At 37.1% G+C, this 506,941-nt stretch overlaps 2 protein-coding genes and 1 pseudogene across 7 annotated transcripts; 1 reads left to right on the top strand and 2 right to left on the bottom strand.

Moving 5' to 3' along the window:
* The first annotated feature begins 71,668 nt into the window (after positions 1–71,668).
* EPS8 (epidermal growth factor receptor pathway substrate 8) lies at positions 71,669–247,750 on the top strand. 5 transcript variants are annotated; one of them, XM_041736174.1, is made up of 22 exons: positions 71,802–71,934; positions 128,491–128,561; positions 180,386–180,465; positions 182,124–182,200; positions 192,041–192,108; positions 193,084–193,245; positions 196,203–196,352; positions 199,111–199,193; positions 199,821–199,957; positions 203,537–203,610; positions 205,153–205,279; positions 207,015–207,103; positions 207,490–207,564; positions 212,630–212,778; positions 215,447–215,630; positions 220,939–221,066; positions 225,483–225,591; positions 226,463–226,606; positions 236,008–236,230; positions 243,283–243,463; positions 244,576–244,705; positions 246,475–247,750. In XM_041736174.1, exons 3-22 carry the CDS (start codon positions 180,407–180,409, stop codon positions 246,586–246,588), a joined length of 2,463 nt encoding a protein of 820 aa, XP_041592108.1. In that variant the 5' UTR covers positions 71,802–71,934; positions 128,491–128,561; positions 180,386–180,406; the 3' UTR covers positions 246,589–247,750. The 5 variants fall into 5 exon arrangements, with proteins under 5 accessions (XP_041592109.1, XP_041592108.1, XP_041592104.1 ...); XM_041736170.1 differs by having other exon boundaries at positions 220,936–221,066; XM_041736175.1 differs by lacking the exon at positions 128,491–128,561 and having other exon boundaries at positions 71,669–71,934; positions 220,936–221,066.
* Positions 95,370–100,914, bottom strand: LOC121479986 (annotated as a pseudogene).
* A 12,118-nt stretch (positions 247,751–259,868) lies between the features above and the next one.
* On the bottom strand, positions 259,869–499,716 carry PTPRO (protein tyrosine phosphatase receptor type O). 2 transcript variants are annotated; one of them, XM_041736849.1, is made up of 27 exons: positions 499,220–499,716; positions 368,418–368,691; positions 352,687–352,845; positions 350,493–350,645; positions 348,390–348,833; positions 346,350–346,511; positions 342,225–342,421; positions 335,428–335,548; positions 334,879–335,072; positions 333,835–333,946; positions 329,514–329,665; positions 328,229–328,349; positions 309,821–309,960; positions 306,655–306,787; positions 304,616–304,736; positions 300,310–300,378; positions 297,836–297,919; positions 291,970–292,005; positions 287,760–287,841; positions 278,899–278,989; positions 277,742–277,818; positions 277,019–277,153; positions 276,676–276,798; positions 271,765–271,919; positions 269,495–269,630; positions 262,846–262,966; positions 259,869–261,797 (listed from the first exon to the last, which is right to left on the bottom strand). In XM_041736849.1, the coding sequence occupies exons 1-26, from the start codon at positions 499,292–499,294 to the stop codon at positions 262,862–262,864; spliced, it is 3,651 nt and encodes a 1,216-aa protein (XP_041592783.1). In that variant the 5' UTR covers positions 499,295–499,716; the 3' UTR covers positions 259,869–261,797; positions 262,846–262,861. The 2 variants fall into 2 exon arrangements, with proteins under 2 accessions (XP_041592783.1, XP_041592782.1); XM_041736848.1 differs by lacking the exon at positions 297,836–297,919 and having other exon boundaries at positions 499,220–499,715.
* Positions 499,717–506,941: the final 7,225 nt, after the last annotated feature.

Genomic DNA, 506,941 nt, shown 5'->3' with positions numbered 1-506,941 from the left:
AGGTAGCCTACGTAGGGTATGGGTATTGCTGTTTGGTGTAACAACTGGAATGTCGGTTGACTTCTCATACAAAACCTTTGTAGGAAAGAAACATCCTTTCTGGGGCAAGTTGTTTCTTTCCTTTGATGTTTCAAGGTAAACCGAAGACAGATTTTTGTGGCATTCACTACTTTACCCCCAAGATTGTAATACCTAAGCATATACCAATAAAGGAGCACAAATGACTGAATGTTCCCTTCTCTGTCATGTTTTTTTAAATAAACATATGGTAGTTCAAAGTTCAAGTCTTGAATGGGGGCTGGAAGTACTTCCACAAATAAGCATTTTGTTCATTCATTTATAGTACAAACTTGCTATATGTGTTTTCCATTATCTTTGTTTCTACTTCCTCTGTTCCAACCTTATCCCATGGCTCAACACACACACAGAGACTCCATTCACACACTTAAATTATGAGCTTCTTAATGGCAGTGGATATTGCTCTAGCATCTTCGTACTCTAGCACTGGAAGAGTGAATGCCATTTAGTGGGTGTTCAACAAATGATTGTTTGCTGATTAAATAAATCACTGCATTACCGATAGATGTAAATAAGACAACTCAAGTGAGAACAACTGTCAGTAAACTATTGATATAGATCCATTTGTTGCTCATTGTGTGTAGGTAAGCATATAACTGACAACTACCTTGTCTCTAAAGAATATATATAACTACATAGTGACAAGTCACTGTTCTTGTGGTGGTGAGCATTGCGTAATGTATAAAATTGTCATATCACTGTTGTACACCTGAAGCTAATAGAACATTGCATGTCAACAATACTTCAATTATTTATTTATTTTTTAAGATTTTATTTATTCATGAGAAACACATAGAGAGAGGCAGAGGGAGAAACAGCCTCTCCACGGGGAGCCTGATGCAAGATTCAATCCCAGGACCCCGGGATCACAACCCAAGCCAAAGGCAGATGCTCAACCACTGAGCCATCCAGACACCCCATACTTCAATTTTTTGAATAAAAGGAAACAGGGAAAATTGGTGTTTTGAAAGTGTACTTCCTCCTCATTTGGATTCTAAGCTTTGAGAGTATTATGTATCCTGATCAATGGTGTGGATTTCAAGGGTAGTTTAATATTAGAAGACAGATTAATGCAATTAAAATAATACCATTCCAACACAGCATTCTATTAGATGTTTAGGTAACACAAAAAGGCATAAGTGTTGCAAAGAAAGTTACAAGTCTGTAAGGACTTTACAGAGTATGGAGACTATATATAAAGAAAAATGTTTTAAAGATCTAATATAAATTATTGGAAGTAATGAAAGTTCACCAAGGTTGCTGGATTTTTTAAAAAAGGTATTGCAAAACTAATTGCAATTCTATAACTAACAACAAAAGGTAATTTTAAATGTACTGTATAAAATAGCATCAAGACCTGAAAAGTACTTGAGATTAAATCTGATCAAGTATGTTCCCCAGGAGAAAGAATCTGGAACACTGAAATGTAGAAATTGAGGAGAGTTTAATGAATGGATCATTTATTAAGATGTATGTAGTCAGAATCAAAAGTAACCAATAAGGGGGCACCTGGGTGGCTCTGTCAGTTAAGCCCTTGACTCTTGATTTCAGCTCAAAACATGACCTTGGGGTCTTGGGATCAAGTCCAGTGTGGGGTTGCACACTGGGTGTGGAACCTACTTTTCTCTGTCTATTCCTCCTCTTCTTCCTTGTGCATTCACGCACTCTCTCTTTCTCTAAAAAAAAAAAAAAAGGTAACCAATAAGGAATGGTGAAGAAACCCAGGGAGATGATGGGCTTCTAACCATAAATCTGAGTGGACAATTGAAAGGAAGCAGTTATCTAACCTGAATTCCCAGAGCTACAGCTACAAGAGAAGGCTAGAACAGCAAGACTCAGGAGAGGAACATATCTACAGCCAATCATCATGTGCCCAGTAGTGGACAAGCAGTGAGGAAATAAATACTGAGATCTCCTGCCCATGCTTCCCTCTAGCTAAACCTATTCAGAGGTCAGGAGGCAAGGAGCCTGTAAAACACGCTGGACACCTAATACACAGAAACTGTAGGATAGCAAATTTGTGATATTTCAAGCTGTTAATTTTTAATAATTGACATATAACAGTTTCAGGTGTTCAACATAATGATTTGATATTTGTGTATATTGCAAAATGATCACAACTTTCAAATATGCAATACAGTATTATCAACTATAGCTGCCCTGTTATGCATCACATTCCCATGGATTATTTATTTTAGAACTGGAATTTTGTATCTTTTGACCTCCTTCACCCATTTTGCCCCTTCTCCTTTCCCCTCACTTCTCTGGACACCACTAATATGTTGTCATTATCAATCAGCTTATTTTGCTTTTTTAAATTTAGATTCCACATATAAGTGAGATTATAGAGTATCTTTCTCTGCCTGACTTAATTCACTTAGCATAATATCCTCAAGGTCCATCCATGCTGTTACAAATTGCAAGATTTCATTTTTTACAGCTGAATAATATTCCATTGCATATATAATATATATAAAACACATTACATATATATCATATCTTGTTTACTCTTTGATCCATGGATGGACACTTTGGTTGTTTCCATATTTTGGCCATTGTAAATAATGCTGCAATGAATATGGGAGTACAGATATCTCTTCAAAATACTGATTTCATTTTCTTTGAATATATACTCAGAAGTGAGCTTACTGGATCATACTAGCTCAATTTGTTCTTTTTTCTTTTAGAGAACTCCATACTGTTTTCCATAATGGTTATACCAATTTGCATTTCCACTAACAAGGCACAAATGTTCCATTTTCTCCACATCCACTCCACACCAACACTTGTTATCTCTTTTTGAAGATAGTCATTCTAACATTTTATTTTGAGATTTTATTTATTTATTCAACAGAGAGAGAGAGATCACAAACAGGGGGGGGGGCAGCAGAGAGAGAGGGAGAAGCAGACTCTCTGCTGAGCAGGGAGCCTGATGTGAGGCTCGATTCCAGGACTGTGGGATCATAAGCTGAACTGAAGGCAGACGCTTAACTGACTGAGCCACCCAAGTGCCCTGACTCTAATAGATTTGAAATGATATCTTATTGTGGTTTTGATTTTCATTTTCTTGATGATCAGTGATGTACCTGTTGGTGATTTTCATGTACCTGTCGCCCATTGTATGCCTTCTTTGAAAAAATGTTATTCAGTTCCTCTGCCCATTTGTATTTTATTTTTAAAGTCAATTAGCCAACATATAGTACATCATTAGTTTCAGATGTAGTGTTCAGTAATTTATCAGGTGGGTATAACAGCCCACGCTCATCACATCACATGCCCTCCTTAATGCCCATCACCCAAATAACCCATCTCCCCACCAACCTCCCCTCTAGCAGCCCTCAGTTTGTTTCCTATACTTAAGAGTCTCGCATGGTTTTTCTCTGTCATGATGACATCCCATTCAGTTTTCCCTCCCTTTCCCTGTGATCTTCTGAACTGTTTGTTATATTCCATATGTGAGTGAAATCATATAGTAATTGTCTTTCTCTGATTGACTTATTTTGCTCAGCATAACCTCCAGTTCCATCCATGGTGATATAAATGGTAAGCATTCATCCTTTCTGATGGTTGAATAATATTCCATTGTGTATATATACCATGTCATCTTTATCCATTCATCTGTTGATGGACATCTGGCCTCTTTCCTCAGTTTAGCTATTGTGGACATTGCTGCTATGAACATTGAAGTGCAGGCGCCCCTTTTGATCACTATATTTATATCTTTGGGATAAATACCTAGTAGTGCAATTGCTGGGTTGTAGGATAGCTCTAAATTCTAACTTCTTGAGGAAACTCCACACTGTTTTCCAGAGTGGCTGTACCAGATTGCATTCCCACTAACATTGTAAGAGGGTTCCCCTTTCTTCGCATCCTCTCCAACATTTGTTGTTTCCTGTCTTGTTAATTTTAGCCATTCTAACTGGTGTGAGATGGTATCTCATTGTGGTTTTTATTTGTATTTCTCTGATGCCAAGTGATGTGGAGCATTTTTTCATGTGTCTGTTGGCCACTTATATGTCTTCTTTGGAGAAATGTCTGTTCATGTCTTCTCATTTCTTGACTGGATTGTTTGTTTTTTTGGGTGTTGAGTTTGATAAGTTCTTTATAAATCTTGGATGCTAGCCCTTTATCTGATATAACATTTGCAAATATCTTCTCCCATTCTGTAGATTGCCTTTCAGTTTTGTTGGCTGTTTCCTTTGTTATGCAGAAGGTTTTTTTTTTTTTTATCTTGACGAAGTCCCAAAAGTTCACTTTTGCTTTTGTTTCCTTTGCCTTTGAAGACGTGTCCAGCAAGAAGTTGTTGTGACTGAGGTCACAGAAGTTACTGCCTGTGTTCTCCTCTAGGATATTGATGGATTGTCTCATCAACTCTATGGTCAACTAGTCTTCAACAAAGCAGGAAAGAATATCCAATGGAAAAAGGGCAGTCTATTCAATAAGCGGTGCTGGAAAAATTGTACATTCATGTACAGCTACATGAGGAAGAATGAAACTAGACCATTATCTTACACCATACACAAAGATATACTCTGCTCATTTTTAAACTGGATTGATTTTTTTTTTTGCTTTTGAATTGTATGAGTTCTTTATATATTTGGAGTATTAACTCCTTATCTGATATATGGTTTGCAAATATTTCTTCCAATCCATAGGTTCCTTTTTAATTTTGTTACTTCTTTTGCTGTGCAGATGTATTTTATTTTGATGTAGTCTCATGTATTAATTTTTGCTTTTGTTGCTTATGCTGTTGGTGTCATATCCAAAAACTCATTGCCAAGACCAAAGTCAAGGAGTTTTGTCCTGTTGTTTGGTTTTATCACTTTAGTTCTTATGTTGAAACCTTCAAACCATCTCAAATTAATTTCATTATTCTGCATGTGATTATTCAGTTTTCCAAAATCATTTATTGAATAGTCTGTCCTTTTCCAATTGTCTATTCTCAGCTTCCTCATCAATTATTAGTTGATTGTATATACAAAGGTTTATTTCTGGGCTCTTGATTTTGTTCCATTGATCTATATGCTTGTTTTTATGCTAGTGCCATACTGTTTTTATTGCTATAGCTTTATAGTGTAGTTTAAAATCAGGAAGTTCAATGCCTCCAGCTTTGTTCTTATTTCTCAGGATTGTTACCTCTATTTGGGGTCTTTTGTGATTACATACAAATTTTAGGATTTTTTTCTATTTCTGTGAAAAAGGCTATTGGAAATTTGATAGAGAGTGCATTGAATCTGTAGATAGCTTTGGGTATGGACATTTTAACCATATTAATTTTTCCAATCTGTGCATTTTTCCAATGCAATATCTTTTCACTGGTTTGTGTTTTCTGCAACTTCTTTAATCAGAGTCTTTAGTATATATATTATTACCTTCTTAGTTAAATAAATACTTAATTCTGAAGTATTTTACTGTTTTTGATGCAGGTGTAAATGGGATTATTTCCTTTATTTCTTTTTCAGATTTTTTATTGTTCTTGTATAGAAATGCAACTGATTTCTATATGTTGTTTTTGTATCTTACAACTCTACTGAATTTATTGATTAATCCTATCAGTTTTTTTGGTGGAGTCTTTAGGGTTTTCTATATATGAAATCATATCATCTTCAACAAAAATGATTTTATTTTTTCTTTTCTGTTTTGAATGCCTTTTGTTTCTTTTTATCTGATTGCTCTGGCTGGGACTTCTAGTACTACATTGAATAGGAATAGTAAGAATGCACACCATAGCTTTGTTCCTGATCTTAGAGGAAAAGCTTTCAACCTTTCATCATTGGGTATGATGTTAGCTGTGGGCTTGTTATTTGAAGACTTTGTTATGTTGAAGTACATTCCTTTTATACAAAAATTGAACATTTTTGTCATGAAAGAATATTGTATTTTGTTAAATGCTTTTCCTGCCTTTACTAAGATGATCACATGATTTTATCCTTCATTCTATTAATGTAATATTATCACAGTTATTGATTTACATATGTTGAACTATCCGTGTATCCCAGGGATAATCCCACTTGATCATGATGTATAATCCTTTTAATATGCTATTGAATATGACTTGTTAATATTTTGTTAAGAATTTTACATATATATTCATTAGGGATATTTGTATGTAGTTTTCTTATAGTGTCCTTATCTGCTTTCATCATCAAGGTAATGCTGGTCTTATAAAATGACTTTGCAAGTGTTTCCTTCTCTCCAATTTTTAGATAATGTTGAAAGGGATTAGTGTTAATTCTTCCTTAAGTATTTGGTATAACCCACTAGTGAAGCCATCTGGTATGGCTTTTGTTGGGTGGTTTTTGATTACTGATTCCATTTCCTTACTCCTAATTGGTTCATCACAATTTTATATTTCTTCGTGATTTAGTTTTGGTAGGTATAGTTTAGAAATTTATCTATTTCTTCTGGGCTATCCAATTTGTTGGTGTATAAATGTTCTTTTATGATCTTTATTTCTGTGGCATATTATAGTGTCTCCTCTTCTATTTCTGATTTTATTTATTTGAGTCTTCTCTCTTTTAGTCTACTTAAGGTTTGACAATTTTGTTTATCTTTTGAAAAACACAGTTCTTAATTTCATTGGTCTTTTCAGTTCTATTTCTGGTCTTCTTTTCCTTTCTTTTCTTCTTTCTCTTTTTTGTTATTTCTTTTCTTCTGCTAACTTTAGACTTACTTTATCTTTTTTTTAAGTTCCTTGAGGTACAAAGTTAGGTTTTTTTACTTAGTATTTTTTTCCTTTTTCTTTCAGAGATTTTATTTATTTATTTAAGGAGAGAGTATACAAGCAGTGGGGAGGAGCAGAAGGAGAGAGAGAGAAAATCTCATGTAGACTCTGCGCTAAGTGTGGAACCCAATGCGGGGCATGATCTCACAGCCCTGAGATCATGACCTAAGCTAAAATCAAGAGTTGGAGGCCTGACTGAGCCACCCAGGTGCCCCAGAGAAACTTTTTTTTTTAAAGATTTTAAAAATTTTTTAAGTAATCTCTACACCAGTATAGGGCTTAAACTCACAATCCTGAGATTAAGAGTCATATTATACTGACTAAGCCAGCCAGGTACCCATATATACTTCTTTTTTCTTAATATTTCTGTAAACTTCCCTCATGGAACTGCTTTTGCTGCATACCATAAATTTTGGTATGTCTCATTTCCATTTTCATTTGTTTCAAGATATTTTTTTAATTTCCTTTTGATTTCTTCTTTGAACTATTGGTTACTCAGGAGTATGTTGTTTAATTTGCATTAATTTTCCAGCTTTTCTCCTATTATTTATTTCTAGTTTCATACAGTTGTGGTTGGAAAATATACCTGGCACAATTTTAATCTTCTTTAATTTGCTATGACTTGTTTTGTATGATTTATCATGTGATCACTCCTAGAGAATGTTCTATGTGCTTTCTGAGAAGATTGCATTTTGTTGCAGTTGGATAAAATGTCTGTATATATTTGTTAAGTCCATTTGGTTTAAAATATGGGCTGAGTCCAATGATTCTTTGTTGATTTTCTGTCTGGATGATCTATCATTTGTTGGTATTTGCTTAATGTATTTAGGTGCTCTAATGTGAGTGCATATATATTTATAGCTTTATATCCTCTTGATGAATTTACCCCTTTATTATTATATAAATGACCTTCTTTGTCTCTCATTATTATTCTTGGCTTGGAGTCTATTTGTCTGATGTAAGGTTAGCTACCCTTGCCTCTTTTGATTTTTTCTTGCATGGAGCATATTTTTTTACACCTTCACTGAGCTGTTCTTTAAGTCCCTGGTTCTTTTCTACCTCTCTTGCTGCTTTCTTTTGTAAATTGATGATTTTCCATATGATAGTCTTTGACTTTTTTCTCTTTATATTTGGTGAATCTACTATATAGCTTTTTCCTTTGTCATTACCACAGGGCTTACATAAAATATCTTATAAATATAACAGTCTATTTGAAGCTAATAGCAATTTAACTTCAATTGCATACAAAAACTCTTCCATTTTATGTTTTAAATGTCACAGTTTACCTCACCTTTGTAATATTTATCCATTAATAAATTATTATAGCTATACATATTTTTTAATACTCTGATACTTTAACCTTTATTCCATGGTTAAGTGGTAAACACTCCATCATATTCCTGACTAAGGTACTAACACATCTTTACCAGTGTCTTGTATGTATTTATGTGACTAATTAGCATATTTTCATTTCAGCTTGAAGAGCTCTTTTAAGCCTCCTTTGTAAGGCAGGTCTAGTGGACATAGGTATAGGCCTGAAGGAACAAAGAAAAAAACTTAGAAACTTAGAGAAGGGATCCTGGGGTGTTGAAACCTAGACATCTGGGGAGCAGATACCAGCCACTTAGTTCTGGTGTCTGTGGGGGGTGGCAATGAGGCTGTTTCTGCAAGTGTTGAAAAAAAATTTTGAACTGGATTCAGCTGCTACTACAGAAAAGCATGACTGCTACAGGGGTGGACAAGTGCAGCCAGAGTGATTTTCAGTAGAATGAGTAGCAGATAGGAAACCACCAAGAACCAAACAGGAAAGCAAAAATCCCCTTTTCTCCTCCTATTGTAGATTTTCTTTCTTGCCCCTCCTGGAAGAGCCTAACATGTGATTTGCAGAGTCCAGGTATCCCCTAGTACATAGGAGATAATTAAAGGGTGGGTGAAGCTAAGAGAAATTATCTGGCCCAAGAATTTATAATAGGGTAAACAGAAAATATATATCTGTATGTTTGTGTCACCAGTGACACAAATCTAAAGAAAGATGCTAGCTTCTTAACATGGTCCCCACTTCCCACATACATTCCTAATTGGCTGTATTTCCTGCCAACACCACCATTTACCAAGGCACCATCAGAGAATAATCTTTGATTCCTTCTGTGTAATTATCAGCTTTTGTCAATTAAATAACTTTCTCATGTATGCTGTGACTCACCTCATTTGGCACACATCATTTTTCACATGATCTAGTATAACACCCTTCTAAGTGGTACTTCTATATCGAGTTCCATTTCTCTTTAGTCTAGAGAGTCTCACACCATGCTATCTAATAATATCATATGGTATTATTTTTTATATTTATAAAAAATCTTGTTCCCAAGCATCCTGTTTTAATTGGTTTGGACTGGAGTCTGCAGATCAATATTTTTATTTTTATTTTTTTACTTTATTTTATTTATTTTTTATTAGTGTTCAATTTGCCAACATATAGAATAACACCCAGTGCTCATCCCATCAAGTGCCCCCCTCAGTGCCCGTCACGCAGTCACCCCCACCCCCTGCCCACCTCCCTTTCTACCACCCCTTGTTCGTTTCCCAGAGTTAGGAGTCTCTCATGTTCTGTCTCCTTTTCTGATATTTCCCACTCATTTTTTCTCCTTTCCCCTTTATTCCCTTTCACTATTTTTTTTATATTCCCCAAATGAATGAGACCATATAATGTTTGTCCTTCTCCGATTGACTTACTTCACTCAGCATAATACCTTCCAGTTCCATCCACGTCGAAGCAAATGGTGGGTATTTGTCATTTCTAATGGCTGAGTAGTATTCCATTGTATACATAAACCACATCTTCTTTATCCATTCATCTTTCGATGGACATCGAGGCTCCTTCCACAGTTTGGCTATTGTGGACATTGCTGCTAGAAACATCGAGGTGCAGGTGTCCCGGCGTTTCACTGTATCTGTATCTTTGGGGTAAATCCCCAGCAGTGCAATTGCTGGGTCGTAGGGCAGATCTATTTTTAACTCTTTGAGGAACCTCCACACAGTTTTCCAGAGTGGCTGCACCATTTCATATTCTCACCAACAGTGCAGGAGGGTTCCCCTTTCTCCACATCCTCTCCAACATTTGTGGTTTCCTGCCTTGTTAATTTTCCCCATTCTCACTGGTGTGAGGTGGTATCTCATTGTGGTTTTGATTTGTATTTCCCTGATGGCAAGTGATGCGGAGCATTTTCTCATGTGCTTGTTGGCCATGTCTATGTCTTCCTCTGTGAGATTTCTCTTCATGTCTTTTGCCCATTTCATGATTGGATTGTTTGTTTCTTTGCTGTTGAGTTTAATAAGTTCTTCATAGATCTTGGACACTAGCCCTTTATCTGATATGTCATTTGCAAATATCTTCTCCCATTCTGTAGGTTGTCTTTTAGTTTTGTTGACTGTTTCTTTTGCTGTGCAAAAGCTTCTTATCTTGATGAAGTCCCAATAGTTCATTTTTGCTTTTGTTTCTCTTGCCTTCATGGATGTATCTTGCAAGAAGTTACTTTGGCCAAGTTCATAAAGGGTGTTGCCTGTGTTCTCCTCTAGGATTTTGATGGAATATTGTCTCACATTAAGATCTTTCATCCATTTTGAGTTTATCTTTGTGTATGGTGAAAGAAAATGGTCTAGTTTCATTCTTCTGCATGTGGCTTTCCAATTTTCCCAGCACCATTTATTGAAGAGACTTTCTTCCAGTGGGTAGTCTTTCCTCCTTTGTCAAATATTAGTTGACCATAAAGTTGAAGGTCCACTTCTGGATTCTCTATTCTGTTCCATTGATCTATGTGTTTGTTTTTGTGCCAGTACCACACTGTCTTGATGACCACAGCTTTGTAGTACAACCTGAAATCTGGCATTGTGATGCCCCCAGCTATGGTTTTCTTTTTTAATATTCCCCTGGCTATTTGGGGTCTTTTCTGATTCCACACAAATCTTAAAATAATTTGTTCTAACTCTCTGAAGAAAGTCCGTGGTATTTTGATAGGGATTGCATTAAACGTGTAGATTGCCCTGGGTAACATTGACATTTTAACAATATTAATTCTTCCATTCCATGAGCATGGAATATTTTTCCATCTCTTTGTGTCTTCCTCCATTTCTTTCAGAAGTGTTCTGTAATTTTTAGGGTATAGATCCTTTACCTCTTTGGTTAGGTTTATTCCTAGGTATCTTATGCTTTTGGGTGCAATGGGATTGACTCCTTAATTTCTCTTTCTTCAGTCTCATGGTTAGTGTATAGAAATGCCACTGACTTCTGGGCATTGACTTTGTATCCTGCCACGCTGCCAAATTGCTGTATGAGTTCTAGAATTCTTGGGGTGGAGTCTTTTGGATTTTCTATGTATAGTATCATGTCATGCAGATCAACATTTTTAAAGCTTCCTAGGTAGTTCTAAAGTGCAGCCAGTCTCAAGAACCATTATTTCAGTCTCCCCCTCCCCATGTTAGTATCAAGTTATTTTATTATTATTGTGTGGCCCGTGAATCCAATAATGTCAGTCCACTACCCAAAATTCCTCAGTGGTTATCCGAATTAACAAACAATGTATCTAACTGGCATGCCCATGGTACTTGGTCTGGTTTCTACACACCTCCCCAACTTCAGTTAGTTCTTCCTAACACTCTCACTGAACTGTAAACTTTATTCTCACTTTATTTTCCAACAGTGTGGAGCCACTTGCAATTTCTAACATAAGACATCCTCCCACTTATCCATGCATGTGCATATTTTATTCCCTCCAGGAAAAGAACCTCCCTCAAAACACAGCAAGTTTTAATCACATGGTTAAAAACACATAATGTGACTTTAATGTTTTAAAGTATCCCTCAAAACAGATTACTTTCTGTGATGTCGATTATATATATGTGTAATAAAAATTGTGAATGCATAGAAAGAGTTGAACAAAATTGATTAAAATGTTAACTATGGTTGCATCTATGTGGCAGAGTTGTAGACTTTTCTTTTTCTGTAATTTTCTGTAGTTTAGAAATTTTCTACAATAACATTGTTGTAAAACGGAAAAAATAATATAATTTATCAGAAAAAATAATTTATATATCTAAAAACACAAGATGTGTCTATTTATCTGAACCTCTTTTATTATTCCTAAATAAAGATAAAATGTTTGATTAGTAAAACAGGATAATGGAGAATACTAATATTTGCTTAAAGTTTTTACCCCCATCCTACGCAAAATATATTTTTTCTTTAGCCACTAGATGGCAGTCCCTTCACATGTGTTGCCCCATTTATAACCTTGAAGCGCCTTTGTAGAAATTGGTGCATGGTTTACAAGATTTTTATTTTTCAACCAACAAATTATAATATATTTATATTTATAAGATATTTAAATACATGCTAAGGAAATTGTGGTTTTTGATTATCTAAAATGTAAGTCCATTTCCTTATGAACACCTCACATTTATTGGCATTATTCCTTTTTTTAAATAATAAATTTATTTTATTGGTGTTCAGTTTACCAACATACAGAACAACACCCAGTGCTCATCCCGTCAAGTGCCTCCCTCAGTGCCCATCACCCATTCACCCCCACCCCCCGCCCTCCTCCCCTTCCACTACCCCTAGTTCGTTTCCCAGAGTTAGGAGTCTTCCATGTTCTGTCTCCCTTTCTGATATTTCCTAGCTATTTCTTCTCTCTTCCCCTCTATTCCCTTTCACTATTATTTATATTACCCAAATGAATGAGACCATATAATGTTTGGCATTATTGGCATTATTCCTATCAATGGTATTCTAATAGCCCCATTTCACTATTTAAAAGGTGGCTGGAATTCCTTTCACGCTTAAATTTACTTTTGCTTTTATTCTTGATTTAGACCTTTAGGGTTAAAGATGATACTCCCAGGAATTAATCTAGCAAATGTTATTCAAGGCTAGGAGACTGCCACCCTTTTTCTGTGTATACCAACTCCATGTTGGCAGAAAGCTAAGAATTGGATCAAGCTTCCCAAAGTCAGAGAGTAGTAGGAGAAAGGATACTTCTGTGAAGAATGTTATAATGGTATATATCTATGGCAGAATGATTTAAAGTCTTTCCTGAAATAATACATTCAGGGATATTGATAATATTAATTTCCATGATTTTAGAGGATACCAGATCTTTAGGTATGATTTTTTAAATTAATTATTGCCCATTTCTCACTGCTGTATGCATATAGGATATTCAGGAATCAAGAAATCCCAAATCCTCTCCAGTTGTTTTCTCTTACTCTACCCCTTTCTTTGCAAGTCCAATTGCTTGTCACAAATGATTCCTCTCTGTTTCACTTTAGTTAGATGATGACTTATCTGCCTGGCATTACATTTTTTATTTAAAATAAACAGTATTCGGTGAATAAGTCAAATTTGGAAGACTTGGAGCTCTTATTCAAATCAACTGGGACTTTTGCTTTTCAACATGTGAAGTGCATTTTTATTTTTTTATTTTTAAAAAAATTTTTAACATTTATTTATGATAGTCACACACACACACACACAGAGAGAGAGAGAGAGAGAGAGAGAGAGGCAGAGACACAGGCAGAGGGAGAAGCAGGCTCCATGCACCAGGAGCCCGACGTGGGATTCGATCCCGGGTCTCCAGGATCGCGCCCTGGGCCAAAGGCAGGCGCCAAACCGCTGCGCCACCCAGGGATCCCTGGAGTGCATTTTTAATATCTAAATTTAAGGCCTGAACATTATGTTCAAGGGGATTACTATATATTAGAGAATATATAAACACCTTGTAGTTTTCATATTTTTTCTGATTAAAAAATGTTTTTATACATTTTTTTATGATTTTATTTATTTATTCATGAGAGACATACAGAGAGAGAGAGAGAGAATGGCAGAGACACAGGCAGAGGGAGGAGCAGCTCCATGCAGGGAGCCTGATGTGGGACTCGATCCAGGGCCTCCAGGATCATGCCCTGGACTGAAGGTGGTGCTAAACCGCCGAGCCACAGGGGCTGCCCTCTATAAAATTTTTGACTCTAAAAGCTCAAAGAAAAATTAAAATCATTCCTATTTTCCCCATCCAGGGAAAGTATCCCAAAATATATATCCAATTATAAGGGTTTGTATTTAGAGAAGTAAATCTGTATCTCTGCATTCTCATTTTCCCCAGTGAAATTTTCTTATTTGGATTTCTATTGCTGTTATCAATGATTATAAAGACTGTAGCAAAATTATAGTGCATTTTGTTCTTAAAGTAGATGTCAACCTTATTTAAGGACAAATCAGTTTTGTAAATTATTAATAGTTTATTTTCTTTGCATTATAAGGTTAAATATTTTTCTTAATTTATGTTAACACTTTGGGCTACTATAAACTCTGTGATGTGAACCATAACTATTCGATGGAATCTTCCATAGGATAACAGAAACTCTGAATGCTTTTCTTGCTATTCCATGATTTTCTGCGGGGCCTCAGCAAGTTAATTATCTTCTTTGTGTGTTTAATCCTCTTACAGAGCAGCCCTCATCTCTTCTGCATGCTATGCCACTCTATGAGGATGAATGTTTCTCTTTATCCTCTGCATATAGAAATAGAAAAAAAAAGGAGAATTGAAATAAAAGAACAGAGAGCCTAAGTTTTGCATCAACCTAAGAAATATGGCCTCAGTGTCTAGAGAATTAAAAGTGTCTGCTTCAGTCCTTCTGTGTATTACAGAGCATAATTTGAATTTTAAAATAAGAAGATTAGAAGTCAATATTCAAAATGAATATGGGTTGCTTTTCAATTATTTTTCTCATCTTTTCAAACAAACAAACTTAAAAATAACACCATCTGTGCCTATTAATTGCTATTTGGTGTGAATGTAAAGTGATATTTTGAAATAAGTGGCACTGTAGAGTTCTATTAAAAACCTTTTGTATTAATTCATCCAAAGAACACCATAGCTCACTGAGATAGATGAATAAGACATAGCCTTTACAGAGTCTAGTGAAGGAGTCAGAAAAATGAAGAATTATCATGTATGAAAAATATTTATTTACAGTACTACTGTGTTCCAGGCAAGATCTTAAAGACTAGGCCAGAGCAGTGAGCAAAACACACAAACATCCTGCTTTCTTTTGTTTTCTTTACTTTTGTTTTCTCTTGTTTTATTTTGTTTTGTTTTCTGTTAAAGTAATCTCTATGTCCAACGTGGGGCTTGAACTCATGACCCTGAGATCAAGAGTCGCATGCTCTACGGACTGAACCTGCCAGGCACTCCCATTATGCTTTCATGGAGCTTATATTTTAATGGGGACAGAAAGAGTAGATAAATAATCAAATAATATACATGGTGTGGCATATAGTGATGAGAGCTGTGCAGAAAAAGAATGGGCTCTAGAGAATGTCATTGATAAAGTAGTCACATTTTATCAAAGTCCTGAAGGAAATAAAAAAGCCATTTAGATACCTGCATGAATAACATTTCAGGGAAGAGAGGAGCCAGGAGGCCACCAAGGTTTGAGTTTAGTCATCAAGTTGGAGGTTGGTAGGAGATGAAGTGAGAGAGATGGAGGCAGGCACAGGGGGAGGTCATGTGGGTCTTTGAGGACATTGTAAAGATTTTGGCTATTAGACAGAGTGAAGTAGGAAGCTAACTGCAAAGTTTTGACAAAAAGAGTGAGATGATCTGAGGTTAACAAAAGTTGACAAAGGATATTACAATATTCTAACAAAATTAGGATATTGCAATAATCCCCTAGAGAGATGATGGAAACTTGTACAACTGTGGTACAGTGGAGGTGATACACAGTGGTCAGGTGCTAGAATGTTTTGAAGGAAAAGGTGACAAAATATGCTGATGGGTTGGATGGAGGCTGTGAGAGAGAGTCAAGGTTTGTTTGTTTTAGTGAAAACACATTTATTAAATGCCTATATTATGTTGTATAAAATATGGCTTCTCTTCTGGTTTGACTACTATTTATTCCAGCAACTTCCTAAGATTGGTTTTTATTTTTATTTTATAGTTGTAAGTGAGTATTTCTTTTGTCACCTGTTTTATCACTTATTTGTCTAGCTGATGATTTGTCTTCATCCTACATCAAAACTTTGCAACCCCAATAGAATACAATTGATAATATGGAGATGTAACTTTTGTCAGAAAAGGCAATATACTTCAAAATCCTTACTAAATTATTTCTGGAAAGCAATTAAACAAATTATATTCTCATCTTATATCCAGTATTACATTATAAATCTTAACAGGCCTTCTTTTCATCTTTCTTTCTTTCTTTCTTTCTTTCTTTCTTTCTTTCTTTCTTTCTTTCTTTCTTTCTTTCTTTCCTTCTTTCTTTCTTTCCTTTTCTTTCAATTGAACAAAGTTAAAACAGTTTTCTTTATGACAGATTATGACAGAGTCTGTGATATTCTAAATCAAACATAATAAAAGACCAATACAATATGTGTGTTTTCCACCACATATGTTTGCTCATGGACTTACCTTTCTTTTCACAACCTTCTTATAGAACTAATGTTTGCAAAACATACTTAGAAAAATTTTAATTTCTGGAAAGCCACCGTGATTTCCCAATTTCCAGTATCATTTTCAATGTACTAATTCTGAACCTGTAATTTAAACCTTAGCTACAGTGTTGGTTAAAAGTGCAAATGAAAGCAGAGACAAAATTAAAGATATTTTTTCTACTGTTATTAAAAATTAAAAGTAAATTACAGTTAAATAGTTCACATTTTTAATACCCTTTAAAAGTTTGTATTTAAATTTGAGTTAGTAAACATACTAACTTACAATCAATTACAATTACAGTGTAATATTGATTTCAGAAGTAGAATTTAGTGACTCACCATTTACATATAACATCCAGTACTCATCATAACAAGTGCCCTCCTTAACACCCATCTGGCCCATCTCCCCCCACCTCCCTCCATCAACCCTCAGTTTGCTCTCTATAGTTAAGAGTCTCTTATGGTTGGCCTCCCTCTCTTTTTTTTCCCCTTCCACTATGTTCAACTGTTTTGGTCTTTTTTTAATTCCACATATGAGTAAAATTGTATGGTATTTGTCTTTCTCTGACTCACTTATTTTGCTTAGCATAATACACTCTGGCTCCATCCAAGTCTTTGCAAATGGCAAAATTTCATGCCTATTTCTTTTTTTTTTTCATGCTTATTTCTATAAGGTTCACAGAGAAGAACATGCTCCAATGCACCTTTCTTTAATCTTATTGCAGTAATTTATCACAACTGAAAATGCATTGAATCCTTCAATGAGACAACCGGGCCACTACAATAAATTCTCCAAGAATCAAACGACTTTTGTCCTCTTTTCCTATGAAATGAATGCTGTGCTCAGAGGAAAATTTTGTTACCATGTGAGTGATTTATAAATGGGGGTGGCAGCACATAGAGGAACCAGCATTAGTTCCTTTGGGCTGCATAACAAAGTACCACAAACTAGGTGGCTTACAACAATAGAAATTACCCTTGCACAGTTCTGGATGCTGAAATATAAAAATCAAGGAGTTATCAGAGCTGTGCTCTTTCTGAAATTTCTAGGGAAGAATCTGTTTCATGCCTTTTTCTTAGCTCCTGATGTTGCCAGCAATCCTTGGTGTGCCTCGGCTGTAAATGCATCGCTTCAATCTCTGCCTCTTTTAGTGTGGTGTTCTCTCTGTGTGTCTTGGGTTTTAAATTGCTGGTTGATTACCGAAGCAGGAACAGCCAGATGGAAGAGGTACTTAGGGCAAGGTGTGTGAGATGATGGAGCTTCCACACCCTCTCTGGGTGTGTTGCTCTCCCAGCACCTCCACATGTTCACCAACTTGGAGACTCCAGAGTCAAGATTTGTGGTCCAAGTAAGAACATTTTTAGTTAATGAGAAACTGCATCAAAAATTGTATACTATGATATAGCCCATGTAATTTCTTTAACACTAAGGTCATAATTTCTGCCAAAAAATTTATTTCTTTTCCATGCCCTGATATACACCATACTGTATATAATTGGTTAGGAGTCCAGTAATCTTCAATCAGAAAAAGAATAAGAAACACTTGTTCCATAATGATCTATGAGGCTTCAACATTCTTTCTACCCAAATCCTGCCAGATCTTTTAGATCTGTTTTCAAGGCACCAGGTTATTGACCAGACCTTGGGAATGAGCCAAGTGGAAGGCCATCTCCATTCCCTACCTTTAATAATAGTGACTTGAAACTTGGCATCATTTAAATGGTGTGAAGTCCTTGCTCTTCTAGTGAACCAGAGTCTTTCATTACCTATGGTAAGAGGCAGTCCTTGCTGGGGAATATGATTTCATAGATCCTCCCAGATAAGCAAACTGTGTCTAAGCCATTCAGATATAACTCAGGCATTACGAACTCTGTTTCAACCATGGCCCAGCAGCTGCTTAGGGCTTTCCTTCTTCGTGCTGAGATTAGTTTGAGAATTCATTTGAATTTAAGCTTGCAAGGGGGGCTCTCTGTGAGCAGAAGTAGCTGGGGATGACAAAGGCAAAGGGAGTGAAGCAGGAACTCAACTAATTCACAGTTTTCCTGAGTATCACCTTTTTAATAATCAAAAGTCATCACCAACTTTGCTAGTTATTTAAATAAGGGTCACTGGGACACATCACTTCTGCTGCCACTGTCATACCTGGGCCCTAGAAGGTATAACGATTCATTTAAGAAATACTTCTTGAGGACTTCAATTCATGCTTATGTTCTGGTGCTAAGGATTCAGTGGTGATTAAGGTGTCCACTGCTATAGTGCTTATATCTTATCATGCGAGATAAGTAAGTATGTATGTTAATTAAATAATTTCCCAAAATGATAAAATAAAAATAAACAGGGTAATGTAATAGAGTGACTTTGGTAGGGGGTGGGTGGGATCATGAGGCTTCTTTAAAATGAGTCAACAGAGAAGTGATATTTGACATGAGACCTGAAGGATGAAAAGCAACCTGTTATCTTAACTTAATAAACATTCATTTAAAGCCTAAGATATAGGGGTGCCTGGGTGGCTCAGTCTGTTAAGCATCCAACTCTTGATTTTGGCTCAGGTCACAATCTCAGGGTTGAGGGATGGAGCCCTGTATCAGGCTCTGTGCTGAGTGGGGAGTCTGCTTGAGATTCTCTCTCTCCTTCCCCCTCTGCCCCTCCCTGCACCCGTCATGTATGTGCACCTGTGCACAGCATGCTCTTGCTAAAATAAATAAATGAATCTTTAAAAAAAATCTTTAAAAAATCTTTTTAAAAAAGTCTAAAAAGGGGAGATCCCTGGGTGGCTCAGCAGTTGAGCGCCTGCCTTCAGCCCAGGGTGTGATCCTGGAGTCCTGGGATCGAGTCCCACATCAGGCTCCCTGCATGGAGCCTGCTTCTCCCTCTGCCTGTGTCTCTGCCTCTCTCTCTTTCTCTTCTGTCTCTTAGGAATAAATAAATAAAATCTTAAAAAAAAAGAAAGTCTAATATATATATATATATAAACCTGGCATCAGGTATTGGAAAAGGTGCACTGAGAGAAAAATATAAAGATGAAGAGGACATGATCCTTGCTGGAATGTGATATCTAATGAGGAAGACAAACATATATATTAGTAGATGCAGTAGAAGGAAGTATAAGAGAGATGTAAGCAAAATGCCAAAGGAGTACAGAAGGAGAGGAATAGTTCGCATTAAAGTATTTGGGAAAATGTGAGAGATGAGCTTCACAGATGAAGTGACAGCTGAGCTTGGCAACAATCATAATGGTTTGAATCACCAAGTCCCATCTCTGTGTCAGCCGCTATGCTAATAGGATTTACAGGAAATTTCTCATTTAATCCTCCTAACCCTAAAAGGCAGAGACTATTAATCATTCTCATTTCACGATAAATATATGAACCTCGCTTTGAACCCGGTTAATCTAAATACAGAACTAATTCTTATACAGATACTATGCAACTAAATAAGAATCATTTGTTTTGCTATGCTTTTCTCTCTTTAGCTTATTCTTTTGGTGTTGTGTTGTTTCTAAACAACTCCTACCACATAATTCTGATTCATAGATCATTCCTAAAATCTATTTACATAACAAAAACATTTAAAACTATAAGGAAGATGTTATAGCTCCCATACTTAAGAACACATAAGTTATTAAGATAAAGTGCATCCTATGTTGTCTTGGTTTGTTGTTTCTAAACGAAATTTTACTTATTTCACATAAAATTGATAACATAAAATAATTCTTTCCCTTGACCATCAAGCTGAAAACAGCAAGTTCTTTAAACCCATAAAGCCAACAACAAAAGATCCATAATCTGCATAGGGTGTTAATGATCAGAATTGAGACTTTTCCTGGAAACCTAAGATGTGAGCTTTAGGCTCAGGCATGTGTTTTCTTTGAAAAACAAGATATTAGCTTGTATAATTTGAATTTGTAAGGAAATAAAATAAAACTGGCAAATATTATCTCTCTCTCCCTTTTCTTTTTTTTTTTTTTTGGTCTTTTATGAAAGAGTAATATTTTGGTGACCCTGGAAATGTAAGAATGTCACATGTTGATTTGTTATTTTCCGCCTGTGATAGATGATAGATGACCCTAAAAGTTACACTCAGCTATACTGTAGGTAGTGAAGCTGAGTTAAATATAAGACTATAGCAAATTTTAAAAATGAGATATTTAGCATTAAGTTTGAAGGTCTCTGGTTTAACTTCACGTATTTGCTGACTATAATTTTTTTCAACCGTTTAAAAATTATGTTCCAGGAGAAATAAATTGAGGAGCACAGTTAGTATTTTGGAAAATTAATGCTTCTTCTAAAAGTTGGCCACCTCAACAGAAATGACATAAACTAAACAAGATTGTCTGTTTTACTATCTAATTTTTGTAAGACTTTCTTTGAAGACATGTTCAAAGGGGGAGTTTTTATTTGCTTGTTTTACTTTCTTCACTCTTCAAAACTGGGGGGAAGAAAAGATGACACATGACAGCAGTATAGATTTGATTATCAATCAACATTTAACCTAGATGATAATGTGGAATCTAATTTGATATTGTAATACATGAAGATATTTACATGATATGCATTACTGTATTATGTAATCATTACATAATCCATGTATATTATACAGTACATATATAATATACAATACATATATAATGTATATTATATATTATATGCATAGAATATATCATTAATACATGATATAATGTATAATGATTTGACAACATAATGCATGAAAGAAATTTCCTACTATCTTTAAATACTTGGAGAGATATGGACAAAAAGTTGCTTTGATTAGAATTGGAGAGGCATATGGGTTACCATTTGAATTATGTGTATAATCCAGAAGTAAACTACAGATAATGACTTGGTACTTTAGTCACTGTAGCAGACTATGATTTTATTTTTTTAATTTAAATTTTTTTTATTTTTAAATTTTATTTTATTTAAATTAAATTAACATATGGTATATTATTAGTTTCAGAGGTAGAGTTCAGTGACTCATCAGTTGCATATAACTCCCAGTTACTACTACATCATTATATCATGTGCCCGCCTTAATGCCCATCACCTCAGACTGTGATTTTAAAAAACAGTTGCAATTGTGTCTCCTATTCATGTGCTCTTCAATACCCTTGCCACTACCCAAAAACTGAAGTCTAAGTCTCTTCCCTTTGAACCTGGGAAGGCCATTGTGACTGCTTTAAGTTAAAGTAAGATCATGTCATCCATATCTACTTGTTTTCTGGGGACACTCACCATCAGAACAATAACTATGCTATGAAGAAACCCAAGAAGGCTATGGAAGGACCAATGTAAAGAGAAACTGAGGCCCCTGACCAAAGCTACAGCTGAACTCCCAGCTGACAGCCTGCACCAACTTGCTAGACATGGGAGTGAGCCATTTTGAAATTGGATCCTCCAGCCCCCAGGCAAGCCATTCCAGCTGGCTAAGCACTATGCAGAGCAGAGATGAGCCACCCAACTGAGCCCTTTGGATCTGCAAGCAAAAGAATTGACTTGTTTTGGTTTATGTATACAATGGAATATTACTCAGCCATTAGAAACGACAAATACCCACCATTTGCTTCAACGTGGATGGAACTGGAGGGTATTATGCTGAGTGAAGTAAGTCAATCGGAGAAGGACAAACATTATATGTTCTCATTCATTTGGGGAATATAAATAATAGTGAAAGGGAAAAAAAAATAATAGTGAAAGGGAATATAAGGGAAGGGAGAAGAAATGTGTGGGAAATATCAGAAAGGGAGACAGAACATAGAGACTCCTAACTCTGAGAAACGAACTAGGGGTGGTGGAAGGGGAGGAGGGCGGGGGGTGGGGGTGAATGGGTGACGGGCACTGAGGGGGGCACTTGAGGGGATGAGCACTGGGTGTTATTCTGTATGTTGGCAAAGTGAACACCAATAAAAAAATAAATTTATTATAAAAAAAAAAGAATTGACTTGTTTTAAGCCACTACTTTTTGATGTAGTTTGTTATGAGGCAATAGATAACATGTAGTGACCTGAAAGTTGCATTTGCAGCCATATTTTAAAGTCTTCACATTCATGGGGAACACAATGGAAACCACTGAAGAAGAGAAATCATCTAAAGTGATAGGAATTAATAAGAAAAGTAGTCCTAGAAAAAGTCACAATCAGCTTTGATATTCGAGGGCTGAGCAGAGGAGAAAGAGTTGGCAAAGTTGGCAGAAAAGAAGCTGTCTGGGGAGTGAGCAGATGAGCAGTGTTTGTGGTAACTAAGAAGCCAAAGGGAGAGTATTTTAAGGTGAAGCATCTGTCCATGTTGATCATGTTTTATTTTTAGAAGTGAGAATTAAAAAAATAGAGATGTTGCAAAGAAATATTATATATTACTAGGATCAAGATAAAATCAAATTTTACGTATGAGAGATATAAAAAAGCATATATATCTTTCTTATAAAAGTTTATAAGTATAGTTGAGAGATAAACTATACATATAATGGCACAGAAGTAAGAGGAGAATATAACTAGATTTGGGGATATATGATAGTTCCAAGACAATTAATAATTATCTTAGTAAGTTTGGTTGGAGATGGGACTTGAGATGTTTTAGTTAGAATGCCAGAGAGCAAGATAGGGATAGAAGGATAGATATAGGTATGAAATGCATGTAGACAAGTAGCAATTGGAGCCCAGGGAGTTAGTATCTCCATGGACAAAGACAATAGTACAAGGAATAAAGATTTGCAGTGGATTGAAGCTCCTGTAGGAGATCACCTAATGGAAAAATTGAGGACAAGGTTGTCTGCTGGGTGGTAGTCTATTGAGTAACTAAAGGATTAAAAAAAAAAAAAAAAAAAACCTAGAAAGAATCGAAACCTGAAATTTTACAAAGAAGTAACCAACAATATCCAAAGGTAATCTGCGCTAGTGATGCCTTATTTCTAGATACTGTTATTTTAAGCATTTCAATATTGAATATGTTTACTAATAATTCTATTGCTAATGAACCATCAAGATTGAGCAGTACAAGACCAAATGTTTGGGTTTTTTTAAATTGTGGTTTTATTATATGATCCAAATTTTCCGTGTAATCATTCAATCTTTAATTGTGCATATATAAGTGTTTACAACTTTTCTAGCTAGCACCAATATTAACTTTACATTTATTTTAACTGAGAAAAAAATCAACAATATTAATTTTTCTAAGTCTCGCATTTTCCCATGTGTTCCATTCTTTTTTCTAGATGTCAGAACTGATCTTATTGTCCTTAAGTTTAGCTCAGTACTGGGCTGTGATCCCACTATTTGTCTGGCTAGGGAAACTCCAAAATCATTGGCTACTTTTCAAAAGATCAACAGATGTTCCTGCTAAGATTGTTTGTTAGTCTCCTGAGTCAAAAGGCATCCAATAGAGACAGAATTAACAACATACTAGATTTCTAAACCACAGCTTAATGCAAAAGAGAAAGTAAACAATTCCTAAGAATGTAAAGAAACACAAGTCCTTTGAGTAAAGGCTTATCCATACAATGCTTTCCTTAGAGTTAAATTCTGGCATCTAGAGAGATACACTACCCTATCGGTAGCAACCAAAGCCACAACTCTCAATTTACATTGGCCTTTGGAATACTCACATCAATAATACTGAAAATCATAATAGTGTAAGTGATTCAGATGCAAGCCTAATTATTATATTGATTAAGCCGTCTTGATTTGATTGATTCTAACCATACCTTTTTAGGGAGCATGAATTTTCTTTTGAAACAATGGTGTAAGAGAAGCCTTAAGATTATTTGCTGCTTGCCATAAAAAAGACCTCCAGTGTCTGCAATATGCTATAGTGAATGGTTAGATAACTTTTAATGTATTTACTCATCTTATTTATGAGATAATATGTTACCAGAATTTATTTTTTAATATTAGAAGCAGTAATGTTGCTCAAACGTTTTAAAAAGTAGCAGAAGGGTCCTGAAGAACAACATGAACAGATCTACATCTTTCTGAGTATCTGGAAAACAAAACAAAACAAACAAACAAACAAAATATATATATATATTACTTACCTAAAGTCTTGCATTGCTCAAAGGTCATTCTTATCTATGATTTCAACTCAATAATTCATAACTTGGGAATATTTGTTGAGGGTTAATATATCCACCAACTAGAATTTTTTATAATGATTCCACCTTTCCATTTAAAATAATATTTTATTATTTCTCTGCCTGTTTCTCTGCGTCTCTCTCTCTCTGTACCTCTCATGAATAAATGAATTTAAAAATCTTAAAAAAATAATCTTTTAAGATATAAAGGCAGAACATCCTCACTTAAAGATAAAATCTACTAAATATAATTTTATATTTTCTGAGTTAAATTTAATAATTTAATATTGCTTTAATGATTCAAGATTTTAGAAAATTTTAGCATCAGTATTTGGAACATTAATTCTAATTATGCAAAGCGACATACGGAATATTTATCATTTCTTGTCAAATAACTGTTGTGTTAATCTAGGTGCTCTGAGAAGCAAATGCCAAGAGAGCATTATTTTTTTTCAAGATTATTTATTTATTTATTCATGAGAGACACAGAGAGAGACAGAGACATAGGCAGAGGGAGAAGCAGGCTCCCATTGAGGAGCCTGTTGTGGGATTTGATCCTAGGACCCAAGATTATAACATGAAAAAAAAAAAAAGATTATGACATGAGCCAAAGGCAGACAGACACTCAACCACTGAGCCACCCAGGTGCCTCTCTGAGACAGCATTAAGTGGAGAGTTTATGTTGGTGTGAAATGGAAGAGTCTAGGGCAGCCTGGGTGGCTCAGTGGTTTAGTGCCATCTTCTGCCCAGGGCGTGATCCTGGAGACCGGTATCTAGTCCCACGTTGGGCTCCCTGTATGGAGCCTACTTCTCCCTCTGCCTGTATCTCTGCCTCTCTCTCTCTGTATCTCTCATGAATAAATAAATAAAATCTTTTTAAAAAATGGAAGAGTCTAGTAAGATTGAGAGACAGGTCAGACCCTAATGCAAATCTGATCCTAAGTAAAGGAGAGAGAAAGAGAAGATTGGGAAGAAGGAAATTTGGGTAGGAGCCCTATCGATTGTATCACAGTGGATAGAAGGCTCTGAAAAGCTGTTGGTGAATCCTTGAGCTCAAGTTGGTTGACAAAGAAATACTTTGTCTTCTTAGGCTATCTGCCTTAATATTATTCCCCCGCACCTGTTCATTGGCTGGAAGCCACCTGTAATATGCATGGCCTCGGCTCAAACTGGAGTCTAGGTGAATTTAAAGTCCGATAGCTGGAGCCCTCAGCTACTTTGCCTAAGGTAGGAAGTTTGTCAGGCACATTCACATGGGCTACCACAACCACTGAATCAGCACCTCCAAATATGGCCTTCTGCATGATTTCTGCTTCTAACTTGTAAACTGCCTACTGGAAAGCTCAATTCAAATGATCTGGTGACATCTGACATTCAGTGATTCAGTGCTTTCCCAAATGAATACATCAGTTCTGTCCTAAGTCATACCACCATTCCCCTAAGGACCAAAGGCAATCTTTGTCTCTTCTCTCCTTTGCCTTCCAGATTCAAATAACTAATGAATCAGATTAATTGAATCTCTACCCCTGCCTTTTTTTTTTTTCTGTCCCTTCTGTAGGCTGCATGTTACTGCTAGAGTTTAGACTCTCTTTACCTTTATGCTATATCATCTGCACTGTTGGCTTCTCTACAGGTGTCCTCCACTTCCCAGCTCTCCATCTTAGTACTCTCTTTTTTTAAAAAAGATTTTATTTATTTATTCATGAGAGATACACAGAGAAAGGCAGAGACCTAGGCAGAGGCAGAAGCAGGCTCCCTGCCGGGAGCCCAATGCAGGACTCTATCCTGGGACCCGGGATCATGACCTGATCCAAAGGCAGATGCTCAACATCTGAGCCATCCAGGCACCCCCATTGTAGTACTTTTAAAATGCTGCAACCTTCCCTGCATTATTACTATACTTAAAAAAAAAAAAAAAACAAAGAAAGAAACAAAGACCTTCAGTGGCGCCCAACTGCTTAAAACATGAACATTTATATCCATATCCTGTCATTCAGGGGCTGCCATGATCTGGCTCCAATCTAACTTTTCAATTTTACCTCTTAAATTCCTTTTATCACATCAGTTATAGTCTTCTTGAGTTACAGCAATACTACACTTATGCTCTGAACTTTCCTATCTTCCTGAAATTTCCTCAAAGACTTGCTTTCATTTTCTGTCAGTATTGTCTGTGTTGCTTCCAAATCATCTATCTCAGCCCTGCTTAAATGTTATTTCCTCCACAGATCCTTCCCCAAATCCCTTAACTGGAAGTATTCTAACTGTTGACGTTTTCTGCTAGGTAAAACATACTACCAGTTTATAAAATTTGTGTTATGGGAGGTGGTGATGAGTGAACACTAGCAAACATGTTTTGAAATTGGTTTTGTGAGGAAACATGTATTTTTTGGTTTATGTAAATACTAAATCCTGCAGGAAGGCATAAATTCTGGGTAGGCAGAACTTCTAAGCTTTAGTCCTGAAAAATGGAAATCATTGATTTCAAAAGAAATGTTTTGGTGTCATGGAATGCTGGCATGTAGCAGGCAGGTACACAGTAAATGTACTGACAGTTGGAAATCACATAATACAGTAAAGCAAAGCTACTACAGTATTTCACTGAGCATTTTAACTAAATATGCATCCACAGTAAACATAATTTGGCTGAATTATTGTATAGGTAGCTGAAGTATGTGCAGGAAAAAATATTTTATTAAGAGCCAGAACAAAGGGCCGCCTGGGTGGCTCAGCAGTTTAGCACCTGCCTTTGGCCCAGGGCATCATCCTGGGGTCCCAGGATCGAGTCCTGCATCAGGCTCCCTGCATGGAGCCTGCTTCTCCCTCTGCCTGTGTCTCTGCCTCTCTCTCTCTCTGTCTCTCATGAATGAATAAATAAAATCTTTAAAAAAAAAGAACCAGAAAAAAATATAAAGCACAATAACAAACTTAAACAAATTTATATATCATGTCTGTAAATAAAGCAAGTATTTGTTGGGGACCCTTGGTGACTCAGTCGTAGGAGTGTGGGACTCTTGGTTTTAGCTCAGGCCATGATCTTGGGGTAGTGAGATCACCAGAGTTGGGAATCTGTGCTTAGCAGGGGGTCTGCTTTGTCCTTCTCCCTCTACTCCTCCCCTGGCTTATGCTGTTATTCTCACTCAAAGACATAAATAAATAGATAGATGATAGATAGATAGATAGATAGATAGATAGATAGATAGATAGATAACACCTTAAATAAATAAATGAAATGAGTATTTGTTGAATATTAGCCCCTAATGAAAAACAGTAAAAAGAATTAGGTAAATATATCAGCTTATATGTAAGGGTACAGCAAGGCCTTTGTTGAATTTAGTTATGATTCATGTTGACAGTATCTTTAAATATGAAATGTTTGAGGAATAAATGAAACACTACATTGGATCAACCTGTGGTCTGTAGGTTTGCCCCAGGGCAAAGCACTTTATGATTTTGAGATGAAGGACAGAGACCAGGACAAGACTGTCTGACCTTCACCAAGGACGAGATCCTGTTTTTTTGTTTTGTTTTGTTTTTGTTTTCCAGAAGCACTGAGCTTTATTTCTGGAAGCGACACTAGAACAGACTGCCTGCCTCCCAGGCTGGTGCCTCAGGGTCCCGCCTGATCCAGGCTTCATTCGCTAAAGAGAGGCGGTGGCGGTGGTGACCATGACCTCTTCCAGCTGCTGCAAGAGCTCCTCTGGATGTGGAGTGAACATGCTAGTGTCCAGTCTCTGGAAGTCGGGGTGGGCCACCATAGATGCCAGCACCTCTGCAATCCGGCTGACATCAAAAGCAGCCTGCTGGCGGCCCAGCCCAGTGTCCTGACTGTCCTCCACTTCACCATGGTCTGTTTGTATTTTTGCTATGAATGATGCCAAAAGGATGCAAATGCAAAAACTGCAATTTTATTTCCCTTCTCTGAACACTCACTGTCCCAAACATCTTGCTGCTTGTACACACATCACCCTAATATAGCTCCACTGAACTCCACTGGACAAGATTCTTGAAAGTGGGCTATATGTTAATTCAACTTTGTAGCTTCATAATTATTTGCACATGGATGAATGAAGGAAATGAAATCAACTGAATAGACAACCAGACAAATAGAAGGAAAAGTAAAGGCTGATCATATGGACCAGGGAGAAAAGGGAATAGATTGTAGGCTGAGAGAAGAGTGTTGAGAAAGGACTCAAAGTGTAAGAAGCACATTCTGTGTATGGAGAAACTGAGAAAAGAAGTTGAACTAGTCAAAGCCAAATCATGAAAAACCCACATGTCATGTTAAAGAGTTTGAACTTGATTCTTTAGGGAATGGGAAATCATTCAAGAAAGTGAAAAGACAAGACTTATATTTTTGAAAGATCATTCTGGCGCCATAGAAGTTGGCTCAGGGTGTGAGGGAGGGGTAGATATGTGACAGCGGAAGCAGGAAGACCAATTATAAGGAGGCTGTTAACAATGTCGCAGACGAGACATGACTGGGGTTTGTCCTAATCCCAAAGCAATGGGAATGAAGCAGAGGGAGGGATCTGATATCTCGAAGTTTTAAGCAACAGGAGCTGGTAATTGTACACAGGCAATAAAAGAGAGAATGTTTAGGACAACTCTTAGATATTTCAGTGGTTGTGCCATCCATGACAGTGGTGCTTTAGGAAAGATAATGAATTCTGTTTGGGTACCTGCGAGGTGAGGAAAATAATGGGGCTCATAAAGCAAATAGAAAAATTTGATTCAAGAGCTAGCTGGAGAACCAAGAGAGTTGTATATAATAGTGTGCTTTATATTTTTATAGCTAGGGCCATCATTCTTCTAATCATTTGCTCAGGCTTTCAGAACCTCTTAATATTCATACAATATGTGGAAGAGCCCTAACAGGATCCCCTATTTTCCTTTGATCCAGTGTATGGATATTCCTTATGTATCACTGATCCTATAAAACCCTCCCCATCCTTACTACTCCAGGGGTAAAATTTAGGAAGAGCCTTAGTAGGCCACTAGGTCATTCTAACAGGAAATTACTTTTTCAACATATAGTAGGAACATCTTGGACATTCCAGAACCCTCAAAGAATAACATTTCCCATATATATATTTGTATCAAATTGTGAATAAGACTTTTTGGTGAGCAGAAATATAAAACCTTGTAAGATTGAATCTGTAAATTCTTAAACACTAATCAGAATCCCTGAAGATAATATTTTCATAGGCAAAAGATGTCAGGCTCCTTAAAAAAATGAATCTCTACTTTTCCACAGCAGTACATTACCCTTTAAAACAGAATTATTTCTAAGGGCAGGACTGCAAGTTTGAGTAGCAAAGGTGGCTGATGTTTAAAAGTTGAAAAAGGAGAGAGAGGAGAAAACATTCTTGTTTAGCTGAATATCAAATTGTTTCTCCATTCAAAAGCGAAAGTGCCTGCTTTAAAAAATAAAATAAATATGACAAACTCACAATCAACATAAACAGCGCATTGTCTCAAATAATTTACTTGAGCTTATTAAGGATAAATTGACATCCATGGGGGCCATAAGTAAATTTTTTACATAAGTAAAAATTTGGGGCCATCTCATCCCATACCTCCCCTTACCAGCACAAACTCGGAAAAGTAACTTTATTCATTGTTCAAGTGTGTTTTTTAACAAAAAGAGCTCTATTCTTTATAAGGTACCTTCCTGTAATGCTCAAATGTCAATTGTAATCTTGCTGAAATCAACATGTTACATGCTGACTCTTCACTGCTAAAGAGTAACTCTTAAATGCACTCATTTCAATCATAATACTTGGGATCTTGAAATGGTCAGGATCACGTACAAATTTCAAAACACAGTGGGTTAACAGACATATATGTGAGAATCATTTATTTTTACCAGTGAGATGAAACCACCTCTGGGGCCATCCAAAGCGTCTCAAATTGTACCAACTTGATGTATAACATTTTTTAAAGCAGAAAGTGAAAAGCTTTAAACTGTTGGAGAATTGCTAAATTTCAGAAAACACATATTTACACTGGAATCTATCCCCAAACCCTGGAACTGATACTCAAATTATCTATGACACATAGGCCAGAATTTAAGCATTTGAATTCTCAGCACAGAGATCTTTTTACATAGATGACAAACAAATTCACAGCAGCCAAGTTTTATGATTCAGTCAAGAGACAACTTGTTGAAATTTTTTCCATGATCTCAACATCCTCAGACTTTAGAAAGCGAATGGTTGCAAGTTGGAGAAATAATAAGTAACAGAATAACTAACATATGAAACACCAAAAGTCTACCTTTTAAGAGCCAAGACAGTAACTTACATTATTTTTCCTCCAATTCTGAGATGTGCAGGTAAAGTCTACTGACTTTTATTTTCTTTGTTTCAGTTCCTGAGTAATTATAGATGTCCACAGGGTAGTTTGGCTGTAATGGCTATAGTATTTTTCACTTATTCTTCACAGTGAACATTTTCCCTTGCAAATGTTACTTATCACTCTGACAAAAAAGGAAAGAATTTTGTATTTCAGAGGCTCACTAGGAAAAATGTCACACAAATATTTAGCATCTTCTATATTCCAGGCACTGCATTGGGTAGTTTCACTTTTACTTACTTGAAATGACTCAATTTATGTCACTTCCAAATATGAGTAGTGTATTCGTTTTCTACTGATATGTAACAAATTAAACAAGTTACCACAAATTAACAGTTTGAAACACCAGGCATGTATTAGTTCACTGTTCTGTATGTCAAAAGTTTGGCCATGGTGTGACTGGATTTTTTTGTTCAGAGTCTTAATAAGCTAAAATGAAGGTGTACACCAGGCTACATTGTCATCTGGACCTCAAGGTCCTTTTCCAAGCAGAATTCTGTTCCTGTGACTATAGAAATGAGGCTTACATTTCCTTGCTGGCTGCCAGCAGGGAGCTACTCTCAATTCCTGGAGACCTCCTGCATTCTTTGCCGTATGGCCCCCTCCATCTTCAAAGCCAGCAATAGAGAATCAACCTTGGGTTGGACACTCCCCACACTTCAGATCTCTCAAGGAAGGTCCTAGTGCCTTTCATAGACTCACCTGATTAGGTTAGGATATCTAGGATAATCTAGGATATCTAGGTCCCTGCTGAGCAGAAAACCTGATGTGAGTCTCCATCCCAAGACCCCAGGATCATGACTTTAGCTGAAGGCAGACATTTAACTCACTGAGCAACTCAGATGCCCTGCAAGTTATCGTTTTTATCCAACACTCAAGGAAGGGAAATTATGCAGGGGTGTGACTTGCTGAGAGTCATCTTATGATGTGTCTTCCAGGAAGAGTACACTCAGAGTGACTGTGGAAGAAGTTCAAATCAAACTGGTTTTCAGGTTTTTAAAAATTCAGTGCACAGGGCCTGGGGGGAAGGAGCAAATTTAGCTATGTTGAGCGCAGTAGTTGCCACTAGAACGTCGATCCAAATGGATAAAAGTATGTCTTATCTTCAGACCCTAGATCTTATGTTAAATTGTGTGGTTTAGAATCCCAGCTCTGTCATGGATTAACTATGCAACTTTACCTCTATGCCTCAGTTTTCTCCTCTGAAAAATTAAGATGATAGTACCCCCAACTTCTGGGTCATTATGAGGATGAAGAAGACACCATTTAAAATGGAGCCTGAGATTCAGTAAGTATTAGACATTACTTTATCTTCCTTCACATATTATGGTGCCAATTACAGTTTAACAAACATTTTTCATTTCCAAGCTATTAATAAGTCTCTTGAAGGAAGGAAATATTAATTTAAATTTTATGTAACAAATTTTAATTATATGTTTTGTATTCTTTAGTTGAGGTTGAGTGATAGACCACAGGTAAAAGCTGATAAGATCTGGTGAGTGTTGGTAGTTAAAAAAAGAAAATATACATATTTTGTATACATAGTTTGTAGTGTAGGTAAAGATCTGTATGTGGGGATGCTCACACACAGAGCCAAACATCTTGGGAATTTATACAATCTGTATGTTGGGGGGAATCTGTCTCAAATTTACAGAATTAAACTGAGTAGCACCAATTCTGTGCTCAACTCTACACCAAACTCTGTACAGGAACAAAAATGAGATAAGCCTCATTTCTTATTCTGGGGCTTATAGTGTTGCTAAGGAACAAAGCTCATACATATTAGACAGACATAATATAAGATTGCATGGGATTGCATTAAAATTAGATAAATGAGTATATGGGTTAAAGAGATATAGGATCTCAAGGAGAGAGGGTGGATCGGGGTGATTTCCTACAGAGGCTTGAGATAGGTTTGAATTGCACGTAGAATTTGGATACTGAAATGAGAGGTTATGCTCTCGTTTTGTCAGAGTAGAGGGTTTAAAATATCCATTTGAAACATGGAAAACAAAATGCCACAATATGAAGTGACATGATCAATGTCATACTGTGAAGTGTTAACATAGGATCCTGTTGTCTAGTTTTTTTGTTTGTTTGAAATAGAAAACTCTATCATTAACTTTTCAATATTTCACATCTTAGAAAAATATGAGTAGCCTTACATGAAATTGCATATAAGTATCAGAGACAACAAAACAGGGTATTAATTTCTCATCTAATTGAAAGATCTCACAAAGTATGAAATGCCCTATCTTGTCTTACAGTTAGGTAAGTTGAAAAAGTACTTTCGGGTCCACTCTTTCTTTAGATTCCCACAACAAATCTTTGAATAGAAAGCATGATTTTTAGCGACCTACATTCTATGTAATAGAAGAGATTCTATGTAATATCTTCAACGTTATATTTCACTATGTGTAATGGGAGAATGTATTTTAAATGGCTATTTATAAATTGCATTAAATCATACAGGCAGTATTATTAGTTGAGGAAGCTAGTAATTGAATATTATTATCCAATTGTTTATGACCTTATCATTTTTCAGAGTCTCTCAGAAACCAATTTTCTATGGTGAGCTATTGGAGTAAGTAGAAAGATAGCTAGAAATTCTTATGAGCTGAAGTCTACTTCTCCCAGCCATAAATTCTTTGTCTAGTAAATACAAGTTCATCTTGTGCTCGTAAAGCAAGGCACTACACTTCTTTTCAGCTGTTTTAGTACATCTTGGATGTGCTTCCTTTTTAACTAAATAAAGAATTGTGCTCATAAATTTTCCCTGAACTCCTGAAAGTCACAGTGAGCACTGCCTACAGAGAATCCCCTCCAGTAGAGAGCCCTGGGATCAATATCGTGACACTGAATTGAATAAATGGGTTGAATCTTCCCTTTTAAGCACTCAAGGCTACAAGTAATGCAACCTCAAGGAAACAGATGGGGAAAAATAGATGTTGGGGTGAGGAATCCAGGCTTATGTCTTACTGCACCAGAAAATAAATTAATTGTCATTTGAAACCTTGATCTATTTTCAAGTCAGACAGGAAAGAGAAATGGGGCCTCCCACATTCAATTTAAAATAGCTAGAACCTGAAGATTGCCTATTTTTTGTTTGTTTCTTTTACTTCAGGGTGTGTGCTACCCAAGGACATCTGGCTCTAGGGACGAGTGGGGTTAAATTCAGTTCTCACTTAGCTCGCCGATCTATGTGCCCATATGAGAATATATCTGCTTGGATGAAGTTGGCATCCTTCTAGTAGGTAGACCTACTGAAGGCCACCCACCCTATTGGTACCCAAGCAAATGTACTAATTGTACCTGGAGAACTTGAACCACTGTGATAAGTGTCTTCACTCTGCTTTTTCTAGTTAAAAGTATGTACTTTTCATTCTCTGTGTGAAGACTATGGGAAGAGGAAGAAAACTTTCAACTCGTAAAGATTACTTTCAACTCTCCTCAGTCGAGAAGAGAAAGATATTTCAGCTTCATAAAAGGCTCTTGTGTGTTCATTCTACCTTTCTGTTGTGACATGTAAAGGAAAATATTTGGGTCCAAGATAAAATATAATGTCACTAGTCCTTCACACGAATTCTTGACACTTGCTGAACAGTTCTATGGTGTGACTCCCAATACACATTGTAATTCTATAGTTGACATTCTACTTCAGACTCACAAAACTCTCCTTTATCTTCTCTGCCATTCAAAATTCCCCTCCCCCCATGTTTCAAAGCTCAGGACAAGTTCTACCTTTTCCAAAAACTTTTTCACTTTTCTCTCTCTATGCTAGAGTATTCCTCTAGCATATCTGTGCATTTCCATAACATATAATTGGTTTGACACAGCTCAGAGTCCAGGTTATAGCAAACGACCTTATGACTTCTGAGCAGAGTGGCTTGGGTTTAGTGGGAGTGGAGTGGCAGGCTCAGTAGGAAGACAGATTTGGAGTAGAGGTGAAGTTGGTGGCAGTAATGACACTGGGCAAAGCCATCAAGGTGAGGAGAGGAGGTATCCATCATAAAGAACAGCACCACTTCAATCTTTAGACTCCCAGCAGAGACTACTGTCATTAGCATGCTCATGGGCCAACATGGACAGCTCTTGATCCCTTGGATACTGACTGGGAAGAGAAAAGAAATCTGGGTAGTTAGGACAGCTTTCACCTAGTGGATACTCATCCAGAGACTCTGTAGAGTATCTACTACTTTAAAATTCTGTTATTCAAAACCTCTTGACTGTCTTGCTTTAGACTAGTGAATGGGGAAATCATAGTATGCACAACCACCAACATGCCCAAATTGCTTTTGTGCAACTCTGATACCCCATTGAGCTATTTCCCACTCTATTTTACTGTGTATTTACTTTCTTCCCCATCTTCATACTGCCTTTTTTCTAGCATCATTAGTTCTTTTCTCTGATATCAGGATTAGTCTTTGAGTTTGAGGATAACGTGGTCAAATAGTCCTTGTGAGTAGAGGAGTAAGTTAAATAGCTGGGAACCTGAGAGACTGAAGCACACCAAATTAACCTATTCACTCTTTCTGAAATATGCCTTTGGGTTTTTTTCTGGTGTCTTTGTTCATAGTAGTCCCTCTACCTTGGTTAATTTTCTCACTCTCAACCTATTAAAATTAAACCTATCCTTTAATATTTAAGTCAAATGCTAATTCTTAAAGTATGTCCTGAAATACATTTTTTCCCACTTCTTCTTGACATACATCATACAGATTTAGAAGCACCCTGAGACAGGATGAGAGCATAGAAGGCCAAATGGATGAGAGTCAGGGTGCCAATATTCCTAGATAGCAAGTAGGGGTTTAGATTGGAGAGATAACATAAACCATTTCTAGCATGTTAAAGATAAGAATATGTAGTAAGTGGGAAAGCTGATCAAGATCCAAAAATTGTAGCCAAAACTTTGGATATAATTATAACATTGATGCCAATGTAAAGAATCAGTGAATGATCTGGGGGTAAACATGGAGCAAAGCATGTTGGATATTATTTGAAGTTCACATCTAGCTTTAGATGAATTTTTTAAATTCTATCTATCTATCTATCTGAGTGCAAGCAGAGGAGGGGCAGAGAGAGAGGGAGAGAATCTCAAGCAGACTCTGTGCTGAGTGCAGAGCCCATCCTAGGGCTCAATCTCATGACCCTGAGATGGTGACTTAAACCCAAATCTAGAGTCGACCGCTTAACTGATGGGGCCATCCTGGCGCCCCCTAGATGAATCTTTCTTGCTTCCCAAAGAGTTAGTGGTTATGAGGTAGTTCCAGAATTTTCAGTCCTTAGTTTGTACTTCTCTTGTAATAGTTATGATGCTACACTTTGAAATGCTCATCCCCGTTACTAACCTGTGAGCTTCTAGAAGGTAGACATTGTGATTCACTCTTATTCATTTCACCTGCATTATCTAGTGCAGTGGCCTTTACACAAGGATGTCAAGAAATAACTTTTGAATTGTAGTTTTGAAGATGAGTTGAATTAATGGAGACTATTAAGAATTTTACATATGTTGAGATTACAGACTTCCAGGGCATCTGGTGAGAAATACCCAGCAATCAGCTGGAGTTGAAAGAGCCAATGGTCAGAGGGAATGGATGGATGAACAGATATACTTGGATGATTTCCATATATGGGTGAAAGCCAAAGAAGTATCTATAGAGATATATAAACCTCTAAGTTAGGGACTAAATAAATATAAGAGGATACATATTCATTTACTCAGTCAACATTTATTAATTCTTTAGAATGTTCTAAACATGTAGCTATGCATAACTATATAAATATACTTAAAGGAATAAGAAATAGTCTTTTCAATCAAAGATCTTCAGTCCTCCAGTGATGGTGACAGACCTAGTAAGGAGATGGTTGTAATATATATTAAATGGAGAAAAAATATTCAAGAAGGTAGATGTGACTACCAATGTCTTCAAAAAAAATGAAGACAAAAAGGAGTACCTGAGTGGTTCAGTTGTTTAAGCAGCTGCCTTTGGCTCAGGTCACAATCCCAGTGTCCTGGGATCTAGCCCAGCATCAGGCTCTCTGCTCATCAGGGAGCCTGCCTCTCCTTCTCCCTCTGCACCCCCCTACTCTTGTGGTAGGGGTGAGGGAGAGGTGCATGTGTTCATGTTCTCTTTCTCTCTCTCTCAAATAAATAAAATCTTTTTTAAAAAATGAAGACAAAGGGAAAACAATTTTATTTGCCTATAACAAGATCATTGATCATCTTTGAAAAATCTGTTTCTGGGCAGATGTGAGGCAAATCTGTTTAATGTTTGTCATATTGGTGATGTGATGACATAGAGAATACATATACATTTTACAAAGTCTTGCATTATTATTTGGTACAACACCTGCTAGAACAATTCACATATCTCCATGTTTCTTTTTCTTCCAGTTTCTTCTTTTTCAGCCAAATGTGATACTCTGAATAATCTAAATGGGTTTTTTTGACATTTATTTATAAATATGGGATTTTAATTGGTGTTGGTCCAATTCTTAGGGCTCCAGAATCCTATATAAGTGAATTGTTTAGAGTAAGATCCGTGGCAAAAAAAAAAAAAAAAAAAGTAATGAGGTTATCTACAAAGACCGATTTGATTCTTTATAATAAAGTACTTTTCATCTCCAGTATAGCTTTAGACATCTAGAGAAGATTGTGCAGTAAGATTATTTCAAGGCAATCACCATATTTAAAGATTTGGATTAAATATTTATGATCCATTTTGCTCTTTGAAATTGTGTTCTAATGTTACTTGTGCCACTGCTGGTGGCTTACCAGGAAGTTCTTTTCAGCTAAAACAAATTCTACAACATCTCACCAGGAAAAAAAAAAAAAAAAGGTTGCCTTTCCCATAAGTTACCAAGTATTGAGAAAGGTTTGGAGCCCACGTGCAAAAGGATTGCAACATATTGAGGAAAATACAACAAACCTGTTTTAGAGACTTAATATTGGCTGTGTGCTGCAAAGAGATTATGCATCACTGTGGATATGAAAGGACATAACAAAGAGACCAGTACACAACACGAGCCCTGAAAATGTTAGTTCAAGTCTAAGCCATTTTATTCTCTAGTATGTAAGAGGGTAAAGATTCCATTGAAAGGTATCATTAATCAATGGTTATTCATTTTATTGACAAATCAATTATAGACACAAGTGAGAGGATTATCCCTGAGGCCTTACCGGAAATAGCCTCAGAGGATCTGAGAACAAAGTCTTCCCTGGGTGAAGGGGAAAATTATGTTGTTTATTTTTCCAAAGCTTCCTATTCTGGATTCTGGTCTGGCTACAATGAAAAATTGATGGTGAGAGATCTTTTTTTTTTTTTTTTCATTCCTTTATTAACTGGCACTCACTATCTTAATAAAATGCAGTTTTATATTTAACACATGAATTTAAAATATGATAATTTAAGATTTTGATGCCTTTTCTCAAATATTTGTGGTAACTGATTAGCATGATTTGACAAATATTCAGAAATTATTGGGAGCATTTCTTTCTCTCTCTTTCCCTGTCTTTCTTTTTCTCTTTTTCTCTTTCATTCCAATGTAGTTAATATACGGGATTATATTAATTTCAGGTGTACAATATAGTGATTCAACAGTTCCATGTATTAGTCAGTGCTCATCAAGATAAGTGTACTCTTAAACACTTTCAACTATTTCACCCATTCCCCTACTTATCTCTCTCTGGTAACCATGTTTGTTCTCTATAGTTAAGAATCTGTTTTTTTGGTTTGTTTCTTTTTTCCCCCCTTTTCTCACTGTTTTGTTCCTTAAATCCCACATATGAGTGAAATTATATGGTATTTGTCTTTCTCTGACAGGCTTATTTCACTTAGCATTATACTCTCTAGATCCATCTATATTTTTGCAAAAGGCAAGATTTCATTCTATTTTATGGCTGAATAATATTCCATTGTACATATATACCATATCTTCTTTATCCATTCATCTATCTATGGACACTTGGTCTGCTTCCAAAGTTTGGCTATTGTAAACAATGCCACAATAAACATAGGGGTGTATATATTCCTTCTAATTAGTGTTTTTGTGTTTTTCGGGTAAATATTCAGTAGTGCATTAACTGGACCTCAGAGTAATTCTATTTTTACCTTTTTGAGAAATCTCCATACTGTTTTCCAAAATGGCTGCACCAGTTTGCATTCCCCCCTAACAGTGCACAAGGACTCCTCTTTCTCCACAAACACTTGTTTCTTGTGTTTTTGATTTTAGTCATTCTGACAGGTGTGAGGTGATATCTCATTGTGATTTTGATTTGCATTTTCTTGATGATGAGTGATGTTGAGCTTCTTTACATATGTCTGTTGGTCATTTGGATGTCTTCTTTGGAGAAATATCTGCTCAGGTCTTCTGCCTATTTTTAAATTGGATTATTTGTTTTTTGGGTATTGATAAGTTCTTTACATACTTTGGATACTGACCATTTATTGAATGTCATTTGCAAATGCCTTCTTTCATTCAGTAGGTTGTCTTTTAGCTTTGTTGGCTGTTTCCTTTGCTTTGCAGAAGCTTTTTATTTTTGATGTAGTCCCAATAATTTATTTTTGCCTTTATTTCCCATGCCTTAGGAGGTCTATCTATAAAGATGCCGCCATGGCCAATGTCAGATAAATTACTGCTTATGCTCTATTTTAGGATTTTTATGGTTTCAGGTCTTCATTTAGGTCCTTAATCCATTTCAGTGTATTTTTGTGTATGGTGTAAGAAAATGGTCCAGTTTCATTCTTTTGCATGCAACTGTCCAGTGTTCCCAGCACCATTTGTCAAAGAGACTGTCTTTTCCCCATTGCATATTCTTGCTTCTTTTATTGAAGATTTACTATATAATTATGGGATTATTTCTAGGCTTTCTATTCTGTTACATTCATCTATGCATCTTTTTCTTTGTGCCAGTACTGTACTGTTTTGATTACTGCAGCTTTGTAATATAACTTGACGTCTAGAACTGTGATGCCTCCAGTTTTGGTTTTCTTTTTCAAGATTTCTTTGGCTATTTGGGGTCTTTTGTGGTTCCACACAAATTTTAGGATTGTTTGTTCTAGTTCCGTGAAAAATACTGTTGGTATTTTGATAGGGATTGCATTTAATCTGTAAATTGCTTTGTGTAGTATTGACATTTTAACAGTATTTGTTCTTCCAATCCATGAACATGGAATGTCTTTCCATTTCTTTGTGTCGTCTTTAATTTCTTTTATCAAAGTTTTATAGCTTTCAGACTACAGGTCTTTCACCTTCCTGGTTAAGTTCATTCAGGTAATTTATTATTTTTGGTGCAATTGTAAATGGTATTATTTTCTTAATTTACTTTTCTGCTGCTTCATTACTAGTGTATAGGAATCATTAGCAGCATTTCTTAATAGAAGTTCCACTAATTTCATTTAGTTTGAATTTGAGCAGTGAACATCTAGCATGATCTTTTAACCAGGAATAAATTATACTGTCATGTGATTTCACAAGAATATATTGACTAATTTAGTGCTCATGAAGTTAATAGTGAAATAATGAAATTCAAATTAAAGTAAAGCACTCATTTAACAAATGGATTGACCCTTCTTTGCTGGATATTATTCCGGGCGCTGGGACTAGAGCTAAAAAGAACTGTGAAGGGTCTGGCACTTTACTGTCAAGCTAGTAAGTAGTCTGTTACTGTGTCATGATGCTGGCAAAAGATAGAGACTCTTGAGTTGGAGACACAGGATTTTATTGCTGATGGCACAGTAGGCAGAATAAGCTTCACATTTACTTGTGTTAGTTGCCACTGGCTGACACATGGGGAAATATGCGGGTGCCGACACACTCATTGGAATGCATTGCAGGGGAAGAACATTGTGCTTGGGGAATCTATCAATTTTAGAATGAATGGTAACAAACCTGTTCTTTGGGAGATGTTACTTCTCTTCAAAGTTTCTTGATACTACTGTAACCCTGAAAAATGGCCAGGTAAAGACCACTGAGGGTCTTGTATTCTTGTCATATCTAGTAAGACTGTACAGAGATTCTCAGGGCCCATGAGCAGATTGCCTCTTTCAACAAAAGACCTAGATCCTTGCCCTTACAGAGCTTATGTTCTGAGGTTAGGATTCTCACTGGTTTAAGGGATTTAATCTTCGGCTATTTTACTCCTGAATTACTGTAAATATTACCTTGAAGCTTTCACCAGTTTCTTCCTTGTTTTTAGTTTTTATACTCCCTGTTGCTCCACCGTCTGTTATTATTTACATCTTAAGTCTCAGGCGTTTGTCAGATTTTGCCTGTACCTATGTCCCAAGAGCCAACTGCTGTCATCAAGACTGGATTGAGGTCCTCGAGATATTCCCAGGCAATTTCCTTGATGCCTCACTACCCATTCAAAGTATCTCTCTTGCCTAAAGCAATTGTCCCATTTAGCCCTGAGGACTCAGGTCAGTGAGAATTTTGACCAGGCCATTATTTATTCTGGGTCACCCTGAGCGTGGCCTCCAGATTGTGGGCCTCTGTACCTGGTATGTCCAGCTAGCTGTTACATATTTGTGGTTAGAGAGGGCTGCCTCTTCTTTGCACTTTCTTCTTATTCTCAGCTCCAGTTCAGTTTTTGTTTTTTAAATTTTAATTTATTTTCTATTTATTTTTAAATATTTATTTATTTATTCATGAGAGACACAGAGAGAGAGAGGTAGAGACACAGGCAGAAGGAGAAGCAGGCCCTATTGCAGGAGCCCAATGTGGGATTCAATCCTGAACCCAGGATCATGCACTGAGCCAAAGGCAGACACTCAACTACTGAACCACCCAGACATCCCTTGTTTGTTTGTTGTTGTTGTTGTTAGATTTTATTTATTTATTCATGAGAGAGAGATAGAGAGAGAGAGAGAGAGAGAGAGGCAGAGGGAGAAGCAGGCTCCCTGTAGGGAGCCTGATGCAGGACTTGATCCCAGGACCCTGGGATTATGCCATGAGCCAAAGACAGATGCTCAACCACTGAGCTACCCAGGCGTTCCAGCTCCAGTTCTTCATAGCATAACTGTGCACCAAATTTTGTTTTAAATAATAACCAGCATTAGAAAGACAAGAGTTTGTGTTATCATTGCTCTGCTCTGGAGAATCTGAAGAATATGAAATATCTAAGTCTTCTTCTTCTTCTTTTTTTTTTTTTTTAGATTTTATTTATTGATTTATTCAGAAAGAGTCTGTGTGAGTGGGGGGAGGGACACACAGAGAGAGAATTGAAAGCAGACTCCGTGCTGAGTGCAGAGCCTGACACGGGGCTTGATCTCACGATTCTGAGGCCATGACCTGAGCTGAAATCAAGAGTCGGATGCTTAACCAACTGAACCACCCAGGCACTCCCTAATCTACTTTTCAAAAGGACTGTAAAGAGTCATAAATTAATCTTTGTTCTCCCAAGATAGAGATAGTTTTATGAGGAGGCAGCAATGATGGTAAGAAATAGAAAAGAAATGTAGTTTCATAGAAGAAAGGGTAACTTGACGATGCCCATAGGAAGTTTATTCTGTATCCTCAAATAAGATGATGTGATATAAAAATAAAGATATATTTTGCACTATCCTGTAAAATCCAGTTATGTTATTCTGGCAAAGTACTTCATCTGAATGCTCTTCCGAATAGTTTTGGGCACAATAGTCAGGTTACCTATCAGTACACCATGGTCCTGGTGGTTACAAATATGGTAAAGGAGAAAATAGAAGTACAAGAGATTATGGCTAAATGGATAGGCCTATGTTGTAAGTCTAAAACAGCAACAGTTAATATATATGTATGACTATGTATGTGAAATGAGTCTGTACGTGATGTCATTTAAAGGTGATTAATGACATCATTTAAAGGTGTATATATATACTTATAACATATACATATGTTATATATACATATATATATACATACACACATATGCATGACTGAACTAACTAGTTCATAGTATGTTAGGTACAAGATATCATGGTTTTGGAAGACTGAAGTAGTCATCTCTTTACTAGATTCATTATGTTGTACAGAAATACATGTTCTGTGTAGGAAAGAAAAAAATGTTGTATAGGTAAGAGAATTTGTATGAAAAAGATAGAGAATGTTTAAGAGACTTAAAATCTGTGACTAATTGAGAGAAGGAAATGACGTTGAATAAATTCCCTTGTCAGGATATACTAAAGAAAATTTATGTCATTGACAAGCCAAAGAGGCATTTGGATGCTACCAACCATTGGTATAATACGTATGCAGAAATGAAGTTAATTGTGGGGGAAAAAAAGGAATGAGAAAACTGAAAGAGAACATACTATAGAGAACACCAGTAAAAATAATAAAATGTTTAGACATGTGTAATGACTTTAAATATCATCACGTTAGATTCTCAGTGATGGATCTGTGCTGACATGGCGTCTAGGATTTCCAAGCAAGTGCTCTATTCACTTTGGATTAAAATCATTACCCCAGACTTGAGCCAAGGGTTTTCCTCTGTCACGGCAGCTCAGCTGTTAGTGCAGTGGAGTACAGGAGTGTAAGTTGATGAGGTAAAAGTCTTTCTGGTTTCAGAATAAAATGACAAAGTTGTGGCACCCCCATGGAGATGATGCTATATTCGGAATTGCAAATATTGGCTTAGGGTGGTTTCAACATAGACTTTCAAGCAAAGAACCTAAGTGCTATTATGGGTTAACTAAGGAAATCTAAAAATGTTTCATAAAGTTGCAGGATAGGAATACATTTATTATATTACCTTCCACAGATCCCCAGTTTCTTAAGAGATTGCCCTTCGTTTTGGAAAATGAGCCGCCTTTTGGATTCGTTCAAGCCACTGCCTTGCCCACTGGCTGCAGCTGAGTGTTTTGGGAATGCCTGTGACTCTATCTTGCCATGAAGTAGGCTTTGGACCACAAGTAGGAAGAACTCCCTTCCAGAAACCAGAGAAACTCGAGAGGGATCTGAGAATTATGAGTCATGTTTGGCACATACCAAAAAGTGCTGTTAAAAGGGTGGGCTTTGGAAGCCAAGAAATGAAGGAGATTAAGTGAGAATTTATATAGTCCAGCATTGGGGATTATTTGAATAACATACACTGAGCTCCAGTGAGCTTTTGATATATACATGATTAATGAACTCATTGATTAAATCTTCTCTAAGTATTTCCTCTCCCTCATGAATTGTGGAGGCTAAAACGGGATTTGGTGTGTTGGTATCATTATCATATATGTATTCCAACATCGAGCAAACAAGGAAGTAACTTTTGTTGGTAAAACATAAAACTTTTCCTAGGTGGTGGGAATAAAAAGAAATATCAGAAATGACCCTGTTATTAAGGGCTTATACCTTGGGAGACAAGACATATCCATAAAAAGAGAACTAATAACACAAGATCGCACCCGATTATCTCTGAACATATGTGTTTCCTCACTCTCCAGAAACTTCAGAGGCAAAGCTTTACCCCCTTTGAAGTAGTTTCTCTTTTTTCCTTTATTCCTCTTCAATCATCCTTTCACCATCATTCTCAATCTTGAGGAGCTGGAAAATTTAGATCATTTATAGATTCTTATCATAACTTAATTTGAGAAACACAGCGTAGGTAGTAATTGTGGAGGAGGAATAAATGTGGCAGTTAACTGTGAGGGGTGGTAGTTGCTGGGCCTCTTACAGAAGGAGCAGGGCCCAGAGAACTATGTATATGGGGAACAGATATTGCAGAAAGGTGAAGAACCCAGGCAGCGCATGTTTGAAGAATAAATGAGTAGATGTGTTTTGCTAAAGTAGGTAGGATAAGATACTCTGGGGGAAAAAATAATGTTGGAGAGATATGGGGCAGTAGGCAAATTGTGAAAAATCTTTTTTTAAAAAAATATTTTATTTATCTATCTATCTATCTATCTATCTATCTATCTATCTATCTATCTATTTATGAGAGAGAGAGAGCATGAGTAGGGGGAGAGGAGAAAGGAAGGAGAGTGAGAGGCAGAATTTTTAATGAGCAGGGAGCTTGACGTGGGGCTTGATCCCAGGACCCTGAGATCATGACCCTAGCAGAAGGCAGATGCTTAACTGACTGAGCCCCCAGGGACCCTTGTGAAAGATCTTTAATAGGGACTTATTTAACCTATAAGCAATGAAAAGCCAATGCAAGTTGACATAAGTGTGCAATATATTCAAAGTGTGTAATATATTCAAAGCAGGTTTTAAGAATTCTGAATTGATATCTGAGATGGGTTAAAGATATGAGGAGCTAAGAGGTAGACTATACAGTGGCCCTAACAAGAGCTAGAAATGAATTAAATAATCATCTTATTCAACTTCCTCTTTTTCTGATAAGGTGAATGTGGGGTGTGTGTGTGTGTGTGTGGCGCGCGCGTTAGGGTGGAGGATGAGAAAGTTTGGAACAAAGGTTTTCTCAGGTCACAAGCTAATCAATAACAGAGACAAACTGGGACTTAAGTATCCTCACTCACAACTTAGGACTGTTTCCCCTATATCATGGTTAGGAATCTACTGCAACATCCGGAGGTAACAAATGAAGGCCTGAACTAGATACTGTCATTTGAAATTGAGATGAAAAAGACATTTGAGAGGAAGTGTAAGGTAAGAACCAATGAAGGTGTGATTGGTGATTGGATAGCATATTCATTTCTTATTACTGCTCTAGCAAATTACCACAAACTTGATGGTTGGTCTAGAACAACACAAATTTATTATCTTACCATTCTGAAAGGTCAGAGGTTCAAAAGGGGTTCCACCAAGCTTAAATCAAGGTATTGGCAAAGCTGAAGGGAAGGTCTGTTTCCTTGTCTTTTTCCAGCTTCTAGAGGTTGCCCGCCTCTCTTGGCTTGCAGCTCCCTTCCACCTTCAAAGCCAGAAATGGCCTGTTGAATCTTCCTGAAACCAAGTCACTCTAACACTGACTCTTCCATCTCCCTCATCAACATTTAAAAGGTTCTTGTGATTACATTTGGGCTCATCCATACAAGTAGGATGATTTCCTTATTTTAAGGTCAGCTTATTAGCAACATTAATTCCATTTGCAACCTTAATTCCCCCTTACTGTGTAACACAACATATTCAGATTCCAGGGATTCGGACATGAACTTCTTTTTGGAGGAGGGAAGTGTCATTATTCTGCCTACTATGTATAGGTTATATGGAGGTAAAATAAATCAAAGATAATTCCAAGGTTTTGGACCTGGAAAAATGTAAAGGAAATGATACCAATGTCAGAAATAAGGCAGTTGAGAAAGGAAACTGACATGTGGGCAAATCATCTTAATTAAAAAAAAAAAAAATGGGAAGCCTGGGTGGCTCAGTGGTTGAGCGTCTGCCTTTGGCTCAGGGTATGGTCCGAGAGTCATGGGATCAAGTCCCGCATGGGGGTCCCCGCATGGAGCCTGCTTCTCCCTCTGCCTGTGTCTCTGCCTCTCTCTCTCTCTGTGTCTCTCATGAATAAATTGATAACATCTTAAAAAAAAGAAATGTTGAGTTTTAATTAGTATTATATTCAGATGAAATTTCCTAACAGACTTTATTGAGAATGTTTATCAGTATTAGAAAAGTTGCTATTTGACTACTGCCAATTACTACTATGGTAAGATCTTTTCCATGTTCTTAATTGTTCTATATGTATATTTCAGTATATTCAATAATCCGTACATTAATACTTCAATATAAAGTATATATGGATGTTTGTAATACACCATAAAATTTATATTATGATTAATACATCTTATTATTTCAGAATTTAGTTATTTTGCTTTTAAAATTATTTTCCCACGCACAGTTTTATATTATATATGAAAAACTGAAAACAAGGCTCTAATGTATTTCTCATAGGTCCAATGTTTTAATAGAGTTCTATGCAGCTTCAGGTGAAAATTGTTTGCCATAGTAGATACAATGTTCAAAACCCAGAGGCAGTTGGCCATGATTCAAAACATTTTCAGATAGTTGCTCATATCACTAACAGGCACCACTGTGAATTATTCCAAACAACATTCCAGAATCAATGCCAACATCTTATCATTTTGGGAAATTTATTTCCCCAAATATTTTGCTCTACAAGTTTGTAAGTTTATTATGTGACTGGTCAAAGCCATGCTTATAGGGTTCAAGAAAAGATAGCCAACCAGCAAGACTTATATGGTATAGTAATTAAAAAGGCATTGTAGGGGATCCCTGGGTGGCTCAGCAGTTTAGCACCTGCCATTGGCTCAGGGCCTGATCCTGGAGTATCAGGATCGGGTTCCACGTCAGGCTCCCTGCATGGAGCCTGTTTCTCCCATTGCCTGTGTCTCTGCCTCTTTCTCTGTGTGTGTGTGTCTCTCATGAATAAATAAAATCTAAAAAAAAAAAAAGGCATTGTATTAACACAAGAAAAGAAAAATAGACCAAGTGGAAATAATCAATAATCAGAAATACATAAAAATCTATCTAGGGAACTTGGTGTATAACAGTTATTAATCAGCAAGAAAAGGGCTCTAGGATAAGTGGCCTTTAAAGAAAAGAAGAAAAGTATCTTTCTACTTAATGCAATGCAAAAAATAAATTTCAGGGGGATTAAGATTCATACATGACAAGTGAAATCCGAAAATATTTAGAAAAAATATAGCAGAGTACATTTATGTCACTAAAAGCATAGGCCATAATAAGGAAATGGGTTATTACATTTAATGACGTAAAAACTTTAAAACTGTATTTGACAAAGACGTTACTTAAAAACTTGAAATGCAAATCAAAATTGAGAAAATTGTTTAAAGTAGATCTGATTAATAATTGCAATCCAGAATACATGAAGAGTCACTGCAAGTCAGTAAGAATAACATAAATAACTCAATAAGAAAATAAGCAATGGATAGGGAAAAAAATATAAAAACAACATCCAAAAGGTAATAAAGACAGAAATGTTCAATCAAACCCAAATTCAAGAAAAAAAAATACAGTGATATATACATATATATGTATCTATGTATATATACACATATATATTTAAAGATTTATTTGCTTATTTTAGAAAAAGAGAGAGAGTGTGTGCACATGTGCACACAAGCCAGCAGTGGGGAAAGACTTAAGGAGAGGGGCAGAGAGCATCTCCAGCAGACTCCCCACTGAGCTCAGTGCCTGACCCAGGGCTGGATCTCAAAACCACTAGATCATGACCTGAGCTGAAACCAACAGTAGGAAGCTCAACTGACTGAGCCACCTAGGCACCCTAAAATAGGATATATTATTTTACCACCATCACATTGGCAAAACTTTGAAATGATTGGTAATACCAAGTGATGGCGAGGGTGGGAGGAATTCATATTCTCAAATTCTGTCAGCAAGGATGAAAATTGGTACAAAACCTTTGGAAATTAACCTAGACTTTGTTTAAAGTGATCATAACCTCTAACCCAGAAACTTGTGAAATTAAATATATACTTCTAGATAAATATTTGTAAACACACCATAGAAATATGTTCAAGGAATGTTTGTTCTAATATTTTTTATAATAGTAAAAGTTTGGAAACAACTTAAATTTTTATCGCTGGAACAATGGATAAATTAATTGTGCTATTTTAACATACTGGAAGACTATATAGAATTTAAATAGATGAACTACATATGTATACATGGACACAGTTTTACATTTTATTTTATTTTTTGTAAAGATTTTATTTATTTGTTCTTGAGAGACACACAGAGAGAGGCAGAGACATAGGCAGAGGGAGAAGCAGGCTCCCCATGGGGAAGCTGATGGAGGACTCAATCCCGGGACCCCGGGATCACGACCTGAGCCGAAGGCAGATGCTCAATGATTGAGCCACTCAGATGCCCCAGTTTTACATTTTAACACCATGCTAAATATTTTAAAAAGCGGCTTTGAAAGCTATTTTTATATCATATATGTAAAATGTCCAAAACATTAAAAACAGATACATATTTTATTTATGTGTATACACATAAGTAGAAAAGGATAGACTATGTATAGGAACGATGCTTACCAACTTTATGACAGTGGTTATTTCTCTGCAAGCTGGCAAATGTGAAGGCCAGGGATTTCAACTTATTTTGTAGCCTTTCATTTCTTAAAAAAAAAAAAATTGGAGCAAAAATGGCCAAACAACATATTTTAAAATCTTGAAGATAGTTTATGGGTCTACTACATATTGTAATGTAATGTGTGTAATATGTGTGTAATATGCAGGGGTTTTTTCATTCTATGTATTTTCCAACAGCTTTACTGAAATATAATTTGGAAACCATATATATTCACCAATTCAAAGTATACAATTCAACGATTTTTTAGTGTATTCACAGAGTTGCACAACTATAACTATAATCAATTCTAGAATATTTTCATCACTCCAAAATGAAACTGTGTACCCATTAGCAGTCACTTTTCACTTTTTCCAAACCCCCCATTACCCAAGGTAGATGCTAATCTCCGTCCTGCTCTGTAGATAATTTTCCTATTCTGTACATTGCACATAAATGAAATTATACAATATGTGTTCTTTTGTGATTAGTTTGTTTCACTCAGCATACTGTTTTCAAGGTTTATCTATGTTGTAACATGTATCAGTACTTAATTTCTTTTTATGGCCAAATATTCTATTATTTGGGCATATCATATTTTGTTCATTCATCAGTTGTAGACATTTGCAATATTTCCATTTTCCAACCATTGTGAGTAATGCTGCTATGAACATTTGTGTACAAGTTCTTATGTTGACATATGTTCACATTACCTAGGAATGGAATGGCTGTGTCATTTGTTAACTCTGTATGCCACATTTTGAGGACCTGCAAAACTATTTTCCGGAGAGCTGCATCATGTACATTCTCATGAGTAACGTGTGAGGATTCCAATTTCTTTACATCCTCACCAACACTTGCTATTGTCTTTAGTTTTGATTATAGCCATTTTATGGAGTGTGAAGTGGATCCTCACTGCATGTGTTTATCTTTTCCCTGCCTTTTTGAATGTATGAAATATTTTATAACTAAAAAGAGTTGATGATAAGCCTTGCAGATTAAATCTTGATAGGGAGGCTGATGACATATGAAGGCTGTTAACATTGATTTGGATGAGTGTTGAAAAAGAATAATGCTTTAAATATTTTTTCAGATACATATTTCTGACAAAACCTCACAGAACATAAAGCAAGAGCGATATTCAATCAATGGTAGAGAGAAAAGCTGTTAGTCGAATATTAATGTAATTATATAAAAAGTATAAAACCTTCATTTCACAATTAAAAGAAAGGAGTGTAACAACATGTCAACAATATTGAAAAGTCGGGATCCCTGGGTGGTGCAGCGGTTTGGCACCTGCCTTTGGCCCAGGGTGCGATCCTGGAGACCCGGGATCGAATCCCACGTCGGGCTCCCGGTGCATGGAGCCTGCTTCTCCCTCTGTCCACAAGCCTCTCTCTCTCTCTCTCTCTCTCTCTCTGTGACTATCATGAATAAATTTAAAAAAAATATTGAAAAGTCATTATCTGTATCCATTTTTATGCAATAAACTACTAACAAAATAGAATTGGAACACAGTGAGACAGAGAGGGTAGTGGGTGCTGTCCCTTGGTAATTTGAAATAGAGAGATCATAAGATCTGGGACAGAAACTTCTAGAGAAAAAAGTCTGTTCAGTAAAAATATATTAAGTTAAAAAGCAATAGTTGATCTCTGTTATAGACTGTTGTAAATCAAATTTGTTTAAAAGTTTGGTGAAATTTGTTGTTGTTTTTATTTTAAAAGATTTTATTTATTTATTCATGAGAGACAGAAAGAGAGAGGCAGAGACACAGGCAGAGGGAGAAGCAGGCTCCATGCAGGGAGCCTGATGTGGGACTAGATCCTGGGTCTGCAGGATCAGGCCCTGGGCTAAAGGTGGCGCTAAACCGCTGAGCCGCCCAGGCTGCCCTGAAATTTGATTATTAGGTCAAGGATCAGAGCAACACATTCTTCTACTCCATGAATAAGATGACAGTGCCTGAGAATGACAGGATGGTGAAAAACTTATTTACAAACAGCTGTGAAATCATGGTTCGTATGGATTGGGAAAATTAATCAAATCTTTGTTCACTGAAGTACTCTCATTCATTTCGAATACTGCACCTTGCTTAAGGGGAAAGTACATCTTTATTATTATTATTATTATTATATGTATGAGAAAGGAGCATTAGTGTTCATTGTGAGAAAATCTACTTAGTGAGCACATAAAAAGATAGACCACCTTTAACAGCCATGTTGGAAACAGTAAGTATTATATCTATGTTTTAAACATTTGGCCATGTTCTAAGTATTTTCAATTTAATTCATGTAGTACATGAAAAAAATCAGTAATAACTTCAGTGACGATAACTAAGGAAGGAAAATAAAATGTGTCGACTTTTTCTTAACTCCTATTCTGCTTTCCTCACTAATTTCAATCTTGGTCAAACTTATTTGCAAATTAAAGGAAGAACCAGCCTCCAGCTTACATAACTTTCCAAGAGGAAAGGGCACATGCAAATCTCCCAGGACCAGAGCAGTGACTATACAGGACCAAGAGGATTATTGGCCATTCATTTGCTCAACAAATATTACTGCGTCCTACTTACATAGGCCAGGCACTCTGGGAGCATGTGGTGTAAAAAGGAAGCAGTTAAGTAAACATCATAATGATGCAGGGTGAAAAAGACTAATATAAGGCTCTGTAGGGCTTGAATGGGGAATAGAGTAAGCTAGGTACCTAAGCTGAATTCTAGTCATGAAAGACTTCTTAGAAAAGGCAATTCTTGCGCTGCACCCCAAAGAATGAGTTTCAGAGACACAACCAGGTGAAGGGTTTGGGAAAGTGAATTACACGTGGAGACAGCATCATGTGTCCAGAGGTAAAAGAGAACAGCATCCTTGGAGAAATGCTCATAATTCAGTATATTTGAGTTTGAGGGCCTGTTGTGTAGAGGCAGAAGGCTGGTAGGATAGGACTTAAGCGATAGGGCTGTTCATGAATTGCCTTGTTGGTGCCATGCTAAGGAACTTGAGCTTCCTTTTGAAGAGGGCAGGAGGTAGTAATGGTCCTAAAGCGGCACTTTAATATGATTAATGTAATTTAGAGGTCTAGGCCTTCACAGCTTATGGCTAAAAATAAAATCATACTTACTTTCAGTGACCGAATTATGTTGATCATAATGACAAACGTTTATATACTGTTGTCTGTGTAGCAGCTGCTATTCTTGGTACACATCGCTGTTTATTTATTTGTTCAACCCAGCTTTCTCTATTTTGAATCCACAGGCCTGCTCCTGTTACCCCTGACCCTCAAGAAATATCCACCTTCTGGGCACAGCTGCCTTCTGTTCACTGCTTTTGCATCTCTTAAGAACTAAATGCAACTTCTGCACAAATCCCTCTTCTTGTCCCCCTCCTCTGATCATGCAGACACCTTGACTAAGTCTATGTGCCAGGGGCAGCTCATCGGTGTCCATCAAAACCATTTCACATTATTTCCTTTGTTGAGAGACAGAAGCATCTGCTTTCTAGTCTAAGGAATAGGAAACTTTTTTCCCATCTCAAACAATCACCTACTGTCTGATTCTCAGATATGCACACGGATTGACTTAGTGGGTAGGTGATTGATGTGGCAAATATATATCCCCTGTAGAGAAAACACCATTCTCAACTGTTGCTCTCATCATCCCAAGACCATGATCACAAAATGTAGTCTAATCCAGCTACTGCAATTCAAAGGAAGTTTTGATCTGATGTGATTCCTAATGTCTTCCCACTCTGGGACTAGAGAAACATGGTCAAAACATGGGTAAAGAATTCTCTCTGTTTTAGTGTAGTAAATAAGAACTTGGCTTTCAAGTCAGATTTTAAGGACTGACTCTGTCACTACACTACGTGACTTTGATAATTTAAGTTTCTTAACCCTTGTAAGACGGAGGTTCTTTATCTGTAAGATGGCAAAAATAGTAATATCTATATCAAAGATGGTTGTGAGGATAAAATGAGATAATATATACAAAGTTCTAGCATAGTGCTTGGCAATATAAGTAGAGATTAGAGATAAGCAATAATTAGTAGAGATTATTATTATGATTTATAATTTTCCTTTATAATTCTTCTTTTCCTACTGATTGTGTTTCACATTGTTCTTCATTATTATTTTCCTAATATCAAAGTGTTTATACTACAGTAAATAATTTTCAGTCCTTTCTGCCTCTGCCATTGTTTTGGTATATCAATTATTTTCATTTGCATTCTTTTTAATCATGTCTGCTTCTAAATTCTGACTTTGTTACATAGAAAAGCATCTGATACTACTTACTAGAACCTGACTGAATTTTTTTTGTTGCGACTGGATTTCAAAGTGTTAATTCTGGATATTTGATGTTTTTCTTAAATAAGAAATTTATTTATTTATTCATGAGACACACACACACATATACACAGAGGCAGAGACACAGGCAGAGGGAGAAGCAGTCTCCATGCAGGGAGCCCGACATGGGACTCGATCCTGGGTCTCCAGGATCAAGCCCTGGGCTGAAGGATCACCCCCTGGGCTGAAGGCGGCGCTAAACCACTGAGCCACCAGGGCTGCCCTGGATATTTGATTTTCATGCTGTTTCTCTCTTACAGTAGAATGTGATTCTCACTCCCTCCACATAATTTCAGGAATTAGTAAGGATTTCACATTTAGTGCAGTTTATCTTTACATTTTTTCCATTCATACTTTACAGTTTACTGGATAGATTCTGTGGAGGGTCCTGCAACCAGATGCTGTTGGTAAAAAGCCATGGTTCCTACTCTTTAAGAACTTATGCTTTTCTACAGAAGATGGACATGCAAAAGATAATGGAAATACAACATTGTAAGTGTAATAATAGAAGTTATGTGTCATTAAGGCAAAATTGGTAACACAATGCATTTAGTAATAAACCACCTGCAGCAGAGACGGAGGGGTGAGGGAAAGCTTCAAAGAGAAGGCCATGTTTACACTGGATCTTGGCAAACAAAGATACTTTCTATATTTATGAAAAGAGGGAAGGCATTCTTAGGAGGTGTGTGTGTGTGTGTGTGTGTGTGCACGCGCGCACACGTACACGCATGCACACACAAAGGCATGAAGGCATGAAAGAACATGATGGCTTTTTCAGGAAACTGGATCAGTCTGGGAAATCAGTAGAGGAAGAAGATAACAGAGAAGACAGGGCTGTAACATGGAGGCTTTATTGTATTTGATGTCAGAGACTGGACTGTACTCTGTAAGCAATGAAGGAAGATATTTTAAGTCACATGTTATTTGTATTTTGGGGACAGTCTGGCAGCAGTTTGTAGGATGGCTTGGTGAAACTGGAGATAGTTTGACCTACCCTTGTAATCACCTAGGAAAGAAATGAGGGCCTGAAATATGTTGGTAATAACAATGATGAAAAGGATCTGGCAAAGGTGAATGTGTTTTAAGAAGAAATTGACCTAAGATCGTATTGAGCTAATGGATGTGGGAGAAGGGGAGAAACTCTCAATTATTTAGGGAGAAGGATGGTGATTCTAATTTGGGACTGATGAGTTGAGATTCTCGTAAAATGTACAAATAGGAGTGTTGGCTTACAAGTGTGGAATTCAGTAGAGAAGCTTGGGCTGGAGATATAAATATTGGGATCTGTGAACAGGAAATGTAGAATCATAACAGAAGAGGACCAGGAGCAACACTCTGCAGATACCAACACTCTTCATTTAGAGAGAGGACACAAGACTGTCAGAGACTGAGAAGAAGCAATACGGCTATGGGTGGGGTGGGAGCACTATCATCAAAATGTTCAAGGAAGAAATGATCATCTGACTGATGGTAGTAGAAACTCTGAATAGATGGTGCTTGGAAGGAAAGACATTACCAGTGCAAATACCTACTCTTTTTTTTTAAGTCTCTCATTTTATTACTTTGACTGCTCATGCTTAACCTTGCACACTGTCGTTGAACAATAACTGACAAGCAATATTAATGATGCCTGTAAAACTAGAGAACATAGAGTTTTCTTTCAAATCCAAAAGAGGCGTTCTCTTCAGCAGCAAAAGAATAAATAGAAGAAAAACCTGTAAGATTTGTCATTTGCTATATCATGAAATCTTTCAACTTCTATAAAATCCAATGATATCATCCTTATAAAAAGTTAATAGAAAACTACCTCAGTGTGCCTTAGATGGAGTTAATACTATACTTTCATTATAAAATAATATTTTTCATTTATTTACTATCAAAAGTTATCTTCTTTGTTTCACATAACTCCATATAAACTTCCTAGTCTAGTTCACTTTCTTATAACTACATATGAAAATACAATTTTAGAATATTTAATAGATTATATCATTAGAATATTGCTTTCTAAAAGAAAAAATACCTTACCCAATTGGTTATTTAATTAAACAAAGAAGTATAAGCAAGGAACATTTTTTTAACTATGATCACCATATTAAATATTGCTTCATGGTTAAAATTTGGCCAATTTTCTAGTAGGGTAGAAAAGCATTGGTTATTTTATTATTTTTTTTGAAAAGCATTGGTTAGATACTAGAATTGAGTACTGATTCTGTTGTTAATATTTTTGATAATCTTGAAAAAATTAATTAACATAAGCAGGCTTTGATTTTGTTGTCTAAAAAGCATGGTAAACATAACTTTCCCAGTATATGTTGTAAGAAAGAGTAAAGATATCACAAAAAAAGACTTAGAAAAAAATCGAGATGCCGTAATTAGAAATTGTTATTAATATCAGTTCTGAATGAGCAAATATTTCCAAATACTCAAAACCCAAGGTGGGGCACCTGGGTGGCTCAGTGGTTAAACGTCTGCCTTTGGCTCAGGGCATGATCCTGGGGTCCTGGGACTGAATCCAGCATCAGGTTCCCCACAGGGAGCCTACCTCTCCCTCTGCCTATGTCTCTGCCTCTCTCTCTCTCTCTGTGTCTCTTATGAAAAAATAAATAAAAAATTTTAAAAACCAAGGTAATTATCTAAAATCATACATAGCGTTGATTCCTACTGGGTGCTCATAATCTTTCCTCACTCTGAAATGTCAAATTATTTTGTCCCCCCCCCCTTTTTTTTACTATGATCATATGTGCTTTAAATTTGAATCATTTGTGTACATGTTTTATATTGTCTCCTGGATTGTAATCTTTGTACCATCGATAGCCTTATATTGAGTAGATATTCAAAAACTATTTGTATTGAATGTGTTAGTAATTAAGTCAATGTATTTAAATTACATACATACAAAAAAAAAGCAACTATCTTAATTTCCAAGGAAAACTGTACCTTTGAGGTGTGTGTGTGTGTATGTAATTTAACGAAGTAACACAATAGTGACTGAACTTCCTGTTGGTTTATTTTTGTTTTCACTTTCGGACCTTATCATTGAATATAATTTTAATCTTGACTTTAAGATGGGAATTACATGAGAAAATTTAAAGCCATTTGTATATCTCAAGTAGGACTCTTCGCAGGGAATAAGAGGGTCGGTCAGCCTAATATCCCAAAGTTTTGCTGGAGGTGGAAACCAGGTTCCCTGGTTGCCCTAAACTTTTATTCAGCCCAATTTAAGTTCATTTCTTTTAATAGCAACTAATGCAGTGACATTTTGTTCATAAAATCATGACCAGGTAATTCTGGACACTTCTAGCTTTCAATGTTAGGGAGGAATAAGCTACCTAATGAGTAAGTTTTCAACCTCAAAATTTCAAGTATTATGAAGCAATGAGATACAAGATTTGATGAAGGGTAACCAAGATGTTAGTATGGCTGAAGATAGCTAGGGAAACAGATCAAGGCACGTAGGCTCACAATGACTGAGGGAATTTCCACAGTAGAAGTTTTTTGGGATTGGCTGGGATGGATAAATCAAAAGGTTTGGGCACCAAAACTTAGGTCTTGAGGGGCAAGAAAAGAATTGAATATTGATTCTGTTTCTGAACTTTTCCTTAGGATCAGCCACAGTAGAGAGAAATGGGAAAGAAAGGAATTTGTATGGGTCATGTTTATCTTTTTTGTTATTAAAAGAGACTGTCTTTGGAACTTAATAATTTGCAACTTCCTACCTGCGTAAACTTGATAAATTACTTCCCTCCTTTCCTGAGTTTCTGTTTCTTTGATTGTAAAAAGAAGATAATAATGCCTCTTTTGCAGTGTTTTGAGAAAATTACATGAAATACATATGGGGTGTGTATTTTCATGTATATATTTAAAATTACTTAGCATAGTGCCTTAGACATAATACCTGCCCCAACTTCCCTCCAGAAATGTTGGACTTATTTAGCTGATGGTAATTTCTGTGCCTACCAGCTGTTCTGCTTTAGGCGCTGGTCATACAAAGGTGAACAAGATGAAGCCTACATCTAGGGGATGAATTTTAAAACTGTTAAATAGAAATGACTGATTATGTTTAGTGTTTGAAAGATACCCAAAGCAGATTCTTGATGTTTGGAAACTTATACATAACATGAAATAAACACATAAAAGGTTGACAAATATTTATAAAGGAAAATGCATATTGAATTTTAAAACACAATAGTTTGTACTGTTTTATTTAGAATTTCCTTTTAAAATCTTTGCAGTTCAGGACTGTAATAAACATGAGAGTGTTATCTCCTGGAGGACTTTGTAAAGAAGGAAGGGGGCGAGTGGAGTAGAACACAGAAATGAAACTGAAACATAGAGGATTTGGATTCAAATAAGTCTAGGAAAAATAGCACAGAGTGAAGTCAATAGGTATAATAAGGCAGAAAAAAGAAGTATTGTTTGACAGATGATCATAGAAGAATACGATAAAAATAGTCTATTTAAATTATGCAAATATTAAACAAACAAATAACACTAACAAAACATTGTTGGAAGCTAACTAACTAGAAAGAAATGGCCACTGTGGAAGCTGAAGTAGGCTGAATAGTATATAATATAAAATACTTTTCACACATTTTAGGAGCCCTTAAAGAAAGGCACATCAAATATGTGCTGGGCATACTCATATCTTACCAGGACATCATTTACTCAAAGTCAACAAAAAAGTTGGGGAAATGACAAAGAAGCATAGTCTAGCCGTAACAACTAGTTGCATTGAAAAAAATGGGAAGAATTTTCTACAGACACCATAATCCCTTCCGAAAGGTTATGTGTATAAATGCCTGTATATATGTCTTAGGGAAAAAAAAATCTACAGAATGCCATTAATCTAAGCCCATATCTAAAATATTTGGGTTTTATGGAGTGGTTAGGAGAAATATTTTTGTTTTCCTTTATGTCACAGACCCACACGTTTTCCTAGTAAATCAATTTTTGGACCAGAGCAGATCAAAAAGTCTGCAGTTGTTTAGAGCTTTTAAAACATCTGGAAAGTTATTCTGGCAAGCAGAGTCAAATCCATGAGCAAAACAGATGTTTTCCACTGTGGCGGGAAAACACAACTTTCTTATACGTATTGCATATGGTCCAAATCCATTTCAAAAATAAGATTCTATCTCTAAGAGAGTCTTGGTACCATAGTACTCTCCTAGACTCTGCCAATAAAAGCATGGCCAAGGCCATTTTGTTGTTTGAAAGTCACTATTTTATGATAATCTTTTAATCTCATGTTTTATAAAATAAGAGAAACAAGTTATAAAAATCGAAGTTGCCTTTCCAAGCCTGCAGTTAAAAAGTTGGAACTGGATTACAAACAACTGGCAGAACCCCTGGGAGCTAAAAGCCGGGAAGGACAGTAGGTCCCTAGAGAAGAGCAGAGGGGAATTGTGTTGGCCTTTTCTTCTAGAGAAAGCGAAGAGAAGCTTCTTCCCACTGAGCATTAGGACAGAATATCAGAAGCTGTAGAACATGGGTCTTGTCAAAAAATCAGAAACTGTTGTGTCCCAGGAATAGAGGAAATGGATCCACGCAGAAACTCATATGGAGGAAATTGTTTCTTTCACAGATGAATCTCACATACAGTTGAATTCTCAGTATTGGAGGGCATAAAGCACATATTACAGGGGATTTTTTTAGCTTTTTAAATATAAACATAACATTTTAATAGACAGAAAGCATCTGCATGGGTTATTTGCCACTTAATTGTTTTAACCTAAGAAGTTCCATATTCCTAGCCAATGTAACATTTTCCTGGTTTAACAATCCATCTTTGGCTTTTTGAAATTATTTTTTATTATTTTTATTTTTTTTTAAAGGTTTTATTCATTTATTCATGAGACACACACAGAGAGAGAGGCAGAGACACAGGCAGAGGGAGAAGCAGGCTCCACACCGGAAGCCCGACATGGGACTCGATCCTGGGTCTCCAGGATCACACCCTGGGCTGAGGGTGGCGCTAAACCACTGAGCCACCGGGGCTGCCCGGCTTTTTTTTTTTTTTTTAATCATGAAAAATTAGAAATAAGGAAAAATAGAATGAAAGCAGTATTTTTTATTGTTTCAAATAATGTGAAAATAAATTTCACCAGGAGAAAAATGAAAGAACACTTGCCCTATTAAGCCGATTAAATTGGTTTAGAATCATCAGAATTGTTAATATTTGATAATGTTGCTTATTGTTTAAAAAATACTTGGGTTGCTCCAGATCATTGCTGACTATTTGAAAATCTTTTATAGTTACAAAAGCACAGCCTGTAAAGATAAAGAGTGCAAATCATTATTTGGATTCAGAGCTACGAAGATTTCTGCCATATCTAGGAAAGTATTGCCTACTGTCACAGAATGCTTTAAGTCTCTTTATAATGAGGTGCTATCATGGGACAGGCTACAGTTCTGACAGAGATTCTTTATCTGCACTCCGTTCATCTTTGCTAGGTGCATAAGCCTGCCAAAATAACTACTATTATGAATGATGGGATTTGGATTCACAAGTGTCAGGGAAAATGCGAATAGAGTCAATCACTGATACTAGACAGACACTTTCTTATTTTCAACTTCTTATTAACATTATAACCTGATTCATTTATGATATCATTGCTGTTTCTGTTTATCCTCGGTCCTGTGTGAAGCTAGCTCGTCAGGAATTTTACAGAGAATGCCTTTGAACCTGAAACACTTTAATTATCACTTTGCTCCGGGGAATTGTGAGCTAGAAACATACCATGTTTAAGGGAGGAAAATGAAGATCGCTCTATGAAGATTATTTGCATTTGTCTGGGAGATAATGCTATTCATCCATTGTATGGAGGGGTGCCCAGAACAGAAATGAGGAAGGAGCAAAGATTTGCTAAGTGGACAGCTTTCTAACTCCTTTCGAGACATGTCTTCCAAGGATAGCTTTACTTTGTTTGAAGTGTTGTGATTTTTCCAAAAGTGGGTATATACCAATTTTGGTAAGTGTGAAAACACATCAGAGAGCCAGAAAAGAAATGAGCTCTCTATTTTTTACAGCCAATCTCTCCCCCATCTTACAGCTCTAATGGAAGATAATTGAAAAACTAACTTTGTGTGGATAGGAAAGCTGGACAGGTTGGAGCTAGAAAGGTTGTGCACAGGTATGAAGAGGACAAGAATATGTGTAACTGAAGGATGTGGGCCAGGAAAGGGCTTTGTGCAAATGAGGGTAGAGACAAAATGAAGTGCTAGTATAATTTCTGGAATTGGCATGTGTCTACTGCTGTCACTTACAGGACGAGAAGGAGAGAAGTTTAGCATAAGAGAAAAATAGGAGGTTGGGAGAAGAGCTGAGGTGTTTCAAGGGATTTAGTGGAGAGAGAATGGCAGGAAATCACACTAATGATTACACGAGGACATACTGTAAAAGAAACAATATGGCTTTCTTATAACTTCCTGGACTTTAATTTTTTCCTGTGGAAGGAAGGGCACATCACAAAAATGAAAGGCAATGGAGGAAAAGAATATGAATCCAGATGACCTTGACTCCTTTTTTCCTAAGCTTTGAAAAGAAAGCAAAAAATATATCAACAGGCCAAATCCAAAGACAGCAAAAACTTCAGGGCTCTCTTGTGAGGACAAGAAGTGTCACACAGAGCAGGATGAGGAAAAATATTAAAAGCTCATGACGTATAAGGAAACAAGAATAAATAGACACTTGGGTTTCTAGTTAGATCCCTCTTTAGAAGTGTATGAAATTATTTTTCCAACTAATTTTATTGAGTGAAATCTTCCATCTGGCTGCACTGAGGGAGAATTTCAAAGTTGTGGAATCGTAGAATCAGAGCTGGAAGTAACCTGCACGTCTTTTCATCCAACCCCCTCATTTTTCTTCTAGCAATTCTAGAGTGTGATGTAAACAGAATCTACCAAGTCCACATGCTCCAGACTTGCTCATTAAGCACGGAACAGCTTCTGCCACTCTTGTGCTCCCTTCCAGCTATTACTCCAACCCTCTTCCTAGCTAAGCGGCTTGCAAACAGCAGTCTGTCTACATTTGCACTCTCCACTGTCTCACCTTCCTTTCACCTCCCCAGGCCACAAAGCTGCCACTGTATCGAAACTGGCCTCATGGAGCCAGCCATAAAGTGCCCTCCTCCTCCATCTGTGCAAACGTGGGCTTTGGAGCAGGATGGCTGAACTTTAAATCTTGCCTCTGTTGCTTGTTTTCCTGTGTAACCCTGGGCAGCAAGTTCACCTCTCTCTGCTTAATTTTCTCATCTATAAAGTAGGAATAATAATAATAATCTCTACTTCACAAGGGTGTTGTGAGAATGGAATGCATCAAGCCATGCCAGCTGCTAAAAATGGTCCCTGGCATGTTATAATCCCTTAATAAAATGAATCTGAATTCTTAGCTATCATTATCTTTCTTGAACCTTTTGGAGTCTTACTGCTAACCAAGTCTCTCTTTCCAAGCTTCCTGCCACCCCTCCCTCTTTCCTAACTTGCCGTGAGCTCATCCCCTAATTGTCCTCTTCCACCCTATTACCTTGTTTCTCTGTTTTCAGCAGAGATTCCTTTGCCTTTCTCTGCCTCTTGACCTCTTAAATTGTTCTTAAAATTTGTCTTCTTACTCTATACATCTTCCTGAAGATGAAGGCATCCATGCTATTCCAAACCTGTCTTCTGCTTTGCCTTCACTCATAGCTCTATACTTGCAACTACAGATTAGCTGTCTCCACTTATTACCAAAATACTTCAATCCCAAGATGTCTAATGCAGAATGGACTATCTCCCTAGTGCAGTCTCCTTTCACCCAAACTGGTTTTACCTTGTGGTCAATGATACCACTACCCGTCTGGACACCCACATCAGCATCTTCTTCCTTCACTGGCCTCTTCTATATTCGATCATATGACAATTCTACTCGTGTCTCAAGTGCAGTCTCTCTCCTCTATTCCCACTTTTTAGTTTAGGCCTTCATTATTTTTCTCTCTTCAGAAGCTCAGCCTTCTAACTCGTCTCTACTTCCTACCTTCTATTCCACCAACAAATGCTCATATATTTTCCAAGATAAAAACCCGATCATTAATTCAATCATGTAGTTACTCGCTCACTCATTTACTCACTTACTTATTTACTTAATAACATGTAATGAAAATCTACTGTGTGCCAAGTCCAGATCATTGTACCCCACAACACATGCGTCAGTGTATGTAAATGCAGACACACACGCACACTGTTTCTCTCTTAATCTCCCTTACAATAGCCTCACACAGCCTTTTCTTCATAGCATTTAACACAGTCTGAAATAATCTAGTTCAAATCTTTATTGTCTATTTCCCTTATGTAAATTCCGTGGAAGAAGGGATGTAAGTTGTATTTATTACTGCTTCCCCAGTGCCTGAGCAGAACTGAATGAATTAATGAGAAAAAATTGAGCAGAGTTATGAAGAACAGGCAGCAGTTTGTCAAAAAAACTTGGAGTGGGGGACTCGGGGTTTGGACACAGAATGTACATGGGCGCAAGGATAATAGCAAGGAGCCAAGGCACTTTGAGGAAAATAAAATAAAATTTATTTTATTTAGAGGGAAAATAAAATAATCTGTACTTGGCACACAGTATGTTTTCATTACATGTTATTGAGTAAGACTAAGTGAGTGAGTGAATGCATGATTGAATTAAGGACAGGTTTTCATCTTAGAGAATATGTGAGCATTGATTGGTGGAATAGAAGATAGGAAGTGGAGACAAGTTAGGAGGTCTTGAATAGGGTAATTGGTTAGAGAAATCTTTTTTGGGGAGGTAACATTTGAGCTGAGAGCCCTGAATGAGGTGAAAGAGTGAGCCATGTAGATATCTGGAAGGAGAGCATTCCAGGGCATGGGAATAGCAAGCACTAAGATGCTGTGATGGAAGTGTGCCAGAGTGCTCGAGCAAGGAAGTTGGAAGGTGGTCAGTGAAATGCCTTAGAGCAAATCTCTATGATGCTAGCCTGATTTTTGCAGAGCAGAATCCATTTCTCTGTGTTCACACAATGCTTGGTATCACATTGTGCTGTCATGACATGGCATATGGTTGTCACTATTTGTTTCTAGTTTTTTAATTGCTAACACTGCAAGCCCTCAAGGGTGGAGACAATTTTGTACTCCTTGTTGTATCCCCAGGGCCTATCTAGGTGTTTGAACCTTTGCTGAAAAGATGAATCAGAGGCCCCTAAGATGCTTTCTCATGTTTGAGTCACTTGCCTGGGTTTCTGGTTCCCACTGTTTTCAACACTCTTCTTTTCATCACCTCATTCTCTTAGCATCTGGTATTAATCTTCTGCCAGCTTTGGCTACTTCTGTCCTGGCACCTTGCGTCATGGACATTGCTGTATTGATTTCCAGTCATGACCCTCTACTCTTCACCAGGTTTCCAATGTATTGCAGTGATCAATGGGGCCTGTGTGGTTAAAGGGCTCTGATGATTGGAGCTGTGGGAAGGCTCACAAGAGCACTAATAAATGAGGATAAATGGGTAGGGTGGGGTCAGAAAATGGAAGAATTTGCAAGTTGAGCAAAGACAGTCAACTGACTATGATTATTTAGAAATGTCATATTGCAATTGTACTTTAAGGTTTTATGAATACTTTGATGTTGATTGCCATAACCCAGTTTTTTTGGTGCAAGAATGAATAAGCACTAGACCTTACCTTACTTTGATATGACCAAACGGACATGTTTGCATATATTAGAATAACATGGCTTCACAAGATATCAGTTCCTGTAAATAGGTGACATCTATAAAATGAAACTTTTTTTAGAGCAAGAAGTTGGAGTCAATTTTTAAAGGATAACAATCTAAAAGATTGTGAATACAATAATCATTAGCAAAAAAAAAAAAAAAAGCCTCTAAATCTTGAAATAAGGTTTGTCAAGAATGTGAGCAAAATTTGTTCATCTTATCATGAAGTAACTTTTGAGTTCCCGATGTCAAACCTACTTACTCTTTAATTTCATACACGACTATAATAATTTGGTTGCCTATGTTTGAAACCACAGCAGATTAAAAGTAATAAATCATCAGGGACGAAGATGGTAGAGAAAGTCATAGCAACAAAGTGAATGGAGGGATGCCCAACTGCATAGAAAGGACAGAAAGACTTAAAGAAGCAAACATCAAGTATTCAAAGTAATAACAATGAATAACAATACAGTTACTCTTTGTGGCACCACCATTCAGGTACATTAGGACTTATTTTGCAATGTGGAGTTGAAAGACTCGAATTTTAAAAATAATTATTTATTTGTCTTTCAGATTTCATGCGCTGACAAAGCCTTACTTGACTTGCATTTGTTTGGCAGCAAATCTGATCTAAACTGGCATAAGGTTACTTACAAAGTTTATGAATATATGGCATGAGCACCACGCAAGATCCTGTAAAGCTTACTTGTATCTTTAGAGTACCTTCACAAGATTTAAATGTCTTAGTTGCAAGAGCTTTGCGCAAGGGCGGTTATGCCTCTGTGTAGTAAAGTCATGAATGCACACAATGCTACCTATGGTTAATAAGATCAGAAATGCTCTGCTGAATATGGTAAAACATGTGTGGGAAATGCTTTGAAAGCTTTGTATTTGCAAGCGTTCATTAGAGGAAAGGAAAGTTGCAGTGTATTTGGAAAGTCAATAAGCCTTTATCGTACACTTTAGAGGTTTTCCTCTGTGTGTGTGTGTTTCCAAGTCCTTTAAGATGGAATTAGACATGGAATCTGGGGGATATATTTGCTCTTGTCCTGCTAAAACTTGGATTTATACATTGATATCAGAAAAATTATCTCTAAGGTAGTTGGAGCTTTCTTGAGCACAGGGATATCTGAATGAATTTGCTTTTTAAAACCTTTCAAATTTGTAATAGGAGTTTTCTTTTATTTTGTTTTATCCCCTCCCTCTTCCCTCTGGATTCTGCTGCCAATGAAGAACAAATTTTGGGTGCCAACTTAAGGAAACCGAGTCTGTGTTCGCAATGCCAATGAGTGTACCCAAAGGGAATTGTTAAATAGCTTGAGGGTTATCATAGCTCAGTAACCTAAAGACATAAAAATGTAATTTCAGACATTAGGGCTGAAAATTTAAAAAATCTAGCTGAGTTGTAGAAGGAGTAAAGAATTTAGAAACATCCCAAATTCCCAATAAAGTATTACTGTGTTATTTTCTCTGCCCCCTAATAATATAGGTCCACGGTTAGAAATTCAAATATTATAGAAATATATTAACCGAAAGAATGTAAGTAACTCCTAACTATACTGTCATCTGTCTCCCCATAAAAATGCTGTTAAAATGTTGGCTTGTATTTTTCTTAGTCTTTTTTATATGCATTAATTCATACTATATAGTGCATTATAACTTACCTCCCCCCTTAATAAATATATACATCTTTTAAAAAATATTTATTTATTTGAGAGAAAGAGAGAGAGAGCCCAAGCAGGGGGAGGGGCAGAAGGAGAGGGAGAGAGAATCTCGAGCTTATTCCATGTTGAGTGCGGAGCCAGAGGTGGGGGTTGATCCCAGGACTCTGGGATCATGACCTGAGCCAAAACCAAGAGATGGATGCTCAGTAGACTGAACCACTGAGGCACCCCAACAACTATATATCTTGATGTACATTCAAGTTAGTAGTTAATTACCACTTCTTTCTTTTCAATTGTAAGATAGGATTCCATTTAATGCCTAAACTGTAATTTAAAATCGGTGATTATTTACTTTTTCTCAGGGTTATTTTATTTTTCTCTTTTCAATCTCTTCTGCTTAGACACACAGAAAAATAAAAAGCTTTGTTTTGCCAAAAAAAAAAAAAAGTTGCAAATACTGAAACAAGTGCAATTTTTGAATGGCAAATTTCCAGTTCTGTGGAATAAGCAGTACAATGTTCTCAAAAAGATAAAACAAAACAAAAAAAAAAAAACAAAAAAAACAAAAAAAACAAACAAACAAACAAAAAAAAAACAAAAAGATAAAACAAATGATGTCTGTTTTGCATTTATATAATATTCAGAAAAAAATAAAAATAAATAAAAATAAAAAATATTCATATGTTACTAGTAAATGGATCAATCGATATCCCTCCAGATTCAAAATTAAATTTCCCTCAATTGTAGAAGCAGAGGAATTTCTGAGGGAAATAAATTGTGCAGTAAAAATAAACCTTCACATTTAAAATTAGGAACAGAATATCTGTGGTCCCGCTCAGAAAGCAGTGTTTTTATCTACAGAGCTCATCAGTCATTGAAATATCGGGGATAATAAACAATGAGGCATTCTTATGACTTGTGTCCAGGTAAATAAAAGAATAGTAACTGGATCACTTGCATCACAAATCAACAATTGCCTTGTCCTCCTGTCACTTTGCCTCCTCTCTTTCAGACTCTCTGTAGCTAGAGCTATCTTCCTGCATTAATGTTCTCCTTGCTGTATGCAATTCAACAATCGTTTCCTCCTGCAGGAGCGAGGACAGTACGTAAGCTGAACACCTATGACTCACTATTACAATTTATCTATGTTAGCCTTGCTGTTCTGTTTCCCTTCTTGTCCCTCAGACGTAATCACTGTACTGAATTTCATGATTCACATTCTTTTGTTTACACACTTGTTTTAAACAAAGGTATATGTGCTCCTAGATAATAACATACCACTTAGTTTTGCGTGTGTCCAAGTTTTGTAAAAGGGCAACTTGTACATAATCTGCGAACTTCACTCAGTGTTATGTTTTTAAGAGTTATCTAGGCTGCTGAACATGCCTGTAATTTCCTCATGTTCCTCACTATAGAATATTTCATGATCTGGATATATCAAAATTTATTTCTCTTTCATTCAATTTTAAGTACTTTTAAATTTTCATTCATCATTTCCTCTTTGACCCATGAGTTATTTGGAAGTCTATTTTAAAATCCCATTAATTTAAGTTAATCTTTAGAAATTAAAATGTACTGTTATTTAAATTTTAAATTAAATTAAAATCTTTAAAAAATTAGTTTATTAATTTCTAAATCTATCAGGAGATTTTAGTAGAGATTACCAGGTCTAAATCAGCGATCAACAAACCCAGCCTGCCACCTGTTTTTCTATACTCTATACTAGTGAACCAAGAATGGTTGGCACATTTTAATAGGTTGAGAAACACAAAAGGATAATACTTTGAGACATGTGAAAATGATATAAAATTCAAATTCAGGGGCACCTGGGTGGCTCAGTTGGTTAAGCTGCTGACTTGATTTTGGCTCAGGATGGTCTCCCTGTCATGGGACTGAGCCCCTATTCTGGCTCTGTGCTCAGCTCAGTCTGATCCCCCTTTGCTCCCCCAACCCAGCTCGAGCATGTGCTCTCTTTCTCTCAAATAGATAAATAAAAATCTTTTAAAAACTTCAAATTCAATGTGCCTAAATAAAGTTTTATTGGAAAACAGTCATGGGCATTAACTTAATTACTGACCTTGCTCCTGCAGGAAAAGATAGTTGAACTGCATAAGCATATCTTCTATGTATGGTAGCTTTCGCGCTACAATAGCAGAGTTGAGTAGTTGTAAGAAACCTGCAAAGCAAATGTACTTACTATCTGGCCCTTCACACAAAAAGTTTTTCAACACCTGGTCTAGATAATAAACGTTCTTTGAAATGTATTGAGTATGCTGGTCAGTTTATGTAAATGTTTCTTTTTTTTTTTTTAAGGTTTTTTTATTTGAGAGTGTGCATCTGCATGTGGGTAAGTGGGGGAGGAGCAGAAGGAGAAAAAGAGAATCCCAAGTGGACTCCCTGCTGAGAAGAGCCCAAGAGGGGGTTCCATATCATGACCCTGAGACTACCCCTGCAGAAACCAAGTGTCAGAAGCTTAACCGACTGAACCACCCAGGTGCTCAAATTTATAAAAATATTTCTTATGGGTTTGATGAGAATGCACATTCTCTAAATGTTGTATATCTATAATTCTACATCTATATATCTATATCTATCTATGTACATGGAATTGTGAAAAATTTATCAATAGGTGAGAGGGTGTTGAAATATTCCCCCATAATGGTGGATTTATAAATTTCTCCTTACAGATTTATCATTAAGTAGTAACCCTGTCCATCTCTCATAATATTTTTTTATCTTAAGTCTACTGTGTATGATTTTAATATAGCTACCTCAGTCTTCTCATCGTTTTATACTTGATATATCATATGTTTTTAGTTTGTGCAGCCTCAAAACAATAACAATAGTAACATCAAAGATCACTGATTACGGATTCCCATGCCAAATATAAGTTTTATAAAAAGTCTTACATCTTGCAAGAATTACCAAAATGACACACAGAGACATGAAGTAATCAAATGCTGTTGGAAAAAAAGGTGCTGTTAGACTTGGTGGATGCAGGGTTGCCACAAACCCTCAATTTGTAAAAAACAAAACAAAACAAAACAAAACAAAACAAAACAAAAACCCTACCGAGTCTCTTTGAAGGGCAAATAAAGTGAGGTGCAATAAAACAAGAAATGCCTGTATACCTTTTCTAATTTATCTACAGATAAGTTTTGCATTATTTGCTCTTAAGACTGCCTATAAAGCTATATACAGCAGTGCCTAAATGATATTCAAGCATTAGTTTGGCAGGATTGGAATGGGGAGGGGTATTTGAAGAGTATATTTAACTCCTCAGTAGTTTAGATAAAGCTCCTAGTTTTCAGATTACATATATTCCACCACTATAATTTTTCACATTTTCTGTATCTAACTTACACCCAGTGTAGATTTAACCTGTTCCCCAAATTTTGCAACTTCGCTCCACACCTGAAAGCCCCTATTCACTCCATATATCTTCATTTTGTCCTACATTATGTTCATCCCCATACCAACATTAACAAATAGATTTTTAAAAAGAGGAAACGTGAATATGGTGGCACTATAAACAGGCAAGCTGGACCAATTCTCAGCAAAAATATAAAAGAGACTATTAACATCGGTTCTAAGCACTTTGAGAAGGTAATGGGGATCATTGATACCAGATGGGTTAATTTGAAAATGGATCCTGTTTAACTAGCTTTTTTTTTTTTCTTTCTTTCTCCTTTCTTTAATAGATACTTGGACTGGTGTATTTAGGGATGCTAGAGGCAGTGAATTTTCATTTCAGTAACACATTTAGAAACCCATTCATGAAATCCTTGTTGGTTATAGTATGATTGCATAAACTTGAAAAGTGTTGGTTCATAAATTATTATCTTGGAGATTATTTTTGGTGGTGGGCTACAAGGCTCTTTTCTAAGCCTGTTTTATTAACTTTATTCGACTTAAGTGGAAACAAAGAAGCATGTTCATTAACTTCACAGATACTATAAAAGTAATCACTAATAAGTTCTTTTTTTTTTTCTTTAAATATTTTATTTATTTGTTCATGAGAGACAGAGAGAGGCAGAGACACAAGAAGAGGGAGAAGGCTCCCTCCCCTGCAGGGAGCCTGATGTGGTACTGGATTCCAGGACCTCGGAATCACGCCTTGAGCCAAAGGCAGATGCTCAACCACTAAGCCACCCAGACATCCCACTAATGAGATTTCAAAACCTGAAATTTTGTCTTAAAACACACAAAATGAAATTTAATATGGATTAAAGGCAAAAACTGGGTTGAAACATATAGAATTAAAGAAACAGACTATATAAGGTGGAAGCTATGGTTTAATTGCAGTCCATGTAAAATAGACTTGGGTGTTTTATTCAACTGTAGGTAATACCTTTGCTAAAAGAAAAGCCTAACACAAGTTTGGGATGCCTTATTGACAGGGTATGCTTGGATCAAAGGGGCTACTGATCACTTTTCTAACAAAGTTCTTGGTCCACCATATTTGAATGTTCTGTTTTCTTTTGAGTGCACAATCTAAGAAGGAAAAGGAAAAGTCAAAGGACATTCAAAGCAGGGTATATAGTGTGGTTATGAGGGCTCACCATTCTTTTTGACAAATAATGAATGAAAGGATCTAAAATTTTTGAAAAATAGAAAAATATTAGATATTCTGATAGCTACTTAGTACTTGCTTCAAATATTTTAAGGCTTGCTATGTTTATAAAGAGTGAGATTCATTAATTCCTAGGGGTCATATTCAGCACCAATGGTGTAAGCTAAGGGAAAGTGAGTTGATGTTCACAAATCAAATGATTATAGATCTTCTAAGCAGAAGGGAATTTTAATTCTGGTACCAGCACTGGCTGTGGTAAAAAGGGATGATACTTCTGAGCTTTATTTCCCTATTGAATAGGTATAATAAGGCGTATCTCATGTTAAAGATTAGAAGTAATATTTAACAATTGCTTAGTTCCTGGTACAGGTAAAAATTGAATAAACAACCACGATTAGACATAATACTAATAAGAATAGAGATTTCCAACATTGTAAAAGTTTAAGTGGACGAAGGTTCGATGGAAATACTGAACAGGGCATTTCTACTTAAGACGGGGGACTGGACTTAAGATCTATGTGAGGGGATCCCCGGGTGGCGCAGCGGTTTGGCGCCTGCCTTTGGCCCAGGGCGCGATCCTGGAGACCCGGGATCGAATCCCACATCGGGCTCCCGGTGCATGGAGCCTGCTTCTCCCTCTGCCTGTGTCTCTGCCTCTCTCTCTCTCTCTCTCTCTGTGTCTCTCATAAATAATAAATAAAAATTAAAAAAAAAGATCTATGTGAACTTCCAGCCTCGTGGTTTTAAGGTTCACCTTGGTGTGAAGCCTCCCTTTCTCCCGCCTGCACCTGCGCTGTCCTTCTCCTTGTTGCACAGAGCAAGCAGGTCCACTGGGCTTTGACCAAGATGATCTTGGTTGATTTCTCAGAGTCGATTGGCTTTAAAGAAGTTAGAGCAGGAAGGGGGCGGAGCTGGGACCGAGGAGGGCTTTAAGAGCAACAAAATACCACGCGGGAGACTGGGGGCTTCCCGTGGAGAGGCCCGGGGAGCTGCCGGCGGAGGAGTAACCTCCACGCCACGACGAGAGGGATGAAGCCAGAGAAGCCTCCACCGCTTCAAACCACCTCGGGCTCTTGGCAAGGGCTCCGCGGAGCGCGGGCCTAGGGCGGGCCTGCCTAGCGGGTCTGGGCTTGCTTGGCCGCAGCCAAGGAGCCAATGGGGCCCTCGGTTGTGGCCGGATGATGGCACGAATTGAAACAAAAAAAAGAAGACAGTGACAAAAGGGGGGAGACTAGCTGGCAGGGCCGCGGGAAGGGCGACGAAGTGTGGCGGGTCGAGCGGCCACGCGGCGCGCGGTCACGGGGCGCTCACGGCCCGGGGGCGTCCAGCCTCGCCCGGGGGCGCCCCCTCCACGCGCGCCGCTCGCCCTCCCGCGTGTCCCGGGGGCTCGTCGGTCCTGCTCGGGCACTTCTGCAGACCCGTCCGCGGCCAGGCACCTTGGCCCGACTTTGATGGCGTCGATAACTTAGCGCGGCGCCCTGACCTCTTCCCTCCCGCCCGTCTCCCGCCCACCGGGGCCCCGCAGCCCAGCTCGCCGGCAGCCCTGGGGTCGACCAGCTACTCCGCGGCTCGGCCGCCCGCAAGACCCGGAGAGCGGAGCCCGCTCCGGCCGCGCCAGGCGCGCACACGCGCGCGCGCTCTGGCTCGCGCCTCGCCGGGGCAGTGGGCATGCGCGGCGCGCGGCGGGCTTCGGCGGCGGCGGCGGCGGGCGGGCGGCTCCAGACTTCGCAGGCGGCGGCGGGCGCGGCGGTCCTGCCCGGCGCGGGGTCCGCGCTGAGCTCGCCCGGGAGATCGCGGCTCCGCAGCGGGGCGCGCGCGGCGGCTCCGCGGCTCGGGGAGGAGTGGAAGGGCGTGGCCCGGGTCGGGTCGGGGCTTTCTCCCGCCGCCCGCTGCCGGGTCCCGGCTCCAGGCGCGTCCGGGGGGTGGACAGCCACGGCCCCGAGGGCGGATCCGAGGTAAGAGCCGCGCGGGCGGACGGCGCCGGCCGGGGGTCCAGCTGCTTGAACTCAGCCTCGATTTTAAAAATCCGCCTTTGTGTGCCGGGATGGAGCGGTGCCAGGCGCCGCGTCCGCTCTCATTCACTTTGACCGCTTTCAACTGGTGTCGGGAGCCAGGTGTGCGGGCGCTGCGGGCGGAGCGCGTCCGGGAGCGGGGAGCGGGGAGCCCGGGAGCGGGGAGCCCGGGAGCGGGGAGCCGGGAGCGGGGAGCCCGGGAGCGGGCGGGTGCAGACCCCCGCCCGCCCACGCGGGGCCCGGGAGCCGTGGCACCCGCGCGTCCCGGTGCCCTTGCCCTAAATCCTGGCAACCCGAGCTTCCGCACGGACACCTGCGCCCGTCTGGTCCGTGGGGCGACCGCAGGGCAGGTCTTCCCACGCCCGCCCTCGGCTGGGGTCTGTCGGGCCGGCCCGCCCCGCGCTCCCGGGGACGCCGTCTCCTGGGACTGGTGCGGGGCCAGGTCCCACCGCCGCAGCTCCCGTCCAATCAGGAGAGTCGTCACTCCCGATCCCTGTCGTCGACTTTTCCGTCCGTAGTTCCACTTTACTCACCGTTTCACTTTAGGAAGACGGCCTTCCTGGTGTTCCTTGTGGATTCATGCCTGCGGAGGGGGACCCCGCGCGGAGGACCAGGCTCGCTTCCCCGACGGTCACTGCCTGCTTCCCCTTCAAGGGCGATCCGTGTGCAGAGGTCACTGCACGGATTGTTCTCCTCCTCTGCATCGTTTCTCAGATGCTCCTTTGCCCCCTCCTAAGCGCCCATCGAACTGCCGGAGTTTCTTTGGGGGAGGACGCCTGTGCAATTAGGATCTGAACCCCATAGACGTCTAGGGCGGCAGAGCTTGTAAGAATTGGAATTCTCTCCCACAAAATATACTTCGGTGGGATGTATTAGTGCTTTTCTTTGGAAGGTTTCAGTTTTTGCCTCATAATAAGAGGAGTAGGTGATATCTTAAGAGTTCGGATAAAACTTTGTTTAAGATGCATATGGACAGCTTAATTTTGGTTTTGTTATTCTTTTGGGAGATAGGAGAATTAGGATTCCCGGAAGACTTCATATATATATATATATATAAATATATATATTATATATATTTTATATTTATATATTTATATATTATATATATAAAACTTTATATGAAATGAATATATATATTCACATATCTATATTCATATAGTTACATACACATGCATGTATAGTTACATACACATGCATGTATCTACATGTACATCCATACACACACACCTGTATGGATATACACAGGTAACAAAGTAGCTGTGTTGTGTGTTGCTTCTAATTTATTTCTCCTGAGAGGATACCGTTCTAAAGGGACTAGGGTTTTTGCAAAGTGGGTACTAAATGTAAATCCTGTCTGTGGTCATTGAAATTAAAGTCAGTGTCATCGCCTCGCACCTAGTATAGAGTTTCCGTTTGGGATTGGAGTTTTTCGGACAGATTGTTATAGTTCTTAAGGTGCTAGTGTGAAAAATTTGGGGGCATGTGTTCACACTTTGGCTTACGAATGGAAAAATGATGAGCTTTATAGAATTGCCACTAAAGGGTGTCACAAATATAATAACATGTTATAGAGAGGCTTTAGTGCAGAATTCATAGATTAAGACTTTAAAATTCCACAGGTCATTCACTACACAGCAGGAAAAAAAAAAAAGATGAAAACTTTTAATTCCACTTTTCTGAAATAACCACTGTTCACGATATTTGGTACATTCTCTTTGTAATCTTTTTTCTTTCCACTTTCCAGTGTCATTGAATATCAGTCATTAGATAATAATTTTCAGTCTTTTATTAATGATGGGAGAATACTTGAAGTTGTATTGAGGGTGATTCTTCAGCATGGTTTATTCAGGTTTGTTCTCTGTCGGTAGTCCAATGTCTAATTTTCAACACTTTGCTTGTTTCTGATCGAATGAAAATACTTCATTTTGTTTTCATTTCTAATTTTTCCTATTTTCGATTTTTTTGATACTTTTCAGTTATCAGTCCTTTTCTCTGCTATAACATAGGCTTTTTATTTACTTTTAGTTTTTATTTGATAGACTTTAAGTCCTTGACCCTTTTCTTATGCTATACTCACTGCCCTTTTTTTTTCCTGCGGATCTGTTTTCTTCATTTACCTATTTTAATTATGCAACAGATCACTTAAACCATGGTTTTTATAAAAGAATATAATATCCACAGTACAAGATGATAGTTTTTCTCAAGATCTTTTTTTAGATCCTTGAAGTTTTGTTGGGTGAGTGTTTTAGCACTGATTTCATTTATATACAATTTAGGTTAGTTTTGGTGAGTTGTATTAAACAGATTCGTATCATCATGAAACAACATAAGTTAATGATAGGTTACAAACTTTCAGACATCTGCAATGGTATGTAAGGGGAAGAGTGGAATTTTAGTTAAAGTACTTTAGCTATAGTACAGCCCTGCTGGGAATTACTGCATGAAATTGTTTGCAGCTGTTAGTGATTGAAAATATTTTCTTAAGGAAAATTCTGTAACAACATAGTTGTCAACATTTAAACCTTAGTGTATGCAGGGAAGGTGTTCAGTGCTTCACGACAGCCTCTTTAGCATTTTTTAGATACATTCTTAGATGGTATTTTAAAAAATATATTTTATTTTTTCGATGAGTTTTAGGTTTACAGGAAAAGTGTGCAGATGGTACAGTACTTATATACACCGTTACCCCATTCCCTCTTATTACATCATACATTAGTATTGTGTTAATTAATGAAGCAGTATTACCAATTGAAATCCATACTTTATTTAGCTTTCCTCAGTTTTTTTTTTTGATGTCCTTTTTCTGTTTCAGGGCCCTACCATCTTAGATACCACTGAGTTGTCATGTCTCCTTATGGTCCTTTTGGCTGTGACAGTTTGTTAGACCTTGTGTTTGATGACCTTCACAGTTGTGAGGAGTATTTGTCAGGTATTGTGTAGAATACCCTTCCATTGGAGTTAGTGTGACTTTCATTCTCATGATCAGACTGGGCTTTTAGTTTTTTTTAAGAAAGATCACAGAAGTAAAATGCCATTTTTATTACATTATGTAAAGGGTACATGCTGTCAGCAGGACTTATCACTATTGATACTGATCTTCATCACCTGGCCGAGTTAGTGTTTGTTAGGTGTCTGCCCTGAAAAGTTCCTCCTCTTCTTTCCATGCGATACTCTTAGAAGAAAGTCACTGTGCACAGAACACATTCAAGGAGTGGATAATCTTACTTCTCTCTGAGGGTGGGGCATCTTAGATAAATTATTTAGAATTCTGCATGGCAGATTTTTTTTTTGTCCCCATTATGTATTTACTCAATGATTTGCTTATATTGGTCTGTACTCATGGATATACATTATATACTTTGGGTTATAGTCCAGTACTACTTTATTTTTTTGCTCAAATTGTTTCAGCTTTGGCCACAGGGAGCTCTTTCAGTCATCTCCTGTGCCCCTTTGACATGTCTCCATCAATGTGAGAGGTCTTTTTTTTTAAGTCATTTCTTACTTTCTGGCATTAAACGATGTTCCAGGTTCATCTTTTATATTTCCATTTCCTGTCCTAGAATCAGGGAGAAAGAACCTGTTTGATTTTCTTGGGAAATAATATTAGAGGCCAAGATTTGGGTGCTGGGTTCTTCTTGCTAGTGGGGTGTCATTGCCTCTTTACCTATCTAGAGAGCAGGAAATATATGCATGTATACAAATCCATGTGTATACACCTGTCTATACATAGTTCTCATGTATTAATATGTATCCATATTAAGCAGAATATGAATTCATATGGGTGTCTACAACTCTACCTATTATGTGACGACTTGTATCTTTTGGCCTTCTCTTCTTGCTTATATGTAAATTCATTCCAACCATGAGAAGAAACCTGGCTCCCACCATCTGTCATCCATTTACTTAATTGTTCAATCCTATTGTATACATATAGTACTAGTGAAATTGTTAACTTATATTCTCTTTACAGAGAGTGATAAACAACTTTATCAACCAGAGTACAGTTCTTGTTTGGAGTTCCTTTTGCTTTTCCTTTGTGGATTTCATTCCTTTTTCTCCTATCTCACTTAGTGAGGTAGTTGTATACATTAATAACAGTGTCAGATCCTTTTGTCACAATCTTCATTCTGTCCTGGAATCCTTTTGACCTTCTCAATAATTTTTTAAAAGTTTGCATACATTAAAGTTCTCTCTTTGTCCTGTAAAGTTTGCTGGGTTTTGACAAATGCATAATTTCATGTATCCATTATTATAGTATCAAATAGTAAAAAAAAAAAAAAAAAACCATTCATGTGCTTCATTTATTACTCCTCCTATAATCCCCACCCCCTGACAACCACTGATTCTTTTTTTTTATTGTCCTTATAGTTTTGCCTTTTCTAGGCATCATATAATTGGAATTATACAGCCTTGTCAGATTGGCTTCTGTCACTTACGAATATGTGTTTAAGGTTCATTTATATCTTCTTGTGATTTGATAGCTCATTTCTTTTTTTTTTCTCATTTCTTTTTATCACTTAATAATATTGCATTGTGTGAGTGTATCACAGTTTGTCTATCTATACATTTATTGATGGGCATCTTGGTTGCTTCCCGTTTTTGGCAACTATGAATAAAGCTGTTATAAGTACTTGTGGGCAAGGTTTGTGTAGACACAAAATTTCACATCATTTGGCTAAATACCTGAGAACACGATTGCTGGATCATATAAGATTATTGTTAGCTTTGTAAGGTATTGCCACACTGTTTTTTAGTGTGGCTCTGTCATTTTGCATCCCCAGCAGCAATTAATGCAAGCTCCTGTTGCTTTTCATCCTTGTCAATTTTTTGATATTGTCAGTTTTTTGAATTTTATGCATTGTAAGTAATATTTCATTGTTGCTTATTTTGCCATTCCCTAATGACATTTAATGTTAAGTATCTTTTCATATGCTAATATCTTCTGTGTATTTTCTTTAAGGGGATATCTGTTCCAAACTTTTGCCCATTTTTAAATAGGGTTGTCTGTTTTTTAGTTAAGAATTCCTTATATCTTTTTCATACAGGCACTTTATCATTTATGTATTTTTCAGATATTTTTTTTCCAGCCTGGCTTTTCTTTTTATTCTCTTAACAGTGTTTTTTTCAGAGCAAATGTTTTTATTTATTATTTTTTAAAGATATTATTTATTTATTCACGAGAGACACACAGAGAAAGGCAGAAACATAGGCAGATGGAGAAGCAGGCTCCCCATGGGAAGCCTGATGCAGGACTTGATTTCAGGACCCTGGGATCAGGACCTGAGCCAAAGGCAGATGCTCAGTCACTGAGCCACCCAGGTGCCCCAAATGTTTTTAATTGTAATGAAACCCAACTTGTCAGTTTCATGGATAGACTTTTGGTGTTGTATTTCAAAAACTCATTGCTAAACCCAAGGCCGCCTAGATTTTATACTTCTTTTTTATTTTCTAGAAGTTTTATAATTTTACATTTAGATCTCTCATCCATTTTGAGTTTATTTTTATGAAAGGTGTAAAGTCTGTGTCTAGACTCACTTTTTTGCCCGTGGATTTTCTGTTGTACCAGTACCAAGTAAATGAAATTTTTAAGTCAAGTAGATTATAAATTGGGTTTAGGATAGAAAGGAAAGTGTTTTTGATTTTTAAAAACCTTATGTGAATTTGCTTAAAGGAAACAGTTGAGAAATGACTTGGAAATGAAAATGTAATAATACATAGACTCTATGTTGAGATTAGTTCCTGGACTTTTGTGGACAATGGGATTGTTAATACAGAGTAATATCTAACAATTCTTTCAGATCTAACCATAAGAAATAATAAAGTTTTCTTTTTCACAAAGAGGATCTGAAATAAGGGGTTTGTAAAGTGTGTCCTGAGAAGAGGTAGATGGTGTATGTAATGTCTAGAAACTTAACACTAGGGTCTTGAATCTTATCCCATGCCACTCTTCTTACCAGAACAGAAGTGGGTTACCAGAAAGAAGTGGGTTTTTTTAAGTACCTTTCTTTTGATAAACACTTTGTGTTATCAACCTTGGGGCCAGAATTTTTATATTGTTATGCTACATATAGAATCATAAACTTCTGAAAAGCATCTAGTGAGGTCTGATTTAGGAAAAGTAGCAGCTATGGTGTGGCAGGTGTTATATACATTGTCTTTTTAAACTCTTACAAAAGCTCTTTAGGGCAGTTCTCCATATATCCATTTTAAAGGGAAGAAATATGCTCAGAAAGGTAAAATGGCTTGTCTATGATCCATATGGGGAGAAAGGGACAGAGTTTGGATGGGAACTTTGATCGTTTTGACTCCAAAACTTTCCAATTGGCTATGTGATCTGTCATAGAGAAAAAGTGCAAGGATAGTTAGTATCAGGTGTCCTTTATTTTATTATTTTATTTAAAATTGTACATTATTTAAATGACTACTGAGCCAAATAAGAATAAACATTATTTAAGTGACTACTGAGTTAAATAAGAAAAATACAATTTTTGAGATACATGGAGATTCTTTTTTTCTTTTCCCCTTTTGACTGATCTGTATCTTACTGCCCGGAGGGGTGAGTTATTAGAACATGGTTATAAAAAATGAGGTTCCTTTAAAGAGAGGAACTTGTAGGGATTAGAAAAAAATAAAACCTGTAGCAGTAGAATTAGCTAACTGTTTATACCTTTTCCCCACTGAATTCTAAGTTTCTTGAGGACAAGGAACTAAACTCAATTATCTTTAAGCACAGCATATCACATATTATACACACTCACAAAATGTTTGCTGAATGAAATAAGCACTTACTAGCATACTCTTTACAAAAGAATATTTAGGAGGGGATGAATTTTCCTCCCAGAAGAAGTTGAACATTGTTACATTTTATTTATTCGTTCATTCATCATTTATTGAGCATTTGTGGAATATCTGTTCTGTGCCAGACACTGGAAATACAAAGATGAATGAAACAGAATCTCTGCCTTCTGTCTTCAGAGAACACAGAGAATGGGACAACCATTTTAGTAGAGTATGGACTAATGAGAGTATATACACACACATACACACATATTAATATATATATTAAAGATTTTATTTATTTATTCATGAGGAGAGAGAGAGAGAGAGAGGCAGAAACACAGGTAGAGGGAGAAGTAGGCTCCATGCAGGGGGCCTGATGTGGGACTGGACCCCGGTACTCTGGGAACACACCCTGAGCTGAAGGCAGACACTCAACCACTGAGCCAGGCGTCCCTAATGAGAGTATATATTAAATTAGACAAGCAAGCAAGCAATGGACTTTGAAATCAGAAAGACCTTACCTGCCTTAGTTTTCTTATCTAGGAAGTGGAGATTATTTGTCACAGTTGTTGGGGGTAGGTTAAATGAAAAAAAACCTTATGTTTATATCTTAGAGTATAGAGAGGCTCACTGTGGCTAGGCAATCACAAAAATATTTATTGAAGATTATGACATTTGAATTTTATAGGATGAATTTGTGAGGTCAAGAATAAGAGTATGAGATGGGACCCTAGGGCATTCCAGATAGAAAGATGAATGTGTTTGACGTACAGAATGGGTGGACATGACAGGAGTAGTAGGAAATTCTGCACATTCTCACAGAGCCCATAGGGATATTAGACAGAACTGAATAACCAGTTATTTTTCATGTTTTAAGTAACAATACAATACAGTATTCATTGCATCATAGTAGGAGAGGATAAAGATCCCAAACCTGTTTTAAGAATTGCATGAATCTCCTCTTCTAATCCTATGACTTTCTAAATATAGTCCTTTATCTAGTGAATAAATTCTTGTGGGTTTTTTTTTTCCAGTCCTATGATACTCAAGTGATTTTATTAAGAAAGAGGACTTGTGTGTTTTGGGGTGAAATCAGAGGTTCTGCCTTGAACCATGCTTATATTTAGTAGCATAGCAACATTAGAACGTAACATCCTGTAAAGGCACTATCTAGTCCTGTTTGAGCCAATCCAGAATTCTAAGAGCCATGATTGGTTTCTGAATGGAACCTGAACATAATACTTACCAGTGTGCTAAAATAATTTGTTAAGTGTATGAATTATGTGCTTGTTGGGGTTAGAGTTCTGCAACTGAAAAACTGCTTTTAATATGAGGGGAGAACTAAAAAAAAGGAAAGACAAAATAGAAAAAAAATTAACATCACTCGAGGGAAGAGAAGTTTATATTTAAAAGAAGGACAAAAGTCCAGAACCAGACTAATTCACAGTTGCATTTTACCAAACATTTAAAGTAGAGTTAATATCTATCCCTTCTCAAGCTCTTTCAAAAAATTGAAGAAGTGTTTCCAAATCCATTCTCTAAGTTCAGCATTAGTCTCATACCAGAACCTGATAAAGACACTACAAGAAAAAAAAAAAAAAAAAAAAAGGAAAGAAAGAAAAAGAAAATTATAGACCAGTATCCCTGATGAACATAAATGCAGACATTCTCAACAAAATCTTAGCAAACTGAATTCAATAATACATTGGAAGGATCCTATACCAGGATAAAGTGGGATTTATTATAGGGATACAAAGATATTTCAATATCTGCAAATTATTCAGTGTGATACACCACATTAACTAAATGAAGAATAAAGATTGTATTATCAACTCAGTAGATGTAGTAAAAGCATTTGACAGAATTTAACATTCATTTATGATAAATACTTTATTGGGGGGAACATACCCCAACCTAATAGAGGCTGTAAGTGACAGACCCACAGCCAGTCTATCTCCCTTACAAGTAAATAAATAAATTCTTTAAAAAAAATATAGCTCAACACCCAAATCCCCAATCCAATTAAATGGACATTTTTCCAAAGAAGACATACAGATGGCCAATAGACACATGAAATAATGCTGTACATCACTACTAATTATCAGGGAAATGCAAATCAAACCCATAATGAGATATCCCCTCACACTTGTCAGAATGTCTATTCTCCAAATGACAAGAAATAATAAATGTTGGCAAGGATGTGGAGAAAAGGGAATCCTTGTGCACTATTGGATGGAATGTGGAATGTAAAATGGTTCAGCCAACTAGGAAAACAGTGTGGAGCTTCCTAAAATAATTAAAAATAGAAATACCATGTGATCCAGCAATTCTACTTTTGGGTATATTTATTTGAAGAAAATGAAAATATGAATTTGAAAAGATATATGTACTCATATGTTCATTGCAGCATTGCTTACAGTGGCCAAGATACGGAAGCAACCTAAGTGTCCATCAATAGATAAATGAATAAAGGTATTGTGTGTGTATGTAACACACACACACACACACACACACTCACAATGGAATATTATTCAGCCATAAGAAGAATGAAATCTTGACATTTGTGACATTGTGGATGGACCTAAAGGGTACTTATTTTTATCACTAAGTGAAAAAAATCAAACCAAGAAAGACAAAGTATGGTTTCCATTAAATGTGGAATCTAAAAAACAAACGAACAAACAAAGCAAACAATTCATAAATATGGAAAACAAACTGGTGGTTGCTAGAGGGGAGGGGGATGGGAGGATGGGCAAAATAGAGAAAGAGGATTAAGAGATACAAATTTCCAGCTATAAAATAAATAAGCCAGGAGAATATAAGATACAGCATAGGAAATATAATCAATAATATTGTAGTAGCTGTATATGGTAACAGGTGATAACTAGGCTTATTGTAATTATTTCATAATATATGTAAATGTTGAATCACTGTATTGTATGCCTGAAACTAATAGGATATTGTATGTCAGCTATTCTTCAACAACAATAACAAAAAACTTAAAAAAAGAGGGAATACATATTTTTAAATTTCTATTTAAGGCTATTGATATGAATTTTATTTTATTTAGAAAGTCATTTATTAGCACCATAAAATATTTTAAAATATCACCATTAGAATATTATTCTTTATTTTAGAAATACATGTGTATTGTTGATATATTTATTTGCTTAGCGCAGTAATAGAATGTTTCCAGTGTCTAAAATAAAGTTTATGATCATTAAACAGTCTGTAATTTTTTTTGCTAATTCTAGTTTTTGTAATGTTTTGTAATATTGTAATTGTTTCTATTTTCACTAGAAAATAAAATATTTTAAAAAGCACAAGTAGCAAAACAAGTCCCTAAAGAAAAATATGTGTGAAATCTGTCACTTTTGAAAATACATTGCATACAATTTGTTTAATCTTCTGTAATAATTTTGACATTTGAAGTTAATGGTATTTTTAGACATGAACATACATTAAGATGATTTTAAATATGTTGACTCTTAAATTTGAAGATACACTTGTGATGATAGAGAAGATGTATTTAACTTTGATAAATGGAAGAAAATAGAACATTACTACATCTTTGTATAAATTCTCCCACCCACCTAATAGCATGCTCAACTTGTTTGTATTTGTATGTATGTGTGTAAGTAATTTCCAATTTCCCTTTCCAGTGTGTTTTCAAAACCTTAACTGTTTTATGTTCAACCATATATTGGAATTTTAAAATATTTTAATGCAGAAAAAATATTGATTAGAAACCCTATCTTTACATTGAGTTGTCTTATTTTAGCATGTTTATCCTCATTATTAAAACTTGTGATGTATAATCTATTTCTTTTCAGTGCTATATACTACAGCTAGTGTTATTTATTTGATTTTTTTTTACATCTCAGGGTCATTTTAGTCAAGGGTAAACAGTAATTTTATTGGTAGTTCTTTTATTTAGTTCTTTTGTGGGGCCTTGTTAGGTTCTGAATGATTTAAAAGCAATGGAATTCTTTCTGTGATAAAAATCTTGTCATTGGGCCAAATCTTGTAGCATTATTCACATGATACTTATGCATGTCAAGATGTGGAATTAATATGTATATCTAAAGAATTTATATTAAAGACGGTGTTTTTAATTATGGAGGAAAGTAGCCCTCCAAAGATTTTAACTAGATTTACATTAATTCACAGATTTAATGTCTCCTTTTTTTCTATTTTTAATTTTACTTTTGAAGACTTTATTTGTTTCACAGAGGGAGAGAGAGCACGAGGGCAAATGGGGGAAGGGAGAGGGACAAGCAGACACCACACTAAGCATGGAGCCCCATATGGGACTTGGTCCCATGACCCTGAGATCATGACCTGAGTGGAAGAGAAGGGTTGGATGTTTAACCGACTGAGCCACCCAGGTGCCCCTTATCTCTTCTATTTTTAAATCACTAATCCATGATAGCCAAGCCTGAATAACAATGTGTAAAGAATAATAAAACAAAATAATATAAAAAATTGTAACCTCATTTAAATTTAGGAATGAACAGTTCTGTATTTTTTATATACTCGTATACTTGCTGTCTTTGTAGAATACAATGTTGAAAACTTCATCTTTTATATTATTTTAATTTTTTTGTTTCTTATCCAAACAATTGGAACAAAAAGTTTCAGCATCATTCGCTATAAGATCTATGCACTTGGCCCTATTGCACACTTTTCAAAACTGTCTTAAGACTTGCTACCTCTGTTGTCTCATAAAGAAAATATTCATAAAAATCCTGAAACAGATAAATGATCTTGTGGATTTTCCTTTGAACACCTTCTCCGTTTTGCTTCCCTTATCCTTGTTTTACCCCATCCTCTAGCCCTGGTATCTGACTGCTTTTTTCAGTCCTCCAATGACTTAGTTGAAACATGTATCTTTCATTACTTTGCTATCTTTCCAGTTACTGTTCTAACTTTTTCTCACTGCCTGGTGAGATCTCAGTCATGGAGAGCAAAGTCTGAATAAAGGGGGCATTCATGGTGGTTATGACAGTGAAGGTTAAGTTTAGGCTGCTAGAGGGTTTGAAACAAAGGAGTGATTGAAGCCCTCATCACCTTCATCTTATTTGAGTAGTAAATAAATTATTTTAGAAGTACTAAGTCTCATTATGAAGATAATGAAATCCTGTTCAGACTGAATACATTAACAGTGATTAACTTGAGCTGGAATACTTTTTAACACCAGTTTTTGTACTAATTAGGAAAGATCCACTATGGCTTTGTTTGTATATTAGAATCTATGGTACTGGCTTTCGCCTTCCCTCCCTCCCTCCCTTCCTTTCTCCCTCCCTCTCTCTTTCCCTCTTTCCTTCCCTTCCTTCCTTCTTCCTTCCCTCCCTCTCTCCCTCTTTCCTTCCCTCCCGCCTTCCCTCCCTCCCTCCTTCCTTTCCTTCCTTCCTTCCTTTTTTCCTTTTCTCTTTCCTTTTTACATTTTGTTTTACAGGAGCCCCTTAACACTCTAGGGAATTTTAGAATTTGAGTTCAAATACATCTCAAGTGAAATCATATAAAAAATAATTTTACATGGAGGAGTACTCCATGGCCTTCTAAGTGGTCTTCAAACCAGAATAAAAGTCTCTTTATCTTACCTCCAAGACTTTCTGCCCTCCATCTATATCTGTTACTAGTAGTTATTTTCATTTTCTCCCTCTGCCATGTAGGTAATGGAATATTCGAAGTGTGAATTTGTGAGTATTACTTTATTACAGAATAGAAGACCTGAGAATAGGGGATAATTTAACCTAATGGCTACCAGTTATATTTTGTTTTATATTTGTGGTTTAAAAGGCATTCATATGATCAAACTAAAAGATTCCAAACTAATGGATAAAGTAGTAAAATGATTGGGAAAACTAGTAGTATCTGACAGACCATAGAAATAGTTGGGAGTGACAAAAGTAGAAACACTAAAATTTCACAGAAACCAATAAGCCATTTTTACCATCACTGTGCTGTTCTTGGGCTACATCTGGAGAACTTGGATTATGCATACTGTAAAGAGCAATGTATTATGTGATAGAAATGTATATTAAATATTTTTTTCAAATAAACACAAAAAAAGACTTTCAGTTCCGAACATGGATAGTCTTAATATTTAAGATTTAACAGCCAGATCTTTCTAGCAAACATTGATTCTATTAGGCTAATGTGGACATTAATTGGATTTTAGATATTAGGTGTAACAAATGCTTTCTATATATGAAGGCTGATATAGTTACATGTTCTTGAGATAGTAGACATGATTTTTGGGGGAAAACTTTTTAGATTAGGTAGCTGATCCAAGCCTGCTGAGTTTTCTTCTCTTCCAAAGGAAGACAAGGGATTTTTGCAAGGGATTGATTTTAGAACATAGCTTAATTTTTAAGGCCAAAGAAACTAATTCAACTAAGAGTGTTTTTTTTTTTTTCCTGAAATCTTCTAAAAACCTATAGCTATAATCTTTCAGCTTCCTATTCCTCCTTCTCTAATTACTCTTAGCAACGTTTTGTTACTGCTGTCAACTCTGTGGGTCACTGGGAAGGAAAATACTTGGGCAAAATTTCTTTTAAAAGAAAATTGTACAAGAGGGACATGTACACAAATGCATACTCAATTCAATAAAATGCAGCTGGAACTGTCTTTCATATATGAGGGTGAATATTGTTTGTTGTAATGGTGATGGAGCTTGTTTGATCATTTCAACTTTCTTTAGTCATTGTTCTTATAATATGCATATATGAGTTAGTTATGTAAGATTAGGGATTTGGCTGTACTATTAGTAAAGTCATTGGCTTAATTCAACCCAATTTAATTTCTTGATATCATAGTCTTGGACATATATAGTTTTATTTAATAGAGATAGTTTTGTTTCAGTTAGTGGAATTTATGTCAATTAAGAAATACTAAAAAAACCCTAAATATCTGTTAAGTGCTAGACATATTACTAAATAATAAAGATACTGCAATTGAGACAGATAAGATTTCTATCCTTACTGAATTTGCAAATACCAGAAGCCTAAATTAAAAGAAGCATAAAAATGTAAGCATTAGATTCTAGGTGAAGGATCAAAAATGTGGAAAATAAAGAATAATCTTTCTACCCTTCTCTCCCTCCTTCCTTCTAACTACTAAGAGAGTGAAGATATTCACATTTTGTATTATAATTTTTACATCTACTCATACTGTACTTCAAAATTAAGTGTGACTTTACAATAATTCCACTAAAGGTCGATTTATTTATGGAGAGTTTTGGGAAAAATTGTAATATGCCAGTACTCCCTTTGAAAGATATCCAGCAGTTAAGGTTAATTTAAGATCAGCTTGGACAAGCATGGTTTGTGTTATTTTTATAGACCCTATTCAATATTCTTTTCTTGGAAACTTTTAGGAATGAAGACGCCATTATTCATAAAATGAAGTCATGCTGAAGACTTAAGACTGGTTGTAAAGTGTTAATCTTTAGAGATGGGGAAATAGTTCTTATCTTGAATTTGGAATGTGGGTAACTTTAAGACTGCTGTATGAAGCAACATTGCCTTTGCATTTTACTTACAAGAGAGAAAAATGTGGACTCCTTTAGTGGAGCAAAGCACTTTCTGACACACCTCTCAAATTACACACCATTGAAGCGATCCCGCAATGTGTTTGGCTCATGTGTTTCTAGTTAGCTACTAAGAATGAAAGATTCATAACTATCTATTTCAAAAAACATCTTTATTTGCATTGCAAAGACCTTAATTGTTTGGAAACCAGATCAAGAATTGCTTTCAAGCTATAAGTCAGCAAGTACGGATTGGGCCATTATTGGCATTGAACTTTAAAAAACAAAATTTCGGTGCAAAGAAGGTTCTCAATAATATTTATCAAAGTACTGATTACTATGTTGACTGTAGAAGGATAAAAGTGCCTAAGTTTTCCCACATTGTTAGTGATGTGTACCAAATATTTTTGTAGCTAGTATAGAAAGTTCTGATAACCTTTCCCTTATCTTGCCTTTTGGGCAGTGTATAACAGGATCATAGGGAGGAGGAAGTCATACAAACTTACCAGACAGATGATTGGAGTCCCTGTGGCAAGCTTGTGACCTAATTTTCCAAGCACTGTCTACCCAACTGTAGAGTTGGAGCTATATGCTATTAGCTTAAGTAACACTAGGCTTGTATACAAATTTGGGGATTGGGGAGAAAAAAAAGGAATAGATATATGAATCTCTCTCTCTAATCTTGCCAGGTCCATAACATTAAAGCACTTTGTTAAAAAAAACTTAATACAATATTTCCTCATTTCTTCTTTCCATTACTGGAGGATCTTATGTCTTTTTTAAAGATGGATAGCAGACTCAGTTATTTTTGAAGTGTGTTTTGAAGACTTTTTTGAAATAAAGAAAAAGGTAGTATGAGAATGTGTTGGTTAAAGATGGAATTGTTTCCATGCTTTTCTTGTGCAGTAGATTAGTCTGTGTATTTCTGGTAGCAGTTCCTTATGATCCCAGGATGATGAGACTGTTTTCCTCTCATTAAACAAATATTAATGAGTACATGTAGTTGATTATGTTTTGTAAAGTTACATAAGATTTCTAGCCTTTGTTATAAGTTTTAGAAATTGCTACTGCAAAAATGAGAATTTTAGGTACTGTTGTGAGGCAGTTTTGTTAGGTCATACACTGACTTCTACTTGCCATCTTGCCTCTAATGTTAGCTAGATGTGGATAAGAACTTACTTCTTCTTATGGTATGTATATAGTTCATGTCATATGCTATATGTTGAACCAGCTGGGATTATAAAACTGATACAGACTTATATCCATTGGACTTACATAAATCACACTATTTTTTCTAGTAAGTACTTAGAATATTTACTTGCTTTCTAGTATGTCATTGTTTCTCTCCACCCCTAACACTTTCTGATTTCTCTCCAGCATCTCTTGAAAGGGCCAGAAAGCCCAATTCTAAAAGATTTCATGCATCTCCCTTTACCAGGTAATTGGTCCCGTGCATATCTTTAATATTCAACTGCATTCAGGTATCTCATTCATTTTCCTTCTTCCTCTGGGAATGTGACTGAATTTCTTTGGCCTCAGGATCGCCTTCTAATTTTCAACTTGACTTAAGCCACAGTGTAGTAAGAGAATCATTATGAATCAAAATTAGTAACAGTAGAATGTAATTTTAATGTAGGCCTCTGTCTCTTATAGAATGTATTATGGAATCAATTTAAAATGTTATTCTTTGTCTTATATGTATGGGTCTATGTCAGATTGTTTGTATTGTAAACTCCTAGAGTCCATGTGTCTCTTAATTCTCTTGATGTGGTGTTATGCGTATCTGGAAACTATTTTCTTAATGTTCTTTTTCTGCTGCCTTATTTCTGTCTTGTTCCCAGCTGAGATTCTGGAGGAGAACCTTATTACCAGTTGTTTCCTCTTCTCACTTTTCCTACAGTAGTAGTCCACCCACTGTAGTCTAGTGTCTGAGCTCATGATGCCTCTAGGTCATTTGTCGTCTTGTAAAAGCCACGCCAAAAGGCAAATGTTTTGTTTTTGTCTTGGTTTTGCTGTGGCATTTACTGCAGGCTCTTAGAGGACACGGACTGTGTTTAGTTCACTATTGAATTTTTTATTGCTTAGAATTTGTAGTACTTTGTAGATTGTCCATTTACTGAAGGAATGCATGCTTGTAATGATCTTTTTTTTTTTTTTTTTGTAAAGAATGTTCCTAAAAGTTACCTTTTAGTTACTTTACCTCTAAGGATATCTCGGAGGAGAGCTAAAATATTTCTGACTCAAGGTTAGGGAAAATAAAGATTTGCTTTATATATATTTTTTGAGAATTATTTGAAAGAATCAAAAGGAAAATCAAGTAGATCTATATAGAATTGAAATTTAAATGTTGATTAATTAACATACTGGAAAGCAAATATGTAGAGGGACCATTTAATGCACTAAATTGAGCCAAATTAAGTAGATAGGATGAAAAGTTAATGTTTCTCCTCTAACAAATGGGCTTTGTAAAGAAGAATGGGTTAGTTATAGATCTAATAGCGAAACTACTACTTCTCTGTATATCTGAGATAAATTTGTGATCCCCTCTGTATTATTGTTAATGAATATGTGCTCACTGTTGAAAAATCTGGAAAATAAAAATGGGCAAAAAGGAAAGACTGACAAACATCTGTAGTCCCACCACTTCCCCTTTTATCTTAATAAATATCTCTCCAGTCATGAAAATAAAAAGAATGTTCTCTTCCTTTGGCTTCCATGGTGTTTGTTATTCTTCCCTGGTTTACACCCTACCTATTTTTCCTTATTTATTTGCACTTAGATGTTCATTCAGAAGCTCTGCTCCTAGGAGTTCAATATGTATCCAAAAGTTGTTCCAAAGTGGTAATCTCCTCAGGTAAATTGTAGCTCTGTCTGTTGGTATCAGAGAAGCCAGTGGGTTTTTGTTTTTCTTTCTTTTCTTTTCTTTTTTCTTTTTTTTGGCTTAGTTCATGGTTTTGTTCATAATCTGAACACTCACAAGTTGAGAAGTTTCTGAGTTTTCCAGAATTCTTTTCTTAGCTCTCATCTCATTTCATGTTTTATTGTTTTCCAAGATGACTTCAGCACTTCACATTGTTTTCATTATAACAGTGACTTTCAATTTTTTTTTCTCCTGCTGGTAGCGTTCTCCGAAGCTCTATTCCTTTATCTCTGACTATACCTGAAGGTTGCACAGGCCTCTTAGACTTTACGTTTACCAAAATATATTTTTTGCATTTTTCCTAAACCTGCACCCCTCTCCTCTTTTCCTATTCTTTGAATAGAGCCACTGTTATGAAACGGTAACATTAGTGATCTGTGAATCTTTCTGGACTCTTTGCCTTACCCACCACTCTGTCCCACTTTTAAGTAATCAGTCACCAAATCTTGATTCCAATTACAGAATGGCTGACAGAGCATTCCTCTCTTCTCTGTCATCACTGATAATCATATTATTACCTTGCTTAAAATTCTACAGTGCCTTCCATATGCTCTCTATAAAGTCCAGTTCCTCTTTGTAGTGGCACACAACGAAGGCCCTCTGTGATACAGTCTCCCTCCTTTACTTTCAGGTCTCATTCTTTGACTCTTGTACTCCACAAATGCTATAATAATTGCAGTAATTGAATACACTTAGCTTCATGCTTCCATGACTTTGCACAAGCTGTTCCCTTTGCCTGGAGTTTGTTCTTTCTGTCAGCCTCATCATTTTGTCTATATTATTTTACATGTGGCTTAAAGGCTACTTTCCTGGAAAAAATTAGTTCCTTTTTTGTGTCCAAGTGGTGCCTTATACTTTAAAGTAGTAATTAAGTTGCATTGTATGGTTTATTTACTTTTCTTCCCCTTTAACAAGTATGAACTCTTGCCAGTAGAAAATGTGTCTGAGTAAACTTTGTCTTTCTTGAGCCTTAGCACAATGCTAAGTGTACAGTATGTGCTCAGTTTTTGTTGTAATACATATTGAAGGAATAAATGCTTAAAATGCTTTTTGATGTTAGTGAGATTCCAGTATCTGTTCTACATGTAAACAAAGTATGATAGAAAAAGTGAACAGGGTTTATTTGTTCCGTTTGACTGTTTTACCTAATCTCTCATCCAGAGTGTTCTGGAGGTGAAATTGTAAGGTAGACACAGTTTATCTGCAATATCATTCTATTTCTTTATCTGTCATTATTCTATATTTTGCACCATGGATGTCACAGGGTTGTCCTCCAGCTGCCCAAGATATGTCACTGTTGCCATCCCTCTATTTTTATGTGTTTAGCATTCAAGTTATATCAAGTTATATCTAGCATTCAAGTTAATCACAGGAGAGCCTGTGATTTATAGGTAAAATGCTGAGATTGGGCCAGTATGGGAAACTTTAGAATTGAACCTGTTGCTTTTTGCCACCACTCTTTATAACTCTCCTTTCCATTAAAAATAGACCTACAGTATTTGCCAGTAGATCAGTATTCAATCAAAACACCTCTCTGGAGTAATTATCTTAATTACTTAAGAAAAAAAGATTATGAGTAATGAAAACATATGATAAATCTTAAAATATATGATATATGTAAAGACTGTGTAGTCTAGTTTTCATATTTTTATAATGAAGAAAGTAAAACCAAGACAGGTCAAATGATTTGTCCTGCGTCATACAACTAGTTATCACAGAGTTAGTCTTAAAATCTAAGCATCCTGGGACTCCTGGATGGCTCAGTAGTTTAGTGCCTGCCTTCGGCCCAGGGTGTGACCCTGGGGTTCCAGGATCTAGTCCCGCATCAGGCTGTCCATGGGGAGCCTGCTTCTCCCTCTGCCTATGTCTCTGCCTCTCATGAATAAATAAATAAAATCTTAAAAAAATATCTAAGCAGTAGAGACGGTAATAATGTAGCCCTCCCTGGCTGGGAGTAAATCTTGGAGTGAGGGAGGGGTAAACAAATTATTAAAATGATATAAATGGTAGTTCATCAACTCAAACCACAGGTATAATACTTAGGCTTTTGTTCAAAATCTCTTTATTAAAATTTTAGAACTAACTTGCTCAGCTTATTTCCAATCCCAGAAGAATAAAGCAATAGAAGTTGATGATGTGGTTCTGAAGAGGTATATAAACAACAAGGGGAAGGGACACCTGACAGGCTGGTAAGAGAGAGGGGGAAAAAATGACTGCACACATTATATACTATATATTTTATATGCCATATATATTAAGTAAAAGAACCAAAATCATTATAGACTAAGTCCATTTAATGAAGGGGAAAAATTATGTTTTACACCTCAGTACACTGTGAGAATGTTGTAACATATTATGCTACTTGATAGTAAAAGTGTCCAACCATAAAATGACCATTAAGAAATGATTATAGGCCACAACCAGGGCAGAATGTTGGTGGGTGAATACCCCTTGTGCTACTGAAAACTGATGTTTTCATTATGGTGGAATAAGAAGTGTTTTTGTTTTGTTTTGTTTTGTTTTGTTTTTCTTTACCATTTTTCCCTCTCCAGCCTGCAAAGAACACCAGTTTTGACGATCACGTATGGACAGTAGTGCCCTTATGGAAGCCTAGGAATCCAGCAGATAAGTTCCAACACATTATTGGAGCAAAAAGAATGAAAATAAAATAAATCCAAGATTAGACACAGGAATGATTTCACTTTACCTGTGTTGCTCTTCCCACAAGGCATAACTCAGTGTCAAGAAAGACCTTTGTGGCCCAGGATTTATCCTATGGGGGAAAGTGAGCATCCATGAGAGAATGTTCAGCTTCCCCAGTATGTGGAGTATCACCAAAGAGACCTATTTCTTTTCTGCCCTATCCGAAATATCAAGTAGTGAATTGCATGACTGGGAAACAGCATTTAGGGCTCAAGGTGGAATGTGTAGAATGGCTGCAGATCCTACTAATAGCTTTGCAGACTGTATCAGGAAGCCGATCCATGAGCTGCTGGAGATGCCTCCCCTGTGGATCTCTACAACTGATCCAACACTCCATGTACCTTACCTTGCTCCTCCCTCTTCCATAGTGGCGGCTCCTGGGTATACTCCTGAAGCAGTGAGGATGAACCTTTGCAGATAGTTAGCGAGCACTTGCAGAAAGCCAGCCTGACTGCAGAATTGGGAGAAACTACTCAAACTTGAGCATTCAGTATTGCCCTAAGGAAAGCAAAGGGAGGTTATCAGCATTTGACCTGACTTGCAGGATCCACAGAAGGTATACAATCTTACGAATTCCCCCAGAACAGGGAATAAGAACTATGCAGCAGGAATATCCAGAGAAAAGATCTGAGAAGGCCCCAGAATCTTCAACAGGGTTGAAGGAAGGTTTTTCTCTCCTGAAACCAGTTAGTAAAGACTGGAGAAGATGACTGTTTCTCCAAATGCAAAGATAGCAATGCAGAACTTGAGGAACCTAAAAAAAAATCAAAGAAAAATGACACTACTAAGGAAGACAGTTTTCCAGTAGCTGACATCCTCTCCACTCTCATGGATATTTTCAATTTTCCTGATTAAAGAATTCAAAATAGTTATTTTAAGGAATCTTGGAGAACTGCAAACAACCAAATGACAAAACACTGAAAGGACAATGAAATCAGGAAAACAATACATAAACAAAATGAGAAGTTTAACAGAGATAGTAATTATAAAAAAGAATTAAAAGAATTTTGAAGCTGAGGAATACAATGAGTGAAATGAAAAATGCAATAGAAGGCATTGGTATCAAACTGGATCAAGCAGAAGAAAAAATCTGTAAAGTAGATTACAGATTATTTCAAATTATCTGGTTTAGAGAACAATAACAGGAGTGAAAATGAGTGAAGAAAGCCTACTTGAACCATAGAATACCATTAAAAGGAGCAATTGACAAATTTCCGAAATCCCAGAAGGAAAAGAGAGGGAGAAAGGGGGCACGAAACTTATTTAAAAAAAATAATGGAGCTGAGAATTTATCAAATATTGGGGAAGAATTAGACATCTAAATTCATGAAACTCAATCTCCCCAAGATTTCCACACAAAGTGATCTGTTCCAAGACACATACTAAAATGATCTAAAATCAAAGACAGAAAGCAAGATGGGTGCCTGGGTGGCTCAGTTGGTTAAGCATCTGACTCTTGAGTTTGGCTTAGGTCATAATCTCAGTTGGTGAGATTGAGCCCTGTGTCAGGCTTTACATTGAGTATGGAGCCTGCTTAAGATACCCTCTCTCTCCATTCCCCACTGCACCCTGCTCACATGTGCTCCCCGCCAGAAAAAAGAAAAAGAGAAAAAGGCAGCAAGAGAAAAAAAGTCTGACATACAAGGTAACCCCCATTAAGCTATTAGTGGAATTCTCAGCAGAAACCTTGCAGGCCAGGAGAGAGTGGGATGGTATATTTAAAGTGCTGAAAGAAAAAAACAAACAAACAAAAAACCCAACTGCTAACCCAAGATTTTATCTAGCAAAGTTGTTCTTCAGAAATATTTTCCCAAACAGAATTTAAAGGAATTCATCACCAGTATACTTGCTTTATAAGAAATATTGAAAGTAGTTCTTCAAACTGAAATGAAAGGATGCTAATTAGTAAGAGGAAAACATATGAGAATATAAAACTCACTGGTGAAGCTAAGTATTTACCCATATTCAGAATGCTCTAATACTAAAATGTAGTGGTAAATTAATTTATTCACTCTAGTATAAGATTAAAGAACAAAAAAATTCAAAACTATAGTCATAATTTGTTGATGGACATATATATTACAAAAAGAGGTAAATTGTGATATTAGAAACCTAAAATGTGTGTATGGGGGTGGGGAAGTAAAAGTGTAGTTTTTGTCTATGATCAAAGTTACCACTTTAAAATACACTGTTCTATTTATAAGATATTTTGTAAGCCTTGTGGTAACCATAAGCAAAAATTTACAGTAGGTACATAAAAGATAGAGAAGGGAATCAAAGAATAGCATTAACAAAAATAATTCATAAAGGAAAACAGCGGAGGAAAGAAACAAGGGAACTACTAAATAGTCAAACACAGTTAGATGAGTAGTCTAACTCATTAGTAAGTCCTTACCTATCAGTAATTCTTTTAAATGTAAATGGATTAAATTCTCCAATCAAAAGACTTAGTTGGATGAATAGATTAAAACAAAACAAGGGCAGTCCTGGTGGTTTAGCAGTTTAGCAGTGCCTTCAGCCCGGGGCATGATCCTGGAGACCTGGGATCGAATCCCAGGTCAGGCCCCCTGCATGGAGCCTGCTTCTCCCTCTGCCTGTATCTCTGCCTCTCTCTCTCTTTCTGTGTCTCTTGTGAATAAATAAATAAAATCTTAAAAAACAAAAACAAAAACAAAACAAGAGCTAACTATATGCTGCCTATGAGAAACTCACTTCAGCTTTAACAAGACACATAGGCTCAAACTGGAGAGTTGGAAAATGTATTTTATATATTCTATATAAATGGAAACCAAAAGAGAGCAGAGGCAGCTATACTTATATCAGACAAAATAGACTTTAAGTAAAAAACTATAACAAGAAATAAAGAAGGTTATTATATAATGATAAGTGAATTTATCAAGAGGATATAAAAATATATATATAAAATATAAATATATTTATATATAAATATATATTTATATATAATTAAATATAATATATTTATATATTATATTTAATATAATATTTATAAATAAATATATATAGCAAATATATATATATATCAAATAGTAACAAATCTGTAAGGAGAAATAGAAAACAATACAATATTAGTGGAGAACTTTAATACCCTACTTTCAATAAAAGATAGATAATCCATACTGAAAATCAGTAAGGAACCATTGGGTTTAAACAATACTTTAGATCAGATGGACCTAACAGACCATGTAGAACATTCCATCCAAAAACAGCAAAATAGTCTCCTCAAGAGAACATGGAATACTTTTGGGATAGATTGCATGATAGGTCACAAAACAAGTCTTAGTAAATTTAAGGTTAAAATTGTACCAAATATCTCTTTTGGTGCAAAACACAACACAAGTGTTGGTGAGGATGAAAAGGAAGAAGAGGGAACCCTTGTAAGCTGTTGTTGAGGATGTAAATTGGTACAGTCATTATGGAAGACAGTGTGGGGGTTCCTTAATAAATTAAAACCAGAACTACCATACGATCTAGAAATCCCAATACTGATTAACTGAAGGATGGGAGGTTAGGATCTCAAAGAGTTATCTATACCCCCATGTTCACTGTAACATATTCACATTAAGAAAGACTTGGAAACCACTTAAGAATCCCTCCACAGATGAATCCCTACAGAAAATGTGTGTGTGTGTATTAATTAATTAATTAATTATTAATTATGGAGTATTATCCAGCCAGTGGAAGAAAATCCTGCCATTTGTGATAATGTAAATAGACTGAGGGCATTATGCTAAGTGAAATAAGTTAGGGAAAGAAATACTCTTTGATCCTTCTTATATGTGGAATCTAAAAGTGTTGGACTTACAGAAACAGAATAGTGGTTGTTGCCTTGTCTGGTTGTGTGGCAAATGGGGAGATGTTAGCCAAAGAGTACAAACTTCCAGTTATAAGGTGAATAAGTTGTAGGGATCTTATATAAGTACTTCATTGTGACTATAGGTAATAGTATGGTATTATATTCTTGAATGTGGCTAAGAGAGCTGATCTTAAATGTTCTCACCACACACACAAAAATGGTAATTACTTGAGGTTATAGAGTTATTAACTAAAATTAATGTAGTAATCTTTTTGCAATATACAATATGTATATCAAATTATCACATTGCACATCTTAAGCTTACATAATGTTATATGTTAATTATATCTCTATAAAGCTGAAAGAAAGAGAAGTGGCTGTAATATTCAGAATTTTCTGTGGAAAGATTGACAAATAGAAGCATTAAGATTGTTTAAATGATTAAGTAAGAAATATCTTATAAAATGCTATAAAATATAGAAATTGTTACAGTAAACTGTTTTAAATTTGTATCAAATGGAAATAAAGGTAATTAAAATAATTTAAAAATTACTTTAAGAGGTACTTTATTATCTAGAAAAGTATGTGTGTGGAAAAGCTGCATGTTATAATTGAAATGAATTGAAGACTGATCTATTATATCATTCATGATACTGAGAGGCTATTATTTATTCATTTATATGTATACCTGAGGTATACATATAACTTTATGAAGGTAGTAACTTTAAAAAAATTTTTTTTGTCCAGTGCCGAAGTTAAGGGTCTGGTTTATTGTAGAGATTATAAATGTGTTGGCTGAATACTGAAATAAAGCCTCATGCTTGAAATTATTCTCCCAAGACATTCTGAAAAATATTATGTTCTCAGGTGAGTTAGCAAAAGTTTATTTAATCCACAGTAGAGCTGATTTATAGGGACTAAAGTTTTCTGTTTTCATAATAGGAACAAGAATCATAAAATCCATCTGGGAACCTGAGAAACATATCCTACCTTTATTGTTGCCAAAACCTCTTGAATAATATTCTCTCTAGCCTTTCTCATGTGTTTAACCAGTTTGTTCCACTCTATACCCCTCATCCCCCACCTGTTCTCCCCATGAGAGAGGTTTAAGTTGGTTTATTTCATTTCAGCTCTTTTGATATTAAATTATGTTTATACTATTTAAGTTCTTGTTTTGTAGATACTGTTGATTCTTGAACAACATGAGTTTGAACTGCACTTTACTCATACGTGGACTTATTTTGATAAATACAGTAGAGTACTGTAAATGCATTTTTGCTTCCTTATGTTTTTCTTAATATTTTCTTTTCTGTAGCATACTTTATTGTAAGAAAAAGGTATATATTTTATATTTATATAGCTTTGGCCCAACAGTAGGTTATCAGTAGTTAAGTTTTGGGGGAGTCAAAATAATACATGACTATGCATGTGTGGATGCTTCTAACTCCCACATTGTTCAGGGTTCAACTGTATTTTGTTTAGCCTATAAACTATTCCCCCAAAGTCTCTAATATCCTGATAAATTGGCTTTTTTTTTAAACATCACAAATACGTTTTTATTTGTCACCATTAAATGTCAGAATTTTAAACTGATATTTGGATTGGTGGTTCATATCCATCAGCTTGCTCAACTTTAGCACCCGTCTCATCCCCCGTAGCTTTTCCAGAACTACTACCTTCACCATGAAGCTCCATGAGTTTTCCCAATTCAAACTTGGGCTTCTTCAGCATTTTTACTTTTCGAATGAAGACATCAGGGAGTGGATAAATAGACTGACAAGCTTTTTCTGTATCTTTTCCAATGCTGTCTGGAATCAATTTATTGACCACTTCTTTTAACTCATTTGTCTGCACCTCTCAGGTCATGATTTCCATCACCTTTTTCCAGATTTGGTGGACCTGTTGTTGCTGAGTGTAAGAGGTCTTCCGAATCTGATAATTGCATTTTTTAGTAAAACCAACACAAAATAGACGAAGCAAATAACTATCTGTAGTCTTTACATCAACATGAGCTTCAATCATGGTCTGCCATTTTTTGACCATGGAGCACATTTTGTCATGGGTAAGATCCATGCCATGGAAATTAGGCAGTTTTTGCCTTGCACATCCTCAGTAATTAGCTTGAATTTCCTAAATGCAACTTCATCATTCTGCAGATCAGCAAGGCTAACTTCAAAATGTGACCCTTGAGACCATCAGATGTGATTTTGGTTCCTTGAGTTCTTGTGGCTAGTGTTTTTCCAATATTTCTTATATTGAACATAGCTGGCACTTTCACATCATACCAATCTTTCTTAGAAAATGGATCGACCACTTTTTTCTTGGCTCCCTTTTTGCCACCTTTCATAAGGCACTTGTTCTTGCCAACTACCATGGAGCTTCTCTAAATTGACTTTTTTTTTTTTTAAAAAGATCTACTTGAGTGATATGGCTGAAATTAAACTGAATTAAAGACTGGTGGTAAAATATTTCACAATTAAAGCATGAAGGTAAAAAGCTTGAAGGACAAAAATTTACTGTTTCATGGGATAGTTTTGCTCTGTCTGGTGATATTGTGTTATTTTGGGTTGCTTGGGCTAGGACTTGTCTTTTGGTTGATATCTAAAAGTTAAGCTCTCTTGTTTTGGTGGAGAGTGGATCGAACTCCACAACTTTCTAGAAAACAAAGCTTTTCCACTCTAAATTGCTAACCCTGTGTTTGTTCCAGCCCTCACCTGGTGGTTAGGCAAAGCTTATTCTTCTATTCAGTGGCTTATTGCCTGGAGTTTGAAAATAAAGTTATAATTGGATAACACTTGAGTTTCGTGTTTTCTTTGTCACTCGAATGACTTGTATTTGATGAGTATGCTTTCTCTAATTCATTTCCAAAGGTATAAAAATAAAAGGAAGAGTGAAGCAAATGTAGATAACAATGTCTTTACGATATCTCATCTGAATTCATGATGAAATCGTACAAAATAAGTTTTTCCCCCCTTTCTTTTGTATTTTGAAATTAGCTCTCAGTACTGGTACAAATAATCCTTATAATGAGTAAACTCCAGAAATAGTTCAATTCTAGGGAGAATTTCTAGCCCACTTGAAGAACATATCTTTGACAACTTCTCCTTTTCTTGTCATATACACTTGGTTGCCAAGTACTGCTACTTTCAAACTGAAGTTTACCCTTGCTTTTGCCTTATCTGGCCTATTTTCACTGTTTTAAGGTCATATGACTGTTTTCTTAAACTATTACCTTCCAAGTGGTCTCTGCATCTGCCTCCATCCTACTTCAGTTTATCCTTAATTACTACTTCTAGATCAGTTTTGCTAAAACAGACCTTAAATCTTATCAGTCTGTTACGTAAAACACTGCCAACGGAAGCAAATTCAATTCAGGCCCTCCATAACCTGGTGACTTCCCTTCATTTTAAGTTTAGCCCTGCTACTCTCTTTCCTATGTGCTGATTAGCCAAGGTGAAGTACTGCACACTTCTTTCTGCCTACCTCTGTCTTTCCGGCTTCTCTGCCTTTAATGTTTCTCCCTCTTTTTACCTGGAATATGTTTGACTTTATCTTCATGTCCAAATTCTAATCTGTCATTTGGCAAATTTATTCTATGCCATCATGGAATAATCTATGTTTTCTGATAAATGTTCTCCCCATATGTTTTCTCAGGATCCTTTGGTATTTATTTCTAACATGTACTGGAATTTATATAGATGTATGCATATATATAAATGTCTTATGTTTCAACAGGTATTAAGTTTCCTTCCCCAAGGTAGGCTCCATATCTAGTTTCTACTTTTAGACAAGTTGCAAGGCCTAGAATGGTGGTTTTGTGTGTGATAGGAGCTCAATATACATGTGTTAAATGATAAAATAAATGAACTTTTGTCTTGTATGTTCCATTGTGGGTTTTGTACCAGTAACACCTTAACTCTCTGTCTGAAAAGGAAAAAAAAAAATGTTACAGTGGCCACAATTTTTACTGAGTGTAAGTTGAAATCCTCTGAAAAAAGTTTAATCATGGAGACAATCAGGATGTACTCTGTTATTTAGAATAAAACCTCTGGCAAACATGCCTGTTTTTCAAGTTCCTAGTCTTTCAAATGTAGGCTATGATTATTCCCTTTAAACATCTCACAGATTTAATAAGTTGAACCATTGTCTTGAAGCAGTTTATAACTTACTCCATGAAGAAACTTGAACTCCTGAAATAATAGGCCAAGAAAGGTGAGAGTATTTCAATTTTACACCTTCTTTTTCTACCCATTCCTGTCATTAGAGTACAGTTTTCAAGGTTTGTGTAAAATAGCAACCTATGAGTAGGACAATGAGATCTTTCTGATATTTTCACTTAAAAAAAAAACACTCATGAAAAAGGCCTCAAAAGCCATGCATCAGCACATTGATTTTATCAAGTTCCATGGTAATTATGAATATTTTTAATAGTATGAATAATGCTATCCATTCTTTTCCTGCTTATTTCTAATTCATTTCGCACAGTTTTCTGTGGTAAAGTGAATTAGATTCATTGTTGCTTGTGAAGATATTATTAAGTGATTCTTAATCCAGGTTTTTATAATGAATCAAATCCAATTAAAAATATGAAAATTATAAATAATTATGACAGTGGAACCATTTTGGATATTATTCAGCTGCTGAGAGTAAAACAAAACTGAAAAAACATTGGAAAAATAATGAAATATGGCTTTGGTCCGAATGCTCAGGAAATTTCTGTGCTGTGTTCAGTTCATTTTGCTGCGTACTCAGATTCTAGAGAATGCTAGCATTAGACAAAGGACTGAAAATATGGTTACTATTTAGAGATGTTCATTGTTTGAGGAGAAACTCAACAGAATCTTGAATATTCTCATGACATGTATGGAATAATTTTATAGAGACTATTTTAAATCAGAAGTGCATTTTATATGTCAATGTCTTAAAATGTGTTTTGCTTTCAAGATATGATATTTAAGGTATTTCTGTGGGAATGTTTTGTTCTAACAGTAATATTTGTTTGAACTTTCCATATGAATACCATATTCATATGGTACCATTCATAACAAATATGAATACCATATTTGTTTGAACTTTCGAAAGTTGATTGATAACCATAATGTTAATTTATTTAACTGAAAAAAATTTTTCTTTTTTTTAGAGAGGGAGAGAGAGCACAAGTAGGGAGGTGGGGTCAGGGCGCAGAGGGAGAGAGAGAATCTTAGGCAGGCTCCATGCCCAGCACAGAGCCAGACACAGGGCTTGGTCTCACCACCCTGAGATCATAACCTGAGCTGAAATCAGGAGGGTGCTTAACGGACAAAGCCACCCAAGTGCTCCTTTTAGCTGAAATTTTGAATGATTCCTTAAATATTTCCATAGAAATACATTTTTCATTTATTTCTGCCTTGTTATATGTATTTTTTAAAATGATTTTATTTATTTACTCATGAGAGACATAGAGAGAGGCAGAGACATAGGCATAGGTAGATGCAGACTCCATGCAGGGAGCCCGATGTGGGACTTGATCCCGGGACTCCAGGATCATGCCTTGAACCGAAAGGTAGATGCTTAACGGCTGAGCCACCTAGATGTTCCTTGTTATATGTATTTTAATGAGAGTCTCCTGATAAAAGTTGCATAAGTAAAATAGCTATTTTGTCTTAATACTGATTATATCTCTTATTTTGTGTGCCTTTTGATGAGTTGAGTACGCACAAATTTATTTTACCAACATCATTCTATAGAAAGATGACTCCTGTCCTCTTTTTGAGGTTATTTTATGCAGTCTTGGTTAATGGAACATAAAGTGGGACCTTATGAGGTGACAGAGAATGTCTGGTTTAACTTGGGGTCATAGGGGAAAGAAAATGGGCTATTTTTTCACAAAGAATTTAAGAATCTTGCAGAGAACTGTTTGCCACTGCAATTATGAAAACCGTAACTGTGCTTAATTTTTATTTTCTATTTTAAATGCTCAGGTGATTTTAATTTTATCTGTAAAATGTTAGAAGTATATTGTGATTAAAATAGCATGTGTCTAAGAAATAGTTTTGGTCCATCTCACTTCTTTTCCCTTTTTCTTTTTCCAAAGATATGTAAACCTAGAAAACCTGCAGAGAGGGCCAGACCTTTCTCTTTCTGTCTTTTCTCACTTTGTTTCATATTTTACCTGGTATCATTCTTAAGATAACTTCATGAGACAACTGTCAATATCGCTTAATGTTAGCTATCCACCTAAAGGGGTAGGAAAAAAGTTTTTCAATATGGGTGTGTGTGGATAGACAAACCACTGCTATGATAGAAAGAGATTATATTTGCTTGATATTAACATTAAGATTTTTCTCTCCCCTTTAAAAAAATTGGCTTCTGAGAATTTTGTGTCTTAAAGGATCCAACTTTTAAAGTGGTATTTTTTTTTAAAGATTTTATTTATTTATTCTTGAGAAATACAGGGTGAGAGGCAGAGACATAGGTAGAGAGAGACGCAGGCTCCCTATGGGGAGCCCAATGGAGGACTTGATCCCAGGACTTTGGGATCATGCCTTCAGCCAAAGGCAGATTGATGCTCAATCACTGAGCCACCCACGTGTCCCTAAAGTGGTATTCTTTAATTAATATTTGGTAAATGTTATACAACTGACCTTGTGTATTTTGCTGGGAAACTGGTATTGTCTATCTTAAAATTGACAGATCCCAATCTTCACCCATTCCTCCAGGATTATTCAATAATTAATTGTGTAACTCAGAACAATCTTAAAAAGTTAGATATCTCCAAGATTCCTTCCCAGCTCTAATATTCTAGAAGTCCTTGATTTTAATCTATATTACTTCTCAAATACAGTGGAAAAGTAGCAACATTCTGATTTTTAGGATAATGTTGATTATTTCTTTATATTATTCTAAGTCAAATGGAAAACCTTGTTTATAAAATAATAACCCCCAAATATCTAGCTTTTATTCTCTGAAGAAAGATAATCTATAATATATTTTTTTACTTGATATGTTTTTACTTTGGGAAACCCTATGGGGAAAATACATTTTCAGACAGCTTGAAACTGACAAATGGGCATTTTGACAGGTATTCCTGGAAGGAGAGCTGTAGACACCAATCATGTCAATTTCCTTATTACAACAACTATTTTTAGTAGAGACTAAGACAGTTCACAGTTTGAAACAAGTATTTAGTGTTGAGGGGGATGGGTGAATATTAAACTTTATTAATATCTTGGAAAAATAGAACTAAATTTAGTTTGCTCTTCATAGGAAGAAACTCACAATATTGGCATAAAGTACTTTTTAGTGGATCAAACCTGACATGTTTTTGTGAATTTTCGTGTGTCCCATTCAGTAGATGTTCCTAGAGGAGGGTTTCATTTGTACCACTCTTCTCTGTCATTTATTGGTTTTGTTCTGTGTACAACCTGTGGCATTAGAACAGGAAGCTTCCCAGAAAATTTTATAGCAGAAAACAAATTTGTGGGGTTTTTTTTTTTCATAAAATACCACTGGTAAGCAGTATTCTCCAGACCTCCGTGGAATTTTTATAAAATTAATTTGGGCAAAAGGTGACCTGAACTCTCTTTGTTCTATTTTTATCTCCTTCTCTTTCCATTTTGTAAACTCGTTAGCATGAATGTCTATTTCAAATAATATTCTTTAAATTTTTTTTTTTAATTTTTTATTTATTTATGATAGTCACAGAGAGAGAGAGAGAGAGAGGCAGAGACACAGGCGGAGGGAGAAGCAGGCTCCATGCACCGGGAGCCTGATGTGGGATTCGATCCCGGGTCTCCAGGATCGCGCCCTGGGCCAAAGGCAGGCGCCAAACCGCTGCGCCACCCAGGGATCCCCAAATAATATTCTTTAGATGCTCCTTAACTATCTATATAAACACACTGTTATTTTTTGAGTGGAATACAAGAAGTCATCATGCCATCTCTTGTTCACTTTACGTTGAACGTTAGCAACTGCCATTGTATGTGTCCACTACTATCATGGCTATCATCACTGTCCCCTTTGTCGAAAACCAGAGATTGCTGTTTGATTGATCTGTAGAATTTGTGAAAAGTATAAATTTGAGAATCTTAAAATGTGACCTGTGTGTGACGGTGTTTGAAGTTAGAGGAAATGTATGAATAGCTACAACTTAAGACAAATTCTTTTTGGTTATAATGATTGAATGATTTTGCCTATTTCAGAGGATCAAGTTTGAGCCTGGATGAAAATCAATTTCATTTAGCTTTTAACTTGGACAGGGGTCTCATAGTATCTTCTTTAAACACTAAAACAAATCACAGAAGAATATTCATTTCTCTGTTAAAACTTTTCTTTAGGTATAGACATGTATCTAAAACAAAAATGTTTTAATATATGAGACTTTTGTAATTCCTTTAACTCCCTGTAGACATTTTGAAAAGCATTTGTTTGTAATACTGATGATCACACTTCTTTTTTTAAAAATTAATTTATTTTCAGAGAGCGAAAGAGCGAGAGTGTGGAGGGCAGGGGGAGAGGGAGGGGGAGAGAGCGATTTCCCAAGACTCCATGGAAAGTCTGATGCTGGGCTCGATCTCATGACCCCGTGGTCAGGACCTGAGCTGAAATGAAGAGTTGGATGTTTAACCAACTGTGCCACTCAGGCACTTATTTCTTTTCTGAAGAAATTTGTATCTCCAGTTTTTGTTTTTGTTGGCTCCTTTTGCTTATTTCTCCCTCTCCCATTCCCAATAATCTCTCGTACTTTTTTCCTAATTTGTCTAGTTGGAGCTTTGCCAAGGCCAGAAAATACAACTTTTATGACTTACAGTGCATCACAGACTTGAGAGAGAATAGATCTTCAAAGGCTGTTCATTTTAGTTTTCATAAAATCAATCCTTGGTCCTGATAGCTTTTGTTTGACATTTGTCCTCTCTCCTACTGATTCTGGAAGGCTTCTTAATTTGCTTTTCCTAGAAATATGTTGATTTGAATAGATTATCTCTTGACCTCTTATCTAGCTACTGCTCACTTTTATGATAAAATACCTTTTATACTCTGGCTTTGTACAAATACTGTGCTATATTTGTAATATATAAAAATGAGTAAGTCATGGTTTGTTTCACAGTAGCAGGGAAATTATTTTGAAGATAAATAATATTATATGCTTTAAGAAAAAATTATGGAAACATAAATTAGTGGAGGAGGTATGGGACAAGTATGTCCTGAGTGTGAAATGTGACTGGAATTTGTGACTCTAAAGTCTAAACTAGAACAGTGGCAATATGGTATGGAAGAGCCACACTAAAATTTTATGCCAGGCTAAAATGGGACAGAGAAAGGAGGTTGCCATGTAGCATATGCCTGTGTAGCTTTGTGAATTTATCTTTTTTTAGTTTTAGCATCTAGTGAAGAGGAACATAATTACCTTTACAAAGCCATTTAGAGTTTAGAATCTTTGAGTATTTTCCATTAAGGAACAGAGGCCCCTTGTTGTAAATCCAGCACAGTCACTGTGGTGCAAGATAGTAGGTTGCCTTGCATGTCAAGTCTGTTCCTGTCTCTTATTCTCATGCCCTAAGGATCCATTGTTGGAAGAGTAAGGCAACTGTCAGGCTATTTCTGTATTCTCTAATAGGCACAGGCTCTCCATTTAGTTTGGAACTGATCCAGATGTGCCATCCTTGAGGATTGTTAAATATTATATTCCACATTTATTGCCTTCTATGTTTTTGTAACCAACTTGGAAAGTTGGGTGTGTGAACCAGTCAGATGTCATTATCTGGTATCAGTAGCATACATTCCTATTATTATTACCCAGCTATGCTTAAGACATTATGATTTCTTCCTAAAAAAAATCTCTGTTTTAAAATATGTCTATATCAGAAACATCTAATTATAATTTTATAATGAAAACACAACCTGAAATTTAAAAGAGCTTGAGATTTTTTTAGTATGTGGAGATTGAATTTGCTGATGCTTATATCTTTATATATTTTTCATTTCAATATAATTCTATTTTTATATATTTAATTGATTCATAGTAAATACTTTAGGCCTTTGGTATCTTATTTATTATGTAAAATCATTTCTGTGTTGAATCAGATCATCATTCTGAAAGTACAGCTGCTAAACTCCTAGATTAAAAGCATGATATTAGTAGGATTTTAAATAGACTTAATGTGACCATTTTGCAACATACACAAACACCTAATCATAAAGTCGTACACCTGAAACTAATATAATATTATATGTCAACTATACCTCAATAAAAATATCTGGAAATAGTAAAAAAAAATTTTTAAACCATGATATAATTTTATTTGGCAAGGAGTAATTCTGCTTCCCAATTGAATTAACAAATGTTCCTTTTTCATTATTTTTTAGTAGTCTCTGCACCCAATATGGGGCTCAGATTTACAACTCTGTGATCAAAGACTTGCATGCTTTACCTACTGAGCCAGCTAAGTTCCCCCCTACAGATGTTCTTTTTTAAACTTAATGAGTTAATCAAAACATAAATATTTTTAAAGAAAACATTTATTTATTTTAGTGAGAGAGAGCATGTGTGCACACATGAGCAAGCGGGGGCAGAGGTAGAGAGAGAGAGAATATCTTAAGCAGACTTCTCACTGAGCATGGAGCCTGACATGAGGCTCGATCCCAGTTCCCTGAGAGCATAACCTGAGTTGAAACCAAGAGTTGGATGCTTTACTGACTGAGCCACCCAGGAACTCCTCAAAACATATTTATTGGGACACTTTTGGTGTATCATAGCACTCTTTTGGTTACTATTGAAATCCATTGAAAATGTAGGAGTAGTTATACAATACCAAGTCATAAAGCATAAAACCATACCTAATTTTGATAATACATAGTTTATGTAAGAAGTATAATAGGTATTAGAGAAGAAAGAAAATTTAATTTCCCCACATCTTTCTATTAAAAATTTTTTAAACGTATGGAAAAGTTGAATGAATAGTAAAGTAAGCACCCATATATGCTTCATCTAAATTTCCCAATTGTCAGCATTTTAGTACATTTTAATTCATTTTTCCTCCCCCAATATATATTTTGTGTCTTTCTGTATATGGAGATATATACACATGTGCTTCTTTTTTCCCCCCTAATCATTTCATTGTAAGTTGTCAACAATAAGGTGCTTTATCAGTGACTATATTACTTCCAAAGAGTAAGGATATTCTCCTGCATAACCACTATCCCACTTTTATAATAAAAAATTTTTAACACTGATTCAGGACTATCTTCAGTTGTATAGTCCGTTTTCTGATTTCTCTAGTTGTACTAAAATTGCCTTTCATAGATTTTCCTTTTTTGTTTGAGCTAGGATTTATCAAGACAGATTCATTATATTTTCTTATCCTGTCTCTTCAGGATAGGCCTCTTCTGATCTATACCTATGCCATCCAATAAGGTAGCTGCTTTGCAGTATGTGACTAAATTTAAATAGATTAAAATTTAATAAAATATAAAAAATTTAGTTTCTTAGTCACACTAGGCCCATTTCGAGTGCTGAGTAGCCATATGTGGCTAGTGGCCACTCTATTCAACAGCAAAAATACAGAATATTTCCAAGATCACAGAAAGTTGTATTGGACAGATCTAGGACATGCCCCACCCCATTTGTCTTTCATGAAATGTACTTCTTGAAGCAATCAGACAGGTTGTCTTGTTGAATATTCCACATTATGAATTTGTCTTGTCTTAGTGATTAGATTCTGGTTGTAGCAGATTATTTCTTTCAGAGGTAGCTGCATTAATATATTTAGCCCATCTCACATTTTCATCCTCCTCCTCCTTCTCCTCCTCCTCTTCCTCCTTCTTCTTCAAGAAAGAGCGAGAGATAGAGAGTGCATGCGCATGGGGTGGGGCACATGGGCAGAGGTAGAGAGAGAATCTTAAGCAGACTCTACACCCAGTGCAGAGCCTGACAGGGGGTTCAGTCTCACGACCCTGAGATCATGACCTGAGCTGAAACCATGATTCAGACAGCTAATCGTGTCTGAATGATTGAGCCACCCAGGTGCTCCTCATGTCCTTTTCTTAAAATGTGACTGACACTTTTTCACCTGAGAGGTGGAGTCTTTGTTCCTTCTTGGGTGGACAAGGATTTGTGAGAGCTGACCATTGCAGTGAGGCAGAAGTCATGCTATACGCCTTAAGACTCATTTACTCACTCTTGGGATGCTTACCTTTGGAACTCAGCACATTGTGAGGAAACCTAGGTCCTATGAAGATGTTACACAGTTACAGTTAAGGTCTCAGCTGACACGCTGATATGTTAGTAATGGGCCTTCAAATAATTTAATTCTTCTAGCTGAGGTCCTAGATGTAAATGAGTAGAAATATGCAGTCTCAGTTGGGGTCTGTATGAATAACTGATGCACAAAAAGAGAGGGAACTAATAAATTATTGTTATTTTTTCAAGTTGCTAAGTTTTTGGGGGAATTTTCCCACAGCAGTAGATAACTTACACAGGCTAAAACAATTTGGGAAGAGTACTACATTAGTGATATTGTGAATTTCCTATTGCATCACATCAGGAGGTATGGGATGTCAGTGGGACTTATTGGTGATGTTTGATCATTTGGTTAAGGTGGTGGTCCATCATATCTCTTCATCATAAATACATTTTTCCTTTTGTAAGTAGTAAGTAACCTGAGAAAAAGTTTAACCTTGCAAATAATAATAAGCATCCACAAATTCCTTGTCAACATTTCACTCTACACTGTTGTTTTGAGGGGATTTAAAAACGGAAACAATCTTAGAAGTTATTTTACTCTTGTCATTTTGCAGCCTAATAAACATTATTAGGTTTCCATTGGAGATACTGCCTTGAAACTAGGGATATAGAAATACAAGATTTGATTTAACTGCCTTGAAGCAAATGGATGAAAACTAACTTGAGTGGAATTCAAAAGGGTTGACTGGGTGGTACACTTGGTGTTCCAAGATGATTCGACTAAGGCAATTTATTTTCCAAAAGAGTAAAATGACATTATGGTAACTGCATACTGTAGTTTAATACTAGGGGTGCCTGTGTGACTCAGTTGGTTAAGCTTCCAACTCTTGAAACTTAATTTTGGCTCAGATTATGATCTCAGGGTGGTGAAATTCAGCCCCTTGTCAGGCTCTGCACTGGGTGTGGAGTCTGTTTAAGATTCTTTCTTTCCTTCTCCCTCTGCCCCTCCTGGTTATGCGCGAGCACTCTCTCTCTAAAATAAATAGATAAATAAATAAATAAATAAATCTTAAAGAGACTGTTGAGTGCTGCTGTCTGAATTATACTTTTATTGGGCACAATTGAAATTAAAAACAGGCTTTTTGGTTTGTGTTTTTTTGAGTGAGCATGTGGTGGTGATGGTGGTGGTGGGGTGGGCAGAGAGAGGAAAGAGAGAGAATCTTAAGCAGCTGCATGCCCAGCATAGAGCCAGACAGGAAGCTCCATCTCATGACCCTGAGCTCATGACCTGAGCCAAGATCAAGAGTTGGGTGCTCAACTGATGGAGCCACCTAGGTGCCCCTAAAAACTTTTTTTAAGTGCGCTTTTGTATTAGATGGTCTGTGAGTCCTGTGTTTTAAGGATTTGTGTGTATCTTTTTCTAAATATAGAAATGTATGTGTTTTAAGATATAAGTCTGTCATGACCAAATTTCATATTGTTAAATATTTAGTAAATAATGTTTATTAAAGACTGTAAGGATACTATATATGATATTTAAAAATACGGGATATAATGGATTCAGGAACCATGGTAGTAGCATCTAATATAGTGCCCCAAATAGTTGTAGAGTAAGTTCTGTACAGATGAACCATGGTTTACAATCCCTTTTACTTGATTATGAATAGAGTACGTATAAATTAACTCTATAGGGATTTGAAAGTTCTGCCAATAAGAACCCATCATTTTCTTATAGTTGTTTGTTTTGTTCTGGGACACAAGGATGATAGAAGCACTTTTTGTTTTGGTTTGATCATGGCAAATTTGCAGATTTCTGTGTTCTGAGTTCTATTTAAAGCTCTTGGTAGGACATATAATTTAATACAAATAAGAAGGAATAAATCCCACATCTTAAGATCCTGTAATCATAACTGGGTTTTTGATAGATAAGTAATGTGAAAAAAGTACCAAATGTGCCAAATAATGTATTGTGTATCAAACAGTTTCGCATGTGGTTATTTTTCAAAATGGTGTTAACTTTTCCAAAAGAATGACTTCATCCCTATATATGAGAACAGAGTCCAAAAGTTTTAAAACCTTGTTAAGCAAAATCTCATTGTGGATTTGAGATGTTGAGATTTCCTCGGTCTAAAAACACTCTTTGAAGTCCTGCAATAAGTATTGATTTCTGCTATTAATTGCTTTAATCATCTTCATGTATCATTATAAGTGCACTTTAGAGTATTTCATTGTTGTCTTTTTTCTGGTGAAACTTTGTTGGCCAAACTACATTGCTAATGTCATTAAGTTCACAATATTTAATTCCTCTGTGGGGTATATAGTTTCACTTGTTACTTGCTTTCAGACTGAATATTTAACAATATTTTTTTCCATGTAACTTTGGTTACAGGAAAAATTCCGTGAGAGTGAGATGGTTAATCAACAATTTAGAGAAGGATGTCAGAGTACAGCTCTTGCTAAGTAAAAATGGTGTATCTTTATATAGAGGGGAAATGTGATTGGAGTTGTTTCAGAATCATATAAAATATATGAGTAATGGTATTTAGCTGGGGAAAGAGCAATCAAAAGCAATACTGCCTGTACTGTATAAAATTCTGAGAGGCATGTGGTGATAGGAAGGCCTCTTCTGGGAGGATGAGATAAATGTCCAAGAGAATATGGGATTATTTAAGAAATGGAGCAAAACTTCAAAGTAAAGAATGGAGGGACAGGGAGAGATCATTGGGGTAGGTGTGATTCTTGGCAGACAGGAAAGGAGAGGGGAGAGTAAGCTTGTTAAATTTTGAAGTAGAGGTGTATGTTTGGGTGCTTAGGAAACAGACACTAATTTAAGGATTTACTGAGCAGGAAACCCACAGAATGAGACAGACACCACTGCTTCAGGTGGTAGCAGGATGATACTTTTAAGTATCTAGGAAGAAGGGCTGGTTTCCCAAAATCTTGAGACAGGCATTGGCTGATATACTTTGAAAGGCTTTGAAAGTGTGCCTGCGTGTGAGTGATGTCCTCTGCATGGGCCTTTGGTAGACGTCATCCGTATACAGTTATTCTTCTGACATCTTTAACCAGTAGGATCAAGCCAACTCGATGTCAGACACACCCTTTCTGGATATGTACACATCAGGCCAGTGAGATATTTTGGTAGAGAGGGTGGTAAAGTGAGGAAGTTTGGTTTCAAGAGCTTAGGGTTTAGACAGGGAGCACTTTTCCCTTCGGGTAGAGAAGTAGAAGAGAGTGAGTGATAGGGAATGCCCAGGAAGCCTAATGATTGCCCTGGCCCTTCACATTGCAGCATCACATTACATGCTGCTCAGCCAGCCTGCATCCTTGTCTCTAACACACAGGGAGAAAATAAAGCTAATAACTTGCTTATAGAGATTTTTTGGGGGGGTTGGTTCTTTCACATATTTCATATACATTTTTAGCTAAATGTTATGAACTAGAAATACTTATACCAAGGTTTCCATTAGTTTGCTTGGAATACATGGAGTTGGGTGTTGAGGGGACAGAAGTCATCGTTTCCAGTTGTGGAAAAAGAGTTTGAGAGTTATTTGGAGATGTCTTTGTCTCTGTTAGCAGACATGACTATTACTCTGTTCACCCAGGACCTAAAGCTGAACACTTATGTATTCACTTATTCTTCATTTACTACTAAGCCAACTACCATATCATCAGATGAGCTATTAAAATAGGAATATATATATATATATATTTTAAAGATTTTATTTATTTATTCATGAGAGATACATAGAGGCAGAGACATAGGCAGAGGGAGAGGCAGAGAGAGAGAGAAGCAGGCTCTATGCAGGGAGCCTGACGTGGGACTTGATCCCGGGTCTCCAGGATCACGCCCTGGACCCAAGGCAGGCGCCAAACTGCTGAGCCACCCGGGATGCCCAGGAATATATTATTATATGACTCATCCTTCTGTTTTTGCCCTGTATTTCAGATTTATGATGGTATGGTGTGAAGAGATTCAGGATTTCCATTCCTGTTTTTCCCTTTCCTGCCAAGCTCGTGACCCTTGCCAACTTCATCCTTTCTTTCATTTGCCTGCAACTTTGGTTTGGCTTTTGGATTCTTTGGGAGTTTATAGAACAAGAGCCATTTAAACTCCTTTTTTTCCAAATGGGACAACTGTCTTAATTGAGGTCAGGCCAACACTGACTCTGTCAGAATCTTCTCCTCATCCGCCTGGCACAGGGGGAGAATTCATATAGTAGAAGAATGGCATGTAACTGTGCCTCCTAACAGTGTCCATTGGGATAAACCTAATGCCCAGTTGGAGGCACAACACAGTGACTTCTTTTGCCAGGCTGGATTGTTCTGCTTGGGCCCAAGCCAGGTGCAACCTGGTGGGTGAACCATTGGCTCTGGCCTTTCCCCAACCCCCCTCAATGTCTTAAGATAAAATGTCCAGCTGTCCCTTTGCAGGACTTACCTTGTGGAAACAGTAATTGCCCTCACTGTTACTTGGTATTTACATAATTTTGTTTAATTTTGTAACTATAGTACTACCAGTATGGCTTTATTAGTAGTATGAAAGCTTCAAATTGCTTGCCAGAATTCAAGAATGGAATCCATTTAACACCAGGCTGTTTAAGTATTAAAAAAGCTTCTGGAGTGAGCGTGGGAGAGGAAGTGTGAAGATTTGAATTACAGAACTAGTGCAGTTCATGTGCTATATAAAGTTATTTGGTTCACTAGAACTACTTATACCAAGGTTTCCATTAGTTTTAGTACCTTTTATCTTTTTGTCACTCTGATATATGTAAGACAAATGAGCATCCCGAGTCTCCCTCAAGTGGATATATATGTTCTGAATCTGATGGTACTTATGCTTTTGTGCCTGGATTATAGTATAATATTAAGTATGCATTATTTGAATAATGGCATTAGAATGTGTATCTGTTATGATTTATTTTCAAGTCTCAGATGGAGTTGGAGTTATATGAAAAAATCAAGAGAGAATCCTGAAAAAGAAACAAAGACCTGGTCATTTCACAGAGCTTCATTTTTCTAAGTCTTCTATTTTAACACTAGCTTTGCGTTCTGTGCTGATGATGCATTAATAATAGCATTCTTACAATTACATTTTATTTAAGCAGAAAAATAAATCTTTTTGAAAGTGACAGAGGAAAGCCCAAGAACTTTATTGAGATGTATTTGAAATGTATAAATGTTTCTAAATAAAGCTAAATTCCTGTTAGCCCACACTTGAGGTCTCTTGTTCGCCACTGGATTTGCTGCTCTAGGAAATATCGTGATTTCTTAAGGATCCAGTTATAGCCTGAAGAAAATTTCTGTAAGATGTGCCATCAATAAATGATGCTTATCCTACAAATGCTTTCAGTGATGTTGTGATGCAACTAATATTGTTGATGTCATTAGAAAAGTAATGATTGCCTTGTCTTCCTCATAGAATCTTATGAAACAAGATAGTAGATTCAGATGTATTTTTTAGGATTTTAGGTGATCAATAAAAATATAAAGAGACATTTTTATTGTTACTACAATTTAACTTTTCTACTATTAACTTTTTTCACAACCAACATCACTATTAATGTCTCCACCATTGGAGTGTAATTTCTCTGACCCATCTTCTCTATTCACTGACTAAATTTATGAGGAAAGAGAGGTTACATCATGCTTTTTGTTATCTGTAATTTCTAGTTAGAGACTTTTTTACTGTTTTTCTTGGAGAATCTAAGGCCTCATTGTAATAAAAATTGTGATTCTGAACTCCTAAATTCCCCTCCCCCCGGTTTTTTTTTTCAAAGATTTTATTTAGTTATTCATGAGAGAGAGACAGAGACAGAGACAGAGACAGAGACAGAGAGAGAGAGAGAGAGTGAGATAGAGAGACAGAGACACAGGCAGAGGGAAAAGCAGGTTCTATGCAGGGAGCCTGATGTGGGACTCGATCTTGGGTCTCCAGGATCAGGCCCTGGGCTGAAGGTGGCGCTAAACTGCTGAGCCACCTGGGCTGCCTCTTCCCTGGGTTTTATTGAGGTATAATTGTAAATAAAAAATCGTATGTATTTAACACATCCATCACCTCACATAATTAACTTTTTGTTATGTTTGTTTTGGTGTGGCAAGAACACTTGAGGTCTATTCCCATAGCAAATTTCAAGTACACAAAACAGTATTACTAATTCTAGTCTCTATGCCATATATTGGATCCCCAGAACTTACTCATCCTCTAACTGGAAGTTTATATCCTTTGACCCAACATCTCCCCTTTACCCATCACTCTCCAAGCCTCTGGCAACCACCTTTCTACTTGCTGGTTCTATGAGTTTGCCTTTTTTTGATTTCACATATTAAGTGAGATCATACAATATGTGTCTTGCTCTGCCTGGCTTATTTCACTTGGTATAACATTCTCCAAGTTCATTTATGTTGTTGTAAATGGCGAGATTTCCTTCTTTCCATTGGCTGAATAATGTTGCAGTGTATATATATATATATATGTAACACATTCTATATCCATTCATCCCTTGATGGACACTTAGGTTGTTTCCATATGTTGGCTATTGGTAATAATGCTACAATGAAAATGAGAGTGTATCTCTTTGAGATAACGATTTTATTTCCTTTGTATATATACCCAGGAGAGAGTGCTTCTGGAATGAGATTGCTAGATTATGTGGTGTTTCCATTTTTAATTTTTTGAGGAACCTCCATACTGTTTTCCATACAGCCATTATGGCTGTAACAATTTACATTCCCACCAACAGTGAATAAGGGCTCTCTTTTTTCTATCTACTTGCCAGCACTTGTTATCTCTTGTTGATGATAGCTGTCCTAACAGGTGTGAGGTGATATCGCATTGTGGTTTTGATTTACAGTTCCCTGATGATTAGTGATGTTAAGTATCTTTTATGCATTTGTTTGCCATTTGTATGTCTTATTGAGCAAAATTCTTATTCAGGTTCTTTGCTCATTTAAAAAAATCAGATTATTTTTTGCTCTTAAGTTGTATGTGTTCCTTATGTATTTTGGACATTAACCTCTTATCACATATATGGTTTGCAAAGATACATTCCTTTTAATTTAATTGCTGAGAGCATTTGATTTCTGCTTAAACGTTCAGCCCAGTCCTGAAGGGCCAGTTCTGTCCTTTGGAGAATTTTAAGAACCTTGACTCATTAGCTTCTTACTTGATATCAAATACTGTTGCTGTTGATTCTGTGTTAACTTTGTGCCTCAGTCTGGTAATGGGTTTCTGTTTTGTTTGTATGGTAATTATCCCAGGCCTAGTCACAGATTTCTTATATTGACTGTTTGTCTTGGCTTTAAAAACCTGCCCACAATCCTTTAACGCACTCTCTTTTTAAACATTTTATTTATTCATTTGAGAGGGAGCGAGCAAGTGAGCATGAGGCGGAGAAGTGCAGATTATCTGCTGAGCAGGGAGCCCTACCCTATGCTTAATCCCAGGACCCAGAGATCATGACCTGAGCTGAAGGCAGATGCTTAACCATCTGAGCCACCCAGGCACCCCCCCCCCCCCCAATTCTCTTTAATTTCCTAAATTTAGCTGGCTACTGCCCCATACCATCCCGGTTTAAGTCTTGCTTTAGTCTCTGTTTATTCACCAGCAATCCAGTTAACATGTTATCTGAACTGTGGTATAAATGGAGTAGGACTGGTACTAAGGAGAAAGGAAGATGTCCAGAGATACAGAGGAGGAGGGGGAATTGACATGAACATAGCAGAAAAGTACCTGAAAAGACAGGTACATTTCCTCATTCACAAGGTTGTGAACTTTGTGAAGGAAAGAAATCTTACCGCATTGTTTACTGCTGTCTCTTTATAGGAGTGTCTTAAACTGTGCCCAGCATTTAACCTATCCAGTCAATATTTGCTGAATGAGTGTTTTCGACACACTGATTGACTAGTTTGCCTGGAGGGCACTTTAATGGGAACTTTTAGGGATTGGGATCATTTTAGCCTTGTTTATTGCTAGAGCTTCATATATTTTTGTTGATTGAATGAATAATGGGATTACTGGAGTAGAGGCTAGAATGCTGAAATTTATAATGCAGAATCTTGAATGTCATGCCAAGGATCTGGTCCTCATGACAAGAAAAGCAGCGGAGTTCAGGATCTTATTATCAACATCTACTGTCTAATATAACAAGAGTTTTATTCTCTAATTATACTCTTATTTGAGCTGAAGGGTTCAGAAAGAGAATCCTTTTGATGCTGAAGAAAGGAGGACTATTGTTATATAAGATACTCCTTTTTGAGTTAAGCCTAATATCTAAATAGGTAGATATGTTTCTAAAACATGCTTTTAAAAATTGCTTATACAAATAGCCAACACTTTAATGCGCATCAACTCCAGAAATCTGTTTCTTTTTAATGTCGTGAATAAAGCTGTGCTTTCAGGTACTCAACAAGGTAATGAAAGGGATCCCTATTTTCATTCTTGCTGGTCTATTTTGGCATCCTGTTGTGTTAAGCAAGTAGTCACTGGTTTAGACTTCTTGAATCTGGGTGCTAGAGTGAGTATCTCTAGGTGTTGAATACACCTTTTCATCTGCTCTTATATCTGGACTCTGGCATGGGCCATTTTAGGCCATAATGATGTATACTTTCCAAATACTATTTCTCTGGGGAAGTGAAACCTATCCAGAGCACAAACCAAATGATTCTATTGAAGAGGAAAGCTTATCTTGATAGATGCACTTAAAGGAATTTCTTCTCAATGTATTATCTTTATTGAGTACTTAGATTGCTTAGGGGATCAAATCATTCCTGATTGTGATAAACTTTAGTTTCATGTATAAATAGGAATATTTTCTCTCTCTCTCTCTCTCTCTCTTTTTGTGCACTGGGTGTCTGGCATAGGATACTGTGTAAAGCTAGGCTTGCTAATCAAGAATAATTGTTTCTGCCAGGTAAGACCTAAAACTGGAGTTGGAATTAGGGCAGGGCCATGGCAAATGCACACTGAGCACCAGAATGGCAGGTGTGTCCTCTCCAGGAGGAGATCACTGTCATTCTTGGCTCTCTGCTTTCTCTTTATCTTCATCCAAGCACCCAGCAGGTTCAGAAAGATAGAGTCCAATTCTTCAAGCAGTCATCCTCAGCAGGAGGAAACCAAGGAAAGTTATCCTCTGAAATCATGGACATAGGGGGCAAAAGGCGGAAGCTTGAGGTTTTTGGAATGTAAATATTCTATGGCAGGTGATTAATTTTTCTTAGATGAATTACTATAGCCAGTTTAGATTCTTGAGGAACTGAATTTTTACTGGTGTAGGAGAGCATAAGTGAAATCTCCTTGTTGGAGAACTTAGAAAAAAGGAAAATAATGGATCTGTAATTTTAATATACAAAGATGATTGCTTACTATTTTTGTATTTGATTTTAATGAATAACAAAGTGCTTGTTCTCTGTTGTTTGGATGAGGATAATTTGTTTTTCCACCACTACTACTGACATCATTGTTGTCATGGTCATCTTCATCATCAGATATTTATTAATTCCTCTATTAGTTCTAAGAAGAATGGAGAAGATAAATGAAGATATGGCTTCTTTTATTTTTTATAAAGGAGATTATTTTGTATTTAGGACTGAACATATGTCCTAAGAAAATAAAATTGAAGTATATGATTAATCATTATATAAATGATCATTAAGCTCCCTTATGTGTTAGGCACTGCCCTCAGTATTTGAGAAATAGTATTGAATAAGATATAGTTTCTGCCCTTACATTTAATGTCCAGGGGAGATGATAGACAAGCAGATAAGAATTTCAATAAATTGTAACTTGTGAATTGTCAGTGAAGTGCCGCAGACAGAGAGTGCTTGCTATAGGAAGATATCTTACTAAAAGATGTATGAAATAACATATTGGACAGTTTGGAAGCCAGAATAAAAACATTCTTTTAAGAATTTCTTATGTTGTCCCTCAGTGAGAGCCTAAGGCATAACCATAAATAGTTAAGTAATAAAAACATCCTGGTAACAATGAAAGTACTATATTTTGGGTACGTTACACTCAGCTCTGCCAAGAGAATTCAGGGATGGATCTTGTGAAATTTGGCTAAATGAGCTTTAAATTTTTTTTAGTATCAATTGTCTTAATATTTGCTTTTGTGAGGAGTTTAATGTTAACATTTGACAAGTGTATGAAGTTCTGATGTTGTGTGATATGGATTGAAAAGAAGACCTTGTTTTATATTCTAGGTTGGTAGGTGTCATGCTTAGTGTTCCATTATGAAATTTAAGAAAACTTGATCTGCATTTTTTTCTTTTAGGCAATGTATGTTTCTACCTCTGCAAGGAGAAATTTGATGAAAGAGAAAAAGCTTAGGTCCATTATACCTTGGATATTTTGTCTCTGCCATAAAACTTGTTGTATAATAGAATTTTTATAGCCAGTTATTCTGTTTTATACCAACTTGGTATATTTTATTTTCTTCATATCAGATGAAAAAAATTGGAACTTTTTTATACTTGATTTGAGTTGTTCGGTTCCAGAGGGAAAAATACCAAGAGAGCTGTGGAATTTCTCTCCCTAGAGATCTTTCAGAAAAGGTGTTCAGACACTTAACTGCCTAAAATCGTTTGCGTAGAGTTTTGTGTGTCCTACTTTAAAGAGCAAGATGTATAAAATCCCAGACTTAGAAAATTGGTATCATTAAGGATGATTCTTCTCTAGTCATTTTACTTTTCCTACTAGGTAAATTTATTTGATAATAAATACTTAAAATTGGTGAGTGAGTGACTTATGAATATTGCTTACATAATAATTTGTATCGTGAAGCATTTTTGCAGTTACCAGAACACTTTTACATAATTATGTTATTTGAGCCTCAGAGGTCTTATGTAGTAAGCAGGGCTGGTATTATGATGATCCCCCATTTTGCTGATGAGAAATCTGAGGACATGAGTTTATGAGACTTTGCTGTGGCTATGAGTTAATAAGTGGTAGAGTTTGGCACAGACCTTCTGATAGCACATTCTTTACTCTTTTTAGTATGTTATGGGGCACTGAGTTTTTTCTGTAAATGAGTATTTGTTCTGTTGTATGTAAAAATCAGGTCTGTATGATATCTCTGGGTCATTGATTTCTCTGTTCTGCAAGCTGAATGACCACTGGGGGAATGGAGAATGGGTTGCACTTTCCTCCCTGGTTATTATTTCATCAACTGACACTTTCTTATCAGTGCAGTATTGAAGATGGTAATTGGGGAAGTTCTCAGATCAGCTCACAAAAACAGTTTAACTTATAAAATTAGTGAATTGATATTATTGGAACAAACTTGCTCATAAAATAATTTGGTTTGATTTTTAAAAATTGGTTGAGTTTCTAGGAAACAGAGTGAATTTACTCATATACTAAGATTAGGTACTTTCACTAACTACATTAGCTACATATGATATCCACTTCAGCTGAGCACTGATAAATTAGACTGTGCACTTAAGAGAACCAAAATAAAATCAGTTCATTAACTATTGAGTCCTTTCATTGGAGCCATAGCTTACATAGGTTAAATTTTAGTGTTAACAGGGCCAGATTTGTACAATGAATAAAATCTCTAGGAAAAAAAAGGATATATTATTGATGATTACTAGGTTAGGCTTTGTATGTTGAGTTAATTTAACCTTCTAGCTCTGGTTTAGGATTTTTTTTTTTTTTTCGCTGAGCATTTAGTACATACATAACACGGAGTGACTGTAAAGAATTTGCAAATCTCAGAAAAGGACAAAAAAGAATATAATTCCTCGTTTAAAACCTTGTATAAAAAATTCCTTGTGGGGGCACCTGGGTGGCTCAGTGGTTGAGCATCCGCCTTTGGCTCAGGTTGTGATCCTGGGGTCCTGGGATTGAGTACTGCATCAGGCTCCCCATAGGGAGCCTGCTTCTCCTTCTGCCTCTTCTCCCTCTGTGTCTCTGTTTCTCTCTTGAATAAATAAATAAAATCTTAAAAAAAATCCTTATTTAATTCCTGTTTGTTTTTGGTAAGAGAAAGGTGAAGTCATTTTAGAGAAGGAATTAGTACAATATAAGCATGACTGACATATTTGGGAGCATGCAGAGAGTAGCTGGATCAGAGAATACTTGCTGGGGGATAGTTGTAGATGAGATTGATTAGCTCAGGTATTCCTGGAATTAGATCATGGATTCCAAAACAAGAGATTTGTTGCTCTCAAGGTAAGAGATTGCAGAGCTCTTAGAGCCTAGGACTCATGTTTTCTAGATAAGGAAACCAAAGTGAATCATTCAGATTAATTAATGGAGAAATTGGGGCTGGAGCCCAGGCTTCTTGATGATGATGATTATTATTTTTTAAAGATTTTATTTATTTATGAGAGACAGAGAGAGAGAGAGAGGCAGAGACACAGAGGGAGAAGCAGGCTCCATTCAGGAAGCCCGATGTGGGACTCGATCCCGGGTCTCCAGGATCAGGTCCCAGGCTGAAGGTGGCGCTAAACCTCTGAGCCACCCGGGCTACCCTGGCTTCTTGATTATTAAACCTAATGTTGCTTCTATTATATGATCTTCTGTGTTGCCATCGTTGGTTCTGGGACAGAGGAAAGCAAAGTAAAAGTGTTGCTTTTTAAGAGAAAATTTTCACAGTCTTAGAAAAAGGGTAAGTTAGTTGAAATAGGAAGACCAGTTAAACTTATTTTGATAATCCTGGTATGAGGAGATCCAGAGTGAAAGAGATGGGGAAGTCAGTAACAACTAGAGTTTCAAGCTGAGTGATGGGGAGAAAGGAAGTTGCATTAAAATAAATGAGTAAATTTGGAGAGTAAACTTGTTTTGTGGGGAAGATCACGTTCAGTTTTGAATAAATTAGGAAACCAAGGAGAAGGTTTTATTAGGTAGACAAGAATATGGGACTGATGTAAATATTAAATTATGCTTCTAGATAATGAGGATTGACTAGTAGGATAACATGTATTATAGGACTAATCTCTTTACATGGTAGAACTGAGGGCAGTTTAATTCCAGAAAGTCTCCTTAAGACTGTTGCTTCAAGAAAAAATAACTTATCTATTAAATGTGTCACTGAATGAAACATCTGGTTAATTAACTGGTGTGGGCAGGCTCACCTCAAAAAGACCTTTACTGGCCTGATTGTGTGATGCTTCTTCTTCTGTAATAAAAGTATTAGTTGGATGTGTAACCTCATGGGAAACCTTGTGTTACAGGAAATGGCCTTACCTTTCAGCCATTCATTCATTCCTGGAGTGGTTTCGTGATATTTTATGATGTAATCACAGTTTTTGTTATGATTGTAATTTAGTTTAATAATGCTAACTGGTTTCATTTGGGCAATGTATTGCCCTAATCACTCACTATGTACTGTTTTTAAACTTCTTTGAATGAGTGAAACCAAATGTAACAACTATTGACGTTTCTGCAAGAGATAGTGAACCTGAGCTGTTATCTGTATGGTCCATGAAAATTTTAAAGATGAGGCCTATGTCTTTATTTACTTTATTTTTGTGTATTTCTAAGGATTTCTAAGACTTTAAAACATATTTATTTGTTCATTTTAAAGATTTTATTTATTTATTCATGAGACACACACACACACAGAGAGAGAGAGAGAGAGAGAGAGAGAGAGAGAGGCAGAGACACAGGCAGAGGGAGAAGCAGGCTCCATGCAGGGAGCCCCATGTGGGACTTGATCCGGGGTCTCTAGGATCACGCCCTGGCCTGAAGGCGGCGCTAAACCGCTGAGACCACCCCGGGCTGCCCTGCTCATTTTAAAGATTTTTATTTATTTGAGAGAGAGAGAGAGAGAGAGAGAGAGAGCAAGTGGGGGAGGAACAGAGGGAGAGGGCAGAGTCTGCCGTGGTAAGATCATGACCTGACCCAGAATCAGAAGTTAGACGCTTAACCCACTGAGCCACCCAGATGCTGCTAAAACATACTTATTAACTTCATCCAGTTTACTTAAATTCTGAGGCCAGGATGTTCCCATAACTGGCGTTCCAGCATTTATCACACTAGTTATCTGCCTGGATTTGAGTCCAACTTCACTGCTTTAGTGGCTGAATAGATTTGCAAGTTATTACAGTTCTCCATGTTTCTTTTTTTTTTTTTCCCAAAATACAGAATAACACCCAGTGCTCATCCCGTCCAGTGCCCCCCTCAGTGCCCATCACCCATTCACCCCCACCCCCCGCCCTCCTCCCCTTCCACCACCCCTAGTTCGTTTCCCAGAGTTAGGAGTCTTCATGTTCTGTCTCCCTTTCTGAATATTTCCTACCCATTTCTTCTCCCTTCCCTTATATTCCCTTTCACTATTATTTATATTCCCCAAATGAATGTTTTTGTTTTCTTTAGTCCCTACCTTGTGGACTTGTGAGAACTAAGTTATTAAAAATGGGAAGGACTTGAAGAGCCTGGCATGAAGCAAACAGATTCTAGTTATTATTACTGATCTCTTGCCTTCACTCTTCTGTTCATGGTGCATGCTTGTATGCCTCGGGCCTTGAGCAGGTGTTTGCATTTAATAACAGTTTTTAAAGGATTAATTGACTAAGGAAGGAGGCAGAAGGAGGTGTCACAGGGTATCTCGTAGGATGAAACAGGAAGAGGCCAGCTCTTTTTGTTACAAGTACTATTTCCATTCTGGCTCACCTTTGCTCTAGGTGAAAACTTTTCCTTAGTCCTTAAGAATGACAGTCACTGATCACTGATCCCAACATGGTGTTGTCAGGAAAGCAATTTGGTTAATCTAAGTTGGGAGTGGTTAATAGTTTCCCAGTAGCTTTTACACTTTAGAAAGGATGTGCTAACCAGGGTGCCTGGCTGGCTCAATAAGTACAGCATGTGACTCTTGATCTTGGGGTCATGAGTTCAGGTGCCATGGTAGACACAGAGCTTAAAAAAAAAAAAAAAAAGAAAAAGTATGTGCTAACCGGCCTCGTTGCTTGCTCTTAAAGCCTGCCCTGGTGAAGAACAGTTTTTCAGATAGACCTTTCTGGGTAGGGACCCTGTATAGGTAGTCCAGTTCTGCCTGGGAATCTAAGCTTGAGAACAGCTTGCTAATTGCTTTTAGTTCTTTGCTTTTGCTACTTTTGAATATCCAGGTCTTTAAAAATACCATTTTTTTTGTTGTTGTTGTTGCCTTAAAGGATGTTACCTTTGTCTTGTCATTACCAGTCCACAAAGATATTGTTAGGTTAATGGCTTTGGACAGCATGATATATTAACTGTTATTCTTATAATTTTGCTACAAAGGAGGTATTCTTTCTATTTTACATGCCTGGAAACAAGGTTCAGAGTGGTTGAGAAGTGCTTTTCCTAAAACTATGCAGTAATTGTCAAAGCTGAGATTTAAACTTGGAAAAAAGTGTCTTACTCATTAGCCTATACTATTTCTGCTGGCTCTAATGAAAGTGTCCATGTCAAATCTACATGACATCTATGTTCTGGTGCAGCTTTGCACCTTAGGAAATACCTGTTTAGTGAATTAGTGTGTGTATTCGTATGTGCTTTGTAGCTTTAAGTTCTCTAGAGGTTTTAGTCATCAATAGTGATTTAGCCCTTTATACAATTAGATTCTGCGTCTCTCCTTTTTATTATTTTTCTTTTCTTATTCACTAGATTTCTAGACTGCTCAGATCTTTTTTTCTGTAATCACTTTAATCCTCAACTCTGCTGCCATCTTAGAGTAGTTTTTGTTGGTTAATATGCTCTGAATGGAAGGGCCCTTGTATGTCACAAAATTAAGAGAAAAATGAAGGACTCCCCAAAGGAAACTAATGTCGCTTTTAAAAGCTTATTTAAAAACATTTAAAATCATCTCAAGGAACTTTAAGAGTCTTTTTCTTTTTTTGAAAAATTTTGTTTACTAGTAGTCTTCTGTTCAGGAGTCAGTGATTCAGAATGTGGACCACAGGGCAGCCCCCGTAGCTCAGTGGTTTAGCGCCGCCTATGGCCTAGGGCGTGATCCTGGAGACCCTGGGATTGAGTCCTGCGTCAGGCTCCCTGCATGGAGCCTGCTTCTCCTTCTGCCTGTGTCTCTGCCTTTCTCTGTGTGTGTGTCTCTCATGAATAAATAAATAAATAAAATCTGTAATAAAAAAGAAAAAAAAAGAATATGGACCACATTCAGACAGACCTTGCTCAAATCCTAACTGTGCTCTATGACATTGGGACTTTGGACATGTTTCATAACCTTGTTAAGCCTTCACCTTAACCTATAAAATGAGAATAATGCTAACACTTACTCCCAGGTCATCAAAGGAACACATGAACTAAGGTTTATGCTGTGTTTACTGTAGGACCTTACACATAGAGTCCTGTCAGTAAGTGTTAGCTGGTCTTACAGATTGTAGGCTATGCCTGGAAGAGGAACCTAGGGATACAGTCTGCTGAATTTGAGTGATCTGAAGTAGATATGCCCTCTGCGGAATTAGGAGTGAGGTTAAGACCACAATGGAATCTCTTAGGGTCTAGTCTCAGGTGTGCTAGGCTCAGTCCCATCATGGAGTATTTGATATGGCAAAGGGGTATTTAATGATTTGATCTAGAATTCCTTAGAGAATGAAGGTATGTATACTTGTATGTTACAGCAAATGCATATTAAGCACCTGCTGCTGCCAGGCACTCCCTACGCAGATGCCGATGATGCAAAAAGAAAATAAGTCTTTTTGCAGATGCCGATGATACAAAAAGAAAATAAGCCCTTTGTCTTTTTGAAGCTCATATTACAACTATAGGGCCCCCACAGTCGGAATAGTTTATCCCATAGTTGGAATGTAAAGAAATGACTGATAAAACATGATAAGTTGTAACAAGATAAGTGCTCTAAGGTACATGCAAAATGCCCTAGGGCATTGGATGATTTGGAAGGAAGCCCATTCTTGTTGATACTTTGTCTTCAAGGGTAAGAATTTTCTTTTAGAAGCATTAGTTCAGTGACTTACTTTGATATTTTTTAGTATAGATTTACCCTTCAAACACCAATATATTTCAGATGTAACTTAAATTTGGCTCTGTGACTGAAAGCAATGTGTCTTTAAACATTTGTAACAATATTGTATATCCAAAATCTTTGACAACTTAGATAAACGAAAGTTAGAGGCAAATTCTTGTCCTGTTGATTACATAAAGGACACTCATAGCTGCAATGTATAAAGGCGTTTCTTAGTACATCAGATATATGTGTTTTCCAAATTATTATTTATACCAATGGGAAATACTGTTGGCATTTGGAGAGAAGTGAGTCTAATATTAGGTAGCATAACAATACTATTAAGTAGCAGAATAATAATTGGATGTAGTCAATTAGAATATTAGCTACTGTGAAACACTAACAGAACAATGCTAGGAAATGTGTTTGTAAGGACCCACTTCTGTAGTTTATATAAAAGATGAAAATATATTGAATCTATTATAACCAAATCCATATATCACAACATTATATGGAAGAAATTATTTTTCTCATTTTGCAGATGAAGGAACTAGAACTTGCTTGAGATGATGTGAAACTCATAAGCAATGGATCAAAAATTGAGTTTCAAAGCCTTTGTTCTTTTGTGAACAAAGAACACCTTTGTGTTCTCTCTCACCTTTTGTGTCGAATACAACTGTTTCTCACTTAACAGGATTCATCATACAATAATTTAAATTACACACTTATTATCCAAACTGGAAGGATTTGAGCCAAACTGTGCACTCCTCTAGCTCAACATGAGCCTTCTTAGTGCCAGATGAAGTGAATGAAAAACTTTGAATGTAAACAATCTGAAGTCTGGCAGTTTGCTTATATTTTTAAAGTCACTAGTTTTCCATTTTCAGAGAAATTGCTGTTTTCAGTGTACTAGCTGTACTTAATAATGAGGTGGATCATTGCTTACATACAGAACATAATATTTTAGCTAAACAATTGAGACAAATACCTACTAGTTGAGACATTAGTTAGCATTATTATTTTGTTAAAACATTTTTTTCTGTCATGTGAACATGTAGTGAAGTTTTAATTTTTTTTTTAAGATTTTACTTATTCATGAGACACACACACACACACACACACACAGAGAGAGAGAGAGAGAGAGGCAGAAACACAGGCAGAGGGAGAAGCAGGCTCCAAATAGGGAGCCCAATGTGGGACTCAATCCTGGGACTCCAGGATCATGCCCTGGGCCAAAGGCAGGTGCTAAACCACTGAGCCACCCAGTGATCCCCAATTTTTAAATTCTTAAAAGTACTTCTGTTACAATACTTGAAGTACCATTTATTTTGATGTGCTGTATACCTCATACATATTTTTTAAACTGTTATTTCAGAAACCTTCAAATATACAAGGTAGACAGAATAATAGAATGAACTCCTATGTAGCCACTATCAAACATCAAGCTTTAGCAGTTATTAACTCTGGCTAATCTTAGTTCATCCATCTGCCCACTTCTTCCCTCCTGTGTGAATCAAAGCAGGTAGGTTTACCAATGTATTTATAAATATTTTAGTCTGTTATTCTAACAGATAAAAACACTCTTAAAATGTTGTGACCATATTTATCGTAGCTGAAACGAAGTTAATTCTGAGTATTGTTAAATATTAATATTCAATTTGCCAATGATTTTATGTCTTTTTATGATTCAGTGTCAAAATAATGTCTTTTATAATTATTAATATGTATTTTTCTAGGTATTGCGGATGATGTCTCTATGGTATAGTTTAACACGTCCTTCTCTCCTATATGTTTTTTAAAAAGTGGTAGAAGGATCAGAGGCTTAAATTCAGATACCCTCCCTTTCTCTCTCCCTCCCTCGCTCCCTTTCTACCTTCCTTCTTTCCTCTCCCTCCTTCCCCCCTCCCTTCTCTTATTTCTTTTTCTCTCTTTGTTCTCTCTCTCTTTCTTACTTCCTAATATATGAATGATATTTCTTCTTTTCTCAGGAGACATAATATGTGGTGGTTTTTATTCTTTTGTTTTGTTTTGTTTTTTTTCTTCTTTTGATACTAGTAGCTCTTATGGGTAGATACTTTTAATTCATTAGGAGTTGCAGAATATGTTATTTTAATTGCTACTTTAGATTGATTTATTATCTATAAAGAAAAACTTCCCCGCAACTATTATTTGTTTAGCTAATTGAACAGTTTATATTAAAAAGTTTGAGTAAATGCTTGATTCTTTATCACTTTCTGAGTTTTTAATAGGAGTCATTGGGGAGTATAATTCTTTAAATATTAGAATTTTATTTATTTATTTTTAAACTCTTACGGTGGTAATTTTTCTTTCACATGTCAAGTACTTTCTTCTTAAACAGAAGATAATATATCATTGTGCATACTACTTGGATTGTAATATGGTGTAATATAGTGCACAGTCCTATGGTTCTGTATCAAATATTTTTAGGATGCCTTACGAATTTTTCTTCCCATTGTATGTCTTATTTCTCTTGTTATAGAGAAATTGGTAGTATAATCTACCAATTTATTTCTGCTGACATTCCTTTCTGTTACCTCTAGCAAACCTAGATTTAATGCAATTAAATAATTTATAATAAATTAAATAAATTTAAATTCAGATTGAATGCATCTGACCAGTGCTTCTAACCTGCTGTGGATTGATTTGATTACTAAATTCATTTGAACTTTTTCTAAAATAAGATTTTGAAAGATTTAAACTGAGCTTGAGGGCATCTTCTGAGTGAAATGGAGAAGTTTAGCACATAGACTATGTGGCATCTATTTAACTAGCCATGTAACTTTTTAATTTACTCTGTGACATTGCTGATTTTGTCATTTATGTGTGGCCTCTAGGCAAGTGAGATTATATTATATGAGGATCTGAACAGAAGAATGAAGTGCTGATATAGAGTTGGGATTTGAATTTGAACTCCTGTACTCCAAAGACCCTTTTCATTGCTGTTAGAGTCACATGACAAAGAAGACCATACTGAAATTATTAGTTCTTAAGCATTATATGGTATTAGTGATCATTTTTTTAAATTTAATTTTCTTTAGATATCATTTTTTTAAATTTAAAGTACAACTTCTTTGTCTTGTTATTTAACTTTAAAAAAATTTTCACCATATGGATTATTTAATGCTCTAATGGATAGATGCCTATTCACAATGTATACATTATAATATTGTCAGTTACACAGATATGCTATTTAATAACACACACTCATAGCAGTGGTCTGTATTTTAAATACGCAGATTACTATGTGTTTTTAGACTTTGAGCTGAATATACACGTCCAACTACAAAAAGGAAAAAATTGAAAATGCCTATTTCATATATAGTTTGTGATATGCAAGGTAAATGTAAAAAAAATCAAAATAAAGTAACTCTGAGGCATTGGTATGTTCAAATCTTAATATAAGTCTTAGAATTTTAGTTTGTTTAAAAGTTAAATGCTTCTCATAGTTACTGCAAAGATTAAATCAGCTGGCATGTTAGTGTGCCCATCATAATATTTGATCTTTGATGATTTTTTTTCTCTTTATCTTTTCCATTCATATAATTTTTAAGCAACATAAAAAGAGAACAAAAAATTTAAGTAAAAGTGAACAAATATATGTATTAAGCAAAAGCAACTACTACTTTCATGCTATGCTCCAAAATGAAATTTAATTTTCATTCACAGATCATCTTTAACACAGCTGTCATTGGACTGAAGTAGAAGCCTAAGAATTAGAGCATATTTCCGTTTTTGAGGTGAGTCCATTTGTAGAAAAATTAATATACTTAAAGCCATCTGCTCTTCCTTAGGCAGTTTTGACATTTGTACGTGTTCTGAGAGATACTACAGTTATCTGTGAAATGCAATTATCCCAGGCTGAATCTGGAGCTCCCTCCACCTTCATGCCCCTTATTGGTTACCTGACTTCTTTGTGTCAGGTGACCTCTTTTTAAAATAAGAACAATGGGGCTGTTGACTCTGCTTACCTTCCAGATTACATGTTGTGAGAATAAATTGAGATCATGGATGGGTATGTAAATGTCTTCTTATGAAAATGTAAGGTGTAGGTATTAATACTGTGAACTGTCAGTGAGTTAAATGGCAATTAACAGTTATGTGCAGAGAATCTGTGTAAGTATGAAATTTTTGGATGTAACTGTAGCCTAACCAGCGTAACAGTAGGAAGACAGTGCCATCTTATATAGTGTTTCTGAGAGAACCGGCAAGCACAAAAGAAGAGGGGAAAGTGGAAGAAGTGGCAGAGGAAAGAAAGCAAAACCAATAAGATGGCTCTCAAAGTATTGGCATTTTAGAACTAAAAATTTCTTATGAAGAAACTTTAATTTGTATTTGGAGGAATTATTAATCTGTGGATTACTAAACATGTATTTTCTATTGGAAACCTGTTACACGTTTCCAGTGCTTTTATATTCAGTATTTTACTTTCTTGCTGTGGGAAAAAAAAAAAAAAATCTAGTTCTGATTTTTTTCTCTTCCCTGGAGTTTTAGCCATTCTTCTGGATGCCTTGCTGTATGAGGCTTGAGTAAAACTGAATGGGCGTTTGTTCTAACTCCATCAGTTTTTCTTTGTTTCATTTGTTTTCTTAACTTCCTTTATTTCTCTCTCTCTCTCTCTCTCTCTTTTTTTTCTTCAACTCACCTGGCACATGTCATGACTTACCTCTTTTTGGGCTTAGGTTTTTGCACATAATCTTTTATTCTGAGTTTCCCAAATTGTACCCTGAGGCTTTTTAAAGGTGCCTGGATACTATTTAGCAAATGTGATTATTATACTTCTTTCTAGTAACTATGTTGAGAGTATTACATCTTGGGAGAGAAAGATAGTAGTAAATCGGTAAAATGATAGTAAAATTACTATCTTTCTACACTATGTCTTCAGGTATTATGGATTCTAGTGTGGCGGTCATTGCTCTGTAGCTAGATGATTTGGTCCTCTTTTGTCAAATGTTGCTGCTGCTATATCTGTGTCTTAGTCTAGAAGAAAATGTGATTTTTTTTTTTCACACAATGTACTTATTTCTTTGTGGAGTGACTGAGGGGGTGGTGTTCAAGGTCCTTCACAGCTATCAGGGACCTGTTTTTTAATCTCCAGTGCCAGCTCAACAGTTTTAATTCTGCTGCCACTTTTACCTAGAATTTATTGCTTGGCTGAGTCATCTAGCAACTATCCTTGTGTTCTCTAGATACAATCACAAGGCATATTCTTTTGTAATTTTAAGAAATGTTTCTTATTTAGTAAACAAGTGGCTTACTTAGTTCCACTTATAAGTCATTTTTTTGGTTTCCCAAAAAAGGTAATTGACCAGTCTAAAGAAACAATTAATTGTAGAGGGCTTGTATCAGTTGCTCTTTTACTTAGACAATGATTGTAGGCTATAGGAAAAAGCCTGATCACCATCTTTGCCATCAAACATTTATAAAATTTTGGGTATGTATCCTCATGAGCCTTAAACTTCATGATTATAAAATGGGTATAACTATTACTGACATCACAGAATTGTTAGGATTAAAGGAGATAGCATACAGAAAATGTCCAGTATGGGGTCACCTGGGTGGCTCAGTCTGTTAAGCCTCCAACTCTTGATTTTGGCTCTGGTCTTGATCTCAGGGTTGTGAGTTTGAGCCCTGCATCTGGCTATATACTCATCAGGGAGACTGCTTGAAATTCATTCTCTCTCTCCCCCCCCCCCACTCCCTCCCTCTGGTCCCACATGCTCTCTCTCTCTCTCAAATAAATAAATAAATCTTAAAAAAAGAAAGAAAGTGCTCAGGATGGATGATATGGAGCATAAATATGTGCTCAGATAATTATTGTCATTGCTGATTTATCCTCCTCCCGCAATTTGTTATCATCATTGTCATGATCATGAGATCAAGCCCAAAGGGAGTTATGTATAGGTAAGCCTGTAACAAAATACCATGTTGATAAATCAGGTCTCTTGTTGAAATTGTGTGTAGTTGTGGATTCTTTGATACACTGGCCATCTTTGTTAACACAAGAAAGTCTAAACGTAGAGATAGGTCAACATGTCTGACTGAAGTTACTACAGACTTATGGAGATGGATTAATTGGTCACTATTGAGGTGTTTCTGAGAATAGGGTTAGAATTTTATGAAATGCACAGTTTAACTTTGGATTTAATTACTCTCAGAAGTAGGCAGTTATCTAAACTGTTTATCTTTGCAAAAACAACACACAAAAAAGTATTAAGCACTTAAAACATTTACCTTTTCAGTGTATGTTTGTTTTAGGGATATGATGAAAACATTCTGCTACAAAATCAGATTTTAAAGAACAGAAATATATAGTGATTAATCATTCAGCTTCCTTTTGCCTACACACTGGCACACTTTATTTTCTTTCTTTCATTTTAGAGTGTGAGCATACAAGCTGTAGGGGTTAGATAACAGCACATCAAGTGGCTTCTTGCTGTCCGTTTGGGTATGATTGAAATCACTGATGCTTACATAAAATGCAATGAAATCTTTTTATGCAAGAATACTAGAAAAAAGATGTTTCTATTTGGAAAATACTCTAGCTCTTTGAATCTTTAGGGTGAAATTTGCATGAGGTGAAGAAACCCTAGTGAGTGAAACATTTAAAATGGTGAAAAGCTTATTTTAAAGTTTTATATTTGGAACTTAACCCTTAAAAATATTTTGAAAAGAGAATAAATATTTCCAAGAGGACAAAGATTCTGTTTAGGGGATTTGATTAAATCAGTGGAAAAACTTGGATAACAGTTGCCCAGAACATTTTGATTATTCTATCCAAAAAGGATTTATTTCCAGATGATATAAAGACATGCCTTTAAGATACTATAAGATATATTGTTGACTGAACTTTCTACCTGAGGTGCATTTCTCAAATGAATAAATGGAATATTGAAATGTTGTATGGAAGCTTGTCATTTGTGAATCTGTTTTTTAAAACAATACTTAACATCTAATAGATCTTTTGTGCTATTAAAGATTTTCTTAAAAAAAGATTATTTTATTTACATGTAGATAAGGGAGGTCATGCAGTCTGTCTCTATTGTTTTCATTATATGGGTAGTATAATTATTTTCTGAAGAAAATAATTTTTTTTTTCTGAAGAAGAGTGAAGGAAAAGAGGAGTGTGCTATATTATAACTTAAGGATGTGGTTACTATGGGGAATATGTTGTGGAATCAAAAAGAGATAAAGTGTTGATGACCAACAGTCAGAGACTGTTAGAGATCACTAGTTGTCAAGTTTGTAATTCTCCTTAGTAACCCAGGAAACAAATGTAAAGGTTGAGTAGCAGTAGGAGGCCACAATAAAGTCCCTGCCCTCAAAAACTTCATGGTTTCATTTACAAAACAGAATGAAAAGCCCTTGAATTCTAAGCTTCCTGTAGACATGAACAGCCTCGTTCGTTTATCTTATTGAATCTGTATTTTTCAGATCATTTCTACGTCCCTAGCTCAGTGTTTGTGGAGTATGTATCGGTTAAACTGGCATATGGAATCAAGTGCTATAGGGAAAGGCTGTGCTTTTATTCTTAACAGTGGCTGACATCACACCAAGTATCTCAACTATGGAGGAATGCGATGGTCTTCTCTTCAAAAACCTTTTAGGCATGAGACTATAAAGTGAAATAATGAAGTTATGGGAAAACCAAACCTCCAGGCACCAACGTGGAATTCTGTATCCCTAAAATCATCCTTCAAAAATGAAGGAGACATAAAGACTTTATGAGCTAAAACCAGGACAATACTGCATTGGGAATTTGTCACCAGTATACTTGCCTTGAAAGAAATGTTAAAAGAAAGAGGATTTGTAAATATTCCCATCCATGGCTTGTCTTTTTATTTTTTTAATTGTGTTTTTTAGCATATTTTTTTGGTTTAAATATTTTACTCCCAAAGCTTGATATCAAAATATGTTGTGCTGTTTCTGGAATTAGTATCTTTGAAATGACTATTTTTAGTAGACCTTATTTAGAATCTTAGATATGGCATGATTAGGCAGAGGGAAAAATCAGGTCATATTGTATGACCAATGACACAGATTGTTGATACACACACCTTGAGTTTTGGAGCGAAAGTGGCCTGTAAAAGTTGTCCTGCATTGGAGTGAAATGACCAGGTATCTCTGCCTGCACCTTGATCACTCTTTGGTGGTAGGCCTCCCTGGAAAGGGCATCACCTTTGGGATGGTAGCTTGCTGAGGCAGTCCCTCCAAAGGCTGACTGCTCAAGGCTGTCTGCTGACTGTACTGCCAGCAGCTAGGGAAATAAATCATTCCTTGAAGGGCTATCTCCAGGCTCCCCTCAAATCTATAAGCCTGGGACCCACTTTATGTGCAGTAAGAAGCCCTATAAATATGAGGCAGAAGATTCTAACAAATCTGAGTATGTGGACAAACCAGAGTTTCCTTAGAAGAGCCACCTGCAAAGCAAAGGGCTCAAAAGCAAAGTTTAGGGGAACAATTAAAGGAACTAGGTACAAAAAAATCCCACAAAAGTATGAAGTCTTAGATCTGTAAGGTTCTTTTGTATTCAAGTCACAAAGCATAAATATCAGACTTGTATTTTCATGCAAAAGGTATATACTCTCCTCAAGTAGATATGGTGCTGTTAGGAGAATGCCTGACCTTTCAAATTCAGTTAATGACTCAGCACCCGGGAGAATGTTTCTGATTATTTTTATGTTTTTGTAACATCCTCTGTGGTTCTTTGCCTGAGGAACAGATTACCTTTCCATGCATTAGCAGTCAATATTATTAAAAGGGCCACTGCTGTAGTTTCTTTAAGCTTCATCTCTTGGACTGTTATTAATTTGGCACAGTTTACTGTATAAATGATATATGTATATACACTCTCTGGTTTAAAAATGGAGTCTATGGATTGACTTCTCTGTCACTTTTAAGAAGTATTACCATAGGGATGAATAGTCTGCTTAGTTTTATGGTTGGCATGATTCTTCCAGGTTAGGTCACCTGTGTTTTTTTACTACCAGTTGCCCACACTTTAGGCAACAGTTAAATTTCCATCACTAAAAAGCAAGTAGTTAGAATGCAAAACTAGTGATTTAGTAGAATTAGCTACATCAGTGCTTTTAATCTGTGGATTATTTCCTTTCATGCTAACTAGCAGTTTACTGATTTCACAGGGTTTTGTTTTGTTTTGTTAAGACTTTACCTATTTATTTATGAGAGACACACAGAGAGAGGCAGAGACACAGGCAGAGGGAAAAGCAGGCTCCCCACAGGGAGCTGGATGAGGCACTTGATCCCAGGACCCCAGGATCATGACCTGAGCCAAAGGCAGATGCTCAACCACTGAGCCACCCAGGCGCCTCACTCATTTCACAGTTTTAAGCTTTTCCAATGTAATCAGAATTGGTGGGGAGTTAGTGTCCTGTACTGCAGTTGTAAACTTTTCATCATTTGTTGAAGCAGTATAGAGGAGAGAGAAGAAAACTTATAGAAACACCATGATAAGGAAACTGTGCTTATCTGTTCTTAATTTTACTGAGTCAACATTTCATATACTTTGTGTAATTTACATAAGCCCCAACAGTGGATCACCTGTTGTAAAGTTAAACCCGTAGGTTTCTACAAACATTAAAAGAAATGTTAAGATGTTTCAGTTATGTTTAAAATATAATACAGAAATGAGGAGGGATGAATACAAGCAGAATGATGAAGTGGGGGTAGTGATTTGTTTATTTTTTTTATTATTTTTTAATAAATTAATTTTTATTGGTGTTCAATTTACCAACATACAGAAAAACACCTAGTGATTTGTTTATTTGTAGATAGATATATGTGTACACATGCATGCACACACACACACTAACACACACAGTGTTTTGCTAGTTGGCCAAATTGGGTATAATGAGAATTTCCTACTTGGGATCACTGTTCCTATAGCAAACCCAGCTCTGTACAGCCCTAGGTGTTTAGGAGTTAAATCCGCCAAGAAAACAGAACCCCAGATGCCACAGACCTTGTGAGATTTAAACAGTAAAACTGTAGTTACTTGTGTATAATTCAAATTTGACTATATAAATTAATAAGATTTCCTGAGTGGAATGGTGACTTAAGAGAGCTAGTAAATTTCAAACTCTGAAAAAAATATCACTTACTGAATTGCAGTCTTTCTTATCTATTTAATAATTTAAATCTGAGGAGTCATATACGCAACAAACTTTAAAATAGTTTTGAGTATGATAAGTCCTCTCTAACCGATTAACTCTCAGGAATCAAAAATGGTTTTCCATTTACTTAGTTTGAATTGAAGAGATTTTTTTCTCTTTTATTTCTCCATAATTAATAAAATTATCATTTCTGCTTCTAGAACAACTATATGATTTCTTTTTTTTAACTATATGATTTTATAATAGGCACTTAGTAAATCTTTATTTATTCATTCTTTTAGGAGGCAAAGAGAGGCAGGAAAATTAATCACCAACTTACAGTAAATAAATTTGAAAGATAAAGCTTTACATTGTCACTTCAAAACCTGCCTCTTACTGCCGTTTCACTGTTTAGAGGAATGCCTACTGTATCACTTTGTCCAGCAGGAAAATATCCTGTATGTATGTGTATACATAGATATACATTTCTCTTCATTCATTGCTGTCATTCCACAAACAAATAGGCTTTTGACAAAACCTGGCACTTCCCTCTTGACTGTTTTTCATAAATCCACCTGGCACATATCACTGTAGAACTTTTGTTCTAGTTCTTTTACTGGACTTTGGCACATACTTGAATTCTACTGAGCCGGTGCTGCCTTCTCCAGGTGATTTGTTTTTAAGATGTTTTTTTCCTACTAACCACAGGGACTGGATTTTCTATCCTATAGGTGAATATGAAACTCTCAGTTCCTTTCCCAAATCCCATCACTCTATCATCCTTGACAATAATCCCTCTTGTTTCTTGCTGTTTTTCTGCTTGTATTCTTTCTCAACTTGTCTTTCATGTGAAAGAAACATTCCTTCTTGTTTTATCAGGCTATTTAATTTTTGTTGTGGAATTATCTTCAGATATTAAAATCCTTTCTAACCTTACTGGAAATGAAGTGGCATTTTACTTCCTGAAACCTTTCTGTTTATTCAGTTTTTATGACTAACTGACTTCTCATTGGCCATCATATTAAAGTCTTCTGATCTTTTGTTTATACACGAGTCTATTAGATTTATGCTGTGTTTTGTGTTTATTCATATATGTTACTTGTATGCTTTTAGTGTATGTAGATCTGTAATACAGGTTAACCTAAAGGGCAAACTCTATTTAGTATATGTATCTATATCTCAAATACAACCTAAAGGGAGAATTCCACATTTTTACAAACCAGTCAGCATACTGATGGGTTCAGGGTAGGCTGCCCCAAAATATACTACTTTGGCACATTGATGATTGTGAATTAAAGTTACTTAAGAAATAGCCCATGCATGAAGGACACGGACTCTCTTTTTGCCCTCTGAAAGCAGGAAATAAATTCCCCATGGAAGGGTACCCTCTCTGCACCTGGAGGGTAAAAAGCATCCTTATTGCCAAAAAGAAGGAATTCAAGCTTGAGAAGGCTGTATAAATAAACCTTGTTACTACTTCTTTACTGATTTCCTACCCGAAGCCCAAACCCCTTTATCTTATCAGTTCCTCACAAATGTATTGTTTCTTTGTCTAAAAGATATAAAAGCTGCCTGTTTGTGGTTATATCTTTGAAACTCTTATTTCTGTGAGCTTCCATATATGTGGATTAATTTTGTTATTTTCCTGTTAATCTGTTTTATGTCAATTTAATTATTAGATCAGCCAAAGAACCTGGAAGGGGACAAAGGAGAAGTTTTCCTTTCCCCTTAAGTACTCACATGAGACAGACTTCCAACAAATGTTTGACACTGTTCACTGACAGAATTTATGAATTTTTAAAATTCATATTTTCCCCTCATTTGTATTTTTTTCCCCTCATCCATCTCTCTGTTCTTTGGTGGTGAATCAGGGCTATTGTAATGAGATTTCTACTGGTTTGATGTTCAAGGTCAGTACCGAGAAGTGGTTGAGGCACTGTGTGACTACTGTAACCCTTTGTATAATTTTTGATAAGGTAACAAAAGAACAAGAATTAAGAAGAATAATGCATGTGAAAGTGCTATGTAAACTATGGAATGTGTGCATACAAACTCTCTGAAATGATTTTAGTCAGTGCAAAGTTAGTGGTAGAGATGAAGTATGTTGTTGCCATAATTACTGACAGTCCCCTTAAATGAGAATACAATTTGGTTTAGAGATCTAGCGGGTAGGTAGAAGATCTGCTGGCTTATTTTATTAGCATGGATCCCTGGGCTAGTGGTATCTTAATTGAATACGAAATAATGTTTGCTTTGAAGTAAACAAAGTAGATATTGTTCATGTTCCCTAACTGGATACCTAGGTGATCTTTTGTTTCATTAACTCATTTTATGCTATTTTAATTTGGTGGGGGGAACCTTGAAGATTGATAGGTTTTAACAGTAAAGCAATATCTATTACTCACAGATACTGAGTTGTCTGTAAACAAGCGCCCTTGTAAAATAGAGCAATGCCAGTAGAATTCAGGTGGGAGTTATGCATATGTATGTGTCTTTCTAAAAGAACCATGTAAAAATCTACTGAAAATCCTTGTGACTGTTTAGTATGTACTTACTATACCATAGCAGCCAAAATTTAAAATAGAATTATAGCTGATTTGAAATAATTTCTATATTTAAAGATATAGAAAACTTTTGACAAATTTATAACAATCAGAAAAGCTGTCTTGTTCTTTCTGCATCTTAGTCTTCCCTACTGTTGTGGTCAATTAATGGAGACTTTTTTGTAGTATTCAAAATATACCTTATACATAAAGTGCACAATTTATCCTGGGAGTCTGAAATGTGGATTAGATTTTGACATCAAGTTCTGAAAGTTCGTGGGGACTGACTGACTCATGCAATATTTTGATTTCTTATTAAGAAGCCATAGAACTTTTTTGATATGTGAATGAATACTGTAATACTCAAAGTCAATAGGAAATACAGAAAGAATGACAACAGGCATCCTTACATAAATGAAGTGATGCTTTAGTACTAGCATAGTCAGTGTATTGGTTATCTTAAAACTGAATTTTGTGTTTGCAGTAAAAATTAAAGTGCACCTCTTTGAGATGGTAAAGGTAGCATTAGGTTAATATGTAAAATGATCTTAACTTGGGAATTGGCCAACAAGCACTACCATAGGGGTGCCTCGGTGGTACAGTCCGTTAAATGTCTGACGTGGTTTTGGCCCAGATCCTGATCTCAGGGTCCTGAGATTGAGCCCCTCATTGGACTTTGCGCTCATCCCAGAGTCTGCTTGAAATTATCTCTCTCCTTCCCCCTCTGCCCTTCTCCCCCTCTCATGCATTCTCTCTCTCTCAAATGAATAAATCTTTTTTTTAAAAAAAGATTTTATTTATTTATTCATAAGAGAGAGAGAGAGAGAGAGAGAGGGGCAGAGACACAGGCAGAGGGAGAAGCAGGCTCCATGCAGGGAGCTTGACGTGGGACTCAGTCCCGGGTCTCCAGGATCAGGCCCTGGGCCAAAGGCAGGTGCTAAACCGCTGAGCATCCAGGGATCCCCTCATATAATTAAATCTTTAAAAAGATATGCAATTAAAATAATCTAGGCAGGTATATAGAAAGTATTACTACATGTATCAGATTTATAAAAAGAAACACAAATGTAGTTGTTAATTTAGGGAATAATGTCTGATATTATTGATAATACCAAACGACCTAACCTATTACTTTTTTCTTTTAAAGATATAGAATAGATCTACGTTATGGTTTCTGAGTTAGAACTTGACACTGACAACATAAATGCAAGGTGTATGTTTATTTTGGTCTAGAGGAAAAATATGCCGTATACATATACAATAAAAAATCCATTCTGACAACAGAATGAATCCTGTTGATCTAAAAAGAAAAAGGTAAAAAATGAGCAAGAAAAAATTGAAGTTATGGGCAAAGGGTTTTAATGAGAGATCACTGCTAAACTAAGAATTGTGTACGAGCAGCCCAGGTGGCTCGGCGGTTTGGCACCACCTTCAGCCTAGGGTGTGATCCTGGAGATCCGGAATCAAGTCTCGGGTCGGGCTCCCTGCATGGAGCCTGCTTCTCCCTCGGGCTGTGTCTCTCTCTCTGTCTCTCTCTTTCTCTGTGTCTCTCATGAATAAATAAATAAAATCTTTAAAAAAAAAAAGAATTGTGTAAAAAAATGTTCCCTATAAAATCAGGATAAATTTTTAATTTTTTTTTAAATTTTTTTTATTTATGATAGTCACAGAGAGAGAGAGAGAGAGAGGCAGAGACACAGGCGGAGGGAGAAGCAGGCTCCATGCACCGGGAGCCTGATGTGGGATTCGATCCGGGTCTCCAGGATCGCGCCCTGGGCCAAAGGCAGGCGCCAAACCGCTGCGCCACCCAGGGATCCCAGGATAAATTTTTATACGTGATATACATCATGCAGTTTTGGTGAGAGCATAGTGTCTGTGGAGTGTAGGGGCAGAAAACGTTTGCTTCAACCTTAGCATCTCTGGCTGGTCTGCAAATTAAAGTGACAAAGATTAATAGGAGAAAAGTCAGATTTATTTAATAAAAGTTTTTATTGAAGTAGAAGCCTTCATTAAGAAATGAAGGAGACCTTATTTTTATCTAGGTTTGATGAAGAGTGTCCAGTTATGGAGGAATATGCTAGAACAAAGAGTATTGGATAAGTATAATAAATGGGGAAACTTCACAAGGCCTATTTGTTCCAATTCCTCTCAGTGTCCCTTTGTCTTCAGAGATAAGGACACTCTTTTCTTCCTGGTGCAGGGAGAGTATCTCTCACATGAGGATTTTGTGATCTGTTTTAGGAGAGAAGGGCTGGGAAGGTCAGAATGACCTACTTCAGCCATTTTCTCAAACCCCTTTACCTTAAGATATTAAAAATGCCAAACTGCCATATTTAAGGGGGTGGATGGGAGTATTTCCTAAACCATGTCATTTCTTCCCCTGTCTGAAACTTCCTGAAGAACTTTCAAGGTCTAGAAGATGGTTTAGTGGATTTTCCCATAACCTATTGAATCAATTTCTCAGTCTCGGATATTACTATGGAGACAAAAGAAAAAGAAAAGGTTAATGTTTAATAGTTAGAACAAACCATAAACATGGTTTTTGAGTCCAGAGTGCAGTCATCGGGTATGTTTATAGATATTTGACTCAAAGCATCTTTAGATAGGGTGAGAGCAGATAGTTGTAATCTGGCAGGTTTTCCTCGTTTATAGTTTGAATGTCTCTGGTGATCTCATCAGGTGCTCTGGTGAACTTTCTGAGTGGCCCACAAAGCAAAAGGCAGGAAGGTTGTCCACCATGAGCTGTTGTGGTAATGTCTCTAAAGCTGATATCATGTTGTCCAGCTTCAACTTGCAGGGCTTTGGGAAAGAGGCATTTTTCATTTTTAGTCATTCCAAGTCAGAAGGATGTGAGAAAAATTGGAAACATTAGTTTCGAGAATTATAGCTAGATATTGGAAGAGACTAGAAGAAATCAAGATCTGGCACTTTATAAGTAAATAACAAAACCTTAAAGACAATGAAGAGGACTAGAATTTAATGCCAATGAGCTTGTGCTATAGTTTCCCATTGAGACTTAATTTTTGTGTTTAGTCACTCCCATTTCTATCAAAGATAACCTATGTAAAACCAATTTGTTTGCAAAATAAGTCTCATTTCATTAACTTGGGCTGATTATTTATATCAGTGAAGCAAAAAGAATGGCCATATGTGCTTTTTAAAAGCCATCTTTGCTAGAATTTCTAATGAGGAATCTCAGATTGGACTTTTAAAAGCCTTTTGAGCCTAGAAGACCAAACCAGTGACTCATTGTCAGATTGTGTCTGCAACACTTACAGATGTGTGAATTCCTCTCTTTTTGAGGTCCTCCAAATACCCTGAGGTTCCTAGATTCTGCTAGGAAGTGACCTTCCTTACTTATCTATTAGGCAGAAATCCTATAAGCAAGCTACTAGGCAGTTTTTAGGAGGGGAGCTTTATAAGCATTGGCTCCCTAAAGTCAGCCTTAGTTCTTTAAAGCAGTCCACTCATAATGGATTCTGTGCGTATCAGTCTCAAATATGGCATTCCAGTTAAAGTCTTTCTAGTATAACCAATGTTTCCAACAGTGTCTTGTTACAAGGACAGACTCTTATTAAACTTATGCAAATAACTATATTGCCATGAAAATAAGAATACTCACTATGAGTTCTCAAATTCCGGAGGGATGAGGTAGGGAGAAAAGGTCGATGCTTCAATTCTGTTTACAAAAATATAATTTACCAAATTGCTGTGTGTTATAGGCAGCTCATGAGAAAAGAGGAAAAGGTTTCCTTAAATCTGAAAAATATAACATTAAAGAACAAAAGTACTGCTTCAAACAAGAGTTATAACCATCCACATCATTCAGTCCTTTATAATTGCTAGATCTTTGGTTACAGGTTTACAGGTTCATCACCTTCTTCATTAGTTCAGGAAATTCTTACCCATCCCAGTGACATAGACTCAGAGTTTTTCAAGTGATGCCATCATGGAGCATTCTCCTAGTAGATGATTGTAAACACTTTCAGGAAAGAATCGGAGCAGAACAGTAACTCTATGAATGACAAAAGACTTATCATGGTTAAAATTCTGATGAGAGTTCATTTGATAGGAAAATTTAGTTATTTCTGTGGTATAAAACAATTTAAGATAATAACTGGATGGAGTGTATTGACAGTTTCTGTGAACTTTGTACAACTTCTGGAATATCTTTATTAATAAAATGTATCCATAAACATATAACTGGTGTTTGTTTATCGCACTTATTTGACAGTCTTTCCTATGTAATTAACCATACCAAATAAACTTAATTATATTAACTTCTCTCTTTTATAAGATGAGAGACAAATCCTTTGAGATTTTCAGAGGGCCTTCTGGGAAACAACCATCAATTTGATGTTGAAAAGCCTTCGGGGATTTTGTCAAAAATACCAAAAGGTCTGGATAGTTAACTAAATAGGATCACAGGTGACTATGAAATAATACTTAATTATCTATTTATTCAAAGTAAAAAAAGATTTCATTTATTTATTTATTTATTATTTTTATTTTTTTAAATCTTTATTTATTTATGATAGACATAGAGAGAGAGAGAGGCAGAAACACAGGAGGAGGGAGAAGCAGGCTCCATGCCAGGAGCCCGACGCGGGACTCAATCCCGGGACTCCAGGATTGCATCCTGGGCCAAAGGCATGCGCTAAACCGCTGAGCAACCCAGGATCCCCTAAAAAAAGACTTTAAAGGCAAATAGAAAAGGTTACCTAGTTGCGAACAAAATTCTTTTAAAATGGAGAAAACTCAGTTTTCTTAAGTGATCAGTGACCTGACAAAGACAACATGCAGCAGAGGAAATTATTCTAAGGTAACATATGAGGTAGATTACTTTCAAGGTAAAGAAAACTCTGAGAAATAGTGACGTTTTTTTAAGCTGTTTATTAACCACTTTTTTACATTATGCTATACTCTTGACATGCATCATTTTCTTCAATCTCTCTGAAGAAGATACTATTATTTTCATTTTGTAGACAAGCAAACAGACTTGGAGTAACTTGGCCCAAGTCACACAGCTGTAAATAAGAGCACTGTATTGTGCCTGTTCTGCATAAGAACCTGAGTTGATTGTAATATATTCTATTGCCTACATTAAGGTCATATGACTAAATTGTAGAGCTGAGGGGAAAATGTTAAGCTTTTAGGTTTCAAATCCATGGCTCTTTTGACCATCACATTCCACTTCTTGACTTAAGTTTATTATTTAATCTGTTTTCCATAGCCTCATGTCCCGAATACAAAGGAATTAGATACTAGTGTTAGAATTGTCATTGAGAGGTCTTGAAACTACAAACTAAATAAAGATTAAGAATTGGTTTGGAAGACCAATATTTTATTCACTGAAAATAATCTTGAAAGTAATCTTTAATATTTTGCCCAACCAGGGCCAACTTTCATTATATTAACACTTCAGCCAAAGGCCATATAGTTATATATTTTTCTGCCTGTGCAAACTCTAGTCCAGTGATATTCAAATAAGTTAGATCACTTTTAAAATGGATATAGCCTCTGGCAATTTAATATCAGTGTATCACTGTGACATTCAGCTTCAGATCATGTTGAAGCTTTGCTGTAATGGCTTCTCTTTATATGACTATAGTTCTATGCACAGCTTGTCTGATTTAAGTGCCCTCTGCTGCCCCTATTTATTGGTAACATATGAGCTTCAAGGATCATTTGATGTGTAAATTTAATTGCAGGTTTTATTTCTGAAGGATGACATAAGCTATGTCATTCTAACAGCTATTTATACAGCTTTTTCTAAACTGCTGCTCTGAAAACACGCATTTCAGTCTGTCTATTGTAATACTTCTCGATTTAATTTTTCAAGGCAGCTTGCTCGGTTAGCTTGTTCAAGTGTATATATGACGATTCTTTGCAGTGCTTCAGTACGTATATGCTTTGAAATTAAACTTGGGCATTTCTCCCAGTTTTTTTGATAAGATAGTATCTTTTGAGTGTTTGCAATTCATTTTCTGTATTTGCTGATTTGCACACACACACACCCCTTTCTTCCCAGTGCCATACCACATGATTATAGTTTTTAGGAGAGGTTAAGTCTCATCATCTAGCTAATGTGATAATTTCTTGACTGCATTATAGAGTTATGGTAAAAATACTCTAGAAAGGATTAGTAGTCCTATATGAAATGCCTCTTTCTTTCCAAATGGTACTTAAGAATCCAGAAGCACCCCATGATTTTAACAAACCAAAGTAGTCCTATCCTTTTTTTTTTTTTTTTTTCAGAGTTTAACTTTTTGTGGAAAGCACAGGTTTGGGGGATGATGTGTTTTAAAAAATGGTGTTTTACAAGGAACATCCTGTCAGTTCTTTTGATCTGCATTCACCGAGCCAATTATGTGGAATGCTAGCACCTTCTGAATCAGGTGAAATAAGGAGGCTTGGAATGAAATCTTAATAATAATGATAGGAAATACTGGTATTATATTCCAAAAGCTTCCATTTTTCTTGCCTTCCAGAAATTCTTTACACATACTGTGTTTCAGCAGAATCTATTTAAATTGGAATTTTTCAGCATAAACTGAAGATTCATGAAAAGTGTTGTTTCATAATTTGTGAGATGAATTGACAGATGTCCTCATAAGCAGCTAATAACTTTTCCTCATTTATTGTTAGATTTCCTGACTATTTGGTAATTTCATTTTTCTGAAAATTTACCATTTTAAAATGTAAAACTGCCATTTACTATGTTTTAGCCAAAATCTAATTGAGTAGATTTTCTGTTTTTAACTTTGAACTATGTAAATGTTCTAGAATAGATCTGAATGAGAGCTTACAAATTCATCTCATTGATCTCATTTTACAGGTAAGGAAATGGAGGCTGAGAGAGGTTAAGTTACTTGCCCAACGTTACAGAGCTATTAAGTGTCAGACTTGATGCATAAACACACGCCTTCAGTTTCTTAGTACTGAGGTCTTTACACTTTACTACTTGTCTTCGGTTACAGGACATGAATAGGAATGAGAAATCACTTTTTTGTTTTCACCATTAATTTTTTTTCTTTTTGATTTTAATTGCCAAATAAGAGTGTGACTGGAACTGTATGGTGATTCCTAGGTTGGAAATGACATTTAAAATCCATAACCAAATGAATTTGTGCAGTGTTCCATGAGAATATCTAAACTTTGCCAGTTTAAGGTTAAACTACCATTTTGTTCCCTTATATACCCTGTTACATAATTTTGCAGTTCATTTTTCTCAAATCAGTGTTTCCCTAACTTATAAGAGACTCAAGCCATCTGTAGACTTGAAAATTTAATTATGATACCACTCATTTACATAACTTATGTAAAGAATGAATATTGTTGGTACTGCTGCTTATTAATTCTAAGAAGTATCAGTTATATTTTTTTCCCACCTTAACTCTGGATTCTGTGTCCAAATAGTAGCTCCAAAATGATAGTGACTCATTCATTGTTTCTTCATATGACAAGTTGATTCTTTGTCTCCTTCACATGCCATGCATATTTGCTCTTTTGTATGCCTTGTATTAATAATGTTACATGATTCTCCCCAAATATGAATTATATTGCACTGCTGCTTCATCTCTAGGTAAGTTGTTAAAGCATTTAGTTGATCGTTCTGCCCTTTGAATTTAGGTAGCTTGACTTGTATGTAATTGAGGTTTGGCAATATGCAATTTAGAGTCTAGAAACTTCTGTATTTTCTCATATTAGTGACACTTAGTTTCTTCCATTAAAAAGGATTTTAAAGTCAGAAGGAGCAGAATGGTTTACAGCAGACAAAGCAGATTGCGATTCTTGGGAGAGGAAGTAATGAAAGACAGATGAGGAACTGCGATTGAACTGTACAGGAACTGAGACTGAAGTTCTACTGTGTTTCCAAGGTGGAAGGATCGTGGCAGCCGGATCCATTCTGCTTGCTTGCCCTACTAACGTCATGTTAATGACTTCCCGTCATTGTGGGTCCAGTGGCCTTACTTGATATGTTTTGTTACAGCTTACCTCCATATTTGTGGTTACTAAGTATGGAATGTATGGCAAGGTTACCAGTAACGAGATGCGCATGTGCAATCTCCTTCAGTAGCTACAGGAAAACCTGCAGCAACCAAATCTGGGTTCCAGATATATTTCTTGGGGCTGCTTCTGGTAAACTGCCCTGTCGCAGAAGGGTGAGGCAATCGACAAATACCCGTGAGCCTTGCTTGGATTGGTCCCGTGTCACTGGCATCCTGAGTGTGCATATGAACGAACATGGTGTTAGTCCGTGCATTTTTATTAGTGTTCTTAATAATGATTAGTTATATATCAGCCTGAACCAGATTAACCTTTTATAAAGCTATCATTAACATCTTCACTGATGGTTCAGAACAAAAAGGTATATCAAAATCCTGTTACTTGGAACATGGGACAAATATAAACAAGGCTCACGGGTATTTGTTGATTCTCTCAACCTTCCAAGATAGGGCATTTACCAGAAGTAGCCATAAGACATTTATATATTTGGAATGTGATAGATTTGGTTGCTGCACGTTTTTCCATGACTATTGAAGGAAGCTGGAAATTGCACATGCACATCTCTTTACTGGTAACTTTGCTCTCCAGCTAGGAATTAAATGTACCAGGTAACTTATTGTTAGGAAAATGACAGTCTTAGAAGTATAAATGGCCTAAAGTCTAAGCAGCAACATTTTTGGCATTTAACAGACCCATGGACCTAAGCGATGATATCTTCAAAAAGATGGGTTGGAATTGGGATCCTCCATAAGATCCCTTTTGGCTTTCAAGTTTGGTGAGACAATTGAAATGTTGTATTGGAATTTTGTGATTATACTGTTTATTTTGAAAAAGGCTTTCCCTTGTGCTACCCATCTCCTTGCCAAAGAGATATTAACACTTTCTGGTGTTCTGCTCATTTGCTCATTGGTTTCAAAGCTTTATTACTTTTCTCACTCCTTTGATAGTGCTGCCTCATATCCTGTCCTTTTTGTTTATGATGCTCTTCGTTTGCAGTGTGGGTTCCCCAGGATATAGATCTGAGATGGAAATTAGTGTGCCATAAGTTTCTTAGAAAGTGCTCTTTGGATCTACCCCTGTGGAAGGGAAGGGAAGGGAATGAAGAAACCAGTATTAAGCAGAAGGGGAGTTAGGCTATTGTACATGGGTCTGTAATGGAGATCTGACTCAGCGGGGAGTTCTGAGGCCTGATGGCTCTTCATCATGGTCTCCAGTTGGGGAGAGAGGGTCAAGTCTTTATATTCCCCATGTCATCCAGTCTTGGGATGTGGGCTACCCTGGGAAGGAAGCAAGACCTTGTGGGAGGAGAATCTTCAGCCAAGGCAGTTCTCAAGAGAGCTGATAGCTGAGGGCTGTCTGCTGGCAGCAGTACAACAGGGGAATAAATCATTCAGTCCTGAAAGGGGATCTGGGTGGCACATCACAGTTTCCACTCCATCTTTTTTTGCAAGGATGCTCGGGATGGTTCACAATGGCCTGGGGGATGGTCAGAATTTCCAGCAATGAAGAATTGCAAGGACAGAGTGGTCAAAATAGTAGAGAGGGAACATTGGTATGGATAGATCCTACCATATAATTGAGTTCCTGCATTGATTATAGTTTTTCGAAGTAAGTTTTTAAAATCCTATGTATCTCTACTTACACTATTCTCTTTTTAAGTTACAGAAACTTGGTATGAAAACTCTGGGTGCTGTATGCAGAGAATATGTGTATCTTTGCAATCTGTATGATTGTTGTAAAACCTTTTTTTTCACTTTCCTTTTCTTTATAGGCTTTTTTTTCTTCCTCCATCTTTTCTTTTTTTTTCTTTTTTTTTTCCTCCATCTTTTAATAATTAAACTTTGTTTTTTTAATCTTCATATTACAAAATTAGTTGAGTACTAAACTTTCTGTTTGATACATTTGTTAATGCTCAATAGCAGTAAATAATTTTCTTACGTATTTTGTAATTTTTAAATTATAGGCTCATCTTCAGCAAGGATTGTTTTTTATTTTGGTTTGGTTTGGTTTTTCCAGCTTATAGAGATCCCATGTGGCCCTGTTTATGGAGGGTTTCTTTAAAGTGGTTTCGTGTTTGTTTCTTCCAGATATTCCAGGGAGATCATAACCGCAGGACCCCTCAATTTCTTAGCTTGAAGATTCTCATACAAATTCAGACTTCAGAACTGTTGTGACACAAGCATAGGGTTTTTAATTTCTGGTTGTAGCATTTCCCCTGTACTTTTATCCCGATTGTCAGAGACAAGTTCTCTTGAAGTCTTATTAAGACAGTGGTGGGTGGATTTGTCGTATTCCCCTCATCATTTTTTAATGTGGTTAGAGCCTTTTGAAAATAGCTCTGGTTTTAAGGAAGGAGCTTAGCACCAACTGTATACGTTGTGTTCCTGAGATTCCTCCTTCTGTCCTTACATGACCATTAGGGGACAGTTGGGTAGGTTGTATCCTGTGTTGTAGAAAAGCAGGACCAGAAATCTAGCCTAACTCTTCTCTTGAGAGTGTACTTTCTTTTGATCTCCTTACTTGAGAGGCTATTTTCTTACCAATTTCAACTAGACTTAAGTGCAAAAGAGACTCCCGTGATCATTCCTGGAGGCCATAACTGGCAGTATTTGCTTTTGTGCATACCACTTTAGTTTAGTACCAGTAGATTTTCCTTATTGTAAGTAAAGCTGTGTATCTAGTTTGTATCTCATTTTTTCTATGCATCTGTAGTGAAGGTCTTCATTAGCTCATTTTACCATATTGCTGCACCTGGAATTCTTACAAGTTACTTATTAACCTCTATTCCTTAGATTTCACCTCTTTCCAGTGGGAATAATGATAGTGTCCATCTATATAGTATTAATTTGGAACACAAACACATAGTAAGTTCTCAATTAATATTAGCCATTATTATTTGCACCATTTAAGGCTTTATTTTATCACCTTAGGGGAGAGTTGGAATGTAGTAGTGGTTGTGTTTACGTACTTAACCAGAAGAGGAAGTCTTAGTTAACGCCCTAGAGAAACCAAAGGAGAAACTTTGTTCACTACAGTACAATGCTGAAACTGAAGCTTAGCGTCCCGCCCTTTCTGTTGATGTGCCGAAGGTCACTTGGCACTAAGAGGAAACTGAGAGGAATGTCCTCTCAATTTTGCCTGGAGGATTGCTTAGAGGAGTCTTGCCTGGACTGTGTGGGTAGGTAAGTTTGAGCTTGTGAATATTTATTTTGCTAAGCAGGGCTCTCAAAGGCATAATTATTATAGAGGATATTTGAGGACCTTGAAACATGCAGTAATACTTTTAGTCCCAGTTAGCCTTTTGACAATATTTTAAATTCCCATTTGGTATCCAAGTGGATTCTGAACTTGTTGAAATTGGTACCTCAGGTTACTCAGAGTCCTACCTCCTGCCGCCTGCCTCTTGGGGATTTAAAGGATTTCCTTCTCTTAGGTCATGTGTTTAAGAGAATAATTTTCCTCCTAAATTGAGGTAAAAAGAAATCTGTTGACTAATAATCATAGTTGGGAAAGCACAGATATAATATATCTAGTTTTCTTAAAATTACTTTTATATTACTCTGATATGAAAAATACTGTGATTATCGTATAAGTATTAACTGTTTTAGATTGTTTATACAGTGTTAGTTGTACTATGAAAATTTTTGTATTAACCAAGTTCAGTTTTCTTCGGTTGTTATTGGCCTTGAGTCCACAGAATTAACACTGCCAAATTTCTGTGTAAACATTTTGCTTGGGACCTAAGATGTAGTGAATATGTGTATTTAAAGTTTTTCCTTTTCTTCCCCTACACCCATGTGTATTAATGGAACTTGTAAACATTTAAATAGTCAATTAATGGAAATTTTTAAGGAACAACTCTTTCAAAAAATTCAATTATGTAATTATGTTGTTTTTAATATAAAATATGAGCTTATGGAGAAATATAATTATTATATAGAGTTCTATTTTTGTAGCTCTTGTAGATTTGTTACATATAATTTTATTCAGGAGGAGTCTTTTCCTTGTTCTTTTACTAGTGATTAAATGCAAGGTTAAGATTTATGCTTTAAAAACAAGAGTTTTAATATTGTATCATAATAGACTGGATGGAGAACAAAAGTAAATAACTGGTTACATCTCTGTTTTGGTGCTGGGAAATGTAGTGCATTCTTGATTCAGGTGCCATGGTTATGCTTGTATTGATCCTTTTTGAAGTACATTCTTGGATATGTTGATTTTCCTCTAATGTGTCTATTATTATATTAAGACTTCACCATAAGGAACATTATCAATTTACACCAAAATCCTTAACTCCCATACAAGCATCATGTGTAGCTGTTTGGCCATACATAGGTGAGATTGCTTAGAAGCCTTGTTGCAAGGCTTTGGTCAGCCTTATAGGCCAAATTCTATAAGCAAGTGTCAGTGTCATGTTTAATATAAATTCATATATCCTCTGGGAATGGTATGTAAAATATTTTGTCCTTTGTCTAAGCTTGCCTTTGACCTTACAGGAACATTTATCCAAGAAGGCTTTGTTTTGGGGAACTTGTTCTCACTTTAAGGAGGATATCCCTGTACCTACTGTACCTGTGTATTTTAAAGGAGGTTTCTATTTTTCTACAGATAAACTTGGAAACACTTTCTTCCATTTAAGTAAATTATATATAAGAGAAAATGACTTAGGAGAGGATAAGATGTTTATATTCATTTTCTATGAAATTCTGAAATAAATTAGAGAAGTTTCCTTTTCAGTTATTTTTCAGAGAAATCCTGTTTCATTAATTCATCAAAGTAGGTGTAACCTTCACTTAGAGGTACTGCCTCTGAGTTTTAGGCAGACAAAATACCTCATTATATTTTAGATTTTTTAAGTAGTTTACTTGAATTATATTCAAATTTTGTGCAAAAAAAATTTTGTGCAGATGATATAACTAAGTAGATTTTCATATAGTCTTTTGATCATTGACCCTGCAGGATAGTTCTAATTTAATTAAACAATTACTCTTTAAAAATTCTTTTTTATTTTAGGAGTGTATGGGTGGCTCAGTCAGTTAAGTGACTCTTGATTTCAGCTCAGATCCTGATCTCAGGATCATGAGATCCAACCCCTCCTTGGGCTCTGTGTTGGCTGTAAAGACAGCTTAAGATACTTTCTAAAAAAAAAAAAAAAAAAAAAAAGATATTTTCTCTCCCTTTGCCCATTCTCGCCCGTTTGTCTCTCAATCTCTCCCTATCTAAACAGCAACAACAACAACAATAATATAAAACAAAAAAACCAAATCCAAACTTTTTTTTTTTCAATTTTAGAGTTAGGTTTGTATTTTTATTTTTTCATGAAATGCTTTTTGGATTTTTCAGCTATATGAAACTATATTTCTTATTTTAGTTAAAATTTGTAGCATTTCTTTCTTATGTATAGAATATGTTAACTAGATTCAGGAAAATGACTAGAAGATCTTGTGGTAGTATTAAATCTTAATATATTTTCTAAAATTTTAAAACAATATGTGAAATACTGTCGCTTTGTATTTAGCTATGTAAAATCTGATCTGAAATGGAATGTGTGTATTTTTTTTTAAGATTTTATTTATTCATTCATGAGAGAGACACACAGAGAGAGGCAGAGATTTAGGCAGAGGGATTAGCAAGCTCCTTGTAGGAACCTGATGACAGACCTGATGAGGGACTCGATCTCAGGACCCTGGGACCATGACCTGAGTGAGCTAAAGGCAGCCACTCAACTATTGAGCCACCCAGGCCTCCCTAGAATGTGTGCTTCTTAAGCTTGCCTTTGACCTTATAGGAACATTTATCCAAGAAGGCTTTGTTTTGGGGAACTTGGATATACAGTTTCTTGAGGATTAAAAATACATTGTGTCAGGTATTTAGATGTAATTCAGAACCATATTATTTAACTTCCCCAATTATATGATCCTAATGATCAGATTTAAATATCTTATAATATTATTGTTACTATTAGGTTGCTTTGTATTCTTTTTTTTTCCCTTCATTGTTTCTAAAAATATATTTCCCTCTGATTTTGCAGGTAATTTTTTTTATTCTGCTATTTTGTATAATTTGCCAGACCAAATGACAGAGTTAGAATCCATTAAGTAGAGCTGTGAATATCAATCTTGGATACAAAGCTGGGGATTGTTGTTGGGGAAAGCCCTCCTGCTGCTCTTGCTTGGCATTCCAGAGACTCTGAATGAAGTCTCTTAACTTATTCAAAGCCTGGATTTGTGAAGGCCGGTTGGGCTCCCTTTTGCCCATTCATAACTGATATTGTACTCTTCTGGCTAAAAATGGTCAGTGACTTTCCCATTTCCCATCAGATAAAATTCAAAAGTTGTTATATAATTTATTATCTTTAGTCATATATATGTCTTAATTTATGCCCCCAAGCTTCCTGAACTTTGTGCTTTATATATATCTCACATTTCCTGCCTTTTTCTTTACTCATGCAGCAATTAGGAAGTCTTTCCCTCTTAATCAAAATTCACCTCATCCTTAAGGTCTACTAATCATCCCCATTAAATTTCTCCTGGTCCCTTCCAACATTGAAAGTCAGCTGGTTTTTCCCTCATTTTCTTAACATGCTTCATGTTCTATCTTGTGTTACAGTTATTTTTATATATGTTATATTTTTTAAAGATCTTATTTATTTGAGAAAGAGAGCACTAGTGGGAGTGAGGGGAGAGGCAGAGGGAGAAGGAGAGAGAATCCTAAGCAGACTCTCTGCTGAGCATTGAGCCTGACTCATGGGGCTCCATCTCAGGACCCTAAGATCATGACCTGAGCTGAAACCAAGATGACTCTTGATTCTTGACTGAGCCACCCAGGCACTCCAACATGTGTTATAATATTTTATAACTGCTGTATAACACTGACTGACTTTAAATGATCCACTAAGTCTCTTATTTCTTACTTGTTTGGGTGGAGTTGGTTTCGTCACATTTCTCCTATTTTTCCTTGTATTCAGTAGATGCTCATAAATTTTTGGTGACTGAATAAATGGAATGACTTGACAATGAGTTATTGTCTACTAGACATTTTATTGCTCTGCTGGAATGGACACGTGAGGACAAGGGATCAGTTAGAGAACTAAACAGTTGTAGTATACCTTTCTGAATCTAAACTGTCCCCAGAAGGGAGAGCTGAAGAAACAAAGATACAGTTAAGAAACATTTTAGATCATGTTTAATGGCTCAATACTGACAAGGAAAGAACAACTTTTTCTAGATAAAGACTTTGGGCTGATAGAAAGTTGAAGAGTAACATAGATTTTGTAGAGTGTGACTATGGTTCTGAGTCAGAGAACATTTGTCACATGCCCATAGTTTGGGAATGAATATAGTCAGTTCTGCTGTAATGCTTGTTTTGAAAATGGGAATTTATTCCTACGTTACTGGTACTAGGGAGCAATTTGAGGATAATGTAAATTTCACATTTGTTATACGTGATTTTATCTGAGAAATCGTAGGTGAACACAGAAAGTACCACCTGGTTGAAGTGAGCCACACAGGAATACACGAAATGCACAGGCTCAGACTTCACACATCTTCCAGCTACCTTACTCCATTACACACTGTGAGCCACAAATACCTATATCCTGTTTTATAATATTCCCTCAATTTCAGATTACCCTTTCCCCACCATTTTATAGTAACTCATAAGCTGTAACCCTTTGGACACCCAATGCCACAAGCAAACTTTAGGTCTTTTTCAAGGTCAGGTGCCATGTTTCTTGTAGTTTTTATTTATATTTCTAGCCATTTAACTGTGTTAAATCGAAACCATGTTTCAATCTTAATTAGGTTTTTTCTTTTCCATGAAGTGTCACTGATGAGAGCTTTTTAGTATTGTGCTTCTAACTCCATTTTCTTCATAAGCCCTGTGTTTTTAATGATGTGATTTTGCATAGCATCATCATTTTTAGGAATATAAATGTTGCATTTTAACAAAAATGACTGTACTAATTATTAACATGCCGAGTGTGAACTGATAGCACTCTTTCTCTCTTTCCTTCGCTTCTGCTTTTCCTCTTCCCTCTCTTTTGATGGTGAAAGACACTAAACAGTCCCTGTAAGGAGGAACATGGAACAGCAGAGCAAAACGCCAAAGAACTTTAAAAAAAGGTGGGGGGCAGAAATGTACTGGTGGAAATAAATGGACAGCTTCAAAAACCGGTAGAGACTAGGAAGTAAACATATAAGGCCTAGAGGGCTCTAGAGTGAAAATATATCTTACCTCTAAATAATTATAATTATGTTTAACATTTTTGAGCCTTTGTTGTGTGCTGGGCACTATGATAAGTGCTTGACATGGATTATGCCATGTAATCCTCATAAAACTCTATAAAAAGTATGTTATTTCTGTCTTTATTTTACAGATGAGGAAAATGAGGCTAGAAGGGTTAATTAACTTGCCCAAGGTAGATAACTTATAAATATAAATGGCAGAGCCAGTTCTAGAAACAAGTCTGATTTCTGAGGCCTAGATTTTAGTGGTCTGTCAGAGTACTTTCTAGATTATAAGTTAATAACTTCTACATATGTTATTTCCTCAACCCTTAACTGTGTCTGATTGGCATCACAGGCTGTTTCGACCCGTGTAATAAATGAAGGAACAAAGGCGCCCAGGTTAAGAAAGGCACAGATTGTCAGAGGCAGAACAATAACAGAAATTAATTCTCATATCTAATTCAGGGTTTTTTTTTCTGGAGCTTATGTATAAGATGAGCCGAGCTGAATGGAAGAAGACATGATCGTGTTGGGAATTGGAATAAAAGGGGTTGAATTTGTAACAATATGTCAGAATTGAAATGAGAGAGCCTAATGGAAAATGGGCAGTGGGGGACCTCTAACTCTGTGGTACAGGAAGCCCAATCAGATTGTCATAAAGGAAATACAACTAGCACCAATTTCAGTACAGGGTTATATGAGAAATCTGAGGTCATGAGCATAAATTGGTTATACTGTAAATCCTGATCAGTAGTATACTCAGAAAAAAAAAAAAAAAAGAAAACCAGAAGAAAGAGAGAGGTGACACTAGAGGAAGCTTTCCAAAGGCTTTATTGGGTGGGGTGGGGTGGGGTGGGGGGGCAGTTGAGAACGGGAAGGCTTTATTTGTACTTTTATTGCATGTCCTAAATCACTTTTTCTTTTGGTGGCCAGTAGGGCCTTACATAAAAACAAGTAAACAAGTGTTTAATTGGTATTTGTTAAGCAGAGAGTTGATAGATAGTAGAGAGAGTTTTCAGTTGAATGTTATTGAAAGCTAAATCTTATGTAGATACTATTATAAATAAGGGTAGAATTGATGAGTATTTATGTATTTAGAGTAGGGGATTAGCAGACTCTGACCAGTAGGCTGTTCCTTTCTACAAGCCAAGAATGATTTTTACATTTTTAGTAGTTTATTAAAAATAAAAATGAAGACTATCAACAGAGACCATATGAGGCCCACAAACCCCAAATATTTACCACTTGACCCATTGCAGAAAATTTGTCAACACCTGACCTGAAATACTGTCCAAAAAAAGTTAGACTTGTTTTCTTAGGAGATCAGATTAGGTCATAGAAACTGATAACTATATTTCATAGAGGTCTACATTTTTGAGTATGTGCCTTTTTTTCCCCCTTTCACTTGTGGGAAGGATTTAATATTTACTTATTATATTTTGCTAGGGGCTTTGTATACTTTATTTTTCATACCCTTGAAAGATATAACTACATTAAAATGAGAAAACGAGGCTCATAGAAGCTAAGTAAGCCAAAGGTTTCTCATTAAATAAGTGGTGGTATTCATATATATTTGTTTGGTTCTCCCAGATAAGAAAATGGTAAAAGTTGAGTGTATACTATTCAGAATTCTGGCTTGAAACTATCCAAATAAATATCATCATATATGGACATTCGTAGTAACATTAGCTAGTATCTAAAAATAAGCATTTAAATTTTACATACAAAAAGTAAGATTGTTTGGAGAATTGTAATTTTATTATAAAATTTACATATGAGGGAAGATCTTTGGATAAACTGTGGAGTTACAAGGAAAATATAAAGAAAAATTTGAAGTCTCATATTAAAAACTCAAAATAACATTCACCTAAAAGAAAGATCAGACTTAAAAGTTTTCAATATAAAGTACAAAATAGAAAAGTTTATTCTGCTTCAGTAGAAAGTGCACCAGGCAGCAATTTATCTTTGAAAAGCCCGTGTTAAACAAATATTGGCCCACATGTTAATTATAAGGTCTTATGAAGAAGATTTCAGGGTGCTGTGAAAACATGTAATGAGGGATTTAATCGTATAGATTGGAAGGTCAGGACTAGACTTCCCAAGCTGGGTCATTTAAGCTGAAATACAGGAGTTAGGCAAAGACAGAGGATAATTATTCCAGGCAGATAATGATAGGCCTTGAGGATGGTAAAAGCTTGGCATATTCAAAGGCATATCAAAGAAGGTCATTGTATCCCCTAACAACTCTGAGGACAAGAATTATATCTGTTTTGTTCATCCTTGTATATCCACCTTCATACATATAGTATCTGTTGGCACATAGAAAGCCCTTAGCAAGATTTCTTGAATGGACAAAGAATGAAAGGACATTTTACTGGGAAATTCATGGTATAATTGTTAAGTAGAGGAATTACCTGGATGAAGGCTACTACCCTCTCTCCAAAGCCTACATAATTACAAAACTACTCAGATTGTTGATAATCCCAGATTACCCTAGGTCAGTTGCAGCCCAGGTGTCTCAAACCTTACTAACTACTGTTAAAGTATCTGAATGGACCTTTGACCTATAAACAGTCTGCACAGAAAAAAGGAATATAGACCATTTTAACTAGATCTAAAATCACTTTCCTGAGAAGGAAAGTGAATTTGCATTATTACAATGTTAGGAATAAATCTGAGACAGAATGAATATAGCTACTTTTCTAAAAATAACCACCTGAAGGGAAGGGTGTTCTGTACTAGAGCATACATAACAATCCCCGGTTCTCTGGGTGATCACTGGTGACCAAATAGCAAATGATTATCAGGCTTAGAGGTTTAATTAAGAAGTTAAATACTCAAATACTTATTATTTGTGGAGCCTATTTCTTCAAAATCATATCTGGACTTTTAAATTTAGATAATTTCACTTCTTGGTTTGAGTGCATTGAGGGATTTATAAAGTAGAAAGAATGAGGAGAGGATTGCATATTTCCCAAGTCTATGAAATAAAGTTGTAGCAGCCATGGAAGGACTAATTTCACAAAATATTGACCATACAATGGAAGCAAAATAGAGATTTATAACAATCAAGGAAAGAGAGAAGATAACTTTAGGTGGGAAGGTAAATGAGAATTAGGAAGGAATTATTCCTGAATAATGGGTTATTCATGAATGAATATCTAATCTGCCTCCAGAATGCCCCTGTAATTATTTTATTAAAAATTAGTAATGTGATTGTTAATCCCTCTGTTGGTTTGGTGTTTCCATAAAGATTAAATCCAAATTTTTGTACATGTTCTATAAGGCCTCTCACAATCTGTCATGAAGCTTTTCTCAACCACATTATCTTTTTATACACACTATATTGCAGCCACACTGAGTATGTCACTATGCCCTGAAACTCATGTCCTCCCATGTACCATGCTTTGCATATTCCTGGAATACTCTCTTACTGCCCTTACACCTACCAACTCACACACTCCTCTGTGTCTTTCAACATCTGGTTCTACTGTCTCCTCTTATATGAAGCCTACCAACAAACTGCCCTAAGTGGATGCTTCCATGGTATGTTGTTCACACTGTGACAATAGCATTTACTAACTTGCACTGTAATTTTATCTTTGCTAAACTGAGTACTTTAGAAGAGAGAAACCATATTGTTTATTATATGCCTTTCTTGTGAAGCACACCTGATAGGTGTAGACAAAAAATACTAGATGAGTTTCTTGGATGGTTTTGCTTACTCTATAGTATGTTTGCCTTTAATAAATAATCATGCCATGTATAAGCTGGAATTTGTCTTATAATTTCAGTAATTATTAATAACTGGTGATATCACGGGCTAAAGTATTAAGCAAGCACATTTTTTTTTCTCAGTAGCTTACTAGTGCGCCATTTCTGTGCAGATTTTTAATTAATGTGGCACACTGACTTCATAGGTATTCTCACATTACTTTAAACTCCTCCTGTCCTAGCAGAAAGTATCTCATAATTCATACTTATGCGTCAATAATATAATATATTTTTACTTCCCTAGGTGTATGAAGTTTAAAAGTGATTGCCAGGCATGAAAACACTTAATTCAAAAAAAAAATAAATTAATTTCCAGTGGTAGAATTTCATTCACTGTGTCACTTGGGTAAATGATATACTTTTAAAAAGCAGGATGACTCTGTTGGGCCTAAAATCACACTGGGCAGTCAGGCTTCCAACAGCACCTCTCCATCTTCAGCACCTCCAGTGGTGTTGACTCTGGGATATTATATTTCCATAGGCTGCTGCTTTACTCTCTGGGATAAATTTGCCCTTCTAATACTGCTCCTTAATAATTTGAAGAGCGGAATAGTGTGGCTTATTTCAAAGTGCTTATTCAGCCTTATTAACTAACTAGCAGTTTCTTTTTCAAATGTTTAGAAATAGAAATATGCAGTCATTTAATATTTAAACTCGTGTCTATGAACCTGGTACAGAAATGAGTGAACAGTTATTAGCTGAATTGGCATATTAAAGGATGGTCTTTCTACTGAAGGCAAAATACTGCGAGAGTCAGATATTTGAACTCCTTCCAGTCTAGATTACTCAAGAGGAAACAAACGGCAAGATTCAGTTTAATTGCTTGTTATTTTGAAATAGGAAATGTTATGTGTATTTTTCTTCCCCAAGGGCTATGTCCAGCACAGTATCATTTTGGTGTTTTGATAGTTCTGTGAGATGTTTCCAGTGTTTTAGAAATAAAAAACAAGTGAGACGGACATAAATGTATCTGGATAGTAGAATGTTTCAAAGCTTATCTAAGTAATTGTTCTTCAGTAAAAGACTTGGTAGTATTTGTTGGAATAGTCATGTTAGGATTTATAAACTAATGGAAGAGGGCATAGTAAATTTTGGCACAGATTATGTAAATAAAATGTTTGCACATGTATATGTTTACATGTGTGTCTTGTGTGCATATGCTTAAGTGTGTTTAAACTTTAGCAAGCTTTCTGATAAGACGTGTGTGGTCACATGCACAGACAGCATAGACAGAGTTTGGGCTCTTGGGTTGGTCTGCCTGGATTTGAGGCTTTACTTATGCACTAGGTGTGATGGGGCAAAGTACTTCCTTGCTCTGTATCTCAGTTTCCTCACCTATAAAGTTGAGATAATAATTGTACCTACCTCTTAGAGGAGTTGTACTTATCAACTGAATTAATGTGTGCTAAGAATCTATAACAGTGCTTGGCACATATAAGCATTTAATAAGTGTTACTTATTTTTTTGTAAATTATTATTAAATATTGGCCACTGAGTTGATTCAGAGAGAGGAAAAGAACTACCTTGAAAAAAAATGACTGTTTTGAAGCCAAAGACATTAGTTAATTTTGTGGATTAAAATCATAAGGTTGTTTCTTTATCATTAAGAGATTATGGTATAAAGAGGAATATGTGTAGGTAGTCAGTGGTTTATTCATTATAATATATCTGGGATTATCCATTTTTGACTGTATTTAAAGTCTTCTTTTTTATGACCAGGTAATATGTGTTTATGAAATGGTTTACTTTGAAACTTAGTTGGGTTTGGAAAATACATGTCTTTTTGTCCATTTTGTGTTAGACTTCAATTTTGTCTAATCAGTGTTTGAATGAAATGGCACTTGTATGGACTTCCTTCCAAGAAAAACATTGGGTGTTTCAGGAAGTGGTCTTGATGAGTCAGAGGGTAATACTTTTTCCTCTGAGTCAGTTCTGAGCCTCCTTGATATAAATAGGCTTACTTTTACCAAAAGTTCTGCTTTTTAGATCATATGTTAAAATCATTGATAAGTGACCACACCAACAATAGTACTTTTATTGGTATTTCCATTGAATTAACACCGAGGACCTCATCTAATTGTGATTGCAGAAATTCTGTTAAATAATTTTTTTAAAAAAATTTTCAATTCAGTTTCTGTACTTCTAAATTAGTTTCTATTTTGCATCAGTTTTGCCTCAGACAGAACTCATTTGTATTGGGCAGTCATTTGTGTAAATCTTAGAGGAACTTATATTGATAATAATATCTCCTTTGATCACTAAAATTCTGGGACTCTTCTTTTAGTACATGTATATAGAACTCCTACAGTGCAACTTTAGTATAATAGTTATTTTGCAGAAAATTGTACTAGTTTGCCACACCCCAGAACTGTGTCAGAGATACAAAGGAATAAACCAGAGTTCTCCTTAACTATATTGAAAAATACTAAACATGATAATAGTTGCCAAAGGACTAGATACTGTTAATGTGAGTTGGTCTGGGAAGACTAAAATAGGGATGATACAAATAGTGGAATTGAGCAGTTGCTAGATGGGAGATATGAAGTGGCAGGAAGAGTATTTAGGGTAAGAGCAGAGGCCTGAAGGTAAGCCAATGCACTGTATGTTCCAAAGAGAGTGTGATGTAGTTAAAGTTTATAGGTGGGAGTGCTAGAGAGAATATGGGAGACTGGAGAAATTATTTAGGATGAAATTGTGGTGGGCCTGGAATGGTGAGCAAAGGAAATTTCTTTTTATGTGTGTGAGTATGTAATTGGTAACATTCTTTGCTCTGGTTATCATGTATTTCTTTTGAGTCATATTTGATTGATTGCAATTGGTTTTTCCTTCAGTGAATCTCATTTTTACAATCAGTTTTTAAAGAAAACTTCTCCATTGCTATTTCTCTCCAATACAGTATTTCTTTAGGAAGATAAAGAACTGGTAGATGTAGATGTAGATAATAAATCTTAAGTGACCCACATGTGCTTTTGCATGTAGTCTTCATAACAGTCTTATTTCACAGGGGAGTAAACAGAGGCTCACAGAGGATAATATGTATTCAAAGTCACAGAAACATGGTAGAGCCAAGATTTACATTCAGGGCTGACTGTCTCCACAGTATGCTCTTTTTATTATCCCACAGTACCTCGGTACAAGCATTGGAATATACTCAGAATGTTTTGATTGTTTCCAGTAGTTCTGAAATAGCATCCCAAAAAGCATTTTTCTTCTCGGCAGATATACTATTACTATTTTTTAGGATCAGGAAAGTGGTCTTAGATGCTGGGAAATTGCCTTATGGGCAAGCTTGCTCACCCCCTCTCAGGAAGCAGTAGTAGGGCTTTGTTTCCTAAGAGTAGATTATTGTCATTTGAGGCTTTGTAAGGTTGGCAAGAGCAGTCAAATATGTTTAGGCACAGTTGTGGGTAGCAGTGACCCATGCTGCAGATCACCTATCCTGTGCCCACTTACATTAGTAGATTATTAGTTGGCTATTTTGCACTTCTTCTATCTTAAGGTTGATTCTTTGATTTTTCTGTCATAGCACATACAGTCACTTGTGGAGTAGGCCACTTTGCTTCATCCTAGTTCTTTCATGGTAGGGGGGCAGCCACATGGCTCTTGACAAAACTAGCCTTCCCTGAGGCAACAACAGTGGCAGTTAAGAGTAAGTACTATTCTTGTAAACATTTCATATCTCATACAATTCAAACACTTGTTTCCTAGAAAAATTTCCTTTTCAGCATCCCAGAATAGAGCAACTTCAGTTCTTGGGAGAGCGGGGACATTCATCTTGTTCTTCCTAGCTATCTAAACCTGGAGGAGTATACTACTGTGTGCTGCCGTGTGCTGTTCCCAGGGCTTCTTACCAACTAAAATTATAGAAATAAATAAATAAGATAAAATCATGTCACATGCTTTCTTTGTAGGCAAGCTTAGAGGTTGTGAGGGTAACGTATAGCCAGTCCTCAAAGTTTCCTGTATTAATTCCCCCTGGCCCCTCCCCAACACCATGAGAAAATAGGATACTTTCTCCTGTGTTCTGTTTTGTCAAGTGATCTTTAGAAGTAAGTTTAGTTGAAGCAGGTCACTGAGCCAGTGTGATAATAGCCTCTATGACTGATGTCACTGAACTAACGCACTGGACTTTGGAACTGCAAAGAACTCTTGGAAATACCCTAGTTTCTAGCTTAATCAGTACTAATGAGGACCCTATGAATTTAACATGTCCAAGGGCCCAGAGTTAGGAATGGTATCCATAAAGCAAGGAATAGTATTAGCTTTGGTGTTCACTTTTCTAATCTCACAACGAAGCTAAATCAGGTTGACATCTGGGATGTTCCAATGGCAAGCTTAGGAACAAAATTTCCTCACACTTCCAGAAAGTGGCTGGGTTCTGATAGGACTGATGCTCACCATCAGAGAAGGGACAGGATTAGAAAGGTAAGAGGGGATGCCTGGGTGGCTCAGCAGTTCGGTGTCTGCCTTTGACTCATGGCCTGATCTAGGGGTCTGGGATCAAGTCCCACATTGGGCTCCTGCAGTGAGGCTGCTTTTCCCTCTGCCTCTCTCTGTCTCTTTCTGTCTCTCATGAATAAATAAATAAAATCTAAAAAAAAAAAAAAAAAAAGGTAAGAGGATATGGTTAGATGAGGTTTAGGTTTTTTTGTTTTAATTTTTCCATTCATTTGGGGAAAATAAAGAAGGTGGCTGGCAATAAGAGAAGTCAAGATGGAGAGGGAGATGTGTATTTTACAGTGTGGATGGAGTGACTTAGAGGGACTTGGGCATAATAGTGGACCATGCTTGCTGTTTTTCTTGAGTGGTTCTTGTTAGAAGCTAGAGATGCAAAATATTTTGTTTGTAACTCTTCAACTAGCTAAAATATTTCCTGCTCAGTTTTTCTTGCTTTTAGAGCATGATTTAAATAAGATTTGAAATAAACACCTTAATTTGGTCAAGTAAAAAAATAATTGTGGGCATAATGTTTTTCATTCATTGAATAGGTTTTTATCGAGAACTTACTAGGTATTAGGGACTGTACTTCACACTTTGTATTTAGTAATTATTTAGTCCCTACCTTCAAGAAACTTACAATCCTGTGTATAAAAAAGAAAGTAGGAAGTTACTGTAATATGATAAGTGCATCTTAGTGTTAGACTGAAACATAATGGGAACACATGAAAGGGGTGCCTATCTGTCCTACTTTGGGGAAATTAAGGAGGGCCTCCCTAGATTGAGATCTAAAGCTTGAGTAAGAGCCAACTAGATGAAGTGGCAGAGAGGTTATTGGGTGAGAGAATATTCAGATAGAAGATGTTACTTGATAGCAAGAATCTTCAAAATGATGTATATATAGTATATACATAGCCTATGCAAGTATAGGGAGGATTCATGGTGGAGGAGTGGGTTGGGGACAGAATAGAGGAGGTGGCAGGAAGGCAGAAATGGTGAAAAAGGAAGCTTTATAGGTATAAAAGTCCAGATCACAAAAGAGTACTGTGCTATTTAATTGAATTGGATGTTTTCTGGAGGGCAGTGGGGAACCATTGATTGGATTTAAGTATAAGAATGATAAATATAAATATAAGTTTTAGAAGGCAATAGTATTAGATTGATTCAGATTTTATCTATGGAAGTTTCTGAAATGATTCCAATTTAGATCATCAAAAGATCACTTAAGGGGTACCCGGGTGTCTCAGTCAGTTAAGTGTCCAGCTCTTGATTTTAGCTCATGTCTTGATCTCAGCGTTATGAGTTCAAGCCTTGCATTGGTCTCCACGCAGGGCATGGAGCCTACTTTAAAAAGCTGGGGTGGGGGCAGCTGTGTGGCTTAGTCTGCTAAGCGTCCAACTCTTGATTTCTGTTCAGGTCATAATATCAGGGTTGTGAGAACAAGCCCCGAGTTGGACTTTGCCCTGGGTTTGGAGCCTCCTTTAGATTCTATCTCTCTCCCTCTCCATCTTCTTCTGCCCCTCCCCCTAAAAAAAAAGATCACTTAAAATTCTGGTAATCCTCTCAGTGATAGATTTTTACTGCTTACATGACATAAATATAAGGAGTTTGAAAACTACTTTAAGAAATAGTAACAAATATATATAAACATGTTTTATCAGAAACAATCCTGTATCTCTCTTAGAGTGTAATGTATTGAAACTATTAAAAGAGTGTGCTGAGTTTAAGTTATGTAGACCTTTAGTTTAGCAGTTTGAGGAAACTTCTAAAGCTGGCTCCATACCCAGTGTGGAGCCCAATACAGCCCATTACTAGGACTTGTGACCCTGAGATCAAGACCTGAGCTGAGATCAAGAGTCAGGTGCTTAACCAACTGAGTGACCCAGGCAAAACTGACTTAAATTTAATGAAATTAAAATTACAGTTCTTCAGTGGTACTGGCCATGCTTTGGGTGTTCAACACTTGTGCTTAGCTACTGTATCAGACATCGCATGTTTTCATCATCACAGGAAGTTTTATGTAATAGTGCTCATCTAGATTAGGGATGGGCCCATAATGGTTACGTAGTAAATGTTTTTGAGTGAATGAATGAATAAATCAGTACTACTATTGGTTGGTAACAATTACTATTGGATGAATCTTATTTGAATAATTATTTACAAAGGTCATTTTGCCTTTTAATTAATCAGTGTTGATATATCCTTGACCAATTTCAAAACACTGGATTTATCAGTAGTTAAAGTAGGAAGTATACAATAGTTAAAAGCATGACTTGTTAAATCTTAGCCATGGTATGTAGATGTCATAGCCAGCTTACCTTTACTTACAACCTTTATAAGTCCCAGATTCCTCCTTAACATAGGGATAGTGATAAGGCAGGAGGGAAGTGAGACTAAAGAGACAAGATGACCAAAGTAAAACCATTTTTGTTTTAGGCTGACTCTTAACCTAAAAGTAAGTAGATCATAAACAGAGTCACAAGATCCAACTCATGGAAAACAACAAGACTCCACTCCCTCCAGGAGTAAAAGCCACATAAGCTGGACATTCTTAAAAATGTTCCCTATAATTCCATAGCTCTAAGACAATGGAAAAACTACCTAATGTACATGATAAATCCAAAGTTAGAGTAAGCCCCTCCCAGTAGGTTAGCTAATTAAAAAACAAAACAAAACAAAAAAAAACCTAACAACTAATAAAACCCTTCATTAGAGGCCAAGTGGGGGTCCTCTTTTTTTTTCTTTTTTCTTTTTTAAAGATTTTATTTATTTATTCATGAGAGACACAGAGAGAGAGCGAGAGAGGCAGAGACACAGGCAGAGGGGGAAGCAGGCTCCATGCAGGGAGCCCGATGTGGGACTCGATCCTGGGACTCGATCCTGGGACTCGATCCTGGGACTCAATCCTGGGACTCGATCCTGGGACTCCAGGATCACACTCCAGGCCGAAGGCAGGCGCTAAACCCGCTGAGCCACTTGGGGATCCCCTGGGGGTCCTCTTTCTTACTGGGGAGGAGAGACCACTTCTTTATGAGGTAGCTCCATTCTTCTATACTTAATAAATCTTTGCTCTAAAATGTTTGCTCTTGAATTCCTTCTTACGCAAAGTCAAAAACCCTCTTTGCAAGGGCCTCAGCCTGTTCAGATCAATAAGCTCTTACAACCTCATAAATTAGGTAAGAATTAAGTAAGATAATATATATAAAGTACTTGCATAGTACCTCACACAGTAAAATGCTTAATATAAAAGCATTATTTTTTTTTACAATAGCAAACCGATGTGTTTAAATTTACCCCCGTTCATGGATAATTTGAGGCTTGTGAAGAATTTTACTTCTATTTTTTGCCATTTCTGTTGTTATAATATGGTAAGATATTTTTCTAGGGTAGTGTTATCCATAACTGAAGGTTATATTTCCTGCCTTTAAATATGAGATTTAGTAGCCTCAATTAAAAAAAAAAAATTATTCGGGCAACCCAGGTGGCTCAGCAGTTTAGCGCCGCCTTCAGCCCAGGGTGTGATCCTGGAGACCTGGTATCGAGTCCCGCATCGGGCTCCCTGCATGGAGCCTGCTTCTCCCTCTGCCTGTGTCTCTGCCTCTCTCTCTCTCTGTGTATGTCTCATGAATAAATTAATAAAATATTTTTAAAAATTTACCCATTGGACTTAATATTTTTCTTCTTAATTTTTATGACTGTGTAAGTATCTAACCTCCCAAGAACAGAGTTCCATACTACTTTTATAAGGAACTTGACTTTTAAAACTAATACACAGATATCTCTGACTTCTGTTTTGGGAGCTGACAGAGAATTTATTCCCACTTATATTCACTTAAATAGGGCTTCTTGGAGTGCCTGGGTGGCTCAGTCATTAGGCATCCGGCTCTTGATTTTGGCTCAGGTCATGATCTAAAGGTTCAGTCATGATCTCAAGGTCGTGGGATTGAGCCCCATGTCGGGCTCCATGGTCAGCAAGGAGTCTCTCCCTCTGCTCCTTCTCTTGTGCCTGCGCGCTCTCTCTCTGATAAATAAATAAATCCTTAAAAAGTAAATAAATAAGTAGGGCTTCTCTTTGGAAAAAAAATTAAAATATCAGAAAGGGAGACAGAACATGAAAGACTCCTAACTCTGGGAAACGAACTAGGGGTGGTGGAAGGGGAGGTGGGTGTGGGGCGGGGGTGACTGGGTGACAGGCACTAAGGTGGGCACTTGACGGGATGAGCCCTGGGTGTTATTCTATATGTTGACAAATTGAACACCAATAAAAAAATAAATTTATAAAAAAATAAAATCTGAATAATTAAAATGAATAAATTACTGATTCTTTAAGGGCGATTTCAAGTTTTATTTAGTCACCTAACTCTATTGTGCATTTAAAGCTATGATTTAGGGACGCCTGGGTGGCTCAGCGGTTGAGCATCTGCCTTCTGCTCAGGGTGTGATCCCGGAATCCAGGATCGAGTCCCATGTCGGGCTCCCTGCATGCAGCCTGCTTCTCCCTCTGCCTATGTTTCTAACTCTCTCTCTCTCTGTATCTCATGAATAAATAAATAAAATCTTAAAAAAATAAAGCTATGATTTAATTTCTAGAACAACAATAAAGGCATTTTTAAAATTAACAATAATGCCTGATCAGTTGGGGATTGCCTCACTTTTACACACTATAGTTGTTTCTTTCCTGGGTTTTGTAAACAGCATTTGTTGTTATGTATAACAACAGGTAGTTAAACATATACTACCAAAATATCAGCTGACTTTATGTGAGGTAAATTTCCTTCATTTTTGTGTTGCTTTTACTCTGGCTGTTCTGGTCATTTTGTTTTTAGTATAAACTTGTGCTCATATTTCATAGTCTGCCTTAACCTCTCAAGTTCATATTGGAGGTGACTTGAATTTTTCTCTTGAGTTTTTCATTAACAAATATTTGTCAGTGTTTTGACAATAAAAATACGTTACAGGAAAAGGCAGATCAAGCACATACATTTATTCTGTTCCTTCTGAAACTGTGACAGCAAAGGGATTCAAAAAATGCAGAAACTCAGTGAAATGAAGTGATTCTGGAAAGGGCATGCATGATGTTAACTAATCTATGAGTACTAAGAAGCTGGAACCTGAGCTGGTAGGGAGAGGTATTTCAGAATCTCAGAAGGGCTTGACAGTGAGAAAGCGAGGCGAAAACAGGAGAATTAAGTGGCAAATGTCTAAAATGAAGTTAGACCCTAGATGCCTCTACACACTCCAGCAAGACTGGAAGTTAATTCTATGGAAAATGTAAGCTAGAGAACTCTAGAGTGGGAAATACCCAAGGCACAGAAGGAGGGTGGAAAATTAAATGAAATACTAAATAGTGAGACACCCCCAGGGCACTTCCTCTGCTCATCTCCAAAAATTTGGCACTCAGATACTCATTTGGAAGATGCTTCTTTGAAGAATATGATCTTTCTGTGGATACTTATGGTTTGGGGTCTCCCAATGGACAAGCCCAGCCAGATTGTTCCCCAATGAAGCCTACCTATTGCAAGCCCCCCTCACCTACACAGACTTTTTTTTTCTTTTAGATTTTTAAAATTTTATTAATGAGAGAGAGACAGAGAGGGAGAGAGGCAGAGAGAGAAGCAGGCTCTATGCAGGGAGCCTGACATGGGACTCGATCCCTGGTCTCCAGGTTCACACCCTGGGCTGAAGGCAGCGCTAAACCACTGAGCCACCCAGGCTGCCCTACTACACAGACTTTCTAATCAGCAGTTTAGTGCTCCATCTTCTGTGTGAGTAGTAATTAGTGATTGTCAGACATTTGAAGAAATTTGGAGACCAAAACAAGTCTGGAAAAAACAAGGAAATTGAAAGCTATAGAATAAAGAAGGAAGATGAAAACTTTAAAATATCATCATTAATATTCTCAGGAAAATCAAAGAATATACTGCAATCTGGAACTAACAAACATTATAAGAGAAGGGCATAAAAATGTACTCCTAAAAATTGAAAATTGATAGAAGATTTGAAAAATTTTAAATGATTTTTGGAGATGATGTTAAGAAAGCCACCCAGAAAGTAGAACAAAAATACCAGGAAATGAAAAACAAAAGTGAAAAGGCAATAACATTAGAGATTCAGTCCTCAGAATAGAACAATATAATTTTTTAGAAAAGTAAAGTTTTAGAAAATGTCATGAAGAAACAACTGAAGAAGCAAATCACGAAAATTTCCTAGAATTTATGGACAGTGATTTTCATATTTGAAAAGACCTACAGAGTTTCTAATATATCACATCTTTAGAAAACACCTATACCAGTGTATTCACGAAATTTCACATGGTGGGGGGGGGGGGGGGGGAGAAGATTCCCAAACTCCAGAACTGCAGAAAGAAAAAAAAAAAATGGCCCACTGAGAAACCTAATGGCACCTAATGTCTCAGCAGTGACATTGAAGACAGAACAATGGCTTCCAAATTCTGGGGCAAAAATAATTTACAAATATAGAACCAGAAACCAAGACGAACTATGGGTCGGTCATCTATGAAGGTAGAAAAAGCACACTTTCAGTCATTTGAAGTTTCAGAAATTAACTTTCTTACACTCTGAAGTCTCTGCTCTTCCAAGATAAAAAAGTAAAAGTAAAGAAGAGAGAGTTGGGGGATGCAGGAAATAGGATCTAAGAGGGGAGGAGATGAAAGTAATGAATAGAATAATGTTGATTTGGATACCATAGTAAATGCTGTGTAGGAGACCTAGAGATTAATCAGTTCTGATTGTAACAGGAAGGCGTAGAGATCAGGGAGAGATACCTGCAGAAAGATAAAGATAACCATGGAAATAGATTGTGTTTAAGTGCATTGCAAGGAAACTTTACTTCTGGTGGAGAGTAAAGGGATGAAATCAATGAAAATGAAGGAAAACTAAGGATTGAAGGTAAGATGATTATTCTAAAGACAAGATTGTACAAAGAAAGAAGTGTAATCTTAGTATTTACTGTGTATAGCAATTACACGGACATAGTTAGGAAGCTGAATTTTGATCTAACAAAATTTGATAAAAATGTAAGTTTGCTGCTTCTTCCTCTGCCTGTGTCTCTGCCTCTCTTTCTCTCTTTCTCTCTTTCTCTGTGTGTGTGTGTGTGTGTGTGTGTGTCTTTCATGAATAAATAAAATCTTAAAAAAGTAAAAATAAAAAAGGGAATCTCTGGGTGACTCAGAGGTTTAGCGCCTGCCTTCGGCCCAGGGTGTGACCCTGGAGTGCCAGGATCAAGTCCCACATCAGGCTCCCTGCATGGAGCCTGCTTCTCCCTCTGCCTGTGTCTCTGCCTCTCTCTCTCTCTCTCTCTCTCTCTCTGTCTTTCATGAATAAATCTTCAAAAAAAAAAAAATGTAAGTTTGCCCTCTGTGCTAGGCAGTCTTGTATTACCAGCTTCATGCTTCATTGTGTTCTACCTCTTACTCTCCAGTGACTCTGAACTGCTGGTGGTTTACTAAGTGTACCACACTGTCTCTTGTCTTTGCTCTTCTCTCTTCTGGCTTACTCAGGTCATGCATCACAGCCTGGAGGAAGGCTTTTATGAACTGAATACCCTCCCACCCCGTCCCAAACATAGGGTGCCCACTTTGCATTCTGTCTTCTACTTGCCACATTGGACTATAAATGCTCCTGTTGATGTTTCCCTGCCCTCCTGTGCTATACATTTCTAAAAGTCTTTATGTTGCCTTCTTTGGCTCAACCTTTCTGTGAAGGTGATTTTGTTTTCTAGACCCACTCCTAATCTGACTTCCCTTAAACATGATACTATGCTGTCCTAACAGTGCCTGCAATGTGTTCTTTTCCTAAATATACTTTTTCTTCCCCCTCCCCTAAGATTTCTGTGTAAGATAGGAAAGTTTTCAAGGAAGATTTTGTTAGGATTTATTTTCTTAGTAGGAGCACTGACTGTTAATAAGTTATATTTATATTCAGCCAAATATAGATGATTACTGGAATTGATTTTTCTGTTTTATTTTGACTATTCTTTGTTGAATCACTCTCTAACAGCATATTGGGACTGCCTCTGCTTTTGAAGATAAGGAAAAAATAGTATCTTGAAAGGATTGTATTTTTATCTTTGTCAAAAAATTGTTAAACAGTGTGGAATAATAGGAATAAGGATTAGTTAAGAATGATTAGAGAATTTTACCTTACTAATCCAGTCATGAGCTTTCTGTTAGCTTATAAAGCTATAGATGTTAAACTTGATACACCTGCCCCCACATAACCATTATGCTGACATTTGGATCTCTAAAAATGTATCTTGAGAAAATAGAACAAATTGAAATAGTAGTTTTTAATATGATATCTCTATGTCTTTTTATCAGAATAATCAAGTTTGATAGTATGGCAGACAGAAAGAAATGAGGTTGAGATGAAAAGTAACATCTTTTTATAAAATATCTGGGAAGCAATTTGTGGGTGACGTATATTATAGTAGAAGGCTTTTTTTTTAACTTTCATTTAAACAAAATTACATTGCTTAAAGTCCAGCATAGTTTAGAAATTAAGCATTATTTACTTATAATAATCTTGGGGAGATGTAGTTATGATTTAGAAAAGTAGGATGAATTGAGGATAATAGTTGCTTTAAGGTGACATTTGCCACTTTGTAGGTTGTAACCATTTACTACAAAAATATGTTGTACAGTTTGTAAACCATTGATCCTCTTAAGGAGCTGTACCAAAAATGCAGAGTGAAGCACCAGCAGTGTTTTGTTTACTGCTTCATGTCCTTTGCTCTAGGTAATGCAGAGAAAGGTAATCATGTGGCAACAGGGTAGTTAAATATTAAAGTGTTATATCTCATCCGTGGGTTAAAACTCTTCTCGTTGTACCTATAAGGTTTTATGATTTACTATTTTTAGAGGCCATTTAATACAACATAATGAAACTTGAATTCAAGAGTTTCAGTTTCATTCAAGATGATTTTAGAACACATTTTTTTGTCTACCCAGCTGGGTTATGTCTGGCCCAGATGGCTCTTTATCTATTTGCCTTTGTTAAATATGTTGAACTATACTAATTTAGCTAATGGCAAGACTATGGAAAAAGAATAGCTCACAATAAAAATAATCATATGAGATCCTAAGTTCCTCAGTAGTTTTTGTTTTGAGTTAGTGACACAAAGTTTCATTTTGGAACCTTTCCAAAACATTCATAGAATGTCAGTGAATACTAACCCTTAAGGCTGATTTTCAAAAAGTAGATATTTGAAAAAAAATTACTGGAGAGTAGGGATGAGGTGAGGTAGGTAGGATGGTTTTCTTTACTTCTTGTTCCCAAATGTTGTTCCATGATAGGTGTTCAGTTGAAAACTGAACTGGCAGAAAGAGTCGTACTTATTTTTATTCTGGGAGAAAATACCCATAGTGAATATTCTTCTACCTCTTCTAAAAATCCACACTTAACAACTTTTTGCTTCTGGGAAGCTTTGAACTTCCTTTTTTATTTTTTTTTTAAAGATTTATTTTTATTTATTTATGATAGTCACAGAGAGAGAGAGGCAGAGACACAGGCAGAGGGAGAAGCAGGCTCCATGCACCGGGAGCCCGACGTGGGATTCGATCCCGGGTCTCCAGGATCGCGCCCCGGGCCAAAGGCAGGCACCAAACCGCTGCGCCACCCAGGGATCCCCGAACTTCCTTTTTTAAAGAAATATTTTTATTTATTCATGAGAGATGAGAGATAGAGAGGAGAGGAGAGGAGAGGAGAGGAGAGGAGAGGAGAGGAGAGGGGAGGAGAGGAGAGGAGAGAAGAGAAGAGAAGAGGAGAGGAGAAGAGAAGAGAAGAGAAGAGAAGAGAAGAGAAGAGAAGAGAAGAGAAGAGGAGAGGAGATAAGAGAAGAGAGGCAGAGACATAGGCAGAGGGAGAAGCAGGCTCCATGCATGAAGCCCAATGTGGGACTCGATCCCAGGACTTAGAAGGCAGGTGCTCAACCGCTGAGCCACCCAGATGTCCCAGTTTTGAACTTCTTAGATAATGCTTACTTTTTAAAATTCCAATCATCTTTTGGTGATGTTAGCCAAGGTTTTGTGTTAAGGGCTATGATCTCTCTCATTGCCTCAATCTCTCTCTCTCCCTGTCTAAGCATTATATTAACCTAGCACAGAATGGGAGCTTGACTCAGATCTTGTATGAACCATCTGAAATAGGAGTTTTACAGGGGATGGATAATCAAGAGTTTCTATTTGACTGAATCAGATCCCCTCTTGTTTGTTTTTCCATCTTTTCTGTTAGTTAAAAAAATCTCCCATACAGAAGAATTCCAAAAATTCATGCAGATACTCCCTCCTCTAGGAGGTGGAACATAACTCTCTACCCCATAAGGAAGAGCTACATATAGTGACTTCTTCCAAACAGGCCTGTAGAGTGGTGATGAGAGAGGTCACTTTATTAATGGAGAAACATGATGAGAATCCTACTTCAGTCAGTGAGCAATGTTAGCATAAACAAATTGTCATAGCTAATAGCATGGGCTTTTAATATGATGTGGTAAGAGTGGCACATATCTCTGTAGTCTTTCTCCCCAAAACCTGTAATTCCAGCCTAATCAATAGAAAAACATCAGACAGATCCTAATTAGGAGACATCCCATAGAATATCAAAATACAGTACTCTTCAAAAAGCTATCAAGGGCGGCCGCCTGGGTGGCTCAGTGGTTTAGCGTTGCTTTCAGCCCAGGGCCTGATCCTGGAGACCTGGGATCGAGTCCCGCATCAGGCTCCCTGCATGGAGCCTGCTTCTCCCTTTGCCTGTGTCTCTGCCTCTCTCTCTCTCTCTCTCTCTCTCATTAAGAAATAAATAAAATCTTTGAAAAAAAAAAGCTATCAAGGTCATTCTTGCAGGTTGAATTGTGTCCCCCAAAAAGATGCTCAAGTCCTACCACCCTGTACCTAAGAATGTGACTTCCTTTGAACAGGGTCTTTGCCAGTGAATCACAATGCGGTCATACTGGATTGAGGTAGACCCAATCCACTGACTGGTGTCCTTATGAGAAGAAGGAAATTCGGATATAGATAGATACCTGGGGGAGGCCATATGAAGACAGAGCAGAGGTTTGAGTGATGCATCTATAAGCCAAGGATTACCAGCAACTATGGGAAGTTAGAAAACAAAGGATTCCTCCTTGTAGCCTTCAGAGAGAGCTTAGCTCTGCTGACATCTCATTTTGGACTTCTAGGCTCCCGAACTGTGAGAGATTAAGTTTCTGTTGTTTAAGCCACCCAGTTTGTGATACTTTGTTATGGAAGCCCTAAAAAACTTAATATAGTTATCAAAAGCAAGGGGAACATGAGAAATGTCACAGTGTAGAGGAGCAGCCTAATGAGACATGAGAACTAAATGCAATGTGGTATTGTGGATAGGATCCTGGAACAGAAAAAAAAAAAAAAATTAGGTAAAAAAGTGAGGGAAGTCTGAATAAAGTATTGATTTTAGTTGATAAAATATTGATATTGGTTCATTAATTGTCACAAATTCATCATGCTAAGCGAGATGTTAACAATAAGGAAATGGGGTGCAGGTTATGCAAGAACTTTGTGTACTATTTTCACAACTTTTCTTTAAATATAAAGTGATACAAAAATTAAAAAGTTGATTACAAAAAAATCAAAAACAAATTTAGCTGCAGTTTTAATGAGACCTCGATAGTCATGTAATGGAGTAAATGACAGGGTGTGGCACTTTAAGGGTGTGACGGTGGTGACCAGGCACCAAGGCTTGCATTTGCTGATTAATTATGTCATAGGATGATTAAATCAGGAACTTCCACTGATAAAGCATATGCTCCTTTAAAAGTCAGTTTATTGCAACAGTCAGTATATAAGGCTGACTGGAAGGCCATTGTGAATTGTGGAAATAATGCAATCAGGGAGATGAACACTTTGATAAAAGGTTTTTTCTAGCCTATATAGGCAAGGTATATGTAAAAAATATACCTTGTATAACTAAATATACCATGAGTAAATAAGTGGAGATTTGTTAAAATTCCTCATGTCACTTATGAAGTTTAGTGGACACTTTGCTGAAAAAATAGTTCAAGATCTGATCCTACTACTATTTCTCCCAATACCCAACCCCATGGTATGCTTCACTGGGATAGGGGGCCTGGTAATAAAGAAGAGTTAAGACAGTTTCTTCTCTGAATTTAGTTCCCTTTCCTATTGTATTTTTATTTTTATTGGAAGATTCCAGCTAAATTGGAGGCTATGATTCCACCCCCCCCTTAAATAGGTACTTAATTTTAATGAAAGAAATGCAAATGATCCAGGTAAATTTATGGGTATCACATACTACTTACATGTGAGTGAATTACTCAGAAGACTCACTTTGATACACTTGACCTGCGAACAACATGGAAGTTAGGGATAACAACCCCCAGCAATTGGAAAATTTCTTTTTTTGTTAGAAAATTATCATATAACTGTTGACTTCATCTAAACTTACCTATTAGTAGCTGTTGACTGCAAGCCTTACTGATAACATAAATAGTTGATTAACACATATTTTAGGTTTTATGTATTACTCTATTCAGTACAGTAAAGTAAGCTAGAAAAAAGAAAATGTTATTAAAATAATCATAAGGAAGAGAAAATCCATTTACAGGACTGTACTGGAGTCACTGAAATAAATCTGCATCTAAGTAGACCCCTACATTTCAAATTCTAGCTTCTTGTGTTACCACTTAGGCAGATGTTTTAACTTACTTGAGACTGTCATCTCATCTACAAAATAGAGCTAATAACTACATCAAAAGGTTGTTTTAAGGATGCAATGAGATGAGATTTCTAAACTATCATATGAGGTAGGGGCTCATGGAATGTCATTTTCTTTCCCCCATTTTAGTTCTCTGTTTATGATTATCTGATAAACAGAATGTTCCTTGTGGTCATTCATGGAACTATATGATTTTTTAAAGTTTTAGCATCTCATGCAAGTGGCACCTAGTCTCTTTAGCTCAATTTCTTCATCTATGAGATTGGAAAATAATATTTCATCAGAAATTAATGTGAATATTAGATAAGGAATAGAAAACATTCTGGATTGAGTATAGATTTGCCCCCAAGTTGTCCTAACTTATACATAAGCCTAAGAATTTTCTCAGCATTATTAAAAAAAAAGAGGAATCTAAATAATTATTTAGGTGATTACTATGTGTTGATTTAAAGGTACAGATTTACTCTTGATATTGAGAAAATACTGTGCTTCCATATGGCCTAGAAATTGTGATACTTACACAGATCATGGCCACCAGCAGCAGGCGCAGCATCATTATTATTTCTATTCCTATAACAGTTTAATGTACTTATTAGTTTCCCAAGTTTATTCACACACACAAATTCTTTATTACTAAATGTTAGACCAAGGGACAGAGAAATAGACAATGACTACTGTACTGACATTACTGGTAACATATATTGAAAAGTGGCTGCTTGAGGAACCTGAGTGGCTCAGTCGGTTGAGTGGTTGAGCATCTGCCTTCAGCTTGAGCAGTTGAGCTTCTTGCCTTTAGCTTGGGTCATGATCCTGGAGTCCTGGGATGGAGCCTGGTGCCCCCCCCTTTTTGGCCAGGGGGGTCTGCTTCTCCTGCTTGCTCCTTCTACCCCTCCCCATTCATGCTGTCTCACACGTGTGCACGCCCTCTCTGTCTCTCTCTCAAATAAAATCTTTAAGTGACTGCTCTAGAAGACACTACAGGAGACAGAACATGTGATGCTTCAGAAGGTTTAAAATAAATTCTTTGTGTTTTTATGTTTTAAGTACAGTCCCTGGTAAATGTCACAGAGCACTGCTAAAAATTAAAGTTCAGTGATTTTTTTTTTTAGTTAAAACCCTAAATGATAATGACAATATACATTTCCCCTGCCATCCTCTACTGCCATTGGTTATAATTTAGACAAAGATTATGGATTTAGTTAAATTGAAAATCAAAGTAGAGATACTTCAAGACACTCTGACAAACTTAAATAAGCAAACAAAAACTTTTAAAAAGTCTGACATTTCTTTTTTTTTTAGAATTTTTAAAAAAAGATTTTATTTATTTATTAGGATGAGAAAGAGAGAGAAAAGGAGCACAGCAGGGGTTGGGGGGAAGAAACCAACAGAGAAGCAGACTCCCCGCTGAGTAGGGAGCCAGATACTGGGCTGGATCTCAGGACCCTGGGACCTGAGCTGAAGGCAGACACTTAACTGAACCACTCAGGCACCCCATAAAAAGTCTGACATTTTCTGAGAGAACAAGTTATTTTGAGGGCAGCTCAGTATACAGGGAGCTACTCCTTATTTGGTAGGCAGATTGAGAGGGTGCCTAATGACTATATACTCATTCATCAGGTGGAAAATTGATACTATATGCCAGCAGGGTCAAGAAAAGGAAAGAGAATCTAAATATTTATTTATATTTCAGATCTTAACACTTTCTAATACAAATTTAACTTTCTGGTTTTGCCCTATTATAGATAGCTTCATTTATTTCTGCTTATAGTGATTTTCAAAGATTCTAAATACAATGTAAATACACTGAAAATTTTAGTGCTTACCATTTTTGGTGTGCTTAGCTTAGATCTTAAATATACCATTTTAATCTTTCTACTGGCTGAAGAATGTTATTTTCTGTAGAAAATAAGAAAATTATAATCGTTATGGTAAAAGTGTTTTTATAAGGCATAGTGTGTTTTTATAAGGAAAGAAACTGTAATTTCAAATCTGTGGAAGCTATTATGATAGTTTTAGTGTACACTTTTAGTATTAAGTAGTTAATTTAGTAGAGTTAACTGAATTTGTGACACTGTAAAGTGATAAAGAAAATGTTTGTCTCCTTAGTTTTAAGTTGTTTTGCTTAACAGTTAATAAAAATGAAAACACTTAATGTTTTTAGTAAGACGTGATGGTTCCTCTATACTATATATATGGTCTATGTGGCTATAATGGGGATATGTCTTTTAAAAGCGTGAAGGAAAACCAAGAATTTGTAATTGTTTCCTTTGCAAGGTGTGCACCCTAATTGCTATATTTAAATATTTGAAAACTCCATACTACAAATGTGAGCGTCTGTTACAAGTGACAATGTGATTCCCAAATAGGAAAAGTTTCTATATTTAAAATTCAATTTAGCAAATTGACGTTTTCTATTCCCTTTTCTAATATTCTCTTATTCTGACAGATCACTGTTTAAAAACAAAACACAAACCACACATTCATTTGACTGTCATGAAGAATTAAACATGAAAAGGATGAGATGCTGTGGCTCTCACTTATCATTAAAACCAGCCACTTTTTAAAAATGCAAACCAGATCGAAATCAGTACAAACCCTGAGGGTCTAATTTATATACTGAATGAACCAGCTTGTTTTGAAAGAGTACTTTAAAAAAAAAAAAAAAACTTTAGAAGAAACTTACACATTCATCATTTGATTTTTCACTAGCCGTGTGACTTAGAAAGATCCAAGAATTATCTCTATTATACTGATGAGAAAATTAAGACAGAAGCTTAATTGACTTGTGTAGGCTAGTTAGTGCCAAAATAGAGATCCAGGCTTCTATGAATGACTGTGTCTAGCCATGGGCTCCAGATCTAGAATGTTATTCCAGGCCTCTGTCCTGGCCCAAATTCTAGAATGTAACAATGATGTGCTCTGTTTGGATCCTAAGGTGTATGAGAACCAATTCTGAGATATTTAGGAATTTTGTAAGCTGCTGTAAAAGTATTGATAGCTTGAGATGAACCATAGTGGAAATATTTATACCATGGAAGTCAATAAGCACTACAAATTAGGATTTAATTTTTCCCCAGAGGACTGGTTTACCTGTATACTACTAATCATATCCAAGTATAAATGGAAGGAGATCAAACAACAGTAACAACAAAAACAATACAACAATGTAATATAAATGGAATGTAATTTTGTAAATGTGATAATAGGGGATCCCTGGGTGGCTCAGCGGTTTAGCGCCTGCCTTTGGCCCAGGGTGTGATCCTGGAGTCACGGGATCGAGTCCCACATCAGGCTCTTTGCAAGGAGTCTGCTTCTCCCTCTGCCTGTGTCTCTGCTTCCCCACCCCCTCTCTCTGTGTGTCTCTCATGAATAAATAAATAAAATATTTTAAAAAATTATAAATGTGGGGATCCCTGGGTGGCGCAGCGGTTTGGCGCCTGCCTTTGGCCCAGGGCGCGATCCTGGAGACCCGGGATCGAATCCCACGTCGGGCTCCCGGTGCATGGAGCCTGCTTCTCCCTCTCCCTGTGTCTCTGCCTCTCTCTCTCTCTCTCTCTCTGTGTGTGTGACTATCATAAATAAAAATTAAAAAAAATATTAAAAAAAAATTATAAATGTGATAATACTGTAAATTAATGTAATTTTGTAAATCAGGGAGAGGTCAATATTTCTTTGTTCCTTAATTTAGAAATTTGCTTCTAAGGTGTGGGTAAATATAGGCAGGGCTGTTGGGAAAGCTTGAATTAAACTTAAGTGTTTTGAGGACCTTTATAAATCCTTAACTATTCTTTAAGAACTAGGTCAAGTCTCAGCCCCTCCAAAAATTATGGCAGTCAGCCTAGCTTTTCCCTTTGAATCTCTTTAGTAAATTTAAAATAGAGCCACATAGACTGGGGCTTATTTATTATGTGTTTCATATGAATAATTTTGTATCCTTAAGAATGCAAGAAAGTTGGGCAGCCCTGGTGGCTCAGCAGTTTAGTGCCGCCTTCAGCCCAGGGCGTGATCCTGGAGACCTGGGATCGAGTCTCACATCAGGCTCCCTGCATGAAGCCTGCTTCTCCCTCTGCCTGTGTCACTGCCTCTCTCTCTCTCTCTCTCTCTCTCTCTCTCTCTCTGTGTGTGTGTGTGTCATGAATAAATAAATAAAATCTTAAAAAAGAAAAGAATGCAGTAAAGTCTTTCAAAAGTGGGACATGGACTTTCCTTCTTTTTTTCTTTCTTTGAATAAATATTTAATTAACACCTATTCTATGCCTAGTACAGTTCTTACTGTTTAAGAAACAGCATCATTAAACCAAAGTTTCTGCCCTTATGGAACTTCTAGTCTAGGGAAGAATTAATTTAAACAAATTAAGAATTATAACTGTGATAAGTACTTTGACAAATTGTTATAGTCTGAGAAAGTACTTTGAAAAACTGTTTAGAGTCTGAGAATGTCTGATAGTGGGCTTTTATCTATTCAGGGAGGTCTGTTAAAGTTTCCCTGAGGACTTTGTGATTGAACTGAGATCTGAAGAATGAGAAAGAATTAATTTGAAGTTACTGGTCTTGAATATAATTTCTTTACGTAGGCTTTCTGTGGCCACCTAATCTGAATGAAGTTCCCTATCATAATGGACCCCCAAATCACCCTTTGTAATAGAAACAACAACTTTTAATTTCATATTTATTCACTAAGTGACTGTTTTTCCCCTAGACTATTGGCCCAAAGCTGGGACTGTGTTTTGTTCACCTTGGAAGTATCAGTCATATTATTTGATACGTAATAGTCAATCAGTAGTTGTTAATTCTACTGCTCCCTTTGACTTTGTCTTATAATAAAGCTATGATGTGCCCTACCTACCTCTCAGCTTTGAGAAGGCATAATAATATAATATATACAAAAGTCAGAAAAGTAAGATAAGATCCAATATTGTTTAGTGTCACAGAACCCAAGAAGGCCTAAGTATCCAGGAGTAAATAGAAACAAATTAGGTGTAAGCAGTAGTATCTTGGAGAACAAAGAAAGAAAAGGTCATTGGATTTAGAAGAGGAGGTTTTACTCATCTGATTTGAAGAAACTTGTTCAATTTGTGTAACTGAAGTTACATATCTGGTGTTAACTTTAAAAATTGCTTTCTCATGACAAGCAGAAGGAATGTGTAAATGGACACCTTCTTGGAAAAAAGGTGCATACAAATGTGTATGTATAGGATGTTATCAAATGTACTTTGAAGGAAGGCAGAAAGAAAAAAAGTTGATGCAAGAAAAAGACCGGAGGAAATGACAGGATTGTTAAATGATAGGGCTCTGGGTGGTATTTTTTCCCCTTTGCATTTTTCTGTATTTTGCACTTTACTGTTGTCAAATTTTTAAAGTTAACGGACCTATATTAACTTTGATAGTGAAACAATAAACAGAGGAACAGTTTATAAAATTGAGAATTGATTATGAGTTTGAGAAGAATATACAGTTATGCCTTATATATGGAGAGGATTCAGAACTATATTTTAGATTTTTCTTTTACTTGCCTAATTTGCTTATACTTCTAGTGCACTAATGTTAAATGTTTGTTGAATCTTTAGTTTCTGTCCCCATCTATACTTCTGGCAGCAGAGCTCTTTGAGGGTAGAGATCTTTATCTTTGTATTTCTGTCATCCTGGCAGTGATATGCATTTGTTGAATGAATAACTTGGAACTGAAACGTCTTGACCTTTTTATTACCTTTAATCTTTCTTTCTTTTTATAGAACACAGGAGTGAAAACTGCAATGAATGGTCATATTTCTAACCATCCCAGTGGTTTTGGAATGTATCCATCTCAAATGAAGTAAGTTGGGAGGTTTATATTTAATTTGTTGGGATTCTTTTTGTTTTTATTTTTTATTTTTTTTTTATTTTATTTTTTTTTTAATTTTTTTATTTATTTATTTATGATAGTCACAGAGAGATAGAGAGAGAGGCAGAGACACAGGCAGAGGGAGAAGCAGGCTCCATGCACCGGGAGCCCGATGTGGGATTCGATCCCGGGTCTCCAGGATCGCGCCCTGGGCCAAAGGCAGGCGCCAAACCGATGCGCCACCCAGGGATCCCCCGATTCTTTTTGTTTTTAAAGATTTATTTATTTTAGAGAGATGGAGAGCACATGAGTAGGAGGAGGGGCAGCAGGAGAGGGAGAGAACCTTAATCAGACTCTGCTCTGAGTGCAGAGCTCCATATGGGGCTTGATCCTGTAACCCCAAGATCACGACCTTAGCTGAAATCCAGAGTCAGAATCCTAATCAACTGAGCCACCCAGGTGTCCCTCTTGGGTTTCTTTTTGGATTTGATTTGGGGTTTTGTTTTATTTTATTTTATTTGTTAAATATTTTTAAAGATTAACTCCAGTTTTTTATGTAGTTTATTCATAAATATATATATTTTTTTCTATTTCTAAGCTATGGTAATATTAAAAATTTACTATGTCTGGTAAGAAAAAGATGGATCAGTATTATCAACCTCAGTGACAGTGATCTAATAGAAGACAGTTTGTTCTGGTATTTTTGTATTATTGCTTTCCATAGTTGAATATATACTTCAGAGATTTCAGTTTCTCTGGAGCATTATGTTTTGTTTATAAAATACTGGCAATTGAGGAAAGTTAAATGTCTTTTGGTCTAATCTGTCAAGATACTTACCACTGTGTAAAACAAAAAAAAACATGCAAGCAAATGAAACAATCCTTGAAGTTCCAGGTATAACTTGAAATCACAACCCTTTTATATTCTGCTGAAATGCCAATTTGGCAGTGAAATCTTTTTGGACATCCTGATAAAAATTTAATCCTTCTTTGATCTTATATGTTATATCTATTAGTTTTATCCAGATATCACATTCTATTGTAACTATTTTACTTACTTGTCTTATTAACAGAACCATGTCCCTTGCCATAATCCTTATCCTAATAGATTTTTGGGGTGAATGTTTACTGAATAAATTTTAAAAATTCAAGTAATATGTTTACTTCACCTATCATATTACAAGAGGCCAGAAATTGGATAAAGCTGGTCAATTTTAATGATAAAGTACTATTTTGCATTTTGAGTTTTTGTGAAAATATTGTCTATTCTGTTGTAGCTTAAGTCATTGAGTTCTTTTTATGACTGGATCACTGCCCACAATTCAATTTAGTATGGAAAACTTAAACTCTTCTAAGATAGTTTCAACCTTATTGAATCTTCTTGCCTGGAGTTCTGACTTGGAGTTTGAGAGGAGGCTGTGATTTGTACCTACATCAATTCACATTGGGATGGTGTGGCTTACATTCTATTTCTTGACCAGAGCAGGGTCTGGCTCATTTTGACAAACCTAGTTAGCATTAACTCAATATGTTTTTAAAAAGCACACAGACATTGTGGTACGTGGGACTTTTATTTGTAGTTTTGAATTTGTATTGCTTACTTTGGACTTTAACCCAGCACAATGACCTTTTTTTTTTTATTATTACAGTGGCTATGGATCATCACCCACATTTTCCCAAATGGACAGAGAACACAGTTCAAAAACAAGTGCAAAAGCCCTCTATGGTATGTTTGTTTATTTGATGAGGTATTATTCTACTTTTAGCCACATTTTCTGAATTGTGTATTAAATTTGTAATTTGATTTGTTTATATTATTTGGAGTGACATAGTGAGAGATAAAGATTGTTTAAAAAAGAGTTTTTATAAAAGCTACTAAGACATGACTTCTGCTTATTGTCATCTAATTTAGAACCATAAATGAAACGTATTGCAAAAAATTTAAAAAAATAAATAAGTAAAATAAACATATTGCGGTGTTTTCTAAGGAGTCTTTTGGATGACATCAATGCCTTAGGTGGGTTTTCCCAGCTAATTATCTGTGATATGGTTTTTGATCTTCATGAATGATCCATTTGATTGTGGGCTGACAGTTGACAGGACTTCTTCCTTATAGCTCTTGAACTTTTGAATAGTGTTATATATCCTTTCTTTCTGCACTGAAAAACCAGCAAGCTTTCTTCCTGATTCTTCTATAACTTCTCTTGTCCTCTATAGATTATCTGATGTGTAAATAATATGTTTTTAAAATTTAGTATAAAATAGAAGTTACTACTAAAAATAAATTGAGGATTCCTGAAATATACCTCATATGTTTGGAAATGCTTTTGTTCACAAGGTCTGCATGAGCTTTCATTATTGTACAATTATAAAGAATAAAAATAGTATTATGTTTAAAAGACTAAGAGTAGTATTGTAGCTAAGAGCAAAGACTCTGGAACCAGACTTCCTGGGCTCAAAATGAGGTCTGTCATTTATTAGCTGAATGATCTTGAACAAGATTTTTATACCTCATTTTGCTACGTATTTCATAGAGTTGATACGAGAATTAAATGAATTAGTACATGTAAAATGTTTCTAGCACTGCCTTACAAGCAGAAAGTAGTGTATATATTTGCTATTATTGTTGAGAATATCATTATTACAATCTACCGTAGGAACTAACACCCTTTATAAATTTAGAATGCTCTCCTTTTTTTTTTTTTTTTTTTTTTAACATTATCTGGATCTACAGTGTCTTGGCTGTGGTAAGAATGAAAAATTCTAAGATTCTGTGACTCTTTTTCTGCCTGTGTATTGAGTGACTAGGCCTCAAGACTCAAACTATACATTCATAAAATGAATTTTGTACATCCATGGATATATTTTCTTATGGCCATAACACTCTAATTAGTGTTGGTTTCAGTTTTGTCTAGTGCTATATTATGACATCCTTACCATGTCCTAGTAGTTGTGAATTGTAGATCCAGAGAATATATTCAACAAAGGCTTATTTTGTGATTAATATGTACACAGAACAGAGCTAGTAATATGTGGTTCTTTTTAAAAATATTTTATTTAAATTCAGTTAGTAATATATGGTTCTTGACTTTAAGGGACTAACAGTCTAGAGAATGACTTAAAGGAACTGCAAAAGGACAAGGGATTTTTTGGTTTGTATTTTTTTTTCCAAAAATAAAATAATTTCTTCAGTCTTTCATTTCTAGGCAGATATTCATTAAGTACTTCCATGTGCCAGGCCAAGGTCTTCATAGTCACTGTTTCTACGACAGTCTGTTCAGTCATAGAGTTGAATAAGACATGGTCATTGCTTATGCACTCTTTTGGTGAGGTAAACTAGTAAATGCATTGTTATAATAATGAGCTAAATAAGTTTAGATAACAGTGTGTGAAGTGCAGTAGGCATGGGCAGTTCTTCTGCATGGGTGAGGGTGGTCTAGTCAGAAGGGATTTCTTAGAGGAGTTAAGCCTTGAGCTGAACTCAGAAATGTAAGTGGTGTGCTCCAGACATTTGGGAGGCTCATGAGTGCTGTAAACAGCAGTATGAACCCTTTGTAAACTTAGACTGTAAGCTCTGTGAAGTTGAGCCTTATCTGCCTTGTTTACTTCAGCATTCCCCAAGCATAGCACAGTGGCTAATGTATAATTTACACTCAGTAAGTACTTGTAGAATGAATATAAGTGAATGAACTACCAACAGTTTGGTCTTAACTGGAGGGTGCAAGGTGGTGCATTGGGAAATAAGATTAGAAATATAAACATGGACCACAGTGGGAAGAATCGTACTTAGGTATTTGGACATTGTTTATAGGGAATGCCTAGCCACTGAAGTTTTGTAATCGGGGGAGTAAAAGGTCTGTTGTCTTGGGCCACTCATAGAAGTATTGAGGATGGATATGATGAGTATGGGTGGAAATAGGTAAGTCACACATCTAAATAATAGTCCTAAGACTTTTGTTAAGGAGAAAAGTATTGATTGTCTCACAAATACCATATATCCAAAAATCTATACTCAGCTGAGAAAGGGGAAAGGGATAAAAAGTAGAATTCATCTGCAAATTTTAATGTTTATTTTGTGTTAGGAGCACGTTCATAAAATAATAGACCCGAGGATTGAAAATCTTCAGCCTAGGGCAGCGCGGGTGGCTCAGTGGTTTGATGCCTGCCTTTGGCCCAAGGTGTGATCCTGGAGACCCGGGATCGAGTCCCACATCAGGTTGCCTGCATGGAGGCTGCTTCTCCCTCTGCATGTGTCTCTGCTGATCTCTCTCTCTCTCTCTCTCTCTCTTTGTGTCCCTCCCATGAATAAATAAATAAGATCTTAAAAAACAAAAACGAAAATCTTCAGCCTATAAGCAGTAAATTTCTGTTATCCCCTTTTGAGCTATAGAACAAGCTGAGGCTCCTTTCTAAGATGAGGTGATCTATCTGAGTCACATAACTTTAAAAAAAAAGTCTTGATTGTAAGAAAATGTGAGTTTTGTGTAGTGTGACAAAGATAAACCAGTGTATAGGTAAAACTGAGGATATAAAGAGAGGGAAAGAAAGGGGACAAATCCAAGAGATATTTATAAGGAAGAAAGAAGCCTTAGCAAATGTATTTGGCTTAGAAGTAAGCAGGTTTTAAGTTCCTTGAAGTTGCAGATCATGTTTCATTCCTCTTTGTATCTAATCCTCTCCCCACCTCCCAAAAGGGGCTCTCAGTCAATGTCCATGGAATGAATGGTATAAATGACAGGGAAACATATGTTGAGATTTTGAGCAAACTTTTGCAATAAGCAAGTTGTAGTTAAAGTTCCAACTGTAGTTAGTTAACATTGAGTATTTAGCTGCCCAGTCTCAAGTTGTAACTTTTTTTTAACTAGGGAGTTGATAAAGGAGAGATTTTTAATGTAATTTATCACAATGTATGCATTTTCTTTAAAATTTCTCTTTTCACAATGATTAAACACATAGAATAAATCTTTTAAGAATTAATTTCTTTCCTGGATGGTACATGAACTTCTTTGGGATATGAAGATACTATTTGGTGCGCTAGAACATGAGTTTTACAGTAATAACCATTGTTCTTTATACATGGCCACGGGTTAGATACTGCATCTAGAGCTGCACACAGCTTGTCTTTTTCAAGAGAACATTTTTCAGGTCTGACACCATAATGTGCCCTCCAGATTGCTTCAGTAACTCAGTAATTTTAGTCTCAGAGAGGTAGCATGGATTTTCAGGGCCAACTAATTTGGGCCTGAATCATGGCACTTCTACCAAAGGGGCTGCCATTTTGAGCAAATGATTTTAACCGATTGGCTCCAGTTTCCTCATCTACCAAATAAACATGGTAATAATATTGTGGTAAGTATATATGAGAAAATAGAAATAATGAGCCTGTCATGGCATTGAGAAGAAGTATGGGAGAGTCACTTTATGTCTGGGCCCTCAAATTTAATATTTTGATGTTACTTCCAAATATTATATGTGTAATTGCAGTGGTACTTGGACAAGAACAAAGGGTAATCTTCATCATATTTTTAAGCTTATATTCCAGATATTACCAGAAATATTTTTTTTTGATAAACGCAGTAAATGCATTGTGAACAATACAATTATTCCAATACATTTGTTTCTTTTAGATGTGTTTATTCAAGGAAAGCAGTTAAAATATACTGCAGACTAATAACCCTATTTTGTCATTTCTTCATTTTGATATAAGAAATTTAAAAGCCAGCATGTGAGAAGCTCTACATCATCAAAATCCCTGACAATGTAAAAAAATAGAAAATAAATATTAATTTCATTTCCTTCACATATCTCATGACAGTAACATTTCATTTTGCTACTGTTATGAGGGAGTTGAAAAATTTATTTTTTCTAGCTTGGCCTGCTTGTTAAAGTCTTTAAGCACTAAAATTTAGTATTATTTTTAAGGAAGCACTTGTAAAATATATTAAACATTCCCTTCCATCAGGGTGTGGCGCCTGTAATCCCTTGTTGATGACTCAGGATCATCAGTCACACTAGCTTGTGTGCTGTGGTGTGCTCATAGGCTGTATTCTTTACCTTTACACCAAATCATTCAAAATCTTTTCCCTTTTGAATATTTGTGGTTGCTTTTTCCATGTAGCTGTGACCCATGCCTGTTACTTTTTCTATTGTTAACATGCCTTCTTCCAACATTGCTTCTGATATGTATGGGCTGAAAAACTACATAGAAAATCTTAAGTAGAGTCTATAGGTTCTGAGTGGGGAATTGAGAGTCTCATTAAGGTCTACATATTAAAATGTGCAAGTTTCAATGTATAGACCTTATGACATCTGTCTATTCCTCAGAGAACTTATTTAAGTGTGGGCTTTGCTGTGTTCTGAATAGCTGAACTTCCTAGAAAAATAGCTTCTCTTTTAATTAGATATTGCCGAATTTGTAATATACCCATTTAAATAATCAGCTGTTTAAAGTCATCCCTTATCCAGAAAAACTCAAGTTTCACATAATGACCATTTGGCAATATTTTGTTGTCATTACCGACATTTATAGTAACTTTTAGATTTGTTTTGTTGTACTGGATAAATATGATAGGCACTGTCTCCAGGCTCACCCTTAAGTTCGAACTTTTTAATGAAGTCAGCAAGGAGAAAAATATCTTTGTGTTCCTTCTATTTTTTTTTTCTTTTCAAGGAGGTAAGAATTGAGTATAATAATTGAGTATAAGTAATCTGTAAACCATACAATTATTTTCTGAATAATTGACTTTACTGTAAACTTTTCTGTATATTTTACATAGTGCTTGATTTATCTCTCATAGTAATATTCCTGAATGTAGAATTTTTCTTAATAGATATATACCCCACATATTTTCCTTTTGTACCTATCTTCTCTTCCTGTCCTTTTCTATTTTCTGATCTTGGTTGGGAGTTCATCTCTTTGTGTAACTGTCATAATTGAAGCCCAGGCAATCTCTTATACATTAAAGTGGCATTCAGGAATTAAAACCCATTTCTCGTTTCTTTATCCTAATCATTTACAAGGTGTCTTTTACTTGGGGAAAACATTCAATCCTTCTTTTTTTTTTTTTTTTTTAAAGATTTTATTTATTTATTCTTGAGAGATAGAAGGAGAGACAGAGCCAGAGACACAGGCAGAGACAGAGCCAGAGACACAGGCAGAGGGAGAAGCAGGCTCCATGCACTGGGAGCCTGACGTGGGATTCGATCCCAGGTCTCCAGGATCGCGCCCTGGGCCAAAGGCAGGCGCCAAACCGCTGCGCCACCCAGGGATCCCCCAATCCTTCTTTTTTAAGAACATTTTTTTTTAACTCTTAAGAAGTAAATGGCCATAATTATTATCAGCAAGTTAGGCAATGTTAGAGTCACAATTCAACTTCGTAGAATGTGTTAGTTCTTTGTGACTGAAAAAGATAGTTTGGCAGTTTTCCCACTTTACCTGAAAATTTTAAAGTTTCTTTTCTCCTCATGGGATAAGTTATCAAGAATTTGTTGAATAGGCCAGTAAAACTAATAAATAAAATCCTTAAAAAAACATAAAAAATTTTTAAAAATTTTAAAAGGACACTTAGCTGACAGCTACCCAGGCACCCCTGAATATTAGCTTTTACAAGTCTTGCCATCTTGCCATGTATGCATAAACAGCAATATAGACAAAAGGGAATTATGTTTTTTGTTGTTGTTGGGGAATTATGTTTAAATACTGAGACTTGTGTATTGTTATAATTGCTATTGTACTAAGTGAGGCAAATGACAGCGACATTTTTTTTAAGATTTTATATTTTTATTCATGAGAGACACATAGAGAGGCAGAGACATAAGCAGAGGGAGGAGCAGGCCCTCCTGTAGGGAGCCTCATGTGGGACTCAATCCCAGGACCCCATGATCATATCCTGAGCCAAAGGCAGATGCTGAACCACTGAGCCACCCAGGTGTCCCTTTTTCAAAAGATTTATTTATTTATTTTTGAAAGAGACAGGGGGAGGGGAGGGGTAGAGGGAGAGAGAGAAATTCAAGCAGACTCCATACTGAATGCACAGCCCAATTTGGGGGTTGATCTTACCACCCCAATATCAAGACCTGAGCTGAAATCAAAAGTCAGGTACTTAACCAACTGAGCCACCCAGGCACCCCAAAACCTACATTAAAAAAATTAAGACTTACAGTTTTAGGTTCATAGTAAATTTGAAGGGAAGCTATGGAGATTTCCCATATACCACCTTGCATATGTATAGCCCTCCACCATCAGCAACCCCCACCAAAGTAGTACATGTGTTATAATTGATGAACCTACACTGATGTATCATAGTTACCCAAAGTCTTAAACCTGAATTTAATGTTCCCAATCTGGAAGTTGATTCTCATGTTTTGCAGCAGCATATCAATTTAATAATGCTAAAATAATGTGTAAAGAATTTTCATCATTGATTACTGAATTCACCTAATTTCATTTAAAGAAATGGGTTTGTATATTCTGGTCTGTAGTATAAAAACTAGTAGGAAAAACAGTAAAACCACAACCAGTGGTACTGCAACCAAATAAAGTTTATTCCTGGCTCTAATCAATTCAGATTGAGAGAGATAAGGAGATAGAAGCTGAGGATTTTGTATTGAGAGTTGAGCCGCCTATAATACAAGAAACCCAAAGAACTGCTGTCAGATTGATTGTTATTACTTAATACACTGTTAGACCATGATTTACACTCTTAATCTGGAAAGAAAAATTTTCAACTTAAAGAGGTAGCGGGTAATAGATGAGTTGGCATTTATACAGATTTTGGGCCAGTGGTTTTCAATCTTGACTGCACAATAGAATTGCCATTTATAAATCTCAATACCAAAACTACATCCTAAGCCAATTACTCTAGAATCTCTAGCAGGTAAGACCTAGGCACTGTTTCTCAAAGTCCATTCTAGCGTGTGGCCAAGGTTGAAAACCATTGTTAAAGTGGGGAATGTCATTAGAGGCTTCATCTTGAGTATGATTAAGACTTCATTTATATTTCTCATACTTTTTTAAGGCTTTTGGTGAGATTTTCAGCTTAAGGAGCATAATTACTATTTACAACTGTACTTGAGAGTACATATGATTCTCATAAAAAATAAATGTACCATAATTGCCTCTTAGGAACTTTCTTGCAAAATGTCCTATTAAAATGTTAATATTAACTTTATTTATTCATTGACTTAAATCACTAGAACTACTAGTTTATTTATAAATCCATTTTATGGCATTTATTGTCAGGATCTTTAAAAGGTAATTTCTTGTTACACATGCATTGTATTTATTGTGTAGCATTGGAGAGAAAGCAGTTTAAGAATTTCTAAAGTGGATTCTTCATTTGGTATATTAGAAATAGCACCTATCTTCTAGGTAATCTGAGTGATCAGTTAATGTCATGGCTTTTTACAAATACTATCAAATAGGCAGTGTTTTTCTATAATACTTATAAAATACATTTCTATAAGATTAAGGAACTATATTAGAAAATTTGGGAGAACAAATTCTTACTACTTCATAATGAGAATCTTTAATTACAAGACATACAGTTGAGCTTCAGTTGTGTTTGCCAATCACTTATCTGAAAGACTGTGAAGCATTTGAATGTCCTGGGGTTGCCATATCACAACTAGACACCATGGCAACCACTGCCATTTCTTTTGCTGTCTCCGTCAGACCATAGGAAACAGAACCACCTTCATGTTCTGAGTCTGCCATAGAGAGTTGTGCTAGGAAGTGATACCAGTAATTCTGAAATAGTGATTATTTCTAAAATGCTTTTATCAGATGTGTTCCTTAGTTATGTATTTCACATTTCAGTGGTTCTCCTGAGAATAATTACTTTTTTTTACTATCTCACGTTAATTCTCAGCTAATAATAAAAATATCATAGTTGTTTATTTTTTAATATGTAGATTACAGTCATGTAAGTGAAAGTTACATTTTGTTACATTGGAATAGAAAATTTAAGGTGAAACCAGATCTTTCTTTTTGATCACATTATTTTGGTAGGAACAGATGGATCATACTTCTTCAGGTCATCATCCAAACAAAAAAAGAAAGGTAGAAGATACTGAATTTTGTAGTGTGTCTGTTTCTCTTAAGTAACTTAATGCTGCAAAAGCAAAAATAGAATATACTGGAATAATATCAAACTGATGTAATATAAGGAGTATGGGTATTTTTCACCTAAGTTTTAAGGTTAATATAAGAGAAGATAATTACTTTCTTATGTATTGGGAAACAATTTATCTGAGTTTTAAATTCTTTAAACATTCTAAATCTGTATATGTACTTTATATTTTTGTATGTGCTTTGCTATCATGTTCAGCAGAGCTTTTCAACTTCTGAAGTTGTAGGAAAATTTTTAAAGTTTCTGTATTAACTGAAAGAAACATGTTTATATTTGAAAAACAGATATCAGGCAAAACAGATATTTGAAAAACAGATATCAGGAAAGCTGAGAAGTGCATGTGTGTGTGCATGTACGCGTGTGTGTTTGTGTCTGTGTGTGTCTGAATATTAGTACTGTAGGAGTCTTGAGGTTTGATCTTGTTTAACCCTTTTATTTTATAATAAGAGTGCTGAGGTCCATAGCTAAGCATCTTGCCCAAATTTAGTGTCCTACTTAGTGACAGAGCCAAAGCTAGAATCAATAATCTTCTAGTTCTTACTTAGAATTCTTTTTCATCATAGCATTCTGCTTTAGAAAGAATAAGGTATCTCTGAATTTACAAATAAGCAAGTTACTTGATTAGAAAGCAACAGATACAAAATATTGGGTCCACGTATTTTATATTTTATTTTGGTTTTGCAGCATTTTACAAAAGAAAATAAAGGTTCATTTTTGCTTTTTATATAGTGTGGTGCAGTAACTTTCTACCTAATGCTCTAACAACTGATATCTACAATTCTGAGTATCACATTTGTTTGTTCTGTACTTAGTTATGTGAAAACTGTTAAAGTTTAATGGAAATCAGTATGATTAAATCATATTTTGAATCTCCTATGACACTCTCCATAGTTCAGATGTTGTGAAAGATGTTCCTTGTAGTGGCCATTATTTTGATAATGTAGTCTAACTCATATAATACAGTACCTATGACAGTATTTGCAGTTCTGTTTTTTCCTCAGTATATTAAGAGATGAGAGTTACAAGCCAGTTTTTATCTTTGTATGAAACAGTAGATAATCTGATAAATAAAACCCTTAGGGATATTAATAATATCCCTTATGGCATTTATGTATTGTTACGATCTTTAAAAGGATTAATAAAACTCTCAGATTGAATAACTCTTTTTCGTACAACATTAATAATCTAGATTTTACCTTTGGGATTCTGAAAATTTATATTGGGTCAAATTGTTCTTGCATATCATTTGAACTTTCTGTTGGTTTTTTCATTTAATGTGAATAATGAGTGTTTTCAGATACACCGCACAATGGTGACTTGTCAGCTACTGTATTTATATGTAAGATAGACTAGTTTTAGAGATGGCCACAAGGCACTGATACATGAACTTTAGCCTGTTAGTGGGTAAATAATGGCTTTTTCAACTTCTCTTTCAGAACAAAGGAAGAATTATGCTCGAGACAGTGTCAGCAGTGTGTCTGATATATCCCAATACCGTGTTGAAGTAAGATGTTTTGATGTTTGCTAAAATTTAGAGTGAACCTTAAGAGACATAAAAATTTGCTAGTAAAATCAGGATTATGTTTTATTTTTTTCCTATGATGTACTGTGAGTTGTGTTGGCCTTTTCTTTCAGATTTTTGTGAAGCTGAAATTTAAAATAAGGTATCTTGTTAGTTTGGGGTCTATTTTCATAGAGAATAAATTAAAATTAAGCATTCATTTGTCATTGTTAAAAACAGGACAAAGGCTTATATTTCATATTATAGAATCTTATTGAAATTACACCTTTGATAGGTTCATTGAGTGGTTTAGTTTTCCCTAAAGTCATGACTAGTCCTATTTAAACAACAGTTTTCTTGTTTAGTTTTTCCTCTGTTCTTTTTTAACATACATTTGCTTTTGATTGGAATCTATTTAGATGACTTTCGCTTATAATAGAAAACACTGAAGTAGGGAGTAATTTTTAAATTGCTCTTATTATCAGTTTTCTACCCATAGCAAGCATGCTTCATTCAATGTAAAGTTTTGTTTCGGGACAGTGCAAAGTTTGACAGTTACTACAGTAGTAGCAGACTACTGCTCTCATTTATCAGTGCCTCAGTTTCAAGCCACAGTGAAGAGTAGCTGCTGTGGCTTAGCACTTAAGTAACCAACATGGAATGAGATGGGAGGGATTGGTTTTAAGAGATGTTATTTAAGCTGTTCAGAATTTATGTTCTGTTTACGTAGCTCAACATGGCTCAGTATTAAACAGCTTTGGGTATTTTATGACTCAAGGCACCATTTCCTCAATTCAACAAAAACCTGCTTGACTTTATGATCTCAGTAAGAGAGCCATGAAGTTGTAGGATGCTCTGTGTTGGTTCCTCACTGCTTTACTTGCTGGCTTCAGTTAGGTCACTGTTGCTTTCTGTTGGAAAATGTGCGCTAAGAGAATGTTTGTGTTATGAATATTTTTCATTTTTGTCAATCATAAGCACTTGACTACCTTTGTTCTGGATCGGAAAGATGCTATGATAACTGTTGATGATGGAATAAGGAAGTTGAAATTACTCGATGCTAAGGGCAAAGTGTGGACGCAGGATATGATACTTCAAGTGGATGACAGAGCTGTGAGCCTGATTGATTTAGAATCAAAGGTAAGTTTGTAAAATTTAGACTATTTTACTTCCAAGAAAGTTCCACAGATATTTCTGTTTACAACCAGGTCACATTGTTTAAAAGGGGATGAAAGTTTGACAAAATAAAATATTTTGTCAGTGATTTTAAAGAAGAGATATAATACTGTATACACATGATGTCTGCAAAATCAGTTCCTAAAACTAGAGATAAAGGGATATGTTTTTTTTTTAACCACAAATTATGAGATAGAGGAAGTAAAAAAAAGAAATTCATAGCACCCCAGGGGGCCTTATTCTTTATGACATATATTAATTATATACTAGGCAAACCATATCCCAGTAAATGAGTAACCTGGGGTGAAAGGGTGTGTGCATGTGCATGTATGTGTGTGTGTGTGTGTATTAACTTTCACCAGCCCTATACCAGGGAGCTTTATTTTTATTTTATTTATTTTATTTTTATTTTTATTTTTACCAGGGAGCTTTATTTTGCACAACCACTGGTAGGTAAGATGCTGGAGCTCTCAGTATAGGACTTTTCTGAGCCCCATTATCCAATAAGCATTTGAGTTGCTAAGATAAAGAAAACAACTATCGTAATCATTTTAGAGTATTCTGATAGGACTCCAAGTAAGATGGAGTCCTCTTACAGCCTCTCTTTTATCATATCTATCGTACATTGTGAGAGAACAGCAACTGAGTGCTTCTCTGATCCTCACAGTTTTAAGTAATTATAGAGAAGAGATATTATTTAATTTACTTTGCAGAGAAAGAACATTTGTTATTTCTCCGGTACTCTGAGAAATTGCATTTTATTTTCATGGAATGAGCACTTTTTGTTTAGCTTTTGCTGCATCTCAGGGAATCAAAAGTTTCAGAATAAATCAGTAAATTTATGGTGTGACATATGTATGTATGTTTGTATGGGCTGTCTGTAATAAAAGTTGCTGCTTTTTACTTTTATTTGTTACTTAATTTATTTTTATTTGGGATATTATATTTTCTTTACTTAAAAAAAATCACCATTTCTTCCATTAATTACATTATGCCCCACTCACTATTTGTATAGAGGCATTAGTATATCAATAAGCATCATTTTAAATATATCTCATTAAATACAGAATTCTAATTGTGAACAGAAAGTTCACTTGTTTAAGAATCTGTCAGTATTTTATTTGGATGGCTATTTATAGGTTAGAGAATATTCACTTTTTATTTTTTTAAAAGATTTTATTTATTATTAGAGAGAGAGAGCGCACAAGTAGGGGGAGAGGCAGAGAGAGAGGGACAAGCAGACTCCCCTAAGCAGGGAACCTTATGTGGGGCTCAATCCTAGGACCCTGGTATCATGACCTGAGCCAAAGGCAAACACTTAACTGACTGAGCCACCCAGGACCCAAGAGAGTATTTGCTTCTATACTACCAAACATCTTAATCACTTTGAAGAATGTATTTAGAGAATGTATTATAGTGATATCCTTCTGGTTTACCTGTTGATATCTTTGGCTAGTATGAATATATGTATATATATTTTTTTTTCATCTGACAGATTCATTGAAATAAAAAAATGTGCAAATGATGTATTATTTTTGGCCTAATATTTTTGATCATTGAAGGTAGAAATTTAAGAGTATGATGATTCAGTGTTCAAGTAAAAAAAAAAAATTCTGACACTATATGGCCAGAGGGAAAAAATACTATGTAAGATGGTGAATAATTTTGGAAAGAGGCCTCACTTTACTTCACTTTCTCTTAAAAGCATCATCTCTATAACCTGAGGAAGTCAGTAATGCTAAGTTCAGTATTCTGTTTGTTAAGAACATAACTACATTCCTCTGCTAAATATTTCTTTTTGTCTCTTTTTCTCCCACTCACCATCTAGCCCTGCCGTCTCTGCTGCCACCTTGTATCTACTCATCCTCCACCATCTGTGGGATTTATTAGTATTCACTGTCAGTGTGATCTGCACACTTTATTTTTTATTTTTTTAATAATAAATTTATTTTTTATTGGTGTTCAATTTGCCAACATACAGAATAACACCCAGTAATCATCCCGTCAAGTGCCCCCCTCAGTGCCCACCACCCAGTCACCCCCACCCCCCACCCTCCTCCCCTTCCACCACCCCCTAGTTCGTTTCCCAGAGTTAGGAGTCTCTCATGTTCTGTCTCCCTTTCTGATATTTCCTACCCATTTCTTCTCCCTTCCCCTCTATTCCCTTTCACTATTATTTATATTCCCCAAATGAATGAGACCATAAAATGTTTGTCCTTCTCCGATTGACTTATTTCACTCAGCATAATACCCTCCAGTTCCATCCATGTCGAAGCAAATGGTGGGTATTTGTCATTTCTAATGGCTGAGGAATATTCCATTGTATACATAGACCACATCTTCTTTATCCATTCATCTTTCGATGGTCACTGAGGCTCCTTCCACAGTTTGGCTATTGTGGCCATTGCTGCTAGAAACATCGGGGTGCAGGTGTCCCGGCGTTTCATTGCATCTGAATCTTTGGGGTAAATCCCCAGCAGTGCAATTGCTGGGTCGTAGGGAAGGTCTATTTTTAACTCTTTGAGGAACCTCCACACAGTTTTCCAGAGTGGCTGCACCAGTTCAGATTCCCACCAACAGTGCAAGAGGGTTCCCCTTTCTCCACATCCTCTCCAACATTTGTGGTTTCCTGCCTTGTTAATTTTCCCCATTCTCACTGGTGTGAGGTGGTATCTCATTGTGGTTTTGATTTGTATTTCCCTGATGGCAAGTGATGCAGAGCATTTTCTCATGTGCGTGTTGGCCATGTCTATGTCTTCCTCTGTGAGATTTCTCTTCATGTCTTTTGCCCATTTCATGATTGGATTGTTTGATCTGCACACTTTAAAAATTATTTGTGCAATGCTCTGGAGCTCTTTGTTCAATTGGTTTTATATATGCAATAAAAATTAAGGCAAGTTATATTTTTACTTTGTTTATAGAATGAACTAGAGAATTTTCCTTTAAGCACAATCCAGCACTGCCAAGCTGTGATGCATTCCTGTAACTATGACTCAGTTCTTGCCCTGGTATGCAAGGAGCCAACTCAGAACAAGCCAGATCTTCATCTTTTCCAGTGTGATGAGATTAAGGTAAAAGAATGTGAATTTTTTCCCTTTAAGTAAATGTTCTGACAGCCATTGGATTATACACTTCAATCATATGACCAGTGGATTTTTAGTATCTTAGGATTTTTTAAGGAAAACTAATACCTTAGTATTTTCCTGATGGGTTCCAGTAAATAAAGAGGAGCTAGAGTGGTATTAAAAAAAAGGGAGGGGCATCCTATTTGTTAAGAAAAAAACGGCATAGATAATATATTAAATTCTTCATTGAGTGACTAGGATTATAATTAAAAATTGATTCTTCAAAAATCATGCTTCATGGACAATAATCACACCCTCCTGTTTTATTCTGCAGTAATCACATGACATGGATTATTGCATTGAAACACTTTAGACATTTTCCATGATATAAAGCTCACCATTTAATTATGTGACTTGAATAATTGCTCAAGATATATAATCCCCAGGTGATAATATGAAAGTAGTTATGCATAGTTACTAGTAAAAACATGCTATATCCTGAAGATTGGTATTCAGGGTACCCTGTAGTTTTCAAATGTTTATAACTTGCGATGCTTTGTTGGACATTAGAAATTATGTCAGCCTTGAATATTTTTATGTCATGAACTGATTTCTTTAAAAGTGAAATCATTTTGGGTTGAGTTGATTGGTGCTTTGCCAAAGCAGTGACTTATCACTGTGATTGTATATTATAAAATATACAGGTAATTTTATCTTATAAAGATATGCTGAGAGATAAGTGTCATGTGATCTTTTCTGTATTTCTTTGACATTAAGATATGATAGATAAATTAAGATTGTCAACAGTGTATTTCATAGTTTTTCTTTATGTGTAGATGGCTTTCTAAAAATCTTACTTGAAAAGAACATTTAGATAGTTTACATATGTGATGTTCATCAAAATTTTATGTAGTACCTTTTGAAAGTCATAAAGGATATTAAGAATTTTGCAAGGTTAGATTTGGTAAGTATTAAGTAAGTATTAAAGTGAATATTTTTCTCTGAAAAATATACTGAAATTTAATTAAGATACTTTTAAGACAGAGGACTAAATTAGCTAAAAGACATTTTAAATCTGACGTTTGCCTCAGGGCTCTAAAACTTACCCTGAAACTAAGTGTTATTGTGCCGAGTAAAGTTTCTGGATTTCAGTGTTGAGAATAAAAAGGCTTGTTCTGTCTGAATAGGGGATGGTGATATTGATGGTTTTGAAACAGATTTACTGAATTACTGTTTTGTCTAAAACCTCAAATAATACTATGCACCTCTATGTTTTTACTCATTAGTGCCATATTCCACATGAGACCCCCCCCACCTTGGCACATTGAAACTGTAAACATAATGAAATATGATGTAGTTTCTGTTATATGGGTCATGTTGCAACATCACTTTTGTGTTTTAAAGCTTTCTTTTTTATGGGATTTTACACAGCTCTCCAGCCCACCTATGTAGTAAAATTTTTCTTAGAAATATGATAGCCCCCCCTCATAGGAAGTTCAGGGTTCCTAAGCATCTTCAGTTTTATTTAATATCCCATATAACAGAGAGTCTTTGACACAATGTTTATGTCTTCCTAAAACTAAGATAGTCTTATGAAAGTAACACTGAACGAGGATGCGTTAACTCTCACATTTAATTAGGAATGTGACCTTGGCCAAGCCATTCTATGAGTACTCTCCAGTTTCATTAATTATAAAACAAGGACAGATTAGATAGTCTCTAAATTTCCTTTCAGCTCTAAAATTTTATGATTGTCTATGCTTATGATAAAAGAATATACAGCATACATATTTGAGGAAAACATACATAATGACAGAGAACAACCAGGAACAAAAAAACAGAAAATGTGAGTATATCCCAGCAAGAATCTAATATGCAACAATTATCACTGGCCATAAATAAACTTCATAGCAAACAAAATAAACTTAAGAAGATAATGACTTTACATTGTTTCCCAAGAAACCAAATCAAATATTCTTGCTGGGAAAGGGTACAACCTAGTGTTAGGGTTCCTCTCTTGATTATAGTGTTTTTGTCCCAAACTGGGGGTATCTGCTGGGATGTAATGGTTTGTTCCAGTAGGTGAATGGAGGCCCACTGGAGCCTGAGAAGAGAAAGGGCAAGTAGCTTTGCTCTACATGTGTGCATTTCTAATTCCTTCATTTCTTTTTAAGACAGAGATTTTCACCCTGTTACGTTTTCCGCATATACTTAGACTTCCAGCATGTGCAAATCCCTTTTTTCTGTGCCTTCGTGCAAGGATAGCTTTTGTCTAAACAAACAGAACCTGGATTAAATAATCTTTAATAATTTCTTCAGTTTTTAAAATTTTCTCATTATAAGATTCATCAAAACACTACAAGAGTCATGTTTTGAAAGCACATTTAAAAAAAAGAAAATGCTCTTTTTTTTTTTTTTTTTGCGTCAAGACGCTTATTGAGGGATCCCTGGGTGGCGCAGCGGTTTGGCGCCTGCCTTTGGCCCAGGGCGCGATCCTGGAGACCCGGGATCGAATCCCACATCGGGCTCCCGGTGCATGGAGCCTGCTTCTCCCTCTGCCTGTGTCTCTGCCTCTCTCTCTCTCTCTCTGCGTGACTATCATAAATAAATAAAAATTAAAAAAAAAAAAAAAAAAAAAAAAAAAAAAAAAAGACGCTTATTGATTCAGACAAAGAACATAATCACTTTTGTAGCTGTTGCTTGAACCTACATACCAAGACAAGAAAAATCTATGACCTCCCAGGTAACTTATCTTTCATTGCAGGCAAACCTCATTAGTGAAGACATTGAGAGTGCAATCAGTGACAGTAAAGGAGGGAAACAGAAGAGGCGGCCGGAAGCCCTGAGGTAAAAACATTAAAAGAAATTAAGGGGTAGAATTGTTTTGTTTTTAAATTTTTTTGTTTGAGTCTGTCTGTCTTCCTTCCTTTTCTTTCTTTCTTTCTTTCTTTCTTTCTTTCTTTCTTTCTTTCTTTCTTTCTTTCTTCTTTCTTTCTTGTTCTTGCTCTAAAGATTTAGAAAAAGTATCTTCAGTGAAGGTCTGTTTTACAGATTACAACCTATGATTTGAATTCATTTGTCTATCTGAGTTTGTCAGTATAGATGTGCACCTCTTCCCTCCGTGTTTCTAGTTTTTCTCTGAGAAGGTTTCTCCCATGAGTGTTGTCAGATGAGTGGCATTTTAAGGGAAAGTAGCCTAGGGGAATACAAATATATATGAGGAATATAGTTAGTTCATAAGCCTTTCCAAGTCACAGGGGACCCAGAAAAAAATTAAACCTCGTGTTCAGTTGAATTAAAATGTTTGTTTTTATATTTCATATACATTTGTAAGTATACGTAATATGAAAAGGTTAGAAAATCTTGTTATTCTCCCCCTTGACATAGTTCTTAATGTTGCATAACTAATGCCATAAACTGAGAGAATTGATGGAAACCTATATGGTAAAAATTACATATTTTCATCTTTTTTAGGATGATTTCCAAAGCAGACCCTGGTATACCACCTCCACCAAGAGCTCCTGCCCCCGTGCCCCCTGGGACTGTTACCCAGGTGGATGTTAGAAGTCGGGTGGCTGCCTGGTCTGCATGGGCAGCCGACCAAGGGGACTGTGAGTGTTTCTAGGAATTGCTACTTATTGAACATTTACTTTGGGTTATTTTTTTTTTAAAGATTTTATTTTATTTATTCATAGAGACAGAGAGAGAGAGAGAGTGAGACAGAGACACAGGCAGAGGGAGAAGCAGGCACCACACAGAAAGCCTGATGTGGGACTCGATCCCGGGTCTCCAGGATCATGCCCTGGGCTGCAGGTGGCGCTAAACCGCTGCGCCACTGGGGCTGCCCTTTACTTTGGGTTATGATGTGATTCTTGCTCTTAAATTCTGATGCTGACTTCTGAGCTGAAGCTTGAGGTTAGCTTTTTTAATTAAAAAGAAACCTTAAAGAAAATTTAAGCCTTGGACACTATAAGACTATTGTATATGAGAGTTCAGACCAGTCATTTAAATAAATATGGTGTTATATTATGGTATTCTTTTAATGCAATCGTAGGTGGGACGTTTGACTCAGCTGTAACAAAAAGATGATAATAGAATAATAGAGACCAAAGAAAAGACTATGAGATTTTTTTGGTAAAGACTATACTTCAAAATTCTTTCCATTATTAATGATCTTTCCACTGTCCTATTTGGGAGAATTGTTGTGCTTCCATGAGAAGGTTGTCAGGGCGGTATTAGGACAAGAATAAAGGCATTCTCCATTTCAGTATACTTGTCAAAGGGGCCCTTTGTGGGCATCATCATTTTACCTTGACATTCTTTTTTAAAGACAAATAATCATAATATAAAACTTTGCATGACTTTATATGTCAGATTTTTTTTTTAACCAAATCTTAAATTTTTATGACTGAAAATGCCTTAAAATCTGTTTGGTCCAATCTCTTCATTTTAAGGGTGAAAAATTGTGATCCAGCAAGTTTAAATATGCTGAAGACTGGAGCCTCACTCTTTTGCCTCATTGTTTAATGGACTTCTTAAGTCACTTACCCTTTTTTTTTAAAGATTTTATTTATTTATTCATGAGAGACACACAGAGAGAGGCAGAGACACAGGCAGAGGGAGAAGCAGGCTCCTTGCAGGGAACCTGATGTGGGACTCGATCCTGGGATCACACCCTGAGCCGAAGGTAGACACTCAACCACTGAGCCACCCAGACATCCCAAATCACTTATCTTTCATCTAATAAAGCATTATTCATTAAGATATCTAACAATGTAGTTAAGCAATAGAACTTGGCTACCATAAGTGATTGATATAGCTTTATTTTGAGTCTGATGAATCAAAAGTTGGACTCTGGAGTAGGACTAGGATCTGCTGTGTGACCTTGGACAGTATCTCTTTGTGATTCAACCTCACTTATAAAGTGGGGATAATAACTCACGGGTTGCTGTGAATTTGAAAGAAAATAATGTCTATAACAGCCCCTGTATATTACACATAATGCTGTGTAATACACATAATGGGTGGTTCATCTCATTTTTGCCAAATTGAGTTGATTTTATTTCTGAATTGCTTTTCATTTTATTTAGGTTTTTTTTTTTTGTATCTTTGAAGTTATTTTTAGAGATTTACGCAAAAGCCCAGCTACCAAACAGATGAAAGAAACTTTTGAAACATCCGTTTATCAAAAATGAGGTAGCAGAATTATTTATTTTAGCTTTAAAACACTTTCTGTTTTTAGAATTTATATAAATTTTTATTGGTCCATTTTTTTTTGTAAAATTTTGTATTTAAAAAATAAGAGGAGTTTATAGTGTTTTCTACTTTTTGTGTTCTTATTGTATTTTTGTTGTTGCTCCTGGGTTTGGTGGAAGAGATGTGGGAGAGAGCAAAATAATCTTCCTTGAAGTTGAGGAAGGCTAAGACATCTTAAGTATATAAATATTCTGAATAAACTTGTGAAAACATCTGTAAAACCTAACATAATTTACAACAAAGAGAAAATTTTGTTATTGGGATATTTCTGGGCTCTCATTAGATTTTGTCTGAAATATGCTGTGCAATCTCATCTATTTAAATTAGAGTAAAAAGGGGTTTTCAGAACTTCTAATTTTCTGTTAGGCCAAATAGAATGTAACGCTTACCATGTGAGGTTCTGTCTGGATGCAGGCCAGTTTTTGGAAATCCCTCCCAAAAGGAGTATCACTTTGTTTCCTCCAAAGACTCTAACTCGGGCTAACCATCTCCTTTGAATCCTTGACATAGCCTTACCCTTGACTTCCAAAAGTGATCTCTGTAGGATAGTGGCAGTATGATTTGTAGTGGTGCCACAGATTGTAAAAATGTCTGAAAGATACTGGATGTCCTCTTTATCTTACCCACTAAGTGATATTTTGGGGCTTATCTGGAGTTGCAATTAGCTATATTTCAAGTTCAATGTGCTGCTTTCTGTAGTACGCTAGACTCAAGAAAGCCACTAATCCCATATAAAACAGCATTTAACTGGCAAGATTTCATTCACATAAATTCTTTTTTTGTTAAGATTTTATTTATTTATTCATGTGAGACGCAGATAGAGTGAGAGGCAGAGAGAGAAGCAGGCTCCCTGCAAGGAACCCGATGTGGGACTCAATCCCAGATCCTGGGATTACAACCTGAGCTGAAGGCAGACACTCAACTGCTGAGCCACCCAGGCATCCCTCATGAACAGAAATTCTAATTATCTTAAAGTCCTTAATAGCCACTAATTAAGTTTCATAAGACTTCATAATTTATTCTTTTGGGGAGGGGGCACATATCCCATTTATGGAAAAAGGCACAGAAGCATCAAAGCAATACAGAGTTCTCAGTATTTTTTGTAGTTCTCTATATCGAACATCAGTCATGATGACATATTATGAGTTGTATTTCCATTATTGATGATACATTTTCCTGTTTCATCTGTATAGGGTTTTTAAAAATTGTATCTACTTTAAAAATATTTGTACAAGTATCTGTGTTTAGTAGTATTGTTAACCAAAAAATGCTTAAGTGACCTTATGATTGACATCAAGCTTTAGCTAACTGAGCTAACTTAACATCTTGAATGCTCTTAAGGTATTTATTACTTCATTCGCAAATCCTGTAGGTATTTATAAAGTATAAACCAGTGAGCCCAACACTGGAGCTTACGCTGCTTTAAGCTTAATGGCAACTAGAATTTTAAAAAGCTCTTTACTGTCAGATCCCCTGAAGCTTTATTATAATCACAGTAGTGGAATGTATAAAATTGGGAGGTTGCAGTAGAAGTTAGTTGATCACTTTTTGAAGAGCAGGTCCTTAAATGTAAGTTTATTTTATGTAAGTTTATTAAATGTAAGGGTTGGTTCCACAGCCAGCAGCTGTCTCTGGGAAGAGGGAGAATTGCGGGGGGGGGGGGGGGGGGGGGCTTTGGAGGATGGTAGTTACTGTTACAGGGTAAAATCAACATCATAAAGATTGAGGGCAGGTAGTCAGCCCTGGCCAAGTGCTTCTTAGTGGGGGCAAGGATGCATGTCATTCATAAATGATGAGCAGTTTTGGTTTCGTATCCAGTGAAGGCATTTACTTTTACAAGCAGCACTCTTTTCTAGCCACTTTTTGTGTTTCATTATCTATATTGATCTTACTTAGGCAACAGGGTGAAAGACTTGTGATTCTCCTTTCTTTAGTTGAGAAACCAAGGCAGTATCACGAGCAGGAAGAAACCCCTGAGATGATGGCGGCGCGAATTGACAGAGATGTGGTAGGTCCCACATCCCTCCGTAGGTCACTGGCTTCTCTTTAAAGAGGAAATAAATATCAGCAGGGAAAATGAAGTTGATCTAAATAAAGATGTTTCATGGAAACTGTATTTTCTCTTTCCATTGGTGGTTATGCCCTTTGAATTGTTTTTTTTCTTAACCAGTTTTGCTTTTATGACAATATTTAGTAGAATAGGGCTCTGAGGGAAGAACTAGCATATCAACTAGTTTACAAAGGAGTTTAAACTAAATTATCAGATTTGAAGGATTTTAACATTTTTTACAGTTTGTCTTTCATAATCAAAATGTCTTTTAAATATCTCTTCATAACATTTATTTAAAACATTTATAATGCTTGAAAGATAAAAGTGAATGGAATTTTTTTCTTTTTTTTTTTTAAAGATTTTACTTATTTATTCATAGACACACATACACACACACACACACACACACACACACGAGAGCGCGAGAGAGAGAGAGGCAGAGACACAGGCAGAGGGAGAAGCAGGCTCCATGCAAAGAGCCCAACGCGGGACTCGATCCTGGGTCCCCAGGATCACACCCTGGACCGAAAGTGGCACTAAACCGCTGAGCCACCCGGGCTGCCCAAAGTGGAATTTTTTTAAGGGAGATAATACTCTTTATAAAAGATAAGGCCATATTTATTTTTATTAGCCCATAGTAATTTACTTACAGAGTGACAATGCCCTGTGATACAATGATAAAATATGATCTCAATATAATTACTCTTTGTATTATACACACATTCCTAGCTTATTCGGAAACAAATACTCAGAAGAATTTGAAGTTTGGAATTCAACTCTTATATTATACCATTATTTATTATACTTATAAGTTTATCTAATGCCAGTTTCTAGTCTTTGAAATTAGAAGAATGTTAAGTTTCACACGTACTAGAGAAAGTCAGCTATGACTGTAGTATATGATATAATTGAAATTGATCCAATAATCCCTGAAAGCATAATTCATCATTAATTCTATTTTGACTTGTGGAAGCTATCATTAATGATGATTATTCTAGATTATCTATGTTTATTAGGTTATCACAACATTCTATATGCCTTTAATTCCATTAAATAATATTGTTGGTACTTTATTGGAACATTTATGAGAAAAACAAAAATGTTCATTGCTCTTCTAACAAGGTGTTTCTTAGAATTTTTTCCCCTAACTTTATGTGAGAGAACACTAGAAGAAAATTAGAGTAGTTGAAAATAATTAATAATCTGAATAGATATTGTGAATGCTTTCTTTATGGTATTGAAAGTAGAACAAAATTAAGCTAAAGAAAAAAAAAATTAAGCTAAAGAAAAATGTAAATGTCAGACTTTAGCCACAGCATAGGTATATTTAGTTCAATTCTTTTTCTTAGAATTAGTAATAAACTTGAAATTTGCATGTAGGAGGTATTTCTTTTTGTTTTTATTTTCTGATTTTTCTTTACTTAATAATAGTATACATACAGTCAAAGCAAAAGTGTTTTTATTTTGTCTTATATTTTATTCTGTAATTTCTAATTCCAGCAAATATTAAACCACATTTTGGATGACATTGAATTTTTTATCACAAAACTCCAAAAAGCAGCTGAAGCATTTTCTGAGCTTTCTAAAAGGAAGAAAAGTAAGAAAGGTAAAAAGAAAGGCCCAGGAGGTAAGTTGGATTTTCTTAATCTTCTAAAGACCATTCAGAACTCCAGTGCTAGGCCGAGTTTCTGCCCTTGTGAACTGCTCAGCATAACCCCATTGACAGTGGGCCAAAGTCCCTTTTCTAGTTTAGGGATAGCACTTAGGAGTTAGGCAGAAACTAACAGCCCAGGAAATAGTCCATTTTGGTTCCAAGTAGGCTAAAGTAAGAAAAGACTCTAGGATATTTTATCTAAATCACAGAGACTCTGAGATTCAGCTAGTGACCATCTCTTCATAGCTTGAAATTAGTGACTGTAAAATTAACGTCTGTTAAAGAAAGTCATAGCTCTATTCTTCCCATATTTTGATTTATTTTATTGTGAATATAGAGTCTCATTATTTTGTTAAAAGGATTTGTTTTTCTCATTAAAATAGTTACAAATATCAATGGATTTGAATTTTTTGATCACAGAACTCCCAAACAATATGTTCATGTCATGTATATGCATTTTTTGAGTATGCTATAGTTAGCTATTTAAAATGACCTCAAAAAACTTATAATTGTGGAACAAATGAAGTACATAAAAGAATAGTAAGTAAATATCCCTTTCATGACATGCAACATCCCAGTCTGTCTCTAGTTCATGTCTACATAAATACGTAACCTATAGAATTATCTTCCAGATGTGTACATCTGGATATCCCTCACCTCCCTATATTCTGAAATTAAGTATTATTACATCCTATGTCTCAAACCACTTATTCTTGCTGTAATCTTTATGAAGGGTGTACTGTCCTCTTGGTCATCCAGATTGGAGACCACAGATTCTTGGATGACTTCAATCTCTAGCTTGCAGCCATAATTGATTTTATTTTTTCAGTGTGTTGCATATCCAATTGTTTCCCTTTTCATTTTCATGGCTAGTGCGTGTTTCAAGCTGTCATCATTATTTACCCAGCTCTCTGGGTAGTCTTCAAGCTTCCAGTCTTTTATTCTGGAAGGATAGTTGTCTTCAAGCTCTAAAGCAGTCACTTCATTCTTCTGAATAGCGTGTTAATTCCATGTTCTGTTGAGTTAAGTCTGCTCCTCCCCCTGGCAGTCAAGGTCACCCTCAATTCAACTTTGGTCTACTTTTCCATTCTTATGTTTCTCTGCTTTAGTTTGTTGTTTGTTTTGTACATGCAGTTTCCTTGGTCATGTTTTGTTTTGTTTTGTTTTACTTATGCTGCTATTTCCAACTATGACGTTTTCCTACCAAATTGCCATGAGACAGACCTTTCAAATCCCATCTTAAAAATGAAACATCTTTTAGTTGCCCATTTTCCCATTTCCCAACCAGGTGTAGTCTCTTTCTACGGCACTTCGTTGGTGTATGTTTGTTACTTACCAATTCGAATCTTCTAAAGATTTTGAGGCCCTTCAGGACAGGGCTTATAAATTACACATTTTTATAGTCTCTGCAGTGATAAGTGCAGTAATTGGGACATAAAAGGACTACAGCATAAATCTATGGAATTGAGGAGGCACCCTCATCATCACTACCCTTAGTAGTGCCTAAGAGTAGAAGGATCCATTTTAAATGTTGGATCATCTTAGTTTATGACAGTGAATCTATGAGATGTAGTAGAGGAGCTAAGTAGCATAGTATCTGGTATGATCAAATTTTACAGACACAAATGTGCCTTCTTTATTTTGTCATTTAATATATTTTCTTAAAACCTTGCTTTCATCTCTCCCCCTTCCCACTTATTTCCTTTAGAGGGTGTTTTAACTCTGAGGGCAAAACCTCCACCTCCTGATGAGTTTGTTGACTGTTTACAAAAGTTTAAACATGGGTTTAACCTTCTGGTAAGTGAAATTTATTTGTATACAATTAAAAGAAACAAATGAAAGAGATAAAATTCTAGCCAGGATGTTCTTAATTAAATGAAGAGGTAATATTATTCTTGTAGATTTTTTGGTATGTATGTGGTGATTTGCTTTTAATTAGGACAACAGATAATAAAACCTATGTATCCAAGTGAATTATCACAAAAGATCAACTCCTAGCCTTTTTAAAATTAAATTATCTTAATCTGACTTTTCTAGGCTGATGAATATATTAAAAATGAAACTAGTAGTGAAGGACTCTCCCTCAGAGTCTTTCTAAAGTCTATGTCAGACCTTTATGTGTGTCTGTTTTTTTGCTTAATTACATCATAGTAATCTGTTCATCTGTTTTCTTAATTCTGCAGGCCAAACTGAAGTCTCACATCCAGAATCCAAGTGCTACAGATTTGGTTCATTTTTTATTCACTCCATTAAATATGGTAAGACTGTTAATTTAAGAATTTAATCACTCTTGGTATGTTTTTCAGCCCCAAGTGTCTGTCTGGAGTATCTTGACAGTTTTCTTTCTTTACCTTGCATGGATACTATTTCTCTAGGCATCTACATTAACATTGAGAATGTGCAGTTGGAGAGATTGAAAGAACTTTAGAAGTCATCCTGTTCAAACACCTTATTTTATAGCTGAGGAAACTGTTGTCTCTGACAGAGCTAGAGAAATAAAATAAAGATTTATCAGCTGTTAGTGTTTTAACTAGTCTACAATAGAAATAAATGGCTATAGTAATATAGAAGTGTTTTTCTTTCTCCCCAAAAAAGCTAGACATGAGGTGGTACTGGTACTGACTGGATGGAGGGCTTTGCTCATTTATTTATTCAGAAATTTTAATTGAGAGCCTATTATGTGCTTAGTATTATCAGTAGCTTATCAGGAATGAAACAGACATAAATTTTTACCCTCTTGGAACTTACATCATAGTATGAAGGGGCAATCAGTGAGCTAAACACATGCATAAATAACACATTTTGCTAACAGTAAATGTTATTTGAAAAAATACAATAGGGACAGAGAACAGGGAATATTTCAGGTACATGCTCATGTAAGTGCACACACACGTATGTGTGTGTGTGTGTGTGTGTGTGAGGTAGTGTATTCTCCTTTTTGAATAGGGTTGGTTAAGGTGAGAAGGTGTCATTTGAGCAAATGAAGTGAGCAATGAGTCATGTGGATTTCTGAAAGAAGAAAATTCCAGACAGAAAACAGCTATTATAAATGCTCTTGAATAGTAATTGTAAATTATGTTCTTGGAATAAATAAGTATTGTGACTTGAACAGAATGAGGGAGATCTTAATTAGAAGAGATTAGCAAAGCAACAGGAGGTCATATTTTGTTGGTCCTTATAAGTGGCTATGAAATCTTTTATACTTTTGGAGTGTTTTCAGCACAGAAGGATTGCTCTGGCTATAATACTTAGAAATCTGGAAGAAGAAGGGCCTGAGATGGTTATTAAAATGATCCAGATTGGAAATTATAGGGTTTGGACCCGGTGGCATTAAAAGTCACAAGAAGTCTTATTTTGATTATAAACCATTGAAGCAACAACATTGCTGGCTGATTGGATGTGCTATGCAAGAGCTAAGGATATCTCCAGAGGTTTTAGCCTAAGAGTGGAGGCCAATTAGTAATTGAGATAGAGAAGACAATAGGAAAAACCAATCTTTTTGGAGAAAAATAAGGAATTCAGTTTTAGATATGTCAAAATTTTGTTACATCTAGATGGAAAATTTTGATTTAGTAGTTAAATATATGAATTTGGAGTTCAGTGGAGAAATCAAGTTTAGAGATATATATTTGGGGATCATCTGCATATAAAAGGCATTTAAAACCATGAAATTATCACAAAGGTAGTAATTAAAATTAAGAAGAGGAACAGGACTGGTTGAGTCCTGGGCAGTTTCAGTGTTAGGAGAATAGAAAGAACCAACAATGAAAATTGAGAAGAAGTCATCAAGTCAAGGAGAAGAAAGATAAGAGGAGAAGAAAGATAAGAATATTATAGTATTCTGGAAGCCAAATGAAGAAAATGTGTCCAATAGAAGAATTGAGCAACTGTGTCAGATATCTCTTTGGTGGAAGCTGACTTACCTCCATGTTCTTGTTATAGCTGTACAAAAGCGAAGAAAGATGACTTATCTTTAAGGAGGTGACTCTGAACTTAAGCAGATAATTTCTGCCTTTGTCCATTTGGCCTGAATGTTTTCATATGGCCATACTGAACACCAAAGGAATATAGTCTACATCTTTGTGGCTATAGGTTCATCTAAAATGTAGGGGCTTCTCTTTCTAGGAGGAAGAAGAAGAGAGTGGACTCTAGGGAACAATTAGTAGTCTTTAGCATCCTCGCTATGTGCCAGGTAGAGTGATAAGCTCATAGTACAATTATTCCTGAGAAAACTTCCTTCTCATATGTGTGTTTTTTCACATAAGGCATAATTTTTGGAGCTAACAAAAGGGTGTGCTGGGCACAATTCCCATTGTGAAGGAGTTGGATATTCCTATGAGTTTATCCAGCAAAAGTTATACCACTTGTGTCACAGGCCAGAATCCAAGATACATATCTTAATTTCCTATATTTTCAATATGCAGCTATGCTCTTTCCTTATATGGTATGGTAATACTTCCCTTCCCATTATATATTTCTTCTATCTACAAATGGTGTAATAGCCACTTTTTGAAGCTGGTATTATGTACAACGATCTTGTCCTACAGAACAGCTGGGAGTATTCACTAGAATAATACACCAAAAAGTGCAGGATTTGGGGGAAAGCATGCAACAAAAAGCAGATGGAACAATGGTTGGCCTCACATACAGACAGATGTGAAAAGAGAATAGGCTACAAATTACCCTTTTCTACAGTTCCACCAATTAGTTCAGTCCCATTTTTGTGGGAGGACAAGTGAGTGAGGAGTAGAAAGAAGGTGAAATACCTTTTAAATACTCCGAGGAAGACAGAGTTTCCTGCTTTCTGGGATAAGGCAGGCATGGGTGGAGTGGTCGTGAATGGCTCTCCCTGTCAGAAGAGCAAATGATTACTTTGTAGAATGACAATAGCGATAATGATAATTGTTAGTAATGTGTGATTATCCTGTGTATTATTCCTGTGATTGTTTTCTTAAAGGATAAGAACTATATGAAGCAGATAAATTTCATTAATTTTGGTTTAGGCATATGAACACTATGTTTGGATTACTCTAATATTTATCATAAATGGAGCAAACTCAAATGCATTTATTATAGGTTTTACTTGATTATCAGAAAAAAATGTGAAAAGAAAGGTCCAAGTAACAAAAAGGGATAATATATCCTTTTTTCCTCAAGGGCAACGAGATAAGACCTGAAATAGAATATGCAACGAATATTGCCTTACAAACATGAGGAAGTAATGTTACCTGCATTAATGTTACCTGCATCAGAACTGGGCAATAAGAGATTAGAAGATGAAAGTCCAAGACTACCTCAATAATTTATGAATGCTTCCATATATTGCTATTATATGTATAGAACATCAGTTTTCTACTTGCCTAGTTATTGTTGAATAATTCTTGCTTTATAAGCTCTTGTAAAAATTAGATCAAGGCCATTCATATGCAAAAAAGCCCATAGTAGCTCATTAACTAAATTTGTATTCCTTATTTAGCACATTTGATACTGTCTTAGTTTCAATATTAGGAAGTTTTGACTATAAAGCAGTTTTTGCCCCCTCATCTTTTGCATACTTTCTCACAGATCATAAGTAGATGTGTAGTCATTACATAGAGGAGAACTATAAAATAATGGGAGTGGTTTCCCGAACATGTAGAAATTAGCCTTTGTGATCAAGCTCTGTATCTGAAAATGGATTTATTTTGTCTTTTTTATTTTTTCATCAAAAATTACTCCTTATAAGTGGTTTCTCCAGTCAGAATATGTCTGTTGTTCCTTTTAGTGTTTTCCCTACAGAGTCCCAGACATATTATTTGGGTAAGACATGAGAAGGAACATTTATTTAGGGACTACTACCACCACACAAAATTTAGTGGCTTTAAACCATGCAGGATCTGCCCTCTGCCCTCAGCATCTACACATACAAGCATACCCGTAGCACCCCTACATGCATACATGCCTAACATTCATTCTTGAGAAGGAACTATGTCTTATAGCTTTTTATTTACATTTCTTTTGTTTCATTCCCTCTTCCCTTTGTTAACCCAAAGGTTTTAAAGTTCCTCTACTCCTCGATTTCACTCCTTTACTTTTCCCTTTTAATCATCCCTACATATTTACCAGAAGTGCTTATAGGGCTTGGAAGTAAGAGAATTACTGTGCCAGGTATTTTTGTTCTCAAGTAAAAGTCAGCTTCCCTCCTTATTTCTCATCTTTTCTTTCACTGATTCTCAGTCATCCCTCTAACACTATGTCTTTTGCAATTGACTTGGTCTAAGTCCTCACAAAAGGGAAAACTGAAAAATAAGCAATAAGTTAAAATGTAATGTGTTTCTAATCTGCCTAAATTGTTTTGGGGGACACCGAGGTGCCTCAAAGCTATGCTGTGGAGCTAAGAAGGGCTTCCTGGAAGAGGTGATATCAGAGTAGAGTTCTGAGTGAAATGAAGGGCCTTTGGGGACCTGGGAAGCAGCACTGCAGATGCACAGAGGCATACAGGAGCATAGCATGCTCAGAACACTTGGACAACTGCAGAAAAACGGACTCTTGGTCTGGAACCATTAAATTTTTTTTTTCCTTTTTTCTTGTGCCATATCTCTGGGAAGGTGAAATTTTTATAAAAGGGCTCTGGTTTCTGCTCTAGGAGATAACTACCATTCTTTAGCCAGGAAATAGCCTCAGAGAAGTCCATTTGGAACAGTTTCCAGACATACACTTATCATTTTGTTTATCAGAGAGTTGCACCTGTTTATTTGTTTCTGCTAGTCATTAAAATATCAACTTTAAATCAGGACAATTTCCTAGAATTAAATTCTGGGGAAAAATACCATAAACTTGGAGTACCAGTTCTCATTCTCTCACTTTTCTCTCTGGGTCCTTTTATTTTTGTATGTCTCCATAGGCGCAGCCATAGACTGTTAACTTGAGCCTCATTTCTCTCTGTAGTATTCATTTATAGAACCATATTTTTCAAGTTTGGAATAATAGATTTGCCAGGAAAGTTACATGTATTTTTTAAAGCAAAAAAACAGAGATAGTTAAACCACCTGATTTAGAATTCTCTGGATAACCATTAGTATTTTCCAGGGAAAATACAGTCATATGCAGCCAATAGACAGATCCTGTGAAAGTTGTTAAACTACTGACTTTTCATTGTAGATTATTAGTCGCATTGGGGTGGGCAGGTTGACTTAATAAACTGTTTATCATTCAATAGTATGCACTGTACAACATCAAAATTTGAGTATATAAAAACAGTGCTTGTTTTTGGCATGGATTTTACATATTTTGAGATATACAAGTATCACTATCTTGCTAAAAAATGATTTATTGTCATTTTAGGTGGTGCAAGCAACAGGGGGTCCTGAACTAGCCAGTTCAGTACTTAGCCCCCTATTGACTAAGGACACAATTGATTTCTTAAATTATACTGTCAACAATGATGAAAGACAGCTATGGATGTCACTGGGAGAAACTTGGATGAAAGCCAGGTAAACATGTATGAGTTTAAAACCTATAATACTTCAGATATTGTTGTTATTACATGAATCTAACGAGATATTTATTTAGCCTTCTATGTATGAAGGACTAGGCATTACAGGTGAAAAAGGCTAGACCCTTAAAAAGCTAGTCTAATGGAGAAGATACAAAATGTATACAATATAAGGCACGTAAGTACCAGGAGTGACTTAGAAACTGCTGTTGTTGGCAAGGGAGAGCCATCAGGAATAGGATTTGAAGAGGGGGGGTAATTAGCTTTCAAAGAAGAGCTGGCATTTCAAATCAATAGATAATAGTACTAGTATATTAGGTAATATATATGTACACGCTATACAGATAGTATTTGCTAGGCAGTCTTCCATGAACTTTACATAAGTACTGTTGGTATCCCCATTTTACAGATAACAAAACTGAGGCATAGTGTGGTTAAGTAATTTGCTCACAGCCATATAACTCGTAAGTGGCAGATCTGCAATTTGAACCTAGGCTGTCTGGCTCTGGAGTTGATGTTGATAATTATTTTGCTATGCTGCCTTTCAGCAGGATGAGTAGGATCTCCACAAATCCATGGTTGGGAAGGGGCGCTCCTCATAGAGAGGGAAGCACAATGAGGGCATAAAGCAGGAAGTCAAGAGAATGGAGAATGAATAAGGGCTTAGCTGGCATATATAGTCTTTGGATAGCAGGCACTTCGTGGGGAAGGGGATGAAAAGGGATGGTGTTAAATGAGGCACATGGAAATGAGCAGATGGGCTATGAAGGTTCCCACTGCCATGCTAAGGAATTGGAGAAGATTCTGTAGGCTGTGGAGAACCAATAGCTTTGTGAATAGGAGTGTGGTATAATCACGTCTACGTTTTAGAAAGATTGTCCTGCTAGTTGAGTCTAGCTAGGATAAGGATAAAATTAACTAAAGACAGGAAGTCCCCCCTTGGGATGATTATGCTGTGGTAGAGATTAGTTAGTAATCAACATTCTCTGAGTCTAGAACAGTAGGAATGGGAATGGAAAGGAAGAGGGGATCATTTTAAAAATTGTGTTTTGCCAGTAAAGTAATTGTGAAAGACAGATCATTAACATTGCATCATTTAACATCACAGTGCTAAAGTTTCCTAAGCAAGGCAAGTTATAAAAATATTTCTCATTTAATGATATGTGAAAAAAATAATGATATGTGAATAAATAATATTTGCCTTCCTTACATACCCAAATCATTTTATTTCCCTCACTACTTAGCGTAAGTCATTCAATGTGGTCACTTAGAAGCTTTTCTTCCTAATGCTTTTGAATGGACTAGACTAAAAGTAATGGATGAGTTCATTTTTTTTTTCCTCTTTTACTTCTTTTGAAACACATATAAACTGTTCCCACTTATATTTTGGACTTTGGCAACAACTTGTGTTGGAATATGGTTTACATATGGAATGGTTCATCAAGCACAACATTTTTTAAAAGCACTGTAGTTGTTGCTTTTATATTGAAAACAATATTTAAATTCATTTCTATTATTTATCTATTAATATACTGTAGCATGCTGTTTATATATTGTACTAAAAACTTGGTTAAATAGATTTCTTAAATCTATTGGATTTTCATAGTTTTCAGTCTTATGATAAGGCTAGGTGGGATTTTTAGTATTTTCCTATGAAACTTACTAAGTTAATCAGATATCATAGTACAAAAATAGCTCAGGCTTTTTAATTTCTTGGTTTTGGATCCTACCTCAAAATGAGAAAATGAATGACCATTAGAAAAACTACATCAAAAGGAAATCTATTGTTAGTTCTTGACATGAGAAATGGTCATTTTTAGATCCTAATTGGTAAGAGTATTAGGAAATTAATATACTTATTTAAAAATTCATAAAGATTAAAAGATCATGAAGGTATATAATAATTTGAATAAAATGGCTCATTTCATCACAGTAGAACTATAACCTGAAGAATTAATCTTTCACTTGTGAAAGATAAAACAACACAGTGTAGCAGAGATGAAGCCATAATTTCTGTCCCACTTATTTTTGTGGTTCATGAGTGATTAGAAGCTTGTAGAAATAAGCCTCTCTTAGAGTCATTAAATAATGAATGAGTAATGATTAAGATTCCAGATTAGTCCTAACTTGATTTTACTGATTAAAGCCTTGCTGATAAATTTACTTTATAAAATCAGTAATGTTTCATTTAGGGGACTTTATGACTTAAAAAAGTCATAAACATTAAGAACATTTTCTGTTGTTTCTCTTTTGGAAGATTTATCATACCAGGGGGTTTCACACCAACGGGAGGAGAGGGAAGGGAAAGATCAGAATCTGAAATTACTTTAGATACAAGAGAAGTTTATGTTCTAAATACTTTTGACACTTCTAGCTTTATGCTCCCTTTCCAAATTTTCACAACCTGTATCCATGTTACAAAATTGAATTAATGGAGAGTTGAGGCAACATAATGAAAACAGATCACTGAAGCAGAATTCAGTATCTTTCATTTTATTGGCATTACAGACTAGTGTAAGCATGTTCACGGTCTCGTTTTGAGTGGAGAGAGGTCAGATTAGGTATGTTTGTTTGTTGTTACTTGTTTTTGTTTTTTGTGGCTAACCTTACTGAAAGTAATTTTGAACCGGATACATTTAATTTTGTGCCTTAATGTTCCTCTACAGAGCAGAGTGGCCAAAAGAACAGTTTATCGCACCATATGTCCCACGATTCCGCAACGGTTGGGAGCCCCCCATGCTGAACTTCATGGGAGCACCAATGGAACAAGATTTTTATCAGTTGGCCGAGTCTGTGGCCAATGTAGCTGAACATCAGCGCAAACAGGAGACTAAAAGATTATCCACAGAGGTAAGGTTCTTTAACATTACTTTTTGTGGAAAGTGCAATCACCTGTGCATTGCTTTGTAATTGTGATTTTGAGTTCTCTTTTTATTAATCAGTCCTAAGATTGTTCTAGAACCAATGACTGTATGTCCTGCTGCCCTTAGTTACCTCTCACCTCTTTGTCATTGCTGTGACAGTTGCTCTGTTTCCCTGTGAAGCTGAACTGCAGCCCACATCACTCCTTAGAGTCTTGCCAGCCCTTACCCCTACAACCTGCTAGTGCTCCCTGAGCCCAGTTTTGAGTGCCTACTTTCCCTCCTTGTCAGAGGATTGCCTTACTGCTGCTTGGCTTGTTTTTGTTTTTCTCTCCACGTGAGACCCTTGAGACAGATCCCTGAACCTAGGTCCCTGAAGCCTGTCCCAAGCAGCTCTTTGTCAAATGTCCCATTTCTTCCCTCCTTCCTTCTTTCCATCCTTCCTTTCCTCGTTCCTTCCTTCCACCTAGTTCTAAACCCTGAAACCCTCTCAACCTGGCTTGAAGGCCAGAGTTTCTTCTGGACTCAATCCCCAGGCTCAAAAGATAATTTATAACACTATTATACCCTGAAGAGATTACAAAATTTGTTGTACCTTTTAAGTATTTAGTAAGCTTTAGTGTGTAACCTATTGGGGAGCAAATTGAGGGATTGAAACTGGGTAAATTATCTCTGCACATTTCTTAAAAATAATTTTCCTTTGCTTGTCAGAAAAGAAAAGCAAGCATTCCTTAAAGCTGAACCAAACCAAATAGGAGGATCAGAACCCAAGGAATTAGGTGAATGAGGTCTAGTTTGGAGAAGAAACAATAAATGATGACTAGACCCTCATTGAAGTACTGTTCACGTCCTTTATTTAATTCTTTAGATTAATTTTCTCAAATTACTGTGACAAACATGATATGAAAGAATGATTAGCAACCAGAGTAAATACTCACTTTTAAGGAGAAACACATCAAATTTTGAAAAATCAGTCCCTTGGATAATACCATAATATTATAGAAGGTTGGTTAAATGTCAAACCTTGAGAAATAAAGCTTTGAAGATATATTTTTTTTTTACTAATGTAATTGTTTTTCCCTCTGGTGCATCTAAGGATACAGCCTATAACTGCCCATCTTTCTAAATGAGTGATTAAGAAGATGACCTCACAGCCTTTGCATTGGTTGGCAGTCCCTCTCCAGACCTTGGCACTGTGGATTTTCTAGTTCAGACCTCATCACTGTGGATTTCCTTTCCTCATAGAGGGCAACCTTTCTAGAGGAAAATAGATGTAATCAAACATGAAATTATGACACACTTGTTGCTATAGTTACAGCTATTTTCAAATCACAGAAATTTCTGGCTTACATAAGTCTTTATATCTTAAATAAGAAAATACATCCACTTAATAATGCATGTCCTCAGAAATTCACTTTCGTGAGTTCTTTTTTTTTTTTTAATTATGTATTTAAAGAGAGAGTAATGTGTTTCTGGGCTTCCAATGTAAAAGTTGTCTACTGTCACTGAATAAGTAGTTTTAAAGGAAGAATTATTGAGAATCTTCCCTTGTAATGAGTTATCACTTTCCTGTTGTAAACTGTTTTCCATTTTATAGCTAAAGTAGTTATTCAGAGGTTTAAAAAATGAAGTGAAAAGTTCCTGCTAGCTGTTTTAGGGGATTTTATGCCTTATGAATTTGTTGGAAAAGAGGCCAACTAATGGTGATTTAAACTAATGGTGATTTCAGGGTATAAGAAGAGAAACTATTATACTTTATTGCTACTAAAATAAATACACTCAGGACAAGACTTGGATGATTCAGGATCTGATGGTTTTATATAGAATCAAAATGCATAGGTGACATAGAGTGTCAAATATGGATAGTGATACTCAACTTCTTTATTTCCTCTGAACTAGCATCAGCCCTAAACAAGCTTGTGTAGTCATCATAGTTATTCATCATCATTTCTCTCCTCCCTTGCAATATTTCCAGTCAGTCTCGGGACCCAGTGATCTCATGCTGGCTGACCTCACTCTGTTCTGTTCAGAGTTAGCCAAAGGTGAAGGTGACTCAAAGGTGAAGGTGGCTCTAGTTCTTGCACTCCTCCCACTATAACATCCTTTAATAAAAAAAGAATTGCCTGATCATCTAGTGCCTTTTCTCTCAACTCGGGAAATGATAAACTGAATTAATTAAGCTACTTATTTGTTATTTTTAATTTCAGCCTTATTGAGATATAGTTGACAAAACCAAGATATTTAAGGTGTTGTCTGGTGAAGGATCCCCCCCCCCCTAGTTAATTGACACATCTGTCACTTCACATATTTATCTTTTTTTCTTTTGGTGAGGACATTTAAGTTCTATTAGCAAATTTCAGTTACACAATATAGTGTTATCAGCTACACTCACCATGTTTTACATTAGATCCTCCACCATATTCATTTATAGCTGAAAGTTTGTACCCTTTTACCAACTTCTCTCATTTCCCCCAGCCTTTGGCAACCAGTTTTCTATTGTTTATAAGTTCAATTTTTTTTTTTTTTTGGATTTTACCTATAAACAATACCATGCAGTATTTTTATTTTCCTCTTTGGCTTATTTCTGCTTTTCAAAGCAGAATGCTTTCAGAGTCCATCTATGTTGTTGTAAATAGATGTAAAAGATTTGCTTTTCTGTCATAGCTGAATAAAATTTTATTGTGTATATATAACACATCTTTACCCATTTATCTGTTGATGGACACTTCGGTTGTTTCCATATTGTGAAAAATGCTGCAGTGAACATGGAGATGCATATATCTCTTCAAGATCCTAATTTCAGGGGCAGCCCCTGGTGGCTCAGTGGTTTAGCGCCGCCTTCAGCCCAGGGCATGATCCTGGAGACCTGGGATTGAGTCCCACATTAGGCTCCCTGCATGGAGCCTGCTTCTCCCTCTGCCTGCGTCTCTGCCTCTCTCTCTCTCTCTGTGTGTGTCTCTCATGAATAAATAAATAAAATCTTTAAAAAAAATCCTAATTTCATTTCCTTTAGTATTATACCCAGTAGTGGAGCTGCTGAATAGTATGGTAGTTCTACTTCTAATTTTTTTAAAGATTTTACTTATTTATTGGAGAGAGAGGGGGGTAATGAGCTGTGAGGAGGGGCAGAGGGAGAGGGAGAGAGAGAGAGAGAGAAATAGACTCCCTGCTGAGCAGAGAGCCCCACATGCGGCTTGATCCCAGGACACGGAGATCATAACATGAGTTGAAGGCAGACGCTTAACTGACTGAACCACCCAGGCACCCTATTTCTAATTTTTTGAGAAACCTCCATACTGTTTTGTTTTAAGATTTGTTAATTTATTTGAGAGAGAAAGAGCACATATGAGCAGAGAGAGAGCAGATTGGGTTGGCTGTGGAACAGAAGCAGAGAGAGATAGAATCCCAAGCAGACTTCCTGCTAAGCACAGAGCCAGACACTGGCTCAATCTCATGACAGGGAGATCATGACCTGAGCTGAAATCAAGAGTTGGACACTTCACCAACTAAGCCTGCCAAGTGCCCCCCTTCCTACTGTTTTCCATAACAGCGGCACCAATTTAAATTCCTACCAACAGTATAGAAGGGTTTCCTTTTTTTTTCCCCCCACATCCTTACTGACCATTTGTTATCTCTTATCTTTTTAATGATAGCCATTCTGACAGCTGTAAGGTGAGGTCTCACTGTGATTTTGATTCACATTTCCTTGATGATTAGTGATACTGAGTACCCTTCATGTATGTTTGCCATTTGTATGTCTTCTCTGGAAAGATGTCTATTTAGTAGCTCTGCCCATTTTTTAACTAAATTGGGATTTTTGTTTGGTTAGTTGGTTTTTTTTTTTTCCTCTTGAGCTATATGAGTTCTTTATATATTTTGGGTTTTTAGTCCTTATCAGATATATGATTTGTAAATATCTTCTCTGATTCTGTAGTTGCCTTTTCATTTTGTTGATGATTTAAGCTAAGATATTTAAATGGTGAAAATTGTTATTTTTAATTTGTGTGTTACAGTATATTCTAGGGAGATAAATTCTAAAGGAGCAATATAGTGTGGGTATTTTGACATTCACACTAGTCCATCGGAGAAACTTCACCTACTCTGTGTTTAAACACATCCCTACTCCTGCCAACTCTGTCATTAGGATGAACTATAGTAAACATGTATCTAAGACTTTTCTAAAACATTTCCAGGTTCATATATTTTGCCTCAGTGAGTTCATAAAGTTTAAATAGCCAAGGACCTCCGTGCTTCCTGTTCTATTGTGCCTCTGCCATACTTCAGTTCACAAAAGGAGTATAATATCTCAATGTGAATTTTTTTAGATCTTTTTTGGTCTTGTTTCTTTGTTTTTTTTCCCCCATAGCTTTGAAATCATGGTGCTTATTGGGTTGCAGAGACCTCAGTTACCCCTCCTGGTAGCACCCAGTAGGCTCATGTTGAAATTGTGTCAACTGCAAAAAGAAATTACTCCAGTATTGTCTTATCCTGGAGTATTAACTGTCAAGATCAATGAGTTTTTGTCTTTTGTATTTCCCTCAACAGTAAATTTGATAATGCTAAATTTTTAAATGCCATTTTTTTAAAAAATGAAAAAAATAGGGTCTGTGTACATTTAAAGAATGAGAACATAGTATAATTTTAATGCACAGAGTTTAGATGATTTTTATGTGATATATTTAGCATGCTAGAATAGTAAAAGTCTGTTTCTTTTTTTTCTTTTAATTTTTATTTATTTATGATAGTCACAGAGAGAGAGAGAGAGAGAGAGAGAGAGAGAGAGAGAGGCAGAGACATAGGCAGAGGGAGAAGCAGGCTCCATGCACTGGGAGCCCGACGTGGGATTTGATCCCGTGTCTCCAGGATCGCGCCCTGGGCCAAAGGCAGGCACCAAACCGCTGCGCCACCCAGGGATCCCTAAAAGTCTGTTTCTTAAACATAGAGCTCAAGGGCAAAGAGTTCTATTGTTGTTTTCAAACCAATTTTATTTTATGTAAGCTGTTAAAGTCTACCTAATACCAAAATGAACTATTACTGAAATTCCCGAGGAAAGAATTTATTGCTTGTATACCCATTTATTTTCAAAATTATGATTTAGCTATTGTACTAATGACTTTTCCTATTATAAATAAGACTTTGACAAAAATTTATCCACCCCCATTTTACAATTTGTTAATAATGGTAAAGCACTTGAAAATGAAACTGATCTCAATATGGTGGAGGGTTTTGTTGCTTGATGTTAGTAGTCATTCAAGTAGTCTTAGAGACTGACTCTTTTAATCTTCTTCTTTCAGCAGTCCAGTGTATCAGAGTATCCTCCAGCTGATGGGTATGCATTCAACAACATGTACACAAGAGGGCCCCAGCTGGACCAAGGGGAAGCCGCTGTGGCTTTTAAGCCAACTCCTAATCGCCACATGGATAGGTAACATTTCATGGGCACCATTTGGAGACCTGTGGATAACTGGCTTTGATTTAGTGCAAACAGAGGTCCTGGCATCTGGATTGTTCACTACTTCTTTAAACTTTCCATCTGTTAATTGTTTGATAAAGTTTCAGTTGTTCCTTTATAGAATTGGTTTTGATAAACAAAGCCTCTAGTCTATAAATCTTACTGGAAAACCTCCAGCCTATAACTCTAATTTAGTGCAAATGCCTTTGGATGACTTTCCTTTTTTAAAAAGATGCTCTGACAAAATCTGTGAATTAAAAACAAAGAAGAATTGTTTTGAAACTCTCCATTAGTTTATACCAGATGGTCTCTAGGGATCTTTCTAGCTCTGTAACTTTCAAAGGAAACAATTTTCATCTTTCTCTCCCCACAACAAAAACAAACCTTCCTTTAGATAAAACTATTTCTAAATATAAACTAAGTATTTAGAAGGAGTCAGTGCCTTATTTGTCATTCTTGTCAGTTCATCTTATTATGTTGTATTTTCACTTTGCAGTTTTATATTTCATTTATTTTCCCATAGTTTCACTCTTGAAAAAAATTCAGTGTGGGCAAAGATGGGAGAATTGAGAGGAGGAGAAATACAGGCCCTGGAGTAGGTTCACTTTTCCAGTCTTGTCTTCCAGCCTCTGCAAATGAGGTTTACATTGTGGCCAACCCAATACAAAAGAGAAAGAAAATAAAATGAAAAAGATATGGAAGAATGGTCATTCAGATGAAGTGGGGTAGAGAAGTTGCCCTGGTACCTTCCTACCTCAAAGCCTCACTCACCATGAGTTTTGCATTCCCTTTCACTTCTTTTCACTTTTCACTTTTCTTAACAGAATCTAAAGAAGGTGGGATTTAAAATGTTTTATTTTTGTTAGAAATGAAAACAAGTAATAGGTTACTGGTATGAAAATTTTACAGGTATTACTCTGAAGATGCCAGTAACATATTATATTGAGTGTAAAGTCAGCAATGAATAATACATTTTGAAAATGCCAACATATGAAATAAGTTTTAATTATAGATTCAGTTTTTAGTAGATAATACATGAAAATTATTTTCGAAGTTTAAAAATTATATCATTGAAATTCTTCTTGACTAACTTATTACTCATCCTAATATTTTATTTTTTCTTCTTTTTTAACATGTCCATATTCTGGAAATTATTTCAAATTAGTAATTCTTACCTTTGTTGCATCTCTGTACTAAACCAAGGTGGTTTTTCACAGTTAAGTAGCTGGAAAATCACTTGAGTGATTTTCCTCATGCGTGACAGAGTTCTAGTACATATTGATACAAGGAAATTTTGATCATGTTCCATCTTAAGACCACATCTAGCACATTGTGGCCACTCAGCAACTGTTTGTAGATTCATTTGATTGATTTATTAAATGATTGAATAGGCACATGATAGTGTATCCAACATTTCAGAGACACCACCTACCTCTGCATCATTTACCTATAAATCCATTATGTATAGTATTCCTGATGGAAAAACCTCTGCCATATATTTTGGGCAGCTTACCATGAAGTGTTTTTTAAAAGTTTTCTTTGATCTTTATGGAGTATCAGGGGAAGTGTACTTCGTGATTATGTCTCTGTACCTTGTCTACTTCCCAATGGATTCAAACAGCTCACTTAAATTATGTGCCGTTAAAAAAATATGCAGTTAAAGTAATGTTAATATTAAAAATAAACTCATGAAATAAAAAATACAAAATTAAGTAATCAAGAGTGGAGATAAGAATTAAAAGTTTTGAAGTGTAGATTGACACCATGATTGAATTTCAGATTTGTCCGTGAAGTTCCTAGCTGTCAGCAAAAAGAAACAACCATTTTCTGTCGTTAGGAAAAAGGAAGAAGTGTATATCAATTTATTGAGATAAATAATGTTAGGGTATTTTTTTTTACAATTAAATCCTCAGAAATATTTTTCTCATAGAACTTTATATAGGATGTGAGGGATGATATAAGGGACATTATTTATTTATTTATATTTTTTAAGTAGGCTCCATGTCCGGTGTGGTGCTCAATGCATGGCTCAAGAGTCTGATGCTTAACCAGTTGAGACACCCACCACCCGGTACCCCGATGGGACATTATTTTTAAAGATTTCCCCCCCTTATTTAGAGAATACTGTGGTGAATATCAAAAGGTTTCCTTTAGTAACCTTTGAGAAATAAGAAATATAAATGGAATTTAGTGAAGGCAGTTAAATTTAGCCAGAGGAAGAATTAAAAAATAAATAAATTGAATGGTGGATAGATTGTATATCTTAGTTATCCATGTGGATCTCACCTCTCAGCTGGCTATCATAATAGTGGCAGAATAGTTGACAGGTACGAGGATCACTGATGTTTTGTGTTGCTAAGAAGTTGTGTCATCATTATTTGCAAAAGCTATCTGAAAGTTCTGGTCTGATATGAAATGCACAGAGGTTTGGAATTTGCTTTTGTAATTATTTTTATTACCCTAAACTTTATTACATGCCTGGAAGGCAGTAAATACCATGAGAAGTATAGTCACTCTGCAGTGAAACTTACTATGCCATTAGGTAAACCACCTGTTGAGTTTAGAGCCCTCATCTTGAGGGATTACCGTTTATTGCTATCCAAAAGCAGTTCATGTTTTAGAGACGTCTCCAATCATTACTGACTCCATGTCTGCTCTCTATCAAGTGCATATTTCTTACTTCAAACAGATGTAAGTAAGGCCATACACTTTGATACATTATAGATCTTTAAGAAACTTCCATATATCTGAAAAATCACAAAGTTTGATTTTCCAATTGATTACTGTGGTCAATATCATAGCTAAATGTAATCTGTAGATGATAAGACATTGTAAACCATAAAGATTTGTACATTTGAAAGCACTTTGTAAGTGCATGCTTGGCAGTCACCTCTGAGACACTCAAGATAACAAAGACTTCAAGGAGAACTACAGCAAACTTTTCTTTTTAACTTGTGGTTCAGATAGGCAATGGCAGAGAGCTACTCTGCCCTTTGGTATAGTACACTCAACTCTCTATATTTAATAGTGATCTAGATCATGGAAGGAGGGAACATGAGGGGAGAGAAAAAGACAGAAAACTGAAATTACTCCTTTTCTGACTTTTGGAGTGGTGAATTTTTGTATCCCTCCCAAATGAAATCTAAGTAGAATGAAACATATAAACTAAGGAATAGGGGTGGGGAGCCCATGGAATAGTTTTTAAATTGTTATTATTGTGGTCCTTAATAATAATATACAATAATTATTTGGCTACACTGTTACTCTCACTTTTTTTATTTTTTAATGTTTTAAAAATAGCCAATTGGTAACATCGCTTACAGGCCATCTTTTTTTTTTTCATTGTCCCTTAACTCTTCTGGAGTTGCTAAGAGGTTGTACATTACCTGTGATGATAGGATACATTGCATCCACAATTGTCCTGCTGGCCCTGCTATGACTCAGTATTCCAGAGGACCTTGGTGGACCACTTGACGGAAACAATGAACAAACATCTTTAATTCCTTTCTGCTTTTTCTCTTGTAGAAATGAGTAGGAAATTGGAAAGGTAATTTAAGGAGAAGATGAGAGAGTAAAATTAATTAAAAAAAAGTTAAGGTTATTTTATTTTGAAATGAAGAAAATATTAGTACATTGTTGATATATCAAGTTTTATTGTATTATATATAGAAGTATTTTTAAAATTATGTTAAATATATTAATGGTCATTTAATGATTAAAGGAAATGTTTGGTTTTTAAAGAAAGCTTTCTTTTAAAAAAAAATAGGACTCTTGGACCTGTTCTTACTATTAAAATAAATTTTTAGGGAATTAATTAACTAATTAATTAAGAAGTGTTATTAGTCTTATACTTAATCTATACCTTCCCTTGCAGTTTAGGAACCGGACAAAGCTTTCCTAAAAATTGACACAGTCATAATTTTTTAAGATGAATTGAAAATATTGCTTGAATTAGTAAAACCAACATATAATTTAAATTGCACTATGGAAATTATCTTCAGTTTCCTTTAATTTTACAAAAAATGCTGACATTGATCTTTGTCCTAGTTCTTTCATGGTAGAGATGCTAATTAACAGAGCAGTATCCTAGTACATTTAGTGGACAAAGAATTCATAGATTTGCAGTCTACATTTGCCTTAATTAGTACCCACTAACCCTGTGACTTTCCTACTATTTATTTTTGCCCTACCCATAGTTTGCTCATTTTAATAGTAAAAATTCTGGTTATTTTTAGTTCTCACATTCTATGAAATATGATAAACTAAACTACTATTGAAATCATTTGTCAGAATATTTTCTGGTAGGAATTGACTTGCCTTAATGTTTTATTTCTCTTTTCAGCCTTTAGGAAGAGCTAGCTGAATGATAATTTCTCTTTCTTTTTATAGAAATTATGATCCACTCAAAGCACAACCCAAAAAATATGCCAAATCCAAGTATGACTTTGTGGCAAGGAACAACAGTGAGCTCTCAGTTCTAAAGGATGATATTTTAGAGGTAATAGAATTTTACTTTTTTTTAATACCCTTAATAAAATGGATTTATTGTATTCCTCTTTTGGTATAGATATCTAAACATACCTCAAAGAAAAGTTGAGGTCAAGAAATTATTCTTCAGTATTATTTTATTTTATCAAGGATAAAAGTATATTATAGATGCCTGTATCCATTTAGGAGAGGGAGTCGCTTCATCTAATTTTTTGTTTGTTGGGTTTCTCTAGGATATGAGGTGGGGGAAAGAAGTTGAATTTCTTGGCTTTCTTTGTCCTCTTTCTTTTTCTGTCCTTTATTTATTTTGGAATCAAGGCTAGTTACGTAAATGCATCAAAATATTTTAATAAGAGAAAGCATTTATTTCTTCCTATGCTAGTACCCTGCACAAATGTATCCATCAGTAAGTAAGCTAATGATTCTGGGAATAATCTACTATGATTCTCAAATCTCTTTCTTAGATCATAACTGGAAGTTAATCTTCTTTGATATATAATGTGGGATAGTCACAGTAGTATTTGTGAAAATAGTGGTTTTCATACTTTTCCTTCCTGTTTGAAGGATGTATACAAAGCCCTGTCCAAACAAGTCCTCCTAGTCACCTATAAGAACTTCAGATAATACAAATAGTAAAACACTCTTGGCAGGTAATGAGGTCTTCAAGTATATTTTCAATAGTGTTTCCATGTCTGTTCTACACTAGTAATTATAATTATTAGTGTAACTCCTGGGAATCACCTTCAACCCATAATATATTGATATTAAGTCAGTTTATTAGAAGTGAAAAAAGTTCCTTGGTCTAAGGAATAAAAATCGAATTTCCTTCATAGATTGTCTTTGGTATGGAATGATGCCTTTATTTTTTTGCATGATCACAGATCCTTGATGATAGGAAGCAGTGGTGGAAAGTTCGAAATGCAAGTGGAGACTCTGGATTTGTGCCAAATAACATTTTGGATATTGTGAGACCTCCAGAGTCAGGATTAGGGCGTGCTGATCCACCTTATACACATACCATACAGGTATTTATGATTATTTTTTAGCAAAATTTAACTTTTATAAACATCCAGATTCATCACTTGTCAATGGGACTTAAATACCTTTTGTGTATTAATCATTTTGAGACTTAATTTGTTGTACAATTTGTACAATTTATTTCCTAGGGTAATTGAAGGGCAATGGTGAAAGATATAGGGAATAATTATATATGTGTTTTTTCTGATTTATTTCTTCAGGAAATTGCTCAAAATGTTTACCAGTAAGTGACTGTTTCTCTGAATGATATTTTTACCATCATGACCCACCCATCTTGACCCATCCTACAATGCTTCTGACATTTGGAGAGGTAGTATTTCTGCCTCTTCACTTTTCTACCCATAGCTTTCCTATCTGGTGACTTCCTCTTGATGGAGGGTGACACTGAGACAGTGGTGTAGTGTCGAGCCGCTCATCTTCACCATCTTTTGCCCTCATTCTCTTAAATGTTCCACCACGGACTAACAGTGAACTTGCGTTCTTCTCAGCTTACACCAACACATGAGTATTCAGTTGGACTGTAATATTTTTCCTCTCTTGATTTTTGTGATTAAAATACACTTATGATATAGGGTAGATAAGTCAGGTTCTTCTTCAGTTTTGAGTGACATATTTTCAGGACTTTGCTGACCCTGTGTATCTCATTCACCCTAACATCTGAACTCACTTACTATTAAACCCTTGGGATTTTTGACCTATGACAGGATCTCAAATGTCTGGTCTGCTAGCAGAGGCAGAATGGATGGAACATCTTGTGTATAGCCTGTAAACCTCTGGTGGCTTCCGTATGATACTCCTAGGAAGAATTATTTTAATTTCAGAATCTTGAGCAAAAGATCACAACTGGCCCCATAATAATGTCATAAATTTGAGTAGAGCCTACATAGAATATGCAGTGAGATAATTAATTTTCATGCCAGATCTAGGCTTAGTAAAATACATGTTATCCAAATCTAGAATAGTGATCATACTCCTGATGCCATGACCTTTCATTTAGTTACTTTTGGCTCCTCATGGCATTTAAGTGAGTACAGGTCCCCTACTTATCCAGAGTGACTTTTGGCTTTTTTTAGAATCCAAAAGCTAAGCAGACTTTTAAAATAAAGAATTAGTGTACAATTTATATATCTTGATAACATAAAGTGATGACAGTAGAGATTGTTTGCCGTGCTTGTTTTGACTGGTCTGATGTGCATATACTTAATTTATGTTCATGATTTGTCATTAGCTGTTGATGCCAAAGAAGGAGTTTGAGTTATTCAAGGTATGGTCTGCTCTATTTCCTGTGGATTTTTGAAGTGATTTTTCCAACTTAGTCTGAATACCTTTTTCTTTCCTAAGTTCTTTCTTTTCTGATTTTGAGATGTGGTTACCTAACAAAGGCTCCTGCCTGGTTTATAAATGCCAGTCCTTTATATTATTTTCTGTAGAGATTTAGACCAAATGCCTCAAACACTGTTAAAGAGTATATGCTTGAAATATATGTCTAAAATATATAATAGAGTAATAGAGTGTATGCCCTTTGAACTTAATGGAATGTTTTTAACAATTAACTTGTGATAAGCTATAGGAAACAGTGTCCACAAAGGCTATCCCTAGATGCTGCATATGAACAAGATCTAAGAGTTTATATTTTAGAGTTAAAAACAATTACTCAAGTTTTGTGTGTGTGTACAGGGTTGCTAGGAATGAGCAAATCCAGTACAATGCCTAAAACTTGCAAACAGTATCAATTCTAAGTATTTTCTCCCACCTGAGATTTCCTAAGGAATTTAAACCTCTTTTACCTTTGCCTATATTCTGTGCAGTCTTGTCTTCCTCAATTCTGATTCTTGGCCTGAGCCATCAATTGACATTTCTGTTTAATGGTTGCTTCTGTTTAAAACTGAAGCAAAACTATTAATACATGTAATAGGTATAGAGAGTACTTTTTGAGAACATAAAATCTATTCCTCTTTTCCTGAACAGAGCCTCATCTTATATTTTTGTCAACTTTGGCACAACCAAGAAATTTTTTAAGTGCTCACAAGTTTTGGGAGTTTGTTTTGCTTCTTTATGTAAATAGAAATGTGTGGGTACTGCTTATTTGGGCTGTTTCCTTTTAAGCTTTTCAACACTATCTGACTGTCTTCTAAAAATTTCTGGATGCAACTCTGAATGGAAACATGTGGAAACATTATAGAAGCTGTGTGTGTGTGTGTGTGTGTGTGTGTGTGTGTGTGTGTGTATGTTTAGGTTAAGAGCCCTACTTTTAAAAGGTATTAAAAACAGTTTATTTTTTAACAGCTCCTGAAAACTTTGGGCTGAGCCCAACGAAACCACCAAAATCTTGTAAAATTTTAATACGTAGGCTTGACAATCTGCTATCTGGCATAAATCATACTCTGAAAGAATTCCTATTCTCAGAGCATTTGTAACAAACACACACACAATGACTAGATAAAGTAAGCTGGAAAATAAGAGCAATTTTGGAAATATATGCCAATCATTTTATATCTGTAAGAATAGCATTATTAGTTACCTTTATCTAAAATATCTAAAGAAATACTCTGTGTCTTATTTCAAAATTATAATAAAGGTACCACTATATTTATGTAGACTCCAGGGCTCCTAAACCCCTTGCATTATAAGACTCCACTGGATTACAAATAAATCAAAAGCAATTCTGTGTCTTATTCGTCTCTTCATTCATTCACCTCCCAAATATTTATTGAGTGCTAGGATCTTGCATTTGATGAAAAGAAAGACAGAAAGCCTAGTACTGAGCAGATCCTCCATAAAAGCCTGCTGTCTAGAGTCAGAATCTCTAACCCATCTGCCAGGGCTTGGCTCCTTTGTGCTTGGAGTATTACAAGCTATGGCCCTCTCTCTCCTCTGAAATGGATGGCATACTTTCGCCCTGGTATCTTCTATTCATTGAGATCAAAATTTTGAAGGAATTTAAAGTAACTTCTTGCAAAACCATTTTAGATCCCTGTTATATACTGCAGAAGGATACGTAGTGATTAATTGTTTAAGCTCTCTTCACATGCACAGATAGCAATGGTTTTACCCTCCAGAGTAGATAGGGCCAGCTCATGCTGTGGGCCAGGCATGATTTAAGGACTTCACAAATACTGATTCATTTAATTCCAACAGCAATCTTATGAAATTAGGCACATTTTTTATATGAAAAAACCAAGGTATGGAAAAATAAGTTACCCACAGTTACACAGCTGCGTAAAGCCAGGATTGGGACCCAGAACTCTGGACTCAGAGCCAGTGGTGAATCAGGCTTAGAAAAGATTGTTTTCTCATTTGTATATACATATGGTTTTCACTATATGAATCGCTTCAGGGACATTTTCTCAGAATAGCTTTACCATGCATTATATTGTGATAAAGTTATTCTGATAGTTGCTATCTTTAGACTGGGATTTTTGCCTTATCCATCCATTCCTTGGATTTCATCAATTCTTTCCTTTTTTTTTTCATCATTTAGGAAAATAATCCAAGTTACATAATTTACTTAGAAAGTAGACGTTTTGTGAATGGTGGGAATAAGGGAATTAGATGTAAACTGTTCCATGTGGCATCTACAAGTCACCAATTGTTTTAAAATGCATACAGTTGTGACTCTTAGTTTTCATACCATTGGGTTTCCTACAAAGACTAATGGTGGTTCCTGGGTGAGGGGCACAAGAGCTGCACTTGCCTGTTGTTCACACACTCTTGGTTGAAGATTCTCTTCTGATAGCAGGGATGCTAGTACTGGTAACAGAAGTAAATAGGTGTTGAATTGCCACCTGATGTCCCTGAGAGTCTGGGTTATTTAATATCCTCACATTTGGAGTGATTTTTCACAGCTCTATAAAGACTGCCATTCCCACCTAATGTGTTTCCCCCATGGGTTCCACAAAGTTTTAAAAATAAAAAGGAAGGACGTAATGAAGAACCTAAGAAAGACATGGAACATTGAAAAAAGATTTAATGAAATCACAGGGAAAAGGAAGTAGGTGCTTATGAGAGATTATGGAAAAATAAAGATAAATAACATACCTGTTAATAATTTTTTTGTAGAGCATTCTAAGACTTTTTGTATGTTAGCTGGGCAAAAGATCAATATCCAGGGTGCTTTCTCCCCATCTGGAACCTACTCACCGCATAGTTTCCTGATATTTCTTTTGACTTGATTCCCAGACCTCTAGCACTGTGAGTGTTCATCTACTAGAATTACCTTTTGCCCATATAGATTCTCATGCTATACGAGAGCAGAAACTAACCCCTCCCTGCTGGTTTTTTTTTTTAAGATTTACTTATTTATTCATGAGAGACACAGAAAGAGAGAGGCAAAGACATAGGCAGAGGGAGAAGCAGGCTCCCCACAGAGAGCCCGATGCGGGACTCACTCCTGGATCCCAGGATCACACCCTGAGCTGAAGGCAGTTGCCCAACCACTGAGCCACCCAGGCATCCCAAACCCCTCCCTGCTGTTATTTCTGGTGTACTCAAAGGCTTGACTAAAGAAGTCTTTCATTTGTTAATAATTATTAAGTCTATGTGCTTATTACTATCATAGATAGTCTTACTCTACCAAGGTGCAAATAATTATGATTATCTGGTCATTATGGTCCTGTGAATGAAACAGAAGGTTTCCTATCTTCTCTGTTTCCTAGCAAGAGATACTGTGAGAGTATGGAAAAAGCCCCAATTTAGATATTGATTTGCAAGGATTCTAGTCCTGATTCCACCACTAACTAGCTGTGTGACCTTAAAGAAAATGTTTTGTTTTTCTGTCTTCCAGTTTGCTCAGCTGTGAAATGGAGAGGGTCAATGACTTTCATGATCTCCACAGTCCAGTCTAGATAGAAACTTCTGGTATTTTTCTCCATGTATGTTTAAATAGCCCTAAATTAGAAGTGGAAATATTTCCTGTGGGTGACTTTTAAGCCACTAGCAGTACCAGTTTCACCCCATGTTATGAATGCTCTGTTTTTCAAGCTCAATCCAGATATTCAGATACTGCTAGACAGACAGTAACCATTTTACTAGAGATGTTTTCATATTCACTTCCAGCAGACCAACTTCCTGATAATGTTCACTTATTTAAAATGTGTTTTTTAAAATTAATCTCATGGGATGCCTGGGTGGCTCAGTGGTTACATGTCTGCCTTCAGCTCAGGTCATGATCCCAGAGTCCCAGGATCAAGTCCCACATTAGGCTCTTCGTGTGGAGCCTGCTTCTCCCTCTGCCTGTGTCTCTACCTCTCTCTCTCTCTCCTTCTCTCTCTCTATCATGAATAAATAAATAAAATCTAAAAAAAAATCTCAGAACAGTCTATTCATCTATTAATTAGAGGCATGGTTTTTAGATAAGGATACTTACTTTTTACTCTTGCCTCATGTGTTGACATTTTCCCAAATATTTCTTGCAATAATTTGAATAGTCCTCTCCCTCTCCCTCTGTTGTTCTTTCTTTCTTTCTTTCTTTCTTTCTTTCTTTCTTTCTTTCTTTCTTTCTTTCTTTCTTTCTCTATCATCTATAGATATAGATGACTATATATGGTTACTATTTATATATAGTAATGATTGCCCAACATGCACATGTACAGAATTATAAAATTCTGCTTGTAGTTTAAACCTAAAGATGACTAAAACACACCATGATATATATTTCCCTCTGTAAAGTCAACTTTTAAATAGGAATCAGCCTTTTTTTTAATGTGTTCCAATTGTATTCTTTATAAGCTATAAGATGAACCTACTTAATATTTCAAAATCACAGTACTCTAATATACATATCGTTACTTAACTACTCTAAACTGTTTACACTGTAGCATGATTCTATATAATTAGTTTTCCATGGCTAGATAAGAGTAATGGGAATTAATTATATATTTACAAGCACCTTCATTGGTTGATTTGTGGACAGGTAATTTTACTGTCAAAAACTAATTTGCTCATGTGTTCTGATATTTGATGTGAATTGTAATTGATATTGTTTTAGTTCCATCTCCTGTGTTAATTTTCTCATTTGATGTGATTTGCTCCATTTTCCTAATAGCAATTACTTGGCGAGCTGTCAGAGGTAACCCACATTTGTTCCCTCATGGCACTTCTTTTTAATATCATTTTTTGGATTCAATTTCTGGACTTAACACCCTCCAAATGTTCCAGCTGTGCCTTTTTTTTTTTTTCCACTGCAGAGTTCCAAAGAGACCAAATTTAGAGGAAAAATGTGCAGGTTAAAATTTTAAGAACAGTTCAATTTCAATGGCTTTGTTGGGCTTGCTTGCATAACTCCCTCTCTGAAGCAGTATCTTGAATGAATCAGGAGCTTATCTCTAAATAACTTTCTTTAACCCTGGAGAATTTCAGCTTTTGTGGCTAAAGAAAAGTGACTCATTCTGACTTAATTATCAATAAGAAAGTAGATTTGCCACGGAGTCTAGTAATTCGGACTCCTTTCAGAGAAACAAAAGACAAAGAAAGATTTTGTTTTAAACAAAACTTTAAATGCATCTGTGGGAGATGAAAGGCAATAGGTAAGAGGGCGACAGTCCCTGTACAGAAGTTGGTCCACATCAAGGTGACCATTCATGCTGGTTTGCTCACAACTGAGGAGTTTTAGGGACATGGGACTATTCTGTACTAATCTGGGAAAGTCCTGGGCAAACCAAGAAGTTTGGTCAAGATTTTGCGGGGGCGGGGGGGGGGGCAGGATTTAGAGCTTCAGCCCTTGGTTCAGGAGAAGAAAGTTCAGGTTTAGTTCTGCTCTCCAAGACTTCCCATTTATTGAGGAGCCATCAACTTGGATCTGCCTCCAACCAAAAATAACCAAGAGACAAATAATGAAGGGAGGAACAGTCGCTGGGTGGGGGGTAAAGGAAAGTGAAGAAGATTGAGAGGGACACAGAAAAGTGATTTCAAGAGGCAATACTGATCTTCTGTTTCCTCTGCACCAAGAATGACAAATCAGTTTCCAAAGGAAAGCTGCCTTGGTTGCTGTTTCTGAGCAGGTTCTAATGATTTGAGGAAACGCTTTTCCCCTTTTCATTCCATGGGTTGGAAACATGAGGCAGGAAGAAAGGACCAAGAAAAGGGGAAAATATGCAAGTAAATTCATGAAAAGTTTTCATATGGTTTCTCTTTAATCCAATATTTATGTTTAAAGCCTTTTTCTGGTAGGTTATATGGATAAAGTTGCGTGATACAGCAACGCCAGATGAATGAGATGAGACACAATTCAGGCTTGATTTTAACAGTCACACACAGCATATCCCGTTTTTCACAGTATCATTTGATGGATAGCAAAACACTAGCCGCTCTTGTTTTTATGAAAGCAGGAAATATGAATCATATCATGGAATGCAGGGCTGATAGCATTTGTTTGTTTATGCTTTAAAAACAATAATTTAAACTGACACTTGAGATCCTACTGTGAGAATTCACTAACCCTTCATGAAATTATGTGCAAAGGATATTCTTGTCAAGGGCACATTGCATATACATTAATCAGATGACTTTGGTGTGTGCTAAGTATAATATTTTGGTGATATTTGCTGTATTTTGGTTGCTTTCAAATATTTTATTGGCCCAAATATAGGAATATTGTTTTATGGGAGATCACAATAATAAAATAGATGCTATTATTGAATATAATAGGAATGTTTTTAGCCTCCACTGATGAGGGCCAGCAGTCTCTGTTTCTGTCCCATCTAACTCCATGGCGAGCTCTTATAAATCTTATTCTCTATTTCTTCCCTCCCTCTTCTCTTCTCCCTTCTGTCCTGTCTCCAATATCTATCTAGTGGCATTACAAGCTCTTCTTTCACTTCTGCTTTCATGTCTGCTTTATACCCTTCCCACCTGCCTCACCCCACTGGCTGGTGAGTGGTAGCAGTCAAACAGCAGAGAAGAAGAACCAGGGTTTCTTCCCACACTGGTTTCCACAGGTGTTACTCATTTGCTGTGAAGGCGACTATGATGGTGTGGTTTTGGGTTTTTTTTTGTTGTTGTTGTTGTTGTTATTTTCTTTCTGAGTAATGACTTAATTTTAAAATGTTGTGTGTGTTGTGTAGTTTTATGTTTTTCATCTCTGTGGAAATTGGGGAAGCTTCTTCTAAAATCAATATCACCTTATATTTGGGCCAATTTAGGAATTAAAAGTAAATCTTGTTCTGCCCAAAGGACCAGATTACCAAAAGGCCTACCTTTTGCATTTTTTTTCTGCTAATCTTGAATTTTAGCATAATTAAAATTGTGTCAGTGCAGATCTAAGCTTTACCTAAATTATAAGTCATTGTTCTGTATCTTTGATTCTACCAAAAAACACCAAAAACAAAAAACAACCAAAAACTGCCTTTTGAGAATTTGGAACTTGTTATAATGCAGTTATCTATTAGTTAAAATTATTTTATTTAAAGTTGTAACTCTTCTGCGTAGTTTAATTAGGGAATATACAAAAATACAGTTTTTAATAGCCTAACAATGATTATTTAAAAATTACTGAAAATGGGCACTGAGGGGGGCACTTGATGGGATGAGCACTGTGTGTTATACTATACACACACTGTGTGTGTTGGCAAATTGAACTCCAGTAAAAAAATATACAAAAAAATAAAAATTACTGAAAGCTATTTTGGATTTTAACACATTAGCCTTTTTAAATGCAAATCCCCACATGGACTTTTTAAAATACATGTTTTCAAGTTGCAGTAATAAGTATTTAAAGACCATACCATTATCCTTACCACCACCTACCCCACAGCATTCCTGTTTAACAAGGAAAGTTTCTGATTTTTATAAGTTGACATTAAGATAATGGCAGAAAGTGTTATGACTTGAAAAACATTAACAACATTTAAAAATTACTTATTTATTTTAAAACATAGTCCTTTTACCTACTGAGATACTACTTTTTCTTAACAAACTGCATGGAAACAGTATAATTAAACATTATTTAATCTAGAAATATTTTTAAACTAAGGAGTAATTAATGCTTTATGTTACTGATATTTAAATTTCCAGGGCAGTTAGAGGTTAATATTGATGGAAATTATAATCAGAAATCTTTTGACCTATCCTGATCTTGTGTGATTCCAAGTTCTAATCTTATTTTTTTTAATGTTTAGGACTATTATCAATACTACTATTTACTATTGGTAAACCTTTTTGACTCCTTAATTTACATTTTGAATTTGAACAAATATGTAGACTACTTAAATGATTTCTAATGATCATTGTATCATATACGATTGGAGGTGTGTGTATGTACACACGTTTACTATGGATTTGTAGGTAAGTTAACAAATAAATAGCCAACAATGTCATGTCAAAGTATATACTATTTTCCTAGCCTAGGTTTCATATTTTTGCAATTTCAAATTAATTATTTGTCTTTTTATAGAAACAAAGGATGGAGTATGGTCCAAGACCAACTGATACTCCCTCTGCTCCATCACCTCCTCCAACACCGGCTCCTGTTCCTGTCCCCCTTCCTCCTTCTACTCCAGCACCTGTTTCTGTGCCAAAGGTCCCGGCAAATGTAACCCGTCAGAACAGCAGCTCCAGTGACAGTGGTGGCAGCATTGTGCGAGATAACCAGAGACACAAACAACTTCCAGTGGATCGTAAGTTTCCCAGGGAAGCAAAAATGTACAGTTTCTTCTGTGAATTAAAAGGACTGCTAAGTAGAATATTGTTTATTATTAGTTCTCTTGGTATTAAACATTGTTAAATATAAATAGTGGTCCTTCATACGTGCATGGTACTTCAAAGATTGCAAAGACTTTCTTTCATCTAGTTTCTTGTCTTTCAAAACATTCTAAGAAACAAGTTCTCTCTACTCTCTGTCTTTTGTGTATAGTTTTACACATATTCCAATATATTGTGGTGGTTGAATGCAGACTCTGGAGCCAGACATATTTGAGTTTGTATAGTAAAACACCACTTATGGCCATTGACCTTCAACCATTTAATAATTCTCTGTATACTTCAGTATCTGAAGAGTGGGGGAAAAGAATGGCATCTTCTAGGAAAATCGTGAGGGTTTAATGAAGTATAATTCATGTAAATCATTTAGATCAGTCATTCTCACCCAGAGATGGTTATGCCTCTTTCCTCCAAGGAATATTTGGTATTATCTGGAGATGTGTTTTGATCACAGTTTGCGTGGATGCTACTGGCATCTAACAGGTAGAAGTCAGGTATGTTTAGCAACATCCTACAATGAACAGATCCATCCCTGAACAATAGAATTATCTAGTCCAAGACATCAGTGATGCTGAGGTTGAAAGACTGATTTTGACCAGTATGACACACAATAAGCAGTCCAAATATTTCTTTCTGTCATCTTCAGCATCATAATCATCTTTGTCCTGCTCCTCTTCCTCTATTTGTGACATACACATGCTCACTTAACACAGTCAACCTACCAATACCAGGTCAAATTCGCCTTCTAAATTCAGGGCTTTTTTAAATTTAGACTTCAGCTTTGTATTTTCATAAAATTAAGTTTGATTTTTTATATGAATGATTTCTGTGAAAATCAGAATGAATGAATGAATTTATTTATTTATTTATTGAAAATCGGATTTTAAAAAGCTGAAAGAAAAGATACTCTGGCAAACTTTGGATTACCCTTGTTTGTCATGTTGAACAGCAGTGTAGATAATTTGAAAATTGAAGATAATTCTGAGATAGTTTTTATTATTTAATCTTCAAATTATGTTTGTATAAGTATTATTAAATTCTTTGCTTTCCCTATACTGGACATGTAAAAATTCTTCAAAAACTAGAGCACCAGGAAGATACTTCTTCAGTGTGTGTGTGTGTGTGTGTGTGTGTGTGTGTGTGCGTGCACACGTATATATGTATAAACAGTGTCTTTTGTTCTCTCAGTGTGCCTTCTTCTAGGGCTCAGTTCGGGGTTCTTCCCTCCACATAAACATACTTTTACTCTAAGTAAACAGTCTATTTCTATTTCTTTTAGTATTGTTGGAGAAGGAATGACTCTCAAATTTGTCTTCATATCAGATCTCATCTCTGCCATTCACATACAAGTATTGAACTATTAACTGTATTTTTAAAAAAGATTTACTTATTTATTTTAGAGAGGGAGAGGGGCCAAAGGAGAGAGCGAATCTCAAGCAGATTCCCTACTGAGTGCAGAGCCTGATATGGGGCTCAGTCTCATGACCCTGAGATAATGACCTGAGCTGAAATCAAGAGTCAGACACTTAACACACTGAGCCATTCAGGCACCCCTGAACTATTAACTAAGATTGGATGATTAGATTCAGAACCAATTTACTGAATCTTTCACTCCCATTTTCATCTGACATTTTTCTTACCTCAATAAATCATAGCCACATCTATTCAGTTGTAGTCATTCTTGATAAATTTTAAAAGAAGGTAATATATCTATATCTATATCTATCTCTCTATCTATACATATACATACACACACGTACACCATTTTTATTTTTTGGGCCTTACCCCATACCCCTTATTGCTGCCAAAACCACATGGGCTGGGGGCTGGGGCTGGATGGACACCTCCCCCTACCCAAACCCCTCCTGTGTGTGGTTGGAAAACTTTTTTGTTTTTTTGGGTTTTTTTTTTTCTGAATAAAAAAGATTCTACTAAAAAAAAAAAAACTCAAAAAACAAAAAAGTTTTCCAGTATAAATATATGTGTGTGTGTGTGTGTGTATATATATATGTATATATATATATATATGTTTACTTATATATATAAAGTATAGATAGATAGATAGATATAGATATAGATATCTTCCTGTTCTAGAAATTCTGGCTAAATACAATAAGCAATAACCTATTTTTATAGGCTATTTTATACTTCCCCAAAGTAGAGCAGATTTACCACCTTCATATCCATATCCTGACCTTACCAAAAAGTAGTGGAAAAGTGAAGTTTTAGAGAAATGATTGTGCAGCTAAAAGAACTGTGTGTGTGTAAGAGAGAATATGTGTGTAGAAGTTTAATACGCTACTGATTTTTTTAAATTTTGTGTATTTTTTTAAAAGATGCTTTTATTTTTCTCAAAGACACTTAAAGACATAGTTTTGAGATGAGATGTTCTATAAATATTTTTATTGATTTCCCTAAGGAAACTTTCCTCTTGGAAATGACTGTTCTTTTTTTCATTTTTACCACAAGTTTGTAACATTTCCTTTCTTTGATACGTCAGCGCAGTAATCTTTGACACGGTGGCACTCTTTCCAGGCCTAGATCAGAGTTCATAGGCATCTAGTCCCCATTTGGAACAGTCTGTGGATCAGGACAGTTTGTTCTTTGTCCTAGTCTAAGAAACTAAGAATAACCTAATGGGAAAGAGGAATAGTTTGAATACTTTAAAGATAGAGAACTCTCCTGATAATTGTGACTCATCACTTTTGAATCTGTTTTTCATAAGTAAAAGGGTGACATTGGTATATAAAATGTATACATCTCTCCCCATATTGACATCTGTACTTGTTGCTTTATAATAATAAAAGTTTGCATTTAAATAAATGTATTTCTTTTTATAAAACAATTATTTTCATGACAACTTTTTCCTGAGCACACTTTTGGAGAACAGTTTTTCTGAATGAATGTGGGGGCTTCTCAACCGTCTTTTAGAAACAGACAGACATACCTAAATATATATTTCTTAATAGCCAGGTTTCTCTCAAGCCTTTTATGCTTCCTACATTGTCTACTTACTGCCTAGACTTCTGATAAAAATAAAATGGAAGAAATTGGAAAGTGAATGCTCAAAGTTACTAAATAGCCATAAACAAGGAAAAAGTCAGCATGCCTGTTTTTAAAAATGTAGCAGGTAGTAAGAGTGAGACAGGGACAGTTCTTTGGCTGAGGTAACTATGGTTGCCTATTCAAACTGGCTGCTTGTTTTCTAAGCTACTCACATTGGTTAATTTCAAGATTCAAAAAGGCTTTCCTCTTATCACTTTTGAAGATACCAGTGCTTTAGGTATTTTGCATTTCTTCCACTTCCTCTGAAATGTTAGGCCTTTTATTTGGATTTAATCTTTTGTAATCAGAAGTGTTATTTCAGCAAGAGGTGTAAAGTTAGTCTGGTTTGTTACTTTGTGCTAGAACATTGCAAATGGAAACCAAAAGCCAGGAGCACAGCAGGAGAGGTTTTTGTACTCCTCTGTTATACTATGGACTAGAGGTGATCATACAGTGGCTAAGTTAATAGATAAGAAAATAATTCTCTTAGTGTGGCAATACTCTTTCTCTTTTACTCCTTTGAGATGTGCTCGTATTGTGTGTGGCAGTTGGATGCAGTGAGTTAAAAGAGCTAATTAGTAAAGTGCATATAGTGTATTACTTAAATGAACCAATCAGTGATATTCCTGTTCACCCTCTCTAGACCCCTGGTTCTTTCTCCCTCTCACCCTTCATTTTTCCTGTTTCTGTCTTTTGACTTATCAGAAGGTTTCCTGAATACCTAAGGCATTAAAAAATTAGACTGAAGTAACTGTTTGGTTATTACACATTTTCATTTACTTCCCAAGGACATCAAATGCTTTCTGAGACATTCTCCCTTGAGGAAAAAGAGAAAAGAAGGAAGGAAGGTAAGCAGGTAGGAAGGATGGATGGAAGGATCATAAAACAATGGTCACAATAAAAGAAAATATCATAAAACAGTGGTCACAAAAAGAAGCTGTTTTAGTAGCTAGATATTGTCACTTGCCAAGTTAATTAGTTAACTGGATTACTATATCAGTTCTCAACTTAATCCTTGAAGGTTATATACAATTAATATCTATGTGTATATGTGTGTGCATATATACATAATACATATATACATAATCATATATAATGTAATATGTGTATATATGCATATAATGTTTTTAAATACACAAATACATTATTCTCTTTACCATACATTAATTTTTCCCCATTTTTCTCATAAAGACATATGCATATACACATCTTTCCCATAAGCATAAAATGGGTCGGGGAAAAGGATAATTTGTAAGTTAATCAAAAGTGGTTTCAATGACTTTGAACCCATAAAGCAGCCATGATCTGAATGTCAGGAAATCCAGTTCTAACTAAATTCTGCTAATTAATAATGTGATTTTGATAGATCATTTCCCCTCTTTTGGCCTCCATTCTCTTCACTGTTTCTTTTAGGGGTCTATATACAATTCTTTTCAAAATCTCTCTCACTGAAAAAGTCAGCAGAATGCCTCAGTCACTTCTTTATTCAGTGAGTATTTATTGCATCCCTACCCTGTTCCAGGTATTTCAGGTAAAGCAAACAAAGCAGGCAAAAATCCATTTTCTCTTCAAGTATATATTTTGATGGAAGAAGGTAGATAAGTGATTGAGTTGATAGGGAACATTTTAAGTGGTTTTGGAGAATAATAAAGCCATTTGGATAGGAAGGGCTGTTTGGGAGTGCATTTTTTAAATAGGGAAATTTTAAAGGAAGGGAAGAATGAGCCAAGTGGATTTGTGGGGGCGTAGCGTTCCAAGCAAAGTGCCTTAAATTTGAAGAGCACCAAGGAATCCATTATGAGCTAGACTGGAGGGTTCCAGGAGAGCAGTAGAGATACCTCAGAAAGTAGTCATCTAAGGCCTTTTACTGGGAGTAGTTTGTGTTACTTGGAAAGGTTTGGAGCAGAAGAGTTGCAGTATCTGACATATATTTTAAAAGATCATTTTAGCTGTTGTATTGAAAACAAAGAGCGAGGGCTGCAGTATTTGAGAGTGGAAGGAAGGCAACCTGTGAAGAGGCCAGTGGCTCAGATGGAGCTAGTCACAGAAAAAATGGACTGAAGTGATTGGGTTTTGGGTATATTTTGATGGTAGGACTAACAGAATTTGCCAGTGGATTGGATGTAAAAAGGACAAAGGGGAGTCTAGCAGAACTCCATGGCATTTTTGCCAGAGGAACTGAAAAAAAAAAAAAGGATTACCATTAAACAAGTGGGGACATATAGCATAAAAGCAAGCTTCAGGAAGAAGATAAGAAGTTCAGATTTGGACATTTGAGCTACCTAATAGACATCTAAATGGATATATTAAGTAGACGGTTGGCGTATATGTGTCCAGAGTTCTAAGGAACAAGTCTGGACTGGAGAAATAATTTTGGTAGTCATCAGCTTTTAAATGGTATAGTGATCATTAATGGAGTGAGTATAGGCAGAGGAGAGGTCCCAGGATCATGCCCTAGGGTACTTCAGTGTTACTTACTAGGGAGATGAGAAGAACCAGAAAAGGAGACTTGAGAAGGAGAGGCCAATGAGACAGGAGGAAAATCAGGTGAGTGTGGTGTCTTGGGGAGGCCATAGGGGAAGAACGCATATTTTTTTTTTTTTGAAGAAGGCATTTTAAGGAACAATCACCTTCTTTCTATGTTGCTGGTGAGTTAAATGAAACAATGATTGGGAACTGACTGTAGCAGTTAAGCAAAATGTTGTGGAGGGTTGGGGCCCAAAGCCTAATTTTTTAGCAATAAATTAAAGAGAAAATTGGAGAACACGAATGGGAGTCAACTAGGATAGACAGCTTTTCACGGAATTTTACTAAAACAGGAGCAGAGAGATGGGCAGTAGCTGGGAGGGACATAGGGTCAAGAAAGGGCTTAAAGGGAAAAGGAATAATAACAAAATAAAAATGTGTTTGTATGCTGATGAAGTGATTCAGTTAAAGAGGAAAGTGGATAACCTAGATAAGTAAAGGAGAAATTACTGTTGAAGTATTTAAGTAGGCAGAGGACATGGGATCTAGTGCACATATAAAGGGGCCGGCCTTAGAAGCATGGACACAGTTGATCCATAATGTATTAGGGAGGGAGGGGAGAATGGAAAGGAAGGAAAGGATGCAGGGAAAGAAGAAAGGGAAGGCAGAGGGCAAGAGGAAAGTGCTGGTAGGTGAGGAAAACTGCTAGGAACTTAAAGAGGTTCTCTTGTAACTTATTATTTTATTTGGCATTAGGAAAGTGAGGTCATTAGTTCTGGGTAAGAATTTGGGGATGAGTGTTGGAGGTTTTACAGAGAAAGAAGAGAGTAAATACTTGTCTAACAGTCGCCAGTTATTTGGTCTAGGGCAGATTCTCAACCTGAGCCTTGTTGACATGGTGTTGGATAATTCTCTGTTGTAGGAGACTGACAGGTACATTGTAGGATGTTTTGTGCAACCTTTACCCATGACATGATAGTTGCGTCCTTCCTCCTCCTCCCCCCCTAATTGTGCTGTTCAAAAGTGTCTCCAGCCATTGGCAGATATCCCTAGGGTCAATATTTCCCCTACTTGAGACCATGACCTAAAGAAATGCAGTATGATTGTCAGGAAACAACAGCCTGGTTGAGGTTCATATTCATGAATTTAACATGAGATCATTCAGCATTGTTGTGTTGCACTCAGGGTACAGGTGCAGACACAGAATAAGCAGAAAGTTAGATTTAACAAGGGGTGGGGTTTTGCCAAGGGAGTACAATGAAGAGAAGAGAAGAGCCAAGGAGTGGTTTTAATAATTGATCATGGAATTTGTCCTGTGTGAGGATGAACGTGAGGAAAGATGGTAGGCACACTAGATTATAAGTCCTACTGGGGACAAAGGGTTTGGGCATTGGGGTTCTAGAGAGAGCAACATATGTTAGAAGTTTTCAAAAATACCCTATTCCATGTTGGTATCTAGGAAGGAAATCTCAGATGGAGGAAGTGCAGGATGAGCTCATCCACAGACTGACCATTGGTCGGAGTGCCGCCCAGAAGAAATTCCATGTGCCACGGCAGAATGTACCAGTTGTCAATATCACTTATGACTCCACGCCAGAAGATGTGAAAACATGGTTACAGTCGAAGGGGTTCAGCCCCGTGTAAGTCTCTCTGGGAAGACTTTGCATTTCTATGTGTAATATATGTGTGATTTTCAGTTTGGTTGCTAAGATGTCACAAATGACTCTAAAATGTTGGGGAGGCCAGACCGCATTTGTTCGATGCTCAGGAAATAACTATAGATATTTGTAGCTTAAAAAGAATTGGAAGAAGGAGAAATAGCTATAATCTGGTGGTACCCTGTTTCTTAGATGACGATGTCTGCTTCTCATTGGCCCCTTAAGCAAACTGCCAGTAGCTTTGAGGTGGTAGCTTTCTTTCCCCCCTCATCTGGTTACACAGGGTAGGACTGAGGCCTTAGCTGGACTCCCCAGACCTTAGACGCCATATAGCAGAATATGCTGCTGCTGCAGGATATAGATTCTCAGCCAAATAAAAAATAAATTACCAATCATAGAATATAACCTAATATAACTTTTCCCTTGGTAAACCTATCTACATTTTAAGCACTTGAAAATATTTATGTGTATGTGATACAATGGCCAATTTCAATAATACATACTTAAGAGAACTTTATAAACTTACATACCCAACATGACTGAAAAATGATATACATTGGTTAGTCAGTTGCTTGGTTACTAGAAAGTTATCTGTTCCCACTATGAAACACCATATTTAAAGGAATTGGTACTCAACAATAATGATACTAAATACAATTGGTTCCTTTTTGATACTTATGATCATGTAGGCTCAGGATCATCATCATGAAAGCCCTTGTCACTTCCCTGAAGAAGCACTGTAGTAACATTTTATAAGAGTTTCATTATATGGAACACTTAGAAAACAGAGGTAATAGTAGGACCAGAAATTTTTTTCTCTTGTTTTATCTAGATAATATATTTTTTGAGAGAGCAAGAGAGCGCACGAGCAAGGGGGTGGGGGTGGGCAGAGGCAGAAGGAGACAGAAAGAGAATCCCAAACAGGCTCAGTGCCCAGCATGGAGCCCAACACAGGGCTCAATTCCATGACCCCAAGATCATGACCCAAGCCAAAATCAAGAGTCAGACACTTAAGCAACTGAGCCACTCAGGTGCCCCAATCTAGATAATATTTTTAATGCTGTATTTCTTTTTCTTTCTTCTGTGTTTTTCAGGACTGTCAATAGTCTTGGAGTATTAAACGGCGCACAACTTTTCTCTCTCAACAAAGATGAACTGAAGACAGTCTGCCCTGAAGGGTCCAGAGTCTTTAGCCAAATCACTGTACAAAAAGCTGCATTAGAGGTATGACCTGTCAACCTAAGTTGATATTTGTCTGCATTAGTCAAGAGTGTGGGCCGAAAATTGAAAGCTCTGAAATCAGCTATTTGTGTCCACATTGGTCAATTTGCCTTTCATACAGAGCTAAGTTTGACTCAGCTTTTTATAATTTATCACTAGAGACTATCAATGACCATTTGAGGGGAGATTAATTTATCATAAATGCTCCTGTAATATGAAGCTTGGAGCATATGGTTTTGGACATTTAATGAAAGGCCTAATGTTCTCATTTTATATGCATTAACTACTTCTGTAGGAATTTAAATTTTGACACAGTAATGGACATTGACTTCTGAGTGAGTAAATGCCTTAAGAGGCCAGAACTCTTTTGCCTGTTCTTAATATTTAGTTTGGAGATTCTAGTAGCTCAGTAGTTAAAATCCTGGCTTAAAATCCTGGTCTTAGATCTTGGCATATATCTAAATAATCAGAGGGAAAATATTAGGAATCATTGGAAAGAGAGAGTGCTGAAGAGTAATTACTTAGCCATAGTTGTCAGTAGGAAAGAAGAGGAAATGTTTTCTAGACTGACTATCCTTAAGCTTCGCATATCCTACTCTTCTTAAAATGGGCTGTGTAAGGGTAGTCATTTCAAGCCGTATCTCACAGCTCTTGATATCTTTCATGAAATTATACTTGAACTCAAATGAAAGTATATTGGCTTTGGCGTAAAATTGATACATAATTTTCTCTAGTAGGTATATCCTCTAAATTCAACAGTGAAGTAACTCCGAGTGAAGTAACTTCACATATGCAACCCTATAACCACTCTCAGGAGAAATTTTACTTCCCTGGAAATTTTTCCTACAACATTGATCTTGGGAGTTCCTTATTAGGTAGATCCTGGGCATCTTCTATATTAGGGTTTCTGTATATTTAATATGAATAGGGATTGAATCTTCTCTGAGGCAGTTTTTATTTTACTGTTACACATTTTAATTTTATTGAGAGTATATATTTCCTTCTCAAGGGTATGATAGGAAGTGCCAAAATTTCTGAATTCCTTTGTATCAGACTGTCTGTGATTTTCCTCCACCACCCAATTCCTCTTGGGTCTTATTTCCTTTCCTCTGGATATAAATGGAGGCAGAGACTGAATACCTGAGTTGCTTCATGTTCCTCAGTCACCTTCTGACTACACCCTTCTCTTACATTTAGTCCATCTTTTAGATTACTCACTTGGGTTGCCAGAAACTTCTATAGATGAGAGCAGAATAAGGAAGGTGCACAGGGATGGTAGGTAGAGAGTGGCAAGAAGGAAACCTGACTTGAGGTCAGAGGGTCAGAACCTTCATGTATCCTGAAAGGAACTTGGTGTACCCTGAGCCGAGTCTTTGAGCCTAATTTAGAATCCCCTAATGGCAGATGGGTATCTTGCTTGACTTAAGAGGGTTCTTTAATAATTTGCCATCTCATTATGCTTATTGTACACATATCTTATTTCTCCCAGGGAATCTGGAGCATTCCACATACATTATTGATTTATCTTTATCATGTCCAAGTGAAAGGCATGGTGAATGAATTGCCTTAAGACATCTCATAAATGAAAAAAATGATTAATGTGATGTATTACTGAATTCCAGAAGCATCACTTATATGAAGGGCAGCCTTCGGTTTTCCCCAAGAGATAGTAGGAGAAAACCAAAGGACTCTTACCCTGAACCATTTCATTACATGACCTGCAGCCCACACAAACCTGTAACCATCTTGTCTGAACCATGTTTGTTTTTCAGGATAACAGTGGCAGCTCGGAGTTGCAAGAAATCATGCGAAGACGACAGGAAAAAATCAGTGCTGCTGCTAGTGATTCAGGGGTGGAATCTTTTGATGAGGGAAGCAGTCACTAATTTGTTTTTAAACCCCATTTAAATTTGTGGCATTATTCCAACGTGCTTTGTTTTAAGAAGCCATGAAGGGAATGTCAGATTCTTATTTCTTGGAATACTTAAGTTATCGCCATAAAGAAACAATGCAAACATAAGTGAGCAGAGGACTTTTTTCCTGGGCCATTTTTTTTTTATTAAAACTGAATAATTGTAAAATGATACTTTGCCCTTGGGAAATATTTTACCTGCTTTCACAAGGTTGAGGTTTCCTTTATTGGATTAATTATTTCATCCCCACTTCAGTGTATAAGCAGGTATTTTTTGATAGAGGTAAATTTATTTATTGCAGCAAAACAAAGATATTGCCCGTGATTTAAAAATCTAAATAATTTCACTTTTGCCCATGACTCTGGTGTCTGTCATTCAGAGTGTAGCTTACTTTCGGCTAGGCTCTGCTTACTTAGTTCTCTTCCTTGACATACTCAATGATAGAATGTTTAGATTTATTTAAAGTTCTTAATGCCAACAGTTTTTTTTTTTTTTAATCAAAACATTTAATGAACTGTAAAATACAACAAGGCCTTGGACATGCAAATACAAATCTATGGAGCATTCCCAAGACATTTTATGTGTCATGGCTCTGTTGATCACAATTCCTTGTATAGCCTGTATTTTGATTTAGTTTATATTCTGCTTATTATCTATATTGTGTTCTTATATATGAGAAAGCACAAGTGGACAAGAGGTCATATGCAGTCAAAATGTGTCCCAGAAAGTAGCCCGCATTGGTGTGCATTACAGTATTTTGCTTAATGAAGGCCTCAGTTCTAAATATTGACATAAGTAGTTAAATGGATATTGGGGCCATTTTATGTGTTTATCTGTGTCAAGTTCTTCTGGTAATAAGAAACACTTAATTTACACATATTTTAATCCTGTGAAAGATTCTAGATAGAGAAAAGAAAGATACTTAACCTTCAACAAATGTTATTTTTGGAAACACAATTTTTGTCATTAAATGTTATATTATTTCACATATATAAAACAGATGTTATGTAAGAATGTTGTATATTTTAACATAAATCCATTTAGAGAGATTATCTAGATTCATTAATTTTCATAGTGCCTTTTTCACATGAGTCAGCTGGAAAGTCTGCAATAAACAGTATTTGCTGTATGTTAATAAATGGCTTCTGTGTCATTGGCAAAAGGGATCTTTGGTATGTAGGCTCCGGATCAGGTTGGGTGGAATGGGAAAAACAGAGGCCCATTCTTTTTTTATTTTTTATTTTTAAACTGATTTCCAGTACAGTTCAGCATCTAGTGAGAGCTGGTTACAGTGATAAGAACAAATATATATAGCACTTATGAGTACTAAGTGGTTCCACAGAAATGCCTCCTTAGGCATCTGTAGTAACTCTTTTGAGTTGTATTTTTTGACAAGGAAATAGCTTCCTAGGGTCTGATCCCCCCCCCCCAAATTATGAGAGATACGGGAGTTGTTAATCTTCCCTATAACTATGCCCCTCAGACAAAGTGAAACAAACATGAGAATGATGAAGGTTACTCTAGATCTTTTCCATGACATAAGCAATGACACACATTTATAACTTAGCCCATATTGAAAGTCTCTGAAAATGTAAGGATAAGACAAGAGGAAATAGAAAAGTTAAAATAGCCTGAATATAATGTGATATATAAGGTATTAAAAGAATTGGAGTAATGCATAGAGATATCTTTATGGTCTGAAATCCCAAAGGACAATATCACAGTGGTGGCAGTTGCAGGAGTGGTTGCCTCCTTCTGGGCTATGGGAACAAAGGGAAGAGTTGGGATTAATAGAATTTTAGAATCTTGAGGGAGAGGTACCACAGAGTTTGGTCCTGGTACCTGAGAAGTTTCAGGGAAAGACCCCACAGCTGGTAAACAAACCTCTGAGAAGGGGGTGCAGTCTGTCTGGGCTGTCCCACCTCAGGAAATTCAGAGAAGAATTCAGTTGAGAAAACCCCACAGACATGGGATTCAGCCCTCAGAAGACCACACCAGCCAGCTGGTACTCAGATTTCTGGGAGGGCGTAATGAGGCTGCCCTGGGAGTGTAGGAAAAGAGAAACTGGTAACTAGAACCTACTGGGGCTCAATTGCTACTTATGGAGTGAAGAACCATGATCAGCGTGGTGGTAATAAAAACAGAGGAGAACAGGTGCCTTGTCTCCCTCTAGCTTCCTGTCTCCCCCTAGCACCCTCTTTGGACAGAATCTGTTGGGAACACACCTGTCACAAAGTTGAGGAAAGAGGGATAGATTTGAAAAAGCTCAATAACCAACCCAATCCAATTCTGGCTACTTAGCTTAACTTTTCTATGCCTATTTGAGATACCATACAAAAAAATTTTAAAGCTCATATTTTTACCTAACAAGATGTAATCCTCCTTCTCTGTTATTTAAATGGAATTTAATAAACATAATTTGTAAACAGGCAAAAAAAAAAAAAAAAAGAACATTGAGCTACCACAGAGGTAGTAATAATAGGACACAGCTTCCATCTCTTGGGAGAGGGGAACAAGGGAGGGTTTGGTTTTATCAGCGTTTAGAAGCCTGGAGGAAGGGCCCTAGAAAGTTTGGGCCCAAAGCCCTAGGGGAAGTGCTGTCTGGTGTTGGTGCTGGTACCTCAGGAGCACAAAGGAGAGATGCCCTGAGGAACGGGGACAAAAAGCTTTGTGGAGAGGAATCTGGACAGTTGAAGCTGGTATCTTGGAACTGGTATGTAGTGATGTTGGTTCTGAAAAGTAGGGGGTTGGGGTGACTAGAAACTAGAATCACCTACTGCTACGGGATTAATAGCTGCTGCCAAAGTGAAGATCTCTTCCCTGGTGGGAAGCGATTTGATGATGGTGTGACCTCTGTGTGGTTTTCTTGGTTTTGGTGTTCATTGAGCTTCCTGGGATTACAGGATCAGTTTTTACTGAATTTGGCAAAATTTTTACCAGTTATTACTTTTGTTTGTTTGTTTGCACAGTCCCTCCTGCTTTTCTAGCATTGAAGGGCTCCAGTTGCATGGGTATTAGGCCATTTGAAGTTTTCCCAAGTTTATTAATACTCTGTCAATTTTTCCCCAGTCATTTTTCTCTGTGTTTCATTTTATTCCATTTCTGTTGCTGCCTTCAAGTTTGCTAGTCTTGTCTTCTGGAGTTTCTAGTCTGCTTTTAGTCTCTTTCATTGTATTTTTCATTTTAGACATTAGAGTTTTCATCTATAAAAGTTTGTTTCAATATTTTAAGGTTCTTTTCCATGAGTCGATGTGTTCAATACTTGACTTTATCAATCATAAAATACAGTTAAAATATGTGTCCTAATGTTCTTGTTTATGAGCTCTGTCATCTTTCTAAAGGTGAGCAGTAAATTCTCTCTTTTCCTCCTCCACTTAAGAGGCACTGAGTCATAGGAAACAAATGTGAGAGATACTCTAGTTACTTAAAACTCTTCCTTTCAGTATTTTTCACTAAGAAAATGTATGGGAAAATGAGATTAATTTGTTTTTTAAAAGTAAATTTAGGGATGCTTTGGTGGCTCAGCATCTGCCTTTGGCCCAGGGCATTATCTCGGGATCCAGGATCGAGTCCCACATCGGGCTCTTTTTGGGGAGCCTGCTTCTCCCTCTGCCTATGTCTCTGCCTCTCTCTGTGTCTCTCATGAATAAATAAATAAAATCTTTTTTAAAAAAAAGCCTTTAAAAAATAAATAAAAGTAAATTTATGGAGGCTGCACTAGGGGTACATAGAGGTCTCACTAGAGCTGAGCCTGCTCACCTTCTTCTCAATGCTTATACACAAGGAGACTGGAAGAGTATTAGAAAGTATGGATTCAGTAAAGGGGTTTATATAAACACCAATTGTTTCTGAGTAGAAGACAATGTTCATTCAGTAAACACTTAGTTAACTGTCTACTTTAAGAACTAGATATAAGGGATGCCTGGGTGACTCAGTGGTTGAGTGTCTGTCTGTCTGAGGCTCAGATCGTGATCCTGGGGTCCTGGGATTGAGTCCCTCATTGGGCTCCCCACAGGGAGCCTCCTTCTCCCTCTACCTATGTCTCTGCCTCTCTCTGTGTGTCTCTCATGAATGAATAAATAAAATCTTAAAAAAAAAAAAAGAACCAGATATGAAGGGGAATCCTAGGTACAGACTCTGGCCTCAGGAAACATATAATCTAGAGAACTGTACAGCTTGCAGTATTTATCCCTGGAGCTAGTCTTATTGATCTCCTGGGGCTAAAGTATACCCTAAAACCAGGAGTAGGGGGGAGGTTTTCTAAAGGCTGTGATTTTATACTGTGACATTTAGTTTTTCTCAGAGGATGTGCCCCCAAGTTAGGCTGGTCAGAGATCTTTGTAGAGTTATTCAAAGGGCCCCTAGGAATGAAGTGGGTGGCATAGGAAGGTACCATTCATTCTACCACCCATCTCTGGGATCTTCTTTTCTTTATTTAAAACAAAACAAAACTTAGAAAACAAAAAGCTGCAGTTGCTGCTGGCAACTCCCAGAGAAAGGCTGTATTTCTAGCAGTTCTGGGTCCCAGACAGAAAGAAATGTCAGTACTCACATCTTTCCCTTACCCACACCTCTCTCCACCACCTCGATTCCTCAGTGTCCTCTGCTCTGCAGGCCTCTCCAAGACCTGTTCCCACATCATCTCGTGACCTCCTTTCCTGGCTTCTTTGTTCCTTTTTGCCCTCAGAGGACAGGACAGGAAAGAGGCTGAAGAAGCCGATGCTCTGAGCTCAGTGTTATGGAAAGAACTCTGGTTTAGTGGAAGGAGTGGGGGGCATAGTTACCAGGCACAGAATTATCTTCCAATATCCAAATGTTTGGGTTTATCTAGTAAATCTATAAAAGAAAGGCTATAAAATAAAATGGTAAAATTCTGATAAGCTAAAAGAAATTGCTAAGAACTATATTTATTGGATTCTAATCTGAATTGGGGAAAGATACAGATATCAAATGCTCTCAGAGGATTAAAGTCCTGAATCTGGATTTCTGGGGATATTTTAACAGCTGAGATGCTTCCTGAGGAGCCTTAAGCACACCGCCTTTGCTTTGGTGTGGGAACAGGGTGGGCAATGAATCAGGGCTCCTGCCAGGCCCAGATGGTCCTGGTCCAGGCTGGTCCCATGGGCTCCTTCCTTCCTGAGTGTTGTTCCAGGTACTTGGCCCAATTCCTGCTTCTTTTCTTATCCCTTGAGCCTGGCCATGGAGTGAAACAATTTCTCCAACTTTAGTTATTCCTATCATCCCCCCAAATGAATACACAGTCTCTTTCAGATAATGGAAAAACAAGAAATAATATACTCACACAGTGAGAAATTAATATCTATTGCTGGTCCTGTTTTAACATTTCTTACTTTAAAGCTGGCGTGCTAAGGCCTTCTGCCTCCCATCTATTCTAAGAGAAGGGAAAGAAGAACTGAACTCAGTATTCTAATATCTTTCACAAAGACCCCCACCTTACACGTGGGGAAATTTAAGCTCAAATAGGGGTCAAGTGGCTTGTACAAAGTCACACAGTACGTAGAAGAACTAAATTTGGACTCAGTTCTCTTGGACTTCTGTATTTCCTGCAAATCTTTGCATTCAGATGTCATAGGTCAGTGTATAAAAAAATGTAAGCATAAAAAAATCTTTTCAAAACATGACATTTTTATATGGTATACCACTGTATAAAACAGGTAAAATCAGTTAAATCAGTTTCTCTCACTGGAGTTGCAGAGAGGAGGTTTGGAGCCTCATTTGGAAATCACTGGCCCGGGTCCCAGGAGATTCCCCCCTCCACAAAGAACGTGAAGGGAGACTGGGAGCTGATCATTCCATGGCAACAATAGACTTGGCCTCAGCAGTCATTTACATCTTTGGGAAATTTCAGGTGGCTGACCACCCCTTCAAAACAGCACTTCGTTTAGTCAGGAGAATTGCGTGCGGACATCCTCTCCTACTTTCATACCTAGGCTTTGAAGTAGAAATTAAATAAGATGCCAATATGTGGACAAATATTAGCTGACCCTGGTCCCAGTTTTCCCTTGTGATTGCTGGGCCAGAGCCAGGAAGAGGTACACATTTGCTGCAAATCAATCTGTGGTGTGGTTTATCCAATAAACATAACAATGCTGCAGGGTCTTCTTCAGCTCCAGGGAGGCATGTGGTCAAAGAGTGTGACTTGCACCAGGGAATAGATGAAAGTAGGGGAGCCACTGAGTCACCGGCTGAGACAGTTGCCATGACCTGCTGTCTGGCTTACAAAATACAGCCCTTTGTAAGGTGACAAAGTCTAGAGCACTAATAACTTGTAGCAACCCAGGATCCTGTGGCCAGTCAGTGAAGACACATTTTACATTAGGAAGACAGCACAGGGAAGTTAGTTTATTACCTCCTCTCTACAACCAATCTTATCGTAGGGCAGAATTTAGACATTTAGGTAATTCATTTCATTTGTCTTGTAGCAGTAGGGGGAAAAAATGAGGAAGTGACTATTGTTATTTTATGCCTTGGTGACAGCACAATGGATTTACAAAATGCAAATTAAAACAGCTATCTGGAATTGGAATTGCTTGGATGCTTCTCACTTCCTTTAGCATTTGTCAAACTGAGTTTCCCACACCCCTGTCAGACAGGAGTGTGCAGATGAGATGCCTCTCTCAGAGTTGCTGACTCCACGTTTGGCAGTACTTGGCACAGGGGGTGGTTACTGCTTATCTGGGGAGCAGGCCTCATGGAGGGCATGGCATGCTAGGGATCTCCCACTTCAGGGGATCGAGGGATCAACCGCACCTGCCCGCGCTGGAGATGGCTTGGTGCTGGAATGAATGGGAGGTCTGGTGGTCTGGACGTGCTGAGAGACTTGGCCCATTGTCCAGCATGTATTCCATGCCACCTCTGCCAGGCCCTCGGCTGGTGCTTTACACAAGTCCACAAGGTTGGCATTACTTTGTTTTCATGGGGACACGTGGGCTTAGAGATGGTAGGTCACTTCTCAGGGGCTCACGGCTCCTGAGTGTCAAGAGTACAGGCTGCTGTAACTCAGTCTGTCATTTTCACTTACGTTACTCTGCATCCCCAAACCACAGCCACCACGCCAGTGGCTTTACACTTAATCCTCAACACAACAGTGTGGAGAAAGCTCTTCCTATTCCCATGTACCAACAAGGAGCCTGGTTCTCTGAGGGACCAAGTGGTGTTCTCAGTGGCACCTGTTCACTCCAAGCCTCTGTTCTTGACTCTACCGGGAGAATTAACTCGTAAGTCTTACATGGAGGGGGAGGGGGAGAGAAAGAGAGAAAGAGAGAGAGAGAGAGAAGAGAGATCATGGGTAGGGAGGAAGGGCAGAGAGGAAGAAGCAGGCTCCTCGCTGAACAGGGAGCCTGATGTGGGATTTGATCCCAGGACCCCGAGATCATGACCTGAGCTAACAGCAGACACATAACCAACTGAGCCACCAGGGGCCCTCTAACAGTCTGCGCACATCAACATCTTTGTCTTAGGTGTAACCAGCTTTTCAGACATTACGTTAGTGTGGTGAATTTGCGCAGCTTGCCTGCACAATTGCAGACATTTTCACTGAATGTGAATCAGATGTGATCACATTGTGCTCTGCTGGGAAACCGTTTAGTGTGGGTGATATGCACTAGACACAGACACACAACGCTGATGCACTTGGTAATAGAGAATCAAAGTAGAGAGCCAGACTGGGACAGCCCAGGACTCTGATCTGGACAGTCAGCTGCTGCTTAGGTACCACAAGTCTTTATGACACAAGAGTCCACATTGGATCACAGGCTGCACCTTCCTTCTATTCTGAGGTGGGGTGGGGGTGGGGGTTCACTTGTCACACTGGGAAGACTGACCCAGGCCAATTCAGGGACCAACTTTATTTTTTTTTTAAAGATTTTATTTATTTATTCATGATAGTCACAGAGAGAGAGAGAGAGAGAGAGAGAGAGAGAGAGAGAGAGGCAGAGACACAGGCAGAGGGAGAAGCAGGCTCCATGCAGGGAGCCCGACGTGGGATTTGATCCCGGGTCTCCAGGATCGCGCCCTGGGCCAAAGGCAGGCGCCAAACCGCTGCGCCACCCAGGGATCCCAGGGACCAACTTTAGATGCTCTTATCAAATTTGTTCAAGAATTCCAAGATGGGGGATCCCTGGGTGGCGCAGTGGTTTGGTGCCTGCCTTTGGCCCAGAGCGCGATCCTGGAGACCCGGGATCGAATCCCACATGGGGCTCCCAGTGCATGGAGCCTGCTTCTCCCTCTGCCTGTGTCTCTGCCTCTCTCTCTCTCTCTCTCTCTCTCTGTGACTATCATAAATAAATAAAAATGTATAAAAAAAAAAAAAAAAGAATTCCAAGATGGCCCTTGGGGACTGTGGGAAGTTGGTTTGTTCCAGGGAGTCATGCAATATGCTATGTTTTTCCGAGTATTGTTTTCAGCCCCACCACATGTTATTTTCTTGAAGCCCTGTACTGTCATAAAGCTACTACCACCATGTCCATTTCACAGATGAGACAACTGAGTCACAGGCAGGTGGAGTCTCAGCTTAGGTCTCTTTCCATCTAGTCTCTTTTTCTAAATAGCTCTGCTCTGCTAGACTGCTGGACCCTTGGCTGGCCTGCTTCCCAAGCTTACTCATGGGTTAAGAGTGGATGTGATCTAGTTCCATTTTGGACATAAAGGAACCCTCCAAGACCATTCTGTTGGTTTTTTTTTTAAGATTTTTAAAAAGTTTTTATTTATTTATGATAGTCACAGAGAGAGAGAGAGAGAGAGAGAGAGAGGCAGAGACACAGGGAGAGAGAGAAGCAGGCTCCATGCACCGGGCCCCGACATGGGATTCAATCCCGGGACTCCAGGATCGCGCCCTGGGCCAAAGGCAGGCGCTAAACCGCTGCGCCACCCAGGGATCCCAAGACCATTCTGTTTTGTGTCTATAAGGCTGTAGTGGTTCCAGTGAACTTTTCCTAGTTAAAGCTCTTTGGACTCTTGGTGTTCTTCAGAGTGAACAAAAATATTTTGTGTCAGCCGGCTTTGAACTCCTACCCGCTGCTCTGGAACGTACTATAACACACACATGACTAAGGCCTGGCTTGCTGAGCATCACCCCACATGCCAAGCCTCATGGCCTCCTGTCCGTTTGGGCTTCTATTAATGTGAAAGCACTGTGGAGCCTATTGTTCATAGGAATCCAGGACTTTGAATCAGAGCCAATAGCCTCACATAAGGCTAAAGAATTCAAGTGGGTTTCCTAAGTAATGGTCTTCTTATTATAGGGTTTAAAAAGGGATAACAAAGCAAAAGAGAGACCCAATGAGGGAGAAAACCACTTCTGGAGAAGAATGCATAAATTTCCATAGAAAACTTTATTTAAAAGAACCACCATTGCTCCTGTGGCCTTTTCCTGAGCGCTTGTCTGCATTGTGGGGTAACCTTGCTCTGCTCTCTTTCATTTCTCACCTGCCTGCTGGGAATTGTACAGGGAGGTACACACCACTGCCCTGGGAAACTCCCATGGTAACCGAGGCCACACACAGTTGTCAGGTGTGTCCTTGTGCTGCCATATTAGCTCAGAGCAACTTGACTGCCAGAGATGGTGATACCAGAATCACTGCGAGAACACGATGGAAGTGTGTTACTTGGTCACACCGTGGGCCAGCAGATATTCCTGCTTCAGGTAGTGATCCAGAGCCCCTGCCTCCCCCTGTCTTTTTGGCGCCATCCCGGTCTGGAGGAAGGAAGGGAAGGACAGAGACAGACAGACAGGCAGAGATGGAAGGTTGCTCCTGGGTGATTTTTCAGGGGTCACAAGCCAGGGAGTAAAGGGGGCCATTGCTGCCTGTCTTCCCGTGGACAGCACTAACTGCAGGTAGCTGGAAACTGTCGCCCTGACATGCTGTTACTTTTGCAGTAACAGTAAATCCACTGGATTCTGCTGAATAACACATGAGCTCGAGTGTCTGTGGAGGCTTGGGAAGAAATTGTCACATTGGAGTCAGCCAGAAAGAAAAGTTTCCAGAAGGCAGGGTTGAAGGTTAAGTTTCCCATATGGGCCCTAGTGACTGATAGAGTGGGTTTTATGAATGCTTGCTGAGTGCAGGAATGAGTGCACACCATTAGTGTTCCTTAATGTGCGTCCCCAGTCTTTAATACTTTAAGATGGCAGAGTAGTCTTTTTTGACCCTTCTAGAAAAAAAAATCACCTGCCTTGCACTTGGGCCCACATTGGATGCTTTATGTGTTTCTATCACAGCACCTGTAACACTTTGTTGCCCATGGTTTCACTCCTAACTTCCTCTACTAGACTATAAATTCCTCAAAGCAGGAACCTTGTCTCATCCATCTTCATAGACCCCCTGCCTCACCGGGGATGTTGAGTAAATATATATATATATTTTTTAAGAGGGTGAGAGGTTGACTATTTCTTAAATTGGTTTGAAATTAGGCCTCTGTTCAAAGCAGCTCTGGGCACTAGCAGACACATCGCACCTGCCCTTTTACCCAAATGGGGACATGATTTGGGCCGTAAGCCTACATCCATGAAGGGTATAGACTCAGACATTCTTAACATTAGTAATAAAGTCCTTAGATGTGTACACAAAAGAAGGAAATGCTTTCTGACAAGTGAAGGGACAGACTGCCCGTGAGGTGGCAATTCTGCATGCCAGAAGGGCTTAGCAGAAAAGAACTCGCCACCTGCCAGGAATCTATATGCTTGAGGAGCAGAGTAGGCTAGCTTGGTGATCTTCCTCGAGGAAGACGGACCATGTCAGGGTCCGTGGTGACCGATGAGCAACAAGAACAATGAGAAGCTAGTGTCACTGTTCTAGAAGCCCTAGGGAAAAAAGCCAAACACCATTATCTGGATTGGTAGGCACTGCAGAAAATACATTGACAAAGTTTTGGATATATAAGTGAAAAATGGTGAAAAAGACTTGACTAATGTTTTCTTGGTCCTTCCAACAACAACAAAACTGATTCCGTGGCACATTTTTGAAAGGGAGCATATGGCACCATTTGTGCTTATCATCATGCCCAGCATATGGCAAGTAGTCAAGAAATCTCTCATTGGTTAATTGATTGATTCATTCAGCACGACTCGATAGGCAAACATTTGTTGAATTAATGATTGAATAAACAAAAGAGCCTTCCTTTCCAGGCTTAACAGCCCTACTTCTCTCAAATCTTGTAACTTTGACCTGTTGTTTTGCACATCCCCCCGGTGCTGCTGACTCTGCCCTGGACAGCCTTCAGTTTCTTAATGTCCCTCATGATCCAACTCCCAGAGCCATACATCATACTCTATCTTTAATTGAGTGACCCACCAGGATCAGGCATGGCCATAAGCATCGGCTGACACCGAAAATAAAACTCCTGCTATTCTGGAAGGCCAGGCATCAGAGATGTCATAGCTTAAGGTTTGTTTGTTTGTTTGTTTGTTTCTCTAAATGCATCCAAATGGGGCTGCGAAAAACTAGGGGTAGTTTGCACGTGTTATATGTTTGTTGCTTTATAACCCCTTTGGCCCAAAGAGATGTTATATTTAGTCCTGAGCATGGCCTTTGGACTCCGAGCCTGTGCCAAGTACCAGGCTAGAAAGCTGTGAGCCAGGACACGAGCCAGCTTATTTGAAGCACATTACATCAGACATTTCCTGAGGTGGAAAGGAAGTCCTCCTTGCTAGAAAGCAGGGAGGATTTTGGCTCTTAGAGGCTGGATTCAGTAACTTTAACTCTTTGGCTAAGGGCCAATCCTCTAGCAAGCAGCTATCATATGGTCTGCAAAAAATTCAGATCCAAAGTCTCCAGCCCCCGTTTTATGTGTTGACACCATAGAGAGATGGATTGCCTTTTGGAGCAGTGGGGGTGTGTGGGGGTTGGGGGGTAGGAGGGACAGCTTTTAGAAAAGGAGAGACGTTAGAAAATCTGATTAAAGATTTTATAAGAGATTAAAATAATCTTACTAACTTGTCTCAATTTGAGGGGTAATGTTGACTTTGTAAGCAGAAAATGATAAGCCCTGAATTAAAATGCTGTCCAAAAAAGTGCTGTCATCCATCACTTTTTTTTTTCCTTTTCAAGTTAAATAAAATCATATAATGTGCAGTGAGGGATATATTGGTGCTAAATATTACATTTATAAATTAAGCCTGTAATGACAGTTTCTCAACTTTAGAAATTGACTTTGCAGTGAAGAAATTTGATCTCCACAACACTTGAAGTTAAATATTTTGTGACTCTAAAGTCTTCCCCTCTCTCCATGAGCCACATAGGCTATTTTGACCTGTATGTGCCAGCGCCTCTGTGGTCAGAACATTGTAGCACTACTCAGATGATTAAAAATGACAACAGGGATGCCTGGGTGGCTCAGGGGTTGAACATCTGCCTTCAGCTCAGGTTGTGATCCCGGGGTCCTGGGATCGAGTCCCGCATGGGGCTCCCCAGGGAGCCTGCTTCTCTCTCTGCCTTTCTCTCTGTGTCTCTCATGAATAAACAAATAAAATCTTAAAAAAAAAAAAAAAGCCACCACCACCACCACCAACAAAAAACCTTATTAATGATATAGAGGCCGCAGCAGCCGCCTCTCCAATCTTCAAACTGAGTCCTGGAGTGCAGATGAAGCTGGTTACAGTGGTTTTAGCGTCCATGAGAGGACAAGATACAAAACACCTTTGGGTGCATCATCCTACAGTTACTCTTTATATCTGAAAAATATGGTGCTGCGATAGGGCCTTCTGCAGTTTATGAGCTGAGGCTCAGGAGAGAGAAGTTCCCAAGGCATCTGCTGGGCTTACAATCCAAGGCTCCTGACAGATGGATGCTTTCCTCACTACAAATTCTCCAGGCTCCGGAGCGCCTGTGTCCCGGCGAACAAAGGGACTGCTCTGGGGACCCCCGGAGGGAGGATCTGGTCAAGTGCTTTCGCTGACCCTCCTGTGGTCCAAGCTCGGAGTCTCGGGTGTAAACTCTGGACACTCCATCTTCTCTTTTGGGAAAATGGATCTGCTACTATTTGATCCCGACCCTGAAGGGGTGGGTGCTCAAGAAAAACCTGAAATACGTCAATCGGAGAAGGACAGTGTATGTTCTCATTCATTTGGGGAATATCAATAATAGTGAAAAGGAATAGAAGGGAAGGGAGAAGAAATGTTGGGAAATATCAGGAAGGGAGACAGAACATGAAGACTCCTAACTCGGGGAAACGAACTAGGGGTGGTGGAAGGGGAGGAGGGCGGGGGGTGGGGGTGACGGGCACTGAGGGGGGCACTTGACGGGATGAGCACTGGGTGTTATTCTGTATGTTGGTGAATTGAACACCAATAAAAAATTAATTTATTTTTAAAAAAAAAGGAAAGAAAAACCTGAAATATTTATGAAGTGCTTTAAGTTTCAGGGGAAGTACTATTCCGGCCCGGGAACCCGAAGGGAATTCCAGCTTACCCAGGCAGGCCTCCGAGGGGCTCGCGTCGCCCCGACCTGCCCCGGTGCATCACCCGTGCGCTTGGCCCCTTGCTCCAGGCCTTTGCGCTCCGAGGGTGCAGCGCTGGTGCTAGCGGGCCACGCGGGGGGGCGGCGGGAGGGGCGAGGAGAGCAGGTGGGGAGGCGGCAACCGGAGGGGGAGGGGGCGAGGAAGAACTGACGCCGCCTGGGGCGCCCAAGCTGTCGAGCGGCGGGTGGGGCGCCCCTGCCCACCCCCCACCCCAGGGTGAACCTGAGACGCGCGCAGGGGCTGCAGGAGCCCGCCGGGGGCCGCTGGGGCCGGGCCTGCTGGGGGCCAGGGAGGCGGGGCGCGGAGCTGCTCACCTGGCGCCCTCGGCCGCCGCTGAGGTCACTGATGAATTATTGAGCGAGCCTGGGTGCAGGGCTGCGCGGAGAGGGCGGCGCGGCGGGGCGGGGCGGGGAGGGGCGGGGAGGGGGGGCCCAGCGGGACGCGCCCTCCCCACCCGCCTGCCCCCCCAGAGCCCACCGTCACCTCTGACTGTTTGAGGAGGTGACACAGAGTAACAGGCTTCACAGGGCCCGCAGTGCCCAGCTTGACAGCGTTTATGTCACAATACACACACCCCCGTACTGCAGTGGTAGGAACACCCCAAGAACGAAACGTTACTAGTTTACACTGGTTAAAAGGAAACGGACAACCCCAAAACCAAACAAAACCAAACAAAGAAGTCTCTGTTGGAATCCGTAGAGACGCCTGGCGGTCGCCCCACAGTCGCCCCAGCATGCTCAGTTCAGCGCCCTAACGTCCCAAGGCCCCCAGCTCGTCGTGGGAAGGAAAGTGCGTTTGCACAGCCCGCAGTGCTCCAAGAAAGGGCTTTCGCCTGTGTGCAGGTCCACGGAGAAAGGGGAGGCAAAGTCTAGGCACCAAGGTTGCTCAGACAGAAATGGAGTCTTAAGAGTCCTCCTTCAAACTGTTCCGAAGCAGATCTGGTTTGCTGAAAAACAATCTGGACGGTGACCTTAGTCCCAGAGGGCCCAGGAAAAAAAAAAAAAAACACTTAAGTGTTAATAAGGAAGAAAACCATCAAGAACTAGAACAATGAAGACTTAAATTTTTTTTTTCCTACTCTACTTTGAAGCTGCATCACAGCTCTTTCATATGCAGTTGATCTGTGGGTACAAACCTTCTCTCTCAATCCCCCCCCCCCCACCCCTGATCCAGCAGCTTAATGTTGGAGCACAGATACCGCTGGTTCGATTTCCTTGAAGCAGAATTAACATGTCCTCATGTGTGGCGATGCCACTTTTTAACAATGAGGTATAATTTGATACTGACAATTCCTGTTCCCTCTTGGGCTACGGGCTTGGTCAGTCGCGTGGGTAGAAAACAATTCAACTTTCAGATAAAATCACACATACAAAAATTATTGCACTTAAAAACAAGAACAACAACAAAAACTCAGCCCAACCGGCCAAGGGCCAAGGAAACTCTTCCAAGTGTTGTGCTTCCTGCCCTTCGCAGGGCGTCGGGACTTTTTCTGGTGTTCAGTTGAATTTGGTCCGCTATGTCCAGAAGTGAAGGAGTCCAAAAGACACTGTAGGCTCTTTAAGGCTAAGTCTTCCCGGTGCTTCTATGAGATAGATTATCTCCTTGGCCACATACTACAAAGCAGGGGCTCTTCTTAGCAAAATGGCTAGCAGGGCCCCTAAAAATGTCTGGAAGCAAGGGAGGATGGGTGCACACCATATCCTGTCCTGTGGATGAGAGAGAGAGAGAAAGAGAGAGAGAGAGAGAGAGAGAGAGAGAGTAAGCAGCCTGGGAAGGGCAAGCCGCACACTGACAGCTCTGTGGCTGGAGGTAGAGAAACTTCCTCCTGATTCCACTACTTGCTCTCTTTACACTCAACACCACAGCCCATGTGGGCCTAGGTTGTCTATGCATCTTTCTCTGTAAGTCCCTTTTGTGGATCTAAATATCTTCCCCTTTTCAGTGAATTCGTCCCTCAGCCTTTACCCTTCCTGCCTCCTTGAGCTTTCTGTCTGTTGATAGCTGTAAAGGAATACTAATCCTATCCGCTACCCCTGGTCTATGTGCTATTTATCCTTCCATATTAATCCCAGAACACACCCCTGTCCTCTCCCAACCCAGGGAGTGGCTGCCCCCACCTCAATGTATCCAGATGCATTTCACACTCTGTTTACTGACTTGAACTGGCATATTGTGACTTCAACTAAGATTATTATGCCTCCAAAATCTGATCCCCTAGTCAAAGCCGAGCACAAAGCATTGAATATGTTACTAATGTTTTCAGGAAGCTCTCAAGTAAATGTTCACATACTGGATGGAATCAAGGCATTCTTCGACTCCACTATCCTGAGACTAATGTTAATATTGTTTTCTGCCTTTGGGAGACAGCTGATGTCCAGCTCATGTCTCCTTGTGACCCTTTGTATGATCCTTGTAATCAATAAAACATTTGCACAAAATATCTGGATAAATAGAGTTGAAGGGCAGTATCCTGATATCTCAGGCACAGATCCAATATCGGAACAATTTAAGGTTCCAAGTAGAGGGAAGGAAGTTCAAATCATAATGAGTTGCTGAAGCTCCTGTGTGTCATACCACTGACCAAGGCACATGGAAGCTCTAAGATGGGCATGGTATTCATTTCTCCCTATAACCACATCTGTGGGGTCAGAATCAATACAACTGGTGAGTGCTGCCTTTTGTTGTATCCTATCCCTTCCCACTTTGTGTCTCCTCGCATGGTTCGCAGACAGAGCACCCAAGAAGCTTACTTACTGCTCTGGATTCGGGACTAGGACTTGCTAACATTCTCATAGATGACATCACTGATGCAGAACTGCTGCTTCTTCTTCATCCACATCAGTTGCACACACTGATGGATAAAAATGTACTGCTCCTAGAGCAAAAGACAAAAGCAGGTTTCAGAGCAAGATATTTTTGTGCAAGACACATGCAAAAATATAATATTTTCACTCTGTGGCAGGATTAGATATGATCTAATGTCAAATGAGACAATTTTCATTATTTATGAGATAATTTTATAACTAGAAAATCCAAGAGAACTGTGAAAATATTTTGATTAATAATACAGCTTAGGTAATCACAACTTAATGCGTAAGGCAATGAATAGCCAATCAATAAATCATGGGCCTATTTTGAAAAAAAAATAGCATTTCATCTCTTAATACACCCAAATAAATTCCAGAAAGTTTAATAAATTAAGCCATAAAAATATAGGGGGGAAATACAGGATAGTTTTTCTTGGATTAGTTCTAATAAGGAGTTTCTAAACTTCAAAGCAATGCAATAAATTACAAATAAAAATTTCAAACTACTATATATAAAATAAAATGAATAAAATAAAGGGCATTTAAGACTCACTTAAATCATGATGATCATCAGCATCATGATTAGGCTATTACATTTAGCAAGTCGGCAGCATGAGTGAAAAAAATATCTGCATTAAAGCCCTTCGTTGGAATGCTTTCCATTTTCCACAGAACAGAAACTAAAATAACTTGTTATACAAATAGTCACAAATCTAGTCCTCGAGCTTTTTACCAAACACATGAGTATTGTCTAAAACATGTCTTCTTTGCAGCACATCTTCCTGCCACCGCTGTGCGTGGCTGAGTTCACAGATCTGTTGTAACCTGTGGCTTCCCTGTCTCTTCTCTGGCTCTCACCTCCTGCTAAGCTTTGCTTCCTGGAGGTAATGAAAACCTTCTGCCACCACTTTAGCTGCTGCTGCTGCTGGAACTTCCATAGCCACCTTGGTTTCGTGGTTTGGCAAAGCATTGGCCTCCACCACCGTAGAGGCCAGTGCTTCTGCCTCCAAAATCTCCTCCCTTCAGAATCTGAAGGTCCAAAATTTGAAGACTGATTGTTGTGGTTGCCAAAATTATCATAGCTTCTGCCTCCTCCAAAATTGCTTCCATCGTTATCAAATCCATTAGAGCCATCCTCACTGCCACCATGGCCACCACCACCTCGACTGCCACCATGGCCACCTCACTAGTTTACTCATGACCAAAGTTGTCATTCCCATCAAAACCACCTCCATGACCACCACCAAAGTTTCCAGAACCACTTTGACCTCTTTGGCACCAGCCATCTCTTGCTTACATAGGGCTTTCCTTACTTCACAGTTGTGGCCATTCACAGTATGGGATTTTTGAATGACAGTCTGGTCCACAGAGTCACAGTCATCAAATGTCACAAAAGCAAAGCCTCTCTTTTTGCCATTGCTTCAGTCGGTCATGATTTCAATGGCTTCAATTTCCCCATGCTGCTCAAAATAATCCCTTAGATAATGTTCTTCAGGGGTTCTTCAATGCTACCAACAAGAATCTTTTTCACAATTAAGTGGGCAGCAAGTTTTTGAGAATCTTCTCTTGGGACAGCCCTCTTTGCACAATTCTTCCATCCACCTTGTGTGGCCTTGCATTCATGGCTGCCTCCACCTCCAGCACTTGGTGTTCAGATCTCTCATGACCACACAGTCATGAGTCAGAGTGTTGCCCTTTGCTCAAAATGGCTCCTCAGGCTCTCATCAGTTGTTTCAAAGCTCAAACCTTCAATGAAGAGCTTCTACAGCTGTTCTGAGAGGCTCTGACTTAGATACAATAGCGGTGAGAGGGGAGACTTTAATGATGCTTACTCGGTGGGCAGAAAGGAGTCATCTAACGAATGCATCTCAATATCTTTATTTCTGTTTAAAATTCCTTCAATCAGCAATCACACACTTAAATTGAAAAATAAAATATGTAGGCAAATAGACCAAATATTTCTGGAAGACAGGGACTGTATCTTTTTTAAAAAAGATTTAATTTATTTATTCATGAGAGACACATACACACACACACAGAGGCAGAGACACAGGCAGAGGGAGAAGCAGTCTCCCCACAGGGAGCCCAAGGCAGGATTTGATCCTGGGACTCCAGGATCATACCCTGAGCCAAAGGCAGAAGCTCAACCACTGAGCCACCCAGGCACCCCTGTCTTTTTTTATTCTTCATGCCTAGCACTCAGTTTGTGCTTATTGTAATGTTTTCTGAAATAAACTGAGGAAATATTAAAACATACCCAAAAAGTGGTGCCATAATAAAACATGTAAGTTGACACAACTGTTTTTCATCCATGACATTGGCAAAGCTAAAGGAAAAAGGTAACACTCGATGATGCCTTGAGTTTGTTGAAGCTGTCATTTTTCTCTGTTGGTGGTGGAGGTATTATTACTAAAGTGTTAGCTGAGGACACAGATAATAAATGAGTGGAAAAGGATCCAACTAATTGTCCTATGAAAAGGAGCATGGTGACACCTGGGTGGCTCAGTGGTTGAGCGTCTGCCTTTGGCTCAGAACATGATCCCCGGGTCCTGGGGTCAAGTCCCATATCAGGCTCCCTGCATGGAGCCTGCTTCTCCCTCTGCCTGTGTCTCTGTCTCTCTCTGTGTGTCTCTCATGAATGAATGAATAAATAAAATTTTAAAAAAAAGAAGAGAAAAGGAGGATGGTTTAAATAAGACGCAACAGATCTATACTGAAATATTTTTCAGTCTTTAAAATGAGATTTACAGAGTTTTGGACAACTTGGGATGATATGTATAGCAAAATGTTAAGTGGAAAACGACACTGTAAAATTAGTATATGCATATATAGCATATAAGCATAATCATATAAAAGTTATACTTGAACACAGATGGAGATGAAATACCTCAAAATATTGAGAGTAGCTGTCCTGGTGCCATGAAATCCAAGTAACCTCATGATCTTTACCTTTCTCCTTTATTCCCTAGAGCTTCTCTATAAGTAATACCATTAGAAATAACCTTGACATAAAAACCAGTCGTGGAGGGACACCTGGGTGGCTCACCGGTTGAGCATTTGCCTTCAGCTCAGGGCATGATCCTGGGGTCCTGGGATCACGTCCCACATCGGGATCCCAGCATGGAGCCTGCATCTACCTCTGCATGTCTCTGACTCTCTCTGTGTGTCTCTCATGAATAAATAAATAAATGAATCTCTAAAAAAAAAAAAAAAAGCCAGTCATGCTATTCACAGGATTTAAGGGGTCTTTTGTATGACAACTTTATAAAGGTTAGGTTAATACTTCAAACCTCACTGGGTTGATAATCAGCCTAATCTGTATTTTCAACAAGCTTTGGAGAAAATACATTCCCTTATTTCGTGATAATATCACATTCATAACTGCCTACCTCTTCTCGTCACACATCACTCCACTGTTTCTGGTGTTGTGTCAAGCACTGAGCACGGTTCGGGCCAGAGAGGACCTGGTTTTTCAACCCATAACTACTCAGTGGCCAAACTTTGTGTCAAAAAGGGAAAAAAGTAGCTGGACCACAGGCAAGGTAAATAAAAGACTATTTACAGACATATCCCTGAGAGACCCCGAGAGGTCTAAGCTGCTAAGCAGGATGATGGCTGCTCAAAGCAAAAAGGCTTTCTGGGGAAAGCCTATTAGAGGAAATCAAATAAAACATTTGATAAAAATAGAAGAGAGCCAAGAGAGGTGAATGCCACCCATATAGAGCACTTGACAGTTTCAAAGTACTTGTCTAGATTATATCATTCACATCATGTAAACTCTACAACAATTCATGAATGCATCATTCATGGTTTACAGATGAGGACGGGGGGGCTAGGAGAGGTGAAGGAAGCTGTACAGAGGCCGCAAGTGACCCAGGCCCACTCGCGGAGTCTGGCCTGCCAACCCCTACTCTCTCACTACCTGTTGCTGCTCTTAAGGAGAGGCTCAGACCGTGTGCCCAGGCAGCTGAGAAAAGGGAAGAGGGCATGTTGAAACACAGCCCATGCAGCCTGTTGCCAGGACCTGGAATGTGCATCTCAGGACACGCTGTTTTAATCAGTTAGCTCTGCTATTTCTAGAGTGGGGCAAGGTGGTGTTGTCGAGATGATGGGCAGTCTAGAGGAGGTAGGAAAATTAGAAACCCATCATGGGAGGGAACCTGGTATACAACACACGAGTGGTTTATATAGAAAATCGGAAATCAGCTGGAGAATCACTCTGGCCTCTTGAAAATCACTAGTGTTAAAGGGGTCACTGTGGGATGATAAAATCGAAGAAAATTTGTTTACTCTGCTCCTTCCTTATTATCATCAGTAAAGTAGAAGGCAGCAGGACTGCGATATGAATGGGATCAAGGAGGATGTTAGGAAAATCCTAATATTCAAAATACAGGTTGAACCATGAATTGCATAAGAACCAGGAAGAACAAAGGTAAATGGAAAAATGTTCCAGACATAACAAAACAGACATAAATAAATAACTCGAAATAGAGAGCATTCACTGAAGAATCCTGAGGGAACTCGAGAGTGAAGCCGGAACAGTTGGAAAAAAATCAGTAACCTATGGTGACCTCTCCTCTTTTGCTCATTTTTGAGTTTTCCCACAAGAGTTCAGGGAAGGGATATTGTACTTTAAAAAGATTGTTTCCCTGGGAGATGTCAACCTAAAAATGCTACTATAAACAAAGAAGCCAAACAAACCAAAATGTGGAGCCAGAAAGTCAGGGAGAACACAGGACACTTCCTCAGCTCTGCAGAGAGGCACATGGTGGCTGCTTTGGTTTGGTGCGATTACCACGCTCCAGGAAAGATAATGGTGTTGAGAATTGGATGGAGGGTCTGCCGTGTGAAGGTAGTTTTTAAAAAGTCATTAGGATTTTGTAATTGGGAAAGCCAAAGGCAAACAGGCTATAATCAAAGTCTATAAAGTTGTAAGAGGCATAAATTAAGTCAATGAGGCAGACAATTCATCAGATCCAAAATACTTAAAATAAGGAGTGGCCCTTTGAAGGTTGGGGATTAGTATACATAATGGGGAGCTTTAACCACACGTTAGCACGTACATTTATGGAAGTGAAAACCAAAAATATGAACCAATTCATAAAGCACTGTTTAATCACTAGGTAGTGCGTTTCTCCGGGGAATCAGGACGTTTTAAACTCACGATAACGAGGTCATGTTCGTGTCCCCATCACGGTAAATTAGAAGGTAGCAGGGCTGGGATGTGAGTGGGCTCAAGGAAGTGAGTGAACACACACATCATCAATGAGACAGGTGCATGTGAATGGGTCACTCTTTCCAAAGTGGTATGATCTTGCTATATAGCAAGATCTATCTATCTATCATCTATCATCTATCATCTATTATCTATTATCTATCTATCATCTATCTATCACCTATCATCTATCTATCATCATGTATCTATCATCTATCATCTATCATCTATCATCTATCTATCAATCATCACCTATCATCTATCATCTATCTATCATCAATCATCTATCATCTATAGTGTGAAGCATAGGTCAGATGGGAGTGGGGAAGCAGGAGAGAAAAATAAAAAATGGGAGAGGAGAAACCAGTGGGGCAAACCCATAGCAGCCATGACTGCAGGCTTTTTGAGTCACACTGACATCTAGTGGTGCTCAGTAGGAAAAGCATGGGGAAGGCTAAGGTAGCATTTAATGTCTTGGAAACTGAGTCAGAGGTCAAGCCAGGTTGTTTTCCTCTCTACAAGTGTTCCTCCCACACACACTCCTGGAGCCAAAAGGATTATTGTATGCTCAAAGCTGAGAAGTTGCAAGGACGGCTTGGTGACTAGGATGATGAACTAGCTATTGTGCGTAGATTTGGGGGCACACAGGTGCACACCTGGGGCTGCTGGGTGGTGGTGTGATGCTGTGTGCACAGCAGCCCCGGGCTACCACTGAAGCCAGAGTGCATTCTGAGGCTTCCAGGGAGGAGAGGGCTTGGCCAAAGAGGAGGAGGAGGGAGCACATCACAGTACTGGATGTTTCTGGGCATGCTCCCATGTGGTTAAAATGGTAACTCCATTCATTTAGATCAAGGGACTTGGCAGCACTGCTCAGTTGGGAGCTGGAAATCCTTAAAATCATAAGGGGGACAGAAAGCTAAGTCCAACCCCTGATGATCATCAGAAGTGCATTGGGACAGAGTCACATGGAGGACAAACTAATGCCAAACTTATTGAATCACATCTAGAGTTTCAAATTTAAATTCAATCATGTCGGTTCCACAGTCTCCACTTGGTGGCATTTACCCAGATTGCTGTCACCTTCACTGAACTCTCAATCCGTTCAAAGAGGTTTTATTCTATTATAGATACACCCACATGCTCTGGATTACCAAAGGGCATATGATGCCAACAACGGTGCAAGCACTATACACTGAGTGGATTTCTAGAGGCTAATATCTATTTTGGGGGTACCTTGAAGCAGTTTGAACATGCACACTAAGAAACTGCGACTAGCAGATGCAGGAAAAAATGAGACAATTGTTTTGAAACATGAAATCGAACAATGGGAAGTTTCTCAGTCCGGGACACTTCTGAAAATGCATATTGATTCCGTTCCTACCTCTGTCTGCACCATAGACATCCGGTACGACCGCATTTCGGACACCAGCCCTAGGATGTCGACAAACTCGTGATCCCGAATGTGCTGCAAGAGCCTGTCCAGGGCAATGAATGTTCCCGTCCGGCCGACTCCAGCACTGCAAAAGAGCATGCAGGCAGCCTATTCCTCAGATAGTGCTCTCACACGGTTGCAGACAAATTGGCAGCTAAATCCCCCCCTCCCCGCCCCCAAACTACAGGTAGCACCACTGAGGTTAAAGAAGAAATATTCTTGACAATGCTTTCCTAACTGATTTTGAAGTATGTGATTGTGGTTGGTGTGTCTTTCAATGGCATTTCTGACTGGCCTGCTACCTCCAAGACCTGCAGGTCTGCACTGCCTTAGCCACACCCCCTCCGCCTCCTGCAGAAAGTAAGGATTCCAGCCTGAGCTTGCTGGAGAGTTGGAGAGTTGCTTGTGCTCTCAGAGAGCTGATACACACACACACACACACACACACACACACACACACACACACACCAGTTCCAGCCTTCTGTGCAGCCTCAGAGTTAGTAGCACACCCTCTGCTGGAAAGTCTGATTGAGATGCCACACATCAGCGCTTGCTCTGGAGCTATAGCATTTGCATGTGGTCAAGCCTAGGTTGAGGTCACTCCCCTGGACCTTCCTTCCAGCACACCTGCCCTTCTAGTGGGTCTCGGGCCTGCTTTGGTCTCCCAGCCAACCTTTAGGTAGTTGCCTCCAAATCAGATTTGATATTTGGAGGCAGTCTCTTCATTCCCCATATCCCAGTGCTCAGAGAGTGGAGGGAAGTGGAGGGAATGAATGGTGCTGACCATTGCCCACCAGCAGCCCCCAGCTTTATATGTTCAAGTCAGCTCTTCTCTTCCAGTCACTCAGAGGCTGCAGTGCCAACTGGTTTCAAACTCTAGATTATGTAAAATGAGAAAAGAGAAAGTCAAAACCAGTGCTTATCCAGAATTTGCTGGAGAGAAACTCAATACTAAAAGCTTTGAGTTCAGAGATTGCTTTTCTACCAGACAACTCTTGCCTCCTAGGACTTGTTGGTCTAAGATAAAACATTCTGTCTCTGGGTGAGCACCTGTGAAGTCCCATCCAGGACTGTGGCTGCTTCCAGCTTGGAAAGAACCAGGAGTTTGACCACCTGGTTGAGCAGCTTTATTTTCTGCTCTTAGAAAGAATCATTTGAGACTAGATGTCATTTCAGCATGCAAAATTTTTAACCTGTGAATGTGTGAAGTGAATGGACCCAAGTATATATCCTCCCTGATCCCAAACTCGATAGCTTATCAAGTGTTTTTCTTTCCAGACAGACCCATATTCCTCCCTCTATCTCTGTCTCTGTCTGTCTGTCTCTCTAATACACACACATTCCCCCAGCCATTCAGTTCACAAACACCAAGGTCAGGATCCAGGATTATAGATTTATTTGCTTAGGTTGACATGGCTGTCAATGCCTCCCCTAACATTGTCACCCCACTCCTGCCTCGGGCACACAATAGGAGCATGTTCATTTCCCCTGCTCTTTGGAGGTTGCATAAAAATTTTGCAACAAAATTTTGTCACGATGATAGATTTTGATGAAGTTTTGGTTCACTTGGTAGGAAGGAAAGCTTAAATTCAAAGAGAATGTTCTCCCGAAGGAATTCACGTGGTCCTTGTTTTTGATAATGCAGTAGATCATACAGGCCCTTTTCATTTTAACCATCTGGAAGTTTAGAGACAATCTCAAAGAGCAATCATAGCAAATGTTTATCTTAATGAGCTGAATACTTTTATTTCTCCTTTCCATCATCTTGTTTTTATGTCTATTTATATTGTTCAGGGTTGTGATTTGCTACTTTTAATCTGACTTTGTATTTGGCCATGTTACAAAGCACTCAGAATCACTGATAGGTTGGGATAATACCACACAGCACCTAAAGGCACGGATTTGAGCCCTAACCCCTCCACTTTCTTATTGCATGAATGTGTGTGGATCCCTTTGCCTCCCTTCTTCTCAGTTGTTTTTGTTTTTTTAACCTAAAAATGAGAATAATAACATCTATCTCATAGGCTAATGGAGATAAGAAATGCCATATTATAAGTAAATGACGTATCTAGTAAGATATCAGTTAATTAATTTTTTAAAAAATCATAGTTCATGTAATCGTTAATTCAGTGTGACTGGGATACATGGAATGGTGGGCTTTTCCCTTTATACAGCAAAGCCCGTGGTGCCTTAACAGAAAATACGGCTGAAGAGGTTACCTGCAGTGCACGATCATGGGGCCTTTGCTCTTGGTAGCTTGCTGTCGAACCACGTGTACGAACTGCAGGATGCTCTCTGCAGCGTTTGCTGTGGGCACCCCGTGATCAGGCCATGCAGTGTAGTTGAAATGCATCACATCCTGCATCTCATCGGCCTTTAGGAGAAAAAGCCAACACAAGCATTAAAATCTGTCAGGGCATCGGCCCAGAGCAGGCCTCCACGGCTGCTCACAAGTTAACAGCATAAGAAGTTAAAGCCACGTGCCCCTCCCCATCCAGGCCCCTTCCCTTTCCAGCTCTGAGGATTGTGTCTGGCACAAAGCAGGCCCTGAAAAAAGTACTAATTGTATAAAACTTCAAAGCATAGTATAAATAGGCTAATCCAGGTCTTTGTAGAGATCAGAGCTCAAGCATCTGGGTGTGCATTCTGACTCTGTCATTTGGCAATTGCATCAGCTTTGGCCCATGGATCCCCTGAAAGGTGCTTTGGTGCCCCCTCTGGGTCCCCTTGACCAAGCTGCACCTCTTTTCCAGTTGCTGCTAGACAGCATATGGCTGTGCCCTCCCCTCCACTCTCCTCCACAAAGGGAACTGTCTTGCTGGAGCATGCCCAAAGGGATGTGTTCTCCTGATGAGAGCAGGAATGATGGATACTGGGGTGCAAAATGCCTTCCCCCCTTATGTCAGGGTGGCATCCATATCAGCTTGGCACCATTCACTTCCTTGGCACTCTCCGGGGGACCCAGTCGAGACCAGAATTCTGCTGAAGCCACAGCTGTGTGTGCTCCTTCCCTGCCCTGTCCTATCCTGCTTCCCTTGTTCCCTTACAGATTTTACCCAAGATTATGCTTTTAAAACTCACCAGTATGACAATCTCTGTCTTGTGCTCTGACCCAAGACAAAATCCCTGAACACCAGTTTTCTCATGTCTAAAATGAGTCCTTTTGATGTTACAAAACAACCCATCACAAGGGTTGTTGTGAGGATTAGCTGTGCTCATGTCTGTGAAGGATGGGACCTGTTAGATCTGATCATCGCTGCTGCTACATAATTACCACCACGCGCTCCTATCCAGCTCTGTGCATTTGTATGGTTGGTTCTTGGAATCCCAGTGGGTTGGTATATTTTGCATCATCTTATTCATATTATTAACCCATATGTCAAATATATTCTTGTCCCCTCTGGACTGAGTAATTATCATTTGGGATGTGGGCCTTCAGGATTCACTCTTTCTTTCTTTCCTTTTTTTTTTTTTTTAAGATTTATTTATTTGAAGCAGGGAGGAGCAAAGGAGGGAGGGAGAGTCTCAAGTGGACTCTGTACTGAGCTCAGAGCCTCACACAGGGTTCAATTTCACGGCCCTGTGATCATGGCCTGAGCCCAAACCAAGAGTCAGACGTTTAACTTACTATGCCCCCCAGGCACCCCAAGATTCACCCTCTTTAGTCTCTACTAATTTGTAAGCATAAAGATTTGTTCTGTTCTTATTATCAACTGTCATAAATATTCCAAATCCAGGCCTCACAAAGATCTAATTCATCCCTCTTCCCTCAAACTTGCTAAGAACCTAGAATCCACTCGATGAATGGAGTACTGTATCATAATTTGGAAGAATTTGGCCTGGTTATGAAATGAAAGTTAGGTTCAGGTATTCAAGAGAAATGAATTCCAAAGAGTCAGTGGTCTTGGGTGAAGTAAAATTTGTATAAATATAAGTAAATGCATAAATAAAATATATGAATAAATACATAATAAGAGTTCTGTAAACATAAATAAATCTGCACTTCAACTAGACCCACTGTCCCCTAGGCGCTTAAGGCTATGCAACCCCAGCCACATGCAGTGCCTCCCTCGCTGCCTTCAATGGCTCTTTCTTAGACACATGGAGCATGTTTGCAAAAGTCTGCAAAGATGCTGGCTCCTCTCACTACCCTTTTCAGGAGGTATGGCAAGAAAGTAACCCAAGCATGATAAATTGTGCAGAATGACTCCATAACTCAACACCATGAAGATTTAAGCACAAAGATAACTCTGGTTGCCCAGAAAAGCTCACAAAAATATTAACTCTCTTCAAAGGCTGATTACAGGTTTAGTGCAAAGACTTGTTCATTGTGGGCAATATATATTTGTACATATATTTATGTTTATGTGTATATACATAATCAATCTGAAAAATGTATCTGGCTAAAATACACAAAGTGGTTCAAAAATAGGAAACACTTAAATCGTCATTATTCTTTCTATAGCTGCAGGACGGAGTTCTTAGTATCAGGGTGGTCCCTGTCAGCCGAATAGCAAGGCACACGTCAATGGGAACAAACAAATTTTTGCTGGCTTGAGTCTCCAGTTCTTACTGAATTCAGACCAAGTTTTCAAGCACTGGAAAGTGACAAATTGTGTGTTATGGTCATTTACTTCCCTTCTTATTAAACAAGAAAACCCTTCTTGTTACATCTGAGTCATTCCAAACTTTCTCTTACCCTGGTTTCCTCACTCATGTACTTTTATCTGGTTGTACTCTGTGAGAGTTTCCATATATCAATATGGAGGGAATAAAAAGTGTAAACAAAAATCAAAACAAATAGAAGAATATACCCATTCGCCTCGCACAATGTTCTTTGGCGATAGCTTAAAAGAAGCTTCTTTTGGCAGAAGTTTAAAATTTAGATTTTGTGTTTATGACCAAAAGGGGGCACTCTGGGACCAAGTACTTGTAACTACCATCTACACATCTGACCAGAAAAGACCAGGGCTCAAAGTTTTATTCTTATGTTTCAAGCCCTTCACATGACTGTTATTGAAAGGTCATCATTTAAGACCAAGGACAAGAAGCATAGTATTGACCATACAATGATCTATGGGACTGTGTCAAGGAAACAGGCCTTATTTTGTGCTCTGTAGTCTCTTTTCTCCTGAATGCAAACCCAGAGAAATATTTGTTCGACCTTTGCCAGCAGTTTTCACCAGTTGAAATAGCCAAGACAGAAAGCGGGGCCCAAATGACATTCAGATTGTCAAATATTTTCTCTAAGGAATATCTGTGATGCTTTCCAAGTGCTTTATTGTTTTTGAAATCATTCATTCACTCATGCACTCATTAATTCATTCTGCAAAGATTTTTATAAGTGGCTAAGGGTTGGGATTACAGAGCTTATTAAAACAGGGTACTTGCTTCCCAAACTCACAGCATGCTGGGGGAGGAGGATGTGAAGAGAGACAATTATAACCATCTCTGATGTCCTGTGATAGAATAATCTATGTGAGACTAGGCTGAGAGAAAGGAATAAAGCTGTCTTGAGGTTAGGGAAAGCTTAACAAAAGAGGTGATCTTTGAGCTGAAATTCTGAGAGGGAATGTGTTTAGGGAACAGGAAGAGATGGCCATTTCAAAAAAAAAAAAAGGAACAGCATGAAGCACAGTCTGCTAGGAGTTTGCCTAAATTCCCCTTGTAGCAAAAGCCAGTGTTAACTATAAGTGGTTAAGAAGTGATTTAACTTGCAAATATCAATAAATAATTAGCTAATGATTGCTGATGCTATAGGGATATGGGCAATCTTTATTTCCATTGTCCATATTAAGAGTCAGCAAACATTATCCGTAAAGGGCAGGTAGTAAATATTTTAGGTGTTAAGAGTCCTATGGTCTCTGTTCAACTTCTCAAGCTTGATGCAGCACAAAAATACTCATGCACCATATGTAAGCAAATGCATGGCTCTGTATCAAAATGTTATTTGTGGACACTGAAATTTGAATGTCATATAATTTCCATATTTTGGGTGAAATATTATTTTTCTTTTGATTTTTCACCCATTTAGAAATATAAAGCCATTCTTGGCTCACAGGCTTTACAAAACAAAGCAATGGTCAATTGCTAGGCAATTGCTAGCCCATACAGCTAGGAAGTGTTGTTTCTTTTTTTTTTCTTTTTTCTTTTATAAAGATTTTATGTATGTATTTGATGGAGAATGAGAGAGAGCACAGCAGGAGGAGGGACAGAGCGAGAGGGAGAAGGAGGGTCCCCGCTGAGTAGGGAGCCAGGTGCGGGACTCAATCCCAGGACTCTGGAATCATGACCAGAGCCAAAGGCAGATGCTTACGGGACTGAGCCACCCAGGACACCAGGAAGTGTTGTTTCTAAGCAGAGAACACTGTAATGAGGACTTTCCTAGTCAACATTGCCCTCGACAGAGAGCATGTTCAAGTGACCACTAGAAAAACTGCCCTCTTATTTTTCTGGGGCTATGGTGTGTGAAAGAAGGCAACAGGGTGACTGGTGATGTCAGCACCTAGCCTAGCGGACAAATATTCAGCATAAGCTCAAAGGCTGATCATCAGAGAGGTAGCAGGCCTGGAAAAATAGACTTTTTCTGATACACTAATATTCAGAAATCAATAGTATTTTAAGAGGGATGGAACCATGATATAAAAGGCCTAGAAGAACATTTGAAATAATAATAATAATAAAAAACCAGATCTAAAAATAAGGGAAAAAGCCAAACAAAACCAAACCCAAACTACTAAATCTTGTTTAAGTGCTTCAAGTTTAAGTGTGTCTTATGTATCCTAATTATACTTACATGTAATTAGCATAAGTCATGAGAACTTCTCTCCTCAATTGTACCTGATGAGCAATAATTCCCCTTGGCTTCTATCGCCCTGGGCTAACCTGAAATGGAAACTTGAGGACATTTTATTCTTTCCTGGTGCTCTCCAGGCCAATCATCTCATCCACACCATTATGGATGAAATAGGAAATAACTACATTAAAAATGGGATTTATCTCTTGAAGAAAGCAGGATTCCAAAGCCTGAGGAGCTCACAGTCTGACCTGACGGTGGGTTGGTTGGTCCCTGACATGTGGGTGTCCCCACAGCACGAGGACAGTACCTGAACTTGTGCTTCATGACTTACATAGTTGATTCTGAAGTGTCTGCAGGCCCAGTCGTCCCGCTCTTCCTCCGAGACCATCTCTACGGTGATGTCTCCGTAAGCTATGGGTTCTTCTGTGAACGGCCAGTAATGGTCACATTTCACCTGAGGTGACAATGGCAAAACCTTTTCAAACAAACAGGCTAAGGAAGAAACAGTCTGTGTTTACTTAGGGGAAACAAAAGTACTTCCCTCTGAAGAACTGTATAGTACTATTGTGAGATGAAAAATGAAGCAAATGGAAGTTTCTGGTACATAGGAAACACTCAGGCCATGGCTACAGCTGGTTTTGCTGCCAGTGGGGACAGCCCCATTAGGCACTTACCCTTCTTTTCTCATTACACTGAGTGAGCATGACAATAATCTGGGACTTCTGCTGTAGGACCATCTTCCAAAAGTCATTTCTGGTTTCAGGCAGTGGCCCCTGCGTCGCAATGTACTCCTGGGGTGAGTTGTATCCCTGAAAGATTAAGTGACAAAGTTGTCACCTAAGGAGCCACCGCCAACACCAAATACCATTCCACAGGAATGAGGAAACACTGAAAATTTACCGGAAATAACCCTGGCCAAGGATCACACACCTGGGTAATGTTCTCTCTCTTTTTCATCAAAGAAGTAATCAGAGTAACTGACCCGTGCAGGTCCTTGTGATTGTAAGCACTGTTCTCTGAAGCTGATAAAATCACGCTCACCTCTTTTTACAAGAACAGTCACTATTTTTAAAGCACAGGGGGCTCAGGTGGAGACCTTGGAGTTGGGTTGCCAAGACTGAAGTTTCAACACAAGAAAAATGATCTTTAGTGTAATTATTTACTTTCACTTTCACCAGATCTTTACAAAGAAATACGAACATTACTCATCAATAGGCTCTTCCCCCCATTCGTCATTCAGAAGAGGAATAGTGGGAACGGTCCCTGCGAATTGGGTAGCCAGGTGGACAATGGCTCTCTTTAGGGCTGTTTGATGCATTCCTGGAGCCCTAATAATTCTGGTTGAGGTAGAATTTGGATGCCTGGTTTTAAGAAATTTGTTGTTGTCTTTTACGTACGGGAATGTAGTTGGCATTGATATAGTCTGTGCCTTCCTCTTCATTCATGGAGACTAATCTCACTCGGCTGAAGTCATCTGTAAAGAACAAGAAGAAAAGAAATATTAAAAACGAGAAGGGAAAGAAGAATTGTCTTGACCTTCTCTATCCAAATAGCAAGTCAGATCAGCCCGTGACAGGGTAGATCAAGTTTACTTTAGCCTGATATTACAGCCACACCTCAATCTTAGTTTCTTGTTTAAATAAATATAGGAACACATCTCAATCACCGCTTCCTCTCCATCAGCTCCCCTATGCTTGTCTCCAAGTTTTGGGGGCATTGTGCAGGAGCAGAATATTCAGAAGAACTAAAATATCTGGTTGGTTGTATGGAAGGCTAGATTTGTAGCCTAAATCCATGATTTCCATGTCACCTAGTACGTCCAGAGAACCCACTACTTTTGGGAAATCCAGAGAAGATGGAGTTGCACAGGCTTTGTGTAAACAGACTTCAGATGAGAAAAGCACATTCTGGAATGTGTACAGATGTGAAGTGTTATAATGATGACACCATGTGATTTTATCAAGAAGGCTGATCAAGGAGAGAGTTCTTCTAGAGCTTTTTCAGCTCCCCTCCTTTCTTTTCCACTTCTCCCAGCACCAGCCCGCACCTCCACCCAGTGTGGCAGAGAGGACAGTTAAGTCTATATTGGAATATATTTTAATTCCTGTAAGTGTTTCATATTACTTTTTTCTCAAATGTTGCTTTTATCACAAATGCTAAGCAATAAGAGACTCTGCAGAAGTAAGAAAGAGGAGACATTTTAGTACATTGCCCTCCTTCCCTTGTCAGGGATTTGATTGAAAATAATTTATGAGAGCTCGGGTTATCTTATCCTAATTTGGCTAAGATTTTTGATCTCCGGAGAACCAATTGGTCAGTCTTCCCAGATCATTGGACACAATTCGGTTACAAGCAAAGAAATTCAATATTCCTACATAGGATGGGATCTAGTAACATCAAAGCATGAATGGGATTAATGCAATCACAGAGATGGCCTTGAGGATCCAGACTACAACTGGGCTCAGCCAGAGATTGGTGAAACTGATCAATCTGCAGCAACAGTCTGTCAGCCTTTGAGAGACATGAATAAGGTAGGCTCTAGTGACAATCTTACATGGTAGGATGTTTGTGTAACGATTTTTACATCGGTTCAGTGGAAGATCTGCAGCAAAGTGTGGAATGTCCAGTCCAATCAATTTCAACTCCTGTAAATGACAGAGAATAGAGTTGAGATTTCTGCACTCGGTGTGGATTATTGTTCATGGTGGCTCATTGTTCACAATTGGATTAGTCCTCACTCCCTGCCTATAATAAAATTAGCACTCCCTCTTCCACATGATGTTCCAGTTGCTCCTCTTTGGGATGGAGAGTACTTCTCTACTCCACTGTTCTCTATTTGCTTTGGCCAATGAACTTGGGTAGAAATCGTTCCTATCAGAAGCTCTAGGTGTGCTTGCTCAGTCTGGTTTCCCCTCTTGTACTCCTGCCATCTGCCATGAAAAGAACAGGCTCAGGGAATTTGCTAGTCTCAGAATGAGGAGATGCTTGGAGCAAATCTGACCCTGACCCACTGCCTGAAGCAGACGTGCCCACTGTCCTACAGACACTTGAGGAGGAAAATAAATAAATGTAGCAGATCACTGAGATTTTGAGATTTACACTGTATGATGCTTATATAGCATTATTGCAGGAATAACTGGCTAATATCATATGTAAATACTCTGAATAGCTTAGTGATCATGTAGAGAAGGAAAGAATTATCTGTATCATTCAAGGTATGGAAAATTTGAAAACAAGAGACACATTTCAGATTTTTGGAGGTATATATTAACTGAAATTTATGCAATATGTATAAATATTTCTATTCTATGGGGAAATGTAGGTATTTCTCCTGCAGGCAATAGGCATTAGTAAAAGTAGTAAAAGAAAGAGTGAAGAATGATTAGTGAATAGTCCCCACGTTACAAGAATTAAGATCTATAGGCACTAAATATCTGAAAATAAATTTAACAGTAAGGATGAATCAGTAGTGGGTAGGCAAAACCCTCCAGTGAAAATAGGAAAGTCCAAATATCTGTATCAGTACCCCTATAAATCCTATTATCAGAATGTGCACTGGTAGGGCAATTTTTATACAAACAGACAACCCTCACACTTCAAAAAGATTATATTATGGGAAAGTGGGGGCTTCTAAGCTTTCATCTCATGTATCTTATAGGAAACAAGCAGTTAGGGTCAGGCCACCTGGACTTCCCAGGAGGCATTGTTCACTCTGTGGTGCTTGTGAATAGCTCTCTGGAATTGGCCAGTGCACAACCAGCGCTGCAGATCTGGTTATGTTCCTGGACAAATGTCAGGGAAATACGAGTAAACAGTGTATATAACCATCTACAAATGGAATTACCTATATAGTATGCACCCCTATGTAAGATTAACTGAGGCAGTAGAGAAACTACTTGCTGTAAATCTTGCTGTAAATCATCCATGGGAAGAATACGTCGTATCTTGGGGAAAAGTTTGGGAGCGTCTTTGAAAGACTTTTCAAAGGGTTTGGAGACATTGGTGATGTTTTGAGAGACTGAACAGGCATATCTCTTTCATGGCCTTTCTGTCTGGGTATTTCAGTGTTCTTTGCAAAGGATATGCTTTAAAGAGACTGAGTTCTTGGGTCTTCACTGCTTCCACATAGAAGTTTCTTGCCAGCACAATGCGCTTACTGGTACTGGGATACAAGGCTGTGGTCAGCAACGGCGTTGGACGGGCCAACCTGAATCATTTAGATTTCTCTCCTTTCATCCTGCAATACTTTGGGCTTTTTGAAATCACAAGATCTCAGGCTCTTGGGGCTCAAGTTGATGCCAACTTTAAAGACAAACTATACTGCCTTTAATCCTCAATTCACAAAGTGAGTTGTTCTGCCTCAGGCAAAATCCTTGCTTACTAAATGCCTTTAACCAGAAGCTTGTCGCTGTCACTTTATAAGTGGTTCTTCCATTTTAAAAGGTTTTCAAAGATTGACTCTGTTGTTCTTAGAAGTAACAAAATTTATTTTTGGCAGACTTCAACCAAATCAGTGTTATTTTTAGGTTAGTTCTTCCTGGCAGCTATAAACTAATTTTAAATGATGCTTCCATTGCTTAAAATATTTTGGAAGTCTACCTCCTTTAGAGGGTGTATTTAGAGATAGTTTGTCAAAACATCTGGCTGATTTTGGTGTACCACTCATTAACTGTAGGGTCTTGGAAAAGTAGTTCAACTCTTGGTAACATCAGTTTAGTTATCGGTAAGATAAGGCTATCAATATTTCCATCTCCCAGCCACATATCATGCAATACAACAGAATGATTAAACTTAACAAATATTAATACAGCACTATTGAAAATGACTGTGGAATACTCCTGTTAGGATCCTTTGTTTTGCTTTGCCTGGATGCGATCTCCCTCCTCTGCCATTTGTCCTAACAGACCAACAACTTTCCCTGCAAATCCCCCGCTTTGGGGACAGACTGATGAGCCACAGGAAGAAGCCTCAGATACAAAACAAAAGTGTGGAAACAGATTGGAATTGAGAGCTGGAGCACATATGGAAGCCGACTAACTGATAGAACTTTAATTGTGTGTTGCCTCCCTGCTGTAAATGCCCTTAGTTGGTAAGAGAGGTTTAATTGGCTGAACACTGTAAATGTAAATTGCCAAAGCTGAACCTCAGCAAATCAGGAACAGAGGGTATACACAAAATGCCTCACAATCTTTTGTAATTTAGTCTGTCACTAAGTGGAAAATCAAATGCTAAGTTTCCAGTTCAGTAGCTCTGCAGTTATTCTCTTTCCGACCATATGGAAACTCCAGAGGCTTAAATCTTCATAAAGGCAAAGTACGAGGTGATGGCCTGAAACCGACATAAATCATTTTTGCATTTTCCATTGCCAGTTCTGTTTCTGTTAAGATTTATCATTGTGTGTTTTTTCTCTGGGCCATGTAGTTCATCCATAGTGGGTTGAGGCGTGACTCCCCAAAAGATATGTCCACATTCTAACCCCCAGAACCTGTGAACGTGGCCTTATTTAAAAAGCTGCTGCGCAGATATAATTAAGTTATGGATCATCGGATGCGATTATTATGTATTATCTGAGTGGGTCTTGTAACTAGGAACAAATGTCCTTCTAAGAGAGAGGAGAAGGCTGTTTAATGACAGAGAGATTGGAATCAGGCAGCAGTAAAGCCAAAGAGCGCCTGGAGCCTCCAGAAGCTGGAAGAAGCAAAGAAGGGTTTTTCCCCTAGAGCGTTCAAAGGAAACATGGCCCTGATAACACTTTGGTTTTGGACTTCCAGCCTCTAGGATTACGAGAGGAAAAATTTCTGTTGTTTTAAGTCACCAAGACTGTGTGGATTTGTTATGGCAGCCCTAAGAAGCTAATACAGTCACCAAAGCCCGATGGCAGTCTATGTTGGGTTGGCTGGGTTTGAAGCATGCAACATATGCGCTGTGTTAGTCTGTTCAGGCTGGCATTGCAAAATGCCGTAGACCGGATGCCTTAAACAATGGAAATGTGTCTCTCACAGTTCTGGAGGCCGAGTTGTCTAAGATCAAGGGGCTGACGAGGTGGATTTCATTCATTTCAGTCTGGGGCTTCTCCTGGCCTGCACGTGACCATCGTCTCGCTGTGTGCTCACATGACCCATTTTTGTCTAACCCTGCTTTCCTTCCCAAGCCTCCATCTCTTCGACATATCAATTTGGAGAGGGCACCTTGGCATATCAATTTGGAGAGGGCACCTTCAGTCCATTAGCATGCACAGTAATCTGAGAAGGGCACAAACTGTATTCTCACTCTAGTGTCACTCATGTGCTAACTCATCTGAGTCAGGGGAGTTCGATTAGTAGACTACAGAACAAATGAGGAGTCATCAGTGGGGTTGACAGCAGTGGTGCCACCTGTGCCAAGTAGAAGGCTCGGTGGAACTGGGCAAGGTCTGGCTAGTTTTTAGGTGAACACAAAAGGAGTCAGGATTTAGAACAAGGTATTTAGTGAGGGCTCATTTCTGAGGGCTGCCATAACAAAGTACCACAAGCTGTGTGGCTTAGAGCAACAGAAGTTCATTGTCCTATAGTTCTGGAGCTATATATCTAGAATTGAGGTGTCATTGGAGACTTCTGACCTCTGTCACTTATAGAGGAATATGAGGGCAACCTTCCTGCCTCTTCCCAGCATCTGATGGTTTGCTGGCAGTCTTGGATATTCCTTTACTTGCAGCTGTTTGACTCCAATCTCTGCCTTCGTCACCACATGACATTCTCCCTGTTTGTCTCTGTGTCTTCACAGAACTGTGTTTCCGCTGCAACCCTAGCCAGACTAAGAGCCCACCACGCCAGTATGACCTTAGCTTAACCAAATATGCAATGACTGAGTTTCCAAATAAGGTTATATTCTGAGGTCCTGAGTGGTGGGAGCTTGAACATGTCTTTTGGGGGACATGATGCCAACCACGACAGATACTCTAAAGGAAGAATGGGGTGCAGCAGTCATGGGCATCTGGGGGTGGTGATGGAGGACTGCAGAAGGATGCCAACCTCAGGAAAGTCTAGCAGTAGTTAGCAGGGCCCTGGGCGGGATTTAGGGTGGGATTTAGGGGCACCATTCTAGCCCCTGGACAGATGGCTAGCACTGGCACTTGGAAACAGAGACCAAACCTAGAAGATGAGGAACAAGAGGAAGGAAAACTCAGGTCTGGGAATCAAGCAAGACTCCTGGTGTCAGACTGTTGGAGAGGGTCTGAGGTGCCTTATTTCAAAGACTGCAGGTAGGTCTCCAGCGAACTGGACCGGAACAGCTGCAAATGGGAGTTACTATCTGAAATCAAAGCTCATCTCTCATAAACTACACGGCAAGTGATGCAGTTTGCTTTTCCCTTTGCAACCATATTTCTGAACAAAGATGGTTGAGGCCTTTCACTAGCATCCTGAGCAAACAAATATAAAACATAGAAATTAATGGCAGAATGAGCAATATATGGCATGTCTCGTGGGCTCTTAAATTTCGAGCTCTAAAGTCTGGCTCTTCAAAACCTTTCCATATGAGACATACGAAATGAGGAATTGAATCTAATCCCCAAGTCCCAAACCTCCTTAAGAAAAGATGCACATTTTCATCAGGATAATCAATCTTTCCAGCAGATCCAAAATCAAATGCTGGGTGAATAAGGAATGTATTTAGTGAGTGCAAATTAGCAAGTCATATTGCTTCTTGTATGACTTATAGCTGTATTGGTAATAGATGTAAATCCAGACATTAGTTTCAATTTGCATAATGCTTACAAATGATGTAATTTCTCAGGATGAGTGGGATCTTTCAATGTCAGTATCAAAATGAATACAAATATTAAGCATTCATACAAACAGAACAAATAACTGTTCAGCTACTGAAGTTAGCTAGATCAGCTGATTCAGCCACCTTAATTAATACTCTCTTGGGTTCCTATTAGAGCAGGGGACCTTTTTCTTCCCCGAAGTTTTGATTAATTATCAATTTCATGAAAATTTGAGGACTGCCACGTGAAAGATCTGACATGCGTCCTAAAATTAGGTATGGGTATGAGTCTTTGAAAACAGATGAGGAGCCCTGACATGGAACCACCAAATGGGGGTGGTGGAGGCAGTTTGGGCTGGAGGCTGGCAGTGCCTGAGGGCTGATGGTTGAAAAAGGAAGCGAGTTAGATCACTGGGTCACTGCTTTGGCAAATGTTAGCTCAAAAAATACAGCCTGAGCCTGAGCCTGAGCCTGTGATTTAAGGCAGACTTCTGGAGAATCATTTGAATTTTCTCACTAGAGCAGAGATGCAGTATCTCTGGCACCAAATAAATTACACGTATGATCAACAATGTTCTAAGAACAAAGATATATGAAAAAAACAAGCTTTGGAATAAATAATGATACTAAACACTCCTTTAAATTATGGTGTGATGGTTAATTCTATGTGTCAACTTGCTTAGGCTATATAGTGCTTGGTCTTTTTTTTTGGATGTGATTAACATTTAAATTAGTAGGCTTTGAGAAAGCAGATTACTCTCTAACTATGGGTGGGCCTCATCCATCAGTTGAAGACCCTAAGAGAAAAGATTGAAGTGCCCTGAGGAGGAGGAAATTCTGCTTCCAGACTGCTTTGGACTGAGCAGCAACTTCAATTCTTCCCTCGGTTCACAGCCTGCCCTGCAGATTTCAAACTTGCTAGCTCCCACAACGGTGTGAGCCAGTTTCTTAAAATAAGTCTGTCTCTTTCTATATATATTTCTTTTATTATATGATCATATATAAGATATACATAAGAATTATATAAGAATTATAAAGTTGTGTAATTACATAATGTAATGAACTTATGGATGAATTATATTACTATATTATATTGTATTAGTGTTTATATGTATATATGTATATATTTCCTATTGGTCTGATTCTCTGGAGAATTCTAATACACGTGAGTCAGAAAGCTTGGATGTACCCTTGTCCCAGATTTAGTCCAGTATCTTTCAATGGAATACTACTGGCCTGGGTCAATTCTTTATTGTGCAGGACTCCCACTCATAGCAGAACATTCATCATCCCTGTCCCTTTCTCTATGGAATACCATGAGTAGTTTCTTCCCAAGTCATTGTGAGAACCAAATATGCTCCTCACACACCTCCAAACTCACCCTAGGGGACTACTTGGTACTGACCCAGTTGGGAACCATTGATTTAGTTTGGCCTACTCATTTAATGGATCAACAAATTGAGGTGATGAGGAATTATGGCTTTTTTTCAATATTAAGTAATGGCAAAATGGTAGTGAGGACAAAAGGTTTTGGATTCCCACTTTAGTACATTCCTACCTCCTTTATAATTCTTATGGAATAAGCCTGAATGTGTTCATTTATATATTGAATGGATAAAAGCTCCAAGAATATTATAAATTAAACATTTAGCACATAAAATTTATTATTCTACTTTTCACATTTTTGAAGCATCTGAAGCTAGGATCTGATCACTAATTGTTTGGTTCTCCAGTGCGCTTTCTTTTCCTGGGAATAATGCCCTCCTTTGGTTTAGCTAAGTGGTTCTAGTAAGCTTCCTGTTCTGAATAAGAAGGAGAGTCAACAGTTCCCTTTGGAAACTGTGGAAACTATAGGATGTGATACTCAAGGGTTGTGGGTGGTTGTGTTTTCCACTGTGCGAAAAAAGTTGGTTTGCAGAGAAAGAGCCAAGACAGAGAGAAAAGCAGAAGGGGGGTGAGGGGGGGGAAGAGTCTGTGCAAGGTGTGGCTTCTGGTTCCAGTCATTCCCAAGACTGAACTGTTCCCTTTCCTCCCTCTGGTTTAGCTCTGGTTATATGATTCCTTTGATTAGATATCTCAGCATCCTTTGAACAAATTCCCTTTCTTTGATCTAAACTAGTTTGAATGGTGTGTCATTCACAACTAAAATCATCTTTTCTTTTTACCAAAAGATGGCTCATTGAATTTTCTTTATAATGATGTACTTCAGAAGCAGAGTAATAATTACACTGAGGTTTGATGGCATAAACTGAGAGGTACTCCTCATCCTCCCAGGGAGGGCATAGATGCTAGCTGTGTCGCCAAGGTAACATGAATCTTGTAGGAATTAAGAGCTGGAGGCTTCAATGAATTTGAAAGTGTATACCCATCATAATTTTCCTCACCATTATCAGAATTATCCAGACATTTATTTTTTTTTCCTGAGTTTTGGCATATGTGTTCTTATAGAAAGCCTCCTTTTTTTTTTTTCCTGAAATGCCATCCTTGCCATAGACCTCTAGTTCATACCAAAGTTGAGCTATAGCATTTGGTGTAGCATCTACAACTTCTTGCACACTTGTGTGCAGTGGATAACTGAGCCAGGCTCTCTGCTGAATTTCTGATGGCATGGATGGTAGTTCGGGGGCTTTGTGTTTGGTTATGTGTAAAGCTCTTCTCATCCTTAAATTCCCTCTTAGTACATACACACCAGGACTTCCGCTGCTTCTTGCAGACCTAAGGTATGAGGGGCTATCAGCTGATGAGGGGAAAGAAGAAATGAATATGTATAATGAGGGGAAAGCAGCTACATTCAACAACCTGGCATTTCACACAAAACACTTCTAAGAAAACATTTCCAAATTTATCACCTTATCTTTTTCTTTTCCCTGGTTTCCTTAAATCACAGACCACCTGAGCCTTACTGTAGGACCCTGAAAGATGAGGCCACTCAGACTGTCCTGAGCTGTGAAATATATGGGAAGAACACCTGAGGACCAGTTATAGTCCTCACACTGCTGAGATCCAAGGCTGACTCAGTTCTACCTACTCTGAAACGTGGTCTTGGACTCAAAGAATATGCGTGCTTCAGAGAAAGGGGGTGTTGCCATTTTTTTCCTTCTTGCACATTAATCATGTGTAAATCTTTTCCCAGTTTCCCCAAGAAAAGTAAAGGAGACCTCACAAAGAAATATGAAGCAGAACACCAGGAGTCCAACAGCTATAAAAGGATCCCCACACCCTTCCCAGCCTGCCCAGGCTCTTCTGTGCCCAGAAGACAAAGGGAGCCCATTTCAACCACCACCTACCCTTACTGTGGCCTAAGTGACATAAGAAACACACTAAAAATTCCCTGAAAGTGAAATTCTCTTTCACACCTAAATCCCTGCCTTGCTTTCCTCTGCATACTCAATTGCACTGATGTTCAGTGATGGTTTCTCCTATAACTGTGTTTGTTCACCCCGCTACCCACATCTGTTCTCCTTTCCTCCCACGGAGTCACCCTAGCCCTGACCTGCAAAGGGTTGATGTCCTCAGTCTGAACCAGCAGGTGAGACACCCCTAGTGCAATTACCATCATGAACCAGATGACAAGTACAGCCCAGTGAACAGAGAAATGACACCAGTGCCCATCTGCCAAGTCCCATGCCTCATCTACCATAGAAAGTAGGAAATACTTGGTCCACTCACCTCAAATTGAAGAGAAAATTTATAGTCAGAGTCTTTGGCCATGTCCTTGATGTAGGCATCAAAGTCATCCAGTTGTACTGGGCTTTATCAAACACACACAAAAATGTATGTTTTAAAAATCTGGCTGACAGATATTTTGACTGTTTCATGCCACACTTTTTGAACATGAACAATTTTCTTGGAGAAAAAAGAAACTTTACTTCTCCAAGGTTAAGCACTCATCTTGCTTTGGTGTGTTAAAGTTACCAGTCCCTAAGATGTTGGGATTAAAGAGAGAGCCTTATATATTACATTCCTTGACATGGGAGAGATCTCTAGATTTTCAATCAGCTCTTATGCTAGCAATAACATATTACATATATACATGTATGCATATTATCTCTAGAAAACTGATTTATGGGATAGAACAAAGGATTGGCATCTGAAGAACTGTTTGAGACATGGTTTTACTTTACTTACTCTTTGACCGTGGAAAACTTACCTAACTCTTGTGAGATTCAACATTTGCATCTATAAAATACTGTGGTCATACTTACCTTACAAGGTTGACACACAGTATGTTAAAGAAACCTTGAAGTTTATTCTCTTTTTAAAAGATTTTATTTATTTATCCACGACACACACACACACACACACACACACACAGAGGCAGAGACGCAGGCAGAGGGAGAAGCAGGCTCCATGCAGGGAGCCCGATGTGGCATTCGATCCCGGGTCTCCAGGATCACACCCTGGGCTGAAGGCAGCACTAAACCGCTTAGCCACCTGGGCTGCCCAAGAATCTGATAAGTTTAAACCGTTTTGCAACTATAGGGCACTGTATTGCTAGCTACACTGTCTTCAGAGCAGAAGCAGAGTCAGTGTGATGAAGCACATATCTAGAGAGCTCCTAGGGCCTCCCTCTTAGAGAGCCATGTTTAGAGGCTTGTGTATCTATAAAAGTATCAAAATGGTTCAAAGGTACAATCAGGTAACACATCTGAGCTTATGTTTCTGTATCTATAGCTAAAGTTCTTATCTCTTCCCTCCTTTTTGTGAATAAGAAGTATATTTTATTTCCTATAGTTTTCTGTAGCTGCCTATCCTTCCCAGAGCCTCCTATACCAACGTGTTCCCTCAGCTTCTGCAGGATGCTGTACCCTGTCATCTAATTCAAGCCCTTCCACCTTGGCAGTATCCACACAGCTGGCCTTTTCCCTAGTCTTGTTGCAAATTACTCAGTTTATATCCTCTAGATGTGATCTTATGTCCTATTAGCAAATACATAGTACTTAATAGTCATTGTTTAAAGTTGTTCATTAGCCAATCTCACTGATTATGGTAAGATTTTGGGACATTTTAAAGGGTATTACACCTCCCAGAGTTATAATTAAACTCTAATGGTTTTACTTAATAGCATCAATGTCTTGTGTCAACACACCACAGTGCATACATATTTGCATATGTTATGTTGCATGGTTGCTCCCCGAGGTAGACATGGGCAACATTAGCTCCATGCTTCAGGTGAGACAGCCAAAGCTAAGACAGTCAAGTGAATAGTCCGAGATCATGTGGCGACTCAGCAGTAGAACGCTGACTAGCACCCAGGGAGAACGACTTCTGGTTAAAAGCTGTTTCCCCCCGGGATGCCTGGGTGGCTCAGTGGTTTAGCGCCTGCCTTTGGCCTAGGGCGTGATCCTGGAGTCCCGGGATCGAGTCCCACATCGGGCTCCCTGCATGCTTCTCCCTCTGCCTGTGTCTCTGCCTCTCTCTCTCTCTGTCTCTCATGAATAAATAAATAAAATCTTCAAGAAAAAAAAAAAAAGCTGTTCCCCCTTCAAAATTGCTATCCTTCTAAAAGAAAGGCTAAACATGGGGGCTCCTATCCTAGAATGAACCCCCATGAGACCTGCACCTGCACTCTCTGGCTGTTGTCTTTGAGCAGCACATTGATTTAACGATCCCAATTTTCATCCTGTTATCAGGAGAACAGAAGCTCGAATAGGAAGGTAGGCTGAGAAAATATTGGTGTGTTAGAAAAAGCAAAAGGTAAAGGGAGACAGAGGAAGGGCCAGGAAACAGAAGACTGAACATCAGGGAGAGGAGGGGGATGGTGAGGAGGAGCAAAAGCAAACTGGGAGGGAACAGAGGTCAAGAGGACCAAGGTTCAGGTGGAAGAGTGAAAAGAGAAGGTGGAGCAAAAGAGGGGTGAAATGAAGATGGGTACAGATAGGAAAGAGGAGCCATGGAGATATGGTGCAGGGGGTGGGGGGCAGGAGGGTGGCTTCGAGAAGGAAAGAGAAAGGGTAAAGAGAAAGAAGCAAATGGAAATGTATAGGGGGGAGCCCCTCAAGAACTGGCTCTTAGAGAAAGAGGGAGGATCAGAAAGAATATGAGAAGAAGGAAGGAGGAAGCTGGTTTGATGTGACGTGACATGACACTGTGGCTTGGGCACAGGCTCTCCCATTCTTATGCTCTACCCAGACGTCTGTCCATGTCCTGCTTCTCCTGCTCCTTCTCCTCTTTGCCAGGCCTGGAGAGGAGGAAGTCCAAGAGAAGTCTCCCCTCTTGGGCTACAGAGCTGGTTGTCTACATGCTCCAGTCTATGCCTCTCTGCCTCACCCAACAATGCAACCACGATTTGGGGGCCACAAAATCTTTCTGTTGCTGTCAGATCATTCTTCCCGGGTGACAGGACCTCTCTTCTGGTTTAGTTGCCTTTATCTCTCCCCCGTCAGATGATGCATGTCAATGGAACACAGACTGATTTGAAATATATTTAGGAAAAAAAAATTGCTATCTGTATGTGCCGAAAAAAAATATCTGTATGCCCATCAAGGCTAAATAGAAATATTCTGGGGACTCCTGGGTGGCTCAAGGGTTGAGCGTCTGCCTTTGGCTCAGGGCGTGATCCCAGTCTGGGGATCGGGTCCTGCATCGGGCTCCTCGTGGGGAGCTTCCCCCTCTGCCTGTGTCTCTGCCTCTGTCTCTGTGTCTCTGATAAATAAATAAATAAATAAATAAATAACAAATTTTACAAAAAAAAAAAAAAAGAGAGAAATATTCTGCATCAACATTTTTTGGGCATTAGGCCCTCCATTAGCACGAATGCCACAGATTTGGCCAGAACTCTTATTCGCCTCCTATTAATTCACCAACATTTTATCCTTGGCAAGTATCAAGGATGAACTCTATGTATGGAAATGCTCTACTCTTTATATGCCTGGAGGTGACAGTCTAATTAGGCTTTTAAAATCAACTGATGGGTAATTTTCGCCCATCAGAATCTTAATTCTTATGACTTCGCAGTTCGGTAGATAAGCGAAACTATAGGCTAGCTACAGTAATTATTCTTTTCTATCTATTATAGAGATTTCCTGAGACAGCACTTCTCAAAGTACTTATTATAATATCAAATAGAGTAAAAGTCTTTCCCTGCACCAAGCACAGCATTTCAAAGTATAAAATGGCAAAGGTTTTTGTACAACTTTGATGTAGCTATTAGATATTTTTGTAGATTTAGAACGACAGACCTCTTTCTACAAGACTTTTTATAATTCCTAACAATGCCTTCTTTCTCAGTTTTCATATGATGGCAATTTTCCTTACTCCTGACTTGTTCTCTGTGATACACTTTCTGAGTGGTCACTGCCGTCCATATGTGTATACATGCCAACACATAATAGTCTAGCTATTGTAATATACATTTGCTTCTTTTTAAAAAAAGTTTTATTTATTTAAGTAATCTTTACACCCAAAATGGGACTTGAACTCATGACCCTGGCATCAAGAGTCACATGCTCCTTTGACAGAGTCAGCCAGGCACCCCTACATTTGCCTCTTTCTTAAGCATCCCTTCTATTTGAAGACAGGCATTTTATTTTTAAAAAATTTTTTTTAAAGATTTTATATATTTATTCATGAGAAACACAGAAGATAGGCATTTTAATTTGCAAAGTTAAGATCTTATGAAGAACTTCTTAAAATCAAATATTTTAAAAAGAAATAATAAAAACTTGCTGTGTTATATACTTCAAAGTTTCTAAGATTAATCTTAAATTTTTCACCACAAAATGAAACAATAATTAATGTGACATGGTCAGGGTGTTGGCTAAGTGCTATGGTGGGAATCATACTGTATTACATCAGTGTATCGAATCAACACATTGCACACTTTAGATTTAAACAATGTAGTATGTCAGTTATATCTCAATAATAATAAAAAACTTACTTAGTCAGTTTCCTCTTCTTTAAACCATTTTTACTCCTGAGAATTAAAAAAAAAAAAAGAAAGGTTTATCTGGGCAAAAGAATTGATTGACATCATGACTAAACTTGGAGAACTTCAAATCATTACATCAGGTACCTCAATTTTATTTAATTTTCATTAAACATATCTCCGATGTGTTTACTTTTCCTTAAATGAGAAGACAATGATTTCAGATTCACTTTTTAAAAACTCTATTAGATTACAGGAACATACTTACACTTTATGTCTCAGATTTGCCAAATGCTGAATTCTAGAAATATAATCTCTTACAACTAGTGGTTAGATTGCTGAAGTGTTTTATAAATATCTAGAAGCATCTATTGCCTGAAAACTCTAGGATCTAAATGCAAGAAGGAAAGAATTGGGGAATAAAAGAGAGAACTAATGTCTGGGAGGGTGGGCATGTTGGTTGTCAAAGACTAAAAGAAACTTTTGGCCATTTTTCCTAGGAATGTAAGTTTGTCCTATCAGCATTGGCATGTATCATTTTTCCTTTTTTTTTTTTTTTTACAGATCTATTTATTTATTTTGAGAGAGAGCAAGTGCACAATTAGGAGGGACGAAGGGAGAAGAAGAGAAAAATCTCAAGCAGACTCTGTGCTGAGCAGAGGCTGATGTGGGGTTCAATCTCATGATCCTGAGATCACCACCTGAGCCAAAACCAAGAGTTGGATGCTTAACTATGCCACCCAGAAGCCCAGGCAGGTATCTTATAGAATTCTACTACGGCATTTTTCTTATTCAATTTTGACCTATTTTAAGTTATCTGAAGAACTGTACCTATTACTTATTAGCTCTATATTCATCACTACTCTGTAAGTCAGACACATGTAATGCTAATGTATGCTTCAATTAATTACATTGTTAGGGGATATTTAGGGTAATTGTTTTCAACCAACAAGTAAGGTAACTAACCTAAGTTAGTGAATGAGAATATGGTATCTGCTGAAACACTTCATTACTGTATTTTTATTGTCTTATATAAATGATAAATATTGATATTATTATGTGACAATTATTATTAAGTTTTCCAAGGTCTTTAAATATTGGATGGAAGCACTCAAACTTTCAGAAAATAAACAATCTATAGTAAATAACCAGTGTGATCTGAGTGTGCTCATGTGCCAGAGCACTTATTTATATTGAAAATCGTGGGGGAGCCTGGGTGGCTCTGTCGGTTAATGTGCCCGATTCTTGATTCTTGATTTCAGCTCAGGTCATGATCTGAGTCGTAGGATCAACGCCAGAACTGGGCTTCAAGCTCAGTGCAGTCTGCTTGAGAGTCTCTCTCTCTCTCTGCCCCTTCCTCTGCTCATGCTCACTCTATCTCTCTAAATAAATAAATACAATCATTTAAAAAATAAAAAAAAAAACTATGAATGTTCAGGTACCTTCATTTCTAGAAAGGCTTTAGCAGAATGAAGCACTGCTCCCTCTGTGCTCTCGTAACACTTTATTCATGGAGTATTTCTCCCAGTGCCTGTTGGTTGCATATGTGCTCGTGCTAGTCAGTCCTTCACTGCCCACCCCCACCCCAACCCAGAGCTGAGTGCAGTTAATAGGACACACAGTAGTGCTCAATAAATTTTTATTTAATCAGGTTGAAACAAAGCATCTTTGCCATGTTGCCCCCAGTTTTAGTTAATGAGGAGTTTGGTACTAGATTCGGAAACTGGAACTGATGGATGGGCAGGAAGTAATGAGGGCAGAGAATACAGGGAAATATCCATTCAGGCAAGTGGTGTTTCTGGTTTTCACTTCCTGGTTTTAGGTAGTTTTTATCTCTCCCCACTTCTGAGTGACAACAAAGCATTTAATAGCTCCCACCTTATTTTTTTCTCCGTCATCCTCTGTCATCCATATTTGGGGTTGAGAAGGAATAGACATTCCAGTTTTTACTTTGCCTCACTCTCATCCTCTCAAAACACCACTGTAATGTTGGAAAGAGCTGTATCATCTAGGCATTTAGGAACCTTGAAGAACACCTTTTAAATTTTTACTCAGCTCTTATGGGAGTAAGGTAGTTAACTTTAGAAATGCCACATTCACTTTGTATAGTGGGAGCTAATGACTTCGGTGCTTTATGACAGAGGAATGTTAGCTGAGAGAATTAACAGTTTGGTGAAATCAGGAGGCTGCCAACATATTTTGTGATTGGGAGTGGGGAAAAAAAAAAACCAAAACAAACCTTTCCTATCCAAATACACTCTAAGGGAAACTGGAAAGAAACAAATGTATGTGGGAGAGTGACACTGAATAAATTCAGCACTGAAATATTTAACTGCTACTATTCAACAGCTGTGTAGAAACCTGATTCCTGGAAGACAGGCACTTATTTTTCTTTCAGTCTCATTCACTGATTGAATGAACTTTCCATAGAATGTAAAATTCTACCACATGTTTTGAATGACTTATGGCCATGAGTGTATGTTTAAGTGCATGTCTTCATGACGTGGGTACTGCCTTTATGTTCTGCTTAGATTCTGCAGAATTTCCAAAGGTTCCATAGGGTTCTCATACCCTCAGGGGGTGGGACAAGGACAGGACTGAATTATGAGACTGCACAGCAACTGCATAGGGAAGCTGCTGGAGCTTCCCTACATTTTCAATTACTGTGCAAATTCTAGGACTAAAATCAGGGGGGCAATTCGCTTTTCATATGTAAGTTAAAGTTTTGCCAGCCATTTTAACTTCAGAGCATTACAAAAGAGCTAGTATGTATGCACGTTACAGAGAACACTTGAGGTGAGGTTTAGGGTGTCATCTTGTCATCACAAAAGATTTTTTGAATAAATGATAACACATGTCAGACATACAGTTAATGCACATGTATACACAATCTTGTGGGTCTTTACATTTTCTTTTTCACTTGTATTAGCTAGGTCAGGTTCAAAATCCTAACGACTTCAAGAAGTTAAGAGGTGTAAGTTCTTTATGGTTATGACATCTTGGAAAGCTGGCCAGACTGGAATTCATTGCAAAGAGGAATATGAAAAGAGGCAATGGCAGAGACATGGGATTTACAATGACTAAAACCAACCAAACAAACTCCCAGAAACACAAACTCCAAATACCTTAAATGTCTCCAATTTCATAAGCACTACTTACTCTTTCATGAGCTAATCAGAAATCATCCCCAAAGCTTAAAAAGGCGTTTAGAGTTATGTCATTTTCGGAATAAAATATGCAATAACCAGGAGGAAAGATGAGCAGTTTGAACTAAATGTGGCTTCATGCTTAAAAATGACAACTGTTGAGGATTTAGAGCTAGTATATAAATACTTGAAGAGAGCATGAGGTGACTATGGCGTTAATAAAAAGAGAGTAGAAACGATGAATCCAGGTTGAGCTAGTCAGAATGAAATGCTTTTCTCTGAATAGGAAACATGATTTGAGATGACTGTAGCCAGAAATCCTGGCAAAGTACCATCTTGAGACTAAGCCACTTGGGCACTGGTGCTCTGTTTTGGTTTTGCTACCACCTGGGAAGAGATTCGAGCAACACTATGAGAGAGAAAGAGTCTCTTGATTGCCACACAAACCACTCTTCAAGAGGATTTGACAATTAACAGGAACATATAGTCCCATGAAGTTGGCAGTTTAGAGAAGAACCAGGCCATGCATGAGGAAAAAGGTAGGACGGGTGGCTCTGTTATTTCTAGTGGTTCCTAACAGATTAGGTGATATAGGAAGATAAACACAACTGGAGGAGGATTAAAAATGGCTATCTAGCAAATGAAAGTAGGTGGAAATATGCACAAGTTACTAGATGAAGAGAAAAGCAGTGAACAGTAGGGAATCCTGGTGGCTTTGTAAGTACCAGGCTAGCTGATCATATATTTTACTTCTTTTATATCTGACATAGCACAAGCTGAAGGCTGAAAACAGAGTTTATGTTCAGTCTATTTTCATTGGTTGATAAGCGTATGGTTTACTGAAAGTGATAGCCTGGTGCTCTATGTTTTGCCTTCTCTTCTTACCTGGAGATAACCATTTATAGTCTCAAGACCATTCTTCTAAAGATGACTGAAGGTTTTTTTTTTTTTTAAAACAAACAAACAAACAACAACCAACCAACCAACCAAACACACTACTGAAGGTTTTTTTTTTCTCCCTAACTTGGGTCTCATGCTATTTGATCAGTACTATAGCAGACCCTGAAAAGGTTATTGGAATTTGAAGATGTGTTCATCAGGAGGACCTATTAAGAAAGACATGCAAAAAAGCACAGGCCTGATAGAAGCTTAAAAACAAAACTGTGGGAAAGTCAGAATTAAGTAGCAAAATTAATATGATTCCAAATGCATCTTTCTTTTGTTTGAAATCTGTGGTGAGTACTTGAAGGGTATTGGCTACAAGTATTTTGATGATAGGTAGACTACTTCAGAATGATTAGTAGATGTTGAATGAAAAGTGATGCATATTTTGAAGATCAAGACAGAATTTATATGCACTACTCACTCCTGAGTACTGTCTGATGTCAAATGCTTTAAATATTGTGTTGACTATGATGAAGCCTTATACCCAAAAATGTTACTAAAACCAACTTCGAATAACAGCAAATGGGTCCTCATCATCCAGGACCCATTTCTGACTTCATTATTTAACACATCCCATATTGCAACAGTTTTCCTCTAGTATCTCTCTAAAAAAAAAAAAAAAAAAAAGCCCCACAAATTCTGGTATTAACAAACTCTACGTGAGAAAGTCCTTTTTTGTAATTTTAAATCCTAACTTTGCCAGATATTTATTCTGTCCTTGGAGGAGCTAAAGAACATTTGATCAACTCTCTTTTGAATAAATAACTACAGATTGCATCTCATCTTTCACTCTTCCCCCATTCTCCCCACCCATGAGTCATTTTTCCAATTCATGAACTATTTTTATTGATTTTTTTTCTGAGTCCTTCTAAAGTTGTCCATATATCTGGATCCATCTGTACATAATTTAGTACCTAAACACTGTGGATACTCGGGACAATGATTTTTGTTTTTGGTTAGGAAACCACTGCCTTTTTTCCTGCACCTCAGGAAAGGAAATAGTCCTCCTAGATTTGTTAGTCTCAGATTTCAAGATTATTGTTATTAGCTTTTAAACAGACTGAAAAGGATACTTTTTGAGATTTGATAATTAAAATGATTTAAAAGTTAAGAAAATAAGAATTTAAAGGAAGCTGCTTTTTGCAGAAGATAATAGGTTTCAGAGATACCTGGGGTCAGAATTCGGATTTTCTATATAGTAGTATGTTGTTAAGATAGTCTTATTAAACCTCTATTTCTATGTCTCTAAGATGGGGCTGATGATACTTCCTGTAGAGTTGTGGGGACAATTAAGTAAGATAATTATACAAAGAGGCTTGCAAATAGTCAGTTGTTCAATATTCATTGAATTAGCATTACTATGAAAACACTAAGACCCCAAACACAGAGTACAGTATTATGGGCTTCTCTACCTTAATGCATTTCTTCCTTTTTGGAAACGTGGAGCTCTCTAATGGATGGAGATGATAAGGAAAATAGGAAGCATCATTTACAAAGATGAGAAGCCAATGCATTGACTGAATGAAGAAACAAATGACTAGTAATAAGTGCAAGAAAAGCTTGCCAAGAACAACCCAAGAAGAAAATTTTAATTGGAAAAACATTATAGTTAGTTAGCATCTTGGTACCATTAACTACTGTAATCCATTTCAATACATGATAAATAATTTTAGATGTTGCCCAAACATATCAAATAATTAAAAAGAATTTTTCCTTTTGGTTTTACTTCTGGAGAGCTAACTTTATAGACTTTGTGTTAGGTAAAGAGTAAAAAAAAAATCACTTACCAAGGATTAATATAAAATGCCAAAAGATAATCAGTCCAAAGACATGAGGGTAGCAGGGTTAAGAAAGCAAATATACTCCTACGCCTGTGAGCATTAATAGATATAACAGATGTAAAGATGAAAAAGTGGCAAGAGTTAGTAACATAAACTGTGAACAGATATCAGTAAATTACCTACTGGGATCAATTAAAATGACAAGCATCTTAATTACAACTAAATATTATTCCATTCTGTGAAATTGAAACGTGAGGGTTTAAGTGCTATCATATTGCCAACACCAGTTTTCTTCACACGCATCCGTATTGTAATCAGATATATTTCTTTCAACTTATTTTGTGTCAATTAGTCTGCTATTAGGTGATTACATTTTACATTCAGTTAAACGAGGCTCTTAAATGCCTCATTAGTTATCTCCAGTCTTATTCTTGGATATTATTACCCTTTCCACGCTTAAACTATTTTAAGGAACCAGTATAACATCATTTGATCGCTAACAGCAGCTTGTGTGAGGAAATATCAACCAACGGTCAATTTGTGCCTATACGGATTCTGGTAAAGACCTCAAGCTTCTGGGACACATTCTTATAAAATTTCACTCTTAGGTGTGACATTCTATATTATTTTTAGTGTTAATTAATACATCATTGCAGAAAAATAACCCTAGAAACAGAGCTATGGTAAGATGCTCAGGTATCATTTGTTCAAGACAAGTAGCTCATGAAACTGCCTGGTCCATAATCTGACTAATACTGAGATGAGTGGGAACAAACTTATTTTGTTGTTCTTTACTTCTAGTTCAGTCTGTTGATTTAAAAAGCATGGTTTGGGGATCCCTGGGTGGCGCAGCGGTTTAGTGCCTGCCTTTGGCCCAGGGCGCGATCCTGGAGACCCGGGATCGAATCCCACGTCGGGCTCCCGGTGCATGGAGCCTGCTTCTCCCTCTGCCTATGTCTCTGCCTCTCTCTCTCTCTCTCTCTCTCTCTCTCTCTGTGTGTGTGTGTGTGTGACTATCATTAAAAAAAAAAAAAGCATGGTTTGAGTATCCAATTTCAGGTATTCATACCACATGTCACATAGAAGATTCGTTAATGTAGATTTTAAAATGTCCTGTGGCTGCACCTATGGCTATTCTGATAGTTGGGGGGAGAGGGGGAGGAATGCTATTACCTTGTCACTTTAGATACTATAAATTCCCATGAGATATCTGCTCTGTCATCCAGAAAATGCTGGGGCTGGCAAAACTGCCTTTGCCAAGAGCGGGAGCAGAATTTTCTAGATTTTCTAGAAAGGTCCTGAAGTGAATTTTCTTTTGCTTTAGCTCTCCTATAGCTGGTCTCCCATATTCTATCAATTGTGACTGTGTAGTTAGTCAATGCATAGCCATCCTGAGTCCCAAGTATTGGATCAGTTCCTTGATGGGCTGTTTTCCCCTGCTTTGTGACTGGGCCTTTTGAAAAGGTGAGCCAGACAAGATACAAGGATCAGTGAATCAGTCTCTTCATCTTGGCAAGGGTATTAATATATTTGAACACACCTAGAAATGTGTACTAACTTTTTACCATTGAGGGTTTATGGGTTCTCTTTCTTCACAGTTGAATTAGTTATAGTTTAATAGCAAAATCCCATTCAGGCTAAAATTAAAAAATAGTACAATATATTGTCTTGTTAAAAAGAATCCTAGGTCAACTAGACTTTCCACTGCTAGATGCCCACTTAAGCAGAATTTATATTCCATTTAAAGCCCTCCCTCCCTCATTGATTCCATAAAGTTTCTAGTCTCACATATCTATTTCTTTAAGATCACCATTTGGGGGAGTTAGGAAAACAAGGGGAAAAAAGAGATCACTTACTTGCCAAAGATTAACATGAAATGTATACGTTTAAGTAAATGTGCTTTGCATGGTGGCTTGCAAAAGAAACCAACCGGACCATGTAAGCAGTGCTGGCTTTATATTAAACGGTTATTTCATTAGCCGTTTTGTTGGGTATCCATTGCAGTGGATAGGACTGGTAATTCTCATGTATCATTGTTAAGGTATAATGTCAAGCAATTTAATCTCCTGACAATGCTTTCTTAATCCTCCAAATACTTCCTCCCTCTAGGTCCTTAATACTCAAGCATGGGGGAAAAATAGGCAGGTTTTCCCTATGGGACTTTACTGGCTTTGATACTTATTTACCTGTAAGTGTTAGAGCTGAGAGCCTGGGGCTGTATATGTCTATGTGATTTTGAACAGAAGCAATGACTCGTATTCTCAGCAGACTAAGAGATTTCTCTACTTCATAACTATCGTAAACCTATATATACTAATACATTCAGGGAAGAAAATCTAACCCTTGAAAGTCTGCTATCACCGAAATTGTGAAAGGAGAATCAGACAAAACCGTTTATCCTCAAAAGATAGTAAAATAAAGTTAGGAGCACACACAGAATAGTTAACCTATCTAGAGGCTTGTTCCAAGGTAATGCTCACCAGTTGTATGGAAGTTTTCCATCCCTCTCCAAAGATGCAAAATTGACAAAAGTTCCTGCTCCGCATTCCCTGTTTGATAGGAACCACAAAATCAAGGTTACTGCTTGACAGAGCACTCTTTGACCTTGACATAAAAGAAAGCTTTTACTGGCTTATCATCATAGCATTAAATTTTTTTTAAGAAGCTAATATAAGTTCCATGTGTTGTTCTTTCATGTTCAATGCAAAATAGAAAGATAAAAATTTTTTCATAAGGTTGCACATGCCCTAATCAAGTTAGTTGAGGCCAAGAGGATTTGGTTTACAATCTTTTCCAAAGGGCACTCATGATCCTAACACAAATCTTTGAACTACTTGGGATGTAATATTTTTTACAAAGCCTCCTAGACTGAGGATTTTCTGTTTTTAGCACACATTCTTTGTGGGGTGGTTCTTAAAGCATTTTGATTTCCTCTCTAAAATGATGATGGATCAAGTTGGATTATTTCCCCCCCCCACATATTCCCCTCATGTTGGGATGCCCATGTGATTTATCACTTGAAACGAGAGTAAAAAGAGTGATACATATTGAAACAGATTGGCTTATGCAGTGCCTCTTACACAAAAGGTTGCTAATTAAGCTTCCAGTAGAAAATATTGTTAATTTTTTTTCCCCAGAAGTGGAGGACAAAGCTAAACATCTTCTCAGGCTTTCTTCCCCTTTGCCTAACATCACAGATAAACAACACAGCTCACTGGGGCGCATGCATCTCATTTCCTTCCCCCAATATGAAATTGATTGACTTCCTCAGAATTGAAGCAGAGATTTTGCCACTATTGGCACATCTGCTAATCACTTTAGCTATCTGCCTGTTCTCATTACAGTGTTCTTTAAATATTTATTTATTTATTTATTTATTTATTTATTTATTTATTTATTTATTTTAGAGAGAGAGCATGAGCGAGAGAGCACGCAGGGCAGAGAGGTGGAGGGAGAGAGAGTCTTAGGACGACTTTGCACTGAAGGCAGAGCCCTAACCCACTGTGTCACCCAGGTGCCTTTTTTATAATGTTCTAAAAACAGTTTTCTTCTTTGAAAATTATGCTAATATATTGCTATATCATGCTGTGTATACACTACCCATCATCAATTTTTCTCTGTCAATTTCCCATATATAAGATTTACTTTGCCCTGTAATTCAAGGGTTCTTATTCTGGGGTTCGAGGATAGAATTTAGGACTCCATGAACATACTGGGGGGAAAGCACATCTTGTTTTCACAACCTCTAACTGAAATTTAGCAATTCCTTTAATTATTAAAGTAGGCAACAAGCCACAATAATATCATCAGTACTTGCGAGATTGCTAACCATGGAAACTGCAGATGTTATTCTGTAATGGACCTGCTGCAGATATGGAAATATTGTTCACATTTATCAGTCTGATGAAATTTTGAGTTATTAGACACCCTACTACATATTATCTAACATGTTAATAAAAAAGCATGTAATGAATTTGCTTTTTAAGTACTCTGATAACTATATTTTAATATAAGCAATTTCTTTTTAATCCTATGTATTTCATTTTATGCACTTAGAAAGAAAATATTATTCTTGGAAGAGCGCCACAGGCTTATTCAGAATGCCAGAAAGGATCACAGCACAAAAAATGTTAAGAATCTCTGCTCTGATGGCCAGCTGGCTGAAGTAGAACCACTTCTGAGTATCTTGCTGTATGCACCACAAAGAACGCTCCTGTAATAATAGTACCCTCATAAATGCATGATTTCCATTACCACACCTACTACCACCCCGTCCACGATTACTATTAAAGTTAACATTTGTTGCATGCTTCCCAATTACAGCATTATTGCTCCTAACCATCCACTAATGCAGGGGCTATTCTCATTTCTTCTTGATATACATTCTTTCTCTTGCTTCCAGGCTATATACTCTTAGTTTTTCTTGAGCTCCACCGGATGCCTCCGGCCAGTCTCCTTTGCTCTTAACTTTTTTTTTCCTCCCTGAAAATCTCAATATTAGATTGTCCTGGTGCTTAATCCAGGGTCTTCTTCCCTCATTTACATGTTCTCCCTCCAGTGATGGAGAATTTCATCCAGTCTGTAGCTTTAATAGCACTTATATGCTAATAACTCCCAAATTTAGATCTTCAACTCAGACTTTGCTCCTGAATACCAGACTTTCACGTTCAGTTGCCTACTCCACACCTACACTTGCAGTCATCTTAAACTTAACATTTCCAAGACCAAAGTCTTGACATTCCCTGCTCCCCCCCCCACCCCACCCCCCACCCCCAGTTCTGAAATCCTCATCTGCAATTTCCTATTTCTGTTAATGGCAACTCCATCCTTTCGGTTGCTAGAACCAAAAATCTTGGAGTTACTTTTAAGCCTTCTTCATTTTCATTTCACATGCAATCTGTTAACAAATCCCCTTAGCAAATGCCTCTATTTAAAAAATATATCCAGAATCTGATCATTTCTCCCTACCTTTATTGCATGACCCTAGACTAAACCGTTACCATCTCTTGCTTCCTGTAATGGCTGCCGCCGTCAATATGCCTGCTTTGCCTAAACACAGACTGTTTTCTAATGTAAGTCGTCTCTTCTGCCCCAAGTTCTGCAATGGCTTGACTCAGAATAAAAGCAAAAGTCTTTATTAGGGCTTACAAACCTCTGTGTGATCTGACATCATCTCCTGCTATTCCTGCCTTCATTTCCTCTGCTTTAGCTGCACTAACCTTCCTGTTACTGTTTGAACATGTTCCTACCTCAGGGCCTTTACACTGGCTCTTCCCTCTACTGGGCATACCCTTCCACCAGAAAACACGTAGCTAACTCTCCTCATATTCTTCAAATATTTTCCCAAATATCATCCTTTCAGTGAGACCTATGCACCTCTCAGAGCTCCTGTCTATACTCCACATACCTGTATTGCTAATTTCCATACCTGTACTGCTAATTTCCCTTACTCTGCTCTGTTGTTTTTCTCTTACTGTCTGCTAACATACCAAGTGATCTTTTTACTTTTATCAGTGTTATTTATTGTCTATCTCCTCCACTAGACTATGAGCTCCATGAAGGCAGAAATTATTGTCGGTTTTATGTACTGTCGTATCCCAACCATCTGGAAGGGTCTGACCCACAGCAGGTGTGCATTAATATTTATTAAATGAATGAATGAAGTTTCAGTGAACTGCACAAGGTTACATAGATTGTAAATTAGGATTTGATCCCAAGGAGTGTAATTTTACAGCTCTCTACTCTGGCCATCTTCTTCCCTATACTTCTAAGGTTTGTTTAAATGCCAACATTCAAAAAGCTTGATTTTCATATTCAGAACTAATTTCTCTATATTCATAGATTACTACTTTTATCTCCTTTCTGGGGCAGGCCAGCTTATACCTTTAAATATATTCATTTCTGTATATATCTCCAGCTACATTCTAAGTTCCTAGTGGACAGCTTGGATGTCTAATTTTTACTTAATTGTGCCATCTAAGACACTAATTAGATCATTATTGGATGGATAAATTTATTTCTGAACAGGTAGAGCTCTGAGAAAGAAGAAGGATGTTGATTGACAGTTCAGCAGGCTAACGCTGAGTAAAAATAAATTTGAATCAAATTTCCCAAGCCCAGTAGTACTCGACTAAGCAACAGTTTTTAAGAGAATTGATGGATTGTTCTGATAATATGGGGGACCACGGAAAGTACTTGAGAAAGTGCTTTGATAAGAAATGCATCAGTGGTCAAAGGAATAGGGAATCACTAAAATCATAAATCAGAAGTCTCTTCTAGCTGCAAGAAAAATGAGAACTGCCTGAACTCTGAGTAGTAGGAACAAAACTAATAGGGGACCTCAAATGGACCTAATCATAAACCCTACAAATGTCTTCTGATAAAACAGCTTTGGCAGAACTGATGAAGAGAGGGATTTTTTTTCTTTCCTGTGGTCTCTTATATTCACTCCTTTTATTAATCATACTGAGTAGCCAGAGATCTTTATTTTACTCCAAAATCTGTTTGAAATAATCCATTGCATTAATGGATCCCTTTGTATGGGTTTCCTAAAACGACAAGATTGAAAGTAAGCTGTCTGAATCAGTGTAAACAATCCTCTGCATGGTCATTTCAGTGGCGGTGTTTCCTCAAATAATATTTAAAAGTCTACTTAGAAAACACACAGAACAGACACTGGAAACTGAAATTGAACTTACTGCTAAACAATTTAGGTCTGCAAAAGCAGACATGTAGGATAAATTAATATATTTTAAAGCCCTTGGGTAAAAGAGCAACCAAATTTACCTTGCCATCTGCAGATGTTTTTTCCTAAGAATGATAAGGGTCACGAGCAGCAGTCCAATTAACAGTGTGCTGAGGATGGCCAGCACTGAGATGACTACCACATTGGGGTTCATTTCTGTAACTAAAGAGAAAAACCATGCATTTTCATTACATGAAATTAACAGAACCGCTCATCATTTTCCATTGATTTTCAACAGCACTGAACTTGTAATGATGACAATAACAGCAACAATGATGTTCCTCCAAGCCGACAATGACCTCCTCCTGGTCAAATATAACCTAGTAAAGTAGACTGACAAATGGTGTTCAGGTGCTTGGCACAATGAATCCATCAAAGGCTTACATTCAGAATGTTCTTATAAAGGAAAACTATAAACTATGAATAATGCCTGTACCATAGTTTAAATTCATTTGAAAATTTAAAAAAATCTAGAAGTCATCATCATGTATTATTACTGTTTAATATTTCCAGAAGTTTAGAGTGTCTGGTTTTCATTTTACGCCTCTGACTTTAAAGTCAGAAAGCACAACTGTATATTTCGCTCACAACTAATAACGTGTATGAAAAAGGCATTAGCGAGCTACCATCTGCCGCAGCACTTAACACGTCGCTAGCAGCAGGCATTCTGATGATCTGTAACCATATGTTGAGAGGTTTTCCATCTGCACAACTCAAGAGATCAAACCTATTAGTAAGTTGTGGGGCCCTTAAGATGAGGGACTGCGTCCCTTCCAGGTGCTTGATATGAGGACTGCTACGGCACCTGCACATTGTGCAGTTCATCACCCTACATGGAAGAGCGAAGTATTAAAAGAGGGAATACATGTCAAATGTTTTTGTAAAACTCCTAACCAGAGACGGACCAGAAAAAGGCATCATGATACCATCCTCTGCAGTGATCATAAAATCACAGAACTGGCCTGTACATTCAGTCTCTAAGACTTTCTGTATTTGCCACGGCCTATTTGGGCCAGCACGACTCCTGTTCACCAGCAGAGTAATTGAACAGAAAGAACATTAGACTCATGGTCAGATCTTTTTCAAGTTCATTTGACTACTGACTGCCATTTGGAGAAGCTATTTTGTCTGTCTCTCTGGGCCTCATTTTCCTCACTTGTAAATAAGCTGAATAATATCACCTGTTTCAGTGGGTTGCTCTAGTAATGACAAGGAACAGTGAGCAGGAAAGGATACTTAGGATGATGTACAAGGACATAGAGGTGAGAGACCACTAATACACTTTTCAGGTCCATTTTTGTCCTATTTTCTGGAAAAATAAAAATTTAAAACAGAAAACAAACAAAAGGCCAGTCTAGTTATCACTGAATAGAGTGGCTAAATACATGATGACTATGCCAGAAATGAAAATACACCCAGTAAAGGGATCATGTGACACTGGGAGTAGTTATATTACAGGTGACTTCATGGAGGGTCTCAGATTGCAGAGTCAGACCCCAACAAATGGGGGAGTAACACATATAATATAACTTAGAAGAAGAAAAAAGAAGCACCATTATTCTAGACCTTTCATTAATTGCAAATTTCCCCACTTGTAGTTTGCCTTAATAGGAAACTTTACTGCTTTAACTCAGGAATTTAGTACTGTCATTGGTTGATCAGTGATGGCTAAGGGTCAGGGTGACAACAGATGAGCCCAAGTCCATCAGGACACTGTGGTCACTGCTGGAGAAGCAGATGAGGACCGTGGGTCTGATGGTAGCAGTTAGCGCTCACCAGCGTGTGCTAAGGCTTTATACACTTCATTTCTATGCTTCAGAACAGCTCAACAAGGTACGTATATTGCGATTCCAGTTTTACAGATGAAAACACAGAGGTTCAGACACAATAAATATGGTTCCCTAAATCACATAGATAGTAAGTGCAGTGAAGGGCTCCCTGACTCCGAAGCCTGGACTGCTTCAGTGGAACATGGTTTTATTAAAAGGATAAAGTACATATATTTGAAAAGAAAATGGGAGGAAAACCTGGAAAGATAAATTTTCCAAAGACACCAGATCCCACGAACTCAAGTAATTACCCATTGTTGAGACAGCTATGAATGTGGGGACACTGGGGCTGTCGTGGCTGAAGCTGGTGACACTACAGTTGTAGGCAGTGGCAGGAAGAAGGCTGGAGATGGTCACAACATGAGAAGAAACAGAGATCGGTTCCTGGAGATGCAGAACATAAGATGGATGTTATATCATCTTCATCTATTTGTTTTTTTTTTTAGTCTTTTTCAGAGCTGAGTGGGTAATATACAAGCAGAGGAAAACATTTAAAAGATGCAGAAGGATAACAGTGAAAAACATTTCCTTCTTTTCCTGCCTTCTATGTATCCAGTTCTCTTCTATGGAAGGAGCTGTGGTTATTAGGGATTTTTTTCCCCTTCCCATCTATATTTTATGGATGTAAAAACATTAGATACAACTAAACAAAACCTAAGTGATAACGTGGTTTACACATCATGCTACTTATATTTTACCTGGTTATTAGTGTATTTTGGTGCTCTTTTCACATCAGCACAGAGAAGCTGATTTATTCCTAAGTGCTGTGTAGACATTCACTGAAAGGTCATACTTTATTAAACCAGTCTCCTACTGAGGAATGTTTCAGTTGTCTCTGATTTCTTGCTATTACAAACAATGCTACAGTGAACATAATTTTAGGTCATGGGAACAAACATATATGGACACACTCTCGCTTAATATATTTATATGTGATGCATATATACACATACATATTCTTTTTTTAATATATTTTATTTATTTATTCATGAGAGACACAGACTGAGAGAGAGAGAGGCAGAGACACAGGCAGAGGGAGAAGCAGGCTCCATGAAGGGAGCCAGATGTGGGACTCGATCCCGGGACTCCAGGATCATGCCCTGGGCCAAAGGCAGGCGCCAAACCGCTGAGCCACCCAGGGATCCCCTACACATACATATTCATACACAAAACCAGTGTGTGTGTGCATGCACATGAATGTACACTTATATATGGGTATTCATATTCCCAGCAGTTGAATGATGAGTCCAAAAGTTTTATGTTTTTCATTTAGAAAGCTATTGACAAATTGTCTTCTTTTTTATTTTTCATTTTTTAAAGATTTTATTTATTTATTTTAGAGAGAGAGAGAGAGAGAGAGAGCACAAGTGTGCATGACAGAGGGAAAGGGAGAAGCAAATTCCTTACCTAGTAGGGAGCCAGAAGCGGGGGCTAGATCCCAGGGGCCCAAGATTATGACCTGAGCCAAAGGCAGACACTTAACAAACTGATCCACCCAGGCACCCTGACAAATTGTCTTCTATAATTTTCCATATTATCCTGCTGCCATCAATGTGTGACAACACCTGTTCTCCCCTACACTCCTTCCAATCCAATATATTTGTAAACTCTTAGAGTTTTTCCAATATTATTAGTGGAAATTGCACCTCATTGTAGATTTATTTGGCATTTCTTTCACTGCTAGTGAGCTTGATTATCTTTTCATATGGTTAAGAATCTTTGAGTTTATTTTCTATGAAATATTTGCTTTGGGTTCTTGGTCTTTATTGTTTTTTCTATTTGTAATTGCTCTTTGTATATTAAGGACACTACCCCCTTTGTCTGCTTTCTCAGCTTTTTTTAAAAAAAGATTTTATTTTTATTTATTTATTCATGAGAGACACAGAGAGGGAGGCAGAGACATAGGCAGAGGGAGAAGCATGCTCCCCACAGGGAACCAATGTGGGACTCAACCCCAGGACCACGGGATCACCACCTGAGCCAAAGGCAGACGCTCAACCACTGAGCCACCCAGGTGCCCTGCTTTCTTAGCTTTTAAACAGCATCCACCAAAGGCACAGCGACTTTGTGTTCTCAAAAGCATTTAATATTAAACTATTCTTGAGCTGAACAGATTGTTAGTTTGATGGGCTAATGGTTAGACCAGTGACAAGTACCACAGTACAATATAAAAAGATGAGCCAGCATAACATTCTTTTTCAAAACAGGGATGTGAAACACTCCTGCCTAAATAAAAGAGAGACATCAGCACTTATTTCCAATTCCACCTCTTTTACTGTTCTATAAAAGAATGGTTCTAAGGAAAGACTTTTGCTAGCAAGACTCTCATTGTAGTAAGTAGCTGCATAACCATTGTTTTCTTAGGGGAAGACATTACTATAGCTGCAGAGAAGAAAATCCGCTACTGGCAAAGCAGTTATTTCCATAAAGCATTCTTAGAATAGAAAAAAAAAAGATAAGCTGCTCAGTATAGATCAAAAAGAGATAAGTTTGTACAAGAAAATATCAAAAGGGGAAAGAAATCAAAGCAAATTATCTTAACACTCGTATGAAAAGATTCCAACTCCCAGAAATCCTTTCTTCTTTTCAATCTTATGAACTGCATTATTAAAAAGCATCAATTATTCATGTTCATAGAATTAGTCTGTACACTGGATTTTGTGACATCCCTCACAAACTTGACCTTTTCCTTCCATGTCTGGCTGAAAAATATTTTATTCTGGTGGCTTTGTTACATTTGGAGCTACTGGTTCATCTCTTTCCTTTCCTTCAGTTTGACCTGGTGAATAACTCAGCAGTAATTTTATCTGCTATTTACGATTCTAAAGCTTTAACAATCATTTCTCTCAGCCTTCATTTTCTCAAGCAAAATTGTCCTCCTTACTGACTAGAAATAGTCCCTTCTTTAAATTCTCTTAGTAGAATGGATCTCTCTATGGCACTTGCATTTTACTTTAATTATTTCTAGACTGATGTAATATCTATAACTGCACGAAAAAAATGTTAAAGCCAAGTATTGATTCTGCCATTTGTATCACACATAGTGCCTTTCACATAACTGGCAATCAGTTCATATTTGTTAAACTGTATTTTATATGGCAGTGTCTATCCCTTTGATCGATTTAATGGCAATAGGAAAAATGAATCCATTTCAGTTCTCAGTATGACCCGGGGTGACTAGGGGTTAGGGACAAAAGATAAATGCAAAGATGAAACTAAACTTTGCAATTTGGCAGATTGGTTCTTATATTTAAGGCTTGCTGTAAGCCTATTGTTAATTTCTGTTAATGAAACACAAAAGTGCAAATGAACACTTTCCATTTTCTGTAGTTTAAACAAATAAAATACTTCGATTTACTCAGATAATTAGCCTTAACCAAAATGAACTCAGACAAAGAGAATAAAAATGTACAGTACCTGGAGTTTTGTTTCTTGACTAGAGCCAACTTGTTGACAGAAGACTTCAAAGAAATCAGCCACTCCCTCCTCCACCCACAGCAAAGTCACTGAAGTCTGGGTTTTATTCACGGCAAACAGGGATTTTGGAGGAGCTGGTTCTGAGCAAAGACAGAGTTTTAAAAATTTCATTTAATTTAATGCATCCTTTCTTCTTTCATTGATTGGCAGGATAAAATAGACCAAAAAAAAACCAAAAACCCAACCCAAATACAGGTAGTTAAGAGCACCATCGAAATTTTATATTGCTTTGAAATATGTCCAAATACAGTTGTCACCTAACTTGGAAGACAGAATATTTTGCCTTCTTCTCTCCCTTCCACTTTATACTTCTCTTTTTGGAACACTTCTGTTTTCTACTTCAGCTTTATTATATATACATAATCTATTAATAGTTTTTGTTTCATCTGCACTGGAGCTACACTGCCCTAATAAGACAGAACTTTCTGCAAGAGAAACAAAAATTTGTACTTAAAATGGCTAACACAAATGAAAATGGTTTGCTCCCACCTAATGGAGACATCCAGTCTGGTACTTAGCCAAAAACCTGTCTTCCTTTTCTGGAGACCATTTGGAATAATTTAGTCAGAGGAATGGCTTCTTGAAAATGTAGTCAAAATTAAGAGTGGTAAAGCTAAATAGATACGATTTTTTTTTTTTTTTAAGAAAAAGATTCATGGAAGGAGACTGGATAGTTAATAAAATGTTTAGGGGACTGATTTCTTTATCATATTCTTTTAGACATTAATCTTGATCAATAAATTAGTCCATTAGTCAAATAAACGGTGCCCCTTCATACTCATTTCCAGTAAGTGAGTCAAGGGATTTGTTGGCCTAAGACCAAACCCCTGCTGTTCCTCGGTGTTAGGGAGTGGCCTTGTGTCTTGTTCCCATACTCCTCAATCCCTTCTTCTCTCCTCCCCATGCCCTGTCATTTGGGTGTTATCTCCCCCTTGAATTCCTCCAGTACACAAAGCACTATGCATGAACCCCAGCACAGCAGCCAGAGTCCCTGTTATCCTGTCAGACCTCCTCAACATCACTTGTTTGGACATACTATATCTAGCTGTCAGGTTCATGGAACATCATACTTTGCCCACGTGAATGTCCCTGTCAGACAACTATCCCTGCTGTTTGCCTGTTACTTGGATTTGTTTTTTTTAATTATTTGTCCCATGCTCCCAAGTCTGTTCTCTAGCTCCTGGATTTCAGTAGTGCTTGAAGAAGCCCTCGAGGCCATTTCACTTCTTTGACATGTGGGCATCTTTGTGTGGGCAGGTTTGGAACGTCTTTCTAGAATATCATCATCATGGCCCTCCTCAGAATCAGGTAGTATGTTGGAACCATTCTTCACCTGATTTATCACAGGCAACTTAAATTTTGTGCCCAACTAAAAAAAGAAACATTCTTTTCTTTCCAGAGGCAACTTGATGAGGTTAAGCAGAAAAGTTGAAGGAGGAAAGAGAGGGGTTTAGTCTTGGGTGGGCATAATTTACAACAGACGTCAGGACCCCTTTCTCATTTGCAATGAATCATATACTCCTCCAAATGTTGTACTGTCTCACTTCCCCTCTGATGAAAACTGTTGATGAAACATGGGGTCAGCTTCCATTTCCCTCATCCTTTACAACTGTCACTAGGTATTAGTCAGAGAGGGTAGGTCCTCCAGTGATTCTGACTTGTGCAGATCTTGAATCTTTGGAGGCAAATGTGAGGTTGTCTGGGGTAGAGATGGATGATTTTTAGGCTGAACCTTGGTTATTTCTCTTTTCAAATCACACATGACAAAAATGCCCCTCACCGTTGAGTCTCCTGAACTGATTAGATTCCCTAGGATATTTATGTATTTCTTTTTCCTGATGGTTAGATAAACTCAGTTTAGCTATCCGATCTGAACATTGCCCAAGTCCTAATCTCCAGCTCCAACTTTTTTACATATGTATTTGCAATCACCTACCATCTGGGCTTCCTAAAGAGCACATCATTTCCTTGTTTGAGGCTCTCCTCTGGCTTCTCAGACCCTAGACAGCATATTTTTAAATAATTCTTGTCATCTCTTCCTTTTATCTATTCTTTTTATTATATTGCATGTTCAGGCTTTTGTCATCACACTTTTTCAATCATTACAACAGCCTCTTAATCCTTTTTCCTGCTTTTAATCAGTTCTTTCTTCATTTGTCAACCAGGACTTAAATAATCTTGAAATACCACTTTGCTCATGTTAAATCCTATCTGTGTAATAATCTATTGTGATCGATGTCTATTGCACCAAACCTAAATATGCCAAGTTTTAAAGATCCTACTCACATGGGCCACATGTTATCCACCCAGCTTCATCACCATTCCTCTCGAATCAGAAATACTTGCCTTGGTAGAGCCAATTTTCTCATACCAGCAGTACTCTTTCTCAATTCTGTGTACTTTTTCTTCTCCTGGGATCATCCTGATCATCCTGAGATCAAGAAAAAGTCTTCCCTTCTCCCTGAAGCCTTATCTGTTGACTCTGTCTCTTGATGATCTATCTCTTCGCTGACCTTCTATTAATTACCCTATTTGATCTATGTGAACAAAGTCCTGATTCTTCTAGGTCCTATTAGATTCTTTAAGAATAGGGACCATGTGTTATTTTGCTTTCACCTTAAACTAGCCACCTGCAATTGTTCAATAAATATTATCTATTGACTGATTTATTTATTTATTTTTAAGATTTTATTTATTTATTCATGAGAGACACAGAGAGAGAGAGAGAGGCAGAGACATAGGCAGAGAATCAGGCTCCCTACGGAGGGAACCTGACGTGGAACTCAATCCCAGAATCCTGGGATCACGTCCTGAGCCGAAGGCAGATGCTCAACCTCTGAGCCACCCAGACATCCCTCTATTGACTGATTTAAACCATAGTCAAGATTAATTAGTCAGAGGTATTAGTATTTAAGCATCAGGCAAGACCAGACACATTGGAGTTAAATTTTGATGTCCTCTGTCTTTTCTACAGTGATCAAATTGGTAAAATTATCAGCTTTCTGTGGCAGAGTCAAAGACTCATGAATTACAAGTGTTCTCAGTGGTCTAAAGAATGTGACTTGGATACTAGAGGAATGGTTTCTGTGGGTCTGCCTAAAAATATGGATCTACGTGGTAAGTAGGATCCTCAGGAAGATCTCCAAAGGGGCTGGGACCCTTGACCAGCCACGTGACAGAATTTTCTTTTCAGGTGATATATAAGGGCAACTGATTATGCCAAGGTCACTTTCCCCATTACCACTGAATCCTTTTCTGAAAGACATATGCATATTAGTTCTATAGGTCAATGAATAACATACACAAATCACCTGCTTGGGGACTGGTTAGGATCTTTGTGATAGGTATATTTTCTTAGATGTTCTGGAGAGAATTTTCACTCAGCTAGTCCAAGGGAAACAAAGAAAGGCACTGCAATATTTCATAAGTGGAGGTGTAATTGGATTGGAAAGGGCTTCTAATTAAATTTCACTACTCAAGACAACATCTGCCCCAGGAAACGTATTAAAATGTTAGGACTGTACTGTCCAACACAGTAGCTATTAGCCACATGTAGCTACTGAGAACTTGAAATGTGGCTAGTATAAATTGAAAGGAGCTAAAAAAAAGGGAAATACAGACTGAATTTTGAAGGCTTGGCATAAAATAAGAATAAAGATATCTCATTTATAATTTCACAAATCAATTACATGTTAGGATGATACTACTTTGATATATTTGGTTAAATAAGGTATATTAGACTCAGTTTCATCTCTCTCTTTTTAGCATTTTGTAATGTGATACTAGAAAATTTTAAATTTCATATATTAGTTTTCATTGTATTTCAATTGTACAGTACAGGGTTAGAGTACTCCTTCCCGTTTGGTAGAGCAGAAGTGTGGAAATTCTTGACAGAAGCTGGCTGAAGTTTTCCCCCTTCTGTTATCTATCTCCTCTCATAAGAAGGCAAAGTCAGCTAAACTCCTTAGCCTAGTATGATTTAGATAATTCCTCTTTCCCATCCTCAGGCAGAAGACCAAAAGGGAGTAGTGGCTAAAATATTGTTCAGGCAACTTCATATGATAGGGAATGCAGTGACATGCAAAAGCCTTTTTATTGGTCTCTACCTCTATTATGGGATGATTGTGTTCCCCAAAATTCCTATCTTGCAGTCTTAACCTCCAGCACCTCAAAAATGTGAATGTGTTTGAAGATAGGGCCTTTCAAGAGGTAAGTTAAAAGAGAGAAAATGAGTGGGAAATATCAGAGAGGGAGACAGAACATGAGACTCTTAATTCTGGGAAACGAAGAAGCGGTGGTCGAAAGAGAGGTGGGCGGGGGTGGGGGTGACTGGGTGACGGGCACTGACGGGGGCACTCGATGGGATGAGCACTGGGTGTTATGCTATATGTTGGCAAATTGAACTCAAATAAATATAAATAAATAAATAAATAAATAAATAAATAAATAAATAAAATGAAGCCCTTAGGGTGGACCTCAATCCAACCTGACTGGTGTTCCTACAAGAACAGGACATATGGGCAAAGAGACACCAAAGATGAGTGGAAACAGAAAAACAAAGTGAGGATACAGCTGGAATGTGGCCACCTGTAAGCCCAGGAGAAGGGCTTCGAAGAAACCAAACCTGCTGATACCTTCATCTTGGACTTTCAGCCTTGAGAACTGTAAGAAAATAAGTTTCTGTTGGTTAAGCCACCCAATCTGCGATATTTTGTTATGGCAGCTCTAGCAAACAAATAAAGGCCCTTACTAGTCAAAATATCAAATACAAGGGTACCTGGGTGGCTCAGTGTTTGAGTGTCTGCCTTTGGCTCAGGGTGTGATCCTGGGGTCCTGGGATTGAGTCCTCCATCAGGCTCCCCATAGGGAGCCTGCTTCTCTCTCTGCCTATGTTTCTGCCTCTCTCTGTGTCTCTCATGAATAAATAAATAAAATCTTAAAAAAAAAATCAAATATAGTCCAGCTCATCAAAGGCAGGAGTGAGAAGACCTCAATGATTTATGAAGAGCAAATGAGCTTTAAGAGAACATGCACAAAACACTTTATATGATATAAATGGCCATGTGGATATTAGTTACAGAACAACCTCTTGCTATCACTTTCTACTCCTATGTAAATACAGGGTTGTTTGCTTTATAATACCCTCTAAGGGGATCCCTGGGTGGCGCAGTGGTTTGGCACCTGCCTTTGGCCCAGGGCGCGATCCTGGAGATCCGGGATCGAATCCCACGTTGGGCTTCCGGTGCATGGAGCCTCCCTTTGCCTGTGTCTCTGCCTTTCTCTCTCTCTGTGTGACTATCATAAAAAAAAAATAAATAAATAAAAATTATAATACCCTCTAAGAGCTTTCTAACATTGCCAGGGTTATACTCAACTATTTGGTCCTCTTCTTTTTTTTCTCTTCTTTCCTTTTCAAGTCTCTCTTATTCGAGTGGGGAATCCAACTTAATTTTATAAGGAAATTCAGTACAAGGCCCAGAACATGGGCAGAAAGGAAAGTTGTAAGGCTATCTCTACATTTAATTTAGATTGGATTATGAGAGGCTCAAACTGTTCCCTAGGATCTTGCGGGAGTGAAGGTGACCTTGGGTAAAGTATGAGCTGGTGCCTGACTCTTATTCTTTGCTCTGGCAGCAAATTTCTTCCTTTCCTAGGAAATCCTGAAGGGAGTCAGGTGTAATATTTCACGTTGGAGCCAAAGAGAATGTATTTATTGTCTAAAATCCATCTTTTTCTGACAATTATTGCATTTTTTCTTATTTTAATGTGACCCATTAGTTTAGCTGCTGATAGAATGATGTTAATGAGGCCAAGATTATATCCACGAGGGCCCACTGGTTTCATTCTGTTTCTAGTTTATACCTATAAACCTGGTGAGTCATTTTACAAACTTGTGACACTGGTGATAAGGGGAATTCAACAGAAAAATATTGTAAAAAATTACTGATATGATAAAATCTATTTTCAATCCTCAGCATCACTGACAGAAATTTGCTAGTGTCCTCTTCATACACAAAGGATGACCTTTAAGGTCAATGTTATTATAGGTCTTTTAAATCATTTTTAAAATTTTCCTCAAGACAGGCAGTTCTACCTTAAGCAGTGTAAGCCTAATTTGTATTCAACTTGGTCAAAGAAAACATTTGTGACTTAAACAGTGCAAGCCACATAAATCATGCCTAACTTGGTCAAAAACAACATCTTCAAAAAAAAAAAAAAAAGCATTATTTGAAAGTAAAAAAAAATGTTAGAGAAATTATTCATGGTGAGTTAAGGTTGGTACGCAGTGAAATTAAGAAGTTGAAAATTTATATTAAATAACAGAAACCTGTGCTGGATCCAAAGTTTACTAAGCCTATTCTCTTGTCAATTTAGGGAGATTCTTTTAATAAGTAATGAGAAAATTTAAAAACATATTGGAGGGCAGCCCCAGTGGCACAGTGGTTTCGCCTGCAGCCCAGGGTGTGATCCTGGAGACCCGGGATCGAGTCCCATGTCGGGCTCCCTGCATGGAGCCTGCTTCTCCCTCTGCCTGTGTCTCTGCCTTTCTCCCTTTCTCGCTGTGTCTCTCATGAATAAATAAATAAAAATAAAAAAGAATAAAAACATCTTGGGGAGATATTAAAAAATATTCAAGCAAATATTACATTTTAATCAGGCCTTTTCCATATGCAAAACATAGAATTTTCTCAGAAATTAGAAATACCTGTGATTTCTATTACATTTTAAATAACTTTTAAAAAAATATTTTATTTATTTATTTATTTATTCATGAGAGACACAGAGAGGCAGAGACATAGGCAGTGGGAGAAGTAGGCTCCCTGTGGGGAGCCAGATGTGGGACTCACATCCCAGGACCCTGTGATCATGACCTGAGTCAAAGGCAGACACTCAACCACTGAGCTACCCAGGAATCCCTTAAATAAATTCTTTATGGTTTAATGATAGAAAGCGTAATATCAACTTCTGTGAGTCATTGGGTGTTTTTATGGTTTTGCTAGCTCTAGTAACTTCTAAAGATTAGTAGAATTTTTCACAAAAAGCTCTCATTTAACTTTACTTAGTTTCAAAACAACATATCTAACTTCTTCCTTTCTTTGGTTCCAAGAATATGGCTTTTTTTTTCTTAGCATTTTTATTTGGTTAAGAGTTATTTTTGCCAAATTCTTAGAAGAAGGTCACTACTCTTATTGTATCATTAGCCTTATTGCTTTTACTCTGAACTTGGGTATGAATTAAATTCTAAAACTGGAAGAGATATTAAAGATCATTTAGTCCACACTCTCATTTTTATAGATGAGGCGACTGAAATCCAGAGGACCTAATTCACTTTTCAAAGATAACGCAGCTTGTCTGTGAAAGCAGTAACTGGAATCCAGACCTCTGGATATCTAGTTAAGGGTTCTTTGTACACCTGGATTCTTCCCTAAAACTGTGGGTGTTTGGCACTTATTTCCATATAATTGAAGATAAGGGGTCTCCTGAGAAGTTCCCTTTTCTAGAAGACCAACTTTTTCAGAGTGGGCACTTGCTTATACATTGAGATCAGTGCCAGATATCACAGTCATGGCCCGAATTGTCCATCATCCAGATCCTTCCAATATGTTGAGCAAAAACCTACAGACTCTGCAAGTCACTTGATGGCATGCAGAAGTGCTTTTAAGGAAGTGATAAAGTTGTGTGGCTTGGCTGTGGGCAGCTGGCAAATGGCAGTGAAACTCACAAGACCACAATGAGAAATGAGAGAGAAAGAGATTAAGAAGAGGCATCCAGTTAGTCTTGGGACCAGGGATGGAGTCATGAAACAGTAACATGTCTGGCAGCCCAACCCAGAAGACAATGCTCGCATGATGTCGCTGGTCCTGCAGGACTGTACAAGAAGGGTAGCATGGCAGCCATGATCCTCCGAAAACCTGAAGAACACGTTTCTGTAAGAAGGCAATGGAAGAAATCTTCCACAAGCTTCCATGATCGCTCCCACCAGCCTCCTCGACCCCATGGGTGCCCCTATATTCTGTCACTTTTCCTCACTACAGATTCACCCAGTCTAAGGCCACCTGTTCCAGTGGCACCCAGGGTCCTCCCACCTCTGACCCAGGCAACGATGTCATTTTAATGTCACCTTTAATTATTCTGCACCATCAATTTTCCCTGTTCTGTTAAATCATGTTGATTAGTCCATTGCAAAGCTGTTTCCAACCCACTTCAAAAAATAGGAAGAATAAGAAAAAGCACACAAATCCAATGAAACAAATAAAAACTCCTGGATTCTATTTTCAGCTCCTGCTCATCTTTCCTCCTCTTTATAATCACACTCCTCAAAAGTTTTGTTATTCCAGCTGTCTTCAGTTTTTCTCCTTTTATTCTCTCTTGAATTACTTTAAATAACATCTTTTTTCCATCACCACTCCAACCCAAATGCCTCCTCCCTGAACGACCATTGACTTCTGGGTTGCTAATGTAAGCAGTCAATTCTCTCTCTCTCTCTTTATTTATTTTTGCGTATTTTCTTATTGGAGTTCAATTTGCCAACATATAAAATAACACCCAGTGCTCATCCCATCAAGTGCCCCCATCACCCAGTCACCCCAACCCCACGCCCACCTCCCTTTCCACTACCCCTTGTTCGTTTCCCAGAGTTAGAAGTCTCTCATGTTCTGTCTCCCTTTCTGATATTTCCCACTCATTTTTTCTCCTTTCCCCTTTATTCCCTTTCACTATTTTTTATATTCCCCAAATGAATGAGAACATATAATGTTTGTCCTTCTCCAATTCACTTACTTCACTCAGCATAATACCCTCCAGTTCCATCCACATTGAAGCAAATGGTGGGTATTTGTCATTTCTAAAGGCTGAGGAATATTCCATTGTATACATAGACCACATCTTCTTTATCCATTCATCTTTCGATGGACACCGAGGCTCCTTCCACAGTTTGGCTATTGTGGACATTGCTGCTATAAACATCGGGGTGCAGGTGTCCTGCTGTTTCACTGCATCTGTATCTTTGGGGTAAATCCCCAGCAGTGCAATTGCTGGGTCGTAGGGCAGATCTATTTTTAACTCTTTGAGGAACCTCCACACAGTTTTCCAGAGTGGCTGCACCAGTTCACATTCCCACCAACAGTGCAAGAGGGTTCCCCTTTCTCCACATCCTCTCCAACATTTGTGGTTTCCTGCCTTGTTGATTTTCCCCATTCTCACTGGTGTGAGGTGGTATCTCATTATGGTTTTGATTTGTATTTCCCTGATGGCCAGTGATGTGGATTATTTTCTCATGTGCTTGTTGGCCATGTGTATATCTTCTTCGGTAAAATTTCTGTTCATGTCTTTTGCCCATTTTACGATTGGTTTGTTTGATTCTTTGCTGTCGATTTTAACAAATTCTTTATAGATCTTGGATACTAGCCCTTTATCTTATATGTCATTTGCAAATATCTTCTCCCATTCTGTAGGTTGTCTTTTAGTTTTGTTGGCTGTTTCTTTTACTCTGAAGAAGCTTTTTTTTTTTAAGGGGATATATTTTTTTAAATTTTTATTTGTTTATGATAGTCACAGAGAGAGAGAGAGAGAGGCAGAGACACAGGCAGAGGGAGAAGCAGGCTCCATGCACTGGGAGCCCGATGTGGGATTCGATCCCGAGTCTCCAGGATTGCGCCCTGGGCCAAAGGCAGGCGCTAAACCGCTGCGCCACCCAGGGTTCCCGTGAAGAAGCTTTTTATCTTGATTAAGTCCCAGTAGTTTATTTTTGCTTTTTTTCTCCTTGCCTTCACAGATGTATCTTGTAAGAAGTTGCTGTGGCCAAGTTCAAAAAGTGTGTTGCCTGTGTTCTCCTCTAGGATTTTGATGGATTCTCGTCTCACATTTAGATCTTCCATCCATTTTGAGTTTATCTTTGTGTATGGTGCAAGAGAGTGGTCTAGTTTCATTCTTCTGCACGTGGCTTTCCAATTTTCCCAGCACCATTTGTGGAAGAGACTGAAGAAGTCAAACTCTTCCTCTTTGCAGATGACATAATACTGTACATAGAAAACCCAAAAGCCTCCACCCCAAGATTGCTAGAACTCATACAGCAATTTGGCAGTGTGGCAGGATACAAAATCAATGCCCAGAAGTCAGTGGCATTTCTATACACTAACAATGAGACTGAAGAAAGAGAAATTAAGGGGTCAATCCCATTTACAATTGCACCCAAAAGCATAAGATACCTAGGAATAAACCTAACCAAAGAGGTAAAGGATCTATACTGTAAAAACTACAGAACACTTCTGAAAGAAACTGAGGAAGACACAAAGAGATGGAAAAATATTCCATGCTCATGGATTGGAAGAATTAATATTGTGAAAATGTCAATGCTACCCAGCGCAATTTACACATTTAATGCAATCCCTATCAAAATACCATGGACTTTCTTCAGAGAGTTGGAACAAATCATCTTAAGATTTGTGTGGAATCAGAAAAAACCCCGAATGGCCAGGGAAATATTGAAAAAGAAAACCATAGCTGGGGGCATCACAATGCCAGATTTCAGGCTGTACTTCAAAGCTGTGGTCATCAAGACAGTGTGGTACTGGCACAAAAACAGACACATAGATCAATGGAACAGAATAGAGAATCCAGAAGTGGACCCTGAACTCTATGGTCAACTAATATTTGACAAAGCAGGAAAGAATATCCACTGGAAAAAGGACAGTCTCTTCAATAAATGGTGTCAATTCTCATTCCATATCTTCCTTGACTTACCAGCAGGCTTGACAAGTCGATCAATCAAGCACTTTCATCGCTTGGTTCTTTGAACATCACACCTTTCTGTGTTCCTTCTTACTTCACTGGTCATTCCATCTCAGGCTTTCTTGCTGGTTCCCTCACACCACCTCCATTTCTTAAAGTTTGGGTGCCAAGGCTCAGTCCTTGGATAACATTCTTTTTTCTTAATCCATTCCGTGATAATCTCATCAAGTCTGTTTTCTAACTACCCTCAAATTTATACTTCCCAGTCTTGAAATCTCCCAGAATCCAAGCTCCTTTATCTAACTGCACACTCAACATTTGTTCTTAAATGTTTAACAGGGACCTTCAAATGTTGACACATCCAAGCCTCAGCTTCTGACCTTTCACCCAAATCTGCCTCTCTGCTCTGGGATCCCTGCTCAGTGGGGAGCCAGCTTCTCCCTCTCCTCTCTGCTTGTGAGCTTTCTATCTCTCTCACTACTTCTGTTTCTCTCAAATAAATATTTTTTTTCAAATAAATATATTTTTTAAAGTATCCAAATTGGACTACTTTTTTGGGAAGAAAAGTATTGCAAAAACGAGTGACTGGCCTTTAACTGATCTGTAGCAGATGTGAGCTCGTATTGTCTGTGGTACCTCAGGTGTACAGTCATCTTCTTCCTGACTTTTCCTTGAGCCTTTGAGATACACTATTGCTTCTGGAGCTTTTCACCTGTTGTTCATTTCTGTATTCTCAGCACCTAGATTAGTATGTAGCATAGTAGATGCTAAATAAATATTTGTGGATGGATAGAATAAATTAACTTTTTAAAGTATAGTATCTTAATTTATTAACTTTTTCTTACTGATAGCCTTTAAAAATAAGTAAATAAATAAATATGGTTGGATGGATGGATAGATAGAATGAATGTGCATATTTTCTTTCTTCTCTTTCTCCTTCCCTTTGCTTCCATGCATTCATTCATCCATTTTTCTTTCCATTTCTCTGTGCTACATTGACACAATTTATCCACACTTGTATCTTATTAAACTAATTTCTTTTCTGTTGGGGGGTGAGAGGGATAAAAGGTAGTCACTAACTAGGAGAGGATCCAAGAAAAGGACATGGGTGGATAGGGAGAGGTATTTTAGACTTCACTTAACTCCCTTCCTACCAAAAATAAGGACTGCATCTATCCAAGCAACTATTTCTAAACTTTAAACTCAATGATTTCAACATAAGAATAAACAAATTTTCTCAACTGAGAGTGAGATCATGAAGGGTAGTACTATGTAATAGCTGGGCTTTTAAAAAGTCAGAAATTACTTTTCATCAAAGCATAAATAATAATTTGTAACCTGAAATGTTACGAGAAAGACAGAGGTTGTAAAATGCTCCTAATTCCTGACATCTGAAAGTATTCTTTCTTATCTATAGTCAAATTATGTTTTAAAGATTTCTAATCTATATAAAACCTTTCATGATTGAGAGTAAGAAAATCAAACTAATTATTAATACCTACATTCCAAAAGAGGAACAGAGAAAGCCACACAAGTGGGTATGAAACTCCTCCCTGCTCTGTTAGAAGTGTTCACTAAAAAATAGAAGTTTTTAGAAAAAAATACACTCCAAAATCAGGAAAACATAAGCAGCAGATGGATAAAAAGTGCTGAATCACTGTTTCTCCACCCAGGCTCAGCAAAACATAAGCAGCAGATGGATAAAAAGTGCTGAATCACTGTTTCTCCACCCAGGCTCAGCAATGTGTAAAGTCTAATTTCTCTAGGTTCCAATTGTTCAAATGAAGACATTGCACTAAATTATCTTTGAATCTCTCCTAGCACGTTAAAGAACTAAAGTTACCTGATTCCTTATCTTGCACTTGTCTGAACACAATGGTGGTTGAAATACCGTAGACGTTTGACAAAGATGGTGTATACATTCTGCTTCTAGTTTTCTCTGACCTCACTGGCTATACCTTCCCAGTCTCTTTCTTGACTCCTCTACTGCTCAGCGTCTAAGCACTGGAGTGGTTCTTTCCTATTTCTGCTTACTAGTCAGTGGTCTCATCCAGACACTCCAAAATTTATATCTCCAGTCCAGAATTCTCCCCTGATCTCCAGACTCATAACAATAATCATTTTATTTGACAACTGTACTTGGATGTCCTCTGAATTTTTTTATGACCAGAGAAAAATCTGTGATTCTCACCCTGCCCTCAGTTTACTCCTCTTCTAGTTTTTCTAGTCTTCGGCCTTGGTGAATTGCACCACCATCCACCCTACTTGCTCAAGAGCAAAGCCTAGGAGTCATCCTTATTTTACCCTACAAGAAAGCTCTGTGGACACCACCTCCAAAATAACTCCTGCAGTCTGTCCGTTTTTCTCTTCCATTATTACTAATCAAGTCAAAGTTGCCATCATTTCCCATGGAACTTATTGAATTAGAATGTTATTTTTAAAGATTTATTTATTTATTTATTTATTTATGAGAGAGAGAGAGAGCAGGGGGATGGATAGAGGGAGAGAGAGAATCTCAAGCAGACTCCATACTGAGTGCACAGCCAAACACGGGGCTTGATCCCATAACCCTGAGATCACGACCTGAGCCAAAGTCAAGAATTAGCTGTCCAACTGACTGAGCCACCCAGGTGCCCCTAGAATGCTATTTTTAAACTTAGGACACATGGTCCCTTAATCAGTCTCCCTGTCTTCATTGGTGACCCAACAATCCTTCCTCTATTAAGCAACCAGAGATATTATTTTAAATGTGTAGTTTTAATTCCCTACATGCCTTCTTATTGCATTCAACATAAAATCTCAGCTCCATCTTCTTAAAAATCCTATACAATCTGGCCTCTGCTTAGTCTCTCCACTTAGCATGCCCTCTCCCAAACTTTTCATCGCAAATCGTTTCTTGTTATTCATATTTCGCATCATTGCTTCCTCAGAGAAAGGTTTGGCTGAATACATAATCTGTCCCACCCTGCCCTGTTTTAATATGCTATACAGCACTTCTTACCATCTTCCCCTTCAGTATATCACAAGCTCTTTGTGAATAGAAACTAAAAAGTAGCCCTTTGAGTTCATTACTACAAGTAGTCTGGCATCTGGACAATTCTGAGAAGGTCCTCAGTATGTATTTGTTAAATGAATGAATGAATGGATATTCTACTACCATAGAGCTATTTTGTCATATGCCCAACACTTTTCACCCTTATTTCTTTCCTTTTTTTCTTTTTTCTTTTTTAATGGCTGATTATCTGATGTAAACTTACCAAATTCTCTTAAAGTTGGCCCAGAGTTTTAAGTGGATTCACCAGGACCAGAAGTCATGACTGGTTGCTCATTGAAGCCACACTTGCATGTAAACCAATAAGTTCTTGTAAAATGACATGTCTTCGTGCAAATTTGATTGACATTTGTATTGACTGCCAAAGGGAACTTGTCATCACATCCCACCATGGTACCATGAAACTGCTGGCAACCTAAAATTCTTAGTAGGATGACTGGCTCAATGCCCTGCAAATAGCAAAACTGTTGGTAGACATCTTCTCGTGGATGCTTATTGATGACATAATAGTTGAAAATCCTTGGCAATTGTTTTGAGGGCTCTCTCTCCTTGCACATGCCATCTTGGATTAATTTATATTATAGTGGATTCACTGGTAGCCTGGTTTCTTCCCACAGATGTAGAGCCTGCCCCGCATGATGGCAAGTAGAGCCACTGCAAATAGGCTTTTCTCACAGAGAAACTGAACTCAAGGTTAGCCCAATCAGTTTATTTGTTTGTTTGTTTAGATAAGGAGGGGGGAGGACAAAGAGAGGGAGAGAAAGAATCTTAAGCAGGCTCTATGCCCATCAGGTAGCTCCATGCAGGGCTTGATCTCACAACCCTGAGTCATGACCTGATCTGAAATCAAGAGTCCAGATCTTAGCCAACTGAGCCACCCAGGTACCCCAGCCCAACTAGTTTTGGTTCCAGTTTTAACAACATCATTCTGATTCAAACAAGCCCTAATAATCTGTGTGCCAAAGTTGTATATTTCTCTAAAGTAGAATTAATATGACTGCTATATATACCAAATGAATGCTGTAAAGAAACATAAAGTGATGAGAATGAAAGTTTTATGAAATAAAAAATAACTACAATCAGTTATTACTAAAGTGAAATGTTATTTTACTTCTCCAAAAGGTAAAACTTGCGATACTATTTTCAGCTGTGAGATCTGTGGTTGCAGTTCGATGCAATGAATATCTATCAAGCATCTACAGCAGGCAAGGCCTTGTGTGTTATGGAAAATTGGAAGAGCTGAAAAAACACAATAATGTGATTAGTAGAATAGAAAATAGACTTTAAGACAAATAGATAAAAAGTGAGTTATTTAGTTTTCAAGGGGGGCAAAAAGGCTGAGTTCAAGTACATTGTATACAGATTGTCTTGTTTTCAGAGAGGAATAATATAGAGGCAATATTTCGTCTGACATTTAGTTGACAAAAAGGAAAACCTTACTGATTCTAAGAAATAATTTCTATGGAAACTTGCCTTCTCTTCTTGAAAAGTGTAAAGGGCCTTACTAAAATGGTTAATAGTCCCGTCTGTTAACAGGGAGCCATGGAGGGTCAAAAATCTCATGATAAATTCGGGAACTATCATGGTTTTTACTCCTACTCCTACTCCTACTCCTACTCCTACAGAGTATGAGTATAGTTGTAGCAGCTCATGACTTTAACTCATTCTCTTGATCATATATCAACCATAATGTCAAATAAAAATAATGGTAAAGCTTGCATTTAGGCTCACTGAATGCTACTTTGATAAGACCTACCTCTGAACTTCCAGGGAGACTTAAAAAACAAAACAAAACAAAACAGAACAACAACAACAAAAAAAAGAGTTTGAGAAGGGAGTTAGGACCCAAGAAATACACACAGCCCCCCGTGCTTATAAACCTGGGGAAATGAGTCATGGGAAAAGGAAGCATAATTTTGAAGCAATTCCAGTTACCTGGAAACAAGTTTTGAACTGATTTTATATTTACAGAGGACAAAATCAGACATATCAGTTGGAATGGATAGGCAGGCAATTTTTTCCTAATAGATCACACAAGGGAGGAAGCTGGTGATCTCCACATTCCTGGCACTGACGTATAGAGTGCTGGGGAAGAAGAGCAGATTGCCTGCAGCGAATGCAATTGAACTTGTGGTTCTCAGTGGGAGGGTGTTTGTAAATTTGCAGGAATGTTTTTTATAGTCTCAAGGAAGGCTGTTAACCGGACTTCTGTGGACAGGAAGCAGAAGTGCTAGATGTCCTGAAATGATCAAGAAATCCCCAAACAGAAAAACTGTCACATGTCCCACATCCCATATACTTTCATGATGTCACACCAGTATAGCTCCACCATAAATATAACTGCAACTACTTTACCACATAATAATACTGAAACACTTTTTCAAGTTAGGTAAAATAGTTCGGAAGAAAGTTGTCACAAAGAAGAATTAAGGTGTTATTTACAAGTTACTCAATAATTTACGTTTTCTGCCCATAGAGTCTATTTAATACACTATGTATTTCCAACTACCTATCTAATTTTAGAGGGTTCCAGTGCAAGAATTTAATTTTTGACATGGTGAATACGAGACACACACACAAAAATATTTAAGACTTAGTGTCTTATGCACTGAATTATAGAGAAATGCAACTATTGGGGGAAACTGAGGAAAGACTGTGTTTTGTTTTGTTTGGGATTTTCTAAGAGTTTTCTAAAGGTATGTCACTACCAGCAATGTCACTCAGGGTGTTTAAACTGCTAATAAAACACCCTGTTTTAGTTTTTCCTTATTTTCTTTTTAAAAAGATTTTATTTATTTTATTTGAGAGACAGAGAGAGAGAGAAAGAGAGAGAGAGAGAGGGTGCATGTGCATGGGGGAGAAATGCAGAGGGAGAGGGAGAAAATATGAACCAGACTCTGTGCTGAGTGCAGAGCCCGAGGTGGAGTTCAATCTTGGTGGAGTTTGATCTTATGAGCCTGAAACCATGACCTGACCCGAAACCAAGAGTCAGATGTTTAACTGACTGAGCCACCCAGATGCCCCTCACCCTGGATCAGTCTTTACTTATGGCTGCACATCTGAATACACATAGTAACAGTGACAATTTGACACTCTTATGAATAGACTTAGATACAGAGTCTAAATTAGCAGACGACTGAAACAGTAATGTCAAGAAGTGGCATTAAGTGTTTTGAAAATATTTTTATTGCTCTTCTCTATACTTTTCATCTTCAAAATATACAAAAGAGATCTCTGCTGTGTAAATGACACACTGAAGTGCATTTCTTTGTAGCTTGCCCTTCTCACACTGATACTACCCCACAACTGTTTGCCAATCTATCCTCTTTAGCCTACTGCTAATTATGGAATATTATCTCTGTGTTCCCTTTATGTCTCAGAAACTAAATGGATACCTCACTACATGGAAGACTGTTGAATCTAGAAATGTTAAATAGTGTCACTTCCTAGTTGTATTTCATAATAAAAATAATTATTTTGACACCACAAAATAATTTCTAGCTCATATGCAAGAATATTATATTTTCCACATTTTCCCTCATCCACAGCCTATTATTTTTCTTGGAGTGTTCTCTTTACTTTAATTAAGGTTATTTTCCTCTTTCTCCCATAATATGCAAATACATCCCATGTCTTATTATTATAATGTTAGGTTTCATTCAAGGGTCCACCTGTACTCATGCTTGCACAGTTATTTTATTCATGCCTTCATTTACTTTTATATTTGTATGGAAGAACTACCAATTCCTTTACTTCTTGTAAACTCTAACTTGTTCATTTTAATTATTTGTCGTAAGGAGGCAATTTCATTATGACTTGCAGAAGAACTGGATCTGAAAAAACACATAAGGGATCACTATGATTTTATTTTTTTAAAGATTTTATTTATTTATTCATGAAAGATATGCAGAGAGAGGCAGAGACAGAGGCATAGGGAGAAGTAGGCTCCTTGGGGAAGCCCAATGCAGGACTCTATCCCAGGACTCTGGGATCACACCCTGAGCCGAAGGCAGATGCTCAACTACTGAGCCAACCAGGCATTCCCATATGATTGTCTTTTTTTTTCCCCATATGATTGTCTTATAATTTTTTTTCTTTCATCTTGTTCTTATATCAGAGTTAAGACATTATCTCAACTTAGAAAACCAATATTTGGGTTATTTTATGCTCGAGTTTCAATTTGAGGTATTAAAGAGGGCAGCACATAACACTTCTATGAAAAGGGAATGGTGTCTGACAGGGTTGAGAACACTGCACTAGATAATATCTCAATGTCTTGTCTTCTCTAAATTCCTCAGACTCCTTTGTTTCTCTAATCTCACTAAGGATGGTAAATGGTCCTGTCTCCCAACATAGTCAAAATTCCATTCACAGAAACTTATATTAAGTTGAACCCAACTCTTTTAGTAGTGTACATGTTTATTTGGCACTTAGAAAGAGAATCATTTTTCTCTATTACTATTTCATTGAATTGAGAAGACCATGACAAATCAAGAGATGCAAACACTAGTTCTCTGGACATGACTTTTCTCACACACACACACTGCCATGTGCATTCTTCTTACCTAGCTTGACGAGGCGGAGCATGGAGGTATTGCTTCCTCGTTCCGTGCAAGCAGTTACGGAGAGGTTGTAGATATCTCCTGGAGGCAGGCTGAGAATTGCAGTCATGACATTGCGTGTGACCTGCAAGATCCATCAAAATCAAGAGTGCAAACCTCTAATGAACTTGAACTAGAATACCACTACAAACAACTACAGGTTTGTAGCAGCTTTCACCCTCTGTTCTGTGCAATCAATCTACAGTTGATTACAACCTTACAGATACTTTATTTCCTTTGAAATTTATATAAATTCCTCAACTGAGCTAAACACAAGGTAGCTCTAAACATGAATAATACATATCAGAACATTTTTGTAATGAATTCTCTACTTGGAATATGTATTACTCTTATATTTTTCTTATATTCACAAGTTTTAGAAGAGGCAATTTGCTAGGTTGCTATTGATGTGTACATTACTCAGCCCTAGCTGGGAAGCTCAGAAGAGCCATCTGGCTATAGTCTACTAAAGACTAAATTTCCCAGTCTCCCTTATAGCTAGAGGGGATCATCTGACCCAGCTCTGACCAATTGATTGGGAGTGGAAGTCACAAGGGCATCTTATAATTCTGTCCACACTCTGTAAGTGCTAGGCTTCCACATCTTCTCCTTTCCTCTCCCCACAGGCTAGAATATGGACATACTGACTGAAGGTTCACCTATGCAAATGAAGACTATACAGTGGTAGATGAAGCAACAAAATAGAATCTGAACCCCTGGATGATTGACCTTTACAGCAGAGATACCTCTGTCAGCATGAGATTAACAAATTTCTATTTCCTATGAGCCCAATCTTTGGTGTTTCTTTTTTTTTTTTTTTTTAAGTAATTTAGTCTGTTCCCTAACTAATGCAAAGTCAAAGAGTTTAATAGAGCAGAAGAAAATAAATCAATATTCTCAATGTACCCAAATATTTAGGCATTGGTGATATATAGAGAAAATATCAAAACATTAATTGTGGTTTTCTTGACAATGTTTCACAACCTGAAGAAAAAGCTCAAATCATAACTTCAAATATAAATGAATTTACTAGTTATAACTATTATAGCTCACTATTAAAGATTAAAAGGTAAACTCTATTAAAGGAAGAATTCAATTTTTCTTCACTGTCCTCTCACCGGAGCCTAAAACAGTGCCAACCGGCATTAGATTTTTGTTTAATGTTTCAATGAATGTTTGTTTAATGGTTTTCAATAGTTTATGTAAATAAGTGTTCAGATGCCCAATATTGGGATTCAAAGAAACGTACGCTCTTTTTAATTTTCTTCTTTCCTTCTGCAACAACCATCCAGTGTAGCATTCTAGAATGGGAGAGGTCAGTTGTGTCATCACCGTATGTCCAACTGATATATAACAGACTGTTGAAATACTCCACAGATGTGATTTCTGGAGCAACTGGGGCTACACAGAAAGAAAGAGGTGGACTTTAGTTTAAGGGACTAATAATAATTAACGTACCTCTCATCAGAGCATCCAATCTCATGCAGAGTTAATTTAGAGAATTAAAATTCACACTGTATGATGGTCCTGGAGATCCCTGGACCTCTGTAGTACAGTGAAGATTGGTGGTAAAGGCAGGCACTTGTTTCCTGGGACCCCACCTTGTCTGGCTCAGACACAAGGCAGCCAGACCCATCTCTACCTGAGGGTATTGGGTCTTTTATACCAATTTCACAGGTACAAGATTCTTGAAATGCTCACTTCTTTGAATATGCTTGTTGCATCGATAATATAAAGCATGGCTGAACTTATTTTCCAAGCAGTACTGGAAAATTTGGGGTCTTGTAAAAGTAAATTTTTTATTGTGATGCAGCAAAGGTGTTTATGGAAATAAAGGACAGTAGGGTCAACAATTAGAGGGACAGAAAATAATTATTGTTTCTATAAACTTTCTATAAAATAACAAGACAATGTCATTGATCGTGTCTAACCAGTGCTTTGCAAAAGATGGGCTCTTAATAAATGTTGCTGAAGCAAGTAGTAAGGGAACACAGGAAGGGCTCTTTGTTAAATTCTAAGACTGAGTTTATTAATTTTTAAAATATTCTTATACATTTAAATTTAAATTATTTCTAGTGGAAAGGAGAATTCATTACAAGCTTTATAATACATGAGCTCTGAAAGCATATTTAATTATTTTTTGAACTAACCAATAATTCTGAAGATTTTAGGAAACACATACACAAGGAAATTTAAAGTCCATGTGTATGTTAGTTTGAAGACAAGCTGGTGATCCATTCTGAGAGACAGCACAAAACCAGTTGAAACATTTGGAGGAGAATTTCTATAAACCATGAAGATTCACTTTCCCAATATGCTCCTGGTACTCATAACAAGCAATCATAACTATACTTTCAAGAACAATTATTCTCTGAAGAGATTTGTAATATATATAGTAAAAAACATTTCTGTTTTGGAGCACCTGGGTGCCTCAGTTGGTTAAGGGTCTGCCTTCAGCTCAGGTCATGATCCCAGGGTCCTGGAATCAAGTCCCACATCAGGCTTCCTACTTAGTGGGGAATCTGCTTCTCCCTCTTCCTTTACCTTCCCCCCTACTTGTGCTTGCTCTCTCTCTCTCTCTCTGTCTCTCAAATAAAATCTTTTAAAAAATGTATTTCATGTGAAATTATAGTAGTATTTATATATATGGTTGACAATAAAACCTTTAAATACCAGCAATGTATCTAGCAAGTAACACAAATCCACATCATATTTCAGAATTATCTAATAAAGAGAATAATACCTTTGGCTTCTTTTATATTTCTGTGTACTTCTCTATATGTATGTATCTATTCTTATAATTCTTCAACGGATATTTTCTTATGTTTTAATTCGGTAAGGACAAGAAATGCATTTAAAATTGCAGGGGTGTATTTTTATTTAAAACCCAGAAATGTATAGCTCCTCCCTCACATGTATTAACCAAGTCTAGATTTTTATACTCCGTATTGCTGCTTTAAAATCCAGCATGTTGCTGAAAGGCCACAAGATGTCACTATTTGTTTATTAAACATTATTTGGTATACTAGCATAATGACTATGCATTTGACTTGCAGACAAAGTTGCCTAACAAAGACGGTGGACCGGAGATCCTAATAAATCACACCTTACTCAGATTTTTTTCCCTATATTCTTTTATTTCACACAATTTGGCATTAGACTCACAGCTAAAAGCAGAGGTAAGAGAAACATGATATCCTTGTTTGCTTTAAACTTGAAATGAGGGAAGAAAAACAAAACAAGGCAAGGCTAAAATTTCAACTGGTTTTTAAAAATAAGTATAAAAATAAAAGTCAGCTATCATATATATTTTAATAATGATTAATGTTACATAATTTAATTTTCATACTACCTGTGAAATAGTATTGTACTCTTTTTATAGATGTGAGACTTGAGACTATGTTAATATGCTTAGCTGAGACAGTGAACTGCTAGTGTTGACACGACTTAGTTGATTATCCCAGGCAAAGATAAGGAATTCCCAAAGGTCAATTTATTGGAGACAATAGATTGCTCACCTAGGCAAGTAGCTCACTTATTAACCTTATGACTATACAGATTTGCCAGGCCCATTACCCCTCTTGCCACATCCCAGTCAGTTTCCAGCTTTGAAAGGCACACCCAAGCCACTTGAGTCCAGAACTCCAAATCCTGTTAATTTTTCATATCTGATGTTCCCTCAGAGACACTGCAAAGAGCCTATTGAGGCAGTTTTCTGCCTTATTGCAATGAGTTCTATAACACTTGCTTTTGCTCTGTTAGCCAGTTGTTAGGTAGCATTTTGAATTCTGCCAATGAGAAAAAAGAAGTCCAGGATCATTTGAGATGATTTGCTTAAAGCTCGACAGCTAGAATTTTGCAGAGCCAGGTCTGCTCAATGAAGTGTTCAGATGCAAAGTCTGGGCTTTTCCAAGACATCTGCTCTGTCTGAGAAGAAAGAGTGTTCTCAGAGAAGCAATGTCAATAAAGTTAAGCTGTATGAATTATTTACTCCATAAAATTTAATTAAAATTAAACATGCAATTATTAACACAGTCAAGAAGCTAATACAGTACTAATGACATAATTGGTATTTTCTACCTTTTTGGTACTTTTTTCACTTTTTTATTCTAGTATTATTGTTAACATTTGGAACACAGGGAGCTCTAGACATTGTCTCGTAAAGGAAAGAGATGAACTACCTACATCAGTAGTGTAAGAATTCACATGATGAATTTTTTTTTTAAAGATTTTATTTTTAAGTATTCTCTACACCCACTGTAGTGCTTGAACTCACAACCCCAAGATCAAGAGTTGCATGCTCTACTGACTGAGCCAGCCAGGCACCTCCACATGATTAATTTCTTTTCTTTTTCTTTCTTTGATAAAGCTTGATAGAGTAAAACTAGATGATCCGGGAAGAAAATATTTTGTTAACATTATTTTGCTAACATTTCTTCTCTCAGCATAACACTAAGTATAGCCATGCAGTCCAACCAAAAGTTCCAGAAAAATCTTCATTCAAAGAAGGTTCAAAAGGGTTAGTGTTTCTCTGATGAATTTCCCCTTTTCATTGTCATCTCTGACCACCTCTGCTATCTCTGCTGTATGATAATGAACTAACTGTTGTTTAAGTACTTAAACTTTTTGCCAATATTTCAATGTATTTTTTTAGGGGGAGAGGGCCAGAGGAAGAGGGAGAGAAAGACTCTTAAGCAGGCTCCATGCCCAGAGTGGAGCCCAACTCCGGGCTCTATTTCACAACCCTGAGATCGTGACCTGAACCAAAATCAAGAGTGGGATGCTGTGGCACCGGGGTGGCTCAGGGGATGAATGTCTGCCTTTGGCTCCGGTCATGATGCTGGGGTCCTGAGACAGAGTTCTGCATCAGGCTCCCCACATGGAACCTGCTTCTCCCTCTACCTATGCCTCTGCTTTTTCTCTGTGTCTCTCATTAAAAAATAAATAAAATCTTAAAACGAACAAACAAACAGTGGGTTGCCTAACCAACTGAGCCACTCAGGTGTCCCCTAAGTAATGTATATAAATGGAAAAAAAATAACAGATACTATCACCATACCCATTTTACACTTAAAAAAATTGAGGCTTTGAAAAGTTAACATGCACAGGTTACACAGCGTAGGTGGCAGATCCGTGATTCAAACCCACCTGTCTCCAAAGCCTATTTTAACTCCCGCAATGGACAACACTGCCATCAGCCTGTGACTTTAAAAATGGTTTAATTAATAAGGAGATGGAGGCACTCTAGCAAATATAATCATCGAATGGGTATAATCAATTCATCTCAGTGTGAAGCTGAAAGCTCTGTCAGCTACAACTCTGTTCTAATCAATTCCAAACAGGAGCACACAATAAAGGACAATAACTCAGGATTAAAAACATATTTTAATTTTTAAAGACTATCATTTAAACAAATAATGAATTTTCAGAATCAAGCATACTGCCATCCATGAAACTGATGCTCCGTCACTACTGGGTGAACAACTAGCACTTTCTGGAGATGTATCTCTTTAGAAACTCCTCAAAATAGTGTTCTCTCCCCATGGTGGCAGTTCCTGCACACCACTCACCTGTTATGAAGCTGATGGTGGAGCTGTCACAACAGCTCAATTCTGGGTCTCCCCATGTTACCATGGTAACTCGGAAGTTGTAGTACCACGCTGGCAACAGATTGGCTATCCTCTGAAAAGATCAAGGAGACAAAAGACTAAGGGGAGGAAAATCATATTTTTGGAATAGAGTTATTTTTATTAGGTCATGAAAATAATAAGTATTTTTTATTTATGTTTCTGTGCCTATTTCTCTTTTCCAATTTTTTTCATTAAAAATTCTTTCTGGACTGAGGTAAGGTGTAAATAGAATGATATACAAACATAATTTTTAAAAAGTGGTTCACAGGTACAGAGTCAAATATTTCCAATACTGGTTTCGTTTGCAGTTTCCTAAGCTGTATTACACAGTGAAACAGTACTTGTCAGTGATTGTACGTATGCATCCCCCTATTTCTAAGAAAACCGACCTCTCCCAACTCTATTCTCCCAGTTTGGACCGTAAGCATGCGTCCTTGTTGGGTGGCAAAGATCAGAGTCGTCCACTGGATATAGGGCAGCTGTGTACTTCATGTGTGACCTGTAGGAAACTGCACTTTAGAGAAGCCAGTCCCAGAAAAAGCAATCTTTGACTTGCTCTCCTGAAGAGGAGCCTGTCACAGCCTGACATTAGAGGTATTTAACAGATGCGTGGATGTTAAGAATACTCATCATTAGCGTTAAACAGTGTCAACTAATTATTGAATGACTAAAGGAAATTTTTTGTGTTTTCCTCCTCAGGAAACAGAGAGAAACAATGAGCATTTGATAGCTCTCCTAAAATGTGGCTGTGTGCAATTAGGGGTGAAAACATGTTTCACATATTTTTTTTTTCTCTCTCTCTCTCAACCTCTCTCAAAAACAAAGTGAGTTCAGAAAACAAAAATGACTAAAAAACAAACAAAGAAACAAACAAAAAACACACCAAACTCTTGAAAGTAGCAAGCCACTCGTGTATTTACAGGTAAATTTTTCTGATACAGAAAGTTTCACCTGTTTGCACAGGGAAGTGTGACAGCTTCTTACCACTGAGGCAGTCAAGGAGACAGTTGCTGCGATTTCATAGTACGTTGTCCACTCTGATGTCATGGTAGCAGGGTTGAAATAAAACATTTCAACTACATATTTTCTGAACACTCCTAAGTAAGGTCTGCTCCAGCTGAGAACCACTGCCGTAGGACCCAACGGATAGAGCATTAAATCCTTTATCCCCGTTGGAACTTAAGAAGAAGTGGGGCGGGATGAAAAAAGAGAGAGCCAAGAAGGAATATTTAATATCTTAGCAACGGTTTCAAACTTAATAACTAGGGTTTTTGCTCTTCTGATATGATCACTGAATAAATCATATTTTCCCTGAGTCATTGATGCTAACGATAATCCTCAGGTATACAACTATAGTCATTTATTACGCTGAATGTAGAATATTGGATGAGCATGGGTCCCCCCCATTTATGATGATAATGATTTGGGCGTAGGCATTGAACCCCCAAGCCGCAAAAACAAAAAAACAAACAAAACAAAACAAAACAAACCAAAACAGTACTCTGATAGTTATTCTTGAGGCTGGCAACTTACCAATAGCAAATGTCACAGGATCTGAAGGTGGTCCAATCAAAGGGCCTTTTCTTAGGTACATCACGACCTGGTACTGGGCACCGGGAACCAGATTTTCAATAATAGATTTGCTTGAGTTCACCTTTAAACCAAACACCCGATATGATTTATATAGAGCTGGGCTTTCATAATGTGACACAAAGGCTGATATCATATTCAGGGACTCTCTGTGGATGCCTTTGAAATCCAGAAGCCTTTGCTTGTTCTGGGGAAGGTCAGATTTCAAAATTAGGATGATTTATAGTTTATGTGAACACTGAGGGGAACCCAGAACATTCAAATTCTATGGCTGGATTTAATAAGCCCCGCGAACTGCTTTATACCCATCAATGTCAATTTCAACTATGTACATTAGAGACGCGTCAGCCTCTAACCATAATCAAATCAGCAATACCATAAGGGGAGTCTGACATCCTAAACTGTGGTGTCAGCTAAAAACATACAAAGATCAGTGCAGGAATGTCTTTAGTCTCTCCTCACTTAGAAGCATATAATATCTAATTATAGAGATGGAAATGACCTCAGAGATTATCTGCTCCAAATCTCTCATTTAATAGATCAAGAAAGTAAAGCCAGGAAATGGCCAAGGTCACATATTTAGATTCAGCGCCGGGACTGGAAGCCTAGTATTGTGACCTCTAACGCCTGTTCCGGGCAAGTCACGGGACTCAGCACGGAGGTACATTGATAAGTGCTTCTCAAGGCTATTGTGACCCTATAAAATAATGTCGAAGAAAATATTTCTCCTTTAGATGAGCTCTCTTTTGCTGTTCTTTTAAAGAAAAAAACTTTTGTTTTGGTAACAAATACAATATAGAGAAAGACAGAACAGATAGATGAATGAAATGTACTTATTAAAGTTTAAAATGTTGGTGTGCACTAGGATTGATACTTCAGCTTACAGGTCAAGAAGTGTGTGACTTTGACCTTTAGTACCTCTAATATTTAAGAAAGTCTTGCTTAGTAGGAAGAACACAGGCTCTTCTCTATTCAGACTGCCTGAAATCAAATCCTGCCTCTACTCTTTTGTAAGCATGAAAGTTTATTTATAATTTATTTACAATTCTTACCTTGGTTTCCTGATTGATAAACTATAGATAATACTATGATATATACCTCCCAGAGGATGCTTAAACTAGAGTACCAATAGAGGTAACTCATTACTCAGCAATTTTTTTGGCTTCTAGGGTACATAACATAAAATTTGCTGTGGAAAGGAGCATAAATCAATGAAGAACAGTATCGTTGACAGCTTACCTATGCTATAAGGTTTTTTTTTTTAATTCAGCTTCATTATAATTTTAAGAATAAACACAGAATTGATATGATATGAATTTTAAAACCTTCTGATACTGGAAACTGATTCTACACAATAAAAATTGTATAATTTGAATTGGTAGAACTTGCTCTAAAAGTTAAGTAGGGAGACAAGCATATCATAATTTCTTTTCCAATAACTTAAGCAAAATAAAATTAAGTTGAATGAATACATTAGCATTTCCCTCCTTTCTTTCCTGTTTATACTCCTATAAGATTTTTTTACCTATGTTTTCAAATGTGAATTCTGCTGGCAGTCATCTAGGCAGAGTTAGCCAACTAGATATCTGATAGAGCTTTTCTCAAAGAGACAAACCATAAACAAGACGTGTATATTGCACAAAACTAAGTAATGCTGTCTTACTTCTTTAAAATAAATTTTTAAATGATAAAACTAGTAAATGTTCATTGTGGAAATTATTCGCACAGTAGAAGAGCAAATGAAGTAAACTGGCAATTTTTCGGTCTTCCTCTCCTCATTTCCAACATATTGGTAGGCAATCTGCAGACCCTCCTCAATACATATATACATAAATAACATTATATTGACCCATATAGGTGTTAATTATTAACTTGCTCCAAACTTTTCTTTAAAACTTAACAGCACATCATAGACATCTAGGCAGGCATACCTCTGAATGCTAACATAGCTCATTAATCACTCATTTAGAATGTTTAGCATAGCAGGACAAAAAAAGTGTAGACTGCTTCAGGGTGGTAAAGTTTCTTTGGTTTGATAATATTTTAAGCAAGTGGTTGATTCTGATTATTCAAATGACTACATGAAATCGGAGCCACTTAAATATACCATCATATTTAATACCCTGAGGATATCATGCTAGTGAAATCAGTTGGAGAAAGACAAATATTGTATGATTTCACTGTGTGGAAACAAAAAAAGCAAATCAAATGAGCAGACAAAACAAAACAAAACTCTTAGTTACAGTGAACAGAATGGTGGTTGCCAGAGGGGAGCGGAGTGGGAGGTAGATGATAAGGGTCAAGAGGGTCAAGAGGTACAAAGTTACACTTATAAAATAAACAAGTCATAGCAATGTAACCTATGGTATGATGACTGCAGTCAGTAATATTGTGTTGCATATTTGAAAATTGCTAAGAGAATAAATCTTAAAAATTCTCATCATTAGAAAAAAATTTTGTAACATTGTACGGTGATGGATGGCAACTAGGTTTATTGTGATGATCATTTCTCAATGCATGCAACTATTGAATCATTATGTTATACACCTGAAACTAATATAATGTTATATACATCAATTACACCTTGATACATAAAACATGCCATCTTAATAAATTCATCCTAGGGACATTATACTTCTTTTTAAGATGATTTCATTAATTTATTTGAGAGAGAAAGAGAGAGAGCATGAGCGGGGTGAGGGGCAGAGCGAGAGGGACAAGCAGACTCCCCACTGAATACAGAGCGATTGTCTTGACCTCGGGCTTGAAGAGGAGCTAAAGGTGGGGCTCCTAGCAGGCTCCATAGAGTATTGAACCCCAGGACCTTGAGATTAAGACCTCAGCTGAAGTCAGATGCTGACTAAGCCACTCAGCACCCCTATTTTTTTTCATAAAGAAGCAACTATGTGTATATATAATATATATATATATATATATATATATATATATATATATATATAAGCACTATTTTAAAAAATTACCTTGGTAACAAATAATAAACCCTAATTCCTTCCTGCCGTCTTGTTTTTGAATATTTACTGAACCACCAGCCTGTATCTGAGCTTCCATCCCTCCATACCCTAATATTTATCCTGGATCACCTTTGGGTAGGTAGACTGAAGGCAGGCAGGAGAAATGCCCCTGAATTCTCCCTCCTAAATAATACATATTTTATTCTCCAGAGGAGAATCATTCCACACCTTCTCCCCCAGTTTTCATCCCTCCTTTGTATTCCACTATTTCCTCTCTCTCATTCCCAACTGGCTCCATTGCCATTCCAGAGAATTTAGTTCAGTCCAACACCCCTCTGATGAGGCACCAGTCCTGTTCCTCCCCAGCTAAAGAAATAGGAGGAAAGATGTCTTAGAGAGCATAGGAAATACATGACAGACTTAATAACTGGGTATGTACATTGTCAGAAAACACTTGGGGACCAAGGCAGATCACATGTGAAAATAAATTTACATTCATATATGAGGTTTTTTAATCCTGAAATTTATGATTGTGTGTGAGACTTTGGAGAAAGTACTGAAAGCACATTTACTTTGAAGAATTGACCGGATCCTTTATGTATATAACACTTATAGAGCACAGACTTTATGTTCAACATATATTTATTAATGAAGAGCACTGAAATGGTTGTTAGGAGGCATACATCACAAAACACCCTTTTCTCTGAACATTTGCATGCAAACTCATACCCAAAACAACAACCAGACGTGAAGAGCATATACATGATGAGGAAAAATTCAAACTAATGGGTACAATGTACCTACTTGGTAGGTCAGACTCTAAGCTTCACAAACTTAAGGTTCAAGTCAAATCTGTTTTATTTCTAGGATCTTATGCAGGACCCACCTAGCACACAGAAATCAGTGGTGGTGTAAGGAAGAGTAGAGGCACTAGCAGGGAGTCTCATGGATGATGTATCTAATGTATAAAGCAACGATCCTGTGGTATAGTCACTGGTAGAAGCAAAGTAGGGCAAGTGAAAGTATAAAATAGTGAAACATTATATTATCTGTTAATACTATAGTGTCCCCTTATCTGCAAGGGATATGTTGTTCTGAGACTCCCCCCAATGGATGTCTGAAACCATGGGTAGTACTGAACCCTATACGTATTATGTTCTTTCCTATACATACACATATACTTGCTGTAAAGTTTAATTTGTAAATTAGGCATAGTAAGAGATTAACAATAACCAATAATAAAAAGGATTACAACCATATGCTACAATAAAAGTTATGTAAATGTAGTCTCTCTCAAAATATCTCATTGTACTGTATTCACCCTTCTTATGATGTTGTGAGATGATAAAATGTCTACATGATGAGATGAATTGGGGTGAATGAAATAGACCCTTGATAGCCCCTTGCTAGGCTACTACTGACCTTCTGACTATATGTTGGTGGAGGATCATCTGTTTCTGGCCCACAGGTGAGCATGGGACACTGTATCCATGGAAAGTGAAATCATGAATTAAGGGGGTGAATACTACTGTATGTGTCTGGCTTTAGAATCACTCTTAGTTTTGAGCTGCATTTTGAATTTTAATGTAATCACAGTACCATTGAATACAGAATTAAAGAAATACTATTATTTTTTCCTTTTGGATAAAGGTTGCTTTGAGAAATAAGCCCAAATCAGACCAAATACTGGGATAATATTTTCTGGGCTCTTTTGATTAATGGCCACATGACTGCAGGCCAGTTTTTGAGATTTTTTTCTAATTAATTAATTAATTATTTATTTTGAGAGAGAGAGCGCAAGCCAGGCGGAGGGGCAGAGGGAGAGGATCTCAAGCTGACTCCATGCTGAGCCCGATGAGGGGTTCATTTTCACGACCTTAAAATAATGACCTGAGCTGAAACCAAGAGTCAGACACTTAACCAACTGTGCCACCCAGGCACTCATTTTTGAGATTTTCTGAATGGATATTTCCTCATCTAAAAATGTATGTGTGTGCGTGTGTGTGTGTGTGTGTGTGTAGTAGTAGTAGTAGTAGTAGTAGTAGTAGTAGTAGTAGGGCAATGGATAATGTTGGTGTAATAACACAATCTTCAAAATGTTCTTGTAATTGAGATAACACCTCACACTGGGTCCTAGATCCCACCCTCCATTTTAAATATTGGCTTCTTTGCCTATAATCCTGAACAGTTTCATGTTTGCATCTCAAGAAGGCATTGTCAAAGTGCACTGAGACTGGTCTTTCCTGGCTCATTTATAATTTACAATCTCTATCAATACCGTTAGCCTCTGGCTTCTGTGCAAAAGATATGTAATTTGTGCATTAGACGAGGGACGAAGAAATGCACCTTGGAGCGGTCAAGTTCTGTGTCATGTTCTATAAGAGAAACCCATTTTTCTACCAATGTGACGAGTCAGCCATCTTTCCTCTCCTCAGGAAAGGAATCTACTAAGCTGCATAGTGAGTCGTGATTACAAGTTAATTGGTTTAGCATATTTACTCCTTAATTTAATTCAAGTCAAGGGGTAGCTGCATCTTCAAGGAAGGGCTTATCTCAACACTCCTAAGCCCTTCTAGCACTCCAAAGGCCATGAGTCCTGAGTTCATCTTATCAACTCAAAGTTCCTCATTCTTTGAGTTTCACTAACTGCCTAACTTTCCTGGGATAAATGGAAACGTTCCAAAAAGCTTTCATGTGCCAAACGTTTTTGAGTATTATATTTCCAGTGCATGACACACGAGTTGATAATTTCTTTCTTTTTTTTTTTTTTTTTTTTTGCCTTTAAGGAAGTAAATATTGTGTCCTTAAGACACCGGGAATCAGTGAATTTGATCTTAGGAAAAAAAATAAAACAAGGTTTTAGGAAAGTAGGGCTGAGCTCCATACTCCCCATGGATACTCAGGGTGATGGGAAGCAAGGTCTGCCCCGGGGGCATGTGGCAGGGTTTCTGCTCAGGACTGGTGGCTGGGCATGGAAACTCATCGTAGTAGCCATTCCTAGAACTACTGATTTGCACCCCATTTTCGCTTGCCCCTCAGGCTCCCTCATGCTTACCTAACTCCTATTTATCCTTCAAAGCTCCTCTCAGCTGTGATTAGTGAAAGGGGAGTTTCTTACCTTAGTACTTTTAATTTTTGAATTATTTTTTCAGTGCACATGAATGACCCTATTTATATTTCAAGTAACAAGAAAAAGAATGGAAAAGAATAAAACCAACCAACCAGCCAACAAAACTTCCCCAGAACCTTCTGCTTGGTTGTCTCCTACCCTGGGAAAAGTTTTCCTGGCCAGTTTCCAAATCTTCTTGCCCCAATTCCATATTTACTCCTCCCCAGCTCTTTCTTTCCATGAACTCCTAGAGCCTCTCAATCATTTCTTTTTAGCCTAGGCCTTATTTTATGCTCAGCAGTGACTGTGTGCTCCCTCACACATTGTTCTCACTAGGTTACAGACTCTGCAAGAGGCAGACACAGAAATCACCTAGATCAAAAAAAAAAAAAAAAATCACCTAGATCCCCAACATCTATCTGAGTACCTGGCACATTGTAGGTGTCTTGAACGAAGCTTGAAAATAAAAGGAAGCGGGTAATCCTCAGAGGGAGAGGGAAGAGGACTGCAACTGGAGAACCATGCACACTCATTTCCCACTCACAAATCACGTGGGGGGACCCCGGCACCCCCTCTTGCCATGGTCTCCTGGGCTGCAGGGGTGAGCACGCCCCTCGGCCTGTTTTGCTTTTTGTTTCTATTTTCCCCTGCGCCTTTACCTGAGTGCAGTACTGCTTTTCCAGCCTCTGGCTCTCCTTCTGTTTCTGGCAGGTGAGTGACACCACAGACACGATGGTGCCGTTGTAGTTCTCTTGGGAAGACGTCCAGGACATCAAAGCGGTGGTTGAGCTTAAAACGTGGACGCTCACATGCTGGGGCTTCTCGGTCAGCTCTTCGATCCACTCTCCCAAAGGGCCTGGACATTTCAAATAAGAGCACAAGGTTTCATGCTGAGCTGGTGGAGATCACAGAGTCTAGTTTCAAAACTCAGGTTGTTTTCCTTTTTGCCCTTACACAGATCAAAGTAAGACTGGCAGCTGGGCCGGCATGGCTCTCTGGCCCTGCCCAGCTGGCCTCACCCTTGGATCTAAGGCCAGCGGTGGCAGCAGCAATGGGAGCATTCTATGGACAGACAGACAGACAGACAGCTCCACTTGAGCTGTCCTGTGCCTCAGAGGTTAGCCTCGTAAATTCTCCACCAGAGAAAATTTACTTTTCTTTTCAAGAAGCGTGGGTGTGGAAGGGGGGTCATTGCATCAGTGTTTACAATTCCTTTGCCGTTAGGATCTTCCATCTCTAGAAATAATTACTTTGAGATTCAAATTAGCCTCTACTGCCATCGTGTGAAAAGATTTTAAATTTGGTAACAGCAGGATCAAAGAGGTGGGGTGCGATCATATTAGCGAGGAAGTAGGCAGCAGGCCGACTCAATTACAGAAGCTGCCTGAGATCTGGGTGATAATTTGAGGGTCATGGTGGGTTCCTCATTATAAAGTGTCTCCACAGAAGTGCCCACTGTTAGCTTTGTTCTCTTAAGTTGCTCAAGTGGTTATTAGCCCAGTGCCTGACACATAGGAAGGATCTAGAAGGGGTGAGGTGGTTATTATCTACAGAAGTTCCTTGTTGAAATGCACATGTGCAACCTTCCTTTATTTACTGAGGATACGCTTCCCAGTGTCTTAAGAGGGAGCTGTATTCCTGGGCTGGAACCCAGGAGGGGAAAAGGAGCAAGTGTTTCTGCTGGGGACAGCCATCTCAGGCTCACAGCAAATGGGGCCAGGGAGATCATGACAATAAAAAAAAACGATAATAATAATGATGGCAAAGAGAGCATTCGGCATGTCGTAGGCTTTGTTTTAGGCTTACGTATGTTTCCATACTTAATTCTTTAACTTTCATAACAGACCCATGAGATAAGTATGAGTATTAATCCCAGTTTCAGATGAGGGCGCTGGGGCAGAGATAGGGTAAGTAGAGCTGGGATTCACCCACAGGAAGGCTGCTTCCAGAATCCATGCTCTCAACCCCTGCATGAAACCTCTGGGGACACTAGGAGCCTGGGGAAAATTCTGGTTTGGAGACAGGAAAGGTGACCAAAACTCAACTTTGCTCATTATTAATGATGTAACCTTGGGCAAATGATTTAGCTTCTCTGACTCTGCCAATGTACCGGCCAGATGGATTAAATCATAGAATGTTAGAATTGAACACCTGAGAGATCCAATACTTCATTTAACTGATGAGAACACTGAGGCCCAGAGATGTGTATGACCTGTCCAATGTCACAGAGCTAGTAAGTGCTTGGGGCCCAACCCAGACTTCTGGTCTCCTGGATCAAAGTTTTGTGACAATTTATCAGGATGCCATCTATCACTGGCATCAAATGAGATCACATGTGTTAGAGAATTATGTAAATTTGAGGTATTATCATCATTGTGAGGAAGATTCCTGTGGTCCTAGGGCCACAGTGAGCCATGGTTGGAGGAAGCAAAATGAATTCTCTCCTTCAATTTTTTTTTTTTTTTTTAATGTTAGGACTTTTTACGTTAGGACTAACCTGCTAATCAAGCCAAGATAATGGGTCGCTGCAGGCTACATGGAAATGGACTTTGCTGTCAAATATTCCTAGGCTCTAGTCCTCATTTGGACACTTGGGAAAGTCACTAAACTTTCTGTGACTCAGTTTTTTTTCCCACCTGAAACATGGGGATAACTGAAATATAAGGCTGTTGGGAGGCTAAGGTAAATGTCTATCTTCCTTTGCATCTCTGAGGATAGCCTTCAAAACTGCGTTAATACAAGTCATAATGCAACAAGACAAACATAAATGTTGATGTAATTTAATAAATATTAATGTCATAGCTTAACACTGGAACAGTTTGGTCAGGAAAATGGGCTGCTAATATAATTAGCTGGCATGAGTCCGCACTATGTTGAGGGGGCTTACTCAGTTGAGTGTAGTATTTATATCTATAATATCCCATTTTAAACTAAAGGTGTATATACAGTACACTTGAATAATTCATTATTGCAGAGGGGAATGTCATAAGCACGAAAAATATCATTATTTTATTGGCAAATAAAATTAAAAAAAACCAAAATTTTTAGTGCCCTATACTTTTCTAGATGAATATTAATATACATCTCTTTGAAATAATCATATTTTTAGCAATTCTACAACATTCTCAACAGTACTAGTCAATCTGGATACTCTAGAGCAGAGCGCCCAACACATGAAAGTAGTTCCGTGAATATCTGCTAAATGTACAACAGAATTAATAAAATAGTATAAATATGGGCCCTAGGCTAAGACTCTATAATTTGGTATAAGAGGCAAGACATACACAAATAAAACAAATCTAGAAAACTATTATACACAAATAAGCTCTGTATTTTGTGTTGTTCCCTATGAAACTCAGTAGAAATTCAGAGAAGGGAAGGGCCAGCATGGCCAGAATAGCTGAAGGAGCTTTGCCAAGAGCTGTTGACACTTGTGGTGGATCGCTACTGACAGGGAAATCTTTTTGTTAATAAAACACTTTATGCTTCATGGGAGGGACACCTGGGTGGCTCAGCGGTTGAGCATCTGCCTTCAGCTCAGGGTGTGATCCCGGAATCCGGGATCGAGTCCCATATCCGGCTCCTTGCGGGAAGCCTGCTTCTCCCTCCGCCTGTGTCTCTGCTTCTCTCTCTCTCTCAATCTCTCTCTCTCTGTGTCTCTCATGAATAAATAAATAAAATCTCAAAAAAAAAAACAAAACTTAATGGGAAAAACCGAATACTAAACTTTGTTCTCATTCTCTAGTGACCTCACATCAGAGATCTTCTATAACCAAAAGACATGCAAGCAATCATGACTATTCTTTCTGTATATCTAATGGATCTTTAGGCCTCTTACCAGTAGTGATATTTTTAGGTTCTTAAGTAGAAATGCTACATAGAACGCTTTGAACATTTTTCAGTTGTTAAATAAACTGATCTCTTCCCTCTGTCCCCCTTCTCATTCTCCCACCTACCCTTTTGAGAATTATTTGGTGAAAGGTGGTATTTTGCCTTTGGAGAAGGTGATAAAGTATATATGGCGATAATCTTTTTTTTTTTTTTTTTTCGATAATCTTTTTTGAAGAGCCATTTTTATCCATTGCCTTCTGGTTTTTTTCTTTCTGCTGATGGGAGGCATATTTAACTGCTGATAAACTAGCTAACTGATGTTTGGCTTCTAAACCTCTGGTGAACATATTCAGATAAGCTGAAACCATTACAGATATGCATGATTTGTGTAGTTTTGGGAGGCTAGGTATTTGCTCGGTTAATGCCCCTCATAGAATCAGTAGAAACCATCCTAAGACTTGACAGTGGAGCTTTTAGGATGCTCTAGCCTTGTTTTCTTATGCCAAATTTATGGTGACGACCTAGGTCTTACTACACTTAAATCTGTTTTTCTTTTGAATTATCTCAGCTCAATATTCTAATGAGACTTTCCCCACAGTCCAACAACATAAATTTTCTATAAGTCCTCAAACAAAAGTCATATTTCCTAAACAGTGTGTCCATGTTCTTGGATAGTTTGTTCTGGCTAGTGTGGAAGGTCAGCCTAATAAATGTTCAATTATCACAATAATAAAAAAATGCGTAAGTTAAATCTCTGGGTAGGTTTGCTACTATTAAACATACATATATTTCCTCTGCTGTCAAAATCTCATGGATCTGGGCCTCTTCTGACCTTGACAATTTCTCAGGGTCTCTGAGGTTTGATGAATAATTGATGCCCGAGCATCATTAATCTCCCCAGTTCCATTGTCCTAGCTCCCCTGTAAGTGCAAAATAGTCTCTTTGGTACTTACTGATATAAAAACTGAGTGATTTTGCTGACTGACTTTTCCGAGTGTCACAAGATCCTGCGGAACTAAAGGTTGTCACGGATAACTTATATTTCCCAGGCTCCTTCAGTTCCGCAACAAATTCATGTGCTTCTTCATCCACTGTCAAATATTCAGTAAAGTTTTCTGAATCATATATAAAAAAAGGAGAATATATATGAATTGAAACCTAAAAGGGCCTTGAATGTGGACAAGTCAATTAATTTTAAAAATAAGTATTTTTTATACTGTTTCCTTTTTGTCATGTTTAATTATACATCTTCATCAAAGGTACTAGAAAAGAAACATGATCGAGTATTCAAATTTGTTTTTCAGGATACTTTTAAATAACCAAACTAAAATATAGCATCCAAATCAATAAAACTTAGAGATGAGTATATACTGCACATTCTTATCTAATGTCACCCAACAACATTGTATGCACAGAATAGAAGGAGACTGTCAGGAGAAGATTACGATAGTCGACTTTCTCATCTGAGTATAAGGAATAAAAAAATAACCAGCATTAAGTATCTTATCAGTTCTTTGTGGTAGTATTAAATATCCAGAAATGCCTTAGAATGAATTGAATTATTTCTTATTGGAAATTCTTCTGAGTAGGTTTTCTGACACTAGTAATACTTGTTCACCTGTCTTCTTCCAGATTTTACTTTCTAAAAGTAAAAATGGTTTTTACATGCTTCAAAGTCCACCTCCTGCTGCTTATTACTTCATTTGAAGTTGTTCTCAGGAGTTGGTGACTACGAGAGCCTTCAACAGAACACACTGCAGTCAGATAAAAGCATGATTGAACCTTCATGGAAATACTCATTTAAAAAAATTGTGAGTTACAGGAACCTATTTCCCACAGAATATATTGTGGACCAGAAAAATAAAAGATTAAAAGCAGATGAAGACGGACATCTTTATACAAGTAATTCCAGGTAAATGTGAAAACTTTTGACTCAATAATTGGAAATGACAAAGGATTTCAATTTTTTTTTTTAAGGATTTCAATTTTATACGGTTTTCGAATATGGTCGATTGCTCTACAATCCAGTATAGAGGAATCCACAGATTTTGGTGTCTTATTCTATTAAATAAAATAAAGGCAAACAATATGTAATATATTATACTATATGGTACTAATGCCCTACCCTGAAAAAAAAAAACAGCTATCATTTGAACTGCAAATATTGACAACCTGACAACTTTGCCACCCTAACTACTAGACTGGAAAGTATAAAATGAAATATGTTATTGTACAAACAAAACAAACAGCAAATAACTATAAAAACCTAACAACAACAACAACAAAAAACCTAACAAACAATAATTTAGATGTGATTTGTGACCCAAATTAACTAAAGGCCAGAACCCTGGTTTTCAGAAGTTAGTGGGCTAAAATGCAAAGAATGGCTCTCAGATGCTGGATCAATGGATATGATACACAGCAGCTATGTTGAAAATACTAGTGGCTGTGCATTTTCTATTTTACTACCAGCTCCTCTTTGGGAAAAATGTGGAGTGCTGCTGGTTCCCCAGAGGCACACCCTAAGGCTAGATGAGGACACAGGGCTGATGCTCTTGGGAAAGTAGCCTTCTTGTCAGATTGTTTTGCTACATGCTTCATAAATCGTGTATTAGAAAACAGAAAACTTCTCTAGCATATTTTGTAATTTGTGATGGTTGGAACTTTAATTCAAAATCTTTCCAAACATAAGGTTTTCCTCAGTGGCCTGGGGCGCATGATATATTGGGTAGTGAAATATACACAAGTTATTAGTACTTGCAATGTAGAAACTACCCAAACCTTGAATTCTGATTCTGCCTATTCAATTTTGTTTTCTAGTCTTCATGGGCATTGCTACTCAAATTCTTCCCTTTCTTTACAATTTTTCTTTAAATATTAACTGCCTGCCATCAAGTCTTTTTTTTTTTTCTAAATATTTTAGGTTTAACATATTTCAATGTCCTTTCCTTTCCACACCATATCTTATTTTTGCTGACTTCCTATTACTTTACCTTCTCTTTCTATGTGGATATGGAACCCATCGAAGGCGGTGGGTGGTTTGGGTGGCAACCAATTCAGTATCATTTGTACAGGAAAAAATGAGAGAGATCCTGCTGTTGATTTTTCCGTCTCACTGAGCGTACTATTATTTTCATATTCCATGGGAAGGACACTGACAAAGTCATCTTCACTTTCTGGGGTGGCAGATGCACTGCCCCACCAATAGGGCTGGGATGTAGTTTCGTAGTCACTGCTGTTGAAATCGGGCCAACCAGAAGAAATGTTGCCAGAGGGAATTTCGGGGGTTTCGTCTGTAAAATGGAAGAGTTTGTCTTTTCCCACTGTATCTTGGGATCTCATGAACGATTCCTCTGGGAAATTGCCACTCTGTTCTTCCCAGTTGTTTTTGTTCAAGTTTACAATACGAACCGAGATATTTCGAGGTGGATAAGGGGCTGTAAGAGAGGGAATTTTCAGTTTCAAGTAATTTTAATTCTGTTATAATGAATACTTAATCTATAAGTGAGTCAAACACACAAGTGGATTTACAAAGTAGAGGTCAGTTTTACTTCTACTGTATAAAGATAACCTACATCAAGAACTATTGTGGTGTCAAATACACATTTATCTAAGAATTTGTGCATAATGTGCACACATGAGCGTATCACCACTCATATTTCAGATACATTAACTAATGATATACATTAACTAATGACAGTATGCTTGTCCATGTGGTAATTTAACCATGTCCAAAGCAGAGTTGTGTAAATATTCTTCAGCTTATCAAAATCACCTTTAAAAAAAAAACTGAGTCTCTGCCATTGGATCTTTCTTACAAAAAAGCAGCTATAGTGTACTTAGCTATCAAGATAAAAATTCTCCCTATGACATAGTTATATTTAGGAGAGTTGCATATATACCTTTAGAAACATTAGCAAAATATTAGAAATTTAGCTTCACTCCTCACCTCTCCAGAATGAAACATATAGGCACAAAATTAGTTTGTGAATTATGGAAGCATACTTTTCTAGAGGTAGAAAATTATGAAGGCACAGTGTGTGGTCTACCTACAACAGTTTCTACTTATTCTTCAAATAGCAGCTTAAATATCACCCCTTTCATGAACTTCTAATAAAAATTAATCTTTCCTTCCTTTGTGCAGTTATGTAATTTTGTACCTCCTAGGACATTTATCACAATCTGCCTTGAAGGACGGCCATTTGTATTGTATCTCTATCATTTTTGAGGACAGGAAACAAATCTCACCAGACTTTGTCTTCATCTCTCTCATACTTAGAACGACTTCCAGGTAGAAGTCACTCAACTGATATTGCTTCCTTACTTAAATTGAATAATGAAAAATACAAATAGAATCTTAGATGTTGCCATGAGGTAAGTCACTTATTTAGCTGTAAAGTTTCTTTGACTTGGCTTAATTATTGAAAATCATGAAATCTTAGAATTCAGATTAGCAGAGTCTCGGGGGTGACCTATTACAATCCCCATTCCCAATGTCCATATAAAAGGCCTCTCCAACATTCCTAATGAGTGATTTGGGCACATTAGGCATGGGTAATGTCAATTATCTTGATATTGGTGATAGGCATTTAGAATGTGTATATTATTTCCATCCATTCTTCCATCTATCTCCCATCCATCCATCCATCCTATAACAGTGCTTCCTATTAGTGATGCTACAATAATTAAACACTACAAGTTTTAGACATACATCTGAATCCCAATATTTTCCTTTAATAATGTGATATTCTGTACATCTATCATTTTTACTGCCATATGTGAATTTTGCCAGGTTATAGAATAACTGATGTCTACTTCATCAAGTTAAGTTACTTAATTATAACCTTTGGTAGTATCATGTACTTTTTTCCCATTTAAATATTATAAATCTATGATTACATTGGCATATTTTAGATTTTTCTTTTAAATATTTTACTCAGTTCCTTTTACACTGATAATTTGTTTTAGAGTAGAACAAATATATATTTATTTCTTTGCTCTAAGACAGTATTTTTCTCAGAACAATAGAAAGTATACATGCAACAAATATATGATTTAATTATTTTTTAACAAATTTAATTCTTCAGAAGACTTACCAGTTCTATGCTGTTTGGGTTCATGACTGATGCCACTGTACTCCACAAGAGTACTTTTATTAAAAGTTGCTTCAGATACCAGCTGAAAAGTAATATTACTATAACATATTCCTGGCAGCCAGTGATTAAATACTGTTTTTCCCTTAAAGAAATCTGAGAAGAATAAAGACAATCATATTAAACTTTTGGTCTCCTAAATGCCACATACTTCTAGAAAGTTTTAAACAATTATGATTAAATAGCCATAAGATATTATTTCCTGCAACTTCTGGCATGGTCAGTAATACAAAATTGGCATAAAATTAGAGATGAAAATTTGGATCTTTAGATCCAAAATCCTGAAAAGCTTTTTTTCTGCAAGAATTGGATACCATTGGAAGTAAGTTTTTATTATAGGAACATTTGGTTTATTAAATGGAGAAGATAACATATAGAAATTGTAGACATTAGGTTTATGCTAGCCATTTACTTTATGATAAAAATCAAAGATATTTTGCCATTTTATGATTTAGGAAAAAGTAATTTTATAAGGCATGCTTTTACTAGGCTTACTTGTAAAAACTGGCCTATTTTTAAAGTAGAATGGTTTATCTACACACGATGAAAGAAAGAAAAAGAAAAAAGAAAGAAAGAAAGAAAGAGAGAGAAGAAAGAAAGAAAGAAAGAAAGAAAGAAAGAAAGAAAGAAAGAAAGAAAGAAAGAAAGAAAAAAAATTTCATTTGGAAAACATTGAAGAAAATAATAAAATTAAGATTCCAATCCAAATTAGAAAGAAATGTGGGAAAGAAACCAAAAGTACCATTTATTGAACTAAAAGCCAAAAATAAATTTAAAAATCAATTAACTTAAAATGGAGAGCAGATTGACTTTTTAAAAAACTCCTAGCTTTTGACAAAACACGAGAGACACCTAACTCTGGGAAGTGAACAAGGGGTAGTGGAAGGGGAGGTGGGTGGGGGTTTGTGGTGACTGGGTGATGGGCACTGAGGGGGGCACTTGGTGGGATGAGCACTGGGTGTTATGCTATATGTTGGTAAATTGAACTCCAATAAAAAAATAATAATAATTCAAAAAAAAAAAAACCTCCTAGCTTTTAATTCAGCAAAAATTCCAGAGAATGCTTTTCAATCGTTCACAAACTGGTATTTACATGTGATCAATAAGCAAATAAAGCCGCACTTATTAATCTGCACATATCTTTTAATTGAAAATTTAAAAATGCCATAACTTGTGGAGTCTGTTTATATTTATTTGATTTTTAAGTTACAAAAACTATAAATTCACTGTGTGCATTGTAAACAATGTCTTATAAAAAAGAAATCCATGGAAGAAATGAATTTGGAAAAGTAGCAAATCAAAGTGACACTTTCCTAGATATCATGCCTTGTGTGCTTCAGTACCCATTCTCCATCTCACCAATATGTATTTCCAGTTACAACCAGTCAACTTTGATGGCCATCATCTATGCTCTCAGAGAGAAATGTTAAAGTATTGGATCCTGAGAGTATCTAAGTCCTTTCCATCCTAATTCACTCCTAATAGAGCTGAAAGGCCTTCCTCCTTCCCTCCCTCTCCATCTTCTCCCCAACAGTCTACTCAGAGAAGGCAACCAGGTTCTTTCAAAATGATAGATTCCCATAGGGTTCTCTTTTTCTCCTCTCCCCAGAGGGTCCCTATCAAGCCAGTATAAACAATAAAACCAACTTTTGTATATTCATGCAATCATTTAGCTGGTCTACAGATACATACATCCAAAGGAACCAAAAAGCATTATCATTCCCATTTGAGGATAATCTTGGACCACCTCCAAGCGAAACTTGGTGGAAGGTACCTTTTTTGCTCCTTAGTTCTAGATATGACCTTCTAACATATTCAGGAGGAAACAGGTGAGATGCTTCTAAGTTTAGGTTCAAATTTATTTCTTGTACCAGACATGCTGCTTTTGACAAAATTAACATACAAGTATAATAATTTGACTATTTCTTGTGCTTATGTATTACATGTGACTCTAGCAAACCAGATGTTCTAAGATTCCTCAAAACAGGATTTTCAGAAATTAGTAACTATTTTTAATGGTTCTTCCATGGTCAGATAGTGAATCGTAAGACCTCTTGAGACCAAGAGAGAAAACCATTTGGCAAACATCATGTAAAAAGAGTAGTCCTCATTTATCACCCTTCCTTTTGCTTCTTACCTTTATATAGCATTGTTCGGAAGTCTTTACCTTCCCAGTAGCTTATGTTTACTCTTGTGAAAACATTATATTTTTCTGGATAATGAATTTCAAACAGGACTCCTGTTTCAGGAGAAGGTTTATAGTCATATATTGAAACACTGGTTACAGGTAGGGGTTCTGCAAAAGAGAAGTAAATGGGCAAAGGGGAGGTGGAAAAAAAGGAAGAAAGGCCATTTTCAGTGCTTGAAGTACCAAAAATTACACCTATCAGAACACTTTACACACTTTCATTATCCATGAGTGCTAAACTGCTCCATACTTATGGGTTGACTGTTCTCCACAGCAATAATTAACAAAGTACATTTATGTGGTGGGTTGTGCCTCTCAAAGAACTTTCATATTCATTTTTCCATTTGCCTCTTGCAACAACCCTGAGATCTGGGATGCACAAACATGAATATTGTCATTCAATAGATAAAAATAGCCATGAGGACTCAGAGACTTCAAATTATTTGGCAGAGATAATTTAACAAATACATGGCAGAGTCTGTATCTCAAAATTCCTAATTCGTTTTTCTTTTTTCCAAGCCAAGAAAACTTGATATCAATAACAGGCCAGTAACAAAAAATACATTTTGGCTCTGCCCAAGGATAAATGTTTATGTGATCATTTATTTCTTTTTGTAAACTTAGTACTTATTTTTCTATATTAAATATAATATCACAAACCACCTTATGTTGTGAGAACTATAGTTTATCAAACCAGTTTTCCTACAGAAGTTTTGAAAATGTGGATTTGTATTTTGCTTGAATTGTTAATATATCACAAAACTTTTAAAATATTCATTTTCCAAAACTGCAATTTGCTGTACATCCATATCTCCTCTGTATCCCATTCTTCAACAAAATTCTTGTAAGAATGACTGAGCTCCCTCACCCTTCTGAAGGAGCTGTTGGATAAGTTTTACTTGCATTTGTTTGATGTGAGAAAATCTTTTAAATAATTTGGTTTGGAGTCAACTATTGTATTACAGACAAAAATAATTTTGATTTAAAGTTTTATCATTAGAGGATTCTCAGACATCATCTACAGCCTAAATGAAAGCAATATCCTTACTTTAAATTTTACACTTTTAAAATTTGTTTCAATACCATAGGACGCCAGAATTTGATTTAATTTATTTGATGAGTATCAAGTATCTACTTTGTCTTAATCTGTAGGTAAATATTTTTTATTTTGCTCTCTAGGATCGCAATCTATTTCAGCTTTTGCTTTTGATTGAAGAGATCCAGGAAGGACTGAAGCAGCATGTTAAAACTTTGATTTTTCCTGGAATTGTCTTAAAAACCAAACCAACATCTGTCAAAAGTCTTCAGATTATAGCATATATTGTGATTATGTACCAGTAGCTATATACTGTATTCTCTGGTTAAATGTTTCTATTCTATCTTTGACTTGTCCTAGGTCTTCTTGCTTGAAGGTAACATTTACAGAGTGAACTCACTTGTGTCTTGTAAACAAACAACTCAACCAACCCGAGAAGACTCTTGTGTATTTGTCTTTGATTAAGCCTCCCCAAAAGTTTTGAACTATTTGAATGTCTTTCTTTCAACCCAGTCTAATTACTAACCCATGGAGTCTAACATATCCACCTACTGCCTCTGGATCTAAGGAACCAAAATGAAAGCTAACAACAAAAAAAAGCAGCCACAGAGCAGAGACTCTTCCATGGCTGCTGTCTAGTATCTCATCTTCACCAGGGTTCTGTCTACTGGAAAGAGAAGTGAGAGGTCTGTCCAATCTTTCCTGCCTTGGGGCCTGGCATCTGCACATCAAAGCCATGGCCCAACTTTGAAATACAAGAGAGATGAGGATTACAGCATAGATATTTTATTTTGTGATTTTTTTTTCTGCTGCTGCAAGCGACTTAAGTTTAAACTAAGAATTTTCAAAATGCCTCCTTGGATGTTTGCTTCCTACAGTTCTCTCGGCTTCAACCTAAGTGACCTAGGTCAGCTGTAAATTCTAAAATTCAAGCCCGGGCATTACTGAGCCATATTCAATCCAAGAATTACTATTTCCAATAGAATTCAAATGCATTCTCTAAAAATAGTTTACTTTCTCTCCAGTGACATCCCTCATTATTTTTCTTTTTAGAAATTAAGTGATGTGCTATAAACCAGAGCTGTTATTACTCAAGTGTTTTTCAGTGATGACAAGATTTAAATCTTGACCTAATTCAATAACCGTTTCTCTGCTAGCCACCGTGTACTCTTCCATTTCTTGTCTTAGGAACCAGGCTGGACTGAATAGAGAAATAGAGTTGTTAGAAAATGTGAATCATTTATTTATTACTTCTGTTTGTTTATTCCTTTTTTGTCCTCAGGTTTTTCTATTTTCAAAAAGCTAAGTATTACAAAATATATTTGAAAATCACTCATATAACTTACTCAGATCCCATTTGTCTCCCTCCCTGGCCAGAGGTAAATTATTTCTCTGAATTTGATGCCTATCTTCGATGTGATTTTTACTTTTATATGTATATGTATCCCACATCCATACAGAATGCTATTTTGCATGTTTTAAAGTATGTTAATGATCTCATATTATATGAATCATTCTGCAGCTTACTTTTACCAACTATCAGTGCTTTTCAGATTTGTTCATCTTGATGCAAGTATCTCCAGAAACTTTATTTTAGTGTTCACTTTAGAATTATACAAACTATACAGTTTATTTGTTATTTTGTTAGCTACAATCATCCACTTTTGTTGCAATGTTGCAATAAATGTCTTGGGACATGTTTCTGTAGGGTATGCACATCTTGGATTGTATGAGATATTGTGAAAATGTGTTCTAACTTTGTCAGTTTACATTTCTATTGACAGTGTATCATGATCCCTCTTTCTTCATATTCTTATCCAACACCTGCTAATATCAGCCTTTTTAGTTTTTGCCACTCTGAGACCTGAAATTTTGCCTCTGTTTTAATTTCCTGTTCACAAAAGAAGTTGATTATCTATGTTTACTGGCCATTCAGCTTCCTTTTTCTTAAAATTGTTTGGTTCTTTTGTCTGTTTCTTGGGCTCTTTTTCCATATTTTCTGATAATTTGTAATGCAATTTTTGTCATTTACTGCATTATCACTGTCATTTTTATTTCAATTGTGTCCTATGCCTTCCTTATGATTCACTTTCCTTATTAAAACATATCACTTAGTAGTTATTTAAGTTATGGCCTAGGAGTTAAATTCTCCTAGGATTTGTAATCTGGAAAGGTTCTTTATATTTAGTCTTGATGTAGTTTAGGCGGATACAGAATTATAAGATATCCTCTCATTACTTTGAAGCTATTGCTCAATTGTCTTTTAGAATCAATTATTGTAGAAGAGAAAACTTCTGTCAGTCTAACACTTACTTCTTTGTAGATATTATGCTTTTTTTCCCCTTTAATAACTTCTAAGCTTTTTGTTCATTCTTGATAATCTGTGGTTTCACCATCACATATCTAGATGTGATCTTATTTTTGAATTACCTTACTAGCGATTTGGACACTTGTCAATCTGTGGATACATGTCACTCTTCTTTTCTTTTCTTTTTTTTTTTTTTAAGATTTTATTTATTTATTCATGAGAGACAGAGAAAGAGAGGCAAAGACACAGGCAGAGGGAGAAGCAGGCTCCATGCAAGGAGCCTGATGTGGGACTCGATCCCAGGACACCGGGATCATGACTTGAGCTAAAGGCAGATAGATGCTCAACCACTGAGCCACCCAGGAGCCCTCTTATTTTCATAGTCAGTTCTTGAAATATTGTGCCCATTATTCCTTCCATTCTCTTTTCCTTTTTTTAAAAAAGAAGATTAAAGACTTTATTTATTTGAAAGAGAGGAGTGAGATAGAGATAGAAATAGTGATAGAGAGCGAAAGAGAGAGAGAGAGAGAGAGAGCGCGCGAAAGGGAGTGGGGGGAGGGGCAGAGAGAGAAGCAGACTCCACACTGAGTAGGGAGCTCAATATGGAGTTCTGATCCCAGGACCCTGGATCATGGCCTGAGCTGAAGGCAGACGCTTAACCATCTGAGTCACTGCATTCTTTTTTTCTGGAACCCTTAACCTCCTTAGTTAAAGCCTCTCCCACCTTCATATTTGAGAATTGTGCTAAACTATGAGGCAATCACAGAGTATTACCTTTCAATTTACTATTTAACTGTTATCAGTACAGAATTTATCCCATGAATTGAAGTTTTTTGATTTAATTTAAATTTGATTAAGTGAATTTTGCCTAATCTAATCCATTAAATATTTTTTTAATTTTTAATAATAAATTTATTTTTTATTGGTGTTCAATTGGCCAACATACAGAATAACACCCAGTGCTCATCCTGTCAAGTGTTCCCCTCAGTGCCCGTTATCCATTCACCCCCACCCCCGCCCTAATCCATTAAATATTAAATTAAATGACTGTATTTTGCATTTCTAACAGATTTTAATCTATGTTTATTTGATGCATTTTTGTTTAATTTCTGCCAATCTTTCTTCATTATGTTTTAATCCTTTTGAATGGATGGAATTCTTATATTTATCTTTTTGAACATCATAACATACTGTAAATTTTTTTCAAATTGCTACACAAAACATAATCTGCAATGTCATAGTTGTTGTTTAGATGTCTATTTTTTAAAAATAGATTCTTCTTGTGTTTTGATATACAGGCCCTATGCTAATTTTAGGATTTTTATTGCCCTGTTTCTTGCTAATTATTCTTGTTGTTGAGGCAATTTAGCTATTGCATCCATTCAGCACACTGCAGCTCCCAGTTTAGAACCAGGACATTTAATATTATTATGAGGTTCTTGGTATTGTGGACAATATAGCCAGCTATCACAAATTCATTCCTTGAGCCAGAGGGTAACTAAATTTGGTCCTTGATAGTAAGACTGAATGCATGTTTCCTGCATCCCAAGGCCTCCATCTATAATGTTATTACAAGCAGAAAGAATCTGCTGTAAGCAGGAGGGCTGGCTCTATGCATTACCTGGTATGGGGCATTTCAATCCTTCTCTGTTGGGGTACAAGATCAAGGCTGTGTTCATCCAGATGCAGAGAACAGAGGCCCCAGAACTTCATCCTATCTCCCCACTTGGAGTTTCTGATTCATACAGACAACTACCTTATTTTTTTTTCTTTTATTTTTTAAAAAATTTTTTTTAATTTTTATTTATTTATGATAGTCACAGAGAGACAGAGAGAGAGGCAGAGACATAGGCAGAGGGAGAAACAGGCTCCATGCTCCAGGAGCCTGATGTGGGATTTGATCCCGGGTCTCCAGGATCGCGCCCTGGGCCAAAGGCAAGTGCCAAACCACTGCGCCACCCAGGGATCCCAACTACCTTATTTTTGAGCCTACCAATATACTTCTGGTTTTCTTTTTGCTTTGTGATAAGAGCAGAGTGTGTCAGAAGCAGATATTTACTATATTATGTTGGCAATAAATCCTGATGTTAAATTTCCATTTTTTAATTTTAATTAAAAAGCTTTAAATGATGTTTAATATGATCATCTTTTTTTCTCATTTAGGTGTCACACATAATAAAATCTGATGTTTAAATTGAAGACTATTTTATGTCTCTTAATTATTCTTGAATCATTCATGACAATCACGAAGTGATTCTTAAATGTCTGGAAGTAAGTATCTGAGATAGAAGATGAAGGAACAAAGCAAATGTGGAGCAAATACTGTTTAAAAAAGGCAAAGTTAACACTGTACTTGTTGGTAATTGCTAAGAGCTGAGAGGTGCTTTTTTCTGAGACTGCTCTATTTTGATGGGTTAAAATTAAAGGAGCTGTTGGATCAGTGACCAGCATTCTTGCTTTTGATGTAATCTAATATTACATGTGTCTGTTCTGACACAGTCCTCTTAAAGGAGAGAAATCTGTGACTAGGTTCTCACTTTTTTTTTTTTTAAGAGTGAGATAGGATGAATGGGTGGGGTGAGGCAAAGGGAGAGGGAAAGAAAGAATCTAAAGCAGGATCCCCACTCAGCACGGAGCTGGTGTAGGATTTGATCTCATGACCCTGAGATCATGACCTGAGCAAAAATCAAGAGTTGAACGCTTCACTGACTGAACCTCCCAGGCATCCCAAGGCCCTCACTTCTGATAGCAGGAGTAGAAAAAAGGGACCGATCTCAAGTCCCAGGCCAGAGCTCCTAACATAAGTTTAAATGGTCATTTGGAACCCAACCTCAGCTCTATCCATTCAGGCCACTGAGGTGAGCTGGCACCTCCGGTGGTCCAAGAGTCATGGTTACTATCACACTCATGAATTTAGTTCAAGTCTTCACCACTTCCTGGAATATGTCAACAGCTAAGTTATTTTTCTTGCCTCCAATCTGATCTTAATTTTTTCTACTTGTTTTTGCTCAAAACTTCTAAGCCTGCAGTCTACCTGATGCTCTGTGTCAGTGTCTCTCCCTTAAATCTGCCCTTAAATCCCTTAAATCTCCCTTAAATCTGCCACTGACTTTGCCCTGTTTTGACTCTCCTTTGCTTCCAATCCTTTGAGTAATTTTCTGTTTTATATCATTGGCATTGTTTATATTTATCAATCTTATATTAAGTGCTACACATTTTGTTAAGGAGTTTATTTTAATATATTTTACATTAGAAAATACTACTCTATTTTCAATACCCTCTACCAAATCAGCAAACGCACAGCCCCCAAGACAAAGCTGGCCTGCCACTGGTTTTTGTATGACTTGTGAGTTAAGAATGGCCTTTACATTGTTAAATGGTTGACAAAAATTAACCAAAGAATATTTCATGATATATCAGAATTATATGAAATTCAAATTTTAGTATCTTTAAATAAAGTTTAATTAGAACACAGCCATGCTTGTTCGCTTGTGTATCACCTATGGCTGCTTTTGTGCTGCAGCACTAGAGTTGAATATTTGCAACAGACTGTAAAGCCCACAGAACCTAAAATACCTATTACCTAAGTCTTTATAGTAAAAGCTTGCTAACCCCTGAGATAGACTGAACATTTAAAAACTTAGGTTTAAAGAAAGTAATAACCTGCCTAATGCATCACATATGGTTTCTAGATTTCTTTATTGGCTCTAAAGTTCATACTTTGGGCCACTACTCAAAATAGCTGCCCATTCCAACGCAGAATTGAGGATCCTATGACTTACAGTTCTAAGAAGGAGCTTTCTTATTATGTCCTTTCTTTGTATCTGTCACCATTCCTCATCACTTATAAAGTCTAAACTCTTTTGTAAGGTAGTCAAGGTTCCTCCCAATTTTTATAACTACTTTTCTTATTATTTTCTAGAACCATGGAAGCTTGCCATCTTAACTCCTTGCCATTCACAAGAGGGTCATGCTATGCAAAACTCCATTCTTTGCAAATATGATTCACTTTGGCTCTGTTTTAACACTTTCATTCTTTATTATTTTAGCAAATTTTCACTACATTCTCAATGATTGTTTTTCTGAGGTGCCTTCCCAATATTCTCTAGGAAGCCTGAGCAATCTCTCTCACATAATTCTCCTCTACCATTTATCATGTTTTTTATAATGGTTTGTTCGCCTTTTACATTAGAGTTTACCATCTTTCAGTGTGGGTATGAAGGACATGACATATAGAATGTATGCAATAAATAAAATAAAAATTTGTGCATTATTTTTATTTATAATACATGAATTTATATTTGTATAATGTATGATTACAGGCTTATATTTATACAATATATTATAGAATACATAACACTATATTTGTAGGGTTTCTCTAACATGTTCTGCAATGTTTACAACTACTATCTCTCAGATTTTACTAATACATGAGACAGCAGTGTGTAAATAACATTTCTCCTATTTTTAAGCAATTGTTTTCATGTGTTATTTTATTTATTAAGAAAGGACTTCTCTCTAAAGTTCAGGCAATATGCTGACGGTTCTTAATCAATTAAATATTAATCAGATGTCGCAGACTAAGGGTTGTGAAACTCCTTTGAATTGGCCAAATGACTTATTTGTGCTGAATTTATTTTTTGCCATGTTTCTCAGCCTTCTCTAAGAGCACCAGACTCAGAACAAGTATAGAGAACTATCAAAGGACTGCCTCAGGGCCAATTGCTTTGTCACTGCTTATTTCATCAAGATAAGCATCTAACACACAATAAATGCCTGCAACAAATGTACCCTTTTATTCTCAAGAGCAATGTGTCATCTCCTTGAGCAGATACTATGAATGTTTCTTAAACTTAAAAAAAAGCTTCCCCTTATAAAACTAAAGATGACAAAAATACATCATTAACTGACAAATAGTGGTTAATTTTAGAGCTCAAAACTAATCTTAGTCATTATGTAGTTTTTAAAATACCCTCTTTCTTAAAGGAGGGCACTGAAACCAAATGTCATCTAAGGTCACCTAATGCTTAATGTCACAGAAATACTTGTGCCTTAATTCCCAATTCTTATATTCTGAACCTATTATACCTTTTAAAATCTTGGATGTTATAGTTGAGTTTTTAAAATGAGACAGAATATGAGAGACAAGAAACCATCATTAATTAATTTTTGCTCTTTAGCATTCAATGCAAATTTCCTCTTCCACTTAGGATGTAGAAAGTTATAGGTCAATGTCACTCTCTCAACTCTCAACAAGAAGAAAAAGCCAAATAATCTATGAGATAATTTTTTTGAGTCTATCAGAGATATGAGATTGCAAAGCAACCAAATGAACTAAATACCTAAGAGTGACAAGCCCCCTGCAAGCAGAAGGGACATTAACTGCTTCACCTTTAGCAGAACATGACAGGAAGAGAGGGGCTCCATTAAAGTAGGAAAGAAGATAAATTTTAATGAATTCTTAAAGGCTGGGTGTGTTTTCAATGATAGTTTAGAACTGTTCTGTCCAATAAAATAATTATTAGCCACCTGTGGCTATTTTAATTAAACTTAGAATAAATCAATACTAAATAAAATTAAACATTAGTGGCTACTGTACTGGACAATGCAGATATAGAACATTTCCAGCATCCAAACATTCTAGGACAGCACTAGTTTAGAATGATTCAGAGTTTCAGACACAAGTGGAATCCACACTTTATTTCTAGCTCTTATTGTGGGCTTTAATCAGGTACTCATGTGAATACTGAGGGTAAGAGACAATAATTTGCACCACTGATAGATCAGGTTGAAACCTTATTCAATTCTGTGCATCTTCCTTGAATGCAAAACAGAAGCCTTAAGGCATTGGGGAGGGGCAGAAACATATTTCCCTCCAACTTTTCAGGAAAATATACCCCCTTCTGAGGGATGGGTAGAAGTGAAAGAGTTTGGTCCTAGGAGAGGGGCAGAAACTCTATTGGGCCTAAGATCATCCACTCATACAAAGTAGATTTCTACTACTGGGGAAAAGGCAGGAAACTCCAACCCCAAACCTTCCACAGATTTGAAGTAGACTGGCTGTCAGTGTATAGTGAGGGGTAGGAATGCTGAGAATTTCCCACTTAGGATCACAAGGTCTGCCCAGGCCTGAAGCTGAACCAGGAGAACCAAGAACCTCACCTATCTTCACCAAAAGCTTAGCACTAGTAAAAAGCAAAAGAAATCCATTGTGAGGGAGGGGGCAAAATCATGGGGACTTTCTGTGATGCAGGCATTCAGGACTTGCTGATACTGAGGATAGAATTGGAACACTGAGAAATACACTCCACCATTGCTGGCAGGCAACATTAGAAAAATGTGAAACCTGTGTGAACCGAATGTGACTAATACCCTAAACCCCACTTGACTCAACCTCCCACACTAACAGCTTAGCAATATGGTAAATTTAATTGAAATCCAACAGTATAAATAATTACATTAAGTATAAATTGCTCTAAAGTAGCACTGTCAACATTGATCCACTAGCCATATATGCTTTTGAGCATTTAAAATGAGGCTAGTGTGAAGCACCTGGGTGGCTCAGTTGGTTAAGCATCTGTCTTCAGTTCAGATCATGATCCCAGAGTTCTGGGATAAGGTCCTGCATCAGATCAGGCTCCCTGCTCCGTGAGGAGCCGTCTCCTCCCCCCCCTCCCTTTGTCCCTCCCCCTGCTTGTGCACTCTCTCTCTCTCTCTCTCACACAGTCAAATAAATAAAACCTTTCAATAAATAAATTAATCAATTAATTTAAAAAATGAGGAATTTGCAACTTCTTTTAATTTTAATAAATTTAGGCATAAAGGTTATAAATGTGTAAACTTTTTTTTGAAGATTATTTATTTATTTATTCATGAAAAACACAGAGAGATAGGCAGAGACATAGGAAGAGGGAGATGCAGGCTCTCTGAGGGGAGCCTGATGCTGGACTTGATCCCAGAACCCCAGGATCATGCCCTGAGCTGAAGGCAGATGCTCAACCACTGAGCCATCCAGGTGCCCCAATGTGTAAACTATTATATTAATTATATATTGAATTAGTAATATTTCAAGTGGAATGGATTAAAAAAGCTGTTATTAAAATTAATTTCACATTTTCAGAAACTTTTAAAATGTGTTTACCCCCAAACATAATATGCATATATGGCTAACATTTTATTTTTGCTAGATAGTGCTGGTCTAAACACTCTGATTAAGAAACAGATTTTTAAAAAAATAAAAGACAGAGATTTTCAGATTAGAAAGAAAAGCAAACTGAATACAAGAGACCTATTAATGCATAAAGACAAACAGTTGAAAATAAAAGGATAAAACAAGTATACCATGAAAAAACTTAGGAAGAAAATGAAAATATCTATACTAATAGCAGACAAAATAGATGTCAACACAAAACATATTTCTTGGGATAAAGAGGGCCATTGCATACAGATAAAAAGGTCACATCTTGCTAAAGCTGGTGCATGTGCATTGGCCCTGTGTTGCCCCACTGCCTCCCTAAAGCTAGTGAGCTCATACAGTCCATACAGGGGATGTTCTTTAATCACCTGGCTCTGGTGGCCAAGACACTTGTGTTCCTGGGTCCTACAGAACTATAACAATTGAAGAAACAGTTATTGGCAGGTTAATAACCTCAGGGCACTGCACAGTACTGTACTGTACAGACAGTACACTGCAATACAACAGCAGACACAGGCCTATATACTTGTCTCAGCCTGAGAGGCAGGCTTCAGGTTTGTCACACATCTAGAGGTTTTGGAGGTGCTCCTAAAGAACTTAGGTCAGGTAACACTGCTTTTTTAACCTTCTTCATTCATGCTACCACTTGCTAGTCCAGAAAGGAGCTTATACAGTTGTTTGGAGCCCTGATTTGGGCAACCGTTGTCCAGGGAATACTTCCAGATCACCTGGTCTGGAGGACTGCAGGGTTAACAATTGTAGTCCCACAGGACAGTACATACTTTCATACTTTAAAAGCTATTGCCAGAGGGCATGGCTTTCAATCAGCCTTAAATGAGGTGCTGAGTGAAATCCCTCCCTCTGGAACACTGACAGATCTTAGCATACCCTCACCAACTGAGACTTATCAAGAATAAATCAGGCTGCCTAGACAATCACAAAGATTCGAGAGACAACCAAGGGCCAGGGCAAAGTTGAACAATAATGTTCATACCCTACACAAGGCCACTCCTTCCAAACTGGGAGAAGTAGCTGTTTCACTTAATACATAGAAATAAATACAGAGAGTCAAGCAAAATGAGAAATCAGAGGAATAAGTTACAAACAAAAGAACAAGATAAAATAATAAAAAAAAACCTTTAATGAATGATGAGTAACTTACCTGATAAAAAGTTCAAAGTAACAATCATAAAGTTGTCACTGAACTCAATGAATGAACATACTGAAAATTTCAATGAAGAAATTACCAAATAGAAGTCACAGAGTTGAAAGAGACAAAAACTGAACTGAAAAATACACTACAAGGATTCAACAGAGACTAATAAAATGGAAGAAAGGATCTGTAGAAACATAGCAGTGGAACTCATTCAAACAGAGCAATTAAAAAAAAAACATTTTAAAAATGAAGGCATCTTAGGGAACATATAAGACCGGCCTCAAGTGGAATAACAGTTGCATTCTAGTTGTTCCAGAAAAAAGAAAGAGGCAGAAAACTCTTGAGAAGAAATAATGGCTGAAAGCTTTTTTAACCTAAAGAAGAAAACAGATATTTGTATCCAGAAAGCCCAGAAAATTAAATAAGATTAACCCAAAGACATCAACTCAAGACACATTATAATTATAATTAAAATGTCAAAAGTTAAAGAGAAAGAGAGAATCTTTAAAGGGGCAAGAGAAGTTACATACAAATAAGAATATTAACCTCATAAGAATATTAACATATGTTTTAGCAAAAAGTTTACAGACCAGAAGAGAGTGGTAAATATATTCAAGATGCTGAAAGGAAAAACTTACAACCAAGAATACTCTATCTGGGAAGGTTATCATTCAGATTTGAAAGAGAAAAAATATTTCCAGACAAGCAAAACTAAAGGAATTCATCCCTACTAAACTGGCCTTACAAGAAATGCTAAAAGAGCTTCTCTAAGCTGAGAAGAAAGGACACTAATTAGTGATTTATATATATATATATATATTATTATTATTATTATTATATTACTAATTATTATTGTCAGAGGATCTGACTAGACATTTTTCCTAAGAAGACATACAGATGGCCAAAAAGCACATAAATAGATGCTCAACATCACTAAGCATCAGGGAAATGCAAATCAAAACCACCATAAGATATCACCTCACACTTGTTAGAATAGTTATTATCAAAAAGGCAAGAAGTAACAAGTGTTAGTAAGAATGTGGAGAAAAGCAACTCTTGAGAACTGTTAGTAGGAATATCAACTAGCATAGCCACTGTGGAAAACAGTATGGAGATTTCTAAAAAAATTAAAAATGGAACTACCATATGCCCCAGCAATTCCACTTCTGGTATTTATCCAAAGGGAAAAACCCCCACCAATTTGAAAAGATATATATAAGATAGATGTATATAATTTGAAAAGATGTACCTCCATGTTCTTTGAACCATTATTTACAATAGCCAAGATATGTAAACAATCTAAGCATCTACCAATGGATGAATGGATAAAGAAGATGTGATGTATATATATGCAATGGAATACTACTCAACCATAAAAACGAATAAAATCTTGCCATTTGCAACAACTTGATGGAACTTAAGGATATTTTGCTAAGTGAAATAAGTTAGAGATAGATACTGTATGATTTCACTTATATATGGAAACTAAAAAGCATAGAAAACAAAGCAAAACTCATAGTTACAGAGAACAGAATGGCAGTTTCCAGAGGAGAGAAGGGTCGTAGAGTGGGCAAAATGGGTGCAGGGGGTCAAGAGGTACAAACATCCAGTTATAAAATAAATAAGTCATGGGGATGTAATGTACAGTATAATGACTATAGTCAATAGTATTGTATTGCATATTTGAAAGTTGTCAAGAGAATACATTTTAAATGTTCTCATTGCAAGAAAAAGAATGAGACTGAATAGTGACAATGGTAACTTGACTATTGTGGTGATCATCTTGCAGTATATACAAATATCAAATCATTGTGTTGTATATTTGAAACTTATATGTCAATTACACCTCAATAAAAAAGAAGACATATTAATCTTAAGAGTTTAAAGATGTAAAGCTTTAAGCTTCATATAAAGTTCAAAATATGTAAAGCATAAACTAAGTATAAGGAGAAATAAACAAATCTATAGATATAGTTGGAGACTTTCATATATCACTATCTGTCACTATTAGAACAAGTAGACAGAAAATTAGTAAGGGTAGAGAAGACTTGAACAACCAACTTGACCTAATTGACATTTATCAAAACCTCACCCAACAAGTGCCCACAGAATACACACCAAGACAGACCATATTTGGGGCCATACAATAAATCACAACAAATTTAAAGTAATTGAAATAACATGAAATATGTTCTTTGATCACAACAGCATTTATCTAGAAATTAATAAAAAGATCTCTGAAAAACTGCAAAATTTTGGATACTCAACCACACACCTCCCGGACCATATGTCGAAAAAGAAATCACAAAAGAAAATAAAACACATTTTGAATGCAACTCATTGCTCACAGTAAAATATCAATGAGATATTATGGAAATCTCTTATACTGTACCTACTTATCATTTACTTATCATTTACTTACTTACCAAATGTCTTTATGAACCATTAGCTAAAGGGCTGACTGCTAGAGCTTTTCTGATCTGAAGTGGCTGAGTGCATGCTAATGAATGTTAGTTCAGCAATAGTAACTATACTTTTATTTTGCTTTGTGCCTTAGTCTTTTTTGCCCAGCTCTTTATCCTGTTACTTGCTCAACTGAATTGAATTAATATTTATTGATCGCTTATTAACTGTAAAGTTCATGCTAGGTACTTACGAGATTATGAAGATGAGTTAAGGCAGAGCTTCTAATTTAAAGGAATTATATTACAGCCATCAAACACCTAGATCTGCTACCTTGGACCTATTAACTCCCAATTCACCTTTCTCTGCAACTTGTTTAAAACAGTGTTTTAGAACAGGCAGGTTCTTCCTTTAATTCTACTAGGTCCTAGATTTGTTCATTATATCTGTAAACCTTGAAGGTCTTGGGTTTGTCATTCCATTCCTAATTTTTAGGATTTGATACTGATTCTGGGACTCTGCCAAAGGAAACTTTAATTAATTTTTGACAGACATACTAAAAACATGTCTTCCAGCTTGATTCTCAGTTCTTGCTTCTTGATGTTTCTCTTTCCTTTTATCCCAAGAGAACAATATCATTGTCCTTTTCCTTAATTGTGGTGAAAATGATTGCATATAACTGGTATTTAGAAAATCGCAGCCACTGGCAAATTTACACTGAAGAACAATAAACAAAAAAGAACTTCACTGAGCCATTAAATTGCTTCAGTGGTAAACTCTACCATCTTATTTTTTTTTTTTTTTTTTTTTTTTTTTTTTTTTTTTTTTTTTACTCTACCATCTTATAGATAATAGTTTTTATTCTAACACATACTTCAAAATTTGCGGTAGAGTTGCATATCTTACTTTGAGATTAGGTATTAAAGTCCCAGAGAGAAAAGTGAAAATCACCTATAGTTAAAATTACTCCTAAAAATTCCTAATATCAGCATCAATACTTTAAGATATCAACTACTGAAGGTTAAAATGCCAATGATTTGTTTTTTTCTTGGTATTTTTTCTTGGGCAGTGGAAGCCATGGTTATTTGGCGGGTGAGGTCAAGAATAGAAACTGATAACTAATATCTTTTATTTTCACTTAGCTAAAAATGCACAATTAATTTTGAGCAGGCTAAATTTGAATAAATTCACTGTCTCAAAACCCAAATTGCTTAATAAGAGAGTATGGGCTCTGGAAAAAAAATAGCTTAGTTATGATAATACTATTAAGTTATATAGCAAAAAACTACATGGTCCAATCATGAATCTAAAATTAATATTCAGTAGGAAAATATACTATCTCACTGAAGTTTACTTTTTTTTTTTGGTTTAAAGCAGATTTTTCCTTTAACAACAGGTAACAGTTAAACATTATCAAATGCTGGCAAGACACTGTGTTCTCAACATAAAGCAGAATTTTGAATTTATGTCAATCGACTTTAAGGTGACTGATATTGCCATTCTCGGCTGACTTTCAGTGAGAGACCCATGAGAATATACCCAAAAAAGAGACACAGAGGACAATATTACAAACGATTCTTACTTGTTAACACAGTGATTGATCTGGATGGCTTGGTAACCACATTTCCATTTACCACTACCAGAGTGATTATGTAATAAAGGCCATGATAATTAGCCTTAAAGGTAACAGGAGGAGGCAAAGTGCTGTTGAATTCCTCAAATTCGAAGAAGTAATTTTTTGATTCCCCAGTTATCTTCACAACATACACAGATGATGGGCTCATGACATCTGAAGCTTCTAAAGAGACAACGATGCTATTATCATCTTGAACAGTTACATGGAATGTTGTGGCATTCTGTTTAAGAAAAGAGAAAAAAAGGAAATGAGGGTCAAATTGAGATAATTAGCAATAAAATTATGCTAAGCTAATTTTTCCAAAACTAATGCTTGTGATAAGCATCAAATGGGTATTTTAGTGTTCAAGGAAAAGCAGAAAGAGAAAGATCAACCCCCTTATGACCTTATGACCTTATGACCTTCTCAAGCAAGCTATTACTTTTGGTTCTTCTCCATTGAAAAGCTGCACCGGGTTCATGGATTGTATTATGTAACCAACACAAAATAAGCACTGTGGAAATGAATAAAGAATGAATGAATGAAAATCATTTTGGCTCTTAACTTCCAGAGAAGTTCTTGGTTTCAGCTATGCTGGAGAAACTATATGGATGGAACACTCTATTTTACTTTGGAAGGAGTAATGCGGTGGGAGTCCTAGGAGAATTCTAGAAGAATGTCAAGGCAGTTATTTCCTCTCTCACTTTTCACCTGTTAGTTCTGAAAAAAAAAAAAAAAAGTCAGGACTGAGAATCCTGAGATAGTCATTTTCATTAAAGGTTAGCCAATCCTTAATAAGAGAGGCTAACATGCTCTTTGAAGAGAGAACCAGACTGAGGATCACTGCCATCTTTGGAAAAGGCAGCGGCTAGAGGAATGAAAACTCCTCTAAGTGTCTAGATAAGTGTTTATAGATGGTATCTGAAAAATCATTTTTGTGGTTTAAATATTCCTTTCTGACTCTTCCCCATACTGTACAAGCAGAATAGTCCTTCTGCTCTCTTGTTTCACACAAGACTCATATACTTTGTATCATTGCTGCTTTGTTTTTAATTCATCTTCTGGGTATGCGGGGTCCAGGGAAATTATTTCACTGCTCTGAGCCTCAGATTTCTCTTCTGTGAAAGTGGGACAGAACAATGGCTAAAACTTCTTTAGTACTTGCCAGGATCCAGATACAAAGCTAGTTAGCCTATGAATACAGTCATCTCATTTAATACTCAAAATGACCTGATAGGATATGTTTTTTTTTTTCAAAGTCAGTTTGTAGTTAAGAAAACTGAGGCTCAAAAGGATTGAGTCACTCACCCGAGATCACACATCTAGTTTGCATTCTTAACCATTGAACTTACATGAGTCCCCAAACTGAGCTCCATTATTCCACATGTCTGTTTGTCTTTCCCTCTTGACTTGTTTTCCTTACACTGAGTCTGACACACAGTACACAACTGGTAAGTCTCTGTTAAGTGAATGAAAGAATTGCTGATGTGGACATTTGCCTCTTAGAATTAACCTGATGATAGCTCAAATGTTGTCAGTAGCCAAATACAGTACATATTAGTATCCTAAAGGAGGCTAACATGTTCCTAAAAATGTACTGATTTTTTTCTTATTGTTTTCAAAATCTAGTTTTTACAGGTCCTAGTATTTATAGAATATCTGGCCTTTAACAGAAATTTAATTCTGTTAACATTTAGTAGACTTAATTGTGTTCATGATATTCTAACCATACTAGACCCTAAGTTCTTTAGGAGGAGGGACTGTATCTTATTTCTAGCTGCATCTCTAGCTCCAGGACCACTTCTGGCATATGTAAGGTGCTCTGTGATCTGGATAGTCCTGAGCAGATCTCTATAATACAGATCAGTCTGTAAGAATTGAATTTTAAAATATCCTTCTATCCACATTATATCTCATCGTCGGACACATGGGGGTAGGTTTCTAAAACTGGAAAACAAAACAAACATACAAAAAATGTGACCCGCTCATATTGCCAGGGATCCAGGTGGAATCATAAGGCTAAACCAAGCCTCCGATATCCAATAACATCAACTCTGGCTTGTATTCATTATTGGTTACAGAAACTGATTCACTATCTTAGAAAACAGTAAGTTTACAAACATTAGGTTCAGAATTAATTAAGAACTTTTTGCTCTATGTTTTAGTAGCAAACAACAAAATTTTGTGATAATGAAAAGTGGGATACATAGACTCAATTTTCCAAAGTGTTTAAGAAATATATATCTAATGGGTCATGATGCTTCTTAGACAGCGCAGTCTTCCAGGGAGAGGGACTAAACTTCCAAAATCTAACGACAGCTTTAGGGATGATCGTATCAGCCATGAAAATAAGCATTGGCCCATGTGCTCCCCAGTCGCCAAAAATAAATCAGGGTAGGCTAATCAGATTCAGTCAGTGGGACTAATGAGAATAAGGCAGCAGGCCAAGTGAGTCTAGGCAGTGAGCCTAAAGAAATGTCATCATGCTATTTCTTTTCTGTCCTCTGTGCTTCAGCTTTTCCTGGAATCTACAGTCAGGAGAAAATTCTGAATGTATGCTGCAGGTATGTAATCCCTGCTGAGATGTACAGCAAGTAGGAAGAGTTAAAAGTTAAAGAAATGGATAAACTTTGGCAAGGTCAGCCTTGATTTATTTGGTGGATAGAGAAATATTTAAGACTTTTTTTTTTTTAATCTGGCTAATAGTATTGCTTGACTGTGCGATGAAAATATTTTTACTGAAATTTCCTTTGCATACTAAAATTTAATATAAAAATTTCTCCGCTTCAACACCCTCATTTCACACTTGAAAGAGCAGCGGTGCAAATGTCACACAAGCTAATTGATGTCAGAACAAGGTCTAGGATCCACAGATCCTTATGTCTCCTGGTATTTCTCTTTCCTGAACTAGAGGTAAGCTGCTTAAGGCAGCAAAGGGGGCATGGGTGCTTGGCTTTAGCAAGGAACAGAGAGCCCGGGAGCCTACCCTATGGCCAGTCCTATGGGATAGAAGCTACTGGACGAAGACAGAGTGGGCAGCACTAAAGAGGAGAAAAATGCAGGACGAGTCCCTGGAATGTGGGACAAAGAGAAATGGCCTCAGATCTGTTCCAGTCTGACATCGTAGGCAGTCTTCCAGCATCTCTGACAAACACAGCAACTGTTATCTATTGATCCCCTAATCTAGACCAGGCTTTGCACTTGGCATTTTAAATGTTTTTTTTTCTTTTTTCCTTACAACAATTTTTAGAAATAGGTGTCTTTCTCCCCAGTTTACTTAGAGAGGTTAAATAATCTGCTTAAGAGCACAGCAACAGACTTAGAATCAGAGGGCCTGAGCTTCTATTCCTTTGCTGCAGCCTATTATCTGACAATGTGGAAAAACTTAAGGATCTCTTAACTTCATCTGCTTAATTTCTAAAACAGGGGTGATTCCTATAACTCATGGGATTTGGGTAAGAATTAAATGGCTTTAATAAAAATGCTAATAGGATGAACCCAATAAATATTAGTTGTATTTCAAAGGTTCTTATGTTTTAGTGAAGTTTTCAATCCCTCAATGACCTGTCAACTATATATGTTCTAGAAGCATTCGTTGAACTAACTTCACAACTCTAAGGAATTCTGTGATCATGGTCACTTGATGTTATATTCACATTGGAGAGCTACCCATTTTATCAACTCAGTAACAAACAAACATTAGCTGAGCGCCAACTTTGTGTCAGGTATCTTGCTGGATATTGGTGATAGGATCTGAGTAAGACAGGGGACTTGAACCCCTGGAGCTCAGACTCTATTCAGAGAGACTCACCCAAATGCATCATTAAGATACTATGTGAGTGTCACTAGTTAGAGACTTTGAAAAGCTGTCTGTTTGATGCTGGTTTTTTCTGCCTATCTGGGACCCTTCTTTGATTATATCTTCTTGTTTTGGAGCACTGCTTCTTTCCCACCATCAAGCTAATAAGGAGTCCCATGGGAGTTGCTAATGGTAGTGTGCTGCTCCCAGATCAGAGCAGGAGGTACCTTGGCTCAGTCTGGGTGAATCATAGTGCCCCATTCTCCCTTCATGGAGACAGCCATAGGGATGCTCCTGAGGATTGAGCCAGCCTACTAGAATGCTTTGTCTAAAATTTTATACTGGAATTAGTGGGAAGGAACTTTTTCTCCTCTGGTTCCAACTATTTATGGATGCAAATCTGGAGAAGTCAGTGTCTATAATTTCTGCCCCATGAAGACAGTTGCTTGAGGGAAAATCCCTGATACAGTCTGAGGTCCTCGTCCTGTCATCCTAAGGCCCAGCCCCTGTGGAGTCTGATGACCTGAGTGAATAAATCCCAGTTTATAGTTTAAGTCGGGTAAGCTGGACTTCCAAAATTGACAAAGATTCTGGTCAATACCAGAGAATGGTTCAGTGTTTTCTTTTTTTTTTTTTTTTTTTTTTTTTAATTTTTTTTTTTTTTTTTTTTTTTTTATGATAGTCACACACACAGAGAGAGAGAGAGAGGGGCAGAGACACAGGCAGAGGGAGAAGCAGGCTCCATGCACCGGGAACCTGACGTGGGATTCGATCCCGGGGCTCCAGGATCGCGCCCTGGGCCAAAGGCAGGCGCTAAACCGCTGCGCCACCCAGGGATCCCTGGTTCAGTGTTTTCAATGTTTAGAGAAGAAAGCAAGTAATTACGCTTCTGCAATGGGTATGAGGGAAAGTTTCAAGGTAGAAGTGATGCCTGAAAGATGCTCAGGAGTTTCCCAGGAGAACAAAAGTCAGAGAGCCATCTGGAGAAATGGGAGAAGACCCCACCGTCCTCAGGAGTGGTTAGATCATGGTAGGACTTCCAGGGAGGATGGTTGACAGCCCAGTCCAAGATGTGAACTGGGGTATTCCTTAGGCCAAAAGAAATCATGATCTATTTTAATGCAGAAAAGTGACATAATTATATCACAGTTTACAAATACCAATATAATTAGGAACATGGACCTGTATAGTTAGGAATTGCCTGACTTGGCCCACCTAAGGCCAGTAGACTATAAGAAGGCCATTGCAACCACTCAGGTAAGACCCGATAAAAGTCTAAGCAAATGGTGGCTACACCAAATCTGCTTGTGTGACATGCATTTAGAACATTATTAATGCTCCAGCAGGCAACCTAATCAATGATTAGACTTATTAGAGGGCATTTGAGAAGGAACAATTAGAAAATTCTGCTGTGCTAAGGTTACCACATAAGAAATAATGGGATGCTCAATTCTTTTAAATAGTACTATCAATGGTGTCTGGTGCTTATATAGCACTTATGGCCATATTTCTCTGCAGACACTATGTAATTCATCCACTTAGCCTCCTGTCCAGCAGCAGGAAAACTTTTTCAGTATGATCTTTTTCTTTTTCATTTCAGTTCCTTCAGGAAGATCAAGTTCCCAGAGCTGTCTGGACAGGGCAGAGCTTCTCCTGACACTTTCTCAGAATTATTCACAGCTCTCTTTCAGAAAATGTCAGAATAGAATTTGGATGTTGATCTTGGGGGCTAGGGATGGACTTCCCCTCATTTCCCATGATGTATGCAATTGTCAGCTATGTCTTGAGCAGCCAGCATATATCAGGGACTGTGTGGGACACTGCGGGGGCCACTCTACTTAGGAGGAAAGAGGGACACTGGTATTATGTGCCTTTGTCCTTCCTAACATTGTGTCTGACCAATAATAGTAACAATGAGGATAACAAGGAGGATGCTATCACAGTAAAGGACACCAACTTCCATAGTGCTTATTAAGTGCTGCCAGACACTGCTTTGAAGCTCATCCAACAAGCTGTTGATACATGCTTGCTGAATGAATGTAGTTATACTCTACGGTGTAATACCTCTTGATGTGTGTCTTAAACGTATCATTTCAGGTAGAGCATGTAGTGTCTTTCTCCATGCCTGGGTCCACATTCACAACAGGTCAACTTTCCATGTTTTACATGCCTAGATACATTTACTTCTGTTTTTATAATTTCATAATAGAGAGTCATCTTCTCTTTTGCCTCTTTTTGGTAAAGGAGTCCAAACTTGCATGTCAGGCAGGTCATACACATGTGAGAAGTAAGTGGTCTAGTATAATAGGATTGATTGATGAAATCGTTAGCAAATGGGAGGATGCATACGTTACCTAAAACCATAATTAAAAAGCACAATTGTAACAAAATAAAAGTACTCTGGCCAAAGAAAACACATTTGCAGTCCAGTCTCAGCCCAGAGGCTGCCAGATTATAGCACTTGAATTTGTCACACTGCCGTTTCTTTGGTCAAACACCTTATCTTTGGACCTTCACCTTCTGATCAAACTCTTTGCTCTGCCCAGCTAGAATGCAGAAATGATAACTAAAGTCTCTTACCCACTATGCATTCATTTAAAATAAATGCAGATGGCATTTCCTTATCAAGTTACCGTGTGTGTGTGTGTGTGTGTGTGTCTGTGTGTTAATGGTATTTGATTATATATATTAATGCAGAAATTATTTCCTGATTTCTTTTTTTTAAGATTTTATTTATTTATGCATGACACACACACAGAAAGAGAGAGAGAGAGAGAGACAGAGAGAGAGAGAGAGGCAGAGACACAGGTAGAGGCTCTACACAGGTAGAGGGAGAAGCAGCACCACAGGGTGCCCTATGTGGGACTCGATCCTGGGTCTCCAGGATCAGGCCCTGGGCTGAAGGCAGTGCTAGACCACTGAGCCACCTGGGCTGCACTATTTCCTGATTTCTAATGCAGACTTGCAGTAGAAGCTCTGCAGAACTCTTAATTCTGAAGATTAAACAAAACATGCTTAAGAAAAAAAATTAACCTGGCATTTTTAAGTAGAGAGAAATGTACTGAAGTTTGCTGAAGAGATGTGCCAAAATTCCAAGTGCTATTTAGGAAAATAATAATAGCCATATATCACATTTTGTATTTTACAAAGCACTTTCAAACCCATTTTCTCATTTGATCCTCAAAACATCCCATTAAGTTATTATCTCACTTCATAGATGAAAACACTGAGGTACAAAGAAATTAAATGGGTTTCTCAAGGCTACTCTATGATGATTTGGAGGAACTGGCACTGAAGGCAATTATTTAACTGCAAACTTTATGACTCTACTATGCTGCTATCTGCGGAGTCTCTCATGCTACTTTTCATATCTGTATTTAGTTGGTGGTGAACTCCTCCAGCATGAACCATGACTTACTCCTCTAGGTTATGATTGATAGATACTCCAAAAGGGTGGTATCACTAAAAAAGGTAATTTTGAGATAGAAAAAAACTCTGGGGCTCGTGGGTGGCTCAGTTGTTTGAGCATCCGACTCTTGGTTTCAGCTCAGGTGGTGATCCCAATGTCCTCGAACTGGGGAGCCCATGCTCAGCAGGGAGTCTGATTGAGCTCCTTTCTCCCCTTCTCCCTCTGCCCACCCTTTGCTCTTGCTTTCTCAAAAGAAAGAAAGAAAGAAAGAAAGAAAGAAAGAAAGAAAGAAAGAAAAGAAGGAAGTTCTGGAGACAGGCAAATCTGGGTGCAAATCTTACTTAAGTGATACTCTCATTTTGATTCTTCAAGGGAGATGAAGGGCAATACTTTACAAACAAATTTTGTTGCACCAGATAAATTATGGAAACACTAAAATGACTAGGTTTTTGAGGGGATTATAATGAGGCTGTGTACATTACTTAACCCAGTGCCTGATATGTAATAGATTCTCCGAACACAATAACTGATTGCTACTACAAAATTTATGGACTATGTTTCCACAGTGATTTTCTTTGGGACATGTAGATTTTCGAAGTCCTATCTTGTTAGGACACTAACACCATGATTCACATATGGTTCAGTAGCTATCCTGTCTCTCAGTCTATTTGTCCAGTCTATTTACTAATACTGATTAGTATTACCCCTTTATGTGGCATCATGAACAAGAGCAACCAGTATTCCTTTTTCTATTATGCTTGTGTATGACAGCCTGAGCTGCCCTATTTGACTGAGGGTTACCATGGGAACAGTTTCCAGGACCTACTGTGCTGAGTAGTTTAGAGACCTGGAAGCTGTCCCTGGCTGATGATTGACTCAGGAGGAGGTGGGTCCATAATCCAGGAAGCCACAAAATACATTTGTTTTGAACAGTTCAATGATCAGGCCACTTCTAAAAATACACAACATTCTTCTGGCTTAATGTGTTATGAAAAATGGGGGTTCCTGGAAGGTTAATTTTGTCTGTGAAATAAGTGTTATTTTCATAATATCAAGCACTCACAAATACAGTTTTGCTTGAATTTTTTATTCCCCAAATCTGTTTTCTGTCCCTTCCAGTATTTATAGTTTTAAAATAGTTTTACCTCAGAAAGATGCTTAGGAAAATGTAACTGAAAGATAATTTACTGAAAGATAATGTGGAAGATGATGGTGCTAATCATTTATTTTAGAATGGATGAGTTCAGTCAAATTTCCCTACAGGCATGGAGTATCTCTCCAACTGTGACACCAGTTAATTAAATCCTGATGATAGCTAACAGAGAGGGCAGTCTAGTTACCAAACATGTAGTTCACAGCATATTTAGGTGTGACCCTCATGACCTTTTGTAAGCATTGACCTTTAACTCCCTTGAGTTGTTAACATCCTCAGCAACAGAACTACCAGACCTTCAATACACATAGTTTCTTTTTAAAAAAAAGACTTTATTTATTTATTCATGAGAGACACATAAAGAGAGGCAGAGATACAGGCAGAGAGAGAGAAGCAGGTTCCATGCAGGGAGCCTGATATGGGACTTGATCCTGGGACCCCAGACCATGTACCTGAGCTGAAGGCAGACGCTTAATTGCTGAGCCACCCAAGTGTCCCAATACACATAATTTCTTATGCCCTCCATCATCACTGAGATTTTATGGTTTTCCTAGAAGACCTATTTCTCTCTGCCAGATAAATTAAAGCCCAGAAATTAAGGGAGATGAAATGCAATACTTTACATACAAACTTTGTTCAATGTTTACCTTCATGTAATTAAAAAAAATTATGTGCTTACTGGATGCTTAGTGCTAAGGGATATAAAGTTGAGAAAAGAAATTTGGTCACTGTTCTGATGGTCTTTGGAGTTTACAGCAAGAGAGAGGAAATCACCACTTTATTTTTTTAAGATTTTTTTAAAGATTTTTAAAAAATTTTATTTATTCATGGGACACACACACACACACACAGAGAGAGAGAGAGAGAGAGAGAGAGAGAGAGAGAGAGAGAGGCAGAGACACAGGCAGAAGGAGAAGCAGGCTCCATGCAGGGATGTGGAACTCGATCCCGGGTCTCCAGGATCATGTCCTGGGCTGAAGGTGGCGCTAAATCGCTGAACCACCTGGGCTGTCCAACTACACCATTTTAAATAATGAAATAATTACAAGTGGAAGAGGCATTGTTAAGAAGACCTCAGCAGGAGGATCTATCCTGGAGGAAGTAAGAGTCTATACATGTAAGTACAGTTAGACTTAGCATGATGAGGAGCTGGAGAAAGAAGAGGATCTCTGAGGAATAATGTATATAAGACATGGGGGCTGGAGAAAGCACAATTTGTATTTGAAAAACCGGAATAACATCAAAATGGTCAATACTGGAGACTAGATCATGGGATTCTTTGCTGGTCCTTCCAAAAAAATTGAGCTTTATGCTAAAGGCAATGGGAAGCCACTTATGGATTATTGGGGACATGAAATGATCAGATTTGCATTTGTAATATAAGTAAAATCTTATCTTAATTGTTGCCTCTTGAAATCCTATTGGAGGAACTTTTAATGGAAAAGTGCTTATTACCTAGAGCTCATCACATCATGTACCCTCCTTAATGGCCATCACCCAATTACCCCATCAGCATTGGGTATTATACGCAACTGATAAATTACTGAACACTATATCTGAAACTAATGGTGTACTATATGTTGACTGAATTTAAATTTTAAAAAAGGGGGAAAAAAAGAAAAGTGCTTGATAATGAACCACTTGGGATAGTAGGGAGAACACTCTTAACAGTGTGAGAAGAGGAATCTAGGCAAACAAACAAAAACAAGAATAAAAAAAAAAATCCAGCTAAACTAGCGTTCGAGTTACAAAGAAAGAATGGCTTTATTCCAGAAAGTAAGAGGGACAGATAAGAGGGAAGGGGCCAGAAAAAACAGTGAGAGAAGAGCGAGCAAGATGGTGTGATGCAGAGAGAGAAGGGCAATTAGCCAGTGGAAATATCCAGATGGAGGAGGTTGAAGAGCATTTTAAAGCTGGAAATGCCTAATGTTCCATTTGAAGTTAGCGTTTTAAATAGTAAACACTTATCCATCTTCCCAAATTCCAATCTTTAATAGTATTCGCTACAAACTCTTTGTGTAAGTGGGTCATTTGTGAAACCTGCTAAAGGGGCTGAGTTTCTTGTCCTTGCTTTAGGCCACAGAAGTGCTATTTGTGGAACTTGGCGCCTGGGGGAAAAGGAAGTGAGAATGCAAACATTCTCTGAATTGACAAAAATCCCAAAGCAATTTAAACTTTCATCTGAGACGTTAAGGGATTTGAGGCCAATTTCATTTAAGTCTCAAGGGTGCAGGAAGCTCCTTCTGGGTATAGTATGAGAGCTCTTTGGTGAGGATAGGCAGAAGTAGGTGTGATCGAACTATATTCTAGGAGAGAAATGAAGGTGGCTAGGACCAGAGTGACGTCAGCAGAAATTTCGAGTGTATGTTCCTTAGAACTCAGTGACCCAAGATTTGAGTTGGTTGTAGGCTGGTTGTGGTACTGATTTTATACACACTTATCATCATGATGATCATCATCATCTATAGGAAAGACTGAAGGTATTAGCAGCATCAGAAGGATGATGTGTATCATTCGTTCAGTTCAGTTTGATATCTAATAAGTATGAGATGCCTGTGGAAGATCCAAGTGCAAATGCCAAGTAGGTGGTAAGATACATGGATCCAGAATTCAGAAGAGATATCTGCATCAAATATTTGGGGCAGATTGTTTCACAGATGGCAGCTGGGGTCCTGGAAATCAAGGAAATACCACAGTGTGGAGATACAACTGCTACTATTAATAGAGCTTTACTTTTATTAAAATTCTACTTTGTGCTAAGAACTTTTTAGGCATTACTTTGCTTAATCTTCTTACCAACCCTCTGAAATAGATATTATTATTTGCATTTTCCAGATTAGAAATTGAGCCTCAGTAAGATTAAGTAACACCTCTAAGTTCACATGGCTTTAAAGTGGTAGGCAAGAGAATTAGATCCACATTCCTTTGATTCCAAAGTCTGTGTTACTGCCATGAGCTGCATTTCAAACTATCCTTTACTTAATTTTTTTGCAACCAAGGTGCATGAATGTCACGTTAAGTAATCACTCATCTTTTTTTTTTTTTAAGATTTTATTTATTTATTTGAGAAAAAGAGAGCACCAGAGACAGAGCACCAACAGAGAGGAGGAGCAGAGGGAGAAGCAGGCTCCCCACTGAGCAGGAAGCCCAACTCCAGATGTGATCCCAGGACCCCCGGATCAAGACCTGGGATGAAGGCAGACACTTAGCCAAATGAGCCACCCAGGCGCCCCTAATTATTCATCTTTATTATATGTGGAATTACAGGGCATTTGGCTGTAGCAGGAAGAGTAGTGACTTAAGGGCAAATAAAGTTGAATATGAATATCAGTGCTGTTACACACAGAACTCTCTGAACCCCTTCGTTTATCTATAAAATGGGGAAAGAATGCTTACTTGACCAAGTAGTTAAGAGAATACAATGAAAAAAATGTAGTTAAGACACTTGCCATATTTTATGCCTTACACATACTTAGTGCTTAATTTTGATGGTTTAAAAGAAGTGGAAATTATACCTAGTGAATCTGGTTAAGGAAGCTCTTATTAGCTGCATTGCAAAGCTTTCTGATTATCACAGGAAACCAGACAGACCATAAAAGGGATGTTAAGTTTGCACTTTCATAAGAACCCTCAACATGATAATAAAACCCTAAATTGATAATCATGTAATTTCTCAGTGTGTACTTTTCAGGAACAATGATAGCTCAGGTTTGATGTTACTTGAACTAGTGACAAAAATAATTCAACTAGAAATACTATTTTTTTATTGTTCTATTAAGATAGACTCTACACCAGTCTAACTTTCTCCTTTTTTCTCTTTTCTTCAAAATACCAAATTATGAAGACTAACAGAATTGTGAAGTTATGGAACACCTGGGTGGCTCAGCAGTTGAGCGTCTGCCTTTGGCCCAGGGCATGATCCTGGCTTGGGCATCGAGTCCCACGTCCGGCTCCCTGAGGAGCCTGGTTCTCCCTCTGCCTATGCCTCGACCTCTCACTGTGTCTTTCCTGAATAAATAAATAAAATCTTTAACAGTTTCTCATCTGTAAAATGGGGGTGTTCATCTTCTTGCAACTATGCTTTTGTGGTGATTATACGGGATAATGTTTATAAACTACCAGCAGAGCTGTGTGTGTTCTAAGTGCCCCCCAAACAGCACAGTTCTGATATGTGTGAGTGTTCTGTGTTAAAAACTTGGGGAAAGAATCACTGAGCTTAATATTCACTATCAAATAAGAACCAGATTCCTTTGCGTGACATGCAATCCCTTCCATAGTCCATCCCCTGATTTACTATCCCAAATTATCTGCCACTATTTCTCTGTCAGGAATTCTGTGAACCTCACACACTAGTCAAACTCCCCACTCCATATGCTCCAGGTGCTTTCCTGCTACTGTGATTCTATTTATGTATTCTTTTTGCCTGAAATATCCTTTCTCCTACTTCAAATATCCAGTTCTATTTGATGCTGACATCTCTATCAAATGCCACCTTTTTCTTCTTCTTTTTTTTTTAGTGTCAGAGGTAGAGTTTAGTGATTCATCAGCTGCATATTACACCCCGTACTCATTACCTCAAGTGCCCTCCTTAATGCTCATCACCCAGCTACCCCACCACCCCACCAGCAACCCTCAGTTTGTTTCCTATGGTTAAGAGTCTCTTATGGTTTGTCTCCCTCTCTGATTTCATCTTATTTTTCCTTCCCTTCCTCTATTTTTATCTGTTTTGTTTCTTAAATTCCAAATATAAGTGAAATAATATATTTGGTTTTCTCTGACAGACTTATTTCATGTAGCAAAATACCCTCTAGTTGATCCATGTTATTACAAATTGCGACATTTCATTCTTTTTGATGGCTGAGTAGTATTCCATTATATATATGTGTGTGTGTGTGAGTAGTATAAGTAGTATTCCATTATATATATATATTATTCCATTATACACACACACACACACACATATATATATCATATGTATCATACATACAATCTTCTTTATCCATTCTCCCATCAATAGACATTTGGGTTCTTTTCATAATTTGGTCATTGTGGACATTACTTCTATAAACATTGGGGTGTAGGTGCCCCTTCGAATCACTATGTTTGTATTCCTTGGATAAATACCTAGTAGTGCAATTTCTGGGTCATAGGGTAGCTCTATTTTTAACTTCTTGAGGAACCTCCATATTGTTTTCCAGAGTAGCTATACCAGTTTGCATTCCCACTAACATCTGTTGTTTCCTGAGTTGTTAATTTTAGCTATTCTGAACCTGTGTGAGGTGGTATCTCATTGGGGTTTTGATTTGTATTTCCCTGATGATGAGTGATGTTGTGCATTTTTTCATATGTCTGTTGGCCAAATGCCACCTTCTTTGAGAAGCCTTTATAACCAGACATAAAAAATGATCTCTCTCTTCCTGTCACCCCACAGCCCAATATATCTACATCTCTCCTAGGACACATCACCTTGTACATTGGATCACACAAATCTACTAGCAGGTAAATTATTTCTGCAGTAAGAAGTAGAAATGATTTCAAATGGCTCTTCTCTTTTACCAAGATCCTGCTATACTCATGTTAAGTATTCATAACATCTACTTAAACCATTTGAAGTGAACATTTCACATATTCATCTTCATTTCAGGATGTTAGCTTTAAATTGTCATCATTTCTTACTTTCCACAGCATGAGTAATATGTTCAGCCAGCACTGATGCTATTTTGAATTACAAGAAGGCTAGAACAACAATCTGATATTTATGTTTTATAAATGAAGCTCAAAAATATCTTTGTCTTTTGGAACAGCTGTAAAAAGACAGTATGCAATTTACTGCATCAAGTGAAAGGATTCTATTCTTTGGGCAAGGATGGCATTTATATAAATCATGCAGTGTTATTTGCTTTTATTTGCAACATACTGTACTTGTTGCTAATTGGCTTTTAATCATTAAACATTTTCTTATTGCCTTCTATAATATGTATCTTAAAAGGTGAAAAGTAGAAATGTGTGCATCACTGAGATCTTAAAAAGTGGTTTTTACCATTAGAAAACTTCAATGGTACAGAATCTAATGGCAATGGTGAAAATTTTTCATAGGATTCTTTACAGAAATGTTTAAATCTCTTTCCACAGCTTTGCTTATTACTTTAAGGTTTCTGTTCTTAAAAGCAGAAGCTGTTGTTGGTTGCCTGACACATGTACCTTAGGTCAAATTACAATAATCTTCACTGTTTGCATTAACAGAAGATCTTTTTTTTAAAGATATTTATTTATTCATGAAAGACAAAGAGGGAGAGAGGCAGAGTGGCAGAGTCATAGGCAGAGGAAGAAGCAGGCTTCCTGCAGGGAGCCCAATGTGGGACTCGATCCCAGAACTCCAGGATCATGCCCTGAGCCAAAGGCAGACACTCAACTGCTGAGCCACCCAGGCATCCCCAAAAGATCTTTATTTACAAAGTTTTTATTCAATTTCATAATAAAGATTTAGTAAAGTCCTAGCATGTAGTATTTTATCAATGATTGTGAAATATATATGATTTTTATTTATTTTATTAACTTATTTATTTACTTAGAAAGCATGCAAGTGGGGAGGGGCAGAAGGAAAGGGAGAGAGAGAATCTTAACCAGGTTCAATGCTGAGTGCAGAGCCCAACATGATGCTTGATATCATGACCCCGAGATCATGACTTGAGCTGAAACCAAGAATCAGCCTCTTAACCCACCCAAGTGAGGGTGGGTTAAGCCTTTGAGCCACCCAGGTGCCCCTGATTTTTAAAATTAATATCAATTAAAATTAATTTAAAATTAAATTAATGCTTTAAGTTCTGAAACATACTTTTCTTAAGTACCTTGAAATATATGAAATATAATACTTATGATCAACATTAATTTTCCATTTACCAATTACTCTATTTCTATCCCCCTTCTCCCCCCCGCCACAGACTAATATTTCCCTTCTCTCTTACTCTGTACCTTTTTTTCTTCTTTCCTTATTTTCCTCTCTTTGTATTGCTTCTCATGGTCGGCTTGTGCTGTGTTTGGTTAGTTCTATATATAAATTTCCTGCTAGATTTTAACTTCTTAAAGACAGGCATTCAGATTTGACTTGTTATCTATCACAGTATGTTACTAGTTGGAACTTAACAGATATTTGTAAACTTAAATCTTTCATCTGTCCATCTACTCTACATTTATTGAGACCTTAATGACATATTCTTACTCTGTCTGTCCAGCCTATTCTTAATATGTCTTAGTATTTATGACTATAGCTCAGCTTCTGGATTATTAAACCAAAAATACATCCTTGTATTCTAGAAATAAGAGGATACTTGGCTAAACAAAGAGAGGTATTAGGGAAATAGGCAAGGTGGAGAGAAAGGAGGAATCAGATGAAGAACAATTAAGGAAACAAAAGTGAGGAATGGGGGGACTGAAAAACATATGCAAATTGGGAAAGAGTAAAACAGTGAACAAAAATAAACTAGTGACACAATAACATTTATATTTGTATCTTCGCTGGTCGTGCCTTCTACCTGTTATTATTTAATGCTTGACAGAGAAAAACATCAGCTACATTTCTATTAATAACTCAACTGTTTCTTTATCCACTGTCTACCTTGTTTTTGCTCCTGTGACTACACTATAATCTGTTTCTGATTTGCAGAGAAAATATTCTATATTCTCATAGATGAACCATTAATAAATCTTATGTTGCTATGGGAACTAATAGAGATTTAATGGTCTAATTGCACAGGCAGAGGCTGTCCGTCCACTTGGCTAGGATAGTGCCATGGAAATTCAAGTATTGGATAGGAGATTGGACTTTAGGACCCCTTTCAATTCATAGCTTTGAAGAGTTATAAATTAATAAAAGCTGAACCTATGAGTAATTTCTAAGAATATTAAGAGATGCATGCCAGATTTCCTTTTAGGTTATAAGTATCCAGCATCTGTTTTCTTCAAAATGACAATTTCTCCCAGGCCTTTTCCATTAGCTTAAGCTTTGAGGAAACAAATCATAGAACATTTACTGGAAGAATTTAATCATAGCTTATGATAATTCAATACAATATTTTCCAAATATATTGCTGCATAATTTATAATAAATATGATTATATATTTAGTACATAACAGTATGATTCTCTATTTCATTGGAATAAAAAATACCATTAATCTGATCTATTTGTGGAGTTGATTAATGTGTCTCCTTTGTCTATTCCCTTTAGCATTCAAAGTAAGAAAGAGATTTTAGTTATCAGGTAATTATAATTAAGTCCATACTAAGTGCTGTAATTAAAGAAAGAAAAGAATAACAATAGTAATAGCTAGCATATTTTAAGTGCCTAATATATCCCAGGATTTATTCTAGGTGCATTAGATTAATTATGCCTCATCCTTAAAACAACACTTAGAATTTATTATTATTATTATTATTATTATTATTTTATCAATAACTAGGAAGTAGAAGACTAGGAATTCAAATAGGAATAATCCAAACAATAATTCACAGTGCTTGCTTGGTGTTAGCTACAAGAGCATGATTGTGAAGAGGAGAGATGGTTTCAGACCTCAGGAGGATTAATTCTAATAAGCAATAACAGTGAGATACATCAAATATTATGATAAGAAAAATGTACTCCAAAACAAGAACACCTCACCTAGTGATGGTGAAGTTGATGCCTGGACAATAAATAGGACTCAGCTGGGAAAGAAGCTGGAGTGGGGGGAATATTTCAGGAAAAAAGGGGCTGGAAACAGGGATAGAGGACAACACAGCACCTTCAAGGAACAGGAAGGGTCTTGAAGGTCATGACCAGGTATTTGAACATTACATCAGGGCTGCAGAAATGTTGTAAGCATGAGCTGGCCATAAGTAGATTTTCTTTTGAGAACAGAAGACCTGGTGGTGGTGTGGACCTGGGTTGGCAGAGAGTAACACAAAGCAGGAGCTCAATTAGAAGGCCCTGGTAATCACTGAAGCAAGACTGACTTGGCTTTGCAGATGAGAGGGATGAGGAGACATCTAGTAAGGGAGTAGTGGTTAGAGAGCCTGCAAGTGTTCAGAGTGGGAAGGAGCTTTAGACTATGTTGTAATCCATAATTGGTACAGACAAGGAAGCCCAAGGCTCAGAGGTGGGAAGGGGCCTGCCTAAGGCTATCTGGCTGGTTAGAGGAAGACAATTTTTTATTTTTTTGAGTACAGTTGACACACAAGGCTACACTCATTTCAGGTGTACAATTTAGCGATTTGACAAGTTTATACATAATTCTGTGTTCACAAGTGTACCTACCATCTATCCGTATTATGTTGCTATTGCATCAGTGACTTTATTCCTGATCTGTGCCTTCTATTCCTGTGACTTTTTCATTCCATAACTAATGGCCTGTATCTCCCCTCCTCATTATGTCCAAATCTTCACCCCTTTCCTATCTGGCAATCATCAGGTCTCTGTATTTATAAGTCTGATTCTGCTTTTTGTTTGTTTATTAATTGTGTGGTTTTTTTTTTTAAGATTCTACTTGTGAGTGGAATCATATGATATTTGTCTTTCTTGAACTGACTTATTTTACTTAGCATAATATCCTCTAGGTCCATTCACGTTGTCTCAAATGGCATGATCTCATCCTTTTTATGGTTGTGTGAATTGCTGTGTGTGTGTGTGTGTGTGTGTGTGCACATACATGGATTTATACGCACCACATTTTTCTTATCTGTTTGTTTATTGATGGATGCTTAGATTGCTTCTGTATCTTGGCTATCATAAATAATGCTGCAGTAAACATAGGAAAGCATATATCCTTTTGAATTACTGTTTTCATTTTTCTTGGGCAAACACTCAATAGTGGAGTTACTGGATCATATGGTATTTCTATTTTTAATTTTTTGAGGAACCTCCATACTGTTTTCCTCAATGGCTGTACCAATTTACATTCCTACCAACAGTGCACAGAGGGTTCCTTTTTATAAATCCTTACCAATACTTGTTATTGGATATGGATATATCACTGTGTAGAGTAGGGATTTTCAAACTTAAAAGGCATTTGAGTTCAGGTGGTCTGGGATGGGCCCAACATTCTGCATTTCTAACAAGCTCTCAGGAGGTGCTAATGTTGCTGGTCCACCAAACACTCTGTATAGAAAAGTCTTACTTTTCAGTTTTTATTCACTGGTAACAGGCATGAATAGTGAATCAGAGCAGGGTCAGGAGCCATTTAGGTTAAGCAGAACCTGAAAAGTCAGTCCCTCTGCCTGGGAGGCCTTTGCAGTGTGAAACAGAACCCTGAGTGGACAAGGCAATTCGCTGATCTTCCACTGAGAAACCACCTTCAGGAAAGGGTGATTCCCACCACTGGAGTGACACACAGATGAGTCCCAGAGGCTCTAATTGAAACAGGAGAAGCACTAGCCATGTGCCACCATAGCTGACAAATCTCCTTTCACCCTCAGTGTCACTCTGGGAGCAGTAGGCTCTGCTTTATGTGCCTCAGTTCAAATCCTGTTACTTGACCTATATTAACCCAATAAAGATTTCGAGCCTTGAGTTTTACTCAATTTTACATCTTAAGCTTCCATGTATGTCAACTTTATGTTTAGAATTATTCAAAGAGGCTAACAAGATAATATGCATAGAAACTGTTGCGTAGTTGGCGCTCAAAGCATTGGAGGAATGTACGTTTAAAAATCATGTGAGGGAATCTTCAAGCCTTGGAACCGAATATTCTTTTTCTTTTTCTAGGTCTGGGAAATTCATAAGGCACTTGTGCATCGGGCAGTTCAATGTAATCCTTTACACACATCAGTGGTCTATCAAAGAGTCGGAAAAGAGTGGTGCACCCGTACGTTTCCAGGGATGCATGGAGAGCGAATCAGATTTAGGTCTAGAGAAACAGAAGCAGGTAAATTTGATGAAATCCATGTGGTGGAGACAGAAAGCTCGGGCTTTAAGAACTAAATTAAACAATTGTGAACAGAAAGACTTATAATTGCTGTATTTGGCAAGAGCAAAATTCCTGTAAGGCGAAGTCACATCATCATTGTCAACACAGGCGGACAGGCTGAGGTAGCAAAGGCAGGAGAGGAAGTGACTTAGCATCAGAAAACAGCCATTTCCCTGAGCTACTTCAGGCTGAGGGTTTCCAATACACAGGAGAGGAAAAGCTAGTAAATAAGCCATCATTTAAAGCTCCCCTATTGTCAAGGATGTTACTAAGTGCTCACTGCAGTTCAATAATTAGCGGCAATATCCTGAAAGCCAGGTACTGTCACAGGACTGTAGGAGACACAAGGTAAAAAAAAAAAAAAAAAAAAAAAAAAAAAAAGCAGCATTGCTCAGAGAACTTGCAAATACCACAGGGAATATAAGGGTATAAGCATGGATATAGGTAAGTAACACAAAATATGAATGGGGGCAGCCCTGGTGGCTCAGCGGTTTAGCGCTGCCTTCAGTCCAGGGCCTGATCCTGGAGACTCAGGATTGAGTCCCACATCAGGCTCACTTCTCTCTCTGCCTGTGTCTCTGCCTCTCTCTCTCTCTCTCTCTCTCTCTCTCAGGAATAAATAAAATACATTTTTTAAAAAATGTGAATGAACAGTAAGAGCTGGAAGCTCAACCAGAGAGATTATATTCAGCCGGAGGTCTTGAGCAAGAAGTAGTGCTTCCTTGAATCACGTCATTACATTTCAAATTATAGGGCATCTTAGAAGTAATGTAGTCTGCTCCTTGGGCTGGTGAAAATGGTGAGGAAAGTTTGAGACAGTGTGAAGAACAGGAGTTTTTCAGATAAATTCAAAAGTTTCTTGCAGTGCTAGCATTTGGTACATGAGAATGGGAGACAAGGCAAAGGGTGAGATTAGAGCAAATGAAGACCAGTCTTGAATGCCAGGCTAAGAATTTGAACATTGTTGATAGGAAACCATTCAAACAAGTTTGATGAGAACCAACTGTTCAAGGTCTGCCTGTAAGTGCAGCCAGGAGGTGCCAAACCTCTATTCCTTACCACCATTTCTGCATAATCAGAAGGGGAAGATTGAATACACCAGACTATGACCCTGGATAGATCCTTTTACATACAACCCCATAAGGAACATTCCTAGTATTAGAAAACATCCTTTTTAACATACACTGTAACCAAGTTATATTGGGATGGACCAAGCAGAGAAAGTCTATATGCATACACTATGCTACAGGCTAAAGAAATGAGATAATTATCATGTTTCAGAGCAGTTCTATATTTTCCTACAGCATGGCTTCAGATTTGTAACTCTATTGTTACAGTTGCCACGAGTGAACACAATTTGGAATTTTTGAAAATTGAAATCCTCCTTTATCTCAATGAAGACAGAAGCAATTTTCACTTGTTTCTAAGAGGCAGCTCAACTGGTATTATATTTCAAAATAAAATAAATATTTCCTGAGAAGACCTTCATGAAATCTGTAATTTCTCTCTTATAAATCATAATCCTTTGGAAATGAACCTGACTTAAAATACTGAATCGTGAGTTTCAAAAGAACCAGAAATCTAATACATCTATAATTGTCTTTTTTTGTTTGAAGACAATAAGCTGCAACCCACTCATGTAGCTGGCAAGTTAACTCTCAAAAATTTTGCTTCCTAGATTCTTCCTTTGTGGATAATAATAGTTACAAGGTATAGGTTTGTGGCAAATTCAAGAATCAATTGCTGGATGCATCCTTTAGGAATTTCACCAGGAATTCATTAACTGTTTTAAATTTAGTAATTCTGTCATAGGGAGAGGGGTGGTGTTATCTTCTTCCTGTAGTTAATTCTGTGTCAGTGCTGTCTTGCTCATCCAAAGTGTCATCATCTTTCTTGATGGAGGTCAAGTGAGGTGCAGGAAGGCCAATGGTAAATTCAGTAGTAGCATTTAAAGCTAAGGTGGCAAATTCCAGCTGAGCTTGCTATCTTGCCTTTCACTCACATTGCTTTGTCTTTTTATTCTTCGCAAATGGGCTGGAATTGAGCAGTAAGAACCCGCTGTGATTTTTTTTTTTTTTATTTACTTAAGCACAATTTTGGATCTGAATGTTCATTCTTTTATGACATTTATACTTTCTACTGCCTTTCTCCCCTGAAATCCATTAACAAAGAGAAAAGCATGGCCATTTGTTATTATTCCATTTCACTTCCCATTAAGAGTTGTGGGGTAAGAACCAACCATCAGTCCATAAGGCTGGTTCTCTAACTAAAATCTTATGCTTTATGTGCAGCCTTCTGCTGGGGACTTGATGATGCATATGCTGAATACAGGCTGCAAGAAGCAAATACCAAAGGAGTCACTGGAGGTTGGGCCTGGGTGTCAGCACGTGGGAAAGTCAGATCCAAATGATACATGGTTATTATGCCAAGCATGAGTACCATGAGATCCTTGTGGGTGTTATTTTCTGGGGTGTTATTGTTATTTCTGTTTTTTGGTGGTAAGAAAGAGAGAGAGAGAAAAAAAAGGCAAGTGCAACTTAACCTGCTCTTTCCAAACTTGGTTTACACAGGGGTTCCCTTCCTCAATACTGCTTTCTGGTATATAGATGTCTTGGTGGCACCTGAGGGGGTCTTTACTTACTTTGCTTTTGGGCCCCAGTTAAATCAAAGGGGCCTGAATGATTCTACCACTATTTTATCTATTTCAGTACTTGCTGCTTTGAGAACCTTGTGGGACCTCTTTGCCCCTCATTTCTTTGGTGGACAGGGGAGAAGAATAGAATGTTTTGAATGTTATATAATATAGATAAAGCATATATATATATAATATACATATATTTATTCTGCTTTGAATGTTATATAATATGGATAAAGCATATATTTTATATATATCTATATATTATATTATATTTTATTCTGCTTTCTTTATAATGCCCTTTACCCTGACCAGAAGGCTTTAATTAGAGATATGGGCATATTCATAAATTTTAAGCCTCAAGTAACATAAAATTATATAATTTAAAATACAAAACCCCAAAGTTTAAGGATAAAGTTTGGGATAATTTATTCCTTTTCAAGTTGAAGAACACTAGAATAATCTACTGAGGAAGTGTACTGATCTCATGCATTGTTCTAGATAGGCTGACACCATATTTATGAGGCATTAGAGTGCCAGATGATTCACTATTTTAAAAACCTATGTGCTTAGTATTTTTATTAATATGCTACAAGTTCTACTTGACCAATATCAATTTCATAAGTGCTCTCTGTCCCAGATAAATAAATTCTTCTAAGTTGGATTTGGCTGATAGTTTTCAGTTGAGCTGTTTCTGTCCCTCCTATTTTGACATGTGGCTGAGTTTTGTTCCAGGCATGTCAAAAGCCTGCCCTTGGGAGATAAGGATTAATTTATTGAAGAAAACCTATAATGCAGAAACCAAGCAGAAATTTGCAAAACTTGTTGTTCATGTCAGTTCAAGCTGGTTCATTTTAGTGAAGCATTTTTTTTTTTCCCTAAATGGAGATACCAAAGTTTATTTTGTGAAATAAAGAAAAGTCATGATTATCCATTTGTGTTTGGCATGTGATTAATTGTAAATTAGAACAGGGTGAGAGGAAATCCTTAGATATACTTCCATTTAGTATTAGCTTGAGCTATATGTAACCGCTAATATTCAACCAAATACATTTTTGAAACTAGACTCTTTAAAAATTAAAACAAAACAAAACAAAAAAACTTCAGCCCTTCTATTTGGGTAACTATATTTTGTCACATTCTATGGTTGGGTACTGTATTTATGGGGGCCTTAAGTCAGCCACTTAGCATAGCATATTGTGACATTGTAATAGGCCTGAACTGAAATTCAAAAATTCAAAAAAAATGAAATTCAAATGATAAATAAAAAAGTAATCAGTTCCATGAGTCATATTATTTTAATAAAAGAAATACATGATCATGATACCAAAATTATGTCAAATACCTAAGAAAACATTAACAACAAAGGGAAAAAAACTGTCATAAGTCTATCACCCTGAGGTAACCACTTGCTGACTCTCTAACTGTGCTATTGTTATTTAACAAAAATGAGATCATACTGCTTTATGACATGTCTCCTGAATTAATAATATATAGGAAAATCTCTGCACACCAGTAAATATTTTCTGTTTACATTTATCTTAAGTGACCGTAGAGTATCCCACTTTTGAGTGTTTGAAACTTTATAGTGTTTGCCAATTACAGACACTATAGTGAAACAAGCTGTCTTATGCGTTGTAGTCATGACCTCTCAAAGAGTGGTCTGTAGAAGAATGCCAGTCTGAAACTATGTACTAATAGTCTGTGACAAAGAAAGCACATCAATTGAGAGTAAGCACTGAAGTTTGTGGCACAGGTGTGGTATGTCTGCTAACATGTAATTTAAAAAATGGGGCTTGCATTTTATGTTTGCTTTAATGTAATTTTTCATACACTTATTTTTTTAAAGATTTTATTTATTTATTCATGAGAGACACAGAGAGAGAGGCAGAGATATAGGCAGAGGGTGAAGCATACTCCCTGTGGGGAGCCCAATGCAGGACTCTATCCAGGACGCAAGGATCATGACCAGAGCCAAAGGCAGATGCTTAACCATTGGGCCACCCAGGCATCTCTCATACACTTATTTTTGATGAAAGTATTGGTTTGTGTAGATTGGGGGCAGAGAAGGAGATAAGATAACCCTGGTCTTTTATCAGAGTTCAAAAAACTGAAATCAATCTAGCTAATCTTACTAGAACTTCTTGGCTCAGAAATCATAATTTGAGCTAATGGCTGGTTGATAGGAATGTTCTCAGTGATATAGCAATTAAGATTTGGGATTATAAGGGTTAGTATTCGGGAAAGAGGTATCATGCTATTCATGTTACTGAGCCATTTTTTCTCACTAGGGCCTGGTTATTTCTTCTAACTAGTAAACCTGTTTATTTCCTGGTTTACTCCAAATCAGCTTTTCTCAGAAATTCTGAATCAGGAGAGAAGCAGTAGTGGTGATATAAAAGTAGGGAATATAAGGAAAAGAGAAAAATTGATAGAGGTAAAGAGGAATGATATGGAGAGATTGCCAAGAAGAAAAGAGGTGCTTTGCTAATTCATTTACTAAAAAACTACAGTCAACCTTAGCTGAAATTTCAAAAGAACAACAAATGCAAATCCCATGCAATGTAAAGCTGCATTGCTGTTAACATTAATAAATATATTTTTAAAGAATAACAAAATACTAACCAAACAGAATTGCATGTGTCATGTCAGTTAAATTACACAAAAATTTTCATAGTTTTTCTTCACTTTAGTCTTTAAGATAGGAACAAAATTGTGTTTTGTAAAACTATCCCAAATTATATAAAATCATGTTTTATGAGCCATTATTTGAATGGCTAAGTTTACATACTTGTGAAAGGTTTGTTATATTTTTGATGGTTACAATTACTTTTATTCTGTGATAGTTGAAGTCAATAATCTCATTTCAATTTTCTAGCTACAAGTTATGATTATTTTTTAAAGATTTATTTATTTATTTATTCATGAGAAACACAGAGAGAGAGGCAGAGACACAAGAAAAGGGAGAAGCAGGCTCCCTGCGGGAGCCCAATGCAGGACTCAGTCCCAGAACCCTGGGATCATGTCCCAAGTCAAAGGCAGACGCTCAACCACTGAGCCACCCAGGTGCCCCTTACAAGTTATGATTATGGGGGATGCTCCGTATATGGTAGTGGTTGAATAAGCTGATCAGATCTCCGCTTATGGCAGGTGACTTAGAACCAAGGGACACTGGTTTCCTGGCTATCCAAAAGTAGTGCATGTCTATGAAATCTTTTGCAATCTGAAATAGCATAAAGTGAAGAAGCAATTAGCAATAATTTATATGGAATTTTTTTAAGCATTCCCAGATCCCCAAAATAACCTTTCTTAGGCTTTTCTGATACCTCAAGACCCATCTTGCTAACGGATGCACAAAATAAATGGAGATAAAGTGCAGATGCTCACAGACACAGTTCAAAACTCTGTTGGTTTGATGCTAAGAGGCTGAGATGCTATGCTGAGTGTGGCTCTTGGGAAGGAAAGCTGGCAGGTCCCCTCTAGATAATTCGGAGTGTGCACTTCCTCTATAGCAGAATGCTGCAAAACAAACACTGAATGCTATTTTTATGTTTCGGCTTTTTCTGTCAAAGTGAACATTCTCTTTAAATTTCTTTTGCTTAGCGAAAATGGGTACTAATGTAGGTCTCTTGTAAAAGCAAAGTGACAAAACATGAACTTTTGAAAAGCAGAGGATACCAGTAATAGCTTTTATGTTTCTGCGAACAGTGCTTTATGCTCAAATGTATTTGCAGACCCCTTGCAAAAGGTTTCCCCCTCTTCCAGGAAATATCGATCTTTGTTACTTTACTATTTACCTGAGAGAAAATAAAGCACTTGCCCTCAGTTGCTTTACCATTACTTATTGCCACCAAAATCAATTTACATTTAGTGTACTTTGTTGCTTCTGGATCAAAACCCCAATGGTGAATAGAGACCAACATGTATTTTGAAATTTGATGGAACATAGGAAATTCATGTATTTGAATACAAGATATTTCATCTGAGTCTATGTCTGTTTTCACCCGATAAGGCAGTAATTTTTAAATTGTTTGTGGTCTCTAGCAATTATGCTAAAATTTGATAGGATTTATAATAGAAATAAAGGAAATAGTTCTGTGAAGGACATTTTTACTGAAGTGCTCATTTTCAAATAAGAAGCCATTGTACAAACTGGATAAAAAGAAGGACCCGTGGTATAGGAACACAGAAGGAATTCAGTGGCTTCCCTGGGACCCGAAGACCAGCTCTATATTCAGCAAATGGACAGAGAGTTGTGGAGGATTTTGAAACTTAATATACAGGACAACATTTAGTCTTGAAAAAAAAAATGTGCTCAAGATCACCACAAACATTAATTTAAACACGCTAGAGGGACACCTGGGTGGTTCAGTGGTTGAATGTCTGTCTTCGGCTCAGATTGCGATCCCAGAGTCGAGGGATGGAGTCCCCCATCAGGCTCCCTGTGGTGAGCCTCTTTCTCCCTCTGCCTATGTCTCTGCCTCTTTCTCTGTGTCTCTCATGAATAAATAAATGAGATCTTAAAAAAAATAAAAAATGAACACATTAGAGGTGCTTGTGTGGTCACAGAACACATTGCCATGTGTTAATATGCAGCACTAATATGGAGAGAAACTGTACATGCTCCTCTAGGTTGAGAAAGCAGGTTTGTTTCTATTTGTTTATTTAATTGTTATTTACTTATTTTTTAAATAAGTTCCTCCAGGGGCTTGAACTTACAACCTGGAGATCAAGACCTGGGCTGAGATCAAGAGTCAGATGCTCAACCAACTGAGCCACCCAGGTGCCCTGAGAAAGCAGGTTTAAAAGAAATGATTAAACACTAGCAAACAGTTATTGAAATAATATATGGGGTGATTCTGGGGAAGAATACAACCCCTCACCCAAAGCTTTTCTAATATTAATATCTTTTTCTAAAGTAAAAAGCCAAATTCCTTTGGAAATTATCTGAGTTTGTAACAATATAGTAAAACCATGAAAAAAAAAATAAAACCATGAGTTTCTTATTGTTTTTTTTCATTTGTTTTGATAGTTGCATCCATATAAGATCTATTTCAGGGATATCTGGATGGTGCAGTTGGTTAAGTGTCTGACTCTTGATTTTGGCTCAGGTCAAAATCTCAGGGTTGTGAGATGGAGTCCCAAGTCAGGCTTCCTGCTTTGTGTAGAGTCTGCTTGAGATTCCTTCCCTCTCCTTCTTCCACTGCTCTTCTTCCTACTCATGAGCACACATGAGCTCTCTCTCTCTCTCTCAAATAAAATAAATACATAAAATACTTTTTAAAAAGATTTATTTGTTTATTTCAGAGAGAGAGAGAGAAAGCATGAGAGGGAGGGGCAGAGGAGGAGGGAGAGAGAATCTCCAACAGATTCCATGCTGAGTGGAGAGCCCCACATGGTGCTTGATCTCAGAACCTGAGATCACGATGTGAGCCAAAGCCAAGAGTCAGGAGCATAACCAACTAGGCCCCCCAGGTGTCTCAAAATAAAAATATTTTTAAAAAGGAAAAAAGACCAATTTTGAAGTCTATTGAAGCCAACATCAAAATAGTGAGTAGTTTTAAGAAACAAATGACTTTACTATTTCCATTTATTCTATGGAAATGCTGTCTTCAACAAAGCTAAATCTACTAGGATCATCAGAGAATCAGTTTTGGAATGGTCCCAGTATTAATGCATAACACCCACACACCACCCCACACACCATTGACTTGAAGAGGTTACACCTTAGCCCTTGCAATAACACTTTAAAACCCTCTTTCTATACTTGTCTTCCTTGACTGCTCTGCAGAATGTGATGATTTTTTAAAAGATTTTATTTATTTATTTGATAGAGAGAAAAAGAGAGCACACATGTAAGAGAGAAAGTGTGCACAAGCAGGGAGAGTGGCAGGCAGAGGGGGGAGAAGCTCCCTGTGAAGCAGGGACCCCGATGCAGGGCTCAATCCCAGGACCCTGGGATCATGACCTGAGCTGAATGTAGACACTTAACCTACTGAGCCACCCAGGAGCCCTGCAGAATGTGATTTTGTTTAGTGCTCCTCCCTTGGCTTTTGTTACACTACAAACTTCAGATTTGGCTTCCACCTGCTCAGCCACTCCTCTGTCTTCCTTGCCTCCCCTTGCCATCCTGCTTTGCCTTTTTTTTTTTTTTTTAGATATTCAAGTCCTAAATTCTCATTTTTCTCTCCTGTTATCTCTGTAGGTGATCTCATCTGGGACTGTGATTTAGTTACCAACTATCTGTGTGCCACACACTCTAGAATCTGACATTTTCTTTGAGCTCTATTTTTTTTTTAAATTTATTTATGATAGTCAGAGAGAGAGAGAGGCAGAGACATAGGCAGAGGGAGAAGCAGGCTCCATGCACCGGGAGCCCGATGTGGGATTCGATCCCGGGTCTCCAGGATCGCGCCCTGGGCCAAAGGCAGGCACCAAACTGCTGCGCCACCCAGGGATCCCTTCTTTGAGCTCTAGACCTGTATATTTAACTGCCTCGCTGAAATACCTGCCCCTAAACCTAATTTTTATTTGGTATTCCCCTGTTTCAGAAAATGTCTCACCATCCATCTAGAAATGTATACTCTGGAAATATGGGGTCACCTTCAACTTCTTTTCCCCTCATCATCTCTTACCAAATGTAAATTATCATGTCCTGAGGTTTTTATTTCCTGAACATGTCTTGACTCTGCCCAAATTTCCTTCTCTTATTTTGCATGGATTTCTAGAGTGTATTATCTTCTTACACTCTTCCAACTCATTCTCTACACTGTATTCAGAAAATCTTTCCAATATATAAAACTGGTCATGTTGACTATTAACTCTGGGAAACAACTGAGGGCTGCTGAAGGGGAGGGGGTGAAGGGGTAGGGTTACTTGGTGAATGACAGGAAGGAGGGCATGTGATTTGATGAGCACTGGGTGTTAGAAGCAACTGATGAATTACTGAAAACTACATCTGAAACTAACGATGTACTAAATGTTGGCAAACTGAAACTAAACTAAAATAAAATAAATTAAAAAAAACCCCAACCTAGTCATATTGCTTTCTGCCTCAAATCCTTCAGAGAATTCCTATTACATCTATAATAAAGACAGAAATAACTTTATGTGGCCTGCCTTAGATGCCACATTATTTTAACCTTGATTATTTTTCCAACTTCATCTCCTTTCACTTACCATCTTGCTTTCTGTACTCCAACAGGAATACTTTTGGTTTCTTAACTAGATTATTCTCCCTCCCACCTTGAGACTTATGCATATGCTTTCTTCTCTTAGTGGTCTTCTGACTCCAGAGTCAGAAGACCACTTTGAAAAATTTAATTTGAATAATTTATCCTCATCCATTCTTTAGTCCAGAATATGTGTATACACTCATCATGTTGATCACAAATCCTAGTGCAGTGCTGGTACAAGGTAAGCACTCAAGAGATTTCTTTGAAACGAATGAGAGGTTTATGAGATTAAAATAAAAACTTGAAAAAATCTGAACTGACCTGTTCAGATAGTGTGTCAGATACTCTTCATTATCCTCAATATCCAATTTCTACAATAACCTCTGATTTTTAGTGGATATATGAATGTGAAGAAGTAAGGTTGTATATATATATATATATACACACATACAAACAAATATATATATATTTTATGGTTTAGGCTACTTCCTGGGGGTAGTGGAGGCCTGATGGTGCATGGGGTGGGGATGGCGTTGGGGGGCAGGTTTCCCATCTAACCAAAAAGAGGTCCAGAAACAGGTCCCTATAAATGTTCGGGGCTCAGCCCTGGAAAAGCCCCACCATGGAAGAAATAGGGCCCTTTGAACCCAAGGGACCAAACATACAATGAAACCCAAGCCCCAGCCTCAGGAACTGTGAGGCAATGCACCTTGGATATATATATATATATATATATATATATATATATATATATTACAATAATATATGGTTATAGGACCAATTCCTATTTACTGAGATGCAAGATAAAAGTGCAACTCTTAGAAAGTGTTCTTAAAGGAATGTGCTTTTTCTTTCTTTCTTTTTTTTTTTTTTTTTCAGTTATCTTCTTCCTTCTGGCTGAAATGTGGATGGAAATGCCAAAATTCCAGCATTTATCTTGGATCATGAGGTGATTGGGAAAATAGAGGCCATGAATGGAGAAACAAGATCAAAGGAGTCTGCATTCCTGGCACCAGAAGGCACCATTCCAGTCTTAGATGAGCACACCTATATGAACAAGATGAAATCTTTCTGATTTGAAACACTAGCACTTTGCATTTTCTGTGGCATTAAGTCAAACCTGAATCTAATTAGGTTTTTCTTAGAACCCTTGATTTTAAAAGACTTTTTTAATGATAATTTTAACTTATAGGAAAGCTACAAGCATAGCACAAAGGAATCCCAGAGACTGTTTACTCAAATTCACCAATTGTTAACATTTTGCATTTTGCTTTATTTGTTCTGTCTGTCCATCTACCTCTTTATCTATCTATTCATTCATATATATAATCTTACTATATAAAATTTTTATTATCCATTCATATATATATAATTTTATTATAAAATACATTTTTAAAAAACAAACCATTTGAAAGTAAGTTCCATAAATTATGACTGTACTTCTTAACATGTGCATATTTACCTATTAACAAAGACAATCTCTTATATCACCATAACATAGTTATCAAGTTTAGGATATTTAATATTAACACAATCCTATTATGTAAAACTCAGCCCATATTTCAGTTTCAGTCACTGTCCCAATACTGTTTTCTATAGCAAGTTATTTTTCCTGTCTAGAATCTTATTCAGAATCACACATGCATTTAGTTGTCATATCTTCATAGATTCCATGAATCTGGAACTAGGCACATAGACACCTGGAATAGACTACATTTCCTAGCTTTCCTCGCAGCAAGGTGTGTCATGGGACCAAATTCCGTTTAATGATAGTAAGTTCAATGTAAGTATTGAGAAATTTCCTTAAAATATAAGCAGCATGAGCCCTTCATCTTTTCCTATCCTCTTCTCCACTTTAGTGCTTAGAATGTAGAGTGATGGCTAGAGCTTCATTTTGAACCAAAAATAGGTGGATCTTCTACTTGCTGAAGACAGCAAGTAGAAAGATGCAAGGTTTCTCATCTTTGGCATTGCAAAGCACTATCTCACCTCGAAATACTCAGAATGTGTTTCAAAATTGAAAATTTTGTTTTAAAAGAAAACAAAAATGAAGAAGGAAAGCAGTTGCATAAAATAAATAAAATTTAACCTTAAAATATTCTGTGTGTGTTTTAATCTTTATAGCAGGGAAATTGCACCATGTAGTTTAAAAGGGTGGGGTAATCCTACACTTTGATAGCAAAATATTTGAAAGCACAAAAACATCTTATCAGAACTTTGGCTCTACTTTCCTTTTATAAGAAATTGAACTGTATAAGTTTCTGTATTTTCAATTTGACTACTAATTATTTTCTATATTGAGTATCAAAATAAGAAAAGAGATTTTACTCCCACAGATGAAAAACAGTACCATGCATGATACATTTTAACTTCCCCTGCCTTTTGTAGACAATGCTGAGCACACAATGAGTATGCTAAGGATCACTATGTTATTTTAAGTATCATGTACCCTTCCAACACAATCATTTGTAGTAATGGCTCTGATCAACTTGTTCTAAAAACAGTGTTGCTGTTGTCTTAAATTTCACATGGTCTTTTGTTAAAGTGCTTGATCTTAAAACTGCTATCCAGAGGAACACTTGCTTTGACAGTAATGACAGAGTCCAATTTTTCTGCCTCCTCTGTCTTGTATAACACAAGAAATCCACCATGCCCAGATTCCATTCTCAGAAACCCTAAATGTCTCTTTCCTATTCAGGGGAGAAGTTTATTGTAAAACAGATTTTTACAGCTATTGTGAGAACTACTCTAGTTACCTTTATTGATAAGCCCAAACCTTCATTTATAAACAGGAATGGATAACCAAGGGCCACCAGAATTTGAGGATAACCAGTATCTTCATGTATAAGGAGAAAGGTGATTAAGCAGAACTATTCCTAGAGGAATCCAGAATAATGCGACAAAAGAGAATTTAAAAAGTCATAGTGGAAGAACAATTCGCTATGAAAAAGGAATAATCTGAGATCAGGAAAAAATTCTTAGAAATTAAAACCATGATAGCTAAAATTTAATACTTTAATGAAAGGTATAAATAATAGAATTATGGCTGACAACATCTCCAAAACAACACATGAAACAGAAAAATATATAAATTTAGCAGAAAAGTTATGAGAAATAGAGAATAAATTCAGGATATTCAGTATCCATTTTTCCAGAAAATATGAATAGAGAGAATAAAGGAGGAAAAAACCCCTACCAGTTTCATTTTATTCTATTATGCAAACATCTGTGATCCCAAAAGACACAGTTAAATTAAGGATAGCTTGTCTGGGGGGTAAAGGTAACACTATATTCAATATACACAATGACTTTAAGAACCAGTTTTCACACACAGTACAAAGTCAAAGAAATAATAGAAAATATTTCTCTGAGCTGAAAAAGACTTTAGTTCAAAAAAGCGCTCAAAGTGCCAAAGAATAAAATAATAATAATAATAATAATAACAACAATAAGTATTCTGTAAAGATGATTAGATTTAGCAAATAAAAACACACACATTTGAGACAGAGAGACCGAGTTTTAATTCATTGTTTACCTGAAACTAAATTAGACTAGGTGTATGGTACCTTGTCTAGCCACCTTAACTCCCAATCTATATACATTTAGATGAAACTGAGGTAAAATCTTTGAGCTCCAAGGATGAAACATTTCTAGAAACCAGCACCAAAAGGTGTGGAGAACTCTAATGAATCACCACAAAGTAATGACTCTCACATTGGTATCAGACTTCTCCTCTGTAACACAGGATTCTGTTTGGAAAGATCTAGAAAGTTGAGACAAAGGATTGGGAGCCTAAAATCCTGTACTGGCCAAAGAGTCATTTAAATGTGAGTGTGAATAAAGTACTCTAGAAATAACCAAATTTTTTTGTAAGAACATCTTAATGATGAAACACTCTAAGCATTTCAATTAAAACCAGGAACTAGAAAATTAAGAATATCATCACCAATAGTTCTCATCATATACATACAAAAGGAGACAATATAATTAAAAAGTGTAAATACTGCAGAGGAAGAGATAAAGGTAACAATTTTCATAGGTATGATTAAGAAAAATTCTAAGATAACTAATTAAGAAACTACTAGAACTAAGATAAGAATTTAATACCGTGATTATATACAAGAAAGACATGTAAATATTAATAGTTTTTCAACACATCAGCAGGATCCAATTAGAAATTTTAATGGAATTTGAGATCTCATTAAAAGTGAAAAACAGTGGGGAAAAAAAAACTCAGCAATAAGCCTAGCAAATATTGTATAAGACCTTTAAGAAGAAAATAGTAAAACTGCTGTGAAGCATAAGAAAAACTTCAATAAATGGGAAGCCACCATATTCTAGCAAGAAAAAGATAATCATTCTGGTGATGTCAGTTTTCTTAAAGGAATTTAAAAGTACATTATATGACAAGTCAAAATCCACCCCCTTCAAAAAAAGTTTATAGAATTTAAGAAGCTGATTCTCTATACTTCTTTGGAGGGGTAAATGCATGGGAAGAGTGACAAATATTTTGAAAAAAAAAGGAGACCTTAAACATTTATCAGCACCAATGCCATAAAGTTATCATTAGAACAATATGGTATTAGTGAAGGAATGAACAAAATAAAAAATAAAGCAGAATCAAGGAGCTATAAAGAAACCCACATGCATATCAATATCTATTTTAGAATAAATTTAGCATTTCAAATCAACTAGGGAAATAGTACTTAGTACAGCAAATGATGTAACATTAGAGGGGAAAAGATTTCTAACTCAATTTGTGCACAAAATAAATTGCAAATCGATCAAATTTTAAAGAAAGCAGTATAGCATAGGCTCAAAACCTGGGTTCTGGAACATTTCCTGGACTTACACATAACAAGTTGCATAATGTTTCATGCCATGGCTCAGCCTCCCCACTTGCAATTTGCGGGTAAAATTATGGACAAAACAACAAAGAAGCAAAATGCTGCAGAAGCACAAGGAAAAATAAAAATGACAAAGGATGGCCATCTGGATTTGTAAAGAGCTTCTATAAGTCAAAAAGCCAATGGCGGAGAATGATGGGAAAAATAGATGAAAGACATAAAATCAAAGAAAAATGAAAGCCAAGTGGTCCAATCTTATTATAATCTCTAGTAATTGGGAAAACACAAACTTAAACATTAGTGAAATGATTGCAGCTTTAGAAGGAAGCCCCTGATGCCTGAGGGAGGAGAGGGACACCTATCTAGTCTCCCAGATGAGACCAGCTGACCTGTGGAGCCACAATCATATGCAAGGAATGGCGCACAAAGCGGGGCCCTGGCTCATCTTCACCATTACAACTGGGCTGCCCTGGCTTGGCCGCCATTCCCTATACACTCCGCATGACTTAACATCTGTTGGTATCTCCTCTGGTGCAAATGCCCTGTTTCTCTACCTTCATCTGGGAATATTCTCTGTATCTTTTAATATTCAGCTCAGATATTTTCCCTTCTGGAATACTTTCCTTGGCTCTCACAATAGAGTTGCCTCTTCTACACACTCATTATTTTCTTGTTGTTTATTTAACAACTATGAGTTGATCACTGTCCTCTGATTGTTTTATCCTTCTGTGTGCAGATCTCTCCAAAGATTGCAAACTCCTTAAGGACCAAGGCTATTCCTAGTTTATTTATCTGCACATAATAGAGCCCAGCACCTAGCAGAGACTTAATAATATCTTTGTTAATGATGAGTGAATATTTATCTTAAAATACTTCCTTTCTATTTTCATGGGTAATTATAAACTGATTCCACAGTCTTTAACAAATTCATTCCTACTTCAACTGTAATCATATAATGTAAAAAAAGCTAAATGTTACATGAAAATAGGATATTTTCACCATCAATCAATGTCACTTTTTTATATTTCCATTCTTATATTCTGGTTTGGAAAAGCCTTTTCAGAAAGAAAAAACAAAACAAAACAAGACAAAACTACCCTGTCAAATATGTGAATTATGATGTTCTTTAAATATAAAATTTAAAATAGAACATGCTGTATGTAAATAAATACGGATAGATTTCATATGTTACATCCCATATTCCTGCAATATTTATTTAAGAATGAATAGTTACCACTTAATGTGTCAGAAAAAAATACCAATAATTGGAAATGCTGTCCAGCAAGTCAGAGGTGCGTCCTTTTGTAGGTTGCCTGTTCTATGAGGCTGTCATATTTTAAAAGGCTAATGAATTCCCTTTTGATGATTAGGCTTCTCTAACTGTGCCCTTAAATTCTCAGTTGGAGGAAGGGTAAAAGTAGAAAGACAGGATGAAACTACAATAAGTTGTCTCCCTGGCATCATCTCTTATCAGTATTCATGGCACTGGCTCTGAGTCATCTAAGTGGGTTAGAGAAGTAATTAGGATATTGACAGGCAGAAGCAAAGGATATGAGTGAACCTATGATTATCCTATTACTTGCCTTTACTGGCATGATGTTGAAAGCAAAGAAGCAACTCTAAAACCAAATAAATCTGAGATGTCATTGTGCATATGTAAAACAAAATAAAACAAAAAAAAACCCTTTCAGGTCCCCCAAATTATGTTATATATCTGAATGAATCAAAATTTTTGCATTCATCTTAAAGTTTGAGCAAGTAGTAAAATTCGGTTTACACAGAGAATAGCGAATAATCTTTGATTTTCCAAAATTATTTAAGTATTTAGTAATTTCCAGCTCTTTTTTTTTACGCACTAGTCCAATATTGGTTTACTGTATGTAACCCACCTCAGTTTCCACTTCTACAGGAGATAAACTATAATTAAATATGGACAATTTTTCCAATCACAAGCTAATTCATATTTAACTGTTTTATTTCTTCCATCGTAGCACTTTGCAAAGCATAAACTCAAAAAATGGTTAATGGAAAAAAAAAAAGATGGTTAATGGTCTACTTTTATAGGATCAATAAATTATAGCAAATCTAGGAAACTTCAAGAGCATCTAGTCCAGCCATCTTATTTCAGATAAGCAGAATCAGAGGCCTTGGAAAAAAGAGGGATTTACCCGAGGTTCACAGCAATTAGAAGTAGGTCAGGAGCTCTGCTCTCCTGTGTCCCAGCCAGGGGCACTTTCCACCAAGTGACCCCTCTTCCACCCAGTCTTTGCTTCGATTTCTTTAAAATAATCCTCTCCCTGAATGTGAATCCTCTACCTTAAAAAGTTAAGCAAACAAAAAATAAATTCCCTTTGCATTTCAGTATGATCATAACCTTTTAGAATTTAGGGAGAGAGGTTGTACAATAGGATACACAAATCAATAGATGGTAATTATCTCATTATTACATGGAGGAGAAATGTTCTTTGGTTTTATGCAACACAGGATTCACATCTTTAATCCATACCTTCTGCTAACACAGTGGCAATCTTTGAGCCACCTTTGATTAATCACTAAATATTTACCCTCTTTTAAATATTTAATATCTTATTGCCCAGTTTCTCATTTACTATAACAAACATTTCTTACATCTTTTATTGACATGACCGAGAAATATGCAAAGGATGTTGGAATTAGCCACTAATGAGATGCACCCCAAAGCCTGGCCCAGATCCCCATGCTGTCACTTTGTAACCATGTGGTTTAGGCAAGTCACCCAATCTTTCTAAGCCCTGTTTTCCTTCCTGAAAAAAATTAGAATGCTTTGATTTGGAGGAATGGAAAAAATGTTTTTAGTCTGAGCCTTATTCCATGGCCATTTTCTTAGGTGAAACATGCCAAATATGACAGTGTAACTTAGTTCAACCTAATGTATAAAATAGTTGGATCATAGTAGACACTCAATTATAGCTAATACAATTAGTATAATTCTTTTTCAAGGTATTCTTTTTCCTATTTCATTCATTATAAAGCCATATTGCACCAACCCATCACCTTAATAGTTATGTGGTGGGTACCATATGTAAGTTGTTGATTGCCTCAAATGCCTTAAAAACAAGTAGTTTTTTTTTTTTTAAGTGAAAATCCATTTCTTTTTCTTTCTTTTTTTTTTTTTTTCCTCTTTGCAATCATGTTAAACAGAAGTGAGAATGAATGACAACCCAAAAGTATTTTAATTCTTGATTTGGCAATATCCAAATCCTGCTCCCCGGGGTAAGTTATTTTGGAATTGCTGCAAAGATTTGTTTAGCAATTCTGCAGCACAGAAAGTATCTTAAATTGAATCATTCTTTTTTTTTTTCCTTAAATGGAAAGCTTCACATTTATTTCATTGTTTTCTTTTTTTTTTTTTTTTTTTAATTTTTTTTTTATTTATTTATGATAGTCACAGAGAGAGAGAGAGAGGCAGAGACACAGGCAGAGGGAGAAGCAGGCTCCATGCACCGGGAGCCCGACGTGGGATTCAATCCCGGGTCTCCAGGATCGCGCACTGGGCCAAAGGCAGGCGCCAAACCGCTACGCCACCCAGGGATCCCTATTTCATTGTTTTCTTATAGCAAGATAGTAATTATACAAGCCAAAATTAAAAAAAAAATTGTCATGAATCAGGTATGGTCCTAAATATATCATGTACTCTCAACAATCCCATGAGGTAGGTGCTAATACTGCCCCACTTCAAAAATGAACTGAGGCACAAAGGGTGTAGGAGTGCTGACAATACTGACTCCGTCTTTGGCCTTCCATCTTGTTCATGTCTGTGTGATGACTTCCCTCAGAGTTATGCCTTCCAGGCCTCTTGGAGGTTAATGTATGTCCCGAGCAGCATTTAGGAAGGCTTGTTCTGGTCTTTTTAAAAGTTGTTTAGATAATTAGTAGAGATAACATAGTTTCTCCAGCCACCTTCCTGGCACACAGGTGGCCCCACAGATATCTTAAGTGGTAGACACTTTGACCTCACCATGGTGCCCTCTGCACATCTCTCAGGCTATAAAATCTGTGGACTGAGGTCTGGACTTTATGGAGAAGAGCTACTCAGCATTGTTATCTGCCGAATTCCCTGTTAGCAATACCCTAAATAAAACTGTGTAAACTGTGTGGGGTGGCCTGCTTAATTTTCTGCTCTCAAAGTGCCTTTTCAGTTTGGAGGATACTTTACTGACCCTCCTCCATCTTCTGACAGAGAGTGACTTGCCAAGATTACTGAATTAGTAGAGCCTAAACTAGAATTTGACCTGAGGCAATCTGATATTTTAACTTTGCACACACTTTTGCTTGACACTAGATATCACAAAGCTTTAAATATAGTAGTCCTTCTATAATAATAAATAATACAAATTATTGGAAGGGGGAACAGATACAATTCCAGAATGAACACTTTGACACCATGGTGATACAGAATAGCACACTCTTTTTTTTTTTTTTTTTTTTTTTAAGATTTATTTATTTATTCAGTCAGAGAGAGCGAGAGAGACACAGGCTGAGAAAGAAGCAGGCTCCATGAAGGAAGCCCCATGTGGGGCTCAATCCCGGGTCTCCAAGATCACACCCCGGGCTGCAGGCGGCGCTAAACCACTGCGCCACAAGTGCTGCCCCACTCTTTTGTTTTTGTTTTCTTCCTCCCTTCCTGGCCCAAGCAATGAAACAACTTACCTTCCTATACAAAGGCTTTTTGAATCTTCTCTTTTGGTTCTTACTGTTCATCAGACACTAACTGTACTTGCATCTTTTAATGTCAACTGTCTTACATTGCTATATGACCCACTTTTCTCCCTTATTTCTATCCTTCCTCCTATCCTTCCTTCTTTCCCTTTTTTTTTTTAAAAGTACATTTATTGAGCTCCTCCCACATTCTAGTCAGTGAGCTAGAGACTAAGGTGAATCAAACAGAACCACTGTTCTCAAAGATTCAGAGCCTAGATGGAAAGACAGGAAAATAAATAAGTTCAATGAAAGATTGTAGGTACTACCAAGATGTATATGGAAGATAGGAGTATAAACGGTACTATAGTTCTGTTTAAGAAGTCTTCATTTTTTAGAGAAGCGTTTGAAGGGAAACTGATATGATGTCTGGAAACTTGCTTTGGCATACTCCATGAACAATATTTAGACAAAAGAGGAGTAAGTAAATGAAATAATAATGGCAAGCTTTGGATAATAGCTAAAACTGGATACTCAATCTGTGTGCAATTGTTATATAATTGTCTCCAATTCTGTATATATTTTACATTTATCTTAAAAATGTTTAAAAATACATCATCAGCATAATTAACATTTATTGAATACTTACTAAGTGCAAGGTACTAAGTGCTTTTCCTGTACAAACTTTTTCAAGTCTCACAACTACCCTTTGAAGTAGGAGTTATTATTGTATGTGTTTCATAGGTGAGGAAACTGACAGTGGTTTACTAAGTTGCCTAGGTTCGCAGAACTGGTAAATAGTGGAGCTGGGAGATCTCTCCATGTTATATCATATCTCAGCATATGGTAACTATTATACTATATAATTATAATTATTTAGCATTTTTAGGCACTGTGATAAATACTTGATCTCTGAAAAAATATAAATACTTAAGTCTCAAGGGTCTTTATTATGGTGGCATGAATTAGTAAAATGGGCAGGAAGTGATGCCTGAGTTGAGTATCTATAACTGAAAGGCTATCTCTTAGGATGGAAAGAACGTGATCCTATTCCAGGCAGTGGAGAATCCTAGCTCCACAAAGCTATGATGGTTCAGACACTGGTGCCTGCAGTGGAGGAGAATTAAGTGTGAAGTGAGTGGTACAAGAGTTGGGTAAGGTTGGAGAACCAGGCAGAAATGGGGTCTGGAAGTTCTCATGACATGGTAGGCAACTGCAGCACCATTCCAAAAGTTATGAAAGAGATATTATCAAGTTATAAACAAGAAAGTAACAGTATCAGACTTAGTTTTGTAAAAGTCAACTATGGGGCCCTGAGGGGTGTGAATCAGAAGGGACATGTCCAATATGTAACTGACTCAAATGGTTTGTTTAATGGGTGCTTTGAATGCATTAAGGGCATTAAATAAATGTGGTGCACCAAGTCATTTTCTAACTATAGTCTGTTTCTTTTTAATTAAAAGAGAAAAAAATTCCCATAGGTCAATCTTTGTGGTCACTACTCTTTATTATGTGGCTTAGATGGCTTGAAGTTCATTCTAACTATTAAAAACCTGATTTTTCTTTAGCTTCAGTTAAGTATGTGGTTACATTTCTCATGTGTAATAAAAATATTTATTTCCAGGGATCCTGAAAAAGGAGGAAAGCAATCTAAACTGCTTCATCACCTGGCATGTACTCTTTTCTGACAGTTTATAGATGCTATTTTTAAGAGGGAGCTTTACTACCACATTGACCTTTCTCTAAAACTCCTGGGTCTGAAAAAATTATATCACATCAATTAGCCTCCCTGGAGCATCTTAAAATGATAAATTACTTGTTGGCACAAATGAAGGGAAAGGAAATTTTTCCTAAGAAGCAAAGGAATATCTGCTAAAAAAAGCATAGCTGATCTGTGCTTATTTGGTCTATGCCTTGAACTCACCTTTATTCTTTCAAAACTGCATCTATTTTGGTCTTCTGGGTACTCTAGCTCAAAAGTCTGATTTAATATGCATTAGTAATGCTCTAAGTTTTACATCGTAGAAAATGTACCATCTGCCATGCAAGATTTTACTCTTGAAGCTTCCAAAAGTATCACATTTTTTCTAGTTTTATTGAAATATTTAAGATTTTTGTGTGTGTCTAATGTGACTGGGCCCCACAATCACGTCTGCTGAAGACCCTTTATGCAAGACTAACCATATCTACACCAAACTTCTGTATCTCAGGAAGCTCTTAAGACAAGCCAGAAAAAAGAAAACATCAACAAGAATTACAGGAGTTGAACTGAGTAGTTCATTCATCCAACAGAGCTTTATTGAAGGCCATATCTGGGTCAAGTACTGAGAATCTACCAGTGAACACAATAGAGTCATGTAGAAGTTAATCTATATTAGCAATGAATTTATGGTATAACATGAAAAACATGGACTGATTAAACATGTGCACATTTAGCAAGTAGAGGGGTCCTCAGCATTTAATTTCTTTGCCTGTGCTACTCAGTGTTCTTGTCCACAAGGAGGACCATGAGCCTGACCTGAATGGAAGTCAGCACACAGCTGCCTTCATTGAAAGTCTTTCTAGGAAGAAAATAGCTGAAATGAACAGTGTGCCTAGTGATGTAGGTAATTTACATTCTGGCACAAGCTGCTTATCTCATCATGCACATTCTCCCAAGGTCCTCATCTTGCTGCAGACTAGGAAGAAATAAGTCACAGATGGTCAGTCAGTCTTCTCATTTCACTTTGGATTGGATTGCTCTAGACTATATTCCTGCTTTGTTGAGTTACCAACTGTAGACTCAGTTTACAAAGGCTGTAATTTGAGTGCATGTTTAAGGAAAAACTAAATCTTAGGTCCTGAAGAATTCCAGTTCAGAAGGAGATTTGGGGGGGAGAGGACAACACAGATACAAATGAGAATGTAGAACAGACCAATGTTCCTGTCCTTCCAATACATTCCTTTAATTGCTCTGGTTAAGATTCCACCATCAGTTCCTTTATAAGAAGAAATTGTAGAATGATCAGTACTTACTGTGTACTCATTAAAGTAGCTTCTCAAACCTAATGTGCATACAATCTCTTGGGGAACTAGTTAAGAATATAATTCTTATTTAATAAGTCTGGGGTAGGCCTTAGTTTCTACATTTTTGACAAGCTTCCAGGCAACTCCAATGCTGTTGGGACAGTGGGTCACATTGAGTAGGAAGTCTTGGTGTTTGCAGTATTTAGAGTTCATTGCACAATCATTACAGAAACCTGGACTTAGTCATTCTCAGTGTATTCTCTTGCTGTTTTTATACAGACATGAATGAAAGATCCTCTATCTTATGTCATATTCGAGTGTTATTAAAAACTTGTAAGTAATGTGCATAGAATTCACTCATTTCTTTATTTAATATCTATATATGCATAGGTATTGTTAAATAGTTTTTTAACCTATACTTGCTACCTTTGCATATAGTTGGTCTGTGTAGGAATAAAGGATCTGACCATTTCCAGAAAGTTGTTCAGATAGTTCCAGAAAGCATGGGAATCTAGAGTCCTTTGGCTCTCAGGAAGGTACAAATAGGGCTGGGGTAAATAATAAATAAGAGAAACTTTCAATTATATCCAATCTGTATAAGTTCCTGTAGAGACAGGGAATTAATATAAAATTTGTATCCAAGCCACTTTTCCACTTCTCCTCATATGGTGTATTGATTTTCTATTACTATTTGTCTCTGGTCAACCACTGAAACAAGGTCAAATTCATAAAGGAAATGAAGATAAAGCTAGGGAGCTCAAGTGTTGTTCACAACTTGGAGAAAAATTGCACAACCCCACTTAGTCACGGTAAAGAGTATGTCAGTTGCCAAGAAAAGAGGAAGTGGTAAAACCCCTGCCAGGATATAAAAAACCCACTAATTTCCTAACAGAGGGCTGTCAATAAGGATCTGGGAAATTGGCTTAACAGAGAAGAGCCGAGATTTAGCTTGACCATTAATCATGGCATGTAGGAAATATTAAGTAAGCTTGAGACTCATGATCCAATCATTCATTCAACCTGACAAGGACATGGCATTGGAAATGGTTCTAAAATTTAAGTCTGTGCCTTTTAGTACTTCTCAACAAAACTTGTCCAATCAATGTGAACTAGGCACCGTACTAAGTACAGAAGATACAAAAATGAATAAGGTATAGTCCCTTTCTTCAAGTGGTCTGCTGTTATGGGACTTACAGACAAATAAATTATAGACTAAAATACTAAGTGCTATTTGTCCCATGTCTCTCATATGATCCCTGAACTTAAATGGGAGACTTTATTGGTATTCTGATTTTAATAAAGCTCTTTATCATGTGATATAGTTCCTATTGATATAATTTTTGTATTCTATAACCAAAAGGAAGCTTTTGCTCTCTTCTTCATGAGAGCCTTTTAATATCTGAGGCTGGTTGTCATAAGTATATGTAGATACTTCTTCAAACTAAACACTTATTTCAAATTCAAAGAATAATAGAAAAAAGTAATAGACATATAGTTCATTCTCAGCATGTTGTTTTATTTATATCAATAGAGTGTATAATAAATTGATTTCATCTAATAAAAATGCTGATTTATATTAGAAAAAGTAGAGAGAAAGAAGGAAAATCTGGGGACAATTTGGAACAGCAAGTTTTGCTTACTTTTTCTTGAGCAAGCTGCTGATTAGCTGGGAGATTTCAAAGCAGCTATGTAGGGTATTTTGTCCTTGGGCCATTGGATGGATCAGCAAGGGAAACAATTTAGGTTATTTACAGATTTTCCAAAATTTGAATATTTTTCTATGAAGTGTGCATTGCTGCTGCTTCTGTATTCTGTCCTTGTGTTCTTTCTTAGCCTCTCCACCTTAGCTATGCCAGGTTTTCACAATTTTTCTTATTAGAACTTCTCATGCATGAAATGTCTTCTAGACTCCACAACACCTTGGTGGAGTCAGCTTTTGAGATTATTCTTGAAGAAATTAATGGGCAGTATTGGCCTTGCACTCTCCGTGGTAACATTGTAGGCTTAAGAAATAATTGAGTAGATTTAGATCAATTTTGCATGCAAAATCAAGTACAGATTTGGAAATGGCATTTTTCCAAATGGCTCTAATAGATGACTAACTTTCCCTTTTCAAGAAAAAAATAATCACAGCCACCACCACCACCACCCCCCTTTTTGATGTTTTTAAAACTGTTAGTCAAAACTTCCTTGCTTCTTTTACAGGTGTTCAGATAATTGAGTTTCTGGCCAAAGTATCTGTGAGTAAGAGAAGCCATCCTAAAAGATAATGTATGATTATAATTGAAGCAGCTAAATATATTAAAATTTGAAATCAATATTGTTGAAAGTCTGAACTAGACCTTTTTAACTCTTAGAAGGATACTATACAGAAAGGCCACACCTCCAGTAAAACAAGCATAAGTCCCCGATTTACCAGGAAAAAAATTAAATAGCTTCTGTGCAGAGGATTGAGTTAGGGCAAGAAATAATAAAGGAGGAAAGAAAAGGAGAGGTTGTTATGCCAATACACCTAGCTAGCTTCTGATTGAGAAATAAACATTTATTGAGAGACCATATGCTAGGATTTGCATGCTGCTGGAATGCTTTGTGTGTGGCCTGCAGAACCATGGCATTAGTATTATTTGGGAGCCTGTGATAAATGAATGCAAGTCTATACAAAGGTAGATGAATGGAAAGGTTGTTTCCTTTATAATTACTTCAAAATTCATGGAAAAATGTATTTAGCATACTGACACTTAAACTTTAATTTTCAATATTTCTTGATCCCAAGATGGTAATTTTAAACTTTGTTTTTTTCAGTTGTGGAGCACTTTGTTCCAATGAAGTATTCTTCCCTCTTAAAAAAAAAAAAAAAAAATCTTAAAAAAAAATCTTTTAATTATTTAAAATCTTTTAAAATATTTTCCAAATCTCAAAAAGAATGCAATTTTAAAATATATTAGTGCATTTTTATTCAAAGCATACAGTCATGCATTATAAAAACTATACCCAATCATAATTATATCAAAGACATCCATTCATTGACTTGTATTTTTCTATTAAAACAAGTGGGTTTGTATGTGTGTGTCTTTTTTTTGTTTGTTTTTCTTTTTGGCTTACAACACCCATTTATTGTCATATAGTTCTGGAGGTCAGAATTTGAAATCAGTTTCACTGAGCCAACATCAAGATGTCCCTAGGGCCATGCTCCTTCCAGGGGCTCCAGGGAACAGTCTGTTTCGTTGCCTTTTCCAGCTTCTAGAGCTTGATTAGGTGCATTCTGTGGCTCTAGGCCACTTCCTCCATCTTCAAAGTCTGCGGCACAACATCTGGCTTCAGTTGTCTTCCTCCTTCGTTCTGTGGTCAAATCTCTGTCCCTTTCTCATAGTGACACTAGTTTACTTTGAAAGCATATAACTCAGGAACAGCCAGGCGGAATAGATGCATAGGGTAAGGTATGGGGAATGGGCTTGGAGCTTCCATGCCCTTTCCAAGAATGATGCTCTCCCCACATCTCCACGCGTGTATCAGTCAAGAAGCTCCATGTACAGTGTTTTATAAAATGTAATACTGTTTCTAGTAACTAGTGGCTAGCACTTGGTAGTATAAATCTTTCAGGAGAATGTAAAGATTTGCCAACCATTCATTTATAAGAAGATACAGAACACATTATCCAAGACAATTACTTAGGTTTGTTTATTAAGTCACTTTCTTACAATGACTCAACTAGTTCCAAACTGGAGTTAAAAAAAAAAAAAAAAAAGAATTACAGGAATATTGAATAAGGATTTTCTTCATTAGGAGCAGCTAAACTCGTGTCTTTTTTTTTTTTAATTTTTATTTATTTATTTATGATAGTCACAGGGAGAAAGAGAGAGGCAGAGACACAGGCAGAGGGAGAAGCAGGCTCCATGCACCGGGAGCCCGACATGGGACTCGATCCCGGGTCTCCAGGATCGCGCCCTGGGCCAAAGGCAGGCGCCAAACCACTGCGCCACCCAGGGATCCCTGTGTCTTAACAAACTTATTTTTGGTGACTTATCCAATGAAGCCATTATAGCCCCTCTCACAGTGAAACATTTGATTTAACAGCCAGAGTATAGAACTGTTAATAAAAAAAAAAGTCTTACTTCTCTTGAAATATATATAAAATGTTGTAGCTGACATTGTACATTGATTTAAGAATGTACAAAATATCGGGAAAAATTTAATTTCTAAGAATTGGTTTTCTAAAGGAACAGTATCCCTTAGGGCAGGAAATAATAACACTGTGTGTTTTAAAATATTGTAAGACATTTTTTCAGATGCTATTCTCACCAGAAAATCTGGCATTTCCAGGTTAAGGATTCATAGTCTCAACCATGCGTGAGTGACCCCAAAGACATTTTGTAATTTTGCTGACATGTGACTCTGAGCCCAGGGAGTGAAAACAATAAACATGGTAGTAAATGATCTTGGCAGAATTTCCAGCATGCCTCTCTCAAGGAGTCTTGATGGCTCTCCTTTTCCTTATTCAGTGAAAATTATTTAGATTTCATTTAGACTGCTTGAAGCTTGCTGCTTAGCCGAGATAATTTATTTTCCCACAAATTGTAACAGGGCTAGGTTAAATATAGTAAAATGACCCCAAATAGTGCTCTGAGTCTTTGGGTAAATCACAGACTATTTGAGGATTAAGCGTTTTTAATCAATGGAATGACATGAAATCACTTTCCAAGGGGACTATATTCCGACTGCCTAAGTTAAGTACCATGGTAGAATTTAGCATTGTCTCTTAGAATCTCCATGTTAAATATCAAATGTATCCACCAAGCTCTTAGGTCAAGGTTGAACGTGCTCAAGTGTTCTGTTCAGACTTTAGACTGGTAGAGAGGTTGCATTGGAACATTCTGTTTTGAATCCACAGTCACTGTTGATTATGTTAAGATCCTAAAGCCCTGCTACTTTGCTTTTAGCTTCTCCATCAACACTGAGACCCTTTCTGTTCCTTTTGCAAGGGTGACATAAACCCGGGAGGAGCAAGCAAAGGAGATTAAAGAAGTTAAAAAAAGCAGACTCATAATCTAGAGAACAAATATATGGTGACCAGAGGGAGGTGAGGGGATGGGTGAAATAGGTGAAGGGGATTAGGAATGCACTCTTCACTATGAGCACTGAGTAATGTGTAGAATTGTTAAATTACTATTTTGTACACCTGAAACTAATATACACTGTATATTAATTACACTTAAATGAAAAAGAAATGAAAAACAAATTTTTTTTTAGAAAGTTAAAAATTTCTTCCTTTGAAGAAAACCTACTTCAGTCACCAGGAAAAAGACTTGCACATAACTCTTTATTTCATGTTCATATGAAATGATAGCCTATATTTTGCTTCACAATGGAAACAAATACCTAGAAACACTTAGACAAATAATTAACTTGGACCATATATATAAATTTTCTGAATAAAACAAATTAGGAGATGGTGGGATTAAAAATAAGAATAGTTCTTTTAATTGACTCTGGAAGTAAAAGAATCTTCTGAATGAAAAAACATCCTTCTTTTTAAATTAAGTAATCAAAAATTACTGAATGACCATTATCTTTAAGATACAGTTCAAATATAATTTTTTATAATAACTTTACTTTTTTCATAGCAGTTTACTTCTTCAGACTTTAATTTAGTGAGCTAACATTTCCTCATTACCAAAAATACTTCATAATTGTCCATGCAATTTCTTTAGGAAGATAATTACATAGCATCCTGATCTCAGCTTGGAAAATTAGCTGTCAGGGACAGATAATTTCTATGTGCTAAGATTTAAACCACTATCCTTCCAATGTTATTGTCAAATACGACGAGCTCTATTTGATGTAGGAGTCAGTAATAAATCACCCCTTCAGTAAGGAGCCTATGGTGTCCCCACCACGAATTACCCTACATTTCAATCCCACCTATAGTATTCTCTGTCATACTGCTTACATTTCTATTAGGATGCAATAATATCTTTACTATTGGCAGGATTTTCCATTAACTGATGATGAAAAACAGATATGAATCTAATTTACAAACTACAATTATTTGTGTGAATATGCTAATCTTAGCAATTATACCTGGAAATTATTAATGATACCAATTTTCATCAGAAGTATAGGTAATTCAGGGACACCTGGGTGGCTCAGTGGTTGGGCGTCTGTCTTCGGCCCAGGGCGTGATCCTGGAGTCCCAGGATCGAGTCCCACATCGGGCTCCCTGCATGGAGCCTGCTTCTCTCTCAGCCTCTGTCTCTGCCTCTCTCTGTGTGTGTCTCTCTTGAATGAGTAAATCAAATCTTAAAAAAAAAATCTTAAAAAAAAGGAAATATAGGTAATTCATATAGAATATGCAGGATCACTTTCTTTTTTCATATATAAATTTATTTTTTATTGGTGTTCAATTTGCCAACATATAGCATAACACCCAGTGCTCATCCCATCAAGTGCCCCCCTCAGTGCCCGTCACCTAGTCACCCCCACCCTCCACCTACCTCCCCTTCCACCACCCCTAGTTCGTTTCCCAGAGTTAGGAGTCTCTCATGTTCTGTCCCCTTTCTGATATTTCCCACTCATTTTTTCCTCCTTTCCCCTTTATTCCCTTTCATTATTTTTTATATTCCCCAAATGAATGAGACCATATAATGTTTGTCCTTCTCCGATTGACTTATTTCACTCAGCATAATACCCTCCAGTTCCATCCACGTCGAAGCAAATGGTGGGTATTTGTCGTTTCTAATGGCTGAGTAATATTCCATTGTATACATAAACCACATCTTCTCTATTCATTCATCTTTCGATGGACACCGAGGCTCCTTCCACAGTTTGGCTATTGTGGACATTGCTGCTAGAAACATCGGGGTGCAGGTGTCCCGGCGTTTCACTGCATCTGTATCTTTGGGGTAAATCCCCAGCAGTGAAATTGCTGGGTCGTAGGGCAGATCTATTTTTAACTCTGAGGAACCTCCACACAGTTTTCCAGAGTGGCTGCACCAGTTCACATTCCCATCAAGAGTGCAGGAGGGTTCCCCTTTCTCTGCATCCTCTCCAACATTTGTGGTTTCCTGCCTTGTTAATTTTCCCCATTCTCACTGGTGTGAGGTGGTATCTCATTGTGGTTTTGATTTGTATTTCCCTGATGGCAAGTGATGCGGAGCATTTTCTCATGTACTTGTTGGCAGGATCACTTTCAACTTCCATTTGGTTTCTAGCATATTTTTTGCTTCTCTCACTCTCAGTTTTTTTTCTGTTGGTAAAAAGGATCTAAAAACAACTATCCTTATGAGTTACAAAGGAGTGATTTACATAGAATCACTTTTGCATATTTGGGTCATGAATATACATTGAGTATCTATGGGAAGTCCATGAACCCATATGATATAAATGATATTTAATAAACAATACATACTATTATTATTTTGATAATACCTCAGTTTAATTAGTGGGTAGATACTGATACCTGATGCTTACATTGGAAATGAAAAAAAAAAGGAAATGAAACTAAACAAATATGATTACATTAAGGAATATTTAATAATACAATGTTATTTATTTATTATTCATTATTTCAAAAACATTATCATTCCCCCTTCCCCATAGCCTCTCCCAAGACCTAACTTGTTTGCTTGATCAAAGTCTTCATGGGTTGCCTGGATGGTTCAGTGGTTGAGTGTCTGCCTTCTGCCCAGGGTTTGATCCCAGAGTCCCAGGATCAAGTCCCACATTGGGCTCCCTGTATGGAGCCTGCTTCTCCCTCTGCCTATGTATCTGCTTCTCTCTCTCTCTATCTCTGTGTCTCTCATGAATAAATAAATAAAATCTTTTTTTTTTTTTTAAAGAAAGTCTTCAGGTACTATATTTTGGTTCTGATGTTGACCATTGCTATTTTTTCCTGTAATTTAGATGTATAATTAAAATTTTTTCCTAAACCATCCTTCTTGGGATCCACAAGGCTTTGTTCCTTGGGTATACCATGCATGCTCCAAACTAGAAGGCAGATAGGGACAAGTCTGGACCTGGGGTTTGGGATGCCACATCCCCCACTGCTTACCTTCAAGGAAGGTAGTCCTTGCATTTCAGATACTGTCAGATTCCTGTAAAGGATAGGTTCTAAATATGCAGGTTTTCAGCTTTGTCCTTGCTTGGTGTAAAGTGTCCTCCAGGAGAGGATGATCCCCTCATCGCTGAGAAATCCAGCTTAATCCCACTGCCTGGCAGTCCCACTCTCTTTGCCCCAAAGGCCTGGTCTAACTGCTCACAAAGCACCATCCACTAGCCTCAGCCCGTTGCGGACACCAGTAATCTTTTGCCATCCCCCAGCGATATACCATCAGCAAGGCCTTCCACTTGCCATACCCAATATCACGTCTTCTTTCTTCCCACACTTTTCAAGATTCTCCTTTCTGACACCCTCCTAGAGTAACTTCCCTTGATAGCTCTTCAACTCTGGAGCTGTCCCTCAGAGAACTAGCCCAGCTCACCACCACATCAGATATTATTTGCCAGCTCTCAAATAATAATCAAATCTATAAAATGCTAAATGTGATTACCATTCTTTAAGTCCAAAACTTCTATACAAACATAACATAAGGCACTGTCTTGAATGTCAAACACTGCACATTTACTCAGAAATATTCTCAGCCATTAGTGAAAAAATTAAAAATCTCCAAAATTAAAAACTAAAAAACTCCAAGAATCTCCAGTATTAGGATACTGAGGCTTAACAATTCAGGACCAACATTATTCACATACTTTGTCATTTTTCTTCCCCTGACTGATTTTTGATGGTGATTTATTCAATGAAAATCCTATTGTTATAATTATGCACCAGTGAGGAAAAGAATGGTCATGGAGTTTAACTGTTTTGTGCTATATCTGATTAACATTTGCCCTCACATCATAAAAGACCAAAGATCATGTTGCATTTAGAGAATTATTTTTCTTCTGTGTTTCACTAGTTGGGTCTATTGAATCTGTACTTCTGGTGTCCTTTTCATGCAAACTTGTATTGCTTTTCCTTTCATTGGTAAATCTTCCCCCTTCTTTCTACTCATCTATCTGTCCATCTCTTTTTTCCCCCCATTATCCTTCAGGTAGTAACTCTTTGTTAGGCCTTCATGAGTCAGGGATGATTACCATGAGGTTCTCTGTTTTACTACATTAAGCTTGTTGAATCCAGGGGTCCCTACTCTGGGAGTAAGGGGGACAGGAACAGATTCTTAGGAGCTGATGAAAGGACACTTTCTGTGGGTTGTCACTACAATAAATATTACTTTTACACTCTTGCCTACTGCTTATAAGAAGTGTTGATGTTGCTTTAACAAACGAAAGCAAAATATTCTCTTGGCTTGTGCTCTCTCTAAGTGCCAGGGAAAAACTCCTATGTAAACCCATGTTTCTCAGAGAAGCAACCAACACACCATGGGTCTACGGCAATACCTCTGAGCCCTTTGTTGTCAGGCCTCTCAAAATTTGGAATATCTTGGGGAAAGTAAATTGGCACAGTGAGAGACAAGGCAAGGTTTTGAAATCAGCTACAGTGTTTTGACACAGTTGTGATATTCATTGGCTGACTTCCATGAGATCCTTTTTTTCCCCTTTTTTAAAAAAATTAAATTCAATTTAAATTCAACATATATTATAACACATGCTCATCACATCACCTGCTCTCCTTAATGCCCATAACCCAGTTACCCCAGTTACCCACCCAGTAATCCTCCCACCCACCTCCCCTTCAACAATCCTCAGTTTGTTTCCTAGATTTTAGAGGGGCGCCTGGGTGATTCAGTCAGTTAAGCATCTGACATTGGCTCAGGTCATGATCCCAGAGTCCTGGGATCCAGTCCTAGGTCGTTGGGCTCCCTGCTCAGCAGGGAGTCTGCTTCTCCCTCTCCCTCTGCCTGCCATTCTGCTTTCTCTCCTTCTCTTTCTCTCTCTCTCAAATAAATAAATAAACTCTTTACAAAATAGAATCTGTCATGATTTTTCTTCCTCTCGGATTTTTCCCCATTCAGTTTCCCCTCCTTCTCTTCTGGTCCTTTAAACTAGTTCTTATATTCCATTTATGACTGAAACCACATAATTGTCTTTCTTCAATTGATTTATTTTATTCAGCATAATACTCTCTAGTTCCATCCATGTCAAAGTAAATGGCAGGTATTCATCCTTTCTGATGGCTGAGTAATATTCCATTGTATGAATATACCACACCTTCCTTATCCATTCATCTGTCAAAGGACATCTCAGTTCCTTCCACGGTTTGGCTTCAGGCACGTTGCTGCTATGAACAATAGGGTGCAAGTGTGCCATCATTTCACTACATCTGTATCTTTGGGATAAATACCCTTTTTCTAGAATCTGGTAAGTGGATGACTTAGATCAAGTTAGTTATCACTATAAAATATTATTTTTAAAATTATTATTTTTAAATATTATTTTTAAAATATTATTTTAAAAAGTAATAACTCTAGGAGGTTAATATAGAAATCTCATTTATTCAAGAAAGCAAGAATGTGGAAATATAATTGAATTATCCCTAACTTTTATTGTGTCTACTAGCCATAAGGCACGCTGTTAAAAGGATCCTAGAGATATACAGTGATGTTGTCCTTATCTCCTGAGGCTTACAATCTAGCTGGAGATGGACAAACATAAAAAAGACGAACATAAGTACAAAGTAGCATATGTCAAAAGATAAAATACAGAGAAGTGTTTAGAGTAGTTAATAATCACAAAAGTTCAAATTTTCAGGTAAGATGTTCTAAAGGGAACTAGAACTTGAATTCAACTTCAAAGCCAATAAGACTAAATATTAACATTAGCAGCAGGTACCATTTATTGGACCCCTTTGTGTCAAACTTGATGTTTCCTAAAAATCTACCACTTCTAACAGCCCAAGGAAATTGATAATTAATATCACCATTTTCAGGTAAAGAAACTGGGGCTAAGAGAAATTACACTGTATTATATCACTTCTAAACTGGAAAATAAGGTGCATTTCCAAAAATTTTCACACCTCAAAGGTAATGTTTGTGGACAAAAGAAAACCTACATAGAAAGTCTGACTACCATCAACGTTAAAAAAAAACTTTTTCACATGACAAATTAAAAATGGAACCTCTCATGACAGATCTATTCTCCAATACTGTGGCAGTTTCGTCAGATGTAGAATGTCATTGATTTTATTTGGGGAGAGATACTTGATAATATAGCTTTCTATACAGTATTAGAGTTAAAATGACTAAATGTATCTGTCTTTTTCTAGTGTCAGATAATGAAAAAAGAACAGTAATATAATTATAGCACAGATCAGTAATTATAAAAAGCATTGAAAATCCATCCCACCCCTCCCCATCCTCCAGGCCTTGCTCCCCCATAGGGAAGCATCCAGGCATATCTAAAGGAGGAAAATATTCAAATGATTAATATAAAATCTGTAATCTCTCTTGGAACAATAGAATCTTAATCCTAGAGACCAAAATTAAATAATGATAATAGAGGGTACTTAAGAAAACAATACTTAAGAGAAGAGGATATTTAAGAGAATAATCTTGAGCTAGAGTCTGGGATTTTAAGGAAATCAAGTGAGTCCTTTCTAGCAAATCCCCCATACTGTTCTGGCAGTGCCTGTTCACTCTCATCATTTAATTTCCTCATTTTGTAGGAGCAGTCAACTTTGAAATTGGTAGGAAGGCAAAGAGAATGAGCCTGATAAATAAATAGATTGTGGCAAGTCTCTTACATAAAGATAAAAGAAAAATGTGAAGAAATGGTCATCTATATGCTTATTCTTTTTAGTTTTCATTTTCTCCTCTTTTTTTTTTTTGAAATCCCATAGGATCTAATTTTCATATCTGATGAACATAATCAAAATAAAAAAGGAAAAGAAAGTAAAAAGGTTTTGAATTATTGCAAGAGAGAAATTAGAAATTCCAGTTGTAATTGCAGGATTGGAAGTTCACCATGGGTTTTAGTAATAATTAGAGTTATAAGCTATCCAATGGACATATAGCTTGTGTTCTTTAGCTGTTCTTTAGCACTCTGAGCATATGGTAAGCTACCTGAAGGGAAGAAATTCATCTGATGATCTTTCTGTTTCTCTCCCGGGACCCAGAATACTCAAAGGCTGATATTTTGAAGTGCCTTTTGGAACCATACTAAGTTCTAGGGAGGGATTCAATCAATACTTTCAGATTTGCAAATCAACTGAATTAGGAAAAGAAACTGGTAATTTTCTGTTTATGAACAAAATGAATTTCCATGAGCCTTTAAACAAATTGGATTATGACCAGAGGCTCTATGAGGGTCTAGACTGACATTTGTTCTTAGATTTTTCTAAATTATGCCCAGTCAAAACAAAACAACAAAAGACCAGAGTGGACATCAGAGTATAATTTTGGCACTGAGAAATGAAGCTTATTTTAAGGCAAATGATGAGGGTATCAGAGGCCTGTGGTAGATAAGGGAACTGTGGCATTCTTATTCCTATATTCCAAAAGGCAGGGAAATCACTCAGACTTAGATAGTAGAAATAACAAATAACTGCAAAATACTTTATGTACCAAAACCAGTATTTCTATATCTTTGTTTTAGTTTCTATCCTCTTCCTCCTCCTCCTCCTCCTCCTCCTCCTCCTCCTTCTTCTTCTTCTTCTTCTTCTTCTTCTTCTTCTTCTTCTTCTTAAGATTTCATTTATTCATTTGAGAGAGATAGAGGGAGAGGGACAGTGAGAGAAGGAGAAGCAGGCTGTCTACTGAGTAGGGAGCCTGACACAGGACAGGCCCCTAGGACCCTGAGATCATGACCTGAACTGCAGTCAGATGCTTAACTGACAGAGCCACCCAGGTGTCCCTGAGTTTCTATTTCTAATCAGGAGAGTCTATTTACTATTTATGATATACTTTTTAATGTTTAAGCCCATACTGTTTTTGTGACTAGGAAAAAATTTTAAAAAAGCAAAATATGGTGCGTTTTACTTTATATTGGTGCAAAATTGTTCTCCTACTATGATTTCTTTTTTAGTTATTATCTTACTGTGTCAAATGTAACTAAGAGTTAGAAAGTTAACAAAATATTGTATGATCTTTTCTGAGTCTTATCATTTATGTGGCATTTTGTGCACTCTCTATAAACACAATTATATCAGGACGCTTTGATTTTACACCACTTATTTTTTCCTCTGACCTGATTTCAAACCCTTGAGAAGACATTCAAAACTAAACTTAATCTAAGATCATATCATCATTACCTTTGTTTAACCAAGGAGGCTCACTGGAGGAGAAATGCATATAAAACAGCCTAATCAGAAAATGAGCAAACAGAAGGGCTATAATACCAAAGGAAGAAGATTAAAAATCAGTATCTAAATCACTTTCAAAAATGACAGTATTTCAAGGCAGATATTGTACATAAGACCATAAGAGAAATTGATGTCGATTAAAACATGTTATTGGACTGAAGTTTCAGGGTTTATGATTGATTTAGCTGTTCCAGAAACAAGAATTTCATTTGAAGTTTCATGGCTGTTTATATCTTTGCTGGGCTTACAGAAACCATTTCCCTGCACATATCTCTACATGTGTAATGCGATTTATTTTAATAGTAGCCTTGTACAATGACTGCGTGCACAGTGGCCGGCAGAAGATGAATTGCATATGTTATTGTGATATGTGATAATTACAAGTCAAACCACGTCAGAGTTAGAAATAGTGATATAGTTACAAGAATATTGTAGGGGACTCAGAAGACTCCTGAATTCTGGTCCCAACACTGCCACTAGCTTCTTAGGGCACAGTGGGCAAAAGACTCCTTGACTGAACTACAGACAAAAATAAAATAAATTGTACAATAAAAATTTAAATGGAATGACTTTAATATCTTAATTTGAAGTAAAGTTTCCTGTAGCAACTACACAAAAATATTTGGAATTTTTACTTGATCCCACAATTGTAGGCATCATATTCACATCTTTTTCTACATTTTTTCCCCCACTGTACTTCATGGCTTGCTCCTTTTGTTCTGCTCCATTGATAAGACTGTATACTTCCATCAATCTTAATAAAATGGAACTGTTTATTATCAATTTATCTTCTAGTATGAAGAAAGCGTGTCACTCAAGATATATTATTTAAAATTATAATAATGAATCATCTCCCAATAGATTAAAAATGAGAAACAGTAACTTCAGAATCCTTCCTCTTAAAGTACAAAACTCTGTATAGTCAAATGAAAATAAAGATAATCCTGGATAATGGCTTACAAACTTTTTCACTAAAAAGAATACACTGATTTTCTTCTCTCTTCATAGATTCTGTATCATTAAACATTTTTGTCTATCTAATAGCTAATTAAGAACAAATGCACTTTCCCATTCATGTTAAACATACATGTAGGACAATCAGAGTTTTTAATTAATATGAAATACCACTGTTAGGTAACAAAAAAAAAAAAAAAATTGGTCCAAAGCTCAGAAACAGAACATCTCAGTTGGCCCAACCAGTCTTAATGCAGGCAAATGAGCAATTTCCATTAGAAATACCACAACAGTCTTTCTAAAATTGAGAATCCTTGGGTCTTTAGATCTTCTGCTAGATTGCACTCATTATATATTCATGTGAATGTGACAATAAAGCAATTAGACTTATTTCTTCCCTTAAACATATGCACAGAAACAGATTTAGCTATCTGCTGCCAAGCATTGAGACATATTGACTCTCTAAGTGTGCAGAGGTCAGAAAGTAGAAAAAAAAAAAACATGAATTTTGAGTTAGATAGATCTTTTTTTCTTCCACGTTTTTATTTAAATTCCAGTTAGTTAACATAAGTATAATGTTAGTTTCAGGTGTAGACTTTAGTGATGGAACACTTATATACAACACCCGATGTTCATCACAAGTGACTTCCTTAATCCCCATCACCCATTTCACCCATCCTCCTACCCACCTCCCCTCTGGTAAACATCAGTTTGCTCTCTAGAATTAAGACTATGTTTCTTGTTTTTCCTCTCTCTTGTTTATCCCTTAAATTCATTTGTTTTGTTTCCTAGATTCCATACACAAGTGAAATCATACAGCATAGGTCTTATGAAACAGAGTTATTTCTAAATTTTTTTCTTAGTCTTGTATTATTTACCTACAAAATATGATTACTAAAATTCACCTGAAAAGCACTAACAACTTTCATGTCATAAAGTATTAGGTACAAAAACGCACAAAATAATGAAAGTCACATTTTTTAATACACAAAATGGTTAAGAGATCAATGTCCTGATTATATAAATAACACAAATACATCAAAAGCTTCCCTAAAAGAAAACTGGGGAAAATATATGAATTTTCACTAACAAAGTATACATATAGCCAATAAGCATATAAAAATGTCCAATGCCACAAGTAATCAGAGACAAATTAAAATAATAACTGTCATTTTTTGCTGATAAAATTAGCAAAGATTTTTAGAAAGATAGTACTGGAGACTAGTGGGGGATGAATTTTGTTATTCAGTCAAATATAATTTATTGTATGTACCAGGCACTCTTTTATTAAGACATGGGGATAAAATGAAAATTAAGATAATGAGATCATTGTACCTATGCACCTTACATTCTGGAGTGTGTTTGTATGTGTGAGTATATTTGGTGTTTAGAGGAGTCAAGCTCTTATCAGGTAAATAAAGTTATAAAATGAGCTCAGTACAATAAAGGGAATGAATAGGGAATTCTGATAGAAAACTATGGTAGAGGAGGAAGGAAGGTGAGGCAAAGACCCTCCAAAAATGGTATATTAAGCTAAAATTGGAGAGATTAGAAGTAAATAGCTCTATTACAAGCCTAAAAAGGCATCCAGGCAGGGAAATGCCAAGTGTAAAAGTCATGAGGTAAGAGAGGGTTGAGTGTGCTTTAAGAATGGTCAGAAATGCCAAAGGGGTTAGAGCATAGTAGTCAAGTGTAATGTGGTTAAGTGTAGTGTAGTCCAAACATAACGTAGCAAAATGGGAAGGGACCAGGTGGGAAGAAGCCAGCTCCCTCGGGGCATTACAGGTCATGGTAAACGGTTTGAATTTTGCTCTTAGTTGTAAAGTCTAAATAGATATAAACTCTAATAAGAAACTGAATGTTGGGACACCTGGCTGGATCAGCGGTTGAGTGCCTGCCTTCAGCCCAGGGTGTGGTCCTGGAGTCCCAGGATCGAGTTCCACATCGGGGTCTCTGCGAGGAGCCCACTTCTCCCTCTGCCTATGTCTCTGCTTCTCTCTGTGTGTCTCTCATGAATAAATAAATAAAATCTTAAAAAAAAAAGAAACTAAAAGTTTACAGTGCATATAGAATATAAAATAAAAGCTTACCAATCAACTAGAAATAATACTACAAACCTATTAGTTTTAAAGTGTCAACATTGATTTAATGTGGCAGATGTTTTTTGCTGACTCCACTGTTGCATTGGATACATGTATTTAATACTAAGTGTGACATGTAGGTTCTTTTTAGTAACACATACTTATATTAACCCCAATCTTATTTTGGTTATTTTAAAACTATCCTTCACTTTGCTTATCATTTATGTTTCAATTGGCTTGACTCCACTATTTTCTTATCCCTAACAATTTTCTTTATTCCATCTATCAATACATAGAATAACTAGACTAGTACTGCTTGGTATCAGAGAAATAGCAGACATCAAGTTCTCTAGGAGAGATTAGCATACCTATGGTCATTGCAGTACTATTCACCATGGCCAAGATGTAGAAACAACCTGAATGCCCATTGAAAGGTGAACCGATAAAGAAAATTTGTTATAAAAAAAAAGAAAATTTGATATATACACATAATGGTATACTATTCAGCCTTTAAAAAGAAGGCAATCTTGCCACATGCAACAGCATGGATGGACTTTGCGTATATTATGCTAAGTGAAATAAACCAGACCCAGAAAGATAAGGACTGTATAATTTCACTACTATGAGGCATCTGGAATGGTCAGATTCATAAAATCAAAGACTAAAAAGGTAGTTTCAAGACCTGGGTAGAGGGTGAAATGGGACATTTTTAATCACAGCATAAAACTCCCGTTCGGCAAGATGAATAAGCTCTGGTGGTGTGCTGTGTATCGCCACACTTATAGTCAACAATAATAAATAGTAAGAAGATGGATTGCATGTTGTGTTCTCAACTACAATTTTAAAAATAAATACAAGTCAGATCTAAAAGAAACATCAGCCATGTATCATTCCTATTTTCTAAAACATTTTTATATGTATGTATATTTATTTTTACACATATGAATTATTATCAAATAGGATAACATTTAACCATTTACATAGGAAACTCTCAGTCCTCCAAAAGTATGTCCAATGACTCCAGGCTGGAATTACTCCTCTAAAACATAGTATGTGGCCTGTTCTTTCAGGGAGGGGCTCATAACCCTCAGAATTTAGTAGCTGAAAAATCCCATGAAGCAAACAAATTTCACAAAAATTTGTAAAAGGGGCAAACAAATTTCACAAAAATCTTACATCTTAAGAAAGAACTCCTACTGGATTTTCTTATTGCTCTGGCTAACCTTTCTAATTTAAGTTCCCTAAACTCCTTTCTTGCTCTAAATTAAAGACAGAATTCAGTCAAACAAATACCAAATCCCCATCTGGGCATTGAAATAATCCTAACAATTCTTCCACTTCATATTGAAATAAAATGCTAGGCCATTTCTGTGTTTAAGAAGCATGACCCATGGCTAGAATTCAATGAAATTATGAGATACAATTTATACTCTAATGAATTTTAATTAATTTTTAATTAAATAGAGAAAATTGAATGTTCAGGCAAAATACAAAATTAAAGTTGGCAAGGAGAACAAAATGTGCAATAGATCTTGCTTTTCAGCCAACCCTGCAGGATGTGTCTAAGTCTGACTTGCAAAGCCATGCAGAGAAAACAGCCATGTGAACCAGTCTAACAAAATCCAACCTATTAAATACTTTATAGTTCATTTGAAGAATCAATTTTTAATATATAGTGAATTCTCAGCTATTTGCCTATAGGATACCTACTTTATACTTTGTGCAGAGCAGTTTCATCATTCCTTGTTGACTTTAATCAAACTATAAGTAGGTGATGTGAGAGGAAGCAAAGCAAACTCATTTTATCATTAGTTTAATTTGTCCCTACAGTGCACATAGTGTATCTATGTATGTACCTCACATATGTATCTCACAGAGAAATTCACACATGGCTTTTATGTACATCATAGCTATTCTCCATTGTTATTAATATTTTCCTCAAATATTGATTAAATTCTCTCTGTGATAGTCAGTAGTGACATCTGCCAAATAATTATGGTTCTTCCCTTTGGCTTTTTTAAGATAGATATGGCCAGGTGACTAATCTTGGACAATGAGTTGTAGTGAAAGTGTTTTGTGCACTTCTGGGCTAGAGTATTTAACTCTTGGTTAAAACCTTGGGGAGTCATTTAACTGCTAGTTGAAACCCTGAAGAGTTTTTTTCTCTATCTCTGGCATAATGACTGGCAACATTTAAGATGATGACTGTTCCACTGAGCTGTCCCTGAATGTGATGAGATCCTAGTCATACAGAATAATCAAAAACCTGTATTGCTTTAAGCTACCAAAATCTTAGAGTCCTTTGTCTCTATGCCATTATTCAGGCTACTCTAATACAAACTCCACACAACATGCTGAACTTGGTACAGGGGATGTATCAGTAACGAGAGAAAGAGTGAGTGACCACATGGCACTATTATTTTATTGAAGAAACTTAGCCTTGCACACTAGAATGGAAAGGGTAGGGGGGTTTGCATACTTTGTTCCTGGCTGTTTTTTAGGGCTCGAAAAGTACCCAGTGCAAAGTAGATGCTCATCTAAAATACTTGATAAACAGCTGGAGAAGAAGTGGAATGAGCTACTAAAAATATTGATACTTTGCACAATGGAAATATTCCAAGTGTGATGACAATCTGTAATGATGCAAGGTGCCCAGCCTACATGGAGGAGAGGGGACAATCTAATCAGAAGGCTTTTGAGAAGCAGGAATAAATGAGATAAAGGACTGGGGTGGGAGAGGAAAGCACATTCCAGGCAAAAGGAATGGCCTATGCAGAGCCACTGGAGAAACGAAGGTGATTTAGCCTAAAGGCAGAGAACAATTAGCATGGGAGTGCAAGGTGTGGTGGGTGAGACCCCTGGAGGTGAAGGGAGAGTAGATTACACAAGGCTTTGGGGCTCTTGTTAAAGATTATAGACTTTAGCCTAAAAACAGGGAGATAGTGTGTAAAGGGATTCAAAGTGACACTCAGGTAGCTGTGAGGGAAACAGACTGAGAAGAATTTAGGGGGGGTATTATTTCAACTTATCGCTACCTTCAACTCAGAGCTACATACAATCATTTGGAATTTAGCAACTTACCTCAAGCTTCTTACTAAAACTAAGCACCAGCTGGTTACAGAGGGACGACCTGCTGTTTGCACAGCTCCTTCCTCAGTAATGAGGCTCCTGCGATGCCTTGGTTTCATGTTAAGAAGCAGTATAAAAAAGAATGCACACAGAATGTTCTGGATAACATTGTTCATTTCCTTACTGGGGTCTCTTTTGAAGATCCTTGGAAGAGATTTCTTCCTGGTTTAAGACTAAGAATAGATTTGCTTCTCCTTAGAAATATTCTTTTTATGTCTTAAAGACAGGTAAAATTTTAAATTGATCAGTTTCCCTTTCTCCTGTGACTTGGAAAAGCTTAGGTCAAATGTGTGACCCATTTGAAATAACTGTATAGAATTGTATGTGTATTTATATTAACTTATCTCTATGCTACATTTCTGCCCTTGGTTTTGCTTTTTGATTTTACTGATTTCTAATTTAGGTCATCCTACCGTGAATATTTATATTTTCATGTTATGTCATCTTAAAGGTTTTTTGGTACTAACTATAGTATAAATAAGCATTTAGCAACCACTACCTCTAATCAAATAAATAATGGTCTGGATATAAAAGTTAGCAGCATGCTTTTCTGTGGTATACTTTTTTTTTTTAATAAGATTTTATTTATTTATTTGAGAAAGAGCAGGGGAGTAGGGATGGAACAGAGGGAGTGGGAGAAGCAAGCTCTTCACTGAGCAGGAAGACTGACTTGGGGCTGGATCCTGGGACTCCAGGATCATGACCTGAGCTAAAGGCAGACCTGAGCCTATTGAGCCACCCAGGCATCCCTTTGTGGTATACCTTTTACAAAACATATAAAATAGCCAGATCAATCTCCATATATTACAAAAAACCATTCACTGGTTATCTATTATGTGTCAGGGACTGTTGGTCCAAGGATGAGTATAAACATACATGGTCTGTGCCTTTGTGGGCCTTCTGGGTTAATGGGATAAATTCTGGATCTGTGAAAAAAAGGGATTGTATTGTATGTGTGGCCCTTACACTACATACCGGGAGGATTTGGGCTGAGCTGCCTGAGTTTGAGTTCCAGCTCTGTTAACTTATTTATCTGACCTTGAGCAAGTTCTTTAACTTTTCTATGCCTTAGTTTCTTTATATGTAATATAGTGATAGTAATAGTACCTACTGCATAGGATTACTGTAAGAATTAAATGAGTTGGGATGCCTGGGTGATTCAGCAGTTGAGTGTCTGCCTTTGACTTGGCGTGATCCCGCAGTCCTGGATCGAGTTCTACATCGGGCTCCCTGCATGGAGCCTGCTTCTCCCTCTGCCTATATCTCTGCCTCTCCTCTCTCTCTGTGTCTCTAGTGAATAAATAAATAAAATCTTTAAAAAAAAAAAGATTAAATGAGTTAATGTGTGTAAAAAACTCAGAATTGTGCCTGACAGGGTTATCTTATTGTTAGATGGTTTTATTACCTATAAAGAGAATTTGGGATGAAATAATGCTTCAATGTCCCTGTGAAATATATAATGGAAAACCAAAAGTTCCTTTTTCTGACTTGTTTCTAAATAAAGCACTATATACTGTTTAGAATTATGACATCATTGAGAAAAAGAGACTTTGGGATTCATCTTGGACAATTTAAAAATCCCTGCCACTTTCCTGATTGATGCCCATTCAGTTACTTTGTTAGCATTTGTGGAAATGTAGCACCTACCCCTGAACAATCCAATCCATTTCAATTTTTTTTTTTATTTTTTATTTATGATAGTCACACAGAGAGAGAGAGAGAGGCAGAGACATAGGCAGAGGGAGAAGCAGGCTCCATGTACCGGGAGCCTGATGTGGGATTCGATCCCGGGTCTCCAGGATCGCGCCCTGGGCCAAAGGCAGGCGCCAAACCTGCTGCGCCACCCAGGGATCCCTCCAATCCATTTCATTGTGGGTCAGCTGTAATGGTTAGAAAGCCTTCGGAGGGTTGAGCCAAACTCTGAAGAAAAAAAAAAAAGACTGGGTTTCCATCTCCAATTAATATACTAATTTGATATGCCAATAAATAACTTGCAATAGTTTTAGCCACTAATTTGATATGCCTAATGCACGATCACTACTGAGTTGTACATAATGACATTAATTGTGTTATATTGAAAATATTTGAAATACAAAATGTGAACATTCAGTCCACAAGTATGTATTGAGATCCCAGTTTGAATCAGGCACATGATGAAAAAAATAAGGTTTCTGCAAAGGATTACCTATTTTAGGATTTAACTAAATTTACTAAATGCCTACTGATGGGGCAAACTATTTAAACCTTATTTAATTCTCAAAGCCCTCTATGGTAGGTGTTACTAGTTTTACAGTAATGAGAAACCAAGATTCAGAGAGTTATTTTTTTCTGAAGAAATATAGCTACAGCTAGTATATAAATAGCAGACCTGGAACTAGAACCTATCTCTTGTCCATTTTTTTCTGCTATATCCAGAGGATCAAAGACTCAAAGTAGTAAGAGAAAGTAAAAATGCACACGGAAAAAAAGAATATTATTTCAGGGTACCAGAGGACCATTATTTAAAAACAGTAGGTCAGAAAAGGAGGAGGTATTATATTAAGAGATTTCTTAGCATTTGAACAAAGCTGTACATCTATGAACAACCAATTCTACCCATACCACAAGTAGCCTATCTCCGTGCTGCGAATGGTGTTAGTTTTTAAAGTGGCTCTCCATTCACCTCCATCCATCCCATGGGACCACTTTAGATTTCTCTGTATTCCTCTCCTATTTCTTTTCACAGTGAAAGATGGACAGGAAACTATGTTGGGAGCATCAGTTAACCCTTGCCTTGCCCCCATGCTGCCTGTTTTGTGGATACTGGTTTTAATTTGGGGTTTATTCCTTTTACCCTTAATTCCTCAGGGTAACTAAACACAGAGTGTGGGTTCAGGATGGTAGTCCATTGCCATAATAATGCATATCCCCAACTTCCACAAGGCCTACCTTGGGAGAATTTAAGTTGTCAATTAGGTATGTTTTGGGTTATATTGGTCAATTAGTATTTAGAGCTTTCTGGTATATTATCCGCATTATCCTTCACCACCTTTCCCCCTATAGTACACAATAGTATGTAAGATTCCTGAGTTCCAGAGATTTATGTTCTGTTTCCAGCTCCTAAAATAGTAGATTCTAGCTCCTAAAATAGTGTTCAATAAAGATCTATTGACGGATAAATAACTAAGAACAAAGCCACAAATCTTATCTCCTCTGGGCCATGTGGCCTTCCCAAGGAACTGCCCTGAAGGTTGTTCATATTTGAGTTCTCTTTTAAAGGCGACACAAGATTCTAAAATCCAAGTTCAGAAGTATGGTTATTTTGAACACTGGGTAACAGGACAATTAAAACACTCCAACGAAGGAAGTCCTCATTCTTTCTGTCAGCCTGAGGCAAAAGCTTTTCTTTCAATCAGGAAGATCTGGCTTGTATTGTCAGTTAAATGGAAATAATGATATTAATCTCTTAGGGTTATTACAAGGAGTAAACAACACATGGGAAAGCATATTTCACAGTAATTGGCACATAGTTGTTGCTTAATGAAAGTTTAGTTCTGTTCTTCCTTTGTATAAATAAAACACAGTTGTTAGAGATATAAATATTATCAGTAGCTTAGATCTTGGTGGCTAAGGAAAGCAAATCTAATTAGAAAGAAATGTAATCTCTGAATTACACAGTTGGATGCTAAGCCAGTGACTAAAATATTATATTATTTCAGCATATCACAGTGCTTCTCTATTGAGGACAAAATATTGTATGGTCTTAGAATTTAATGATGGATTATAAGCAAAGGAAAAATATCTAATAACTCATGTGAATGCCAAGTTCCTGCACATCCCAAAATGGAGCCACTCCTAGAGATTGCCTTAATTACATCATGTAACTCAGACACTTCCTGGGAGGGTACTCTCTAAAAATACTTTGTCTTACATTGTGTGTGATCCTTCTACAATTCTATTTTCTTTTGTGAGACTTCTCATGGGAAGGCAAAGGATTAAATCTGCTTTATTGTAAATGTTTGAAGGGAGACACTGTGTTAAGAGGCGTAAATGACCTAATAAAAATGCTTCCTTGACTACCATTTTATTTTCTTCCTCAACAGAATCATAAAAGTCTATACAATATTATAGAGTGAGCCTGTGTCAGATGAAAAATTTAGCAGTAAGTGAGCCTGGAGATACTTGACCAGCCCTATGTATTTCTGTTTCTGGATTCTTTTTTCAATAAAGAGTTTCCCTTTTTGTTTTTTCACCCTTCTAATTAGACATTATTATCACATCATGTTAAGAACCATACTTTGGTTCCAGAATTTTATAGTTAGCTCTTAACTATAAAAGGAGTGCTGACTCAAAGCAATCTTTCCAGTAACTTCAATTAAAATAAATAGTAATTCAGTAATGTTTAAGGCAACAGTATTACTTAGGATATATGTGTTCTCAAAATTAATCATAAACTCCTAACTGAATTGTTTTCCCACAGTTTAATTTTAAAGTCACAGTTGAAGACCCAAGTGTGATTCAAATGAGTCCAGCATGTATGATGAAGCCTTAATTGCACATGCAAATATGCAAATATATACACCCAAATATATACATTTACATATATGAACCTGTGTATTTATGTGCAAATTCACACATACATTTATAACGACATCACATATATTCAGATACATTTCTATGGGAACACATCCATAGAGGCACCCAACTTATAATGAGAAATTAAAGAAATGAACTTTTATAGACTATAGGAACCTCTAAAAATAGTGTATTATACACACACATCGGCGGTGATCTGTGTTCTCAATGGTAAAAGGACTCATGAGGAATTAGACACCTGCTTCTGTTTATAACCTTAAGTAGTCCCAAAGGCCTGATTACTTTGAAACAACCATACACTTGTCTTGGTTCATTGCTTAATCAATCTTTTCAGGCACACCAGAATATCCCATTTTCCGATACAAGGGCTTTCATCATCAGCGTGTGTGATCTTTAATTCTGCAGTGCTGTCATATATTAAGAGACAATAAAATGAAATAGGCTGTTATCTCTTAAAAAGCACTAGTAATTCAAATTTGGACAGCTTCAATTTGGGCATAGGTTGTTATCTTTTAAAAAGCACTAGTAATTTAAATTTGGACAGCTTCAATTTGGGCAAGGTAATTGTGGAAATATTCCCTTCCTTCTCTATGCTGCAAACATTTAATGGTTTTGTAAATCTTACTGTACTAAGCTACAAGCAATAAGGAAATAAAATTAAAATGTTGGTCATAAAATTAGCCAATATAGGAGACTAAAGATTTTATTCCAAGAGGGATCTGGGTATGAGATTTGTTATTATCCATGGCCTGAACGAATGAAGGCATTTAGGGAAAAGAAGATTCTTTTTTCACTCTCTTGTATCTTTGCTTTCTCTCTGTCATCTTGACTAAAACGTCATCATGCTGTCCCAATCCTAAACAACAGTGACAACAGCTGCCACCTCATTCTGCTTCTTCCTCTCCTCCAAGCCATCATTCTATCACTTTTTCTTTTTTCTATCACTTCTGCTTTTTTTCAAGGGCCAAGTTACCGAAACACTTTAAACTCAATGCCTCAATTTCCTTAGTTTCCCTGTACTTCTAAAGCCCCCACCATCTGACATCTGCTTCTGTTTTCTGCCTAAATTGCTCAAGCAAAGGCAAAGAATGTTGTCTTATTTTCTTCATCTATTGGCCCCATTTCATTCTTAATTCCTTTGTGATGCTCAGCAATATTTCACATTGATGACCACTTCTTGCTCCTCAAAATATTTTCTTCCTTAGTTTGTTGCATATTGCTGTCACTTCATTCTTCTCTCTGATCCCGTCTCTGTCTCTTTTGCTTCATGATTTTCCTCTGTCTCTCTCTTTTTTAAAGATTTTATTTATTTATTCATGAGACACACACACACACACACAGAGAGAGAGAGAGAGAGAGAGAGAGAGAGAGGCAGAGACACAGGCAGAGGGAGAAACAGGCTCCATGCAGAGAACCTGATGTGGGACTTGATCCAGAGACTCCAGGATCACGTCCTGGGCTGAAGGCAGTGCTAAACAACTGAGCCCACTGAGGCTGCCCTGCCTCTCTTTTAAATATTATCATTATTAGAATTCTCATCTGTCCTGTTATGTGTGGTTTCTTCTACTTCTGTGGGTGTCTTCTCCAGGTGAGAGATTTTGGGTTCAAGGCCATCTGAAATGAATCTAATGGGAACCTAAACAAACCCTATGGTTATACCCAGGCTCCTGGGTGTGTAATATGGGTAGCTCTACTCTGTACTTGGAAGAATTTTCACATTGGCAACCTGATTAGGGAGTTCCAGTCAGTATGGTAGGAAAGGCAAAGTAAAAGCCTTGAAATTGCATATCTGTCACCACCTCCAGCAAAGAAAACCATCAGAAATCATACTTTATGCCAAAAAGATTTTCACACATTAACACCACCATCTAGCTTAAAAACTTAAGTTACAATAGTGGAGATTCACCTACCTAATAATGCCATTTAACTAATCTGGCTGGCCCTTGAATAAACCAGAAGGATCAGAGTATATGACAGTAAACTATCAAAAATTAACTAAGTGGTAGTACTAATTACCCCATGTTGGAGGTGGTCCCTTTTCAGTAACAGCCTCTCGTAACTGATACTTGGCTACAACTAATTTGGTGAATATGTTCTCCTCAATTCCCCATGGTAAGAGAAATCAAAAGCAGGTCACTTTTACATGGAAAGGACAACAATATACATTCATAGTCTTGCTTCAGAGCTACATTAAATCTCCTGCTCTCTGTCATTAGATAGTCTGCAGGGACCTTGATCATTTTTATACTCCACAACACATCATGTTGGTTTGCTATATTGGTGACATAAATGGTAATTTAACATGACTAGTAGAAAATGGCCAAGTATTCTAGGCATCCTAAGCTGCCTATGTGCCAGAGGGAAAACTTCAATAGAAGACTCACAACAAAAACTCCTAGGGTATTAGAACAAGGCCATTCCTTCTGCAGGAAAGAATCATGCAACATTTGGAAAAAATAATTCATGCCATGTTTCTAGATTCTTAGAGCTGTGTATTTAATCCATTAAATCATAAGTTTGAACAGGAAGAGTAGTGATTTGTAATGAATGCACCATTCAGGACTGAACAGGAGTTCCAGAAGACACAAGCAAATTACAATAAACAGGTGGCAAAACACCTAAACCATCTGTGTGGTATTAGTTTCTGTGTCACAACTCACAGCTGTGGCATCTTAGGTTTCCCTATGACTAACGGCAAAGGAAAAACTGAGGCCTGATTCACAGATAAATTAGTATGATTTGTTCATGTTAGCTTTACTGGACAATTCTTACACTTGAGGCTTACAAAGGTCTGGCTCCAAAGGATATGAGAATGGAGTAGACCCTCAAAGATAACATTTGGAAGTTCACTTTTCATGGAGTTTGGGGTACCTGGGCAGAGTGGTTTGGCTAGTTGGTCAGGACTCAGAAGAAAGACAATGAGAGGATAAGAGACATTGAAATCTTAGAAAGTTGTGTTCAATCGGATCTCTAGAAGCGGGCGCAAAGCATGTATTTATCTGTCTCATACTAATGACCACTAGGGAGCATTACCTCAGAAGGGGAATTCAATAACCAAGTAGAAAACTTGTTCTAGGACAGCCCCGGTGGCTCAGGGGTTTGGCGCCGCCTTCAGACCAGAGCCTGATCCTGGAGATCCAGGATCGAGTCCCACGTCCAGCTCCCTGCAGAGAGCCTGCTTCTCCCTCTGCTTGTGTCTCTGCTACTCTCTCTGTGTCTCTCATGAATAAATAAATAAAATATCTTTTAAAAAAATAAAAGAAAACTTGTTCTATAGATGCTAGGAAGCCTCTTTCTTTGGCAACCTTGGTGCTAGCAGAATGGGACCGTGAAGACAGAGCACAGTGGCAGGGATATAGCAATGCAGGCTCAGTAACATCCTTTAGGGAAAACAGCCACTTGGCAGTAGGTTAATTATATCATTAGAAGAGACAAAAATACATTCTTTAATGAATTGACACCTTCTCTGGGTATGAATTTGCATTCTATGCCTCAAGGCACCACTGACACCATCATCCAAGGGCTTGTACAATATCTGATGTATATTTTCATGGTTTCTCACAGTTATCTCAGTTTTACAACATAGAGGATCGAATAATGGGCATTCAAACACAGAATCCACTTGTTCTACCATATATCTTCTCACCTAAGAGCTGGACAATGGAATGGCCAGTTAAAGGCCCAAGGAACACAAACTTAGGTACTGTCTGGTTGGGGTGCTGTCCTCTAGGATGCCATGTATGCATTAAATGGATGGCTGATAAATGGTACTCTCTCCAGGAGCTCAAATACATGGGTCCCAGAACTAAAGGGGGAAAGTAGCATTGGTTTATCTCATCATTCCTTTCAGAAACCCACTTGTGGAATTTGTGTGATCTTCATCTCCACAAATATGGGTTCTGCAGTGGTCTCGGTTTGTGGAAACAGATTGTTTCCACCAGAAAAGAGTAGAACTCTTACTATATTCCTCTTTTTTAAAAAAATATTTTATTTATTCATGAGAGACCAGAGAGAGACAGAGAGAGAGATAGAGGCAGAGACACAGGCAGAGGGAGAAGCAGGCTCCATACAGGGAGCCTGACGTGGGACTCGACTCTCGGTCTCTAGGATCAGGCCCTGGGCTGAAGGCAGCGCTAAACTGCTGAGCCACCTGGGCTGCCCAGTATATTCCTCTTTAAATTGAAACTATAGCTACTAACTTGGTCATTTTGGATTGCCCATGCCATTGCAGCAGCCAAGATGAAGAATTTCTATTCTAGTAGAGGTTGTTGATTCTAATTTCTAGGAAGTTCTGGGATTGATGATATATAATGGGAATAGGAAGGAGTACATGTGCAACCACAACATTCATGAGGAATGACTATTTGTGTTTCTGATCCAACGGATAATGTGAATGGATAATTATAGTAGATATAGTCCAAAAAAGGAAAGACAACTAAGGGTACAGATCTCTCAGGTATGAAATTCAGGGTCATCCCAGTAAACAAAAAACTAGGCCAGTGTTAGCTAAGGATGAGGGGAATGAATGGTAAAGAATGAGATGATAAATATTGATTATGATCTTGGCAGTGGCTGCAACAATGTGGACTAGAATTCACCTCAATAATCACAGGAATTAAGCCTTTCCCGAGATTACAAGTGATCACTACCCTGAAGGGGACTAGGTGACGGGTTTTATGTGATGGAAAATTTGGCGGACCTGAGTGGTGCAAAGGATAGGCTGGTCATTTCCTATTCTCTTAGTTCATCTCTTACCTCAACTCCTGCTTTGCTGACCAGTTCCATTAAGTGTTTAATCAGCTTCACCTCGGTTCAGCCTCATAGTACCTCATTTTGGGCCAAGAACATGTAACTCTTCCTACCATGGGACTTCCTGGCACAATGGTGTGGGATACCCATGGGACCCTACTTGGCCCTCATGCATGCAGAATCAGAGATGTATTAATTAAATTGTAACGTTGAGTAGTGAGCAGTGAATGAATGAATTGCTCAATGAATGAATTGCTTCCTCTATTGCCCTAGGCCATTAGTTCTCAAGCATATTTCATAAGGCTCCTTAGAAAATCTTGTAAGACTAACCAATGGTTGCTCTAGTGGCAGCTCACAAAGCACATTTTCAAATAATTGGTTTTTCCTCTTTCTCTGTTCAAAACCACTGCATATATGCTTGTTCTCTAAGATTATATTCCCAAATAAAGTAAATGACCTTTATACAAGCTTTGGTCTATGGCTCTGCTTTTGGGGGAAAGCTAGATTAAAACAGAACCTGAAAAGAAATTTTTGAAGGTAACTTTTATTAGGATACTCTCTAGAAATCCAAAGTGAAGGGACAGTTGAGTCTTATAAATTTCTTGAACCTGGAAGCCAACTGGTGGTGTCACTGGGAAACAGGCAACCCTGGGAGGAAAGGTACTTTAGGGGATGAGGAGATGAAAAGTTTAATCTTGGATTGTGGAATTGAAAATGGAATTAATCCACAAAGCATTTGGTATTGAAACATGGGTCTAAGGTGAATGGATGGAACTAGATAATAGATAAAGCTGTGAGAAAGGATAAGTATAGATAAGAGCAATTTCGTAAGTGTGACAGCAATATTTGGGAAACACAGTATTTTCATTAATAAATTGAGCTCCCTGAATGTGAAACTTGAGAAAAAGTTGTCTCAAATGTCATTTTCTGCTTTCACGTTCACTATACCTTTCACTCTGAGAATTCTTGTTACTGGCTATTTAAAGATTCCCTGGAGGAAAAAAAATACTGTCAAAATAGAGCTTACTTTAAGAAGACAGGAAAAAAAATAGGCTTTTTATTTTCTTTGATCAGTCAGTCCTTTAACTAAGTAACTTGCGTTATTGACCTTTTATTCCTTTGTTAGTTCATTCATTCATTCAGCAGAAATACACGGTACCAGGTATGTTGTGGACATTGACATATTCAGATAGCATGACTCCTCTCCCATCCCCCCAAAAAAGTGAATTTGTAGAGGGAAAGGCAGGCAGAGATATAAAAAGAGTAAAGAATGAGGTCAACAAGAGAAGATGGTCTTCTAGGATGGAAAAAAAAGAACGAGACCTTCATTTGGATTTCATTTTTTAAAAGGATATAATATGTGCTTATTAAGCATGAAAACCTTCCAGTCAGCCATGACAACAATTCCAGAGAATAGCATTATTTAAGCAATTTTATTATTAATTCTTTATGGGTGTGTTCACCATAAAGATCAAGACTTTTTTTTTTTTACTCCTCTGAAACTAATCAGACAGAACACTTTAGAGTAACACGCTAATATTGCCATGAAATTTACATTAAAATTGGACATGTTGTTATCTATCCTACTGAAAAAAGCACATGGTGTATCTATTAATCACTGCTTAATGTTGAATCCTAATACATGAACTTTTTCTAATTAAAGGGCTATTCAGCTCAGACACTAGTACCTTATCATTTTAGGTGTTTCATTATTCTTTTGGCATTTGTTAATGGCAGAACTCGCTGGCTATTACCAAAGGCCTTTCAAATCTTACAATTTCTGAACGGTTTTAAAAATGGAAAGAAAAAGGACCTCAATGTGTTTTTAATTAAAAACCAGATTTTTATGACAAAACTGGGGCATGCGTAGGCGGATATCTCTTCTATATTATCCAAAAGAAGTGTAAAAAATTTATGTGTAATATTTATTTTTGTGTTTATATTTCTCCTGGAATTCTTTTTAAGATTTAAAACTTTCTTCGGTAATCCACATATTATTTTCTCACATGATGAAAATTAATCATACTTCCACTAAGAAGACAGACATGCACTTTGCTTTTTATAGTTAAAAAATATTTTGTCCTTATAAGAAAAAAATCCACAATTTCCTTTAGCATTCCCTGGGGTCTTCTGCATTGGCCTAGCTGGAGGTTGTTTTATAATGAGCGCTGTTTACAGCTAAGTGGATCTCCTTTGGCTTTCCTTATGGAGTGCGATGATTCACATAAATCAAACTGTGAGATCAGGGGACTAATCAGTCCTGTAGATGTTCAACTATCATCTCTGGAGGAACCAGAAAAAGCCTTTAAATTCTGGAATAATAGTAACAGAAACTGTTCTCCTAAGACTAGTATCATCAGGGGGATATGCTTTTGAGTTTGAAAAACACTATTTATGATTTTTCTGGTTACGCAGTAAAATATCAGTATTCCATCATTATTTCCTTTAACTAAGTAACTTGCGTTATTGACCTTTTATTCCTTTGTTAGTTCATTCATTCATTCAGCAGAAATACACGGTACCAGGTATGTTGTGGACATTGACATATTCAGATAACATGACTCCTCTCCCATCCCCCCAAAAAAGTGAATTTGTAGAGGGAAAGGCAGGCAGAGATATAAAAAAAAGTACTAGGAAAGCATAAAGCAAAAGGCATCAAACTCTGCCAAGGATTTCAGGGAGGGTTTCACTGGGGAACTAACATTTGGAAGGAAGAACAGATGAGAAAAGCTTATAGGTAAAGGCACAGCATGATAAAAGACATGTTCTATAGCAAGTAACCATGTGTGGGAAATTAGGATTTCTGTGGAGTAAGAACAGCCCCCTCGCTCTACCTTTTGCTAACAACATATTAAGGAGTTTGGGCTTTTTTCCTGGAGCAGTAATATTTTGCTTGGAGTAGGCTAAAGATTCAACTTACTTTGGAGGTGATAACTGATGGCCATGTGCTAGATGCTTAGGTTACTGGAGTGTAAGATTGGGAATGAGGGCTGAAGGCAAGTTTCAGGAGAATCTGAACATTGAATAAAGGAAAGTGGAATCCAGCATGTAAGCAATGAAGACCTTTAAAAGCTTTTGAGGTGCGGTGGCATGATGAAAGCAGCGTATACATGGAATAATTTTCCTCTAGATTGCTCACGTTCTTTTTGTTCTGAAATAGATTTGGTTTACAAGAGTTTCATAGACTATGCAATTTGAAGAGTTTTCTGATTATTTCAAGCCCGTCTCCAATTTTCATCTTAGATAAATCTAGTATCAGATGTTTCTAATACTTGGCAGCAAAAATAAATAATACTCTGGCAAGGAGGCCAGAGCTATTTCTACAAGTAGATTATGGAGATATAAGAGCCTTAGATCTAGATACTTACCTGTGTGGGGGAAGATGGGAAGATGGAGGGGAGGGCTGGGCAAAGTCAGGTAAGTACTATGCATCACTATCATGAGCAGAGCTAAGCTCTATAACTTATATGGGAGTTCCACAATTCTGACTAAATGTTACTGTCATACGGTTACTGAATGTGAGACAGAATTTTGAGAATCCTTACAGAAACAGAATTTTTTCAGCCCTTATATGGAAAGGCTGTAACATATAGGACATCTTCAGTCTAATATGTCTAGATATAGGTTTATCCATATAAAATTGCCCATATGCAACTGTTTTTGACACTCCAAATGGCAATTTTATATTATTAAAAATAATAAACACGCACATACACATAAGGTGATATATATCAACTTATTCATGCATATCAGGTTATGTGATCAGGTGTCTAACTACCTATCTATCTAATCTTTATATATAGAAAGACAGAGAGACAATGAGAGACACAGAGGTGGAGAAACATAAATAGGAAAGCACAAAAAAATTGGCTTGAGTGTTTACTGTGACAATGCTTTTTATTCTGAAAATCAAGTGTGTTTTATAATAATAAATCCAGATGTAATAATTATTAAATTTTTCTAACTCCTAACAAAATGATTCTTACATTTTAAGAATAGTGGAACAGAAGTATGTTTATAATGACAAATATTCTATTTCAAAATTGACTCCTTATGTGAATTTAATTCAATATATATTGAACTGTCTCACTGTATCCTTTTGTGCTTCCCATAGCTGTGCTCTCTGTACTACATTCTTTGTGATTTGTTCAGGTCCATTTTATAATCTTTTTGTCAGTTGAATGTATTCTGCTAGTCAAGTCCTCCATTTAATTTTTAATAATATTCATTAAATTTTCTCATATGTAGAAATGGTTTTGGTTCTTTTTCAAAAAATGAGTGACCAGTTTTAATAATCTCTTGCCCTATTTCTGCTTTAATTTATTTAAACATGTCATCTATTTCTATTGTAGATTCTAAGAAGACAGCTATCCATAAACCAGGAATAAAGTGCTTACCAGGAACCAGAATTGGCCAGAACCCTAATCTTGGACTTTCCAGCCTCCAGTACTGTAACAAAACAGATTTTTGGTGTTTAAGCCACCCAGTCTTTGATATTTTGTCAGCCTGAGATGACTACTACAGTGAGCTGATTAATGAGAATTAGAACACACACAAATGTGTATAATGAAAGCCAAAAGCTGTGGTTAGTTGCAATGTCCTAAAGTTTTTTTATGTTTTTGTCCTTTCAAAGTGTTTATAATCAAACCTGTGTACACTTTTTCCCAAGAACAGAGCAATAGCATATTTGTTCCTATTTGTCACTGGAAAATGAAGATAATGCTACATTTCTATACAGAGGCTTTGGTTTGAAGGATGGCAAATCCAAACCTTCTATGCTTCTTCTCTTCCCCTTCTGCATCACCTGCCTCTGAGGCCCCTGCTGCCACAGCCACCAGCTCTACAAGAGCTCCGATGGGCTTCAGAATGGCCATTCTCTCTCTACAATGTGTGCTGTGGGATTCTTCCCTCCTGCCCTGGAGCTTCCCTGTTGGTGCTGAGACATGTGATATCAGGGTTTCCTCAGAGCCCAAGCACTTTTACTTGCAAGTGTAGGCAACTTAATGTCCCTCAAAATGAATCTTTGAGCTTTGGGAGATGGGAGCTAGCAGTTAAATTATCCTCTGTTCTTCTTCCCAAACAGGCTCTCCTGAGTCTCAGTGATTTATCCAGTCTTAAGATTGTCAAAAATGTGTGCAGTTTGCTGGTACTAAGTGGTGACAGGCTTTGTAATCACACATCTATTGTTGTTACTTCTGCCTTTTTCTTTCCTCCTGCTTTCCTGGGATTGCACTGTCTAATAAAATAATCACACATGAGCTTTTGTCACTCGCTCTGTTTTGCTTGAGAATCTGGGCTCAGAAAGCTGATTGTAGAAATGATAAGAAATATTTTTAGATGTTTCTAATTTATTTTTCTCAGTTTATCTTCCACAAAAAAACTATTATTAGCTATTTTAGAGATGAAGGAATTTTAAGTTCAGTTTAAAAATCATCTAAGTTAGAAAACCATGTAACTTCACTAAATGTGGACTAGTATTTTTCCAACTTAGACTTTGAAGCTTGCACACTACCTGAGAGATCTTTTCCTTTTATAGGAGGGAAAGGTAGAAGACAGTTAAACATATTGAGTATATTTTTGCCATTAACAAAGGCAAGTATGTCTGTTATCATATGTTCCACGGGAACTCAGAGAAAGAGGAAATATGCGCCAATCAAAGCAGGGAAAAAAAATGTTCCAATAGACATGATCATTTTCTACCATGAAGTAGCAGCAGGATATCATGGGAGGTTTGTTGTTGTCTTCTTGCCTTCTTGGTTATCTGTAAAGCAACAATTGGGGTTTGCAACTATCGGGATTAATGGTGAGAACACACTATTGCACAACCTTAGAAAGATCATTTGACCACTGCTGGCTGAAAATAAACAACATGATGAACATTAATGGCTTCATACTGTTGTGTTAAGGATATAGAAAACAGCTACAAAGACAGGTTTCTGGAAGGGATGTTACTTAGATTAAGTCCTGAGTAGGGCATTGAGAGAACAGGGCATTGAAAGAAAACCTTTATTAAGTTTGAACATCAATGCTAAAAAGCAAGACTTTTTCTTAAGTTTTCTATGTTTTCCATATTTAGAGAATAATGCAAACAATTGCAAATATGGTGTTCCATTCTATATACCAAATTTTACTTGTTATTTATTATTTGACCCATTGGTTATATGGATGTATGATGTTTAATTTCCACACTTTTGTGAATTCCTCAAATTTCCCCTCTTATTGATCTCAAATTTAATTCTGTTGTGGTTAATGAATATACTTTATGTGATTTCCATTCTTCTGAGTTTACTGAGGCTCGTTTAATAACCTAACATATGGGGATCCCTGGGTGGCTCAGCGGTTCAGCGCCTGCTTTTAGCCCAGGGCGTGACCCTGGAGATCCGGGATCGAGTCCCACATCGGGCTCCCTGCATGGAGCCTGCTTCTCCCTCTGCCTGTGTCTCTGCTTCTCTCTCTCTCTCTCTCTCTCTCTCTCTCTCTCTCTTTCTCTGTGTGTGTGTCTCATGAATAAATAAAGTCTTTAAAAAAAATAACCTAACATATTGTCTATCTTGCAGAATATTCTATGTGCATCTAAGAAGAATGTGTATTCTGCTGTTTTTGGATGGAGTATTCTATAAGTTTATTTTAGGTCTAGTTCATTTATAATATTGTTCAGGTCTTCTGTTTTCTAGTTGATCTCCTGCTTAGGTGTCCTGTCCATTTTTGAAGGTGAAATATTGAATTCTCCAACCACTATTTTGAATTGTCTATTTCCTTTGAATTTTATCAGCTTTTGCCTACTGTTCATATTTTTTCCCCTGGATCTTTTTAACTTTCAACCTATACATGTCTTAGAGTTTAAAGTGTCTCTCTTCTGGACAGCAGATAGTGGGGTCATTTAAAAAATCTATTCTGTTAATACCTGCCTTTTTATTAGGGAGTTTAAGGTAGGATTTACATAGACCATTATGCTAATTATTCTTTACATTTCCTTTACATTTTTACAATTCCTATATTCTGTCATTTACTACCTTCTTTTGTGTTAAGTAGATAATTTCTAGTATACTGTTTTAATTATTTTTTAACTATAAGTTTTGAGTTATTTTCTTAGTGGCCACCCTGAGATTATATTTAACATCTTAACTTAAAATAATCTAATTCAGGGCCACCTGGGTGGCTCAGTCAGCTAAGCATCTGGCTTTAAGTCAAGTCATTGATCCTAGGGTTCTGAGATTGAGTCCCTCATTGGGGTCCCTGCTGAACTTATCCCTCTTCCTCTGCCCCTGCTCATATGTTCTCTCTCTTGCTCACTCTGTCTCTTAAATAAATAAAATCTTAAAAAAAATAAAAATAAAATAATTAATTCAGAATAATAATATCAAAACCTTGTTCCATTATAGCTGTTTTCTACTTCTCTTTGTGGTACTACTATTTTGGACAGATGATATCTTTATATATTATATGCCCACTGGCTCAGTTTTATAATTGTTTGATGTAGTTGTCTTTTAAATCATACAGGAGAAGAAAAGATTTACATAAAATTAAATTATACTGCTTTTTATATTTACTTGTATAGTTACCCTTATAGATGCTCTTTCTTTATGTGGATTGAACACCTAGTATTCTTTCATTTCAGCTTAAAAGACTTGCTTTGGTAAATCTTGTAGGGCAAGTCTGCTAATAATAAGTTCTCTCAGTTTTTATGTTTCTAAACCTTCATTTTTGAAAAATGATCATACAGAATATAGAATTCATGGTTGAGGGGAATCCCTGGGTGGCTCAGTGGTTTAGTGCCGCCTTCTGCCCAGGGTGTGATCCTGGAGTCCCGGGATCAAGTCCCGTGTCAGGCTCCCTGCATGGAGCCTGCTTCTCCCTCTGCCTGTGTCTCTGCCTCTCTCTCTCTCTCTTCTCTGTGTCTTTCATGAATAAATAAATAAAATCTTTTAAAAAAGAATTCATGGTTGACTCTTTCCTTCAGCATTTTGAATTTTGATAACATTGTTTTTTGTCCCCCTGGGCTCTGATTAACAGTCACTTATTAACTTTATTAAGAATCTCTTATACTTGGTGAATCATTTTTCTCTTGCTGATTTTAAGATTCTTTGTCTTTTGGCAATTTGAATAAGTGCGGATATCCTTGACTTTCTCTGCTTAGAACTTGTTAAGACTTTTGGATGTATAGATTGATGTTTTTCATCACATTTGGAAAATTTGTTGCTACAATTTATTCCAATATTGCTTCTATTCCTCCCTCTCTCTCTTCTGCTCTGGGGACTTCCATTACGCATATGTTGATATGTTTAATGATGTCCCACAGCTCTTTGAGATCCTGTTCATTTATCTTCATTTTTCTTTCTGTTCCTTAAACTGGGCAATCTCAATTAACCTACATTTAAGTTTACCAATTCTTTCTTTTGCAATCTCAAATATGCTGTGAAATCCTCTAGTAAATTTTTCATGTCATAATTAACTTACGTTTAAGTTTACCAATCCTTTCTTTTGCAATCTCAAATATGCTGTGAACTCCTCTAGTAAATTTTTCATGTCAGTCATGACACTTTTAATTCTAGAATTTCTTTTTTAAACATTTTCTTTATTTTTTAAAGTAGGCTCCACATCCAACATGGGGCTTGAACTCACACCTCCAAGATCAAAAGATTCCTAGTCTACCAACTGGCACTAGCCAGCTGAGCCAGCCAGGTACCCCTCAATTCTAAAATTTCTATTTGGTTCTTTAAAAAAAAACTTCTGTCTCCTTATTGATATTATTTATTTGGTGAAGCATCATTGTCATACTCTAATTCTTTAGATGATATGATTTCCTTTAAGTTCTCTGAATACATTAATAATACCTGATTTAAAGTCCTTGTCTACTAAATCTAAAATCTGCCTCCTAACGAGGACAGTTTCTAATTGATAACTTTTTTCCTGCATTTGAGCCATAATTTTCATGTTAGAAAGTGGATATTTGAGATAATACATATGGCAAATCTGGAATTCAGATCCCTTCTCTATGATTTGTTATTGTTGGTTTTTGTTATTACAGCTGCTGGGTTTATATATTTGTTTGTTTAGTGACTTTCTGGAACTGATTCTGAAAAGTCTGTATTGCCTGTGGTGGTCAGCCATTGAAGTCTCTTATTAGCTAAATGGTCAGAAAATGATTGGCATTTCTTAAATGCCTTGAACCAGTAAGTCTTCTTCTACCCTTTGTCAAGGAATGCTTTATTGAGAAATTCCAGGAATGCTCAGGCAATGGATAGCTCTGCTTTCACCTTTACTTCCTGCTTGGACAGAACCTCAAGACTAACCAGAGATGAGAGATTGGGGCACTCATGTCTTTCCTCACATGCATACAGTCCTGCTTTTATATGTGGCTTCTAAATCCCTGACAATATGTCAGACCTTTTCAAAGACCCCCTATGGACATCTCCTTGCCAGGTCTTTCTTTTATTTTCCTGTCCAGGCTTTTGTTTGTCCCAACAGATGCTGTAAGTATCTGTGATATTTAACAATTTCTGTTGGTTGTTTTCCACACATACTCTGGAGGTAGGGCTTTTGAGCTCTGATCAAGTCAAATAATGACAGTGTCTTTTGAACAGGGATTTTCTAAGAAGCATTGAGACAAATAAAATGGTGATGATGCTCTGGGGATGGAACCATTTGAGGAACTCCAAATTTGGCCTGCCCCCATGTTCCATGGCTCTAAGGCTATTGTTTTACAAGGCTATTGAAGAACTAGGAAATGAGCATGGGGGTATATCAAGTTCAAAACCATAAATATTGTTATTCTTTCTGAGGTTCAGGAATTTTTTTTTTTAATAAACCTCAGATTGTTGGCAGTCTTTGGCTAATTTCAGAGTTCTGAAAAATTTGATATGGATAAATTTCCCCCATATCTTCGTTGTTTTTATGAAGGGGTGGACTGATGGAAGTTTTTGCTCTAATAATATCCTGGACATTCAAAGTCCCTTCATTAACTCTTCTGTTTACCTATTCTCTTCCCAATATTTTAACGACCCAGTTTCTATTGGGAAAAGAAAGTCCTCCCAAAGCATATTAGTCTTGTCTTGGAATTGTTCTGTGTCATTCCAAAACTATGAAATAAATGTAAATGTACAGTATTTTAAAACATTTTTAGTTTGCAATTATAAAAATATCTGTACCAATCAGCACATTCTTTAACTTATTTGGTATCCTCATTCTTTTTCTTCAACCAATAATTCCTTACATTTTTGTAGTGATAGAATCTTGAGGAAAAAATAATATATAATATGGATTCTCATTCCCTAAAATGTATGTACATGTGAGTACAAAAATATACACTTTTTCTAATATATTCACAGGCCTAAATCCCTAAGATTGCTCTGGAACACAGATAAAAAATTCCTGTCTTAGAATTTCATACATTTGGTTATATTGTTTCTATCTTTTCTAACATCTTTGTATCTGAGAGAATTTAATCCTTGAAAGTAAATAACAAAGATGAAATCAACATTTATTGAGTGCTGATTAAATATGTCAGTTACTAAATTACATAAATGATTTATGCATAATAGGTGTTTAATAATTATACTTTGAATAAATACTACTTCATCTATTTTTATTTTAGCTTCCTTAACTGCTCAATTTTTGACAGATACACATTGCTCTCAATAAGGAACTAGAAAAATTTGATAATGTTATACTCATAAAATAGTAAAGTGGGTAGGAAAAAAAGATGGAAAAAATACTGCTGAAATTGAGGATAGGTTCAATACAGACTTTGAGAAACTTTAGAAACCTCTCAATTTCTACCTCTCCTACTATCTGCTTCTCCAAAATATTCTTTGGTGTGAAACAATATAAAACAACTGATGAAGATTTGCTCTTGTGGACCTCAATTATGGCGCCAAGCTTAGCATCTTAGTCAATCTTACTTTCTTCTCCTGTCCCATTGTGTATTTCTCACAGGACGATTTGCCATCACCATGCTAGTATTCACAGTCCAAGGCAGCAAACCCTATGTTCAACTTCACGCTCTATAATTATGTTTGTTTCTATGAAGCCCCTGTGCCCATTTAGCATTTTAGATATGAATCTGAATGTGGTAACTGCTTCTCATAGGTACTGTAATTACTTCTGTTTTCATTTTTTCCATGCGTTTTAACTAGATTCCATGTAAAACATCTGGAGACACTAATTACTGCTTGTTCTATAAATTTACACTCCGATTTGCCCCTGTGGCAGTCATGTCATTAACTGCTTCAGAACCAACTCTAATTAATCAACTGACAAATATAGATGGTCCACCTACTTGTACCAGTCTTACTCTGAATTTGGCACAAAATAATATCCTTTGCAGAATTACCTATGAAAATCCTGGAGACTGATAAGTCGGTCCATTTTTTTCCTCCAGGCTAAATTACTGAGGAAAAGGGACTATTTTCATATTTTGAAATCAGTATCTAAGTTATCTTCAGAGGTAGGTTCTATTCACAAACCACTAGGGACAGTCCTGTGTATTCGTCTCATGCCCATCCCCCATGCCCAACAGCTTATTAATGTAGCTAAATCCTTGCAGGGTGTTTCACTTTCAAGTAGTTAGCTTCACTGTTTTGGCTGCATTCCAATCTGTGTAATTATACTGTCCTCCCTCTTAAAGGAAAATAAAATCTCACCGAATCATAGTGGTTTTAATTAGAGAAGTTATTTGTGATTTCCTCTTTTAAGACAGATAAGGAGCTATCAAATTGTATTTCCACTGCCATACAGCAGTTGTGGTCAAACCAGAGGGGCTGGGTTTCACAATAACAAGGAATCTCCCAATTAGTTTCATAATGGACTTTAGAGCCTATTCCATGAAAGGCATTATGGAACTAGAAACGGGTATTAGTGTATAAATGGGTGTTGCTATAGACAGAAAAAAGTGAAGTTCTGTCTAATTCTCGTTAGGCCCCAAGATTCATGTTAATCAGGGATTTCAATTTTTAAATTACATCCCAACAGTTAAGAAGGCAGAAACCATTCCCAGCACACATGATTGAGTGGTTCATTGGGAATATATACCAACATTAATATATCACAGATATTTGGCACACAAAATTCTTTAAAAAAAAAAGAAGATTTTATTTATTTATTCATGAGAGACACAGAGAGAGACAGAGGGAGAAGCAGGCTCCATGCAGGGAGCCTGATGTGGGACTCAATCCCAGGACTCTGGGATCAGGCCCTGGGCTGAAGGCAGAAACAACCGCTGAGCCACCCAGGCATCCCACACAGAAGAACTTTTAAAGAATGTTTAGTGTACAGAATGTCTGTAAGAGCTCACAATTTAAACAATTTTGCAAAGTGAAAGTTCCTGAAAAGACTATTTAAATTTATTATAAATTAATACATTTGTTATTATTTATTCACAATTAAGCCATTAATTGATAATGTTAATTAATAATATAGTCTGTTAACAATATCAACCAATAACATTTGTTTTTAGTTAATTTATTATAATAAATAAAATAATAATCAATAATTAAATAAATTATTCAATGTTATTATATATTAATTCATTATAAAATCACAAGCACACATACATATAATATAATGCCTGAGGATTATTTTTCTCCTATAATTAGCATTTAAAACAATGTAAGCTTGTAGGTTTTGCTACTTATTTTACATTAAAAGATTACTCGGTGGTTGTAAAGTATTACGACTTTTATAAAATATCATTTCTTTCTAATTATAAATACAATACTCACTGCATAAAACTTGAAAAATCATTATTACACCAACTTGAAAAAGCTAATATGAATAGTTTGGTGAAGATATGTCCATATTATAATCTTTGTCACAATAAGTAGTCCATTTACTTTTTTTTTTTTTATTTTTTTTTTAGTCCATTTACTTTTTATTTAATAATACATCATCAACATTTTTCAGGTTAATGGTATCTTATGCAACATTTTCGTTTTTGTTTGCCTAGCATGAATATGTCACAATTTACAATCTCTGGTTGTTGGAAATGTAGGCTTCTTCAGTTTTTTAATATTCTAAGAAGTGTTTCAATGAACATTCTTCATTTGTATCATTGCATTCATCTTTGACAAAGGCTTTGTGTCATCTTTGATTAATTCCATAGGACAGAATCCTAAATGGAATTACTGGATTAAATGTATGCATGTTTTTTTGGCTTTTGATTTTTAAAGCCATTTGTTCTTAAGAAGTTTAAAGAATTTTTTCCTGTTTCACTGCCAATATAGAGAATTATAATTTATTTTTATCTTTTTGTGACTCTGAAAGGCAAAATTGTTTTTTTTAAATTTGTGCCTGATTTTTAAAATTAGATTTTAAATTTTAATTCCAATATGGTTAACATATAGTGTTATATTAGTTTCAGGTGTACAATAATAGTGATTCAACAACTCTATACAACATTACTCAGTGCTCATCATGGTAAGTGTACTCTTAATCCCCTTCACCTATTTCATCCATCCCCTCACCCACTTTCCCTTTGATATTTATTTTAAATGAGTACCCTCAGTTAAAGTTTTTTTTCAACAAGAACATTTTTTATTTAAAGCATACTTCGAAATGCATGCCTCTAAAAGATATATATAAAACATTCTATCCAAGAAAAGTAAAATACACATTTGTGTATTCTAAAGAAACTTTTGAGTTTCTTTATACATTTCTGTAATATTCATTAATGTTTTTTCATGCCTTTTTTTTTCCATTTATACTTTCTATTTTGGAATAACTTTTTTAAAGATTTTATTTATTTATTCATGAGAGATACAAACAGAGAGGCAGAGACATGGCAGAGGGAGAGGCAGGCCCCATGCAGGAAGCCTGATATGGGACTCCATCCCGGGATTCCGAGATCACGCCGTAAGCCAAAGGCAGATGCTCAACCGCTGAGCCACCCAGGTGTCCCTCTATTTTGGAATCATTTATTAATTCCTTTGCCTATTTTGTTATTGAAGTATTCCTCTTTTGAACTGATTTGCAAAAAATACTTTATGTATTACAAGTAACAAGAATATAAAATATTAAGACTCTTGTCATTCATATATAGCTTTGCTTTTAAATTTATTTATAATCAAATCAGACATTCAGAAAGTTAAAAATTTATGCCTTTAGAATTATGCTTTGAGAAGTTCTCTACATGATAATTAAATTAATATTCAATATTATTTTTAAAAGTGATTTTATGGCTTCAATTGGCATTTAAAGCTCCAACCACTTCCAGATTTATTTGGGCATTACAGATTTTTTTCACTGAATTTTTTATGACAGACCTGAAGTTGCTGTTCATAGAGTTGTTTATTACTACCACTGCTACTACTAAATATTATTATTATTATTATTATTATTATTATTATTTAAGATTTTATTTACTTATTCATGAGAGACAGAGAGAGAGAGAGAGAGGCAGAGACACAGGCAGAAGGAGAAGCATGCTATATGCAGAGAGCCTGATGTGGGACTTGACCCCGGGACTCCAGGATCACACCCTGGGCCGAAGGCAGGCGCTAAACTGCTGAGCCACCCAGGGATCCCCTATTATTTTTATTTTTAATCACTGATGGATTCAAACATAAAAGAAGCTGGGATTTTAGGAATGCAGATAAGCAGAGTGAGAAACATTCCAATTTTTCTTTAAAATATTTTAAATGCTTGTACTAGTTTTTGTTAAGATCTCAGTTTATACAAAGGCTTTGTCCACAAGAATTTTACTCAAAGGGCTTCTGTTAAAATATGTGTTAAGTAATTGAAGTAGCATAGATACTTATACTAATCTTTGAGGAGAAAATAAACTTAAATTTTTTATTATTGATTGATATACCTCAGTTTTCACTTGTCAAAAATCTCCATATTCTGCGTAGCTATTCTAGATTATATTATCAATACATATTGAAGGAAGCTATAGAGGCTGAAAATCTCCTTTCATTGCATAAGTAGCTTTGTTGCATCCAGTAAGCTGAGGAAAGAGGCATGAGCTAATACAATGTGAAGCTTATAGTCTATGTTAGGTATCTAGTTAATAATGTAGTAATTCCAATGGAACATTTTAACTAACTAACCCATCATATTTTTCCAATTTAGGAAGTCTTTCAAAGGAGATAAAATTGGGTGAATTGTTTAAATAAGCCATGGGGATGTACTTAGATTTCACATCTTACCTGGAAGGTTTACACTAAAGCTCTGTACCTTGGATTGCTGGAGTATCTGTAAAAGCGGTAAATGGGAAAGGTGAAGGTGAAGACTTTAAGGTCAAAGAGGAAAAAAAAAATGACAACTTTCTTCCCTGTCGCACCTTTTCATTTGTGAGATGTTTTTAATTATAGGGTGTATCTCCTTAATACACATCAACTCAAAGAAATCTTCCTTCTCATTTCAGTTTACATGTTCACTGAATCCTTCCAATGAGGGATTTTTCCTCTTAATTTTCGTTTTATAAAGCTGTATTGACTGAAAACTCAATTAAAACTCCTTTCCAGGTGTACGGCAGTCCCCCTCACACCCACAGGATGATTAGAGAATTAATGAGGCAGTACATTGACAAACTAAGCTTCATCTGTCTTACAGGCTTTAGTGAGATAGAATTTACCACCGCAGGGTTTCTCCTCCCCAGGATTTCACGGCTTCCAAGAGGGTTGCCCATAGAGGAGAATGAGAAGTTCTTATCTCTGTCCTCCCACAGCAGGTATACTTCATTTTCAACCAAGGGACAACCCTCTCTGTCATCTCAGAACCATAACAGGCTACTTAACTACTTCTAAGAATTAAAGGTGTAGTGGTAAGCAAGAATTCCATGACTTGGGACATCCTCCCATGCTTAATCTTGGGAGACACATTCAGAGAAACAAATGTGATGGAGAAATTCACCTAGAGGATAAATCCAGGCTCATGAATAAACTTCATATTTATCTACACCTCTTGACATTTATTCCTTCATTTTCAACAATATATTCATTCACCAATATGTTTTTGAGTTCTACTCTGGGATTTTGTACTGTTCTAGGTGCTGACAATGCAGCAATTTTTAAAGCAGACAGAAATATCTGCTTACATTGTAGAAATACAAATCAACATACAAGACCAAGAAATAAGTTATGTAGTGTTTCAGCAGCAAGGGGGAAAGTAAAGCAAGGAAGGAACAGGGCTAGAAAGGGATGGGAAGATATATTAGAGTAGGCCTTTATATAAAGTGAACAGGAGAGGCTCACTGAGAAGGTTTGACTTTGAATAAATTACCAAATATGGTTGAAGGATCAATGCTGAGCACAAAGGAGGTGCAAGGGGGCATACCAGGTGTTGAGTAGGGCACATAGGGTCAGAAAGGAAAGAGGTTTCCAGATCATGAAGGGTCTCATAGCTGATTATAAACACTTTGTCTCTGATGTGTTTAACTGAGACATGCTCAGATGATGGATCCATTGATTGATCGACTCCATGAGTAAAGTGAGCAGTCTTTATTGTCTCCTCCATCACTCTTAGAGCCAGAAATGGAGGAAGGACAGGTGATGCTGCTTGGGGAAGTGTAGAGTTATGGATCAAGCCACCGCAGGCTTAGCTCAGAGCATATAGTTAGAAACACAGCTGTCTGTCCACCAAGCAAAAATTCTTTTTGTCTGCTTCATCTCATTTGAGATGGGATTGGGCACCGTGGTGTTAGAGGGCATGGAAGGTGTCAAGGAAGATTCAAAATGTCTGACCTGACCAACTGCCACTAACTGAGATGCATAAGAATGCAAAAGAGCACGTTTGTCAGGACAATATGAACAGCATGTTAAATTTGAGAAGCCTATTAGACATCCAAGCGGAGGTAGTAGGTACACAGTTTTATGCATGGATCTGAAGTTCTGGGGGGAGACCTAGGTGGAGTCCTACAGGTCTTCAATTTAGAGATGGGATTGAAAACCTACGGCATAGTCACTATTAACTGAGCCTGCTAGTAATGGATTGTCAATTAGACTGATGGTACCTCAGTTACAAAGTTATGGAATGGTTTATGGGAAAATCAGTCACAACAGCTGTTTAACTACCTTCCCCCAATAATCTGTAAAACGCCTCATAGGCCTTCAAAAGAAAACTGATATTGCCCCCCAATGTGGCTCTACTAGTCAAATTGCTTTATTTACTATTGTCAAGACTGTTTTGCTGCATCAATGTATTGTGACAGATTATAACTTGATCTATTACAGTGGCCATTTCATGGTGTATACAAGTATTGAATCATTATGCTGTACCCCTAAAACCAATATACTGTTGTATGTCAATTATACTTCAATTAAAAATGATAAAATTGGTCACAGTATTCTTGAGTATCTCTCCTTCTTCTTTCTATCCATGAGATGCCTGCCAATTTATTTATTTATTTATTTTAAGAGGAAGGGAGATAGATCACACATGCATGGGTGGCAGGGGGAGACGCAGGGAAGGGAGAGATGGAGAGAAAGAGAATCTTAAGCAGGCTCCATACCCAGATCATGACCTGAGCCAAAATCAAGAGTCAGATGCTTAACCAACTGAGCCACCCTGGAGCCCCATCTACCCGTTTTTAAGTTCCTTCCTTCTACATAAAATATCCTTCAGTCACTGTAGACTGGTGGTTTGTACCATTTGCTTACTGCCTTGTTTGCAATGATTCTTATTATCTTGCACTATAATTTGATTCCTGCTTCATAATTGTGTCTTTTATAAATTTTCCTCTTAGAGGAATGATACCAAAGGTTGTAAATATCCAGAACCTTAAGGAGCCTAGAACATTGCTTGTCTACAGTCAGAAAATATGTATTGACTTAATTTAGCTGAGATAACATTGTGCCATTCTGAATAAATAAACCATTGCAACTTCCTTTTGTTTACAGTAATAAAGTTTACCTTGTGTGCACTGAAGAGTGGAGTTATTTTATAACTTCCTTCATTAAATTTTGTTCCTAATGAGTAATTTTTCATGTTTTACTTGATGTCTTTAATTTTTTTAACTGCAAAATCATTTGTTGATTGGAAAAAAATGGTGAATTGGTTAAATAAAATATGCAAATGACATTATCTGAAATAAGTGTGTAGTTTAATACCTGACCTCACCTTGACATTTGTTAGTTTTTGCCATCTTCCTAATCAGCTTATAGGTCACTGAATAGTATTTGTAGAACCAACACAGACACATAGATATGGACACACAGACAGACAGACACACAGACATAGACGCACACACACACACACACACACACATTCCAGCAGGTAAAAAAGGAAACATTTCAGTCGATTAAGGACTTTTCTGTAAGCATTAATATGGATTAGATGCCATCTCAACTAAGTTACACACACATTTTTAACAAAAAGATCTTTACATGCAGCTTTCGTCTAACTAAAATCTTCACTTAAACCCTAATAGATATTAAGTATTTTTACATATTAAGAAAAATGGGACTTCTGAGTTACAACTATGCTTTCCAATGGCCATTCAAAATTCTTAGGGTAAAAGTATCAGTATTAGAAGATGTCAGGGATGAAACATTATGAATCAAATTTTTTTTAAATTTTTATTTATTTATGATAGTCACACAGAGAGAGAGAGAGGCAGAGACACAGGCAAGGGAGAAGCAGGCTCCATGCACCGGGAGCCCAATGTGGGATCCCGTCTCCAGGATCGCGCCCCAGGCCAAAGGCAGGCGCTAAACTGCTGTGCCACCCAGGGATCCCCATGAATCAAAATTTTAACTCAGAGTCTAACAGTAATTTTAATTTCTTCCTCCTCACTCTGTAAGGGACACTAGTTACCACTGGTAACTTACCTGTGAAATACCATTCTATAATCCCAGAAAAATATCAGTGACAACCTTCTCAGTAAATATCATGCTAAGAATTAGCAGTCCCAAGTCTTTCTGCACTCTGATCAGATGTAATTTATCTTTACAGACACTACACTAAATAACTCAAGAGGAACAAAGCACAACATTACAAAACAAAACAATATGAGCATGTTTTGTATGATATTTGTCACCTGATATTTGTGACTTTGCTTTGAGTATGCCCCTGATATCCTCATTATGATCTTGTTCTATGCTGCATCTGGCCGGTTTTGGTAGTGCTGTATCACTAAAGTGACTTTGCAGATGTACCTAAGGGTAGTTTTACACACTCTATCAACTAGCAATGAGTTAGCTGAAGGTAGGAATTATGTCTGTAAGCAACTCTTGTCTGCTTACAGACAATGTCTGATGGGTCAGGATGCAGGATTTGCACTATTCCTAACATACTTAAATATTGCCATTATCTAATAACAACAAGCACTGTCCTTCACAGCCATTTGGTGGGATGACTGGATATATACACATTGATTCATCCCCCAATTCTGCTTCAACCTTTTTATACTGAGCACATGTATTTGTGTGCAAGTTAAGGGGTGCTTGGGTGGCTCAGTCCATTAAGCGGGTAAGCATCCTCCTTCAGCTCAGGCCATGATCCTGGGATCCTGGGATGGAGCCCTCATCCAGCATCCTGCTGCTCATTTGGGAACCTGCCTCTGCTCCTCCCCCTGTTAGTGTGCACTCTCTCTCTCTCTAAAATAAATAAATAAAATCTTTTTTTTAAAAAAAAAAAAAGCTAATTATGTTGAAGAGGTTGTTCTTTGTTGATAGAATGGGGAAAAAGGAACAGTCCCATTTTGTTAATTTTTAATAAAATATTTCAGATAAATAAATAGATGTTTTATACAACCAAAGAATACTCTACAGTAAAGACTCTATAGCTACAGAAAAATCCAGAAAACAGAGTCTGGGTCTAAATGAGACAAGTATTTCAACCCCTTCTGTGTTCTGGGTTTAAATAACATTAGTTTACTGGCTGTCTTACATAGCCTGAAATAAGAAAAGTCACAAAAAATTAACACACTTACTAATTTCGTTTACCACCACCATGAACTCCAGTTCAGATCACTATCTTTACGTTTCTTTGGAGGTAGTATAACTTAATGGTCTGCTCCATCACCTATTAACTGTGTGACCTTATCTTTTGACTCCTCAATTTCTTCCTCTCTAAAATGAGGATAATAATAAAGATAAAATTTGGGCATTTAAAAGATGCTTTTTGAGTTAAGAGTCAACAAAACACAAGAAATAATAAAGAAGATGTAAGAAGGGACGGGAAGTCCAATTATTGTAGCAGCACAGGGATCAAAGAGAAGTAGAAGTGGGAAAGGCAATGAAAGTCTAATTCCCCTTAAATCTTACCCTGAGGACCCTGTTTCTTTTCCTACCCTTCTCTTGACTTTGTCTCAAGCTCAGACTCTATGCTGAAATCTTCCAATTCCTTTTACTGAAAGGACAAAAGTAGTAGTCACCACATAATACACCCAATGGCCAAAATTTTGGCACTTGCCATTTTTCATAGAGAGGGCTTTTCACTTTCTGCAGTAGCCATGAAAGCTTAAGAGAGTGGAGAGAGAGTACCAGTTAGCAAGTGGAGCTTGTGTCTTTGCCTCCTATCTGGTGGAACTTGGACTTAAGAGAATGAGCATAAAGTGAATTTCACCATCTAGGGATTTGCTCAGCTACTTGAAACTATTTGCGGTTGTATCTTGCTTAATAAATTATCCTTAAACAGTCTTTTTCTGGGCTACCCGGGTGGCTCACTGGTTGAGCGTCTGCCTTTGGCTCAGGGCGTGATCCCAGAGTCCTGGAATTGAGTCTAGCATCGGGCTTCCTGCGAGGAGCCTGCTTCTCCCTTTGTCTATATCTGCCTCTCTGTGTCTCTCACGAATAAATATGTAAAATCTTTTAAAAAATAAATAAACAATCTTTTTCTTTAATGTAAATGTATTATTTAGATAAAACACAACTTCTACCCATCCCCATTTACTGAATGTAAAGCCTGACTCTTTTAGAAAATCAGTGATTCTAAAGCCAGATTCTCTCATCAAGCAAAGGGAAAACCATGTGACTAGAAGCATAGTTTTGAGTCCCAAAGGATCTGAATGCATTTCAAATAGTAGTATTCAAAAGTCTGAATGGTTTTTACTTTTTGAAAGCAAAGTTTTCTATACTTTTAATTTCATAAATTATACATACATTTATACATAAATTAAATGATCATGTGACTTGGCCAAGTTTGGAGGGAGGGGTAGATGAATGGAGGAAGGGTAAGAGATCCAGAATCTAGGGTTTCTCAAGACTACCACTGAATGGTAAGGAGATGTGTCCAGTGTAGAAAAAGCAGTATAGTCAAAATTAGATTTGAAATTCTTGGCAAAGATAGAAGCAAATGGTCAAAACTGGGGAAGTTATGCAGAGCAGGGGCAAAGCCTAATTTTAGAAAGGAAAATAAATCAAGTCTGAGAAAAGGCAAATGTAAAGGAAAGGTGAAAATGCAGAAGTCAAGAGATTTAGTAATCAATGCATTGAAAATGTTACTGTCTCTGGATTCCAGGCCAGGCATCTCTAACTGCAATGAATTGGTGTTAGAATGGCAAAATTTGGTATATCCATCTCTGCAAACATGTTCAAATTGTTCAATTAATAGGACCAGTGATTCTAAGATTCAAGTCTATGGCTCAGCAATAGCATCTGTACCACTGTTGCAGAACCAAATTATTTAATCTTTTCTTATTCAGTCAAATGTGTAAAAATTCTAAGAAAGTTTTGGTGCAGGTTCAGTATGTTCGCTAAGATTTAATGAGTCCTGCAAATCATCTCACTCCTTCCCTGTCAAACAAGGATAACTCCCTGTAAATTTAATTATACTCAAGAACCTGGATTGCTGGGCTGGTGTAGTGGAATGTGCTCCTCCATCTAACATGAAAGCTCCTGTGTCAGCACTGCCTTGACCTGTCAGGATATAGTAATAGAAAACTCTGCAATTACAATGAAATAGACAGAAAGTTGATAAATGAGGTTTTGGACCAAACCATTTAGGAACCCACAGAAATCAATTATGGTAAATATTTCCAGAAAGCCCACCTGACATTCCTTTGAGAGTTTTTACTGTAGTGATTTATTTGTAGAGAGAGGAGCCAAGAAAACACTTTTTTCCACCTGGGAAATGTACCAATTCTGTAATAATGAATATTCACATAGATACTAATAACCTTGCTCTTTCATATACACTTAGAGGTTTATTTTATCTCCTGGCACATGCATGATGTTGCACTCTTTATGATCTGGAGTGAAGCCTCAAAAGTGTCTCATATGTCATATTTCCAGATCTTTTTGTGATTTTTGTGTATATCATATTTTTCCTTCTGTATTGTACAAGGGTCAATTGTCAGTGTTTTCCAGAATTATGAAAGTGAAGTAGATTTAATAAGTGTGGCATAAGTTAAATGGATGGTTCTCCAGTGTAATCTCATTTTTGCTGCACCTGGTTCCACTGATTTATGTATGGTATATATGCTAATATCTTCATATACATAATATTCTGGTGCCACCAAGTGTCTACAAGTTTATGAATTCTGTCAGAAGAGAAACTCTTCACATTTTAGTGAAACTAGTGAAATGAACATTATGTCAGTGCAGATCTTTTGGTCTCAGTTTGAAGAAACTTTAAATGAACAGTAATCACATTTGCCTGCAAAGAGTCTTAAGTATATCACACTCTTTTTTCTTTTGTCAGCCTAACTTAGGTCTTAAACTGTGAATCCCTTTACTTATGTAGTATGAGTCACATTAATTTTGTTGTTGTTGTTAATCAGATCAAACTACGGACTCGTATTTAGCTTCTTGTCAAATAAGCTTCCAAATTTTGTGTTTCCTAATCTACTCTGCTATTCCATTGCTATTAAGCCATATCTTCCCAACACTGAGTTTGCTCATTTGGCTTCTTGGGCCCAGGTATAAGAGCTTACCCTTATCCTTGATAACTTTCATCTTATTTTCAGCCTACAGCTCCAGCCTATTAAAATATTTTGGAATTCAGATTCTGTAACCCAACATATTCATTATCTTTTAAATCTAGGCAAGTTGAAGGAGGTGTGTTTAATTTGTAGCCTGGCCAGGGTTGCACAGCTGTTCTTCGAAAAATAGAGCATGATTAAACACCATGTGGAGGAGAGGTAATTACTTTCTTTTGTCCCTGGAGAAGATAGTTTCAAAGTCTTGCAAAACTAAGATATTGAGGAAGCTCAAGGAATTAATCTTCTAAATATTTACTTCCACTCCATATTCATTTCAAACCTCACTCCATACAGAAACTAAACTCTGGTTTATTTTGTTAAGAGAATTCCAGTTTTCCTCCTGGACATGCTCAAGGTCAGCACGGAAATGAAATTTCCACCATCTTGAATTTATAGCTATCCCTTCGAGTAAGTTTCATTTCTATCACATTTTGTAAAGCGTCCCAAGATTAGTTTAAATAATTAACTGTGCAAAGCTCAAGTAATGATTAAAAAACACATATATTTTAAAATATTTTCATTGAAAATGTTTTGGTAAATAAGTTTAGCTTTTCCAATTTGGAATTAGAACATTCTATATGTATTAGTCTATAATAATGAGAATACCTAACTCAGATTTACTTTTTAAAAAGTTTTCATGTAATTTGTTAATATCTGTTGAACATGCATGTCATAATTTCAATTTTTTGGAACTAGAATTTATAATATAGTTGGAGCCACTTCTGGATTAAGAGATCACTTCTTTTGGTGTATTGGTTCTTAATTTACTAGACCTCACTTCTAGTTCTCAATACATTTTCCAGTGATCTTTTAAAACTTTATCAGCTATATCATAGAAGAAAAGGCATATGATAATGAGATACAGTAATCCTTGAAAATACTTTGCAAATATCAGGTTATTTCCTATTTCCTGTTTTCTCTCTAAAAACCTGATATATTGAGTAAATCTCACATAAAATATTTAAAAAAGATATACTTAGAAACATTTAAGGAAAGTTGAGGTTTTGTAATTGGAATTGCATTGCATTTATAAAATATAAGTAAATATTATTGTACAAAGCCTGGCAGTCAGCTCTGAGGCCTGACCAAGAATGATGCCTATAGACTCAACACTCAATTCCTTATTTATTGTCTAACAAGGGTTACATGCCATTTTGTATTGTTTTCTCAATAGTTGCTGATGTCTTTCACAGTTGCTGGTGAATCTGGAGTCCTCAGTGACTTTCATGGCTGCTTCAGAAGCTTGGAGAATGAGATGTAATGGTAATGCATTTTCCAGTAATAGCAACACACAAGGAAATGTTCCTATAAATGGGGTCCATGGGATAGTTAGTGCTTATAAGTTATGCTGTTCTAGAGGAGAGTTTGGTATGAGAATAGGGATAATGAAGGGGGAATTATTCTCCAAAGAGAAGTTTGAAAAGTTTGATATATATATTTTTTTTCAAAAAATGACAAACTGTTTAAATCCATGTGGACAATAACATGTTGATTTTTTTTTTTTTTTTTTTTTTTGCTGTTCCTGCATATTACCTTGAGACAGTACTTGGAACAGAAAATTTTGTAATTTTTCTTTGTCATGAATATTCAGTATGATTTTATATTATCTGTGTCCTTGGGCAATGGATACAAAGTGTATCATTATATGCTCAGAAATGTTATCTTCCATGCTATAACCGGAAATCTTTTATTATTAACCTCAGCTCTCTGTTTCTGTATTCTTACATGTTCAGAGAAGCTACTATTTGTCAGACAGATTCTATTCTAGGTGCAGAGAATACAATAGTGAGCCACACTGGTAAGTTCCTTCCCCACTGAAACTCATATTATGAAGTAAATAGGTAAACAAATAAAAATACTTCCAGCTTGTGATACATTTTTCAAAGGATGCAGCAAACATGATGCTGGTGATTTCAGAAAAGTGAAATGGAGGGAGAGCCCACTTTTGATGGTGTGGTCAGAAACAACCTCTTGGAATATGTTGATATTTAAAATGGAGTCTTGAAAGATAAAGACAAATGAGCTAATCACTGGAATAGCTGAAGACACTTGTACAGGAAAATAGGAAGAACAAAGGCTCTGAGGAAGGAAAAATGCTTGAAGAATTCTAGGAACTATTTAAGATCAATATGGTTAAAGCAAAGCTGGGGGTACAAAATGAGGTCAGGAAATGGGAAGAAAAACTCTTCGGGCCAATTAGAGCTCTGCCATGATGCTGGATGCAGGATCAACATAAAAATCAACACTGTTCCAATAAGTCAACAAAAACAAGTTAGAAAAACACGATCAACAGCAGCCAAAACATTTTAATACTTGAGAGTGAATCAAACAAAGGCACTGAAAATTAATGAAACAATCATGAAAGATTGCCTGAATCACTGAAAGAATGCCTAAATCAGCGGGAAAATACATCTATGTTCATCCAGGGATAAGAATCAATATTATAATAAGTGTCAATTACCGCCTTCTCAATCTATCTGTTAAAAAACAATTTGCCTCTAATAAATATACTAGGGGTAATATACTCTTTCTTTCAGAAATAACAGGTTGGATCTTCTGTAAAATACATGTTTGTCCACCTCATTATAGAAAACTTACTTGCTCTGGAGGACAGTGTAGTTTCAACTGAGGTTTTATAATACAGAATTTGAGCAAATTCTGAGGGCACCTAAAATTCAACTTTGAGTGTACAAGTACATGCAGTGTACATGATCATTTTGATCTCATCCCATAAAATGTATCAGTAAATGAAAGCGATGCAAAAATACCAACGGTCTTTTAGAAGATTTGTATAAACTGAGCACAAAATCCCAAGCAGATGTAACTAAAACTGAACAGAAGTTCTGACAGTGATAAACTTTCCACGTCGGCCTGGGATTTGTACCTCCACCGACAACTTCTGTTCACATTTTATCAGTGACATGAACTAAGCAGTAAAAGATACAGACAACAAAGCGAGGCAGAAAGCATATTAGATCAACAGATGGGAGACCTGGATTTTCGTTCTGCCTTTGCTCTGGCTACTGTGAGAACTTGGATAATTCATTTTGCGTGGAGTTCCTTTCATTGATGCAACGTGCAAGCCAGATTAGAGATTCTCTAAGACCTCAAGCCTAACAGCAGAGTTGACCACCTCCAGCAGGAAAGAGGCCAGGTCAGGATTTCAGACCTGGTTTGAAATATGTAGAGACTTCGAGGAGTCGGTAGGAGCGAGGATGGAGTGGAACAGTTGTCCTCACCAACATCAGGTAAGTTGAACTCAAGAATGAATAGACTGTCCTAACTAAGCAAGTTCTGTGACTGTTCCATGTTCCCTTTGAGTCAATCCATAATGAGCATCTGTGGATTTGAAAATATTTTCTTAATGTTCATTTTTATTTCATTGAAACCATTTGGCATATTGAAATGAATCAGTCAAGTAACTGCACACACCAGGCAGGGGGGCGAAGGCAGGCTGAGTGGAAGGAACACATACCCCCCCAATCCCCGGAGCACAGTCTGAAACAATCACCCACAGCCATCAGTTGTTGACAGTAGCAGTCAGAATACGTTGGCATCCAGTAATTAGAGATGGAGAGGCACAATTTCAACGAACATGTTCTATTATTAGTGTATTTCAACAGCAGAGCTCCAAGAGAACAAAGGCAATAGCTCATCTGCTTAGAGTGAATTACTTGTGACAGCAGAACCTGTTTAGACTCTGTGCTAGGCCAGTGTTCACACCACATGCGCTGCACAAAACTGCTGTCACCAAGGTGACAGCCACCCCCACGGTGACTGAATAGAGGGATAAACAGTGGAATGAAGACAACAAGAAGGCCTGAAAACAACACTTATCCACAGCCTTGACCATGACTCCCGAAACTTCTCTAACCACAACTGCATCCCTTATCCACCTAACACTGTACAGAAAAAAAAGATAAGAAAAGGATGCTTAAAAAAATCATATGAAAGAGATTTTTATAAATAATAGTTTAAGCAGCTACTGTATTTAAGATTTAAACATGAATTATCCCATCTCATCCTTGTAGAAAAATGGACTTTCAGAGACATTTTAAATATTTGCTCAGGGTTACAAAGAAGATACAACATGTTGTTTAATGTAAAGCCTAGTGAACATTCCATGATACAATTTAGCTATTAAAGGTAGATGAGGGGAACAATGTCCCAAAGAATGAAATTCTACTTCATTCCTGGTCATACTGTCTTGTAGGCATAAACATGTAGAGGGGAATGAACTCAGGGCCCAGGGATATGAACCTTTCCATGCATCGGCATTGCTATATAGTGTTGGACCAAAAAAATCATCAAATAGGGATACGTGGGTGGCTCAGTGATTGAGCATCTGCTTTTGGTTTGGGGCATGATCTCAGAATCCTTGGATCGAGTCCCACATTGGGCTCCCACCATGGGGAGCCTTCTTCTCCCTCTGCCTATGTCTCTGCCTCTCTCCCTATGTCTCACATGAATAAATAAATAAAATCTTTTAAAAAATCATCAAATATAAAACATTTTTTTCATTATTAGTAGAACACCCTGGATAAACATTTAAATTGGGAGTGACTTCTTTGCAAGGAAAGGAGTGGAAAATTGGAAAAAAAATAATTTCTTGAAGGTATCTTCAGAGACTTCAGGTACATAGAACATTTCTTTCTCCAAGACAAAGTCCCATGTGTGAAATAGTATTTGGCATAAAATTAGTTATTGTGTGCCATGATTTCTCTATATACGATACATGGATTTTATTTACATTTCCAGTGGCTGATTAAAATTCTGAATTTTTGTTTTATTTTAGCCACCATTAACATCTATACAATTTTGACGCCCAATAAACAAAAGGTTACTTATTAATTCAATGAGTCTCTGAGCAACATTTTCGCCTATAACAGTATCAGGCAAGGCTCCAGTCACAACTTACGCCTGTCATTTTCTGTAATTAAAAGTACACAGTCATATTTATGCATTCTGCCTCCTAGCAGCTGCAGTTAGATTAACCGTGAACAAAGAAAACATTTTGACACAGTTAATTATATGGCAGTTCTCCTTTGCTAGCAAATACCAGCTACCTCCCCAAAGAATAAAAGCATTTTTTGTTATTTTACTTTTATATAATAATATGAATAGCCATGGAAAACTTCAGTCTATACTTACAAGGAGTTTTAATCCTAAGACTTCAGTCTAACACATATTAAACTACTGGTAACTTTCAATGAAGATATATGATTATCAGGTTAAACAGATCTGACTCAAATGTTCTTTTGTGGGGCAAGATTTCAAGCATTTTTTTTTTTAAATATCAGATAGGGAGAAAGATGAGAATGGGATTTGGTTTCGCCTTTGCAATACATTAGAGATGACAAATACATTGCTACATCCTTCGTCCTGCATATGAGGGCCAGGCTGCTTCTCAGGAAGCCTCACCAGGCAATACATTTCCTTACTGGAATTGTGTGTGTGTGTGTGTGTGTGTGTGTGTGTGTTTAAGATTTTATTTATTTATTCATGAGAGACACAGAGAGAGAGGCAGAGACATAGGTAGAGGGAGAAGCAGGCTCCCTGTAGGGAGCCCAATGCAGGACTCGATCCCAGGGTCCCCGGCAGATGCTCAACCACTGAGTCACCCAGGCATCCCTGGAAGTGTGTTCTTAATAGTGGGAACTAAAATTGCCCAGCAAGAAATGGGCTGTTCCTGGGCAGAGAAAGGAGGTTTGCCAGTGAGTCATCTGCCTAAGATGGCAAAGTAAACATAGAAATCAGTGGGAGAAGGATTACAGTTGATTACATGAAGCTCAAACCGACCTATGACTAAGGATGGGAAAGATCATTTCTGGTCCCTGCCTTCAGGCCTTTGTAGGAAAAGAGTGCTGGGGATAAAGTAGTGAGACTGTGGAACAAACACTCAACCCAATCTGCAACACTGGTCACAGTTGCCTGGATTTTTAAATGCATTGTAATCTGTGTGCTTCTCTCTTCCTTTTTCTTCCCCTTCATCTTCCCTCTCCTACATTCTTTTACTGCTAAGAATTTCAAAAATAGGGGCACCTGGGTGGCTCAGTGGTTGAGCGTCTGCCTTTGGCTCAAGTCCTGATCCCAGGGTCCTGGGATCGAGTTCTGCACCGGGCTCCCCATAGGGAGCCTGTTTATCCCTCTGCCTACGTCTCTGCCTCTCTCTGTCTGTCATGAATAAATAAAATCTTTATAAAAAACGAATTTCAAAATAATAGAATTGAGTAAATCAGTATAGACTCAAGGAAAATGTATTGAGAAAAACACGCACAACAGTGGGATGGCTGCGCTTGTAACTATATGCAGAGAGGATTTTGGTCTTTAGAGATCCTTTTATATAAAGTTCCATGAAAATATACAGCAACTTAACTGAAGTTTACTTAGTGGATATGTGAATGGGCTTTGCAGTTAATCTGACTTGCTGGGTTATTTTGCATCTCTGAGGACTCTTTTTCTCATTTGCAAAATAGGAGTCAGTTTACTTGTCTCCTACTGTCGTGAGTATTCAGTAAGACAAAGTATATAAGGTGCTTATTATAGCACATAGCAAGCCCTCTTTAAATGGTCCCTCTTATAATTACTCAGTAATAAATGTGCACTTTAAAATGGAAGAGAAACATAATGCATAAATATGATTTAATTACAGGAAATGACAAGTGTAAGTTGTGACTCAAGACTTGCTTGATATTGTTACCCTTACAGCTCAATAAATGTTTGCAATTCTCTTAGATGAGTGAAACTACTTAAACTTTAACATTTTTTAGCTTTACACTGGATGTTTGTGTGTGTATGGTGAGAGAGGCTTCTACGTCTGATAGATACTGTAACCTGCGTATGAATGGTAGTATTAAGGTGAGTTTCTGGAAAATAAGTTATTATATGTGAGAAAACACACATTGATAATGATGCCAGGAATCAGGCCCTGCTGAAAGCAATTTCTTCAATAATCAGATTCCTCAGGAAGTAGATAAGAGATATTTATTCCTAACACATTTTTCTAGATGACTGCTGGCAATCTACTGCACAGAGAAACTATTAAGGTCCTGTGTGGACTCATTGCTATGCTACATGAAGATAACTAAACCTGTTTGTGAATAAGCTCTTTTTTCAATTCACGTGTATTAAGGCTGAGTTACATTTCCTCTGTTTTTGGGATGACTTGGGCAGTACCACTTCACAATGGCAGAAGACACATCATCCCTCTGGGCTTTCACATTTTGAAAAATCCCATCCTTGATGCCACTATCCTTGGTATTTGCTCCTCGGAAAATCATGGCTTCTGTAGCTACCAAACATGAACAGTTCCTTTCTCTAAAAGTGGCATTCAAATAATTTGGAGAGAACTGATTTAGTGATGGTAGCTGGTCAAGTGGAATGAGCCCTGTAACATGCTCCCCCTGTTGCCAGATCCGTTCCTGAGGCTCCGTGCTGGGTTCGGCTTCCATCAGGTGCTGCATTGGGCAAGAGCCAAGACAATGAAATGATTCCCCAAAGCTCATCCACAAGGCTGCCTCTTTCCCTATAGAGAAGAGACATGGAGATGCCGTGCTTCACGTTCATTTTTAGTGCGTGGAACATCCACAGTGATTTGCAAATTACATATTTCCCCTGAGGTTATTTAGGAAAGTTTTAGTATGTATAGAGCAGATAGAGTATGAGTGTTTGAATGAGATGGAAAAACTACATTTTAGGGGAGATAATCTCTACAGTGAACAGTTGGTCTTTTGTTGTTGTTTTGTTTTTGTTGTTAAATCTTGTTGTTAAATATGGAGACTGGACTCAAACCAGTTTAAGAATAAAAAAGAATTTTTTTTCTCTAGTATTGGGGAAATCCAGCCAGGCATGACTGGATCCAGGTACTGAACTGATATGATCAAAAATATTTTTTCCCCTTAATATCTTTGCTTTCCTCTCAGCTGCATTACTTGTCAAGTTTTCTCTATGTGGTAGAAAACTGACTTCAAAGAGTTGAAAGTGTTGTAGCCTTTCAATTCCTAATCTCAGGAGTCTCAGTTTCCCTGTACTCCTATAATCTCTGAAGTAGCATACACTGATTATCTTTCTTTGGCTAATGCACTCACCTCCGGACCAATATTTCTATCCAAGGGAATTGGATACCCTGATTCCCTAGTCTGACATGTAACCATATGGTGGTGAGGGTGGGGGTGGGGGACAGGAGTCTTGCACCTCCCCACCAGAATCACTTGGACTAGAGAAGGAACAATTTCTATAAGAAAGAATATAAGGGACATATTAGTGACAGACTTCAAATATCTATTAGAACGTGTCATTTGTAAATTAAATTTTGGTCGTGGAAATTTTATGGATCCAAGGGTTGTTTCAAGGCATCTTTTTGCCTTTATTTCCAAGGTGACTGCAAAGTCAAACTGCTAGCCTGTACCCTGAGGACTTTTAGCATTTTATCAAGTTTTTGAATCCCAAACCTGGAAGGTTTCCGTTTCTCCCTCATACGGTGAGGGACCACTGGGGCCTGTAGTGCCTCCCCCATCTCCATTTTGTATTTCCAGGCTAAGATAATGAGGAAGAAAGAAAAAAAGAAATCAAGAACTCTTCTCTGAGAGCTCATATGCTGAGAGATCCAGTTCTGAAGTTGTCATAGTGAGCAAAAGAATGCCAAGCAGCTCAGTGGGCCAAGTTCTGTTCCAGCCACATGTCTGGAGCTTCCACGGGTATCAATGGGAGTTGTGTGTGTGTGTGAACTGAGCACAGAAGCTGGCTGTGTATAAATAGCTCTGCAATGGTGAAAATCTCTTCTTGTGTGTCTGGTACAACAGAGGTAGTCTTTTGCAGTTAGCGCCTGCTTCCCCCTCTAATAAAGTAACCAGGCAGTTTCAAGAAATCCCATACCAGAATATTTGATGGGGATTATTTCATTTAAAAGATTTTAGTCAGAGAACAGGGAGCAGTATTTGTCTTAAATTTCTCTCATTTTCCGCTAGCAAGCCCAAGCCAGATTGAACAATTCTTTGCAAAACCGGCCTTCGCTATTCCTTTGGCTGAGCTGCCAATCTGTTAATTGACTGATGGGCAGCTAACTGGGGGGTTGGGTGGAAGTAAAAATGGTCACCACGGGGTTAAAAAGTTATCTAAAGCAAAGTGCTTACATTCACACTGGCTGCCAAGGCACAGAGGTCAGAGCTGTACAGCATAGAGGGTCTTTCATGGGAACAGGGCTCTGACCCCATCAGGCGGGACACATGGGTAGGATCCGTGGACCGCTGGTCATCTGCCATTCTGTTATCAACTCCAGTCTGACATTAAGCACATTGATGTGAGGCAGAGCCATCTCCTAGCCTTAGTGAGAATTTCTTTCAGAAAATAGTTAAAGATAGATTTGTACTCTTGTCCATGAGAGCCTGGCTGGCTCAGTCGATAGAACATGCAACCCTCAAAGACATAAAGATAGACTTATATCCTGTCCGTTAGAAATAGGAGATTTCTCCAAGATTTTTATTTTTTTATTTTTTTTTCTCCAAGATTTTTAAATGAAATATTCTTGTTTATTAAAGTTAGCTACCAGTAGATAATTTTCAAATGTCACCTTCAGACCATGTCCTAATCCTAAATTCCAAGCTTGTATCGAACTGGCTTCTGGAGATTTCTATTTGGATATCCCGTTCACCTCTTAAATTCATCCAAAACTTAACTTTTATCTCACCCCATCCCTGTCCCAGAACATTTCTACTCTGGCTTCTGCCTTAGTTAACAGTGCCATCTTTAATAATTCAAGTCAGAAAACTGGTAGTTGCCCTAACTTCTCTCTTCCTTGTCACCGCATCTAATTAGTTCAAGCGCAGTTGATCTTACCTATGAAATTTCTCCCCATCTTCTTATTTTAGGCCCCTATTCCTGCCATGAAAAATGGGTTAGAGTGCAAGTTTTAACTCCACTAACATCAGGGTTTGAGTTCTATTTCTGTTACCCCTTGGGGGGGACACATCTTTTTGAAGGGAGTCTTAGTTTCCTCATCTGTGAGACAGGTAAGATCTACTCCACAGGACTGATGAACAAGGATTAAATGAGATTATATATGTAAAGTGTTGGGATACTTGCTGACACATAATAAAGTTCTGGTAAATGGTAGACATTTCATCCTTTCTTGCTAAGAATACTATAGCAGGTGCCCTGCATACAATCTTGCCTCTTCTCTATTCTCTACACTGAGGCTAGATCATACTTTCTAAAATGCAAAGCCTCCCATCTTATTTATCCAAAAATATGTCGTATAATAAAGAAGTCCTTGTGACACCCATCTATTTACCCCAGCTCAAAGTGTACGCCTTCTTAGTAGAACATTTTACCAATTGGTGCCGCATCTTTTATCCACCCATCCAATTAGAAAACTAGTCTTTATCACTTACAAACCCATATTAAAATTTCCTCTTTTCTGAAAGTTTCCCTGATCCTACTCCAAATAGAGTTGACTCCTTCCTTAATTCCATCACTGTTTTTGATGTATAAAACTCACATATTTCTATTATAGATTTAACTACACTGTAGTGGCATTTTTCATCCATGTATCTGTTTTTCTGACCAACTGTCATGTGGTCTTCAAGATTACCTTGAAAAAGAGACTATAATTAAGAAAATATCTTGATTATTGTTCTCTCCTAAGAGGTTAGTCCAGTGCTATATTAGTTTTCTCTTGCTGCCATAGCCAATTTCTACAAATAGAGCAATTTAGAATAACACAAATTCATTATGTACAATTCTACAGATAAGAAATCTGGTATATACATCTCACTGGGCTAAAATCAAGGTTGTTAGCAGGGCTTCTTTTCTGGAAGTTCTTTTTTTAAGATTTATTTATTTATTCTGAGACAAAGAGAGAAAGAGAGAGTCAGAGACATAGGCAGAAGGAGAGGAAGAAGTAGGCTCCCTGCATAAAGCCCGATACAGGGATCCCTGGGTGGCTAAGCAGTTTAGCACCTGCCTTCAGTGCAGGGTGTGATCCTGGAGACCTGGGATCGAATCCCTTGTCAGGCTCCCGGCATGGAGCCTGCTTCTCCCTCCTCCTGTGTCTCTGCCTCTCTCTCTGTCTATCATAAATAAATACATCTTTAAAAAAAATGGCAAATGCTTTAAAAAAAAATCCCGATACAGGGCTCGATCCTAGACACTGGGACCACACCCAGAGCTGAAGGCAGATGCTCAACCACTGAGCCACCCAGGTGTTCCCTTTCTGGAAGTCCTAAGAGAATCTTTTTGCTCATTCAGGTCATTGGCAGAATTCAGTTCCTTTGCATTTGTAGGACTAAGGTTCCATTCCCTTACTGGTTGTCAGCTAAGGACTGTTCCCAAATTCTAGAAAGTGCCTGCATACCCTGGCTTGTGCCCTCCTTCCTTCATCTTCAAAGCCAGCAAGGGCTGAGTCTCTCTGAGTACATCCTGATCATTCTGCTTTTTCCTTGTTTTTAAGGCCTCCTGTGATTAGATTGAGCCAAATTGGAAATTCCAGGATAATTTCATTCTTGGTAACATCTTCAATCTTAATCACAACTGCAAAGCTTCCTTTGTCACACAAGGTAACATATTTATAGGCTCCAAGGTTAAGGTGTAGACAACTCTGAGAGACCATTATTCTTCCTATCAAAGAAGCCTCTAATGTATTTTAGATGATTAGTATAACTTGTTCAATGACAAAATAAATGTATGCAGATGACAAGAGGTATGTAGGTCTTTTGATTATATTAGCTGATTTTATAGGATCATAGATAAATTAGACAATTAGATATTCTTATCTGATTGACTTGCTATAACTTTTTATAAGAATGCTAGATATTATGTTTTCTAGATCTTTGCCTTTCATAGGACCATGGCAAATGAATTACACCCAAATAGGTCAAATGAGTTTTTCTATAACCTCGGATTTACCATAAATTATAAATATTATTAGTAAAAGCTAATCAAGAGCCATCAAGAGTCTCCTGTCTTGTCCTTTTTGTGACTACTTACAGGAAGATGTATCTATTATATGCAATTAATATAAATGCACACATTTATTCTAAAATTATTTGAGGGTCTGTATGTGCCAAGCTTTGTGAAAGGTAGAATGGTGAACAAAACACGATTCCTCCCTTCCAGGGCTTACTGAGAAATTGGAGACAGATAATTAAAAAGTAATTATATGTCTAGGATGAAGAGATAAGGAAAGAACATTTTTGGGGGGATGCAAAGATAATAAAGACATAATAGCTAAACTGGAATTAAAGTTTTAAAAAAGATCTATTATGCTCTAAGATAATCCCTCTCCTCAAAGAGTTAATATCACCGCCCAGTCAGAAATACAAATACATGGACAAATATTGCCATGATACAACTACCAATGATAGACATAGCTTCATGTTACAGTGATGCATTAAAGAGGAAGGGACCCATCACACTTGGAATGTGGCTGGAATGGTTTCAAAGAAGTGAAAATTTTAAGTTGTGTCTTGAAGAAAAAAAGCAAGACTTTTCCAGATGGACATAGAGGGGTGGAGTGGGGAGGAATTTTAGGGAGAAGGGAAAAACTTAGGCTTTTCTCACAGTTAGAGGAGAGAGAGAGTCAGGAATGGATTGGTGGATAAATGATCATCTTAGTTGGGATCCAGAGGATGAGTACGTGCTTCTTGGGTTAAGGGGAAGAGTGTGAGATAAGAGAATTTTCTAGGCAGAGAGAATGGCACATTCAAAGGACTGGAGGATGGTGAGAATGAGTGTCAAGTGTGAGGAACTGAGAAAAATTCAGAAAATTCACAGCATAAAAAAGTGAGGAATTTGAAGAAATGATACTAGAGAAGTCGTCATAAACTACATCAAGAAGGGACTTTGAGGGGGGCCTAGGTGGCTCAGTTGGTTAAGCATCTGCCTTCGGGGTCCTGGGATTGAGTTCCACATTGGACTCCCTGCTCCATGGAGGCAGTGGCGGGCGGGGGGTGGGGGGGAGGTGGGGGGATGGGGGGGAGTTTGCTTCTCCCTCTCCCTCTCCCCTCCCCCAACTTGTATATGTGTGTATGCTCTCTCTCTCTCTGTGTCACACTCATTCTCAAATAAAGTCTTAAATAAAAAAGAAGGGACTTTGAGCCCATGAAGTAATGTGGATTATATCCAAAGAACCATAGAAAGCTATTTATGTGTTTTCAACAGAAAAGTGACATGACAGATTTTCATCTTGCCCAATTCCGTTACCTCTGACTGACTGAGTTAGTTAATAGTTCTCCCACAGCCTGCTGAAACCAACAAGAAGTTCCTCGCTCATTGATTATCTCATTTATTTCCTTCTCCACAACAAACAGAACATGCAGGATTCTTGGGAAAGATTAGCTAATGTTCTTCTAGTCTACAAAATCACACCTGAGGGGACCGCTAAACTTGCCTGGAATCAATATTCCATTGGGTTGAGCAAAGGCTGTTCCCATCTCTAGCAAGGTGTGGACAATTTTCTATGGCTCTGCATCTGAGAAAAAAAGAAACAAACCTTCACAGATAAAAATGATTGGGAGCATGCTCTTGTCATAGCTGTGCTGGGGATGAAACGGGAGAAATAAAATAACACATAAGATAGCATTTTGAAAACTTAAGTAGAAAAGGAGATTTGAGAGAAAGTTCCTAGATGCAAGTTCTAACGTACTATTCTAATGTACTTCTAATGTACTGTGGTTTGTGCTTATACTGGCAGCCCATCTATGGCCATCAGCTACTGCTTAGTGAGAAGAGTAATGTGGCAGGGACTTAGGCTCATTATTGAAATCATGGACCTGAGGATATGAGGAGTTTCTATGTTTGTCAGAGAATACAGAGGCATGAAAGCCTGAAAGTCAAGAAAGAGAAAGGAGAGTCAAGAAAATGAAAGCTGAAATCGATTATGTTTTTTAAAAAAGGTGTTCAAGGCACCAGAGAAATAAGACCTATCATATGTGTGGACATTTCTTTTTCTTTTTTAGATTATTTATTTATTTATTTATTTATTTATTTATTAATGAGAAACACAGACATAGACAGAGGGGACTCGACCCTGGGATCCCTGGATCATGCCCTGAGCTGAAGGCAGATGCTCAACCACTGAGCGAGCCACCCAGGAGTCCGTGTGTAGACATTTGTGATTCACACATACTCTTTAATACTAAGGGGATAGAAGAACTTATAAAACTTGTGAGAAGGGTTCAGAAGAAAGAGGGAAGGGAATGCGGGGAAAATTGAAGTCAGATTTGATCTCTAAGTTGTAAGGGGGGAAAAAAAGCCCTTTCCACCTCCTTGTCCTTCATGACTTCTCTAGAGCCTCCCTATTATTTATAAAGACAAAAGAAAGGTAGAAAGACCTTGAAAGCCTCGTCACAGCCAATAACTTTGCAACATGAAGTTATTCTATAAAATGACACAGGCAATTAAATTTCTTACTACAAATATAAACAGACTGCATGCTAGATTCAGAAAGATATGACCTGTGCCCCTCGCTTCCAGAACTGAAAACTGTGTAGTTATTTTCTGATGCTTTAATGTATATCCCCCAATGATTTATATAAAAGAAAAGAGGAAGAAAGAGGGAGGCTCTCTCTATATAAAGTGTAAATCCTAAAAGTATAGGGCAAGGAGTAGAGAGGGAAAGATGGGGCAGGAAAAGAAATTGTAGAAAGATAGGAAAATAGGAGGCTGGTGGGTGTATACGGTTGGAATCAATTCTTCTGTGTCCTAGAACACCTTAGCACTGGTGGAAATCATATCCAGTCTCAACCTTGAGAAATGAGGTGGGTAGTGGTGAACTGGCCCTTAACGCCATGAGCTGTGGAATCCTTCCTGAGTAGAAATGTTGTATCAAAGCATTCCAGGATTTATCGTGAAGGTATGGTGCCATGGAAGTGAGAGGTTGGTATGCTAGGCCATCTGGTGAGATGCAACTTGTCAATCTCCCAGATGGTTTGTGAAAAGAGAGAGACTTGATATTGAACTGAGATCAGCATATGAAAAGAGCCATGAAATCACAAACTTAAAACCCATTTTTTCACATTGTATTTTGAAAACTTCATTAAGAAAATGTTATATGGATTTTGTATGATCTGAAAGATCATATATTTTTAATTTGTAATATGAAACCACTTCAATAATATTTCCTACATTTGCTTTTGTCTCTTTTAATAGGTGTCTTATTAATCTTAACTTACTGAGTTAAAAGGAAGAAACTGATATTATTTTCATTGATTTATTTGCACATATCCAAGTTTTATAAGACTTCTATAGAGGGAGGTCCAGTAGAGCTTGGTTATCCTGATTTATTCCTTTGGACAAGCATGCTCTAAAAAATCAGTGCCATGTTTGTGAAATACTTGAAGATGATCTGCTGTTTAAATTTAAATTTTCAAATAAATGTATTTTAGAACCATTTGGGTTATGCTCACTAATGATTCTTAAAATGATGTCATCAGCAAGTATTACATTTAAAGTATAACATATTCCCAATATTTCCATAACTCTGGGATTTTTTAACATTAATAATAATTAGAAGTAGGAACTTCAAAATGGTGTAAATTTCTTATTTTTTTCAAGAAATAGAGTCTGGTTTTCATGTTTTATTTATTTTATTCTATTCTAGTGAGAACATGATAATGATTATATAGATTCACATAAAATTCTTCTTCAATTTAGGGTATATTCATGTGGACAATAGAGCTTATTTTTAAATTTTAATTTTGAATTCACGTAGAATGGTTATTTATTTGGGATAATTAGTGTAAATTGCAAATACTTTTGAGATAAATAGGGATTTTAATAATTTGTAATATCCCAACTATAGAGGAATTGAGAAATAAATACCGGGGGCAGAGTATCAAATATGAGTTAAATTTTGACTTTGTATCTATTTTCACATTCAATTTAAGAGCCCATATTTTTATAAAGACCATAATGCAGAACGTACTTAACACGACTTTTCTTCTTTCTTTGTAGTTAGGTTGTCTTCATGTTTGTTTGTTTATCTTTCTGCATGCTATTAAGCATTTGATTATTTCACTGTCCACCAGTTTATTTGACTTGACTAGAAAGTAGATGAAGTAAATGAGAGGCAGATCAAATTAGATAATTAATTTTTGCTCCTGTAGTGTTATGGGATGGAAGGGTCATCAGATCTCAGTTTCTGTCTAAATGGAATCCACACATGCTTGAAGAATTAGTGACACAAGAATTCCAGAAATCCACAGGCTCACAGCTAACAAGCTCTGAGGGGAAAAACCAAAACCAAACACAAGCTTGACCAAGTAAAAAATTCGTTATCAAGGAGACAGAAAATGTTGAGTGAGGCAGGGAAGGTGTTGAGGATGCAGGAATAGTAAGCACCTAGTGGAGTTGGTGGGGGGTGCATCTAATAGGGGACAGAGGGCCTGGAAGGGCGGAGGTAGCAGCCAGAGGAACTGGGGTTCTGTAGCAAATGCCCCACTAGATAGTCTGAGAAATATCCAAGTGGGCACTTCAGAGGAAGAAGACTGTTGCCTCATGTGTGCTGATGTGGCCAACTGCTTTATACTAAGAGTTACTGTAAATATGTACCAATTTATACCTACAGATGAGTGAAACCTAAAGAAACAATGAATGATTCCAAAGGATTTAGCATATAATTGTTGCTCAATAAATGTTCATGCAAAGAATGAATGAATGAAGTTGGAATATAACATATGAAAGATGAGTAGTGATCATATACATAAATACTCTATGAATAGAGTGCTTGACAGTATTACCTGTACAAAGTAAGATAAAAACAATCCTTTTTTTATTGAATGATCTGATCAGTAGACAAGAGGCAGAGCTGACATGAAAATGTCTTGCTATTAGACATATATATTTAATAAATTTTATGTATTAAATTATACCAGTCATATAATCAAGCTGTGATTATAGATGCCCCCAAATTAACTTGGATAGGATAAATTTTATTTTTTTAAAAGCAAAAGAACATACTACAGTATTAAGTATAGCCCTCCATGACACCCACTAACCACGTGGACAGATACACATAAATGTGAAAGCAGAAAACGTGTATCAGAGCAAATGAAACAGGAGATATAATCATTTTTAATATAATAATATCACATATGTAAATTGTACTTTACAATTTACAAAGTCCTTTCAGAGATTATCTCATTTGGATTGCACTGTAATCCCGTGAGGTAGAGGAGATTATTAATTTTCATTTTTACAGAGGGGTAAAGTGAGTAAGTGATTGTGAGCAAGTAATCTTTCCTCTATGCTGCCTTGTTTCACTGATAACCCTAACATTTTTTTCCATCAGGTACTTGGTTTTCTCCAACTTGAGATACCTATTACATTTTATTAAATATTAAAAACTTTAGAAAATATGCTCATTCAAAAATCTTCCCATCATTTTGCTTCAAAGTGGTAGAAATCTCTAAAGGCAGGACACCTTTAATAATAGTACAGCACATTTTGTCATGAGCAGTCTGTTCCTTCAGAAATTATCATAAAACAGATTGAGAGCTAAATCTGAAATGCTGAGCTCTCCAGTTAAAGCACAGACCTCATTTCATTCAGATCAACTCAAACAGATGAGACAGAAGAAATGGCTGAACAATTATTCTAGTTTATTTTCAGCTACGGTAGTACACTTCTCAGCTCAAGGTTCTGATAATTTACGGAGGGGATGGTATGGCTCAGTGTACTTGGTTAATAATTTCTCAGCAGGACATATTCTAAAGCATTAATAGTCATATTCTGGGTCCTTACTTCTATGCAAGCATCATCATTTTTTTTTTTAAGATTTTATTTATTTGAGAGAGAGAGCATGAGCAGCGGAGGGGCAGAGGGAGAAGCTGACTCCCCACTGAGCAGGGTGCCAGACATGGTATTCAATCCCAGGACCCTGGGATCATGACCTGAGCCGAAGGCAGACCCTTAACGGGCTGAGACACCCCAGCATCATCATTTTTATAATTTTCATATACAGAGCTTAGTATCTCATAACCAGACAGAAAAATATAAAAAAGCAAAAATAACACATACTTGGACAAATGAAGTAAGCTCCTTAAAATAATGTTTTATTTTTTTTGGAGAAAAAAAATCCTTTTTCCTTTTTCAGATACTCTAGTAAATTAAATAGAAAGCTAAAAATAAACAAAACTCTTATCATCAGGTATGCTTTTTCTTTACAAAACCAATTTCACAGAACAGTCAGATATGTAATAATGGGTGTCTTGGGGATGTAATTTTTTATGCAACTTGACACGCAAGTCATGAGTAATTAATTATGTCTTCTATTTACACTTTGTCAGATAAGAGCATTAAACAGAAGAGCTGAGAGGAACACAGAATACCACCATTAATCTGTTTAATTTGCAAATCTAATGCAATCAAAAGGAAGACATTAGTGTTAAAATTGTTTTTGTCCAGGTGGTATCTTTCTTGGAGGGAAAGGCCTGTCTGAGGTGTAGATGCTACACAAAGCCAGTAAGCCACAGAAGCTCCTGTAGGCTTCCAAAGTCAGGGCATAAATCTTCCTGGGTGCTTTTATCATTGATTTTAAATGGTCAGTACAAAAATTGAAGGTATGAGCTCTCCACATTAACATTTGCATTATATTTGGCCCTGTCCAATTATCTAACAAAGTGAAGAAGCCCCTGGTCCATTAAACTGAAGGTGGAACATATGACTGACAGGCTGACCGACATAAAGGAGAAACTGCAAGAAAGATTTCTGGGTGAGCAGGAACCAACTGTCTCCAGCAGTAACCTGTACCCCACTTCTTTCCAAATGGGAATCCCCACCAATGACTTAGAAACTGATTCAGTCTCCCATGTCTCAGGATATTGCTCTCTTAAGAGAAAGAGACAGAAGGTATAAGTTAGTGAACGAAGAAACAGAAGCCATGTCAGAGCTTTCACACAAATTGGTATGATGCAGCTGTAGGTCTTATGGTTTCATTCCTACCTCCTTAAATACTTCTCTGAAACTCAGCTGACTCATTATTAAAATGCTGCTGCTGATTACAGGATTATCTAAGGATGCAATGAGATCATGCATGTAAAGTCCCTGCAACCGTCCCCGATAATCAGCAGGCCCTCAATAAGTCAGAGTGATTGTCAGCATCACCGCCATCATTTCCAGTAAGACGGTGGGCTTTCTGAAAACATATCTTTTCGTTTCTGCCAGAGATACCTGCACAGGTTGCTTCTTTTTGGTACACCTTACAAACAAATGTGGGTGGCACTGTTGGTAGGACCTTGGTTGCTGAGTTGGTAGGATGTTTGTATATATGTGGTAGAGAGATTTACTCAGTTGTGTCTAGCAGAATGTAGTTTTTACTTGTAGTTTTAAAACTGTAGAAGAGAGTCTACAAGTATGACAGACTATGTATATGAATTATAATTTTTATAATAAACATGGCAATTTTTAGTCACATGCAGAGTATATAAATTTGAAAGTGTGAAACTAAGTAAAAGAAAATCTCATTCAAAATGGAGGTCCTGAAGGGGGAGCCCTGATGCATGTAGCGCTCCTTTAGGCTAACTTTACATAACTTGGTAAGAAGCAGCTTACTTTACTACCCCAGGAGGAGGAGGGAAGATCTTCTTCTCACTCAGCAACACCCAGCCAATGAGAACCACCACATTTCAGCCAATGAGAAGCCTCCACAACCCCAAAATCTTACCTTCTCTTTCAGAAGCCCCTCCCAAATTCCTCTTTCCTCTATAAAAGAATACTTCTCTCCTTTGTTCTCCATACTTGCCTGTGGTTTGGCATAGTGTGCGTATCCCAAATTGCAATTCCTCTGCTATTCCTGAATAAACTCATTTTGTTGGTAAACCAACTGGCTATTTTATTTCTAAGGTTGAAAAAAGTATGCTGACAGTTACAACTTGTCTCTGAAAAAATCCACTTATTTTCCATTTATCTCTAAGAGTGCATACAGATTAATGCATAAACAACATGATCCAGGGGAGTTTAAGTCTAGGGACTAATTTACTGAACTACCCAACCAACAGAGGATTATTTTATCTAATTAAGACAGAGCACACGTATTTAGAATTAAGCATTTGCATTTACCAGCAAATTCAGAGTTATAAAAGCAATTAAAGCTAAAATGAGGTATGATAATTTTTTTCCTGCACACCACTGCTGAGCTAAAGCTCATTTTAATGTTTGCCTTTGTAGCACTATTGTACGGAGGTTATGAATAGGCAGCTCGTAGGCTGGGCGCAGCTACCTTTTCCACCTCACCTCCAGCCACTCAGCCTCCTTAGGACCTTAATCCAATCACCCTATTTTACCCAAGCCCCTAAACAGAGCCTACATTTTCTCACATTTCTACTTTTGTTCCAAAGGTTCTCCAACCTGGTAAGGAATGTTTTCCTTACCCTCGTCTATTTATCTAACTCTATCTGACCAGATTCAGATTAAAATCTGTCTTCTTCATGAACCTAGTGCTCCTGCAAGCCTAAGTACTCTGTCCCTTATCTGAATGCAAGTGTACTTTGTTGCATATGGTCCTCTGTCTCATTCATTTGCAAATAAATGTATGACTACTTCAGGAGTCTCTTACAAGAGTAAGTCACATATTGCCTTTCAATTTGCTATATGTTTATATTATTTCCCTTTACATTACAGACTTCCTGAGGGCATAACTTTGTTCTATATTCTTAAAAACGATGAGCACAGCACCTTTCTTACATGTCCAGTTTAATATGTTTGGTGATTGATTGGTTGAAAGAGTGAAAAACCTACTCACCTTTCTATTCCTTCATTCATCCCCCCTTATCTTAAGCCTCCTAAGCTTGTCTTACACTTTCTATTTCATTTTAACTTGTGTATATTATTTCCAGATACATTACTTAATAACAACTAAAGGAAAGGAAGAATGCTATAGCTTTAGCAATCAAGAAAAGTATTTTGTCCTTACTTCCCCAAATGGTAATTTCCATCACTCCATTTTAACTGTTTTCTGATGAACCATTAAAATATTGTCTCTTACATTGGTGTTCTGGGAATTACAAAAGGGCCAATAACCTGTAATCCTTTAGAGAACTCAATAGATAAATCTTGTAAGAATGTAGCTCAATACTCAACCTTTCTTGTAATGCATTTGAGTCTGTGGCTAATGTCCCTTTGTAGAGGTCCTTGGGTATTTTCTTGACTTTTTCATGTTTGCTTAGATATCTTTACTTTCCTAGCAAGTATAATGATTGTATTTCTGAGACAGTCCTCATAAGAAAGAGGCTCTATCTGTCAACTAGTCAGTTGAAATACTTAACAAAGTGCCAGGCACAGGAAAGGGAGGGAGGGAGGGAGGAAGGAAGGAAGGAAGGAAGGAAGGAAGGAAGGAAGGAACTTACTAAGTTTTTTTTTTTTAAAGATTTTATTTATTTATTCATGATAGTCACACAGAGAGAGAGAGAGAGAGAGGCAGAGACATAGGCAGAGGGAGAAGCAGGCTCCATGCAGGGAGCTCGACGTGGGATTCCATCCTGGGTCTCCAGGATCACGCCCTGGGCCAAAGGCAGGCGCTAAACCACTGCGCCACCCAGGGATCCCGGAACTTACTAAGTTTTAAAAACTTTTTTGTTTGAGAAAATTACAGATTTATAGAATGTCACAAAGAAATGTACATGAAGATCTCAGGCACTTTTCACCCTGCCCCCTCCAATGTTGACGTTTTGCATATCCAAAGAAGAAAATATTCAAATGATGAAATTGACATTGGTACAATCCATAGAATTTAGTCATATTTCACCAGTTACTATGTGCTTATTTGTATATGAGTATGTATAGACCTATACACTTTTATCAAGTATAACTTAATGTAACTACCACCATGATCAAGATATACAAATCTCCATTATCACAAGGCTCCCTCATGCTAACCCTTAATAGCCATTTATACCTCTCCCCTCACTACCCCTAATCTTTAACCCTTGGCAACCATGAGTCTGTTAGTAGATTGCTGTTTAATAATCTTTTTGAGTATCTGTGGATTGACTCTTTGGAGTCTGAGAAATGAAATAATCTCGCAAAGAAAGATAGTCTTGCTGAAGTCTCTACTGTTCCTCCCTCCTTTTCAGTCAAAAAATGTCACTCATTTGTGGAGTGTAAGAAATGAAACAAACAGGGCTCCTGGGCAGCTCAGATGGTTAAGTGTCTGCCTTCAGCTCAGGTCATGATCTCCAGGTCTTGGGAATCCCTGCTCAGTGAGGAGTCCGCTTCTCCCTCTCCCTCTGTTCTCCCCACCACTCATGCTTGGTTGTTCTCTCTCTCTCTTTCAAATGAATAAGTAAATTTTTTTAAAAAAATTTAAAATAAAGAAATGAAACAAGCAAAGGAAAAAATAAGAGAGAGAGAGAGAGAGAGAAAGAACCAGACTTTTAATCATAGAGAACAAACTTATAGTTACCAGAGGGGTGGGGTGGGGGTTGGGTGAAATAGGTGAAGGGGATTAAGGAGGGCACTTGTCCTGATGAGTGCAGGGTGATGTATGGAAGTGTTGAATTACTGTGCATTATGCTCCTGAAACCAATACTGCACTGTATGTTAACTAGCTGGAATTTAAATAAAAACTTAGGGAAAAAAAGAAATTACATTGTAAAAAAAAAATAAAAATAGAAAATGTCTTCTTGTGAGTCAGTTTTATGGTTGGGGACAGCTTCCAAGCTCATGTCTTAGCAGCGTGTGTTTTAGCTCCTGTCATGGCCCCACAACTGAGAGGGGAGGACTCTTCCCTACCATTGCCAGTTTGAAAATACTTACAGGGATATATTCTGATAGGTTTGGCTTAGATCAATGCTAATCTCAAAGATGATGGTTAGTGAGGCACATCCCCAAATAAGCTTATCTTCAGTCAGGTGTTCATCCTCTTGACAGAGCACCCTATTCAGGGCATTGAAGCCAAGTAGGAGGATGGTATTACCTTTAGCACATATGGATCAGAAAGAAGGAGGTTTCCTCTAAGGAGGACAGGTGGTGCAGAAGATGGCAGACTTGGCCATGGAAAGAATGGTGATCTGGGCAGTTACTGTAATTTGTGTCTGCTATAAAAAGATCAGAAATTCTACATTTTTTGGACTAAAAAGTCTATATTCTTAAAATTTTTTATGCATAGTATTTAGCTATGGATAAGTGGATAATAAATATAGCGTCCAAAGTTTTTCCATGTGATTAATTCTTTTTTTTAAAGTTTTATTTATTTGAGAGAGAGAGTGTGGTGGGGAAGCACAGAGGGTGAAGAGGATTTCAAGCAGACTCTGAGTCTAATGTGGAGCTCCATGCAGGGCTTCAATCTCAAGACCCCAAGATCACGACCTGAGCCTAAACTTAGGGTCAAGACAATTAATGGACTGCACCATCCAGGCACTCCTCTATGTGATTAATTCTTAAATAGTCACAGTGGTGAGAGACATACATATAGGTGACACTCCCAACACTTTGTGGTCATAATCAACATGTATAATTATCTACATCCTTAACTAAATCATATATAATTGGGAATTGAACACAAATGACCCAAAGACCTATGGACTAATTTCTTAAATTGCAGAGGACTGAAATGCTTGAAAAAATTATCATAACACATTTAGGTGAAAAGAGTATGCTAAAATAGTAGGATAACTTGATACTTTTTTTAACATACTTAGATGCACAGACATTGGGAAAAATTTGGAATGCTATATCCCCAGATGGTGGTTATTTTGGAATAGAGTGTGTAGGAATGACTGCTTTCTTCTTTTTCTGCATGTTGTACTTGACACAGTTTCCTCAGTGAACATGTATTAATTTCCGAATTCTTAATCCATTATTATAAAATTCTTGTGTATGACGATGCAAACCTGAATTCATACTTACTTAGAGATTTCAGATTAAGAACTCCTTTCTTTAGAACCTCCAGAAGCCACGGAGTAAAAGGCTAATTGAAGGCCTCGGCACAGCAACAAGAATTTCAATAGAAAGATTCTCATTAGGTTCCCAATTAGCCTTCAAAAAAATAAATAAATAAGAAGATGGTGCATCACTCAGATGAAAACAGACTTAAAGATACAGATGTCCTTTGTTAGTTGCAAAAATGCAAAAAACAAAAACAAAAACAAAAACGAATTCAAGGAAGCAACATGGAGCACCACTAAAGAATGGCTGATTTTTAGCAGATTTAACAGTTTCAGCTAATTAAAAAGAAGCAAGTGATAAGCTGTTTTTAGGATTAAGTCCATAATACTTAATTCTAAGCCTTTGCAATCATTTTAACACAGTTTTGATAACACTAGAATTTCCATATTACAAATCCCAAGTACCTAACAATTTTGAGGGAGGTCTGTACTCATTACCGAGAGACTAATTAAAAAGTATAAATTAGGGGAAACTGCAGAGGAATTTCTCTGTGATGATGAAAAAATGAATCTGGCCACATCGCATCACTATGTCTATATGTAAATAACTCTATTGTACCGATAGGTTTCATATGTATATATAGGATTTTTCTATAATCCTTTAAGGGAGGACCACATGACTCACTTTTTAATAATACATTACAGACAATATAGAACTCCCTTGGCTTTTTATTATTCACCTTATTAATCAACTTATTCAGAAACTTAAGAAGCCAATTTTTCTTCCTAGATAAAATCTAGGAATTTTAAGTGCATCCAAGTAATAATGCATTTCTTATGATAATGGCATTGGCATTTATTGTAAAAATGATGTTTTTACTTTGCAGTATTTGGCAAGAACACTCCGATTTTATGACTATACTTTAGATTTCAACACAAAGTCAAAGTAAATAAAAATGCCATAGCAATATCACTAGAATTTCTATTTTATGGGCCACCAACTTGACTTAAATAAGAAATTCCTGGTTTATCTAAGAGAAAGGATGATGTAGTGTAATTCTGACATCACCATGCAAGACAGAAAGAGACTCATATAAATGTGTTCTTAAAGGTTTCCAGAAACCTTGGTTTGATATTTTAAAAAGCAGATTATCACTCTTAAGGAAATTTATTAATCACAGAATTGTGATTTATAGCCATGTATGTGAGTACACATCTGACCACAGTTTTCCTCAGTTATAAAGGATATATTAATTTATTGACAAATATAACCAAATTTAAAGTAATAGAAAAAAATTCCAACTAACCCAAACTTCCACACTCTACTAGCACAATAGTAGACTATAGATGTAGACTGGTACATTACAAACTGATGTAATGCCTTTCAATTCTCTTGTGAAATACTGGTTTACATAAGTAATAACATTTGTTTTAATCATACTTTTGTGTTTTTGTCATTTGAAAATCTTGACAATGCAGGTTTTTGGTATATATATACTAACTAACATTTTAAGGACTACAACACTAATGATCCCATTTAACTGCCTATAATGGATAATGAAGTATTTATTTATTTACTTACTTATATTAAAGATTTTATTTATTTATTTGAGAGTGGATGCATGCTCATGAGTCAGGGGAGGGTCAGAAGGAGAGGGAGAGGGATAAGCAGACTCCCAGCTGAGCACAGAGCCTAGGTGGGGCTTAATCTCATGACCCTGAGATCATGATCTGAGCCTAAGTCAGATGCTTAACCAACTATACCACCCAGATGCTCTGGATAATAAAATATTTATTACCTAGTATTTCAACTGAGTATGAAAACTACCATTTATTTCTGTATAAAATTACCTATTGGGACCCTATACACGAAAGGACATCCATTTTCTAAAATCCACTTAAATTTTTTTCTATAAAGTACTCCTCTGCATTTAAAAACATCATTTTTAGGAGTAAAGAAAATCATAAGTTTTAGGTATTATAGAAAAGTAATAATTTATCATCTAGCTTCAGTTAGTTATGTGAGTTTCAAAAAATGAGTTTAGAGGTCGAGAGGCAATCTGAGTACATCAACATGCAAGGTAAGAGAAAAATTAGGGAGAACATTATTTATAAAATTACTTTCATTTTGATATTTTCAAATTGTAAAGCCAAGAAAAGAGCACACTGTCAGATTTTAAAAACTCAGAAGCTTCTTTGTTTTAGAAGTTAAAGTATGTTATGCACATAGTGAATAAGACAGAGAATAAGTGATCCAAAAAAATCCAAGTTTTGGGGGCACCTGGGTGGCTCAGTGGTTGAGTGTATGCCTTTGGCTCAATTCATGATCCTGGGGTCCTGGGATCAAGACCTGCATCAGGCTCCCTGCAGGGAGCCTGCTTCTCCCTCTGCCTATGTCTCTGCCTCTCTCTGTGTGTCTCTCATGAATAAATAAGTAAAATATTTTTTTAAATCCAAATTTTAACTTTACTGCATTTGAGAATTCATCACACAAGATAACCCATCTGTTGCTTGGCCACATATATCATTTATACTTAGTGGTGTATTCTAACCTAATGAAATTGCAAGAAAAAAATATGTGAGGAACCTTATCTTGGTGCCTAAAAGAGTTCATTTTCATTTATAATAAAGCCTTTGCTCCCTCCACGAGATCAACAAAGCAACATTTCCAGACCATCTCTTCCTTCTGACTCCCCTTCTTCCCAAGCCCCAGTCAGCACCACTCCCCTGATAGACCCTCCTTCCTACTTCGTCTCTGCTATGTAGCAGCTCCCTTTTCTTGGCATGCTCACATCCTACTCTTCCTCTAGTCTGTCCCATAACTTCTGCTTGACCTTTCCCACCCCACGTTCTCATTCAACATTTGTTCATCTATTCAACAAGTATTTACTACATATCTATCAAGGTCCAGGTGCTCTTCTAGAAGCTGGGATATAGCAGTGAACAAAATGGATAAAGTCCTTACTGTCATGGAACCTACCAGAATTCCAGTAGAGGAGCAAGTAATAATAAAGATCCAGTACAATATCACGTGGTGAGTGATACATTCTTTAAAGAAAATAAACTTGGGTAAAAGTGGTAAAATTTAAGATTTTTTTTTTAAGTAGGTCTCACACCCAGCATGGAGCCCAATGCAGAGTTTGAACTCATGACTCTGAGATCAAGACCTGAGCTGAGATCAAGGGTCCAACTCCTAACCAACTGAGCCATGCAAGCACCCCTAATGGGGAGGTTTTAGATTGGTTGTTTATGAACGACATGTTGAGAAAATATCTTTTGAACAGAGATTGGAATAAAATAAAATCCATATTTATAAAATACTTATTATGTACATTTTTCTCATGCTAGCATTCTCAAACCCTTCCCCACAAGACTCTACTGGAAGAATGAGAACTGCCGTCTACCCAACTGGCCATTGTGGCCACGAAAGAGAAGAAAGGGTAGCAGGCAGAAAATTGGGGCTGGTATAAACTAAAAGTGATATGATGGGCAGCTGAGGACAGGACAGAGAGATGGCAAGATTCTCACATTTTATCTTTATAACCTGTCAGGTCCTTTAGCAAGCAGTTACTCAGAACATGCAAGAAAGCAAGAACAGTCACAACATAGTGCTCAACTAAAGTAAAACAGAGATAGTAGTAATGTGTGAAGGCTACAACCAGAAATAGTTCATCTCAAAGCCAAACCAACCAAACAATGAAACAGATGTCTAAAAGTGGAATAGCTGCCTCTTTGCTGATAGTGATTCCACCATTTATAACCAACTGGCAATAATATTAAAGACAAACAATGCTGAACAAAATATATTGTTCTCCCAAGTTATATATTAAGATAATCATATTGAAGAATAGGGCTAAAATGAATTTTCCATTTTTTAGTTTTTTAAAAAGATTTTATTTATTTATAAGAGAGAGAGAGCCAGCCATAGAAAGAGTATGAGTAGAGGGGAGAGGCAGAGGCCGAAGCAGACTCCCCAATAAGCAGGGAGCCTGAAGCAGGGAGCCTGATGCAGCGCTGGATCCCAGGATCTGGGGATAATGACCTGATGGCAGCTGAAAGAAGGCAGCTGCTTAACCAGCTAAGCCACCCACATGCCCCAAATTTTCAATTTTTTAATAACCAAAAACCAAAGAACCTTTTTGTATATACAGTTACCAAAACTAGAGCTAACACAATCCATAAAATAAGGAGAATATGTACATTTTTTTTCTTCTAAGAGTTTCTTGAACATCCCTGATAGGAAAGTTGAGAATGGTTGCTTTTCTTGATGCGAATTCTTCTGACTCTGAGATTTAAATTATAATTGATCTTGCTGCTATGCTTTTCTTATCATTAAGGTTACATTTCTCATTTAAAAAAAAAACGTAATAAAGGAAAAAAGGAAGTGTCTAGTGTACAAGCACAGATACTGTTTCTTAGAGTGTAATCACTATTCCTGTTAATTATTTTTATAAAATGAATTCTACAAGTCAAACTTGGGATATGCTACATGCTAGATCTCCCTTCTGGAAAACACAATGCATATTAACATAATAGAGGTTCTAAAATAAAAACGTAATAGGGGCTCTGAGAAGCCCTGGTACAAAAATAACAATAATTAATTAACTAATAGCAGTTTACACAAAGTTAAATTGATTACTACCCAAATTCATGTTACCACAGAAGTGTTTATTTTTAATAACATCTGTTGACATTGCAAGTCTCTCCTGTTCTATGGAGCATATTTTGGAAGATGCTGCTCTAAACACATTTTTATTTTTCTAACTCTTTGATTTTGCTTTAGCTATTTTTATCATCCTATTTCTTGCTTTCTTTTTAAAAAAATTTTGTACATAGCACTTATTGAGTGCTTACTGTATTCTAGGCTCTGTTTTAAGTACTTTACGTCATTATCTCACTTATTCCTGCCTAACAATTATCCTCCGAGATAAATACAACAGACTGCCGAAGGGGCCCCCGCTCAAGTGAAATAACTCTCCACATCTTGCTTGTTGATAAATGGCACAACTGAGAGAGCCAAGATTCAAATGAAGTGTCTGTGCCCTGATGCCTATGCTCTTCTTAGCTATGAAGTGACTGGTTCTCTTCTCCTCAGCTTCTCCCAAGCTCCACAGAGACCAACAGCCTATCTATCTTTCTTTCAGTCCAAAGATATTTTCCAGATCTAGGTTACAAGATCTTTCTCTTGTGTTTGATGCTATTGGCCAACCCTTCCCACTTGGAATTTCCTAGACCCAAGATTTCCGTGATTCTGCTTTCGTCTTACACCTCTGGCTGTTTCTTCTTCATCTCTTAGGTTCCTTATTAAATGTTAGTAATACCTAAGGTCCATCCTGGCTCGCGGCCCTTCCTCAACCTTCCACTCTGCTGGGACATCTTCATTCACATCTCCAGGCCTGCCATCTCCCTTGGACATCAGACGCATATCTATTAACTTGCATATTACTTTTTTTGGCACTTCAAACTCAAGATGTTGGCACTTCAACACTAAATTCATCCTGTCCTGTATCAGTCAAGGTCCTAGTAGGACACTTAAGGGAATCCTAGAAAGTTTAATCAAGGGACTGTTAATCAAGGTGTAGAGCAGGGATAGTAGTAGAGATAGAGAAGCCTGACAGAGAAGGTGGTAAACTGAGCTGGAAGAGAATGGACACTACCCAGTACACATTGTTAAAATTGCAATATTTCAGGCAAAGGTGTCAGTTACCTGGAAATTAGCATGAAAATTCCCTTTTCAGCTCCCCACATCTAGCCAGTCTTGTCAATTTAGCTAGTTTTAATCTTAAAAAAAAACAAAAAAAAAAAACAAAAAACAAAAAACAGCCATTGTCTCTCTTCTTTTAGTTTCTTTTCCTATCACCCTAGGGTCAACATTTGTCATCTCTTAATTGGACCATTATAATACCCTCCTAGCAGCTGAACTGTTTCCAGGCCCATTCCACCTTCAGGAGGCCAAAAGCCCTCTCTGAAATGCAAATCTTACTCCACTAAGTCTTGACTAACCCTTCAATGATCCTTTTCACCTAGAAAATAAAGATCCTGGTTTTTGGCACATATAGGAGTCTCTCTGATCTGGCATCTATCACTCCCTTTTCCTTTTGTACACACTTGTATTTTCCTAAACTCTGCCTTACTTTTGGCAAACTGAGTCCTTTGCTCATGCAGTTTTCTCTGTCTTTATGTCCATATTTCTAACTCAGGCTCAGCTCGGGTATCATCTTTTAAGATATCATTTCCTAAACCATGAAATCGAGTCTCTCCTCTAACATATTACCATAGTTCCCTCCATTAAACAAACAAAATCTCACTACATTTTAATGACTTTTTCCATTTTTCCTACTATGTCACTTGTGAGAATTCAACTGACTATTAACCATTCCTGTACCTATAACATGTAGTACAATTCATGACACACAATGCATATGCAATCAATGTTTGATTAACTGAATGGAATTGGACAATCAATCACTACCCTGGAATCTGAAAGACAGATTTCGTGTGGAAGAAGAAAAGTAATGTCTCAGTGGGACAGTTCTGGCTTTGGGGAAAGACTCGTCAACTAAAAAAGTTTACAGGATTCTCTTTCAAGGAAACTAAACACTAGGGAGGGATTAACCAGAAGTTAAATCCAGAACCAAAAGGTAGTAATGCTAGAGTTTCAAAATAGAAACCTGTTTCGGAAAATAAGGGAAAAGGAGTTAGAAACCAGATCTCAGATCTGACCAAATATACAAAGGGCACTGCAGATTCTATGAATTCTCTAACATCAGGTTTTGTACATGCCGATCACAAGCTCCTGTGGGACCCAAGAGGGAATCACAATCTAGATTAGGACACAAGACTATAGGTGGCCTCTGACACAGGTTAAGGGCAAAGGGAACAAGAGACAGAATTTTCTCTGCATTTCGCTTGGTCGCTAGAAGGGCCATAATGAAGGAACAGAATTAAGGGCCTGGTAGACCCATGATAATTTCTCACACATAAATAATCTATTATAAAAAAATAGGCAGGCAGAAAGAGAAAAAACAAAACAAAGTCTCATTTATCTGAAAAACAGTTAAATGCAAGTGTCATTTATCTGAAAAACAGTTAAATGAGGTGCTTCAGAAAAAGGCACAGATTCATCATTTAAATCACGTATACATTAGTATTACAAAATACAATTCTGATTTTGGACCTTCACATTGTAAAGAAATTCTTTTTATTTGCTAGCTAGGGTACAAAAATTACCAGGTTCATTTGGTTTTAGCTCACTTTATGATAGGACCAGTTTTGTTAGAAAAATGAGTTACACAGCATTCCTATTCAGGAAGAGTGAGAAACCAAATAAAGGAAGAGTACTCAATAAGGAAACACATTTATTTGCATATAAATAGAAGGATGGCAATACATTTGTTTTCATCAAACCTTTTTCATTTGATTCCCTAATTTCCCTATATTCATTTTGTTACAGAAATTACTATGCATATTTATAATTTGTAAGACAATCCTGAAACTCAGAGTCCTATTTCCAACTGTTTCTGAAGCATTTTCCTAAGCTTGTATCATTTTTTCCTCTTTCATCTCAATTTCCTGACAAAAAGGTAAGAACAAACTTTTCTCTTTTTTTTTTAAAGATTTTATTCATTTATTCTCCAGAGACACAGAGAGAGAGGCAGAGACATAGGCAGAGGGATAAGCAGGTTCCTTTTGGGGAGCACAATTTGGAACTCGATCCCAGGATCCATCACGCCCTGAGCTAAAGGCAGATGCTCAACTATAAGCCACCCAGGCGTCCCAGGAGAAACCTTTCTTATCAAGAAACCACCACAACCTTGTTTCAAATACCTTCTGTTTGTTAGGTGGTTTTAATATATTCAGAAGTAAAAGGAGTTGGCCTTTTAGGTAACTGAAATGTCTAGGAAAGCAGATACCTTTCACTGGAGAATTAGATTCTAAATGAAAGAGTTGAAAATGATTTTCTGACACTGGGATAAAATACAGTTGTACTTATAGAAATAAATTTGAAAGTGCCATGTTCAGAAGGGAAAAAACAACTAACGATCAGCACTCTAGAGATCTAGGACAAGCTTGTGAAAGGACTAAGTTACTAATTAGGAGTAATTAGTGATTGTAAATTACACCAGAGGTGCTTAATAAAGTTATTTACATATTGTTCTGAATAGTTGGTAGAAACAGTTTTGAACCTGTTGGAGCAGCAGGAGAGAGGAGGATGAGTCTCTATATTCTGCTGTTAGGTTCATCCTACCCCATTCACCTTCTTGCTCATTCTACTTGTGCCATATTAACTTTGTTTTGGCTCCTCAAACCAAGGGCACAAGCACAAAGAACTCTCTCACATATTTATTTCAGCAGAAAGAGCTGATACCAATGGGTCTTTGAGGCCATCATAGAAGAGGATAGCCCAGGTGGTCAGCGGTTTAGCGATGCCTTCAGCCCAGGGCATGATCCTGGAGACCCAGGATGGAGTCCCACTCGTGCTCCTTGCATGGAGCCTGATTCTCCCTCTGCCTGTGTCTCTGCCTCTCTCTCTGTCTCTTTCTGTTTCTCTCATGAATAAATAAATAAAATCTTAAAAAAAAAAAAAAAGAAGAGTTCTTTAAGGCTTTGACTTATGCTCCTAGATTAAACACTACTATGGATAGAACCAAGACTAGGGAACAGAAAAGACCTCCTCAAGGGTCAAGTTATGGCAAAAATTAGAGGGGGATTCTATTAGAAGCATGCAAAAATCTTTGTCAGTTGTAGTTGTGGTGGTCACAGAAGAATGATGATATGGAAGAGGAAGCAAGAACATGATCTGCATAAGCTGGGCATTGGGTGAAGTTGCAGGTCACATATAGAGGTAACGAAAGCAATTCCCCTATTATTTCAACTCTGCTTTTTCATTGACGATATAGAGGCTGAGGTAACACTGGTGAATAAACGAGCAACCAAGAGTGCTACATTTTTGGAAGAAAAATAGCACACTGGTATTTTGATTTATGATTTTAATAAGTTCTTTATATAAGGAATTGGTAGCACTTTGTTATTTTTAAGTGTAATGACTGCATTGTAATTATGATTTAATTCACATAATGATAATTTTATAATGTTTTCCTTAAAAACGTGTTCACAAGTCAATATTAAGGTATTTAACACTTCTCAGTCATAAACTATATAATGCTGCAAATTTTAATCGTTTATGAAGCTTCTATTATTTGCCTAATTTAACATACTATGCACAGTGGAAGACAAAAATTATAATATATTTTCCTTTATTTTAAAAATACATTTATTTGGAGTAATAAAATGAGCATACCAGGTGCTTTTTAGTAAAGCTCATCATTGCAGTAGGGGCTATGCTTCTGGAAATGCAACAGCACTGGAACTGTGTACCAGAAGGTATTAAGAAGAAAATTAGAAATAAATATTAATAATATTAATATTAATTAATAAATAAATATCCCTGTTAAACCTTCTACTGAACTACACTGCTAGCAATCACAATGTTTTGAATAAGTACACCAGCTGTAACCAACACCAAAGGTCCTTTGCAAATTCCCAAGACTCAAGCTGGAAGTATATTCATAAAGCTCAGGAGTCAATGTGCTTATAAGTTAAAACACCTTTAGGTTGGTTATTTAGATGCTAGAAATAGTGTTACATTTAAAAATAAAGTACCACCCTGACGTCATTTTAAATTACTTATGCATATAGATGTGTATTTTCTTGTGGACCAAAATGAGGCAGAAGTATGGTGTGAATTTTTTATTCTTTGATATAAAAACAATCTCTCACACAACAAAGAATAAAAGTAAACATGAGTATAGTGGGAAGGCCTATTAGCCAATCCCCAGTAGGAGCCCAGCCCAGTGAACCTTCTTCAGCTTGCTGGGGATGTCATATGTGAAAGGGTTTCTCTAAAAGGTTGGCAACAAAAGAAAATAAAATAAGATAAAAATTAAAGGTTGAAACAACATTTATCAAAGGATTCAGTTGACAGAGGAGTTAATGACAGCAAACTTCATTGTGAGGGGAGTGGTTTAGGCTGCTTCAGAAAGTTGAAAAGGTTATGGTTCATTGGCCAATATTGTATAATATAGACTGTGAATGAAACCTCCACAAAGAAGTGAAACTTCTGTGTGTGCTGGTGTGCATGTGCACACACAAGTGTGAAAGAGAGGAGGTGAGGGAGAAGGAGAGAGGGAAAGACAGAGAGAGAGACAGGGAAGTGGAGAAAGGCATACAGACCTTGGAGAGTGGATATTTCTCCTAAATAGGAGTACTATGGCCAACATCATAACACTCATGCTTTATAAAGTTAAACACAAACTTCTTTTCAGATAATATAAGGCCTTTTTCAAATTTAATGTTCTTTCATTACATATCAGGTAAGAGCAGACCCAGAAGAAAATATAGAGAGGAGGTTAAGGAAAGAAAGAAGGATTCATGCCAAGCCTATGAGTTTAGTGAAACATTCCACTTGACTACTAATGAGCACCATTTCAGGGAAGGCAGAATTTAAATTCCTATGATGTCATATTCTACAATTTGCATCTTAGTTGACAAAATACTGATATCAAGTGAACTGAGACAGGAAGCGATTTTCAGGAAGAGGTTTATTAAAGATAGGCCAGGTGAGAGAAATTACATGTTTTCATTGGGAAGGATGGAAAGATGCACAAGAGGGAGGCTCATCAGATAATTACTTCATTCACATTCATATGTGAGTAGAGGACTTTCAGATTAGTAGGCTCCCAGTCTACTTGATAATAGAGTTCTACTTTTGTTTTCTCTTTTTATATATGCCATCAATATTGATATGAAATTTTAAAATTTCATAATCAACATTGTGCTTATGCAGCATCAATTGTGAAGATATTAGCCTCATAACATACAGTGGATGGTTTAGACAATCTGAGATGCTTGATCCAATGTTGCTATCACTTAGCTATGCATAGGGAATGATACATAAAGACTTCCATGGCCAGGCACATTTAGGCTATCTCAATGAAATTGATTATAGCCAATTACACAGATTCAATTTTTCAGACTTTCCTATCACTTTTACCCAGCTACTTGCTCCTGATTTGTGGAAAAGATAAAACTATAAATCAAGCCTCCCATGTTGGTTTATCTAACTGTATGGCCCTTAGGAATTTTCATTTTTATATGGGAGATATTTCATATGGAGCAGTGAAAGTTTTGTTGACATAATGAGAGCTACAGAGATTTTGGGGAGGTTGGATAAATGGTTTATTTCTGACTCAGTGCAGAAATCTTATCACTGAGAACCAATCAACAATGTGCTATTTAATAATGGAATTGTTTTTAGGTCTACTTTACCGATACCTATTCAATACATTGAATGCAAACGTATTTCCAAATTATAAAGAGATTATACAATGTACCCAATTTATCATGTAATATACTATTTCTAAATGTAAATGCATTAACTCTTGTGCTTAATTTGACACTTTGAATATCCCTTGTCAATGGTAACAAAATAAAATTAATGAAATAGCATATGTGAAATACCTGGAAGACTGGCGCATGGGTACTAAGTATATATACATATAATTTTTTCCTGTGATATAGTTTATATCCTGGTGACACAAACACTGCATTTACATAAAATAAAGGGTAAAGACTTGCTCTACAAAATTAGTTGTCCATTAGAATATTTATTTAAATGGCAAGCTTTGTCAATGTATTTACTATATGATGCAGTTAACCATAATTGACACCAATCTGCAAATGTGCAAAAATACACCTATTGTGGTGGAACAGGGTGAATCTCTATTACAGTCTTGAAAATACCATTTTGCCAATACAGATTGCAATTTCTCACATCTATATCCAGTTTTGGTTAGAAGTTTTGCCACAGTTATTGCATTTTAATTGCAGCACTCTATCTCCACTGTCAAATTCATAATTTGACCATTTCTGAATTTGTCTTTCATTATTAAGAATTCAAATAAAAACCTGCGTTTGTGCTAGAGGTTGGGTTTGGATCAGATATCATGCATGTTAAGTCTGAACTGCTACTTAGAAAAATGTGTGGTGATGCAGTTCCCCACTTTGGATTCATGACAAGTATTGCATAGACATAATAGTTATGACAGAATTTAACAAATAAAAAAATTAATAGAAAGCTTCAATAAGTAATATAATTGTGGTGTGTGCTAAAAGAGCAATCTCGGGCAGCCCGAGTGGATCAGAGGTTTAGCTCCGCCTTCAGCCCAGGGCGTGATCCTGGAGACCGGGGATCGAGTCCCCCGTCAGGCTCCCTGCATGGAGCCTGCTTCTCCCTCTGCCTGTGTCTCTGCCTCTGTGTGTGTGTGTGTGTGTGTGTGTGTGTGTGTCTCATGAATAAATTAATAAAATCTTCAAAAAAATTTTAAAAAATAAAAGAGCAATCTCCTATAATGAAAACACAGGGCCAAGCTTATTATTTATAGATTTTAAATAAAATTATTATTTACAACTCAAGAAAAAAGGTAAAAACATATTAAGTGTAATATAGAATTTTATTTATGCATTCAGTTGCTCTTGTTCCTTGCAACCATTTTCCTGTTTTCCATTAAGATAAATAAAAATATGGAATAATTAAAATTGATCTTGTTCTCAACCCATTGGTCCCGTTCCACTATCTCCTTGTCAAGCATTCATAATTAATGGTGCATGTAAGCAGAAAGCGACCCTTTGGTAAGGAAACATTCGCATCCATTAGTGTTTCATCTATTTCTAAGGTAGCTATCACGGTGGTGCTGAAAGGATAGCTCCCAGGCACCTGTCGACACTCTACTTTGCCAGGAGAGGAAGGAGTATGACAAAACTAGACACACTGAAGACACAAGTGGTAGACAATGATCTCACAACTTCACACTACTTTCCAACCAAACATCTAGCTGAAATTTATTTTAAAGATTTTATGTGCCGTACCGTTCTCAAACTAGGATTTTTTTTTAAGCAGCTCCCTTCCCTTTCACTTTTCTCAAAATAACAGCCTAAAGCACCATGATCCAAAGAGAACTCAAAAAAAGTTAATTTTACAGATTTTTCTGTCATTTGAATTTAGAGGTACCAGCCTTTGTAGATAAGGTGGGGGAAAGTCTAACGACTTTGCAAAGGGAATTATCAGGTTGAAGATGAAGACTTGGGGAGAAGGGTCCTCTCCAGGTTCAAGCTCATGCTCCTTATTCAAAGAAACCCATGCTCACGACCCACCCTGGCAGTCTTTTTTTTTTTTTTTTTTTTTGCAAACTGGGAGCTCAGCCCCAGGTGTCTAATTCCAGCAGAAAGTAAATTAAGACAAAGCAGCCGCACACACACCACTGGGGAGAGAGAGGTAAGGTTAAGCAGCATTGGGGTGCAGTAGTGACCAGAAGGAAAAGTGACCTCATTCCGCCTAGTGGAACGCTATCTAACAAGCCCACCTTTGATGTGGATACCAGCTGTGGTAAAAGAGCACAAAGGTGCAAAGCTGGAGGGAGCAAACTTCCCCGTTCTTCCACCCCATCCCTCAAAAACGCCCGGAGCACGCACATGCAAGGACAACAAAGCTTGCGCCCAGGCTGCACAGCCGGCGCCCCCCGCGGCCGGGCCCTCGCGCCCCGGGGCGCGCTGCTCCCCCGGCAGAGCGCGGACGCGGGCGGGACCGCTGGGGCGCGGGGGGGGGGGCTCCCCTACCTTGAGCAGCACAAAGAGCCAGAGCAGAGGCAGGAGGCGGCGGCCGCCGCGCGTTCTCGTGGGCAGGTGCCCCATCGCGGTGCGGACCGGGCCCCGGGGGGACCGAGGCGCGTGCGAGCTCCCCGGCCGCAGCTCACAATGGCGAACTGAGGCTGCAGCCTCAGACCGTGGGCGCCGAGGCTGCTCCCGGCGGGCGCATGCTGCCGTTCCAGTCCCCCTGGCGCCTGCTCTCTTTCCTCTTCTGCGCCCGGGCTCCTGCAGAGACGTGCCAGGCGCTGCTGCTCCTCCACAGCTCGGGCTGGAGAGGCTGGGGGTCGGGGTGGGCGAGGCTCTGCCCGCCGAGATGCGGGGTCCGCGGGGCCGTGCGCCGGGCCCGCCGCGGTGCTCCCGCAGCACCGTACCCGCGCTCTGCGCTGCGGACTCCTAAAGTGACAGCAGCCTGCAGCCCTCCCACCAGGGTTTGCTGCCGCCTCTTACCGCTGGAGAGCCCCTCTCCAGGCTCCGCCCCAGCCCTTTCCACAGTCTCTGGGACTCAGGAGTTGTGCGGGGGGGTTTCCCTTGAGCAACTTGGGGACCGAATCCCAGTCTCCTCTCAATCTTCCTACATCTGCTCTCACTTGCGGTTGTAAAAGTCCAGAAACACTTGGAGGGAAGTGGTGGTTGTGATTGTAGTGATGGAGCGCGTGGTGCAGGCACATGTGTTTGGTGGGGAGGATTCCAGTCTCTCCAGCCTACTCCTACCCAGGAGGAAATAGTACCACTATATACACTTTCCATTTGAAATCAGTTCTTAGGCATTTCAAGGGCTGTCTTTGGATACCAAAATCTGTCAGGATGCCTGCAGTGGAATGTAGAAGTCAGGGAGGAGGGGGATCACAGTACATTACATACATTTATAAACCTACACTTTTTAAAATGTGTAATTATTAAGGAAACTGTTGAGCCTTTCCAGAGTGGTTGTACTGTTTTATTCTCACCAGCAATGGGTGGGAAGTGCTGGAGGGGGCGAGGCGTGTAATTAAAAAGTGGTAATGTTAGGAATCTTTGTGGTGATGAAACAGTTCCATACCTTGGTTGTGGTGGTGGTTACTCAAATCTGCCTAGATGATAAAACTGCATGGAATCACAAAAGCGTTCTTGTGGGCCAGCGCACACACATACAAGTGTCCGTAAAACTGGTAAAATTTGAATGAGATCTGTGAACTGTACCAATATCAGTTTCCTGGTTTTGAGACATACTATAGCTATATAGCTACCTTTGGAGAAAGCGAGGGGAATAAATAGGACCTTCCTGAATTATTTTTTTATTGAGATACAATTGTCATATAGCAGCATATTAGTTATATTAGTTTCAGGTGTATAACGTGATTCAGTATTTGTATGTATTGTGAAATGATCACCGAAACAAAACTAGTTGACATCCATCATTACACATAGTTACAATGTTTTTTCTTGTGATGAGAACTAAGATCTACTCTTCTAGCCCCTTTCAGATATGCAGTATTAACCACAGTCACCGTCCTGTACATTACATTCCCATGACTTCTTTAGTTTGTAACTGAAAATTTGTAACTTTGACCCCCTTCACTCCTATACTTTTTAAGGAGTGTGAATTACTCGTTATTCATGAGTAACTAATCTGTGACTTTTAAGAAGCTCAGGCAACTACTTCCACGCTGTGTATTTTCAAACTATTTATGTGCCTTTGGTTTTTATGTGTAGTTTTTGAAAGATGTCTGTCAAAATGAACTATAGAATACTCTATTCAAATATAAATCACTCCTTATTATCATGTAAATGACCCTTGCTCTGCCTTGCTCATAATGGAACTTCCTATTTGTCTTTGAGACATGCTTGGGCACCAAGAGACAGGCAAGGTGACCTTGGTTATGAATGTAGGAGTTTGTCTCAGATCCACAGTTAGGGAATAGTGGCATGAGAAAGGATCCAGGGCTATGTTTACTTGACCTTTTGCTAGATAACTAATGACCAAACACAAATCACTTGGTTGGTATACATATGTGTGTCTGAGAAAGGTTTAGATTGGAATATATTTATATGTGTATGTGTACTAAATGCTCATAAACAGAAATATAGAATAATAGTCTGAATTTATGTGAAAACACTCTCTTTGGTGTCTTCCTTTAGAAGCATCTTTTGTTGTTTTGCTCTTCCCCCTTATGCTTTTATACACTCTCTCTGTTGGCCTGGACCTTTCTTTCTCTTGGGATAATATTAGCTGCTTCTCCCTCCCTCTGGGACAGACTCATAAGCTCTCTGAAAATTTTATCCTTGGAACTATACTTACAGGGGCTTTGTTTTGATATATTTACCGTTTAGTTTGAAGCTCCTGAAAGCAACGTTTTATTCCCACACACTCTTGAAAGTGGCATTAAAGTAACTGAACATCTAGAACTAAAGATATGTTTAGGTCAGTGGCAAAAACATAATCACAAGTTGCTAACTAACAACTCCTCTTCTGAACTGAGTTTGATTTTAAAGTGTCCATGGTGTAGTTTTTTGTAGATATAAAGATATTTATGTGTATGTGTACATGCATGTGAGTTTGTGTGTAGAGAAATAGATACAGGCTTAGCTGATGTATGTAGGGCAGTAGAAGGAAATTCTACTGGTAAATGTCAAAAGAACTTTCATGTTTGATGTAAAGTTTTATATAATCGTACTTGCTATATTGTCTTTCTGTTTTTCAATCATCACGTGTACCACAATGTGCTTCTCCCTTAATGCCATCATACATGCATACACTTCTGGAGAACAATAACAGTGAAAAGTAAGTGGTAAAACATTCCCCATTAAAGTATTTGTAATTAGCATTATTAATATTCCATTAAGTAACATAGTGATTAAATGTCCTGAAGACCGACAGTATTATTTCACAACCACAGAAGATTTTCTCTCCAGAGAAAAGTATTTTACTTAGCTGTTGCTGAAAAACAAGTTTCATTTGTTTTTATTGCACTTAAAACAGTAACAATCTTGGGAATCTTCCTAGGAGAGGTTCCCAAAAAGAATGTAAGGGCTAGATCATCAGCAGTGTGGGGTTTTCAATCCACAGAGCATGACCTTGTTTCTTTTAACTTTTGACTAATCTCCCAGTGCAATACTTCCAATGTATGGTAAATCTTACTATGCTACTTTCAAGACTCCAAATCAGCAAGAATAGTCATGGGCAACATATAGTGCAAATAGCCATGTGTGTTTCACCAATTGTTTCAAAATGCTCTGATTTCATTATCACAAGCATACTGTTAGGTAAAGAAGACAGAGATCGTTATCACCAACTATTTTACCCCTGGTGCTACTTTTCCTGGAGAAAAGATAAATGGACAAAACAGACTCTCTTCTGTACTCTAAGGCAGGTGTTAAAAGATGAATCCGCACCAATTGAAATAAAGCTCTCTACTGCCTTTGGAAGTGATAATGAAGTCGTTAATGAACAAGAGACTGGAAGATCTTTTTAAATTTCTGTAAGAGGCTTCGTTTTTGTTAAGAAAGTCAATCTTTTCCAAACAATGTGAAAACGTGCCAATGCCTGTGTGTTCACATCTACCTCTTCTATAGAAAGAGAAGCAGTAGTGGCCACAGAGAAAGAGCTGTAATCCCTATGAGAGGTTTAATGAGGAGTCAAATGGAACTCTTACAGTACTCTTGCCAATGAAGTTCAATTCTGCTCTCCAGGGACCAACTCTAATGCAGTTCAGTGTGTTCAGTTCTGGCCTCCACTCCTGAAATCTCCTACAAGGCTGTCAGCAGTTTTGGTATTAGAGTTGTATTTATGGGAGTTGTTCGATGACAAATAGTTTACTTTATATAGAATCCAGGGGAAAAAAAAAACTCAAGCCATTGATCTCCAGACTATATTCTGCTTGAAAAGCACAGTAATAGCCATGTGGTTTGTCATGCATACCACACATATAACCATTGGTATAACATGTAGACTGGAGATGATGTGTAAGGTGTTCTTAAGATCAGGTAACCAGGCAACATTCTGATTTTCAGTATATTTGAGCGTTTATTTTAGTTTTTCTCCTGAAGAGCACTGGTTTCTCACGTAAAAGGTATGTTGACAATTCATAAATTCTGTCTTTCAAAGTGAGAATGATTGACAGCCCTCAGGTGAATAGCATGTTCCAACTGCCAGACTTATTACTCTTGCCACACTTGAAAAACAGTGAAACTCACCACAGAAGGTCATTTTTGCTTCTACATGTAGAATTTTTTTCTCACTGCCTTTTTTCCTTCTTCAATAGGTCCTATTCGGGGATTTTTCTTTTACTTGATTCTTACATGGTTTTAAGAAAAATCAAATAAAAATACTGTGTTACAGGGGTTAGGCTTTATGACACAAGATCATCTGCTCAAAGAAATAAGAAAACTTATATAGAAACATGAGCAGATATTTATCATTTGACACAAACTGCAAGCTATAGAATGAAGGATCTTAAATTAAGAAGGCAGATTGTCATTTTTAGATACCATCATTTCTTTCAATTATATTCTAGGATTATTGTGTGCTGTTAACATTTCCTTTAATTGCCCTCGAATTTTAAAAAAGTAGAATATATTAAGCAACCATAAGTTAGGCATTTTTATCCTATATTTTGTTTACATGTGATGCACTGGCTAATAAACTTTTATAATATTTGTTTTCTGAGCATCCCAGATGTTATAATCTGTTCACCTAACCTTACTTTATAAGTGGGTTTCCTTACTAGTAATAATTTAAAGCATTAAGATCCTTCATGGGAGGATTCATTTTAGCTTGGCAAAAAAAGCATGGCTAAAACCTGAATATATTTTACAGATAAAGCAAGTTACATTATTTGTTAAGTGGAAATGGTGTCTACTGATATTTTCTTCCTTTCATTCTTTACTTCCCTTCCAATAAAAGATGTAATGCAACATTGACTGTGAACTATGTATCACACATACTGTCTACATATGTGTCACTTGGTTGCAAATATGTAATTATGGAAGATTTGGTCATAGTGACTTCAGGTGTTGTGTAGAAACTATGAAAACATTAATCACACATTTTGAAAATGCACTGCCTTGACTGCTAGGGATTTTACCAAGAGGCATAATAATATTGCTTTGACAATTATACTTTAAATCAATCACACCAAATCAATTTTTCTACAAAAAATACAACTGCAATAATATTCTCAAATCTAACTGTAAGAGAAAGGGTAAAGTTTATACAGTTCAAAGAAGGGTAGAGGAAGCCACTGATGGATTGGTATCATTATCTGTCTTGGCAGAAGGGTCTAGAGGAAAATTTCTGAAGAAGGCATAAATGTGGTGGGGAAACTTCCAATATCCAGAGGAAGAATATCCTCCTCATAAGGGGGCACACAAAAAAAAGTATAATTGTGAAGCTGTGCATTTCTAGGTACACTTGAATGAACATTGCAAAAGGAAAAATTTGGGAGAGGGGGTTGAATGTACAGATTATATCTGTTTTGTTTGGCAATCTGATAATGAGAAATTATAAGGGTAAGCAGTGAAGATAGATGATAGATAGATAGATAGATAGATAGATAGATAGATAGATAGATGATAGATAGGATGTTTTTCATGAAATCCAATCAGGGATCAATATATGTCAAACCTATGGCCATTCTCTGTTAACTCACTATCTTACACAAACAACAGTCATTTCTAGCCCTTTATACTCAGCTCAATCATCTAACCCTCTGCCCTACAGACGCTTTGGCTTCACTTTCTACCTTACAGAGGATATACTTGCACTAGCTAATCTAATCTATAGCCATGTCTTCAATCCTCACCTATACAGATGAGCCACAGGATCCCATAGAACACTCTTTTGACTCATGCAGACCCACGCAGCTAACTTCATGTTTCGAACTCCTTTTGAATGTTTAAAACACCCCAAACTTAAAAAGTCTGAAACTGAACTCATACAATTACCTCAAAATTTTCTATCTTCATAGATGATACGAACATCAAACCATCCACACAAGTCAGAAACTGAGTTACCCTTGATGCTTCTCTCTCTTCTCCAAAAGCACCATATCCAGTTTGATTCAGATTCTTGTCATTTTACTTCTGAAATATTTCTTATGTCAATTCACTTTTCTCTATCCAACCATCTTCATCCCAATTCAAATTGCCATTATTTCTTGCCTGAATTGTTACAATACTTCATTAATTGCAAGAACCTACCTTTGGTCTCTGGGACTCCCTCTACTTCACCTTGATACATAACGGAAAAATATCTCCCATCTGTAGCCAGCTGCAACTAGTTCTCGAAACTTAAATCTGATCACTCTGACTCTCTTACATAAATCCAACCAATGACTTCCAAATACTTCTAGGATAGTGATAAATTCCTCAGCCTGGCCCACAAGGCCAGCTGTCCCTTATCTGCATCTCAAGTCTCTTGTCATACCTTCATTTCCTTTGGTCTTTGAACTTCTAAAATTCATACATACCACATTCCCTCCAGACATGGAGACATTTGTCTGTTCTCTGTTCCTGGAGCGTTCTCCTCTTTTTAATCTGATCTCCATTCAAACTTCACTTCCTAAGCCCTATCCCACAGTTTAAAGTGTCATAGCCCATCTAGTATTTTTATTACTGGTATTCTATTTTAATTTTTATGGTCATTTATTTAATGAATATATCCTTCATTAGACTGTAAACTTTACAAGCACAGTATGTCAAGTATTTACTTACCATTTTCTTCAGAGCACTTAAGTCAGTTCCAGGAATAAAGTAGGTACTCAGGAGCTATTGGTTTAATGGATAAAGTAGTATAATTGCCAATGATAATTATACTATCAAAAATTAAAATGTGAAATATTTTTATTAATTTTTTGGTTTCATTGTTCAAAATAGGAAACTATTCCAGGCTCACCCCCGCCTTTTTTTTTAGGAAATGACAAATAGCAGGCTGCAAGGTAACAACACATTCACACATAAATTTCCCTAGAAAACCTTGTGTGGCAACTATGATTGGTGATTGGCAAGTGATCAAAGAGAGGAACATAAAACAACAAATAATTTTTATTAGGATAACAATTTGACTCAAATTCAGGCAATCCTTAGACGTTTGAATGGATAGACAAATCATGGTCTATATACCTAATAAAATATTACTCAGGAAAAAAAATGAATGAACCACTGATAAGTGATGCAACATAAATGAATCTCAAATGTATTATGCTAAGTGCAAAAAAGACTTTTTTCAAAAAGCCACACACTGTATGATGTCCTTTATTTGTCATTGTAGAACTGGCACAACCATTAGGAGGAAAAATGATCAAGGTTTCTAAGAGCTAGAGAGGATGGTAAGGTTGACTAAAAGAGAACACAAGGGAACTTTAGGGGAATGAAAATGTTCTTAAAATTTGAGTTTGTTGGCAGTCACATGACTTATGTATTTGTCAAAACCCATCAAAATGTATCCTAAAAAGGACAAATTTTACTGTTTTTTAACTATAAAAAAAAAAACAAGTAAAAAATATTCCAGGCAAGAATTAAGTATGGTCAAAGCATTCTGTCCTATAAAAAAATATTTTTTAAAAAGACAATATTACTTTGTGTTTATATATGTAAGCATCAACATTTTTCAAAGCATTTCTAAGTGATTAATAATAACAGTAATTTAGGACAAATTCTGATATGTGATTGGCTTTCCCAGATTATCTCATGATAAAAACTCAGAATCAAGCTTAT

The sequence above is a fragment of the Vulpes lagopus genome, chromosome 21 (genome assembly GCF_018345385.1).
Source record: "Vulpes lagopus strain Blue_001 chromosome 21, ASM1834538v1, whole genome shotgun sequence".
In the NCBI taxonomy this organism is placed as follows: Eukaryota; Metazoa; Chordata; class Mammalia; order Carnivora; family Canidae; genus Vulpes; species Vulpes lagopus.
Note: the sequence above shows the minus strand (reverse complement) of the source record. Positions and strands in the feature narration are given on the sequence as shown.

Excerpts from the sequence above, each read along its gene's own strand:
- EPS8 (XM_041736175.1), top strand. The coding sequence starts at position 180,407 with ATGAATGGTCATATTTCTAACCATCCCAGTGGTTTTGGAATGTATCCA. Across the intron at positions 199,194-199,820 it reads AGGCGGCCGGAAGCCCTGAG|GATGATTTCCAAAGCAGACC; the intron begins GTAAAAACATTA and ends CATCTTTTTTAG. Across the intron at positions 203,611-205,152 it reads CGCGAATTGACAGAGATGTG|CAAATATTAAACCACATTTT; the intron begins GTAGGTCCCACA and ends TTCTAATTCCAG.
- PTPRO (XM_041736849.1), bottom strand. The coding sequence starts at position 499,294 with ATGGGGCACCTGCCCACGAGAACGCGCGGCGGCCGCCGCCTCCTGCCT. Across the intron at positions 297,920-300,309 it reads GGAAAACTTCCATACAACTG|GCGTAGGAGTATATTTGCTT; the intron begins GTGAGCATTACC and ends TAATGCTCACAG. Across the intron at positions 292,006-297,835 it reads GCATTTTATATTAATCCTTG|GAGTAAAAATGGTTTAAAGA; the intron begins GTAAGTGATTTT and ends TTTAATTCTCAG.